This window comes from Pristiophorus japonicus, chromosome 4 (assembly GCF_044704955.1).
Source record: "Pristiophorus japonicus isolate sPriJap1 chromosome 4, sPriJap1.hap1, whole genome shotgun sequence".
In the NCBI taxonomy this organism is placed as follows: Eukaryota; Metazoa; Chordata; class Chondrichthyes; family Pristiophoridae; genus Pristiophorus; species Pristiophorus japonicus.
The window spans coordinates 174559571-175062539 of NC_091980.1; the positions used below are offsets into that span (position 1 = coordinate 174559571).

The 502969-nt window shown below is 44.6% G+C and overlaps 1 protein-coding gene across 8 annotated transcripts; it reads left to right on the top strand.

Annotated features, from left to right (window-relative positions):
• Positions 1–128825: 128825 nt before the first annotated feature.
• pacs2 (phosphofurin acidic cluster sorting protein 2) lies at positions 128826–482285 on the top strand. Of its 8 annotated transcripts, none has more exons than XM_070878838.1 (26): positions 128826–129032; positions 326873–326960; positions 349232–349321; positions 361474–361599; positions 362088–362250; positions 363755–363828; positions 366891–366971; positions 378676–378735; positions 379600–379757; positions 389727–389820; positions 394046–394120; positions 397519–397643; positions 402575–402710; positions 419695–419745; positions 425800–425904; positions 430078–430184; positions 432416–432570; positions 447325–447435; positions 452054–452162; positions 454747–454779; positions 461655–461697; positions 465119–465161; positions 465378–465510; positions 468271–468503; positions 469962–470075; positions 476467–482285. In XM_070878838.1, the coding sequence occupies exons 1-26, from the start codon at positions 128917–128919 to the stop codon at positions 476583–476585; spliced, it is 2742 nt and encodes a 913-aa protein (XP_070734939.1). In that variant the 5' UTR covers positions 128826–128916; the 3' UTR covers positions 476586–482285. The 8 variants fall into 8 exon arrangements, with proteins under 8 accessions (XP_070734939.1, XP_070734940.1, XP_070734941.1 ...); XM_070878839.1 differs by having other exon boundaries at positions 402578–402710; XM_070878840.1 differs by having other exon boundaries at positions 361474–361575.
• The last annotated feature ends 20684 nt before the right edge of the window (positions 482286–502969 follow it).

Genomic DNA, 502969 nt, shown 5'->3' on the forward strand with positions numbered 1-502969 from the left:
AGACATGGACCAGGAGGAGGAGGAGCTGCAGGAGGCATAGCTGGCAGAAAGGATGCGCCGACAATGTCCCGAGACTGCAAGGGAGGTCCGAGACCATCTCATAAGATCTCAGGTCCTCGCCACTTACCACGTCCATTGAGCTTCCCCATAAACACATCAAATGAGCCTTTCCCGCCATCCGACATGCCCAACACTGAAATGAGATACAAGACTGTAAGAGCGAAAAACCTTAATCAGGGGTAAAGTAATTCGGTGTAATTAAAATAAAGTAAGAAAGACTGAGAGAAAGGTTGAAATGCGTTCATGGTAGAATAGCTGAATTCCACATCCCAGCAATTAGGCAGAACATAGGTGGTCAGAGAAATTCTCTAAGGAGATAAGAACACCCACAAGATTTATATCGACAGCTCACAGAAATAATGAAAGGAAGCCACGATGTTCCAGCCACAGGAGATAACAGGGACAATGCCTCTTTTAAGCAGAGGATAGCCATATGTCTACCAAGAACATTAGTCCGAGAATTAGCCTGGGAAGACGTTCCCAGAAAAGTAACACATAACCTGCAGGGGCTTTTCCCTAGCAACAGTCGCCAGAACTGAATGTACCAATGGAATCATTAGAAATTACTGTAACCAATAAAATTAATGTAACTGTACCACCCAATGAAATTGCTGTAACCTATATTAATGTCATGTATCTTACATTATTATATATAACTGTATCCTAACATGCTATACATGACTGTAATAAGATATGACCTGTAACCACCAGCATTCCTTACCACCAGGGGTGCACTTGCAAGAGACAGGTACATAAGAACAGGTCTCAGGCAAGTGCAGCATTCCAGAGCTGTGAAATAAAGGTGCAGGTCCAGAGTGACCTTGACTTCACTACATGCCTCGTGTGAATCTGTACTGAGGGGACAGGACTTGACAGTGGCGACGGGTTACGGGATTACAGAATCCACAGAATGGCGAACAACGGATCAGATGAAAAGTAGAATGCGGGAGAAAATTGGGAGAACTTTATAGAAAGGCTCCATCAAAGCTTTGTAACCAAAGACTGGTTAGGCGACGATAAGGCAGACAAGAGAAGAGCCCATCTCTTGACCAGCTGTAGCTCGAAAACATACGCTTTAATGAAGGATCTGTTGGCACCCGAGAAACCAGCAAGCAAGTCGTTTGAAGAATTGAGCACACTGGTAAGAGACCACCTGAAGCCAGCGAGCAGCCTACACATGGCCAGACACAGGTTCTACAACTACAGACGCTGTGTGGGCCAGAGCATACCCGACTTTGTGGCGGAACTTCGGAGGTTGGCTAGTTTATGTGAGTTCTCCGATGAACTGAGGAGAGAAATGCTGAGAGACTGTTTCATTGAAGGAATAGGCCGCGCAGGCATATTCCGAAAGCTCATAGAGACCAAGAACCTGACCTTAGAGGAAGCAGCACTGGTTGCACAGACATTCTTGGTAGGGGAAGAAGAAACGAGGTTGACCTACAATGCAGATACGACAACTAACGAAATATCGGAAGAAGTTCACAGCACTAAACAAGCTGCTACCCCCACACACAGACAAAACTGGGAGAACAGGCTCTTGACAGCAGGCAGAAGCCATCAAGGGCCACAGGAACGGCCGTTCACACCTCATCAACCCACAATGCGAGCAATCAACTACAAACTGAGAGAAGCTCAAGAGAGATCAGCCAGACGCAGCTCATTCTTTGGGAACACTTTAAACGATAGAACAGGTCTGTGCTAGAGGTGTGGGGGTGGGCACTCGTCAAGGGGATGTCGATTTCAGCAGGCTGTTTGCAGAAATTGTGAATATACAGGCATTTGGCCCGCATGTGCAAAGAAACGGCAGCTCGGCTGGTATACGAATCGGATGGGTTGGAAAGCGGACCAGAAGATGGTGGGGACAGTACCAGGGACACCGATGTACAGCGGGTCAACACAATTAATGGCCACTGCTCCTACAACAGGATGCCTCCTATAATGATGAGGGTCCTACTCAACAGGATATCTGTCAACATGGAGCTGGAGACGGGAGCAAGTCAACCTCTCATGGGCGCTCAACAATTTGAACAACTGTGGCCGCAAAAAAGAGACAGACCAAAACTCTCAAGGGTCGACACCACACTAAGGACCTATACGAAAGAAATCGTACCAGTCCTCGGCAGCGCCATGCTCTCTGTCACACACAAAGGGACAGTGAACCGACTTCCCCTGTGGATTGTCCCCTGAGACCCCCCAGCACTGCTGGGGAGAAGCTGGCTGGCAAAACTAAACTGGAAATGGGATGATGTCCATGCCATGTCATTAGAGGAATGGACCTCCTGCTCAACAGTTATAAAGCGATTTCAACATCTCTTTCAGCCAGGTGCGGGCATTTTCAAAGGGGCCAAAGTCAAAATCTACTTCACACAGGATGCTAGACCGATCCATCACAAGGCCAGAACTGTACCCTATGTGATGAGGGAAAAGATTGAACACGAACTAGACAGGCTTCTGGCGGAAGGCATTATGTCACCTGTGGAATTTAGCGACTGGGCAAGTCCCATCATCCCAGTCATGAAGCCTGATGGATCGTACGAATCTGTGGGGACTACAAATCTACCATAAACAGAGTCTCCCTACAGGACCAGTACCCGCTGCCCAGAGCGGAGGACTTATTTGCCACATTGGCTGGAGGTAAACCTTTCTCAAAATTAGACCTCACATCTGCGTATATGACGCAAGAATTGACCGAGGAATCCAAGCTACTCACCACCATCAACACACATCGAGGCCTTTTCATGTACAATCGATGCCCATTCGGCATCAGGTCGGCAGGTGGCATATTCCAGCGCAACATGGAGAGTCTGCTCAAGTCCATCCCGGGGACGGTTGTATTTCAAGACGACATACTTATCACGGGCAGGGACACCGACTCCCATCTCCGTAATTTGGAGGAAGTACTAAAGCGGTTGGATCGGGTCGGCCTACGAGTCAAGAAATCCAAGTGCCTGTTTCTCGCACCCGAGGTTGAATTTTTGGGCAGAAGGATTGTCGCTGATGGAATCCGCCCAACAGAGTCCAAAACAGAAGCAATTCGCTTGGCCCCAGAATGTCTCAGAACTGCGCGCCTTTCTCGGGCTACTCAATTACTTTGGGAACTTTATGCAGAACTTAAGCACGCTGCTGGAGCCTCTCCACGTGCCACTCAAGAAGGAGTGCGATTGGTTTTGGGGGACACCCAGGAATGCGCCTTCAATAAGGCACGCAACCTTCTGTGTTCCAACAGTGTTTTGACTTTCTTTGACCCAGGTAAAAAGCTAGTTCTCACATGCGATGCGTCAGCGTATGGGGTCGGGTGTGTTTTGCAACATGTCAATAGTGCGGGCAAATTACAACCCATAGCTTATGCCTCCAAGTCACTTTCGTGGGCGGAGCGCGGGTACAGAATGGTAGAGAAGGAGGCGCTCGCGTGCGAGTACGGTGTCAAAAAGATGCACCAATGCCTTTTTGGGGCCAAGTTCCCTCCTGTCCAAGAGCAAGGCAATAAACGCCAACGCCTCGACGCGAATTCAACGATGGGCACTCATGCTGGCGTCCTACGACTACACAATAAGGCACAGACCAGGCACAGACAACTGTGCCGACGCACTCAGCAGGCTACCCCTGACGACCACGGAAGGGTCTGACGAACAGGACTGTGAGATAGTCACGGCAATCAATGCCTTTGAATCCACAGGTTCGCCCATGACGGCTCGCCAAATCAGAGCCTGGACGGCCAGCGACCCCACGTTATCCTTAGTAAAAAGATGTGTCCTAACCGGTGACTGGGCAGAGGCTCGCGATGCCTGCCCCGAGGAATTAAAACCCTTTCACAGGCGCATGCATGAGCTATCACTACAAGCAGACTGCCTGATGTGGGGCAGCCAAGTAGTCATGCCTCTGCGAGGCAGAGAGGCATTTGTCCGGAAGCTCCACCGTGAGCACCCGGGGATCATTCTCATGAAGGCCATAGCCAGATCCCACGTCTGATGACCTGGTATTGACGCAGACTTGGAGCTCTGCGTCCCAAGGTGCCCAACTTAGCAATGCCCCCAGGGAGGCTCCACTGAGCCCCTGGCCCTGGCCTACCAAACCGTGGTCGCGGGTGCACGTAGACTATGCGGGCCCATTCATGGGCAAAATGTTCCTCGTAGTTGTAGATGCATTTTCAAAGTGGATTGAATGCACCATTTTAAACTCGAGCACAAACTCCACCACTGTGGAGAGCCTCTCAACCATGTTTGCAACGCACGGAATCCCTGACATATTGTTCAGTGACAATGGTCCGTGCTTCACCAGCGCAGAATTCCAAGACTTTATAATTGACCACGGCATAAATCATGTCAAGACGGCACCGTTCAAGCCGGCCTCCAACGGCCAGGTGGAGAGAGCAGTGCAAATCATTAAACAAGGCATGCTTAAAATCCAAGGTCCCACGTTGCAGGGTCGCCTGTCGCGACTGCTGCTGGCATACAGATCTCGTCCGCACTCACTGACTGGGATCCCCCCCGCGTAATTGTTGATGAAAAGGACTTTAAAAACAATGCTTTTATTAATCCTCCCAGACATGCACGAAATCATTGAGGCAAAGCGGCGCAAGCTGACTGAGCACCATTACAGAAATTCGAGGGGGAGATGGAATGAGATAGGGGTCAAAGTGTTTGTACTAAACTATGGCAGGTGTCCCAAATGGCTTGCAGGGACAGTAACGGGCAAGGAAGGAAACAGGCTACTGGTACAAATGAACAATGGTAAAACCTGCTGGAGGCATGTAGGCCAAGTCAAAAGCAGATTTACCAACAACACTGCGGAACCAGAGGCAGACTACAATGTGGAACTCGCACCACATCTGGTGGACAGACAGAGGGAACAACCTGAGGAAAGGGCAATCCCAACAGACAGCCCAGGTGAGTCAACAACAATCACACCAATCGAAACAGACAGCCCAAGCGAGATACCAGCAACCACACCCAAAGAAAAACAGACACCAAGGCAAACAACTGAACCACAACTCAGACACTCCACGCGAGAGCGTAGACCACCTGAGAGACTGAACCTATAAAGACAATAAGACCTTGGGGGAGGATGATGTCATGTATCTTACATTATTATATATAACTGTATCCTAACATGCTATACATGACTGCAATAAGATATGACCTGTAACCACCAGCATACCTTACCACCAGGGGTGCACTTACAAGAGACAGGTATATAAGGACAGGTCTCAGGCAAGTGCAGCATTCCAGAGCTGTGAAATAAAGGTGCAGGTCCAGAGTGACCTTGACTTCACTACATGCCTTGTGTGAATCTGTACTGAGGGGACAGGACTTTACAATTAACCAATGGAACACTTCCCCGCGTAGTTCCTCCATTTTGACTGTATCTGAACTGTGTAAGAATGTAACTGCTCAGCTTGTCCCATGAGATCGACGTGGACAGCACTCAGTGACGATACTGATGAGGCCGGATCTCCCTTGATTAATCAAGTTTTAATAAACAACTCTTTTCTCTATAAAGGACCTTCCGTGTGTTATATTTTAATATTCCACAACAAAGATCAAACAGTAATGACAATCAACATTTGTGTTCAAAATGGCAACATCAACATAACACATATCATTTACCCTTGTGTATCACCTTATATCCTCTTTCATGTAAAGCTACTCTATTACCAGGTCATAGTGTCCCTCCTTGGCTGCAGCATGGTTGGTGGAAGGTTGTTGTGTTTCTGGGTGCCAGAGACTACAGATGGCCTTCTAGGACGCCCTCAACTAGCTCTAGGCCTGGAAGGCCCAGCTGCAGACTGTAGCACCTCAGACTAGATAGCAGCAGTCTGGGCTGGCTGGGTGACAGCTGTGGGTAATTGCAATAATGAAATGGGATCATAAATGCCGTCATCCTGAGAGAGGAGAGCAGATTTCTGCTCCACCGACCCAGTGCCACTCCCCGGGGGCAGCACCTCAGCCTCCGCACCAATCTGATGGAGCACAAATTGCTGGGCTGTTGCGACACCGTCTAATCCCTGGTGGACAGTGCTGGACCGAGCAGCAATGGCAGCAGTCAGGGCTCGTATGTCATCATGCTGAGACTACATGAGAGCAGTCTGAGCATCCATGTGAGCAACCATTGATTCTATTAAGGCTCCTGCCTCTTGCACCCTTTTCTGGTCTTGCCCCTTCTGCTCCCCAAGATGTCCGACTCCCCATCTTTCTTTGAGTACTTACATTTCCACCGCACCCGCCTCCGCTCCCCCCACAGATACCCGACTCTTTAGGGAGAGTCGAGCCATACTATGGCTCGATTTTGCCCTTGACCTGAGCTGCCCTCTGCTGCTTTTGTCCTTTTCCACCGTACTTGGTGTGTTTTCCACCATCTCCATCCTATTCTCTGCTCTGCAATTTTCTGCCTCTTCTTGCGCTCTTTTCTCATTCCATTTGCCAGCTATGTCCTCCGCCTGCTCCGCTCCTCTGGTCACTCCAATCACAACTCCTGTTCCTCCTCCCATCTCCTCGACACTCAAGGGGCTTCCTTCTGCCTCATACTCACAGCGGGTGGGGACTTTGTGACACACCCCACAGCTCTCCGCCTTGCAGTTCTGAGCAAAATGTGTCCAGACTCGCCGCAGTTATAACAGTACAGGTATGGGCAGCTTCTTACAAGATGGTCGTGTCCAAGACAATAACAGCAAACATTCACCTGGTTATCATGCAGTACCCAGAAGTACTGCACTCCTTCCATTGTCTCAAATTTCATGCTGTGGGGTAATGACTTCACCCCCTCTGGGATCCGTACTTTTACATAGCGGGTTCCATCTGCTTCCTGCGTTCCTGGATCGTATCTCCACTTTATTGGCGAGCAAATTTTAATGTCCCATGATTCCAACTTTTTTATTAGCACATCGTCTTCAATATAAACCGGCAGGTTTAAGAATGAGACCATCACCTCTTCAGAATACAGCAGAGATATATCCAAGAACTTATCAGCAACCTTCAAACTCAGTAAAAATCTTTCCACTTTCTCTTGGCCACTGACTGTGAGCTCGAACCCAACATTCGGCTTTGGTCGGCAGGCAAAGCAGCTTCCCTCGCTGCAGTCATCATGTACCGCCTGGATAATTTCCCAAGCTCGTATCTCCTTATCCTTGCACTGAACCACCACCGTTTTTTCTTTTCCAAACCTCCTGGGGTCCCGGGCCAAATCTCTGGGCCTTTTATTCTTCCTTCCCCCAACATTTTCTCCCTGATTAAATCTTGGGAACATTGTTCTTCAGCAGCCACATGTTTATGGGCCAAAAAGGCCGTAAAATGTGAAAAAAACAACCCGAAAAACCACCACCAACTTTTTACAAACTCACTCCAACTCCCTGCAATAATCAAGCACCCAGTAGCATCTGCTCACTCCTAGCCCCACTGTTACCCACTGAACCCTGGCTGACACTGTGTCCATCGTGAGACTGGTGAGAGTAGGAGAGAAGTTAGGTTTAGTGGTTGTGGTAATTTAGCCATTTTAATGGTATATTTAAGCAACCGTTAGGAAATTCAAACTGTTTTAGATGCAACAAATTGAAAAGACAATGGCTGTGTTAATAATGGAACAAATAATGGAAATGATTCAGTTATAATTTAAAATATATTTTATTCAAAAGTTTAACAAACATTTGTATTTAACTTAAATAAAAATATTCTTGTATCAAACTTTAAAGTTTTCAGTTAAGATCATTTGCAAACTTTAAGATCACTTACAAACTCTAAGATCACTTACTAACTTTAAACTTGTAAATTTACGTAACTTACAAAAAACTTTTAATTTGAGAACAAGTTACAACAGTAACAGCAATAATAATAATAACAGCAGCAAAGAAAGGCTGCACCCATCTCTTCTCCACCTTATTCAAGATCCCTCAAATCCCCTGGAAGGACAGACGCATCAACGTTAGTGTCCTCGATCAGGCCAACGTCCCCAGCATTGAAGCACTGACCAGACTCGACTTGGGCGGGCCACATTGTTCGCATGCCTGTCTCAAGACTCCCAAAGCAAGTGCACTACTCGGAACTCCCACATGGCAAGCGAGCCCCAGGTAGGCAGAGGAAACGTTTCAAGGACACCCTCAAAGCCTCCTTGATAAAATGCAACATCCCCACCGACACCTGGGAGTCCCTGGCCAAAAACCGCCCAAAGTGGAGGAAGAGCATCCGGGAGGGCACTGAGCACCTCGAGTCTCAACGGCGAGAGCATGCAGAAAGCAAGCGCAGGCAGCGGAAGGAGCGTGCGGCAAACCAGACTCCTTATCCACCCTTTCCTTCAACGACTGTCTGTCCCACATGTGACAGACCGTAATTCTCATACTGTTCAGTCACCTAAGAACTCACTTTTAAAATGGAAGAAAGTCGATTTCGAGGGACAGTTTATGATGATGACCTTATTCTAAGACCGCCCATCGCGCTTGGTCTTTGTGACTCCACCAGCCCTGCCCGCAGGCGGTGGCGCAGTGTTTCTAGGGTTGGACCAAGCTTATTCTTTCTAACATCTCGGGTAATGCGCACCCGTTGAGGGGGGGAGGGGGGGTGGGGGGCAGGCTGCAATGTGGAGGGCCCGGCTTGGGGCTCTTCAGAGGCTGGTCTGGGGATTGGAGTGGCAGTTGATTCTGTCAATGGGCGCGGGGTACAGGCGTGTTCCCTTATTGCAGCAGCTAACTCCGACATTCCCTCCCTCATGCGCCCTGACAGTGTCTCAACGACCTCCAACATTACCTCCCTCATGTTGAGCAAAAGTATCTCAATTGCCTGCAACAATCCCTCCCTCATGTTCACTGAGAGTGTCTGAACTACCTGTGACATTCCCTCCCTCATGTTCACTGACATGGTTTCAGCTGACTGAGATATTCCCTCACTCAGGGTCCCGGACATCGTTCCCATTTCTTGTGAGAGTGTTATTACTTCTCCCGACAGTCCCGATACCTCATCACCTACCGCACAAGGTCAATGCTGTCAGCACTCATTGCCATCATCTGAACCACATCTGTTACATCCTGCACCTCAGGAGAGTGCGGTTGAGCTCTTCTTCCCCTCCTCACCCTGGGTGTGGCTCGCTGCATCCCACTGGGACCCGCAGCCTGGGACGGTGGGGCCCTGGGTGTGCCTTGCTGCTTCCCACTGGGACCCACAGCCTCGGTCGGTGGGGCCCTGGGTGTGCCTCGCTGCACCCCACTGGAATCCCCAGCCTTGGACAGTGGGAAACCATGGAATGTCCCAACACTCAAACCACTAGTCAGGAAAGGGGCTGGCACCTCAATGGGCAGCACCTGCACTTCCTCAAAAGTGAGTACAACAGTGGAGGCTTCATCCATCCTCTCCCCCTCACCCCCATGCTCTTGGTCTGGAGGGTGTGATTGGAAGATGTTCGCCTCTTCAGGCTCGTCCTCATCTGAATTTTCTTCGGCATCGTCAGGGTTGGCCTCAAGTTCTGCAAAATATAACAGAACAGACAAATGGCTAGTGGCAGAGGAGGGGGCAGGGTGGCATGAGTAGGCTTACACAGCGCAGGCAGCAGGCTGATTTGAAGGACCACAATGAACGATAGCATATTGCATCAACCCAAACGTAGCTGATGGAGACATCGCCATGAACCGAAGCATGGCTAGCCCGCGCAGTACTTAACATTTAGCAAAGCCTGACTGTGGAATTGTAGGACTTACCCTCTCCCTTGAGTGTGGGCCTAGCTTGTGCAGAGGTGGTTGCTTTTCTCCAGGCAGGACCCATCAAAACAGTGACCCTCTCTTCCAAGGATGTCAGTGGATGCAGATTTGCCGGGCCTCCTCCTGTTCCGAGTTTTTTCCTTTTGTTATCTGCCATCTTCCTCTGCAAAGATGAAAATACAACTTTTTAGAGAGGGTGTCTTTCTGCTGGGTGGGACATATAGAGATGGTCATATTTACATTACAATTGCATTGAATAATTGAAAATATTACTTACACTAACTACTTGACCAAGGTCCTACCACTTCTTTTTGCACTGGCCTCCAGATCTCGGGGTGGTCACCATTGCACAGTAATCTCTGCAAGTTGGTTCCAGCGTTTCTTCATTTCTTTGGGTGGAACTTTTATGTGACCTCTGCTGATGTCCAGCTCCTGCCATCTGGCCTCAATCACAGTAACTAGTGCCTCCACTTCATCCTGTAAGAAATTCTCGGTCCTTGCACCGCATTGCATCTTGTATTGCAGCTCTGATTTTTCCAATGTTCTCACACAGCACTTAACATTCTCACACACACAACTGGCTCTTTAAAAATGGACGATTGCAGACCGGGAGCTGTACCGCGCATGCACGCCCATAGGAATAACATCAAAAATTTCCTTTTTTTCCGCGCATGCGCAGAAGGTGCAGCATTGTTTTTTTGGCACAGACAGCAGCCCCCCCCGCCCACCTCCCCCAAGGCGACTGGACACGCTGCACGCCGCCAATTTTGAAAATTAGGGCCCAAGTTTCCACAAGAAAAAAAACGGGCGCCCCTCTGAGCTGGGCGCCCGTTTTTCACGCCTAAAACGGCGCCTAAAAAAATCCTTGGTATTCTCCACCTACTTACAGGTCCTCTGGCCCTCGGCGCAGCCAGCACGAGCTGTGGGGGGGGTGGAGCCAGGTCCCTGCGCTGAAAACAGTGCCGGGACCTCTGCACATGCGCGCTACAGTAGCTCCAGGCGCCGAACTGTGTGGGAGGGGCCCTAAGCACGCAGCCCCTAGCCCTGGCTGAATGGCCTCACTGGGGCTGCGTGAATAAGGCTCCTCCCACGGCCAGCTCCTGCTCCCCCCCCCCCGCCCCCGACCAGACCCGACACCCGCTCCCCCCCTGCCTCCGGACCCGACCCCTCCCCCTCTCTCCCTCCCTCCCCCTCTCTCTCTCTCCCTCCCTCCCCCTCTCTCTCTCTCTCTCCCTCCCTCCCTCTCTCTCTCTCTCTCTCTCTCTCTCCCCCTCCCTCCCGCTCAGCGACACGAACGGCTTTCTCCCCCCCCCCACTCCCCTCCCGCTCAGCGGCACGAACGGCTGCAGAATTCTCCCTGGCTGAAGCACTTTCACACAGGTAGGAAGATGGTTTATTTAATCTTTTCTTTGCTTATAAATGTTTATTCAGGTTGGATTTATTTGTATAATATTTGTAGAAGTATAAATAAGGATTTATTGTCGAATTTAATGAGTTCCCTTCCCCCCCCCCCCACCTCGTTCTGGACGCCTAATTTGTAACCTGCGCCTGATTTTTTAATGTGTAGAACAGGTTTTTTCAGTTCTACAAAAATCTTCACTAGCTCCATTCTACTTTAGTTTGGAGTACATTTTCACTGTGGAAACTTTCAAATCAGGCGTCAGTGGCCGGACACGCCCCCTTTTGAAGAAAAAATTCTGTTCTAAAGTAGAACTGTTCTACCTAACTAGAACTGCAGAAAAAAAAATGTGAAGAATTGCGATTTCTAAAATAGTCCGTTCTCCACCAGTTGCTCCTAAAAATCAGGCGCGAATCATGTGGAAACTTGGGCCCATACAGTGGTTAAACTTGGCACAAATATTTTTGGAGTATTTCTCGCCTAGAAAAACAGGCGTAACTCTGGCAATACGCCAAAAAATGGCATTGGGTAAAATTGAGCCCGAAATCTTTGCGAGAGACACACGTAGAGTGTGATGCGCACTTTATACGCAAGACTGTTTATATACCAGTTGATTTGTGGTGGTGTTGTCAATGAGAAATCAGAGGTGTTTAATAAGGAAGTGAATCTCCTGGGCTATTGCTCTCAGTAAGTGAGAGGATAGGGTGTTTGGGTTGAGAAGGCTAGGTTCGTAAGAATTCAGTTGTGTATCCACTCCCTTCACCTCACCTCAAATTGACGTATTTTCCCTCCAAATAAATTCCAAAATTTAGGCATTTCTGGATTCAGGGGGTAAGTCAAGGAAGGACCACATCTCTGGGAAACAGTTTGACTCAGGAAGTACTCACAGACCAGGTGTGACCTTGAATTGTTGCAGACAACAAAAGTCAAGAAGCTAAGAAGTGGATCATATGGATAGTGGACATGCATTAGACTGCCTGGGGTTACATGTAGTCGTCCATGCAGTAGTTGGGATAAGCAGTAGTTGGGTTATCATTGTATCCAGCTGAAGCTATAATAAGTATTTATATAGCATCTTCAACGTAGTAAAACATTCCACCTGTGAATAACAAAAGCATCTCTCTGGAGTACATTATTTGTGAATGTTTTGGGGCTCGCTGGGGTTCGTTGATTTTGATGTGACTACATTACAGTGTTGCCAGGTCCGACAATAAAAATATGCTCAAACTCTTAACCCAAATTCAGGAATGAGCTCATCGAGGTAGAGAAAGTTGGATGCTGACTGCCAAATATTCGACAAAGAATGGACTTCTAAATTGTTGTTACCGATGCACTTGGAAATGCTGTGTGTTTAATTTACAAAGCAAGCCTAGCAGTGCTCAATGAATACAATTTGAATCGGCATTTTGAGAATAAACATACATCCAAATATAAAAACTTGTCTGTCGAAGAAAAAGAAAAGAGAGTTGATATGGGCGATCGTATGCAAAAAGAGCAAAGTTTTTTCACAAAACTATCAGTGGCATGGGATGGAATTACAAGAAGGAAGCACATGATTGCACACCAAATCGCCAAGAACAACAAACCGTTCTCTGAAGGAGAACTTATAAAGGGATGTATGATTGAATCTGCCATGATTTTGTGCGCAGACAAGAAAAAGCAGTGAGAGAACATTTGCTTGTCGAGGTGAACTATTGTGAGACGAGTCGAGGATATCGCTGAGAACCCAGCCCTGCAGTTGAAAATGGAAACAATTTTTCCTATTTTGCATTGGCACTCGATGAGAGTTGTGTTGTCAAAGACACAGCCCAGTTGTTGATTTTGAGCTCACAAAAGAATTGGCATCAATACAGACAATGAAAGATACGACAACAGGAAAAGATTTATTGGGGGCTGTAAATCAGTGCATGTCAAAATTAGGAGTGGAATGGAAAAAATTGGCAAGTGTAACCACTGATGGAAGCCCAAATCTGACAGGCAAACAGGTTGGATTACTGAAAAGAATTCAAAACAAGTCAAAGAAACAAATCCAAAATAGAAAATTATTTTTCTACGTTGTATTATTTATCAAGCGGTCCTCTGTAAAAGTGTCCAAAAACTAAGCAATATCATGAACACAGCTATGAAAGTGGTCAACCATATTTGAGCAAAAGGATTATGTTATATATGTGGACTTGTATTTACTCTGTACAGCCACCAGAGGGCTCATTCCCCGGAGTCCCAAGGGATCCCATAATCTGCATTTGAACCTGAAGGAAAGCGTTCTGATGGCGAGGTACCGGTTCTACACCTACAAAAGATCTGAAGGCCAGGAAGTGGCGAGTTATGTTGTCGAGCTAAGACACCTTGCAGGGCATTGCGAATTTGAAGGACATTTGGAGCACATGCTCACAGACTTTTTCGTACTTGGCATTGGCCACAAAATCGTACTTCGCAAACTTTTGACTGTAAAAACCTCAACCTTGAGTAAGGCCATAGCAATAGCCCAGGCTTTCATAGCCACCAGTGACAATATGAAGCAAATCTCTCAGCACACAAGTGCTGCTACAAATACTGTGAACAAAGTGATGTTGCTTTCGAACCGTAACGTACAGGGCAGGTCACACATACCTGCAGCTGCACGTCTGCAGACATCTCAGAGCCCACCATCAAGGGTGATGAATGCAAGGCCATTAACACCTTGTTGGTGCTGCAGGGGTGATCATCGTTTCCATTCATGCCGATTCAAAGGATACGTTTGCAAGGGCTGTGGAACAATGGGACACCTCCAACGAGGGTGCAGGCGAGCTGCTAAGCCTGTTAAACCTGCAAACCACCATGTTGCAGAAAGGATCACGACGAAACAGAGCCTCAGATAGAGGAGGCAGAGGTACATGGTGCTCACACATTCACCATGAATTGTCCCCCGATAATGCTGAATGTTGAACTAAATGGACTCCCGGTGTCAATGGAGCTGGAATCTCGCCGCGCGCTCTCCCGCCCCCCCCCTACGCGCTCTTTCCCCCCCCACGCGCTCTTTCCCCCCCCCACGCGCTCTTTCCCCCCAACACTCATTTCTCTTCCCCCCCCAACACTTATTTCTCTTCCCCCCCACCCCACAACACTCATTTCTCTTCCCCCACCCCACCGCCCCCAACACTCATTTCCCCCACGCACGCACACACACACACACACCCTTCCCCACGAGTGGCTCATAAGGTTAAATTGGTTGTTAATAAAGTTGAATCAAAATTTAAAGTGACTACAGGCTATAAATATTAAATACAAGTTAAATACAATATAAATTTTAAGAAATAATGCAAGACCAACATTCAAATAAAACAAAAACATCTGTGCCTAAGGTTTGAAAGAGGCGGTTTGTGTAAAACATGGCACCCGACTTTCTCCTGTGCTTTCTCCTCCCCTGTGTCCAGAGCCCCTTCGTACCAGTTGAAAGACCCTTGTGTACCAGCAGTTGGCTCATTACAGGGTTGCTATTGCTGCTGCTGAAAGGTAACATTCCTGCCAATATCATTAGTCCTGCTCCTATCTCATGGCGCTGCACTGTGTCTTTGTTGGGATCAGGGAAGGTGTTATCTGCAGTAGTCAAATTAAGGATGTGTCTATTTGTACTGCCCTTGTCTCTGATTGGCTCTCCAATTTCACTGCATCTATTGCTGATTGGTCCTCTTTGGAGGATAAGCCACACCCTGAATTTTCTGTGGAGTGTGTACTTGGAACTGCCCAGCCCAAGTTCTGACTGACTTTGCAAATTGTAACTCAATCTATTTTGATTTCAGAAGCCACAGAGGATAGATCTCCCCAAAAGCCACCAAGTGCCAACAGAAGTCCATTACCCCAGCGCAAGTGCTGCCTCCCCCAGCCCAAGTCCCTTGCCCCAGTGCAAGTGCACCCGTCCCCTGTTCCCTGTTAAAAAAAACCTAGTACATGACCTTACCCGCCATAGATGGGGCATTGTGTGTGGATTGTTAACAGGTTTCTCCCAACCCTTCTCTCCGCCCCACCAAGCTCTCTCTCCCCACAGGCTCTCTCCTGCCCCCGGCCCCCCAAGCTCTCTCCCCCCCACCCCCACCTTTCGTTATTCCAATGTTTTGATTGAGCACCAGACACTGAACCGCCATTACTAAAGCCCAGCAACAGCGCGAACCTTTCCTCCAGCTCCGATAACTGCCTGAGAGTGGCAATGCCTCCGCCTGTCATGGCACTCTCCCTTGCATTATGTGTCGGCTTGCTCTAAATTGAAAACAGAAATGAAAATGAAAGGTCATGTCTTTTAAGCCGAGACAAAATACATCTAGCAGCTGCCTGTTTTGGAGACACAGTTGTTGACTAATTGAGTTTGTACAACCTACAAGCAGTGCATCACAGATAAATGTAAACCAGCCCTTTCATTGAACCCAGCTTGCTGCAAGGAAGGCCATAACATTTTACAATTGGCTCATGCGACAGGATGATTAGTGGCCTTTTAAATAGTAAGGTGAAATTTTAGCCAACAACATTTGCGATTTCTTGAAACTACACAAACCCTGGCCAATCGCATCAAATTATTCATTTTTTGTCGCATTGTCCCCCTTTCTTGTTGCTTTAAATCTTTGAAAGTCTAAAACTATTTAAAATGTTTCAAATCAATTTGAAAGTCTTTAAAATATTCTAAAAGATTACTGAAGTCTTTACAAAAACGATAAGAATGTCTTGCCTTGAAGGCATTCCAGTGACTTTCCACAAAGGAGTAAAAAAAAACAGGGGCGTGGTCTATTCAAATTCGCTTTTTTAACAGGTCTTGTGGGCAGGACTAATTTACGAACAGGTTTCGCACGCGGTGTGTTCCTGGGCAGTGTGATGCTATACTCTGCCGGTTCCGAAAGGAATATTCCGTGCACGCAGGGACTGAAGGTAGGTGCGCATCACATTCGGTGGTCGGAGGCCTGCGTCCATGGGAAGCCTCCATCCGCAATTTTTGGCCCAATATGATTAGGCGGAGTCAACATGGTTTTATGAATGGAATAACGTGTTTAACAAATTTATTTTGAGGATGTAACTAATATAGCATTAGGCAGTCCCTCGTATTGAAATGGCCCGCTTCCACACCAAAAAGGGATGAGTTCACAGGTGTTTCAATGACGGATCTGACATTCTAGGTCACGAACTACATATTGAAGGGTGGAAGGTGCCTGTGCATGGATTTTTTTAAAATGGGGTGGCCGTTGCACACCAGCCACCACACGGGCTTGACAGAGCTAGGTCTTGATCCAGTGGCAAGGATGTAACTAGCAGGATAAATAAAGAGGAACCATTGGATGTAGCATATTTGGATTTCCAAAAGACATTCGATAAGGTGCCACATAAAAGGTTGCTAAGTAAGGCTCATGGGGTTGGGGGTAATATAATATAATAGAGTCTGCCCTCTCAGGTGGACGTAAAAGATCCCATGGCACTATTTCGAAGAAGAGCAGGGGAGTTATCCCCGGTGTCCTAGCCAATATTTATCCCTCAATCAACAGAACAAAAGCTGATTATCTGGTCATTATCAAATTGCTGTTTGTGGGAGCTTGCTGTGTGCAAGTTGGCCGCCGCGTTTCCTACATTACAACCATGACTACACTCCAAAAGAACTTCATTGGCTGTAAAGCTCTTTGAGATGTCTGGTGGTCGTGAAAGGCACAATATAAATGCAAGTCCTTCTATATTAGCATGGATAGAGGATTTGTTAAAGGCCAGAAAACAGAGTAGGGATAAACAGGTCATTTTCCGGATGGCATGCTGTAACTAGTGGAGTGCCGCAAGGATCAGAGCTTGGGCCTTAGCTGTTTACAATCTATATTAATGACTTGGATACGACTGCAATGTATCCAAGTTTGCTGACGATACAAAGCTGGAAAAGTAAGGTGAGAAAGTAAGCTCTGAAGAGGACCCAAAGAGCCGACAAAGGGATATAGATTGGTTAAGTGAGTGGGCAACAAAGCGGCAGATGGAGTATAATGTGGGAAATGTGAGGTTATTCATTTTGGTAAGAAGAATAGAAAAACAGAATTTTTAAAAAATGGTGAGGATCTATTAAATGTTAGTGTTCAGTGAAATTTAGGTGGCCTTGTACAGGAAATAGAGTTAGCATGCAGGGACAGCAAGCAATTAGGAAGGCAAATGTTGACCTTTATTGCAAAAGGGTTGGAGTACAACAGTAAGGAAGTCTTACTACAGTTGTACGGGGCTTTGGTGAGACCGCACAGTTTTGGTCTCCTTATCTGAGGAAGGACATACTTGCCTTGGAGGCGGTGCAATGAATGTTTACTAAATTGATTCTTAGGATCAGAGGGTTGTTCCATGAGGAGAGATTGAGTAAATTGGGCTTAATTTGAGTAAATTCTCGAGTTTAGAAAAATGCGAGGTGATCTCATTGAAACATATGAGATTGTGAGGGGGATTGACAGGGTAGATGTAGGGATATTGTTTCCTCTGGCTGGAGAGTCTAGAACGAGGAGGCATAGTCTCAGGTTAGGAGTCAGCCATTTAAGACTGAGATGAGGAGGGATTTCTTCACTCAGAGGGTTGTGAATCTTTGGAATTTTCTACCCAAAAGAGCTGTGGATGCTGAATCATTGAGTATATTCAAGGCTGTGATAGATAGAATTTTGGACTCCAGGGGAATCAAGGGATATGAAGATAGGGCGGGAAAGTGGAGTTGAGGTCGAAGATCAGCCATGATCTTATAAAATGGCTGCGCAGGCTCGAAGGGCCACATGGTATACTCCTGCTCCTAATTGTTACTTTCTACTGCTAAACAGCGGAAGCAGCATGCTGTAGACAGCTAAGCGATCCCGCAACCAACGGATCAGATCAAAGTTCTGCAGTCTTGCCACATCCAGTCGTGAATGGCGGTGAACAATTAAACAACTAACGGGAGGAGGAGGCTCCATAAACATTTCCATCCTCGATGATGGCAGAGGCCAGCAGGCAAGTGCAAAAGACAAGGCTGAAGTGTTCGCAACCATCTTTAGCCCAACGTACCAAGTGGATAATTTATCTCAGCCTCCTCCTGAGGTCGCCACCATCACAGAAGCCAGTCTTCAGCCAATTTGATTTACTCAACGTGATATCAAGAAACAGCTGACCGCACTGGATACAACAAAGCCTATGGGCCCCGACAACATCCCGGCTGTCGCGCTGAAGACTTGTGCTCCAAAACTAGCCGTGTCTCTAGCCAAGCTGTTGCATTATAGCTACAACACATGCATCTACCCGGTGACAAAGTGAAAAATTGCCAGGGTATACCCAGTCCACAAAAAGCAGGACATCTCAAATCCAGCCAATTACTTGCCCCATCAGTCTACTCAGAATCATAGAATGGTTACAGCGCAGAAGGAGACCATTCGACCCATCAAGTCCATGCTGGCTCTCTGCAAGAGTATTTCCGCTAGATCCACTCCCCGCCCTTTCCCCGTAGCTCTGCAATCTTTTTGCCTTCAAGTACTTATCAATTTCCTTTTGAAAGCCACGAGTGAGTTTGCCTCCACCATCTGCTCAGACAGTGTATTCCGTATCCTAACACGCGCTGCGTAAAAAAGTTTTTCCTCCTGTCACCTTTGGTTCATCTGCCAATCACCTTAAATCTGTTATCATCTGGTTCTCAACCCTTCCGCCAATGGGAACAGTTTCTCTGTGTACTCTGTCTAAACCCCTCATGATTTTGAACACCTCTATTAAATCTCCTCTCAACCTTCTCTGCTCTAAGGAGAACCATCCCAGCTTCTCCAGTCTATCCACATAACTGAAGTGTCTCATTGCTGGAACCATTCTTGTGAATCTTCTCTGAACTCTCTCTGAGGCCTTCACATCCTTCCTAAAGTACAGTGCCCAGAATTGGACACAATACTCCAATTGAGGCTGAATCAGTGTTTTATAATAGTAACTATTTGTACTAAATCTCCCTTCTGCTGCCCAAAAGCGAGAGTTAGAACAAATATCACCGACTCCGCACCCCCCCCCCTCCAAACCCCAGCGCAATTCCTACATTTCTGCGCATGTGTCCAACATCATGTTCCCTTCACTGAGCAGCCAAACGCATCCGCCGAGCCTCCCACAGAGCCGGGGAGAGCGGGCCCCGAGCTTCCCACAGAGCCGGGGAGAGCGAGCCCCGAGCCTCCCACAGAGCCGGGGAGAGCGAGCCCCGAGCTTCCCACAGAGCTGGCCCCGAGAGAAAGCTTTGGGGGGCAGATGGGAAAGAAAGAGCTTGAGGGTGAAGAGAGTGAGCGAGCTTGTGGGGGGTGGGGGGGGAACAGCTTGCGGGGGGGGCGAAAGAGCGAGTGAGCAAGCTTGGGCAGGGAGGGAGAGAGAGAGACACAAGTGGGGTGGGGGGGGAGATCGGAGGGGAGAGAGGGAACTCAGAGAAGGCGGATCACATTCTTCCAACCCCCTGGTGCGTGCAAGCTTGGTTCGTGTGTTACAAGGGACATCGTTGGGAGTGAATGAAATCCAGAAGTCTCGACACTATCACTATTCACTTCATACCCAATAAACATGTTAACAATCCGCACACAATGCCCCATCTATTGGGGGGAGGGGAGGTAAGGTCTTGCGCTTCAGCTGGCGGAGGGGTTGCTGGGATAAGGGGCTTCAGTTGGCGGAGGGATTGCTGGGGTATGCACTTACATTGGGGTAATGGATTTCGACTGTAGGAGGCAGCACATGCACTGGGGTAAGGGTCTTTGGCTGGGGGAGAGTTGTACTTGTGCTGGGTAATGGACTTTGGCTGGAACTTGGTGACTTTTGGGGAGATCTATCCTCCGTGGCTTCTGAAGTCAAAATGGATTGAAATACAAATTGGAAATTCACTTCAAACTTGGACGGGCGGTTCCAGTTACACATTCCAGAGGAACTTCAGGGTGTGGCTTATCCTCCAAGGGGACCAATCAGCAATAGGTCTGGAGAGCCAATCAGAGAAACGGCTGCATTTCAGTTAGTACAAATAGACGGATCTGTTTTGTAAAGGTTCATAATAACGTCCTTGCTTTGTACTCTATGCCTCTATTTATGAAGCCCAGGAACCTGTATGCTTTTATAACCGCTTTCTCAACCTGCCCCACCTTCAACAATTTGTGTACATATACCCCCAGGTCCCTATGTTCATGCATCCCCTTTAGAATTGTACCCTTTAGTTTATATCAGTTCATAAGCAAAATGATGCAAGGTGTCAACAACAGTGCTATCAAGCGGCACTTATATAAGGGGTGGTCTCTATGAGGGGATCAGGTTCCCTTCTGACCAACTTGAGCGGTTCGAATCGCTCCCACTCCCTTGGGTTCTGTACTCTGGATATATTTGGGGGGTGTGACAAAAGTGCAAAGGACACTGGCTTGATGCAATGAACTTTATTTTTATTACAGTCAGGGTAATACAGGCTTATTACTCTAGTAAGAAAATACAAGACTAAACTTACAATCACTCTAATAAAAGACAATACAAGGAAAGGTACAAAGTCAAACTTATAATCACTCTAATAAAGACAATACAAGGAAAGGTACAAAGTCAAACTTATAATCACTCTAATAAAGACAATACAAGGAAAGGTACAAGGTCAAACTTATAATTACTCTAATAAAGTACCATATACTACACATTCAAAGGGGATTACAGTAAAATTATACCTCCCACCTTCCAATACCTAATTCTAGCTAGGTTAGACACCAGGGCAGGTAGGGACTACGCTTACCAATCCTTTTGCTAGTTAACAGTAGATCGCAGTTGTTTTTCCCTTGATACCACGTTGACTGTGGTCGGTCGCTGCTGCGATGGTGATGTCCTTCCTTCCTTCAGGACTTCAAGGCTGGAGAAGTTAGTTTACAACCTTCGTGTTGGTTTCTCTCCTTGTTGTAATGACATACTCGCAGTATAGCACCTGGTGTAGTATGGCATCTGAGGTAGTTGCAGCCTTGTAGCTACCTAGCAACCACCTAACCTCTGTTGAAACAGGGGGCCGGTTATACGATTTCAGTGTTCTAATCTTGGCCCCAAATCTGTTCAAAATCCTTTGTATAATTTTGACAGGCTTGGTTCTTCTTTGTAATATTTTGGTGGGCTCGTTAAAAGTTGATATGTTTTGGATGAGTTGATGTTTGAAAATTGTTTCCTGATGGAAATATTAGTTTGGTAATCGCAATGTCCTTTTGTGCTTAGTCTTTCGCATACAGGCTGGATTGGGCTTCTACGTGATGTATATGCTGAAATGGTTGTCCAGACCCATGTTGATGGATAGCTACCTCTGAGTGATTTTGTGATGTTAATGTCTCTTGTGGGGGTAGGATTTTTGAATACTCATTCTTCCAGACAGGTTAGCTCAGTCCTCACACCCAGGTAGCTTCACTTAATTAGACTGTCTCTTGCTAGTTCCATAGGTCCGCCTACAGCCTTGAGTTTGTCTTTTAAAATACATAATTCTATTAAAGTTTGTAGTTTCTTCCATAAGCACTTTAGAGTTCCACACTTTTCGGTAGATAGTCCCAAATTAAATTTCCTTTCAAATGAGCCCAAACACGGGGGGTTTCTTGTGAATTTTGCATCCCTTCACTTACTCACCAATAACCTGCTCACCGATGCTCAGTTTGGGTTCCACCAGGACCACTCGGCTTAAGGGCAGTCACTCTGCCCTCCACACTGCCGCCTGCCTCCCCGCCTGCCTCCTGCCCTCTTCCTTCAAAAGTGTGAATTACCCAAGATATTAGAAAGAATATCATCATCATAGGCAGTCCCTCGAAATCGAGGAAGACTTGCTTCCACTCTAAAAGTGAGCTCTTAGGTGGCTGAACAGTCCAATACGAGAGTCACAGTCCCTGTCACAGGTGGGACAGATAGTCGTTGAGAGTAAAGGAGGGTGGGACAGGTTTGCCACACAGGTTCTTTCCGCTGCCTGCACTTGGTTTCTGCATGCTCTCAGCGGTGAGACTCGAGGTGCTCAGCGCCCTCCCGGATGCACTACCTCCACTTAGGGCAGTCTTTGGCCAGGGACTCCCAGATGTCGGTGGAGATGTTGCACTTTATCAGGAAGGCTTTGAGGGTGTCCTTGTAATGTTTTCTCTGTCCACCTTTGGCTCATTTGCCGTGAATGAGTTCCAAGTAGAGCACTTGTTTTGGGAGTCTCATGTCTGGCATGCGGACAGTGTGGTCAGTACTTCAATGCTGGGAATGTTGGCCTGGTCAAGGACGCTGATGTTGGTGCGTCTGTCCTCCCAGGGGATTTGTTGGATCTTGCGGTGATATCGTTGGTGGTATTTCTCCAGCGACTTGAGGTGTCTGCTGTACATGGTACCAACCCCAGGGTTGGTGGAGTCACCAAGACCAAGTGCGGTGGGCAGTCTTAGAATAAGATGGAGGAGAGATGGATGCAACCTTTCTTTGCTGTTGTTGTTGTTATTATTGTAACTGTTCTCAAATTAAAAGTTTTTTTATAAGTTATGTAAATTTACAAGTTTAAAGTTTGTAAGTGATCTTAAAGTTTGTCAGTGATCTTAACTAAAAACTTTAACGTTTTATACAAGAATATTTCTACTGAAGCCTCCCATTGCTGTCATCTCTTAACCAGACCCAGGTCCTGAATCTTTCTCAACTGAACAGGACATAATTAATTAGATATATGTTAGTAAAGAAAGTATGAAAAGAACAAAAATAATGTATATTGGTTAGGAGAATTATCCAGAAGTAGTGAAGTGTAAAAGAAAGACTGAATAAAAAACAAGGAAGAAATGTGGGGCTAGACTTTCCACTTCACATCGCCCATCTAAGGCCCATCTATCGCCCGAAACGGATCTCTATCGCCCATTTTGAGCAAAAAGTGGAAACTAGGCCCAAAACATTGCCGGAAAAATAGGCCCCCAAGTTTCCACTTTGATCGCCGAGATGATCGCCCACCCAAGGTCCATCCCAAGTTTCGGCACCTAGCATGCACTTCACTGGGCCAATGCAAGGCCCAAAAGAGTGCTCAAAAATAGTTGCTTTTTCAAGGCCTAAGAGAAGGAAATGGGCACTACGGACGCCATTTTTAACCGGAAGAAGGGTGGAGAATTAGTTCTGAGTCATTTAGAGAGTAACATTGAAGCAAATTATACTCAGAAATTTGGGACAGGAAATATAAATAGGTATTATCAACTTAGTTATGCTAAATAGATCTCATATTGGAATTATTTAGTAAATAGCTTTTACATAGTGAAGTTATTTCATGATATTGTTGGTGCCTATCAAACTGGTATACAGCTTAGAGAGTACAGAGAGGGCAGACTACAGTGATTAGAGAGTATAGAGTACAGTGATTATTGAAATCAGTGAAAGTGATTATTGATAGTGATTATGGGGTCTATGCTTTTCCTGCCTTTAATTGCAACTGCTCACACACTGGTTACTGAAAGGATCAATCGAAGAGGTGGCACAGTAATGCGTAGACGAAGACAGAGGAGAGACCGTATAGCCAACAAAGGTACTTGGAGAAGCAATCCTACCTGAACTTGTCTGAAAATGCTTGTCTTAGGAGGCTGCAATTCCGGAAGGAGGTCATCGATGAGATATGTCAACTCGTCAAGGATGATCTGCAGCCTTCCAGCACCATCAGAACCGCACTGTCCGTTGAGGTGAGGGTTACTGCTGCTCTAGCCTTTTACACATCGGGATCTTTTCAGGCTTCAGCTGGCGACATCTGCCATATCTCTCAGCACGCTACACACTGCTGCATTCGACAGGTGACTGAAGCCCTTTACGCTCGCAGGATGGACTTCATAAGCTTCCCAATGACCAGGGAGGCACAGACCGAGAGTTTATTGTGGTGTTGCATGCTGCATAACCTAGCTATAAAGAGAGGACAAATAATGCCAGATCATGCTGCAGGTCTACCTCCAGAAGGAGATGAGACAGAAGAGGCAGCCAGCGAAGATGAAGAGGAGGAACAGGCGGGAGAGGACGCGGGCGAGGACATAAGAGAGCTTAATCAGCCTGGCGATCTAGCACCGGTATCACCAGCAGACCAGTAGCCAGTGGCAGTTACACAGCCGCTAAGCTTTTGCGTCAGCAGCTCAATAATGAACGCTTCGCATGAACTATTATTGTTGATATTCAAACGTTCAATTACAGTTACGGTTAATCAAAAGTTTCATTTCCGTGGGGAAACAGAATAAACAAACATATGCATGAAAAACTGTACGTTGTAAAACTTATGTAACTAAGAGAGAAGGTTGTAGAAAATTTTTTTTTTTATTAAGGAACAAATTTTTTTTTAAGAACTAATGAACAACACCCTCCCTCCAACTCCCCTCCCCCCGCATCAACCCACCCTTCCCTCAAAATCCCCAAAACGTTAGAAGAAGAAATTGAACATTTTAAAGAACAAGTGACCATTTCAGTCATGCTAACAAGTGACCATTTCTGTCATGCTAACAAGTGACCATTTCAGTCATGCTAACAAGTGACCATTTCTGTCATGCTAACAAGTGACCATTTCTGTCATACTAACAAGTGACCATTTCAGAAAGAATGGAAAGTGAACAGTTAAGTAATGATAACAAGTGAACATTTAACTATTGAATACAATTGGCCAATTTAGTAACAATAACAAGAGAATAATATAGTGATAATTACAAGTGAACATTTTAAAACAAGTGAACTATTGAGAAGCACTCCCCCCTCCCTACCTGCGGCCACATTTCCCTCTAGATCCTGTCCCACCCCGTGTTCGCACCCCACCCGCCCGTTTTGGAATCCACAGACGAACCCCAAGACATCGTGCAGAGTGGGACGGCAAGACTTCCTGCCATGGTGGAGGTAATGGAGCGGAAGCAGAAGCCTCAGGTTCTACTTCCGAGTCAATAGGAACTGTGTCCTCCGTACTCGCTTGTGTGCTTGGGGTCTCGCAGCGAGGGGACACGACACCTTGGGGTGTAGCACTGTGTCCAGCCAGCAACTCGTGCCTTAGGGCATTTGTTGCGGCTGTCTGCTCCCTGATCGCCTCCAACGTCTCCCGAGCAGTCTGTGACTGCTCAGAAGACCAGCTGGAGAAGCACGAGCAGAACTCGCTCCAGGTTGTGGAGAACTGGCTCCAATTGTCTGAGAAACCCGCGAACCCCTGGATAAGGTCCCAACCGATTGCGACCGTCTCCCTGCACAGGGAAAGTAAATTCTCCATCTGGTCCTCCGTGGCAGGCGAGTGCATATCACGCTGACTGGACCGCCGTGGGGTCGGCGTCTGCACACCCCTTGGTCCCAGTGCCTCATCTGTCTCAAAAGAGATGGCCGCAGGTTGTTCCCCCCCCCCACAAAAAAATCCTCCTCGTCCTCGTCGTCTCCATCAATACTTGTTGACCTTTAAAAGACAAATGGAAGTTATAAACAACGTTTAACAATGCAAAACAATTCATCTCAATTAAGAACTCAAAACATTACCATTAGCCCATATGCACAAGCGGTCACCAGGCCTAACATGACCTCATTTGAAGATCAATAGTATAACTCAATTATATATCAAATTAAAGTATCATTGCATAGGATTACCCACGTAACACATATTTCCTATTGATTCACACAATGCACAGTTCTCATTACTCACGTGACTCTAGGGTGGTTCGGCCACACCACGGGTTGTGACCGAACGGCTTTCTGGCCCCACCAAGGCCACTGCAAGCTGCTCATAGGCATTGAGCGACTGCAGCATGGCACAGCCCCCGCCTGTCGTGCGTTGCTCCCGCTGGTTGATGGAAATTATCTTCTGCAATAGATAAGGTAACATTGCACGGCATAAGTAGATGGATTTGGCAATAAACATTTAGGATTGACAGATTTATAAGTTCAATTTCAAGTTTGCAATACATTGCATAGGAAGTTATTTCATACTGTAACATTCAAATTTATGTTGTGCATAAATGTAATCATAATTTAATCCTAATTTATTTACAGTCATGCTTAAAGATTACGATATAACATTGCAGATTCTAATTAGATTTTCCATACAACATTAAATAATAAATATGGATAATTTCAAATTTAAATTTCAACTTACTCTGGCAGCCGCCAATAGACTGTTCCATCTTTTCCGACACTGGTCCGGTGTCCTGGCTTCATTAGATGCCGACGTGACCACTGCTGCGCCCGGTGATGCTGATGTCATCACCATGCGCAGTGCCCCAGAGCAAAAATTGGTCCTCGCCCCCTGGTGTTGCAGCTGGCGCTGACGATGACAGCTTCAACAGTCAGGTTTCAGTCGGCTGGAGGAACGCAATTTAAAGACGTCGGCATCCGGTTTACTTTTAGTCGGCCAATAATTGTCCTTCCTTAGTTTCACATAGGCAGACAGGCAACGATTTGAGCGATTTGCTGCTGAAGGAGTGTTGTCATCATAAAGATTTGTGACGTTCATTGAGGACAGATTTGAAACTCCAACATTGATATCGTTTCATGGGGGCTATGTTGGCACTGGACCTCGCACTCCAGCGTCACCAACTGAAGCAACTTAAGTACAGAGAAAGACAACAAAATGTGGTCAGAGGGAAGAGGCCCAACAGGGCTCTCAACCGGAGGCCTTGCCCTCCCAGAGTATTCCGGCAGTAATTCTCCCACATCAATTTCACTGAGGAACAGTGTGTTTGAAGGCTGCGCTTCAGTAAGGACGTGGTCACAGAGCTCTGCCACTTCTGCAACCAGACCTCGAACCTCAGACCAGGCGGAGGACGGCGCTCTCAGTGGCAGTCAAGGTGGACATTTTTATGCCAGTGGATCCTTTCAGTGTGCAACAGGAGACATCTCCAATATCTTCCAGTTTTCTGTCCATTGTGGCATCCATGAGATCACAGAGGCTCTATACAGAAGGAGGAGGGACTACATTTCCTTCCCCATCACCAGACACAAGCAGCATGAGCGTGCATGTGGCTTTGTCAGGATAACATGCTTCCCCATGGTGCAGGGCACCATTGACTGCACTCATGTCATTGTGGGCACCACATAACAATCCTGATGTATTCCGTAACCGCAAAGGCTACCACTCACTTAATGTGCAGTTGGTGTGTGACCACACATGCCAAATGCTCACCATCAATGCCCGCTATCCCGACAGCAGCTATGATGCCTTCATCCTGCGCAAAACCGGTGTGCCAGCTCTCTTCCAGCCACCACATCAAGCCCACGGCTGGCTACTCGGAGACAAGGGCTATCCGCGCTCCACCTGGCTCATAACTCCCCTCCACAATCCAAACCTTCCTGCTCAGCACTCATACAATGAGAACAATGCTGCCACCAGGAACATCATTGAGCAGACCATCAGAGTAGTCAAGCAATGGTTCCGCTGCCTTGACCTCTCAGGAGGAGTGCCAAACTATGGCCGGGGTCCCAAATGGCTTGCAGGGACAGTAACAGTCAAAGAGGGAAACAGGCTACTGGTTGTACAAATGGACAATGGTCAAACCTGCCGGAGGCATGTAGACCAAGTAAAAAGTAGATTCACTGATAACACTGAAGAACCAGAGGTAGACTACAATGTGGAACTCACACCACACCTGGTGGACAGACAGGTGGAACCACCTGAGGAAAGGGCAGTCTCAACAGACAGCCCAGGCGAGATACCAGTGGAGGGTAGCCAATGTAACCCCACTTTTTTTAAAAAAGGAGGGAGAGAGAAAACAGGGAATTATAGACCGGTCAGCCTGACATCGGTAGTGGGTAAAATGATGGAATCAATTATTAAGGATGCCATAGCAGCGTATTTGGAAAGAGGTGACATGATAGGTCCAAGTCAGCATGGATTTGTGAAAGGGAAATCATGCTTGGGAAATCTTCTGGAATTTTTTGAGGATGTTTCCAGTCGAGTGGACAAGGGAGAACCAGTTGATGTGGTGTATTGGGACTTTCAGAAGGCTTTCGACAAGGTCCCACACAAGAGATTAATGTGCAAAGTTAAAGCACATGGGATTGGGGGTAGTGTGCTGACGTGGATTGAGAACTGGTTGGCAGACAGGAAGCAAAGAGTAGGAGTAAATGGGTACTTTTCAGAATGGCAGGCAGTGACTAGTGGGGTACCGCAAGGTTCTGTGCTGGGGCCTCAGCTGTTTACATTGTACATTAATGATTTAGACGAGGGGATTAAATGTAGTATCTCCAAATTTGCGGATGACACTAAGTTGGGTGGCAGTGTGAGCTGCGAGGAGGATGCTATGAGGCTGCAGAGTGACTTGGATAGGTTAGGTGAGTGGGCAAATGCATGGCAGGTGAAGTATAATGTGGATAAATGTGAGGTTATCCACTTTGGTTGTAAAAACAGAGAGACAGACTATTATCTGAATGGTGACAGATTAGGAAAAGGGGAGGTGCAACGAGACCTGGGTGTCATGGTACATCAGTCATTGAAGGTTGGCATGCAGGTACAGCAGGCGGTTAAGAAGGCAAGTGGCATGTTGGCCTTCATAACGAGCGGATTTGAGTACAGGGGCAGGGATGTGTTACTACAGTTGTACAGGGCCTTGGTGAGGCCACACCTGGAGTATTGTGTACAGTTCTGGTCTCCTAACTTGAGGAAAGACATTCTTGCTATTGAGGGAGTGCAACGAAGGTTCACCAGACTGATTCCCGGGATGGCGGGACTAACATATCAAGAAAGACTGGATCAACTGGGATTGTATTCACTGGAGTTCAGAAGAATGAGAGGAGATCTCATAGAAACGTTTAAAATTCTGATGGGTTTAGACAGGTTAGATGCAGGAAGAATGTTCCCAATGTTGGGGAAGTCCAGAACCAGGGGTCACAGTCTAAAGATAAGGGGTAAGCCATTTAGGACCGAGATGAGGAGAAACTTCTTCACCCAGAGAGTGGTGAACCTGTGGAATTCTCTACCACAGAAAGTTGTTGAGGCCAATTCACTAAATATATTCAAAAAGGAGTTAGATGTAGTCCTTACTACTAGGGGGATCAAGGGCTATGGCGAGAAAGCAGGAATGGGGTACCGAAGTTGCATGTTCAGCCATGAACTCATTGAATGGTGGTGCAGGCTCGAAGGGCCGAATGGCCTACTCCTGCACCTATTTTCTATGTTTCTATGTTTTCTATGTAATCACACCGAACAAAAAACAGGCACCAAGGCAAACAACTGAACCACAACTAAGACTCTCCATGCGAGAGCGCAGACCACCTGAGAGACTGAATCTATAAAGGCAATAAGACCTTGGGGGAGGGTGATGTCATGTATCTCACATTACTGTATATAACTATCTTACCATGCTATACATGACTGTAACTGAATATGACCTGTAACAATAAGCATACCTTACCACCAGGGGTGCACTTGCAGGAGACACTCCATACCTGTCCCACTGAGGTATATAAAGGGAGGTCTCAGGCAAGTGCAGCACTGGAGAGCTGGAATTAAAGGTGCAGGTCCTGAGTGACCTTGACTTCAGCATGTGTCTCGTGTAAGTCAGTACATTAGAGTCAGGACTTAACACCTACCTCTTTGACCAAGCTTATGGTCATCGGTCCTGCTATCTCAGGACAGTGGCTCAGTGACAAAAATGTTTTTATTAATGCTCTGGTTAAGCACCTTGGGACGTTTTGCTATATTAAATGCGCTATATGGATGTAATTTGTTGTTGCATTTATATAGCGCTTTTCATGACCTCGGGATGTCCCAAAACACTTTACAACCATTGAAGTACTTTTTCCAAAAATAGTCACTGTTGTAATGTGCACTGATAGCCCTTCATGTAAATATACTGAAAGATCCTTTTTTAAAAAATAAAAACACATTTACGTTAATTATCATTATATATATATATTTTTTTTTAATATTATGCCCCATCATGTATGCAGGTCAAATTGATCATGGTAACAACAGCCCAACTTTCACTCCATTGTTTGGTCCCAGCCTCCCTGCTCACTCCGAGCTCAATTGATTTCTTCTCTGCTACTGTGACCAGTTCCTCATCCCTGAATCATTTATTTTCTGCTACCAAAATCTGCTTCTTATTCTCAAGGTGCATCATCCCCAGCATTGAGATGCACTCCACATCCTTCTACTCATCTTGCTTGCAACCCTAGGCCCTACTCCAAAGCTTTGCAAGCCCCAAGCCCTGCCTCACTATTCCCTCGGAACCCGTCACATAATTGGCAAGACTTTGCTTCCCTGCTCCTGCTCCCGATGAGCTCTAACGAGTCCCAGCGTCAATTCCATTACTTCCAGCCATGCCCGTGATCCTACTTCCAGTTAGCCTGAACTCTGTTCCCTACCTCCCACTCATTGTTTTCTGAAAGATATATCTGCTGCTTCTTCCTAACCTGAACGGTAAGGAAAGGGTAATAATTAGACTGCTCTGAAGTCTGCTAATGTTATACTGCTATTGATTTATCTTTCTAGTGTAGTAATAGTAACCTGTAACCTTCACCTGTTAAGCAGGAAAGTTTAAGTCAATTTAAAGAAAGACTTGCCTTTGTACAGTGCCTTTCATGACCTGAGTTGTACGGGCCTTAGTGAGGCCTCGCCTGGAATATTGTGTTCTGTTTTGGTCTCCTAATCTGAGGAAGGACGTTCTTGCTATTGAGGGAGTGCAGCAAAGGTTTACCAGACTAATTCCAGGGATGGCTAGACTGTCATATGAAGAGAGACTGGATCAACTAGGCCTTTATTCACTGGAGTTTAGAAGGATGAGAGGGGATCTTATGGAAACGTATAAGATTCTGATGGGACTGGACAGGTTAGATGCGGGAAGAATGTTCCCGACGTTGGGGAAGTCCACAACCAGGGGACATAGTCTTAGGATAAGGGGTAGGCCATTTAGAACTGAGATGAGGGGAAACTTCTTCACTCAGAGAGTTGTTAAACTATGGAATTCCCTGCCGCAGAGAGTTTTTGATGCCAGTTCATTGGATATATTCAAGAGGGAGTTAGATGTAGCCCTTGCGGCTAAGGGGATCAAGGGGTATGGAGAGAAAGCAGGAAAGGGGTACTGAGGGAATGATCAACCATGATCTTATTGAATGGCGGTGCAGGCTCGAAGGGCCGAATGGCCTACTCCTGCAACCCATTTTATATGTTTCGAGGACCTCAAAGTGCTTTAGAATCAATTAAGTCACTGTTGGAATGTAGGAAAAACAGCAGCCAATTCGCACACAGCAAGCTCCCACATACAGCAATGAAAGAAATGACCAGATCATCTGATTTAGATGGTGGTTGAGGGATAAGTTTTGGCTAAGACACCGGGAGAACTCCCCTGCTCATCTTCGAAGAGTGACGTGGGATTTTTTGCATCCACCTGAGAGCACAGACAAGGCCTCGGTTTAACATTTCATCTGAAAAACAGATGATTAAGGAGTACAGTTTAACTCAATTTAAAGATCCACTGAGCTATTGAGCCAGGGCTGACTTTGAAGCAGTAGTCAATTTAGTCATTTCAGTAAACCTAATTAAAAGACGGTGAATTCAGATATTTCAGACATTTTAATCAATTGACAACTAGTGCAGGAAAAATAGTTATTTCTGCAAAAGAAAACGCCTGGGTTGACTGGTTTTAAATGGTGCTGCATTGAAGACAGTCGAGAAACTAAACGTTTTACTTGGAATATTAATTATATGTAACAAGAGTAAAACTATTGATAAGATAACAATGTAGGGGAGTTGTATGTATCTATGGGAAAATAACTTGTTAAAACTAAAGTTGGTGATAAGGGAGAAGTCAATTAAATTCTCCTTTTATGGAGTTATATTTTAACTTTTATATAGTTATTTCCAGCATCTGCTATATTTTGCTTTTGTACTTTTGTAAGCAATCTGTGTTGTAATCTCTACTTACTTTAAAATTTTAACATATTTGCAAAGGGATGCCTTTGAAACAACATTTTGCATACCAGGCAGTAAAGTGCATCTTCTCCAGCATGGGGAAAGCATGCTGGCAATACCCAAATTTAATGGCACCGCATCTAATGGATAGTAAAAAGAATATATAAAATTTCTAATGATTTGGATTGTGACTGATCGCTGTCAACACACTTGGGACCTGCTGCCAGTCACCATCACTTCTCAATGCTGTTATCTCCCCCATCCCAGATCATCAGGTGCACCCCTCCCAATGCCTCCGGATCCCAGAAGTCTCCCTCCTATTGCTCCTAGATCCTATCCCTTCAGTATTGACCCCATGCCCTTTGTCACATCCCACATATCTGATCAGTTTGTGCACAATTATTTAACCTCATTCTTCATAAGCAGTCCCCCAGTGTCAAGGATGACTTGCTTCCACACTAATGAATTCGAAGGTGACTAATGAGTCCAATGCGGGATCGACAGACTCTGTCACAGGTGGGGCAGGTGGTGGTTGAAGGGACGGGTGGGTGGGGTGCTTGGTTTGTCGTATGTTCCTTCCGCTGTTTGTGCTTTGCTTCCGTGTGTTCCCGACGAAGAAACTCAAAGCATTCGGCGCCTTCTCAAATGCTTCTTCTCCACTTTGAGCGGTCTTGGGCCAGGGATTCCCAGGAGCCGGTGGGGATGTTACATTTTTTCAAGGAGGCTTTGAGGATGTCCTTGAAGTGTTTTTTCTGCCCTCCTGGGACTCGTTTGCCGGAGTAGAATGCTTGTTTCGGGAATCTTGTATCAGGCATGCGAACAATGTGGCTCATCCATCAGAGCTAATTGAGTGTGATCAATGCTTTGATGCTGGGGATGTTGGCCTGAGAGAAAACACTGATATTGGTGCGCCTATCCTGCCAATGGATTTGCAGGATTTTGTGGAGGCAGCGTTGGTGGTACTTCTCCAGTGCTTTGAGGTGCCTACTGTACATTATCTATCATGTAGCTATCAGGGTCCACCAATAGTGATTCTGTTACATAGAATTCACAGCATTGAAGCAGGCCACAGGCCCAGCTGATCTATACCAGTGTTTATTCTCTACACGAGCCTCCTCCCACCTGTCTCCATCTAACCCTAGCAGAGAGGTTCTTATTTATAATTTACTTCTCAAATCAATAAGGTTCTTTTACACTGAATATCAAGTATCACAGATTTATTAAGCATGCAGCACATTTAATAGTATGTAGTACTTACAACCAGTTGGGAATTCAAACACATTATCGTTCTGAGCTTAGGCCTTTATGAATCAAATACTCATTACAAACAGCCTATTTTTATACGTTTCTCTTACACCCTTCATGTGCCTGTTTAGTCTGTCATCTCTATGGTGGTCATCCTGAACTACCTCTTCCTTCTCCTCAAAGCAGAGGAATAGGGAAACGAAAGTAAGAGTTAATAGTTCCCATGTACTTAAAAAGTACTTGAAAAACTTTAAAAATAGAGCTTTAAAAACTTATAGGGCCAGACTTTCCATAAAGGCCCTCAACGACTGATTGCCCGCTGAGAAGGACCGCTAACGTTCGGCGAAAAAAGCTGGCAAGAATTTCCATTTTGAAGGTAAAAGTAAGTAGAACTGATTGCCCGGCGAGAAAATGGGCATTGCACACTCATTCTCAGCGGTTTTCTCGACGGGTAAGTGCAAAGTTAGACAAATAGGCGGTAGTTACCGGAATGGATGGTAAGTAGAAAAATTTAGTCCGAGGCTGCGGTTGGGCCTAGGGAGGGGGGAAAACTTAAAAAAACATTTTTTTTTTAAATAAACATATACAAACCATTCCCAAGACAGTTTAAACCCTAATTGCCATGTTAAAATTTAAAAAAAATAATTAAACAACCTTTAACTTACTTTTTTTGCAGGGTCCCCCCTTACCGCCCTGTAAAAGCAGGTTTTACAGGGCAGGTCTCTCGGTGATCTGGACGTCGGCGGTTGAGGCCAAATTTAGTTCCTGGTGGTTATTCTCGGCATTGCACATGGGCAGTTTAGTCGCGGCGGGCGACTTCAGATGTGGACAATTACGTTCAAAAACTTACGTGCAAACTCTCGCTAGGCGAAAAACCAGCTGTAACGCCGAGAAAATTGCCGACAATGAAGCCAAAAGTCTGGCCCATACTCTTCAAAAACTGGAATATGCTTTAAAAAAGCTTAATATAATGTTAAAAAAAACTTTGCGACAGGTTGCTCCGGGTGCCTTGCAGCCTTTAGCTCTGGAGTATCTCTGGCCTGCTATAAGCAGACCCAGATATCTCCTCTTAACCACCAACAGTCACTGGACAGAAGGGGTAATGTCATATGGTAGCATAAGGACATGGTGGCCATTGATGGGGGCCAGGTCAGAGAAGAATCTGAAAAAAATCTGACCAAGGCCTTACTGCCTGATTCTCCTCCATTGTTCATTCTAGACACAGCTGAAATGGGTGGTAAAACGAGAAAGAAAGAACTTGTATTTAGCTAGCACCCTTCACAACCTCAGGATGTCCCATAGCTAATAAAGTACTTTTGATGTGTACTATTGTAATGCAGCAGGTAATTTGCGCACAGCAAGGTCCCACAAACTGCAATGAGAGAATGAACAGATCTATTTTATGAAATCAGTCTAATCAGCATGTTACTCATATGGTGCTGTAATGCTGACAGCACTGCACAGCTCACTACGTGGCAGCTTGCATTGCAACAACTCTTTGCGACTGTGATCTGCTGTCTGGGATCAGTTGCCAGGATGTACAGCCACTTGTACAGACATGGCAGGTACAACATAACGTCGGTCGGGAATCATTTTGGGATCTGACCTTATTCTAGATGTTGAAGAAGAGTTTGAATTAATTGGCGAGCAGGCCTCTGGCAACATGTCAAGGAAAAATGATTTGTTGAAACTCCTACGTGAATTTTTCAATCGGTTTTCTGACTGATGGGAATGGTATGATTATACATTATATTGACACAATGACATATTATCATGACCACTTTATCATAGGTCATCTATGGAAATAAGGGCAGGGAAGTGGGGCTGAGTCCATGATCAATTCAACCGGTGATATGATCCCTTCACGCTGGAGCCTGTCCAGTTCGATTCGACCTTCTCCCTCATCATATACGGAACTGCCCGAACTTTATGATGGACGGGTGTTGCTTCCGAGTCCACGTGAATATGCACCTTGGCTCCCGTGAAGTTGCCGTTGCCTGGTTCGATCAGCGAGGGGAACTTGCTCAGTAGTTCGGCACATGTATCTTTCCCCGACGACAACGCCTTGATGTCGTTCCAATTGCATCTGATTTTTTCAAGCCAGTTCCTGCCGAACAGCGTTGGGCCATTGCCTGGGACAATCCATAGCGGTAAATCGTGAACTGCAGTGTCATACGACACTTTAATTGAGGCACTGCCAATCACCGTTATGAGTTCTTTGGTGTACGTGCGCAACTTGTCATTGACTGGACTCAGCCTGGGCCTCACAGCCTTAGTATCCCACAGCTTGCCGAATGCCCTCAGGCTCATTATCGATTGACTCGCCCCCGTGTCCAGTTCCATCGATAGCAGCACCCCATTAAATTTCATGTTGATCATTATCAGTCTGCTCTTAGTTATGAACGAGTACAGTCCATACACTTCCTCCTCTGGTATCTCGGAATACGTATCCGGATCCGCGCTAATCTGACCATCATCCTCCACGTGGTGTGTCACAGCACGCTTGCTCATCTGCGGACACTTGCGCTGGAGATGCCCCATTCTCAGACAGCCTTTGCAACTATATTGCTTAAATCGGCACTGCCGGTGCCGGTGATTTCCCCCATAACGCCAACATGGAGAAATCAAATGCATTCCTGCTAGCGGACTTTGGGCAGCCACAGGTTTCGCGTATGCAGTCAGGTAGGCCCTGCCATGTGCCGCTCTGCCGAATGCTGAATCAATCATATTTACAGTGCTTGCCGAGTTTCGATTTTTCACTGATATCTGCTTTAGACTTCTATCCGTCGTCATGCATGACTAAGCGATCGTGATGGCCCTGTTCAAGTCCAACGTCTCCACCGCCAGTAGTTTACGCAGGATCACCTCGTGGTTGATGCCGATTACAAAGAGGTCCCACAGATGTCTGCCAACACAGCCCCGAACTTACATGGTGCTGCTAGACGTCTCAGGTCGGCAACGAATTCTGTCGCATTCTGGCTCTCTGAGCGAACGTGCGTGTAAAATCTGTATCTCGAGATGATGATGCCTTTGTCTGGCTTAAGGTGGTCCTGTACCAGTGTACACAATTCTTCATACGTATTCTCTGTTGGACTCACAGGCAGGAGTAGATTCTTTATCAGGCCATAAATTTTTGGACCGCAAACCGTGAGGAACACCACCTGGCACGGTCTGCGTCGCCGACCTCCTCCATTTTATTGGCCACGAAGAACTGGCTCAAACGGCTCACAAAGTCTGCCCAATCTTCTCCTTCCACAAATCGTTCCAACAATCCAATTGTGCTCATTTTTGCATGCAAAGGTTCTTGTTGCCTCATCAACAAATATTGTGTATGCAATAACTGTGAGACTAAGTACTGTTTAACTCCAAGAGGTATGACCTTGGCTCTGCTTTATTAAGGCCCAAAGTGACTAATATACAAAATGGCTGGCTTTTTATACTTGGGCTGCACACACATGTGTGCAGCCCAATGGCCTCCAACAGTGATGCCATCTAGTGGCTAGTGATCTCAAAAGTACATACATGACAGACTTGGACTTGAATGTAGGCGGCATGATTAAAAAGTTTGCAGATGACACTAAAATAGGCTGTGTGGTTGATAATAAAGAAGAAAGCTGCGGATTGCAGAAAGATATCAATGTACTTGTCAGGTGAGCAGAACAGTGGCAAATGGAATTCAATCCAGATAAGTGTGAGGTACTGCATTTTGGGAGGTCTAAAAAGGCAAGAGAATACACATTAAATGGTACGACACTGAAAAGTGTAGAGGAACAAAGGCACCTTGGAGTGCAGGTCCACAGACCCCTAAAGATAGCAGGCCAGGTAGATAAGATGGTTAAGAAGGCATATGCAATACTTGCCTTTATTAGTTGAGGCATGAAATACAAGAGCAAGGAGGTTAAGCTTGAACTGTATAAAACACTGGTTAGGCTGCAGCTAGAGTACTGTGAACAATTCTGGTCACCATATTACAGAAAAGATGTGATTGCACTGGAAAGAGTGCAGAGGAGATTTACAAGAATGTTGCCTGGACTGGAGAATTTTGGCGATGAGGAAAGAAAGAGATGCTGGGTCTGTTTTCTTTGGAACAGAGGAGGCTGAGGGGAGACCTGATTGAACATAAGAACATAAGAACATAAGAATTAGGAACAGGAGTAGGCCATCTAGCCCCGCGAGCCTGCTCCGCCATTCAATAAGATCATGGCTGATCTGGCCGTGGACTCAGCTCCATTTACCCGCCCTCTCCCCGTAACCCTTAATTCCCTTATTGGTTAAAAATCTATCCATCTGTGACTTGAATACATTCAATGAGCTAGCCTCAACTGTTTCCTTGGGCAGAGAATTCCACAGATTCACAACCCTCTGGGAGAAGAAATTCCTTCTCAACTCGGTTTTAAATTGGCTCCTCCGTATATTGAGGCTATGCCCCCTAGTTCTAGTCTCCCCTACCAGTGGAAACAACCTCTCTGCCTCTATCTTGTCTATCCCTTTCATGATTTTAAATGTTTCTATAAGATCACCCCTCATCCTTCTGAACTCCAACGAGTAAAGACCCAGTCTACTCAATCTATCATCATAAGGTAACCCCCTCATCTCCGGAATCAGCCTAGTGAATTGTCTCTGTACCCCCTCCAAAGCCAGTATATCCTTCCTTAAGTAAGGTGACCAAAACTGCACGCAGTACTCCAGGTGCGGCCTTACCAATATCTTTTCAGTTGCAGCAGGACCGCCCTGCTTTTGTATTCCATCCCTCTTGCAATGAAGGCCAACATTCCATTCGCCTTCCTGATTACCTGCTGCACCTGCAAACTAACTTTTTGGGATTCATGCACAAGGACCCCCAGGTCCCTCTGCACCTCAGCATGTTGTAATTTTTCCTTATTCAAATAATATTCCCTTTTACTGTGTTTTTTTCCCAAGGTGGATGACCTCACACTTTCCGACATTGTATTTCATCTGCCAAACCTTAGCCCATTTGTTTAACCTATTCAAATCTCTTTGCAACCTCTCTGTGTCCTCTACACAACCCGCTTTCCCACTAATCTTAGTGTCATCTGCAAATTTTGTTACAGTACACTCTGTCCCCTCTTCCAGGTCATCTATGTATATTGTAAACAGTTGTGGTCCCAGCACTGATCCCTGTTGCACACCACTAACCACCGATTTCCAGCCCGAAAAGGACCCATTTATCCCGACTCTCTGCTTTCTGTTCGCCAGCCAATTCTCTATCCATGCTAATACATTTCCTCTGACTCCACGTATCTCTATCTTCTGCAGTAACCTTTTGTGTGGCACCTTATCGAATGCCTTTTGGAAATCTAAATACACCACATCCATCGGTACACCTCTATCCACCATGTTTGTTATATCCTCAAAGAATTCCAGTAAATTAGTTAAACATGATTTCCCCTTCATGAATCCATGCTGCGTCTGCTTGATTGCACTATTCCTATCCAGATGTCCCGCTATTTCTTCCTTAATGATAGTTTCAACCATTTTCCCCACTACAGATGTTAAACTAACCGGCCTACAATTACCTGCCTTTTGTCTGCCCCCTTTTTTAAACAGAGGCGTTACATTAGCTGCTTTCCAATCCGCTGGTACCTCCCCAGAGTCCAGAGAATTTTGGTAAATTATAACGAATGCATCTGCTATAACTTCCGCCATCTCTTTTAATACCCTGGGATGCATTTCATCAGGCCCAGGGGACTTGTCTACCTTAAGTCCCATTAGCCTGTCCAGCACTACCTTCCTAGTGATAGTGATTGTCTCAAGGTCCTCCCTTCCCACATTCCTGTGACTAGCAATTTTTGGCATGGTTTTTGTGTCTTCCACTGTGAAGCAAAATAATTGTTTAAGGTCTCAGCCATTTCCACATTTCCCATTATTAAATCCCCCTTCTCATCTTCTAAGGGACCAACATTTACTTTAGTCACTCTTTTCCGTTTTATATATCTGTAAAAGCTTTTACTATCTGTTTTTATGTTTTGCGTAAGTTTACCTTCGTAATCTATCTTTCCTTTCTTTATTGCTTTTTTTAGTCATTCTTTGCTGTTGTTTAAAATTTTCCCAATCCTCTAGTTTCCCACTAATCTTGGCCACCTTATACGCATTGGTCTTTGGTTTGATACTCTCCTTTATTTCCTTGGTTATCCACGGCTGGTTATCCCTTCTCTTACCGCCCTTCTTTTTCACTGGAATATATTTTTGTTGCGGACTATGAAAGAGCTCCTTAAAAGTCCTCCACTGTTCCTCAGTTGTGCCACCGTTTAGTCTGTGTTTCCAGTCTACTTTAGCCAACTCTGCCCTCACCCCAATGTAGTCCCCTTTGTTTAAGCATAGTACGCTCGTTTCTGACACATCTTTCTCACCCTCAATCTGTATTACAAATTCAACCATACTGTGATCACTCATTCCGAGAGGATCTTTTACTAGGAGATCGTTTATTTTTCCTGTCTCATTACACAGGACCAGATCTAAGATAGCTTCCTCCCTTGTAGGTTCAGATACATACTGTTCTAAGAAACAATCCCGTATGCATTCTATGAATTCCTCCTCCAGGCTACCCCGTGCGATTTGAGTTGACCAATCGATATGCAGGTTAAAATCCCCCATGACTACTGCCGTTCCTTTTTCACATGCCTCCATTATTCCCTTGATTATTGCCCGCCCCACCATGAAGTTATTATTTGGGGGCCTATAAACTACACCCACCAGTGACTTACTATCTCTAATCTCTACCCACAATGATTCAACATTTTGTTCATTCGAGCCAATATCGTCCCTCACAACTGCCCTGATATCATCCTTTATTAATAGAGCTACCCACCTCCTTTCCCTTCTTGCCTATCTTTCTGAATCGTCAGATACCCCTGTATGTTTAATTCCCAGTCTTGGCCACCTTGCAACCATGTTTCTGTAATGGCCACCAAATCATACCCATTTGTAATGATTTGTGCCGTCAACTCATTTACTTTATTTCGAATGCTGCGTGCGTTTAGGTAGAGTGTTTTAATCCTAGTTTTTAAACCATGATTTTTAGTTTTGACCCCTCCTGCAGCCCCTTTATATTCAGTGGCCCTTTTTGTTTTTTGCCTTGGGTTTCTCGGCCCTCCACTTTTACTCATCTCCTTTCTGTCTTTTGCTTTTGTCTCCTTTTTGTTTCCCTCTGTCTCCCTGCATTGGTTCCCATCCCCCTGCCATATTAGTTTAACTCCTCCCCAACAGCACTAGCAAACACTCCCCCTGGGAATTGGTTCCGGTCCTGCCCAGGTGCAGACCGTCCGGTTTGTACTGGTCCCACCTCCCCCAGAACCTGTTCCAATGCCCCAGGAATTTGAATTCCACCCTGCTGCATCACTGCTCAAGCCACATATTCATCTGCGCTATCCTGCGATTCCTACTCTGACTAGCACGTGGCACTGGTAGCAATCCCGAGATTACTACTTTTGAGGTCCTACTTTTTAATTTAGCTCCTAGCTCCTTAAATTCGTCTCGTAGGACCTCATCCCTTTTTTTACCTATGTCGTTGGTACCAATGTGCACCACGACAACTGGCTGTTCTCCCTCCCTTTTCAGAATGTCCTGCACCCGCTCCGAGACATCCTTGACCCTTGCACCAGGGAGCCAACATACCATCCTGGAGTCTCAGTTGCGGCTTCAGAAACACCTATCTATTCCCCTTACAATTGAATTCGCTATCACTATCACTCTCCCATTCTTTTTCCTGCCCTCCTGTGCAACAGAGCCAGCCACGGTGCCATGAACTTGGCTGCTGCTGCCCTCCCCTGATGAGTCATCCCCCTCTACAGTACTCAAAGCAGTGTATCTGTTTTGCAGGGGGATGACCGCAGGGGACCCCTGCACTACCTTCCTTGCACTGCTCTTCCTGCTGGTCTTCCATTCCCCAGCTGGCTGTGGACCCATCACCTGCGGTAAGACCAACTGGCTACACGTGCTACTCACGTCATTCTCAGCATCGTTGATGCTCCAGAGTGAATCCACCCTGAACTCCAAATCCGCAAAGCGGTCCGTCAGGAGCTGGAGGCAGATACACTTCCCGCAGATGTAGTCGTCAGGGACACTGGAAGTGTCCCTGAGTTCCCACATGGTACAGGAGGAGCATATCACGTGACCGAGCTCTCCTGCCATGACTTAACCCTAAGATACCCTTAAATTGGCAACAACAATGTTAAACGGTTACTTACTGATATAAAAAATAAAAAGAAAAGCTGAGGTGTATAAAATTGAGAGTGGATAAGAAGATCCCGTTTCCTTTGGCAGAGGGGTCAACAACCAGGAGACATAGATTTAAAGTAATTGAAGGAAGGTTTAGAGGAGAAATGAGGGGCAATATCTTCACCCAGAGGGTAGTGGGGGTCTGGAACTCATTGCCTGAAAGGGCGGTAGAGGCAGAAACCCTCACCACATTAAAAAAAATACTTGGATGTGCACTTAACATGCCATAGCCTCAGGTCTATGGACCAAGACCTGGAAAGTGGGATTAGGCTGGATAGCTCTTGGTCGGCCGGCGTGGACACGATGGGCCAAAATGGCCTCCTTCCGTGCTGTGAATTTCTATGATTCTATGAAAGGCTCTCTTTTCAAGACTGAAATCAATAGATGTTTATTAGATAAGGAACATCACTGATTACAACTGTTCAACTATCGGTCACCGTGCCTTTAGCTGCTTGGGCCCCAAGCTCTCGAACTCCCTCCCTAAACCTTTCCGCCTCTCTACCTCTCTTTTCTCCTTAAAGACGCTCCTTAAAACCTATCTCTTTGACCAAGCTTTTGGTCATCTGCCGTAATTTCTTCTTATGTGGCTTGGTGTCAAATTTATCTGTTTTGTCTTATAACACTGCTGTGAAGCGCCTTGGGAGATTTTACTACGTTAAAGGTGCTATATAAATAAAAATTGTTGTTGTTATAGATCAGTCATAATCTATTTGAATGGCGAAACAGGCTCAAGGGACTCAATGGTCTGCTCCTCTTCCTACGTTTGAGTTGGTTTCTCAAGTGTATAATTCCCATTAAAAGTTCTGCATCAACACAGGGTCTGATGATTAAACCTGGAATATTGTTGATGAAATATGCCTAAATCACAGAGAATGTGGCACTGTGAACAGCCTATTTTTTATGTTGGTAGTTAGTTTATCAAATACTTTTTTTTCCTCTGAAGGGGGGTAAATCAATTTGAATTACGTTGTTCTGTTTTTGTCTGATTAGTGACCATTTTGTATTGGCAAACCGCTAAAAAGTAATCATTGCTCTTTCTCGTCAATAGCTTCTCCCTGAGCAAAAATGTTCCCGAGGAGTTGGATTGCAGTGTGTGGAGGTGTGGGCTGTGAAGTTGGGTACACCACAAACAAAGCACGTCAGAAAGGGTTCGATCCCATCGCAAATACTTACACTTTTAGGACAATGAAGGAAATACATCATACACAGCACATTCCTTACCTGCGACACCATTATTAACACTAGATACCAGGGGTGCCTGTGAATCCCTAGTGTCCAGTGTTACTACATACATGAGGGGATTTTAAAATTTAAAGGCCAATTTTGTCAATTCTGTAGGAGGAAGCGGGGCATTTTAGCAAAGTCTACCCTCTGAGAGCTCAGCAAGGTGATGTGCTTGTGCTGTTAAGGACCTAGGGGCCCGCCTTAAACATTTGACCATTGGATTTCAGACATGGTCAGGCGCATTAGAAGTGCGGGGCAGGTGTAAGTTCCACCCAACCCCACCTCATCAGAAACTTCACAGATAGAATCTCCTGGGCAACTAAGTTGATATCTCTACAAGCATAGGTGCCACTTCTGCACTAAGCCAGTGTCAGGAAGGGCACAAGGTTGGCTATTAGGTCAAGGTTAGGTCACAACAAGCTTCAGAGTAAAGAGGATGATGCAGCCATATCACTGAGCTTGATTACTACTGGCCCATATGCATTGACTTGTCATGCTGCTTGTCTGACATCCTATAATGGATGATCAGAAATTGCCTCCAGCTAAATATAGGGAAGACTGAAACCACTGTTTTCGTTCCCCATAAACTCCATTCCCTAGCCACCAACTCTATCCTCCTTGGCAACTACCTGAGGCTGAACCAGACTGTTTGCAACCTTGGCTTCTTATTTGACACCGAGGTGAGATTCTGACCCCATAATCATTCCATCAGCAAGACTGCTTACTTCCATCTCTGTATCATCTACTCTAATAGAGTCATCTGTTTCATGTACGCGGTCCTCTTCTCCAGTGCGCACGTTTCTCCAATAAGATTGTATAAATTAGTTTAAGGCTAGCATTTGAGGAATGTTTCCCAAGTGTCATGACTCATTCAATTACAGTTGAGGAAGGGGTTTTAAGATTCTAGGAACATAACATATATTAGTAAGAGTTGGCCATTCGGCCCTTTGAGCCATTCAATAAGATCATGGTTGATCTTCTACCTCAACTCTTCTTCCTTGGTGAAGAGATCCAATCAATTCCAATGAATATTGAGGTTCCAATCTGTTCCATTCGAATCTAATCCAGGATTTAAGGAGATATTTTATAACTCTCAGCAAAGATATATTCCAGTGAGAAACAAAGACCCTAAGTGAAGGATGAACCATCCCTGGCTAACTAAGGAAGTAAAGGATGGTATCAAATTGAAAACAAAGGCATACAATGTTGCGAAGAATAGTGGAAGGCCAGACGATTGGGAAATTTTTAGAAACCAGCAAAGGACGACTAAAAAAAATGATAAAGACAGAAAAGATAACATATGAGAGTAAACGAGCAAAAAATATAAAAACAGACAGTAAGAGCTTCTACAGGTATATAAAAAGGAAGCGAGTAGCTAAAGTAAATATTGGTCTCTTCGAGGATGAAATTGGAGAATTAATAATAGGTAACATGGAAATGGCAGAGACTTTGAACAAATATTGTGTATCGGTCTTCATTAAGAAATGAAAAACATCCCAATAATTGAAAATCAAGGAGCTATTGGGGGAGGGGGGGACACTTAAAACAATCACCATCACTAAAGAAAAAGTACTAGGCAAACTAATGGGACTAAAGGTGGACAAGTCCCTGCAACCTGATGGCTTGCATCCTAGGGTCTTAAAAGAAGTGGCTGCAGAGATAGTGGTTGTAATCTACCAAAATTCCCTGGATTCTGGAGAGGTCCCAACAGACTGGAAAACCGCAAATGTAAGGCCCCTATTTAAGAAAGGAGGGAGACAGAAAGCAGGAAACTATAGCCCAGTTAGCCTAACATTGGGAAAATTCTGAAGTCCATCATTAAGGAAGTAGTCGCAGGACATTTAGAAAATCATAATGCAGTCAAACAGAGTCAGCATGGTTTTATGAAGGGGAAATCATGTTTGACAAATTTGCTGGAGTTCTTTGAGGATGTAACGAGCAGGGTGGATGAAGGGGAACCAGTAGATGCCGTGTATTTGGATTTCCAGAAAGCATTTGATAAGGTGCCACATAAAAAGTTACTGCACAAGATAAGAGCTCACAGGATAGGGGTAATATATTAGCGTGGATAGAGGATTGGCTAACTAACAGAAAACAGAAAGTCGAGATGAAAGGGTCATTTTCCGGTTGGCAAGCTGTAATTAGTGGTGTGCCACAGGGATCAGTGCTGGGGCCTCAACTATTTACAATTTATATTAATGACTTAGATGTAGGGACCGAGTGTAACATAGCCAAATTTGCTGATGATACAAAGATAGGTGTGAGGAGGATGCAAAGAATCTACAAAGGGATATAGATAGGCTCAGGGGGTGGGAAAACATTTGGCAGATGGAGCATAATGTGGGAAAATGTGAGGTTATCCACTTTGGTAAAAAAAATAAAAAAGCAAATTATTATCTAAATGGGGAGAGACTACAAAATGCTGCAGTACTGAGAGATCTGGAGATCATGTTCTTGTACATGAAACACAAAAAGTTAGCATGCAGGTACAGCCAGTAATCAGGAAGGCGAATGGAATGTTGGCCTTTATTGCAAGGGGGATGGAGTATAAAAGTAGGGAAATCCTGCTCCAACTATTGGTAAGACCACACCTAAAGTGCTGCATACAATTTTGGTCTCCTTATTTGAGGAAGGATATACTTGCATTGGAGGCAGTTCAGAGAAGGTTCACGAGGTTGATTCCTGAGATGTCATATGAAGAAAGGTTGAGCAGGTTGGGCCTATATTCATTGGAGTTTAGAAGAATAAGAGGTAATCTTATTGAAACATATAAGATTTTGAGGGGTCTTGACAGGATAGATGCAGGGAGGATGTTTCCGCCCATGAGGGAATCTAGAACTAGGGGGCATAGTTTCAGATTAAGGGGCTGCCCATTTAAGACTGAAATGAGGAGGAATTTCTTCTCTCAGAGGGTCATGAATCTTTGGAATTCTCTACCCGAGAGAGCTGTGGAAGTTGGGTCATTGAATATATTTAATGTGGAGATAGACAGATATTTGAATGATAGGGGAGTCAAGGGTATGGGGAGCGGGCGGGAAAATGGAGCTGAGCTCATGATCAGATCAGTCATGATCTTATTGAATGGCAGAGCAGGCTCAAGGGGCCAAGTGGCCTACACCTGCTTCTATTTCTTATGTTCCAGGAGTGAGGTTCCAACCTGTTCCATTCGAATCCAAAAGAAAGTTCAGAGGAGAAGTTAGAAAGAAAATAAGAGGGGCAAAGATTGAGTATCAGAATAGAATGGCAGCTAATATAAAATGGAATCCAACAGTCTTTTATAGGCATCAAAAAGTAAACAGGTAGTAAGAGGAGGGATGGGGCTGATTAGGGTCCAAAAAGGAGACCTACACATGGAGGCAGATGGTATAGCTGAGGTACTAAATGAGTACTTTGCATCTGTCTTCACCAAGGAAGATTATGCTGCCATAGACATACTAAAGGAGGAGGTCGAGCAGATACTAGATGGGATAAGAATTGATAAAGGTGAGGTACTAGAAAGGCTGGCTGTACTTAAAGTAAATATGTCACCAGGACCGGATAGGATGCTGAGGGAAGTGAAGGAAGAAATCACGGCAGTACTGAACATAATCTTCCAATCCTCCTTAGAAGACTGGGGAACTGCAAATGTTATATCATTGTTCAAAAAAGGTTGCAAAGATAAACCCAGAAGCTATAGGCCAGTCAATTTAACCTCGCTAGTGGGGAAGCTTTTCAAAACAATAATCAGTCACTTGGACAAGTATGGATTAATTAAGGAAAGCCAGCATGGATTTGTTGAAGGCAAATCGTGTTTAATCAACTTTATCGAGTTTTTTGATGAAATAACAGAGAGGGATGATGAGGGCAATGCGGTTGACATGATGTACATGGAATTCCAAAAGGCATTTGACAAAGTGCCACTAATACTTGAAGCCCATGGAATAAAAGAGACAGTGGTAGCATGGATATGAAATTGGCTAAGTGACAGGAAACAGAGTACTGGTAAATGGTTGTTTTTCGGACTGGAGGAAGGTATACAGTGATCTTCCCCAGGGGTCGGTACCAAGACCACTGCTTTTCTTGATATATATTAATGATTTGGATGTGGGTGTACAGGTCACAATTTCAAAATTTGCAGATAACACAAAACTTGGAAGAAGAAAGTGATAAACTTCAAGAGGACATAGACAGGCTGGTGGAATGGGCGAATATGTGGCAGATGACATTTAACGTAGAAAAGTGTGAAGTGATACATGTTGGTAGAAAGAATGAGGAGAGGAAATATAACCTAAAGGATACAATTCTAAAGGGGGTGCATGAGTAGAGTGACCTAGGGGTATATGTGCACAAATCGTTGAAGGTGGCAGGGCAGGTTGAGAATGCAGGTAAAAAAAAGCTTACGGGATCCTGGACTTCATGAATAGAGGTGTAGAATACAAAAGTGTGGAAATTAAGATGAACCTGTATAAAACACTGGTTCAGCCTCAACTGGAGTATTGTGTCCAATTCTGAGCACCGCACTTTAGGAAGGATGTGAAAGCCTTAGAGACGGTGCAGAAAAGATTTATGAGAATGATTCCAGGGATGAGGGACTTCAGTTATGTGGATAGACTGGAGAAGATGGGGTTGTTCTCCTTAAAGGAGAAAAGATTGAGAGGAGATTTGATAGAGGTGTTCAAAGTCATGAGAGGTCTGGACAGAGTAGATAGAGAGAAACTGTTTCCATTGGCAGAAGGGTTGAGAACCAGAGGACACAGATTTAAGGTGATTGGCAAAAGAACTAAAGGCGACATAAGAAAAAAAATTTACACAGCAAGTGGTCCAGATCTTGACCACTCGCTGTGTAAAAAAGTGTGGTGGAGGCAGACTCAATCACTGCTTTCAAAAGGGAGTTGGATAAGTACCTGAAAGAAAAAGATTTGCAGTGCTACGGGAAAGGGCGGGGGAGTGGAACTAGCTGAGGTGCTCTTGCAGACAGCTGGCATGGGTTCGACAGGCTGACTGGCCTTCTTCCTTACTGTAAGCATTCTATGATTCTAACTCCCGCACTATCCCCATATCCTTTGATTCCCTTAATATCCCAAAATTATCAATCTCTGTCATGAATATACTCAATAACTGAGCATCCACAGCCCTCTGGGGTAGAGAATTCAAAAGATTCACAACCCTTTGAATTAAGAAATTTCTCCTAATCTCAGTCCTAAATGGCCGACCCCTTATTCTGAGACTGTGACCCTTAGTTCTGGACTCCCCAGCTAGGGTAAACATCCTCCCTGCATCTACCCTGTCAAACTCTAAGAATGTTATATGTTTCAATGAGATCACTTCCTCTAAATTCTAGGGAATATCAGTCTAGTTTACGCAATCTCGCCTCTCTCCAGGTCCCTCTGAACACCAACATTTCTCGGTTTCAAACCATTTAAAAAATATTCTGCTTTTTTATTTTTCTTATCAAAGTGGAAAACTTCACATTTTCCTACATTATATTCCATCTGCTATGTTCTTGCCCACTCACTTACCTGTCTATATCCCCTTGAAGCCGCTTTGCATCCTCCTCACAACTTACTTTCCCACCTAGCTTTGTATCGTCAGCAAACTTGCATACATTACAATCGGTCCCCTCATCTAAATCATTGATATAGATTGTAAATAGCTGAGGCCCAAGCACTGGTCTCCACTAGTTACAGCCTGCCAACCTGAAAATGACACATTTATTCCTACTCTCTCTTCTATCCGTTAACCAATCCTCAATCCATGCTAATATATTACCTCCAATCCCATGATCCCTAATTTTGTGTAATAACCTCTTGCATGGCACATGATCAAACACTTTTTGAAAATCCAAATACACCACTTCCACTGGTTCCCCCTGCTAGTTACAACCTTAAAGAACGCTATTAGATTTGTCACACGATTTCCCTTTCATAAATCCGTGTTGACTCTGCCCAATCCTATTATGATAATCTAAGTGCCCTGTTACCAAATCCCTGATAACAGATTCTGAGCGCAAGCAACACATATTGGAAGATAGAATTAGTGAACACTCTCATACTAGGACATTTTTAATAGACAACAGAATGAGCAATAAATGTCAGCCCAGCCAGTGATGCCCACATCCTGGGAATGAATACGTTAAAAAAAAACCAGGACCAGTATGAACAGTGATGTGCAGTCATTCATTTTAGAGAGTGAGCAGTGTGCTGGTGCCCAAGAAAGAAAAGTGACAGTGGTTGCTCTGTTACCTTGCCTCCCCTCATCCCCTTATTGAATTGCTCCTGGCAGGGCTCTGCAATTCTAACAGAGAGGTGGCACTTTATGACTTGCAAGACATCTTCCTGAGGTATCCTCCCAGGGGCACCCAGCAGTCTTTCTCTCCTTTGCTACATTCCATCAAGGAATGTCTGAAGTTCAGTCTCAGCAAAATTTATTGCCCTTTTCTACCGTGTTCCAATATCCGCTTACTTCTATGGGTGCCTCTGCCAGATTTAACTGGAAGACATTTGTAATGTATGCACCTGTGAGTAAGCTCACAGGTTTGTAGACCTGTTGACCCAATGGAGTGCTCTCAAAGCAAGCGCTCTACGTGGAGCTTCGACACGGCAAGTGAGCCTCAGGTGGGCAGAGGAAATGCTTCAAGGACACCCTCAATGCCTCCTTGACAAAATGCAACATCTCCACCGACTCCTGGGAATCCCTGGCCCATGACCGCCCATTGACGAGAACAAGCAAAAACCAAGCGTAGGCAGCGGAAGGAGCATGCGTTAATCCAGGCTCCCCGACTACCTTTTCCCTCAGCCATTGTCTGCCCCACCTGTGACAGAAACTGTAGGTCCCGTATTGGACTCCTCAGTCACCTGAGAACTCACTTTTAGAGTGGAAGGAAGTCATCTTCGATTCCGAGGAACTGCCTATGATGATGATGATGGAGTGCTCTCTAAGTGGGAGTCTTCCCTTTATTTATTGGGGACTTGGCCTGGAGGGTGTTGCACAGGGCAGTCTCGTGCAAAAGATTTTTAAGTCGGTTCATGGACTCCCAGGCCGCCTGTAATTTCTGCGGTCTGGAGAAGTCCATGTTCTATATGTATACCAAATGGGTCAGATTGCAACCCCTCTTCAATTATTTAAAGGGGCTGCTCCTTAAATTTTGGCTGTACTTCAATTCCACGCTCCTGATCTTTGGGCACCTTGTGCGGAGGGGAGTGGGCAGGTTGGAAGGGCGGTCCAAGCAGTGGGCAGTCAAGGGGGTAATTCAGCCCGACTACCTGCCTCTCTTCTGTGGTTATGTTCGAGCCAGGGTGTCTCTGGAGATGGAGCACGCGGTGTCCACCGGTATGCTCGTGGCCTTCCGCATGAGGTGGGCACCGGTGGGACTGGAGTGCACCATTTCAACCGGGAACAGAATTTTAATTTGATTTGATTTGACAAAGATTTCCTTTTATGTTCAATTGTTAATTTGTGGTTTTTGGTGCCGTCAAAAAAAGGGGGCACTTGAATGAAAGATGGGGGCACTTGATTTAAAGTTCTCACTAAAAATAGTGTAGACCTGTTGAGTTGTGAGTGGCTTAGCCAGTCATGTGATGTTCACAAGATTCAATAAAACCCCAGCCAGTTGCGTTTAGGTGATCCACGATGAGGCAGGTGGTTGTGAGCCTGGTGGATGAACTGGTAATATGTAGCATGATTATTAAACCTTTGCTAATAAACCAACTTGTTCTTATTAGCAATGAGTTGCTATGAATTCTTAAGCAAAGAACCCATGAAGCAAATACATTACAACATTCTTTAAAAGTGCTGCAAAATTTAATGTGGACCATTTATTAACAGCTACCCGACAGCCAACTTGGTCTTTACAAAATGTTTACTGTTTGCCTGCTGCTCCCCAAGCTTGTTGCTGCAATGTTCATTCGTTGTAGCCTGTTTCAAAGCTTTCTTTTAAATTTCCCAGCATAGTACTCCTGTGTTACACTGGCAGTTGCACTTAGCCAAAGCCAGTGGGGATGCAGATGTGCTGATTCTGCAGCTAACAATGAGTGGAAGATCCGATTCAGCAGCGCACCATTAGGGAAATTAGTCATATGGAACTTCATGTATTTATTCCTGCACTTTTGTCTCTATCAGTGGAACATGGACTATCCCAATCCTATTGTACGCCTACACTGCCAGTGAGGCACCATATTACAAGTGTTTCCCATTAGTATCGTCCCCCAACCATGGCTAAGTAGCACACTCGCCACTGAATCAGAACGTTGTGGGTTCAAATCCCATTCTAGAGACTTGAGCACAAAATTGAGGCTGAAATTCCAGTGCAATACTGTGGGAGTGCTGCACTGTTGGAAGTGCCATCTTTCAAATGCGACGTTAAACCAACCTTTGACCTCTCAGGTAGATTTAAAAGGTCATAAGACACTATTCGAAGATGAGCAGGGGAGTTCTCCCCGATGACCTGGCCAATATCCCTCAACCTCAAATTAACATCACTAAAACAGATTATCTAATCAGGATCACATTGCTGTTTGTGGGATCTTTTTCTGTGCACAATTTGGCTAAATCGTTTCCTACATTACAACTGTGACTATACTTGAAAAGTACTTAATTGGTTGTAAAACACTTTGGGACATTTTGAGGTTGTGAATGGTGCTATATATCTCTCAGTCCAGAAACTTGACATGGGTCAGTGATACCCTTGATCCTAGTTTTATGCTGTCAAGCGGCATGCAACTTGTGTATTGATGTTTTAAATACTCGAGGCATTTCAATAGTTTCTTACGAAAGAAACTGACAGCACAACAGACTGGAGTATTAACTGGTCTTTCTTCCCTCTACCACTAGATGGAGGCAATGTGCTATCCTGCCTTTCGGAAAACCGGCCCAGATATTTAGTTATAAAACGGGTGCCGTAGGGTCCAGTATGGTGGGCATCGTGCGTGCCTTCATTCCGCGCCAGAAGTGCGTCACTCACCATGTTGAATCAGGTTCCTCTATAGCTGTCCAGGATGTGTACCAGAAGTTAAACCGAGGCCCCATCTGCTGTGTCAGGTGGTCGTAAAAGATCCCGTGGCAATATTGAGAAGAAGAACAGGGGAATTATCCCTGATGTCCTGGCCAATATTTATCCCTCAATCAACATAATAAAAACAGATTATCTGGTCATTATCACATTGCTGTTTGTGGGAGCTAGCTGTGCACAAGTTGGCTGCTGCGTTTCCCACATTACAACAGTGACTACACTCCAAAAGTACTTCATTGACTGTAAAGCGCTTTGAGTCGTCCGATGGTCATGAAAGGCGTTATATAAATATAAGTCTTTTCTTTTTTATTAAAAACAATAGCAAAATACAGCAGATGCTGGAAATGTGAAATAAGTATTCAAGTATTAAAACGGCTTAGTAAATTATTTAAATAAGGGTCCTAACGCTTGTTCAAAGAGCCTTTTGTGAAATTGGGCTGCTCCACTGCCTGACTCGCTCAGCAACTTGGTGCGCTAACAGGCAGCAAGGACCCTCCAACAGCACTATTGAAAAGGTTTAACCACTACATACAGGTTAGTTGCTGGTTTGTCCTTTTAGGCTGATGGTTAACATCTGGGTTTACTTTGACCTGTTTCCTGACCTACATCTGATTTCTACTCTCAGATTTTTACTACTGCTTCATTTTTGGTTGCCTTCGAACAGTTTTACCGCAGTCACAGGTGGCCTGATAGGACTGCTTTTGGGGCTGGGGAGCGAAGGAGAGCACTAAAGAAGTGGGAGAGGAAACACAGCGCAGTAGGCCATACGGACAGTAAGTCTTTGGGGAGAACATCTCATACCTCAACTTCTCTGAGGAGCAAAGTCTGAGGTGCCTTTGCTTCACCAAGAGGGTGTCGCTGAGCTTAGTCACCTGCTGCAGCCACAGCTCATGCCTTAAACCAGGGCATGGACAGCAATACCTGTAGCTGCCTAGGTCGTCGTGGCTATTAACTTCTATACAACAGGCTCCTTCCAGGCTGCATCAGGTGACATTTTCCTAGTTCACAGTCCACCATTATCGTGAAGGTCATCGAGGCACTCTGCACCGGGGAAACACCTACATCTCTCGTCCCATGGACAGAACGAAGCAGGGCAAGAGAGCACTAGGCTTTACTTGCATTGCAGGCTTCCTTTGTTACCTCTAGACTTGACTACTCCAACGCACTCCTGGCTGGCCTCCCACATTCTATCCTATGTAAACTAGAGGTGATCCAAAACTCGGCTGCCCGTGTCCTAACTCACACCAAGTCCCGTTCACCCATCACCCCTGTGCTCACTGACCTACATTGGCTTCCGGTTAAGCAACGCCTCGATTTCAAAATTCTCATCCTTATTTTCAGATCCCTCCATGGCCTCACCCCTCTCTATCTCTGTAATCTCCTTCAGCCCCACAACCCCCTGAGATGTTTGTGCTCCTCTAATTTTGCCCTCTTGAGCACCCCTGGCTATAATCATGCCTTCTGATACCTCGGCCCCAAGCTCTGGAACTCCCTGCCTAAACCTCTCTGCTTCTCTACCTCTCTTTCCTCCTTTAAGATGCTCCTTAAAACATACCTCTTTGACCAAACTTTTGGTCACCTGGCTAATTGCTACTTATGTGGCTCGGTGTCAAATTTTTATTGCAGAAAATTTAGGACGTTTCACTACATTAAAGGTGCTATATAAATACAAGTTGTTGTTGTTGTTCCTCAGAGTCCAAGGTGTCATAGACTGTACCCACATTATCTTGAGTGCTTCCTATCACCTGGCATCTTTCTGAAAAAGCAAGGGATACCAGTCCCTCAACAAACAACTTGTTTGCAACCACAGGTAGCGCATCATGCAGGTCTTTGCCCGGTTTCCTGGCAGCAGTCCTTATTAGTCGGGAAATTGTGCTGGGGAAATTGATGGGATTGAAGGCCGATAAATCCCCAGGGCCTGATGGTCTGCATCCCAGAGTACTTAAGGAGGTGGCCTTGGAAATAGCGGAAGCATTGACAGTCATTTTCCAACATTCCATAGACTCTGGATCAGTTCCTATGGAGTGGAGGGTAGCCAATGTAACCCCACTTTTTAAAAAAGGAGGGAGAGAGAAAACAGGGAATTATAGACCGGTCAACCTGACATCGGTAGTTGGTAAAATGATGGAATCAATTATTAAGGATGTCATAGCAGCGCATTTGGAAAGAGGTGACATGATAGGTCCAAGTCAGCATGGATTTGTGAAAGGGAAATCATGCTTGACAAATCTTCTGGAATTTTTTGAGGATGTTTCCAGTGGAGTGGACAAGGGAGAACCAGTTGATGTAGTGTATTTGGACTTTCAGAAGGCTTTCGACAAGGTCCCACACAAGAGATTAATGTGCAAAGTTAAAGCACATGGGATTGGGGGTAGTGTGCTGACATGGATTGAGAACTGGTTGGCAGACAGGAAGCAAAGAGTAGGAGTAAATGGGTACTTTTCAGAATGGCAGGCAGTGACTAGTGGGGTACCGCAAGGTTCTGTGCTGGGGCCCCAGCTGCTTACATTGTACATTAATGATTTAGACGAGGGGATGAAATGTAGTATCTCCAAATTTGCAGATGACACAAAGTTGGATGGCATTGTGAGCTGCAAGGCGGATGCTATGAGGCTGCAGAGTGACTTGGATAGGTTAGGTGAGTGGACAAATGCATGGCAGATGAAGTATAATGTGGATAAATGTGAGGTTATCCACTTTGGTGGTAAAAACAGAGAGACAGACTATTATCTGAATGGTGACAGATTAGGAAAAGGGGAGGCGCAAAGAGACCTGGGTGTCATGGTACATCAGTCATTGAAGGTTGGCATGCAGGTACAACAGGCGGTTAAGAAAGTAAATGGCATGTTGGCCTTCATAGCGAGGGAATTTGAGTACAGGGGCAGGGATGTGTTACTACAGTTGTACAGGGCCTTGGTGAGGCCACACCTGGAGTATTGTGTACAGTTCTGGTCTCCTAACTTGAGGAAGGACATTCTTGCTATTGAGGGAGTGCAGCGAAGGTTTACCAGACTGATTCCCGGGATGGCGGGACTAACATATCAAGAAAGACTGGACCAACTGGGCTTGTATTCACTGGAGTTCAGAAGAATGAGAGGGGATCTCATAGAAACGTTTAAAATTCTGACAGGTTTAGACAGGTTAGATGCAGGAAGAATGTTCCCAATGTTGGGGAAGTCCAGAAACAGGGGTCACAGTCTAAGGATAAGGGGAAAGCCATTTAGGACAGAGATGAGGAAAATCTTCTTCACCCAGAGAGTGGTGAACCTGTGGAATTCTCTACCACAGAAAGTTGTTGAGGCCAATTCACTAAATATATTCAAAAAGGAGTTAGATGTAGTCCTTACCACTAGGGGGATCAAGGGATATGGCGAGAAAGCAGGAATGGGGTACTGAAGTTGCATGTTCTGCCATGAATTCATTGAATGGCAGGGCAGGCTCGAAGGGCCGAATGGCCTACTCCTGCACCTACTTTCTATGTTTCTAAGATGAATGTATAGTGATGGGGGTGAACGAATGTTCGGAAAAGGATGGCTGGCGAGAAGGTGAAACGGTAGAGGATGTTAAGGGATCTGGAGGTGTGGAAAGCACAGTTGATTGGTGGAGAGGGTGGGAACGGATTTGCTGAAGGGCCACATTTTCCCTGCAACCCCCACCCCAAAATGCAGCCTGTAGTCATTGGGGCTCCTTTCCCAACGATTCCACGTCACACTATGCCATCCAAAAGAAAAAGAAAGAAAAACAGGAGCGAACAGAAAAAGATGCAAAAAACATTAAGGAGAAAAGGAATAAAGAAGAGAAAGAAAAACATACATGAAGGCCGCAGAAACAGGTAAGGGAGACCATGGAAGATCGACTAGAGTGAATAATAATTTTGGTATTATGCTGTGTATATCTGTTTTGTATTCAAAAACTTCATGGACCCTTACCATCTAAACCCAGATTTCTTTGTGATTTACAGAGGTGAAAGTCAGTGCCTTCTGTGCATTTAAATGTGCTGAATACTGAGAAACAGTTTCACAATCCAATTCCAACTGAATGTTTTAATCTATTTCTGTTATTGACTTCAATAAGGGAGACTTTCATTGAGGCTTTGCTTACTTAACTGTTAACTATTATTGATACGTCCTTACTACACAGTATAAATGCACACGAGGCCCATGCTTGAGAGAAGGTCAGTCTGTGACCTGTCCTTTATTCCTTAGCACTCAAGTGATGAAGGTGGGTGGAGCTTCCCCTTTTATACCTGAAGGTCCAGGTTAGGAGTGTCTCCCACCTAGTGGTCAGTGTTCTCACGGTGTACAACTTAGGTCAGTTTATACATGGGTTACAATGCTGGTTGAATACATGACATCACCTCCCCCCCAAAGTCTTATTGGGATCACAGGTTGAGTCTCTCTGGTGGTTTACGCTCCCTTGTAGAGCGCCTGAGTTGGGGCTCCGGTTGTTGGGCGCTGGCCTGAGTGTCTGCTGTTTGCAGTGCCTCAGGCCTGTCCGGACTGCCCACAGTGATTGGGCACTCCTCCCTTTGGTTCCGGTGTTCGGTCACCTGTGGTGGAGTGAACTCTATATCGTGTTCTTCCTCTGCTTCTTCTATGGGGTTGCTGAACCTCCTTTTTGTTTGATCCACATGTTTGCGGCAGATTTGTCCATTGGTAAGTTTAACTACCAGAATCCTATTTCCCTCTTTGGCAACCACAGTGCCTGCAAGCCATTTGGGCCCTGCAGCGTAGTTGAGGACAAAAACAGGATCATTCCTGTCATGGTAGTGATATTGTGACTGGCGCCTGCTCTCGACAATTTCTTTCATGGTGGGGTGTATAAGGGATAATCGGGTTTTGAGCGTCCTTTTCATTAGTAGCTCTGCAGGTGGAACCCCTGTGAGCGAGTGTGGTCGGGATCTATAGGCCAACAGGAGGTGTGATAAGCGGGTTTGTAGGGAACCCCCTTGGAATCTGAGCATCCCCTGTTTGATTATCTGCACTGCTCGTTCTGCCTGGCCGTTTGAGGCCGGCTTGAACGGTGCCGTTCTAACATGTTTAATTCCATTGCCTGCCATGAAGTCCTGGAATTCAGTGCTTGTGAAGCACGGGCCATTGTCGCTGACCTCTGCAGTGTTCAAAAAAAAATTTTCTGAAACAAATTTTTATTTCCTGAGACCTATCAGTGATCTTTACATTGCAGATGAAGAATCAGGTTTATTATGAGTAAATCAGCTTTTAAGTGTCATGTCCGTACTCTCTGGGTGGCTCAGATAGTGCAATTGAACTAAATAAATTAAGAAGTTTTGATCACTGGTGTGTTCAGAATTGTTTTTCCACAACGAGGGAAAAGTGAAGCAATAAATAAATCCTTCAGATTGCTGTTCTATATTCCGATCTTTGGTAACTTTTAATTTTTCTTGCTGTGACTTGATTTAATAGTCAGGTAAATACAGATTGGTCCCACCTTTTGCTTGATTTCCAAGGAGATAATTGTCTTCCAATTGGGATTGTTCAATTATTATTAATCAGCAACTTTTTTTCGTATGTTTGTATTTTCGTTTGTATTGTTGAGATCCCTTGTATGATTTTCTAAGTCCCGTACATTTCTAGCTTTGATTTTGATACACAGGCATAAGCACTTCATTAAGATGAGTTCTGCTGTGGAATAAATGATCCAGATTATGACACACTGCTGTGACCTGTGCCAAACAATTACATAGAATTACATAAAATTTACAGCACAGCAACAGGCCATTCAACCTAAGTGGTCTATGCCAGTGTTTATGCTCAACACCAGCCTCCTCCCACTCTGCTTCATCTAACCATAGTAGCATATCCTTCTATTCCTTTCTCCCTCGTGTACTTATCTAGCTTCCCCCAATTCACCCCAACCATCTTTCTTAATGATTATTGTCATGTATTCAACCAGCATTGTAACCCATGTATAAACTGACCTAAGTTGTACACCGTGAGGGGAAGCTCCACCCACCTTCATCACTTGAGTGCTAAGGAATAAAGGACAGGTCACAGACTGACCTTCTCTCAAGCATGGGCCTCGTGTGCATTTATACTGTGTAGTAAGGACGTATCAATGGCGACAAGAAACTGGGATTTAAACCACGCGAGCATGGCCAGTAGCAGAACAGACGAGAGGTACTGTGTTAAGGAATGGTTGGGACTGAGATTCAACATTGTTAAAGCAGCACACAGTTCTCCAGGCAGACAAGGGCAGTCAGGCATGCCCCAACATGTAGTCGAACCCAGAGGGGGAGTTCGACAGAGACAATGGCAAGCTGAACAGCGATTCACGCCATTGCAAGGGACAACACTCGATCAGCTTCATTGGGCAGGCCACATAGTTCGCATGCCAGATACAAGACTCCCTAAGCAAATGCTTTATGCGGAGATCCTTCATGGTAAACGAGCCAAAGGTGGGCAGCGGAAACATTACAAGGACACCCTCAAAGCCTCCGTGGTAAAGTGTGACATCACCATTGACACCTGGGAGACCCTGGCTGAAGACCGCCTGAGATGGAGAAAGTGCATCCGGGAGGGCGTTGAGCTCTTCGAGTTTCAACGCAAAGAGCGTGAAGAGGTCAAGCGCAGGCAGCGGAAGGAGTGCGCAGCAAACCAGCCCCACCCACCTCTTCCCTCGACGAATGTCTGTTCCATCTGTAACAGGGTCTGTGGCTCTCGTATTGGACTGTTCAGCCGCCAAAGAACTCACTTTGGGAGTGGAAGCAAGTCTTCCTCGATTCCGAGGGACTGCCTATGAGACAAGTTAGGTGAGTGGGCAATAAGGTGGCAGATGGAGTATAATGTGAGGAAATGTGAGGTTATTCACTTTGGTAGGAAGAATAGAAAATCTGAATAAATCGTAAGAAACTATTAAATGTTGGTGTTCAGAGAGACTTCGGTGTCCATGTACAGAAAACACAGAAAGTTAGCATGCATGTACAGCAAGCAATTAGAAAGACAAATGGCATGTTGGCCTTTATTGCAAGAGGGTTGGAGTACAAGAGTAAGAGTATTACTACAATTGTATAGGGCTTTGGTGAGACCTTACCTGGAGTACTGTGCACGTATTTGGTCTCCTTATCTGAGAAAGGACATACATGCCTTAGATGCAGTGCAACAAAGGTTCACTAGATTGATCCCTGGGATGAGAGGATTGTCCTATGAAGAGAGATTGAGTAGATTGGGCCTATACTCTCTGGAGTTTACAAGAATGGGAGATGATCTCATTGAAACATAGAAGCTTAGGAGAAGGATCGACAGGCTGAGAGTTTGTTTCCCTTGGCTGGAGAGTCGGGAACTAGGGGTCACTGCGGGGCCAGCGGCAAACTTTTTTGCATCAGCGCTGACCGCAAATTCCGGGTCATCGCGTTTACCTTGCTGACTGGATTGTACAGCATTGTGTTGCAACCAAAGCTTTAGAATCCAGTCTGCAAGGTAAACCAAATGAGTTACAGAGCACCAGCAGCCTTGCAGTTCCATGGTATAAACCTGACACAAGATTTTGAGAAATGGGACACTTCAAATGGTTGAGTTCCAAACTGTGCACATCAACATTCACTAAGTACTTTCCCAAAGAGATGATTAATCGGACCATTAAACAGGAGTCAAGATAAAGGAAATGTTTCACACCCGAATGAAAGGAGGCAAGAAGCCAATAATAATGATGTTTTAGTCTTGTGATATACGAACATAGAAAATTGACAGGCAGGAAAAGACCAGCTGCTCCATCAAGCCTGTCTCACTCCATGATGACTGGAGCATCACGATTGAACACTTCTTCCCTCCCCTTCACCCCCTCCTCTTCTAATCCTCCGCCCCTCCCACAACAATATAATCTCCTGGGAGAGACAAAACAAGGCAATGCCAGAGCCTTCGAAGACCCACTTCATGAGTTGGCATTCCAGGGCACCTCCAGAGCTAAATGGAATATAATGTGGAGAAATGTGAGGTTATTCACTTTGGTAGGAAGAATAGAAAATCTGAATATTTTTTAAATTGTGAGAAACTTGGTATTCAGAGGGATTTCGGTTTCCTCGGACAGAAAACACAAAGTTAGCATGCAGGTACAGTAAACAATTAGAAAGGCAAATGGCATGTTAGCCTTTATTGCAAGGGGATTGGAGTACAAGAGTAAGGAAGTCTTACTACAATTGTATAGGGCTTTGGTGAGACCATACCTGGATTACTGTGTGTAATGTATTTGCTTCATGGGTTCTTTGCTTAAGAATTCATTGCTATAGTAACGAGTTAGTTTATTAACAAAGGTTTAACAATCACACTACATATTACCAGTTCATCCACTAGACTCACAACTGGGGTTTTATTGAGTCTTGTGAACATCACGTGACTGGCTAAGCCACTCACAATGCAACAGCTCTACAAACCTTTGAGCATACTCACTGTGCACAGTTTTGGTTTCCTTATCTGATGCAAACAAAAATGGCTGCCTCCAAAGGTGCTAATTTCTGCTGGTTGCCATTTTCTTTCCTGGCCGGGGGAGAGTGTGGAGGCGAAGTTCAGAAGTCAGATGTCAATAGAAGCCAGCAGTATAGATTTTTACACATTCCCTTAACATTAAGGAAGATGGGCACCTAGAAGCATGCAGTCACAAGTACAACTGTACATGTGTACTGCGCACTGCTTAATCTGAATGAAAAAAAGACTGACTTAGAATCGAATAGAATTGCAATTATATATGCCTTTCACAATCTCAGGACGTCCTAAAGTGCTTTACAGCCAATTAAGTACTTTTGATGTAAAGTCACTGTTGTAATGTAGAATACACAGCAGTCAATTTGTGCACTGCAAGTTCCCACAAACAGCAATGAAATAAATGACCAGATCATCAGTTTTATGTGCTGGATGAGGGATAAATGTTGGCCAGGACACCGGGGAGAACTCCCTTGCTCTTCTGTGGTCAGTGCTTCAATACTGGGGATGTTAGCCTGGACAAGGACACTGATGTTGGTGCGCCTGTCCTCCCAGGGGATTTGCAGGATCTTGCGGAGACATTGTAGGTGATATACCTCCAGCGACTTGAGGTGACTTCTATACATCGTCCATGCCTCTGATCCATACAGGAGGGTGGGTATTACTATAGCCCTGTAGACCATGAACTTGGTGGTAGATTTGAGGGCCTGGTCTTCAAACATTCTTTTCCTTAGGCGGCCGAAGGCTGCATGGCGCACTGGAGGTGATGCTGAATCTCTGCATCAATGTCTGCCTTTGTTGATAAGAGGCTCCCGAGATATGGGAAATGGTCCACGTTGTCAAGGGTCGCGCCGTGAATCTTGATGATTGTATGACAGTGCTGTGCAGCGGGGACAGACTGGTGGAGGACCTTTGTCTTACGGATGTTAAGCGTATGGCCTATGCTTTCATATGCCTCAATGAATACATTGACTATATCCTGGAGTTCAGCCTCAGAATGTGCGCAGATGCAGGTGTCGTCCGCATACTGTAGCTCAACGACAGAGGTTGGAGTGATCTTGGACCTGGCCTGGAGGCGGCATAGATTAAACAGCTTCCCACTGGTTCTGTAGTTTAGTTCCACTCCAGCAGGGAGCTTGTTGACTGTGAGGTGGAGCATGGCAGCGAGGAAGATTGAGAAGAGGGTTGGAGTGATGACGCAGCCTGTTTGACCCCGGTCCGGACGTGAATTGGGTCTGTAATGGATCGGTTGGTAAGGATCACGGCCTGCATATCATCGTGAAGCAGGCGAAGGATGCTGACAAACTTTTGGGGGCATCTGAAATGGAGGAGGACACTCCATAGACCCTCACGGTTGACAGTGTCAAAGGCCTTTGTAAGATCGAAAAAGGCCATGTGTAAGGGCTGGTGTTGCTCCCTGCATTTTTCCTATAGCTGTCGCGCTGCAAAGATCATGTCTGTTGTGCCCCGTAGGGGACGAAATCCGCACTGTGATTCCAGGAGGAGCTCCTCAGCCACAGGGAGAAGACAGTTGAGGAGAACCTTAGCGACAACTTTCCCAGAGGCTGATAGCGGGAGATGCCCCTGAAGTTGCCGCACCAAAGTCTCTCTGAACACCAACATTTAATAGTTTCTCACAATTTATTCAGATTTTTTATTCTTCCTACCAAAGTGAATAACCTCACATTTTCTCTCTTTATACTCCATCTGCCACCTTATTGCCCACTCACCTAACTTGTCTATATCCCTTTGCAGGCTCTTTGTGACCTCCTCACAACTTTCTTTCACACCTAGCTTTGTGTAGTCAGCAAAGCTGGATACATTGCACTCGGTCCCTTTATCCAAATCATTAATATAGATTGTAAATAGCTATTTCCCCAGCACTGATCCCTGTAGCACCCTACTTGTTACAGCATGCCATCCATAAAATGCCCTGTTTATCCCTAGCCTCTGTTTTCTGTCCGTTAGCCAATCCTCTATCCATAATATATTACGCCCAATACCATGTGCCCTTATCTTGTGTAGCAATCTTTTCTGTGGCACCTTATCAAATGTCTTTTGGAAATCCAAATATGCTATCCATTGGTTCCCCTTATCTACCCTGTTAGTTATATCCTCAAAAATTCCAATATATTTATTAAACAAGATTTCCCTTTCATAAAACCATGTTGACTCTGTCTAATCATATTATGATTCTCTAAGTGCCAAGTTACCACTTCATTAATAACGAACCAGCACTTTTCCAACGACTGATGTCAGGCTAACTGGCCTGTAGTTCCTCGTTTTCTCTCTCCCATCTTCCTTGAATAGCAGAGTTACATTTGCTACCTTCCAATCCATTGGAACCATTCTAGGATCTAGGGAATTTTGGAAGATCACAACCAATCGCATCCATTATCTCTGCAGTCACCTCTTTTAGAACCCTACGATGTAGGCTATCAGGTCTAGGAGATTTGTCAGCTTTTAGTCCCATTAATTTCTCAAGTACTTTTTCTCTACTGATATTAATTACTTTAAATTCCTTACTCTTATTAACCCCTTGGTTTCCCACTATATTTTGGTATACTTTTTGTGTCTTCTACTGTGAAGACAGATACAAAATATTTGTTTAAAGTTCCTGCCGTTTCCCTGTTCCCCATTATAATTTTACCTGCCTGAACTGCTAAGGGACCAATACTTACTTTTGCTACTTTCTTCCTTTTTAGATACTTGTAACAGCTCTTACAATCTGTTTTTAGATTTCTTGCTAGTTTACGCGCATATTCTATTTTCTCTCTTTTTATCAGTTTTTGGTCATCCTTTGCTGGTTTCTAAAGCTCTCCCAATGTTCAGGCTTACGACTACTCCACAACATTATAAGCCTCTGCTTTTAATCTAATACTATCCTTAACTTCTTTAGTTAGCCACGGATGGATCACTTTTTCCATGGAGTTTTTATTTCTCAATGGAATGTATATTCATTGAGAATTTTGGAATATTTCTTTAAATGTTTGCCATTGCTCTACCATCATACCTTTTAATCTAACTTCCCAATCTACCTTAGATAACTCACCCCCATACTTCTGTAATTGGCTTTATTTAAGTTTAATACTCTCATTTCCGACTGAAGTATTTCACTCTCAAACCAAATGTGAAATGTTATCATATTATGATCACTTTTCCTCAGTGGATCCTTTACTATGAGATTACTAATTAACCCTGTCACATTACACAATACAAGATCTAAAATAGCCTGTTCCCTGGTTGGTTCCATGAAGTATTGTTCTAGGAAACTGTCTCAAGTGCATTGCATGAACTCGTCCTCCAGACTAACTTTGCCAATTTGATTTGCCCAGTCTATATGAAGATTAAAGTCCCCATGATTATTGCATTATCTTCGTTACAAGCTCCTGTTATTTGTTGATTAATATTCTGTTCAATAGTATAGCTACTGTTTGGGGGCTAATAAACTACTCCCACCAGTGTTTGCTGCCCCTTGTTATTTCTTATCCTCACTCATATTGATTCTACTTCCCAATCTTCCGAGCCAAGATCCTTCCTCACTATCATCCTTATGTCATCCTTTATTATCAGAGCTACTCCTTTTCCATTCTACCTGTCTTTTCTAAATGTCAAGTACCTGAAATATTTAGTTCACAACCTTGGTCACCTTGCAACCACGTCTCTGAAATGGCTATTAGATCAAAGCTATTTATCTCTATTTATGCCACTAATTCATCCATATTGTTATGAATGCTTTGTGCATTCAGATAAATAGCCTTCAATTTGAACGTTTTACCGTTATTCCTTGCTTTCACCTGATTTGCTGATGCACTATTACCATTAAACTATCTGTCCCTTCGTGTCACACTTTCCTTATCTTTACAAAATTGCTACACTGCTCCATTGCCTTGACTTTACTCTTTAGATTTCCCCTCACCTGACCACTCCTCTCCCCCTTTTTAGTTTAATGCCCTATCTACAGCCCCAGTTATTTGATTCGCCAGGACACTGGTCCCAGCCCCGATTTAAGTGGAGACCGTCTCAATGGAATATCTCCCTCTTTCCCCAGTACTGATGCCAGTGCCTCATGAATTTAAACCCTTTCCTTCCACACCACTCTTTGAGCCACACATTTAATTCTCTGATCTGCTTGTCCCTATGCTAATTTTTCATGTGGCTCAGATAGCAATCCAGAGATTATTATCTTTGAGGTACCCCTTTTTAATTTGGGCCCTAGCTCTTCAAACTCTCTTAGCAGAACCTCATTCCTGGTTGTACCTATGTAGTTGGTTCCTACATGCACCACGACAACCGGATCCTCCCACTCCAAATTCTTCTCCAGCCGCAAGGAAATATCATTAACCCTGGCACCAGGCAGGCAACACAACCTTCGAAACTCCCAGTCATGGCTGCAGAGAACAGTATCCATCCCCTTGATTTTACTGTCCCCGACCATTACAACATTCCTTTTCACTCTCTCCACATGAATGACCTCCTGTACCACAGTGACGTGATCAGTTTGCTCACCACCCTGCAGACTGTGCCCTCATCCACACAGACAAGAACCTCATACATGTTGGACAAGAGCAAAAACTGAGGCTCCTCCTCGAAAACATACGCCTTAATGAAGGACCTGCTGGCACCCGAGAAACCAGCAAGCAAGTCGTTTGAGGAATTGAGCACACTGGTGAGAGACCACCTGAAGTCAGCAAGCAGCCTACACATGGCTAGATACAGGTTCTACAACTACAGACGCTGTGTGGGCCAGAGCATACCCAACTTTGTGGCGGAACTTCGGAGGCTGGCTAGTTTATGTGAGTTCTCCGATGAACTAAGGAAAGAAGTACTGAGAGACTTTTTTATTGAAGGAATAGGCCATGCAGGCATATTCCGAAAGCTTATAGAGACCAAGAACTTGACCCTAGAGACAGCAGCACTGGTCGCACAGACATTCTTGGCAGGAGCAGAAGAAACGAGGTTGATCTATACTGCGGGTACGACACCAATGAAACATCGGAACAAAAGGTTCACAGTGTGAAACAAGCTGCTACCCCCACACATAGACAAAGGCAGGAGAGCAGGCCCTCAGCAGCAGGCAGTGGCGCCAGAAGCCATCAAGGGCCACATGAACGGCCGTTCACACCTCATCAACCCACAATGCGAGCAATCAACTACAGACTGAGAGAAGCTCAAGAGAGATCAGCCAGACGCAGCTCATCCTTTGGAAACAATGGAAGCGGTCTGTGCTGGAGATGTGGGGGAAGGCACGCAACAAGGGGCATGCTGTTTGCAGAAACTGCAACTATACAGGGCATCTGGCTCGCATGTGCAGAAAAACAGCAGCTCAGCTGGTATACGAATCGGAAGGGTCGGAAAGCGGACCAGAAGACGGTGGGGACAGTGCCCGGGACGCCGAGGCACAGCGGGTCAACACGATCAATGTCCACTGTTCTTACAACAAGACGACTCCAATAATGATGACGGTCCTACTCAACGGGATACCCGTCAACATGGAACTGGTCACGGGAGCTAGTCAATCTCTCATGAGCGTCCAACAATTTGAACAGCTGTGGCCGCACAAAAGCAACAGACCAAAACTCACATGGATCGACACCAAACTAAGGACCTATAAAGCAAATAAATCGTCCCAGTCCTTGGCAGCGCCATGCTCTCAGTCACACACAAAGGGACGGTGAATCGACTTCCACTGTGGATTGTCCCCGGAGATCTCCCAGCACTGTTGGGGAGAAGCTGGCTGGCAAAACTAAATTGGAAATGGGATGATGTTACATAGAAACATAGAAACATAGAAAATAGGTGCAGGAATAGGCCATTCGGCCCTTCTAGCCTGCACCGCCATTCAATGAGTTCATGGCTGAACATTCAACTTCAGTACCCCATTCCTGCTTTCTCGCCATACCCCTTGATCCCCCTAGTAGTAAGGACCTCATCTAACTCCTTTTTGAATATATTTAGTGAATTGGCCTCAACAACTTTCTGTGGTAGAGAATTCCACAGGTTCACCACTCTCTGGGTGAAAAAGTTCCTCCGTATCTCGTTCCTAAATGGCTTACCCCTTATCCTTAGACTGTGACCTCTGGTTCTGGACTTCCCCAACATTGGGAACATTCTTCCTGCATCTAACCTGTCTAACCCCGTCAGAATTTTAAACGTTTCTATGAGGTCCCCTCTCATTCTTCTGAACTCCAGTGAATACAAGCCCAGTTGATCCAGTCTTTCTTGATAGGTCAGTCCCGCCATCCCGGGAATCAGTCTGGTGAACCTTCGCTGCACTCCCTCAATAGCAAGAATGTCCTTCCTCAGGTTAGGAGACCAAAACTGTACACAATACTCCAGGTGTGGCCTCACCAATGCCCTGTACAACTGTAGCAACACCTCCCTGCCCCTGTACTCAAATCCCCTCGCTATGAAGGCCAACATGCCATTTGCTTTCTTAACCACCTGCTGCACCTGCATGCCAACCTTCAATGACTGATGTACCATGACACCCAGGTCTCTTTGCACCTCCCCTTTTCCTAATCTGTCACCATTCAGATAATAGTCTGTCTCTCTGTTTTTACCATCAAAGTGGATAACCTCACATTTATCCACATTATACTTCATCTGCCATGCATTTGCCCACTCACCTAACCTATCCAAGTCGCTCTGCAGCCTCACAGCATCCTCCTCGCAGCTCACACTGCCACCCAACTTAGTGTCATCCGCAAATTTGGAGATACTACATTTAATCCCCTCATCTAAATCATTAATACACAGTGTAAACAGCTGGGACCCCAGCACAGAACCTTGCGGTACCCCACTAGTCACTGCCTGCCATTCTGAAAAGTACCCATTTACTCCTATTCTTTGCTTCCTGTCTGACAACCAGTTCTCAATCCATGTCAGCACACTACCCCCAATCCCATGTGCTCTAACTTTGCACATCAATCTCTTGTGTGGGACCTTGTCGAATGCCTTCTGAAAGTCCAAATATACCACATCAACTGGTTCTCCCTTGTCCACTCTACTGGAAACTTCCTCAAAAAATTCCAGAAGATTTGTCAAGCATGATTTCCCTTTCACAAATCCATGCTGACTTGGACCTATCATGTCACCTCTTTCCAAATGCACTGCTATGACATCCTTAATAATTGATTCCATCATTTTACCCACTACCGATGTCAGGCTGACCGGTCTATAATTCCCTGTTTTCTCTCTCCCTCCTTTTTTAAAAAGTGGGGGTTACATTGGCTACCCTCCACTCGATAGGAACTGATCCAGAGTCAATGGAATGTTGGAAAATGACTGTCAATGCATCCGCTATTTCCAAGGCCACCTCCTTAAGTACTCTGGGATGCAGTCCATCAGGCCCTGGGGATTTATCGGCCTTCAATCCCATCAATTTCCCCAACACAATTTCCCGGCTAATAAGGATTTCCCTCAGTTCCTCCTCCTTACTAGACCCCCCGACCCCTTTTATAACCGGAAGGTTGTTTGTGTCCTCCTTCGTGAATACCGAACCAAAGTACTTGTTCAATTGGTCCGCCATTTCTTTGTTCCCCGTTATGACTTCCCCTGATTCTGACTGCAGGGGACCTACGTTTGTTAGGTTTGTTCACGCTATGTCGTCAGAGGAACGGACCTCCTGCTCAACAGTTCTAAGTCGTTTTGAACATCTCTTTCAGCCAGGTGTGGGCACCTTCAAAGGGGCTAAAGTTAAAATCTACATCACACAAGATACCAGACCGGTCCATCACAAGGCTAGAGCTGTGCCTTATGTGATGAGGAAAAAGATTGAACACGAACTGGACCGGCTTCTGTGGGAAGGCATTATCTCACCCGTGGAATTTAGCAACTGGGCAAGTCCCATTGTCCCCGTCATGAAGCCTGATTGATCTGTATGAATCTGTGGAGATTACAAGTCTACCATAAACAGAGTCTCCCTACAGGACCAATACCCGCTGCCCAGAGCGGGGGGGACCTATTTGCCACGTTGGCTGGCGGAAAACTTTTCTCGAAACTAGATCTCACATCTGCGTATATGACGCAAGAACTGACCGAAGAGTCCAAGCTACTCACCACCATCAACACACATCGAGGCCTTTTTATGTACAATTGATGCCCATTCGGCATCAGGTCGGCAGCTACTATATTCCAGCGCAACATGGAGAGTCTGCTCAAGTCCATCCCGGGGACGGTTGTGTTTCAAGATGACATACTCATCACGGGCAGGGACACCGACTCCCATCTCCGCAATTTGGAGGAAGTACTAAGTCAATTGGATCGGGTAGGCCAAAGAGTTAAGAAATCCAAGTGTCTGTTTCTCGCGGCTGAGGTTGAATTTTTCGGCAGAAGGATTGCCGCTGATGGAATCCGGCCAACAGAATCCAAAACCGAAGCAATTTGTCTGGCACCCAGGCCCCGGAATGTCTTGGAACTGCACACCTTTCTCGGGCTACTCAATTACTTTAGGAACTTTATGCAGAACTTGAGCACGCTGCTGGAGCCTCTCCACGTGCTACTCAGAAAGGGGTGCGATTTGTTTTGGGGGGACGGCCAAGAACGCGCCTTCAATAAGGCACGCAACCTCCTATGTTCCAACAGTATTTTAGCCTTTTTTGACCCAGGTAAAAAGCTAGTTCTTACATGTGATGAGTCAGCATACGGGGTCGGGTGTGTTTTACAGCATGTCAATGATGCGGGTAGATTACAACCCATTGCTTATGCCTCCAGGTCACTTTCGCGGGCGCAGCGCGGGTACGGTATGGTTGAGAAGGAGACGCTCGCGTGCGTGTACGGTGTCAAAAAGATGCACCAATACCTTTTCGGGGCCAAGTTCGTGTTTGAAACCGACCACATACCCCTCACGTCCCTGCTATCCAAGTGCAAGGGAATAAACGCCTCGGCGCACATTCAGCGGTGGGCACTCATGCTGGCGTCTTACGACTACACAATAAGGCACAGACCAGGCACAGACAACTGTGCCGACGCGCTTAGCAGGCGACCACGGAAGGATCCGACGAACAGGACTGTGAGATGGTCATGGCAATCAATGCCTTTAAATCCACAGGTTCGCCCATGACGGCTCGCCAAATCAGAGCCTGGACGACCAGCGACCCCACGTTATCCTTAGTCAAAAGATGTGTTTTAACTGGTGACTGGGCAGAGGCTCACGATGCCTGCCCCGAGGAGATCAAACCTTTCCATAGGTGCATGCATGAACTATCACTACAGGCAGACTGCCTGATGTGGGGCAGCTGAGTAGTTATGCCCTTGCGAGGCAGAGAGGCGTTTGTCCGGAAGCTCCACCGCGATCACCCTGGGATCGTCCTTATGAAGGCCATAGCCAGATCCCACGTCTGGTGGCCTGGCATTGATGCGAACTTGGAGCTCTGCGTTCGACGATGCACCATTTGTGCCCAATTCAGTAATGCCTCCAGGGAGGCGCCCCTAAGCCCCTGACCGTGGCCCATCAAACCGTGGTCGTGGGTGCATGTAGACTATGCGGGCCCATTCATGGACGAATGTTCCTCGTAGTCATCGATGCATTTTCAAAGTGGATTTAGTGCACCATTTTAAACTCGAGCACCACCTCCACCACTGTGGAGAGCCTTAGAACTATGTTTGCAATGCACGGAATTCCTGACATGTTGGTCAGTGATAATGGTCCGTGCTTCACCAGTGCAGAATTTCAAGATTTTATAGTTGACCACGGCATAAATCACGTTAAGACGGCACCGTTCAAGCCGGCCTCCAATGGCCAGGCGGAGCGAGCAGTGCAAATCGTTAAACAAGGCATGCTAAAAATCCAAAGTCCCATGCTGCAGAGCCGCCTGTCGTGACTGCTGCTGGCATATAGATCTCGTCCGCATTCGTTGACTGGGGTTCCCTCCGCGCAACTATTGATGAAATGGACCTTAACTACTTGGCTCCCTTTAATCCTCCCAGACATGCATGAAATTTTTGAGGCAAAGCGCCGGAAGCTAATTGAGTACCATGACCGAAGTTCGAGGAGGAGGTGGAATGAGATAGGGGACAAAGTGTTTGTGCTAAACTATAGCAGGGGTCCCAAATGGCTTGCAGGGACAGTAACAGGCAAGGAAGGAAACAGGCTACTGGTTGTACAAATGGACAATGGCCAAACCTGCCGGAGGCATGTAGACCAAGTAAAAAGTAGATTCACCAACAATACTGCAGAACCAGAGGCAGACTACAATATGGAACTCACACCACACCTGGTGGACAGACAGAGGGAACAACCTGAGGAAAGGGCAGTCTCAACAGACAGCCCAGGCGAGATACCAGCAATCATACTGAACGAAACAGACAGCCCAGGCGAGATACCAGCAATCGCACCGAAAGAAAAACAGGTACCAAGGCAAACAACTGAACCACAACTAAGACGCTCCACGCGAGAGCGTAGACCACCTGAGAGACTGAATCTATAAAGACAGTAAGACCTTGGGGGAGGGTGATGTCATGTATCTCACACTACTGTATATAACTGTATCTTACCATGCTATACATGACTGTAACTAGATATGACCTGTAACCACAAGCATACTTTACCACCAGGGGTGCACTTGCAGGAGACACTGCATACCTGTTCCACACAGGTATATAAAGGCAGGTCTCAGGCAAGTGTGGCACTCGAGAGCTGTGAAATAAAGGTGCAGATCCAGAGTGACCTTGACTGCAGCATGTGCCTCGTGTAAGTCTGTACTGCAGGGTCAGGAATTTACAGTTTCCATTCATGCCACTTCAAAGGGTACATTTGCAAGGGCTGTGGAACAATGGGACACCTTCAACATATGTGCAGACGAGCTGCAAATTCTGTTAAACCTGCAAACCACCACATTGCAGAGGAGGACAGATCCGCGGCGGATCACGACGAACCAGAGCCTCAGACCGAGGATGCAGAGATATATGGGGTGCACACATTTACCACAAAGTCCCCCGATAATGTTGAACGTTGAACTAAATAGGCTCCTGGTGTTAATGGAGCTGGACACAGGTGCGAGCCAGTCCATCATGAGCAAAAAGACTTTTGAAAAATTGTGGTGCAGCAAGGCTAGTCTTAACTCCAATTCGCACGAAACAAAGAACTTATACTAAGGAATTGATTCCCGTAATCAGCAGTACTACTGTAAAGGTCTCCGGTGATGGAGCGGTGCACAAGCTACCACTCTGGGTGGTACCGGGCGATGGTCCCACGCTGCTCGGTAGGAGTTGGCTGGGAAAGATATGCTGGAACTGGGACCACGTCCGAGTGTTATCGCTCGCTAATGACACTTTGTGTGCCCAGGTCTTAAACAAGTTCCCTTCGCTGTTCGAACCAGGCATCAGGAAATTCCAAGGAGCAAAAGTGCAGATCCACCTAATTCCGGGGGCACGACCCATTTATCACAAGGCGAGAGCAATACAATACATGATGAGAGAATGGGTAGAGATCGAGCTGGACCGGCTGCAAAGAGAGGGCATCATTTCACCGATCGAATTCAATGAGTGGGCCAGTCTGATTGTCCCAGTCCTCAAGGGAGATGGCACCATCAGAAACTGTGGCGATTACAAAGTAACTATCAATCGTTTCTCCCTGCAGGACCAATACCCACTACCAAAGACCAACGACCTCTTTGCAATGCTGGCGGGAGTAAAGATGTTCGCAAAGCTGGATTTGACTTCAGCCTCCATGACGCAGGAGCTGGAGGAATCATCGAAGGGCCTCACCTGCATCAACACGCACAAAGGTCTCTTCATTTATAACAGATGCCCATTTGGAATTTGATTAGCGGCGGCGATATTCCAGAGAAACATGGAAAGCTTACTGAAGTCGGTCCCGCGCACCGTGGTCTTCCAGGACAACATCTTGGTTACAGGTTGGGACACAGTCGAGCATCTGCAGAACGTGGAGGAGGTTCTTAGTTGACTCAACCGCGTGGGGCTCAGGTTAAAATGCTTGAAGTGCGTTTTCCTGGTGCCTGAAGTGGAGTTCCTGTGGAGGAGGATCGTGGCAGATGGCATCAGACCCACCGATTGGAAGACTGAGGCAATTGAGAACGCACCGAGGCCACGGAACGTGATGGAGCTGCGGTCGTTTCTAGGACTCACTCCTGAACTACTTTGGTAACTTCTTACCAGGTCTCAGCACACTGTTAGAACCACTGCACGCCTTACTGCATAAAGGGATGCATGGTTATGGGGCAAAAGCCAAGAAAATGCCTTTGTAAAAGCTAGAAAATTGTTATGCTCAAATAAACTGCTTGTGTTGTATGATCCATGTAAGCGTTTGGTACTAGCATGTGATGCGTCGTCATATGGCGTCGGATGTGTATTGCAACAAGCTTATGATTTTGGGAAATTGCAACAGGTTGTTTATGCATCCAGGAGTCTGTCTAAGGCTGAGAGAGCCTACAGCATGATTGAAAAAGAAGCGTTAGCGTGTGTCTGTGGAGTAAAGAAAATGCATCAATATCTGTTTGGGCTAAAATTCAAATTGGAAACTTATCATAAGCCACTTGTATCCCTGTTTTCCAAGAGTAAGGGGATAAATGCTAACGCATCGGCCCGCATCCAGAGATGGGTGCTCACGTTGTCCGCATACAACTATGTCATCCGCCACAGGCCAGGCACAGAAAACTGCGCCGATGCTCTCAGTAGGCTGCCATTGCCCACCACTCAGATTTAGTCATGGTTATGGAAGCATTTGAGAGTGAGCAATCACCCATCACAGTCTGGCAGATTAAAACCTTGACGAGCCGGGACTCCTTATTGTCCCTAGTCAAAAACTGTGCTTCACGGGAGCTGGTTCAGTGTCCCAATGGAAATGTAGGAAGAGATAAAGCCGTTCCAGCGGCGCAAAGGTGAAATGTCTACACAGGCAAACTGCCTTCTGTGGGGTAATCGGGTAGTGGTTCTCAAGAAGGGCAAAGAGACCTTCATCAGTGACCTACACAGTACTCACCCAGGCATCGTAATGATGAAAGCGATAGCCAGATCCTACGTGTGGTGGCCCGGTATCGATGCGGACTTAAGAGTCCTGTGTGCACAGATGTAACACATGCTCGCAGCTAAGCAATGCACCCAGGGAGGTGCCACTCAGCTTATGGTCTTGGCCCTCCAAACCGTGGTCTAGAGGCCATGTCCTCTATGCAGGCCCGTTCTTCGGTAAAATGTTCCTTGTGGTTGTAGATGCGTACTCCAAATGGATTGAATATAAGATAATGTTGGCAAGCACGTCCGCTGCCACCACTGAAAGCCTGCGGGCCATGTTTGCCACGCACGGCCTGTCTGATGTCCTGGTGAGCGACAACGGACCATGTTTTACCAGTGCTGAGTTCAAGGAATTCATGACCTGTAACGGGATCAAACATGTTACATCAGCCCCGTTTAAACTAGCATTCAATGGTCAGGTAGAGAGAGCAGTGCAAACCATCAAGCAGGGCTTGAAGAGGGCAACGGAAGGCTCACTGCAGACTCGCCTATCCCAAGTCCTGCTTAGCTACCGTATGAGACCCCATTCGCTCACCGGGATCCCACCTGCTCAACTGCTCATGAAAAGAGCACTTAAGACAAGGCTCTCGTTAGTTCACCCCGATCTACATGAATAGGTAGAGAGCAGGCGGCTCCACCAAAGTCAATATCATGACAGCGCAAATGTGTCACGCGAGATTGAAATCAATGATCCTGTATTAGTATTAAATTATGGACAAGGTCCCACGTGGCTTCCTGGCACTGTTGTGGCCAAAGAGGGGAGCAGGGTGTTTAGGGTCAAACTTTCAAATGGACTCATTCACCGGAAACACTTGGCTCAAATCAAACTCAGGTTCACGGACTATCCTGAGAAACCCACTTTGGACCCCCTTCTTTGACCCCCCAACATGCACACCAGTGGCAACCGACACAGTGATTGACCATGAAGCAAAACCCATTATTCACAGCAGTCCAGCAGGATTCACCACACCAGGCAGCCCAGCAAGGCCAGCTGCACAGCAGCCAGCGAGGGCCCAACAGACGATTGACCAATACCAGCATTTGCCTCGAGACAATTCACCAGGGCAAGAAGGGCCCCAGATCAACTCACCGTGTAAATAGTTATACTGTTGACTTTGTGGGTGGGGGGGGGGGGGTGTTGTTATATATGTAAACTTGTATATACTCTGTACAGCCACTACAGGGCTCAACCCTGGGATCCCAAGGGATCCCATAATTCCTTTTTTTAAAGGTATTTAAGGAGGCCTCACAGGTTGGAGAGGCACTCTGGAGACCTGCAATAAAAGACTAAGGTCACACCTTACTTTGAGCTCACAGTATTCAGTCTGACTCTTTCTTCATACATAACAACAGGCACAAACTCTGCTTCAGCTTGGGCAGGTGATGCAGTCCATAAACCCTTCCACCATACTCTCTGCATTCCCCAGTGTGATACTCAAACCCACATCACCTGTGACTGCTGACGCCGATGATGAGGCTCGTCAGTCAGAAACCGGGCCTTCCATGCCATGAGCTTTTCCAGTGACTCCCCAGGCAGCGTCTCCAATGTCACTCCCCCAACACAGCAGCACTCTGGCAACTTTGCTGCACACCATCTTCGTGCCACTTTGGTTATGAGCAGCAGGCAAGGGAGCAGGCCGGAGAGGGGCGGTGCAGGAGGAAGCCAGTAGTAAAAGACAATGGGGCAAGGGTTGCTGCATTATGTTGTGCATTCCGTTGGTTATAATGTTGTTGTTGTTGTTTAATCACTGCTGGATGCAGATAATTTATGTTATTTTATTAAAGTTTCAAAGTTTGCAAATGATGTTAACAAAGTTATAAAAGTTTACAATGTTTGATAAATTCTTTTGTTCACCTTAACCATTCCTGTGTAGTGTCTCATTTGCGGAATAAGAGGGGGAATAGTCAACATGGTGAGATAGAGTGGCCAGGCAACGCTCAAACGTGCCGTTCACTCTTCAAGTAAAACATTCAATTATGAGCTGCTGATGTAAGGCTTTTGCAGCGGCCAAATTTCCACAATGCCTCCCCTATGGTTGTGGTCGGGGTGGTGGTGGCATTGATTCCTCGCCAGGCTCCTCTTCCTCCTCCTCCTCCTCCATCCTCTCCTGAGGTGATTCTGCAATCCCCATCGGCAAATCCTGTCCCCCTCATGATGGCTAAGTTGTGTAGCATGCAGCACACCACAATGAACTCAGGGACCTGCTGAGGGGAGTATTGCAGGCAGCCTCCAGAGTGGTCCAGGCATCAGAAGCACTACTTGAGCACTCCAATTGTCTGTTTGACGATGTTGCGTGTGGCTGCATGGCTCTCATTATGGTGATGCTCAGCTTCTGTCTGAGGGTTCCGGGGGGGGATCATGAGCCAGGTGGTGAGGCCATAACCTTTGTCCCCCAGCAGTCAGCTCTGGTCTTGTGGTTGATGTTGGAACATGCCTGAGACAGTGCTCTCATGCAAGATGAAAGCATCATGGATGCTCCCTGGATATTGGGCATTGACTGCCATGATGCGCTGAGTATGGTCGCAGACGATCTGTACGTTCATGGAGTGGAATCCCTTTCGGTTTCGGTAAACCTCTGGATTCTGTAAAGAGCGATGTGCATACAGTCAAGGGCACCCTGAACCTTGGGGAAGCCAGCAAATCATCCAAAGCCTACAGCCCTCTCATTTTGGGTCTCCTTGGTCATTGGGAAGTTCAGCAAATTCATTAACTTAAAATAGTACTTAAAAACAGTGATAAACATTCTATACGTCAAAATATTCAGCACAATTCCCTCCTAATTCAACTCAGCGCCAGTGTCCCCAGTTCACTAGGAATTTTCCTAGCATTCCAAAGGATAAGAAAATATTCAGCCTACCTCAAACATCTAATAGGCTATGCTGGATTATGAGAAATATTTGAACAACATCCCCAAGCACATTAACTAAACTTGCCTGACATAATTATCTTCTACATAACAAGCTATGCTGCCTACTTCAGCAATGTATAAACTGAGATGAAGGAAAATGTAGGCACATATTGGGCTGTATTTTTAGCTCATTTGCACCCCGTTTAGCACCTGAGCGGGGCGCAAAAATGATTTTTTTGCCGTGAAATGAGGCGCATAAGATTTTGCGCCCAGGCAGAACTTTCGGCAATGGTTTTGTGGCGGCGCTAAAACTTAGCGTCCGCCCGCTGTTTTCACCGTTTGGATGATGTACGTCATCAAGCATCGCAGCGCTAGCGCCCCAGGCGGAACTTTCGAAGATAACATCTAATTTAGTGTCCACCCGGGAACCCGCCAGCAAAAAGCAGTCACACCCCGGGCGCACCAGGCGCGAACGTCGCCATCTTGGAAACAGAGGAGAAAGTCGGAGTTCTGAGTGATTAAAAGCATTGGGAGAAGAACTGAATACTTTTCATTGTTAAGTTTATGTGAGTTTATAGTTTGTTTTAAAGGACATTTAAGGACATTTTAAAAGATGGAGGCCATATTATGTCAGCCATTAATCCTGGCTGCTATATTTATAAGGCATCGAGCTGGAAGAAGGCTTATTGTTGCAGACATATGGAAAGGAGGCCTTACCCCCAATGACTTTACAGGGAACATCACTCATACCTGCAGCTCTCTGAGGCACAGTGCATTAGAACGTTGCGCTTCCGAAAAGAAGTGTGATAGAGATATGCTAGCTCATACAGGAAGACCTACAGCCCACCAGCAGCAACAGAACTGCTCTGTCCATCGAGGTGAAGGTGACTGCGGCGCTGGCATTCTATGCCTCCGGCTCCTTTCAGGCATCAGCAGGGAACATGTGCTCCATCTCGCAGCACGCTACACATTGCTGCATTTGCCAGGTGACTACTGCACTGTATGCACGCAGGATAGAAACATAGAAACATAGAAAATAGGTGCAGGAGTAGGCCATTCGGCCCTTCTAGCCTGCACCGCCATTCAATGAGTTCATGGCTGAACATTCAACTTCAGTACCCCATTCCTGCTTTCTCGCCATACCCCTTGATCCCCCTAGCAGTAAGGACCTCATCTAACTCCTTTTTGAATATATTTAGTGAATTGGCCTCAACAACTTTCTGTGGTAGAGAATTCCACAGGTTCACCACTCTCTGGGTGAAGAAGTTCCTCCGCATCTCGGTCCTAAATGGCTTACCCCTTATCCTTAGACTGTGACCCCTGGTTCTGGACTTCCCCAACATTGGGAACATTCTTCCTGCATCTAACCTGTCTAACCCCGTCAGAATTTTATATGTTTCTATGAGGTCCCCTCTCATTCTTCTGAACTCCAGTGAATACAAGCCCAGTTGATCCAGTCTTTCTTGATAGGTCAGTCCCGCCATCCCGGGAATCAGTCTGGTGAACCTTCGCTGCACTCCCTCAATAGCAAGAATGTCCTTCCTCAGGTTAGGAGACCAAAACTGTACACAATACTCCAGGTGTGGCCTCACCAATGCCCTGTACAACTGTAGCAACACCTCCCTGCCCCTGTACTCAAATCCCCTTGCTATGAAGGCCAACATGCCATTTGCTTTCTTAACCGCCTGCTGCACCTGCATGCCAACCTTCAATGACTGATGTACCATGACACCCAGGTCTCTTTGCACCTCCCCTTTTCCTAATCTGTCACCATTCAGATAATAGTCTGTCTCTCTGTTTTTACCATCAAAGTGGATAACCTCACATTTATCCACATTATACTTCATCTGCCATGCATTTGCCCACTCACCTAACCTATCCAAGTCGCTCTGCAGCCTCACAGCATCCTCCTCGCAGCTCACACTGCCACCCAACTTAGTGTCATCCGCAAATTTGGAGATACTACATTTAATCCCCTCATCTAAATCATTAATGTACAGTGTAAACAGCTGGGGCCCCAGCACAGAACCTTGCGGTACCCCACTAGTCACTGCCTGCCATTCTGAAAAGTACCCATTTACTCCTACTCTTTGCTTCCTGTCTGACAACCAGTTCTCAATCCATGTCAGTACACTACCCCCAATCCCATGTGCTCTAACTTTGCACATCAATCTCTTGTGTGGGACCTTGTCGAACGCCTTCTGAAAGTCCAAATATACCACATCAACTGGTTCTCCCTTATCCACTCTACTGGAAACATCCTCAAAAAATTCCAGAAGATTTGTCAAGCATGATTTCCCTTTCACAAATCCATGCTGACTTGGACCTATCATGTCACCTCTTTCCAAATGCACTGCTATGACATCCTTAATAATTGATTCCATCATTTTACCCACTACCGATGTCAGGCTGACCGGTCTATAATTCCCTGTTTTCTCTCTCCCTCCTTTTTTAAAAAGTGGGGTTACATTGGCTACCCTCCACTCCATAGGAACTGATCCAGAGTCAATGGAATGTTGGAAAATGACTGTCAACGCATCCACTATTTCCAAGGCCACCTCCTTAAGTACTCTGGGATGCAGTCCATCAGGCCCTGGGGATTTATCGGCCTTCAATCCCATCAATTTCCCCAACACAATTTCCCGGCTAATAAGGATTTCCCTCAGTTCCTCCTCCTTACTAGACCCCCCGACCCCTTTTATAACCGGAAGGTTGTTCGTGTCCTCCTTCGTGAATACCGAACCAAAGTACTTGTTCAATTGGTCCTTGCTAAACTTCAGATGGACTTGCTAAACTTCCCAATGACCAAGGAGACCCAAAATGAGAGGGCTGTAGGCTTTGGATGATTTGCTGGCTTCCCCAAGGTTCAGGGTGCCCTTGACTGTATGCACATCGCTCTGTAAGCACCTTTACAGAATCCAGAGGTTTATTATTTCCAGGTACAACATCAGTAGCTGTAAAGTGGTCTCCGTTGATTTATCTTGTTGCTAGTCCTTAAAGGATTGTAGCTTATTTTCCATGTTAACAAATACAGACTGAAGTCCATCTGGTGACAAATCCAAAAGCAAGAATTGCTTCAGAAAATATGGGATAAAGGCCACTGTCTCGTTGTAAAGGAATTGTCTCTGAGGAGAACACCTGCTCCTCCTGGCCCCACAAGAAAAGGAAAGAAAAAACATTTTAAACATCCTCAACCCACCCGTTTTTTTCAGTTAAAATTCCCCCCACAGATTCTACCTGTGGGTTGGCTCGATATTGGAACCAACCAAAACTCCTGTGGCAAGCTTCATCAGGACGCCCAATTAGCATCCACAGCTTGCTGGTTTCATACAAATAAGACCCACTGTCCAATCTCAATCGGGCCTTGGGCCAACATCTTCAGGTGCACATTGGCATCATGCCAAAAATGCCACTCGCTTCAAATGTCTCCCTCTCTGTCAACTCAGAGATCTTAGGCTCCTTGCAGGTAGATTTTTTTTACACCTGTTGATTTAATCTCTACTTCTTTTGCTTCATTACAATGGTTTATTTCTCCAAAAGTAGCAGTTTGTTCTTTACCTGTCAATTTATTTAGACTGCAATTTCAAATGCTTCAATTCAATATGTCAACAAATGGTGCCTTTTAAATCAGAGTTGACTTATTTCTTGTGCTACAATTCCTTATATATTCGGCTGAGTGCAAATAAAAACAGAAAATTCTGGGAATACTTAGCAGGTTGGACAGCATCTGTGGAGAAAGAAACATCAGAACATAAGAAATAGGAGCAGGAGTAGGCCATTTGGCCCTCCCAAGTCTGCTCCACCATACAATAAGATCTGATCTTGGCCTCAACTCCACATCCCTGCCTGCTCCCCATAACCCTCGACTCCCCTATCATTCAAAAATCTGTCTATCTCCACCTTAAATATATTCAATGACTCAACCTCCACAGCTCTCTGGGGTAGAGAATTTCAAAGATTCATGACCCTCCGAGAGAAGAAATTCCTCATCTCTGTTTTAAATGTGCGACCCCTTATTCTGAAACTATGCTCTCTAGTTCGAGATTCCCCCACGAGGGGAATCATCCTTTCTACATCTACCCTGTCAAGCCCCCTCAGAATCTTATACATTTCAATAAAATCACCTCTCATTCTTCTAATCTTCAGAGTATAGGTCCAGCCTGCTCAGTCTTTCTTCATAAGACAACCCCTTCATCTCAGGAATCAACCTAGTGAACCTTCTCTGAACTGCCTCCAAAGCAAGTATATCCCTTCTTAAATAAGGAGACCAAAACTGTACGCGGTACTCTAGGTTAATGATTTTGATGAAATGTTAACTCTGTTTCTCTCTCCACAGATGCTGCCTGACCTGATGAATATTGCTAGCATTTTCTGTTTTTATTTCAGATTTCTAGCATCCACAGTATTTTGTTTTTGCAAATAAAAACAATTCTGAACAGGTTGATTTTTTTCAAGCAATGTCTTCCAGTGATAAACACGCCATTCACAATGGCACAATGCTCTCAGCTTTTCTTCACAGATCTTCACCGCTTTGATGTTGATTTATTGGTTCTGACATTGATTTACTCATTCTCTTCACCCCAACACAGGCTTATTTCTCGGCAATGAATAGAAGTTTTCGCAGCGCAGAACTATCAGTCCTATGCAGACTTTCTTCTCAGATTCCTATTCTCATGCTTTTGAACTATTTTATTGATTTTCAAAAAGCAATCAAACACTCGCTGCCAAGCTCTCCTCATGGGCGGACACCAAGCCCAGCTGCTGTATTTCCAAGTAGCCAACAACTTTATTTGGAAAAAGATATTCACTGGGAAATTTTTGGGGGACTTCTCCCACTCCACGGCCGTATCTGCCACAAATTCAGCTGTTTTTGTGCAACTTGGTTGCCGCCAATCCTCCGTCAAAATTATGAGGTCAGAGTGGGGAAAGACCTGAGGCTATTCCTGGTGATTGCGTCTGCATTTTGTTTCAATGCCAGCATAAATGTCACTGGGATGTCCTTTGGTTCAAGTTATTGTGTGACATGCCAGGTAACGGGCTTGTTGGCGACGATTGAGTCATGATTTGTGGGTTGATCTTTTAAACCATTTTTAAAATCATTTTTCAGAAAGCCAATCATATAAATATCAGGGTAGATTTTATGAATTTGTGCTGCCACGGTAACATTCTGCAGGGTGTACTGACCTCCATGCTTTGAACTCCAGTGCATGAAGCTCTGCAGTGTGATATTAATTCATTCTCTTACCCTCAACGACTATCTGTCCCACCTGTAGCAGGGACTGCGGCTCTCGCATTGGACTGTTCAGCCACCAAAGGACTCATTCTAAGAGTGGAAGCAAGTCTTCCTCGATCCCGAGGGACTGCCTATGATGATGATGATTAATTCATAAAATCAGCCTGATACAGAATCCATCACATGAGTTCGGATCTGAAAATGTGGCAAAATTAATCACAGGGCACAGCAGTGTGAAGTGTAGTTGGGCATATCGCTTTTATAATTTATTTTTCAGTCTGTTGAAAGTTACAGGGGAAATGTTTCCACTGACTTGTCCCATAATCTATTGAAACATCTGTTGTGTCTCTACCAGCATCATACAACATGGTAACAATGATATCGGTAAATGTTTTGGCCCCAAAATTCCATGGGCTGTGATGCTGCCAGTTGTACTGAGATTATGCATACCTGTACCCTCCAACATCGCCCCCCTGCTGGAGTTTGCAGGGTCATTTGGAGGACACCTAATTTATTCTTTAGAGCTCTCTTCCTAAAACCCTCCACCTTTAAAAGGTTCTTCACTGAGATTTCGACCACATATCAACAGCATAACTAAGACCGCCTATTTTCACCTCCATAACAACGCCGTCTCCACCCTTGCCTCAGCTCATCCGCTGCTGAAGCCCTCATCCCTGCCTTTGTTGCCGCTAGACTTGACTATTCCAACGCACTCCTGGCTGGCCTTCCATATTCTACACTACGTAAACTAGAGGTGATCCAAAACTCGGCTGTCCGTGTCCGAACTCGCACCAAGTCCCACTCACCCATTTTCTTCTCTTCTTCTTAGGCAATCCCTCAGAGTCGAGGATGACTTGCTTCCACACTAATATGAGTTCTCAGGTGACTGATGAGTCCAATATGGGATCTGCAGTTTCTGTCACAGGTGAGGCAGACGGTGGTTGACGGTGGGTGAGGTGCTTGGGTTGTCGTGCGCTCCTTCCGTTGTTTGTGCTTGGTTTCCACTTGCTCCTGGTAAAGAGACTCGAGGTGTTCGACGCCTTCCCAGATGCTTCTCCTCCACTTAAAGTGGTCTTGGGCCAGGGATTCCCAGGTGTCGGTGGGGTTGTTGTACTTTGTCAAGGAGGCTTTGAGGATATCCTTGAAGCATTTCCTTTCCCCACCTGGAACTCGCTTGCCGTGTCGGAGCTCCGAGTAGAGCGCTTGTTTTGGAAGTCTAGTATTGGGTATGCAGACAATGTGGCCCATCCATTGGAGCTGATCGAGCGTGGTCAAAGCTTCGATACTGGGGATGTTGGCCTGAGCGAGAACACTGATGTTGGTGTACCTATCCTGCCAATGGATTTGCAGGATCTTGCAGAGGCAGCGTTGGTGGTACTTCTCCAGTGCTTTGAAGTGCCTGCTGTTCATAGTCCATGTCCGTGAAGCATATAGAAGGGCAGGTACCACTATTGCTCTGTAAACCATGAGCTTGGTGCCAGGTTTGAGGTCCTGGTCTTCAAACACTCTCTTCCTCAGGCGATCCTGGCACACTGAAGGCTGTGTTGGACTTTGTCACCCATCACCCCTGGGCTATCTGACCTACATTGGCTTTCGGTTAAGCAATGCCTCGATTTCAAAATTCTCATCCTTATTTTCAAATCCCGCCATGGCCTCGCCCTTCCCTATCTCTGTAATCTCCTCCAGCCGCACAAGGCCCCGCCCTCCCCGAGATGTCAGCGCTCCTCTAATTCTGCCCTCATCAGCATCCCTGATTATAATCGCTCAACTATTTGTGACTGTGCCTTCTGTTGCCTAGGCCCCAAGCTCTGGAACTCCCTGCCTAAACCTCTCTGTCTATCTGCCTCTCTTTCCTCTTTCAAGGCGCTCCTTAAAACATATCTCTTTGACCAAGCATTTGGTCAACCATGCTAATTTCTACTTATGCGGTTCGGTGTCAAATTTTTTATCTCATAATACTCCTGTGAAACGCCTTGGGACATTTCACGACGTTAAAGGCACTATATAAATACAAGTTGTTGTTGTTGTTGTTCAAATCCATGAGTCGCTATGGGCTATCAGCAGCAACAGAATTGTATTCCACCATAATCTGTAACCTCATGGCCCAGTATATCCCTCACTCTACCATTAATATCAAGACAGGGGACTAGTTCAATGAAGAGTGCAGAAGAGCATGTCAGGAGCAGAACCGGGCCTATCTAAAAATGAGGTCCCAACCTGGGGAAGCTGCAACACAGAACTACATGCATGCTAAACAGTGGAAGCAGCATGTTGTAGACAGGGCTAAGCAATCCCACAGCAATGAATCAGATCAAAACTCTGCAGTCATGCCACATCCAGTCGTGAATGGTAGTGGACAATTAAACAACTAACGGGAGGAGGAGGCTCCATGAATATCTTCATCCTCAATGATGGCGGAGCCCAGCACTTGAGTGTAAAAGACAAGGCTTAAGTGTTTACAACCATGTTCAGCCAGAAGTGGATGATCCAAATCGGCCTCCTCCTCAGGTCCCCGTGACAGGGATGTTGGAGGAGATCACTGCAGGAGGTCCTCAGGGCAGTGTCCTAGGCCCAACCATCTTCAGCTGCTTCAGGTCCCACATCACGGAAGCCAATCTTCAGCCAATTCAATTCACTCTATGTGATATCAAGAAACTGCTAAGTGCACTGGATACAGCAAAGACTATGGGCCCCGACAACATCCTGACTGTCATGCTGAAGCCTTGTGCTTCAGAACTAGCCGCACCTCTGACCAAGCTGTTCCAGTACACCTACAACACTGGCATCTATCCGGCAATGTGTAAAACTGCCCAGGTATGATCTGTCCACAAAAAGCAGGACAAATCCAATCCGGCCAATTACCGCCCCATCAGTATACTCTCAATCATCAACAAAGTGTTGGAAGGTGTCGTTGACAGCGCTCTCAAGCGGCACTTATTCACCAATAACTTTGGGTTCCGCCAGTACTACTCGGCTCCAGACCTCATTACAGCCTTGATCCAAACATGAACAAAAGAGCTGAGCCCCTGTAAAACTGAAGTCAATGGGAATCAGGGGGACAACACTCCTCTGGCTGAAGTCATGCCTAGCAAAAATTAATATGGTTGTGGTTGTTGGAGGACATCACTGCAGGAGTTCCTCAGGGCAGTGTCCTACACCCAACCATCTTCAGCTGCTTCACCAATGACCTTCCCTCCATCATAAGGTCAGAAGAGGGGATGTTCGCTGATGATTTGAACATTGTTCAGTTCCATTCCCAACTCCTCAAATAATGAGGCAGTCCATGCATGCATGCAGCAAGACCTGGATGACATTCAGGCTTGGACTGATAAGTGGCAAGTAATATTTGCGGCAAACAAGTGCAAGGCAATGACTATCTCCAACAAACGAGAATCTAACCACTGCCCTTGAATTCAATGCATTACCATTGCCAAATCTCCCACCATCAACATCCTGGGGGTCATCACTGACCAGAAACTTAACTGGATCAGTCACATAAATACTGTGGCTACAAGAGCAGGTCAGAAGGTGGGTATTCTGCGGGGAGTGTCTCACCTCCTGACTCTCCAAAGCCTTTCCACCATCTACAAGGCACAAGTCAGGAGTGTGATGGAATACTCTCTATTTGCCTGGATGAGTGAGGCTCCAACACACCCAAGAAGCTTGACATCATCCAGGACAAAGCAGCCCGCTTGATTGGCACTCCATCCACCACCTCAGACATTCACTCCCTCTACCACCAGCACAACGTGGCTGCAGTGTGCACCATCTATAAGATGCACCGCATCAACTCACCAAGGCTTCTTCGACACCACCTCCCAAACCCGCGACCTTTACCACCTAAGTCAAGGGCAGCAGGTGCATGGGAACAACACCACCATCCAGTTCCCCTTCAAGTCACACATCATCCTGACTTGGAAATATATCACCATTCCTTCATCGTCACTGAGTCAAAATCCTGGACCTCTCTTCCTAACAGCACTATGCGAGTACCTTCACCACACAGACTACAGCGGTTCAAGAAGGCTTCTCAAAGGCAATTAGGGATGGTCAATAAATATTGGCCCTGCCAGCAATGCCTACATCGCAGGAACTAATAAAAAAATTGCTATTGGATCAAGCATGGCTTCAGACACCTCTCTTAACTACTGCTCGCTTTCTGTTTAGGGCTACAAGTTAAGTATGGTCAAGATTTCTACAAGTAGGTGCGCGTGACTTTTCTGTTAATGCAAAAGGGCTGTTTGGAATATTATGGAGTGTATGATATTTCAAGCAATCACTTGTGGCCGTGGGGTTGGCAAAGCAATAGGCTCTTTTATACCTTTTCTCACTGTTTTGAAATCATTCACACTTCCTACGTTAACTCATTTTTTCCAATATATCAGAACTATAGAGGCCATTACCTCTTAGCCTTCTCTTCCTCATACAATGCACAAGCTTTTAAAAGAGAAAGGATACGTGAACTACAATGCTGGCTCTGAAGGCAGTCCTAGCCCAGCAGTCTGCGTAGCCCCAGGCCTGCGAGCACCAACGGAGCAGGCTGGGGAGCGGAAGGAGTAGCGTGGCGGCATACCACTCCAGGGAGCAGCACGTGCTGGAGCAGGAGAGCAACGGCAGTGAAAAGGGATGTCACCAAAGTCCAGGTCGGTGATTGGAGCGTGAGCAGATACAGCAGGAGCGGCGAGGTCGGGGCGAAGGAGCGGTGAGAGATTGCAGAGGGACGTGATCGGGGCCCAGGAGAGGCGTGCATTTTGGGGCCCAGAAGAGGGGAGGATCCAAGAGCAGCACAGGCCAGCCCACATTGCGACGTGTGTGCGCACTAGGTCCATGCAGCAGAGCTGGTTTCCAGTTGTCTTGGTCAATCCTTGCTACTGGAACAAGACCTAGCTCTGTCAAGCCCGTGTGGTGGCTGGTGTGCAACAGCCACCACACGTTAAAAAAATCCACGCACAGGCATCTTCCACCCTTCAAGATTTAGTTCGGGACCTGGAATTTTAGGTCCTTCATTGAAACACTTGTGAACTTTTTGACGTGGCACAAGTCATCCTCAATTCGAGAGACTGCCTATGATGATGATCTGAAGGCATACTGAATGATGGAAATAATTGCCTTTAAAATCATCGGTCTCCCTGTGCTAGATATAGTGAAAATCGGCCACAGGTCCTGCTGCTGTTTACTATCTAATGAATCCTGCTGGAAATTGCTGGTGCTTACATTTGAAGTGAAGACGTGATTGGACTTGGCAATGATGACCCTCATGTCACGCATGAAAAATGTCTGCCATGAAACCACTGTACCCCAGCATAAATAAAAACCCTTTGGAGAGGAGGAGAAATAATTGGAGTGAGGGTGGGTTAGAAATCACTAGGATTTGTATTTTCTAACCTTCCATAGCAGTTGTCCGAAGCAAAGGCATAGAATGTGTCTGCCGAGCCGTATTGCGAAGGAATTTGGAAAGTTGGCACTTCTGTTGTTCGAATAAATAATTGCTGCATACAGTGACTCTCTGACTGTACACATTTCAGCACATTCTTAACACTCATTTGCATTGTGTTTTTGTCAGCAGTATGTGTATGGAGGAGGGATTGGCACAGGGAGGGGAGAGAAAAGTAGTTGACACCGGATGTGGGAAAGGACTGTGGCTTTGGGTGAGACTGAGCTGTTCACAAATGTCCTAAAATGTAACCAAACACCAAAAGTCTGCTTTATATAATAGTAGCCCTCCCTCCACTCCACCCCCCCAACCCAGCCCCCTTCTTATGACATCTTACGACATGAAAGCATTCGGTATTGCAGTTTTAAATACATTTTTAGCAGTTGCAAAGAAAACCTGTGACTAATCCATGATTCCACTCCATGCTCTGCTTTCATTCTGCTCCAACCTCTGCCCCCATTTTTTCATATGGCAGCTGTTGATGATTCTGCTATTCCTATTTACACCTCTTCTAGACCTATCTTTTGTTCCTTTACCATCTCCTTTTGCCTCGCATCATCATCCCGTTTGTCATTTAATTCTTCCTGCCTTTTACTCTATCACAGGCATTCCCTTTTGTTCTTTCCACCCCTCCCCTTTTCCGCTGGCTCTGCACTTGCTTAAAATCTGTTACATCTCTAACTTTTTTCAGTTCTGACAAATGTTCATTGTCCTGAAACATTATCTCTCTCTCTCCACAGATGCTACCTGACCTGCTGAGTATTTCCAGCATTTTCTGTTTTTATTTCAGATTTCCAGCATCTGCAATATTTGCCTTGTCTCTGTTCCATCTCCATTTGGGAAAATTACACCATCTTACGTGGAGAACCAGAGTTGGTGCTGGAGATTAGGGAGAGAACCACAAAGGTAATAATCTCTGGATTGCTACCTGAGGAGTTGGAGCTGAAAATCCCCTGGGAGGACAGACTCACCAACATCAGTGTCCTCGCCCAGGGTAACATCTCCAGCATTGCAGCACTGACCACGCTAGATCAGCTTCGTTGGGCAGGCCACTTAGTTCGCATGCCAGACACGAGACTCCCTAAACAAATGCTATATATGGAACTCCTTCATGGCAAACAAGCCAAAGGTGGGCAGCGGAAACGGTACAAGGACACCCTCAAAGCCTCCCTGGTGAAGTGCGACATCACCACTGATGTCTGGGAGACCCTGGCCGAAGACCGCGCTAGGTGGAGAAAGTGCATCCGTGAGGGCGTTGAGCTCTTCGAATCTCAACGCTGCAAACATGACGAGATCAGGCGCAGGCAGTAGAAGGAGCATGTGGTAAGTCAGTGCCACCCCCCCACTTCCCCTGACGAATATCTGTCCCACCTGTGACAGGGTCTGTGACTCTCATGTTGGACTGTTCAGCCACCAAAGAACTCACTTTAGGAATGGAAGCAAGTCTTCCTCGATTTCGAGGGACTGCCTATGACTACCTGAGCCACGAGCAAATTGGCATAGGGTCAATACAATCAGAGAATTGAATGCGTGGCTCAAAGATTGGCGTGGGAGAAATAGGTTTCGACTCATGGGGCACTAGCGCCAGTACTGGGGAAAGAGGGAGCTGTTCCGTTGGAACAGGCTTCACTTGAACTATGCTGGGACTAGTGTCCTGGCAAATTGAATAACTAGGGCTGTAGATAGGGCTTCAAACTAAATAGTGGGGTGCGGGTTCCGGTGAGGGGAAATTAAAAAAGTCAAAGAGAAACGAGAAGGCAATAGTGCAGGATAGCGATAGGGGTAATGATAACCAGAGTGTGTCAGGAAGGGACAGAGTGTACAAACATAAGAATGCACCAGCAATTGGAGTCAGAGTAGGGAAAAATGATAAAAAGACAAAATTAAAGGCTCTTTATCTGAAGGCATGCAGCATTGGTAATAAGATAGATGAGTTGACGGCACAAATAGAAATAAATGGGTATGATCTGATAACCATTACAGAAACATGGTTGCAAGGTGACCAAGGCTTGGAACTGAATATTCAGGGATATTTGACATTTTGGAAGGATAGGCAGAAAGGAAAAGGAGGTGGGGTAGCTCTGTTAATAAAGGATGAGATCATGTAGTAGTGAGAAATGATATTGGCTTAAAAGATCAAGGTGTAGAATCAGTTTGGGTGGAGATAAGAAATAGTAAGGGAAAGATGTCACTGGTGGGAGTAGTCTACAGGCCCCCTAACAGTGACTGCACTGTAGGACAAAGTATAAATCAGGAAATAATGGGGGCTTGTAAGAAAGGTACTGCAATAATCATGGTCGATTTTAATCTTCATATAGATTAGACAAATCAAATTGGCAAAGGTAGCCTTGAGGATGAGTTCATAGAGTTCGGGATGGTTTCTTAGAACAATACGTTGTGGAACCAACCAGTGAGCAGGCTATTTTAGATCTGGTAATGTGTAATGAGATAGGATTAATTAATGATCTCATGGTAAATGATCCTCCAGGGAAGAGTGATCATAGCATGTTAGAATTTCAAATTCAGTTTGAGGATGAGAAACTTGGGTCTGAAACTAGTGTCCTAAACTTAAATAAAGGCAATTACAAAGATATGAAGACAGAGTTGGCTAAAGTGGACTAGGAAAATAGACTAAAGGGTAAGCAGTGGCAGACATTTAAGGAGATATTTAATACCTCTCAACAAAGATATATTGCAGTGAGAAAGAAAGACTCTGCGAGAAGGATGAATCATCCGTGGCTAACTAAGGAAATTGAGAATGGTATCAAATGGAAATAAAAGGCATACAATATTGTGAAGATTAGTGGTAGACCAGAGGATTGGGAAATTATTAGTAACCAGCAAAGGATGACTAAAAAAATAATAAAGAGGGAGAAGTTAGATTATGAGAGTAAACTACCACGAATTATAACAGAGAGTAAGAGCTTCTACAGGTATATAAAAAGGAAGAGAGTAGCTAAAGTGAACAATGGTGCCTTAGAGAATGAGACTGGGAAATTAATAATGGGAAACAGGGAAATGGCAGAGACTTTGAACAAATATTTTGTATCGGTCTTCACGGTAGAAGACACTAAACCATCCCAATAATAATAATCAAGGGGCTATAGGGAGGTGGAACTTAAAACAATCTCTATCACTAGAGAAAAAGTACTAGGCAAAAGAATTGGTCCCTAAAAGCCCTGGCTGGATATGGCCTCGCACTGATAGCCCTTCTGAAACCACCAAAAATGTACTTCAGCACCAGCCAGTCCATTCCCTGTAGACTAACGAAACTTTAGACAATTATAGAAAAGCTCCAAAAATGCATAGAATTGCACTAGCAACCAGAAGAAACAATCTAGCAACTAACCTCTAAGTAGGTCATAATCCCTTTAAGTAGCACTGGTGGGGGGTTCCATCATGCCGCTCAATATACTGACGTGGATAGAGAACTGGTTGGTAGACATGAAGCTGAGAGTCGGGATAAATGGGTTCTTTTCAGAATGGCAGGCAGTGACTAGTGGAGTGCCGGAGGGCTCAGTGCTAGGACCCCAGCTATTTACAATATATATTAATGATTTCGATGATGGAATTGAGTGTAATATCTCCAAGTTTGCAGATGACACTAAACTGGGTGGCGGTGTGAGCTGTGAGGAGGACGCTAAGAGGCTGCAGGGTGAGTTGGACAGGTTAGGCGAGCGGGCAAATACATGGCAGATGCAGTATAATGTGGATAAATGTGAGGTTATCCACTTTGGGGGCAAAAACACAAAGGCAGAATATTATCTCAATGGCAGCAGATTAGGAAAAGGGGAGGTGCAGCAAGACCTGGGTGTCATGGTTCATCAGTCATTGAAGGTTGGCATGCAGGTACAGCAGGCGGTGAAGAAGGCAAATGGTATGTTGGCCTTCATAGCTAGGGGATTTGAGTATAGGAGCAGGGAAGTCTCACTGCAGTTGTACAGGGCCTTGGTGAGGCCCCACCTGGAATATTGTGTTCAGTTTTGGTCTCCTAATCTGAGGAAGGACGTTCTTGCTATTGAGGGAGCGCAGCGAAGGTTCACCAGACTGATTCCAGGAATGGCAGGACTGACATATGAGGAGAGACTGGATCAACTGGGCCTCTATTCACTGGAGTTTAGAAGGATGAGAGGGGATCTCATAGAAACATATAAAATTCTGACGGGACTGGACAGGTTAGATGCAGGAAAAATGTTCCCGATGTTGGGGAATTCCAGAACCAGGGGACACAGTCTAAGGATAGGGGGTAAGCCATTTAGGACTGAGGCTCAGAGTGTGGAATTCCCGACCGCAGAGAGTTGCTGATGCCAGTTCATTGGATATATTCAAGAGGGAGTTAGATATGGCCCTTGCGGCTAAAGGAATCAAGGGGTATGGAGAGAAAGCAGGAACAGGGTACTGAAGGAATGATCAGCCATGATCTTATTGAATGGTGGTGCAGGCTCGAAGGGCTGAATGGCCTACTCCTATACCTATTTTCTATGTTTCTATGTTTCTAACCCGTGTTCAGCTGTGGGAGGTTAAGAGAGTGAGTTGGCTGGTGCGTGGTGGCAGCACTGTCAGCAAATCAGCGTTGCACACTGATTGATGTCATAATCTACCTGCTCTGCATGTCACCAGCTTACAGAGACGTCATCTGACGCACTGTCGGAAGTGTGCTTGTGCATCTAAAACCTGATTTTCATCCTTTTGGAGGCCAACTAGTGCCTAAAAAAACAGGCGCTACAGAGCCCAATTTCTCCCCTTTAATCTTTACTGTTCAGCCACATTTAATAGTAGGGGCATCACTAATTCGATCCTCAATCAAAGTTTTACATATATACATACAACAACTTGCATTTGTATAGAGCCTTTTAACGTAGTAAAATGTCCCACGGCGCTTCACAGGAGCATTATCAAACAAAATTTCAGAGTGAGCCACATAAAGAGATATTAAGACAGGTGATCAAAAACTGGTTCCAAGAGGTGGGTTTTAAGGAGCGTCTTAAAGGAGGAGAGGCGGAGAGGCTTTGGGATGGAATTTCAGAGCTTAGGGCCTAGGCAGCTGAAAGCATGACTGCCAGTGGTGGAACAATTAAATCAGCGATGGCCAGAATGGGAGGAGCGCAGAGATTTTGGAGGGTTGTAGGGCTGGAGGAGTTTACAGAGATGCACACACATACACACATCTGGCTCTACGGGTAAGGATCAGGAGGGATAGCTGGTTGATTTTTCCCTCCTGAACAGAGGGAGCTGGGGAGCTGTCCTGCTGAGATTAATTAGCTCAGCGCAAATCTGGGCCTTACTGGGTTCTATGATTCTGCTATCCACTGGATGCAGCCACTCAGTCACCAGGGGCATCCAAATGGATAGTGTTAGTTTACAGCCTTGAACACCAGATGGAGCTCTTTCACAGTGTGCAGTTTCAATACATAGTGCAAACATTTGCTTTTTTTCAGATAGAAATACTCTTACAGGTGGCAAATTCTACCCGGTGAAATCAATACAATTAACTAATAATGTTGTGACCCATAATAGCTCAAGAGTAAACACACTGCATCCTATGGTACTGAGCTGTACAGATTAGGAATGCTCTAGAAGGAAAGGCTCTCGTTGCTAAGGTAGCCAACTCTGATTGGATGTTGGACGGTACATCACTCGACCTCACGCCTCCAATCGCCCCGCCTCCCTTGGTCCATGCATCCATCCTCAGAGCAACTTCTTCCAATGTCAATTGGAAAGCGAACAGACTCTTCAATACACGATTGGATGAATCTCGGCTGTCTGTCAAACAGCCTTGTTTCCTCATCTCTAATATTTTTACAACTAATAAACAAAAGTGTTCAAAGAAAATGAAAAAAATAATATTTTTAATGGCCCTATGATTTTTCTCCCAGGGTGTTAAATATAGAAAAGGGGAGAGTGTCAACCAGAAAAGGAGTAAATAGGAATCAGAAAAGGAGTGAAAATGAATCAGGAAAGGAGAAAGTAAATAAACCAAATAAAGGAGAGCTCAAAACAAAATTATTGTTCACCAGACTGATTCTTGGGATGGTGGGGGGGGGGAGGGGGCATTGTCTTATGAGGAAAGACTGAGTAGACTAGGCCTATATTCCCTAGAGTTTAGAAGAATGAGAGGTGATCTCATTGAAATATACAAAACTCTTACAGGGCTTAACAGGGTAGATGCAGGGAAGTCTAGAACCAGGGGTCACAATCTCAGAATAAGGACTAAGATGAGGAGAAATTTTTTCACTGAGAGAGTGGTGAATCTTTGGAATTCTCTACCCAGAGGGCTGTGGAGGCTCAGTCAATGAGTACATTCAAGACAGGGAGCAACAGATTTTTGGATATTAAGGGAATCAAGGGATATGGGGATAGTGCAGGAAAGTGGAATTGAGGTAGAAGATCAGCCATGATCTTATTGAATGGCAGAGCAGGCTCAAGGGGCCGAACGGCCCACTTCTGCTGCTATTTCTTATGTTCTAAAAGGACAGAGATAGAAGGAAAGGAAATAGTGAGAGAGAAGGCGGAGGATGGAGACAGAAGGGAAGGAGGAAAGAGAGAGAGGAAACAAGGAGAAAGAGACAGTGAGAAGGAGAGATGGGAAGGAAAGGAGAGAAATACAAAGGAAGGACACAATGATTAAAGCATTACAGAAACATAGGGGCTGATTTTCATCAAGGCCTCTGCCCACCCAAGTGCCGCCGAGGTACCAGACGGTACTTGTGGCGGGATATTCATGGCCGAGATCCCTCGAAGGTCGGCGGGCGGCAAATCAACGACATATGCCGCCAAGCTGGACAACAGCGTGCAGGAGGGAGGTCTCATTCTCGGCGGCAGAGGCGTTTGCTGTCCAAGTGCCACCGAGGATGGAGTCGGGCCCACGGAGGGTCGAAGATCTGAAAAAATAATCAACACTAAAAAATAAATAAACTATCCGAAGACCTTCAGGGGACCCTATCCACGTAAGTCGCTGTTGAATTTTTTTTTTTAAATGTTCACTTACCTTTTTTTCAGATTCTTCCTACTTACCGTCGGGGACAGACCAGCCTCCAGCCAGCGGTCCACCCCTGTTCTGCCGCCGAGTCCCGCCCTCAGGAATCTTGGAGTTCGGCGGTCGGGAGGCCAGTTGTGCCACTCGGCCGTCCGCTAACATCAGCGGGCGATTCCTGGCGGCTCTCCCCTCCCGCCCGCTCCAGGCCACCTTCAAAGTGGCACGGGGCAGATCTTGTCGAGGAATGTCGGCAGCAGTGGGCGGTGAGGTGATAAATTTCGGCCCCATAGTTTGTTGGTCGTTAAGAGTTGTTGATACAGTTATACAGGTTTTGATGGCTTTTGTATGGAGAAGCTGAGATATTTTGCTGGTTGTTGCCTTAGGGGAGAGAATTAGGCATGTGGCAGAGAAAACGTGTTGGGATCGAGATAAGAGTTGCGAATTGGGCATCAATTTACTCAATGATTCTTCTTAAATTATTTGATTGATAAGTGTGTTTAACATTCTTCAACCTGTAGAGAACCAGACAGATGATGGAGGTTCCAGGTTTGATCCTTGCACAGAGGTGAGTCAGCTGGGGCAGCAGTAAGGGTGTTAGAATAAGTCGGAGCCTTCCTAAGAAAGGGGTCAAAATTCCTGCACATTAATGCTGTTCAGTGATCGCTGCTGGAAGAGCATATGTGAGGCTATTGATTGAGGTTGGGAATCAGGTTTTCCCCCTTGCTCACATAGAAACAGAGAAACATAGAAAATAGGTGCAGGAGTAGGCCATTTGGCCCTTCGAGCCTGCACCACCATTCAATAAGATCATGGCTGACCATTCCCTCAGTACCCCTTTCCTGCTTTCTCTCCATACCCCTTGATCCCCTTAGCCGTAAGGGCCATATCTAACGTCCTCTTGAATATATCCAATGAACTGGCATCAACAACTCTTTGCAGCAGGGAATTCCACAGGTTAACAACTCTTTGAGTGAACAGTTTTGTCCTCACCTCAGTTCTAAATGCCTATCCTTTATCCTAAGACTGTGTCCTCTGGTTCTGGACTTCCCCAACATCAGGAACATTCTACCTGCATCTAACCTGTCCCGTCCCGTCAGAATCTTACATGTTTCTATGAGATCCCCTCTCATCCTTCTAAACTCCAATGTATAAAGGCCCAGTTGATCCAGTCTCTCCTCATATGTCAGTCCAGCCATCCCGGGAATCAGTGTAGTGAACCTTCGCTGCACTCCCTCAATAGCAAGAACGTCCTTCCTCAGATTAGGAGACCAAAACTGAACACAATATTCCAGGTGAGGCCTCACCAAGGCCCTGTACAACTGCAGTAAGACCACCCTGCTCCTATACTCAAATCCCCTTGCTATGAAGGCCAACATACCATTTGCCTTCTTCACTGCCTGCTGTACCTTTATGTCAACTTTCAATGACTGATGAACCATGACACCCAGGTCTCGTTGCACCTCCCCATTTCCTAATCTGCCGCCATTGAGATAATATTCTGTCTTCGCGTTTTTGCCCCCAAAGTGGATAACATCACATTTATCCACATTATATTGCATCTGCCATGCATTTGCCCACTCACCTAACCTGTCCAAGTCACCCTGCAGCCTCTTAGCGTCCCCCTCACAGCTCACACCGCCACCCAGTTTAGTGTCATCTGCAAACTTGGAGATATTACACTCAATTCCTTCATCCAAATCATTGATGTATATTGTAAATAGCTGGGGTCCCAGCACTGAGCCCTGCGGCACTCCACTAATCACTGCCTGCCATTCTGAAAAGGACCCGTTTATCCCGACCCTCTGCTTCCTGTCTGCCAACCAGTTCTCTATCCATGTCAGTATATTACCCCCAATACCATGTGCTTTGATTTTGCACACCAATCTCTTGTGTGGGACCTTGTCAAAAGCCTTTTGAAAGTCCAAATACACCACATCCACTGATTCTTCCTTGTCCACTCTACGAGTTACATCCTCAAAAAATTCCAGAAGATTTGTCAAGCATGATTTCCCCTTCATAAATCCATGCTGACTTGGACCGATCCTGTCACTGCTTTCCAAATGCGCAGGTATTTCATCCTTAATAACTGATTCCAACATTTTCCCCACTACTGATGTCAGGCTAACTGGTCTATAATTACCCGCTTTCTCTCTCCCTCCCTTTTAAAAAGTGGTGTTACATTAGCTACTCTCCAGTCCATAGGAACTGATCCAGAGTCGATAGACTGTTGGAAAATGATCACCAATGCATCCACTATTTCTAAGGCCACTTCCTTAAGTACTCTGGGATGCAAACTATCAGGCCCTGGGGATTTATCGGCCTTCAATCCCATCAATTTCCTGAACACAATTTCCCGCCTAATAAGGATATCCTTCAGTTCCCCCTTCTCACTAGACCCTCGGTCCCCTAGTACTTCTGTGGTTATTTGTGTCTTCCTTCGTGAAGACAGAACCAAAGCATTTGTTCAATTGGTCTGCCATTTCTTTGTTCCCCATTATAAATTCACCTGAATCCGACTGCAAGGGACCTACGTTTGTCTTCACTAATCTTTTTCTCTTCACATATCTATAGAAGCTTTTGCAGTCAGTTTTTATGTTCCCAGCAAGTTTCTTGTCGTACTCTATTTTCCCCCTCTTAATTAAACCCTTTGTCCTCCTCTGCTGAATTCTAAATATCTCCCAGTCCTCAGATTTGCTGCTTTTTCTGGCCAATTTATATGCCTCTTCCTTGGATTTAACACTATCCTTAATTTCCCTTGTTAGCCACGGTTGAGCCACCTTCCCCGTTTTATTTTTACTCCAGACAGGGATGTACAATTGCTGAAGTTCATCCATATGATCGTTAAATGTTTGCCATTGCCTATCCACCGTCAACCCTTTAAGTATCATTTGCTCATCTATTCTAGCCAATTCACGCCTCAAATCATCAAAGTTACCTTTCCTTAAGTTCAGGACCCTAGTTTCTGAATTAACTGTGTCACTCTCCATCCTAATAAAGAATTCTACCACATTATGGTCACTCTTCCCCAAGGGACCTTACACAACAAGATTGCTAATTAGTCCTTTCTCATTGCACATAACCCAGTCTAGGATGACCAGCTCCCTAGTTGGTTCCTCAACATATTGGTCTCGAAAACCATCCTGAATACACTCCAGGAAATCCTCCTCCACTGCATTGTTACCAGTTTGGTTAGCCCAATCAATATATAGATTAAAGTCACCTATGATAACTGCTGTACCTTTATTGCATGAATCCCTAATTTCTTGTTTGATGCTGTCCTCAACCTTACTACTACTGTTTGCTGGTCTGTACACAACTCCCACTAGCGTTTTCAACCCCTTGGTATTCCGTAGCTCTACCCATACCAATTCCACATCATCCAAGCTAATGTCCTTTCTTACTATTGCATTAATTTCCTCTTTAACCAGCAATGCCACCCCTCCTCCTTTTCTTTTCTGTCTATCCTTTCTAAATGTTGAATACCCCTGGATGTTGAGCTCCCAGCCTTGGTCACCCTGGAGCCATGTCTCCGTGATGCCAATTACATCATACCCGTTAACTGCTATCTGTGCAGTTAATTCGTCCACCTTATTCCGAATACTCCTCACATTGAGGCACAGAGCCTTCAGGCTTGTCTTTCTAACACACTTTGCCCCTTTAGAATTTTGCTGTAATGTGGTTCTTTTTGCTTTTTGCCTTCGGTTTCTCTGCCCTCCACTTTACTTTTTTTCTTTCTATATTTTGTTTCTGCCCCCATTCTACTTCCCTCTGTCTCCCTGCATAGTTCCCATCCCCCTGCCATATTAGTTTAACTCCTCCCCAACAGCACTAGCAAAATACTCCCCCTAGGACATTGATTCTGGTCCTGCCCAGGTGCAGACCGTCCGGTTTGGACTGGTCCTACCTCCCCCAGAACCGGTTCCAATGTCCCAGGAATTTGAATCCCTCCCTTCTGCACCACTCCTCAAGCCACGTATTCATCTGAGCTATCCTGCGATTCCTACTCTGACTAGCACATGGCACTGGTAGCAACCCTGAGATTACTACTTTTGAGGTCCTACTTTTTACTTTAGCTTCTAGCTCCCTAAATTAGTCTTGTAGGACCTATATTGTTGGTACCTATATGCACCACGACAACTGGCTGTTCACCCTCCCTTTTCAGAATGCCCTGCACCCACTCCGAGACATCCTTGACCCTTGCACCAGGGAGGCAGCATACCATCCTGAAGTCTCGGTTGCGGCTACAGAAACGTCTATCTATTCCCCTTACAATTGAATCCCATATCACTATAGCTCTCCCACTTTTTTTCCTGCCCTCCTGTGCAGCAGAGCCACCCACGATGCCATGAACTTGGCTGCTGCTGCCAGCCCCTGATGAGTCCTCCCTCCCCAACAGTACCCAAAGCGGTGTATCTGTTTTGCAGGGGGATGATCGCAGGGGACCCCTGCACTACCTTCCTTGCACTGCTCTTCCTGTTGGTCACCCATTCCCTACCTGGCTGTGTACCCTTTACCTGCGGTAAGACCAACTCACTAAACGTGCTATTCACGTCATTCTCAGCATCGTGGATGCTCCAGAGTAAATCCACCCACAGCTCCAGTGCCACAATGCGGTCCGTCAGGAGCTGCAGGCAGATGCACTTCCCGCACATGTAGTCGTCAGAGACACTGGAAGCGTCCCTGACTTCCCACATAGTACAGGAGGAGCATAACACGTGTCCGAGCTCTCCTGCCATGACTTAACCCTTAGATAAACTTAATTTGGCAACAACAATGCTAAAAGGTTACTTACTGATAAAGAAAAGAAAAAGAAAAACTACTTACCAATCACCAGCCAATCACTTACCCCCTTGGCTGTGGTGTCACCTTTCGATTTCTTTCTACTTCTTTTTTGCCTTCTCACCCTGCTGCAGCTGCACTGGCTGCCTCCTCGACGAACGCTGCTCCCTGCTGGCCTCAGGAACGACGCTGGGCCTTTTTGTAGGCCTCCTCGTGCTGCCTCCTCACCGAACGCTGCTCCCCGCTGGCCTCAGGAACGATGCTGGGCCTTTTTATAGGCCTCTCCACGCTGCCTCCTCGCCGAACGCTGCTCCCTGCTGGCCTCAGGAACGACGCTGGGCCTTTTTATAGGCCTCTCCACGCTGCCTCCTCGACGAACGCTGCTCCCTGCAGCCAAATAGCTTCAAAATTGGGCAGCTGGGCCCTGAGTCTGGGGTGTTGTGCTAAGGAAGGCATTGTACAACTCTCTTAGGGTATTAGCATGGGAAAATCCCGAGCTAAAGAGCTGACCCGGGAGTGCTCCGAGACACGCCTAGCGAGAAAAAAAAACCCGGAAAAAAACCCACAGAAACATTTCCAATACATAGCCCACATCACCACAACATAAATTGCAAAAGAAATGAGAAGAGAAAACAATCACACTTACCTTAGTTACTTACCTCTCTACAGTTCGGTATAGGTTGGACCACCCATATTTACAGGTGGTCACTGCGGGGCGTGCTGCGGGGCGTACAGATCAGAAGGGAGTCAAAAAGCGTGCTGGTGTCACAACCAGGGGCATTGCACACCGGTGCAGCTCTTCCGGGCGGTACTGCTCAGCACTGCCGCAAAATCGGCCCCCAAAACCCCCACAGGGCACTGGAGGCTCACCGCCCACCCAGAAGACCTCATCGCCACCATTGCTGCTGCTCCAGGGCGAAAAACGGAGCTCAAAGGACCGGAAAATCCGCCCCACTGTATCCCAGCATAATCACTGAAAGTCCCTAACCCATACTATTTAAGTTTCTGGTGAAGTCAGACTTGTTTGTGTACGCAGGAGCAGATAGATTTTATTGTTGCTGTGAAACTGATCTGGCAGTTGTACAACAGATCTGCTTTGTTTTAAAGATCATAGTGCACACTGTGCCTGGATCTATTGTGCACCATTACACTATGTCTCAAGATAACACTATGTACTTTGGCTCATGTAGAAAAATACAGCAAATCTGACATTATTTACCATTTAATGACAAATGAAATGGATGCAAGTACTCCTGGAGACATTCTGCTTACTCTGTCTGTCATTCAAATACAAATCTTTCCATGACAGAACTGATGCACTTTGGTGTGGACTCTGCCAAGGCCCATTTGCAAACAAATGTGAAAGGCAACCATCCCTATTACTGTTGCATTACATTTTTGAGGCATTCAACCAGCATAATTACTCATGTACTCTCAGAAGTAAGGTGAGAGAGATGAGAAAATTAACAATAACTTTTCGGCTTGTTGCTGCCTCTGTTTTTGCTCCAGAGGGGCGGCAATGGCGGTGGTAAGCTCTTCTGGGTGGGCAGCCAACTTCCAGTGCCCTGTCGGGGTTTTCGGGACCAGTTTTAATGGGGCGCGGAGCATTACAGCCCGGAAGAGGCGAGACAGTGTGCAACGCCCCTGGTTGTGACACCGGCTCAATTTTTGGCTCCCGCCTGATCCATAGCCGTGCTGGTACTGCCTGTAAAAGTGGGCGGTCTGACCTGTAGCAGCTGCAGTAACGTAAGTAAAGTCGACCTCGGGTAAGTGTGATTGTTTTTTTTTGCGAATTATGTTGTGGTGGCACGAGTTATTTATTGGAAATGTTTCTGGTGGAGTTTTTTCAGATTTTTTTTCTCCCTAGGCCTCTCTTAGAGCGCTCCGAAGCTGGCTGTTTAGTTCGGGATTTTCGCATGCTCAGCCGGGCTAGCACCCTAAGAGGGGTGTGTTACGCCTCCCTTAGCGCTCCGTCCCACACTCCAAATATTGCTGACTAAGGCGCAAACTCTTCCCAGGTGCAAACTTTACCGCCTAGCCGTCATTACCGCCCCGAAATGAGCAAAGCTGAAAATCCAGGCCATGCAAGTGTGTACTCTTAATTGTGAAACCCAGCCTCCATTGCCTTATTTCACAACTGCATATCTGCTTTTAATTACAGTATTCATTATTTCTCTGCAGTGATTATAGGACTTGTTGATTCTTTAAAATACAACTGATTTTGTATCATAATTTGAGTCGTTGTAAACTGGTAAATTAAAATATTTTGCAGATCAACAATTCCTTTACTTAGGTGCATTTATCCCTTATATCCCAACCGCACAGGTGGGAAACAAAGCTGCCTCCGGATCTCTGTCAACACTTCTGTAACTGAATACTAGAAGGGTGCTGGAAACCTGTGCAATGATTTTTCAGGAAACCAGATGACTTTTTCTATAGTACTATGACTACTACCATGCTATATTTACAAACTGTACTACCAAATTGCACTAGCAATCACTGCTGTTAAGTCATACCACCAACTGTTATCACTGAGCTGTCCCACCAACCTGGGAGGACAGACGCATCAACATCAGTGTCCTCGCCCAGGCTAACATCCCCAGCATTGAAGCACTAACTACACTTGATCAGCTTCACTGGACAGGCCACTTAATCCGCATTCCAGACGCGAGACTCCCTAAGCAATTGCTCTACGCAGAGCTCCTTCATGGCAAATGAGCCAAAGGTGGACAGCGGAAACGTTACAAGGACACCCTCAAAGCCTCCCTGATGAAGTGCGACATCACCACTGACACCTGGGAGACCCTGGCTGAAGGCCGCCTTAGGTGGGGAAAATGCATCCAGGAGGGAGTTGAGCTCTTCGAATAACAACGCTACCAGTGTGAAGAGGTCAGGCGCAGGCAGCGGAAGGAGCGTGTGTCAAATCAGTCCCCCTTCCCCCGACGAATATCTATCCCACCTGTGACAGGGTCTGTGGCTCTCGTGTTGGCATTCTCTGGGCTCCGAACTCACGCCTCTCCTGGGCCCCGATCTCATTGCTCTGCAATCCCTTGCTGCTCCTTCGCCCCGACCTCGCCGCCTCTCCTGCTGTACCTGCCCACGCTCCAATCAGCGACCTTGATTTTGGTGCCATTCCACTGTCCCACCAACCTGCGCCATTCCGCTGTCCCACCAATCTGTGCCATATCACTGTCCCACCAACCTGTGCCATTCAGCTGTCCCACCAACCTGTTAATATTCAGCTGTCCCACCAACCTGTATCATTCATAATAGCATAATTTATGGCAATTTGAGAAGCAAAAAATAGAATTGGTTGGAGCATAGAGGTTTCTCTGCAGCATAAGCTGAGGTGCTGGGAGGCACAAAACTGATATGGAGGCATAATGAGTCTCTTCAGTGGTAGCACTCTCATCTTTGAGCCAAATGGTTATGGGTTCAAGTCTCACTCCAGGACTTGAGCACATATTTAGACTAACAATTCAGTGCAGAATTGAGGGAGTGCTGTGTTTTGAAGTTACTGGGGCTGAAATTGAGCCCCGCCCCAAAGGGGGTGCACCTACCATTTTTAAAAGGTTTGTAGAAATTCACCTCTGATTTTTTTTTGTTGGTCAGGGCAGATGTCATGGCGGCTGCGGGGCGGAAGTGCCCTTGCAGCAGGTTGGCCGCCCCGATCAGTCATCGGTCATTGTCCAATAAAGTTTCTGCAATTATTCCTTATGGGATCATTTTAAACGTCATTAAATTAATTTAGTTCAATTCTATTTATTGCCATGCTTCCATATCAACCCAGAAAGAAAGTCAGTTAGAGAAAGGGCATTGGGACTCCACCCTCAATTGCCCATACAGTGAGTTTCCAAACTGCAAGTGCAAAGAAGTAATGATAATTTTGTTTAAGGCAATGGATAGGCTGCAAGTATCAGCCGCAGCTCAGTGATAGCACTCTCACCTCTGAGTAGAACGTTGTGGGTTCAAGTCCCACTCTAGAGACAAGAGCACAAAATCTAGGCTGACACCCAAATGCAGTACTGAGGGAGTGCTGCACTGTTAGAGGTGCCAGTGTCGAATGAGATGTTAAACCGAGGCCCCACTTGCTCTCGCAGGTGAATGTAAAAGATCTCATGGTATCGAAGATAATCAGGAGAGTTCTCCCCAGTGTTCTAGCCAATATTTATCCCTAAACCAATATCACTAAAACAAATTATCTGGCCATTATCACATTGCTGTTGGTGGGACCTGGCTGTATGCAAACTGGCTCCCACCGTTTCCTACATTAAAACAGTGACTACAATTCAAAAGTACTTAATTGGTTGTAAAATGCTTTAGGGTGTTCTGAGGTCATGAAAGGTGCTATATAAATGCAAGTCTTTCTGAGTTTCTGAGTACTCTGTGCCATTGTGGGTTCTCCCACTCCACTGCCGTAACTTTGCCAGAACACAAGAAATAGGAGCAGGAGTAGGCCACCTGGCTCCTCGAGCCTGCTCCGCCATTTAATAAGATCATGGCTGATCTGATCATGGACTCAGCTCCACTTCCCTGCCCGCTCCCCATAACCCTTTATTCCCTTATCGTTCAAAAATCTGTCTATCTCTGCCTTCTATCTTCGGGAGAAGAGGCTGAGTTCGTTAGAGGATCGGGGTGGGGATGATGGGACCGAGCAAACCAGGGAACTGTGGATGGAGTGAAGTAGGCAGAAACCCAGTTATGGAATGCTTTGCCATGGGGAGTAGCTGAAGCAGGGAAAATTGCATCTTTTAGGGAGAAATGGATAAATATTTCAAGCAGTGGAGAATACAGGACTTTGGGGAAAGAGCAGGGTGGTGGAATTAGTTTTGGATTGCTTCAGCAAAATGCTAGCGCAGACACGATGAGATGAATTTCCTCTTTCTGCACTGTAAATGTCAAGCTCAGGCTCGTTAAGCGTGATGGAAAAATATCTAGGGGAAGTTACCTTGGTCTGATCTCTCACATCTGACGAGATTGTGGTAGTGATAAAGGGTATGAGACATCATAATTGTCTTTGTTAAAGAGAAGAAAATGCAAAAAAAAGTAGAAATGGGAGAGGAGAAGTGAGAATTTAGAAAATCTAAAAAAAAATGGGAGTTAAATCATGAGAAATGGAGTACTGCACCTTGAATGATCTGTTTTACGAAAAGCCAGGTGACAATACTATCTCTGTATCTGGGCCATGCCTTTGAAAGTAGGTATTAACTACTTGCATTAACACCTGCAGCCTCGATTTCAACATTCTCATCTGTATTTTCAAATCCTCCATGGCCTTTCCCCTCCTTATCTCTAATTTCCTCCAGCCCCACAATCTCCGCACCCCCCCCCCCCCCCGCCGCCACCCGGAGATGTCTGCGCTCCTCTGATCCTGTCCTCTTGAGCATCCCTGATTATAATCGTTCAACCATTGGTGGATGTGCCTTCTGTTGCCTAGGCCCCAAGCTCTGGAACTCCCTGCCTAAACCTCTCTACCTCACTTTCCTCCTTCAAGATGCTCCTCAAAATGTACCTCTTTGACCAAGCTTTTGGTCACCTGCACTAATTTCTACTTATGAGGCTCGCTGTCAAATTTTTTAATCTCATAATACTCCTGTGAAGCACCTTGGGACGTTTCACTATGTTAAAGGCGCTATATAAATACAAGTAGTTGCTATTGTTATGATGTATTGTGCAAGCATGACGCTTCATGTAGCACGTATATTGTAAACAGCACACTGTAACCACAATATAGACACCAACACAGCACTTTTCAATAGTTCTAAGTCTTACAAACATTGAAAATCAGATACTCTGAAAGCGAAGTATGTAAATTCACCAGAAGACATTATACTGTGCTGAGTTCGCTGATTTCAGCAAGGGTGGCAGTAGTATTATTGGGAATCTAGGAAAGGAAATATCAGCTAGGATTTCCCTCTCGTGCTGGGAAATGTGTGTGGGGAGAATGGAGAAGAGTAAAGTTGGCTGTAAAAGTCCCCATGGACACGAGAAGGGCCCTTATTTTTTATTCGTTCATGGAATGTGGGCATCGCTGGCAAGGCCAGCATTTATTGTCCATCCCTAATTGCCCATAAGAAGATGGTGGTGAGCCGCCTTCTTGAACCGGTGCAGTCTGTGTGGTGAAGGTATTTACTGTAAGGTTCTGCAAAACCAACCACGGAGACATGTGGCAGGGAGAATGGGAAGATGCCATGTTTAAAATGACCAACTGCAGCCAACAGCCTGTAAGCCGCGGAGAGTGATGGGACTCTGGCCACCCTGTACAGTAACAGACAGTGTTGCAGGGCACGGAACCGGACGGGGGATGAGCCAGCTACATTCGGTTCTTCCAGGAAAATGGATACAAGGCAACTTTATATTTTAAAAGGACATTTCTCCAGCTTTTCGTGTAAAACCCTCACAGAAGAGGCAACATGTCCAGGCAAAATCGCCCCAGTAATACACAAGGCAACACAAAGGGTATCAGTTTGAATAATTAAACAAAGGCCCACAGGTTTGATGCAATCATTTTGGCCAGCCCAGACAGAGTGGCAGCTCTGTCGAGATAGCGAACAATCATCTTCATTCACCCCATCAGCGAGCGACAGGATACAGGAGGTGTGGCTAATCTCCCATTCCAGACAGATCGATACACATCGAACTGCCATTCACACCCCATTTTATTCAAGGAAGACCCAAGACAAAGGCATGCAGTTTTGGCGCGAAGATGAACGGACTATAAGAAAAGCTGCAAAAACACACAAGGAGGTTGGAGGTTGGAGGTTGGAGTCAGCTTTTGCATTGCGTTGTAGAACTGAGTTAAGAAGGTGGGAGTCAGTTTTCGTTGTGGTTGAGTTGAGTTAAAGGGGAGTTGAGTCAGCTTTTCATAGGGCCCTTGCTCTGGGGAAGGTGTGTTTAACTCCAGCAGCTTTTTGCTTAGGAGCCAACCGAGAGGCAAATAGAAGAAACCGATACAACATCGAGGAGGAAAACCGAACTGACCAACAACATAAAACCCACCCCAGAGGGACCCCGAGCTGAAATAATTGCCCCTAGAACCCCGGAGTTGATAGGATTGTGAGTATAGCCCAAACCCCCTCACAGACTCAATTTAGGATAGGAATTGGTAAGAAGGATGGAAGTGGGAGGTGTGGTTGTGTGTGGGTGGAATGTTTCAACCTCTTATCTTCCCCTTCCCTGTTGCGAGAAGTTTTCGTGTTGTTGAGTGAGATTGTGCCATTACTGCTATTTACGACCTCTTCCTATGCCCTCTATCTTTGTGTTTACTATTCTAAATAAACAACATTAGCCATTTTGCACTCTTACCCACTGTGTCTGGTGCCTCATTACTCACCCATCCTCATAAATTGCATGTATAGAACCCCAGGGGAGTGTGGATTCGAACCCACACCCCAAGCTCCCCTTACATCCCACAGTGAGGTTTGGGGAGGGAGTGCCAGGATTTTGACCAATGACGGTGAAGTAACGGCAATATACTTCCAAGTCAGGATGGTGTGTGACTTGGAGGGGAATGTGGAGGTGGTGGTGTTCCCATGAGCCTGCTGCCCTCGTCCTTCTAGGTGGTAGAGGTTGCGGGTTTGGGAGGTGCTGCCGAAGAAACCTTGGCAAGTTGCTGCAGTGCATCTTGTAGATGGTACACACTGCAGCCACGGAACGTCGGTGGTGGAGGTAGTGAATATTTAAGGTGGTGGATGGGGAGCCAATCAAGCGGGCTGCTTTGTCCTGGATGGTGTCGAGCTTCTTCAGTCTTGTTGCAGCTGCACTCGTCTCGGCAAGTGGAGAGTATTCCATCACATCCTGACTTATGCCTTGTATAGATGTTGGAAGGCTTTGGGGAGTCAGGAGGTGAGACAATCACCGCAGAGTACCCAGCCTCTGACTTGCTCTTGTTGCCACAGTATCTCTGTGGCTGGTCCAGTTAGGTTTCTGGTCAATGGTGACCCCCAGGATGTTGAAGGGCCAGAGGCTGCTGGTACCTGTATGTCCCAGCACAGAGGGCTTTCTCAAGCGCAAAAAAGTGAGGAAATACGCTCCAATGAAAGACGATGTATCAACAGTAACAGATAGTCTAATATATAGGATGTCAGCTCCAGTTACCTGAGCCTGCCTGCAAAGAGACTTGGTAAAAAACCTGCTCTGAGAAGCTATTTAAAACTAATGGCATCTTAAATTATATGTTTGAATTTTGGAAAAGAAGGTTTTCTTCACATGGAGACGTGAATTGTTCTTAGTTGTAGGTTGAACCTCCCTTATCCGGCACCGTCGGGACTGGCCTGTTCCAAATGAGGGATATTTTCGGATAAGGGGAGGTCATGTGTTTTCCGTGTGTTTGTGTGCCGATTGGCTGGAATGACTGTCAGTCAGACAGTCAGTCAGTCAGTCAGTGTGGTGTCGGCGGGCCAGCTGGCCCCTGAAGCCCCGAGGTGTCGGCGGGCCAGCGGGCCCCGAGGTGTTGCTGGGCTTCGGGCCCATAAGGTGCTGGCGGGCCAGCGGACCCGAAGGTGTCGGTGGGCCGTTGGGCCCCTAAGGTGTTGGCGGGCCAGCGGGCCCCAAGGTGTCGGTGGGCTGTCGGGCCCCCAGGTGTCGGCGGGCCGAGCAGGCCCCGAGGTCTTCTATGTTGAGGAGGCTTCTGCACCTGCTATTATTTCTAGTAAGTTTGTGGGTTTTCTGTTTAGGTGAATGATTTAATTAAATAATAAAGGAAAGGTATCACCGTTGTGCCTAAAAAAGGAATGGGAAACCTGAAGGGAGTGGGTCAGAGTTCTGCCCATGCGCCACCTTGCAGCCAGGAATGGTGCCGGACGAGGGAGTCCCGGATAAGAGAGGTTCAACTAGTAATATCTTTACTTTTTGCCTGTTAAATTCAAGGAATATGACAAATGACAGGAAATTAGTATTACATAGGAACAAGAGTATACTAGGTTTATTGGAAATGTTCCTGCTGCTTTAATAACTCTGGTACTCTGGTCAATAGAGCTTTACTGCCCTATATTTTTATGCAGGTCTCTCTTAGGCAGTCCCACGGAGTCGAGGATGACTTGCTTCCGCACTAAAAATGAGCTCTCTGTTGACTGAAGGTTCCAATTCGAGATCTACATTCTCTGTCACAGGTGGGGCAGACGGTGGTTGGAGGAACGGGTAGGTTGGGTGCCTGGGTTGCCGTGCGCTCCTTCCGCTTGCTGTTAGCGAAGAGACTCAAGCTGTTCAGCGCCTTCCTGGATGCTTTTCCTCCACTTTGGGTGGTCTTGGGCCAGGAATTCCCAGGTGTCGATGGGGATGTTGCACTTTTTCAAAGAGGCTTTGAACGTGTCCTTGAAGCGTTTCCTCTGTCCACCTGGGGCTTACTTGCTGTGTCAGAGCTCTGAGTAGAGATCTTGTTTTGGGAGTCTCATGTCAGGCATGTGGACAATGTGGTCCATCCAGCGGAGCTGATCAAGTGTGGTCAATGCTTCGATGCTGGGGATGTTGGTCTGAGCGAGAACACTGACGGTGGTGCGTCTATCCTGCCAATGGATTTGCAGGATCTTGCGGAGGCAACGTTGGTGGTACTTCTCCAGTGTTTTGAGGTGCCTGCTGTACATAGTCTGAGCCATATAGGATGGCGGGTATTACTATTGCTTATAATTTAGCTCCACTCCAGCGGGAAGCTTGCTGAGGGTGAGATGGAGCATTGCAGCAAGGAAGATCGAGAAGAGCGTTGGTGCAATGACAGAGCCTTGCTTGACCCCGGTCTGAACATGAAATGGGTCGATGGTGGATCCGTTGGTCAGGATTATGGCTTGCATGTCATCATGGAGCAGGCGGAGGATGGTGACAAACTTTTGAGGGCAGCCGAATCTGAGGAGGATGTTCCATAATCCCTCACGGTTGACAGTGTCGAAGGCTTTTGTGAGGTCAAAGAAGGCCATGTACAAGGGTTGGTGATGTTCCCTGCATTTCTCTTGTATCTGCCGCGCGGTGAAGATCATGTCCATTGTGTCTCTTATTGGGCGGAATCCATATTGTGACTCCGGGAGGAGCTCTTCAGCAACAGAGGGAAGGCAGTTGAGGAGGATTCTTGCGATTACTTTCTCGGTGGTCGACAACAGGGAGATTCCTCTGTAGTTACCGCAGTCGGACTTGTCACCTTCCTTGACCTTACTCCGGTCGATAGAGCTTTACTTACCTATATTTTTATGCAGGTGTAACTAATTTGGCAAGAGCAAGCACTGGAAATGCTATTCACTGTTTCACATTCATTGGTTTAGCTTTATACACTCCCACAATCATTCATGGTGCCATTGAAAACCAAATAGGGATAAAAAGAAACTACAGATGCTTTGAAATCTGAAATCAAAACAGAAAATGTTGGAAATGCACAGTGGACCTATTAGCATCTAAAAGCAGAAAAGAAAGAATAAGCTTTTGGGTACAGACTCCTTGTTGGAATGGAAAAATACAAGCCAGCCCCTTTATAGGACTAACTGAAACAATGATGGGAGGGGAAAGCAATAAGTAAATGTTGAGTGTTAAATATTGTAACTATTAGTATCCTTGTAGTATTACTCTGGAGCGACTTATACTTATGTTGGCATATTTTCTATTTCATTCTGTTAAATGGTGACATGTCAGCCTCCACCTATGCACTTTTGATTGGCATTACAGTGTTGTGGACCATCTGACACTTTGTTCCCCACCAATCTGTAGCTAGAGCTACAAACTTAAGGCTCCTGGCAGCTACATTGTCAAACACAACAATTCATAATGCAAAAATGAAGTCAAGCCTAGTCTTTTGTATTGGGATTGCCAAGGGTCAAAGAGAAAATTAGACCAACAAGTGGTCAATCTGCGTGAAAGTACCTTGATGATTCACAGTTGGGAAGTCTTCAAAATACACAAAGCTTAGATGGCACAGTTATCATAACATTTGTCTGTCACAATACTTAACATAATCTTAAAGACAAGCATGGCAAACTGCACTCTTTATTTTCTACCCACTTTCACTTTTTGTCATTTCTCCTCCTTTTACCTTTCCATTTCATTGTGCCAATTTCCAACATGTGGCTAAGAATACCTAGAAGCAATAGCCAATCAATCATTCTCCTTTTAATCTTTCCCTTAATCATTCTGAGGAAAAACATATCTTCTACTTGCCATTTCTCAGCTGAGAATGGGAACTGGCAAAAATTGTAGGTGTGTATCCTGAACTGAGACTCTGTGGTACTAAACTGTTATGCCACCAATCTGCCTTCATTGTTTTAATTTTTATTTTAAATTCTTTCAATTTTCTCTTCTCCTCTCCTGAAAGTGCGGTCTTGTGCTTGGATATGTTTAAATTGCAGAACACACTCAAGGGGCTGAATGGCCTACTCCTGTTCCTATGTTCCATTGGTGGCTCTTCAAGACTTTACCCAGGTTGTCATTGTTCACATACGACCCTAGACAGTGAGTATCAGTGGGCTATTTGACCATGAAGAGTACCACAACTGAACCCAGTCCTGTGCTCTTCGACATCCACATATGCACACATTCTGGCAGGAATTACTGATAAGAGGATTTTCCTATCCCTAGGGTCATTGAGGCTAAGTGTAGTCCTTCTGCTACCTCTCTTGCTGAGATTAATTAACTCAGCACTGACTAGAATCAAAGTTTGAACATTCCTGGTCTGTTTAGCTTAGTGCCCACCGTGGGCAATGAAAATACTCACTAAGCCTAATCTAGTGAATAAATATCAATGTAAGAAAAGTATATGAAATATAAATCTTCCAAGCATGTACTAACAAAATTTAAGAGTTGGAAATTAACACCTATGACCTCTATAGGTATTTAGCCATAGAAACATAGAAATTTACAGCGCAGAAGGAGGCCATTTCGGCCCATCGTGTCCGCGCTGGCCGACAAAGAACCGCATGGCCCTCGGTCAGCAGCCCTGAAGGTTACATATAAACTTATGAACAATGAACAATGAACAATGGCCAACCAGTCCACCCCACACAACTGCAACACCCTTTACACTAAAACATTCTACACTCCACCCCAACCGGAGCCATTGATCTCCTGGGAGAGGTAAAAACCAGATAAAAATTCCCAGGCCAATTTAGGGAAAAAAAATCTGGGAAAGTTCCTCTCCGACCCATCCAGATGATTGAAACTAGTCCAGGAGATCACCCTGGCCGTATTCGATTCCCTGCAGTACTTACCATTATATCTGCGCCGGCCAACAAGTGGTTATCCAGTCTAATCCCAATTACCAGCTCTAGGTCTGTAACCCTGCCCAGCCACCCATCTCTTAAAAGTGGTGAGAGTTTCTGCATCCACCACTCTTCCAGGCAGTGAGTTCCAGACCCCCACAACCTTCTGAGTAAAGAAGCCCCCCTCAAATCCCCTCTAAACCTTCCACCAACCACCTTAAAACTATGCCCCCTCGTAATATACCCCTCCACAATGGAAGTAAGCCCTTACTATCCACTATGTCCAGGCTCCTCAATAAGGTCTCCTCTCAACCTCCTCTGTTCCAATGAGAACAAACCCAGCCTATATAATCTGTCCTCATAACTAAGATTCTCCATTCCAGGCAGCATCCTAGTAAATCTCCTCTGCACCCTCTCTAGAGCAATCAGTGAAGAGTGACGTCAGCAAGGTCCAGGTCGGTGATTGGAGCATGGGCAGATGCAGCAGGAGCAGCGAGAGGAGCGAAGGAGCTGTGAGAGACTGTGGAGGGATGTGATCGAGGCCCAGGGGAGGTGTGAGTTCGGGGCCAGGGGCAGCATGGGCCAGCTCACACTGCGATATGTGTGCACACTAGGTCCATGCAGCAGAGCAGGTCTCCAGTTGTCTTGGGTAATCCTTGCCACTGGACCAAGACCTAGATCTGTCAAGCCCGTTTGGTGGCTGGTGTGCAATGGCCACTACACATTAAAAAAAAATCCACGCACAAGCATTTTCCACCCTTGAGGATGTAGTTCGGGTTCTTCATTCGAAACACCTGTGAACTTATCCTTTTTTTTGGCGTGGAAGCAAGTCATCCTCGTTCGAGGGACTGCCTATGACAATGAGTGCAATCACGTCCTTCCTATAATAGTGACCAGAACTGCACGCAGTACTAACCAAAGTACTATACAATTTAAGCATAACCTCCCTGCTCTTATATTCTATGCCTCAGCCAATAAAGGCAAGCATTCCGTATGTCTTCTTAACCACCTTATCCACCTGGCCTGCTACTTTCAGGAATCTGTGGACAAGCACTCCAAGGTCCCTTTGTTCATCTACACTATTAAGTGGCCTACCGCTTAATGCGTATACCCTTTCCTTATTAGCCCTCTCAAAGTGCATTACCTCACACTTCTCTGAATTAAATTCCATTTGCCACTGCTCTGCCCATCTGACCAATAGATTGATATCTTCCTGCAGCCCATAACTTTCCTCTTCATTATCAACCACACAGCCAATTTTAGTGTCGTTTGCAAACTTCTTAATCATACTCCCTATATTCAAATCAAAATCATTGATATATACCACAAAAAGCAAGGGATCCAGTACTGAGCCCTGCGGAACCCCATTGGAAACATCCTTCCAGTCCCAAAAACATCCATCAACCATTACTCTTTGCTTCCTACCTCTAAGCCAAGTTTGGATTCAACTTGCCACTTTGCCCTGGATCCCATGGGCTTTAACCTTCATGGGACCTTATCAAAAGCTTTGCTAAAGTCCATATACACTACAATGTATGCACTACCCTCATTGACCCTCTTGGTTACCTCCTCAAAAAATTCAATCAGGTTAGTCAAACACGATCTTCCCTTAACAAATTCGTGCCTACTGTCCCTAATTAAACCTTGCCTTTCCAAATGTAGATTTATCCTGTCTTTCAGGATTTTTTCCAATAATTTTCCCACCAGAGGTTCGGCTGACAGGCCTGTAATCACTCGGCCTATACCTTTCTCCCTTTTAAACAAGGGCACTACATTAGCAGTACTCCAATCCTCCGGCACCGTGCCCAAATCCAAAAAGGACAGGAAAATGATGGACAAGGTCTCTGCTATTTCCTCTTTTACTTCGCTCAACAGCCTGGGATGTATTTCATCCAGGCTTGGGGACTTATCTACTTTCAAAGTTGCTAAAACCCTTAATATTTCCTCTCTCACTATATTTATTTCATCCAGAATATCACACTCTTCCTCGATAGCAGTATCTGCATTGCCCCTTTCCTTTGTGAAAACAGATGCAAAGTATTCGTTAAGAACATTACCGACATCTTCTGCCTCCACCCAAAGATTGCCCTCATGGTCTCTAATAGGCTCTACCCTTTCTTTAGTTACCCTCTTAACCTTAATATATTTATAGAACATCTTAGGGTTTTCGTTAATTTTACTAGCCAAGAATTTTTCATGCTCTCTCTTAGCATTCCTAATATCTTTTTTAATTTTGCCTCTGAACTTTCTATATTCCTCTAAAGATTCTAAAGTATTTAGCTGTTGGTATAGGACATAAGCGTCCCTTTTTTTCTTTATCCTCCCCTGTAATCCCTAGACATCCAGGGGGCTCTAGAATTATTATTCCCACCCTTTTTCTTTCAGGACACATGTTTGGCCTGACCCTTTCGGATCTCCTCCTTGAATGCCTCCCACTGTTCCGCCACTGATTTACCCACAAGTAGTTGTTTACGGGTGATATGGAAGTCTATGGGAGATACTTGGGGTCTGGGGGAGCATTCTGGGCGTTGATACCGGCGATACTGCAGCTGGGGCAATGGGAGATACTGGGGACTCTGGCGTGATAATGGAGGTTTGGGGGCAGATACTGTGGGGGTTATACGGGGTTCTGGGGGGAGATACTTGGGGTCTGGGGGAAATACCGCCGGGGCTATACGGGGGTCTGGGGAGATACTTGGGGTCTGGGGGAGATTTGGGGAGTTATATGAGGGTCTGGGGGAGATTTGGGGGAGATACTTGTGTTCTGGGGGAGATATTGGGGGTTATTGGAGAGAAAGCAGGAAATGGGTACTTAGGTGAATGATCAGCCATGATCTGATTGAATGGTGGTTCAGGCTCGAAGGGCCGAATGGCCTACTCCTGCACCTATTTTCTATGTTTCTATGTTTCCACTCCACTGTGGCCAAATCACTCCTTAACTTAGCAAAATTAGCTTTCCCTAATTCAGGACTTTTATTATGCAACAAAAATGCAGCACATTATCGCAATATTATATTACTAGTCTAAATTTCACATTCCATCCTTACAATCTATAAACCTAACATTTTCAAAATAATATTAAGGAATAATAACTAAGATAGAATTCCATGCTGTCAACTTGTATCCATTTAAATTCAATTGACAACTGGGTAAATCTAGTTCACTTAGAATCCAAAATAACCATCAAAAAGACTTTCACTGTACCAATTTTTGTTGAAATTAAAACCAGGCTCAAGTTGTCAAAGGCCAGACACAATGCCATTAGCTCAACATTGAACCTGTGGAATTCTCTACCACAGAAAATTGTTGAGGCCAATTCACTAAATATATTCAAAAAGGAGTTAGATGAGGTCCTTACTACTAGGGGGATCAAGGGGTATGGCGAGAAAGCAGGAATGGGGTACTGAAGTTGAATGTTCAGCCATGAACTCATTGAATGGCAGTGCAGGCTAGAAGGGCCGAATGGCCTACTCCTGCACCTATTTTCTATGTTTCTATGTTTCTATATCATGGCTCCAGTGCATGGTTAAAAACACTAATTGTTAACCATTTTTTCCCTGCTGATTTCCAAGATTAACAGCTTGTTTTCCTTCTAGATTTATGCCAGCTTTCAGTTGGAATTGGAAATCTCCAAACCCTGTTCTTGAGATACTGTAATTTTCAAATTCTTGTCAGGCCATGGTGCCCATATTTAAATCACACCCTCCTGTGTAATTTGAACGTGCAGCTGTGAAAATATTAAAGTAACAGCAGAATGGAATCTCACATAGTCTGAAGCTGATTTATATTGGTTCCACTAACAACTATTCCAGGAGCCAATATTTGTGTCTTTTTTGCGCTTACCAAGATAAGGAATGTCAGTGTTGGAAAGTAGGATATTTTTGAAATTTTGGGACCGTGCCAATATTGGATCCTCCCAGAGTGCTGTTTGATAAACTCCGATGATCTCTACAGGTATTTAGCCATAGAAACATGCAACAAAAATCTAATTTTAAGGAAAATACTTTTCCAATCTGGGAAGAAAATTTACTCTCAGTACCAATGGCAACAACTGAACAATACGGTAATTGTATCAGAAATTCCTGAACAAAGTACGAAAACAAATATTCTTTTAATGCAGTATTTAGAGTTTTGTTCAGATATCCAATAATAGATATGAAATACTAGTGACATTTTCTACAAAAAATACAATAGGCTAAAGGTAAATTGTCAATAGCTATTTGACTGACAACATGGGGTTTTACCTTGATGTTAAATAGTTCGCATTGGGAGCTATTAACGTTATCACTGAAAATGACATTTAAGTCTGCCTGATCATAGTGTCCAAAAGCCTATTGCGAAATGGGGATCCTGCGGAAAATTTGGGCATGTACACTCCTGCTGCAGTTTGATAGTGGCCGGAGAGGGATGCCCATGACCACTCATGGCACTGGAGATGTGCCTTGAATATAAGGACCAACCCTCACATTCTGCAGAGGTTCAGTTACCTTGACCTGACTGGCGACAAATGCACCAGGAGCCTTAGGAGACAGACAAGCACTTAGATCTGTGGACAGATAGCCTGATTCTGTACTGTAACATGCCATGATTCTGTGCACAGACACATTGTACAGGCAGTAAAGCTTTACTTCTGACAACAAAGGTAAGAGATGTAATTTCATTGTGGCTGGGACATTCCAGGCATCTACAGACAAGGCTCAATTTTCCTCAAGCCCGTTTTCTGGCGTTTTGCCAGAGTTACGCACGTTTTTTGAGGCCAGAAATGCATCAGAAATATTTTGTCAAAGTTTCCCCGATGTATAATTTGAATTTGGTGCTGCGCAGCATGTCCAGTCACCTCGGGGGATGGAGCCTGCTGTCTGCGCCGAAAACGAAGCCGCACCTTCTGCGCGTGCACAGTGGAAAAAAGTTACGTTTTTGACATCGTTCCAATGGACGCGCATGCTCAGTGCAGCTCGGATTTGGCAATCGGCCATTTTTAAAGATCCAGTTGTCTGTGTGTGAAGGAGTGCTGTGTGAGAGCATTGAGAAAATCGCAGCTGGAACAATACAAGATGCAAAGCGGTGCAAGGACCAAGAATTTCTTACAGGAAGAAGTGGAGGCACTAGTTACTGTAATTGAGAACAGATGGCAGGAGCTGGACACCAGCAGAGATCACATAAAAGTTCCACTCAAAGAAATGAAGAAATACTGGAACCAAGTTGCAGAGATTACTGTGCAATGGTGACCACCACGAGATCTAGAGGCCAGTGTAAAAAGTGGCAGGACCTTGGTCAAATAATAGTGCAAGTAATATTTTCATTTATTCAATGGAATTGCAATTGTAAATGTGACCAGCTGTATGTCCCCTCAGCAGAAAGACACCCTTTCTAAAAAGTTGCATTTTCATCTTTGCAGAGGAAGGTGGCACATAATAAAAGGGAACAAACTCGAATAGGAGGGGGCCTGGCAAATCTGCACCCACTGACATCCTTGGAAGAGAGGGTCGTTGCTTTGATGGGTCTTGCCTGGAAAAAAGTAATCAGTATTGCACAAGCTGGGCCCACACTCGAGGAAGAGGGTAAGTCCTGCAAATTCATCGTGGTCCTTCAAATCAGCCTGCTGCCTGGCCTGCGATGTGTGAGCCTACTCATGCCACCCACCCTGCCCCCTCCTCTGCTGCTAACCATTTGATTGTTCTGTTATCTTTTGCAGAACTTGAGGCCAACCCTGACAATGCAGAAGATTCAGACGAGGATGAGCCTGAAGAGAACATCTTCCAATCCAACCCTCCAGACCAAGAACATGAGGGTGAGGGGGAGGGGATGGAGCTGGATGAAGCTCCCACTGTTGTACTAACTTTGGAGGAGGTGCCATTCATGGAGGTGACAGCTCCTTCCGTGACAAGTGGTTTGAGTGTTGGTGGGACATTCCATGGTTTAACACCTTCCGAGGTTGCGGGTCCCAGTGGTGTGGTGCAGCGAGGCATACCCAGGGCCCCACCTTCCGAGGTTGCCAGTCCCAGTAGTATGGTGCAGCGAGGCACACCCAGGGCCCCACCATTCCAGGCTGCGGGTCCCAGTGTTGGGGTGCGAGCCACACCCGTGGGGAGCTCGACCATGCTCCCCTGAGGTGCAGGTTCTAACAGATGTGATTCAGATGATGTCATTGAGTGCAGAGAGCATTGACTTTACCCGATCACTCCTGGACGCCTTCAGTGGGGTGAGTGATGAGGTAACGGGACTGTCGGGAGAAGTAACAGCAATGACACGAGAAATGGGAACGATATCTGGGACCATCAGTGAGGGAATAGTGGCCATGAGGGAGGGAATGTCAGAGGTAGTACAACCAAGTCACTGACCACGAGGGAGGGAATGTTGCAGGTCGTTCAGTTTTGCTCAACATGAGGGAGGGAATGTTGCAGGTCATTGAGACACAGTCAAGGCACATGAGGGACGGCATGTTGGAGTTAGCAATAAGGGAACATGCACAGAACCCGCAAGCGTTGACAGAATCAACTATCACTCCCACTCCAATCCCCACACCAGCCTCTGAAGAGCCCAAAGCCGGGCCCTCCAACATGTCGCCTGGGCCCTCCAACTTGCTGCCTGATGCCGACGCCCCCTTCAAGAGGTGCACAGTACCCGAGATGTTAGAAAAAATAGGCTTTGTATCAAGCCCAGAAACACTGCACCACCGCCTGTGAGCAGGGGTGGTGGTGTGTCCAAGACCAAGCGCAGCAGGCGGTCTTAGAATAAGGGGGATGAGAGATGGGTGCCGCGTTTCTTTGCTGTTGTTGTTGTTGTTATTGTTATTATTATTGTTACTGTTGTAACTGTTCTCAAATTTAAAGTTTTTTGTAAGTTATGTAGATTTACAAGTTAATACGTGATCTTAAAGCTTTTAAGTGATTCCCGGGATGGCGGGACTGACCTATCAAGAAAGACTGAATCAACTGGGCTTGTATTCACTGGAGTTCAGAAGAATGAGAGAGGACCTTATAGAAATGTTTAAAATTCTGACGGGGTTAGACAGGTTAGATGCAGGAAGAATGTTCACAATGTTGGGGAAGTCCAGAACCAGGGGTCACAGTCTAAGGATAAGGGGTAAGCCATTTAAGACCGAGATGAGGAGAAACTTCTTCACCCAGAGAGTGGTGAACCTGTGGAATTCTCTACCACAGAAAGTTGTTGAGGCCAATTCACTAAATATATTCAAAAAGGAGTTAGATGTAGTCCTTACTACTAAGGGGATCAAGGGGTATGGCAAGAAAACAGGAATGGGGTACTGAAGTTGCATGTTCAGCCATGAACTCATTGAATGGCAGTGCAGGCTAGAAGGGCCGAATGGCCTACTCCTGCACCTATTTTCTATGTTTCTATGTTTCTAAAGAGTGATACTAAAGTCAAGTTTGATACAAGAATAATTTTATTAAAGTTAAGTACATTGTAAACTTTTGAATAAAATATATTTTATATTAAAATTGAATCATGTTCCATTAACACAACACAACATTACGGAATAGCTTCAAACAGTAAACATGTCCATGTGGAATAGTTGTCGCTGAGCCCTCAGGCATCAAAGCTTTAACGGATGAGCTGCTGGCGCAAGGCTCGGGCAATCGTTAAAGGGGCATGATGACCCACCCTCCTCCACCATCGTACTCCGGCCTCAGGCACATGCATGTCTTCCTCATCCTCGTCGTCCTCCTCCTGCTCGTCACTTGCATCTTCCACATCATTATCATCAGCCACTCTCACCGCAGGTGGGTCTTCCACTACCAGGTGCTGCTGCCTCATGATGGCTAAGTTATGCAGCATGCAGCACACAACAGCTAACTGACCGACAATCTCAGGGGAATACAGTAATTAACCTCCTGAATGGTCCAGGCATCGGAAACGCTGATTCAATATGCCAATGGTCCTCTCAATGATGCTGCGCATCGCAATGTGCGACATGTTGTCTTGACAGTCAGCTTCCGTCCGGGTTACGCGTAGTGGTGTCATGAGCCAGGTGGCGAGGCCATACCCTTTGTCTCCCAGTAGCTAGTTGTGCCCTTCTGGCTGCTGCTGCTGAAACATGGCAGATATAACGTTGTCGCATACGATGAACGCATCATGGGTGCTGCCAGGGTATCTTGCAGCGACTGACATGATATGATGCATGTCATCATACACGAGTTGCACGTTAATGGAGTGGAAGCCTTTTCTGTTCGTGTACATCTCGGAATTCTTCAAAAAGATGCTCACAAGGTGATGTGGGTACAATCAATGCAGCCCTGTACCTTTGGGAAGCCAGCAATCCTGGAGAAGCCGACAGCCCTGTCATGGATTGCTTGGGCGGTCATGGCGAACTTTATGAAGTCATTCCTATGCACATATAGTGCAGCCGTGACCGTGAATGGAGATGTGTGTTGCATGTTGAGCGATGGCGCACACATCCCCAGTTGTATCTTGAAACAATCCAGAGGCACAGAATGAAAGTGCAGCTGTAACCTTCACTTCAACTGACAAAGCAGTCCTGATGCTTCTAGGTTGCAGGTCTGCTTTGACCAACTCACAGATCTCACTTACAACTTCTTTGCAGAAACGCATCCTTCTGACACAGTCTGCATCACTCAGGTAGAGGTACGAATGCCTGTCTCAATATATCCAAAGTGGATAAGGCCTCCTGCCCAGCATCCTACGGGCTCTGATGCGATGAAGTCGAATCAATTGTCTCCTATGTAGCACCATGATGCAGAAGGCTCGCACAAGGTATGGCATTGTCAGTATTGTCCCCATACTTAAATTTAACCTTTGAAAGAAGCTCAAGACGGCACGAAAGCAGGCAGCACAGATTCACAGTTATATCTCTCCAGGTTTGTATGGATGGACCAACCCAAAGGTCATGTGACTTCTTTCTCTCTCCCCCCGCACCTCCCCTTTACTAATTGGAGTCTTGTGACTTCTCCCTCTCTGGGCTCCAAGTCTTCCGATCGGCACCTCACTCTCTCTCTCTTCTCTCCCCCGCCACCCTCTCCCCCCCCCCCTTTACTAATTGGAGTCTTGTGACTTTTCTCTCTCTCTCTCCTTCCTCGGGCTCCAAGCCTTCCGATCTTGGTCCCCTCCTATTTCTCATCTACATGTCGTCCCTTGTTTCCACATGTACGCTGATGACACTCAGCTCTACCTCAATACCTCTTCTCTCAACCTCTTCACGGTCTCTAAATTGTCAGACTGCCTGTCCGACATCCAGTTCTAGATGAGGAGAAATTTTCTCCAATTGAATATTGGGAAGACCGAAGCCATTGTTTTCGGTCCCCGACACAAACTCCGTTCCCTAGCCACTGACTCCATCCCTCTCCCCAACTTCTGTCCGAGGCTGAACCAGTCTGTTCACAACCTTGGTGTCATATTTGACCCTGAAATGAGCTTTCGAACACATTCCGCAGCATAACTAAGACCGCCTATTTCCACCTCTATAACATCGTCCGTCTCTGCCCTTGCCTCAGCTCATCTGCTGCTGAAGCTCTCATCCATACCTTAGTTACCTCTAGACTAGACCATTCCAATGCACTCCGGGCTGGCCTCCCACGTTCTACTCTACGTAAATTAGAGGTGATCCTAAACTCAGCTGTCCATATCCTAACTTGCACCAAGTCCCGCTCACCCATCACTCCTGTGCTCGCTGACCTGCGTTGGCTTCTGGTTAATCAACGCTTCGATTTCAAAATTCTCATCCTTATTTTCAAATCATTCCATGGCCTCGCCCCTCTCTATCTCTATAATCTCCTCCAGCTCCACAATTCTGCCCTCTTGAGCATCCCTAATTATAATCGCTTAACCATTGGTGGCCGTGCCTCCTGTTGCTTTGACCCTAAGCTCTGGAACTCCTTGCCTAAACCTCTCCGCCTCTCTACCTCTCTTTCCGCCTTCAAGACGCTCCTTAAAACCTACTTCTTTGACCAAGTTTTTGGTCACCTGCGCTAATTTCTACTTATGCGGCTTGGTGTCAATTTTTAAAAATCTCATAATACTCTTGTGAAGCGCCTTGGGACATTTCACTATGTTAAAGGTGCTATTGCTGTTGTTTTTGTGTTTAATTTTCTGTTTTTGTTTCTTCTGCTACCCTACCTGGAAGACTATTTCAGTTATTATGTCAATATCAGTCCCTGCTTGTTACATTTCGATATTTTCAACCATTTTATTGCAAAAAGGAGCAATTGCAATGTCTTACCCTTTTGAGCTATGCACAAGCTAAATTTTGAGGAGCCCACATCCAGGGCTTGGTAGGTGGGTTAATTGGCAGTTCTACTGGTTAATATCTGGTTGAGACTTCCACTTCCTGTTCACTAGATGGCTACAAAAAGAACGAGGAAATATATGCCTGAGATCAGTTATTACGGTCTTTGTAGATGGGTAGGTCTGCGGGGATGGGTAGGTTTGCGGGGATGAGTAGGTCTGCGGGGATGGGTTGGTCTGCGGGGATGGGTAGGTCTGGGGGGATGGGTTGGTCTGCGGGGATGGGTTGGTCTGCGGGGATGGGTCTGCATTAATAAGGAAGTCGACCAGGTCCAGGTCAAGCCTTGGTGTGGTTCAGTGATGGGGCCTGACCAAACAAAAGTTTTAATTAAACATCTAACTGGGACAGTGTGATGTATTTTTCGTATTTACGAAGAGGGACTGAAGTTAAGTTGCAGTAAGCTGAGATTCACTATAACTGCTACTCTGTATGTTTACTTACTGACTGTAAAATAAAATGGCTTAACACATTGTATATGACCTCATCACACTAAAGTGAAAATCAATCTACCTTCTGGAAGACTGGAGAAGTCCACATGAGGGTTCATGTGAACATTATGATATCCAGTTCATATAACAAGGAAGCCTCATTGCACCCCACCCCCATAGCTTACACTACAGTACATCTAGATTTTGAGTAGCTGACGTAAACTCCTGATCATGAAGGATGGGTCCACTTAAGTGAGAGACTGGCAACACTAACCCAAGAGGATATCCCAGGGAGACCTAAAATTTGGAGCAGTGTAAAATGATCACTTTTTATGTGAAGAACTGTGTCATGTATTCAACCAGCATTGTAACCCATGTATAATCTGACCTAAGTTGTACACTGTGAGAACAATGACCACTAGGTGGGAGACACTCCTAATCTGGACCTTCAGGTATAAAAGGGGAAGCTCCAACCACCTTCATCACTTGAGTGCTAAGGAATAAAGGACAGGTCACAGACTGACCTTCTCTCAAGCATGGACCTCGTGTGCATTTATACTGTACAGTAAGGACGTATCAATGGCGATGAGAAACTGGGATTTAAACCACGCGAGCATGGCCACTAGCAGAACAGACGAGAGGTACTGTGTTAAAGATTGGTTGGGACAGAGATTCAACATTGTTAAAGCAGCACACAGTTCTCCAGGCAGACAAGGGCAGTCAGGCATGCCCCAACATGTAGTCGAACCCAGAGGGGGAGTTCGACAGAGATAATGGCAAGTTAAATGGCGATTCACGCCATTGCAAGGGACAATGCGGCCAGTAATGGGGCCATCAACACCTGTTAAAGGCGCACTCAAGGACAATAAGAGGGGCAGTCAAGGACGATCAACTGGCAAGGGACCTTTTGTTTCCAACAGCAGCTCATATTGGAGGTGTGGAGGCACACACTCAGCCGGAGTTTGCAGAGATGAGCAAAATACCTGCAGAAATTGCAGAAATGAACGCTGGGGGAAATCGCTGAAAGCTGAAGTTCAGCGAGTTCATGTGGAGCACGTATACAGTTCATACACCAGGACGCCACCGATAATGATGAAAGTGCTCCTCAATGGCATCCCAGTATCAATGGAGCTAGACACGGGGGCCAGCCAGTCCCTGATGGGTATCAAACAGTTCGAAAAGTTGTGGGCATCCAAGGCCAGGAGGCCAAAATTATCGGCAATTGACGCACAGCTACGGACTTACACAAAGCAGATCATTCCGGTGCTAGGCAGCGCCACGGTAGTCGTGACCCACAAAGATTTGGATAACAGGTTGCCACTCTGGGTTGTCCCAGGGGACGGTCCCGCACTACTGGGGAGGAGTTGGCTTGCTGTCATGAACTGGAAATGGGGCGATGTCAATGCAATTTCCTCTGTGGAGCGAGTATCATGCTCACAGATCCTGGACAAATTTGACTCACTATTTCAACCCGGCATTGGCACTTTCATGGGGGCCAAGGTAGTGATTCACGTAAACCCGGACGCCAGGCCAGTACACCACAAGGCCAGAGCAGTGCCGTACATGATGCGGGAAAAGATAGAAAGTAAATTGGACCGCCTGCTGAGGGAAGGCATCATCTCGCCAGTCGAATTCAGTGACTGGGCGAGCCCGATCATGCCGGTGCTCAAGGCGGATGGGTCGGTCATTACAAGGCCACCATCAATCGGGTGTCACTCCAAGACCAGTACCCGCTACCGAGAGCGGAGGACCTCTTTGCGACGCTATCCGGTGGCAAACTTTTTTCAAAATTGTACCTGACCTCAGCTTACATGACCCAGGAGCTGGCGAGTGAGTCGAAGAAGCTGACCACCATCACGACACACAAGAGGTTGTTTGAGTACAACAGATGTCCATTTGGGATTCGCTCGGCCGCCGCGATATTCCAACGAAATATGGAAAGCCTCCTCAAGTCAATTCCAGGGACGGTGGTTTTTCAGGACGACATCCTCATCACGGGTTATGATACTGAAGAACACCTCCACAACCTGGAGGAGGTGCTACGCAGACTTGACCGGGTAGGGCTGCGACTGAAAAAGACGAAGTGCGTCTTCCTAGCTCCAGAGGTAGAATTCCTGGGGATGAGGGTAGCAGCAGACGAGATCAGCCCTACTGCATCCAAGACGGAAGCGATCCAGCGAGCACCCAGACCCTGTAACACGACGGAGCTGCGTTCATTCCTGCGGCTCCTGAACTATTTTGGTAACTTTCTTCCCAAATTGAGCACGCTGCTAGAGCCGCTACACGTGCTCCTACGCAAAGGTCGCCAATGGGTCTGGGGGGACACCAGGAAAGGGCTTTTAATAGAGCATGCAATTTGTTATGTTCCAACACTCTGTTAACACTATACGACCCATGTAAGAAACTTGTGTTAACGTGCGATGCATCGTCCTATGGTGTCGGGTGTGTGTTGCAGCATGTCAATGTCAAGAGTCAGTTACAGCCGGTAGCTTATGCCTCCAGGAGTCTGTCCCAGGCAGAAAGGGGTTACGGGATGGTAGAAAATGAGGCGCTCGCATGTGTATATGCGGTAAAGAAAATGCACCAGTACCTGTTTGGCAGGAAATTTGAGCTGGAGACAGATCACAAACCCCGAACGTCCCTTTTGGCCGACAACAAGGCCATAAATGCAAACGCATCGGCCTGCATACAGAGGTGGGCACTCACGTTAGCCGCCTATGATTATACAATTCGGCACAGACCGGGCACTGAAAACTGCGCCGATGCACTCAGCAGGCTCCCACTAGCCACCACTGAGGGGGCTACCGAGCATGGTGCTGAGATGGTCATGGCTGTTGAAGCTTTCGGAAGTGAAGGCTCACCCGTGACAGCCCGTCAGATTAAAGTCTGGACAAATAGAGACCCGCTATTGTCTCTAGTCAAGAAATGTGTCTTGAATGGGGACTGGGCAACCACGTACAGGGCATGCCCTGAGGAATTTAAACCATTTCACAGGCGTAGGGATGAACTCCCGATTCAGGCCAATTGCCGACAGTGGGGAAACCGCGTAGTCATGCCCCAGATGGGCAGAGAGGTGTTCATCAGAGAACTCCACAATGAGCACCCGGGCATTGTCATGATCAAGCAGGGATAGACGCAGATCTGGAACTTTGTGTTCGCAGGTGCAACATGTGTGCCCAGCTAGGCAATGCGCCCAGGGAAGCCCCACTTAGCCCCTGGCCATGGCCCGCCAAGCCGTGGTCACGCATCCATGTGGACTACGCAGGTCCTTTCATGGGAAAAATGTTTTTGCTTGTCGTAGACAAATGGATCGAGTGTGACATTTTAAATTCAAGCACATCCTCTGCCACGGTAGAAAGTCTACGGGCAATGTTCACCACCCACGGTCTACCGGACGTCTTGGTCAGTGACAATGGCCCGTGCTTCACAAGTACTGAATTTCCTGACTTCATGGCAGGCAATGGAATTAACCATGTCAGAACAGCACCATTTAAGCCGGCCTCAAACGGCCAGGCAGAACGAGCAGTGCAGATAATCAAACAGGGGATGCTCAGAATCCAAGGGGGTTCCCTACAAAGGCGCTTATCACGCCTCCTGTTGGCCTATAGATCCCGACCACACTCGCTCACAGGGGTTCCACCCGCAGAGCTGCTAATGAAAAGGACGCTCAAAACCCGGCTATCCCTTATACATCCCACCATGAAAGAAATTGTCGAGAGCAGGCGCCAGCCACAATATGACTACCATGACAGGAATGCGAGGGCGCGATGTATTGATGTAAATGATCCTGTTTTTGTCCTCAACTATGCTGCAGGGCCCAAATGGCTCGCAGGCACTGTGATTGCCAAAGAGGGAAATAGGATTCTGGTAGTTAAACTTACCAATGGACAAATCTGCCGCAAACACGTGGATCAAACAAAAAGGAGGTTCAGCAACCCCATAGAAGAAGCAGAGGAAGAACACGATGTAGAGTTCACTCCACCACAGGTGACCGCACACCGGAACCAAAGGGAGGAGAGCCCAATTACTGTGGGCAGTCTGGATAGGCCTGAGGCACTGTAAACAGCAGACACTCAGGCCAGCGCCCAACAACCGGAGCCCCAACTCAGGCGCTCTCCAAGAGATGTAAACCACCAGAGAGACTCAACCTGTGATCCCAATAAGACTTTGGGGGGGGGAGGTGATGTCATGTATTCAACCAGCATTGTAACCCATGTATAATCTGACCTAAGTTGTACACTGTGAGAACAATGACCACCAGGTGGGAGACACTTAGGTATAAAAGGGGAAGCTCCACCCACCTTCATCACTTGAGTGCTAAGGAATAAAGGACAGGTCACAGACTGACCTTCTCTCAAGCATGGGCCTCGTGTGCATTTATACTGTGTAGTAAGGACGTATCAAACTGCTTCCTAAAATAAACTTTAAACTTGTCCTATAGTAGTGGTTAACATTAATTAGTCCTCCGGAGAGATTTTTTCTATTTAAATAAGCTTGTTTTGTTGCAAGAGTATAATAGCAAAATAAAAAAGGTATTTTTAAAGTTAGCCAACATTTGTCTGAATATAATGATTCCACCAAAGCATTGTAAACATATTGAACATATCATACTACAAGGTGTACAAACTCAGATCCAAAGCTCCAAAGGTTCCCCTGATTTTCAACAAAAGATGGAACTATCAGAAACTATTATTGCTGGAAGTAAAAGACAATTGCTTGAAACTTACAATGATAGGCAACTATTCAATTTTCTGTTTAAGCACAGTGCTGCAAATACCATGAATTGTTGTTGAGAAATAACATTTATTCTTCAGCAAATGTGACCAGCTGGAGTTCCTGAATCCAAGGCATTAATATAAATTATAAACAGTAGGGTTCCCAAAGAATCCCACTCAATATTTCCTCTCATCCACTGACATACTCCTTTTAACAAGTGCCCACGCTGCTTCCTACTCTTCTTCCAAATCTATATACATTTCTGAGCTCACCTTGGATGCCCAATGTTAAATAGTAGCCATTTTTGCAAAATTTTAGACAAAGTGCACCATATTGTAGGGCTCTTCACTGTACACTTAGAATGTCACATCCTCAGAAAAGCCAAGACTGGTCAGGTCAGGCATGATCTTCCCTTTGTCTTTCACAATAACAGCAACTTGTTTTTATAAAGCGCCTTTAAAGTAGTAAAATATCCCAAGGTGTTTCACAGGAGCATTATCAAACAAAATTTGACACCGAGCCACATAGGAAGATATTGAGTTAGATTATGAGAAGCGTCTTAAAAAAGAGATGGAGAGGTTTCGGGAGCCAAAATGGATGACCTCACACTTCCCCACTTTGAGCCCCATCTGCCATCGTTTTTCCCACTCACTTAATTTGTCTATGTTACTTTGTAAATTCCTGCTCCCATCCACACATCTTACTGTGCCTCTTAACTCTTGGCATCTGCAAACTTGGATATACAGCTCTCAATTCCTTCATCCAAGTTATTAATATATATGGTGAAAAGCTGAGGCCCCGGTACAGATCCCTGGGAAACACCACCTGTCACATCCCGCCAATCAGAGAATGAACCTTTTATCCCGACTCTCCGTCTATTTATATCCGTGCTTAATTGTATATGGAATGTTGCTATAGAGGACAGGTGGCTCATGCCTTCCCTGGTGAATACTTGGAGAAAGTAATAATTTTGTATAACAAATTACGCTCATCCAGTTTCAACTCCATTAGCATCTTGTAGGATTTTCACCTTCTCTTACTCTTCCCCTTTACAGTTGAAATCATTTCTGAATTATGTTTTATATCTGCTCTTTTCCAAATCTCTGTATCCCTGACTGACCTTTAAAAAATGCATTTGCATGTTTCTATATTCATCCCAATGAACCAACTCAATTTTCTCCCTGTTGGAATTATATAATCATTCTAAAACCCTTATTTTGCTTCTGATTCATTTGTTAATCCTTCATGGGTCAAGTCACATTAATTTGGTGCTTACTAAAACTAGGTATTTTTTCTGACATGCTCAGCATTATGCCTTTAAATATCTTCCACTTTTCCTCCACAGAAATGTTGTCGAATAGTCCTACCCATCAATCAATTTGCTTAACTCTTTTTTCATTTCCTTGAAGCTAATCTGTTTATTATTATATCCGATTCTTGGTATTTCTGGATACAGATCATGTTGAACCTGATTGTTCTACGGTTACTGTCGCCCAAGGGTGCCATCACTTCTCATTGTCTGGTTCACTTACAATCACTAAATTGGGAGACTTCCTTGACAGAACTGAGTTCTGAAACACAAATAAAGACTTGCATTTTTATAGCACCTCTGAAACCTCAGGACATCCCAAATCACTTCACAGCCAATTAAGTACTTTTGAAGTGCAGTCACCATCGCAGTATACAAAATGTTGCAGCCACATTATGCACAGCAAGCTCCCACAAACAGCAATGCCATAATAACCAGATAATGATTTAGTAATGTTGGTTGAATAAATAAATATTGGGCACGACTCTGGAAGAAACACTTGTTATTTTTCAAATAATGCCATGGGATCTTTTATATCCACCTGAGTAGGCAGGCGGTGCCTCGGTTTAACCTCTCATCCGAAAGATGGCACCTCCGACAGTGCAGCCCTCCTCAGTGCAGCACTGGGAGTTTCCGTCTAGGTTTCAAGATAGATATCGAGAGGATTTTTCCTTCATGGGGGAATTTAGAGTTAGGGGGCATAGTTTCAGAATAAGAGGTTGCCCATTTAAAATGGAAATGAGGAGGTATTTTTTCTCTCAGAGGGTCGTGACTCTTTGGAAGTCTCTACTCCAGAGAGCTGTGGAGGCTGGGTTGTTGAATATAGTTAAGGTGGAGATAGACAGATTTTCGAATGATGTGTTATGGGGATCGGGCAAGGAAGTGGAGTTGAGGCCAGGATCAGATCAGCCATGATCTTATTGAATGGGGGCCAAATGGCCTACTCCTGCTCTTATTTCTTATAAGTCTCTGGAGTGGGACTTGAACCCACAACTTTCTGACTTAGTGGATTCATGGGACACCGACTGAAGAGGGTTGGTGAGGGTGGAGAAGCAAATAAAATACTGGGGAAGCTGAAATACAGTTGGAGTGAAGGAAGGGGAAATATAAAATCCTGACAGAGAAAGAAAGGCTTGCATTTATGTAGCACCTTTCACGACCACAGGACGTCTCAAAGCACTTTAAAGCCAATAAAGTACTTTTGGAGTGTAGTCTCTGTTGTACTGTGGAAAATGCAGCAACCAATTTGCGCACAGCAAGCTCCCACAAACACGAATGTGATAATGACCAGATCGTTCTGTTTTTTTGTTATGTTGAATGAGGGATAAATATATTGGCCAGGACACCGGGGATAATTCACCTGCTCTTCTTCGAAATAGTGCCAGAGGAAGAGAGTTCTAGCCAACTTGTGGAGATGTTCATGGACACCCAGTGAAGAGGGGTGGGGGGAGAAGCTGAAAGATCAGTTGGAGTGGAGGCCCGGGGCGCGGGGCGAGAGCTCGAGCTTGAACCAGGGAAGGTCGTTGAGCGCGAGCCAGGAGGGGAGGGTGACGTCAGCTCCAGCTGTGCGCGTGGTGGGCGGGTGCCGGGCAGTTGCTGGAGCGCGCAGCCGGTGACGCGCTTCCGGTGGGTTGTCCGGCGCTGCAGTGAGGGAGCCGGAGCAAGCGGCTTCTGTGCGGGAGCGAAGAAGGTGCTCAAATAGCGGCACTCGACACAGCATGCTCGTCGGCTACTGACACGCTCAGCCATGGCCGAGAAAGGGAGACTCAGCTTCACCGGCTCGTCCGGCCTCAACAAGCCCGTCCCTATGAACCTCTTCGCCACCTGGGAGATCGACGGCTCTTCGCCCAGCTGCATACCCAGGTACCAGGGCAAGCGCTGCTCGGGGGGCAAGGCTGGCACAGGGCTGGAGGATTCATCTGACAATAGGCGGTAAAGGCTGGTATGGGTGCAGGTGTAAGGCTGAGTGTGGGGGCAACGTGAGTGGCACGGGCTGGGAAGCAGGGCTGGTGTAGGGACGGGAGGCAAGGCTGGTGTAAGGACGGGAGGCAAGGCTGGCAGGGAGCTGGAGGAAAAGGTTGGCGTAAACAAGGTAACTGAGCTGGCAAGGGGTTGCAGATCAGGTCTAGAGTGGTACAAGTGGCAAAGATAGACAAGGAGAGACATGGTGATTGCAAGGCTGAAAGTGTCACGTTGCGAGTTCATGTATGCATTTGGAGTCGAGCCCCATTCAAATATTGTTGTAAAAACAACTGCTTTGTCAGAACTGTGGATCCAAGAGTGCTTTCTCAGAAGCTTGTTGTCCAGTGGAAGCCTGTTGATTTAGAGGACAACACAGATTTAAATGAATTCTTGGGACTAGGCATTGGCTAGGAATGTCTACAGCCGAGTGCTGCTAAGTTTAAAAATAATCGCAGAGTGGGGAAGAACGAGCCCAGTGTACAGTGCCCAGCTGATCACTGCAGTTGTGTAGCTGTGTATTAATTATGTAGAAAATCAATATTTAAAACACTTGGCGTGTAACTGCAGTCCAAACATTTTGCTGTAAGGTGTTTTCTTGAATCGTCCTGGATTTAGGTGTTTCTGGTATTTTGGATTACATTGTTTCTTGTGAAATTTTACATTGTTTGTATTATGTAATTTTACATAATAGTGATCTGTTGCCTTCAACTATCTAATTATTTTGCTGTGATTGGTTGATTTACAAAAGCTATTTGGCGTGTTAGTTACTGGTATTGGGAGCAAAATCTTAACCTATGTACAACTGAAGCAGGCAGTGCTGAAGGGAGAGTATGTGAACAATCTGCTAAGCGGTTGCATTGAATGCATAGGCATTTCCTCCTTGCCCTATTATAAATTTAGAAACGATTGAATAACATATTTTATCAGACAGCTAAGTGACAACCAGGCTTGGCAAAAGGCAACATAATAAACCTTAAAGTATAGAATCAAGAAGTGCGCGATAACTGTTAAACTCCAGTGCCATTTTGTGCCTTGGATGGCCACGCCAGCTGAAAATTATGTCAAAGCAGAATTCTGTGTTTACACTGGGGTGTTGCTAATGTCATACATTGTTTGAAAGATTGTGTAAGTTGTCATAATACAGACAGTAGCCTACACTGTATGTGAGATGAAAGTAGGAGTGACTGCCCATAACTGCACATGTTTCTCTCATGCAGGGAGAGAAACCTGAATGGTATGAAGTCATGTTCATGTAGATTGCACTGTAAAGCTTGCTGTGTTGTGATTTGAAGAATCTGCTGACTAGATTGAAAACCATAGTGTTATTCTCTTGATGATTTTCTCTTCCAATTTTCTTTTCTCCTTTCCTGAAGACATTGACTCCTTGCTGGATTACAGTTCCATGGGCATTGGTTGCTCTCTGATACTTTACTGTAATGGCCCATGTTGTTCTGTGACAGTGAGTGTCGGGGGCATTGCAACCAAATCTGATCCTAGTGTTTCTATCTGCGGGGATCATCATATAATCAATCAATACCCAGGCTGAATTATTTTACAAACTTATGAGAAGGATGGGCAGGAAAAGACCAGCTGGTCCATCAAGCCTGCCCCACACGCATAATGCCTGGAGCATCATAACTAGATACTTCCCTCCCACCCCTGCAGCCATGTAATCTTCCAAGAGAGGCAAAAAAAGCTATGAGGGGGGAAAAAAACTCTGACAAATTCCTCTCTGACCCCATCAGGTACACCTTCCTTTCCGAGCCGAGGCATGCTGAAGCTAATTTCAACCCAGTCACCTTTCCCATTGTTACTGCTGACTCGGAACAGATTGGAGATCAAACCTGTAACCTTCCGGGTCTTGTTGGCTCAGTTACTCGCTGGGCAATTTTGCTCAGCCACCAGATCGTACTTGGATACCATTGCCAGAAAATGATGCGTAGCCTGATTGCAGCGATTAGTGAGAAACTCCTCATTCTTACCGTTGTGATGTGCACTGAATTTTAAGAGAAGCTATTAGTCCAGCGTAAATGCGGCTCAGCTTATAAATATGTTGCTTTGCTGCTATGTAATTTGTGTTCCTTTTGGAGAAAGGATTCATTTTGATTGTCACGACCTTTTGCCAACTTTGATTTTTTTAAATCACACTTGCAGTTAAACCAGGAAAGCTCAGTTTCTGCTATTTAGTAATGCACAGAGCTGTAATTGCCACACTCACTATTGCAGCAGTTTTCTGTAACGCAATAATCACACTTTTATAGTCATGCTTTCACACTATTTTGAGGAAAAAGTGTTTTGAATTAAAAGTTATGATATTCTGCAATATGTCATATTAAAGAGAGAAATAACTTGCATTTATGCTCAAGATTTCCCAAGGCAATTCAGTCAATGAATTGAAGTGTGGCCACTGTTTTATTTAGTTGTAGGCAAATGCTCTAGCCAGTTTGTGCACGGTAAAATCTGACAAATAGCAAATTAGCTAAATCACCTCATAATCTGTATTAGTGTTGTTGGCTGAGAGATAAATGTTGGGTAGGACACCATGAGAACTCCCTGGTCTGAACAGGAAGAGAGTGCTTAAAGATGGCACATTTAACAATTTAGCACTCCCTCTACTGTAGTGGAGTGTTAGCCTAGATTATTTGTTCAAATCCTGGATCAAGACTTGAAACCAGGAGAGGGCTACTACTTCGTCAAGGTGTCACACGGTGTATATCTCAGTAATGCTTAAACCAGAGTGGTATTTGCAAGGGCTGATGACAGTATTAATTGGAAACTGTTGATATACTGATTTGTAAATAAATATTAATCTTTACCACTGAATACCGATTTAAAAAAAAAATACAATAATGGAAGGATTTATGTAGAAATTGCAATGCTACATTCTTGATCGTTTATCTAGTAAATTTATTGAGTGTTGTGGATTACGTTCCACAGACAAAGAAAATGTGAGGCTGAAGGAGATTAGAGATAGGGAGGGGCGAGGCCATGGAGGGATTTGTAAACATGGATGAGAATTGAGTCTGATCAATCTTTGCAAATGAAAATGTTTCTACTTTTAAATTATGCAGATGTTTTATGTAATATCTTGGGAGAAGACGACCGTTTGGAACTCTTGAGTTGGTGGTTGTAATGTAGAGTTAAACATTCAAAACCAGTGCATTTTTTCACTGTGTTCCTGGAATAAATACTGGGCCTATAGTATTCCTTTGTGCACTTGTTTTGATGTAGGATCCTACAGTCCTCTGAAGGTTAGGTAATTGAAGCACTGTCTAAAAGAAACATGATTCATCAAACTCATTTCACAAAGAACTGTATTTGTTTCAGACTTTACTACATTAAAGTTTGCAACATTTATATAGTGTGTATTATTTAATCATTGCCGTTCCCAGGCTAGGCTTTGCAATCTTGACTATTTTTGTCGCTATATTTTTGACTCACTGGAGACATTGCTGAGACAGTTGGAGTTTTCGAGTCTGAGGTTGATAGATTTGTGTTGGGTAAAGGTATCGAGGGATATGGTGTTAAGGTGGGTAAATGGAGTTGAGGTACAGCTCAGCCATGATCTAATTGAATGGCAGAACAGGCTTGAGGGGCTGAATGGCCACCTCCTGTTTCTAAAATGCCAATGTTGTCTGGTGAAGAACAGTTATTTCCTCAGTCAGCAACTGTCATTTAGATCAGGGTTGTCTAAATTGCAGTTTATAGGCCACATTGCTCCCTTTTTGGCCTGGCAATTGACCAATGAACACTGGCAACTGGCATTAAAGCACAAGCAGTTCTGCCCATTTTACTACTTGGTCCTGTTTGAATTTTGTAGCCCTGAAAGTTTAAAAAGGGCTGTTTTTAGCGCTGGTGCCTCATTAGTGGTTAAATCCTGAATGATTCGTTATGTTTCCTAGTTTCAGATGTATGTTAATTAATGGGAACATGGACTCCATGGTACACACCATGTGCCAAGCCAACAAAGCTTGGACACCCATGATTTTAGATAATTGTACGTTTTTTGAAAGACATTCACTGTTAGCTGACCAAAGAGTTGTTTTGGATTTCCAAGGCTTTGTACCACAGCATTTTCCAACAGGATTTCTTGTTGACTTGGCTGATGGGTGTTTTTCTTCAAGTTGCTTGGGCTGTTTGCACATATCAACAATCTCACAGTAGGGATGTTTGCCGAGAAATGTTTAATCCCATGAGCAATATCAAGGATTATCTTGATAATTCTGCTATTTAAAAAAAGAAAGACTTGCTTCTCTATTGTATCTGTTTATCACCTCGGGACTTACCAAAGCACTTCACAGCCATTGAAAACTGTAGTCACTATCGTAATATTGGGAAATGCAGTAGCCAATATGTGCACAGCAAGGTCCCACAAATGGCAATGAGATAATGATGGATGAGGGGTAAATATTGTCCAGCACACTTGGAGAATTCCCCTGCCATGCTTCAAATCATGCCATGGGATCTTTTATATCCACCTGAGTGGGCAGACAGGGACTCAGTTTAATGACAGTGAAGCATTTCCTCAGTACTGATGAAAAGTCATCGACCTGAAACATTAACTTTGTTTCTCTCTCCGCAGATGTTGCCTGACCTGCTGATTATTTCCAGCATATTTTGTTTTTATTTCCTCCGTACTGCATTGGAGTATCAGCCTAGATTATGTTCAGGGCTCTGCAAGTGAGGCTTGAACCCACAACCTCTGACTCAAAGGTGGAGGCACTATCTCTGAACCAAGGCTGGTTGAACATTGAGGATCTACATCAGGGACCCATTGGATACAATATCCAATGGGTGGACCTGACTGAATAATACAAGGATGTTGGAGAAGGCACAAGATGTCCATAATATCTTATTTTTAGAAATAGTGCTTTCTGTTTGTTTACTTCTACCCTTCCCCATTTTCTCCTCCTCTTCCTGAAGATGCTGAAATTAATGGAAAAAAAAATAGGACAGCTTCTATAACGGGCGTTCCATCTGCAAATGTCAGTTTACCGCTAGGATGGCAAGCTGAAAATCTACTGCAGTGTCCCTCATCTGTATGACTGGATGGTCATCACAAGAGGAAAAAGTCTTGATTTGCAAAGCAGTGCCTCCAGGCTGGCACTCCAGTGCAATACTGAGGGACTACTGCTCTGTCAGAGGTTCCATCTTTTAGATGAGATGTTAAACTGAGCCCCCATCTGCCCTCTTTAGGTGAATGTAAATATAAATGCAAATCTTTCTTTCATTTCCTGGTTGAAGCTGAGCAATATATTTTCCCTGTTTGTTTATTATTTCCTTGATATTTGAGGTATTTTCTACCTGATGGGTGGATAGTATTGCAAGTTCTTAGAAACTATTAATACTTATTTATAGATCACTAAGGGGGGAGATTGCTTCTCTCTCGTATTTTTCCTTCTAATGTATGATAAACCAATAACCAAAGTATCAAGCACAGGTACAAGGTATGTTAATGCTTTTGCATTGGTGAATGCAGCCTTTGTCAGAAGGGAAAAGGAGATCAAAATGGTGGTAAGTGAAATATTAAAGTTGTAATGGGAATATGGGATTTAAAATAAAAACGAGAACAGAAAATATTGGGTAATCGGCTTCTGAAAGGGAAAGTTTCAAGTCTGACTCTTGTTACTTGGCCAGCTGAGTTGTTGCCTAGAACTTGGGGTCTTGGAATTGAATATTTAATCGCCTAACCTAAAGCAAATGAAGGCTTGGTGTTTCAAATCTTTAACATGGGTAATAGCAGATGACTGAGAATGCATTGCGAGGATGTAACAACTCACATGCTGGACTTGTGCAATGATGGTGAATGGGCAGCTTGTAATATTTGAGCAATGTGATGAAATTACTCATTGCAATCATTCCAGTGTATCTTTTTTAAAAAAAAATATATATATATTCTGTTAAATTTGTTAGTTTATTTAATTTTAGGTGAATTTTGTATTCCAGAAGAAGTTGCCAGTGCTGACTCAGACTTTGTGCTCGGTAATATTGAGCCCAAGTTTCCACACGATAAAAAAACGGGCGCCCCTCCGACCTGGGCGCCCATTTCTCGCGCCTAAAAAAAACCTCGCGACTCTGGAGCGTTCTGCAGCTCCTTGTCTGCTTGGCGCGGCGCCCAGGGGGGCGGAGCCTACACTCACGCCGATTTTGTAAGTGGGAGGGGGCGGGTACTATTTAAATTCATTTTTTTCCTGCCGGCAACGCTGCGCGTTGGAGCGTTCGTGCACGCGCAGTGTGAAAAAAACATTGGCACTCGGCCATTTTTGTAGTTCTTTGTAGCTGTTTAATTTTTGAACATTTTTTTAATAAAAGTACATTGCCATCAGCACTTGCAGCCTTCTCACCGTCTCCTTCCTCCCCCCCCCCCCCCCCCCCTTGCGGGAAAGAACGGGCTCCTCCCCGCGCGGGAAGAACGGGCGCCTCCTCTCTTTTCCCCCCCCCCCCCCCCCCCCCCCCCGCGGGAAGAACAGAACGGGCGCCTCAGGCTGATTGCAGCATTCTCCGTGCCTGAAGCACTTTCACACAGGTAGGAAGATGGTTTATTTAATCTTTTCTTTGCTTATAAATGTTTATTCAGGTTGGATTTATTTGTATAATATTTGTAGAAGTATAAATAAGGATTTATTGTAGAATTTAATGACTTCCCTTCCCCTCCCCCCCCCCACCTCGTTCTGGACACCTAATTTGTAACCTGCGCCTGATTTTTTAATGTGTAGAACAGGTTTTTTCAGTTCTACAAAAATCTTCACTTGCTCCATTCTAACTTAGTTTGGAGTACGTTTTCACTGTGGAAACTTTGAAATCAGGCGTCAGTGGTCGGACACGCCCCCTTTTGAAGAAAAAATTCTGTTCCAAAGTCGAACTGTTCTACCTGACTAGAACTGCAGAAAAAAAAATGTGGAGAATTGCGATTTCTAAGATAGTCCGTTCTCCACCAGTTGCTCCTAAAAAATCAGGCGCAAATCATGTGGAAACTTGGGCCCATTGTGTGGCACAGTGACATTCTCATCAAAGGATTGTTTTTGCAATGTCATGACTGAGTTTAACAAGACCTAACCCATAGTAATTACCAGGAAATTTTATGGCCAGTACAGATTGTAACTCTGAAGTGAACCTGCCTCTCAAAGGACAGGTTGTGCAGAAACACAGAACTTTCTGCAGTCTATCTGATGGTTTTATGTTTTCCAGAAGCCTTTCTGTGTTTGTTTTATTTCTGAATTTTATGGGGGAGCTTGCTCTTTGAATCAATGTTGATTCTATGCCCTCAACACATTGGGTTCTTCATTATTACTTGAGGATGTTTCAATCTTCCAGATCTCAGTCATCAGCTTCACCAGTATTCAAACTGCTCAGTTTCATAGAGACAACCTTTTGGCTAATAAACTCTTAGCGATTGAAAGTATAATCTATGGCCAAGTTTGTAACATTTTACCATGTCAATTTGCCCTCCTTGTTTGGCTGTTCTGGACCTAGAAAATTGAGTATGTACTGATAAGGTGAAACACAGAAGTTATTACAATAAAAAGAAAAACTGCATTTATATAGTGCCTTTCACAACCTCAGGATGTCCCAAAGTGTTTTTACAGCCAATGAAGTACTTTTGAAGTGTCATCACTGGTGTAATGTAGGGAAACACGGCAGCCAATTTGCACGCAGCAAAGTCTCAAAGCAGCAATGAGATAATAACCAGATAATCTGTTTTAGTGATGTTGGTTGAGCCAGGACAGCGGGGTGAACTCCGCTACTCCTCTTCGAATAGTGCCATGGGATATTTTACGTCCACCTGAGATGGTTTAACGTCTCATTCGAAAGACAGCGCAGCACTGCCCCCAGTACTGCACTGGGAGTGTCTGCCCAGATTTTGTGCTCACGTCTCTGGCGTGGGGCTTGAACTCTCAACCATTCGACTGAGGCAAGAGTGATACCAACTGAGCCACAGCTAACGGTGTGGGAGATTAATTGGGAGAATGCTTTCAGTTCGCTCAGTGATCTGTTCAATGTGAAACTGAGCCCTACAATCTAGCAAGGTCCCAGGTTGATGTCCAGGCCATCCCAAGTCAGCTGATCTCAATAGGGCTGGTGCTATACATGGTACAAATTAGCTCCTGATCACTATCCAGTGACCACTGCTTGAAAGGTTGCTTGTATAGACATTGAGCAGGACAGGATTGCGTTTGGTTTCATTGCCTCCCACAGTTAATTTGCTTGTTGACACTATCAGACTCGTGTATGAAGAATGGCCATTTGGTTAAGGTACCGGAGAATGGCGAGTGCTTCTGGAACAGTACACTGGCAAGAGTCAATGTTGTTAGAAATGGAGGGGATAAGATTGGAGGAAAAGAAAGTGAGACACTTTCAGTTTCTTGATGCCTCCCCAGATTTGTTTTTAAAATTGACTTGGCTTAGGTGCAGGGTAAAGTGCTCTCTACACTGAGGAACATTTTTCTCTGCATCAGTGTGACATTTTCATATTCCAGACTAGCTTTCTTTCTGGCCTCTCTCTTGGTGTGATTGCCAATTTGTACTGAATTGTAAATACATCTGTACTGTAGATTTGTTCGGATTGTAAGCTGGGTTCCAACTTACTTCAGCTAGGACCCATAGAGGGAGGACGTTCATCCCGTTAGAGTAGGCTGCTTTTGACCTTTGGTTCTGGAGGTGAAAGAACACTGACTGCATTGTTCAATCTGGATTTTGGTGTTTAACGTCCACACTGAAATGACAAACGTACTGGAAGATAGGCTTGCAGCTTTTCATTCCTAAACTGGACAGTATCAAAGCATTTGAGGGGGCTGTACAGTGTGGAAATATTTTTAATGTTTCTGCACTTCTGATATTGCTAGCACCTCTATTGTCCCTGAGCAGCAGCCAACAGCAAACATGATTCTTATATTTTACTCCTGTAAGAAAAAAAACTTGACTTCATATAGTACCTTATCACAACCTCAGGACACCAAAGTGACCAAATGACCAATGAATTACTTTTGAAATAGTCACTGTAGTTGTGCAGACAAATGTTATGGCCAATTTGTGCACAGCAAGATACCATAAAGAGCAAATTAATTCTGTCTTTGGTGGTGTTAGTTGGACGAGGAATGTTGGCCAGGACACCGAGAACACATCTTCAAAGCCATGGGATATTTTATAGTTACTTTTACATTTACTTGAGCAGGCAGAGGGAACTGTGTGTTAACGCTTTGTCTGAAAGATGGAATGACCATTAAACATAGAAAATAGGTGCAGGAGTAGGCCATTCGGCCCTTCGAGCCTGCACCACCATTCATTATGATCATGGCTAATCATGCAAACTCAGTACCCCATTCCTGCTTTCTCTCCATACCCCATTGAAAGTGAATTAACCATGATTTACCCTTCTGGATCAGCTGATTTATAGAGTCTGCTTATTACACTGAAAATTACCTGTCCCAGCTCCTTTCCCATCCACTTGGAGTATGTTCTTTCTCCCTTCACTTTTTAAAGAAAGTTTTACCTTGGTAAAAGTGAGGTTTTGTTTATTGAAGAAATATTCTTGGAGATTGCCCAGTTGATTTAAATGATTTAAAAGTCAGAATGGCTGCCCCAATGACCCCCCACTGTTCCCCCCCTTCCCCCCCCCCTCCCCCGGTACCATTGAAAAGATTCAGTGATGAGACTCGAGAGTAGAGGGCAGTGGCTGAGGATTCTGAAGAAATTGGAAATTACTTGAGCTTCACCAATGCTGCAATACAACAGCTGCAATTGAATCATAAATTTAGGAGAGATTGGAAAAGCTAAGAATATGCCAATAGGGCAATTACACAAATGTAAAGTAGCACCGAGATTTCAGATAAGAATTGGAACTTAAAGGCAAAACTTATTGGTAGTCTGGCTCCACCTCAGTCCCACGCTCCTGATCTTTGGCCACCCAGTGCAGAGGAGCGGGGCGGGTGACGGCCAGTCAGAGGATCTTCTCGTGGGTCTGCTCCTGCACCTGGCTAGGGTGGTCATTTACAGGTCCAGATTGGATGAGACCCTCTGGCTGCCTACCTCTCTTCCGTGGTCTTGACTGCGGCCAGGTGCCCCTGCAGAAGGGAGCATGTGGTGTCCGCTGGTAACGCTCGAGATCTTCAGGGACTGGAGTGTGCAGTGGAAGTATTTAGTTTGATAAGTTTCCTTTTCCTTAATTTCTGTTATTGGTTGTATCCCTTTATTTAAAAAAAAAAAGGGGCGCACTTTTAAATTTGTGTTTGTTAGCTGATGCCACTGGGGCAACCCAGTGCATCCTTATTGGTTGCAATATGAAATGCATTTCATTCAGTCGGGCAGTCTGCCCTCCAGCAGTAGAATCTTTGATGTCTGATTGGGAGTTTAAAAAAAAATCTATTTTTGTGTTGGACATAATAAAATGCTACTGGAATAGACTTGGTTTATAACTGAAGAATGTGCAGCTTTGGGTTTAATAATAAAAAACATTGTCATCTGTTGTTCTGTTGTACAATTCCTACTCGCCATCCGTTCAGGGAAAAAAAAAAACGCTCATGGAACCATATTCCCTGTCTCTGGCGCTCCAGGCACCATGACCCCACCACTGCTGTCAACTGTGCTATGACCTCTATCTTTGTTCTTGTTGCCAGCAAAAGTATCATTGTCTCCCAAAACCACTCTCTTCACTGACATACATTGGCTCCCTGTGCTTTGAGTTTAAAGTGCTTGTTTTTAAATCCTTCCATGACCCTATCTCCCTTTTCCAGCTCTGTTTCCCTCTCCAAGCTCTCCAATCCTTTGACTCGGCCCTCTTTCCATGCGCCTTCCTTTCTCCCCACCATTGACGGAGTCTTTAGCCTCTTGTGACCTACATTCTGTAATTTTCACCCTACACCTCTCCACCTCTCCACCTCCCCACCTCCCTCCTTTTTAAAAAATCTCCTGAAAACCCAGTCCTTCAACCACACTTTAGGTCACCCCCTCCTAATCTCCCCTTTCCTGGCTCTCTGTTGATTTCCTACATATCTTCTATTTAGAATTTTTTAAAGTTAGAGATGGGACATAAATTGAACTTGTTTCAGTTAATGACTAATCATCACAAAATGCATGACATAATTTGGGTTATTTTTGGCATTTATTTGCATGGGCATGGCCTCCATACACCCTGTCCCATTTGCCCATCAGTTTTAGTATTTATAATTAGGATGGTAGTATCTGTGACATTTTGCTTAAGGTTGAGTGCTTGAAACTGAATTGAAATCTGAATTTGAAATACTGACACTTAGAATATACAAGACCAAATACTCAAACTATAATCTTTTACTAATGTTGAAATTTTATACTCCTAGTAGTGTAACAGCTACAGAAAAATTAAAGTGGGGAACCATTATGAAAGGACCTCAAAGTGCTTTATAGCCAATACCTTTAGAAGTGTAGTCACGTGGTGGCAACCAATTTGCATATAGCAAGGTTCCACAAACAGCAGTGAGATATTGACCAGATAAACTGCTTTTATTAAGTGCTGTTGATTGAGAGATAAATATTGGCCTGCTCTCCTTGGAATAGTTTTTTTTTTTATTCGCTCATGGGATGTGGGTGTAATTGATATTTATCTCTCTATCAACAGCACTAAAAAAAAACGGTTTATCTGGTCAATATCTCACATCTCCAGCATTTATTGCCCATCCCCATTTTGCCCTTGAGAAGGTGGTGGTGAGCTGCCTTCAACTGCTGCAGTCCATCATCTTTGTAGGCCATTTCAGAGGGCAGTTAAGAGTCGGCCACTGTGGGTCTGTGATCACATATAGCCATACCAGGTAATGACAGCAGATTTCTGCCCCTAAAGAACATTAGTGAACCAGATGGTCACCATTACTGATGCTAGCTTTTTATTCCAGATTTGTTTAATTAACTAAATTTAAATTCCCCAGCTGCAGTGGTGCAATTTGAATTCATGTCTCCGGATCATTAATCTAGGCCTCTGGATCACCAGTCCAGTAACGTAACCACTATGCTACTGTACCCATTAGTGTCATGGGATCTTTTACGCCCAACTGAGCGGGCAGACGAGGCCTTGGTTTAACGTCCCATCCAAAAGTCAGCACCTCTGATTGGGTTATGTGCTCAAGTCTCTATAGGTTGTGTACCCATAACCTTCTGACTCAGAGACAAGTGTGCTGCTACCACTGAGCCGAGGTTCCCACCCAAAACCTGATTAATTAGCAAATGAGAATGGTCCATAATGGTGTTTGTTTACGAGGAGGCTCCGAACTACAATGGTTAATGGAGTAAGTATATGCTGCGGAAAAAACAAGAGTACATTTGAAGTGTAATTTTTTTTTTTAGTGCATGGTCACTTTTAATGGGCTGTGTGACACTTTCAAATTTGCGCGGTTTCTTGCATTGAAAAGCTGAAGAATGGCCTGTGCTGGACCTTTGGCTTACTGCTTAGCGGGAATGTTGATGCAAAGTACTCCATACTCAGTCCAAAGCAAACCAGTGTACCAAGCAGAGGCTGCTGTCAGTGTGAATATTTCAATAATTTCCATTCCACGCTTAGCTTCTCTCTGTTGTAGCTTTGTAAAAACCACTCTGTGGATGTGTAAATATTATCCAAATGTTTATGGTCCATGTTTGCGTGTCTGAGAGCTCTCAGAGTACACAACTATACTTGCCTATTTTGTAATGTAACTGGAGCATTGGCTGCCTTTCAATAAACTTTACAGTGCATTACTGTACTTCGAGTTCGGCAAAGTCACAAGAACATGATCAATCCTTTATACAGTGCACAGATAGGATTCTTTCTCACTGACAAGCCTCCCCCAGATAATTAAAAGCAAATGTTCTTCATGTTGTCCTGCTGCATGCCATATCATTCTGCTAGCAAGAGGATGTGCAGATACACTTCTGTGCTGGTGTTGAGGCAGGAGAAGAGCAACTTCACCTCCTTATGGAGGAAGACCTCAGTCTCTCTCTGCTCCCCACCTGATAACTGGGAGCAGAAAATTACTATTTGCAGAATCGTGGCAGGCACGTGGCATCTGATTGCACAAGCATTGGAACATCAGTGGGCTATGCCAGTCCCCACCAAGTATTGTTTACTTTGTCCTGTATTGTGTCAACATATTATGGAATGTTACAACAGAGAAATCGTTTATTTGGCCAATCAAGCTGGCTGGTGCTTTTCCCCTCCTCCTGTGGCCAACTCATTACATTTAAATCAATTCCTGAAGGTTGCATCACATGACCCCTCCCCTCCCACCACCCTGCCCCCCACATCTGCCAATGGGCACCCAGCATGTCCATCCTCACTGCCTCCTGCCTTCCAGCACCAATTGGATAGCGAACAGACTCTTCATTCCTGATTAGACGATTCTTGGCTGTCAGTCAAACATCCTTCTTTTCCCCCCATCTCCAATATTTTTAGAACTAATAAACAAAAGTTTTCAAAGAAAATTAAAAATAACACACCTATGGTTCCTCTCCCGGGTTGCCCACGTCAGTGTCCGGAAGATTAATCTTTCATTCCTGGAGACTCCAGGCTAATCCTTTGCTAATCTTTTTCAAATCCTTTTTATTTTCTTTTAAACGGTTTTTGTTATCGGCAATTTTCTTTCCACTGTTCCACAAGAGGTGCATACGCAGATTTCAACTATAGCTTTTAAATGTGAATGTTAGCAAAATAATTTTGAATTCAGCAGTAAGATGCAGTTTATGCTGAGTTTCTGGATGTTTTACTCTTTGTATGAAGTAATGTAAGTGTTGGAGACTGTTCAGGGTACAAATAATTTCAGCTGTGTTCTGTATAGTATGGGTTGTGGCCGAGTACTTTCTTCCTTGCACACCTATCATAGAATCATACAGCACTTAAGGAGGCCATTTGGTCCATCATGCCTGTGCTGGCTCTTTGAAAGAGTCCCACTCACCTCTTTCCCCATAGCCCTGCAAATGTTTCCTTTTCAGGTATATATCCAGTACCCTTTTGAAATTTATTTTGAATCTGATTCCACCACTTTCAGGCAGTGCATTACAGATCAGAATTCACTGCGTTTAAATGTCTCTGCATCTCTGCACTGGTCTCTTCGCCAATTATCTTAAATCTGTGTCCTCTGATTACTGACCCTCCTGCCAATGGAAACATCTTCTCCCTATCTATTCTATTGCAGTAGTATGGTTCGTCCCAATATGTGGAATTTTTGTCGGTCTAAATCACTTTGACATAATGGGATTGTTCTGCATTTTGAACGTAATGGAGTTTGACTGGGAAGTGTGTTGTATATTCACTTAATGTGCAGCCAGGAGATTTGTTTTTGCAGTTTCACTTAGTCACGTGCTGGAGATTCATATGGCAAAGTAAATCAATATTTACCACTCCTAACCCTTCCCTTGGTGGCTTAAAGTAAGAGTTAATGTAATATCTGGCTTCCTCTGCCACTCTCCTAGCTCTGAATAATCTATTGCAACAATACGCAAAATATCTTGTGTGTGACTGCATTTTTTTATTCACAGAAGCTCGTCTTTGATCCTGCTCGAGACCAAGAGAATCATTTAAAACACAGTTTTCATGGTGTCATGATTGAGTATTTTTTAACAATAAAAATGGTGACATACCATTGCTAGTCTTGAACACTAAGATATTATCAACAATTTTGTATCATATGCAGCCCATTTTACCTGCATTTGCTGAAGTGTTGCACTTGGATCCCAAAACAAGCTCCAAACAACTTGTGCAATACAAAGAACACTTTAGAGTGTATTTTTCATTGCAAATTTTCAACACTTTTTTTGTTGAATATATACTTCACTTACATGAGATAGGCATTGGTTGTTTTGGAAAGATTGTTAGACCTTTTAGTCACTGGATGAAGTCACACCACTCATTGGCTAATGGTGAATTTGCTTTATGAGTGTACTCAGACCCTAGCTCGAACTCCAAGAGCAGTGCTGTAAACTAACTGAGATGGTGTTTCTGCCTCTCTGAGGGACTGAGACTCTTAAGTGACGCCTCAGAAAATAGCACAACTGAAGCAGCAATGTAAGTGCTTCCTTTGATGGTGCTGAGTGGTTGAGTTTTTAGCCCCCTCTTCACAGTGGTGCAGTGCTGCTGTCCATGTTGCCCTTCCTTGGCCACATGAGGGAAGGCAGTAGAAAGGAAAGTGAAGGATCATGCTTAAAACCAACTGTGTATCAGCCAACTTGCTCACGTGGAGTTGTTTTCTGCACCTGTTGTGAAATCGCTTTCCACAGGGAGCCGCGGCTGTTACCGAGTCGGGCATCTTCCACGCAGGCTATTTACCACTTTGCCGTCAGGTGAGCTGTGACATGTACGTTTACCAAGAACGAAAGAACTTTCAATTGTATTTCGATTAATTGCACCTTCAGGATTTCCCAAAGCACCTCACCTCCTGTGAAGTACTTTCTGAAATGCGGTCACTGCTAATGTAAACAAGTATAGCAGTCAATCTGCACAGCAAGGTCCCACAAACAGCAGTGAGGTAAATGACCAATGAATCTGTTTCTGTTTGTTAAGGGAAGATCACCATCATCATAGGCAGTCCCTCGAAATTGAGGAAGACTTGCTTCCACTCTCGAAGTGAGTTCTCAGGTGGCTGTACAGTTCAATGTGGGAATTGCAGTCTCTGTAATAGGAAAGGGTGGGTGGGGAGCCTGGTTTGCCACACACTCCTTCCGCTGTCTGCGCTTGTTTTCTGCATGCTCTCGGCGACGAGACTCTAGGTGCTCCAATTTGGGCGGTTTTGGCCTAGAGATTCCCAGGTGCTGGTGGGGATGTTACACTTTACCAAGGAGGCTTTGAGGGTGTCCTTGAAAGGTTTCCTCTGCCCACCTGCGTTTGCTTAGGGAGTCTCGTGTCAGGCTTGCAGATGATGTAGCCCACCCAACAGAGATGGTCGAGTGTGGTCAGTACTCCGATGCTGGTGATGTTGGCCTGAGCAAGAACACTGACGTTTGTGCGTCTATCCTTCCAGTGGATTTGCAGGATCTTGCGAAGGCAGCGCTGGTGGTACTTCTCCAGCGCTTTGGGGTGCCTGCTGTGTATAGTCCACGTTTGAGCCATAAAGGACGGCAGGTATCTCTACTGCCCTGTAAGACCATAAGCTTGGTGCCAGATTTGAGGCCCTGGAATTTTGGCCAGGGCACTGGGAGGCTCCCTGCTCTTTTTTTGATTTAGTTCCATGGGATTTTTTTACATCCACCTGAACAGGCAGAAAGAGCTCCAGTTTAGTATCTAATCCAGGAGTCAGCACTTTGGACTATGCAGCACTTCCCAAGTACTGCACTGGAGTGCCAGCCTATATTAAGTGTTCAAGTCTCTGGAATGGGGCCTGAACCAGAGGATTGCGAGTGCTACCACTGAGCCAAGTTCAAGGCAGTTTTGATTTGATTTGACTGCTTTAATTGAAGTAAACCATATCCACATTTATTAGCTATTGTGCAGCAGATATAATCGTAGTATGTGTCTGACCCTTTAAATGCTGTTGAAGGCAGTAAACTTTAAAGTGTAGGGTTAGAACTTTTAAATATTAATATATCAATTTGTATATACAGCAGGCACCCCAAAGCGCTGGAGAAGTACCACCAGCGCTGCCTTCGCAAGATCCAATTGTAAAACCTTGTTAGCTTGGGTGTGAACCCTTTTGGCATTGCATATGATGTAAATTGGGGCAAACTCTGTGTGTGTGACCATGCTATGAAGGAGGGGAGGCTTTGGTAGTTTAGGCATATAATAGTAAAATGTAAATGATCTGGGTCACGACACACACACTTGTTTTTGCTACAGCAATAGTCATTAACAGGAGCAAGTATTTGGTATTCAGTACTAATCAGTAAATTTAATTTCCCTGTGCATGAGAGTTCAAAAAATTAATTGTCGTTGAGGATAGTACGTTCCACGACAGAGTCTAGACTTGTGGAATCAGATAGTAAGCTTCATTACTAATACATCGATGATGCTCTAAATCTGTCTGCATTGGTTAGCTCTTTGGAATCAGTGATAGGGTGGATCAGTTTTGATGCCTTGTGAGCTCTTAACAATCAGCTTTGTATAGCGATTAGTGCACATACCCTTTTTCTTAATTTGAATCTGTACAAAAATTGTCATCTACAATTGTTTCAGTTGATTTAAAAAAAAAAATTAGTTCCATTCGGAAAATAAGACGCAAATACTTTGTGTCCAGTCTTTGGTGGTGTATGGTTCGTGCTTTTGCTAACTCATGGCTGTCCACAGTCTTGGTTTCCCTTAGGAAATGAGTAGTAAGAAAAAAAATACTTTAATCTCATCTTACATTGACATCACTTCTTGCAATAATAGTGGGAAAATACTAGTGAGGAATCAATGCCCTCCCCCTCCCCTCCGCTTGTTGAGTACCCCTAATATCATCACTCCTGCAATAGGGAGATGGGTCCTGCTCTGCTGGTGACAACAAGGTGCAAATCTGAGGGGCAACCGGTTATAGTCCTCTTGTTGTAATGTTTATCGTATGGCTGAATGTCATTTGATAAGGGAAGGGCAGAAGGCATTGAAGCGGTGCTGTCTACAAGCATGTTTAAAAGCATGAATTTGAGCAGGCAGTCAATTTTAATAGACATAAAGCTATTGGGACAGGTGACCAAAAGCTTGGTCAAAGAGCTGGGTTTTAAGGAGGTGAGGAAGGTGGAGAGACTGAAGGAATTCTAGAGCATGGAGCCTAGACAACCAAAGGCACAGTTACCAATGGTGGACCAAAAGGTGATGAGATACAAGAGTTCGGAGGAGGGATTGTAGGACTGGAAGAGGTTACGGAGATGGGGAGGGGCAACACCTTGAAGGGATTTATGAGGATGAGGATTTTTAATTGGAGGCATTGGTGAGATAGGATACATTTAGCAGAATGGGATTAGACTGTCTCGTGGTGAAATACAGCAATGCTGACTCGATTTTGCCTGAAAGGCCTGTTTATGTAGATCATGAACAAGTAGATAATACACTGTTTTGTTTTGGTTAGTTTATCTTGCACAAATACAAGTAATACATGCTATTGACTCGGAGTGAACTTGAAATATCCAACTTCAACAACACTCACCCTAAAAACAAATCTGGATGCCACTGATTTCAATTGGGAACAAAATGACTCTTCCCAGTGTGGAATCAGAAGATCAGATTTTGCAAATCTGGAACAAGAAATATTCTGAAGCCTGTTTCTCTTCCTTAAACTGGCTTCGAAAATTGCCATATGAGCAATTTACTTCTGTATTCTGTTGAATATCATTTTTATTCCATAGTCCACCTGCAACGCTGAAATGTTTTGTTAAGTTCTACTGGTTATTTCAAAACAAGATGCTGGTGAGATAAAGAAAGGTGACCATTTTTAAAAGACGGCACCACCAACGATGCAGCCTAGGGTATGTGCTTAAATGCTGGGGTGGGACTTGGATGTTGTTGAGAGTTTCTGTTTTTGATGGATTTTTATATGACCATTGATAGACTTGGGGTGACATAAGTTTGAACACCATTTGGGTGTAGTAATACTCCACTCGTATGCAAGTGTCAAGCAAGTTATGATAGTCATAAAATAAAATATTTCATTGGTATTTTCCACTCACTTCCAGTGTCTGCACCTCTATCTCTTGAGGGCGTTAACTCCTGCTGAGAGCAGGTTCCAAGAGAGCCAACAAACTCCTTTACCCAACTGGCCATTCTTCATGTGTGAGCTTAGGCAATGAATGTCATCAGGCTTTTCAACTATGGGGGAATCACTGTAGTGCCTGATGCTGTTCACCAATGCTCGCTTTCTAGCAGGGGTCACTAAATAATCATTATGAATAGGAACCATGACAGACTTCACCCCCTACGCCCCCCAGCCTATGGACATTTGGGCCGGTTGTACAATCCCTAGTGCCACCCAGGCTGAGGTCAGATAATTGACATAGATTAAAGATTTGTCTGGGATCTTTCTGGTCTGTATGACTTTGGATTCACTGAATAAGTATGCTGCTATTTTTGACAACAGAAATATTGGAATGTAGGCTAGATTCTGATCTCTTCATTGCACCAAGAAAACTTCAGCACATTTTCATGTATGTGGGAACAATACTAGAGGAAATACCTTGGAAGACGGGGGAGGAGGAGACAACTACATACTGTATTTTAATGTGTTTCTAACTGCATCCTGTAGGCTGCCATTCTTCAGTACGTTGGTGGCTAATATGCTGACATTTCAGAATTCACCTTCTACCCCTCTGTCGTCGAATTTCTTTTTATTTTGCTTAGGATGTTGAGTAGGTGGTTGCAATGCGTTTCTGATGCTCATGAAAGGACATCAGTGACTTGACTTCTGCGTAAGGCAATTCACTGCAGCAGTGCTTCTGCCAGAAACCGCAAACCATTTAGAAAATCTTGCAGATAGATAATGTAAACCCCTGAGTTTTAATATGCATGAACTCGCACATTTCTCCTTCATGTAGCATCAATCACTTTTTTTTTAAAAAAGCCCGACATTGTATATTGTCACCATGTTCACCAGGAAAACATTCTGCAAATGATGCTGTTTATTTCTAACGATTCGTTATATTGCTACGACTTTGTGTTTAAGTCAAATACTTTTGGTACCGGGACCTTCTAATCCTTGTGGCTCAATCTTGTACTGGACAGCAAATTTACCAACTGAGCAAGCCACCCATTCTTTGTTTCATTGTGCAGCCGCTAAGTAATATTTATTTATTAAGTATAGGCCAGATGCCATAGCACTCGCCACTTGCAGTAGTCTATATACAACTTTTACATTTGAGGATAACATGGCAATTTTGAGATGTTGCCTGGTGAATTTAAATCCAGCGATGGCAAATTATGGAATTAAATTCAATAAATCTGGTCATTTAAGGGCAAACATCAGAACAGGACCATTAAAGTTGCTGGATTGTTGTAAAAATCCAGCTGGTTCACTAATGTCGTAGCAGGAAGGGAACCCGCCACATTTACCTGTCCAGGCTGACATGACTCTAGTCCCACACTATGTGATTGACTCTTAATGTCCTCGAGCCCAGTAGGGATGGGCAATAAATACTACCTGGCCAGTATTGCCCACATCTGAAGTGCAAAGAAAATACTGTTGTAGATGGGTATGATAGCAGTCTGAGGGTTCCTGGCCCCCACTTACCTTCCTCTAGGGCAGTACTGAGCCTGATTCAACATAATAGAGATCAGGATCTCAGCAGTATGGGGGAATCACATGCATGGTCCTGCATCATGACACCTCCCCAACACTAAAGCTTTTTGTATGTTCTTTGTTACATAACCATATCCTAAGGATCATGTGTTTTTTCAGATTCACCATCTTCAGTAAGATGTAGGGTTAACTTGCCTCGTGCCTGTTTAATACTCTCCCCAAGATAGAACAGGTTCCTTCACTTTGACATAGCTGAGATGTGACAAAACACAGTTGGCCAAAGGTTGAAAACTGAAGACCAGCATCTTTGGGACACCAGCTGCCAATCTTCTGGTTTTGAGTTGGGGGATGGGATGATGCACAAAAAAACAATTAAAAATGATCTTGAAAGTAACGCTGTAATCTGTTGCACACCTCTAAAGAAACAAAGTATTTTGAAATGTTGCAGTTATTGATCAAATCTGACACTATTTCAACAAACCATTTCCTTTCATTTATTTTAGATTTCTGAAAGAGTAGCATAAATCTTTAGTATTTGTAAAAGGCAATGACATATGAAGCAGTTCTGTTTTGTTTAAATCATGCACAGCACCAGAGGTTTTTTTTGAAGTCTCAGCTTAATCATCACATTTGTTGCAAAGATTGTCAATAAAACCTGGTAACAGGTTTGCGAGTCACACAAATTCAAATATTTATATGTTCAGCACATGCAAGGTGCTTTGTAAATGCAACTTTTTCTTTTTTTAGAAAAATGTCCCAAACCAATTCACCAAGGCGTACGGGGAAAATAAAAAGATGTTGAGCTAAAAACAATTAGATTAAATGGGATAACCAAGAAGCTAAAGTCAGAGTTTTGGGGCGGGGCTTTTGTAGGGTCAGAGGAGGGAATTAAAGACCAGGATAGATTCTAAATTTGGAGATTTGGGATACCGTGAACCAATGTACATCAACAAGGATGGGAGTGCACTTGATGTGGGCAACACTGGCCAGATAGTATTTATTGCCCATATCTATTGGTCCCGAGGACATTAAGAGTCAATCACCGAGGGTTCAATTTTCCCCAAAGCTGTTTTTTGGCGTACTTGAAGAATTATACCTGTATTTTGGGGGCACAAGAACACTTTATAAAAAAAAAAATCATCCAAGTTTCCCTGTTTGAATTCTTCATTTTGGCGCAGCCTAGCCTGGGGGTGGATCCCAAGATCTGTGGCAAAAAGATCGGGTTGCCACAGTCACCAGGGATACAATTGTGGGCTGAGACTGGAAAGTGACACATACAGTCAACTCACAGCAACCTGCACAAGCATATTACACATTGCAGCAATTTACCACCATTAAATTATTAAAGTCTCCTCCCGCTGCCGGTCCCCACATCTATCCCTGGCTGAATGGCTTCCCGGTAACACCTATCCCTGGCCGAATAGCCCCCAGGTCCCCGCACCTATCCCTGGCTGAATGGCCCCTCGCTCTCCGCTCCTATCCCTGGCCGAATGGCCTCCCGGTCTCCACTCCTATCGCTGGGCGAATGGCCTCCCAGTCTCCGCTCCTATCCCAGGCTGAATGGTCTCCCGATGCCTGATGCCGGTCTCCGCTCCTATCTCTGGCTGAATGGCCTCCCGGTCCCTCCACCTATCCCTGGTTGAATGGCCTCCTGGTACAGGTCCCCGCACCTATCCCTGGCCAATCTGCCTCCTCCCTTCCAGTTCCCACTCCTAACTATGCCTGAAAGGCTCCCCCCCCCCCTCCCCCCCCCCCCGCCCCTGCCCTCCTGCTGTTGCTGTCTGGGCATCTGCTGCACTGATTTACAGACCTGCACCGATTTTCTTAACTCAGCAGGTGGTTTTTCTACAGAGGCCACATACGCCGGCCTAAGAAGAATTGGAGTAAATCGAAGCTGGCCAAACTTGCTTAAACGGCCAGAATTGGCGTGGGTGGCAGGTTACCATCCCCTATGACTCAAAAAGAAAAGAACCTAAAAAAACGTAACTAACTGAGTTATGTTGGCGCACATTGACTGGGGAAACTTGTATTTTTTTAACTTAAGCCAAAAAAAGTGGCACGCGCCAAAAAAAAACGCAAATCACTGAGGGAAATTGAGCCCATAGTGTGGGACTAGTCACGTTGGCCAGTACACGTAAACGTGGCAGGTTCTCTTCCTGCCATGACATTAATGAACCAGCTGGGTTTTTACAACAATCCAGCAACTTTAATGGTCCTGTTCTGGTACTCGCCCTGAAATTACCAGATTTATTGAATTTGTTTTGGTTATGATTATAACAGCCTGTTAATTTTTTGATTGACACTGGCAGATTTGAATTTCTAAAGTCTTGGCAAGAGGTCTAGATCTTTTTTTTTAAGTGAACTGAGGACTACCCTTTGAGGCAGGGTAAGTTAAACAAATTGAAATTGTTGGGCTCCTCCTCTTACTTGCCTACATGTTGCCCCTCAATGATATCATCTGCAGACATGGGGTCAGATTCCCCCTGTATGCTGATGACACCCAACTCTCTCTTTCTCTCTCTCTCTCTCTCTCTCTCTCTCTCTCTCTCTCTCTCTCTCTCTCCCTCTCTCTACCAGCTCTTTTGAGACCTCCACTGCCTCAGTGCTGTCAGACTGTTTTTCTGACTTGGGCTTAGTCTTAGATGAGCCTTGATTTCCTCCAGTTTAATATTGGGAAAACCAAACCCATTGTCTTTGGCCCCTGCTATAGATGCCGAACCTTCACCCATCAACTTCACTCTACTTGCTGAACCAGATTGTTCATAACCTCGATGTCCTGTTCGACCCTTAGCTGAACCTCCAACCTCGTATCCTCTCCAGCATAAATACGATGCATTTCCAACTCGAACATCGCCTGCTTCCAGTTCTACCTCAGTCCACCTGTCACTGAAGCCCTCAGTCATATCTTTGTCACCTGCAGACTCGATCACTCCAATGCCTTCTTGGCTGGGCTCCCATCCTCCACCTTCTGTAAACATCAGTTCATCCAAATCTCTCATATCTAATCCCACTTGCCCGTCAGCCCTGGCACTCCCGTCCTTGCTGATGTACCTTGGTTCACAGTATAAGAACATAAGAAATAGGAGCAGGAGTAGGCCGTTTGACCCCTCGAGCTTGCACATTCAATAAGATCATAGCTGATCTGATCTTGGCCTCAACTGAACTTCCCTGCCCACTTCCCATAACCCTTGATTCCCAAATCCTCAAATTTAGAAGCTCATCCTTGTGTTTAATTCCATCATACCCCAACCCAAAACTCTTGACTTTAGCTTCTTGGTTATCCCATTTAATCTAATTGTTTTTTAGCTCAACATCTTTTCTTTTCCCGTACACCTTGGTGAATTGGCTTGGGACATTTTTCTAAAAAAGGAAGAACTTGCATTTACAAAGCACCTTGCAAGTCCTCAAAACATCTCAATACATTTCACAGCCAGTGAAGTATTTTTGAAGTGTAATCACTTCTGTAATATAGGCAAACACGTCAGACAATTTGCACATAGCAAAGTACCCCAAATACCAAGATAAATGATCAGCTAATGTTTTGATGGTTTGGGATAAAATGTTGGCCAGGACACTTCAAATAGTGACATGAGATCTTTTACTCCCACATGAGAGGGCAGATAGGGCCTCAGTTTAACGTCTCATCCAAAAGACAGCACCTCAGACTGTGCAGAACTCCTTCATACTGCACTACAGTGTCAGCCTGGATTCTGTGTTCACAGTTCTGAAGTGGGACCTTGTGATTCAGAGGCAAGAGTGCTACCAACTAAGCCACAACACATTTTAAAAGTGCCAGATTAAAGGTGTTATATAAATGCTAGTTGTTGAAATCTTCGCTGGAAGTACATTACAGGAGATGGTCACCCCACAGCCACAGAGAGCTCATAACAGTAAGTGGGTGGCCATCCGGCAAGGTAGGAAGAGGCAGGCAGTGCAGGAATCCTCCAGGAGTGCGGCGCTCACTACCCAATTTTCAATATTGAATACTGCTGAGGGTGACGACATCTCGAAGGAGTGCTGTCTGGGACAGTGGGGCAAAGGACTGCATGGGGAGTACAGCAAAGTGTAGGAATGCAATGAATATAGGAGATTCAATAGTTGGGAGGCACAGGTTTTCTGCAACTACCAATACGAGTCTCGCATGGTGATGCATCCCTAGTGTCCGGGTAAAGGACATCACTGAGAGTGCAGAACATTTTGAGGTGGGAAGGAGAACAGCCAGAATTTGTGGGAACCAATGAGCTACAGTCACAAGACAATACTTGGGACCATGATATAGTAGCAGTAACAGAGATCTGATCGAAGAAACTATTATAGCACTGGTAAGGGATGATGTAATTGAGGGCTCACGGACAGAATCTATTTGTTTAGAATTAAGAAAGAATAGAGGAGCTATTGCACTACTGGATGTATCCCATAGGCTATCATAGGGGACCAATTTGCAGGCAAATTGCAGAAAAATGCAAGCACTATAGAGTAGTGATAATGGGGGAATTCAATTATCCTAATATAGACTGGGATAATAGTGTCATAAGAACATAAGAAATAGAAGTAGGCCATATGGCCCCTCGAGCCTGCTCCACTATTTAATACGATCATGGCTGATCCGATCATGAACTTGGGTCCACTTCCCTGCCCATTCCCCATAATCCCTTATTTCCTTATCTGTTAAGAAACTGTCTATTTCTGACTTAAATTTATTCAATGTTCCAATTTCCACAGCTCTCTGAGGCAGTGAATTCCACAAATTTATAACCCTCTGAGAGAAGAAACTCCTCCTCATCTCAGTTTTAAATGGGCGGCTCCTTATTCTAAGACTATGTCCCCTAGTTTTAGTTTCCCCTTCGAGTGGAAATATCCTCTCTGCATCCACCTTGTCGAGCCCCCCTCATTATCTTATACGTTTCGTTAAGATCACCTCTCATTCTTCTGAATTCCAATGAGTAGAGGCCCAACCTACTCAACCTTTCCTCATAAGTCAGCCCCCTCATCTCTGGAATCAACCTAGTGAACCTTCTCTGAACTGCCTCCAAAGCAAGTATATCCTTTCTTAAATATGGAGACCAAAACTGTTATGCCTTGAATAAAGAGTCAGACTAGATACTGCAAGCTTAAAGTAAGGTGTGACCGTAGTCCTTTATTACAGATCTGAGTGCCTCTCCAGCCTGTGAGGCCTCCTTATATACAGGTGCTCCCGAGGGATTGTGGGATCCTTTGGGACTCCAGGGGATAAGTCCTCTAGTGGTTAGACATGGTATTTACAGGTTTACATACATGATAAAAATTGTACGCAGTATTCCAGGTGTGGCCTCACCAATACCCTGGATAACTGTAGCAAGACTTCCCTGCTTTTATACTTCCTTTGCAATAAAAACCAAGATTCCATTCGCCTTCCTGATCACTTGCTGTACCTGCATACTAACCTTTTGTGTTTCATGCACCAGGATCCCCAGGTCCCGCTGTACTGCAGCACTTTGCAATTTTTCTCCATTTAAATAATAACTTGCTCTTCGATTTTTTTTTCTACCAAAGTGCATAACCTCACACTTTCCAACATTATACTCCATCTGCCAAATTTTTGCCCACTCACTTAGCCTGTCTATGTCCTTTTGCAGGTTTTTTTATGTCCTCCTCACACATTGCTTTTCCTCCCATCTTTGTATCGTCAGCAAACTTGGCTGCGTTACACTCTGTCCCTTCATCCAAGTTGTTAATATAGATTGTAAATAGTTGGGATCCTAGCACTGATCCCTGCGGCACCTCACTAGTTACTGTTTGCCAACCAGAGAATGAACCATTTATCCCGCCTCTCTGTTTTCTGTTCGTTAGCCAATCCTCTATCCATGCTAATATATTACTCCCCACTCCATAAAGGGCAAAGAGAGAGAAGAATTCCTGAAATGTGTACAAGAGAACTTTCTTAATCAGTATGTTTCCAACCCAACGAGAAAGGAAGCAGTGCTGGATCTAGTTCTGGATCCAGCGATGTCCTGGAGCTGAGATGATTGACCTCCAACAACCATAACCATCTTCCTTTAGAAACATAGAAAATAGGAGCAGTAGTAGGTCATTCGGCCCTTTGAGCCTGCACCGCCATTAAATATGATCATGGCTGATCTTCTATCACACCATATTCCTGCTTTTTCCCCATGCTCCTTGATGTCTTTTTTGTCTAGAAATCTATCCATCTCCCTTTTAAGTATATTCAGTGACTTGGCCTCCACAGCTTTCTGTGGTAGAGAATTCCACAGTTCACCACCCTCTGAGTGAAAAAACTTCTCCTCCCCTCAGTCCTAAATTTCCTACTCTGTATCCTGAGACTGTGACCCCTTGTTCTAGACTTCCAAGCCAGGGGAAACATCCTCCCCGCATCCAGTCTATCCAACCCCGTCAGAATTTTATATGTTTCAATGAGATCCCCTCTCATTCTTCTAAACTCTAGTGAATACAGGCCTAGTCGACCCAATCTTTCCTCATATGATAGTCCTGCCATCCCAGAAATCAGTCTGGTTAACCATCACTGCACTCCCTCTATGGCAAGTATATCCTTTCTATGGTAAGGAGACCAAAACTGCACATAACACTACAGGTACCGCACCAAGGCCCTGTATAATTGTAGTAAGGCATCCTTGCTCCTGTACTCAAATCCTCTTGCAATGAAGGCCAACATACCATTTGCCTTCCTAACTGCTTGCTGCACCTGCATGTTTGCTTTCAATGACTGGTGTACAAGGACACTAAGGTCCCTCTGTACATCGACACTTCCAAAGCCATCACCATTTAAATATTACTTTGTCCTCTATTTTTCCTACCAATGTGGATAACTTCACATTTATCCACGTTATACTGCATCTGCCATGTGTTTGCTCAATCAAACAACCTATCTAAATCGCCTTGCAGTGTCTTTCCATCCTCCTCACAATTCTCAATCCCACCTAGTTTTGTGTCGTCAGCAAACTTGGAACTATTACATTTGGTTCCCTCGTCCAAATCATTGAAAACTACTCTCTTTCCTGTCAGTTAACCAATTTAGAATCCATGCTAGTACATTACCCCCAATCCTATGTGCTTTAATTTTGCACATTAACCTCTTATGTGGTACTTTATCAAAGGCCTTCTGAAAATCCAAATACACTACAGTTATCATTCTATCAGTTACATCCTCAAGAAACTCTAGTAGGTTTGTCAAACATGATTTTCCTTTTATAAATCCATGTTGACTTTGTCTAATCCCGTTGATATTATCTAAGTGTGCCGTTATCACATCCTTTATAATAGACTCTAGCATTTTCCCTTTGACTGATGTTAGGCTAACTGGTCTGTAGTTCCCTGTTTTTTCTTTTTTAAATAGTGGGGTTACATTTGCCACCCTCCAATCTGCAGGAACTGTTCCATAATCTATGGAATTTTGGAAGATGACAACCAATGCATCTACTATTTCCATGGCTACCTCTTTTAGGACTCTGGGATGAAGATCATCAAGCCCTGGGGATTTGTCAGCCTTCAGTCCCATTAGTTTCTCTAGCACTATTTTCTTGCTAATAATCAATTCCTTTAATTCCTCTTGCTCCCTAGACCCTTGGTTCCCTAGCATTTCTGGGACGTTATTTGTGTCCTCGTCCATGAAGACAGAATCGAAGTATTTATTTAATCTGCCATTTTTTTGTTCCCCATTATAAATTCTCCCATTTCTGTCTGTAAAGGACCTACATTTGTCTTCACTAATCTTTTTCTTTCTATGCACTTGTAGAAACTTTCGCAGTCGGTTTTTATGTTCCTTGCAAGTTTACTCTCGTCCTCTATTTTTCCTCTCTCAATCAATCTCTTAGTCCTTTTTTGCTGAAATCTAAATTGCCCCCTTATCCTCAGGCTTGCTACTTTTTCTGGCAATTTTGTATAACTCCTCTTTGAATCTAATACTATCCTTAATTTCTTTTGTTAGCCATGGTTGGGCCACTATTTCTTTTGTGTTTTTATGCTAGGTATTTCTCCAGCCAGTGGAGAGTTTCCCCCTGATTCCCACTGACTTCAATTTTACTAACACTTCTTGATGCCACACTCTTGTCAAATGCTGCCTTGATGTCCAGGGCAGTCACTCTCACCTCCCCTCTCTCTGGAATTCAGCTCTTTTGTCCATATTTGGACCAAGGCTGTAATGAGGTCTAGAGCCGAGTGATCCTGCCGGAACCCAAACTGAGCATCGGTGAGCAGGTTATTGGTAAAACATAACTGAGACTTGTTGAGATTTGTTGACTATATGAAATGAAAACGTAACTTTTATGCAGTGATTTTGACAAAAGGTTCTGAAACATTGTCAGATCCTGGAGCTGTTATGTTTGTCTGCAGCATGTCCGTAACTAAGCACAGAATGATAAAGGGCATTCAATTGCTTTATTCTGTTTTGAAAAGATAATCCAGGGTGTCTGTTGATTCGAATGAACTGCACTGCTTGCAATGTTGGTTCCTTGGAAATTGAGAACACAGCACCTGCTGTTTTGTATAATATTCTGCCTCAGGAGAGAGAGAACCTGTCCGAAAGTGGAAGTATAAAAGTACCATCACAGAATCCTGTTTCAGGAGAGCAACCTCTGTGTGACAGACTCTTGCTTTTTCATTTGGGTTGGGCAAGCCACTCTCTGTTGGTGCAATGGATTCCACTTTTATACAGAGACCCGAGCAGAATAAACCCGTTTAAGTTACTAGAACTAGCTTCCTTATCCTGATGTTAGAACAGTATGAAAAGAACTTACATTTTTATAGTGGCTTTCATAGCCTCAGAATGACCCAAAGCGCTTTCCAGCCAATTATGTACTTTTGAAGTGTAGTCACTGTTGTAATGTAGGAAACGCAGCAGCCTATTTGCGCACAGCAAGGTCCCACAAACAGCAATGCCATAATGACCAGATAATCTGTTTTTAGTGATGCTGGTTGAGGGATAAATATTGACCAGGATACCAGGAAGAATTCCCCTGCTCCTCTTCGAAATAGTGCCATGGGATCTTTTCCGTCCACCTGAGCGGGCACACGGCACCGTCCACAGTGCAGCACTCCCTTACTTCTCCACTGGAGTTATGTGCTCATGTCTCTCATTCGCGTGAATCTACGTTGCTGCTGGTTGCTGCAACCTGGGCTTAATTGCACTGTGGAATGTTTCTGATGGAGGCCAATGCAACCTTTACAGTCCTCAACACTCCACAGTGTGAAAGCATGTCCAAGGTTACAATGGCAGCATGGTGTAAGTACCTCCAGCACAGTGTGATGCTCAGTTCAGCGATTTGAGGAGCAATTGCTCAGCAACAAAGCAACAGTTTTGCCATTACTATGTTTCTGAAGGCTTGAAACTGTGCAAAATATAGTGTATGAAAAATTGTAAAATCAAGCTGATTTTTTTTTTCTTATCAGATTTTGCACCTGGAAAGACGGTACTGGAAATGTGCATTTAGACCCCAGTCTACCTTCATTGCCCAAATAATCTATATTAACTCTTAAAGGACTGGCATCAGAATTTGTTTTGCTAAACCTGTTGAGTTCATTCATATTCGATTTTCCAAGTCAGTTTAGTGCTCATTCACTTGATGGATTATTTTTGGATAAATTATTGAGTAGTAACATGAATCCTATATGCACATCATGGATGATGATGTTCTAACTCACTTATGACTTTTAGTAGGTATTTTCCCATAGACTACATTCTTTGAAAGTAAACAGAAAGCATTGGAAATGAACAACAGGTCAGAGAGCAACAGACGAGAAAGTTTTGTTAATATTTTGGGTGGGACTCATCTGAACAGTTTTGATAAAGGACTCAGACCACTATCCATGTGGCTCATTCTGCCATCCGATACGTGAGCCAGATAGGTCTCTGTCCTCCAGTACATTGTTGATAAACTAGCCCAATGACTCAGTAGCGGCATTTTAGAGGGAGATTGGGAGCTGAGATTCCTCCCACTTGGTGTTAGATAGCCTAGCACACCAGTGCCTCAATGGGAACACTGGACCTGACTGTGCAGGTAGGCTGCTCAGTTTTTGTTGATCAAACTCCAATGGTACCCTTCTGCACATTGGGATTCCCTAAGCCTCGGATGTTGCCAACCTGCACCTAAACTGTCTGTCTGGATTTCAGGTTTCTAAAATAATTTTCGGGGTGTGGGTGTTGCTGGCATTTGTTGCCCATCCCTAGTTGCCCTGAGTTTTGTGCAACTGAGTGGCTTGCTGGGCTACTTCAGAGGGCAGTTAAGAATCAGACATGTTGATGTGGGACTGGAATCCCATATAAACCAGACCGGGTTAGGACAGCAGGTTTCCTTCTGCAAAGAATATCCGTGAACAACTTAGGTTTTTACAACAATCCAACAGCTTCATGTTCAATTGTACTGAACCCAGCTTTTTTATTTACAGATTTAAAAAAAAAAACAGAATTCAAATTCTCAAATTGCCATGGTGGGATTTGGACTTGCATTCTCTGGATTATTAATCCAGGCCTCTGGATCACGAGCTGTATTCTAATGCCAAGCCTCGCAGGTGTAGTCCAAGATCTGTTGGTAAAATTTTTTTTAAAAAAACAATTAAAATGTAAAAGGGGTTTTGATAAAGTAAAGAGAAACTGTTTCCACGGGCAGGTGTATCAGTAACCAGAGGATACAGATTTAAGATAATTGATAAAAGAACACGAGATGACATGGGGAAACAATTATTTACGCAGCGAGTTATGATGATGTGGAAAGCACTGCCTGAAAAGGTGGTGGTAGCAGATTCCGTACTAACATTCAAAAAAGGAATTAGATATATACTTGAAAAGGAAAAGATGGCAGGGCTATGGATAAAGAGCAGGGGAGTGGGAATAATTGGACAGCTCTTTCAAAGAGCCAGTACATGCATGATGGGCCGAATGACCTGCTGTAAGAGTCTATGTTTCTAGAAAGTCAGGTTCAGGTAGCAAGCAGTTAATTTCCAGGTTTTAATCTTATTTTTATGACAATAATAAAAGGGCTAGAGCTGCTGAAACCAGAGGTGCCCAGGAATTTTGGAAAGGGCATGGATTTTCCATGAATACTAGTTTTGAGATAATTGGGGGAGAGATTGTTAGCACAATCCAGAGAAGTTCGCACCTGTAATGTTAGATGAGATTGGTCTTCATTCAGAGATGCCAACAGGCGGTATAACTAAACGAGCCCTGTAGTCGTCATGGCTTCTGCACTAAGGGATGGAGGTTCGTCATTCAAGGTTGTAGCTTTGACTGGAGTTTGGTGAGGCTAATCCTCAACAGAGAGCCGAGGAAGAGAAGCAGTGGTTAAGCCTTGCTTACACTTGCTCGTTCTCTCTCGCTCTCTTTAGGGAGTTGGGGGTAGCAGAAGACAGTCTACAGCAGGTTTAAGTCAGAAACAGTGCGCGAGAAGTCTTGCTTTCTAAAGATAAGTGCCGGTCAGTTCAAAGTTTCATGATTTGTAACGTCAATTAGGTCCATATCAAAAAGGGCAAAGTTTTCATAATTTATTTTGTCATTGCCAGGAACAGTAGGGAATTGATTGAATCTGACTGGCGAGCTGTTTTCTGTTCCTTCATACGTTTCATGTAAAATGAACCAGTTTGTTGATTTAGAATTGGCCTTGTCAGTCTGCCTTCTGAAATATAGGAGAAATGCAAAAGCAATATTGCAGTATCCTGTACAGATATTGAGAGATCTTATTTTTATGCCCACTGGGTCACACTATTGTCTAACTAGATATTGGGCAGTAAATGTACTCTGCAATTTATAGGAATGACTCGTTGTCCTGCATCTGAAAGAACATGCAATGCAGTGCCAACATTTGTAACAGTCCCTTAAACATGATGGATTCTGCACATGTTGATCACCTAGATGGCCAAGCAAAAGCCTGAGATACTGAGTGGCCTGCTGTGCATTCCAACATTTCCTGTTTCTGTTTCAGATTCCCAGCGTTGTGATGTTCTTTCCCTTTTAGTCTCCATAAGCCATATGATCCCAGTTGAATATTCGGATTGTGCATTTTGCACAATAAAATGAGTAATGCAATAGTGAATTATAAAGCTAATCAAATGTGTATTTTTAATTTAGTTTGTCTTTCATTTTCAACAATCTGAGTCACTAGTTAGTCTGCTTCACCATAGAAGAGTACGCAGAAGAGATTTGAACTGATGCAGTTCCTATGACTGCCAGGAAGCAGCTGGTTATTTACAGCACTTTGAAGCTGGATTTAGTTTGACAGTATAGCATTTGCTTGCAGATATGTGACTCTTGCTGATGGCAGTGAGAGTCGGTTATTGCTTGGGGGGAGTTTAGCATGACAGCTTGCTCGATCATCTGGACTTTGAAGCCACTCATGAAACATTGTTTGCTATGTGCTCGTGTGTGCCACATTTTAGTGATGCTGCTCAGAAGTCAACAGCAATTCTTTAATCCCATTTTTAGTTTGAAACTTCTACCATAAACCTCTCCTTGTCTTTCTTCCACCCCCCCCCTTCCCCCAAGCCATATTGGCAAAAAATATATATACAAAAAAAGTTCAAATTAAGAGGGGCCGGATTTTCGGCTTTCGAGGTTTTATGGCGAAAACGATAGCAATATGTGAAACTTACCATTTTCGCTGCGCTGCTGTTTTTAGCCTTTGCGTCTGCGCCAGGTGGTAAGGGGGGGGCGTTGCACAAGCATTCACGGCACAAAAACGCGAGTTTTGCCAAATTTAGTCCGGGGCCAGGAGTGCTGCGAGAGAGGCCTTGGGAGGGGTGGAGGAATTCCAAAAAGCAGTTCAAAAACATTTACAAGACCCGTAACTATCTAATCGCTGCAAAAAAATGTAAAAATAAAATCTTTAACTTACCTTTTTTGCAGGTTTTCGTACTTACCGCTGCTGGCAGGGCTGCACTGACAGGTTTGACCTGTCGCTATTCTGGACGTGGCGTATGGGTCGGGAGAGTTCTGAAACTCGGACGCAAATGCAATCCGAGTCGTTGCACGTCGGCGCATCTCTCCCTGCCGCAGCATACAGGTACCCAAGGATCCCACCCGGGCTTTGCGACCAAGTTTCTACGCGAAAACCCAGTCACAAACTTCTCTCAAATCCGGCCCCAGGGGTTTTGATAAAGTAAATAAAGACAAACTGTTTCCACTGGCAGGAGCGTTAGTAACCTGAGGACACAGAGTTAAGATAATTGGTAAAAGAACCAGTGGAGAAATGGGAAAAGATTATGTACATAGCGAGTTATGATCTGGAATGCGCTGCCTGAAAAGGTGGTGGCAGCAGATTCAATAGTAACTTTCAAAACTGAATTGGATAAATACTTGTCAAGGAAAAAAATTGCAGGGCTATGGGGTGATAGCAGGGGAGTGGGCCTATTTGGATAGCTCTTTTAAAGAGCCGGCACAGGCACAGTGGACCGAGTGGCCTCCTGTGCTGTAAGATTGTGAGGAAAAAAAGGTGGATTTCCTTCCTATTTACAGATTGTTATTGCTGCTCTGGATCTTTTGTGCACCAACCACCTTTCCCATCCCCTCCTGTTAATACAGTGTGGAACAATGCTACTTGCTGATGTATGTTACAAAACAGTGAGAATTGTCATCAGTAGTTAGAACATAAAAATGATTGCTTCAGGTAATGGCATTTGGGTCAAACAAGCCTGGCCATTTTTTTGTTGATTGTCCCAACTATTCATCTTTTCAGGATATTCCTCCATCTCTTCTTTCAGCAATGCATCTTAATGTCTCTTGGACCTCATAACTTACTAAGTGATTTGGAAAAAAAACATTTTGAAGACCTGTCGGAAATGATAACATGCATTTTATTTGACATCTCCATTGGGAAATGTTTTTTATAAACGTTGAGAGCTGGGGATATTGTTAGATGAGAAGAGAGTGAGGGAAGAATCAGTTTATTAAAAAAAGACAAGGCTCAGATGCTGGAAATGTCATCTGTATAACCTTGCTTCAGGTGGGGAGGTAAAACAATCTTAAGTTCTCTCTTTATTTTGCCATTAGCATGTGTGCTAGTTTTATTAACCACGTCCCTAGGCGGCCTGGCCAGTTTCTAATTTTATCAAGCCTTATTGTGGTATATCCCCTAGGAAAAGAAATTGGTCACTTGCTATAGAATACAAAGAGCTCTCGGAGTTACATTAATGAACAAACCACCCTGGCAGTTGCTATTGCAGGGATATTATTACCTCATGCACTTGCTGCCATAAAATTCTCCCCTATCCAGCTATCATCTCTAAAGCTGTCTGCAGTGCATTGCATTCACGATATTGTGGCTGATTGCATATAGTTTTAATACTGTGTGCAGGACATGCTTTCAAACTGATAAAATTCCAAGCAGATCATTGAGCATCCTTCAAATTGAGCAGTTTATTTCATTAAAACTATTTTTTTTTCCCTCCATGGTTGCGCAGTTTTGTTAAATGTGCTCAAAATGGTGTAAAATGACACATTTTCCAGCACATTAAACTGAGGCCCCGACTGCCCCCTCAGGAGGATGTAAAAGATCCCATAGCACTATTTCGAAGAAGAGCAGATGAATTCTCTCTCTGCCCAATATTTATCTCTCAACATCACTAAAAAGAAATTAGCGTGTCATTTATCACATTACTGTTTGTGGGACCTTGTGCGCAAAATTGTCTGCTGCATTTTCCTACAGTACAGCAGTGACTGTACCTCAAAAGTACTTAATTGGCTGTAAAGTGCCTTCTGATGGACTGAGGTCATGAAGGGCGCTATATAAATGCAAGTTCTTTCTTTATTCTTTTATGTGCTGAAGCCCTTTATGTATGTATCGGTATATTTTAAATTTGCATTTCCAAAGGTTACAGGAAGTGCCCAAGAATTGGCTGCATTGGAATCGTAGATTAATATATGTTTAATCAAAAAGCATGTTGCCTGCTTGCTTAATTCTCACCCTTGTTTATTACCCTCCTTTCCATGCACTTTCTGCAACCAGTACACATGTGGAAACCTACCAGGCTACCAATGATGCCTATTAAGCCAAATGTTAGAGGTGCACAAGAACTGACCCGCTATTTAATCCTCCATTCTCTCAGGAAAATGCCAGGCCTCCACTCAGCACCTCTGCACAGGCTAAGGACAGGAGCTCAGTAGAAGAATCAAATCAGCATTCCGCACCATTGTGTTGATGTGCCGGGCTGCTTTGCCATAGCACATTGTAAGTTTTATCAGTTTAGCAAGACAGTTATTTTGATGAGTTCAAAGTCACGTAGGGAGTACATTATGACCTAGGTACTTTATTAATTTACTAGTTTAATAAAATAATTAATTAATTATCACCCTGAATCTACAATAGTTCTTAAGCACACTGTATGATGTACTATACCATTAAGCCATTTTAATATTAGCAAGTGCAGCTTTACATTGAGATTTAGGAATTCCAACAGTAAAAAGGAATTTACAATGAAGACTCAAACTGTATATAATGAGACTATTTTGTTCTCAGCGATGCTAATTTCCTACTTTAAAACAGTGACTATATTTCAAATGTACTTAATTGGCAGTAAAGCACTTTGGGACATCTTAAGATTGTGAAATGCGCTATACAAATGAAAGCCTTTCTTTTCTTAAGGGGCCTAGCTGCTGTGTTAGATTAAAGCTTGAACTTGCCAGAGTGCAGCTTGTAAAGTTTGCAAATTATGCTTAGTTTCTTGAGCCAGTTAGTGAATGTGTAAAACATTCCAGCCATGTTATGGACCACGGATTGTAGAGCCATTGTTCTTGAGAGTGGGTGATGGCACTGCTGCTTTGTTATGGTATGGTAACAAACTACCACGAACAAATCATTTCCCAGTTTATGCTGAAAATAAATAAAATGATCAATTGAAGGTGGTGTGGAGTGCTTTTTGGCACCAACTCACTGTCATCAAGGGATGGGTTGTGGATTGCATTTACGGTCAGCTATGCCGTTAAGGAGATGGCAGGAAAATCAGTGAGAATCTTTCAAGACATTGTAGGGAAGATACGTCTGGGTCTGTGCCCATGCATACAGATCACCTGGCACAGGGAATGTAGGAAAATAGGGCATGTGGGAGCGCAGGCCTATAAACAAACTTTCCTGATGTTCCTTTTGTACCTCCCCACTTATTCATTTTTGAGATTGTTCTCACCAGACTGGCCTTCTATTACGCTGTTGGATTGGCTGAGAACTTGCATGCTCTAGTAGATTATTTATCAAAGTAACTATTAGTACTAACCGATTTTTGTGCATGCCTCCTCCCCACTCCGCCGCTGTCCCCCCCCCCCCAGCAAAATTTGTACTAACGATTTCTGCGCATGCGTCCTCCCGACCTCTTCTCCCTCCCCTCCCCCCACACAACCGGAAGTGGGATCCCGAACATGTTCATTCTGAACTGACCATGTTGTCCAACTGAGTCGCAAGCCCCCGAGCCTCCGACCGAGCACTTGCATTTGGGTAAGGGACTTCGGCTGGGTGAGGCAGCACTTGCGTTAAAGTATAAAAGCAGTCCTGCTACAACTGTACAGGGTATTGGTGAGGCCACACCTGGAGTACTGTGTACAGTTTTGGTTTCCATATTTAAGGAAGGATATACTTGCATTGGAGGCTGTTCGGAGAAGGTTCACTGGTTGATTCCGGAGATGAGGGGGTTGACTTATGAAGATAGGTTGAGTAGGTTAGGCCTATACACATTGGAGTTCAAAAGACTGAGAGGTGATCTTATTGAAACATATAAGATAATGAGGGGGCTCGACAAGATGGATGCAGAGAGGATATTTCCACTTATAGGGGAAACTAAAACTAGGGGACATAGAATAAGGGGCCGCCCATTTAAAACTGAGCGGAGGAGAATTTTTTTTCTTCTCGGAGGGTTGTAAATCTATGGAATTCTCTGCCCCAGAGAGCCGCGGAGGCTGGGTCATTGAATATATTTAAGGCGGAGATAGACAGATTTTTGAGCGATAAGGGAGTAAAGGGTTATGGGGAGCGGGCAGGGAAGTGGACCTAAGTCCATGATCAGATCAGCCATGATCTTACTGAATGTTGGAGCAGGCTTGAGGGGCCAAATGGCCTACTCCTGCTTCTATTTCTTATGTTCTATGTAAGGGTCTTTGACTGGAGGAAGGATGCACTTGCACTGGGGTAATGGACTTCAGCTGGTGGAGGGATGCACTTGCACTGGAGTAAGGGACTTTGGCTAGGGGAGGCTGCACTTGCGCTGGGATAAGGGACTTCAGCTGAGGGAGGCAGCACTTGCACTAGGGTAAGAGACTTTGGCTGTGAGAGGAAGCACTTGCGCTGGGGACTTTAGCTGGAACTTGGTGGATTTTGCTGGGTTGTCTGAGATGTGTCCTCTGTCGCTTCAGAAGTTAGAAAGGATCATTGATTTTGCAAATTGTAATATCATATTTTAGGATGGGTGGTTCCATTTACACATTCCAGAGAAACTTCAGGGTGTGGCTTATCCTCTAGGGGATCAATCAGCAATAGGTCATGTGATAATGGAGAGCCAATCTGAGAAACGGCGACCATTCAGTTAGTACAAATAGTTGGATCCATTATTTATACCGCAGGAGATGGAGTGAAGCACTTTTGCTAGCCTTTGAGACTAGAATGCACACAGGATTTCAATGTTTAAATCTTTGCTTCTATGCATTACCAGAAATAATTTTTAATGGTATTTTCTCCTCTTACCCCTTCCTTTTGTTTCCCTGGGGCACATGTTTCTCCCAGCTGAGAGGCGTAGATGGCCTATCTACTGTGAATTGACTATTTGGGCTGCCCCAATTTGCCTCCAAAGATATGTCGTCTTTTGATTTCCCCCGCCAATCCTTTTCAATTGAAAGATGCCTGGCCTTGGTGATGAACACCTAGTGCAATATCTGCAGCATTTTGCCCCTTCCCCCACATTTTCCATCAGTCAATCATTGCTGGTTATTCACAAGGCCATTCTTCCTTATTGTCTGGACCAACTAATCCACACAGGTAGCAGCACTTCTGCTCCATCATCCACTGCTGGGAAATCAGCCTAGAAATACTTGCCTAGCATGTTGTAGCTCATTTGGACAGCACTGTGTGGCTGTAGCGGACTTCACAGCTGCCGCACAAGGCTTAGTAAGAGACACTGTTATGATTTTGTTACAGTCAGCATTAAGTCCAGAGATTGTACAGGAACAAATGTGACTCTCTGTGACTGTTGGGCTTATATCGATTCTTTTTCTTAAAAAAAAATTAATTTAGGTGGGAATGAGCCGATATTCATAAAAGTTGCAGTACCCATGCAGATGTGTTCAGATCCAGAATTGCACATGTTGCTGTTTTTGGTGTGCTATCACTGCCTCAAACATCTGGGGCTAGATTTTCGGCATCTATCCCTTCTATATAACCGCCGAGATTCAGTTCACTGCCCATATTTGATTATAAATAGAAATTAATGCCCAATTATCGCACATTTATCGGCAGCAGATCTTTCGGCATACAGTTACCACCGGGAATGAGCTGAACTGCCCACCCATATTTTTTTAATAAAATCTGACGTCATCACTTGTGCACCGCCCAGAAGACTGTTTATAATGGAAACTAACACCCAAATACCGCTCAGATTATCACCGAGCGCTACTTTCGGCATTTCGCCCATATACCGTTCAAATGATCGCTCGCCCAAAAAGACGCTCAAGAAAAGCTGCACTTACCCTGACCTTAACCCAGTGGATGCCATTTTGTAAATCGGAGGACTATTAATAAAAGACTGCTTCAAGTTGATGGTAGCATTGAAGTAATTTGTGAGTGATTTCAAGGGTATTTTAAAATCTTGACAATCGTCTAATCACACTGTGGTGAATTTTGAGTTTATATTGTGTTTGTAGAGGACAGTTTAATAATTTTGAAGACATAAGGCATTTATAGTAATTGGGCCTGTAATTTCTCAGCCAGTATTGATGACTACTCACAAACTGCAGAATAGAGATGGGAGAAGGTTCATTGAAGAGCATTATGTGCCCAAAGAAGTGGCAGACTGCTGAGGAGGAGGAGACCTTACACCCAACGCATTTACAGGGATAAGCGATCATACCTGGACTTGTCTGATGACACGTGCATTAGGAGGCTGTGCTTCCGAAAGGAAGTCATCAATAAGATATGTCAGCTAATTAAGGGAGATCTTCAGCCTACCAGTACCATCAGGACCGCACTGCCCGTTGATTTAAGGTGACTGCGGCACTTTCCTTCTATGCATCGGGCTCCTTTCAAGCCACAGCTGAGGACATTTGCAGCATCTCTCAGCATGCCACACACTGCTGCATTCGACAGGTGACTAAAGCCCTTTATGCTCGTAGGATGGACTTTTTAAACTTCCCTATAGCCAGGGAGGCACAAAGTGAGAAGGGTTTGGAGTTCTCGAGAATAGCAAACTTTCCCAAGGCGAGCACCTTTTAGAGGATAGAGGTTTACCGTAACCGAAAGGGATTTCACTCCCTGAATGTGCAGCTCGTTATCGCCCACAAGCAAATAATCACGGCAGTAAACGCAAATTTTCCAGGTAGCATTCATGATGCACACATCTTGCATGAGAGCACTGTCCCTGACCTACTTAAGAGTCACCCACAAGTTCATGGTTGGATGCTGGGGGATAAAGGATATGGCCTTGCAAGCTGGCTCATGACACCCCTGTGCAAGACTCAGACAGAAGCCGGAAAGCACTACAAAGAAAGCCATATAACCACTCGCAATACCATCAAAGACAATTGGAGCGCATAAGCAGAGCTTCAGATGCCTGGACCACTCAGGAGGCAACGTACAATACCATCCTGAGCAGGTCGCTGAGTTCATTGTGGTGTGCTGCATGTTGCATAACTTGGCAATCAGGAGGGGACAAGAATTGCCAGATGGGACTGCCGGCCCACCTCAGGAGAGAGGGGAGGTGCAGGAGGATGACGAGGAACTCTGGGAGGACAATCAGCCTGGCGATGAACCCATGCCCCCACCCCACCCTACACCGCAGGAAAAGCCCCGTGATAGGTATGCAGCTGCAAGACTGTTGTCAGCAGCTCATAAATGACCGCTTTGCGTGAAGTTCATTATCATCATTGGTAGACCCTCGAAGTCGCGGAAAACTTGCTTCCACTCTAAAAGTGAGTTCTTAGGTGACTGTACAGTCCAATTTACAGTCTCTGTCACAGGTGGGACGACAGTTGAAGGAAAGGGTGGGTGGGGAGTCTGGTTTGCCGCACGCTCCTTCCGCTGCCTGCACTTGCTTTCTGCATGCTCTTGACGACGAGGCTCAAGGTGCTCAACGCCCTCCTGGATGCTCTTCCTCCACTTAGAGCGGTCTTTGACCAGGGACTCCCAGGTGACGGTGGGGATATTGTATTTTATCAAGAGGCTTTGAGGGTGTCCTTGAAACGTTTCCTCTGCCCACCTGGGGCTTGCTGGCCCTGTCGGAGTTCCGAGTAGAGCGCTTGCTTTGGGAGTCTTGTGTCAGGTGTAGTGTCCCTGCACCTTACCACAAACTCACACGAGGCATGGATATATCAGACACGGTCACTCTCTGTGACCTTCACCTTTATTGCCAGGACCAAGGAGACTGACCCTGGGTGGGACCTCCCCTTTTATACCTGGAAACCCAACTGAGGAGTGTCTCCTGCAAGTTCACCCCCTGTGGTCAGGGTGTGCATTTCTATGGTACAGGTACAGTGTACATGAGTTACAATTACATGACTGTCATTGCAAGATGGTTAAATACATGCGAACAATGTGGCCCACCCAATGGAGCTGGTCGAGTGTGGTCAGTGCTTAGATGTTGGGGATGTTGGCCTGATTGAGAACACTGTCGCTGGTGCGTCTATCCTCCTAGGGGATTTGCAGAATCTTGCGGAGACATCGTTGCTGGTATTTCTCCAGCGATTTGAGGTGTCTACTAGAAATGGTCCACATCTCTGCGCTATACAGGAGGGCGGGTATCACTACAGCACTGTAGACCATAAGCTTGGTGCCAGATTTGAGGGCCTGACCTTCGAACATTCTCTTCCTCAGGCGGCCGAAGGCGGTGTTGAACCTTGTCATCGATGTCTGTCCTTTCTGATAATAGGCTCCTGAGGTATGGAAAGTGGTCCACGTTGTCCAGGGCCGCGCCGTGGATCTTGATGACTGGGGGGCAGATTTGTTTGGCGGGGTCAGGTTGGTGGAGGACCTCTGTCTTACGGATGTTTAGTGTAAGGCCAATGCTTTCATACACCTCAGTGAAGATGTTGATTATGACTTGGAGTTCAGCCTCTGTGCGCAAACGCAAGCATCGTCAGCGTACTGTAGCTAGACGCCAGAATGGGACGGTCTTGGATCTGGCCTGGAGACGATGAAGGTTGACCACGTCCCCACTGGTTCTGTAGTTTAGTTCCACTCCAGTGGGGAGCTTGCTGATAGTGAGGTGGAGCATTGCAGCAACGAAGATCAAGAAGAGGGTTGGCGTGATGACACAGCCCTGCTTGACCTCAGTCTGGACGTGGATTGGGTCTGTGGTGGATCCATTGGTCAGGATCACGGTTTGCATGTCGTCGTGGAGCAGGCGGAGGATGGCGACAAACTTTTGGGGGCAGCCGAAACGAAGGAGGACGCTCCATAGTCCCTCGTGGTTAAGTGTCAAAGCCCTTTGTAAGGTGAAAGAAGGCCATGTACAAGGATTGGTGCTGTTCCCTGCATTTCTCTTGCAGTTGTCGCGTCGTAAAGATCATGTCCATTGTACCCCGTAGTAGGCAAAATCCGCACTGTGACTCTGGGAGGAGCTCCTCAGCCACAGGGAGAAGACGGTTGAGGAGGATTCTAGCGATGACCTTCCCAGTGGCTGATAACGGGGAGATTCCTCTGTAGTTGCCGCAGTTGGACTTCTCCCCTTTTTTAAAGATGGTCACGATTACTGCATCTCTGAGATCTCCCGCCATGCTCTCCTCCTTCCAGATGAGAGAGATGAGGTCATGCATTCATGCCAATAGTGCCTCTCTGCCATACTTTAGCGCCTCAGCAGCGATTCCATCCGTCCCCGTTGCCTTATTGTTCTTGAGCTGGCGGATGGCCTTTTCTATCTCGTGCAGGGCTGGGGTTTTGCTGAGATGGTGGGGGTAGCATGCTGCCGGATAGAGTCGAGGACACTCTGTCAAAGGCAGAGTCTCGGTTAAGGAGATCTTCGAAGTGCTCCTTCCAGCGGGCCCTGACTGCCTCAGTGCCCTTGATGAGTGTCTCCCCGTTCTTGGCCAGCAGTGGGGTGAGGCCTTGGGTGCTTGGGCCATAGGGGTACTTGACTGCAGTGAAGAATCCTCACACATCATGTCGGCCAGCTGCTGAATCTCGTGCTTTTTCCACCATCTATTCTTTAGGTCACGGGATTTTTGTTGGATCTCGGCCATAAGCCATCTGTAAAGCTGCTTTGCTGCTCCTGAGTTCGGTTGTTTTAGGTTCAGAAATGCCCTGTGCATGCAGTTTATTAGCTCTTGGATCTCCTGGTCATTCTCATCAAACCAGTCCTGGTGTTTCCTGGTTAAGTGACCAGGCCTGGAGGGCAAACCAAGCACTGTAGGCATTCTGTGTCTCGGGGTCATCAAGAGTCGCTAGGTTAGCAGTGAGGCACTGAATGTATAGGGCTCTCTTAGCTGGGCCTTTAAGCGCACCGGCGTTGATTTTTTTTGTGGCACTGCTTCTGCTGCCGTCGCCGCTTTGGGGCTATATTGATGTTGATGATGGAATGGAATCGGCGATGGTTCATTCTGCAGTTGTCAGCTCCTGTCATGGTACGAGTGATGTGCACATCCTTGCGATCCCTGGCTCGAACAATGACGTAGTCCAGCAGATGCCAATGTTTGGAGCAAGGGTATTGCCTTGTATTTGTCTCTCTGGCGGAACAAGGTGTTGGTGCTGACCAGGTTGTGTTCTAGGCATTTTGTCAGGAGCAGCGTACCGCTGGAGTTGGTTTTCCCTACCCCCTCTCCTTACCGACCCTGGTGTTGAAGTCGCCGAGGAAGATCAGTTTGTCGTCCGTAGGGACTTGGGACAAGGATTGTTTGAGGCTGGAGTAAAAACCCTCTTTGGCCTCATCTGTTGCATCGAGTGTTGGGGCGTATGCACTAATAACTGTGGCGCACTGGTTCCGGGATAGGGTGAGTCGGAGAGTCCTAAGACGTTCGCTAATCCCGCAGGGGGAGTCTGAGGCGGTCGACTAGCTTGTTTTTGATAGCGAAACCGACTCTGTGGAGGTGGCATTCCTCCTCTGGTTTGTCTTTCCAGAAGAAGGTGTAACCTCCACCTTGTTCCTTGAGCTGGCCTTCCCCTGCCTGCCGGGTCTCGCTTAGGGCGGCGATGTCGACATCGAAGCGCCTAAGTTCCGGGGTAACTGTGGCAGTGCGGCGTTTCGGTCTGTCGCTGTTGGAGTTGTCCATGAGGGTCCTGACGTTCCAGAGTCCGAACTTCATTTTGAAGGGCGGAAGATGCCTGTGCCTGAGTTCTTTTAACGTGAGGTGGCCATTGCACACCGGCTACCACACGGGCTTCGCTGAGCAAGGTCTTGGTCCAGTGGCAAGGGAGTGCAAGATGACTGGAGACCAGGCACTGCTGTATGAACCTAGTTGCCTATGGCGAGATGTGGGCCATAAGCTCGGCACTGAGCAGCGCCCTTCGGTGAGATGGTGAGAGATCCGAGGCCTGGCTGAGGGCAGGCATTGGGATAGTCAGAGGTCCATTTTGTGGAAGGAGGAGAGGTCAGAGTGACCACAGCCATTGTGCACACCATGTGCTCGATAGAGTGAAGTTATGTTGGTGACCATTATCGTTGCATTATGTTACGTTTCATCCTTGCCTGGCCTCGCCATTATTTGCAACCACCTCTTCTCTTCTACTAACATCAATTGTGTTTTCTAGCTCCCCAGGAACAAGACATTTTCTGGTGAAGCTGGAGAAGACGTTTCCAAAGAAACATCTTCCGAGTCAGAAGCAACTGCTTCCTCCTGACTTGCAACTGTTGGCATGGATATTACGGCACCTTGGGGTACAGTGCCGTATCCCGAGACCTCTGCCTGTTGCATGGCATCGACGGAATCAGTCATTCTCTGCATTGCTGTAACCATTTGCGCCATGTCCTCCGAAATACGCAGAGTCAGTGCAGCAATGTTACAGGTCAATCCACCCGTCGTTTGAAGGAGCTCTCGACCAATGTCGACGCTCGTTCTCAACAGTGAAACCATGTCCAGGTTGACATCCACCTGTCATTGCACATGCCTACCTCGCTGAACCAACCTCCGTGGGGTCGGTGTAGGCACTGGACCACCTGGGGTGCCCTGCCACAAAATGCTTGGGCCCGCTACTACTTCAGTTGACGAGGATGTGGTCGCAGGAACATTAGACCCTTGAGATGAGCAGCACCATGGTCAGCATGACCTGTAACAGAAGTGGTGAGGCTCTCGGGGCCTCCACATTCCTGCCTTTCTCCTGGGGAGCTAGAAAACATCATTGAGGTTAGAAGAAGAGAAGTAGAGGCCAGGGTGACATGAGAATGCTTAAGCTGCGCAGGCATATGTACGAGGAGCAACACTATTGCAATAAATATCACTCAGATGCCACATATAATTAACATCATGAGAGTACAGAAGTTGCATGGCATTACAATGAGATTTCATGATCCCATCATTAATTACATAACATTACATCACTCATATTATACTCAAATGGCATTAAATTACTTTAAATCATGAATGGTGTATACATTACTCATGTGGCGCTACAACGGGATCAGCACCACCATGGATGGCCGAACGATTATGCGCACCGACAAGTGCTGCGGCCCGCTCCTCCAGGTAAGTTAATTGGTAGGGGTCAGCAGGCCCTCCTCCTGTGTGCCTGCGCTCAGCGCGATTCTTAGATATCTTCCTCTGCAAAGGTGACAAGAGCATGGCATAAGCTAATTGCCTATATACTATTACAGATATTACTAGATACTATTACACAACACACAGATATTATAATTCACAATTAGTCATCGCCCATGCTATTCATCATTAATGTTATATGCTAATATGCTTTATATGCAATTGATGCATGGTTATATTTATGGTCGGATTATAAATTTTATGAGATTGTGGTTAGGAATTAATGCATGACACCAAGATTACTAGCTTAATTACAATCCGGCAGATTTACATTTTAACGAATGAATCATTGCATTATTACAATCATAAGTTGAATAATTTAATATTCTTGCAGACCCAACCAGGTTGTTCTAGCGCTTGCGGCACTGGCTTGGCTCTCGGATATCGTGGGCCGCCGATGATGCAACTTTAGCGATCTCCGCCCAGATTCTTTGGTATATGCGGGGGCGGGTGGGGGGTGGGTGGTTTCCCACGACCATCCCGGGTTAATTGGCCCCACCGAGTTTTCACCTCGTGTACAAGGGCTGCATTTGCTTCATCTGAATCATTTTGCTCTCCTCCCTCCAACCTCCACCAAATTACTCCCTTCACCCACCTCATCAACATCACTCACTCCCAACTCCTCATAATCCATCTCCATTTTAATATGCAGAACAGCCTTGCATGACTGAATACATTGCTATCGCCCATTTCACATCGCTACGGCTATCGCCCAAATGAAAAAGGCGAAACTAGCGGTTTTTAAAATGGGTGATATTCCGGTGATCCTGAAAAATAAAACAACCACCAACGCCATTTTTGAGCGATAGCAATGATAATGGAAAGTCTAGCCCCTGAAAACCAGAAACCGAATTTAAATAAACAGCTTTTAGTGAAAGCTCTGCTTCGTCGCTGAGTATAAACTTTGTCCTGGCCACATGCATCGTGGAATGTAAAATTACTATTGCACATGGTCTTAACTTTTCTTAAAGCTTAATGCAGTGCTGACGACTGTTAGATTTATAGAAAAACTGTAATGTGTTGGTTGATAAACCTGTTGATAAACCCTAACCCTGTTGCCTCCTTGGCTTTCCCTGTTCTGCCCTCCCTTCATTGTTTTGATAAATCTTATAAAGGGGCTTCTACCTTTCCACACCAGGTAGGATCTCCATTGCCAGACTGCACTGCCCCTCATTCCCCATAAATGGCTTTATAAATCATTATCCTTGCCTTCAAATGCCTCCTCATCCTTGCCCCAACATACCTCATTGATTTCTATCAGTCTGAGATCTCCATCCCGTCCTTTGCTGCTTGTTCCCAATCTCTTTATTCCACCATTGGCACACCACTTTCAGCCACTGTGGTTCTATCCTCTGGAACTGCCATAGACTAGAAACATAGGGGTCAAGTTTCGGCCTGAGTTTGCTCCTATTTTTTTGGAGCAACTGGTTTAGAATGGAGTATCTTAGAAATTGCAATTCTCGGCTTTTAGTTTGCTCCAGTTCTAGTCAGTTAGAACAGTTTCATTTTGGAACAGATTTTTTTTTCAAAAGGGGGCATGTCCGGCCACTTACGCCTGTTTTGAAAGTTTAGGCTGTGAAAACTTACTCCAAACTAACTTAGAATGGAGTAAGTCTAGATTTTTGTACGCTCAGAAAAACCTTGCCTACACTTTAGAAATCAAGCGTAGGTTACAAATCAGGCGTAGGGAAAGGGGTGGTGGGGAGGGGGGGGAAGGGAAGTAATTAAATTCTACAAGCATAAGTCTGTCTTATACAAATAAAGAGCCATCCTGAATAAAAAATTATAAACAAAGCAAATAAAAAATACTGAATATTCCTACCTGTGTGAAGCAGCAGCAACCTTCGAGCTGCGGTGCTTCAGGCAGGCCTTCCATGTAGGAGATGGGTGCGGCGACAGTGGCTCGACGGCGGCCGAAGACACAACAAGCAGCCTTCGAGCTGCGAGGAAAGCTGAGGCCATTCGGCCACGGAATAGGGGCGGCGGTAGTGGCTGACGGCAGCCGAAGACACAGCAAGCAGCCTTCGAGCTGCGAGGGAGGCTGAGGCCATTCAGCCAGGGACAGGGAGAGGCAGCCAGATAGCCAGTTTGAAACTTAAATTTGTAATTGCAGAATGGGTGCTGCATTGTCAACACCACGGATTATGCACTGGTTCTCCAGCAATTCACTGCATAGGAGAGAATTGATTAGAGCTCACCGCACCAGGAATGTCATAGTCCGTAGGCTGATGGGCAGGAGACCTTGCCTGTTGGGAGTGTATGCTTTACAGATACACATGTTCCGTCACCAGGGAGCTCATCCCCTGAAGTCCCAAGAGATCCCAGCATCCCTTGGGAGCACTGAATATAAGCCGGCCCCTAAGGCCTATTCCTCACTCTGGAGTGCCTTATTAAAGACTGAGGTCACTGTTACTTTAACCTCCCTTTGTGCAGCCTCATCTGTGTTAGGCACACAATAACTGGCGTCGAGAATACGAATCCAACGCAAAGATGCAGCAAACTGTAAGCATCCTGGAGAAGTTCTCGGAGGGTGAGGACTGGGAAGCCTATGTCGAACGGCTAGACCAGTACTTTGTAGCCAACGAGCTGGACGGAGAAGGAAACGCTGCAAAAAGGAGAGCGGTCCTCCTCACAGTCTGCGGGGCACCGATCTACAGCCTCATGAAGAATCTTCTGGCTCCGGTGAAACCCACAGATGTCGTATGAGAAGCTGTGTACACTGGTTCGAGAGCATCTTAACCCGAGGGAGAGCATGCTGATGGCGAGGTATCGGTTCTACACGTGCCAGCGATCTGAGGCGAGCTAAGGCGACTTGCAGGAGAATGTGAGTTTGATTGCTACCTGCAGCAAATGCTCAGACTTTTTTGTACTGGGCATTGGCCACGAGATCATCCTACAAAAACTTTTGACTGTAGAGACACCCACCCTCAGTAAGGCCATTGCGATAGCACAGGCGTTTATGTCCACCAGTGATAACATCAAACAAATCTCTCAGCACACAAGTGCTAGCAGTGTTCATAAATTAACTGGAACTGTGTTTGCGAGCAGAAATATACAGGGCAGAACCCACGAGACTGCAACTGCCAGCAGGCTTCAGGTGACCCAGATGACTGAGTCCCCAATAAAGGATGAATGCAAGGCAATTCACATCTTGTTTGCATTGTGGAGGCTTCCATTCAGCCTATTCATGCCGCTTCAAAGGGTATGTTTGCAAGAGCTGTGGAACAATGGGGCACATCCAACGAGCTTGCAAACGAACTGCAAGCTCTGCAAAACCTGCTAACCACCACGTGACAGAGGAAGATCGGTCCATGGTGGATCAAAGCAATTTCAAGCCTCAGAGAGGAGGCAGATGCTGAAGTACACGGGGTGCACACATTTTCGACGAAATGTCCACCTATAATGCTAAACGTAAAATTGAATGGCTTATCAGTAGCCATGGAACTGGACACTGGCGCTAGCCAATCCATCATGAGTAAAAAGATGTTTGAGAGACTGTGGTGCAATAAGGCATTCAGACCAGCTCTGAGCCCCATCCACACGAAACTGAGAACGTACACCAAAGAGCTTATCACTGTCCTGGGCAGCGCCATGGTCAAGGTCACATATGAGGGCACAGTGCACGAACTGCCACTCTGAATTGTCCCGGGCGATGGCCCCACACTGCTTGGAAGGAGCTGGCTGGGCAAAATCTGCTGGAATTGGGATGACATCCGAGCACTGATCACATGTCGATGAGGCCTCACGTACCCAGGTTCTTTATAAATTTCCTTCCCTTTTTGAACCAGGCATTGGAAACTTTTCCGGGGCGAAGGTGCGGATCCACTTGGTCCCAGAGGCACGACCCATTCACCACAAGGCGCAAGCGGTACCTCACATGATGAGGGAGAGAGTGGAAATCGAGCTGGACAGGCTGCAACGCGAGGGCATCATCTCCCCAGTGGAATTCAACGAGTGGGCCAGTCCGATTGTTCCAGTACTCAAAATTGATGGCACGGTCAGGATTCACGGCAATTATTAAGTAACTATTAATCGTTTCTCACTACAGGACCAATACCCGCTACCTAAGGCAGACGATCTATTTGCGATGCTGGCAGGAGGCAAGACGTTCACCAAGTTCGACCTGACTTCGGCCTACATGACGCAGGAGCTGGAGGAGTCTTCGAAGGGCCTCACCTGCATCAACACGCACAAGGGACTGTTCATCTACAACAGATGCCCTTTTGGAATTCGGTCGGCTGCAGCGATCTTCCAGAGAAACATGGAGAGCCTATTCAAGTCGGTACCAGACAGTGTTCTTTCAGGACGACATATTGGTCACGGGTCGGGACACTGCCGAGCACCTACAAAACCTGGAGGAGGTCCTCCAGCGACTGGATCGCGTAGGGCTGTGGCTGAAGAGGTCGAAATGCGTCTTCATGGCAACAGAAGTGGAGCTTTTGGGGAGAAAGATCGCGGCGGACGGCCTTCGGCCCACAGACGCCAAGATAGAGGCTATCAGGAACACGCCCAGGCCACAGAACTTCACGGAGCTGCGGTCATTCCTGGGACTCCTCAACAATTTTGGTAACTTCCAACCAGGGTTAAGCACCCTCTTAGAGCCCGTACATGTGTTATTGCGCAAAGGTGAGAACTGGGTATGGGGGAAAAAAACAAGTAATGGCTTTTGAGAAAGCCAGAAACATTTTATGCTCCAACAAGCTGCTTGTATTGTATAACCCGTGTAAAAGACTTGTGCTAGCATGTGACACGTCGTCGTACGGAGTCGGGTGTGTATTACAACAAGCTAACGTTGCGGGGATGTTACAACCTGTCGCCTATGCTTCCAGGAGCTTGTCTAAGGCCGAGAGGGCCTACAGCATGATTGAGAAAGAGGCATTAGCGTGTGTGTTCGGGGTAAAGAAAATGCATCAGTACCTGTTTGGCCTCAAATTTGAACTGGAAACCGATCACAAGCCCCTCACATCCCTGTTCGCTGAAAACAAGGGAATAAAAACTTTAAGATCACTTATAAACTTGTAAAGTAACAAAACAATTTCAACGTGAAAAATCTTACAATCTTAAGATCACTTAAACTTCACGATCACTTTTTAGGTGCAAAATTAAATAAGTTACAAAAAGTGAGAGCATTTACACTATGAGATCACTTACAAACCCTAAGATCACTTAAGTTGTAAAGTTACAAAACTTACAAAACAATTTCAATTTGAAAAATGCTACTACAGCTACATCAAGATCAAGAACAAAAGCAGCAAAGAAAGGCTGCAACCATCTCTCATCCACATCTCAGTGAATGTTCACTTCTTCATGGGGGTATCATTTGATTGGCGGAGTTGTGTGCCCTTATTGCAGCAGCTACCTCCATGAGGGCCTGTGCCGTCGCCTGTATGCCCTCCCTGACGGCCTGTGCCATTGATTGCACTCCCTCAGACATTCCCTCCCTAAGTTCCCGTGTCATTACTGCTGTTTCTCCTGTCAGGACCGTTATCTCTTCACCCACTGCACTGACGCTACTGATGAGTGATCGAGTAAGCTCATTGGTCTCCATGCCCAATGCCACAACCTGAGTCGAATCTGTTGCACGCTGCATCTCAGGAGAGCATGTCTCCAATCTCCTTCTCTGCCTGGGTCTGCCTCGCGGCAGCGACGGTGGGACGCTTGGTGTTCCAAACAGCACCACTACATAGGGAGGTGCGGGCTGGGACGGTGGGACGCTCGATCTTCCAGATGTCAGCGCTCGAGTGCAAGCCATGGGCTGGGATGGTGGGTGAATGGTTGCAAACTGCTCTATGATATCACCAGCACCACTGGGACCCGCAACGTTGGAATCAAAACCATGGAAGGTGGAACCAGAACCTATGCAACGGGTTGAAACTCTGATGCCCCTTAATGGGGGCTCATAAACATTCATTTGTAAACTCTCCCATGTAGACATTTCAGTCATCGCCGCCATCATCCAGTCTGGATCGTCCGCATCTGGTTGTACTGGTTCTGTATCTTCAGGATCCTCAGGGTTGGCAGCAGCAGCGGCAGCATCGTGTTCTGCAAAATACATCAGAACAGTCAAATGTTTAACAGTAAGGGAGGGAGCAGGATGGGTGGCATGAGTACTCTCACACATAGCAGGCCAGGCAGCAGGTTGATTTGAAGGGCAACGATGCATTTTCAGGACTTACCCTCTTCCTCGCGTGCAGGCCCAGCTTGTACTGTACTGATTGTTTTTCTCCATGTACGACTCATCAGAGCAGCTACCCTCTGTTCCAAGGATGTCAGTGGATGCAGATTGGCGTGCCTCCTCCTGTTTGAGTTGCTTCCCTTTTGTTGTGGGCCAATTTCTTCTGCAAAGAGTAAAATACAACTTTTTACAGAGTGCATCTTTCTGCAAGATGAGACATACAGATAGTCACGTTACAATTACGATTACATTAAAAAATGAAAATATTACTTACACTAACTACTTGACCAAGGTCGTGCCATTTCTTTTTACACTGGCTTCCAGATCTCATGATATGCACCACTACTCAGTAATCTGCAATTTGGTTCCAGCGTTTCTTCATTTCTTTAGGTGGCACTTTTATGTGACCTCTGTTGCTGGTATCTAGCTCCTGCCATCTCTGCTCAATGACGTTGACTAATATCTCCCCTTCCTCATGCAAGAAATTCTTTGTTCTTGGTGGATGTTATTCCATTGCTGTATTGAATTGACACACTTATTTTTCAAAATACACACAGTCCTTATTTTGCATGCACCTATGCAGCACCTGTTCTGGACGTTTAGCAGTGAAAAGCAGCACTCACTGATTTCAGCAGGTGATTTCTTCAACAGTGCTGCTAAAAGCACTCCTTCAGACACCAAAAAATCACCAAAATTCAATCCCAAGCCTTTTCAGAGGTCCACGAGACAAATCAGCACTTTTCTTTAAGTTCCTTTAAAAATGGCCGAGTGCCAATGTTTATGGGCTACTGCGCGTGCGTGCGCAGGGCTGCCGGCAAGACGTTCTCTCATTTGACTTAGCCCCGCCCTCCTGGACTTGCAGAATCGGCGCAACTCTGTGGCTCCGCCCCCCGCTGCTGTCTGCACACCGCGCCGAGCTCCGAGGAACCTGCAGGGAGTCCGAGAATTACGAGGTACATTTGCGCGACAAATGGGCGTCCATGTCGGCCCCATAGTCCCTCTGCCTAATCTCCTTTTTCCCTGCTTTCAAAAAACCTACTGAAGACTTTAATCAACTGCTCTTTTGTGCCCTGCCTCCATTCCATTCGACCTACCTTCCGCTCTATCAATTTTGTTCTCCGATTTGTGAAATGCTCTGGGACGTTTTTCTGATGTGAGGAGTGCGAGTAGTTGTAATGCTGAACCGAAACCACAGAAAACGCTAAATCGAAAGGTGAAGTGGAAAATACTTGAGTCGTGCAGTCGGCCTCCTGAATAAACCTAAAATTGTATCGAAGGCTTTAACATGTATTCTGTGCTGTAAATCCAAAGGTTTTAAATCTCGAAGCACTTTAGCAACAATGTAAGTGTTATAGTCAAAGTGTTAGTTCCCATGGCAGATGATGTGTAAAGCAATATTGATTTTACGGTTTACCTATATCTGAATCTTTTTCATTTGTTGCTTGTGTACAGTATTAATGCTGATTTGAGTGGATGTTGTAAGCTAGCACTGGTAGCAGAATTGTAATTACTTTCACTCTAAGAACTCTCCGAGACTAAAGAGCCCCTGACATTGGTGTTTGAAGTCTGATTTCGGGAACTCTGCATGTGAGTTGGCTCTCGGTATTTATACTGTTAAACCCAGCAGATCTAGTTTTAGCTGTTCTCCAATTCCTTTGATCTTTGAATAAATGGACTCCTGGGGTATCAATTTTTGGATTTTACACCTTTACATATTTCTTGTTTCCATTTTCGGAATGTGGCCATCGCTGGCAAGGCCAGCATTTGTTGCCCTGATTGTGTCTTGCGCGGCCACCTCAGAGGACAGTTAAGAGTCAATCACATTGCTGTGGGACTGGAGAGACATACAGGCACGGTAAGGGTGGCAGGTTTCCTTTCCTCAAGGACTATAATGAAGCAGTTGGGTTTTACGATGATCAACAGTTCATGATCATTACTGAGGCCAGCTTTTTAGTTCCAGACTTTAAAAACCGCGTTCAAATTGGCATGGTTGGGATTTGAACTCGTACTCAGGAAGGGATATTAAAAAGCCTTAAAAGAGGAGGAATTTTTAAAAGTAAAAGTATTTGACTAATTAAAACTTCTTATTAATCTTAGTACAGCCCTCAAGGGTTGATCATCTTCGTCAGCTGTGTGAACAGCTTTCTCCACTGTTACTGTCTCTTATTGTCATCTGCACTAAGTGAATCTGTTCACACTTGCATAATTACTCCCCACATCTGATACTGTATAGCCATTTGGAAAGTCTGTTATCTATTAAGCACGTGTATTGCTTCTCTATTTTTAGTAGCTGTTTAAAGATTAATTTGAGTTTTGTGTAAAGTGATTTGTTGTAAGTCAAGGCAGCAAATAGTTGACTAAAAGAGCAGAAGCACTGAGTGTTTTGTTTTAATTGTATATTGTCGTCATAGGCAGTCCCTCGAAACGAGGATGACTTGCTTCCACGCCAAAAAAGTTCACGGGTGTTCCAATGAAGGACCTAAAAATCCAGGTCCTGAACTACATCCTGAAGGGTGGAAGATGCCTGTGCGTGGATTTTTTTAACGTGTGGTGGCTGTTGCACGCCAGCCACCACATGGGCTTGACAGAGCTAGGTCTTGGTCCAGTGGCAAGGGTTATACAAGAACACTGGAGACCAGCTCTGCTGCACGGCCTAGTGCGCGCACACATCGCAGTGTGGGCTGGCCCGTGCGGCCTCTGACCCCGAACTCATGCTTCCCCTGGGCCCCGATCATGTCCCTCCACAGTCTCTCGCCGCTCCTTCGCCCCGACCTTGCTGCTCCTGCTGTATCTTCCCACACTCCAATCACCGACCTGGACCTTGATGATGTCACTCTTCGCTGCCATCGCAGCTCGCGCCGCTCCCAAGTACCAGTAACTTATTAACTGCCAAGGTTCAAAAAGGATTGAAAAGCCAGAGCTACATCTCCCCATAACAGTTAACAGGAGATAGCGTATGTCAATCCAGGCAGCCAAAATAATCCTTCAGAGTTCTTAGCCAGACCTGTACATATCTGTGAAATGTCCATTGTAACTAAATTATAGTTTAGCATTTCATCCAAAAGATGGCACCTGCACTGGAGTGTCAGCCTAGATTTTGTCAAATGTTTTGTAATTTCTGATGCTTCCTTGGTATCATGTCTGCCACCATATCATCTTCCTCCTTTTAAAAATGATTTTATAGAAAATTATTAACTGCGATAGTTCAGTAATAGTTGCTGGAAATGCTGAACAAAGCACTCAAATTAAAAGGATACATTTCCACAGTTAACTCATTCTTTCTGTTACATAATGTTATTAATTTAGTTGCAATGTATATTGTATGGTGCAGAGTGATAACAGCACATGATTGCCCTTGTAGTGCAAATATTGATAGGAAGAAACACCCTTAGGGTCCCATGCAACCATTTCTTTATGCCAATTATATTTCCGCTGTTAACTTTAAATAACTTACAGCAGTTGAGTAAGAAAGAAAGACTTGGATTTATATAGCGCCTTTCACGACCACCGGACGTCTCTCACTGGGTAATCTCGGAAATAATTTAGTGTTTTTAAAATCATACATTATAGCATTGTGCGTACAGGGGAACTGGGTGGTGCAATGATTACATGCTGACCTTTCAGCACCAGCCAGGTTGATGGGATGAAAGTCTCCTCTGCAGGCTGTTAAGGTCCTATGTGAAATGAGGGCTGACTCAATTCAGTTCTTAATGGACAGTGCAAAACTGGAATGGGGAAAAAATGTTATTCCACTGTGATGCTCTTGAGGTTTTTGGGCTGAGTACAAGATGCTGTATTCTGTATCTCGCTGTGCTCCACCTGACCTGGCCATGCTTGATCCTGACACAGTCCTGAAGGTTTTCCAGCACTAACATCCCACCTTGATAATCAGAGAAAGTAGGGAAAGAAAAACATGTTGGATGATTTGTCAGTTTCCTCCCCTTCTCTCCCTTTATCCTGAATACATTCTGACTCCTTGCTGGGGTATGTTTCCACACAGAGCATGCTATGGTACCAAGTGGTTATTGTCCATGCAATGAGTCTTTATGGTGAGTGCCAGCATGATATTCAACCATAGACTACGCTGAGGAGTTGAATCTGTCCTTGTCTCATGTCCGCACACTGACCGAGACCAAAGGCTGAGATACCAATTCCAGTGCACTTATTCTACACAGCTTAGGGACGTGCTGGCTTTTACCAGTCAAGGAATTGGAGGAGTTATTGTTAAGCTGACTCATAGCAACAATTTGAAAAGCTCTGCTATTTGAGAATCAACTTGACCATGTGGTAAACTCGGTACAACGAACCCGACTCACAGCCTCAGACCTTGACTTCCACAATGGTGACTCTTGAAGTGCTTTTCTTTCTTGTTTATATCTTTATTTGTGAAGAGCAACTGGCTAGCTATCATTTTATTTAATTTCTTTGGATTTTAGAAACCACTGCTCTGTACAAACCTTCATTCATTACCTTTTGTTACTGAGGATGATTTTATGTGTTACATCTACTTAATTGTAAGAAAGTGTGTGTGTTCATCTAAAAGTCTAACTTCTGCTTATTCTTGTACACCGTTCTGAGTTTCAATAGGCAATAATGGCCCCGAAATTGCGGTCGGAGGCTTCCCACGGGCGGATGTCTCCAACCACAAAAATGTTTATGAATGTACCTGGTGGTCCCGGAGGAACGAACACTTGCGCTACGAGGTCTCCATGTGTAGCCCAGCGCAGAGGCCCACGTATTCCAGGAGCGAATGTGCAACCTGGGATCATGTAGGCTGTGTGGAAATGTATTTTTTTAAGTTGTATTACACTGTTTTTTGCCATAAAACAAAATGGAGTCCAGGTCCTGCTAGAAACTTCTGCAACAGACAGTCTGTTTGCATAAACATGCTAACCCTGACTGGAACTGCTGATAGCTGATTAATAGCCACCAGACAACATTAAGACTGTCTTTCTGAGATAAATATCACCCATTGTGCTCCCCTGTATTATCAATTCACCCCCTAAGAGATACTCAAATTACCAGCCATTATCTCTTGTACAGAACTCATCCATAATATGCAAGAAGCCAAGTACCCAATCAACCACTATGGAAGTCATTGGCCCAAATAACAGGTCAGGAAACTGGACAAATCCTAAAACAATGAAAAATCGGTAATAGCACCTTATCACACCCTAATTGAGTCATTGCTGTCTGGCCCACCAAAATCACTCACAAAAGAGACTTTTGAGAAAAATGTAAAGACAAGGATGTGATAATCATTATTAACTCTATCTGTTTTCACTGACTGCAAAGGCAGAACCAATACACAAGATGGAACCATAACTTGTTTTTTTTACTGTATAAATACTTTGTGAAACTATATCATTTTGGGAGTTGTCGCTTAGCCTTTGACTGAGTGAGACTCTTCCTTGCTGCAAGTAAAAATTAAAGGAACGTCTGCCGGAGCAGATTGTGTTAGAGTCGTATATTGAGAGTCGAGATTTTGACAGTTACTTCTTGGAGGTTCCACCGAGATCGCTTACTCTCTACCCTGTGAGTAAACAGATGCCAGCATAGTGCCTCTTCAGTGAAGGGCTTCACTGGCCAGAATAAGGTGAGCCTTTTGCTCACAAGAGGTTTCTTTACTGTTGAATTGCATATGTAATCTGTTGTCCACAGTTGAGGTACTGTGATCTACGAGACTCGACATTTAAGAACTAAAGTTATTTTTGTAATCATTTCCTTCTCAGCTTGTAGGCAGAAGGGATCTGATCCTGAAAATATCCGATCTGGAATCAGCCCGGGGAGATTTTCATTAGGAAAAGGTAAAAAGAGCGCTATCGATCGATGATCTTTATGTGATAGGATCATAAATTAAGGTGATCCTTGTGTGAGGATCAGGATCCTTGTGCGATAGGACCTTAAATGAAGGTGATGTGTGATAGGACCATAAAGGGAATTATCCTTGTTCAATAGAATAATACAAGTCCCTAAAGGAAAGTTCCTTACGATAGGACTGCCTTAGAAGGGACAGCATCCTTGTGCGATAGGATCCGGGTCCTTGTGTGATAGGACCATAAATTTTATTAAGATAATTTAAGGACTCGGTCTGTAGTGGCATACAACGCAGACTGAGAATTGACTATTTGTTTAGATAGAGTTTAAGGCGATGATTTGTATACCCACGTGAATGTTGTTTGTCCTAGTTGTCTTTATTATACTATTGTGTTCAATACTTTTGTATGACATTGCAATTAGAGAAACGGGAAGAGTCACTAGGGAAAATTGTGATTCGGAAAAAAAAAAACAAGGATTGATTGAGAAAAGAAGCAGTGACTGATCAACTACGGTTGGTTCGTGTCAACATATCTCACATGCCCAGACTGAACCCGAATTAAGAGCCTTTTGGCCAGGAGAAGTGGGCGTAGAGAACTCGGTTGACCGAAAGGATTGTGAGATCAGAAACTGTGAAAAATCTTAATCATCCAGTATGGGTGCCGGGGCAAGTAAAACACCACCAAAGAGCACACCAGCCTATGTTATGCTCCAGAATTGTGGTCAGTCTTCAATTGACCACCTTTATATTATTAAAAAAAAAAAAAAAAAATGGGTAAAATGGACTAAGGGTGAAAACAGGCCATTTCCACCCAATGGTTCATTTAATTTAGAAAGAATAACATGTCTAGAGGAGTGTCTTATAGACAGAGACCCAGGTAGAAGAGGTAAAAAGAAAACAATAGAAAAGGCCTGGGTTCCGATTCTTCGAGCCCACGTACAATTAACAGAGGAAGTAAATCAATATGTAAGAAAAGGAAAAAAAACCTGATCGTGACGTATGGATCCAAAAATAGAGCTGGCCAAACAATAAGCTTTGTTGAAAGAAGAGAGACTTTTGTGAATGTCTTTGAATGAGAGTGCTTGTGTGATTTTTGACTGCGGAATATTTGAGGTGGGAATTAAGGAATTTTTCACGTGTCTGAAAGCCTGTTTGAGAACGTGGTGGAGCTGTGTCTGCTGTTTTAGCTCCATCCACTTTTTCGGACAGTGAAGGTTTTTTTTTAACCCTTCGTAGTATTGTCCTGTATATGGGAAGTTTTAAGAAAGTGTGAACCTAGAATTGAATTACATTTTAAATTGGAAACGCAGGTGTGGATTTATTCAGATGATAAGTTGCGGAGCTAGGAAATTCACAAAGGATAGGTTTGTTGAGCAAAAGATTAAAAAATGCGTGGTCCTGTTGGTTTTTAAAAAAAACATTTAGACACACTCAAAAGAAAACACGCAGTCATTGATTACATTGGGTTGAAAGACAATAAAGTTAATCTAGGAATGAGATAAAGAACGGAGAAGGGAAGTTGTAATGTGTTTTTTTTTAAAAGCCTGTGTGGGTCTCTCGAGGCTGGGGAAGGACACCCCCATTTTCCTTTGTGTAAAACCTTGACACGAAAGCTTCTAGCTCAGTAAAAAGAGTTTTAAATAAAAGATTGGCAGTACAATATTTGAATTGGGATTTTGAGATATTTCAGGTGATTCTCCTTGATAAACATTTTGGTTGTATTGGAAAATCTTGGGTTTGGAAGCCTTTTTAATAAAATTACACAACTGCTGCGTCAGAAGCTGAAGCTTAAAAAGATGTAATTTATGAGACACTATCATAAAATTGAAGAGCAAAAGATTGGAGGTTTTGATGTTCAGCTTCTAAAACAGAAGTTGGGCACACAATTATAAAACGAGTACTTTGCATTCTATGATCTGTGAATCACTATAAACATAAATGAGAAGTCCGTGTAACACACCGATTTTTCCAGTTCAGAAGCCCAATAGTGACAAATGGAGGTTTGTCCAAGACCTAAGAGCTGTGAATGAATCTGTATTCCCAACTTATCCGGTGGTGCCCAATCCTGCGACTATATTTAGCAGTATTCCGGCAAACTCAACGTATTATACGGTGATTGATCTATGTTCGGCATTTTTCTCAATACCCATTCACCCAGAGTCCCAATTCCTGTTTGCCTTCACATATAAAGGACGCCAATATACGTGGACAAGACTCCCACAGGGATTTACCGAAAGTCCTACTATATTTTCACAATGTTTAAAGAAGGATCTGGAAGATATAATTTTACCAGCAGGTTCTACGCTTGTACAGTATGATGACTTACTGCTCGCCTCACCCTCCAAATTAGCCTGCAAAACAGATTCCCTTGTGTCATTAAAAGCCTTGGCCTCGAAAGGACACAAAGTGTCAAAGGCGCAGTTACAATTTGTCTCAAAGGGTTCGGTATCTAGAACACGAATTGGTCAGAGATACGAGACAATTGACACAAGACCGAGTAAAAGCAATCTGCTCTGCTCCACTGCCAGTAACCAAGAGAAAAATGAAACATTTCCTCGGCATGTCAGGACATTGCAGGCAATGGATTATGAATTATTCTGAGATCGTTAGACCATTGTTAGACATGTCCATGCCCTTACTACCAGAAAAGTTGATTTGGAATGAAGTATCCCGGAATGCTTTCCAGAATCTTAAGCAGTCTCTCACTTCAGCACCAGCCTTGGGATTACCAGATTACACTAAGCCATTCAACTTATTTGTTCATCAGAAGTCGGGTTTTGCATAATCTGTTTTAACTCAGTTACATGGGGACAGGCAGCGACGGATAGCGTATTTCAGTACCCAACTAGATCCAGTGGCACGCGGACTACCAGGCTGTCTTCCTTCCTTGGCAGCAGCTTATTACGCTGTACAACAAGCTCAGACAATAACTCTAAATCATCAAACCGTTTTACATATCCCACACTCTGTCGAGATTTTACTTACTAAATGTGCCACTCAACACCTAACTTCTGCAAGAACCACTAAATATGAAGTTGAACTGTTATCAAATCCGGACCTTATCATTAAAAGATGTACTACCTTAAATCCAGCCACTCTACTCTCCACGGAAGAAGACGGCAAACCCCATTCATGTGAAATGGTAACTGAATTAGTGACTAAACCACGTATCAATTTAACAGATGTACCAATGTGTAACCCTGATCTATTGTACTATGTTGACGGATCAGCCTTACGAAATGATAGGGGCCAACCTGAAGCGGCTTATGCAATTGTAACCCAGTTTAATGTTGTTGAAACAGCCTCTCTTCCAGACTCCTTTTCAGCCCAACAAGCCGAATTATTTGCGTTAACTTGAGCCTGTATTCTGGCTGAAGGACAAACCGTTAATATCTACACTGACTCCAGGTATGCTTTTGGGGAAACACATGACTATGGACAAATTTGGAAAATTTGCAGGTACCTGACTTCCTCAGGAACCACTATCAAGAATGCAGAACAAGTAGAAAATCTTCTGTGAGCCATTCAATGCCCCTTAAAACTTGCCATTATCAAATGCCAAGCACATACAGCAGCTAAGTCAGCAGCTCTGTCAAAAGGGGGGATGCAGGTGTCATTGTTTCCACTAAGGAAAAATAATTGCTCAGATCCGTCACCACTATTAATGATGTGCTGGCCTTTCAGACACAGGCCAGTACGGAGGAGATGTTGACCTGGACGAAGGATCAATGTTATAAAAATCCAGAAGGAATATGGGTTCACCATGACGGCTGCGTGGTGGCGCCCAGATCCTTACTTCCATGGATTGCCCGATGTGTTCATACATTCACACATGCGGGCAAAGGAGGGATGGCAGATTATATTTTGGCAACTTGGTATGCGTCAGGTATTTCGGCAACTGCAAAACAAATCTGTGAAAATTGTGTTACCTGTCAGACAATGAATCCGGGTAAGACGGAAAAAGTAGAATCTGCCTCCCACCCAAATCCAATGGGGCCTTTTGTACATTTACAAATGGATTTTATTGAATTACCTATGTGTATGGGATTCAAGTACGTATTAGTTATTGTAGATGTGTTCTCTAGATGGATTGAAGCCTTTCCATGTAAAAAGGCCGATGCCACTACTGTTGCTAAATTTTTGTTAAAAGAAATCGTACCGCGCTTCGGAATCCCTGCTAAGCTTTCTAGTGATAATAGGTCACATTTTACGGGAACTGTTATAAAAGAAATGTGTAAAGCTTTACAGATTAACCAATGTTTTCATTGTAGTTATCATCCACAATCAGCTGGACTTGTTGAAAGATATAATGGAATGCTTAAAAATAAGCTGGCGAAATTATGTAATGACACTGGACTAAAATGGGTAGAACTGCTGCCCTTAGCCTTGATGGTAATGCAATCTGCAACCAACACAACAACAGACTTGTCACTGCATGAGATAGTTATGGGACGTCCCCAACGACTACCTTTTACAGCACTGTTTACTGCAAAACAAATGGATATCCACAAAATGGAAGAAAATATGTTGAATTATTGTATTGCACTAACCAAATGTATTTCTAGCTTTCATTCGCAGGTAAAAGAAGCTCAAGTCAAGCCAGCGGAAGGGAAATGTCATAACCTGGAGTCCGGGGAATTCGTTTACATCAAAATCTTTAAAAGAAAAAGCAGTCTACAACCAAGATTTGAAGGACCATACCAGGTCTTGCTGGCGACCAATACTGCAATCAAGGTAAAGGAAAGACCGACATGGATCCATGCGTCCCATTGCAAAAGGGCACCCAACCAGGAGGAAGGGAAGAAGGAGCCAGAGGAACAGAAAAAGGACGACTGAATAAGGAACTGTACGGACTATGGGGACTGATAGTGCTATGCTTGACAGGGTTTTGCTTTACGTTATTGATAATACCAGGGGTACAGAAACGCGAACGAAGGGAACTGCAGGTAAATGTATTTATGGCGCTGAGTCATAAGTATGCTCAAGAAAGAAACTTGTCTAGTTGTTGGATATGTTCCCATGTACCTGTCCACTCCGAAGGGGGTATTCCCCTAAGATCTGCCCCCTTTAATGAATCAGAAATGGTAGAATGGTTGGTAGTGCAAAATAAGACAAACCTAACCAAGGTGTCAGAACCAAAGGATCTAACAGAATGGAGGTCAGCAGGGTATAAACGTACAACCTTCCAGGGATGATACCAGCCAAATTATAATAATAACTGTCAAACCACCCTTCCTTAGTGTTACTCCCGGAATAGGAAATCCTGAAGGTATAATATGCCTAGTGAGTAATGAAACTAAAGGACCAGAAATGGGACGCAACAAGTGTTCGCAAATGACTAAATGGTAAGCCATAACAAATCTCACTGACGAGAGAAAGATAGCAACCGTTAACTGGACGATGGTCCATAATAAAGCCTCAGGTGAAGGGTGGAACGGGGAGACCACTTGAGTATGGATGGCACGAAAGGACCAAAAGCTGACTTCTTATAATTGCACATACTTTATTTATGGCCATAGAGTCTACCCATAGTTACCAGCCAACTGGACAGGGTCCTGTTACTTAGGATATGTGGTACCCTTTATTAGGACAACAAAGACTCTAAGGGATGCCTATGGAAGTCATAGACTTAAATGGGATTTGACATGGCTAAATGGAATATTCAAGGTAATGATACCACCCTATGGAATAGCATCAACTGAATGGCAATTACAGGAACTGGCTAATTTAGTAGAATCAGTAGCCAACGCAACTTCCCAAGCCTTCGAAGGGGTGAATGATGAAATAGTAGCCATTCGAACAGTGGCTCTCCAAAATCGAATGGCCTGAGATTATTTCCTAGCCAAAGGAGGAGGGACATGCGCGTTAATTGGTGAAGAATGCTGTACGTATATCTCGGATAAGTCAGAAGAGATCGGCAGTCTAGCTGAATATATTAGGAAAAAGGTAATAGAGTACAAAGAAACTATTGGCCAGGACGGTACCACCTTGTGGGATTGGGCATCGGGGCAGTCCGAGAGGCGGGAGTTCCTGGCGTTGGTGAGGCCTATAAAGGCTCAACGGCAGCGAGAGGCGTACCTGTGCAGCTGCAGCGGGGAGAGAAGGCAAAAAAGAAGTAGAAAGAAATCAAAAGGTGACATCACAGCCAAGGGGGTAAGTGATTGGCTGGTGATTGGTGAGTAGTTTTTCTTTTTTCTCTTCTATAACAGTGAGTAAACTTTAACATTGTTGCCAATTTAAGTGTATCTAAGGGTTAAGTCATGGCAGGGGAGCTCGGTCGGGTGTTATGCTCCTCCTGTGGGAACTCGGGGATGACTCCAGTGTCCCTGACGACTGTGTGCAGGAAGTGTATCCTCCTCGAGCTCCTGACTGACCGCGTTACGGAGTTGGAGCTGAGGGTGGATTCACTCTGGAGCATCCACGATGCTGAGAATGATGTGAGTAGCACGTGTAGCGAGTTGGTCGTACCGCAGGGAAAGGGTCCAGAGCCAGATAGGGAATGGAAGACCAACAGGAAGAGCAGTGCAAGGAAGGTAGTGCAGGGGGTCCCCTGTGGTCATCCCCCTGCAAAACAGATACACTGCTTTGGGTACTGTTGAGGGGGATGACTCATCAGGGGAGGGCAGCAGCATCCAAGTTCATGGCACCGTGGCTGGCTCTGTTGCACAGGAGGGCAGGAAAAAGAGTGGGAGAGCGATAGTGATAGGGGATTCAATTGTAAGGGGAATAGATAGGCGTTTCTGCGGCCCCAACCGAGACTCCAGGATGGTATGTTGCCTCCCTGGTGCAAGAGTCAAGGATGTCTTGGAGCGGGTTCAGGACATTCTAAAAAGGGAGGGAGATCAGCCAGTTGTCGTGGTGCACATTGGTACCAACGACATAGGTAAAAAAAGGGATGAGGTCCTACGAAACTAATTTAAGGGGCTAGGAGCTAAATTAAAAAGTAGGCCCTCAAAAGTAGTAATCTCGGGATTGCTACCAGTGCCACGTGCTAGTCAGAGTAGGAATCGCAGGATAGCGCAGATGAATACGTGGCTTGAGCAGTGGTGCAGCAGGGAGGGATTCAAATTACTGGGGCATTGGAACCGGTTCTGGGGGAGGTGGGACCAGTACAAACCGGACGGTCTGCACCTGGGCAGGACCGGAACCAATGTCCTAGGGGGAGTGTTTGCTAGTGCTGTTGGGGAGGAGTTAAACTAATATGGCAGGGGGATGGGAACCAATGCAGGGAGACAGAGGGAAACAAAAAGGAGGCAAAAGCAAAAGACAGAAAGGAGATGAGGAAAAGTGGAGGGCAGAGAAACCCAAGGCAAAGAACAAAAAGGGCCATTGTACAGCAAAATTCTAAAAGGACAAAGGGTGCTAAAAAAACAAGCCTGAAGGCTTTGTGTCTTAATGCAAGGAGTATCCGCAATAAGGTGGATGAATTAACTGTGCAAATAGATGTTAACAAATATGATGTGATTGGGATTACGGAGACGTGGCTCCAGGATGATCAGGGCTGGGAACTCAACATCCAAGAGTATTCAACATTCAGGAAAGATAGAATAAAAGGAAAAGGAGATGGGGTAGCATTGCTGGTTAAGGAGGAGATTAAGGTAATAGTTAGGAAGGACATTAGCTTGGATGATGTGGAATCTATATGGGTAGAGCTGCAGAACACCAAAGGGCAAAAAACGTTAGTGGGAGTTGTGTACAGACCTCCAAACAGCAGTAGTGATGTTGGGGAGGGCATCAAACATGAAATTAGAGGTGCATGCAATAAAGGTGCAGCAGTTATAATGGGTGACTTTAATATGCACATAGATTGGGTTAACCAAACTGGAAGCAATACGGTGGAGGAGGATTTCCTGGAGTGCATAAGGGATGGTTTTTTAGACCAATATGTCGAGGAACCAACTAGGGGGGAGGCCATCTTAGACTGGTTGTGTAATGAGAGAGGATTCATTAGCAATCTCGTGCGAGGCCCCTTGGGGAAGAGTAAACATAATATGGTGGAATTCTGCATTCGGATGGAGAATGAAAGAGTTAATTCAGAGACCATGGTCCAGAACTTAAAGAAGGCTAACTTTGAGGTATGAGGCGTGAATTGGCTAGGATAGATTGGTGAATGATACTTAAGGGGTTGACTGTGGATGGGCAATGGCAGACATTTAGAGACCGCATGGATGAACTGCAACAATTGTACATTCCTGTCTGGTGTAAAAATAAAAAAGGGAAGGTGGCTCAACCGTGGCTATCAAGGGAAATCAGGGATAGTATTAAAGCCAAGGAAGTGGCATACAAATTGGCCAGAAATAGCAGTGAACCCGGGGACTGGGAGAAATTTAGAACTCAGCAGAGGAGGACAAAGGGTTTGATTAGGGCGGGGAAAATGGAGTACGAGAAGAAGCTTGCAGGGAACATTAAGACGGATTGCAAAAGTTTCTGTAGATATGTAAAGAGAAAAAGGTTAGTAAAGACAAATGTAGGTCCCCTGCAATCAGAATCAGGGGAAGTCATAACGGGGAACAAAGAAATGGCGGACCAATTGAACAAGTACTTTGGTTCGGTATTCACTGAGGAGGACACAAACAACCTTCCGGATATAAAAGGGGTCGGAGGGTCTAGTAAAGAGGTGGAACTGAGGGAAATCCTTATTAGTCGGGAAATTGTGTTGGGGAAATTGATGGGATTGAAGGCCGATAAATCCCCAGGGCCTGATGGACTGCATCCCAGAGTACTTAAGGAGGTGGCCTTGGAAATAGTGGATGCATTGACAGTCATTTTCCAACATTCCATAGACTCTGGATCAGTTCCTATGGAGTGGAGGGTAGCCAATGTAACCCCACTTTTTAAAAAAGGAGGGAGAGAGATAACAGGGAATTATAGACCGGTCAGCCTGACATCGGTAGTGTAAAATGATGGAATCAATTATTAAGGATGTCATAGCAGTGCATTTGGAAAGAGGTGACATGATGGGTCCAAGTCAGCATGGATTTGTGAAAGGGAAATCATGCTTGACAAATCTTCTGGAATTTTTTGAGGATGTTTCCAGTAGAGTGGACAAGGGAGAACCAGTTGATGTGGTATATTTGGACTTTCAGAAGGCTTTCGACAAGGTCCCAAGGTCCCACACAAGAGATTAATGTGCAAAGTTAAAGCACATGGGATTGGGGGTAGTGTGCTGACATGGATTGAGAACTGGTTGTCAGACAGGAAGCAAAGAGTAGGAGTAAATGGGGATTTTTCAGAATGGCAGGCAGTGACTAGTGGGGTACCGCAAGGTTCTGTGCTGGGGCCCCAGCTGTTTACACTGTACATTAATGATTTAGACGAGGGGATTAAATGTAGTATCTCCAAATTTGCGGATGACACTAAGTTGGGTGGCAGTGTGAGCTGGGAGGAGGATACTATGAGGCTGCAGAGCGACTTGGATAGGTTAGGTGAGTGGGCAGATGCATGGCAGATGAAGTATAATGTGGATAAATGTGAGGTTATCCACTTTGGTGGTAAAAACAGAGAGACAGACTATTATCTGAATGGTGACAGATTAGGAAAAGGGGAGGTGCAAAGAGACCTGGGTGTCATGGTACATCAGTCATTGAAGGTTAGCATGCAGGTACAGCAGGCGGTTAAGAAAGCAAATGGCATGTTGGCTTTCATAGCGAGGGGATTTGAGTACAGGGGCAGGGAGGTGTTGCTACAGTTGTACAGGGCCTTGGTGAGGCCACACCTGGAGTATTGTGTACAGTTTTGGTCTCCTAACCTGAGGAAGGACATTCTTGCTATTGAGGGAGTGCAGCGAAGGTTTACCAGACTGATTCCCGGGATGGCGGGACTGACCTATCAAGAAAGACTGGATCAACTGGGCTTGTATTCACTGGAGTTCAGAAGAATGAGAGGGGACCTCATAGAAACGTTTAAAATTCTGACGGGGTTAGACAGGTTAGATGCAGGAAGAATGTTCCCAATGTTGGGGAAGTCCAGAACCAGGGGACACAGTCTAAGGATAAGGGGTAAGCCATTTAGGACCGAGATGAGGAGGAACTTCTTCACCCAGAGAGTGGTGAACCTGTGGAATTCTCTACCACAGAAAGTTGTTGAGGCCAATTCAATAAATATATTCAAAAAGGAGTTCGATGAAGTCCTTACTACTAGGGGGATCAAGGGGTATGGCGAGAAAGCAGGAATGGGGTACTGAAGTTGAATGTTCAGCCATGAACTCATTGAATGGTGGTGCAGGCGAGAAGGGCCGAAAGGCCTACTCCTGCACCTATTTTCTATGTTTCTATGGGATGGTTGGGATCCCTAGGGAGATCTTTGGTATAGGGTTTGATCATATTCTTGCTGATAGCCCTATATCTTTTGTTCGTCTTGGTTAAGTGTAGCTGTGCCAGGTTGGGAAATACAGTGTTACCAACCGAGACCACTGCTAGGGTTATGGTAGCAACAACTACTGAAGGTTCTTGTGTGGAAATGGAAAGACAATGCAAGATTAGAATAGATTTAAGTTGTCCTTGTGAAGGACAAAAGGGGGGAATGTGGAAATGTATTTTTTTTAAGTTTCATTGCACTGTTTTTTGTACCCTTTTTGCCATAAAACAAAATGGAGTCCAAGACCTGCTAGAAACTTCTGCAACAGGCAGTCTGTTTGCATAAACATGCTAACCCTGACTGGAACTGCTGATAGCTGATTAATAGCCACCAGACAACATTAAGACTGTCTTGCTGAGATAAATATCACCCATTGTGCTCCCCTGTATTCTCAATTCACCCCCTAAGAGATACTCAAATTACCAGCCATTATCTCTTGTACAGAACTCATCCATAATATGCAAGAAGCCAAGTGCCCAATCAACCACTTCGGAAATCATTGGCCCAAATAACGGGTCAGGAAACTGGACAAATCCTAAAACAATGAAAAATCGGTAATAGCACCTTATCACACCCTAATTGAGTCATTGCTGTCTGGCCCACCAAAATCACTCACAAAAGAGACTTTTGAGAAAAATGTAAAGACAAGGATGTGATAATCATTAATTCTATCTGTTTTCGCTGACTGCAAAGACAGAACCAATACACAGGATGGGAACCATAACTTGTTTTTTATTGTATAAATACTTTGTGAAATTGTATCATTTTGGGAGTTGTCGCTTAGCCTTTGACTGAGTGAGACTCTTCCTTGCTGCAAGTAAAAATTAAAGGAACGTCTACCGGAGCTGATTGTGTTAGTCGTATATTGAGAGTCGAGATTTTGACAGCCGGACCACCCAATGAAAATGACGTATCCCCATTCATGTAATGGTGAGTTCCGTTTGTATGGAGTTCAGCATTTCTATGAATGGGGATACCCCCAAAAACAAACATTTTAAATAATTAAGAAAAATACTTCACATATTTAAAATTAATTGAAATTTAATTTAATAAATGTTTTAGACAATTTTTGGGGATTTTTAAATGTTTTAATAGGGGTAAAATTAAATTTGTCTTAAAGAACAGAGTTTTTAATAGAAAAAATATTGATTTTTATTTTTCTATGTTTTAAAACTCTTATGCTGGTAAAAGCAGGCCTTACACCTGCTTATACCAGGCATAAGAGTTTTAAGGACATTTGCTGGGCAAGAGTTGGGCAAAAAGCCCAAATCTCCACCCATGAAGGCCCTTCTCCCGGGGATGCGTTGGAACTGTCAAAAGAAATTTTGATAGATTGCAAGTGCTGGATTTCGGCGCATGCGCTTTGCACGCCTCAACCCGAAACTTGCGGGCATGTCGTTCGCATCCGGAGAGACCACAATTTCAGGGCCATTGTGTCCACAAGGATGGTTTAAGTCAATTTGAACACGAGGGCAGTTGATGGTATAAGCTGGACTGGACCATATCCCAGCCAATAGCATTAAAAAAAAAAACAGGTGCATAGAATACAAGAACAAAGATGTTATAATAAAATTGTACAAGGCAATGGTTAGGCTACAGTTAAAGTACTCTGTAGTTTTGGTTACCACTTGATGGCTTAAATATTATTTCAATAGAGAATGTACTTTGTCGATTCACCAAAATGATATCTGGATAAGAAACTATAATTATGAGGAAACAGAAAATACTGAGACTATTCCCACTGGAGCAGAGAAGCCCAAGAGGATAGAATTTTTTTTTAAACTTATGAATAGTTTGATGGTGAGTAGGGATTAACTATTTGCTCTTGTTGTGGAATCAATGATGAAGGATCATTAATGTTATAATTGTCACTAAGAAAGTGAAGAGAGGTTTGCAGAAATTTCTTTATGCTGTGGGTTGTTGGAGCTTGGAATGCTTTGCCGCAGGGAGTGGTTGAGGCAGAGACCATTTTAAGAGAAGAATAGACAAATATTTGACGTGGAGGAGGAGACAGGGCTATTGAGGGAAGAGGAGAGAGCAGTGCAGTTAGTTTAGCATTGCTCTCGGAAAGAGCTGGCACACCTTCACTTTCCAGCAGTGGTCACTGGAGGAATGGGAACCCTGGCTGATTTTTCTGCCCACGCCTTGGGAGAGGGGCCTGCTGCTAATTGTAGCCCCCAACTGCAATCACTACCAGGATCGACTAACAGAACAGATTGGGAATGCAGCTTGATTTATTTGGCTTGCCTTTGCACACAGGGTATTTGCCCACTAAGGGTTTCACTGTGGATGGACATTCCCACCCAGTGGCTTTAACTGACAGCTGACCAAACCAGGAATTAAATGTGGGATGAACCTGATCTGCATGTGGTACATATACTCAGTAAAGTGTGGATTGATTCACCAGTAACCGTTTTCCAGGTTCAACCCACTAAAAGCAAAAACTGTTTGTTTTAATTAAGAAAAGCTTGTAACCTGAAACCTTCAATAGTAGAGAAAGCAATAATATTTCTCAAACAGTTACAACAGGCACTTTTGTGTTTCGAGCTGATGAAAGAGTTTAGTTGAGAAGTTATTCAGGGTTGAACAGATTCTCTATTGTTCTGCTTTCCTATTTGTATCCCAGTACTAGGATGAATCATGTTTATTGAGATAGTGACTTCCCCCACCCCATCCCTCCTCTTTACGATGTTTGAACAATGCAGTTACACAGGTTGAGGCATTGTGAATTACCCCGTTTACGAAACACAATACATTTTGTTCCAAATAATTAATCCATGCTTGATTATCTAACTTCATTGGAGCCCTTGACAATGGAGTCTATTTTCAGGAAGGATGGGTGTGGCACTTCAGTTCATTCCAGTTTTGCAAAATGGCCCTAAATACCATCTCCATTTTCAAAAACTAGCACCAAGAGACCATGAAAGTAGTTGAGTGAAGTGCAGTATTGTAGTCAAATTACAGAAGGAATGCAGACTTTTTAAATTCATTCTCAGGATATGGCTGTCACTATCAATTATTGCCCATCCTAGTTGTCCTTGAGAAGGTGGTGGTGAGCCACCTTCTTTAACTGCTGCAGTCCATATAGTGAAGGTGCTCCCACAATGCTGTTAGGTAGGTAGTTCCAGGATTTTGACTCTGTGACAATGAAGGCACAGTTATATATGCCCAGGTCAGGATGATGTGTGATATGGACAGGAACTTTGAGGTGATGGTATTCCCTAACACCTGCTGCCCTTGTCCTAAGTGGTGGAGATCGTGGGCTTGGGAGGTGCTGTTAAAGAAGCCTTAGCGAGTTGGTACAGTGCATCCTGTAGATAATGTACACTGCAGCCACAGTGTACCAGTGGTGGAGGGACTGGGTGCTTCAGCTGGTGGATGAGGTGCTGATCAAGCGAACTGCTTTGTCCTGAATGGTGTCGAACTTCTTGTGTTGTTGCAGCTGTCCCCATCCAAGCAAGTGGACAGTATTTCATCACACTCCTGACTTGCGTCTTGTAGGCGAGGCTTTGGGAATCAGGAGGTGACCCAGTCTCTGACCTGCTCTAGTAGCCACAGCATTGATATAGCTGTTCCAGTTGAGTTTCTGATCATTGGTGGCTCCCAGAATATTGGTGGGGGATTTGGTGATGGTAATGCCGTTGAATGTCATGGGAAGGTGGATAACTCTCTTGTTGGTCATTGCCTGGCTCTTGTATGCCACAAATGTTACTTGCCAATTAACAGCTCAAGCCTTGGTGTTGTCCAGGTCTTGCTGCATGCGGGCATGGACTGCTTTGTTATCTAAGGAAATGGAACTGAACACTGCAATCATCAGCAGACAGTCCTCAAATATTCCTCAATTGTGCAATTAAAGTCTACACTTGTTGCTTTGCTCATGACATTTTTTACACGGCCATTTGTGACCAGGGAAGGAGAAAAGTTCTCTCAAATCTAAGTTCTATTCCCTTCAACCAAAGCTGCTCTCAGAAATATCATGAATGAGATGCCAGTTGACGACCTGATATTCTGCTGCAGTTGCCCTTGAATAATTTCTTTTACACTTTAGCAGATTGCATTCTCAGTTTTGTCCACAAACTGTAAAATTTCTTGTACGTAAACCAACAATTTATTGTTCACAAAAATATCCGGATTATATTGCTGTTAGATGATATACAAATGTGTATCAAAGCAGTATGTTGGGTTTAGTGATGAGCTCTGTAAACTATCTAATGCTATAAACTGCCTTATTAGCAGCAGATAGTGCATAGAATTAAAAACAGAAAATGCTGGAAATCTCAGCGGGTCAGGCAGCATCTGTGGAGAGAAAAACAAAGTTAACGTTTCTGGTCGACGACCCTTCGTCAGAACTGGAGAGTGTTCAAAAAGAACACATTGTTAAAAAGCACTGAAAGGGGGAGGGGAAGAAAGAACAAAAGGGAAGGTCTGTGATAGGGTGGAAGGCAGGAGAGATTAGAGAGACAAAAGGGATGATGGGCCGAATTGAAATGGTAATGACAGGAGTTAGAAAAACATTAGTCTAGAATGGGGTGTGAATGGCGGAATAATGACTAGCTGCCAATGGAGACAGAGAAAATAAAACATAAGATGGAGGGTGGCGGAAGGGAGCCAGAGGTTATGCTCTGAAATTGTTGAACTCAATGTTGAGTCTGGAAGATGAGGTGCTGTTTCTTAAGCTTCCGTTGAGCTTCGTTAGAACGGTGCAGGAGGCCGAGGTCACTAGGGCGGAGAATTAAACTGGCAGGGTCACGCTTGCGGACTGAATGGAGATGTTTGGCAAAGCGATCACAATGTAGAGGAGACCGCATATGAACTTCCCTTTTGTTCTTTTCTCCCTCCATCCCCCTATCCCTGACTCTACTTAAAACTTGTTACATCTGTAATTTCTTCCAGTTGTGATCATCATCAACCTTAAATGTTAGCTTTGTTTCTCTCTCCACAATGCTGCCTGACCTGCTGAGTATTTCCGCCATTTTCTGTTTTTATTCATATCGGCATGATCTATTCCTTTCTCCCTCGTGTGTTTATCAAGCGTCCCCTTAATTATATCTCTGCTATTTGCCTCAACTACTCCTTGTGGTAGCAAGTTCTACATTCTAAGCTCTCTGGGTAAAGACATTTCTCCTGAATTCCTTATTGGATTTATTAGCAACTCATATTTATGATCCCTGATTTTAGATGCCCCACAAGTGCAAAAATTTTCTCTACGTCTAACCTGTCAAACACCTTCATAATTTTAAAGACCTCTATTGGGTCAGCCCTCAGCCGTCTTTTTCTAGATGAAAGAGCCATAGCCTGTTCACTCTTTTCTGATACAGGTTCGACTTCTCTGGTCTGGCACCCTCAGGACTTGATCGGTGCCGAAAAGTGTTTTCCAAACCACGGGAGGTCACGCCTAGGCTGACCAGTACCGGTACAGTGCCCAGGCTCTTGAACGCCTCCACCACACTCCGGCTCAGGCTGCGCAACTCTGCTCTCGTGCTCTCTCCTCTCAGGCCCAGCCTCGGTGCCTCAGTCAGCCGCCTACCCTTCCCTTTCCTTGCCCGGCCCACTTACCTCATTGAACACTGAGAGCCAGGAAGTGCGGGAAACCGGGATTCCACCCATGCTGGGACTGATGCCGAACCACGGATATTTCCGGATTAGAGAGTCCCGGACTGGAGAGGTATAACCTGTACTTATAACCTCTCCGTTCTGTTATCATTCTTGTAAAATTTGATGGAAAACTTTGCTTCCAAGCTCTTGCTTTCTGTGAATTTAATAGCCATGCATCTATTTGCAGCTGCTTATGGTGTATAATTATACCAGTTCTGTGCGACAGCAGTGGACTATGCAGTGAGTTTAAAGTACAGGGCATCGCTGAATGCTTTAATTAGATTTTCGCCAATATCAATGTTGAATGAGTGCCATTTGGTTGGTTTGTGGTGTTTTCAGGTGTAGATAATTTTTCATCTCCTGGAATCATTGCTAAGGATTGAGTAACAGTCGTCCATTGTATTGGTGATGATCGGACTGCAATCATCCAGTGGCTACTTTCTTGCACTTTTCTCGTTTCATTGCGAAAACTATGATTTAAATTTCCTTTTTATTCAAATGCCGTGCCATAGAAATTTATCATAACTGGTCTGTTATAGTACAGAGGAAAATAAGCTACTACAGTATTGAATGCTTTTATCATGGCATCTCCATTCACTGTGTTCACTGTTTATTTGGCATGCTTCCAGTTTTTTTTTCAAACTGTTTCCACTTGTGGGGAAGTCCAAAACTAGAAGCCATAAATTATATGATAGTCATTAGCAGAATTGTATTCCACCACAATCTGTAACCTCATGGCCTGGCATATCCCTTACTCTACCATTACCATCAAGCCAGGGGAGCAACCCTGGTTCAATGAAGAGTGTCGAAGATCATGCCAGGAGCAGCATCAGATGTACCTAAAAACAAAGTGCCAATTTGGTGAAGCTATAACACAGGGCTACATACATGCTGAACAGCAATCTATAGACCGAGCTAAGCAATCCCAGAACCAACAGATCAGATCAGGTCAAAGCTCTGCAGCCCTGCCACATCCAGTTGTGAATGATGGTGGAAACAGCTGAGGGGAGAAGGAGGCTCCATGAACATCCCCATCCTCAATGATGGTGGAGCCCAGCACTTGAGTGCAAAAGACAAGGCTGAACCATCTTCAGCCAGAAGTGATGAGTGGATGATCCATCTCTGCCTCCTCCTGAGGTCCCTACCATCATAGAAGCCAGTCTTCAGCCAATTTGATTCACGCCACGTGATATCAAGAAACGGCTGAGCATAAAAGCTAGAGTCCCCGACTGGCTGTCATGCTGAAGACTTGTGCTCCAGAACTAGCCACTCCTCTAGCCAAGCTGTTCCAGTATAGCTACAACACTGGCATCTACCCAACAATGGTGGAAAATTGCCCAGGTATGTCCAGTCCACAAAAAGCAGGACAAATTAAATCCAGCCAGTTACCTTCCCATCAGTCTACTCTCGATCATCAGCAAAGTGATGGAAGGTGTTGTTTACAGTGCTATTAAGCAGCACTTACTCACCAATAACCTGCTCACTGATGCTCAGTTTGGGTTCCACCATGACCACTCAGCTCCAGACCTCATTATATACTTGGTCCAAACATGGACAAAAGAACTGAATTCCAGAGGTGAGGTGAGAGTGAGTGCCCTTGACATCAAGGCAGCATTTGACAGAGTGTGGCATCAAGGAGCCCTAATAAAATTGAAGTCAGTGGAAATTGTCGGGAAAACAAAGGAATGAGCTGCTTCACATCCTGTGAATGAATTAAGAAAAAAATCCGAGAAGGAATTCAGAAGAAACTTCTTTACTTGAAAATGATGAGAATATGGAACTTGCTACTGCATGGAGTGGTTGGAGCTAATAACATAGATGCATATATAGGGAAACTAGATAAACACATGTGGGAGGAAGGAATAGAAGGGGTTATGCTGATAGGGTTAGATAAAGTAATGTGGGAGGAGGCTCATGTGGCACATCGACCTGTTGGGACAAATGGCCTGTTTCTGTGTTATAAATTCTATGTAACTTTTCAGCCCCCCCCCCCACACAGATTCTATTTTTTTAAAAACAAGTCTTAAAATTGTACTCCACTGCTTTCCCTCTATGCCATTTCCCTCGGCAGAAGGGAAGGACTGTGTCCAGAAGCATGGTGTGATAAAATGGTGACAGACTGATGCCCTCTTAGAATTGCCCTCCTGTTCCCTTGTGACAGCTGAGTCAAGGCAGGAAATTCATTCTGCTGAAAACTAGGTCCCAGACCCACTTCAAACAACACCCACAACACAGTGCTTTGGTAGACTGCCTCCTACAGCTGTCTGACTCCTTGTAGTCCAGCGCACTCTATCACTGTGAGATATTTGCCTTTTTTTCAACACGTAAGGAAGAATCATAGAATGGTTACAGCACGGAAGAAGGCAATTTGGCCCATCGAGCCTGTGCCGACTATTATCTAGTTCCACTCCCCTGCCCTTTCCCTGTAGCCCTGCATTTTTTTTTCCTTCAGATACTTATCCAACTTCCTTTTGAAAGATAAAATTGAGTCTGCCTTCACCACCCTTTCAGGCAGTGCATTCCACATCTTAACCACTCGCTGCTTACAAAAGTTTTGCCAATCACAAATCTGTATCCTCTGGTTCTCGACCCTTTTGCCAAAGGGAACAGTTTCTCTCTATCTACCCGGTCCAGACCCCTCATGATTTTGAACACCTCTATCAAATCTCCTCTCAATCTTCCCTGCTCTAAGGAGAACAACCCCAGCTTCTCCAGTCTATCAATGTAACTGAAGTCCCCCATTCTTGGAATCATTCTAGTAAATCTTTTCTGCACCCTCTCTAAGGCATTCACATTCTTCCTAAAGTGTGGTGCCCAGAATTGGACACAATACTCCAGTTGGGGCCAAACAGATCAAGTTGCTGAAGCAAAATCTAAAGAAAGATTTTCTGTTCATTACCTTGGACATACTATAAAACTTACCTAGATAATAGTGAAGATTATCTTGAGGCTATGATCTTCTTAAGACTAGTTGAATTACAGAAGCCAAAATATCTAGAGTAAGGAGGACAGAAAAGACCTTAAAACATAAGAGAACCATGACTTTTCTGAACAACAGATTTATATCAAGTTTAGATATAAGTGGAGAAACAATCCCGCTGATGTCAGTTGAATCTTTGTGCTTAATTTGTTGGACAGGTGATATTTAAGTGCATTGCTGTTGGAAACTAGAGTGTCACTCTGCACTTTCCAGTTCCTGCAGTACCAGCACAGTGCTCAGTTTCAGGTATTTAAAAAAAACTCGTGTTCTTAGAATGCTGTAATTGGAATCGGCACATTTAGCATTCAGTAAGTTATATTACGGCATTCAAGTTACATGCAAAGTGCTGTCCTGAACTAACTTTTCATGATGCATTCACATTTATCTGCCTTTTCTCGGAGTACAGATGATACTGGGAGCTGTGAATAAAGTGCAAATTAGTAATCCAATTGAGGGGTTAAGTACTTTACGTTGGTAATTAGAACCTCAAGATAAGACATGATGATTTTGATTTTAATATGACATTAATGTTTATTGTTATTGACTTCATTATAATGGAATTTTAAATGGTTGTTTCCATTATTAAGCTCTTATCTTGTGCAGTAACCTTTTGTGTGGCAGATGGAGTATAATGTGGGAAAATGTGAGGTTATCCATGTTATGTATCCTACATGGTTACTGCTTGTACTATTACAAGATGTGCCACCAGAGGGCACCACAGTGGGAGACTTGCAGGTTACCTGTACAGGTGTGCCTGGCCTAGTATAAAAGGCAGGCCACCATGTGTGATCCTCACTCTGGAGTTATCAATAAAGGACTGAAGTCACTACAGTTCCAGTACAACACATTGCCTCATGGAGTCATTATCAGAGCATCTAAAGACACAACAATCCATTTTGGCAGAAAAAATAGAAAAGCAAATTATAATTTAAATGGAGAAAAATTGCAAAGTGCTGCAGTACAGAGGAACCTGGGGGTCCTTGTGCATGAAACACAAAATGTTAGTATGCAGGTACAGCAAGTAATCAGGAAGGCAAATGAAATTGGGGATTGAATATAAAAGCAGAGAACTCCTTCTACAACTGTACAGGGTATTGGTGAGGCCTTTTTGGTCTCTGTATTTAAGGAAGAATATACTTGCATTGGAGGCAGTTCAGAGACGGTTTACTCAGTTGATTCTGGAGATGAGGGGGTTGACTTATGAAGATAGGTTGGGCCTATACACATTGGAGTTTAGAAGAATGAGAGGTGATCTTATTGAAACATATAAGATAATGAGGGGGCTCGACAAGGTGGATGCAGAGAGGATATTTCCACTCATAGGGGAAACTAAAACTAGGGGACATGGTCTCAGAATAAGGGGCCGCCCATTTAAAACTGAGATGAGGAGGAATTCCTTCTGAGGGTTGTAAATCTATGGAATTCTCTGCCCCAAAGAGCTGTGGAGGCTGGGTCATTGAATACATTTAAGGTGGAGATAGACAGATTTTTGAGCATTAAGGGAAGAAAGGGTTATTGGAAGCGGGCAGGGAAATGGAGCTGAGTCCATGATCTTATTAAATGGCGGAGCAGGCTCGAGGGGCCCGGTGTCCTAATCCTGCTCCTATTTATGTTCTTGTGTTCTATCCTCACAATTTGCTTTCCCACCTATCTTTGTATCATCAACAAATTTGACTATGTTACACTCGATCCCTTCATCCAAGTCATTAATATAAATTGTAAATAGTTGAGGCCCCAGCATTGATCCTTGTGGCACCCGACTAGTTACAGTTTGCCAACCTGAAAATTACTCATTTATCCCAACTCTCTGTTTTCTGTTAGTTAGCCAATCCTCTATCCATGCTGATATATTACCCCCAACCACGTGAGCTCTTATCTTGTGCATGAACCTTTTGTGTGGCATCTTATTAAATGCTTTCTGGAAATCCAAACATACAACTTCAACTGCTTCTTCTTTATCCACTCTGCTCGTTAAATCCTGAAAGAACTCCAGCAAATTTGTCAAACATGATTTTCCTTTCATAAAACCATGCTGACTCTGCTTGACTGCATTATGATTTTCTAAATGTCCTACTATTACTTCCTTAATGATGGACTCCAGCATTTTCCCAATGACAGATGTTAGGCTAACTGGTCTATAGTTTCCTGTTTTCTGTCTCCCTCCTTTCTTAAATAGAGATGTTACGTTTGTGGTTTTCCAGTCCACTGGGACCTCTCCAGAATTCAGGGAAGTTTGGTGGATTACAACAAATGCATCATTATCTGCAGCCACTTCTTTTAAGACCTTAAGATGCAGGCCATCAGGTCCAGGGGATTTGTCCACCTTTAGTCCCATTAGTTTGCCCAGTACTTTATCTCTAGTGATAATGATCGTTTTAAGTTGTCATCGTCCACCCCCCCTCCCGCAATAGCTCCCTGATGATCAATTATTGGGATGTTTTTAGTGTCCTCTATCGTGAAGACCGATACAAAATATTTGTTCAAAGGCTCTGCCATTTCCCTGTTTCCCATTATTAATTCTCCAATCCCATCCTCTAACCCCGTAAGGTGCATTGCCTATCTCCTGCTGTGCATAATTTTAAGTGCTACTTCTAAAAAGTGAGTGACTGTATAAAATTGCATTAATGATCTCTTCTTTATGAAGCAGCATGGAACTGCAGAAGACCACGCTCTACTGAAGAAGTGTGGCCCTGCCAAACATGCAATAAAAGCTCACAGTCGCCTGATGCACCGTGATACATTATTTTGCTGTGACCGCATGATCGCTTTGCGCAGCACCACAGTGCGTTTGCTCTATTTTAATTACAATTTTACAATGCCAAATAGATTTAAGCTAGTAATTCACTCTTCACGATGTAAACAGAAGGCAGCATCATGCTTGGCACCATTCCTTTTTTTACACACTTTTTACAAGACACTCATTCAATTAGTCCCAGGCCACATTCAAAAATAGAGATGAAAAGAGGAACTGACAATGCTGTGAATCTGAAACAAAAAGCAGAAAATGCTGGCCACTCAGTATCTGAGGATAAAAATTCAGCCTAGCTCTCTTAGATGCTAAAACATTCTATTTTTTGCAATATTTGCAAAATGTTCGCACAAAACTGCAGTATTGGTATTGTTAGTTTGAAACACGGTGTCAAGACCAGTGAGTAATGAGGTATTAAAAGGTCCTACTTTCTTCAACAATTGAAAATGAACATTTGTAAAGTTTAGAATTGGGGTCATAAATCTTTGAGAAGGCATTGTGCTTGCAGACTGCAAAACTCTAAACGATACAAGGTACTCATTCGTGTTCTTGGAGTACTGTAATTGGAATCCGCACATTTAGCATTCAGTAAGTTGTATTACTGCATTAAATTTATATGCAAAGCATTGTCCTGAACTAACTTTTGATGATGAGTTCACTTACTTGGCAGGTGGACAAACGTGAATGACTTGACCTTACTTTGTAGCTGGGACTATTTGCAGCTGTATACACGAATCTGCAGACAAAAATACTTTTCCCAGTGTAATGTATGCACCTGTGAGTATGCTCGCAGATTTGTAGAGTCAAAATAGTTGTAGAGCTTGTTGAGTTGGGCGTGGCTTAGCCAGTCACGTGATGTTCACAAAACTCCATAAAGCCCCAGCCAGTTGGGTTCGGAGGTAATGTGCAGTGAGATTGTTAAACCTTTTTCTAATAAACCAACTAGTTCTTAATAGTAACGTGTTGCTATGAATTCTTAAGCAAAAAACCCATGAAGCAAATGCATTGCACCCGTATGATGAAAATCCTCTCCAAAACAGCCATATAAGATACTTTGACACAGGGTGGAAGGGAATTTATGCTATGTTTTTGACCCTAATTGAAAAATGAATGTTTAATCTTGATTTTTTAAAGCTAGGCTGAGATCTCTATTTTGTTGGCACCGATTATTTACCTGGGAAAAAGCACAAATTAATTTGCTGGCGGGGTACCTATGTAACCTGAGTTTACCTGCTACCGTGTTGTTGATCATTTGCAATAATAGTAGCAACGAACAATAGAACAAAAATTAAATGTTTCGAGTGTGAAATCCATATTCCTTTGTATGGGATTAAGAGCACACTGGAACAGTATTCATCTCCCATTTCTATAAGACACTCAGTCTTTTCTATTAAACTAATCTTGCTAGAAACAGAATGCAACAATTTGTGTGTTGTGAAATCTTGCAAGCATGGTTTCAGCTTTGGCTCTGGAACAATAAGAATCTTGCTTTAAGATTGTACTGCAGCAATATTTATTACTCTTTCTTCATTAGACTGTCCCCTATGTTTCTGTGTCCTCTACCCGAACCCCGATTGGCAGTAATGGGTGTGCTCTAATTGGACTAAGCATCTCTAGAATGAGGATTAAAATTGGCCAGGCATCCTAGTCCTGGTTACAAATATACTCATAGTAGTTAATTAGTATGAACATAAAATTAGGACATAAGCAGGCTTGGTCATGGTGCCCTTGTAGTCCAATAACCCCCAACATATGATGTGTATGTTGTATTAACCAGTTGTACAAGGCAAAGTGGGCTGTCCTATTCTCTGTGGGATCACTAATCACTGCTTCGAGTCGGAGAGGGAGGGAAGAATATAAGAATTTCTGGATGAAAAAAGACCACGGTCCATCTAGTTTGCTTACTACCAAACCTGGTAGATGCATGATTCATCAATAATGGAATTGTTGACTAATCATAGCAATCAATCTCTATCTGTCTATAACAGAACCATATATGAGGTGAGGAAACCCCCAGTGGTGAAGAGCTTTGGGAACCATAGGTCCAAAGTCACCAGTTCCTCCCAAGCCTGCGACACTTGCCACACGTCGTGTCTCAAATTACTCATATACTGTATCCCAAAATAATATTTTCTGAAAGAAATCTATCTAATATTTATTTGAATGAATCAATACGAACTGCTTTCACCATCTCCCGAGGGGGAGCCTGTTCCATAGATTTACCACTCGCTCACTGAATTAATATTTCTGCTGTTTAATTTTGAATTTACCCCCCTTCACGCACTCGTGTCCTTTGGTTCTACTGTTCTGGACAAGATGAAACAGCTAGTCATGGTCAACATTATTTAGCCCCTCTAGAATCATAAAAACAGTAATCACGGGCTCAAGTTTCGGACCCCCGCTAGAACGGCGCACATCGGAGAGGCCCGCCTAATTTGTGGAACAGATATTGCGCCAAATACTTACCTTGCGATTCTTGGATATATGTCGGGCCGTTTCCAGCTCGGCGCGGCGCAGAAGGAGCTGCTGCGGGCGGAGCTACAGCCCTTCACCAAAAAGTGTGCCGGCACCTGCGCGCTTGCGCAGTAGTTCCTGGCCCTCCCAGCGTGTCCTGTCTCAGGGCGACGACTCTATCCCTGGCCGAAGGGACGTAGCGCCTATCCCGGGCCGAGTGGCCTGACTGCCCATACCTCTTCAGCAGCGGGGTCTGCCCGGCATCTCGTCGGGGGCGGGCCCCGCCCGAACTCCTCTTCGACAGCAGGGCCTGCCCGCCCAAACTCCTCTTCGGCGGCAGGGACCGCCCAACCGGCATCTCCTGGGGGCGGGCCCCGCTCGAACTCCTTGTCGGCGGGGCCTGCCCGACTAGTATCTCGTTGGGGGCGGGCACCACCCGAGCAACTCTTTAGCAGGCTATTGGAGTGCTCCTGGTGCTGCAGTAGTTGAGTAGAAACTTTTAATTTTTTATTTATTGATTGATTTAAAAAAAAATGTAAAATCTTTTTTGATTGATTTATTGATTTATTTATCATTTATTATTGATGATGGCTTTTTATTGGTAAAAGTGAAGCGTTTAATGCTTTGTAAAATCCCCTAACCTCCCTCTAACTTCCCTCCCCCCCCCCCCCCCCCCCCGCCATCTCTCGCTACCTGCGCCTAATTTATAAAGTGTAGGCAAGGTTTTTCTGAGCGTCCGAAAATCGACACCTACTCCGTTCCGTTAGTTTGGAGTAACTTTTCGCTGCCTAAACTTGCAAAACAGCGTAAGTGGCTGGGAATGCCCCCTTTTTGAAAAAAAACTGTACTAAAATGTAACTATTCTAACTAACTAGAACTGGAGCAAACTAAATGCCGAAAATTGCGATTTCTAAGATACTCCATACTAAACTAGTTGATCCAAAAAAATAGGAGCAACGCGAGCCGAAACTTGGGCCCCATATATCCTCTCGCCCTTCTTCCAGTGGGGACATGTCCAATTTAGATAATCGCTCCTTTATAATCCAATCCCTCCATCCCTCAAATCATTCTGATTGCTCTCTTCTGCATCATTTCAGTAGCTACAATATCCGTTTTGTATTGTGATGACCAGAACTGTACACAATATTCTAAGTGCGGTCACACCAACGATTTATAAAGTGGCAGTATTATCAGACTATCTCAGTAGTATAGTGGTTATATTACTGGACTAGTAATCCAGAGACTTGGACTGATGATCCAGAGACAGGAGTTCAAATCCCACCATGGCAGCTGGGCAATTTAAATTAAATTAATTAAATAAAAAATCTGGTGGTGTAAAAACCATCTGGTTCACTAATGGAAGGAAATCTGCTGCCCTTACCTGGTCTGGCCTATATGTGACTCCAGACCCACAGCAATGTGGTTGACTCTTAACTGCCCTCTGAAATGTCGAGCAAGCCACTCAGTTGTCTTCAAGAATGCGGCTCACCACCACCTTCTCTAGGGCAATTAGGGATGGGCAATAAATGTTTGCTGGCGACACTCATGTCCAGTGAATAAATAAGAAAAAATTACAGATGACACCAAATAAGGAAATGCAATGGGATCGGAAGAGGCAGTTCAAAAATTACAGAATGAGTTGATCAAAATATCCAAGTGGCCAGAACAATGGGAGATGAAATTTAATGCAGACAAGTATAAAGTGCTCCACATAGGAAGGAAAAATTACAAAACAATATTTATCTTGTCCTGGCCAATATTTATCCCTCAACCAACATCACTAAAACAGATTATCTGGTCATTATCTCATTGCTGTTTTGTAGGATCGTATTCCGCACAGATTTCCTGACGGGTTTCCGACCATCATCATCATAGGCAGTGCCTCGGAATAGAGGGATACTTGCTTCCCCTCTTAAAATGAGTCCTTAGGTGGCTGAACAGTCCAATACGAGAACCACAGTCCCTGTCACAGGTGGGACAGATAGTCATTGAGGGTAAGGGTGTATAATGACTCAAGAGTCTTGTTACTGTAAACGGGCTTGGGTGTAAACCTGATCCAACTTTACTCGCGCCCAAAGTACCCTGGTGACATAGTACCCGTGCTTATATACCAGTGACCGTGCACACGCACGTACAGCCTGAAAACCTCTGACATTGGCGCCTCCTGATGTCTGGTGATCCCAAGCATCAATACGTAACAGGGTTGGTGGGACAAGTTTGCCGCACGCTCTTTCCGCTGCCTGCGCTTGACTTCTGCATGCTCTCGGCGACGAGACTCGAGGTGCTCAGCGCCCTTCCGGATGCACTTCCTCCACTTAGGGCGGTCTTTGGCCAGGGACTCCTCGGTGTCAGTGGGGATGTTGCATTTTATCAGGGAGGCTTTGAGGGTGTCCTTGTAACATTTCCTCTGCCCACCTTGGGCTCGTTTGCCATGAAGGAGTTCCGAGTAGAGCGCTTGCTTTGGGAGTCTCGTGTCTGGCATGCAAACAATGTGGCCTGCGGAGCTGATCAAGTGTGGTCAGTGCTTCAATGCTGGGGCTGTTGACCTGGACTAGGACACTAACGTTGGTGCGCCTGTCCTCCCAGGGGATTTTGTAGGATTTTGCGGAGACATCGTTGGTGGTATTTCTCCAGCAACTTCAGGTGTCAACTGTATATGGTCCACGTCTCAGCCATACAGGAGGGCAGGTATTACTACAACCCTGTAGACCATGAGCTTGGTGACAGATTTGAGGACCTGGTCTTCCTCAGGCGGCCGAAGGCTGCACTGGCGCACCGGAGGCGGTGTTGAATCTCGTCATCAATGTCTGCTCTTGTTGATAAGAGGCTCCCGAGGTATGGGAAATGGCCCACGTTGTCCAGGGCTGCACCGTGGTTCTTGATGACTGGGGGAGGCAATGCTGTGCGGCAAGGACAGGCCGGTGGAGGACCTTTAGCGTAAGGCCCATGCTTTCGTACACCTCAGTAAATACGTTGACTATGAATTGGAGTTCAGCTTCTGTGTGCGCAGATGCAGGCGTCGTCCGCATACTGTAGCTTGACGACAGAGGTTGGGATGAACTTGGACCTGGCCTGGAGACGACGAAGGTTGAACAGGTTCCCACTGGTTCTGTAGTTGAGTTCCACACCAGCAGGGAGCTTGTTGACTGTGAGGTGGAGCATGGCAGCGAGGAAGATTGAGAAGAGGGTTGGGGTAATGATGCAGCCTGTTTGACCCCGGTCCGGACATGGTCTGAAATGGATCCGTTGGTAAGGATCATGGCCTGCATGTCTTCGTGGAGCAGGCAGAGGATGGTGACTAACTTTTGGGGGCATCCAAAACGGAGGATGATGTTCCATAGACCCTCGTGGTTAACAGTGTCAAAGGCCTTTGTAAGGTCGAAGAAGACTATGTATAAGAACATAAGAACATTAGAAATAGGAACAGGAGTAGGCCATACGACCCCTTGAGCCTGCTGCTCCATTCAATAAGATCATGGCTGATGGTTGGTGCAGTTCCCTGTATTTCCCTGCAGCTGTTGCGCTGTAGAAATTATGTCTGTTGTGCCCCGTAGGGGACGAAATCCGCACTGTGACTCCGGGAGGTGTCACAGGGAGAAGACGGTTGAGGAGGACACTAGCAACGACTTTTCCAGTGGCTGATAACACGGAGATTCCTCTGTAGTTGCCGCAGTCAGACTTGTCCCCCTTTTTAAAGATGGTCACGATCACTGCATCTCTGAGATCTCCTGGCATGCTCTCCTCCCTCCAGATGAGAGATGAGGTCGTGTATTCGCGCCAGTAGTGCCTCTACGCCATACTTCAGTGCCTCAGCAGGAATTCCATCTGTCCCCGTAGCCTTGTTGTTCTTGAGCTGTCTTCTTCGACAAGTGCAAGATGACCACCGGGGTGATAGCTCACTAGGAAGCCACCCTGCTAACAACTACCATCTTCTACCATCCAACAACTTTCCACCACCAGCCTCCCACCTCCCACTGTCTAAACTTCCCCTAGCCCTAATAGGGGGTCTTAAACACTTACTGTAAACCCAACCTTGCGAATCCCACAAGATCGGGCCTATCTCGGGCTTCGCACTACACCACCCGTCAGCGACGATGACCGGGGTCCTTGATCCACAACGACGCCTGACAAGCAGGTGAGCCTCCGCCCCTCCAGCGGCCACCGGGCCTCCGCCCCTCCAGCGGCCACCGGGCCTCCGCCCCTCCAGCGGCCACCGGGCCTCCGCCCCTCCAGCGGCCACCTCCTCAACGACGACTGGGTCCTCCTCTCCTATGATAGCGGCTGGCCTCTCCTCTGGATAGATGAGATGTGCAGAATGGCCTTTCTCATCTGTAATTGTGTTGTGATCTTGTGAAGTCTCAGATAAGCATTGATCTACAAAGTGCAAAGGAAATTGATTACCTGTAAGAAAACTTAATCTAATCTTTGCTAACCAAGAAAAGCGGCATTTAGTTATAAAGGGGTAAAGATCATGTTTGAACAATGCTGTGCAGTTCACTGATATGCAAACACCATTATTTTTACAACAGGAAGTTTAAAGAACAGGCTTGAATAATGTGTATTTAATTCATGCAAAATTGAAATGGAGCTGTGCTTGCTTTGTTTTTAATGTGCTGTAACATAATGGGACCTGTCACTCATTTCTATTGTGCGTGTCCAAAACTAATCAGAGTTGTTGGGAACATATATTTAGTTATAGGCAATATGTTGCTCATTGGTAAAAGAAAGAAAAGAAGAACTTGCATTTGTATAGCACCTTTCACAACCTCAACATCCCAAAATGCTTTATGGCCAATGAAGTAACTGTTGTAATTTAGGAAACACAGAATCAAGGTTTCATGCAAGTTCCCACAAACAGCAATGTGATAATGAGCAGATAATCTATTTTATTGATGTTGGTTAAGGGATAAATATTGGCCAGGACAATTATTTTCAGAAAGCTGCCCCTTTTAGTCTCTCTGGTTCTAGCGGTAACTTTGGATAAAACAGCTGGACTTTTTCCTTTTGTCTGCAGTCTTTTAGGCTGATATATGACCTGTACAATGCAAACTATGTATACTCATAGAGCCTGAATGTCTTTGGTAAACTAAAAATTAGCAGCCAGACCTGGCAGATTTTTCCTCTAATCTACTTTGTTGTGAAGCAAATTCTTCGAAAAAAAAATCAAGTTAGCTATCTTCACAGGAAAATGACTTGTAATGGTTACATTTATTTAATTCATGTCTGCATCCTTTTTTATCAGCTATCTGGTTGCAGTCTGAGTGAATGTTTCCGATTTGATATAGATCAAAAACAGAAAACCTTTGTAATTTTAAACCATGGAGAATCAAAGACAGAAATTTGTATTTTTTTGCACCAAATATATTTTCTGTCATCATTTCTTGCTCTCTACAACAGCAAGAGCAATTTAGAGAGATTACCTGTGACTGTTAAAATTTCACTCTGCTCTTTTGGAACTTAATATATTTCTTTTAATCAATAGATAATGGAGAGGGTGGGATTTGCATCTTGAACTGTCACTGTTGGGGGGAATCAAATTATCACAACTAGCAAACCATTCTGCAAAAGAGATTAACTCTTTCAAACAGCACTTCTGTCATAAAGAAACAGTAAGAAGGTCAATACCGTGAATTAGAGTAACTGAGTTTAATATACTTCTGTTTTGTAGAGTAGGCAACTTATCAAAACAGCATATTTGAAATAGATGAGAAAATATATATTTTGATATAACATTTTCAGACTTCTTGTTGAATGGTGAAAACTACACATGCTGCAGTGAATTAAATAGGCTAATGCCTGGGCAGCAGTGCCTCATACAGGATAAGAACATAATAACATAAGAAATAGGAGCAGGTGTAGGCCATTGAGCCTGCTCAGCCTTCAATAAGAAATAGTTGATCTTCGATCTGAACAGTTTCCAGCCCGATCTCCATATCCCTTGATTCCCCTCTAGTCCAAAAATCTATCTAACTCAACTTTGGTAAATAAGGTTGGTGAACTGCAGGCGGAAATAGCACATGGAAAGAGAAGATGATGGCGGGGGAAAGAGAAGAAGATGGGGGAAGAGAGAAGACGACGAAGAAGCCCCGCACGCAGCCGATGCCGGGCTGCTGCCGCCGACTCTTCGGGTGAGGCCCACCCCAGCGAGATGCAGGGCGGGCGGGCCCCACCGACAACTAGAACAACGAGGAGGCCGGGGCCCGCACACAGCCGATGCCGGGCTGCTGCCGCTGCCGCCGACTCTGCGGGCAAAGCCCGCCCTAGCGAGAGGCCAGGCGGGCGGGCCCCGCCGCCGAGGCAAGATGCGCAGGCCACTCGGCCAGGGATAGGGGGCGACGTCCCTTCGGCCTGGGATAGGGTCGTCGCCCCGGAGACAGGACGCCGGCAGCTACTGCGCACGCGCGCAGCTGCCGGCACTGTTTTCGGCGCAGGGCTGTAGCTTTGCCCCCAGCAGCTCCTGCTGCGCTGCGCCGAGGTGGAATTGGGCCTACAGCTATCTGAGAATCACGAGGTAAGTATTCGGCGCAATTTTTGTTCTATAAATTAGGCGGGCCTCTCCGAATTGCACCGTTCTAGTGGGCGGCCGAAACTTGACCCCATAAGAGGTGCCATTACACTACTAGGTGTATTCAATAGATGACCAAGTAGTGGGAAGGATATAGAGAAGAAAATTTGCAGATAATTTACAAAGAAGTGCAAGAATTATAGATTGGTGATAATGGGGGATTTCAGTTATCCTAATATAGAGTGGGATAGTAATAGTATAAAGGGCAGAGAGGGGGCTGAATTTATGAAGTTTGTGCAGGAGAACTTTCTTGATCATTAAGTTTCCTTATCAACAAGGAAGGAGGCATTGCTGGATCGGGTTCTGGGGAATGAGGTGGATCAAGTGGAGCAAGTGTCAGTCAAAGAACATTTGGGAAACAGTACTCATAGTATCATAAGGTTTACATTAACTATGGAAAAGGACAACGAGCATTCTAGAATAAAAATACTTAATTGGAGGAGGTCCAATTTCAGTGGGTTGAGAATGCATCTGGCCCGGGTAATTGGAATCAACGATTGGCAAGCAAAACTGTAATCGAACAATGGGCTGACTTTCAAGAGGAGATGGTTCAGGTACATTCCCACGAGGGGGAAAGGTAGGGCAACCAAAGCCACAGCTCCCTGGATGGCGAAAGGGCTTGAGAGTAAGATGAGGCAGAAAAAGCCAATGACAGATGTCAGGTTGAGAATGCACGTGAAAACCATGCTGAACATAGAAAGTTCAGAAGGGAAGTGAAAAAGGAAATGAAGGGCAAAGAAAGCATATGCGAATAGACTGGCAGCTAACATAAAAGGGAATCCAAAAGTCTTCTATAGGCATATAAATAGTAAATGGATAGTAAGAGGAGGGGTGGGGTCGATTTAAGGACCAAAACGGAGACCTACGCATGGAGGCAGAGGGTATATCTGGAGGTATATGTACACAAGTCGTTGAAGGTGGTAGGGCAGGTTGAGAAAGTGGTTAAAAAAGCATACGAGATCCTGGGCTTTATAAATAGAGGCATAGAGTACAAAATTATGATAAACCTTTATAAAGCACTTGTTTGGGCTCAACTGGAGTATTGTGTCCAATTCTGGGCACCGCACTTTAGGAAGGATGTGAAGGCCTCTGAGTTCAGAGAAGATTTACAAGAATGGTTCCACCGATGAGAGACTTCAATTGTGCAGATAGACTGGAGAAGCTGGGGTTGTTCTTCTTGGAGCAGAGACGGTTGAGAGAAGATTTGAGGGGTCCCAATCAAGTCGATAGAGAGAAACTGTTCCCATTGGCAGAAGGGCTGAGAACCAGAGGACAGAGATTTAAGGTGATTGGCAGTAGAACCAAAGACGACATGAAAATTATTTTACACAGCAAGTGGTCAGGATCTGGAATGCACTGCCTGAAAGGGTGCTGGAGGCAGACTCAATTGTGACTTTCAAAAGGAATTGGATAAGTACCTGAAGGAAAAAATTTGCAGGGCTGCCGGAAAAGAGCGGGGAAGTGGGACTATCTGAATTGCTCTTGGAGAGCTGGCACGGGCTCGACAGGCCGAATGGCCTCTTGTGCTGCAGCTATTCTATGATTCTATTAAATATACTCAACGATTCAGTATCCACAGCCCTTTGGGGTAGAGAATTTCATAGATTCACAACCCTCTGAGTGAAGAAACTTCTTGTCATCTCATTCTTAAATGGCCTAATCCTTATCCTGGGATGATGCCCCTTATCCTGAGACTTTGGGGATCCTTGTACGTGAATCACAAAGTTAACATATGCAGGTACAGCAAGCAATTAGGAAGGCAAATGGTATGTTAGACTTTATTGCAATGGGGTTGGAATATAAGATTAAGGAGGTCTTGCTGAAATTATATAGGGCTTTGAGACCACACCTGACATACTGGGAACAGTTTTGATCTCCTTAGCTAAGGAAGGATATACTTGCCTTGGAGGGGTGCAACAAAAGTTCACTAGATTGATTCCTGGGTTGAGAGAGCTGGCCTATGAGAAGAGATTGAGTAGAATGGCCTATATTCTCGAGTTTAAGCAATGAGAGGTGATCTTACTGAAACGTATAATATTCTTAGAGGGCTTAATAGAGTAGGTGCGGAGAGTCGGTTTCCTCTGGCTGGAGAATCTCAGGATAAGGGGTCGGCTATTTAGAACCGAGATGAGAAAACATTTTCTTCACTCGGAGGGTTGTGAATCTTTGGAATTCTGTACTCCAGAGGGCTGTGGATACTCAATCGATGAGTATATTCAAGACCGAGATGGATATGTTTTTGGGCAGCAAGGGAATCGAGGGATATGGGACTAGGGCGGGCAAGTGGAGTTCATGTAAAAGTTCAGCCATGATCATCGAGGGGCTGTATGGCTTCTTCTTATTTCTTATGTTCTTATCATGAAATATGGATCAAAAGCAGGTAAATGGAGTTGAGGTAACCTTTTGCCATGATCAATTGAATAACTGAGCAGGCTTGAGGGGCGAGATGGCCTACTCCTGTTCCTATGACACTTAAGTATAGTACTGATGGCATGATGAATTGTCTGAGGTGCTGCCTTTCAGATGAGATGTTAAACTGAGATCCCTTCTACCTATAATACTTTTCCACAATTTGAAGAAGATTAGGGAGTTCTTCCTGGCTAACATTCTTCCCCCAACCAACACCACCAAAAACAGGTTATCTCGTCAGTTATTCATTTATGGTTTGAAAAACCTATCTGTCTGCAAATTGTCTACACAACAGTGACTGCACTTCAAAATATATCCATTAATTGTAAAATGCCTTGCAACATCCTGAAGATGTGATAAGGCATTATATTAGAGTTTGTCCTTCTATAGAGTAAACACAGCCTGTTTTGTTATCATCTCTACTAGTTTGACCTTTAAGTAGGATGTGGAAGCTGAGTTTCTCATTCTGATTTGATTTGGGAAGAATTGCACTGTTCCAGATGCCTATTTTCAACAATTAAGCTGTCAATGTTAATACCTCTGTTTAATTCTTGCTGTGGATTTATCCAGGAAACCTCAAATACTTCATGAATTTATACAACTAACTAGTGAACAGATGTCACAAAAATCCTGAAAAATTGAACACTTCATAAGTCTGTCAAACAAATAAACCATAACAATTGAACAAACCAGTCCTATTCACCAAAGGAACAATGATGTCCGTCAAATCAAGGGAACAAACCATTTTACTTTTTGGGGACTTGTACCAAAATTGGGAGAGCTGTCCCACAAACTAGTCAAGCAACAGCCTGTCATAGTCACACTCTCAGAATCATGCCTATCAACCAACATCCCAGACTCCTCCAGCACCATCCCTGGGTATGTCCTGTCCCACCAGCAAGACAGACCCACCGGAAGTGGCGGTACAGTTGGGAGGGAATGGCCCTGGGAGTCCTCAGCATTCCGGACCTCAGTGAAGTCTCATGGTATCAGGTCAAAGATGGTCAAGCAAATCTCCTGCTGCCCTCCCTCAGCCGATGAATCAGTACTCCTCCATGTTGAACACAACTTGGAAGGAGCACTAAGGGTCGCAAAGGCACAGAATGTATTCTGGGTGGAGGAATTCAATATCCCTCACCAAGAGTGGCCCTACAGCACCACTACTGACTGAGTCCTGAAGGACATAGCTGGGCCTGCGATAGGTGGTGAGAGAACCAATAGGAGGTTAAAAACCTACTTGATCTCATCCTCACCAAAGAGTAGTTTGTTGACAAGTCCTTAAAAATGACTCAGTAGGGTGAGAGTGAAATTGCAGATGAAAATGTTGTCTATTGTCAGAAGCATGGAAACTGGGTCCAAGGCCACCCTTCTGATGCTGCATGAGCTGTAACAGTGCAACTGCACTTCCAACTGTTGCAGTGATTTTCTCTCTGACCTCCTGACATGGAGAAGCGACTTTAGGTAAGTTTTATGTTGGAATAAAGTAGATTCTTTACCAGAGAGTGCCCCTTTGTTACTGTATTGATTCGTGTTACATAGCAATGTAACTATTTTCAAAAAATATTTGGTGTCCATACTGTAGGCTTCCCTATATTGGATACAACTATAGCCACTGCTGACTTTGGGGATTGTGCTGGTTTGCGTGTGCTTTTGCAAGAATGATACTCAAGTCAAAGACTTGAGGTCTCAAAGTAGTTCCACAGAATAGTGGTGTCTGGGTTTATGCACACAATTCCTCATATAGTTCCTTATATCGGGCAGAGCTGTTGAACAAAGATTACCAGTGGTCAAGGAGGTGATTGTCTGGTATCCTCTTGTTAGGCCAACAGGAAACAAAATGAGGGAAAGGTTAAAAAAAACATTTAGTGGGAAATATATAGAGTGCTTTCCAAGTAGACTCATGTAGCAGGAATGTGAGGCATAATGAGATAAAATTAACATACCATGGATATGGAAGGAATTCTTTGAGATCGCCTGAGATTCTTCAAATAAAAATAAGCATACTGAATTTCAAAAGATAGCCACATGACACTGTACCCAATCAAAATAGAATGTTGTATTTGTCATGGATGGTATTATCTTAGGGTTATATTGCGCAGCAGTTGTAAATATGATCGTGTACATTATTATGTGATATTGGTGCTAAATATAGGCATATAAATAGTAAACATGTAGTAAGAGGAGGGGTGGGTCAATTAGAAATGGAGACCTACACATGGAGGCAGAGGGCATGGCTGAGGTACTAAATGAGCACTTTGCATCTGTCTTCACCAAGGAAGAAGATGCTGCCAAAGTCATTGTGAATGTGGAGGCATTTGAGATACTGGATGGGATAAAAATTGATGAGGAGGTACTAGAACGGCTGGCTGTACTTAAAGTAGATAAATCACCAAGACCAGATGGGATGCATCTTAGGATGCTGAGTGAAGTAAAGGTGGAAATTACGGAGGCGCTGGCATAACCTTCCAATTCTCCTTGGATACGGGGCTGGTGCCAGAGGACTGGAGAATTGCAAATGTTCAAAAAAGGGTGAAAGGATAAACCCAGCATCTACAGGCCAGTTAATTTAACCTCTGTACTGGGGAAGCCTTTAGAAATGATAATGAGGGACAAAATTAATAGCCACTTGGACAAGAATGGATCAATTAAGGAAAGCCAGCACGGATTTATTAAAGGCAAATCATATTTAACTAACTTGATGGAGTTTTTTTATGAGCTAACAGGATTGATGAGGGCAATGTGGTTGATGTGTACATGGACTTTGAAAAGACGTTTGTCAAAGTGCCACATAATAGGCTGGCCAGCAAAGTTGAAGCCTATGGAATAAAAGGGATACGAAATTGGCTAAGTTTTAGGTAACAGAGTAGTATTTTTTGAACAGGAGGAAGGTTCAGGGGTCGGTACTAGGACCACTGCTTTCCTTCATATGTATATTAATGACTTCGACTTGTGTGTACAGGGCACAATTTCAAAATTTGCAGATGACACAAAACGTGGAAGAAAAGTGAACAATGAGGAGGATAGTGATAGACTTCAAGAAGATAGGCAGACTGCTGGAATGGGCAGACACGTGGCAGATGAAATTTAATGCAGAAAAGTGCGAAGAGTTATATTTTGATAGGAAGAACGAGGAGAGGCAATATAAAGTAAAGGTTACAATTCCAAAGGGGGTGCATGAACAGAGAGATCTAGGGCTGAAGGTGCCGGGGCAGGTTGAGAAAGTGGTTAAAAAAGCATACGTGATTCTGGGCTTCATAACTTTTGTACTTTATGCCTTTATTTAAGATGAACCTTTATAAAATACTGGTTTGGCCTCAACTGGAATATTGTGTCCAATTCTGGGCACCGCACTTTAGGAAGGATGTGAAGGCCTTGGAGACAGTGCAGAAAAGATTTACAAGAATGGTTCCAGGGATGAGGGACTTTAGTTAAGTGGATAGACTGGAGAAGCTGGGATTGTTCTTCTTACAGCAGAGAAGATTTAATGGTGGTGCTCAAAATCATGAGGGGTCTAGACAGAGTAGATATAGAGAAACTGTTCCCATTGGCGGAAGGGTCGAGAACCAGAGGACACAGATTTAAGGTGATTTGCAGAAGAACCAAAGGCGACATGAGGAAAAACATTTTTAAGCAGCGAGTGGTTAGGATCTGGAATGCACTGCCTGAAAGGGTGGTGGAGGCAGATTCAATTGTGGCTTTCAAAAGGGAGTTTGATAAGTACCTGAAGGAAAATAATTTGCAGGGGTACGGGGAAAGGGCAGGGGATTGGGACGAACAAGTGTTCATGCAGAGCGCCGGCATGGGCTCAATGGGCCGAATGACCTGTGCTGTAACCATTGTTTGATTCTATGATTTTAAATATGATTGTTTATGGATCAGAGTTCCATCCCAACGTCTGCCTGATATCAATCATTAGCCTTTATCTTCAAGTAAGTGATGGTTAGTCAGTTTGACCACACTGAAATGTAACACTGTACAGTGGTTGGATTGTTCAAGACCCAGTGAGCTAATGAGAGCAAGATCCTGAGCTCTGACACAAACAAATGACATGAAGCCAAGCAGCCATATACAGTGAAACTTTATGAAAAATAGTCAAAATAGATGGCATTGTTAAGTATTCTAAATACTGTTTTTGGAAAGGTGCATGACAAGCACCCAGTAAAGTCGCAGGGTCTGAACAATGAACAGTGTAAGCTCATTGCTGATTGCATTGCGCAAATTCTATTCAAAGACTGCTGGTTTGTGAAGGTACAGAATGCAGCATCACATTGGTGGTGAGAACAGCAAAATGTACATTTAAAATAAAAATGATTAATAATGCAATTAACTGATGGGTATCACGAGGGAGCTGCAATGCAGTAGTTGTAGGAAATGTTCAGAATATCAAGCAAAATGTCAGTGGGAGCAGCCTGTGTGTAATGGGTGAACTGAGATTTATGTTTCTCCTTCTCCAAGTGACCCATTTTTGCGGCCCTAAAATTGCGGTCGGCGGCATAGCTAAAGAGTACGCCACTGACCTCTGAAAGAAATCCGCAATTACTTGGTGCGAGACCCTGTTGAAAAACTTGCGTTGTTTCGCTGCGGAGTTGAATGCAGCGTAGTGGCCCACAGATCTTAGGGGCACAGGGTGTGCTTAAACATTCCTGGGATCACTGGGCAGTGCTCCAATCAAGGAAACCTAAATCTCTGATGTCCATTCATAATTTTTAGTCTCACCCAACCATGATATATCAACAAATAAATCATTCTCTCACTCACCCCAGTCATAATAAATAAATTAGTATCTTATTCTTGGCCTCTGCCTATTCCATGTTTGAGGCCATCCCCAGGAAAATATGTGTGGCCTCATGGCAACTCTCCTTCCCATTTTTTCCTCATTCGTCCCTGTGTGAGATCAGATAGTCCTCAGTGTTTTGTCACTCAGTGGTACTATGCACTGTTGCCGTATGCTGTGTTGTTTACCGAGGTCGCCTGAGGAAGAGAGTGTTTGAAGACCAGGACCTCAAATCTGGCACCAAGTTTATGGTCTACAGGGCAGTAGTGATACCTTCTATATTGCTCAGAGACGTGGACTATATGCAGCAGACACCTCAAAGTGTTGGAGAAGTACACGAGCGCTGCCTCTGCAAGATCCTTCAAATCCATTGGAAGGATAGACACACCAACGTCAGTGTTCTCGCTCAGGCCAACATCCCCAGCATCGAAGCACTGACCACATTGTCCACATGCCCCACACGAGACTACCGAAGCAAGCGCTCTACTCACAACTCCGATACGGCAAGCGAGACCCAGGTGGGCAGAGGAAACACTTCAAGGACACTTCTGAGCCTCCTTGATAACGTGCAACATTCCCATCAGCACCTGGGAATCCCTGACCCAAGACATAGAAACATAGAAAATAGGTGCAGGAGTAGGCCATTCGGCTCTTCCATCCTGCACCGCCATTCAGTAAGATCATGGCTGATCAATCCCTCAGTACCCCTTTCCTGCTTTCTCTCCATTCCCCTTGATCCCCTTAGCCGTAAGGGCCATATCTAACTCCCTCTTGAATATATCCAATGAAGTGGCATCAACAACTCTCTGCGGCAGGGAATTCCACAGGTTAACAACTCTCTGAGTGAAGAAGTTTCTCCTCATCTCAGTCCTAAATGGCCTACCCCTCATCCGAAGACTATGTTCCCTGGTTCTGGACCTCCCCAACATCGGGAACATTCTTCCCGCATCTAACCTGTCCAGTCCCATCAGAATCTTATATGTTTCTATGAGATCCCCTCTCATCCTTCTAAACTCCAGTGAATAAAGGTCCAGTTGATCCAGTCTCTCCTCATAAGTCAGTCCAGCCATCCCTGGAATCTGTCTGGTGAATCTTCGCTGCACTCCCTCAATAGCAAGAAAGTCCTTCCTCAGATTAGGAGACCAAAACTGAACACCATATTCCAGGTGAGGCATGACTAAGGCCCTGTACAACTGCAGTAAGACCTCCCTGCTCCTATACTCAAATCCCCAAGCTTTGAAGGCCGCCTTCACTGCCTGTTGTACCTGCATGCCAACCTTCAATGACTGATGAACCATGACACCCAGGTCTTGTTGCACCTCCCCTTTTAGTAATCTGTCACCATTCAGATAATTGCGTTTGTGTTTTTGCCCCCAAAATGGATAACCTCACATTTATCCACATTATACTGCATCTGCCATGCATTTGCCCATCACCTAACTTGTCCAAGACACCCTGCAGCCTCTTAGCATCCCCCTCACAGCTCACACCGCCACCCAGTTTAGTTCATCTGCAAACTTGGAGATATTACACTCAATTCCTTCATCCAAATCGTTAATGTATATTGTAAAGAGCTGGGGTCCCAGCACTGAGCCCTGCAGCACTCCACTAGTCACTGCCTGCCATTCTGAAAAGGGCCCGTTTATCCCGACTCTCTGCTTCCTGTCTGCCAACCAGTTCTCTATCCACGTCACTACATTACCCCCAATACCATGCGCTTTGACTTTGCACACCAATCTCTTGTGCGGGACCTTGTCAAAAGTTTTTTGAAAGTCCAAATACACCACATGCACTGGTTCTCCCATGTCCACTCTGCTAGTTACATCCTCACAAAATTCCAGAAGATTCGTCAAGCATGATTTCCCTTTCATAAATCCATGCTGACTTGGACCGATCCTGCCACTGCTTTCCAAATGCACTGCTATTTCATCCTTAATGATTGATTCCAACATTTTCCCTACAACTGATGTCAGGCTAACTGGTCTATAATTACTGTTTTCTCTCTCCCTCCTTTTTTAAAAAGTGGTGTTACATTAGCTACCCTCCAGTCTATAGGAACTGATCCCGAGTCGATCGACTGTTGAAAATGATCACCACTGCATCCACTATTTCTAAGGCCACTTCCTTAAGTACTCTGGGATGCAGACTATCAGGCCTCGGGGATTTATCAGCCTTCAACCCCATCAATTTCCCTAACACAATTTCTTGCCTATTAAGGATATCCCTCAGTTCCTCCTTCTCACTAGACCCACTGTCCCCTAGTACATTTGGAAGGTTATTCGTGCCTTCCTTCATGAAGACAGAACCAAAGTATTTGTTCATTTGGTCTGCCATTTCTTTGTTCCCCATTATAAATTCACCTGAAACCGACTGCAAGGGACCTACATTTGTCTTCACTAATCTTTTTCTCTTCACATATTTATAGAAGTTTTTATGTTCCCTGCAAGCTTTCTCTCGTACTCTCTTTTCACCCTCTTAATTAAATCTTTAGTCCTCCTCTGTTGAATTCTAAATTTCTCCCAGCCCTCAGGTTTGTTACTTTTTCTAGCCAATTTATATGCCTCTTCCTTGGTTTTAACACTATCCTTAATTTCTCTTGTTAGCCACGGTTGAGCCACCTTCCCCGGTTTATTTTTACTCCAGATAGGGATGTACAATTGCTGAAGTTCATCCATGTGATCTTTAAATGTTTGCCATTGCTTATCCACCGTCAACCCTTTAAGTATCATTTGCCAGTCTATTGTAGCCAATTCACGCCTCATACCGTCGAAGTTACCTTTCCTACACTAGTTTCCAAATTAACTGTGACACTCTCCATCTTAATAAAGAATTCTACCATATTATGGTCACTCTTCCCCAAGGGGCCTCGCACAACAAGATTGCTAATTAGTCCCTTCTCATTACACATCACCCAGTTTAGGATGGCCAGCTCTCTAGTTGGTTCCTCGACATATTGGTCGAGAAAACCATCCCTAATACACGCCAGGAAATCCTCTTCCACCGCATTACTACCAGTTTGGTTAGCCCAATCAATATGTAGATTAAAGTCGCCCATGATAACTGTTGTACCTTTATTGCACGCATCCCTTATTTCTTGTTTGATGCTGTCCCCAATCTCACTACTACTGTTTGGTGGTCTGTGCACAACTCCCACTAGCGTTTTCTGCCCTTTGGTATTCCACAGCTCCACCCATACCGATTCCACATCATCCAGGCTAATGTCCCTCCTTACTATTGCATTAATTTTCTCTTTAACCAGCAACACCACCCCGCCTCCTTTTCCTCTCTGCCTATCCTCCCTAAATGTTGAATACCCCTGGATGTTGAGTTCCCAGCGTTGGTCACCCTGGAGCCATGTCTCCGTGATGCCAATTACATCATATCCGTTAACTGCTGTCTGCACAGTTAATTCGTCCACCTTATTCCGAATACTCCTCACATTGACCGCCCAAAGTAGACGAATAGCATCCAGGAGGGCGAAGAGCACCTCAAGTCTCGTCACAGAAATCAAGCGCAGACAGCGGAAGGAGCGTGCGGCAAACCAGACTCCCCACCCACTCTTTCCTTCAACCACTGTCTGCCCCACCTGTTGCTGAGACTGTAATTCCCGCATTGGACTGTACAGTCACCTGAGAACTCAGAGTGGAAGCAAGTCTTCCTCGATTTCGAGGAACTGCCTATGATGATGATTACAACAAAACAGATTTTAAATAGTGGTTGGAAAAAAATCTCTCAAGTCTACAACGGATGAGAGTGAAGTGGAATAGTTGGGCTCTTGAAGTGGATATGTGTATTAGAATGTTCTAACCACTGAGTAGAATGGATTGTACATCATTGGAACAGGAAGAGGCCATTCAGGCCCTTGACCGTGCTCTGCCATTCAGTCAGATCATGGGTGATTTGTACCTCAACCCCATTTACCTGCCTTAGCTCCATTTCCCTTGATCACCTTACCTAAGAAAAATCTTAACAATCTCAGTCCCGAAAGCTCCAATTGTACCAGCATCCACTGCATTTTTGGGGGGCGAGTTCCAGATTTCCACTACCCCTTGTATGAAAAAATGCTTCCTGATTTCACTACTGAATGGCCTAGTTCTAATTTTAAATTTACGTCCCCGTGTTCTGGATTCCCCCACCAGAGGAAATAGTTTCTCTGTATCCATCCAATCAAATCATGAAAAATATGAGATTCAGATGCTGCGTTAAAGCAACTAGCTTTGGAAATGAATGCTCAGCATAGCAGTGTATGGTTCATATTGCAAAACTGTTACGTTTGCACTAAATGTTTATCCTGGCAGATGATTGATCTGTCTCGACCATATTGTCCTTTTAGTTGCATTTTGAAATACTGTATATCCACACAGCTGTTTGCAGTGTTCTTAAAACCCTTCCAGATTCTCAGTTTAATTCTGGAGTGGTTTGAGACCCGAGTAAGCTCAACTTTGGAAACTTACTGTCCTAGCTCAAGAATAATTAATTGCAACTGTATAACAAAGTAAAAGCAATTGTGATTCTCCTGGATGCCTTTAGGAAAAGGTGAAGCAACAAAACACAGTTGATGTTATTGACAGGTCAGCTGGACCTGAAGAAACTGTGTTTCACAACAGAGTAAAAAAAAACTTGCTTTAAATGAGTTTATTGTCAAAATAATTTCAGTTGTAAAACCATTTCAATTTACTGCAGTATCAAGTTTAAAAACAGTACAAATTAAAGAAGCGCATTGGAAGAAATGTCCTGGAGTCACCACAAAGCAGTGACTTGTCATTGAGACGATTGTTATAAAGTACTTGAAGTTCGCCTCAGTTTGTCACCCAAACCCCTCAATTAGCTGAGACCATAAACCATGAAACTGTAAGTGGCCGTTGGCGCAGCAAGCCCATTCCACCCACCTTGCAGGTCGTGGCTAGACTCAACCCAAAGATTCTTGAAGAAACAGACTTAAACCATGTAAAACATCCAAAAAAAATAAGCTTCCTACATCTCTTTTTGCTACATATTGAATAACATGCTACAAAGTATTCCATAAGTATCACCAACATTTATCTGCACAGCCTTCCATGACATTAAGTAACATATTTTAACAAATTCACTGAATTAAATCTATCTAATTGGAAGTCCATTAATCACTGGTGGGGGGGTTAGGGGGAGAGGAGAGGAGAGGATCAAAAGTGTAACTCACTTCCAGCAATCCGTTATTCTATTTCTAAACCGTCAGAACCCCTCGATTAGATTCTAACCTGTATCTCACTCCTGGATATCCATTATTCTCTAGGTGTGAACTCCTCGATTAGATCCCAGCCTGTAACTCACCCCATTATTTTGAATATAATGTTTGTCAATAAAAAGCCTCACAATTCAATTTTAAGTTCCATGACACACTATTGCTGCAGTTCTTGCTCTGTGGTATGGTAAGGGTGTATACTGCTATTTTGATTAAAATGTACAATCCCTGTTCTGTACGCATGTGTAACTGACAAACTGAGCTAGGAGAAATGTAACTTTACTTAACTGTGCTTTTATACAACCCCAAATGATGTCTCAAACAGACATGAACCAGCAAGAGTCATCGTCATCACAGGCAGTCCCTCGGGATCGAGGAAGACTTGCTTCCACTCTTAAAATGAGTCCTTAGGTGGCTGAACAGTCCAATACGAGAACCACAGTCCCTGTCACAAGTGGGACAGATAGTCGTTGAGGGTAAGGGAGGGTGGGACTGGTTTGCCGCTCTTTCCGTTGCCTGCGCTTGATTTCTGCATGCTCTCAGCGATGAGACTCTAGGTGCTCAGCGCCCTCCCGGATGCACTTCCTGCACTTAGGGCGGTCTTGGCCAGGGACTCCCAGGTGTCAGTGGGGATGTTGTACTTTATCAGGGAGGCTTTGAGGGTGTCCTTGTAACGTTTCCTTTGCCCACCTTTGGCTCGTTTGCCGTGAAGGAGTTCCAAGTAGAGCGCTTGCTTTGGGAATCTCGTGTCTGGCATGTGGGACAATGTGGCCTGCCCAGCGGAGCTGATCAAGTGTGGTCAGTGCTTAAATGCTGGGGATGTTGGCCTGATCGAGGACGCTAACGTTGGTGCGTCTGTCTTCCCAGGGGATTTGTAGGATCTTGCGGAGACATTGTTGGTGGTATTTCTCCAGCGACTTGAGGTGTCCTCTGTACACGGTCCATGTCTCAGTCATATAGGAGTCTGGGTATTACTACAGCCCTGTAGACCATGAGCTTGGTGGCAGATTTGAGGGCCTGGTCTTCGAACACTCCGTTCCTCAGCCGGCTGAAGGCTGCACTGGAGGTGGTGTTGGATCTCATCGTCAATGCCTGCTCTTGTTCATAAGAGACTCCCGAGGTATGGGATATGGTCCACGTTGTCCAGGGTCACGCCGTGCATCTTGATAACTGGGGGGACAGTGCTGTGCGGCGAGGACAGGTTGGTGGAGGCCCTTTGTCTTACGGATGTTTAGCGTAAGACCCGTGCTTTTGTACACCTCAGTAATAAGTACAGCAACTGTGAATAGCTCCCGCAGGGTCCTAATGCCCGTCCTGTGAGCGGTGACAAACAAAGAGTATGAACACAACCTATTTTCCCCCCTTTTTAAAACCACAGTCTATGTACAGACAAAGTTCTAGAGATAGCCAGGTTGTGTTCTGGTATGCTGAGACCGGCGTGTAGCTTGCGTTGTTTGCTCTAGGTTTTGGTTGGGAAACAGAACGGTGCCTCTGTGTTTCTTCCTGCTGGTCTCTTCACGCTAGGTTTGGCTGGGGGGTTTGAAAATGTCCAGTAGCTAGCGAAGATTCCGCCCAATCTTGAGCTCAATGGGCATCTTCCCCATTAGCGAGTGCTTTGTCGAACGGTATGTGCGGAGAATGGTTTGAACCACTTCATCGAATGTTTGGCCTATTGCGAGGTTGACTTTCAAACCCTCTTTGATGACGCGGTTAAATCGCTCAACAACTCCGTTGCTTTGAGGATTGCGAATGAGGAAATCAGCGAACGTCGGACACCAACTGTGGTCCATTGTCGGTGATTATGACCTCTGGGAGGCCCCACTTCGTGAACATACGCTGCAGAATAATGTCGATCATTGATGAGAACACTGTGCTTGTAGTGATTTTGGGCCATTTGGAATGCAGGACATGTACTACAACAAGGAAACTCTGGTGGTGTGGAGCTGCTTCAACTGGACTAAAGATATCCAACTGAAGTTGTTGCCATGGTCTTTGTGGCCATGGAATGGGCTTAACTGGTGTTGGTCGGATGTTTGTGGCCTTTTTGTTCAGACTGCATGCTTTGCAGTGTGAGACGAACTCCTCGATGAGCGTGTCATTCGCAGGCCACCTTGCTGAATCGCGACATCTCTGCTTCATGCGGACAATGCCAGGGTGTCCATCGTATGCCTATGAAAGAACACGCTGTTGAAGCGACTTAGGAATTACTGCTCTATCACCACAAGCAAGGCAGCCATCATTCCAAAGGAAAATTCATCGCAAAGTCTGTGGCAGGTTTTCAACTCCTCCATAATTTGCTTAGGCCACTCAGTCTGGACGAAGTGGCACACATGCTGCAGCGTAGCCTCACTCTGTGATTCGGTTTTGAGTTCGTCACAGGAGACGAGGTTTCTGATGGACTGAGTGATGATCGATGTGACATATGTGTCGTCATCTGTGAACAAGTCAGCACCAGAGTCCGAAGCAGTTGTTGAGCAGCTGAGCATGTCAGCTACATGATTGCGACTGCCAGCGATATACTGTACATCAAAGTTATACTGATGAAGGCGATCTGACCATCGGCTGATTCGTAGTGATCTGTGCCCAGATCCAATTGCAGCGAGTAGCATAGTTGGTGCTTGGTGATCAGTACAGAGGGTAAATTTCCTGCCATAGAGGTAGATGCGCCAGTGTTCCCCTGTACGTTCTGCAAATGAGAGCATGCGAGAGGCGAAGGCTACTGGCTGTTCCAGGCCGTCAATCCATTGCGAGAGCACAGCACCCATGGCGGTGCCTGATGCATCCATGGTGACGTACGTAGTGGTATCCGGATCAAAGTGCGTGAGGATAGAAGGGGATGTGATTTTCTCCTTAAGCGTGGTGAACACCTGAGCCTGGGAATCTGTCCATTCCCCAGGGACGTCCTTGTGCAGCAACTTGCGATGTGGTTCGGCAATGTGCGCGTAGTGTGGGACGAACTTCAGATAGAAGTTGCAAGTGCCAAGGAATGATGAAAGTTCTTTGGCATTGGTAATCTCCTGCATTCGCTGGATCGCGTCAATGTTGTGCTGTGACTCTGTAGCCCAGAATGTTTATTTCTTCAGCAGCGAATGTAGACTTATTGGCATTCAGTAATGTTCTGTGAAGCAAGTCTAGCCATAACTGTGTGAAGTCGCTGGTCATGTTCTTCCATTGTCCAGCCATGGATGACAATATCGTTAAGCAGATTGAGGGCTCCCTCTATGCCTGCTAGCATAGTTGTGACAATCTTCTGAAATGCATTTGGTGCAGAAGATAGTCCGTAGGGCATGTGTTGATACTGATACAGACCATCATGCGTCGTGAATGCGTGAGCAATTTGCTGTCCTCCGCTAGGGGTATTTGCAGGTGATTGTGGTGCATGTCGAGTTTCGTAAAAACTGTTGAGCCATGGAATTCTGAAGACAGTTCGTCGATGGTAGGAAGAGGGTCGGGGATGATGGCCTTGTTGATCTCTTTCAGGTCGATCCATAGGCGGATCTCCCCATTTTTACGCCAAGCAATGACTAACTTCGAGATCCAGGGTGAAGCGTTGATGCTCTCAATGATTCCCTGAGATTCGAGTCGCGTTAATTCTGCGGATACTTGGTCGCGAACCGCAAACGGGAGACGGCGAAGTCGCTGTGTAACCGGTTTGACGGAAGGGTCAATGCAGGGATGATGGCAGAATTTTGTTGTCACTCCAAACCCTGTGAAGATTGAGGGATACTGCTGGTCAAAGTCCAAAGTGTACACAGGTGTGCCATTTGGATCGTAAATTTTGAACCCAAGCTTATCAAAAAGGTCAACACCCATGAGGCTTCGTCCCTTCGTGACATGAAAGGAAAAGTTCTCCAATGTTATGTCCTTATAGTATATCGGGACAGATATGACCCCAAGTACCTCAATTTTGGAGTCAGAGTACACATGTAGAGCGGAAGTTGCGGGCTGCAGTTGACAGTGCGTGAAGCGGGTTTTGTATACAGCCTCGCTCAATATGGAGATTTTGGCTCCAAGGTCAATGAGGAGGCAGATGGGCGTGCCGTCAATGTTTACCTCACACTCCTTGAATTTGCCTGAACTGTTGTGCGAAATGTCACGAACGGTGTAAACCATACTGGGTTTATCACTATCGGGGTTGTCCACATGTCGAATATGCTGCGATGAGCGACAGACACCAGCAAAATGGTTCATTTTATCACATGCAGAGCATTTCTTCCCACTTGCAGGGCAGTTAGGACTCTTTGCTGAGTGTGATTTGTCCCCATAGTTAAAGCGTTGGAAGTTAGGGGTCCGTAGTGGGTCTCTGCTATAAATTCCGCTTTGGATAAACGCCTTACACATGGGCTGTAGCTGCAGTGTACTGCACAGGGGGAGCAGGGGATCTGATCGCTTTTTAATCAGAAAGCGCTGATTTGATTTGGATGGCATTGCTTTATACAATGATATTTTATCATCCTCCATTAGCAAGCGTTCCCAAACGCGGGGATCATTTGTTTTCTCAATAATTTGATCCTTGATCATTTCCTCTGTGAGTGCTCCAAAGTTACACGTAGCGGCCAGTTCAGTTAATGAAATGATGTAGTGTTTGATTGGTTCACCGTTCCCTTGCTCCCTTTGACGGAATTTGTATCTCTCCATCACGATACTTTTCTTTGGCCCAAAATATTTCTCGGACACTTACCGCTTTGTCGTAGGACTCCGTGGCTTCGATTTGGCCAAAGATGCATTGGCCTTCGGTGCCGAGGCAGTGGATAAGTATTGCACGGCGGCAAGCTGGTATTACATTGTCGCTGTCTAACCCACTCGCTGTGATGTAGGTAGAAAAACTTTTTATCCATCTCGGCTACAGAATTGGAGGCTCCCCGGGTGTGGAGCAAAGCTGGGGGGGGGGGGTTAGGGAGGTTAATTTGATTCATCCTCATCGGCAAATTATGTTGTGAACGTGTGTATAACTGACAAACTGAGCCAGGAGAAATGTAACTTAACTGCTTTTATACAGTCTAAAATAGTGTCCCTAACCGGCATGAACCAGCATGAGTCATCATCATAGGTGGTCCCTCGAATCGAGGATGACTTGCTTCCACGCCAAAAAGTTCACAGGTGTTTCAATGAGGACCTAATATTCCAGGTCCTGAACTACTTATTGAAGGGTGGAAGATGCCTGTGCTTGGATTTTTTTAATGTGTGGCCGTTGCACACCAGCCACCACACGGGCTTGACAGAGCTAGGTCTTGGTCCAATGGCAAGGATTAACCAAGACGACTGGAGATCAGCTCTGCTGCACGGACCTAGTGTGCACACATCGCAGTGTGGGCTGGCCCGTGCTGCCCCTGGGCTCTCGGCTCTTCTGGGCCTCGAACTCACACCTATCCTGGGCCCTGATCACGTCGCTCTATAATCTCTCGCCGCTCCTCCGCCCCGATCTTGCCGCTCCTCCGCACTGACTTCACCGCCTGAATACAGCAAATGTGAATAGCTCCCGCTGGGTCCTAATGCCCTTCCTGTGAGCTGTAACAAACAAATAAGAGTATGAGCACAATAATACCCAGTCAAGGAGTTAGAAAATTAAAGTAGTTGTATACTTGAAAAAAAAATCATGTCCTCTCACGTGAACCCGTGAGACAATTTTGAAGAAGAGCATGGGAGTTCTTCCCGGTATCCTGGCCAATATTTATCCCTCCATCAACATCACTAAAACAGATTATCTGCTCGTTATCACATTGCTGTTTGAGGAAGCTTGCTGTGTGCAAATTGGCTGCCTTGTTTCTTGCATTACAACAGCGACTACACTTCAAAAACTTCATTGATTTTTTTTAAGCCCTTCTCACTTCCCTGTCACGAGCTCATATCCTTCTATTCTGTTGAATGGGAAATATGCCCATTCTTGAACAGATATGACTACCTTGTTAGAGAATACAAAATATGGAACGTATATTCAGTTTTTTGTTATGTTAGAGACGCATTAGACTGGTCCTGATGCCTGGTGGCTCTTTCGCTTTTATTTCAAGCCTGGACTTATTTCTGTTGTGTAGTCAGCAAAGCTGATGGTGCATCTTCGTAATTCCCAAAAATATTTTTGGTCTAGCTGGGAAGCATTAATTCCATATTAACTGCATGACTCACTGAGTTACGACCAAATCAGTATTCTACATTTTCCATATATGTCACTGGCTGGGGAGCGTGACTGGTTTTGTGAGCTGGGGATTAGTGGTAAACTAGTCCCAATTTTTACAGTTGAATCATTCTGACCTCTAGCACATAGAAATCTGTGGTGAAAAGTGAATCCATTGTTATGGTCACTGTGGGTTACCAAATTTCCAGCATTAGAGACTAGTCATTGCTCACAGACGAGAAAAGTAATTACTGTGTTTCAAAACTCCAGCACAGCCTGTTCATCCATTTTACAAAATTTATACTTCAAAGTATTCTTCAAAGCAAGTTATCATAGAATCATAGAATGGTTACAGCACTGAAGGAGGCCATTCAGCCCGTCGAGTCTATGCTGACTCTCCAAGTCCCACTCCCCCGCTCTTTCCCCGTAGCCCTGCAAATTTTTTTTCTTCGCGTACTTATCCAATTTCCTTTTGAAAATCATGATTGAATCTACATCTGCCACCCTTTAGCATTGGCATGCCTATTATGTGGCACTTTATCAAATGCATTTTAAAAGTCCTTGTACACCACAACAACCAGATTGCCCTCATCAACACTCTCTGTTACCTCATCAAAAAAACTCAATCAAGTTAGTTAAGCACGATTCGCGTTTAACAAATCCGTGCTGGCTTTCCTTAACGTTTAAAATTCTGACGGGTTTAGACAGGTTAGATGCAGAAAGAATGTTCCCAATGTTGGGGAAGTCCAGAACCAGGGGTCACAGTCTGAGGATAAGGGGTAAGCCATTTAGGACCGAGATGAGGAGAAACTTCTTCACCCAGAGAGTGGTGAACCTGTGGAATTCTCTACCACAGAAAGTAGTTGAGGCCAATTCACTAAATATATTCAAAAGGGAGTTAGATGAAGTCCTTACTACTCGGGAGATCAAGGGTTATGGAGAGAAAGCAGGAAGGGGGTACTGAAGTTTCATGTTCAGCCATGAACTCATTGAATGGCGGTGCAGGCTAGAAGGGCTGAATGGCCTGCTCCTGCACCTATTTTCTATGTTTCTATGTTTCTAATCCATACTTGGCCAAGTGACGGTTAATTTTGTCCTTGATTATCGTTTCCTAAAGGTTCCCCACTACTGAGATTAAACTGACTGGCCTGTAGTTGCTGGGTTTATCTTTGCGACCTTTTTTGAACAATGATTTAACATTTACAGTTCCCCAGTCCTCTGGCACCAGCCCTGTATCCAAACAGGATTGGAAGATTCTGGCCAGTACCTCCATAATTTCCATCGTTCCTTCCCTCAGCATCATAAGATGCATCCCATCCACTCCTGGTGACTTAACTACGTACAGCCAGTTTTTCTAGTACCTGCTCCTTATCAATTTTTATCCTGTCCAGTATCTCAACTACCTCCTCTTTCACTGGATTTGGCAGCAGCATCTTTCTTGGTAAAGACAGATGCAAAGTACTCATTTAGTACTTCAGCCTCCATGCATAGATCTCCATTTCAATCCCTAATCAGCCCCACCTCTCCTCTAATTACCCATTTACTATTTATATGCCTGTCGAAGACTTTTTGATTCCCTTTTGCGTTAGCTGCCAATATATTCTCATACTCTCTCTTTGCCCCTCTTATTTCCATTTTCACTTAATTTCTGGTACTTTCTATATTCAGCCTGATTCTCACTTGTATTCTCAACCTGACATCTGTCACACACACCCTTTTTTCTGCTTCATTTTATTCTCTACCTCTTTCGCCATTCAGGAAGTAGTGGCTCTCGTGGGAATGTACCTCAGCTGTACCCGAACCATCTCCCCTTTAAAGGCAGCTCATTGTTCGATTACAGTTTTGCCTGCCAATCTTTGATTCCAATTTACCCAGGCCAGATCCATTCTCGACTCACTGAAATTGACCTTCCACCAATTAAGTATTTTTACTCTAGATTGCTCCTTGTCCTTTTCCATAGCTAGTCTAAAACGTATGATACTATGATCACTCTTCCCTACTGATACTTGGTCTACTTGACCCACCTCATTCCACAGAATGAGATCCAGCAATGCCTCCTTCCTCATTGGGCTGGAAATGTGCTGATCAAGAAAGTTCTTCTAAAAAAACACTCCAGAAATTCTTCCCCCTCTGTGCCCTTTACATTATTACTATCCCAGTCAGGGTAATTGAAGCCCCCATTATCACAATTCTATAGTTCTTGCACCTCTCTGCAATTTGCCTGCAAAGTTTCTCTAGATCCTTCCCCACTAGTTGGTGGCCTACAGAATACACCTAGTAGTGTAATGGCACCTCTATTGTTTCTCAACTCTAACCAAATATATTCTGTCCTTGACCCCTCCAGGACATCCCCTCTCTCCAGCACACTAATATTCTCAATCAATACTGCCACCCCACCTCCTTTCTTTCCTTCCTTATCTTTCCTGAACATGTTAGATCCAGGAATATTTAGTACCCAATCCTGCCCTTTTTTGAGCCAGGCTTCTGTAATTGTCACAATCTCATATTCCCATGTGTCTATTTGTACCTGCAGATCACCAACTTTATTTACCACATTTCGTGCATTCACACACTTGCACTGTAAACCTATCATAGATCTTCTATTCTCGCTTAGTCGGGCCACACTGACTAGCATACTATTTCTTATTCTAGAGCTATCTATCTCTCCCAATACTTTGCGCACCTTGTTTCTCCTTTCTAATGCTACATCCTGGTGCCCAGACCTCTGCCAAATTAGTTGAAATCCTCCCCAACAGCACTAGCAACTACCCCAACCTCCCCGTGAGGACATTGGTCCCAACTCCGTTGAGGTGCAACCTGTCCGGCTTGTACAGGTCCCACCTCCTCCAGAACTGATCCAATGTCTCAGGAATCTAAAACCCTCCTCCTGCCCCATCTCTCCAGTCACACATTCATCTGCTCTATCCTCCTAGTTCTGTACTCACTAGCTCATGGCACCGGGAGTAATCTGGAAATTACTACCTTTTGAGGTCCTGCTTTTTAATCTTTTTCCTAGCTCCCTAAAATCTGCCTGCAGGACTTCATCCCTATTTCTACCTATGTCGTTAATACCAATATGGACCATGACCTCTGGCTGTTCACCTTCCCCCTCAGAATGTTCTGCAGTCACTGTGGCACCAGGGATGCAACATACCATCCTGGAATCACATCTGCGGCTGCAGAAGCACCTGTCTGTTACTTTGTCAAAGTCTTTTTGTTCCCATAACGATTGGATATGTATATGGTTATATACTTGGAAAGGAAAGCTTTGCAGAGCTATGGGGAAAGAGCAGGGGGCAATGGGACTAATTGGGTAGCTCCTTCAAAAAGCTAACATTGGCATGATGGGCTGAATGGCCTCCTTCTGTGATTCTATAACATTGTCAATTAATGGCCAGGAACTCAATCGAAGAGGTTTACAGCGAGTGATTTTCAATTTAATCAGTACGTATTGGATTTGAAGTACCGTGGATCAATATTTTCTATCGTGCTGTAGAATGCAGTTGCAGAGCAAACCTGCTGTGCAGCGCTTACTGCAACATCGCTGGGAGCACAGAATGGCGCCAGAACATTGATCCGCTCTTTGACAAGTAATTATTGATCTGAGCTGCTAACTCCCTGACTCATCTGTCTTACTGGTAAATATTATTGTGTTTGCGTATTTAGAGTTAATTTCATTTCAGGAATCCAAAGAACAAAAGTTTGAGACGACAGCCAAGGTAATATTTGGTGGTGTAACAAAATATTATTGGTAGATGTATTTCAAAAAATGTTGCTCCAACTGCATAGTCTTTCATTACATTTAAAAAGAAAGACTTGCATTTTCATAGCGACTTTCACGATCGGGGCATACCTAAGCACTTTACAACCATTTAATTCCATTAGAAGTGCAGTCACTGTTGTAATGCAAAAGCCAAATTGTTTACAGCATGCTCCCACAAACAGCAATATGATAATGATGATAATGACTAGGTAATCTGTGTTAGTGATGATGATTGAGGTAAATATTGGCCTGCTCCTCTTCGAATAGAGCCATGGGATCTTTTACATTCATCTGAGGGGCAAACAGGGCCTCGATTTAATGTCTCATCCAAAAGACGGCACCTCAGACAGTGCAGCACTCTCTCAGTACTGCACTGGAGAGTCAGCTTAGACTTTGTTCTCCAGTCTCTGGAGTTGGTCTTGAACCCCTCATCCTTCTGACTCCGAGGCTGAGCCAAGACTGACACAATTTAAAATAAACCCTTAGTTCATTGGTAGATTAAATCTATGGTGGTGTGGTTCTGAATTCACAAATACCAGGAATATCTCAGACTTGATATTTGGTAAATTAGCCAATCTATGAACATGTGAAAGAAAGGTGAGAGAAGACTATGCTCACCCTATCTGTTTAACCTTGTTCACTATCCTTGGAGAAGCTAAATACTAGAGGTTCAACAAAGCCTTTGAGAGATTCTTCCCGGGCACTCTAGGGCAGTCATGAAGGTCCCAGACCACAGTAATGCACATCACTATATATACTTGACAACTGTCCTCAAGAACGTAGAACTGCACAGAAATAGAAAAGACCCAATGCATTTGTTAGAGCAGTTTCAAAGACCACTGACTGACTTCCTCCCCAACCTTTTCTCACATAGCCTTCAATTGCCCTGTCTACCAAAAATGTATGTATTAGAAATCTTCAAATCTGCATCAAATTGTCTAATGACCCCTTGTGAGCAAAACACAGGATGACAGGAGGGAGGGGAACAGTGGTCTGTATGCGGACGTGGTATTTCTGATGCTATAATTCAACACTTGATTGGAATCTGAATTTGACTCATGAGCATTCCCATTCTTACTTCCACTTGTCTCTCTGTGGTATCAGCCCACAGCTGCAAGAAGGATAATTCAAACAGGTAGCGAGGCAGAAAATCAGGGCAAAAGTTACAAAGGATTTGTGTATGTTTTTTGTTAATAAACTTGTTTAAGTATTTTGTGTGGTTTATTCCTGATTATTATGATTGCACAATGTGATTTTGTTTCTGGAATGCATAAATATTTATATTGTATTTTATTTTGCAGACGTATGGTCTGTATTTATAACTTTGATAGCATGTCATCTTAATACCTTTATCAATTGTTCACCACTCTCATCGAGTTGGAAGGTTGTGGGTTCAAGTCCCGCTTCAGAGACTTGAACACAACATCTAGGCTGACACTTGTGTTGCACTGAGGGTGTGTTGCATTATTGGAGGTGCCATCTTTGGGATGAAATGTGGTCCGCTGCCCTACGTTAAAGATCCCATGGCATCAATGTTCCCTTTAAGCTGCGCGGCCACACAGTGCTCTTCTGAAGGCCCTGCGCAGCCAGCTTTCCGACTTTTAAATAGAAAAAATGCAAATGCACATTATTTTGAATGGGCCGGCAGGCCGTTAAAGGGACCACACAGCCCCACCCCCCCCCCCCTCCCCCCCCCAAAAAAATTTTTTTTTACAGGGAATATTGCATTGGCACTATTTTGAAGAAGAGTAGGGGAGTTCTCCCTGATGTCCTGGCCAATATTTATATCTCAACCAACATCACGAAAACAGATTATCTAGTTGATACCTCATTGCTGTTAGTGGGACTTTGCTGTGCACAAATGGGTTGCCGCGTTTCCTACATTACAACAGTGACTACACTTCAAAAGTACTTTATTAGCTGTGAAATGCTTTGGGGCATCCTGAAATCATGAAAGATGCTGTAGAAATGTAAGATCTTTATTTCTATCTCCTTGCTGATGTTGAGGCATTGCACTCATTCTGAATGCAGAAATTGGCTTCAAAGTCCAATTTTGCTGAAATAAAAACAGAATGCTAGAAATCTCAGCGGGTCAGGTGCATCTGTGGAGAGAAAAACAGAGTTAACATTTCGGGTCGACGACCCTTCGTCAGAACTGTCGAATGTTCGAAAAGGGCACATTTTTAAACACGGGAAGGGGAAGAAAGAACAAAAGGGAAGATCTGTGATAGGGTGGAAGGCAGGAGAGATTAGAGAGACGAGGGATATTGGGCCGAATTAAAATGATAATGACAGAAGTTAGAAAAAGGTTAATCTGGATAGTGTGTGAATGGCGAGGTAATGATCAGCTGCCATTAGAGACAAAGCGAAAAAAAAAATGATAGGATGGGATGGATGGGGTGGGGTGGGGGAAGAGAGCCAAAGATGGGCAGAGGTTATGCTCTGAAATTGTTGAACTCTATGTTGAGTCCAGAAGGCTGTAAAGTGCCTAAACGAAAGATGAGATGTTGTTCCTCGAGCTTGTGTTGAGCTTCATTGGAGCAGTGCAGGAGTCCGAGGACGGAGATATCAGAGTGGGAGTGCAGTGGAGAATTAAAGTGACTGGCGACCGGAAGCTCAGGGTCACACTTACAGACTGAACGAAGTTGTTCGGCAAAGCGGTCATCCAATTTTGCTGAATCATGCTGTTGCTTATGTGACAAACTTCCTGCACTTTTTAATCACTGATCCCTTGTGTTGTCCTCAATAAATCTCCAGAAGTGTGCCTTCCCCACCCCAAGCAAACCTATTGGTGCTACCTGTGTTGGAACATCCCGAGAAAAGGAATGAAGTGTCTGATCATCCGGTTAATGATCTTGCAATATGCTTACGTCAAGTTCTATCTGAGCTGGTTTGCCGCACAGTGACCCCATATAACTGAGAAACAATTTGCTGAAATAGAAATCTCCCATTCTGTATTGGAGTGGGGAAAGTAACGATTAATGTGGCGACCAGGACTGTTTCTGGCAATTGGCTGGCATAAACTGAATAGCACACAACACAGCAGCTTCTGAGACCGGCGTTTGTCCCATCTTCTACAGGAAGAACAGAACTGAGAAAACTGCTGCTGCTCAGTAATTTTAAGGCATCTGTTTTAAAAGTTGCCAGTCAAATGAGTGCACAATAACGATCGTGCATTTGTATAGTGCCCTTGGTGTAAAATAAACAAAGACTTGGATTTATATAGCGCCTTTCATGACCTCAGGATGTCCTAAAGTGCTTTACAGCCAATTAAGTACTTCTGAAGTGCAGTCACTGTTGTAATATAGGAAATGTCCAGTTTGATCACAGGAAGCTCTCACAAATAGCAATGAGATAGATGATCAGGTAATAATTTTTTAGTGATGTTGGTTGAGGGATAAATATTGGCCCGGACACCAGGGAGAACTCCCCTGCTTTTCTTTGAATACTGACATGGGATCTTTTATGTTCACCCGACGGAACAAACCTCTGTTTAATGTTTCATCTGACAGTCAGTACTGCACTGAAGTATCAGCCTAAATTATTGTGTTCGTGCCTTTGGAATGGGACTTTAACCCACTATCTTCTGAAAGTAGAGGCAAAGGTTACAGGTTTCTTAGTTAACAGTGTGTAGGGTCCAAGTTCTTGGGCAGTACTAGTTGCCAGCCATTGTCTTTTGATTGTTCTCAATTTACCTAATTCAAGTCAAATTCATTGATTAATCTTTGTATTACTTCTTGAAATGAGCTAAATGCCTTTTTACAAGTTTTGAGCCTTTATTCCTCTCAGCAGTAAAAGTTTCCTCCTCAGAACATAAGATAGGAACAGGAGTAGGCCATACAGCCCCTCGAGCCTGCTCCGCCATTCAATAAGATCATGGCTGATCTGATCATGGACTCAGCTCCACTTCCCCGCCCACTCCCCATAACCCCTTATCCCCTTATCGTTTAAGAAATTGCCTATCTTTGTCTTAAATTTATTCAATGTCCCAGCTTCCACACCTCTCTGAGGCAGTGAATTCCACAGATTTACAACCCTCTGAGAAGAAATTTCTCCTCATCTCTGTCTTAAATGGGCGGCTCCTTATTCTAAGATCATGCCCTCTAGTTCTAGTCTCCTCCATCAGTGGAAACATCCACTTTATCAAGCCCCCTCATAATCTTATACGTTTCGATAAGATCACCTCTCATTCTTCTGAATTCCAATGAGTAGAGGCCCAACATACAAAACCTTTCCTCATAAGTCAACCCCCGGAATCAACCGAGTGAACCTTCTCTGAACTGCCTCCAAAGCAAGTATATCCTTTTGTAAATATGGAAACCAAAACTGCACGCAGTATTCTAGGTGTGGCCTCATCAATACCTTGTATAGCTGTAGCAAGACTTCCCTGCTTTTATACTCCATCCCCTTTGCAATAAAGGCCAAGATTCCATTGGCCTTCCTGATCACTTACTGTACCTGCATACTATCCTTTTGTGTTTCATGCACAAGTACCCCCAGGTCCTGCTGTACTGCAGCACTTTGCAATCTTTCTCCATTTAAATAATAACTTGCTCTTTGATTTTTTTCTGCCAAAGTGCATGACCTCACACTTTCCAACATTATACTCCATCTGCCAAATTTTTGCCCACTCACTTAGCCTGTCTATGTCCTTTTGCAGATTTTTTGTGTCCTCCTCACACATTGCTTTTTCTCCCATCTTTGTAATGTCAGCAAACTTGACTATGTTATACTCAGTTCCTTCATCCAAGTCGTTAATATAGATTGTAAATATTTGGGGTCCCAGCTCTGATCCCTGCAGCACCCCACTAGTTACTGGTTGCTAACCAAAGAATGAACCATTTATCCCGACTCTGATAGTTAGCCAATCCTCTATCCATGCTAATATATTACCCCCAACCCCGTGAATTTTTATCTTGTGCAGTAACCTTTTATGTGGCACCTTGTCAAATGCCTTCTGGAAGTCCAAATACACCACATCCACTCTTTTTCCCTTTTATCCACCCTGTTCGTTACATCCTCAAAGAACTCCAGCAAATTTGTCAAACATGCCTTCCCCTTCATAAATCCATGCTGACTCTGCCTGACCGGATTTTGCCAGATTGTCCTGCTACTGCTTCTTTAATAATGGACTCCAACATTTTCCCAACCACAGATGTTGGGCTAACTGGTCTATAGTTTCCTACTTTTTGACTGCCTCCTTTTTTAAATAGGGGCATTACATTTGCAGTTTTCCAATCTGCTGGGACCTCCCCAGAATCCAGGGAATTTTGGTAAATTACAACCAATGCATCCACAATCCCTGCCCTACTTCTCTTAAGACCCTAAGATGCAAGCCGTCAGATCCAGGGGATTTATCTGTCTTTAGTCCCATTATCTTACTGAGTACCACGTCCTTAGTGATTGTGATTGTGTTAAGTTCCTCCCCCCCACCCCGGCTCCTATGGCCCCTTGACTATCCGCTGTTGGAATATTGTTAATGTCCTCTACCGTAAAGACTGATACAAAATATTTGTTCAGAGTTTCTGCCACCTCCATGTTCCCCATTACTAATTCCTCGGTCTCATCCTCTAAGGGACCATCATTTACTTTAGCCACTCTTTTCCTTTTTATATACCTATAGAAACTCTTGCTATCTCTTTTTATATTTTATGCTAGTTTGCTTTCATAGTCTATCTTCCCTTTCTTAATCATTTTTTTTAGTCATTCTTTGCTGGCTTTTAAAAGCTTCCCAGTCTTCTGTCCCACTAGTTTTGGCCACTTTGTATGCCCTTGTTTTTAGTTGGATACCGTTCTTTAATTAGCCACGGACGGCTATATCTTCTCTTACACCCTTTCCTCCTCCTCACTGGAATATATTTTTCTTGAGAGTTGTGAAATAGCTCCTTAAATGTACTCCACTGTTCATCAACCATCCTACCCTTGAATCTATTTTCCCAGTCCACTTTACCCAACTCTGCCCTCATACCTTCATAGTCTCCTTTATTTAAGATTAGTATGCTGTTTAGAGATCCAACTTTCTCACCCTCCATCTGAATTTGAAATTCAATCATGTTATGATCACTTATTCCAAGGGGATCCTTTACTAGGAGATTGTTTATTAATCCTGTCTCATTACACAGGACCAGATCTAAGAGCCTGTTCCCTGGTTGGTTCTGTTACATATTGCTCAAGGAACCCGTCCCTTATGCACTCTATGAACTCCTCCTCAAGGCTATCCTGACCAATTTGATTTGTCCAATCAATATGGAGGTTAAAATCACCCATGATTATTGTTCCCTTTTTACAAGCCCCCAATATTTCCTGGTTTATGCTCTGACCAACAGAGTTGCTACTATTAGGGGGCATATAGACTACGCCCACCAGTGACTTTTTCTCCTTATTGTTCCTTATCTCCACTCAAACTGTTTCAACATCCTTATCATGTGAGCCAATATCGTTTCTTACTATTGCAGTGATTCCATCCTTTATCAATAGAGCTACCCCACCTCCTTTTCCTTTCTGTCCATCCTTCCAGATTGTCAAGTACCTCTGAATATTTAATTCCCAGTCCTGGTCACCTTGCAACCACGTCTCTGTAATGGCTATCAGATCATACCCATTTGTCTCAATTTGTGCCGTCAACTCATCTATTTTGTTACAAATGTTACGTGCATTTAGACAAAGTGCCTTTGTTTGTTTTTTTTTTTACCCTTTTTTTCCTGCTTGTTTCCTCTCTCCTTCAAACTCACTTTCTTTATTTTTGCTTTCTAATTCCAGCTTTACTCCCCTCCCTACTGAATCTATTTTCAGGTTACCATCCCCCTGCCAAGCTAGTTTAAACCCTCCCCAACAATATTAGCAAATGCCCTGCATGGATATTGGTCCTGGCCCTGTTGAGGTGCAACCCATCCAGCTTGTACAAGTCCACCTCCCCCAGAAGTGGTCCCAATGCCTCCTGCTTGCACCACCTCTCCAGCCACATATTCATCTGCTCTATCCTCCTATTTCTGTACTCGCTAGCTCGTGGCACTGGGAGTAATCTGGAGATTACTACCTTTTGAGGTCCTGCTTTTTAATCTCTCTCCTTGCTCCCTAAACTCTGCCTGCAGGATCTCATCCCTCTTCCTACCTATGACATTGGTACCGATGTGGATCACGACCCCTGGCTGTTCACCCTCTCATCCCAGAATGCCCTGCAGCCGCTCCATGACATCTTTGACCCTGGCACCAGGGAGGTAACATACCATCCTGGAGTCCCATCTGCAGCTGCAGAAACGCCCGTTTGCTCCCCTGACTAACGAATCCCCTACCACTGTAGCTCTTCTATTCTTTCCCCCCCCCCCCCCCCCCCCACCCCGTGCAGCTGAGCCACCCGTGGACTTGGCTCTGGCTGCACTCCCCAGAGCCCCATCACCCTCACCGGTACTCAGAATAGAGTACCGGTTGGAGAGTGAGATGGACTCTGGACTGCTGCACTATCTGCCTAGTCCTCCTCTTCTGTCCAGGGGTCACCCACTCCCTATCTGCCTGCACATTCTTAAGCTATGGGATGACCACCTCTAGAAATGTGCTATCCATGTTGCACTCAGTCTCATGGATGCACCGCAGTGACCCCAGCTGCCGCTCAAGCTCCAAAACACGGAGCTCGAGTTGGTGCAGCTGGAGACATCTCCTGCATACATGGTCGTCCCGGCCGTGCAAAGCATCCGGAACTTCCCACATGCCACAGGATGCGCAATCCATGGGACTGAGCTGCCCTGCCATCCCTCTAGTTACACTCGCAGCTATCAAGTAGGACTAAACTCTAAACCTTAGCACAACACACTCAGCCGCTACTCAGCAAACAGTCGAATTAATTAACTGGCTCTCCTTAGATAATAAAGATCACACATATTTACTGGCAGATCCTACTTACAACAATGCCAAAAGTTTCCTACTGAAAAGAAAAAGAAAAATACTCACTAATCCACCAGCCAATCACTTACCCGCTTGGCTGTGACGTCACTTCGATTTTGATGTTTTTAAACTGCACCAGCTGGCTCCTCCTGACTCTCGGGCCCTTTTATCTAGGCCTCGACCTCCTGCTTCCGTTCCTGTGGCTCCTCCCGACTCTCGGGCCCTTTTATCTGAGTATCTCATGTTTTTAGATACTTTAATGTTGTCTTTCCTTTAGATTTGTTGACACAATGTTTCAAAAGTTACTCACCACTTTGTTGAGTCAAAGTTTTTCAGAACTTGTCTGACTTATTTATTCCTTACCAAAAGCTGCGCTTGGAACTTTTCTGAACTAAATTGATACCGATAAGGAATATAAAGAACAACTTTGATCATGGTAGGAAGCTGTTCATTGAGGTTAGAGAGAACCAGAACAGGATACAAAGGATCAAAAAAAATAATGCTATTGCTGAAAATCTGAAATCTAAGCAGAAATTGCTAGAAACACTCAGCAGCTCAGGCAGCCTCTGGAGAGTAACAGAGTTAATGTTTGAGGGCACTGACCTTTCATCAGAATACAAAGGATCATTGGGGGAAAAAAGAAAAGGTGGAAGAAAAATAGCAACTGAAGATTGGGCTACATTGATGCGGGTGTGGGGTGGTGATTGTTGGTGATGGAGGGCGGGACATCGACCCTTCCTGGAAGTGTTTGTTTATGGATGTTTGGTGTGGACAGTATAGGACTTGGTTGTGATGCCTTCTACTGTTTTTTTTTTAAAAAGATCCGACCAACATTGGCGATCTAGGCTAATGCATGAGGAATGACCAGTTGGCTGATTCAGATGACTGACTGCTCCTGCCCATAAAATTGTAAGACAGAATAGAACAACAATTACCACAGGCAGTATTAGATGTTTCGCTCTATGGGGAAAATGAGCATCACTGTCATAATGCTAATGGTGGGTAACCTGGTAGAGGAGTCAGATATGGGCCGAAAGTATTTTCCATAGTTCTAAGCCAAAGTAGTCATCTTGCTGCTACATCATCTATCTCTCTTTTGAAGAGCTGCATCATCCACAATTTTGTTTTTCTCCACTGTGTCTTGTCATCATTTAGAGCCCTATATTGTACAATCGTTGTTGTTGCTGTTACAAGGCATTAATGTTTTTCGGCTGTGAAGTGCCTCACCAGTGATCTATACATGGTTGCAATAACTTGTCAAATGTAATCCAAAGCTGTTGCAAAATGTCATAGTATTTGATCAGCTTTGGTGACAGTGTTTCTTTCGTTTTCTTCCTGGAAAAGGTCCTCTGTCAGAAGCCTAATTTAGATCAGAAAATCAACAGCACAGAAAGATAGGAACAGGAGGAGGCCACTCAGCCCCCTTGAGCTTGTCCACCATTCAATTAGATCATGGCTAACCTATGTCTCAACTCCATTTACCCGCCTTGGATCCGTAACTTTTAATACCCTTGCCGAACAAAATCTATCAATCTAAGTTTTGAAATTTTGAATTGACCCCCAACCTCAATTGTTTTTTGAAGAGAGAGGGAGGGAGGGAGTGAGTGAGTGAGAGAGAGAGAACATCAGCATTGATTCTTTGGACGATGATAACGGTCTAAGCAAGTCCTGTTGATGTAAAGATACTAATTTGACCGCAAATGTTTTGCGGGTCTCTGCTAGTTAGATATAATATTTATCTGACAGGCAGACCCAACATCCAAATATTTAAACATTCCATCCAGTATGTTGTCTATATAGCCCCATTCACAATCTTGTAACCCATCAACATCAGCAAAAGGCTGATAATTCCCATTGGCATTGGTGCTAATACAAGGATTAAGCTTTTTTCATCAATTCAGAATAATATGCCTTGAGGGGGTGGGGGAGGAGGGCACATCTGCTTGGAAATGTACTAAAGGACTAGTTTGAAGCACTCACTCCCTCTTCATAGGGATTCCTAGGTATGAAGCAACATTGTACTTTAAGCAGTAGCTGCAATCCTGTGTCATTTAAGTTGTTTAGATATTAAAAGTGCTATTTCATCAGTAATAATGCTTATAGACGAAAGGTGGCATTTACCGTTCATCTCCTTTAATGGTAGAACTCTGATTTAACTTAATAGATCTGGTGGGCACTGCATCACAATGTCAGTAGATATGAAAATCTTTCTTCCTTCCCACCCTAGATGTTTTCCCCTTTCTCCACTCCATTCATTGCTGGCACAGAACCATGAGTGCCAACCACTTTCTGCTGCCTCGGCACAGTGACCATCTTTTATGCATAAACCTGGACTAGAAGACATAACAGCTGAGTATAATGCAGTGATCACCAGTCATGCATTATTTTCCAGCAGAAATCATTGGATAGTGATTGGGTGTAGGAACTCTGGCAGTTTTTCTTTGCCTCCCCCGCCCCCCCACCCCTTGCTTAACCACCACTACCCCAAAAGTGAGGCCCTGAGGCCAATTGTAACACCCTCGCCACAATGCTGGTTCTGAAAGAATATTGAATCTTAGAACTTCTTGGTGTGTGTGCCCTGTCCCAGTTCCATTTACTCTATTTCTAAAATTAACTTATCTGATAAATAAAAGACTATTATGGCAAGAATGTCCGCATCAGGAAATGTTCAGTCTGGGATTTATGATCCCGGCGAATTAGACAGATTGCAATCTCATTGAAACAAATGGAGCCTTGTTTAGTGATGTGCACTAAAATAAGTTACATTTTTAATGTACCATTCACAATGAGTGGGTCGTGGCAGATTTCCCATTGGATGACCGAAAGATTTATTTGTTCTCCTACACACGACTAAGATTAAAATAAGACATGATATTTTTGTGGGGAGCAAATGCAACTCTATAAATATATTTGCTATCATCTTGTTTTTAATGAACATGACCTAATGTACAGTATTACAATCATTTAACATGTATTAGCAGGCACCATAAGAAGTCTGTAATGTACTATGGAAACTAGTGCACAGATTAAACAAAATATGTAATAATGCTTGAAGAGTTGGTTCATTGTTGAAGTCACGGTACCACCATCTTGCTGTAGCCCAGCACCTCAATAAATCAACTGTCTGTCACAGTTCTGAAATTCAAAAACTTGAAGCCTTCCTTATGCCTGTTTTATTTCAGAATATCAATGGATCTATATATTATGAACTTCCTGTGCCATAATTTTGAACCATGCTGCTTATGTCAGCCTTTATCATTGAAAGTGAACATATAAACATTTATATTAGAAACCACCATAGAAATATGCTCACCCCATACAGATGTCAATATTTTGCTGTCATGGTTTGTTAAGAGACCAATTCAAACAATCTAAATATATATTTTTTTAAAGTGCAATATATTTCACTTAGGAAAAATACAAAAATCAACAAAATATATATTTCACAGTAACATTTGCTTCCATAGAATTGTCTTTTATGTCTTTAAATACCTTTATTAAATTTTTTATTTTTCCCAAAAGCCTGAGTTTTGACTTGATATTTTTACCCTGAGCGGTGATACTGGCTGAAGGCAGATTTTGCAATATAAAGAACTTGCATTTATATTGCGCCTTTCAAACCTCAGGATGTCCCAAAACGCTTTATAACCAATTAAATACTTTACTGAAGTGTATTTACTAACGTAATGTAGGAAACATGGCATGCAATTTGTACACAGCAAGCTCCCACAAAAAACATTGAGATAATGACCAGATAATCTGTTTTGGGGACATTGGTTGAGGGATAAATGTTGAACTCCCCTGCTCTTCAAAATAGTACCAAGGGATCTTTTACGTCATCTGAGAGGGAAGACGGGGCCTCAGTTGAACGTCTCATCTGAAAGACGGCACCTCCAACAGTGCAGCACCCACTCAGTACTGCATTTAGATGAGAGTGCTACCACTGAGCCATGCCTGAAAACAAAATCCAAGCATATACAGTTTGCACAATTTCATAGGACATATTAGTAGCATTGGCCCCAAGTTTCCACATGATTTGCTCCTGATTTTTAGGAGCAACTGGTGTAGAACGGAGTATCTTAGAAATCTGAATCCTCGACATTTAGTTTGCTCCAGTTCTAGTCAGTTAGAACAGTTTCACTTTGGAACAGAATTTCTTTTTCAAAAGGGGGCGTGTCCGGCCACTTACGCCTGATTTCAAAGTTTCGTGAGTGAAAACTTACTCCAAACTAACTTAGAATGGAGTAAGTGAAGATTTTTGTACGCTCGAAAAAACCTTGTCTACACTTTAGAAAATCAGGCGTAGGTTACAAATTAGGCGTAGGGAACGAGGTGGGGGGGTGGGGGGTGAAGGGAAGTCATTAAATTCTACAATCAATCCTTAGTTATACTTATACAAATATTATACAAATAAATCCAACCTGAATAAAAATTTATAAGCAAAGAAAAGATTAAATAAACCATGTTCCTACCTGTGTGAAATAGCATGAGCCTTCGAGCTGCTGTGCTTCAGGCAGGCCTTTCATGTTAGAGACAGGCAGGGGTGTGGCGTCAGTGTCTCGACGGCAGCGGCAGCAAGCTTCGAGCTGAGCTGCAGTGCTTGAGGCAGGCCTTCATTCTCTTCGTGGCTGGCCGCGAAGAAGCAGCACCAGACGGACCCGAGGCCATTCGCCCATGAGATAGCAGCGGCGTCAGTGGCTGGCCAGCAGCCGAAGAATCAACGCAGGACACACGCAGCTCATTAAGGTTCTTGAGGCCATTCGGCCACGCTTCAGGGGCGGCGTCAGTGGCTCAACGGCAGCCGAAGATACAGCAGCAGCCTTCGAGCTGTGAGGGGGACTGAGGCCATTTGGACAGGGAGAGGCAGCCACATCGACAGTTTTATATTTACATTTGCAGAATGGGTGCTGCATTGTCAACACCACGTATTATTGCAAAGTTGAATTGGCACTCTTATTTCTCCAAACACACAGTCCTTAATTTGCATGCACCAATGCAGCACCGGTGCTGCAAGCTTAGCAGTGAAAAGCTGAACTCACTGATTTCAGCAGGTGATTTATTCAGCAGTGCTGCTAAAAGCACTCCCTCACACACACAAATATCAAAAAAAATTAAATTACAAGCCTTTGCAGGGGTCCAAGAAACAAATCTTCACTTTTTCTGCAGTATTTTTAAAAATGGCCGAGTGCCAATGTTTGTGTGAGACTGCACATGCGCGCACACGCAGGGTTGCCGGCACCACGAAGGCTAATTTAAATTGTACCCGCCCCCTGCTACTTAGAAAATCGGCACGAGTGTTAGGCTCCGCCCCCTACTGCGAAGAGCGCGCCGCACCAAGCAGACATCTTATCGGACTTTTTTTAGGCGCAGTTTTCGGCGCGAAAAACAGGCGCCCAGCTCGGAGGTGCGCCGTTTTCGCCGCGGGACAAAACTTGGGGCCATTTAAACTAGCCAAATGATGAAATGCTGCTTCCAGTGTTGAACAAAATCTATTTGCTTGTTCTTGAAGAAAAGTTAAAAGGATACATTTCAAGAGCTTTGTTCAGATAAAATTCATAGTGTTTTTTAAGCAGAGAGGCAATGTGTGCATATCTGGTAGGATAAAGAAGGATCAGACCCTGTACTGATTACACAACTGTTGTAAGTGCTGGTTTCCAATTGCAAATACTTTTACAAACATATTTTTAAAAAACACATTCTGTAGTGAGAGACATCTGCAGTGCAAACTAGTTACAAACCAGTGCTGCCAGACCTTGAATGCTCCCACTCCAACACAACAGGGGATGCACAAGATGCCAGTATTGGTGGAATATAGAATTCTCGGAGAGTTGTAGGGCTGTAGAAGGTTCCAGAGATAGGGAGGGGTAAGGTCATTGAGAGATTTGAACACAAGGATGAGAATTTTAATTTCAAAACCTTACGCTGCGCTGGGAGCCGATGTAGGTCAGGGAGCACAGGAGTGATGAGAGAACAGGATTTGGTGTGAGTTAGGATATGGGCAGTAGAGTTTTGGATGAGCTCAGGTTTATGGAGGGTGGTAGGTGGGAGGCTGCCCAGGAGAGCATTGGGATAGTTGAGTCTGGAGGTAACACAGTTTTGACAACTTCTCAATCATTTGATTTCTTTTTCTTCTTAATCATTTAAAAAAAAAAAGAATTTGGTGAAAATGACTAATAAAAATCAAATCAGTTGTGATTAACAAAATCTACTATCAGCCCTAAAGAAAAATTGAACAGAGGATTGCAGATAGGTGTGCTGGTGATAGCAAGATCTATTTTAGTCATGTTATGAGACAGTGTGATTGACGACTGCATTGGGCTTTGAGTGTTTCTGCTTGGCAGACTTGGGTGGAGACCTGAGATATTGTTAAGTGGTTACTTTGCACTTGATTTCAGGACTGATGCTGCATTGCCAGTGGTGGTTGGGATGTTACTGAAAATAGATCTGTGAAAGTTGATGCAAAAATTGTTTTTTTGGCTTGGATTAAGGTTCTTGAGGCAGATGTTGGCCCTGGTGGTATTAATTCTGGCGTACTAAAAGAAATGGGGGTTGTGTCATGTGAGCTGGTGACTCATATATTTACATCTTGTTGAGATCTGGAAAAGATTTCTTGGACTGCAGAGAGGCCTAGTTGCTGTTTGGAGTAGGAAGTCAGAACCTGGAAATTAAAGGCCAATTTGAATTTGGTTGCAGGCAAGTTGCTAGAAAAAAATATTAGAGATGTGCTGCATGATTACTAGGAATCTCCATGACTTGTTGAAACTTGGAATCCCAACATAAATTTTGGAATCCCAACATGACTTTTTTTTTTGCAAGTTAGCAGATTTGATTTTTAAACGATCTTTAATAAATTGCCAAAAACAAAGATATTAAGTAATTCCGTGGGATTGGAGAGCAGATGTTAAACTGGATAGTGAATTAATTGCATTCACGTAAGTAGCATTACTCGTCTCTACTTTGTGATTTTGATGAAGACATCGGGGAACAATTCTTTGTTTTCTGATGAAACCAAGATGTGTGTGGGGAGTTAGAACTATAGATCAGCCCGCAGTTTGTTTATTTCATCCAGGTACAGGTGCAGTGTCGAAAGTCCGGAGTTCTGGAATCCGGACCGATTGGTGACAGAGTCATCTGGAATCCATAAAATGTTCCGGAATCCGGACCTGCTGACTTCGGGGCCCCGCCGCTGCCCGACCTCTGGCGTCGCCTTGCCCAGCTCGCTGCCGCTGCCCGTACCATGGGGCCTCTTCGCCGGCCAGTCCGAACACCACCTTCGTAATGGGGCCGACCAGTTTGAACAGCTCCTCCTCAGCGGGGCCCCACCCGAACAGCTCCTCCTCAGGGAGAGGGGGAGGAAGGCAACCGAGCACCTTCCTCCACGGCGGGGCCCGCCCGGCCCAAACAGCTCCTCAGCGGGGGACCCCCCACTTCTGACGTTCCCAAATCCAGAAATACCCAAACCTGGACTCTGGTATTTCCAGATTTGTGACGATCGAAAGCCCGGAATCCGAAACGCCCTCGATCCCAAGGGTTCCGGATTCTCAGCGCTGCACGTGTACACTGGATTACTGTGGGCCGGGGCAGCACATGCCAGCCCACACTGCGACCTGTGCGCGCACTAGATCCGTGCAGCAGAGCAGGTCTCCAGTTGTCTTGGATAACCCTTGCCACTGGACCAAGAGCTAGCTCCAACAAACCCATGTTTGGTTGGTGTGCAACGGCCATCACATGTTAAAAAAAATCCACGCACAGGCATCTTCTACCCTTCATGATGTAGTTCAGGACATGGAATATTAGGTCCTTCATGAAACACCTGTGAGCTCATCCTGTTTTGGCATGGAAGCAAGTCATCCTCGATTCGATAGCGTGGCTGACATCTTTCAGTGTGGATCAATGTAGTGTGATGCATTTGGGCAGGAATAATTCCAGGGACGTGGAAACCATGAAGGGTTACACGCTTAAGGTTGCAGAGCAGGAGAGGGTTTCATAGTTCACAGAACATTGAAAGTCCTGCGAAGCTGTCGAGAAAATGAATAGGATGTATAGGCAGAACAGTTAAGTGTCAAACTAGAAGTATGATATTTGCCTTATACAAGACCTTGGTATCTAGAATACTGTGACCAGTTTTGGTTCCCATACACAATAGGGAACATTGAAGCCCTGGAGAAGATCCAGAGGGAGACCATCTGACAGCCAATCTTGGAGCTCTTCGTTATAAGGACAAACTTGGGGCTTTTTCCATTGATGCTTAGATTTCAAGCTGTTATGACTGTGGTCCTCAAAAATATTGAAGTAAATAGATTTGGTTTGGTTAAATAGGTTATTTGAGTTCGATAGGGAGGGGAGAACTGGGGGCATCAGTACCAAAATATAACAACCTAAAGAAGTCAAGAAGTCATCGATGTCTGAAATAGTTTACCAGAATGTGCAGTGACAATCGATTTCCTACATACCCTTAAAAGAGAGCTGAACAGGTCCTTGCGAGGGGAAGATAAATTGAGTTATAGAAAGTAGGTTGATTAACTGGGGCTAGTGATAATAAATTGCCTTTCGAGATTGGAGAGGAATTTGAGTATTTTTCCTAAATTGAGCTGAGGAGATTGCATGACTGGGGATGGAGGTTAATGGTGTGCTGACTGCAACGTGCCTGGATCGAGCAGGCTAGATGGACCAGTTTTCCCCTCTGTGTCTATGCCTATCTCTCCTTCTTTAAGACACTCCTTCAAACCTGCCTCTTTGACCAAGCTTTTGGTCAGCTGTCCTCGTATCTCCTTACGTGGCTCGGTGTCAAATTCTGTCTAATTACACTCCTGTGAAGCGCCTTGGGTAGTTTTGCTATGTTAAAGGTGTTATATAAGTACACGTTGTATGTTTGTAGGATTCTAGTTTTTTGTTTTGAGTTTAATCAGAAGATATTGACATGATTTAACTTTTTGTGGTTCGGTAATATTATAATACCACCAAAGGCAGAAGTTATATTTAAACATAACTGTTCTTTTTAAAAAAAAAGTGTACAACATTAGTTTGTTGATATCTGTACGTTCTGTCGAACTGTTACTGTGTAAGGTATCCGGTACCAGTTTTAGGAGAAAGTTCAACGATTTGTGTACACTGGATGATTGGCCGGTCCAGGAAAACATGACCTTTAAAGATCTCTGTAAATCAATATGTTTCAGTTTGCAAGCTGCATGCTGTACGGCTTCCTTTGTTTTTTGTACCCTTGGAACTTGTCTGCATGCATGAGACTGAGTAGGTATAATTGCTGCAGTTTCGGATGTTACTTTTCAGAAGAACTTTAAATTTTAAAACCATGTTAAATTGCAGATATGGTAATAACAGTTAAGTGGGGCTACTGTAGTGTGCAGCAGTTAATAAATATAGTCATCTGGACTGTGTTTCCACCTAATTGGAGTAACTGTACTGTAAGTAAGGCATGTGAAATCCAAAGCATTCCCTCATCCTTGCTCCCTACAGATCAGGCATTATCCAATTTCAGGAAGTCAAGTCATTGTATCCATTTTCTATAAATGTGTAGTCCCAATGGGGTTTGGTACTGCAGTGGTCATCCTGATTTAAATTGCAGCGGATTCAATCCATCGCAATGTTATGAAAACATAGAAATATAGAAAATAGGTGCAGGAGCAAGCCATTCAGCCCTTCGAGCCTGCACCACCATTCAATATGATCATGGCTGATCATGCAACTTCAGTACCCCATTCCTGCTTTCTCTCCATACCCCCGAATCCCTTTAACCGTAAGGGCCACATCTAAATCCCTTTTGAATATATCCAACGAACTGGACTCAACAACTTTCTGTGGTAGAGAATTCCACAGGTTCACAATTCTCTGGGTGAAAAAGTTTCTCCTCATCTCGGTCCTAAATGGCTTACCCCTTATCCTTAGACTGTGACCCCCGGTTCTGGACTTCCCCAACATCTGGAACATTCTTCCTGCACCTCACCTGTCCAATCCTTTCAGAATCTTATATGCTTCTATGAGATCCCCTCTCATTCATCTAAATTCCAGTGAATAAAAGCCTAATCGATCCAGTCTTTTTTCATATGTCAGTTCTGCCATCCCGGGAAACAGTCTGGTGAACCTTTGCTGCACTCTCTCAATAGCAAGAATGTCCTTCCTCAGATTAGGAGACCAAAACTGCACACAATACTCAAGGTGTGGTCTCACCAAGGCCCTGTACAACTGCAGCAAGACCTCCCTGCTCCTATACTCAAATCCTATTGCTATGAAGGTCAACATGCCAATTGCTTTCTTAACTGCCTGCTGTACCTGCATGCCAGCTTTCAATGACTGATGTACCATGACACCCAGGTTTCGTTGCACCTCCCCTTTTATTAATCTGTCACCATTCAGATGATCTGCCTTTCGGATTTTGCCACCAAAATGGATAACCTCACATTTATCCACATTATACTGCACGTGCCATGCATTTTCCCACTCATCTAACCTGTCCAAGTCACCCTGCAGCCTCTTAGCATCCTCCTCACAGCTCACACTGCCACCCAGCTTAGTGTCATCTGCAAACTTGGAGATATTACATTCAATTCCTTCGTCTAAATCATTAATATATATTGTAAATAGCTGGGGTCCCAGCACTGAACCTTGCGGTACCCCACTAGTCACTGCCTGCTAATCTGAAAAGGACCCGTTTATTCCCACTCTTTGCTTCCTGTCTGCCAACCAGTTCTCTATCCACGTCAATACATTACCCCCAATCCCATGTGCCTTAATTTTGCACACTAATCTCTTGTGTGGGACCTTGTCAAAAGCCTTTTGAAAGTCCAAATATACCACATCCACTGGTTCTCCCTTGTCCACTCTACTAGTTACATCCTCAAAAAATTCTCGAAGATTTGTCCTGCATGATTTCCCTTTCATAAATCCATGCTGACTTGGACCGATCCAGTCACTACTTTCCAAATGCGCTGCTATTACATCTTTAATAATTGATTCCAGCATTTTCCCCACTACTGATGTCAGGATAACCGGTCTATAATTCCGTGTTTTCTCTCTCCCTCCTTTTTTAAAAAGTGGTGTTACATTAGCTACCCTCCAGTCCATAGGAACTGATCCCGAGTCCATGGAATGTTGGAAAATGACCACCAATGCATCTACTATTTCTAGGGCCACTTCCTTAAGTACTCTGGGATGCAGACTATCAGGCCTGGAGATTTATCGGCCTTGAATCCCATCAATTTCCCTTACACCATTTCCTGACAAGTTATGACATAGTACAAGCTCCTTAATGGGGACTGTCTGCTTAAAATGAACATTGGCTTCTACATTGATGAATAAAATTTTGCCTCATTTGCTCATTTACATAAAGGAATTGATCATCATCTAAATGGCGAAATAATGCAGCACTTTCTGTTTTAAAACCTTTCCTGCTGGGAAGCTGTTCTAGAAGAAGAGTTTTTTTTCTTTTGTGGGAAGGTTCACTCGGTTGATTCTGGGGATGAGGAGGTTGACTTATGAGGAAAGGTTGAGTAGGTTGGGCCTCTACTCATTGGAATTCAGAAGAATGAGAGATGATCTTATTTAAACGTTTAAGATTATGGACTCAAAATTGGCTAGGAGTTGCTCCGTTTTTTTTTGGATCAACTTGATTTTTCTGGAGTATCTTAAAAATCCTCATTTTGCACATTCAATTTGCGCCAGTGTAAGTGAGTTAGTTAGGATTTTTTTTTAGTTTTTTTTTTCAAAAGGGGGCGTTACCAGCCACCTATGCCCGTTTTGGCCATTTAGGCCACTTTGGACAGCTAATAGTTGCTCCAAACTAACTTAGGCCAGTGTATGTGGCCACTTGTGGCCGCACAGAAAACCCTTGCGGAGAGTTGAGAAATCAGCACAGATAGGTACATCAGAGATCATTCGGCCAGAGATAGGGGTGGGAAGAGATGCAGAGAGGACCTTGCACAGCACTAAACAAAGCACAACAACATTCAAGAAGCATAAAAACATTCAAGAAGAAATAAAAAATAAAACTAAGTCCTACCTTCCTATCAAAACGCAGCCCGGGAAATCAGCCGGCCGGTGCGGGAGGCCACTCGGCCGGGGATAGGTGCGGGACAACGGGGAGAGCACAGACTGCTGACATCCAAGCAGAAAATGACTTCTAAGATAAACTGCCAACCTGCCAAAGGAGACATGGAGCCTCTACTTCCATTGGGTATCTGACTGACTCTCTGATTGACTCTCTGACTGACGCTCGTTCTCTCTGGCTCGCTCTCGCTTGCTCGCTCTGACTATTCCAGCGAACGTAGTTCTAGCCCAGCGCGCATTGAGGCCACTCGGCCCGAGATAAGGGCGGGACGCATTGGGTCCCACATTGCAGCACGCACACAGAGGCTGAGGCAGGAGCTACTGCACATTCGCGAAACCTCCAGTGCGCATGCGGAGAGCTGCCGGCACTCTTTTTCGTGCAGGGCCCAAGCTTCGGCCCCTAATCGACAGACCACGCCGTGCCAAGCCATGGGAGAGGCCACAGAGTGGGCAGAGTATGGAGACACCCTTTTGGCGCCGTTTTCAACCAACAAAGTCGGCGCATCTTTGGTGAGTACGCCGAAAAAATGGGTGGGCCAATTTTGAGTCCTATGAGGGGGTTTGACAAGGTGGATGCAGAGAGGATGTTTTCACTGATGGGGGAAACTAGAACTAGAGGGCATAATCTTAAAACAGAGATGAGGAGAAATTTCTTCTGAGGGTTGCTGACGATACAAAGATGGGAGGAAAAGCAATGTGTGAGGTGACACACAAAATCTGCAAAAGGACATAGACAGGCTAAGTGAGTGGACAAAAATTTGGCAGATAGAATATAATGTTGGAAAGTGTGAGGTCATGCACTTTGGCAGAAATCAACAACAAGCAAGTTATTATTTAAATGGAGAAAGATTGCAAAGTGCCGCAGTACAAAGGGACCTGGGGGTACTTGTGCATGAAACGCAAGGATAATATACAGGTACAGCAAGTGATCAGGAAGGCCAATGGTATCTTGGCTTTTATTGCAAAGGGGATGGAGTATAAAAGCAGGACAGACTTGCTACAGCTATACAAGATATTGGTGAGGCCACACCTGGAATACTGCGTGCAGTTTTGGTTTCCATATTTACAAAAGGATATACTTGCTTTGGAGGCAGTTCAGAGAAGGTTCACTACGTTGATTCCAGGGATGAGGGGGTTGACTTATGAGGAAAGGTTAAGTAGGTTGGGTCTCTACTCATTGGAATTCAGAAGAATGAGAGGTGATCTTATTGAAACGTGTAAGATTATGAGGGGGCTTAACAAGGTGGATGCAGAGAGGATATTTCCACTGATGGGGTGACTAGAACTAGAGAGCATGATCTTAGAATAAGGGGCCACCCATTTAAAACAGAGATGAGAAGTTTCTCTGAGGGTTGTAAATCTGTGGAATTTGCTGCCTCAGAGCTGTGGAAGCTGGGACATTGAATAAATTTAAGACAGAAATAGACAGTTTCTTAAACGATAAGGGATTAAGGGGTTATGGGGAGTAGAGCTGAGTTCATGATCAGATCAGCCATGATCTTACTGAATGGCGGAGCAGGCTCGAGGAGCCGTATGGCCGCCTCCTGTTCCTATTTCTTATGTTCTTACGTTATTTGACCAGGTGAAGGGCCAAGGCTAGAAATGTAGGACACCACCAAGACTGAAAACAGCAGGAGAGAAAACACAAATCGTGTGTTCTAAAAAAAATGGTAGAAGTAAGGGAAAGTCCGAGGATGGAAAGGTTTCAAGTTTTAAGATCCTGGGGATATATTACAGTAGATAAATCTTGAAGTCAGTATAGAAGGAGGAGGAAAAGGATTATGACAGTGCTTGGAACTTAGGAGAAATAAGATGAATTTCAGAGATACAGTGACCTCAGCACTTCTTAAATTCTTAAAATTCTCAGAATTCTTAAAATTCATCAGCGATTAAATATGTGGCATTGCTTGATCTCGATACACTACTGGTGAGATTCAGTGATAACTTACATTTGTATATCGGCCTTTAACGTAGTAAAACATCCCAGGGTGCTTCATAGTACAACTTGTATTCAAAGCTACAAGAGCTTGAAATCGGAGTCCAGGGTGCTCTCCGCCTGTTGGACTATGTTGAGGATTGAGGCGAAATTAGGACCTTGTTTAGCTCTCGCACCACATCCATTACCCAGGATATTCAATGCTTTTTGTGTTAAAGTAACCCTGGCATCTCTCGACATTAGTTAAATGACGATAGGGTTCAAGCATCTGTATTTTGTCAATCCTGTATTAGGGTTTAATGCAGGGGCTTTAACTTGTACTCCAAGGATAAAATTGCCACGTGGAAACATTTCCTGCTCATACCTCATAGCTGCAAAGTATTGATACAAGCTCCAGTTGATACAGGCAGTATTAAAGAGGTTTCTTCTCCCAAATAAGTGCATTTCCGTAGACTAACATACCAATATAGACTCCAACCAGTTTTACTTTGATTGTCAAATAAGCAGTCCTTTCTATTTCAAAACTGGTCTTAATCAGAGAAAGTGCAGTGATGCAATTACCTCCCTTGGCCCATCGGCCCTAAGGAAAGTGGATGTCACAGCTCTTGCTCTGCACTTCAGATCTGAATACATTCTTTTCAATATAGTGTCCACATTGCATGAACATGGGTGTTACTGTCCTTCCTAGCTCTGCCATGGGCTGAGTCCCTGTTCATCTTTCATCTTCAAATGTTTTGCTTTTCACTGTCACACTCCTACATAAAACCTCACCAAATCAAATCAATGTGCAGACGCAGTTTCCAGAAAGGAGACTGATTGTGGTCTTTCTGTAGACTGTTGTTTATATGTAGCAGATCCAAATTCTGAGGAGTGCAATTGGCCAGCTTTCCAGCCTCCTATGCCTAATGCTGTAAGAGACATACTTGCTTCAAAAAACAAAGAAAAGAACTTGCATTTATATAGTGCCTTTCATGACTTCTGGATGCCCCAAAGCGCTTTACTGCCAATGAAGTACTTTTGGTCTGTAGTCACTGCTGTAATGCAAGAAACGTGACAGCCAATTTGTGCACAGCAAGATCCCACAAACTGAGAGAGAATGGCTTGCATTTATATAGCGCCTTTCACGACCACTGGACGTCTCAAAGCGCTTTTCAGCCAATGAAGTACTTTTGGTGTGTAGTCACTGTTGTAATGTGGGAAACGCGGCAGCCAAGCTCCCATAAACAGCAAAGTGATAATGGTTAGATAATTTTTTTTTGTTATGCTGATTGAGGGATAAATATTGGCCAGGACACCAGGGATAACTCCCCTGCTCTTCTTCGAAATAGTGCCGTTGGATCCCTTGCGTCCACCTGAGAGAGCAGACGGGGCCTCGGTTTAACATCTCCTCCGAAAACAGCAAAGAAAGAAGTAATTAGATCATCTATTTTAGGTGTTCATTGTTTCAATTTTATCTTCTTCCCCAGTTTCTGGCATGCTTGAACCAACCCCAAATGAGTGTGTGAGTGGGGAACATTGTTGTATGTCATCGTCAAGCATTCTGTACCAATTGTAGGCACGTGTGCTTGTACAACGCTACTGCTTGCCGTTTTTCTCTTCTGGTCTGTGGACAGAAGCCTAGATACTACTTGACACGTACCAGTAATAGAACCAATGGTTTCATTGTAAGAGCAGTTATATAAAGGCAATGACATGACCCCTGCCTTCAGTCCCGTTGGACACCAGACTTGCCAGCCATGCGAACAATAACTGCCCTTATCAAACAACAAATCTAACCCCTTGCCTAATCTGTGTGCAGCCATAAAGGAAAGCTACAGTTTTATACAGTTCTTGCTCGAGGCAAGGAAAAGAAACAAACCAACAAATGTAGATAAAACACCAGGAGGGCACAAGCCAATTTGAGATGGTGATTCATGCGCTTAACCTGAGTGGAGCCATCATCTTGTTTGTCCACTGTACTCAATCTCCTCTTCTCTCCCCTCCGCCGCCCCCCCCCCCCCCGCCAACTCATGCCCTATAGCCAATGGCCAGGGATTAATTTTTTTTAAAGTCAACAGTAATCCTTTATGAACCATTCACATCACCACCCAAACTTGATTTAAGCTTCATTTCAAGGTACAACTTTCACGCTAGCAATAAAGGACCAAATTCTTTGCTCACCATTCAGCCCATGCTTGTCGGCTCTTAAAAAGAGCTATCCATTTAGTCCCACTCCGTGTGTTCTTTCCCCATAGCCTTGCAATTTTTTCTATTTAAAGTATATATCTAATTCCTTTTTGAAAGTTACTACTGAATCTGTTTCCACCACCCTTTCAGGCACTGCATTCCAGCTCATAAGAATTCACTGCGTAAAAACATTTCACCTCATCTTCCCTCTGGTTCTTTTGCCTATTATCTTAAATCTGTGTTCTCTGATTACTGACCGTCCTGCCAATGGAAACAGTTTCTCCTCATTCCTGACATACCAATGTTAGTCGTATTTTCTTATTATGGAATCTCGAACAATAAACTACTGAATTCTGATCCAATAATGGCAAGAAAGCCATATTGATAACTTGGTACTAGGCTACATTTCCGCACTCAGTTTCCATAGGCGCTGTTTCCATGCCTGCCACAGTACCGAAATGGCTCTCATAAAAGTCACAAATGACATCCTTTGTGACTGTGGCAAAGGCAAACTATCCCTCCCCGTCCTTCCTGACTTGTCTGCAGCCTTCAACACAGTTGGCCACTCTCTCCCCTGCCAACGCCTTTCCACCGTCGTGCAGTTGGGTGGGACTGCACTGGCTTAGTTTCATTCTTATCTATCTAATCGTAGCCAGAGAATCACCTGCAATGGCTTCTCCTCCCATTCCTGCATCGTTACCTCTGGTGTCCCCCAAGGATTGATTCTTGGTCCCTTCCTATTTCTCATCTACATGTTTCCCCTTGACATCATTCTAAAACGCAGCATCAGTTTCCACATGTACGCTGATGGCACCCAACTCTACCTCACTACCACTTCTCTTGACCCCTCCACGGTCTCTAAATTGTCAGACTGCTTGTCCGACATCCAGTTCTGGATGAGCAAAAATGATCTATAATTAAATAATGGCAAGACTGAAGCCATTGTTTTTGGTCCCCTCCACAAGCTCCGTTCACTAGCCATTGACTCCATCCCTCTCCTCGACTTCTGACTGAGGTTGAACCACACTGTTTATAACTTTGATGTCATATTTGACCCTGAAATGAGCTTTCGACCACATGTCCACAGCATAACTAAGACCACTTATTTCCACCTCCGTAACAACGCCTGTCTCCGCCCTTGCATTAGCTCATCCATGCCTTTGTTACCTCTAGACTTGACTATTCCAACGCACTCCTGGTTGGCCTACGTAAACCTGAGGTGATCCAAAACTTGGCTGCCTATCATTATAGGCAGTCCTTCGGGGTCGAGCATGTCTTGCTTCCACACTGAAAATGAGTACTCAGGTAACTGATGAACTCATTTTAAACAGTGGAAGATGCCTGTGCGTGAATTCTTTTAACGTGGGGGTGGCCGTTGCACACCAGTCACCACACGGGCTTGACGTGGAGCAAGGTCTGTGTCCAGTGGCAAGGGAATCCAAGACAATTGGAGACCAGGTTCTCCTGCATGTGCCAATACAGACACACGTACTCCTACTGTCTTCCTTCCTTCCTCCTTCCCACAAGACCCCTCTTCACAGGTTGAAAGTACGTTGGTTGAAGTGCGTATGCGCTTGGTCTCCCCTTGCTCGCGGCGAAGAGACCCGAAGTGTTCAAGGCAACTGCCCATGTCCCGCACACACCAAGTCCCGCTCACCCATCACCCCTGTGCTCGCTGACCGACATTGGTTCCTGGTTAAGCAATGCCTCGATTTCAAAATTCTCATCCTTGTTTTCAAATCCCTCCATGGCCTCGCCCCTCCCTTTCTCTGTAATCTCTTCCAGCCCCACAACTCCCCTGAGATATCTGCGCTCCTCTAATTCTGCCCTCTTGAGCATCCCTGATTAAAATCATTCAGCCATTGGTGGCCGTGCCTTCTGTTGCCTCGGCCCTAAGCTCTGGAATTGTTATGTCTTTAATACTCTTATGAATGACTCCACGAGGTCTAGTATTGTACTTGAGCTGTTGTGACCATAGTCCCATTTATTGTAACTCAAGTGAGGCACAAGCATGGTGGTCAGCCTTTTGTACTGGGCCCTGCACACTTATGCAGGTGACCCTTAGATCTCCCACCATAGTGCCCTCTGGTGGCACACCTTATGTGATTATATAGTTAGTATACATGGTCTACATACATGATATCACTTCCCCCCCCCCCCACCCCAAGTCTTCAATGCAAATTGACTCGTACATTGACGGTGACACCTGGACTTTGCTCTTCCTGGTTGACCATTGGAGGGTCGCTTCTAGCTTGGGTGGGTTGATAGTGAGTTTTGTTGCAAGTGGAGGTCCCTGTGGTTTCTGGTTGTGAGTCCATGACTACTCCATTCTCCCCGCCCCCCCCCCACCGCCACACAGAGATCAGGCTGATGGCCCGTTACATGCAAGTTGCATTCAAGTTCATCACATGGGTTTTACATATACATCTTGGTACATTTGTTGGGTGGATTACAGTTGCGTTTCTTTTTGTATGGTGCATTTACATGATCAGTACAGGTATATCAGTATAGGTACACAAGGACAGTCTAGTTCCAGCACGGCTGGATGAGATCCGGGTCGTCTGGTGGCGGCGCAGCGCCCCATGCTAGTGGGTCTGTGGGCGAGGTGAGCTCATTTTGCTAGAGTTGCTGGAGCTCGGGGCTCTTGCCGTTACTCCTAGTGTCGGGCAGGCCCAAAGACAGCTGATGTGTCTGTGACCTCCCTGTCCTTTTCGTTTGCACAGTGTCGCTGCTGCTCCCTGGGAAGCGGTCTGAGCAATGAGCGTTTCGTCTAAGCGATGGTGGAGCTGCCTCGTCTTGTCTAGTAGTTCGCAGGGGACTGCTGACTCTCTTTCCTTGAGGGCACCATTGTGAGCACTCTTATAGTTTGGGCTCCTGGCTGGTCCAGGTCCCATTCGGAGGAACCGTTCGCTCTTCGGCATTGCCATGGTGGCCAGTGGGTTTGTGTGCTGCGCCTCTTTCACCTGGGTAGTGGGCGACGGTAGCCGACTGCGAGCATAGGCGCAGTTTACTGTTTCTGGCCCGTGATGGTTCATGCCATCGGGTGCCTGCAATGTTAAACCAACCTGAGGCAGGATATTGCTACTGGTGCCTCTGCTCTCCGAGGGTCGTTTACTCTGCGGCTTGTCTACTTCTGTCAGCTGTGGGGACACTTTATGACACATCGTTCTGGTCCCGGGGACACAGGCTACAGCATTGGGTAGCCTGCTGGACCAGTATACGACCGTTAGGTGTTCGCCCGCTACATTGGCTGATTGCAATTTGCACCCGACATCACTGAACAACATTTTGCTCATTGCAGCTGGACTTTCACATTGGTTACCAATTTCAAGCAGTTCATTCAAAAATGGCGGGTTGCTGGCCTCCTTTAAAATGGCCTTACTACTTTTACCCCAATCGTCTTCCTTGTATGGAACCACGTGTCGTTGCTCCATTAGCGCTGCACATCGTGGTTTGGACGCCATCTTTTCCCTGTCCATGATGTCGACTGCTGCGATCTTCTTTCCCAGGGATTCTGCCACTGAAGCTGGGAGGGTGCGTTCGGGTCACCTCGGCCGGATCAACGCCACGCAGTCATGATGAGCGGCCTGTGTCTCGGGCTGCGCGGATCTGCTCTCCGGTGCCTGGTTCAACTGAAGGTGGGGGCTTGCTCTGCCTCCTTCCTGGCTCATTGCTGACTGATTTGCCCCCGTGTCCACTTCCATGAAGACTGGAACGCCATTTATTTCGACTTCCATTATCATTGGAGGACAATCTATGGTGCAAGTATATACTCCATACACTTCGTCCTGGGACTGAGCTGCCTCTCTGACTGATGCTGATGGCCTTCTGCAGAGTGATGGTGATTTCAGCAGACAGTAGCCTGTGAAGAAGGGCCTCATGACCAATGCCAATTACAAAGACGTCCCGCATCGGCGAGGGATGCGCCGAATTCACATGGTTCTGCCAGCCTCCTGAGGTCGGCAGCGTACTTCGCGATTTCCTGGCCCTCGGGGTGGCGGTGTGTATAAAATCGATGCCTGGCCGTGAGGATGCTCTCCTTCAGTTTGAGTTGGTCCCGTATTAGCACTTTCAGTTCCTCATATGACTTGGTGGTCATTTTCTCTGGTGCAAGCAAGTCCCTGACGAGGCTCTAAGCCGCGGGTCCACAACTGGTCAACAGGATAGCTCTGCGCTTATCTGCCAACATGGCCAGATCATTGTCTATCAGGTCGTTTGCTACGAAATATTGCTCGAGCCGCTCCGTAAAGGCTTCCCAATCTTCACCCTCTGAGAGCTTTTCTAATGCACCAACATTAGTCATTTTTGCATGAAAGTTCCTAATCTCGTAGCCAGTTGTTATGTCTTTAGTACTCTTATGAATGACTCCATGAGGTCTAGCATGGATTTATGAAAGGGAAATCATGCTTGACAAATCTTCTAGAATTTTTGAGGATGTAACTAGTAGTGTGGACAAGGGAGAACCAGTGGATGTGGTGTATTTGGACTTTCAAAAGTCTTTTGACAAGGTCCCTCACGAGATTAGTGTGCAAAATTAAAGCACATGGGATTGGGGGTAATGTATTGACGTGGATAGAGAACTGGTTGGCAGACAGGAAGCAAAGAGTAGGAATAAGCGGGTCCTTTTCAGAATGGCGGGCAGTGACTAGTGGAGTACAGCAAGATTCAGTGCTGGGACCCCAGCTATTTACAATATACATTAATGATTTAGACGAAAGAATTGAGTGTCATATCTCCAAGTTTGCAGATGACACTAAGCTGGGTGGCAGTGCGAGCTGCGAGGAGGATGCCGGGAGGCTGCAGAGTGACTTGGCCAGGTTAGGTGAGTGGGCAAATGCATGGCAGATGCAGTATAATGTAGATAAATGTGAGGTTATCCATTTTGGTGGCAAAAACAGGAAAGCAGAATATTATCTGAATGGTGACAGATTAGGAAAAGGGGAGGTGCAACGGGATCTGGGTGTCAGGGTACATCAGTCATTGAAAGTTGGTATGCAAGTACAGCAGGCGGTGAAGAAGGCAAATGGCATGTTGGCCTTCATAGCGAGAGGATTTGAGTATAGGAGCAGGGAGGTCTTACTGCAGTTGTGCAGGGCCTTGGTGAGGTCACACCTTGAATATTGTGTACAGTTTTGGTCTCCTAATCTGAGGAAGGACATTCTTGCTATTGAGGGAGTGCAGCGAAGGTTCACCAGACTGATTCCTGGGATGGCAGGACTGACATATGAAGAAAGAATGGATCGACTACGTTTATATTCAATGGAATTTAGAAGAATGAGAGGGGATCTCATAGAAACATATAAAATTCTGACGGGACTGGACAGGTTAGATGCAGGAAGAATGTTCCCGATGTTAGGGAAGTCCAGAACCAGGAGTCACAGTGTAGGGGTAAGGGGTAAGCCATTTAGGAACGAGATGATGAGAAACTTCTTCACCCAGAGAATTGTGAACCTGTGGAATTCTCTTCCACAGAAAGTTGTTGAGGTCAGTTCGTTAGATATATTCAAAATGGAGTTAGATGTGGCCCTTACGGCTAAAGGGATCAAGGCGTATGGAGAGAAAGCAGGAATGGGGTACTAAAGTTGCAAAAATGATCAGCCATGATCATATTGAATGGTGGTGCAGGCTTGAAGGGCCGAATGGCTTACTCATGCACCTATTTTCTATGTTTCTATTGTACTTGAGCTGTTGTGACCATCGTCCCAATTATTGTAACTCCAGAGTGAGGCACAAGCATGGTGGGTAGCCTTTTATACTGGCCCCTGCACACCTATGCAGGTGACTCTCGGGTCTCCCACCGCAGTGCCCTCCGGTGGCACATCTTTTGTGACTATACAGTTAGTATTCATGGTCTACATACATGACAGGAATTCTCTGCCTAAACCTCTCTGCCTCTTTACCTCTTTGTCCTCCTTTAAGATGCTCCTTAAAACCTACATCTTTGACCAAGCTTTTGGTCACCTGCCCTAATTTTTCCTTTTGTGGCTTGGTGTCAAATTCTTTGTCTCATAATACTCCTGTGAAGCGTCTTGGGATGTTATACTACGTTAAAGGCGCTATATAAATACAAGTTGTTATTTCATTGCATTTCCAAGGAACATATGTTGGTTGAATACAGTGTTGTAATTATTGATTAAGAGGCAATAGCTTAGGAAAAAAATTAAATTAAAAAATCCTGTCCCAATATTGATCCAGGCATTCCTGTGAACATAATGTAATCCAGCTGGCTGTACACTCTCTCCTCATTGATTTATATCTGTGATGCAGTAAATGTTAGATTCATCTGCTATAGGTGGAAAAGCAACAATATCTCTTGATGACTCTATCTGCTAATAATGATTGGCAGCCTCTAGTGTCTTTTGAGAATCAAAACAGCTTTAAATAAATCTGCATCGAAACATTTTTGCAGTACAGAGAGACGCAAGTTTATTTTGGAGTCGGGATGCTGTGCATGGTTGTGATCTCAGTGCTGACTGCGCAAAAATAAATCAGAAGGTCACAGACAATAGTGCAGTACTAGTCTGGCTCTGCGGGTTATTCTGTGCAAAGTGCCAGCATGCACCCTCAGTGGCTCTGCATTGTGTATGGTGCTCAAGCATATTATTATTTACTCTATCATTCAATGTGGACTGAAGTGAACTGAAGCCCAGGCTTCTTGTGTCTCTATCTGTGGTCATTGCAGTGGATTTATCAAGGTCTTGAAGCTGAATATTCAGTTTATGCAGTAATAGGTGAAACTTATCCTGAAGTAAAGCCACGCACCATCATATATTGATATTAACTGACATGAATTATATACCATGTAGCTCACAAAATATTTATGAATTCTCTTGTAACAGAACTTGAATAAAAAAAACTGGAATGCTTTCCCATGTGATAGTGTGCATTCGAATGAAGTGGTACTACTCATCTCACATTGAAATGTGCACATTATTCTGAACTGCTCAATCTGCTCACCACGATGTTGATCTATCCAAACAAATTAAATATGCTGTGTGTAAAACAAAAGGAAGACTTGTATTTAAACAGCATAGTGCCTTTCACGACTTCGGGCTGTCCCAAAACACTTTACAGCCAATTTCAGCATTTTTGAAATGAAGTCACCATTGTAATGCAGGCAACAGGGCAGCCGATTTGCGCACAGCAAGCTCCTACAAAAGAGAATGCGATAATGACCAGATAATCTGATTTTGTGATATTGGTTAAGGGATAAATATTGGCAAGCACTGGGGAGAGCGCCCCTTCTCCTCTTCTTATAATTCCACGGGATCTTTGCGTCCACCCTACGGCAAACGAGGCCTGGGTTTAACGTCTGACCAGAATGATGGCACCTCTGGCAATGCAGCACTCCCTCAGTACTGCACTGGAGTGTCAGCCTAGATTATATGTTCAAGTCTCTGGAGTGGGGCTTGAATTTCCGACTCGGAGGCTAGAGTGTTACTACTGGAATGATTGGTTATTTGGGCTGGTACGTTCAGAGCTAATGCCCGAGGGATTAGGATGCAAATACGAGGCTCGATTGATATTTGCACTTTGCCTCCTCCCTTGTGTGTCCCCCCGCCCCAAAGAAATGAAAGGTTAAGTATTTCTAGGTTTTGTGTCTCGACAGCTGGGAAGTTCTCTTGTGTGGGAGGACATTTTGGAGATGAATTATCCTTTGCCACTCAAAAACCGTCTTGATGAGTCAGTTGAAAAGCAGTATTGATAGTTTTGCCCACATAGAATTATCTGCAACCTTGACTGTCCTATGCTGCTCATCTGCAGATAGTGGGATAAAAATAATCTAAGACATTCAATGCCATAACAAGAATGCCAACATCACTGTTTTGGGGAGGTGACCTCCTCCATTTTCTAGGATGTGGGGGGGCGGGGTGGCACTAGAAGCCCAAGTTGACTTAGTGTACTTAAGACTTCCAGAAAGTCAGGAGAGTAGAACTGAGTGGATAGCTTTCTTTTTAGAAATCTGGCACAGGCACGGGGGCCAAATAGTCGTCTCCTGTGCTGTAAAATTCGATGATTCTAGGAAATGGATGTAACTGGCCGAAAGGAAGGTAGCAGAAGGTAGTGATAAGGGAAGTTATATGCGGGTGTGCTAATTACATATTGATGGTATAAATAGGCAGATATACATCATGGGTGGGATAGAATTTTCCAGCAAGGGGTGTTAATTGACTTTGTGTTCACCATTCATAAACAGTACAAGGTAGCAGTTAAACAAAGCGCGTAAGATGCTGGATTATATTGCGAAATCAGTTGAGTGAAATGTCACACATCATGCTGGAGCTATATATGGAGAGCAATATACTGTTTTGGTCAATGCAGTACAAGAAGGAGGGCCAAGCATTAGTGAAGTGGAGGGGAGTAAGTATTTGCTTTTGTAATAGGATCGAGGAAATGGGCTCAAGGTTGTGAAAGGCAGGTTCAAGATGGGCATCAGAAAATGTTTCTGTACACACAGCATGTCCAACAACTGAGACAGGGAGAATGGTTGGGAACAGGATATTTAAGAAACCGCTAGGTGCTGTAATGGGAAGTTGCAAGGGTCACTATTCTGGAATAAGATTAAAATCGCTTGAAGTGGCTTCTTCATCTGAGCCTATTGTGAAAAGCAGAGCGGGATGACATGGTGATTACCAAGAGATAGCTGGATCTTAATACATTCTATAGCTAAATCCAGTGAGGCATGCCTTTCCAGCAATGTATCCATTCTATGTTTAATACCCAATGTCCTGTTTAATGATTGGGTGCTGCTGTGAATTCCCATGAAGCCTGGCAGATATCGCATCTCTCAGTGGGATCTTAAATATTGCACGTAATGTTACACCGCAGAGAATCAGAAACAAACGCAAGCCTGGCAGGGTAAGCTGAAGTTGGTGTTAACTGAAAAGCAAACTTTCTACATCAGGAGCACTTAGCGAAAAAGAGTGCAGGAGAACAAACTAGGGTTAAAAATAATCTTCTCTGTGCTTCAGAATTAGCAACTTCGTGCAGTTTTTAACAACAGACAGAAACAGAAATTTGTCTAGTTCCTTAGTTTACTTATAAATTATTTTAAAAGTACTCTACAAGACAATGCACATAACTCTTTTAAACTTCTCACTCAAAGTTACGCCTGTATGGTAGAAAGGAAAGGACCTGCATTTTGATAGTGCCTTCACGACTCAAGTAGCTTTACAGCTAATCAAGTACTTTTGAGGTGTAGTCACGGTTGTAATCGAGGGAAAAGTGGCAGCCAATTTGAGCACAGCAAGGGTCAGATAATTTGGTGATTTAGTGATGGATGAGGGATAAATAGTGCCCAGATAGTACCAGAATAACTCCCCATCTCTTCTTCAAATAGAACCATGGAATCTTTTGCATCTACCTGAGGGAGCAGAGGGGGACTTGTTTTTAAATCTCATCCGAAAGATGGCATCTTCAACAATGCAGCACTCGCTCAGTACTGCACTGAGTGCCAACCTAGAATGGGACTTGAAACTGCAACCTCTGCCCCTGAGGCGAGAGTGCTACCACTGAGCCACAACTTGCTAGGATGGGAGGGTCTGAATGGGCAGAATGACCTTTTGACTGACTATCCTTGTGTTATCTGATTTGAATCTATGTTTCCTCCCCATTGATATCTCCACATCACAACTCATTCCCAGTCACCACCGCTTTGATCACTGCCATTTCTGTTGGGAAGCATATGACTGGGGTTCCAAAAGATGGCACCTCCGAAAGTGCAGCACTCCCTCAGTACTGCACTGAGGTGTCAGCTTGGATTATATGCTCCAATCCCTGGAGTCTGACAGGACGCCACTGACTCAGCCGAGAGTGCTACCAGTGAGCCAAATCTGACGACTCAGACCAAGATAACCAAGTGTTTTCCGCCAAGTACTTTCCAGTGTTTATGTGACCAGTGGCGTTATATACTGATGGAGTAGTTCGTATTTCTCTTTAGTGAACATATTCACTAGTCAAATGTATGGATTTGAAGCAAAGTATCCTGTTTATCTTTATAGGACAGCAATGTTATTCAATGCAAGTTTTGTGGCATTAACTAATGCAGCTGAAGGAAAGTATTTCCAGTGAATTGTGCCTGTGTTGTGGCAACTTTCTCCAATATTGGCAGCATGTGCGTGTGTGACCAAAAACAGCTGCCTTGTCATACTGCTGACTGTAGGGCTGAATGACCTCACACTGGGCACCTGCTATGAACTCTAGGTCATGGCACCTGACTCCTGACAGTGATGCTGCAAATGTAGTGAGCAGCTGGTACTAAACCTGGGACGATTTGTCTGTCATCTATATTTCAGCTGCATATCAATTACTCAGAAATTCTGTAAGCTTGTTTTAAACAGAGACTTTGAAATACCATACTGCACATCCCTTAAAGGACTGGAGTGAAAGTGCATCATAACTTTAAAAACTAGCTTTTATTGCTGTTACCCAAGAACAATTTAGGCTTATATATTGCCTGTTTTCAAATCCCTCCAGGACCTCGCCTCATCCTATCTCTCTAACCTCCTCCTTCCCTACAACCCTTCGTGATGTCAGCATTCCTCCAATTTTTGCCTCATGCGCATCTCCGATTTTTATCCCTCCTCCATTGGTAGCTGTACCTTCAGCTGCCTAGGACCTAAGCTAGAAAATTCCTTCCCTAGATCTCTCTGCCTCTACCTTTCTCTCCTTTAAGATGTTTCTTAAAACTTATTTCTTTGACCAAGCTTTGAACATAAGAACATAAGAATTAGGAGTAGGCTATATAGCCCTTCGAGCTTGCTCTGCCATTCAATAAGATCATGACTGATCTTCAACCTCAACTTCACTTTCCCATCCGATAATCTGCCCTAACATCTCCTTATGTAGCTCAGTGCCAAATTTTGTTTGATAACGCTCCTGTGAAGTGCCTTAGGATGTTTTGCTATGTTAAAAGTGCTATATAAATGCAAGTTGTTGTTTTTGTACTCGTATTCTACTTCAGTGTCCCACAGGAAGAGGGCTGTGTTTTTTTTTAGGCCAATCACTGCTTCCTGAATGACATTCCCTCAATCATAAAGTCAGGAGTGGGTCTGTCTGCTGCTGATTCCAGACTTGGGCTGACGAGTGGCAAATAACATTTTAACATTTATTGAATCATAGAATCATAAAGCACATTAAGAGGCCATTCGGCCCATTATGTCTATGCCAGCTCTTTGAAAGAGCTATCCAATTAGTCCTACTTCACTGCTTTTTCCCTATAGCACTGCAAATTTCTCATTTCAAATATATATCTAATTCCCTTTTGAAAGTTATTATTTAATCTACATTTACCATCTTTTCAGATAGTGCATTCCAATCATAACTTGCTGCATAAATAAATTAAAAATTCTCCTCACTTCCCCTCCCCCCCCCCCGCCACCTCCCCCGGATTTTTTGCCAATTATCTTATCCTTGTCTCCTGGTCACCGACACTCTTGCCAGTGGAAAAAAAAATCCCCATCTGCAATAAATGCAGTCTTGCCAGTGTCACGCAAACCCCAAGAACAAATAAAAAAACACTAACTATTGCTGGAATATGCATATCTGTGGATGTATATTGTGAAGCCTCCTAGGTTGAATAGCCTGCTAACAATCACTGCTTAGACTCACACATGAAGGTAGACCAGCTGAATGAATCTTCTGTTCCAGTAGATGCACGTTCCAGCAGGAATCAAAGCTTTGGAAAGAGGAGAAAATTGGGGAGGAGAAAAGAAAAGAGCTGAAAGGTCAGGTAGTACGCAGGATGAAATAGACATGACTTCTTTGGATTATTTAGATGCATTTATCTGGAGTATAATGCTTTATATTGGAATTCTATGGCAAAGTAAGAAAATCTTGAATCTGTAACCTATAATACAGCAGATAGTGATGGATGAGGGGACTGTATCAAATAATTCCATCTCCTTTCAGATACATAAGCTAAGAGATTGAAGCTTGAGAGGTTAATGAACATGATTTGAATTATGAGATGAAATTATTTCCAATAACTTCTATTAATTATCTTACAGTTTGTATTATAGAGAAATAAATGCATTCATTTATTGAATTTGCTTTCTTATGGATAGGGATGGTAACATGCTCACCTCAGTCAGGCAATTGTCAAGCCCCACTTCAGGACTTCAACACATCTCAAGTGTGATGCTTCAGTGCATTACTGAAGGATCACTCCATTGTCGGCAGTGCCATCTTTCAGATGAGTTGATAAATTGATGCCACTGTCTGCCAGTTTAACTGGATGTTAAAGATCCTATGGCACTATTTGAAGAGAAACACAGTTCTCTCCAGTGTATTGGCCAATAATCTTCCCTCAGGTCAAACATGTGTCCTTAAAGAAAAAGGGTGGGAATAATAATTCTAGAGCCCCCTGGATGTCCAGGGACTTACAGGGGAGGATAAAGAAAAAAAGGGATGCTTATGTCATATGCCAACAGCTAAAAACTATAGAATCTTTAGAGGAATATAGAAAGTTAAGAGGCAAAATTAAAAAGGATATTAGGAATGCTAAGAGAGAGTACGAAAAATTATTGGCTAGTAAAATTAAGGAAAATCCTAAGATGTTCAATAAATATATTAAGAGGGTAACTAAAGAAAGGGTAGGGCCTATTAGAGATCATGAGGGTAATCTTTGTGTGGAGGCGGAAGATGTTGGTATGGTTCTTAACGAATACTTTGCATCTGTTTTTACAAAGGAAAGGGGCAATGCAGATACTGCTATCGAGGAAGAGTGTGATATTCTGGATGAAATAAATATAGTGAGAGAGGAAGTATTAAGGGGTTTAGCAGCTTTGAAAGTAGGTAAGTCCTCCGGCCCGGTTGACATGCATCCTAGGCTGCTGAGGGAAGTAAAAGAGGAAATAGCAGAGGCCTTGACCATCATTTTCCAGTCCTCTTTGGATTTGGGCATGGTGCCGGAGGATTGGGGCATTGCTAATGTAGTACCCTTGTTTAAGAAGGGAGAAAGGGATAGGCCAAGTAATTACAGGCCTGTCAGCCGACCTCAGTGGTGGAAAAATTATTGGAAAAAATCCTGAAAGACAGGATAAATCTACATTTAGAAAGGCAAGGATTAATTAGGGACAGTAGGCATGGATTTGTTAAGCGAAGATCGTGTTTGACTAAACTGATTGAATTTTTTGAGGAGGTAAGCAGGAGTGTCGATGAGGGTAGTACGTATGATGTAGTGTATATGGATTTAGCAAAGCTTTTGATGAGGTCCCACATGGTAGATTGGTCGCGAAGGTTAAAGCACATGGAATCCAGGGCAAAGTGGCAAGTTGGATCCAAAATTGGCCTCTAGGTGGGAAGCAAAGGGTAATGGTTGATGGATGTTTTTGTGACTGCAAGGATGTTTCCGGTGGGGTTACGCAGGGCTCAGTACTGGGTCCGTTGCTTTTTGTGGTACAGATCAACAATTTAGATTTGAATATAGGGAGTATGATTAAGAAGTTTGCAGACGACACTAAAATTGGTTGTGTGGTTGATAATGAAGAGGAAAATCATGGGCTGCAGGAGGATATCAATCTACTGGTCAGGTGGGCAGAGCAGTGGCAAATTAAATGTAATTCAGAGAAGTGCGAGGTAATGCACTTTGGGAGGGCTAATAAGGAAAGGGTATACACATTAAGCAGTAGGCCACTTAATAGTGTAGATGAACAAAGGGACCTTGGAGTGCTTGTCCACAAATCCTTGAAAGTAGCAGGCCAGGTGGATAAGGTGGTTAAGAAGGCATATGGAGTGCTTGCCTTTATTGGCTGAGGCACAGAATATAAGAGCAGGGAGATTATGCTTAAATTGTACAATACTTTGGTTAGACCACAGCTGGAGTACTGTGTGCAGTTCTGTTCGCCGTATTATAGGAAGGATGTGATTGCACTCGAGAGGGTGCAGAGGAGATTTACTGGGATGCTGCCTGGAATGGAGAAACTTAGTTATGAGGAAAGGCTGGGTTTGTTCTCACTGGAACAGAGGAGGTTGAGAGGAGACCTCATTGAGGTGTACAAAATATTGAGGGGGCTGGACATAATGGATAGTAAGGGCCTATTTCCATTGGTGGAGGGGGCATAGCTTTAAGGTTAAATGGGGATTTGAGGGGAGGGGGCTTCTTTGCGCAGTGGGTTGTGGGGATCTGGAACTCACTGCCTGGAAGAGTGGTGGATGAAGAAACCCTCACCATTTTTAAGAGATGGTTGGATGGGCACTTGAAGTGCCGTAGCCTGCAGGGTTACGGACCGAGAGCTGGTAATTGGGAATAGACTAGATAACCTCTTGTTGGCCGGCGCAGATATAATGGTAAGTACTGCAGGGAATCGAATACGGCCAGGGTGATCTGGATTCGTTTCGATCGCCTGGATGGGTCGGAGAGGAATTTTCCCAGATTTTTTTCCCTAAATTGGCCTGGGTTTTTATCTAGTTTTTATCTCTCCCAAGAAATCACATGGCTCCGTTTGGGGTGGAGTATAGAATGTTTCAGTGTAAGGGGTGTTGCAGTTGTGTGGGCGGAATGGTTGGGCTGGGTACTCTTTACCTTTCCGTTACTGTTCATTGTTCATAGGTTTATATGTAACTTTCAGGGCTGCTGACCGAGGGCCATGCGGCTCTTTGCCGACCGACGCGGACATGATGGGCCGAAATGGCCTCCTTCTGCGCTGTAAATTTCTAAGTTTCTATGTTAACCAATACCACCAAAACACATTAAGTGGCCAAGCTTTTCATTTGCTGTTTGTGAGGATTTGCTGTACACAAATTTGCTGCCATGTTTGCCTACAAAAGTGACTTCACTTCAAAACTAATATATTGAAAGTGCCTTGGGATGTCTTGAGGACATAATGAGCTGCTATATATAAATACAAGTTTGTTCTTAATGTCGGTGTATGCCAGAGAAAAACATTGCACTAAAGCTAATAATGCTTTTTATTCAATATGCTTCTTATGTAATGTCCTTATTCATTACCACTTACTACTACTGGTAACAAATCTGTAATCGGCATTACTTATTGTATAGTTTAACATGCTCTCTCCAGGCACAACCCAAGTTTGGAAAAATAACACGCATAATTTTACTGCTGGATACTTATTTCACACTTCAATTGAATATAGCGCAAAAGTCTCTCATGCCCACCATTGTGCTTCGCTAAAATCCTAGCAACAGCTCCGTTGCAGTGTGCCAGCCCATTCCGTGTGGTTCCCAAGTTGTTAGACTTTTCTTTTATTGTTCTGTCGATTTGATCACCCTTTTCTTCCCATGACCTTCCTGTGTGGTTGGCTTGTTCCTGTTCTTTCTCAGATTTTAAAACATTAGTACTGGGAGTTGTAATTGCTGCTGTAAATCATTTTTCTTTGGGAACATTTCCTTCTTTCTAGCCCAGCCATAATGGCTCAACTGGTTTCTGCAAGAGCGGAGATTGCCCCTCCTAGCTGTTGCTACAGGGTTGCCTTGACCCCTGAATCCTTGTATCGAGCGATTCATTGCTAATGGGATCAACATTTTGAACTGTCAAGGTTACTGTTTGAAAGGCATTCTCCAAGCATAACATCAGTGCTGCACTCCAGCCTGTTGCCTGTCTCCTCCATCCTCGGCGTAATCCCAGCCAGCTATTTGAAGTATGGGGTGGGGGGGGTTGGGCACGGCTGGTGCGAGAGGTGGGGTCTTTATCTTGTAGTCATCTCAGAATCAGTTGGTCTATAACCATTCCTGAACTGGGCTTATGGGAATTTTGGATGCTACTCCTTATGTTTCTCGTTACTTGTGTTTCACCAGTCACTATTGGATCCATCAGAGGGCCAATCGAATAGTGGTCTTCATTTTGGGCTGCTTCGAATGACAGCTGCCAAAAGTTGTGCCTTAAACAACACCAAAGGCTTGGAGCTCAGGGCATTTCTACTGGCAGCCAATAACCAATAGGTTGCCCGTAAAGTAAATCTGTATTCCTGTTCCAGTCACTGCAGCTGCAATGAGGTAAATGACGACATGGGCAAAGTGGCTACGTGTGATGAACTTACTTGAGTGCATATACCTAGAGGGGAATTGTCCTTCTTTTGCTCTGATGTGCCCACGTTTCATTGTGGTATTGGAACGCTCATGGAAGGATGTCCAAACTGGGCTACATGTAGAGACTGAGGACTCAATTTTCCCCAATGCTGTTTTTTGGCGTATTGCAAGAGTTACACCTGTTTTATTTTGGCCCCAACTGTTCCAAAAAAATAACTTGCAGGTTTCCCCGTTCTATTTTCTGAAAATGGACTCTGCTTCTTTAGCTTCGGGGGGTGGAGCCTAATATCTGCCCCGAAGAAATGATGTCCCCCCCGCCCCCCCTTCTGCGCATGCGCGAAAAAAAAGTTTTTTAAGTGATTGCTATGGCGTGCATGCCCAGTACAGTTCCCGGTCTGCATTCAGCCATTTCTAAAGAGCCAGTTGTGTGTGAGAACTTTAATTCTCAGTGGAAAAATTGGAGCTGCAATACAATATGGAACACGGCTCAAGGACCATGAATTTCTCACAGGATGAAGTGGAGGTACTAGTTACTATAATTGAGGCTAGGTGGCATGAGCTGGACACCAGCAGAGGTCACACAAAAGTTTCACCAAAGGAAATGAAGAAACACTGGAATCAACTTGCAGTAGGTTCCTGTGCAATGGTGACCACCCTGAGGTCTGGAGGCCAGTGCAAAAAGAAGTGACAGGACCTTGGTCAAGTAGTTAGTGTAAGTAATATTTTCATTTTTTCACTGGAATTGCAATTGTAAATGTGACCATCTGCATATGTTCCACACAGCAGAAAGACACCCTTGCTAAAAAGTTATATTTTTATCTTTGCAGATGCAGATGGCACACAACAAAAGGGAAAGAACTCGAACAGGAGGAGGCCCGGCAAATCTGCAGCCACTGACACCTTTAGAAGAGAGGGTCGCTGCTTTGATGGGTCCTGCCTGGAGAAAAGCAACCACCACTGCACAAGTTGGGCCCACACTCGAGGGAGAGGGTAAGTCCTGCAAATTCCACAGTCTGGCTTTGCTAAATGTTAAGTACTGCACGGGCTAGCCATGCTTCGGTTCATGGGGATGTCTCCATGAGCTACGCTTTGGTTGATGCAATGTGCCATAATTCATCGTGGTCCTTCAAATGAGCCTGCTGCCTGCGATGTGTGAGCCTACTCATGTCACCCTGCCCCCTCCTCTGCTGCTAACCATTTGACTGTTCTGTTATATTTTGCACAATTTGAGGCCAACCTCGACAGCGCTCTCCTGAGGTGCAGGATCTAACAGGTGTGGTTCAGATAATGGCGATGAGTGCGGAGAGCATTGACCTTACCCGATCACTCCTGGACACCATCAGTGGGGTGGGTGATGAGGTATCGGGACTGTCTGGAGAAGTAACAACACTCTCACGAGAAATGGGAACACTGTCCGGGCACATAAGTGAGGGAATGTTGCAGGTAGTTGAGATACTGTTGGTGAACATGAGGGAGGGAATGTTACAGGTAGTTGAGATATTGTCAGGACACGTGCGGGAGGGAATGTCGGATTTAGCTGCTGCAATAAGGGAACATGCACAGACCTCACAGCCATTGGCAGAACCAACTGCCACTCCCACTCCAATCCCCAGACCAGCTTCTGAAGAGGTCCAAGCCGGGCCTTCCACATTACCGCCTGCCCATGCCCCCCATCAAGAAGTGCGCATTAGCCAGATGCTCGAAAGAATAAGCTTGGTACCAACCTGAGAAATGCTGTGCCACCGCCTGTGGGCAGGGGTGGAGTCAACAAAACCAAGCACAGCAGGCAGTCTTAGAATAAGGTGGAAGAGAGATGGGTGCAGCCTTTCTTTGCTGTTGTTGTGACTGTACTCAAATTAAAAGTTTTTTGTAAATTATGTAAATTTACAAGTTTAAAAGTTTGAAAGTGATCTTGGATCAAACTTTAAAGTTTGATCCAAGAATATTTTTATTAAAGTTAAGCTAAGTACAAACAAGTGTTAAACTTTTGAATAAAATATAACTGAATCATTTCCATTATTTGTTCCATTATTAACACAACGTTTTGAACTAAAGAAGAATAGTTTGTATTATTTGTTCCATTAACGCAACGCAACACAACATTACGGAACAGGTCCAAACAGTAAACATGGACAGTTTGAGAGGCCAGTGGGGAGTCAGGAGGCGGAGCGGGACGTTGCCGAGGCCTACAAGAGACCCAATAGGAGTGTCGGCAGTTCGAGAGACCAGCGGGGAGTCAGGAGGCGGAGCGGGATTGTTGCTGAGGCCTACAAGAGGCCAGCCGGTGCAGCTGCAGCAGGGAGGAAAAAAGAAGTAGAAGGAAACCGAAAGGTGACTTCGCAGCCAAGGGGGTAAGTGATTGGCTGGTGATTGGTAAGTAGTTTTTCTTTTTCCTTTCTATATCAGTAAGTAACCTTTAGCATTGTTAATTTAAGTTAATCTAAGGGTTAAGTCATGGCAGGACAGCTCGGACACGTGTTATGCTCCTCCTGCACTATGTGGGAAGTCAGGAATGCTTCCGGTGTCCCTGACGACTACGTGTGCGGAAAGTGTATCCGCCTGCAGCTCCTGACGGACCGCATTGCGGCACTGGAGCTGCGGGTGGATTCACTCTGGAGCATGCACGATGCTGAGAATGACGTGAATAGCACGTTTAGTGAGTTGGTCTTACCGCAGGAAAAGGGTACACAGCCAGATGGGGGATGGGTGACCAACAGGAAGAGCAGTGCAAGGAAGGTGGTGCGGGGGTCCCCTGCGGTCATCCCCCTGCAAAACATACACCGCTTTAGGTACTGTTGAGGGGGATGACTCCTCAGGGGAGGGCAGCAGCAGCCAAGTTCATGGCACCGTGGGTGGCTCTGCTGCACAGGAAGGCAGGAAAAATAGTGGGAGAGCTAGAGTGATGGGGGGTTCAATTGTAAGGGGAATAGATAGATATTTTTCTGCGGCCGCAACCGAGACTCCAGGATGGTATGTTGCCTCCCTGGTGCAAGGGTCAAGGATGTCGTGGAGCGGGTGCAGGGCATTCTGAAAAGGGAGGGTGAACAGCAAGTTGTCGTGGTGCATATAGGTCCCAACGATAAAGGTAAAAAAAGGGATGAGGTCCTACAAGATGAATTTAGGGAGCTAGGAGCTAAATTAAAAAGTAGGAGCTCAAAAGTAGTAATCTCAGGATTGCTACCAGTGCCATGTGCTAGTCAGATTAGTAATCGCAGGATAGCTCAGATGAATACATGGCTTGAGGAGAGGTGCAGAAGGGAGGGATTTAAATTCCTGGGACATTGGAACCGGTTCTGGGGGAGGTGGGACCAGTACAAACTGGATGGTCTGCACCTGGGCAGGACTGGAACCAATGTCCTAGGCGGAGTGTTTGCTAGTGCTGTTCGGGAGGAGTTAAACTTATATGGCAGGTGGGGTGGGAACCTATGCAGGGAGACAGAGGGAAGTAGAATGGGGGCAGAAGCAAAAGATAGAATGAAGAGAAGTAAAAGTGGAGGGCAGAGAAACCCAAGGCAAAAAGCATAAAGGGCCACATTACAGCAAAATTCTAAAGGGCAAAGTGTGTTAGAAAGACAAACCTGAAGGCTCTGTGCCTCAATGCGAGGAGTATTCGGAATAAGGTGGACGAATTAACTGCGCAGATAGCAGTTAACGGGTATGATGTAATTGGCATCACGGAGACATGGCTCCAGGGTGACCAAGGCTGGGAACTCAACATCCAGGGGTATTCAACATTTAGGAAGGATAGACAGAAAGGAAAAGGAGGCGGGGTGGAATTGCTGGTTCAAGAGGAAATTAATCCAAAAATAAGAAAGGACATTAGCTTGGATGATGTGGAATCTGTATGGGTGGAGCTGCGGAATATCAAGGGGCAGAAAACGCTACTGGGAATTGTGTACAGACCACCAAACAGTAGTAGTAAGGTTGGGGACAGCATCAAACAAGAAATTAGGGATGCATGCAATAAAGTTGCAGCAGTTATCATGGGTGACTTTCATCTACATATTGATTGGGCTAACCAAACTGGTAGCAATGTGGTGGAGGAGGACTTCCTGGGGATTATTAGGGATGGTTTTCTAGACCAATATGTCGAGGAACCAACCAGGGAACTAGCCATCCTAGACTGGGTGATGTGTAATGAGAAAGGACTAATTAGCAATCTTGTGCGAGACCCCTTGGGGAAGAGTGACCATAACATGGTAGAATTCTTTATTAGGATGGAGAGTGACACAGTTAATTCAGAAACTAGGGTCCTGAACTTAAGGAAAGGTAACTTCGATGGTTTGAGGCGTGAATTGGCTAGAATAGACGGGCAAATGATACTTAAAGGGTTGATGATGGATAGGCAATGGCAAACATTTAAAGATCACATGGATGAACTTCAACAATTGTACATCCCTGTCTGGAATAAAAATAAAACTGGGAAGGTGGCTCAACTGTGGCTAACAAGGGAAATTAAGAATAGTGTTAAATCCAAGGAAAAGGCATATAAATTGGCCAGAAAAAGCAGCAAACCTGAGGACTGGGAGAAATTTAGAATTCAGCAGAGGAGGACAAAGGGTTTAATTAAGAGGGGGAAAATAGAGTACGAGAAGAAACTTGCCGGGAACATAAAAACTGACTGTAAAAGTTTTTACAGATACGTGAAGAGAAAAAGATTAGTGAAGACAAATGTCGGTCCCTTGCAGTCGGATTCAGGTGAATTTATAATGGGGAACAAAGAAATGGCAGACCAATTGAACAAATACTTTGGTTCTGTCTTCACGAAGGAAGACACAAATAACCTTCCAGAAGTACTAGGGGACAGAGAGTCTAGTGAGAAGGAGGAACTGAAGGATATCCTTATTGGGCGGGAAATTGTGTTCGGGAAATTGATGGGGTTGAAGGCTGATAAATCCCCGGGGCCTGATAGTCTGCATCCCAGAGTACTTAAGGAAGTGGCCCTAGAAATAGTGGATGCATTGGTGTTCATTTTCTAACAGTCTATCGACTCGGGATCAGTTCCTATGGACTGGAGGGTAGCTAATGTAACACCACTTTTTAAAAAGGGATGGAGAGAGAAAGCGGGTAATTATAGACCGGTTAGCCTGACATCAATGGTGGGGAAAATGTTGGAATCAATTATTAAGAATGAAATAGCAGCGCATTTGGAAAGCAGTGACAGGATAGGTCCAAGTTGGCATGGATTTATGAAGGGGAAATAATGCTTGACAAATCGTCTGGAATTTTTTGAGGATGTAACCAGTAGAGTGGACAAGGGAGAACCAGTGGATGTGGTGTATTTGGACTTTCAAAAGGCTTTTGACAAGGTCTCACACAAGAGAATGGTGTGCAAAATCAAAGCACATGTTATTGGGGGTAATATACTGACGTGGATAGAGAACTGGGTTGACAGACAGGAAGCAGAGAGTCAGGATAAACAGGTCCTTTTCAGAATGGCAGGCAGTGACTAGTGGAGTGCCGCAGGGCTCAGTGCTGGGACCCTAGCTCTTTACAATATACATCAATGATTTGGATGAAGGAATTGAGTGTAATATCTCCAAGTTTGCAGATGACACTAAACTGGGTGGGAGTGTGAGCTGTGAGGGGAACACTAAGAGGCTGCAGGGTGACTTAGACAGGTTAGGTGAGTGGGCAAATGCATTGCAGATGCAGTATAATGTGGATAAATGTGAGGTTATCCACTTTGGGGGCAAAAGTGCCAAGACAAAATATTATCTGAATGGTGGCAGATTAGGAAAAGGGGAGATGCAACGAGACCTGGGTGTCATGGTTCAGCAGTCATTGAAAGTTGGTATGCAGGTACAGCAGGTGGTGAAGAAGGCAAATGGTATATTGGCCTTCATAGCTAGGGGATTTGAGTATAGGAGCAGGAAGGTCTTACTGCAGTTGTACAGGGCCTTGGTGAGGCCTCACCTGGAATATTGTGTTCAGTTTTGGTCTCCTAATCTGAGGAAGGACATTCTTGCTATTGAGGGAGTGCAGCGAAGGTTCACCAGACTGATTCCCGGGATGGCTGGACTAACATGAGTAGAGACTGGATCAACTGGGCCTTTATACATTGGAGTTTAGAAGGATGAGAGGGGATCTCGTAGAAACATACACAAGATTCTGACGGGATGGGACAGGTTAGATGCGGTTAAATTGTTCCCGATGTTGGGGAAGTCCAGAACCAGGGGACACAGTCTTAGGATAAGGGGTAGGCCATTTAGGACTGAGATGAGGAGAAACTTCTTCACTCAGAGTTGTTAACCTGTGGAATTCCCTGCCGCAGTGAGTTGTTGATGCCAGTTCATTGGATATATTCAAGAGGGAGTTAGATATGGCCCTTACGGCTAAGGGGATCAAGTGGTATGGAGAGAAAGCAGGAAAGGGGTATTGAGGGAATGATCAGCCATGATCTTGTCGAATGATGGTGTAGGCTCGAAGGGCCGAATGGCCTACTCCTGCACCTATTTTCTATGTTTCTATGTAATTTGGAATAGTTGCCGCTGAGCCTTCAGGCAGCAAAGCGTTCACGGATGAGCTGCTGGCGCAAAGCTCAAGCAATCGTTAGAGGCACGACGGCCCGCACTCCTCTGCCGTCGTGCTCTAGGTTCAGGTGGTTGCAAGACTTCCTTGACCTCCTCCTCCTCCTCGTCTTCAGCCACTCTTCCCTCAGGTGGGTCTTCTACGACCAGCTACTGCTGCCTCATGATGGCTAAGTTATGCAGCATGCAGCACACAACAGTGTACTGACTGACAATCTCAGGGGAGTATTGCAACTAGCTTCCGGAATGGTCCAGGCATCGGAAACGCTGTTTCAAGATGCCAATGGTCCCCTCTATTATGCTCCGTATCGCAACGTGCAACAACATGTATTCACGGTCAGCTTTCGTCCAGGTTACGCGTAAGGGCGTCATGAGACAGGTGACGAGGCCGTACCCTTTGTCTCCCAGCAGCCAGCTCTACCCTTCTGGCTGCTGCTGAAACATGGAAGATATAGCACTCTCATGTAGGATGAACGCAGTATGGGTGTTCCCAGGGTATCTTGCATCAACTGACATGATGCGATGCATGTCGTCACACATGCGCCGCACATTCACGGAGTGGAAGCCTGATGTGTTCCTGCACTTCTCTGAATCCAACAAAGGTGTTCACAAGGCGATGTGAGTACAGTCAATGCAGCCCTGTACCTTTGGGAAGCCAGAAATCCTGGAGAAGCCCACAGCCCTGTCATGAATTGTTTGGGTGGTCATGGGAAACTTTATGTAGTCATTCCTCTGGGCATATAGTGCAGCAGTCACCTGCCGAGTGTAGATATATGTTGCATGTTGAGAAATAGCACACACATCCCCAGTTGTGGCGTGGAATGATCCAGATGAATGAAATGAAAATGCAGCTGTACCTTTCACTTCAACTGACAAAACAGTCCTCCTGACCCTTCTTGGGTGCAGGTCTGCTTTTAGTAACTCACAGATCTCGGTTGCAACTTCTTTGCGGAAACGCAGCCTACTCACACAGTCTGCGTCACTCAGATGCAGGCATGAACGCTGGTCTCTCTATACCCGACATGGGTAAGGCCTCCAGCCCATCATCCTACATGCTCTGAGGTTCCTCATGCGATGATGTCAAATCACTCGTCTCCGCAGCACCATCATGCAGAAGGCTTGCATGAGATATAGCATTGTCAATATTGCCCCCATATTAAATTGTAGCTTTGCAAGAAGCTCAAAACAGCAGGACAAAGAGTTAAAGCTTCTCTCCTCTCTCCCCCCAAGATCGATGCCCTAGAATGGACCACACCTTGGTCTGCGCATGCGCGAGAGGCTTGCTTAGAATAGGAAGCTAGGCATTCAATGAGGACATTTAGGGCAACAAAGTCTAATGCAATTCTTTAATTTTAGATTTTTTTCAAAGTACTATCCCACCACCGACCGAATGTCTCCTCACCAGGCTCGAGGGTCGGCCGGCAGAATCGCTCACTCGCCTGGACATGGGCTTGGCAAACCGCCCCCCTGGGCTTCTTTTGAAGCTGCTGCATAGCCATGGGTTCTCATCCCTTCAGTTCGACTTCCACCCCGCCGGGCTTCTTTTGAAGCCGAGCCCCGAGTTCCTGTGTCCGGGCAAGGGAGAGATTCTGCCGGCCGATGCTCCGACTCTCGAGCCCGGTGAGGAAGCGTTCGTTGGTGGTGTGGCACTTTGAAATAAATCAAAAATTACATAACTGCATTAGACTTCCATTTTCTCCCTTTTGAGTTTGTAAAAATTAAGCTTCATGATGCATATTCTTTGTTGTCTTGACTCTCTTCAAAACTTCGCCTAAAAACAATGGTGTCTTTCTGCACCGATTTTTATAACATGCGCTGGTTTTTCTTAAGTGCCCAGAAGCTTTTTTGGGAGTGGTCACATACGCCGTCCGAGGAAAAATATAAGTTGGCCAAACTTGCTTAAATGTGAAAGACTGGCGTAGACATCGGGTTACATCCCCATGACACAAAAAAATCCTAAACTAAAAAAATCATAACTAACTGAATTACACTGGCACGGAAACTTTGGGGAAACTTGGATATTTTAATTTACGCCAAAAAAAGCAGAGTGCGCCAAAAAAAGGCTCAGATAACTGGGGAAAATTGAGCCCCGAGTCCTGGCGTGCCAGCCCACAAAGCCAGAAACGGTTTGATCTTAATTGTGCTTGTGTATCTTATTTGCTGATTTTGAATTTTGTGGACTGAAGGTTTGCAAAGGACTGTTGCGTCACCTGGTGGATAAATCCGAAATCAGAATACTACGATTTGTTAGTATCAACAACTTAGGATACATAATTTCAACCTTGTATATGGTCCCAAGGCTCTCTGGTATACATGTATATACAGCCTACAAATACAAATTGCTTGGAATTCTTGCCCTAATGGCTGTTTACCCAGGCTCCTCTCCTAATTGAGCACAACTCTAGTGCTGTACAGACTATTGTCTGCTATCAGATAAAGGGAATGTTTTGCTCACTTATAGAGGTGTGCTTATCAAGATCCTCAACTGTTTACATTGCGGAGTCAGCATATTATCTGAACATGCCAGCATAGAAATGACCAGTGAGTAACCCTTCAACACTATCAAGCCATTGAAAAGAATTATGATCCAGCTCTTTTGATAATAGAGTGGGTAATGTACAGAGCAAAACAAATGAAGAAAGTCTGAGGTTCAATTGCGGCTTTATCATAAGCTAGCTGATCCGAGTCAGGGCGGCAGAATAGATGCTGCAATGTGGCTTCAATGCCCTGGACTAGGAAGAGGGAAAATCGATCACTATCCCATGACCCCTGTATAAAAGTGCATGTATATGTAGTCGGTGGCAAGGTTAGGATTGGTAATTCTTGTCATACACCCCATAATAGAATAACCTGCCAGCTCACTGTCTAGACTCGTACATGAAGGATGGCCGTTGGAGTGTGTTTTGCCTCCATAGTGAACCATACCCTAGAATGAGGCAGCATCTCAAAAGGAAGGAGAAGAAGGTTGATGTGGTTTTGTTGTATGACTTGCCACTTTCAGTCACTTTTCTTGTCATTATGAGGAAGGTAAATTAATAAAAAGAAAGACTTGCATTTTGTATTTTGCAACCTCAGGATGCCCCCAAAGCGCTTTACAACTTTTACTTTTGAAATATAGTCGCTGTTGTAATGTAGGAAACACAGCAGCCAGTCTGCACATAGCAAGCTCTCTCAAACCATAATGTGATAATCATAGAATCATAGAAGTTTACAACATGGAAGGAGGCCATTTCGACCCATCATGTCCATGCCAGCCATCAAGAGGCTGTCCAGTCCAATCCCATTTTCCAGCTCTAGGTCCGTAACCCTGCAGGGTACGGCACTTCACGTGCACATCCAAGTACTTTTCAAATGTGGTGAGGGTTTCTGCCTCCACCACCCTTTCAGACAGTGAGTTCTAGACCCCCACAACCTTCTATGTGAAGAAATTTCCCCTCAAATCCCCTCTAAACCTCTACCAATTACTTTAAATTTATGCCCCCTGGTTGTTGACCTCTCTGCTAATGGAAATAGGTCCTTTCTATTCATATTGATCAGATAGTCTGTTCTAGTGATGTTGGTTGAAAGATATAATTGGCCAGCATGCAGTTCTTCAAATTAGTGCCATGGAATCTTTTACATACACCTGAGAGGGAAAACGGGCGTTGGTTTAACGTCTCATTTGAAAGATGTCACCTCCGACAGTGCAGCACTCTCTCTACTACACTGGAGTGTCAGGCTGGTTTATGTGCTTAAATTTCTGAGTGGGACTTGATCCCACTAATTTCTGACTCTGAGGCGAGAGTGCTACCACTGAGCCACAGCTGACATTTCAAATCTGCACATACATGAAAAGATTCAATTGCAGAAACACTTAATGACTGCCTCACTTCCTTCATGGCTCCAGTAATTCCTCCAAGCTGGTCCTCGAGTTGTACTCATTGTTACCCAGAAATGAAATATACTAATCATTCATTTAACTTTATTTGCAAATTCTTAAATATTATAGTAGAATTTATATGTTTATTTAAAAATGACCCTGTAACACCAACTGTAAATGGTTATAGCTGAGTATAAGTAGTTGTTGCACTGATGGGCAGGAAAGGTGGGGGGATTGTAAGATATCTGGAGTGCCATTCTCTTCCATATGTCATTATCTGTATTGTGCAGTCTATAATTCAGCACAAGCTGTGCTTTTCACTAAAAATCAACTCTTGTGTAATTTATGGTCTGTTTCGAATGGCTGGTAAAGTGCCCTATGTGATTTCAAATATGGTTATCAGACATCTGGATAAATGCTTACACCTTGCATATTTTAAGGTTTTGTTTGCAGTATGGAAAATGCATCCCTTTGCACAGTGCTGTAATGTTGCAGTGACATTCCAGTAGTGTACTAGTCAGCAGTTTGAGGATGGCGCGATGCCTGCTGTCGGGGAGGTCAGGGATGTTTGTCTACGCTGTGACGACTGTCCCAAGTGTACAGAATGAAAGGGCAAAGCCTCCGTGAGCTGTACGCAAAACAAGGCAAGACTGCAGCAGATCCTGACTTGAGGCATTGATGAAAAGATGGAATCAATTCTATTATTGACAAGTGTGCAAAGTTAACTTGATAATTCAGCTACTTCAGCTCACCAACTTTAATTAACAGAATTACTGTTGTTATATTGGTCATTATAACCGATTTAGAGGCAGGGTGTGAAAAGTTGGGGTATCCTGAAATGAGTATCTGAAAAACCCAACAGGTGATGTCTGAGATTTTGAGTACTAATGTGTTAAGCTTTGCAAGGTGGGACCTGGGCTAGTAATGCAATTGCTATGTCGTGAGTTCAGAATCTTAGTCCATGTCCTTAGGGGGGGATTGTGAGGGAAACACAGAAACATCTCAAAATAATATTCTACACTTGGGAAGATTTATTTTTAATACATAGGCCTGATTTTCTTTTTTTTAAAAAAAACAATCCCAATTTTCAAAAAATAATGAGATCCTGAGTTAAAACATGCAATTGGTGCTAAGTTCAATATTTGTGGAGTCACAGAATTGAACTTAGTCATAGAATAATGGGTAGGAGAAATTGCTTTACTCAAGGGTTGTGAATCTTTTGAATTATCTACCCCAGAGAGCTGTTGAGTACATTCAAGACAGATGTCGATACATTTTTGGGAACAAAGGGAATTAAAGGATATGGGGATAGTGCGGAAATGTGTTGAGGTAGAAGATCAATCGTTATATTGATGAATGGCGGAGCAGACTCGAAGGACCAAATGGGCTACTTCAGGTCCTATTTCTTATGTTCTTAGGACCTGCTTTTTAATTTATAATTAAAGCAAAATACTACAGATGCTGGAAATCTGAAATAAAAACAGGAAATGCTGAATTGCCAAGTCATCGACCTGAAAGATTGGGCTGGATATTAGCTCGAAAGTGTGGCGGGTGGGAGAAGGGAGGAGGGCTGCTTTGATGTCATGAAACCCGAAAGTACGGGTTTCCAGAACTTCTGTAGGTTTCCTGCCCGCAGCCAGTCTAATTGACAGGGGACTCTATTGTAAGGGGAATAGATAGGAGTTTCTGCGGCCGCAACCGAGACTCCAGGATGGTATGTTGCCTCCCTGGTGCAAGGGTCAAGGATGTCTCGGAGCGGCTGCAGAGCATTCTGGAGAGGGAGGGTGAACAGCCAGTTGTTGTGGTATATGTAGGTACCAACAATACAGTTAAGAAGTGAGAAGAGGTCCTACAAGCTGAATTTAGGGAGCTAGGAGTTAAATTAAAAAGTAGGACCTCAAAGGTAGCAATCATTGGATTGCTACCAGTACCACGTGCTAATCAGAGTAGAGGGAGCAGGATAGCTAGAATAAATACGTGACTTGAGCAATGGTGCAAGAGGGAGAGATTCAAATTCCTGGGACATTGGATCCAGTTCTGGGGGAAGTGGGACCTGTACAAAAGGGACGGTTTGCACTTGGGCAGTACTGGAACTGATGTCCTGCGGGTAACATTTGCTAATGCAGTTCGGAAGTGTTTAAACTGATATGGCAGGTGGATGGGAACCTATGCAGCAAGACAGGGCGAAGTAATATGGACTCAAACAGATGGTAGAAGGATAAAAAGCAATAGTGGAAGGCCGAGTAAACAAAGGCAAGAAACAAAAAGGGCCACACTACATCATAATTCTAAAAGGACAAAGGGTGTTAAAAAAAAAAAAAAGAGCCTGAAGGCTTTGTGTCTTAATGCAAGGAGTATCCGTAATAAGGTGGATGAATTAACTGTGCAAATAGATGTTAACAGATATGATGTGATTGGGATTACAGAGACGTGGCTCCAGGATGATCAGGGCTGGGAACTCAACATCCAAGGGTATTCAACATTCAGGAAGGATAGAATAAAAGGAAAAGGAGGTGGGGTAGCATTGCTGGTTAAAGAGGAGATTAATGCAATAGTTAGGAAGGACATTAGCTTGGATGATGTGGAATCTATATGGGTAGAGCTGCAGAACACAAAAGGGCAAAAATCGTTAGTGGGAGTTGTGTACAGACCTCCAAACAGTAGTAGTGATGTTGGGGAGGGCATCAAACAGGAAATTAGGGGAGCATGCAATAAAGGTGCAGCAGTTATCATGGGTGACTTTAATATGCATATAGATTGGGCTAACCAAACTGAAGCAATACGGTGGAGGAGGATTTCCTGGAGTGCATAAGGGATGGTTTTCTAGACCAATATATCGAGGAACCAACTAGGGGGGAGGCCATCTTAGATTGGGTGTTGTGTAATGAGAGGGGATTAATTAGCAATCTCGTTGTGCGAGGCCCCTTGGGGAAGAGTGACCATAATATGGTGGAATTCTACATTAGGATGGAGAATGAAACAGTTAATTCAGAGACCATGGTCCAGAACTTAAAGAAGGGTAACTTTGAAGGTATGAGGCGTGAATTGGCTAGGATAGATTGGCGAATGATACTTAAGGGTTGACAGTGGATGGGCAATGGCAGACATTTAGAGACCGCATGTATGTACTACAACAATTGTACATTCCTGTCTGGCGTAAAAATAAAAAAGGAAAGTGGCTCAACTGTGGTTATCAAGGGAAATCAGGGATAGTATTAAAGCCAATGAAGTGGCATACAAATTGGCCAGAAATAGCAGCGAACCCGGGGACTGGGAGAAATTTAGAACTCAGCAGAGGAGGACAAAGGGTTTGATTAGGGCAGGGAAAATAGAGTACGAGAGGAAGCTTGCAGGGAACATTAAGACGGACTGCAAAAGCTTCTATAGATATGTAAAGAGAAAAAGGTTAATAAAGACAAATGTAGGTCCCCTGCAGTCAGAATCAGGGGAAGTCATAACGGGGAACAAAGAAATGGCAGACCAATTGAACTTTGGTTCGGTATTCACTAAGGAGGACACAAACAACCTTCCGGATATAAAATGGTTCGGAGGGTCTAGTAAGAAGGAGGAATTGAAGGAAATCCTTATTAGTCGGGAAATTGTGTTGGGGAAATTGATGGGATTGAAGGCCGATAAATCCCCAGGGCCTGATGGTCTGCATCCCAGAGTACTTAAGGAGGTGGCCTTGGAAATAGCTGATGCATTGACAGTCATTTTCCAACATTCCATAGACTCTGGATCAGTTCCTTTGGAGTGGAGGGTAGCCAATGTAACCCCACTTTTTAAAAAAGGAGGGAGAGAGCAAACAGGGAATTATAGACCGGTCAGCCTGACATCGGTAGTGGGTAAAATGATGGAATCAATTATTAAAGATGTCATAGCAGCGCATTTGGAAAGAGGTGACATGATAGGTCCAAATCAGCATGGATTTGTGAAAGGGAAATCATGCTTGACAAATCTTCTGGAATTTTTTGAGGATGTTTCCAGTAGAGTGGACAAGGGAGAACCAGTTGATGTGGTGTATTTGGACTTTCAGAAGGCTTTCGACAAGGTCCCACACAAGAGATTAATGTGCAAAGTTAAAGCACGTGGGATTGGGGGTAGTGTGCTGACGTGGATTGAGAACTGGTTGGCAGACAATGGGTAGGAGTAATGGGTACTTTTCAGAATGGCAGGCAGTGACTAGTGGGGTACCGCAAGGCTCTGTGCTGGGGCCCCAGCTGTTTACATTGTACATTAATGATTTAGACGAGGGGATTAAATGTAGTATCTCCAAATTTGCGGATGACACTAAGTTGGGTGGCAGTGTGAGCTGCGAGGAGGATGCTATGAGGCTGCAGAGTGACTTGGATAGGTTAGGTGAGTGGGCAAATGCATGGCAGATGAAGTATAATGTGGATAAATGTGAGGTTATCCACTTTGGTGGTAAAACCAGAGAGACAGACTATTATCTAAATGGTGACAGATTAATAAAAGGGGAGATGCAACGAGACCTGGGTGTCATTGTACATCAGTCATTGAAGGTTGGCATGCAGGTACAGCAGGCGGTTAAGAAAGCAAATGGCATGTTGGCCTTCATAGCGAGGGGATTTGAGTACAGGGGCAGGGAGGTGTTACTACAGTTGTACAGGGCCTTGGTGAGGCCACACCTGGAGTATTGTGTACAGTTTTGGTCTCCTAACTTGAGGAAGGACATTCTTGTTATTGAGGGAGTGCAGCGAAGGTTCACCAGACTGATTCCCGGGATGGCGGGACTGACATATCAAGAAAGATTGGATCAACTAGGCTTGTATTCACTGGAGTTCAGAAGAATGAGAGGGGATCTCATAGAAACGTTTAAAATTCTGACGGGTTTAGACAGGTTAGATGCAGGAAGAATATTCCCAATGTTGGGGAAGTCCAGAACCAGGGGTCACAGTCTAAGGATAAGGGGTAAGCCATTTAGGACCGAGATGAGGAAAAACTTCTGAGAGAGTGGTGAACCTGTGGAATTCTCTACCACAGAAAGTTGTTGAGGCCAATTCACTAAATATATTCAAAAAGGAGTTAGATGTAGTCCTTACTACTAAGGGGATCAAGGGGTATGGCGAGAAAGCAGGAATGGGGTACTGAAGTTGCATGTTCAGCCATGAACTCATTGAATGGCGGTGCAGGCTCGAAGGGATGAATGGCCTACTCCTGCACCTATTTTCTATGTTTCTATAAGGCCACCGTCGAGCTGGGCTGAGAGCAGTTAGGCCTAGTGGACGTAGGAGAAATTGTGGTGGGGGTGTGTGGTCTGAACAGGGAGGAGGGCTTATGGTTGGGGGGGTTGGGTGGGAGGCTTATTGAAAGACTTAAAAGAAAGACTTGCATTATTGGGTAACTTGGGCATGGAGGAAACACTTGTGCTCCTCCTGGCCCACAAGCAGTGCTGTAAAGGCTCTTGCCTTATGGATGCAGCCCTTTTCGCCTCTTTCCACCTGTCAGCATTCCCAAGGCCAGGGAATTTAAAAATAGAATCACTGTTAAAATGAAGGCATGCAGCCTCACTAAAATATTTAAATAATTTAGTTCACGGTTAGATTTATAATTTCTGTAGTCCCACTTATTTTTTTTTTAAGTCTTTAGGCCCCAATTGTTTCAAGTTCAGTGTAAGGCATACCTATTCTGTCCCCGATATTACTCTGTAGAGACCTCAATGTAACAATCAATCACGTAACTTTTCAAATGGTCACGTTAGCTCACAACACCACCTACAGATGCAGTTCCATTAGAATGTTGTGACTGACACAGTAATTTTAATAAATATAAGAGCACAATCTCATTATTAGAAATTAAATTGTTTAATGTTGATAAATGTCAACAAAATAAGGATATTGCAAAAGATTTAGCTTTAAAATTTCTCCAGCTCTTCATTTGTTTGGATAAAGGGAGGTAAAGCCCAAGAATGTGACACAGCGTGAGATAATGAACTGATCAGAGGCCTAAACTGACCAAAGAAGCATGGGTATCCCCAGGGTGCAATTCTCTCAAACTCCCAGTGCCTCAGTGCTCCCATGTATTAAATTGCTGCCATATCTTTCCCATAGTTACAACACTGTCATAATTCTGCCACGCTCATCCGTTATGAAACGCAAAGGCCATTTCTAGATTCCTGAAATGCACGCGAGATATTTGGCCAAACACAGACACTGCATCTTAATCATTTTATAAACTTCATTCCAGATCTTTTGCAAGTGGTGATGTCTGGATACCTGGCAAATGACCACCTGATCTATAAGTCAGCAGCTTGTTTTTCTTGTTGATAGCTGTGTCACAAGGAGCAAAATGTTCCTTTGTTTTTGTTCAAAAATACCTTGTAGATTCCACAGATTATTCCATGTTTAGACTTGTTGCATTTGAATAAAATCTGGGAATGAAACATAAAATTTGGAAGATTTTCATCAGCATGACCATGTCTGCCTGGTGTTGTCGCTTCAGTTTCTCATTTGTAGTGTAACATTTATCATTGCCTGCTTTTAGGACGGATAGAGCTTTTTTTTCCTGAAGTGTCAGCAATGGCATTTCTGTGAAACATGAGCATTGTCAGTGCAATAAAAGACAACATTCTGCAGCTATAAGTGGTTCTTCCTCATTGCAGATCCTCATTTGCTGTGCTCTTGTTTTGAACTTTGTTTCCACGGCAATTTTTTTCCTCTCCTCTCCTAACACCATTGACCCTTGGCTGCGGTACAGTTCTGTTGGTCCCAGTGGGCCAGTGCTACTTTGGCTATTCATGTGTGAAACTCATCAGTGTGTGTCAACAGGCTATAGGGAGGGCATTACATCCAAACTGAATACTGGCCGTGCCTCACACGCGTGCACGCGCCGCACACTTGCACACTCATACACTTTTAACATTTGCACTCTCACACTCTTAACATGCGCGCACACACTCTCAATCTCACACGCTCACACTTGTGCAGGTGCACACCACCGCGCACAGATGCACACTCTTGCGCGCGCTCGCGCTCGTGCGCGCTCACTCTCCTAGCAAGAATGAATGGTTGGCGATGAAGCGTGGGAATGCTGACCTATTTTCTTCCCCTTATAATAATTGAACTGTGATCATCTTCGTCTGTATGGCTCTGCTACTTACTGAATGATCTGGATTACAACATAGCTTCGTAATATTTCTGAGGAGTCGGATTCATGACCAGAACTACACTGGGTACACTGGGAGAACCTCTGGGTAGATATCTTGATTTTAATTAGGGTTTCTCTTGAGTGTGTGTGTGTATGGGGGCGGGGGCGGAATTAGTTGGTTGTGGTCCCACTGGAGTTTAAAAGGATGAGAGGGGATCTCATAGAAACATATAACATTCTGACCGGACTGGACAGGTTAGATGCAGGAAGAATGTTCCAATGTTGGGGAAATCCAGAACCAGGGGTCACAGTCTAAGGATAAGGGGTAAGCCATTTAGGACCGAGATGAGGAGAAACTTCTTCACTCAGAGAATTGTGAACCTGTGGAATTCCCTGCCGCAGAGAATTGTTGAGGCCAGTTTGTTGGATATATTCAAGAGAGTTAGATGTGTCCCTTACGGCTAAAGGGATCAAGGGGTATGGAGAGAAAGCAGGAAAGGAGTACTGAGGTGAATGATCAGCCGTGATCTTATTGAATGGCGGTGCAGGTGCGAAGGGCCGAATGGCCTACTCCTGCGCCCTAATTTCTATGTTTCTATGTACCCATTCTGAGAAAGGGGTAGGAAGGATTGTAACAATGTCAGCTCATCTACACGGGGTTGAAGTTGGGATCTCCTCCAGTGTTTGACTTGGTTTCAGACTTGGACTCTGCATGTGACAGCTAAGCCTTGGCAATTCACTCTAAAACAGAAACGTCCTTCATTTTATTAAATGTCAGCTTTGGCTCAGTTGGTAGCATTCTCACCATTGAGTCAGAATGTGAGTTCAATCCCCACTCCAGAGACTTGAGTACATAATCCAGTTTACAATAGCTGGATGCATTGAGATGTGTGCTTTTTGTGATGCAGTGTATTAGATTGCCACCAATGCAGTGTTTGAAGCTGTGTCAACTTGAAAGATTTATTTTTGTGCATATTTGGCAATTGGCTTGGAGGAATTACTGAACGAGACTGTATAAGGGAGTGGAATTAACATTCACCTAACATCAAGCTGAATCATCTGGATTTTTTTTCCCATTTGGCTTATCAAGGTGAAGGATGTTAGTTGGAAATTAGAACCTTTTAGCCTCCCAGTGTCAGTATCAAGCACTCTCATGTAACTCTCCCTCTATTCTCCTCATACTTCAGAAGAGCACCCCAATTGCACCAATGTGATATTTTGTATCAGCCATGGCTCAGTGCACCCTCTCCTCTAAATCAGAAGGTTGTGGGTGAAGCCTCACTCCAGGGACGAGCACAAATTCTAGGCTGACACTCCAGTGCAGTACTGAGGGAGCACTGCACTGTCTGAGGCGCAGTCCTTCTCGCGAGAGGTTAAACCTAGTCCTGTCTAGTTTTGCTCCTTCAAGTGGATGTAAAAGATCCCACAGCACTATTTCGAAGAGGAGCAGGGAGTTTTCTCCAGTGTTCCAGCCAATATCTATTCTGAGTGAAAATTGGCTGGCACATTTCCTTCATGACAACAGTGACTACATTTCAAAAGAACTTAATTCGCTGTAAAGCGCTTTCATTAAAAAAAAAATCCATTTACAGGGTGTGGGCGTCACTGGCAAGGCCAGCATTTATTGCCCATTCCTTGAGAAGGTGGTGTTGAGCCGCCGCCTTGAATTGTTGCAGTCTGTGAGATGAAGGTACCCCCCCCCACAATGTTGTTAAGAGAGGGAGTTCCAGGATTTTAACCCAGCGACGATGAAGGAATGGTGATATACTTCCAAGTCAGGATGGTGTGTGACTTGGAGGGGAACATGGTGTGTTCCCATGCACCTGCTGCCCTTGTCCTTCTAGGTGGTAGAGGTTGTGGGTTTGGGAGGTGATGTCGAAGAAGCCTTGGTGAGTTGCTGTAGTGCTGCTTGTAAATGGTACACACTACAGCCACGGTGCACTGGTGGTTGAGGGAGTGAGTGTTTAAGGTGGTGGATGGGGTGCCAATCAAGTGGGCTGCTTTGTCTGGATGATATCAACCTTCTTCAGTGGTGTTGGAACTGCATTCATCCAAGCAAGTGATGAGCATTCCAGCACACTCCTGACTTTAACCTTGTAGATGGAGGAAAGGCTTTGGTGAGTCAGGACATGAGTCACTCGCCGGCAGAATCCGTATTGCGACTCGGAGGAGCTTTTCGGCCACTGGGAGAAGGCGATTAAGGAGGTTCTTGCGATGACTTTAACCTGTGGCAGACAGCAGGGAGTCTCCTGTAATTACCACAATCTGACTTGTCACCTTTCTTGAAGATGGTCACGATTACGGAATCTCTGAGATCTCCTGGAATACTCTCCTCGTTCCAAATAAGAGAAGTGAGTTCATGTATTTGCACCAATAGTGCTTCTTCGCCATACTTTAGTGCCTCGGCGGGGATTCCACCTGCTCCTGAGGCCTTCTTGTTCTTCAGTTGTCGGATGGCCTTTTCAACCTCATGCTGGGCTGAGGTGGTGGTGGGTAGCATGCTGCGGAATGGTGTCGAGGACACTCACGTTGAATAAAGAGGTTAAGGAGATCTTCGAAATGCTCCTTCCAGCAGGCACTGACTGCCTCTCTGTCCTTGATGAGTACCTCTCGTTCTTGGTCCGCAGTGGGGTAGGACCTTGGGTGCTTGGGCCGTAGGTGGTCTTGACTGTGCTAAAGAATCCACGCATGTCATGGTTGTTGGCTAGCTACTGGTTCTCCTGCGTTTTCTCCACACACCATCTGTTCTTTAGGTCGCGAGTTTTTTGTTGGACCTTGGCCTTCAGATGTCTGTAGAGCTGCTTTCTTGCTCTTGAGTTGTGTTGCTGTTTCCAGTTCCAGAATGCCTTGCGCTTGCGGCTTAGCTCCAGGATTTCCTGGTTGTTCTTGTGGAGCCACTCTTGATGTTTCCTGGTCGAGTGACCGAGCGTCTCTTCACAGGTGCTAATTATGGAGGCCTTAAGGACAGACCAGGTGCTGTGGATACTCTGTGTCTTTGGGTCACTGGGAGTTGTCAGGTTGATTGTGATGCGCTGACTGAATAGGGCGTTCTTAGCAGGGTGTTTGAGTGCTCCAGTAATGATTTTCCTACGGTATTGTTTCTGTTGCCGCTGCTGTTTTGGGGCTACATTGATGGAGATGATAGCGCGGATTAGGCAGTGGTCTGTCCAGCAGTCGTCCGCTCCTGTCATGGCATGGGTGATGTGGACATCCTTGCGGTCCCTTGCTCGGACGATAACGTAGTCTAGCAGATGCCAGTGCTCGGAGCGAGGGGTTGCCATGAAGCCTTGTACTTGTCTCTCTGTTGGTGATGACAAGGTCGTGTTCTAAGCATTTCGCCAGGAGGAGGGTACCATTGGAGTTGGTTTTCCCTACCCCTCTCTGCTGATCACACCTCCCCAGAGATCTGTGTCCTTTCCAACTCAAGTTGCCAAGGAAGATCACCTTGTCGCCCGTTGGGACTCAGGGCAAGGATTGTTCACGGCTGGAGTAGAATTCCTGTTTGGTCTCGTCTGTGACTTCCAGTATTGGGGCGTATGCACTGATGACCGTAGCTCACAGGTTCCGTGCTGGGGTGAGCCAAAGAGTCATGAGGCGTTTGTTCGTTTCGCAAGGGGAATCTCTGAGATGCTCAACTAGCTCATTTTTTATGGCTGTGGAGGAGGCCTATCCTGTGGAGGCGACATTCTTCTTCTGGTTTGCCTTTCCAGAAGAAGATGTAACCATCGCCTTGCTCTTTGAACTGGCCTTCCCAAGCCCACCGAGTCTTGCTTGGGGTGGCGATGTCGAAACGTCTGAGCTCCTGGGCAATGATAGCAGTCTGTCGCTGTTGGAGTAGTCGATGAGGGTCCTGACGTTCCAGGTCCGAACTTCATTTTAAAGGGGTGGAAGCTAGCTGTGCATGGATTATTTTATTGTGAGGTGGCCGGTGCACACCAGCTTCACAGAGCAAGATCTTGGTCCAGTGGCAAGGGGATCCAAGACGATTGGAGACTAGGCTCTGCTACATCAGCCTAGCACACACACAAACATACTCCTACTGTATTAATGTGGCTGGTCCAATTAAGTTTCTGGTCAGTGATAACCCCCTAAATGTTGATCGTGGGTGATTTGGTGATGGTAATCTGGTTAAATATCGAGGGGAGGTGGCTGGACACTCTCTTGTTGGAGGTAGTCATTGCCTAGAACTAGTGGCGCGAAGGTTACTTGCACTTATCAGCCCAAGCCTGAATGGCGTCCAGATCTTGCTGCATGTAGGCACAGACTGCTTCATTATCGGAGGTGTTGTGAATGGCACTGGACACTGCAATCATCAGCAAACATTCCCACTTCTGATCTTATGATGGAGGGAAGGTCATTGATGAAGCAGCTGAACATTGTTGGCCCTAGGACACTGCCCTGAGGAACTCCTGCAGTGATGTCCTGGGCTGAGATGATTGGCCTCCATCAACCACAACCATCTTCCTTTGTGCTCGGTATGACTCTAGCCAGTGGAGAGTTTTCCCCCTGATTCCCAATAACGTCAATTTTACTAGGGGTCCTTGATGCCACATTGTCAAATGCTGCCGATGTCAAGGGCAGTCACCTCACCTCTGAAATTCAGCTCTTTTGTCCATGTTTGGACCAAAGCTGTGAGGTCTGTAGCTGAGTGGTCCTGGCGGAACCCATTGGCAACTAATGTCACTTGATAGCACTGTCGATGACACCTTGATGATTGAGAGTAGGCTGCTGGGGCGGTAATTGGCTGAATTGGATTTGTCCTGCTTTTTGTGGACAGGACATGCCCGGGCAGTTTTCCACATTGTCTGGTAGATGCCAGTGTTGTAGCTGTACTGGAACAGCTTGGCTAGAGGCGTGGCTAGTTCTCGAGCACAAGTCTTCAGCACGACAGCCGGGATGTTGTAGGAGTCCATAGTCTTTGCTGTATCCAGTGCGCTCAGCTGTATCTTGATATCAAATGGAATGAAGCGAATTGACTGAACATTGGCTTCTGTGATGGTGGGGACCTCAGGAGGAGGCCGATACAGATCATCCACTCGGCACTTCTGGCTGAAGATGGTTGCAAACACTTCAGCTTTGTCTTTTGGGACATCCTGTGGTGATAAAAGGGGCTATGTAAATGCAAGCCTTTCTTTTGTCACGAGTTACACGGTATTCCATGAACTCTGAGTGCAATTGCCAGTTGGTGCTGAATTATTGATAGCTTTGTGCTACCCACTGGGAACTGGATTGAGACTGCACAAATTCATTTCACAAAAGACCCTTATAACATACAAACTGAAGAGACTTTCATCCGATCAATTTGACTGAATTTGAACCAAAAGCACAGATGTGAAAGACTAGTGTCTAGTCCACCACTGTGGCACCTAAAACCCTCGAGAGTTATTTAATGGGGAAGGAGAATGAATTAATGATTTGGGGATATATAGCCATGAAGTCTGTTGTAGTTTCTCATGTAAGCTTAAATATTGTAGAAATCTGTGCTTTTAAATATGCCCTTGAATTAATCCTGTGGTTTATTGTAAGGAATTGTAGTTAGTGTTTCCAGATTCAAATGTGGTTTCTCCTATAGACTGCACGTTATGTGTTCCATTTGCAGAGATGTTTTCTTGTATTTACTCCCTCTGTGTCCTGAAACAAAACACATGCAGAGCATTAGACAGTTGGTATTAATAAAAAGTGACCATGAAGTTGTTGGATTCTCAACAACTGATTCACTAATGTCATTTAGGGACAGAAACCTGCCATCCTTACCCCATTTGACAATATGTGACCCCAGTCCCACATTATTGTGGTTGACTCTTAACTGTCCTCTGCAGTTGTCTTGTCTCAAACCACCAGCGGTTCAAGTAGAAGGCCCAACACCACCTTCTTTGGATTACTTGGCATGGGCACTGAATGCCGGCACTGCCAACAATACCCACATGTTGAGATGAATTAAAAAGAAAGTAATAAAATTGTTCCCCCCCACAGCAGCAATTCCTGAGATTCATTCATTGGGCGTTAACCAACTTTGTGTCACATCACCTTTGGACATTAACACACAGCACTACCACTTTATTCAAGTTTGTTTCCCTGTAACCCTAAGGTGAGGCAACATTGAAGAACCATTTGGGCGGGGTGGGTTAAGCATGAGACTGGGCGATGGAGGAGGGGGGAAATCAGCATTGACGACATCTAGACCTCTCCTTTTTTAAACTGCATTGCACTGAATTACCAGCTTAAATGGCAAAATCGTCGATTTAAAAAAAGTACAGTAGCTAAGTGTCAAAGTGCTTGATTTTCTCCAGACATTTTGGGATCACAGTCTTTCCTTGCTGTCATTTGAGATCTCCTTGGACTTGGAAGAAGTGGGTGTCAACACTTAACTAAGTGTAGTTGGCTGGATTTTGAATCTGTAAATCAAGCCTGAAATTAGCCTACAGTATGTTAATCTAGTGTTACTCTAGATATAGTGATGGTGTTTGGGTCTGCCAATGGCACTGTGAGGAACATTGTCCCATGTTGGACATTTCTCTGCAGCTCCGTGAGCCTTTAGAGTTATTTGGCCGCAGTGAGCTTATCCAGACTAGTCAGCTGTGATTGAAATTAAGTGGAATAAAAAAACATATTGCAGTTGTTTGATGGTGTCTGCAGTGTAAATTGAAAAATACCATAGGTTGTTCGAAAGCTTTAAATAGGGCAGTGAATTCTGATCTTTCCTCCTTTTGAACCACTTGCAGAATTCTTGTGGGGGAGGAGAAGGATCCAAATAAATTAATTCATTGCCAGCATCTCTTCACTTTGATGAAAATCAAATGCTTTATTTTTTTTTGATTTATCTGGCAAAAATGACCTTATGTTTTCAGACTGGGAGTGCATTTATTCCACTTCAGTTACTCTATATAATGACGGCAAAAGTGTTCCTTTTAATTCTATCTCTAGCAAGGTGCCAGAAGCCAATTTTGGGGACTTTTTTCATATAGGTTCAATAAAATGAAATTGACATCTCTCCAATATTGCAACTGGTTAAATTTTTAATTCATGAGTATTTACAGGTACTGCTTAATGTCTTGCCCCAGCCAAAGTGTTGTGTATGGAGAAAGAGTCAGACTGAACATTGTGAGCTCAAAGCAAAGTGTGACCGTAGTCTTTTATTGCAAATCTCCAGAGTGCCTATCCAACCTGTGAAGCCTCCTGAAAAACCTGTGTTCACGAGGAATTATGGGATCCCTTGGAACTCCAGGGGATGAGCCCTCTGGTGGTTGTACAGAGTAAATACAAGTCCACATATATAACAACACACCCCCCCGCCCCAAACCTCGTTTCCCCCCCCCCCCCCCCACTCGCCCCACCCCCCACCACCAAAGTCAATAGTGTAACTATTTACAATGTGAGTCGATCTGGGGCCCTTCTTGCCCTGATTGATCGTCTCGGTGTGAAAGCTGGTGTTGTTGAATCATTTGTTGGGCCCTCACTGGGCTGCTGTGCAGCTGGCCTTGCTGTGCTGCCTGGTGTGTTGGGCCCTGCAGGGCTGCTGTGAATGATGGGTTCTGCTTCGTGATCAACTGTGGTGCTGGTTGCCACTGGTGTGTATATTGGGGGATCAAAAAAGGTAGGGTCCAAGGTGGGTTGATCAGGATAGTCTGTGAATCTGAGTTTGATTTGGTCCAAGTGTTTCCGGTGAATGAGTCCATTTGAAAGTTTGACCCGAAACACCCTGCTCCCTTCATTGGCCACGACAGTGCCGGGAAGCCACTTGGGACCTTGTCCATAATTTAATACAAATACAGGATCATTGATTTCAATCTCGCGTGACACATTTGCGCTATTTGCACTTTGTTGAAGCCGTCTGCTCTCTACCTGTTCAACGAGGGCCTTGTCTTAAGTGCTCTTTTCATGAGCAGTTCAGCAGGTGGGATCCCAGTGAGTGAGTGCGGTCTCGTGCACTAGATAAGCAGGACTCGGGATAGGCGAGTCTGCAGTGAGCCTTCAGTTACCCTCTTCAAGCCTTGCTTGATGGTTTGCATTGCTCTCTCTGCCTGACCATTGGACGTTGGTTTAAACGAGGCAGATGTGACATGTTTGATCCTGTTACGGGTCATGAATTCTTTGAACTCAGCACTGGTAAAACATGGCCCGTTGTCGCTCACCAGGACATCGGGTAAGCCGTGAGTGGCAAACGTGGCCCGTAGGCTTTCAGTAGTGACAGCGGACGTGCTAGCCGACATTATCTCAAATTCAATCCACTTGGAATATGGGTCTACAACCACAAGAAACATTTTACCCAAGAACAGGCCTGCATAGTCGACGTGTACCCTAGACCACGGTTTGGAGGGCCAAGACCATAAACTTAGCGGCGCCTCTCTGGGTACATTGCTTAACTGCGAGCATGTATTACATCTGTGAATGCAGGACTCTAAGTCCGCATCGATACTGGGCCACCACACGTGGGATCTGGCTATCGCTTTCATCATTACGATGCTTGGGTGGGTACTGTGGAGGTCATTGATGAAGGTGTCTCTGCCCTTCTTGGGGACCCACCACTCAATTGCCCCACAGAAGGCAGTCTGCCTGTATAGACATTTAATCTTTGCGCCGCTGGAACGGCTTATGGTCAGTTTCCAATTCGAATTTTAGCCCAAACAGGTATTGATGCATTTTCTTTACCCCATAGACACACGCTAACGCTTCTTTTTCAATCATGCTGTAGGCTCTCTCAGCCTTAGACAAACTCCTGAATGCATAAGCAACCGGTTGCAGTTCCCCGAAATCATTAGCTTGCTGCAATACACACCCAACGCCATTTGACGACGCATCACATGCTAGTACCAAACGCTTACATGGATCATACAACACAAGCAATTTGTTTGAGCATAACAATTTTCTCGCTTTTACAAAGGCATTTTCTTGGCTTTTGCTCCAAACCCATTCATCCCCTTTTCGTAGTAAGACATGTAGTGGTTCTAGCAGTGTGCTGAGATCCGGTAAGAAGTTACCAAAGTAGTTCAGGACTCCCAGAAACGACTGCAGCTCCGTCACATTCTGTGGCCTCGGTGCGTTCTCGATTGCCTCAGTCTTCGCGTCGGTGGGCCTGATGCCATCCACCGCATTCCTCCTTTCCAAGAACTCCACTTAAGGCGCCAGGAAAACGTACTTCGAGCGTTTTAACCTGAGCCCCACGCAGTTGAGTCGAATAAAAACCTCCTCCGGGTCCTGGAAGACCACGGTGTGCGAGACCGATTTCAGTAAACTTTCCATGTTTCTCTGGAATATCGCCACGGCTGATCCGATTCCAAACAGGCATCTGTTATAAACAAAAAGACCTTTGTGCGTGTTGATACAGGTGAGGGCCTTCGATGATTTCTCCAGTTCCTGCGTCACGTAGGCTGAAGTCCGATCCAGCTTCGTGAATGTCTTTCCTCCCGCCAGCATTGCAAAGAGGTCGTCGGCCTTTGGTAGTGGGTATCGGTCCTGCAGGGAGAAACGATTGATAGTTACTTTGTAATCACCACAAATTCTGATGGTGCCGTCTCCCTTGAGGACTGGGACGATAGGACTGGTCCACTTGCTGAACTCGATTGGTGAAATGATGCCCTCTCTTTGCAACCGGTCTAGCTCGATCTCTACCCTTTCTCTCATGTAGAGTACTGCTCTCTCCTTGTGATGGATGGGTTGCGCCCCCGGAATTAGGTGGATCTGCACTTTTGCTCCTTGGAATTTCCCAATGTCTGATTCGAACAGCGAAGGAAATTTGTTTAAGACCTGGGCACACGAAGTGTCGTCAGCGGGCGATAGCGCTCGGACGTCGTCCCAGTTCCAGCGTACCTTTCCCAGCCAGCTCCTGCGAGCAGTGTGGGACCATGGCCCAGTACCACCCAGAGTAGTAGCTTGTGCACCGCTCCATCGTGGGAGACCTTTACAGTAGCACTGCCGATTACAGGAATCAGATCTTTAGTGTAAGTTCTTAATTTCGTGTGAACTGGAGTTAAGACTGGCTTTGAGGCCTTGTTGCACCACAACCTTTCGAAAGTCTTTTTGCCCATGATGGACTGGCTTGCGCCCATGTCCAGCTCCATTGACACTGGGAGTCCATTTCGTTCAATATTCAGCATTATCGGGGGACAATTCGTGGTGAATGTGTGCACCCCCATGTACCTCTGCCTCCTCTATCTGAGTCTCTGGTTCATCGTGATCCTCTGTGGATCTGTCCTCCTCTGCAACATGGTGGTTTGCAGATTTAACAGGCTTTGCAGCTCGCCTGCACACTCGTTGGAGGTGTCCCATTGTTCCACAGCCCTTGCAAACGTACTTTTGAATGAGCATGAATGGAAACGATGATCACCCCCGTAGCGCCAACAAGGTGTTAATGGCCTTGATGGTGGACTCTGAGTCATCTGTGGACGTGCAGCTGCAGGTATGTGTGACCTGCCCTGTCCATTACGATTCGAAAACAACATCACTTTGTTCACAATACTTGTAGCAGCACTTGTGTGCTGAGAGATTTGCTTCGTATTGTCACTGGGCTATCGCTATGGCCTTACTCAAGGTTGGGGTCTCTACAGGCGAAAGTTTGCGAAGTATGGTTTCATGGCCAATGCCAAGTATGAAAATGTCTCTGAGCATGTGCTCCAAATGTCCTTCAAATTCGCAATGTCCTGCAAAGGCATCTTAGCTCGGCGACATAACTTGCCACTTCCTGGCCTTCAGATCTTTTGTAGGTGTAGAACCGGTACCTTGCCATCAGAATGCTTTCCTTCGGGTTCAAATGCTTTCGGATCAGTGTGCACAAATCGTCGCACGATTTCTCCGTGGGTTTCGCTGGAGAGAGCAGATTCTTCATGAGGCCATACGTTGGTGCCCCACAGACGGTGAGGAGGATCGCCCTTCGTTTGGCAGCGCTCTCTTCCCCATCTAGCTCGTTGGCCACGAAGTATTGGTCGAGTCGCTCCACAAAAGTTTCCCAATCATCTCCCTCCGAAAATTTCTCCAGGATCTCTGCATCTTTGGGTTCGCTATCTGTATCTCGTCGGCAGTTGTTGTGTGTGGAGAAAGAGTCAGACTGAACACTGAGCTGAAAGCAAAGTGTGACCTTAGTCTTTTATTGCAGGTCTCCAGAGTGCCTCTCCAACCTGTGAAGTCTCCTTAAATACCTGTGCTCCCAAGGGATTATGGGATCCCTTGCGACTCCAGCGGATGAGCCCTCTGTTGGCTGTACAGAATAAATACAAGTCCACATATATAACACAAAGCATTCTCGAACTATTAGAGATGTGCAGTTAAAATAGGATATCGCATTGTATTGGGAGACTCAAAAAAAGGCACAAAGTTCAGGATAATATTTTTTTAAATCTTTACTTGTTTCTTTATCTGCCTGCTTTGCTGCATATCAGTTAACAAGGAACCAGTTTTCACTCTTTGTTTACATCATCATCAGCAGTCACTCGGAGTCGAGGAAGACTTGCTTCCACTGTTGAACTGAGTCCTTAGGTGGCTGTACAGCCCAATACGAGAACCACAGTGTCTGTCACAGGTGGGGCAGATGGTCGTTGAGGGAAGGGGTGGGTGGGACTGGTTTGCCGCGCGCTCTTTCCACTGCCTACGCTTGATTTCTGCATGCTGTCGGCGACGGGACTCTAGGTGCTCAGTGCCCTCCCAGATGCGCTTTCTCCACTTAGGGCGGTCTTTGGCCAAGATCTCCCAGGTGTCAGTGGGGATGTTGCACTTTAATAGGGAGGCTTTGAGGGTGTCCTTGTAACTTTTTCACTGCCCACCTTTGGCTCGTTTGCCCCGAAGGAGTTCCGAGTAGAGCGCTTGCTTTGGGAGTCTCGTGTCTGACATGCAAACTATGTGGCCTGCCCAGTGGAGCTGATCAAGTGTGATCAGTGCTTCGATGCTGGGGATGTTGGCCTGGTCAAGGACGCTAATGTTGGTGCGTCTGTCCTCCCAGGGGATTTGTAAGATCTTGCAGAGATATCGTTGGTGGTATTTCTCCAGCGACTTGAAGTATCTATTGTACATGGTCCATGTTTCTGAGCCATACAGGAGGGCGGCTATCACTACAGCCCTGCAGACCATGATCCCCACTGACAACAGGGAAACCAGAAGGTGCTCTAATAAAGGTCATGGGTTCAAGCCCCACTCTGGAGACTTGAACAAATAATCTAGGCTGACAGTCCAGTGCAGTACTGGGTAGGTGATACCCAGTCAGAGGTGCCGTCTTTCAGTTGAGGCATTAAACCACGGTCTACGCTCTTGGGTAGATGTAAAAGATCCCATGGCACTATTCGAAGAGCAGCAGGGGGCTTCTCCCGGTGTCCTGGTCAACAATTAATCCGTCAGACAACATCACTAAAATAGCTTATGGGACCTTGCTGAGTGTAAATTGGCTGCCATGTTTCCCTACATTATAACATTGATTACACTTTAAGCTATAAAATGTTTTGGGACATCCTGAGGTTCTGAAAGGTGCTACATGATGACTTCCATATTTAGAGTACTTCCTAAAGACCCCATTTCATGCTCTGGAGCTGTGAGATGTTCGGTAAGTGCAGGAGAAGTATTCGGAATCTATACCCACCTTTCCCAGAACTCCTCCATGTTTAAATCCCTCCAATCAGATTTCTACCCCACCACAGTACTGAAACGGCTCTTATCTCAGTCACAAATGACATCCTGTGTGACTGTAATAAACAGCCTTCCTCATCCTCTCGACCTGTCTGCAGCCTTTGACACAGTTGACCACACCATCCTCCTCCAACTGCTCTTTCGTCCAGCCGGGTGGAACTGCATCGTCGGATTTCATTCTTATCTATCCAGTCGTAGCCGAAGAATGACCTGAAATAGCTTCACTTCCCACTCCCAATACTGTTGCCTTTGAAGTCCCCCAAGCATCTATCCTTGGCAGCCTCCTATTTCTCAGTTATATGCTGCCCCTCGCCTCATCATCCGAAAACACGACGACAGGTTCCAAGTGTACGCTGACAACACCGAGCTCTACCACCTCTCAACCCCTCCATTGTCTCTAAATTGTCAGACTGCTTGCTAATATTCAGTTCTGGATGAGCAGAAATTTCCTCTCTAAATTTGGGATGACCGAAGCTATTGTCTTTGGTCCTTACCACAAACTCTCTTCCCTAGCCACAGACTCCATCTCTCCCCTTGGCAACTATCTGAGGCTGAACCAGACCGTTTGCAACCTTGGTGTCGTATTTGACCCCGAGCTGAGCTTCTGACCACATATCTGCTCCATCACCAAGACCGCCTACTTCCACCTCCATAACATCACCTGACTCTGTCCGTGCCGCAGCTCGTCCACTGCTGAAACCCTCATCCATCCCTTTGTTACCTATAGACTTGACTGTTCCAGTGCTCTTCCACCCTCCATAAACTTGAGCTCATCCAAAACTCTGTTGTCCGTATCCTAACTTCCAATAAGTTCCGTTCACACATCATCCTCTGCTCGCTGACCTACATTGGCTTGCTGACATATATTGGCTCCTGGTGCAGCAACACCTCAATTTAAAAATTCTCATCCTTGTTTTAAAATCTCTCCATGGCCTCACTCCTTCCTATCTCTGTAACCTTTTTCAGCCCTACAACCCTCTGCGATTTCTACGCTCCTCCAATTCTGGCTCCTTGCATATCACTCCACCATTGATAGCTGTGCTTTTAGCTGTCCAGGCCCTAAACTCTGGAATTCCCTCCCTAAACTTTACCGCCTCTTTAGCTTTCTCTCCTCGTTTTCAGACGCTTCTTAAAAACTACCTCTTTCACCAAGTATTGGTCCTAATATCTCTTTGAGGCTCGGTGTCAAATTTTGTTTGGTAACATTCCTGTAAAGTGCCCTTGGACGTTCTACATTTACGTTGTTGTTGAAAAAACACTTGCAATACACAGGTATTTGCATCCCAGAGCAGTTGCAATAATCTTTAATAATCTGAGCACACATTTCTTGCACCATTCTGCTCACTGAGAGCATCGTTTGAGGTCACATACCACTTTGTACAAATTGTCAATGCCCTGACAATCCCACCTGACAGCGTCCTCTTCACGATGGACATAGAGAGCCTATACACAAACATAGAGACAGAGAAAGGGGATCAAGGCAGTCCGGAAAACTTTTGAGAATAACCAGAACCCAGAGAGACCAAACAAAGAGATCATTTAACCTCTTCCATCTGGGCCTGATAAAAAATGACTTTGAATTTGATGACAGATACTATCTCCAAACTCAAAGGAACAACCATGGGTAAAAAGTTTGCCCCAGCCTATGCCAACATCTACATGGCAGATTGGGAAACAACGGTCTTCAGAATATGCCACAAACTATCCCTCTGCTACCACAGATACCTGGATGACATATGGGGAGTCTGGACACACTCACCACCTGAACTGGAACAGTTCATAGACACCCCAAACAATCACCATTCCTCAATTAAACTTAAAGCCATAGTACAGAAAGACAACGTGGATTTCCTGGACACCATTGTCTTCAGAATCCCACAGGAGGACGGTAACTCCAAATTAGCGATCAAAGTGTTCTTCAAAACTACGGACACGCACACACTCCTGCATAAACAAAGCCATCACCCAAAACACACCTTCAAGGGACTCGAAAAATCACAGTTAATGTGATTCCACCACATTAGCACTAGAATAGAGGACTTTGAACAAACAACAACGATCCTCTTCACAGCCCTCATACACTAAGAGATTCCTCAGACAAATCGAATCTAATTTCATCCAAAAAATGGAACGACCACCCCAACCCAAAGACTTAGCACCCATACTACCATTCATCACCAACTACAACTCCACACAACACGTAGAGAGATTAGTAAAAAGCCTCTTCATCAAACTTAAAGACCAAGTCCACCCATTAGCTAGACACCTGGTCACACCGGCCTACAAAAAAGGAAAAAACCTTAAAAGCATCCTAGTGACCAGCAAGTTGAGGTCAAACCAAGACCGAGAACACTTAAAGATCTTAAAAGAAATCATGATCACAAACAACAATCCCAATCTGGAAAAGAATCACACGGGAACAACATAATGTAATCTACGTACTGCACTGCAAACAATGCCACATGCTATACATCTCGGACACAAGACGCACACTAAGGGATGCACTGAGCAAACGCTTAAAGATCCTCCGCAATGATAATGACTTCGAGCTAGTCCGTGGACACTTTCTACTACATGGTAGCCAAGCCCTGGAGATAAGCAGGTTAGAATAGAGGAACGATTGGACAGACGAAGAGAGAGAAAGAAGGATGCGAGCCTGGATAATAAATCTGGGAAAACTCATCCCCAATGGTCTCAACCCTCAATTAATAATTTGGGGGTAGGCCCTCCCCACCCCCACTCTAGGGGACAGAGGAGCAACAAAGAATTAACGTTTCACTTAAAAAAAAAGAGGATAGGGTGAGATTATTTCCTGACAAGATAAGGGCCGCCAAGAAGGGGCTGGAGAGGAATTTTCCCAGCTGTCGACCCAATCGGTCAGAGACACGGAACTGGTTTTTGCCTCTGCCAGGAAACCATAGGACACTTGTGCCCACCAAACCTCGACTGAAAACCCTCCAACCCTAACCCAAATATCCAACATCCCGACCCACAGACTTACCCTAACCCTGCATTTAGACCCCAACCTTAACCTAAAAACTGATGAACACGGATCCCACCCCCAAAACCAAACCCTAACCAAGGACCGTAAAACCAACTGGAACCCCAATAATGCAAGTTCCCAAGCTCCAGCCCCAAAACCCATTCCGAACCTCAGACCCCAACTCCGTTAGACCTGACCCTAATCAGAACTCCCCGATCAAAGTCCCAGCCCCAAACCTAACCCTAACCCCCATAAACCTGAAGCTAAGACTTACAAACACAGACCCTAACCCCAAAACCAGACCCTAACCCAGAACCCCAACACCAACTCGAGCCCCAAGAACCCACTCCTCCAGACTACAACCCCAACCCCCCCCCCCCCCCAAGACTTAAACCCTAACTAGAACCCATAAACCCAATCCTTATCCCAAAACCTAACCCTAGCCCCAGAACCCAACCTGCATAAACTTAACCTCAACCAAAAGCTTATAACCACGGACTCCAGCTCCAAAACTGATCCCGAACCTCAGACCCCAACTCCCTAAAGACTTAACCCTAAGTAGGACTTTTAAATTTAGGCCCCGGTCCGAAACCCTAACCTGCACAAACTTAAACCTTAAAACCGGTAGACACAGACCCCAGCTCCAAGCCAAATCCCTACCCACAAACCTAACACTAACTCCAGGCCCAAGAACTAACTTCCCCAGACTCCAGCCCCAAAATCAAACCCGAACCACAGACCCCAACCCCCTAAGACCTAACCCTAACCAGAACCGGTAGATCTAGCCACTAGCCCCAAAACCTAAACCACCACATAACGACACACAAAGCCACAACTACTCAGGAAGAACAAATAATACAGAAGTAGCAGACACCAGCCCCAAAACCAAACCCTAACCCAGGACCCTAGAACCATCGCGAGCCCAAAGAACCCACACTTTGCACTCCGACTCCAAAACCCAATTCGAACCTCAGAACCTAACCTTCATAAACCTAACCTCTACCTAAAACTTGGGAACACAGACCCCAGCCCCAAAACCAAACTTAGAACCCTAACACCAACTTGAGCACCAAGAACCCACGCCTCCAGACTCCAGCCCCAAAACCCAACCTGAACGAACCTCAGACCCCAACCTCCTTGGACCCAATCTGAACCTGTAAATCTGAACCCTAGCCCCAAAACCTAATCCTAGCCCCAGAACCCATACACCATAAATCTAATCTCAACCAAAAACTCAAATCGGGACTCCAGCCCCAAAGCCAATCCCAAACCTCAGACCCCAACCCCCTAAAAGACCTAACCCTAACCAGGACTTTTAAATCTAATCCCCAGCCCAAAATCCAAACCTTAACTTCAAACCCCAACTCTCTCAAACCGAAAGCCAAGACCAGTCAACACAGACGACAGCCACAAAACCAAACCCTAACCCAGGACCCCAAAACTATCTCGAGCCCCCAGGACCTACCTCTCCAGACCCCGGCTCCAAAACCGAACCCGAACCTCAGAACCTAACCCTTATAAATCTTACCTCAACCAAAACTTAGAAACACAGACCCCAGCACCCAAAAAACAAACCTTAGTCCAGGATCCAAACCCCCTCTAAATTAAACCCCAACACCGAACATAACAGTCCACATTCTAACTCCAAAACACTAACCCTAACCCAAACCCCCGGAAACTTAACCCTAACCAAAAGCTCTCAAACCCAAATCTAACCCCAACCCCAAAACCTAACCCGAACACCCATAAACCCAAAACTCTTGACCCCTTGGTCCAGCCCCCAGCACCAAAATCCAACCTGAATCCCAGACCCTAGCACTCACAAACCATAACCTAAAACTGACATAAAAAGACCCCAAACCCAAAACCAAGGACCCAAAAACCAACTGGAACCCCAATAATACACTGTTCCAAACACCAGCCCCAAAAACCTATTCCGAACCTCAGGCCCCAACTCCACAGGACCTAACCCTAACAAGAACTCAGAGACCAAAACCCCCAGCCCCAAATCCTAACCCTGACCCTCATAAACCTAAACCTAAAGCTCATAAATAAGGACCCTAGCCCCAAAATCAAACCCTAACTCAGAACCCCAACACTAACTTGAGCCCTAAGAACCCACTTCTCCGGACTCCAACCTCTAACCCGAACCCCCCAAGACCTAGCCCTAACTGGTAAACCTAACCACTAGCCCTAAAACCTGGCCCTAACCCCAGAACCCAACCTCCACAAACCTAACATCAACCAAAAACTGACACACAGACCCCAGCACCAAAATCAAACCCCAATCCAGGACAACCCCTCCCCTCCCAGGATAACCCTAACATAAAACACAGCATTCCAGACCCCAAAACCCCCAACCCCAATTCTAAATCCTAACCCTTGGAAAACTGATCCTAATCAAAAGCCCTCAGAAACCGAAACTCAAAACTGGTAACCTTTAAATCTAGCCACCGGACCCAAAAACCTAACCCGAACTGCAAACCACAACCCTCAAACCCACATCTAAAACAAGGAACCTGCAAATCCAACCCCCTAACCCCTAACCCCTAACCCCTAACCCCTAACCCTAACCAACCCCGAACCCTAATCCTAATCCTAACCTAAATACCCAACATCCAGACTCTCAGACTTACCCTAACCCTAAATCTAAAGGTAGAGCGATGCATCAATGTCCAAAATGACACACAAATGCACAGCGGTACAGACACAGAACACCAATAAGTCAAACCAGTACCCAGAATAAAATTGGAGCAAGACATCAGTGTCCACTAAGACTCTCAAGCACAACAAATAATAGACGGAAGAAAACCAAACAACCATCAAGAGAAAGCAAAAATGGAAAGGCACCACCCACAATAACCCCACCCCAAACCTAACCCTGATACTTAGCTACAACCCTAACCCCAACCTTAAAACCTAAAATAAAATGGAAGAACCAGTGTACAACAACCCTAACCTCAACCGGAAACTTAACTCCCTAACCCTAACCAACGACCCCAAACCAAAAAGACCCTAACCCTAAGAGGATAACACTATACCAGGACCCAGAATAGAAATGGAAATAAGACATAAGTGTCCAGAATGACACACACAGCCACAACAACCCAGATATAACAAATAGTGGATGGAGGAAAACCCAAACAGCCAAAAAGAGTAAACAAGAGTAGAAAGTATCAGACTAAAAGAGTTTAAAACAAGGAAAACAACGAAGGATGACTAATCAAGGGTCAAAGGCAAGAAAGGCTGGGTAGTAAACTTTGGAAAGCATGAGCCAACCAAAGTGGCAGTAAGGAATAGAAAATTCCAAAGGGACATTACCCCACTGCCCGAAACATCAAAAACATAGAAAATAGCAGTTGTTGGCCATTCGGCCCTTCAAGAATACAAGCCTGGGGAAAGATATGGAGAGTCGGCTTTGATACAGCACAGTAAATAGCACCATTGTTGGAACTATGTTTTAAGCTTTCTAAGATGGTGAACTTTCAGTGAAGGGGAGATTCTTGAGTTGTTTTAGTCGCGGGTCTGTTGGACGGAAGTATGGGCGAGTATACAGTCGTCCAAGTGGCCACTGGTCCACAAGCAGTATTCCATGAGTCTGTGTTCAACGTTTGTAGGTGGAACATCCCATGAAGCTGCCCATCTTTTGCTGCAGCTATGACACAGATGCAAGCTGTTGGGTCATCAGCATAATGAGTCACTGTGCCCTACTGTACTTTCCTGAAGATATATGTAATCATTTGGAGTTCCAACCCTCTGTGGAGTCTCGGTTTCCAGCTGCTGTTTCTCCCAGCGCACATTCCTTGGTTGAACCCATTCTATTGATTTGTTTGTGCGCATTAATGTGTTTTTTTTTTACTCCCTGAATGGTGAATCTCCACATGTACGATTTGAGACACCTGCACTGCAAGGGCTTGAAAACTTGGTTTTAAAATCAGAGGCAATGCCAAAGATTATTTTTTTTTAAAGCCAGTAAATGAATGAATTGCTGATTTTTTTTTTATACAATGGGTCGGCCAGATAGTACTGCAAAAATCGTAGAGCTGGTGTCAGAGAAGCACAATTAGGGTGTCTTCAGTTAACATATTGAAATCGACCTTATTCTTGGGGATAATATCAGTGAAGAATAGTACAGAGATGATGAATAGGAGGATGGAACCCTGAGACATTCCAGAGCTGATTGTATGGGCATGGGAGGGAGAACAGTTAGAGGAAAGGTGGTGATTGCACAGGGGTAGGATGATGAGATGTGTCATTCAGGTAAACCATGTAGGAGAAAAGTAAACAGTGCTGAAGGCAGCAGAGAGGCCAAGGATGTACAGCCACACAAGATCACAGCCACAAAGAATAGTCTTGGTGCTGTGTGCAAAATGGAACTGCATTGGAGGGACTCAAATAGAGAATGGGGTTGAGCAGCAGTAATGTGTTCAAGTAGCTTGGAGAGAAAGAGCAAGTTAGAGTCAGGGCGGTGGTTTGAAAGATAGAGAGGCGAGCTTTTTATTAAACAACAAGGGGTGTAATGTAGCTTTGAGTGGGGTGGTGAGCACAAGTCTGAAGATGTTGGTAAGGATGGGATCAGCAAGAAAAAGTTGGGTGGTCAGAAGAAGGTGTGAAGAATAGTTGGTGGATTTCAAAGAGCAGATGAGTTCTGATGACGCCTGGAGACACTGCACTAAAACACTGTTACCTTGCTGTCTCTGGTTATCATTGTTTCATTGCACTGAAAAAGTGATCCTTTGTTTTTAGTTTTAGAATTGTACCTTCAAGCATGTTGCACTCAATTCTCATGCTTAAAGCAACATTTGGTGCTAATTTAGATTTTTATTTAACAAGATTTAAGGAATCTAGCCACCTTTCCTGGTTTTGATGAGTTGTGAAACTCTGACGACAAGCAACTGTTTTTGATTTTCATCTTTGAAGTCACATTGACAAGCAAGTCAGCTTTTAGATGTTAGCACAGTCACCCGTGGACACTGGCTTAGACAAGATTGGAAGTGCACGTAAGAATATAAGAAATAGGAGCAGGAGTAGGCCATATAGCTCCTCGAGCCTGCTCCACCATTCAATACGATCATGGTTGATCCGATCATGGACTCAGGTCCACCTCCCTGCCCGCTCCCCTTAACCCCTTATTCCCTTATCGTTTGAGAAACTGTCTATTTCTGTCTTAAATTTATTCAATGTCCCAGCTTCCACAGCTCTCTGAGGCAGTGAGTTCCACAGATTTACAACCCTCTGAGAGAAGAAATTTCTCCTCATCTCAGTTTTAAATGGGCGGCCCTTATTCTAAGATTTTGCCCTCTAGTTCTCTGTCTTCCCCATCAGTGGAAACATCCTCTCTGCATCCACCTTGTCAAGCCCCCTCATAATCTTATACGTTTCGATACGATCACTTCTCATTTTCCTGAATTCCAATGAGTAGAGGGCCAACCTACTCAACCTTTCCTCATAAGTCAACCCCCTCATCTCCGGAATCAACCTGGTGAACCTTCTCTGAACTGCCTCCAAAGCAAGTATATCCTTTCGTAAATATGGAAACCCAAACTGCACGCAGTATTCCAAGTGTGGCCTCACCAATACCCTGTATAACTCGAGCAAGACTTCCCTGCTTTTATACTCCATCCCCTTTGCGATAAAGACCAAGATTCCATTGGCCTTCCTGATCACTTGCTGTACCTGCATACTAACGTTTTGTGTTTCTTGCACAAGTACCCCCAGGTCCCGCTGTATTGCGGCACTTTGCAATCTCTCTTCATTTAAATAATACCTTGCTCTTTGATTTTTTTTCTGCCAAAGTGCATGACCTCACACTTTCCAACATTATACTCCATCTGCCAAATTTTTGCCCACTCACTTAGCCTGTCTATGTCCTTTTGCAGATTTTTTGTGTCCTCCTCACACATTGCTTTTTCTCCGATCTTTATATCGTCAGCAAACTTGGCTATGTTACACTCGGTCCCTTCTTCCAAGTCGTTAATATAGATTGTAAATAGTTGGGGTCCCAGCACTGATCCCTGCGGCACCCCACTAGTTACTGGTTACCAATCCGAGAATGAACTATTTATCCCGACTGTTTTCTGTTTGTTAGCCAATCCTCTCTCCGTGCTAATATATTACCCCTAATCCCGTGAACTTTTTTCTTGTGCAGTAACCTGGCACCTTGTCAAATGCCTTCTGGAAGTTCAAATACACTACATCCACTGGTTCCCCTTCATCCACCCTGTTCGTTACATCCTCAAAGAATTCCAGCAAATTTGTCAAACATGACTTCCCCTTCATAAATCCATGCTGACTCTGCCTGACCAAATTTTGCTTTTCCAAATTTCCTGCTACTGCTTCTTTAATAATGGACTCCAACATTTTCCCAACCACAGATGTTAGGCTAACTGGTCTACAGTTTCCTGCTTTTTTGTCTGCCTCCTTTTTTAAATAGGGGCGTTACATTTGCAGTTTTCCAAGTGAGGAGGAGGGGAGTTGATACGAGCTGTTTTGGTGAGTTTACACTGCAGTCGCTGATGTGCTGGTGGATTCTTTCTTTAGCTGCCTCCATTCCTTGAGTGGAGGTGTGACTGGGCCAAGAGTGGGTGGTTTTACATTTTACATACAGCGAGACAGACCCCTCTGTTCCTTGGCATAAAAGGTGGTTGGGGGGAGGGAGGTGGTCACTGCTGGTCTTGGCTTTTGCTCCTAGCCGATGTTGCTTCACTCTGGCATCTGGCATTGCAGTTACAGGCTGCGGACAAGAACTCATGATAGTTGTTGCCAGATCACGAATTCCCACTGCATTGTGCGTCAGAGTCTGCTCTTGGAGCAGAGTATCAGATGCAAAATATAGCCAGGACAGGCAGTGAAGAGTCCAACAGGGGAGGAAAGAATGCTTCTGTGGAGAAGAGATTGCTTTTTTGGAGGGAGTGAAGAAGATTTACACTGCAGAGGAGACTGATTTTGGAGCTTAAGAGATCTAAAGGGAAATGCAGGATAAAATGCTAAAGATCTGAAAACCTGCCAGTAATAAGGGGCGAGACGTCAGCTTAGTGAAGTCTCAGCAAGCAATGTTGGGAGGCCTTTTGGGGGAGTGATGATCAGTCTGGTCTGCTGAATATAGTTTAAAACAACTGTAATTTATGTTTCCTATAATTCTTTTCAAATTAAAAACTATAATTGCTTTTCTTGTTGCATATAAATTACATGGACTTTAGTGTAGCGAATACAATTTTGTAGTTTGCAGATGATACAAAACTTGGCAATGTGGTAAATCGTGAGCCGGATAGTACCATACTTCAGGAACGAAATAGACTGGTGAAATGGGCAGGCACATGGCAGATGCAATTTAATGCGGATAAGTGTGAAGTGATTCACTTTGGGAGGAACAACATGGAGAGGCAGTATAATCTAAATGGTACTATTTTGAGGGGGGTACAAGAGCAGAGGCACCAGAGGGTGCATATTCACAAATCTTTGAAGGTGACACGGCAAGTTGATAAGGCAGTTAAGAATATGTATGGGATACCTGGCTTTGTAAATAGAGGCATTGAATATAAGAACAAGGAAGTTATGCTATACCTTTACAAATCGCTGGTTAGGCCTCAGCTGGAGTATTGTGTACAATTCTGGGCACCACACTTGAGGAAGGATGCCAAGAGTAGGAGTAAATGGGTACTTTTCAGAATGGTAGGCAGTGACTAGTGGGGAACCGCAAGGTTCTGTGCTGGGGCCCCAGCTGTTTACATTGTACATTAATGATTTAGACGAGGGGATTAAATGTAGTATCTCCAAATTTGCGGATGACACTAAGTTGGGTGGCAGTGTGAACTGCGAGGAGGATGCTATGAGGCTGCAGAGTGACTTGGATAGGTTAGATGAGTGGGCAAATGCATGGCAGATGAAGTATAATGTGGATAAATGTGAGGTTATCCACTTTGGTGGTAAAAACAGAGAGACAGACTATTATCTGAATGGTGACAGATTAGGAAAAGGGGAGGTGCAACGAGACCTGGGTGTCATGGTACATCAGTCATTGAAGGTTGGCATGCAGGTACAGCAGGCGGTTAAGAAAGCAAATGGCATGTTGGCCTTCATAGCGTGGGGATTTAAGTACAGGGGCAGGGAGGTGTTACTACAGTTGTACAGGGCCCCTTGGTGAGGCCACACCTGGAGTATTGTGTACAGTTTTGGTCTCCTAACTTGAGGAAGGACATTCTTGCTATTGAGGGAGTGCAGTGAAGGCTCACCAGACTGATGAACCTGTGGAATTCTCTACCACAGAAAGTTGTTGAGGCCAATTTACTAAATATATTCAAAAAGGAGTTAGATGTAGTCCTTACTACTAGGGGGATCAAGGGGTATGGCGAGAAAGCAGGAATGGGATACTGAAGTTGCATGTTCTGCTCATTGAATGGCGGTGCAGGCTCGAAGGGCCGAATGGCCTACTCCTGCACCTATTTTTTTTTTAAAAAGGCCTTGGAGAGGGTACAGTGGAGGTTTACAAGGATGATACCAGGGATCAGGGAGTTCAGTTAGATGGAGAGATTGGAGAAGCTCCGATTGTTTTCCCTGGAGCAGAGGAGGTTAAGGGGAAATCTAATAGAGGTATTTAAAATTGTGAGGGGTTTTGATAGAGTAGATAGAAACTGTTTCCTCTTGCAAGTGGGTTGGTAACCAGTGGTCACAGATTAAACATGTTGAAGTAGAGGGGAAATGATAATTTTTTTCACAGAGGGTTGTTAAGATCTAGAATGTGCTACCTAAAAGGATGGTGGAATCAGATTCCTTATCAACTTACAAAAGACAATTGGACATGTCCTCAAAGAGGACTAATTTGCAAGGTTATAGGGAAAAAGCTGGGGTACAGGGCTAATAGACTGCGTGGCCCATTCGCAGTATCGTGCATGCGCAAAATTTAACATTGCTAAAGCAGGTCCCGGGCTGCACAGGACTGACAGACAGCTGTGTGGGCACACAACTTAGAGGGAACGATGTGTGGGACTAAATTGGACAGCTCTTTCAAAGAACCGACATGAGACACAACTCACCGAATGGCCTCCTTATGTGCTGTATGATTAACATAGAAAACATAGAAAATAGGTGCAGGAGTAGGCCATTCGGCCCTTTGAGCCTGCATCGTCAATTCAATAAGATCATGGCTGATCATTCCCTCAGTACCCCTTTCCTGCTTTCTCTCCATACCCCTTGATCCTCTTAGCCGTAAGGGCCATATCTAACTCCCTCTTGAATATATCCAATGAACTGGCATCAACAACTCTCTGCGGCAGGGAATTCCATAGGTTAACAACTCTGAGTGAAGAAATTTCTCCTTATCTCAGTCCTAAATGGCCTACCCCTTATCCTAAGCCTATGTCCCCTGGTTCTGGACTTCCCCAACATCGGAAACATTCTTCCCGCATCTAACCTGTCCAGTCCCGTCAGAATCTATGAGATCCCCCTCATCCTTCTAAACTTCAGTGAATAAAAGCCCAGTTGATCCAGTCTCTCCTCATATGACAGTCCAGCCATCCCTGGAATCAGTCTAGTGAACCTTTGCTGCACTCCCTCAATAGCAAGAATGCCCCTCCTCAGATTAGGAGACCAAAACTGAACACAATATTCCAGGTGAGGCCTCACTAAGGCCCTGTACAACTGCAGTAAGACCTCCCTGCTCCTATACTCAAATCCCCTAGCTATGAAGGCCAACATACTATTTGCCGCCTTCACCGCCTGCTGTACCTGCATGCCCACTTTCAGTGACTGATGAACCATGACACCCAGGTCTCATTGCACCTCCCCTTTTCCTAATCTGCCGCCATTCTATGATTCCAGTGGAGAAATAGAGGAATGTTCAAAAGTTAATCATGATGCACCATTTTAAATGTAAAATTTAAAACTATCCATGATGCATGGACCATACCCGTTGGGCAGGGAGGTAGCATTTGGACGAAACATGTGCAATTCTGAACTTGATGCTGAGACCACTACTGGAGGACAATTCTGCTGTTTCTTTTGTTGCCCCAGAATATTTTACAATAGAAGATGGTGCTCATTCTTTATGGTTACTGGGAACGTGTTTTGGCGTAATCAGCTTTGCGTTGAGTTTCTGGAATTTCTGTTCGATAGCTTCACTCAAAGTTCACGTGCCTTCTAGTTTAATCTGTCTTCTGTCAACTGTGATCCACAATCCCTTCTTTCCACCAAATCCATTTACAGGGAGCGAAAACCAATGCAGTGCTTGTAAGCCAGGGAGCTCTTTTTTTTTGAAGCTCATGTATTGACTTACTGACTTTGAAAACCACTAGATGTGTTTAGCTGACTGCATCAGCTTAAGCAGAAAGCACAGATGAAGGCATCTCTACAATGATGGACAAGCACAGTAAATCGATGGTGCTAAATGAAGTGAGTTTGGCCAGCTATGACCCATCTTTAAGTGAATGTAGGTCCTCAGTGTTCTTTAATTATAAGTCCACTAGATCAATCCCAGTACTGGAATTTCTGTTGCCTTATCTCTCTCCTCCCTGCCAGGTCTCTCCCCATCTCTTCCAAAGGCACTGACCCATTTTTTTGTCCAAGTGGACATTCTATTTGTGCAAGTCTGGACAGTGAAGGTTGGTGGGTCACTGAATTGGTGGGCGAAGAGGGTTATTCACACCTGGCAATGATATAGAATCATCATCATAGGCAGTCCTTTGAAATCGAGGAAGCAAGACTTGCTTCCACTCTAAAAGTGAGTTCTCAGGTGACTGAACAGTCTCGTACAGGAATTACAGTCTCTGTCACTGGTGGGACAGACAGTCGTTGAAGGAAAGGGTAGGTGGGGGGGTCTGGTTTGCCGCATGCTCCTTCCGCTGCCTGTGCTTGCTTTCTGCATGCTCTCGGCGACGAGACTCGAGGTGCTCAGCGCCCTCCCGGATGCTTTTCCTCCACTTAGGGCGGTCTTTGGCCAGGGACTCCCAGCAGACGGTGGGGAGGTTGCATTTTATCAAGGAGGCTTTGAGGATGTCCTTGAAACGTTTCCTCTGCCCACCTGCGGCTCGCTTGCCGTGCAGCAGTTAACTTAACCGAAGCTATTGTGCCGGTGGCATTCAGGCATTCTAAGGCCTTTGAAATAACGTCATAGTAGTCTGAATTGTGTATGTTAAAGCACTTTTTGTAAAGAATAATTCCTGTATGTTGACAGATGGATAATTAAGAAATTTAAAAATATATATTTTTGTGCAACTGCGTGGAATGGCTGTCCAGAATAGAACGCTGGTTAGTGGTTGTCTGAATTAAAGTATGTGTTTGTGCCAAACACACCGATTTGATTCCCCCATTCTCCTCCTAAGTGCAAGCACTGGGTCTCTGGGGTAGCTGTTCAAAGCCAGCCTGTTATTTTTAGCTGATTGAATGCTGCAGTGAGTCACTGCCGAGCTGTGCTCACTGTCGCTGCATGAATGCCTTTCTGTTGCACAAAGCGGAGAAACATTCATTGTGTTGCTGTGACTAGCACATGGTACCATTTAACACCAGAGATGACAATGTCTTTCACGCTTGTTTAGAAAGGAGTGCCATTGTTTTGTGACAAAGAGGTCCTTTTTAACAGAAATGAAATTTTGTATTACCATTTAAGTGGAACCTATTGATATCTTTATTCTATTTCAATGGAAGTGCTGTTCTTTTAATCGTGTCATTTTTCTCAGTTCCTCAAATGATTTTGTTTACAACATAGAAGTATTTTTTTTAACCAACAAAAAAAGCACGCAGACCAAAGCTTGAAGCCTGAATGTTTTACATGTGTTTCTCTGCTCCAACTTCAGCCTTTGTGCAAAAGGACTCCTCACCGACTCTAAAATTGTAGCACTAATCTGGAACTGACTGGAGAGAAGTGATGCGAGACCCTGCCCCAGAGAAGAGAGTCTCGCACAGCTTCTATTTGACACCATGAGTGTAAATCCAGTGCAGCATAAGTCAGGTGTGTCAAAGTGCCCTGGGCACTTTTTACATCATCTGCTCTCCTGGCCGGCCTCCCATCTTCCACCCTCCATAAACTTGAGCTCATCCAAAACTCTGCTGTCCGTGTCCTAACTCGCACCAAGTTCCATTTACCCATCACCCTTTGTGCTTGCTGACCTACATTGGGTCCCGGTCCAGCCATGCCTCGATTTTAAAATTCTCATCCTTGTTTTTAAATCCCTTCATGGCCTCGTACATACCTATCTCTGCAACTCCCTCCAGCCCGGCAACCCTCCTTTGCGCAACCCCGATTTTCACAGTTCCACCATTGGGGGCCGTGCTGTCAGTTGTCTCGGCCCTAAGCTGTGGAATTCCCTTCCTAAACCTCGCTGCTTCTTTACACTTCTCTCCACTTTAAGGCACTCCTTAAAACCTACTCCTTTGGCCAGGGTTTTGGTCACCTGTTCTGTTATCTCCTTCTGTAACTCAGTGTCAAGTTTTGTTTGAAAACGTTCCTTGAAGCACTGTGGGGTGTTTTGTTACGCTAAGTGTGCTATATAAATGCAAGTTGCTGTAATTAATTCAAATGTTCAGACCGTGCCGCTGCACTGCCCAAGCATTTAAAATGTGACTCCTGGGAGAGCAGCTGTGTACATTCTAAATACTAGTGCACAGAGCTCTTTCCTGGGCAGCAGAATTCGGGTTTCACCGAGGCAATGCAGAGAGGGTTTTGTCTCTCGTAACATCCGTACTGCAGCTACATGTTTCAGACACTGCGATAGCGGCAGTATTGATGTATCCTTAGGTGCGAGTTACAGTGGAAGATAATGATGAGTTTGCAGTAACCCATTGAGGTTTAGTTTCAGTTACACACCAATAAACTTTTGAAATAGTTGTACACTTGAAAGACAATTAAAGGAACTGTTATATCTGTCAATAACTCCTTGGACTCTCGTCGGAACATTAGGAATAGGAGTAGGCCATTCAGCCCCTTGAGCCGGCTCCACCATTGTTAGATAATGGCTGATTTTACCTTCACTCCATTAACCTGACTGAGCTCCATATCCCTAGATATATTCTTGCTCAACCAAAATCTGTTGAACTGTTTTTAAAAACTCCAATTGACCCCCAGCATTCACAGCCTTTTAGCGGGGAGAGTTCCAGATTTCTGCTACCCTTTGTGTGATGGTGTTTTCCGATTTCATTCCTGAATGGCCTAGTTCTAATTTTAAGATTATGTCCCTTCATTCTTGATTCCCCCACCACTAGCGGAATTAGTTTCTCTGTACCTACCCTATTGAATCAATTTAACGCTTTAAACATCTTGGCCAGATCACTACTCAACATTCTAAACTCAAGGGAATACAAGCTAAGTTTATGCAATCTGTACTCATATTTTAACCCTCTAAGTTTCGATATCATTCTGCACCACCCCCAAGGCCACTGAAAACTACCCAAAACTGAATGCAGTATTCCAGATGGGGTTTGACCACTGCTCCAAAGCTAAAAAGCTCTATCTCATAAGCTGGGTAAATTTTTTTAATGAATTTTTGGCTCAGCTAGATGAGGGAGCACTGGGAAACAGAACATTTTTTTTTTTTCCCATTTTGAACACCCAGGTCCAAAGGGACTCCTTCACCAAGCTTCTGGCACTAATATCAATGACAATCAGTAAAAGAAAATTAAAAAGCTCCAAGAAAGCACAGCATACTGTATGCATACAGTATTAATAACACATCAGCGTCAGAATGCTCCCCAGATTGTTTAGATGCAGAAGATAGATCTCTATATATTTCCTGTTCCATTAGCCTCCACCTCAAGAGATGCTGAGTGGGGGGGTGGGGGGGGGGAAGGGGAGTGGAGGAGAGGAGAGGGGGGGAGGGGGGGAGGAGAGAGAGAGAGAGAGAGCGAGAGGAGGAATTGGAGCTCTGAGCATATCATTCTTGTTTGGGATTTAGTGAGTTGAAAACTGCAATCTGCATAACTACTTTATTAAAGATTCCATCATTCTGGTACTGGTTACTATACATGGTTGAGAAAGCATTGCTACGGAGAGTGCACCTAATATTAATGACACCTCTGCACTAACATTGTATAATGATCTGCCGACCATACTTATTTTATAGACCTATTCAATTTACATTTTGTGATATTTTGCAGATATATTGCAACATCACATAGGAATTCAAACATAGTTCCTGGTAGTCTAGGTACTAGTAAGGGTCAGGGAATGGGAAACGTGAATGCTCATTTCTTTCTCCTAAATTGCAAAGCTTGTAAGAGTGCTACTAGGGAAATGGTAACCAAATCACAACCATTCCCCCACAGCCCCAACAACATGCAGAACCAATACCTTCTGGCAGCTTGTGCACCCTGAGGTATTATTGATTACCATCAGGATTGAACCAAAAGTTTAATCTTGTTTTAACTGGGTAGTAGCTTTCGTACCAAGGATCACCCTTTTCAACCTGCACTATGTTAAAAGGGTGGAACTCATAGGCCGCTTGAATAGGGGCCAATTTTGCCAGCTTGGCAGCCTTGCTCCCCACTGCTCCTTTTCTAAATTTAGTGCATCCTGATTAGTACTGGTTAGTTGCAAGCTATGTTTGAGGGAAGACCACAGTCAGGAGCATATACAACCCAAGGTCTGCCTAAGGTACTAATGGGTTTTGAGTTTCTGTTCTGCTTCGATACATATACCATGGGTTCCTGATGAGAATGTTGTGTATTTTTTCCAGATTGTGCAGTTTAACATTAAAGAAGCTGGTTGTCATAAAGGAGTTGGACAAGGAACTCACTTCAGTTGTTATTTCTGTTAAACTGCAGGTAAGCAATTTCATCTTTCACTGTCCTTTCCAAATTTTCTCTAAGAACAAAAGGAATGAAACCCCTCTGTAAACTACTGTCTCTTGATGGGGCATTATTTCTGAGCAAAGATAGAATGGACTCCAAAATTGGCAAAAGTCTGATCTAAATTACTGGTGTGGAATTAATCCCTAGCACGTCAACTGCAATTCAGAAGCATGTCAGGAAGGATGTGGTGTATTTAGATTTCCAAAAGGCATTCGATAAGGTGCCACACAAAAGGTTACTGTAGAAGATAGAGATACGTGGAGTCAGAGGAAATATATTAGCATGGATAGAGAATTGGCTGGCGAACAGAAAGCAGAGAGTCGGGATAAATGGGTCCTTTTCGGGTTGGAAATCGGTGCTTAGTGGTGTGCCACAGGGATCGATGCTGGGACCACAACTGTTTACAATATACATTGTAGGGAGGAGGGGACAGAGTGTAGTGTAACAAAATTTGTAGATAACACAAAGATTAGTGGGCAAGCGGGTTGTGTAGAGGACACAGAGAGGCTGCAAAGAGATTTAGATAGGTTAAGCGAATGGGCTAAGGTTTGGCAGATGGAGTACAATGTCGGAAAGTGTGAGGTCATCCACCTTGGGGAAAAAAACAGTAAAAGGGAATATTATTTGAATGGGGAGAGATTGCAACATGCTGAGGTGCAGAGGGACCTGGGGGTCCTTGTGCATGAAACTCTTTTGAGTTCCTTGTGCATGAATCCCAAAAAGTTAGTTTGCAGGTGCAGCAGGTAATCAGGAAGGCGAATGGAATGTTGGCCTTCATTGTGAGAGGGATGGAGTACAAAAGCAGGGAGGTCCTGCAACTGTTCAGGGTATTGGTAAGGCCGCACCTGGAGTACTGCGTGCAGTTTTTGGTGACCTTACTTAAGGAAGGATGTACTGGCTTTGGAGGGGGTACAGTGACGATTCACTAGGTTGATTCCGGAGATGAGGGGATTACCTTATGATGATAGATTGAGTAGACTGGGTCTTTACTCGTTGGAGTTCAGAAGGATGAGGGGTGATCTTATAGAAACATTTAAAATAATGAAAGGGATAGACAAGATAGAGGCATAGAGGTTGTTTCCACTGGTAGGGGAGACTAGAACTAGGGGGCACAGCCTCAAAATACGGGGGAGCCAATTTAAAACCGAGTTGAGAAGGAATTTCTTCTCCCAGAGGGTTGTGAATCTGTGGAATTCTCTGCCCGCGGAAGCAGTTGAGGCTAGCTCATTGAATGTATTCAAGTCACAGATAGATAGATTTTTAACCAATAAGGGAATTAAGAGTTACGGGGAGAGGGCGGGTAAGTGGAGCTGAGTCCAGGCCAGATCAGCCATGATCCTATTGAATGGCGGAGCAGGCTCGAGGGGCTAGATGGCCTACTCCTGTTCCTAATTCTTATGTTCTTATGTGACGTAACCAGGCCACTGACTCAGTGCTTGTTTCCACCTGTACTGCATGGCCCAATCCTTTCAGACGTTTCACTGCTTTCGGAGAAATGCAAGGGAAAATGTCGAGACTAACCAGGGCAGCTGCACTAATCCACTCCCACATACGTCAGATCCAGATCACAATGCAGTCTCTGTATACTCTCGACAGCTTCACTGAATCTCTTTGCTTACATTTTACAGTTTCTTTAACCTTGTGACCAAACCTGGTTACCATCCACTTTGGCCTTTTCAACGCAGATCAAGTACAAATCTGACCCAGAGCATTGTTTTACTTTCCTAACTTGGTATAGATACTGCTTAGGGAGAAACACTGAGCCAATTACACTCCTGATGCAGTAAGTAACGAGGAGAAACACACCCACAGAGACATTGGAGAAGGGGCAAAACATTTCTGGTGCTCATTTTTAAGGAAGCATGGAGCATCAAAAGAGCATCCTGCCCAACAAGCTTCTTCTACTCGCTATGTGCTATTTAATGTCACAGATTCCACCCTGCCCATTTCACCTCGCAAGGGGAATTTCTGTGCTCAAAACTTGCTCATCTCCAAAGGTAGTCGAGCAAAAAACAAAACTCCATCCACACATCTCTGCCATTCCAACATGGCCCCATGCAATTCTGTTTTTAAATTGTTAAAGGGCCAAATGTAGTTTATTTATAAACTTCACTTATTGGATTTGCATAATTGCATATAAAGGGCTCAGTTTTCGCCAAGCCCATTTTCTGGCGTATTGTCAGAGTTATGCCAGGGTTTCTCGGCCAGAAATATTTTTCCAACGTTTACCCGATGTTTCATTTGCATTTGGTGCCAAGCAGTGTGTCCAGTCGCCTCAGGGGGTGGAGCCTGCTGTCTGCATCAAAAAACAATCTTCTGCGCATGCGTGGGAAAACAGTTAAATTTTTGATGTTGTTCCATTGGACGCATGTGTTCAGTACAGCTCGGATTTGGCAATCGACCATTTTTAAAGAGCCAGTTGTGTGTGTGAGAAGGCATGCTGTGTGAGAGCATTGGAAAAATCACAGCTGGAGCAATACAAGATGCAACGTGGAGAAAGGACCAAGAATTTCTTACAGGAAGAAGTGGAGGCACTAGTTGTGATTGAGGCCAGATGGCAGGAGCTGGATACCAGCACAGGTCACATAAAAGTTCCACCCAAAGAAATGAAGAAACGCTGGAACCAAGTTGCAGAAGATTACTGCGCAATGGTGACCACGAGATCTGGAAACCAGTGTAAAAAGAAATGGCAGGACCTTGATCAAGTAGTTAATGTAAGTAATATTTTCATTTATTCAATGCAATTGTAAATGTGACCAGCTGTACATGCCCCACCCAGCAGAAAGACACCCTCTCTTTAAAAAAAAGTTGCATTTTCATCTTTGCAGAGGAAAGTAGCACATAACAAAAGGGAAAGAACTCGAACAAGAGGAGGCCCGGCAAATCTGCATGCACTGACACCCTTGGAAGAGAGGGTCGCTGCTTTGATGGGTCCTGCTGGAAAAAAGCAATCAGTACTGCACAAGCTGGGCCCACACTCGAGGGAGAGGGTAAGTCCTGCAAATTTATCATGGTCCTTCAAATCAACCTGCTGCCTGGCCTGTGATGTGTGAGCCTACTCATGCTACCCACCCTGCCCCTCCTCTGCTGCTAACCATTTGACTGTTCTGTTATATTTTGCAGAACTTGAGGCCAACCCTGACGATGCGGAAGATGATTCAGATGAGGATGAGCCTGAAGAGGAGGACATCTTCCAATCCAACACTCCAGACCAAGAACACGGGGGAGGGGGAGGGGATGGAGCTCCCACTGTTGTACTGAATATGGAGAAGGTGCCACTCATGGAGGTGACAGCCCCTTCCGTGACAAGTGGTTTGAGTGTTGGTGGGACATTCCATGGTTTCTCACCTTCCGAGGTTGCGGGTCCCAGTGGTATAGTGCAGCGAGGCACACCCAGGGCCCCGCCATCCCAGGCTGCGGGTCCCAGTGGTGGGGTGCAGTGAGGCACACCCGTGGGGAGGAGGGGAAGGAGAGCTCGACCGCGCTCTCCTGAGGTGCAGTATCTAACAGATGTGATTCAGATGATGTCATTGAGTGGAGAGAGCATTGACCTTGCCCGATCACCCCTAGATGCCATCAGTGGGGTGAGTGATGTGGTAGCGGGACTGTTGGGAGAAGTAGCAACACTCTCACGAGAAATGGGAACAATATCCAGGACCATCAGTGAGGGAATAGTAGCCATGAGGGAGGGAATGTCAAAGGTAGTGCAAACCACGTCACTGGCCATTAGGGAGGGAATGTTGCAGGTTGTCGAGACACTGTCAGGGCACATGTGGATGGCATGTTGGGGTTAGCTGCTGCAATAAGGGAACACGTCCAGACCCCACGCCCATTGATAGAATCAACTGCCACTCCCACAAACAGCAATGAGATGAATGGCCAGTTAATTTGTTATTGATGGTGATGTTTCAGGGAAGAATGTTGGTCATATACCAGGAACTCTCCATGCCCTTCTTCAAAAGAATGCAATGGGATTTATTACATCTACCTGAACTGTAACAGGCTGATGGGACCTCTGCTTAAAGACAGAACATAGCACTTCTGACAGTGCAGCACTGGAATGCCAGCCTTGATTAAGAGCTCTCATCCTGTAGTGGGGCTTGAACCCGTAACCTTTAAACTCAAAGGCAAGAGTTCTGCCACTGAACCAAGTTGTTATGTGAAACAATAATGGGTGCAAATCAATTTTCCATCGGTTCTTGGCATGGCATATTGATGCTGCACCCCTGCTGTTGTGAGTGCACAGCTAATTAAGGCAGTGAGTGGCGGAACCGGACCAGAACGACCTGAATTTTGACTCGGTTAACAGAGGACGTCTGGGATAACGGAGCTGCTGTAATGGACTCCACAGTCGTGGATTAGGGAGGAGCAAATCGTCCAGAGTTTGCACTCATGATTGCTGAAATTGTGTGTGTATATGTAGATAGTGGGGGCTGCATTCAGCTTGGCTGTACGTCGGGCTGTGCACAGGTTAGAAATACTTGAACACTGATACTTGAACAAAATTCGCCTACTGTGTTCCCTTATGGGAATAGAATCTTGCACATTTGCACTCAAATTTGCACAATAGCTGAGAGTTTATGATGAGTCACATTCCTCATTCATATTTTTTTTCCTGCAATTTACATGACCACTTGCTCTTATTACCTAGTGGTTCTCTGGTTTCAAATTTAAACCAATTGATTGCTTTATTGAATTGTTAGCAAGCTGTAAAATTATTTAGAAACGCATCAAACTAGGCCCCTTTTTTAGTGAACAGCTGGATTTCTGTCTGTGTATCCAGGAATACATGCTTCATCGCGATGCTGAAGACAGAAAATAGTACAAAGCAGGATTGAGGACTGTGAAACACTTTGTATTAACTGAATGTGTAGGCAATTGTGTCATATAATTTGGTACAAAATTCTCTCGTGTTGTCTTGACTGGATTGGCACTGGAGATATTTCAAACACTCAAGAATTTCTGGAGCTAATGAGACTGATGGTTACTGACCTATGATGCCCCAGTTGGTCATATGATTCAATCATTCTATTTATTGAGATGATTTGCCAACTGTACAGTACTGGCTTTAGAAAAAGAGCATTTGGGGTTGAACCTTTTGTAGTTGGGGCAGATAGCCAGAGTCACAGCAACTAGTAGGATTTGTTCACATGTAGCTTGGCTCTCCTCCGGTCAAAGGTGAATAAGGATACTTAGAGGAATGGGAAAGAGTGGCTTCACGTAGATATGGCATGACCGAGAGCTCCAGTCAGATGTACATGATCTGCTTCTGTAAGCTTGTTTGTTGATTTGATTTCATAATGCACCCACTTTCACAGAGATAATGTCCCTATAAATCCTCCTCCTCCTCCATATAGTAGCATCCAAAATAAAACTGGGGAACTGGAGGCAGTAATCCGTAGCAAGGAACCAGATGTAGTAGAAATAACTGAAATATGACCACATAAAGAACAGGACAAGCAACTAAATATTGCAGGTTTGAACATAATCAGAAAACATAGGGAAGGAAGAAATGGGGGTGTGGCCGCTGTGCTAATTAGAGATAATTTAATGGCAGTAGAAAAAAGAGAGATAACTAACCGAAAGTTAGAAACAGGATCCATATGGTTTGCAATAAAAGATAAGGGATAGATCACACTAAAAGGGGTATACAACTGACTAGTGGAAAGGAAGTGGAGGAAGAAATATGCAAGCAAACACATGAAATGAGCAAAGGACAGAAGAATAATCATGGGAGACTTTAATTATCCCCAAATAAACTGGCAAGAGGTAGCAAAAAGGGCACAGTCAATGGAGTTTTTACAATGTGCGCATGACTCTTACCCAGTATTTAAAAAGCCCAACAAGAGAGGGAGCACTGCTGGATCTAGTCATGGGAAATGAGCCAGAAAAAATAGGAGAAGTAAGGGGAACATCTAGGCAATAGTGTTCACAACATAGACTATGAAAATAAACTAGCATAAAATATAAAAACAGATGGCAAGAATTTCTATAGGTATATAAAAAGGAAAAGGGTGGCTAAAGTAAATGTTGATCCCTTAGAGGATGAGAACGGGGAATTAGTAATGGAGAACATGGAGATGGCAGAAACTCTGAACAAATATTTTGTATCAGTCTTTATAGTAGAGGACACTAACTATATTCCGACAGTGGATAGTCTAGAGGCTATTGGGGGGAGGAACTTAACACAATCACAATTACTAAGGAGTGGTACCCAGTAAAATAAAGGCAGATAAATCCCCTGGAACTGATAGCTTGCATCCTAGGGTCTTAAGAGAAGTAGCGGCAGGGATTGTGCAATCTCCATAAAGAGCTGGAGCGACGGGCCTGGGACATCGTGGCCCCCAACCTGCAAGAGCACAGCTTCGCAGGTCGGGCTATAAAAGAGCTGGAGCGGCATACCACTAACCTCCAGCGCGAGCTGCTCAAAGTGTGGAACAATTTTGAGATGGGCGACTGGGTGACGTCATCAAAACCCTGGTCACTGTTTTGGAGCGTGGGCAGGAACATCGCCAGGGCCCAAGTATAGAGGAGTGAGAAGGTCGGGGCGGATGAGCAGCGAGTGTTTGTGGCAAGATGTGGTGAATGTTTATGGCGGAGGAGCAGTGAAAGATAATAGCAGAGGTGCGACAGATGAGGGTATGGGGTCCAGAAGAGTCGAGGGCCCAAGGGCAGCCCACACTGCGATATGTGTACACGCTAGGTCCGTGCACAAAACAGGTCTCCAGTAAACTTGGTTAATCCTTGCCACTGGACCAAGACCTAGCTCTGTCAAGCCCGTGTAATGGTTGGTGTGCAACGGTCACCACATGTTGAAAAAAAATTCACGCATAGGCATCTTCCACCCCCTCAATTGGAGTTCAGGACTGGAACATCGGGTCCTTCATCGAAACACCTGTGAACTCATGGAAACACGTCATCCTTGTTTGAGGGACCGCCTATGATGATTTTTAAAAAGAGGCAGACAAAAAGCAGGAAACTATAGACCAGTTAGCCTAACATCTGTGGTTGGGAAAATGTTGGAGTCCATTATTAAAGAAACAGTAGCAGGACATTTGGAAAAGCAAAATTCGGTCAGGCAGAGTCAGCATGGAATTATGAAGGGGAAGTCATGTTTTACAAATTTGCTGGAGTTCTTTGAGGATGTAACGAACAGGGTGGATGTGGTGTATTTGGACTTCCAGAAGGCATTTGACAAGGTGCCACATAAAAGGTTACTGCACAAGATAAAAGTTCACGGGGTTGGGGGTAATATATTAGCATGGATAGAGGATTGGCTAACTAACAGAAAACAGAGAGTTGGGATAAATGGTTCATTCTCTGGTTGGCAACCAGTAACTAGTGGGGTGCCGCAGGGATCAGTGCTGGGACCCCAACTATTTACAATCTATATTAACGACTTGGAAGAAGGGACTGAGTGTAACGTAGCCAAGTTTGCTGACGATACAAAGCTGGGAGGAAAAGCAATGTGTGAGGAGTATACAAAAAATCTGCAAAAGGACATAGACAGGCTAAATGAGTGGCCAAAAACTTGGCAGATGGAGTATAATGTTGGAAAGTGAGAGGTCATGCACTTTGGGAGAAAAAAACAAAGAGCAAGTTATTATTTAAATGAAGAAGGATTGCAAAGTGCCGCAGTACAGCGGGACCTGGGGGTACTTGTGCATGAAACACAAAAGGATAGTATGCAGGTACAGCAAGTGATCAGGAAGGCCATTGGTATCTTGGCCTTTATTGCAAAGGGGATGGAGTATAAAAGCAGGGAAGTCTTGCTACAGCTATATAAGGTATTGGTGAGGCCACACCTGGAATACTACGTGCAGTTTTGTTTTCCATATTTACGAAAGGATATGCTTGCTTTGGAGGCAGTTCAGAGAAGGTTTACTAGGTTGATCCTGGGGATGAGGGGGTTGACTTATGAGGAAAGGTTGAGTAGGTTGGGCCTCTACTCATTGGAATTCAGAAGAATGAGAGGTGATCTTATCGAAACGTATGAGATTATGAGGGGGCTTGACAAGGTGGATGCAGAGAGGATGTTTCCACTGATGGGGGAGACTAGAACTAGAGGGCAGGATCTTAGAATAAGGGGCCGCCCATTTAAAGCAGAGATGAGGAGGAATTTCTTCTCTCAGATGGTTGTAAATCTGTGGAATTCGCTGACTCGGAGAGCTGTGGAAGCTAGGACATTGAATAAATTCAAGACAGAAATAGACAGTTTCTTAAACGATAAGGGGATAAGGGGTTATGGGGAGCGGGCGGGGAAATGGAGCTGAGTCCATGATCAGATCAGCTATGATCTTATTGAATGGCGGAGCAGGCTCAAGAGGCTGTATGACCTACTCCTGTTCCTATTTCTTATATTCTTATAATAAGATTTAAGATAAAGATTGAGAAGACCAAAGTAATAAAGTGGAAAAAAGCTGATTTTAAGAGGATGAGAATGGAACTAGGGTATATGTGCCTATGTCTCTGTCTCGCTATGTATATGTGGGAGTGCCTATGTATCTGTCTCTTTGCCAAAATCTGTGTTTACATTGAATTTACAATACAAAAACAGACTATTTGGCTCAACTGGTCTATGCCAGGCAAGGGCAGTTAAGAGTCGAACCATGTTGGTGTGGGACTGGTGTCACATTTTGGCCGGACCGAGTAAGTACGGCAAGTTTCCCTCCCGAAAGGACAATAGTGACCCAGTTGGGTTTTTACGACAATCCGACAGCTTCATTCCACTTTTACTAATGAGTTTTTTATTTATCTTTCTCTCCTTCACAAAACGTAATGTTCTCCTCTTGAATGTCTGGTTTAAAAAAAAAACGAATTAATCTTTAAAACGTCCTAAGGCACTTCACAGGAGCGTTATTGGACAAAATTTGACACCGAGCCAAATAAAGAGGTATTAGAACAGATGACCAAAAGCTTGGTAAAAGAGTTGGGGTTTAAGGAGTGTTTTAAAGGAGGAGAGAGAGGCAGAGAAGTTTTGGGAGAGAATTCCAGACCCTCGGGCCTAGGGAGCTGAAAGCACGGTTGCCAATGGTGGAGTGATGAAAATCAGGGATGCACATGAGGCCAGAATAACACACTGCTAAATAGGAGCATTGGAAATCTTCCATCTTGCTATGTATTTTCAGTGTATTCTGCTTTAAATTTTGCATTTCTAGCATTTCATCTCTATTTTGAAAGTTTCTTTTTGTTGGGGAGTGGGGGTGGGGGGGTGGAAAGAATAACAGGGGTCCACAATTATCCAGCGGTCCGAGCTCTTTTATGTACTCTTGCAGAATCAGTGGCTCTTAAGTGTTTCTCCTGCTCCATTTGGGGCTTAGAAATGCTGGTTGTAAATGTAAACACAGCTTAATGTAATCCTTCTACTATAATGACTCCTAGCTAATGAACTCTAGGAGTCAAACTTGGATTCCATCATCAATTTCTAAGTCTAATAATGAGGTATTTTTTTACCAGAAATTCAAGAGGAGCACATTAAATGTTATGAAGGAGAGAAAGGGCAGAACTGAATTGGGCTATGTGCAATATGTCATAATATGAGCTGCATCGCCCTAAAAAACTGTTAATGGGATGTATTTCAAGCACATCTACAGTTGAAGTTTTCAACATATGGGTACATTTGATGACATGACACAGGTTTAACATTTTCCCTCCCAATTTTCTTGGTTGCTCCTCTTTTCTCACTAATCGTCTCACCTCCTATTTTGCATGCCCAGTATCTCATCCAAATACTGAGTGTTTACAGGTGAGCTTTGATTTCAACAGTCTTTGACTGCATGGAGTATCACAGCTAAGCCTGGCCCTCCCCTTGCTGAATGTACACACGTGAACACACACACACACACACACACACACACGTGAACACACACACACACACACACACGTGAACACACACACACACACACACATGTGAACACACACACACACACACACACACACACACACACACATGGTGTTAGTAATCAGTACTGAGAATCCTGTAAAATCCAGAGGTCAATTGCAGGAACTCTACTACTACCCTGGCTGAGATCAGCTGGCTTGGCGCTAACTGGGAATCAAAGCTGGCACCTTGCTGGTCAGTTTCGCTCAGATATTCACTGGGTAAATTTGCTGAGCCACCTGGGCCATCCCTCATACTGAGATATAATTCCAGGGCAGGTTATTCAAATGTGGGGGGGATAGTGGTATCACAGCTGATGCTGATCCATTTCTCGCCATACACAAGTGCACTTTCCAGCCTGGTGACAGACATCAGAAGCAGGAACCCTGGCTGATTTATTTATTTAATTTTTGCTTCCTCCGTTCCCCGCCCCCACTCCTCCCTCCAGCCTTGCTTGAATTTCCATTCTCTTGCAGTGGAGTGCATCATAGCAGGTGCACCAGGCACTGGGGGTTTGGGGGCGTGGGCTGGTCCAAACAGTTGCATCAAACATACGTGATTCTTTTACGTCCCCTTGAGAGGGCAGAAGGGGCCTCGGTTTAACTTCTTATTTGAAAGGCAGCACCCCCTCAGTATTGGCACTGGATTATAGGGGGAAATTCATGTTCGCCAGCAAAGTTGCCGGTGTCACGGCAACTGCAGTTAACAGCCACTGGAATTGGCAACGCTAATTGAGTGAAATTGGCCTTGGGGACATGGAGATAGATACCTTCCATGCAACACCGTCCTGGTGGCATTGCTGGAGGGATCCAGGACGAAGTTTCTGTCCAGGTCCAGCATTGCAGCTTCCCACAGCCTCTCTGCGAAAATCTGTGGAGCTCGCAAGGAATTGTGGGCAAGGAACAGGTCTGAGATTTAAAGGGGCCATGCACACTGAAGCAATACAAAATAAAATGCAGTGAATCAATACATTTTTCAGCCATTTCTGCCTTTTAAGAAATATTCAGTATTTAAAAGAAATTCCAAATGTGAAGCTTTTAAAGCTGAATTACCTTCCCAACCTCAACAAATGGGAAAACTGCCTCAACACTAAAACAAATGGTTCAGCAAGCCAGGAAGGGCCATCAAGGGTCTCGCACGCAGCATTGCAGCTTTGTGCAAAGGGTCAAAACTGCAAGAGCGGCCCTCTACCTACGGGTCATGATACCCTCCAGAAAAAACAATGTGGGAGTACATCACTGAGGTCCTCACTGCCAGCAGTGTCGCCCCCCCATTACCTGGCTCCTGTGCCCAAAGAAGTTTCATGACCTCAGACCACTGGTCAAGGTCAGTGAATGCATCTTCAAAAGCTGTCTCCTAACTACTGCACACACTGCTCAATGCACAATCCCCAATCACTCACCTACCAACAATCTGCACCAATATCGAGGCACATTTCTCATTCCTAGCCTCACCTCACCCCCTGGGAGGCCATGTGCAGGCCATTCTTGGCAGAGGCATGGTTGAGCCCTTGGCCAGCGGCGAGGTTGACAGGTTACAAGATGTGGGTATCCTCGTATGTGATGATCCTCCTTGCATGCACCTCTTGCTTTCCCACCCATCCGTCAGCACAACTCCACCCTTGTGCCTTCCTCATTTCAAGCATTCAAGAAATGCAGCCTGTCCAGCCAGTGGGACCACAGGCAGATGAATCTATCCAGGATGTCTCGGCCACAAAGGGCTGTCTGGGATGTTTCCTTATGTCTGATTCCTTCTCTTCTGTGTCTTCCTCTTCCCTCTTCAAGCGGATGCTTAAATATGAAATGACAGCATAAAATGCTGGAAATACTCAGTTGGTCTGGCAGCATCTTCACCCGAGATGTGAACTCATCTTTTTTCTCCACGGATGTTGCGTAACCTAATGAGTAGTCACAGCATGCTATGTCTTTTCAAAGGCCTTCATTTACCATTTGAGCCATTGCAAGTGTCCAGCAGCACTCCCTACACATTTTTTTAAAAAACTTTTCACATCTATTGCAGCAAGCCACCACTTCAATAAAAGCAAAAAAAAAAGACCAAACCCTTAAATTCAAACTTATCTGAATGATGTGTGTGTCCCTTTAAGAGCTGCAAACATCAGCCTGTCAGCCTGCTTGCACTTCACGTTAACCTGGCGTGCTTAGGACCCAGCGCTGGATTTAGTGCAAGGATCAAAGTTCGCATTGGTAACGTTAAGTCGGCATTGCATGCCGCTTGACGTCACCATGGTGCCATTTTCCAGTTACCGACAGCGCAAAGGGCGAGAGCAATATGACGCTGCCGCTGGACCCGCCGCGACCTTTTAACTTGAGGCGAGAGTGTTACCACTGAGCCAGGGCTGACACTCAACTAGATCAGACTGATGAATTTATTAAGTTGTGAAAGGCAGTCTCAACAAAAAAATATTGTTCAACTTAGTGAATTTTTTCCCACTTGCTGTTTTGCTCACAGGGTCTACCTTTTTTTTTGCAATCCTGCTGCTCACTGTCCAATGCACACACACTCTTCTACACTACCCGTCCTCTCATTTACACATACTGTTGCGCTTGCTCTTTTTCCATACTCGTAGTTATGATCATCCTCTGTCCCCAATCTGTGCCCTGCTTTTGTAGCCATGTTGTTGATCTGGCTGGTCTAATTAAGCTTCTAGTCGGATGTGATTTCCAGAATGTTGATGGTGTGGGACTCTGTGATGGTGGTGCCAGTGGGAGGTGGTTGGGCCTTTTGCCGTTGGAGATGATCATTGCCTGACACTTGGGTAGCATGAATGTAACCGGCCACTTGTCAGAGCAGAGCTAGGCCGCCAACGGGCAGCTTGGCACCCCCTCTTGGGTGCCAGGCTGCTGGCCCAGCCGAAACCTTTCCTAGTGGCCCAGTGGCCAAAGTTTAAAAAATGATAGAATTTCTCCCCTTCAACGGAGGGGAGAGAGCATGGTGACGCACACGCGCCGTGACATCACCATGACTCCACCAATCAGCGGTAGCAGTGGAAGCCCCAACCGACCCATTTTCAGCCAGTCAGCCTGGCTTTCAATCTAAGACCCACCCCATTATGATCCATTTCCTGTAGGAGTTTGAAAAAAATTTCCAAGTCCTGAAAATGGATCTACTTACCATAACAGGAGTTCCAGCGGTAAGTACCACTTCAAAAGTCATAGGTGCGTTCTATTGTGGTTTAGTTCCAACATTCTGCTGATTTATAGCTGTTACTCTGCTGAATAAATTGTAAGCTTAATACAATGAACTCTAAATACTGTGACTAATGCTTTACGGAGTCTGTTTGACATAGTTTAATATAGATACAATAGTGGTTATAGTACTGGACTAGTAACCGAGGTAGTGAGTTGGTATCCCACCGTTGCACGTTGTGAAGTTGAATTCAATAAATCTGATAACTTACATGGGGGAAACTGAAAGCTGATTGTTGTTAAAAAGCCAACTGGTGCATAATCTCCTTAAGGTAAAGGAACCTGCCAGGTCTGGTCTACTGAAGGAGTGCTGGATTGTCTGAGATGCTGCCTTTCTGATGAGATGTTAAACCAAGGCCCTGTTTGTCCTCTCAGATGGACATCAAAAGATCCCATTGCACTTTTAAAGAAGAGCAGGGTGTCCTGGCCAATATTTATCCCTCAACCAACACCATAGGCAGTTCCTCGAACTGAGGATGATTTGCTTCCATGCCAAAAAGGTATGAGTTCACAGGTGTTTCAATGAGGGACCTGATATTCTAGGTCCCAAATTACAAGTTGAAGGGTGGAAAATGCCTGTGCGTGGATTTTTTTAACGTGTGGTGGCCGTTGCACACCAGCCACCACACGGGTTTGACAGAGCTAGGTCTTGGTCCAGTGGCAAGGATTACCCAAGACGACTGGAGACCTGCTCTGCTGCACGGACCTAGTGTGCACACGTTTCGCAGTGTGGGCTGGCCCGTGCTGCCCCTGGGCTCTTGCCTCTCCTGGCCCCGAACTTGCGCCTCTCATGGGTCCTGATCATGTCCCTCTGCAATCTCTCACCGTTCCTTCGCCCCGACCTCGTCACTCCTACAGTACTTGCCCACGCTCCAATCACCGGCCTGGACTGTGATGACATCCCTCTTGACTACCGTCGCCCTCCTGCAACATCACTAAGAACAGATTTTCTGGTCATTATCTCATTGCAGTCTGTGGGACCTTGCTGTGTCAAAATTGGCTGCCATGTTTCCTACATAACAACAGTGACTACACTTCAAAAGTATTTAATAGGCTGTAAAGCGCTTTGGTTTGCTCTGAGGTTGTGAAAGGCACTATATAAATGCAAGTTCTTTTCATTATTTTTCACGTGACATCAATCCTACACCACATAGTAGACTCTTGATGACCTCTGAAGCAGCCGAGCAAACTGCTTAGTTGTAAAAACAGAAATAAGGCAGCCCAGCATCGCATTCAGAAAGCAGCTATAGATAGGAAATAAATGTGGCCTTGCCAGAGTCGACCGTTTCCAAGAACACATTCAAAAAATAAATTTATCTCTCTGAAAACACTGCCAAGGAATACTGCTGTCTGTGCCCAGCGATATTCTAGTATCTGCTAACTTTATATAATCCAAAATTAATATTAACTCAACTGAGACTATTATTTCTTGATAATAGTAAAATGCAGAGGTAAATTATTACTGTCTGTTACCCAAAAACCATTGTGGTTTATGGCAATGAACCTTGTTGAGTTTCTTTGCTTGTAGGGATATGTATGAGGTGTTTGGTAAGTGAGGTGGAGGAGACTGATTTTGTTTAGTGAGCTCATGAATGACAGCCATGGGTTGTTTATGAAGGTTCTCTTTCAAAGTTATGTAAAAATTATGACATTCTCAACAACCAATAGTTTCATCTGTATAATTATCTTAGTAAAGGTTTTGTGTCTAAAAATGTAGGGAAATATGATTGGAAAATTACAAAATAAGTTACCTGTTGCTGCATCCTAACTATGTGATATTATCTTCTCACATGGACATCACAGACCTAGTCAATTTCAATGTTCAGTTGTACAAAAGTGTTCAAGTCAACCATATTGGAATTGCCTTTGCTCTACTTTCTACTATCTTATTTTTTTGCCCCTCAGCTTTTCCACGTTCTCATTTCCCTCCTCTAAACCACCCCCTCAACCTTTTCCTATTTTGCCTTTACATAGAAACATAGAAACATAGAAAATAGGTGCAGGAGCAGGCCATTCAGCCCTTCTAGCCTGCACCGCCATTCAATGAGTTCATGGCTGAACATGAAACTTCAGTACCCACTTCCTGCTTTCACGCCATACCCCTTGATCCCCCGAGTAGTAAGGACTTCATCTAACTCCCTTTTGAATATATTTAGTGAATTGGCCTCAACTACTTCCTGTGGTAGAGAATTCCACAGGTTCACCACTCTCTGGGTGAAGAAGTTTCTCCTTATCTCGGTCCTAAATGGCTTACCCCTTATCCTTAGACTGTGACCCCTGGTTCTGGACTTCCCCAACATTGGGAACATTCTTCCTGCATCCAACCTGTCCAAACCCGTCAGAATTTTAAACGTTTCTATGAGGTCCCCTCTCACTCTTCTGAACTCCAGTGAATACAAGCCCAGTTGATCCAGTCTTTCTTGATAGGTCAGTCCCACCATCCCGGGAATCAGTCTGGTGAATCTTCGCTGCACTCCCTCAATAGCAAGTATGTCCTTCCTCAAGTTAGGAGACCAAAACTGTACACAATACTCCAGGTGTGGCCTCACCAAGGCCCTGTACAACTGTAGCAACACCTCCCTGCCCCTGTACTCAAATCCCCTCGCTATGAAGGCCAACATGCCATTTGCTTTCTTAACCGCCTGCTGTACCTGCATGCCAACCTTCAATGACTGATGTACCATGACACCCAGGACTCGTTGCACCTTCCCTTTTCCTAATCTGTCACCATTCAGATAATAGTCTGTCTCTCTGTTTTTACCACCAAAATGGATAACCTCACATTTATCCACATTATACTTCATCTGCCACGCATTTGCCCACTCACCTAACCTATCCAAGTCACTCTGTAGCCTCATAGCATCCTCCTCGCAGCTCACACTGCCACCCAACTTAGTGTCATCCGCAAATTTGGAGATACTACATTTAATCCCCTCGTCTAAATCATTAATGTACAATGTAAACAGCTGGGGCCCCAGCACAGAACCCTGCGGTACCCCACTAGTCACTGCCTGCCATTCCGAAAAGTATCCATTTACTCCTACTCTTTGCTTCCTGTCTGACAACCAGTTCTCAATCCACGTCAGCACACTACCCCCAATCCCATGTGCTTTAACTTTGCACATTAATCTCCTGTGTGGGACCTTGTCGAAAGCCTTCTGAAAGTCCAAATATACCACATCAACTGGTACTCCTTTGTCCACTTTATTGGAAACATCCTCAAATTCCAGAAGATTTGTCAAGCATGATCTCCCTTTCACAAATCCATGCTGACTTGGACCTATCATGTCACCATTTTCCAAATGCGCTGCTATGACATCCTTAATAATTGATTCCATCATTTTACCCACTACTGAGGTCAGGCTGACCGGTCTATAATTCCCTGCTTTCTCTCTCCCTCCTTTTTTAAAAAGTGGGGTTACATTGGCTACCCTCCACTCGATAGGAACTGATCCAGAGTCAATGGAATGTTGGAAAATGACTGTCAATGCATCCGCTATTTCCAAGGCCACCTCCTTAAGTACTCTGGGATGCAGTCCATCAGGCCCTGGGGATTTATCGGCCTTCAATCCCATCAATTTCCCCAACACAATTTCCCGACTAATAAAGATTTCCCTCAGTTCCTCCTCCTTAATAGACCCTCTGACCACTTTTATATCCGGAAGGTTGTTTGTGTCCTCCTTAGTGAATACTGAACCAAAGTACTTGTTCAATTGGTCTGCCATTTCTTTGTTCCCCGTTATGACTTCCCCTGATTCTGACTGCAGGGGACCTACGTTTGTCTTTACTAACCTTTTTCTCTTTACATACCTATAGAAACTTTTGCAATCCGCCTTAATGTTCCCTGCAAGCTTCTTCTCGTACTCCATTTTCCCTGCCCTAATCAAACCCTTTGTCCTCCTCTGCTGAGTTCTAAATTTCTCCCAGTCCCCAGGTTCGCTGCTATTTCTGGCCAATTTGTATGCCATTTCCTTGGCTTTAATACTATCCCTGATTTCCCTAGATAGCCACGGTTGAGCCACCTTCCCTTTTTTATTTTTACGCCAGACAGGAATGTACAATTGTTGTAATTCATCCATGCGGTCTCTAAATGTCTGCCATTGCCCATCCACAGTCAACCCCTTAAGTATCATTAGCCAATCTGTCTTAGCCAATTCATACCTCATACCTTCAAAGTTACCCTTCTTTAAGTTCTGGACCATGGTCTCTGAATTAACTGTTTCATTCTCCATCCTAATGCAGAATTCCACCATATTATGGTCACTCTTCCCCAAGGGGCCTCGCACAATGAGATTGCTAATTAATCCTCTCTCATTACACAACACCCAGTCTAAGATGGCCTCCCCCCTAGTTGGTTCCTCGACATATTGGTCTAGAAAACCATCCCTTATGCATTCCAGGAAATCCTCCTCCACCGTATTGCTTCCAGTTTGGCTAGCCCAATCTATGTGCATATTAAAGTCACCCATTATAACTGCTGCACCTTTATTGCATGCACTCCTAATTTCCTGTTTGATGCCCTCCCCAACATCACTACTACTGTTTGGAGGTCTGTACACAACTCCCACTAACGATTTTTGCCCTTTAGTATTCTGCAGCTCTACCCATATAGATTCCACATCATCCAAGCTAATGTCTTTCCTAACTATTGCATTAATCTCCTCTTTAACCAGCAATGCTACCCCACCTCCTTTTCCTTTTATTCTGTCCTTCCTGAATGTTGAATACCCCTGGATGTTGAGTTCCCAGCCCTGATCATCCTGGAGCCACGTCTCCGTAATCCCAATCACATCATATTTGTTAACATCTATTTGCACAGTTAATTCATCCACCTTATTGCGGATACTCCTTGCATTAAGACACAAAGCCTTCAGGCTTGCTTTTTTAACACCCTTTGTCCTTTTAGAATTTTGCTGTACAGTGGCCCTTTTTGTTCTTTGCCTTGGGTTTCTCTGCCCTCCACTTTTCTTCATCTCCTTTCTGTCTTTTGCTTTTGCCTCATTTTTGTCTCCCTCTGTCTCCCTGTATAGGTTCCCATCCCCCTGCAATATTAGTTTAACTCCTCCCCAACAGCACTAGCAAACACTCCCCCTAGGACATTGGTTCCGGACCTGCCCAGGTGCAGACCGTCCGGTTTATACTGGTCCCACCTCCCCCAGAACCGGTTCCAATGCCCCAAGAATTTGAATCCCTCCCTGCTGCACCACTGCTCAAGCCATGTATTCATCTGCGCTATCCTGCGATTCCTACTCTGACTAGCACGTGGCACTGGTAGCAATCCCGAGATTACTACTTTTGAGGTCCGACTTTTTAATTTAGCTCCTAGCTCCTTAAATTCTTTTCGTAGGACCTCATCCCTTTTTTTTACCTATGTCGTTGGTACCAATGTGCACCACGACAACTGGCTGTTCTCCCTCCCATTTCAGAATGTCCTGCACCCGCTCCGAGACATCCTTGACCCTTGCACCAGGGAGACAACATACCATCCTGGAGTCTCGGTTGCGTCCGCAGAAACGTCTATCTATTCCCCTCACCATCGAATCCCCTATCACTATCGCGCTCCCACTCTTTTTCCTGCCCTCCTTTGCAGCAGAGCCACCTACGGTGCCATGAACTTGGCTGCTGCTGCCCTCCCCTGATGAGTCATCCTCCCCAACAGTACTCAAAGCAGTGTATCTGTTTTGCAGGGGGATGACCACAGGGGACCCCTGCACTATCTTTCTTGCACTGCTCTTCCTGCTGGTCTTCCATTCCCTATCTGGCTGTGGACCCTTCTCCTGCGGTAAGACCAACTCACTACACGTGATACTCACGTCATTCTCAGCATCGTGGATGCTCCAGAGTGAATCCACCCTCAGCTCCAATTCTGCAACGCGGACCGTCAAGAGCTCGAGGCGGATACATTTCCTACACACGTAGCGCCCAGGGACACCGGAAGTGTCCCCGAGTTCCCACATGGTACAGGAGGAGCATATCACATGGCCGAGCTCTCCTGCCATGTCTTAACCTTAGATACCCTTAAATTGGTAATAACAATGTTACAGTTCACTTACTGATATAAAAAAGAAAAGAAAAGCTACTCACCAATCACCAGCCAATCACTTACCCCATTGGCTGTGACGTCACTTTTTGATTACTTTCTACTTCTATTTTGCTTTCTCTCCCGCTGTAGCTGCACCGGTCGCCTTTTGATAGGTCGCTCCCCTCTCACCAACTGCCGCTGGCTCTCGATCTCCTGCTGGGCTTTTACCCACCAGTTCTCTCTACCAAGGGCCTGAATACAATCCTTGGCTTCCTTTCTGTCTCATCCTGGGATCCCTTATGTCACCTATTCCCGTTTGCAAATTCCTACCTCAGCCTTTGATCCCGCTCTGTTTTTTCTTCACCTCTGCTTTGACCTACATTGTGACCTCCAGCCCCCACTCCGCTCGATTTTAAAATGATCTTTTCTTTTGCACAGCGCACCACTCTTCCTTCAGCATCATCACAGAACTACTTCTCCCTCACTCTCAGAAGCAATGAAAATAGAAGCAGCACACAGTTGATGAGGCAAATTGCCTGTCTCTGTGCTGTAATGGAACAGCTCCGTGGGGAGACGGTGGAAGCAGTTAGCATTGGTTAATTTAATGTCTTTCAGAAAGTAATATTTTTCGATACAGTATATGAATAATTTGAGACATGACATATAAGTGTAACATGCTTGGGAGGGACAGGTCACTTTGGACCTATGGTTCTCAAAGCTCTCACCACTGGGGGGAGTTTCCTCGCCTCATGTCTGGCTCTGTTAGAATTCTAGGGATTGATTGCAGTGATTAGTCAACAACCCCATTATTGTTGTATCAAGCAAGTACTAGGATGGTAGAAGATGAATGAGATGAACCTTAGTCTTTTTTAACACAGCATATTTGAAAACTGAATTATAAAAAGCAGTTCTCCAATTACATTGAAAGCAAGAAGAAGAAAAAAATCAGCGGCACCAATCACCTCCCTGCTGTTCTTGTATCTGCTGGTTACGGCGACTCCTCAATGTCATTGCAAACAAGTAAAAGATACAACGGGAGTAAATTGGTAAAGCAATATGTGTGAGGCACGCAGAGGGAAGTGAGAGAGCTACAAGGAAGAGGAAAAGGCACAGAGCAAAACGGATTTGCAGAAATGGAGAGAGAAACAATGACCGAGAGTCTCGGAGTGGGAGATGAACTGAGACCAGGAACTGCAAAAGAGACTTTTTGTTGTCTGTAAGCAAGACCGCAAGACTAATAATATACATTTTATTTGTATATTATGCTTGCAACATCACATTACTATACGCGTTTCTGTCTAATCTGTGTCTAATGATTATATAACAAGCAACAGAAGCCGATGAGGTGCACAGATTTATTTATTGACCAGTGGATCTCCCATGAAAACAGTTTTATAGCATAAACCTGCTAAATCCCAATAGTTGTGTCTCCAACTTTCAGCAGAGCCCGCGATAGCTAGCAGCAACAAGATCTTTTTTTGTCTTTATGGCTCCTCCTGTTCACACTCTCTCTTTTCCTTCTGTCTTTTCACTTATTTGAGCCACTTCCTCCACTTGTATCAGCTTGTGTTGTTGACTGCTCAACCAGTCATTGCTGTTGTACCCTGTGTCCTCCACAAATGTGCCATTGGAGTGCAGGAAACAAACATAACAGGTTTAGGCAGAATCCAAGAAGAGACAAGAGTCAGGATTTTCTACTTCAATGCTCCTGGTGCACATCCAGAGTGTATTTTGGGAAATTCCACACCTCCAGTCTGTGATTTCTGACCATTATTAACAGTGATTGAAAAATCAAATAATTACAGTTAGAGTCTTTCAAATGTACGCTCCTGGTTTGACGTAGGAGTGCTAAAGCAGAAAATTCCCATCAAGAAGTGGGCACAGGATACATAGTGGCAGGGGACTTCGAAAGAAAGAAAGATTTCTGAAATTTGGATGATGGGGAGCGTTTGGTATGGCCTATTGAACTCGAGCAGTTTTATAGTTTGCCAGTGATCATCGACAATTACTGAGGACTAACTAATAATCGTTCACACTACTGCTATTTAAAATGTTGCATAAAAAATATAATATGCTCTGGAAAAGATTGCTAATTTTCTTGATCTTGTTCCTGACTTTTTTTCTGTCAATACTTTTGTGTGAAAATATTGTGTGCAAGAAAATAATTGCAGACTGAACGAGTTAAAGATAACAGTTTGCTTATAATATGTATATGAGTGTTATGAGCAGTAAGACATGTACTACTATATACAAGTTTGTTACACCTAGTAACATGCAATGTATTACTTCACTGATGCACAATGTACAGTGTATCAATATGGTTGGCAACATACTGTATTTACTATATACAGGAGTCTTAAGCTAAGCGAGACAATGTATTATTAACAGGAATGTTTTACCCAGTGACAGTGTATTATAATATACAAAATGCTATACCCAGTAACACATGGTGTATCATTCTACACAGGAGATTTTACACAGTATCGCACTCAGTTACTACATTCAGAAAGGTGTTCAAGGTTCTACTGCTTCTGACTGACTTGAGGTTCATTCTTATGGCTTACTGTCAGTCAAACCACCTGCACTTCTACAGGTGCCTCTTGCTCCAGATCCCTGCTCCAATTGGCTGCACTCACTCCAGGTCCCTGCTCTAATTGGTTCCACTCACTCCAGGTCCCTGCTCCAATTGGCTCCACTCACTCCAGATCTTCAGTCCTCTCACTCCATCCCTATTCCTAACGACCATAGGCCAGGCTCATTCCTTGAAGGATGGAAAGTGGAGTGATGGTGAGATCTGCTCCGGCTACTCCCCTGCACCTTCTAGTGGCCATCTCAAGAATGGGTTTGTCTATCTCGCTGCCAATCCCATCCTATAGGACAGCTTGGCCACATGCTCAGAATTTGCTGTATAACAATTTTAAATTAAAAACATGAGTTTGATTGCCCTATAGATTTGGAATGGCAAAAAGATTTGAGTTTAAAAAAAATACAAAGTTAGAGAAGGGGTAAAATATACTCGCATGAGGGGTGGGGGCTTTATTTTTTAATTGTTTCTTTAAATAATTACCAGTATTATACATCTTTTGAAAGAGTTTTATCACATTGCTCATTTTAATATCTGATATCTTTAATACAGGGTTCGAAAAGAATCTTGCGATCTCATGAGATTATACTGCCGCCTAGTGGTCTGGTGGAGACTGACCTCGCACTAACTTTTTCACTTCAGGTATCTGATTCATTTGCTTTTGCCATTTTCTCTTTGTGGAGCATTTTATTGGAAGATTTCTGAAACATGGTATAAATTGCCTTTCCACATGGTTACACAGTAAGGTCAGGAAGGCTATATATCCATCTTGGCTTATCCGCCCAGAGTCAGCATGGGAAAATCTGTTATATATTATGTAATGTACTAGAAAAAAAGGTGAAAATATACTCACTTTCATGTTTATGTGACATGTCTTAGCAATTTATGGGAGCAATGGTTTGTTCAAAATAATACGATATAAACTGAGACTATGCCTCTATGAATAGAGGCATCAAGTACAAAAGCAAGGCAGTTATGGTAAACCTTTATAAATCACTGGTTAGGCCCCGGCTAGAGTATTGTGTTTAATTCTGGGCCCCACACTTCAGGAAGATGTCAAGGCCTTGGAGAGGGTACAGAGGAAATTTACCAGAATGGTACCAGGGATGAGGGACTTCAGTTATGTGGAGAAACTGGGATTATTCTCCTTCGAGCAGAGAAGGTTAAGGGGAGATTTAATAGAGATGTTCAAAATTATGAAGGATTTTAATAGAGCTGATAGGGAGAAATTGTTTCACTGGCAGGAGGATTAGTAACCACAGGACACAGATTTAAAATAATTGGCAAAAAATCCAGGGGGGAAATTAAAAATTTTTTCACGCAGCGAGTTGTTACGATCTGGAATGCACTACCTGAAAGGGTGATGGAAGCAGATTTAATAATAACTTTCAAAAAGGAATTGGATATATACTTAAAAAGGAGTCATTTGCAGAGCTTTGATGAAAGAGCAGTTAAGTGAGACTAATTGTATAGCTCTTTCGAAGAGCTGGTACAGGCATGATGGGCCGAATGGCGGCCTCCTGTGCTGTATGATATGCAGACTCATTGGGCTAGACTTTCGCATTCATTTTCAGCGGTTTTCTCAGCAGTTCAGCTGTTTTTTGATGATAAAACCGCCCGGCGAAAGTTTCCTCTTTATTTTTTTAAAGAGTTCCGCCCACATTTTGAAAAGACCGCCGGGTAGCAAACTGCCCATGTGCACCGCCGAGAAAACCACCAGGATCTAAGTTTGGCCTCGCTGGAGGCCGAGGAAACCGCCCATAAAAAGCTGCCTGAAACAGAGCGGTAGGTGCATACCCTGCAAAGATTATTTTTTAAATTCTAAAACAGCGATTACGTTAAAAAGTGTCTTGAGAATGTTTTATAACTTTTTATTTTTTGTTTAAGCGAAAAAATATTTTTTGAGTTTTCCCCCCTCCCTAATCCCAACCGCAGCCTCGGAGTAAATTTTTTAAAAAAATGTAAGAACCACCCGTTCTCGCTGCTTTTGGCTGTAACCGCCCAGAAACAGTCAAGAATCTTATTGTAAGAACCATTTTATCGCCGGGTGGTTTTAATTACCTAATTAGTGGAAACTTTCACCAGCGTTAACTGATGAAGCTTAGCGCTATTATCTGGGCGGCAATCTGTCGGTGAGGGCCTTGGGGAAAGTCTACCCCGTTGATCAGTAGAAGTGGTTTGTTGCTGGAAGTGCTTAATTGCCCCTCTGGTTTACTGAGAGACTTAACATTGTCACTGCCTCATAAGGCTTTTTAATTTAAAGTTGTCATACTCCGTCGGCAACTTTCAGTGTGCAATCTCGGAATTTGTTGCAAGATTTTTCACTGCTAAAAGGCACTTGCCCTAATGACTAAAGATGAAACAACGATGATGTACATTGGAGGTTTTATTTCTACATGATTTTTACCCTTTTTAAACAAAATTTTGGATATGAAAAAAATGATATAAGTTTACACCACAGCAGGGTGCCATTCGGCCCATCGTGTCTCTGCTGGTTTTATGCTACAACAATCCAAAACCAAATCCTATTACCCTGCTCTCTGTCCATAGCCCCATATCTTTCTCTACTTCAAATGCTGATCTACTTTTCCTTTACAAGATGTTCTTCAACCTCGCTCCCTTTGGATGTTTCCGCAGCACCCTGTTTAAAGGCATTTCTTTTAATCTCTCTCAATGACCATTTTAAATTGATGACTCCCCCCTTCATCACTTATTCTCCAGCCACCAGAAATAATCCTTCACGCTATCAAAACCCTTACTAGTGTAAAAAAACTTCAATTAAATCTCCTCTTAACCTTTCCAGTATTTTTCCTTTTAAATGCGTTCTCGTTCGTAACGTTGTCTAGGTGAATCTATGCTGTACGCTCTCTGTGGCTTTAATGTCCTATCTATAATGGGGTCCCCAAAACTGTACACTAAGGAAATATAGGTTTTGTAGGGTATTTAGAGGGATTGGATTTGAAGGGGTTAAATGACTCTAGCTTCACCTGAAACTGCTGTCCTGTTAAATGAATTGCTTTTTGACCAAATGCTAGAGACACAGGATAGCTAATGGCTGGAGTGGTATAAAGGTTGTGACGCTTTGCACATGGCTGTCCAGGGAACAAAGAGGACAGTTGGTAATTGGTGGAAATTTATTGCGGAAAGGCAAGAGAGAGGGAAAAAAAGAAGGGTATATAAGGAAGTGAATGAGAATAGAATCTTATAGAAGACTGAAAAGGGAGCAACAAGGAAAGATGAATGTGAACGAAGCAAAGGAAATATGGGACGGCATCACATCTTCGAACAATTGAACAGTCAGAATTGACTACAGCACACTGACTGTGACCTAACCATTGCCTTGAACGAAGTTATCATGACCTCTTTGCTCTTGTACTTTATCCATATTTATGAAACCCATGATGTGTTTTTTACTAGCATTTTCACAGAATTATGTATTTGTTCTCCAGGTCTCTGCTCCCTTCTGCTTTCCAATAAGAAAAATCATTTTGTAAATAATGAGCATATATAAGGAATATGATTTCCACCATGTGCCTGTAACCACTTGTCGTCCTGATTCAATAGTCAAACTTCAATTAAAAAAATTTGTGGAACACTTTTAATCTTTTTGTCTTAAACTCCCAACATCACCAACAGTCCATGATTGTAGTGCACTCTCATGATAGACCAAATGGACCAACACCCATTCATGTTTCATTTCTCAAATAAAGGAAACTGGTGAAAAATCAGTTTGGCTCATCAAGCAATGAAGAGTATTAGAATTGATTGTGGTTAGCGTCTGTTTGTGACTAAATTGTTTTGTTACATACAATCATAGTAATATGACAGGCCGGAAAAAAACCCCAGCTGGTCCATCAAACCTGCCCCACATTCATGATGCCTGGAGCACTTTTCTACCCCACTCTGCAGCTATGCAATATCCTGGGAGAGGCAAAACAACAGAAAGAAAACCCCAAGGCCAATAGGGGAAAATTCCTCTTTGACCCCCTCAGGCCATCAAAGCCAGTGCAGGATATCACATGGGCCATGCGTACATTAACTGTTAATCCACTTTTTATATGATGCAATCGCTGCCCCAGCCAAGAACCGGTTCAGGTCCCTCTTGAAGGCGTGTTGAGAGTCAGCACCTACTGCAACAGCTGGCAACGCATTCCAGAGGCTCATAATTCTCTGGGGGATAAAATAACCCTGTACCTTTTGCCTTTAAACAGTGGTAACTTTTGGTAGTGTGGCAGAGTCCTCCATGATCAGGCATCAATCTGTTTCCATGTTTCCTTTCACTGATTATTTCCAGTCTTGTCATTTTCTGGGTGTAGCTCTCAACGGAGGTTGGACCTTCCCATTGTCAAGGGAAGGAATGTCAAAGTATGTGACGGGATGGCCCTCAAAAGGATGAAGCTATGAGGAAGAATGGAGACAGTGGGCTCCTCAGACTTGAAAGGAGATAAGTGGAAGGGAATCTTGTAGATTTATGCAAGATATTCCATGCTACAGATAAGGTAAACCCAGCATCCACTGAGAGAGGGGGAGGAAGAAAAGTGAATGACTTCAAACTGGGATAAAGTAAATTTGGAACAGATGTCCAGTTCTTTTTCTCACTCTGTGATTCAAGCGTAGAACTTTTCAGAGATTGAAACTCGACCCCGGATTGCGGAACTTCTGGGCAAGATAGTGGAGGCAAGGACCCAGGGCTCATTTCAGAAATGTCTTGATGTTATGGTGGGTGGGGAGAATGATGGTGTCTTTCTAAATGGATGGGCTAAGGTGGACTTCTTCACCTCTCCCTGTCCGGCGTAAATTAGGCAGATGTTTTTAATGAGTTATGAGGCTTGGAAAGTCTTCATTATCTCAGTCAACGTGTTATTTGCGCAGGAGTGATCAATCAACCCATAAATAAAACAATGCTACATTCTATTATTTTAATATATTCTCTTTAAAACCAGACACTTTTTACAGTACCTTAATATTTTTCTGGATGTTGCTATTTTAATGAGTACTTGTTATATAAGTCACAATGACTGGGTGCCTGTACTGTACTGCGTAATAGAGGATAAGCAGATCAATCTGAAGGTCAACACTGTTGCAATCCGGGGTCAAATTTCAATCTCTGAAAAGTTTTGCAGATACTGTAGTCCCATTTTAGCATGTACCAGTTCACTTGGAAAACCAGCAGTGAAATTTCATCCTCTGGGTCCCTTACCTGTAAAGGTCAACCAGCGTGTGCTCCCTCCATGGTGCTCTCCACTCCCTGCGGAGCTCTTCCCCTCCCCCCCCGCCCCCCCCATACGCGCTCCCTCCCTGCAGAGCTCTCCCCTCCCCGCCGAGCTCTTCCCCACACGCACGCCCTCCCTGCAGAGCTCTCCCCCACAGGCACCCCCTCTCTGCTGAGCTCCCCCCTCCCAAGCTCGTGCGCCCCCTCCCTGCAGAGCTCGCCCCCACAGGCGCCCCCTCTCTGCCGAGCTCCCCCCTCCCAAGCTCGTGCACCCCCTCCCTGCGGGGATCTCTCACATGCAGCGTTGTCCCTGTTAATTTCATGAGACATCGGTCCTTGCTGCAGCTGCCTCCATTGTTCCCTGATAACCTGAAAAAGAAAAGAAACAAAAGGGGGCAACTTGTTAGGGTCTGTGCAGAGAGCAATTGAAATTAAGGCAGCAATTAATGAATATGATATAATTGGCATCACGGAGACATGGCTCCAGGGTGACCAAGGCTGGGAACGCAACATCCATGGGTATTCAACATTCAGGAAAGATAGACAGAAAGGAAAAGGAGGTGGGGTAGCGTTGCTAGTTAAAGAGGAAATTAACACAATAGTAAGGAAGGACATTAGCTTGGATGATGTGGAATCTGTATGGGTGGAGCTGCGGAATACCAAAAGGCAGAAAACGCTAGTGGGAGTTGTATACAGACCACCAAACAGTAGTCGTGAGGTTGGGGACAACACTAAACAAGAAATTAGGGATGCATGCAATAAAGGTGCAGCAGTTATCATGGGCGACTTTAATCTACATATAGATTGGGCTAACCAAACTGGTAGCAATACGGTGGAGGAGGATTTCCTGGAGTGTATTAGGGATAGTTTTTGTAAAGTCCTGTCCCTGCAGTACAGATTCACACGAGGCACATACTGAAGTCAAGGTCACTCAGGACCTGCATCTTTATTACACAGCTCTCGAATGCCACACTTGCCTTAGACCTGTCCTTATATACCTGTCTGGGACAGGTATCCAGTGTCTCCTGCAAGTGCACCCCTGGTGGTAAGGTAAGCTTGTGGTTACAGGTCATCTCTAGTTACAGTCATGTATAGCATGGTAAGATACAGTTATGTACAGTAGCGTGAGATACATGACAGTTCTCTAGACCAATATGTTGAGGAACCAACTAGAGGGCTGGCCATCCTAGACTGGGTGATGTGTAATGAGAAAGGACTAATTAGCAATCTTGTTGTGCGAGGCCCCTTGAGGAAGAGTGACTATAATATGGTAGAATTCTTTATCAAAATGGAGAGTGACACAGTTAATTCAGAGTCTAGGGTCCTGAACTTAAGGAAAGATAACTTTGATGGTATGAAACGTGAATTGGCTAGAATAGACTGGCAAATGATAGTTAAAGGATTGACGGTGGATAGACAATGGCAAACATTTAAAGATCACATGGATGAATTTCAACAATTGTACATCCCTGTCTGGAGTAAAAATGAAATGGGGAAGGTGGCTCAACTGTGGCTAACAAGAGAAATTAAGTATAGTGTTAAATCTAAGGAAGAGGCATATAAATTGGTCAGAAAAAGCAGCAAACCTGAGGACTGGGAGAAATTTAGAATTCAGCAGAGGAGGACAAAGGGTTTAATTAGGAGGGGGAAAATAGAGTATGAGAGGAAGCTTGCTGGGAACATAAAAACTGACTGCAAAAGCTTCTATAGATATGTGAAGAGAAAAAGATTAGTGAAGACAAACGTAGGTCCCTTGCAGTCGAATTCAGGTAAATTTATAATGGAGAACAAAGAAATGGCAGACAAGTTGAACAAATACTTTGGTTCTGTCTTCACGAAGGAAGACACAAATAACCTTCCGGAAATACTAGAGGACCGAGGGTCTAATGAGATGGAGGAACTGAAGGAAATCCTTATTAGGCGGGAAATTGTGTTAGGGAAATTGATGGGATTGAAGGCCGATAAATTCCCAGGGCCTGATAGTCTGCATCCCAGAGTACTTAAGGAAGTGGCCCTAGAAATAGAGGATGCATTGGTGATCATTTTCCAACAGTCTATCGACTCTGGATCAGTTCCTATGGACTCGAGGGTAGCTGCAAAACAGATACACCGCTTTGAGTACTGTTGAGGGGGATGACTCATCAGGGGAGGGCAGCAGCAGCCAAGTTCATGGCACCGTGGCTGGCTCTGCAGCACAGAAGGGCAGGAAAAAGAGTGGGAGAGCGATAGTGATTGGGGATTCAATGGTAAGGGGAATAGATAGGCGTTTCTGCGGCCGCAACTGAGACTGTTACCTCCCTGGTGCAAGGGTCAAGGATGTCTCGGAGCGGGTGCAGGACATTCTGAAAAGGGAGGGTGAACAGCCAGTTGTTGTGGTGCACATTGGTACCAACGATATAGGTAAAAAAAAAAAAGGGATGAGGTCCTACGAGACGTATTTAAGGAGCTAGGAGCTAAATTAAAACGTAGGACCTCAAAAGTAGTAATCTCAGGATTGCTACCAGTGCCACGAGCTAGTCAGAGTAGGAATCGCAGGATAGCTCAGATGAATACGTGGCTTGAACAGTGGTGCAGCAGGGAGGTATTCAAATTCCTGGGGCATTGGAACCGGTTCTGGGGGAGGTGGGACCAGTACAAACCGGACGGTCTGCACCTGGGCAGGACCGGAACCAAAGTCCTCGGGGGAGTGTTTGCTAGTGCTGTTGGGGAGGAGTTAAACTAATATGGCAGGGGGATGGGAACCAATGCAGGGAGACAGAGGGAAACAAAATGGAGACAAAAGCAAAAGACACAAAAGAGATGAGTAAAAGTGGAGGGCCGAGAAACCCAAGGCAAAAAACAAAAACTGTACAGCAAAATTCTAATGGGTCAAAGTGTAATAAAAAGGCAAGCATGAAAGCTCGGTGCCTCAATGCAAGGAGTATTCGGAACCCAGGAGAGGGCTCTGAGCGAGTTAGAGTGGGTGAGAGCGCAGATGAACAGGACCCCAAGAAAGAATGCAAAAGGCAGGAGGCAACAGAGCAGAGTAGCACTGGGGTAAGTGTAAACCACAAGGTGATAGGAAGGACAATATGTATGAACATAAAGGGGCTGCAGGAGGGGTCAAAACCAAAAATCATGGTTTAAAAACTAGTATTAAAACACTCTACCTGAACGCACGCAGCATTCGAAATAAAGTAAATGAGTTGACGGCACAAATCATTACAAATGGGTATGATTTGGTGGCCATCACAGAAACGTGGTTGCAGGGGGGCCAAGACTGGAAATTAAACATACAGGGGTATCTGACAATTCCGAAAGATAGACAAGAAGGGAAAGGAGGTGGGGTAACTCTGTTAATAAAGGATGATATCAGGGCAGTTGTGAGAGACGATATTGGCTCTAATGAACAAAATGTTGAATCATTGTGGGTGGAAATTAGAGATAGTAAGGGGAAAAAGTCACTGGCGGGCGTAGTTTATAGGCCCCCAAATAATAACTTCATGGTGGGGCGGGCAGTAATCAAGGGAATAATGGAGGCATGTGAAAAAGGAACGGCAGTATCATTGGGGATTTTAACCTACATATCGATTGGTCAAATCAAATCGCACGGGGTAGCCTTGAGGAGGAATTCATAGAATGCATACGGGATTGTTTCTTAGATCAGTATGTTACAGAACCTACAAGGGAGCAAGCTATCTTAGATCTGGTCCTGTGTAATGAGACAGGAATAATAAACGATCTCCTAGTAAAAGATCCTCTTGGAATGAGTGATCACAGTATGGTTGAATTTGTAATACAGATTGAGGGTGAGGAAGTAGTGTCTCAAACGAGTGTACTATGCTTAAACAAAGGGGACGACAGTGGGATGAGGGCAGAGTTGGCTAAAGTAGACTGGAAACACAGACTAAACGGTGGCACAATTGAGGAACAGTGGAGGACTTTTAAGGAGTTCTTTCATAGTGCTCAACAAAAATATATTCCAGTGAAAAAGAAGGGCGGTAAGAGAAGGGATAACCAGCCGTGGATAACCAAGGAAATAAAGGAGAGTATCAAATTAAAAACCAATGTGTATAAGGTGGTCAAGGTTAGTGGGAAACTAGAAGATTGGCAAAATTTTAAATGATAGCAAAGAATGACTAAGAAAGCAATAAGGAAAGCTAGATTACGAAAGTAAACTTGCGCAAAACATAAAAACAGATAGTAAAAGCTTTTACCGATATATAAAACGGAAAAGAGTGACTAAAGTAAATGTTGGTCCCTTAGAAGATGAGAAGGGGGATTTAATAATGGGAAATGTGGAAATGGCTGAGACCTTAAATAATTATTTTGCTTCGGTTTTCACAGTGGAAGACACAAAAACCATGCCAAAAATTGCTGGTCACGGGAATGTGAGAAGGGAGGACCTTGAGATAATCACTATCACTAGGGAGGTAGTGCTGGATAGGCTAATGGGACTCAAGGTAGACAAGTCCCCAGGTCCGGATGAATTGCATCCCAGGGTATTAAAAGAGATGGCGGAAGTTATAGCAGATGCATTCGTTATAATCTACCAAAATTCTCAGGACTCTGGGGAGGTACCAGCAGATTGGAAAGCAGCTAATGTAATGCCTCTGTTTAAAAAAGGGGGCAGACAAAAGGCAGGTAACTATAGGCCGGTTAGTTTAACATCTGTAGCGGGGAAAATGCTTGAAGCTATCATTAAGGAAGAAATAGCGGGACATCTCGATAGGAATAGTGCAATCAAGCAGACGCAACATGGATTCATGAAGGGGAAATCATGTTTAACTAATTTACTGGAATTCTTTGAGAATATAATGAGCATGGTGGATAGAGGTGTACCGATGGATGTGGTGTATTTAGATTTCCAAAAGGCATTCGATAAGGTGCCACACAAAAGGCTACTGCAGAAGATAAAGGTACACGGAGTCAGAGGAAATGTATTAGCATGGATAGAGAATTGGCTGGCTAACAGAAAGCAGAGAGTCGGGATAAATGTGTCCTTTTCGGGTTGGAAATCGGTGCTTTGTGGTGTGCCACAGGGATCGGTGCTGGGACCACAACTGTTTACAATATACATAGATGACCTGGAAGAAGGGACAGAGTGTAGTGTAACAAAATTTGCAGATGACACAAAGATTCGTGGGAAAGCGGGTTGTGTAGAGGACACAGAGAGGCTGCAAAGAGATTTAGATAGGTTAAGCGAATGGACTAAGGTTTGGCAGATGGAATACAATGTCGGAAAATGTGAGGTCATCCACCTTGGAAAAAAAACAGTAAAGGGGAATATTATTTGAATGGGGAGAAATTACAACATGCTGCGGTGCAGAGGGAGCTGGGGGTCCTTGTGCGTGAATCCCAAAAAATTAGTTTGCAGGTGCAGCAGGTAATCAGGAAGGCGAATGGAATGTTGGCCTTCATTGCGAGAGGGATGGAGTACAGAAGCAGGGAGGTCCTGCTGCAACTGTGTAGTGTATTGGTGAGGCCACACCTGGAGTACTGCGTGCAGTTTTGGTCACCTTACTGAAGGAAGGATATACTAGCTTTGGAGCGGGTACAGAGACAATTCACTAGGCTGATTCCAGAGATGAGGGGGTTACCTTATGATGATAGATTGAGTAGACTGGGTCTTTACTCGTTGGAGTTCAGAAGGATGAGGGGTGATCTTATAGAAACATTTAAAATAATGAAAGGGATCGACACGATAGAGGCAGAGAGGTTGTTTCCACTGGTCGGGGAGACTAGAACTAGGGAGCACAGCCTCAAAATACGGGGGAGCCAATTTAAAACTGAGTTGAGAAGGAATTTCTTCTCCCAGAGGGTTGTGAATCTGTGGAATTCTCTGCCCAAGGAAGCAGTTGAGGCTAGCTCATTGAATGTATTCAAATCACAGATAGATAGATTTTTAACCAATAAGGGAATTCAGGGTTACGGGGAGCGGGAGGGTAAGTGGAGCTGAGTCCACGGCCAGATCAGCCATGATCTTGTTGAATGGCGGAGCAGGCTTGAGGGGCTATATGGCCTACTCCTGTTCCTAATTCTTATGTTCTTATGTTAATGTAACATCACTTTTTAAAAAGGGAGGGAGAGAGAAAATGGGTAATTATAGACCGGTTAGCCTGACATCAGTAGTGGGGAAAATGTTGGAATCAATTATTAAAGATGAAATAGCAGCACATTTGGAAAGCAGTGACCGGATCGGTCCAAGTCAGCATGGATTTATGAAAGGGAAATCATGCTTGACAAATCTTCTGAAATTTTTTGAGGATGTAACTAGTAGAGTTGACGAGGGAGAACCAGTGGATGTGGTGTATTTTGGACTTTCAAAAGGCTTTTGACAAGGTCCCACACAAGAGATTAGTGTGCAAAATTAAAGCACATGGTATTGGGGGTAATGTATTGATGTGGATAGAGAACTGGTTGGCAGACAGGAAGCAGAGATTGGGATAAACGGGTCCTTTTCAGAATGGCAGGCAGTGACTAGTGGAGTGCTGCAGGGCTCAGTGCTGGGACCCCAGCTATTTACAATATACATTAATGATTTAGATGAAGGAATTGAGTGTAATATCTCCAAGTTTGCAGATGACACTATGCTGGGTGGCAGTGTGAGCTGTGAGGAGGACGCTAAGAGGCTGCAGGGTGACTTAGACAAGTTCGGTGAGTGGGCAAACGCATGGCAGATGCAGTATAATGTGGATAAATGTGAGGTTATCCACTTTGGGGGCAAAAACACAAAGGCAGAATATTATCTGAATGGTGGCAGATTAGGAAAAGGGGAGGTGCAACGCGACGTGGGTGTCATGGTACATCAACCATTGAAGGTTGGCATGCAGGTACAGCAGGTGGTGAAGAAGGCAAATGGTATGTTGGCCTTCATAGCTAGGGGATTTGAGTATAAGAGCAGGGAGGTCTTACTGCAGTTGTACAGGGCCTTGGTGAGTCTTCACCTGGAATATTGTGTTCAGTTTTGGTCTCCTAATCTGAGGAAAGACGTTCTTGCTGTTGAGGGAGTGCAGCAAAGGTTCACCAGACTGATTCCCGGAATGGCATATGAGGAGAGACTGGATTGACTCGGCCTATATTCACTGGAGTTTAGAAGGATGAGAGGCGATCTCATAGAAACATATAAAATTCTGAAGGGACTGGACAGGTTAGATGCAGGATGAATGTTCCCAATGTTGGAGACGTCTAGAACCAGAGGACATAGTCTAAGGATAAGGGTTAAGCCATTTCGGACTGAGATGAGGAGAAACTTCTTCACTCAGAGAGTTGTTAACCTGTGGAATTCTCTACCGCAGAGAGTTGTTGATGCCAGTTCATTCGATATATTCAAGAGGGAATTAGATATAGCCCTTACTGCTGAAGGAATCAAGGGGTTTAGAGAGAAAGCAGGAAAGGGGTACTGAGGTGAATGATCAGCCATGATCTTATTGAATGGTGGTGCAGGCTCGAAGGGCCGAATGGCCTACTCCTGCACCTATTTTCTGTGTTTACCAACCTTCATGTTTTCTCTCTGCACAATTAACTTTAGCAGGAATTACCAGTCGGAGGGCCAATTCACCTTGATGCTGCTCTGTAATGTATGGCTATTTTTTTCCAACAGTACCCTCATTTCCTCAAAAGAGAAGGCAACAAACTGCAAATCATGCTTCAGCGACGAAAGCGGTACAAGAACCGGACAATCCTGGGATACAAGACTCTGGCGGTGGGTTCCATCAATATGGCTGAGGTGAGACAGGGCAAAAGAACCAAACCGGGGCAGCTTTTGTTACTGTTCTGGTCTGAGGTAGTGGGCGTAATTTTGACTTTGTGCGATAGTATAAAATAAGCGATAGCAAATCGGCAGCCCCTTTTACATCTCTCCCAATTTTTATTTCCATTGACTGACTTCAATGGAAATAAAACACACGAGATGTAAAATGGGCTGCCGATTCACTATCACTCATTTTACACTGTCACACACAGTCAAAATTACCCTCGTGTCTACTAACACATTGACTGGTGATGGATATCACAAGGTCAAAAACCATGGAAATTAAGTGTGAATTGTTAAATGTGAATGTAAAAGGTCCCATGGCACTATTTTGAAGAGGAGCAGGGGAGTTCCCCCAGAATCCTGGCCAATATTTATCCCTTGACCAACATCACGAAAACACAGACAACAGTACATTTACAAGTAGTAAGTATGCTTATTTGTGCTCCCATTCTGTAATGCAGGTGATGCAGCACCCAACAGAAGGTGGCCAGATCCTCACTCTGTTCAGTAACCTCAAGCAAGCCGCAGTAAAAGTGGCTGAAATCTGGATCTTTGCACTGTCCAGCCAGCCAATTGACCACGAGGACAGTGCAATGCAGCCTAGTCAGAAAATAAAATCGACAGGTGGGATTGCATCACGAGTTATATTGTAAGAAAATGTGTTTTTGAAAAAGAAATTGCCTTCACCCCATTAATCAGTACTGATATTCGATTGAGTTGTATATTAAGGTGTACAAACAATAGATGCTGTCTTAGTTTAGAAAGGTACACTGGGTTTATTAGTGTTTTGGCACCAATTCACTGCAAAGAAAATCACACACAAGCTCTTCAGTGTTGTGCTACGGGATTCTTGTGGAGGTCCTTTAGATCCATCATTTCAAATTATACCCACCACAACCACTATCAGTGATCTGCCTGGAACCACCAGTGCCTCTCTCCAATATTACACAGCTCAAAATGCTCTCCAGACACAGCCCGAGTTTCGAACGGCAGTGTCTATAAATTGTGCTGCTGGGCACTTCCTCGCAGTTCAGTTTCACAAATCTGCCACTTTACTTCTAGAATTGAGTTGCAACATTGCACACCATTGCAAGGGACGGAGGTGTTCGAGTTGCTTAGTCTCTCAGTATCTAAAAAAATACTGATCTGCATAAAGCTTTCCCATTTCCCCTCTACCCTCACCTACAACAAGAAGCACGAGGAACTCTTTGTCACTACGATTGAGACCATCTGTTCATCTGCTTCTACTGCAGCCCCACTTCCTCTTGCTCATCAAGCTAAACCTCCCGCAGGGTTCTCCCTGCCCGAGCCCTGAGTGCATGTCATTTTTCTCATTTCTCCTCTGTATCGTCCCCGTGCCTTCTCCGAGCTGATCGTGTCCATTTGACCCACCTTGTGCTCCCTTAAATCCATTCCCACTAAACTGCTGACCATCCAACTTCCATTCCTGGTCCCTATGCTAGCTGACTACCCGCCAGCCACTGTCTCAGGCTTAAACCAAACTGTTTGCAACCTCGGTGTCCTATTCGACCTGAGCTGACTTCTACCTCTAACATCGCCCATCTCCACACCTGCCTCAGAACATCTGCTGCCAAAACCCTCATCAATACTTTAGTCACCTCCAGACATGACTATTCCAGTGCTCTCCAGGCCAGCCTCCCATTTTTCACCCTCCATAAACTTCAGCTCATCCAAAAATCTTTTGCCCATTTCTTAACCCGTATCCAGTCCCATTCACCCATCACCCCATGCTCATTGATCTACATTGGCTCCAATTTAACATTCTCTTGTGTTCAAATCCCTTCATGGTCTCATCGCTTACTATCTCTAGTTCTGCAACCCTCTGAGAACTGTTTTGAGACATTTTAGAAATTAAATGTGGGGCTGTTAAAGCATTAAAACTATCTCCCTGCATGAGCATCATTTTTAGAATTTAATAAAATCCTAGGAAATCCCTGACTATCCATGTCATTTTTACCATGCACAATTTCTACTTGGCTTAAACCACAGATATTCCATGAAGAGCTTCATTTATTAGGCTGTGATGCTTCTCGCATCGCAGGCTCTGTTGTGTAATGCGCGAGAAATAAATTTATAATTTGAAGTCATCTTTCTGTTATTTTCACAGATAATTACTCGGAGGAAGAGTATGAAAGTTTTTCTTCTGAGCAGGAAGCCAGTGATGATGCAGTCCAAGGACAAGTATGTAACACTGGAAATGGTCACAGATGTTTCTGATGGTTAGGGGCATGGCAGGGTCTGTGCTGGTTTGGAGCATGGCAGGGTCTGTGCTGGTTAGGGGCATGGCAGGGTCTGTGCTGGTTAGCGGCATGGCAGGGTCTGTGCTGGTTAGCGGCATGGCAGGGGTCTGTGCTGGTTAGGGGCATGGCAGGGGTCTGTGCTGGTTAGGGGCATGGCAGGGGTCTGTGCTGGTTAGGGGCATGGCAGGGTCTGTGCTGGTTAGGGGCATGGCAGGGTCTGTGCTGGTTAGGGGCATGGCAAGGTATGTGCTGGTTAGGGGCATGGCAGGGGTCTGTGCTGGTTAGGGGCATGGCAGGGGTCTGTGCTGGTTAGGGGCATGGCAGGGTCTGTGCTGGTTAGGGGCATGGCAGGGTCGGTGCTGGTTAGGGGCATGGCAGGGTCGGTGCTGGTTAGGGGCATGGCAGGATCGGTGCTGGTTCGGGGCATGGCAGGGTCGGTGCTGGTTAGGGGCATGGCAGAGTAGGTGCTGATTAGGGGCATGGCAGGGTCGGTGCTGGTTAGGGGTAGGACAGGGTAGGTGCTGGTTAGGGGTAGGACAGGGTAGGTGCTGGTTATGGGCATGGCGGGGTTCGATGCTGGTTAGGAGCATGGCAGGGTTGATGCTGTTTAGGGGCATGGTAGGGTAGATGCTGTTTAGAGATTATGGCGGGGTTAGGTGCTGGTTAAGGGCATGGCGGGGTTAGGTACTGGTTAGGGCCATGGCAGAATAGAAATTGGGTATAAATATGGCATATCAGTATCCGAGTAGAGCATTGTCGTGGCATGGCAGTGGAGTAGCAGGTGTGGGTTGTGGCAGGCTGGAGCTGGGTTGGGGTGTGCTGAATAAGGGCAAGTTACTGGCATGACGGTAGGAGCTACGTTGGAACGGGGCAGGGTAGGAGCTGGACAGGATATTAGGATCATACATAGTCAATTGCCTCTAGAACTGAAGGTATGTGTAGTATATTCAGCCCATTGTGTTTTCTTTTCTGCTGATGAGAGTGAATTGGAAATCTTTGCTCGGGTCCTGTGTGTCATAAGAGACGAGAAAAGTGCAAAAGAGGCTGTCCATTTAAAATAAAAAACAGACTTCTGATGTTTATTTATACAGTTTAGAAATGACCAGACTGCACTGTCTAGTTCAGCACCAGGTGGGTAGTAACTTTGGGCTCTATGGTCGGCAGTATTGGAATTGGTACTTTGTCCAGTGTTGTGACATCTTTATGTCAAGCAATTGGATATTCCTGCATTGGATTCTTCTCACAGTAATATCAGTCTTTGACATGATCTCAAAGACAGGTGAAGCACCACTTGCAACCTTTTTCAGTTTGCTCCACGTACAACAGCAAGCAACTTAGAAAAGCAAAATACTGCGGATGCTGGAAATCTGAAATAAAAACAAAGAATGCTGGAAATACTCAGCAGATCAGGCAGCATCTGTGGAGAGAGAAACAAAGTTAATGTGCTAGGTAAGATGAAAGCCCAGTTGAAGAGAAGTGTTTGTAACAGGCATTTGAAAGCAGGGAGGAAGGGGGCCTCGAGAACAGAAGGGAGTTAGGAAAAGAGCGGAGAGCCAGGAATAACGAGTAAAATGGTGTTGGGAGGAGTGGAGAGCGTGTGTAGGGACACATGGCCTAAGGAGATCACAGAGGAGTGTGGATGTGTACATGGAGGGATTTGAGAGAGCGTGAGGATCTTGACATTACAGAACTTGACTGTTTTAAGTAGGTTGTTCGTATCTCGTGTTTCTGATTGTTCAATTGTGAAACTGTTAGAATGATACAAGGTTTGGTACCACAGTGCTTTGGTGATCTGATATGCTGATCTAGGAAATAATGGGACTTGGCTTGGCATACAAACCTTTCAACCCAAGGACCCTAAGTTCAAATCTAGCCCAGACTGATAGACTGGAAGTCTCCTCTCTGCTGGGATTTAAGGGTTATGGACGCAATGAGTGCAAGGTTGTCTCGACCAAGTAGGAACAGATCCACTGCACAGCACAGCTACCCACTAAATAGGCACACTCACTCAGAGGGACCATGCGGTATATTTTCTGTTTCCATACTAATGCTGAAAATAACCGTTACCCAAGTAAAGAGGTTTTTTTTTAAAAAAAGTGGGTGAAACATGTGCAAAGAATCAATGCTGACTGGAAGGTATCCTCCTTTGAAAAATGGGAAATTTTCACACTGGCCGAGCGGGAGCCCAGCCACAGGGAGAGGGATTGGCCCCAAGCCCGAGCCCGAGCGGAGCCGCGAACAGCGCACCCGACCGCCAACAGAGGACAGCACGGCGACACCCGGACACCGGCACCAAGGATGCCATCAACGCCTTTAACGACGAGCTCTTTTCTTTGATGGAACTCGAGCCACCCATTTCTCGGGCAAAGATGATCCTTATTACTAAAGCTGCCATCAAAGCTATAAAGCTTTACAAGCATGTTGCATGACCATCTATACTTGGTGCAGAATGGAGGGAGCATTACAATGCATCCTGCTGCACTGTACCTATCCAGGGAGCACTTGAGGCTAACGGAAAGAACAAAAGTAGGTAATTTGTTCTGTTCACAGTGCTGCTATTCCTCACCTTAATCATAAAATAATAGAAATTTACAGCACAGAAGGCGACCATTTGGCCCAATGTGCCTGTGATGGCTCTTTGAAAAAGCTATCCAGTTAGTTCCACTCCCTCGCTTTTCACTATAACCCTGTTATAAGCACAAAATTAATCAGAAAATGAGTGAATAAATGACCATAATATGGAGAATATAAATGTTGGGATAGAGTTTTACTGCATGTTATATAATATATATATGTTAAATGTATTTTAAAATGGATGCCTGGATGCCATCAATGTGTGCGAACAGCCTGAATGTGTTCTCTTTCCTTATCCAAGCTGGAATGGAGACAGGCTGGCGGTGATGCCGTTGAAAGGGGAAAGTGTGGTGGTGCTTGCTAAGAAATATCTCTGGTGGGCTGTGTCTTTGAAAACACAAGGTATATTTTGTTTTCACTTTTTTTCAGGATATGGATGATGATGAATATGATCTGGGTAAACCAAAAAAGCAACGGAGGACAATTGTGAGAACAACCTCAATCACAAGGGTTAGTGCAATTTATTTGCCAACATTTTCCTCCTGATGTTTTTAGATCTATCAAATGAGGCTATTTTAGAGAGCAATGAGAAAGGGTTAATTAATAACCTTGTGGTAAAGAAGTCTCTGTGGAAGAGTGATCATAACATGATAGAATTTTATATTGGGTCTGAGAGTGATTTAGTTAAGTTCGAAGCCAGGGTCTTAAATCTGAACAAAGCAAACTACGTAGGTATGAAGAGTGAGTTGGGTAAGAAGGCAGATTGTGAAACTAGTTTAAAAGATATGACTGTAAATGAACAGTGGCAAACATTTAAAAACATAATTGATAATTTGCAACCAATATACATTCCCTGAAGGAATAAACACCCTCCACGGGGAAAAATGGTCCAACTATGACTAACGAGAAGTTAAAGATAGTATTAGATTAAAGCAAGAGGCTTATAATGTTGCTAAAAATATTGGGAGGATTTTAGAAATCAGCAAAGGATTACATCGGATATACAGGACAGAAACAAGCCATTCGGCACAACCAGTCCATGCCGGCGTTTGTGCTCCACTCGAGCCTCCTCCTGTCTTTCCATGTCTAAATCTATCAGCATAACCCTCTTTTCCCATTTGTCTCATATGCCTGTCTAGCCTCCCCATAAATGCATCTGTACTATTCGCTTCAACCACTCCCTGTAGTAGCGAATTCCACATTCTCATCTCTCTTTGGGTAAAGAAGTTTCTTCTGAATTCCCTTTTGTATTTCTTGGTGACTGTCTTATATTGATGGCCTCTAGGTATGCTCTTCCCTACAAGTGGAAATATTCTCTCTTTTTAAAGACCTCTGTTAGGTCACACCTGAGCATTCTTTTTTCAAGAGAAGAGACCCAGCCTGTTCATCCTTTCCTGATAAGTATACCCTCACATTTCTGGTATCATTTTTGTAACTCTTCTCTGCACCCTCTCCAGTGTCTCTATATCCTTTTTATAATATGGCGACCAGAACTGTATGCAAAATGCTAAGTGTGGTCTAATCAAGGTTCGATGAAGGTTGAACATGACTTCCCTACTTTTCAATTCTATACCTTTAGAAATAAATCCTAGTGCTTGGTTTGCTTTTTTTAATGGCCTTGCTAACCGGTGTCGCAACTTTTATGATTTGTGTACTTTTCCTGCAAAAAGACATAGACAGGCTAAGTGAGTGGGCAAAAATTTGGCAGATGGAGTATAATGTTGGAAAGTGTGAGGTCATGCACTTTGGCAGAAAAAAAATCAAAGAGCAAGTTATTATTTAAATGGAGAAAGTTTGCAAAGTGCTGCAGTACAGCGGGACCTGGGGGTACTTATGCATGAAACACAAAAGGATAGTATGCAGGTACAACAAGTGATCAGGAAGGCCAATGGAATCTTGGTCTTTATTGCAATGGGATGGAGTATAAAAGCAGGGAAGTCTTGCTACAGTTGTACAGGGTATTGGTGAGGCCACACCAGGAATACTGCGTGCAGTTTTGGTTTCCATATTTACGAAACGATATACTTGCTTTGGAGGCAGTTCAGAGAAAGTTCCCTAGGTTGATTCCAGAGATGAGGGGGTTGACTTATGAGGAAAGGTTAAGTAGGGTGGGCCTCTACTCATTGGAATTCAGAAGAATGAGAGGTGATCTTATCGAAACGTATAAGATTATGAGGGGCTTGACGAGGTGGATGCAGAGAGGATGTTTTCACTGATGGGGGAGACTAGAACTAGAGGGCATAATCTTGGAATAAGGGGCCGCCCATTTAAAACTGAAATTTCTTCTGAGGGTTGTGGATCTGTGAAATTTTCTGTCTCATAGCTGTGGAAGATGGGACATTGAATAAATTTAAGACATAAATACATAGTTTCTTAAACAATAAGGGAATAAGGGGTTATGGAGAGCGGGCAGGGAAGTGAACCTGAGCCCATGATCGGATCAGCCATGATCGTATTAAATGGCAGAGCAGGCTCGAGGGGCCTCAGCAGAGGAGGACAAAGGGTTTGATTAGGACAGGGAAAATGGAGTACGAGAAGAAGCTTGCAGGGAACATTAAGGCGGATTGCAAAAGTTTCTATAGGTATGTAAAGAGAAAAAGGTTGGTGAAGACAAACGTAGGTCCCCTGCAGTCAGAATCAGGGGAAGTCATAACGGGGAACAAAGAAATGGCAGACCAATTGAACAAGTACTTTGGTTCGGTATTCACTAAGGAGGATACAAACAACCTTCCGGATATAAAAGGGGTCAGAGGGTCTAGTAAGGAGGGGGAACTGAGGGAAATCTTTATTAGTCGGGAAATTGTGTTGGGGAAATTGATGGGATTGAAGGCCGATAAATCCCCAGGGCCTGATGGACTGCATCCTAGAGTACTTAAGGAGGTGGCCTTGGAAATAGCGGATGCATTGACAGTCATTTTCCAACATTCCATTGACTCTGGATCAGTTCCTATGGAGTGGAGGGTAGCCAATGTAACCCCACTTTTTAAAAAAGGAGGGAGAGAGAAAACAGGGAATTATAGACCGGTCAGCCTGACCTCAGTAGTGGGTAAAATGATGGAATCAATTATTAAGGATGTCATAGCAGTGCATCTGGAAAATGGTGACATGATAGGTCCAAGTCAGCATGGATTTGTGAAAGGGAAATCATGCTTGACAAATCTTCTGGAATTTTTTGAGGATGTTTCCAGTAAAGTGGACAAAGGAGAACCAGTTGATGTGGTATATTTGGACTTTCAGAAGGCTTTCGACAAGGTCCCACACAAGAGATTAATGTGCAAAGTTAAAGCACATGGGATTGGGGGTAGTGTGCTGACGTGGATTGAGAACTGGTTGTCAGACAGGAAGCAAAGAGTAGGAGTAAACGGGTACTTTTCAGAATGGCAGGCAGTGACTAGTGGAGTGCCGCAAGGTTCTGTGCTGGGGCCCCAGCTGTTTACATTGTACATTAATGATTTAGACGAGGGGATTAAATGCAGTATCTCCAAATTTGCGGATGATACTAAGTTGGGTGGCAGTGTGAGCTGCGAGGAGGATGCTATGAGGCTGCAGAGTGACTTGGATAGGTTAGGTGAGTGGGCAAATGCATGGCAGATGAAGTATAATGTGGATAAATGTGAGGTTATCCACTTTGGTGGTAAAAACAGAGAGACAGACTATTATCTGAATAGTGACAGATTAGGAAAAGGGAAGGTGCAACGAGACCTGGGTGTCATGGTGCATCAGTCATTGAAGGTTGGCATGCAGGTACAGCAGGCGGTTAAGAAAGCAAATGGCATGTTGGCCTTCATAGCGAGGGGATTTGAATACAGGGGCAGGGAGGTGTTGCTACAGTTGTACAGGGCCTTGGTGAGGCCACACCTGGAGTATTGTGTACAGTTTTGGTCTCCTAACTTGAGGAAGGACATTCTTGCTATTGAGGGAGTGCAGCGAAGGTTCACCAGACTGATTCCCGGGATGGCGGGACTGACCTATCAAGAAAGATTGGATCAACTGCTGCTTGTATTCACTGGAGTTCAGAAGAATGAGAGGGGACCTCATAGAAACGTTTAAAATTCTGACGGGTTTAGACAGGTTAGATGCAGAAAGAATGTTCCCAATGTTGGGGAAGTCCAGAACCAGGGGTCACAGTCTGAGGATAAGGGGTAAGCCATTTAGGACCGAGATGAGGAGAAACTTCTTCACCCAGAGAGTGGTGAACCTGTGGAATTCTCTACCACAGAAAGTAGTTGAGGCCAATTCACTAAATATATTCAAAAGGGAGTTAGATGAAGTCCTTACTACTCGGGGGATCAAGGGTTATGGCGAGAAAGCAGGAAGGGGGTACTGAAGTTTCATGTTCAGCCATGAACTCATTGAATGGCGGTGCAGGCTAGAAGGGCTGAATGGCCTGCTCCTGCACCTATTTTCTATGTTTCTATGTTTCTATGTTACTCCTGCTCCTATTTCTTATGTTCTTATCTACTCCGAGATCCCTTTGTTCCTCCACCCCACCTAAACTCGCACCCTCCAAGTAATAAGTGACCTCCCTATTCTTCCTACCAAAATGTACAACCAAGAAATTGATGACAAAGGAAGAGAAAGCAGGGAGCTATAGATCAGTTAGCCTGACATCAGTAGTAGTGAAAATGCTAGAATCTATTATTTGGGATGTGGTAACAGGGCACTTAGAAAATGCTAATATGATTGGGCAGGGTCAATACCGATTTTATGAAAGGGTAATCGTGTTTAACAAATCTGTTAGGGTTTTTTGAGGTTGTACCTGGCAGGATAGTTAAAGCGGAACCAGTGGATGTAGTGTATTTGGATTTTCAAAAAGCATTTGATAAAGTGCCACACAAAAGGTTATTACTCAAAATTAGGGCTCATGGGGATTGGGAGTAAAAATTAGCATGGATTGATTAACAGACAGAAAACAGAGTCGGAATAAACAGACCATTTTGGGTTGACAGACTGTAACTAGTGGGGTACTGCAAGGATTTAGTGCTTGGGCCGATTTACAATCTATATCAAAGACATAGATGAGGGGACTGGATGTAATGTATCCAAGTTTGCTGATGATACAAAGCTAGGTGGGAAAGTAAGTTGTGAGGAGGATGCAAAGAGGTTGCAAAGGTATGTAGACAGCTTAAGTGAGTGGGCAAGAAGATGGCAGATGGAATATAATGGGGAGAAATGTGAAGTTATCCACTTTGGTAGGAAAAATAGAAAAGCAGATTTTTTTTTTCCAAGTTGAGAGATCAGGAATTGCCCTTGTAAACGGATCACAGAAAGTTAACTTGCAGGTACAGCAAGCAATTGGGAAAACAAATGGTATGTTAGCCTTTATTGCAAAAGGATTGGAGTATAAGAGTAAAGAAGTCCTGTTTCAATTATATAGGACTTTGGTGAGACCGCACTTGGAGTACTATGTACAGTTTGTTTCCTTACCTGTGGGAAGGATATTCTTGCCTTAGAAGGAGTGCAACGAAGGTTCACTAGACTGATTCCTGGATGGGGGGGGGGGGATTGTCCATTGAGGAGAGATTGCGTAAACTAGGCCTATATTCTCTAGAGCTTAGAAGAATGAAAGGTGATCTCATTGAAACTGTGATATATTCTTTACCGCATCACTAACACACACATTCTACAAGATGACTCCAATACATCATGTGACTTTATTGTTATACATCAGTAGTTGCATTACCACAATAGTCCACTAGATGGATCTCTGTATTACACTTCTCCCTCCTTAATGAAGAAGTAGTCATAACAAAATAATCATCATACATATCTTGCATGGTTATACACACCAAAAGAAATGGACTTATTTTGCCATATTTACAAACCACTGGTTTTCTGCTTCGAAGAGGATACCTTCACTCTTGAACAAAACTTTCCAAACTTGGTGTTGAACTTAGATTAATTCTCGGCTGACCCTGAGGAGAATTCTTCTCCAAGGGCAACCCTTGATCTACATTTTGACTCTCTACAACTTCAGACTGTTTGACTGTCTGACTCTGACTCGGACTTAAATTCTGACTTTTTCTTGGACTTGTTTCTAGTACATCTGATGTAGGATTTGCTACTGGTACTCTACTTGTAACAAGGCTATCTGACTCATCAGAATAAATTGAATCATTCCAACTTTCAACTCCTTCCACATCTGTAGGTAAAATATGATCAATGTGAACAAACCTAACCTGTCCATGATCAAACATCTTGACCAAATATGTGCGAGGGCCACATATCTTCACTACTCTTCCTGGTAACCACTTTAACCATTTATGATGATGGTTCTTCACTCTAACCTTCTGATTCAATTGTACACTTCTCTCTCTTACTCTACTTCTGTCATCATTCTTATTGTGTCTTAATTATTTCTCTTCAACTGACTGTGTTAAGTTTGGCTTTAACAACCAGAACCTGGTTTGTGGCTGTCGTTTGAGAAACAACTCTGCTGGTGTTCTACCAGTGGTTGTATAAGGAGTATTGCGATAAGTAATTAGAAAATTTGCTAGTTTGTGGTCCAACGATAACTACCGTTTCTTTGGATTTGGATCTAACATTTGCTTGATGAGGGCACATTTTACAATTTGTACTGTGCGCTCTGCTGCACCATTTGAAGCAGGGTGGTATGGTGGAACCTTGGTATGTTTCACACTGTGAACTGTGCAAATTCTTCAGAACAAAATTGTGGCCCATTATCAGACACAATTTCTCCTGGAGGCCATATGAAGAAAACAATCTTTGCAAATTATCTCGTGTTTTACTTGTTATTTTGCGCATTGGAAACACCTCTCCCCACTTTGAATGGCCATCAATCACAATGAACAATTGTTGTATTTATAGCTCAGCAAGATTTACATGTAACCTTTGTCACACCCTGGGAGGCCATTTCCATGGCTGTAATGGTACTGATGGTGGTTTCTTGCTTAACATTGTACACTGACTATCTTTATCTAGACCTGGCCACCATAAGTAACTGCGTGCAAAAGTCTTGGTTAAATACATTCTCAGGTGCTGGTCATGAAGATCTCCTAACAATTTGGACCTGAACTTATTTGGAATAACTACTCTTGCACCCCACATGATACAATTTTTATCCACAAATGAAGTATGGATGAATATCTTCCTCTGATACCTAGTTTTGGCAGCCATTTGCTATGTAATCATACACCTTTAACATAACTGGGGTAACATTTGGTTGTCTACCAATCTCTTCAGCTGTGACTGGTAGTTCATCAATGTATGAAAAATAGAACCCTTCTTCCCTATTGGGTGTAACTTGTGATGGGGATGGCAACCTGGACATAGCATCAGCATTACCATCTGACTTTCACACAACAACAATGGGTGTAGTCCAATTACTTAGATCTACCTTAAAGATAATGTTCTCAGTTTCTAGTCTTGAGTTCTTGCACAACTTTCTCCTTGAATGCGTATGGTACGGGACGTGGCTTGCATTAAACAGGTTTAGCGTCCTTCTGTACTCTGACACTCGCCTTGAAGCCTTGGATCGGATTGCCTGTTTTGCGGAACATCTTTGGAAACTGATGACATCATCCTTCGCTGCGAATCTCGTTTCAACACAAAAAATCTCATTCCAATCCAGCTTCAGTGATCCCAACCAATTTCTACCTATTAAGGCAGGCTTGTCTCCTGACACTACTAAGAGAGGCAATCTCTGAAACTGATCCTTTTATTTCACCGGTACGGTGATACGTCTTACCACAGGGATTTGCTTTCCTGCGTACTTAGCAGCTCTCTCTCCAACTTTTCCAGTGGAAAATCACTCAACTTGTTGAGTTATAATGATTCCGATACTATGCTCACTGATGCACCAGTGTCGATTTCCAAGGGTGTTCTCGTTCCTGCAACATCTACTTGGATGACAATACTTCAAGAATCGTCATTGTGTACCCTTGTGCTCCTGATGATGTGTATCTCCAGAACCTCCTCGCCTTATCGCTTCTCTTCAATACTATGTAGTCTCTGGTGATTTCTATTTATAGTGTTGAACATAGGTTTACTCTTCAGCCGACATGCCTTCACAAGATGCCCTATTTTCTTGCAGCAGAAACACTCTGCCTTCACATATGGACAGCTTTGAGCAATGTGTTATCCCAGGCACCGAGAGCACGACTTCAATTTACTGTTACCTAGTCCAGTTTCTGAGACCTTGGGACCCAACTGCCTTTTACTTTTAACCTGCAGGCGATTCACCTCTGTTGTCTGACGACTGGAAATGATGCGAAATTCTCGGGAGTATTGGTCGGTCATATTCATTGACATAGTTATCTGACAAGCTAAATCAAAAGTCAAGTTAGGGGTTGTCAACAACTTTCTTCAGATTGCTTCATTTTTCATCCCACAAACAAAGAGGTCACAGTGCTCGGTCCTGAAAGTTTCCAAAATAACAGTAAATGGATAGCTTTTTTAAAGCTACAGTGTACTCACTGATACTCTCGTCAGTTAATTGATTTTGTTTTCCAAAACATTAACTTTCAGAAATTTTCAGGGGCTCAGGACTGTAGTGCAATCTCTGTCAGTGGCGTGTCCTTCAGCTTGATGGGAAGCACATTTTTCAGGGTTTCATACACCTCTGGGCCTGATTCAGTCAGGAAAATAGCCCATTTTCTTTCTAACACCACTCGGTTACGGTTTTCATCATCGGGGACTTCGATGACACTATTTGCGGTGAAAAACATTTCTGGCCGCTCCACATATGCTCCAAAAGTCCCTCAGTCATGACGGAACTCACCCAAGCGCCCTATTATTCCCATCGGCGTGGCCATCTGGCCTCTGACATTTCAGCTAAGTGTGCTTGTAATTTACCTTGGATTTTTAGCTGTGCTGTAAGACAGAGAACCTCTCAAAGTCGCTCTCTTGTTGGCTGTATCATTCATCAACAAAAATTTCAGCTAGGATATCCAGAAATCCTATTCTATGTCGCCAATGTGATATATTCTTTATGATATCACAAACACACACAGTCTACAAGATGGCTTCAATACATCATGTGACTTTATTGTTGTACATCAGTAGTTGCATTACCACAGTAGTCCAGTAAGTGGAGCTCCATATTATAGAAACATACAAAAGTTTTAAGGGGCTTTATAGGGTTGATGCTGGGACAATGTTTCCCCTGGCTGGGGATTCTAGAACTAGGGGTCACTGTCTCAGAATAAGGGGTTTCTTCGCCCAAAACATTGTGAATTGTTGGAATTCTCTGCCCCTCAGTTCTGGGGATGCTCAGTCATTATGTATATTCAGGACAGAGATCAATAGATTTTTGGATACTAAGGAAATCAAGGGATATGGGGATGATGCAGGAAGGTGGAGTTGAGGTAGTAGATCAGCCATGATATTGAATGGAAGAGCAGGCTCGAGGGGCTGAATGACCTACTCATGCTCCTATTTCTTATATTCTTTGTGCAAGCACACGGATATTCATACATCATGTTCCATGCATCCACATATGTATGCACATGCATGCGTGTCTATATGCATGCTTCTGTTACCATATCTGTGTGCACATCCATGTGCTGAATACGGAGTCAAAATCCATCCACACTCCCTATCGAGTACTACCATATCAGTTAGCCATGAGATGAATCTTCCTCCACATTGCTCCAAAAACCACTGCCAAAGTAAGCATAGCATGTAACATAAAGGATGAAACTCTCTAATGACCAAAATGATTTATAACTCCCTTAACAGCCATCCTTGTGGGCTTTGAGTGAAATTGCTAATTTGGTGCCACATTGTGGTCATTTTGTGCCAATTGAGAACATCTTGAGATTGGCTGAAACACATTGACATTTTATAGCCAATAGCAAGCAGAGAATTTCAGACTAACAGCCAACTGGCTAGGATAGACTGGCAAATGAGACTTAAAGGGTTGACAGTGGATAGGCAATAGCAGACATTTATAGATCACATGGATGAACTTCAACAATTGTACATCCCTGTCTGGAGTAAAAATAAAATGGGGCAGGTAGCTCAACCGTGGCTAACAAGGGAAATTAGGGATAGTGTTAAATCCAAGGAAGACGCATATAAATTGGCCAGAAAAAGCAGCAAACCTGAGGACTGGGAGAAATTTAGAATTCAGCAGAGGAGGCCAAAAGGTTTAATTAAGAGGGGGAGAATAGAGTATGAGAGTAAGCTTGCAGGGAACATAAAAACTGACTGCAAAAGCTTCTATAGATATGTGAAGAGAAAAAGATTAGTGAAGACCAACGTAGGTCTTTTGCAGTCAGAATCAGGGGAATTTATAATGGGGAACAAAGAAATGGCAGACCAATTGAACAAATACTTTGGATCTGTCTTCACTAAGGAAGACACAAATAACCTTCCGGAAATACTAGGGGTTCGAGGGTCGAGCGAAAAGGAGGAACTGAAGGAAATCCTTATTAGTCAGGAAATTGTGTTCGGGAAATTGATGGGATTGAAGGCCGATAAATCCCCAGGACCTGATAGTCTGCATCCCAGAGTACTTAAAGGAAGTGGCCCTAGAAATAATGGATGCATTGGTGGTCATTTTCCAACATTCTATTAACTCTGGATCAGTTCCTATGGATTGTAAGGTAGCTAATGTAACACCACTTTTTAAAAAAGGAGGGAGAGAGAAAATAGGGAATTATAGACCGGTTAGCCTGACATTGGTGGTGGGGAAATGTTGGAATCAATTATTAAAGATGAAATAGCAGCACATTTGGAAAGCAGTGACAGGATCGATTCAAGTCAGCATGGATTTATGAAAGGGAAATCATGCTTGACAAATCTTCTGGAATTTTTTGAGGATGTAACTCGTAGAGTGGACAAGGGAGAACCAGTGGATGTGGTGTATTTGGACTTTCAAAAGGCTTTTGACAAGGTCCCACACAAGAGATTAGTGTGCAAAATTAAAGCACATGGTATTGGAGGTAATGTATTGACGTGGATAGAAAACTGGTTGGCAGATAGGAAGCCGAGAGTCAGAATAAATGGGTCCTTTTCAGAATGGCAGGCAGTGACCAGTGGGGTGCCGCAGGGTTCACTGCTGGGACCCCAGCTATTTACAATATACATTAACGATTTAGATGAAGGAATTGAATGTAATATCTCCAAGTTTGCAGATGACACTAAGCTGAGTGGCGGTGTGAGCTGTGAGGAGGATGCAAAGAGGCTGTAGGGTGACTTGGACAGGTTCGGTGAGTGAGCAAATGCATGGCAGATGCAGTATAATGTGGATAAATGTGAGGTTATCCACTTCGGTGGCAAAAACAGGAAGACAGAATATTATCTGAATGTCTACAAATTAGGAAAACGGGAGGTGCAACGAGACCTGGGTGTCATGGTACATCAGTCATTGAAGGTTGGCATGCAGGTACAGCAGGCGGTGAAGAAGGCAAGTGGCATATTGGCCATCGTAGCTAGAGGATTTGAATATAGGAGCAAGGAGGTCTTACTGCTGTTATACAGAGCCTTGGTGAGGCCACACCTCGAATATTGTGTTCAGTTTTGGTCTCCTAATCTGAGGAAGGACGTTCTTGCTATTGAGGGAGTACAGCGAAGGTTCACCAGACTGATTCCCAGGATGGCAGGACTGACATATGAAGAGAGAATGGATCAACTGGGCTTGTATCCACTGGAGTTTAGAAGAATGAGAGGGGATCTCATAGAAACATAAAATTCTGATGGGATTGGACAGGTTAGAGGCAGGAAGAATGTTCCCATTGCTGGGGAGTTCCAGAACCAGGGGTCACAGTCTAAGAATAAGGGGTAAGCCATTTAGGACTGAGACGAGGAGAAACTTCTTTACTCAGAGAGTGGCTAACCTGTGGAATTCTCTTCTACAGAAGGTTGTTGAGGCCAGTTCATTAGATATATTCAAAAGGGAGTTAGATATGGTCCTTACGGCCAAAGGGATCAAGAGGTATGGAGAGAAAGCAGGAAAGGTTGTACAGAGGTTGAATGATCAGCCATGATCTTATTGAATGTCTGTGCAGGCTCGAGGGGCCGAATGGCCTGCTCCTGCACCTAATTTCAATGTTTCTATGTCCAAGTTTCTAACTCTAAAGCTGGGCTTAGAGGTGAAAGGACAGTGTGCTAATCCAATTCACCATGTCTTCATAAACTAGACAGTTACTGTTAGTAACATATACAGATCTTTTGCATTTGCATTGTTCCTCATGCCTTCTTTATTGTGGTCCTAAAAGAGTTAAAGATTAACTATTTGTTTTTCTTCCAGCAACAAAACTTCAAGCAGAAAGTAGTTGCATTACTGAGGAGGTTCAAGGTTTCAGATGAGGTATGCAGATTGGCACTTTGTTTTATTTTTAACGGGATGCAGGATTGTGGGGTCTACTCAAAATATAAAGTAATCCTATTGTAACAAGTCTCAACCAAAAGGACATTCCCACAATAAGGTTGGTAAATGATTTGTTGGGGGAAAGGCAAGGCCAGTCCATTCCTGACCTCATTTGATTTTTCGTTGCCAATCTTTCCAATTCTTTGTCAAATCACAAACGCCAGAGGTCACCTTGCACACATCAAGGATCACTCTGCGCCAATGCTCTTAGCCAAAAGGCCGAGAGCCACTGCACCGTTCCTGGAAGTACTGCAATACCAGGTTCGTGCCATGGAGGTGGATGGGTCAGGCCCCCCACACACCTCCGTGGAGGTGGATGGGTCAAGCCACCCCACCCACCTCCTATTTATTGATGTCTACACACATTCCAACAGGAGTTACTCGTCAGTGAGTAGGATATGGAGCCCTGATTGACATGCTAGTTGAAATCAGCCAACTCAACACAGACCAGTGATCAAAGTTGGAACCTTCATGGCCTATATAGGTTGGTTACTCATGAGATAAATTCACTGGGCAATCAGAGGAGCTTTGGCATCTGCATTGTCTCATTAGGGTTCAGTCACAGCTTTATTATAGAAAATTGAAAGATGTCTCTTGACGACACAGCATGCCTATATTAAATGCGCTTGTTTTAAAAAAAAAAAACAATTTACACAGAATTATCAGGACCATTATGGGTGAGTGAATAAGTCAAATTCTTTCTTTAAATGTTTTTTTTTTGTGCTCATGAGCTGAGAGAGAGAAATGTGGAAATGATTTATCGGAGCGAGGCACTAATAAAACCTTTGTGTGAATTGGTTGTAGGTCCTCGACTCTGAGCAGGACCCCACAGACAACGTGCAGGAGGTGGAGGAGGATCTGGACCTGCTGTACGACAGCTTGGACGTGGAGAATCCCAGCGACAGCGGCCCTGACATGGACGATGACGACAGTGTCCTCAGCACTCCAAAACCAAAGCTCAAGTATGGAGGGCATTTGTCGCACATTGCTTCTTTACCCTGAAACCCTGCTTGCAGATTATAAATGGTTAAAGTCAGAGCTATGTTATTGAAAATCTTGTCTCTTTGACGAATCAGATGCTCAAGATTCTCATATTAACTGTGCATGTTTAAAAAATATAATGCAATCGAAAGAAAGAAAGCCTTGCATTTATATAGTGTCTTTTATGACCTCAGGACGTCCCAAAGTGCTTTACAACCACTTAAGTACTTTTTCAGTGTAGTTACTATTGTAATGTAGGAAACGCGGCAGTCAGTTTGAACACGCAAGCTCTCACAAACAGCAACGTAATAATGACCAGATCACCTGTTTTTAGGTGTTGGTTAAGGGATAAATATTGCCTAGGACACCAAGGATAATAGGCCTGCTCTTCTTTGAAATAGTGGCCATGGGATCTTTTACATCCACCTGAGAGGTTTAACGTCTCGTCCGAAAGACGACACCTCTGACAGTGCAGCACTCCCTCAGTACTGCACTAGCGTGTCGGCCGAGATTTTGTGCTCATGTCCCTGGAGTGGAACTTAAACCTTCAGACTCAGAAGCGAGCGTGGTACCCACTGAGCCAAGGTTGACGCATGGCTGTAAAATGATCAGAATCACTGGTATAAAGTGACTGACTGTCAATTTAAAAAAAAATGTTTTTGCACAACAAGCAAAGGGATTGTAGTTTGGGGAAATTGACTTCTTCCCACATTGGGCACCCAGAGTAGTCATCATGAACCCTTAAATCAGGAATCGTTCAGGCAGAGTATCGCACCCAACTTCAGGTGAACAACACCTAGTACACCAGTGTGTCTTTTTTTTCCAGTTCCACACCAGCCATCCTTTGACTTCTGAGTGGAGTTATCAATCAGTCTTCAATTCGAGACAGTTTAGTGCCATAGGCCCATGTCTTTCAGGAACTACATTGAGACTACCCAGACTCATTTCACATAGGACTCTTGCAGACAAGAGAGAGAAGAGACTTCCATCCTATCACCTTAGGCTGGAGTTGAACCCAGATCCCAGAGGTGAAAGGCCAGTGCACCAATAGTCCTGAATTGTTCTGTAAATCAGCCTCTGAGTCAGAAGGTCCTGAGCAGAAGGTGACAGCAACATAAAGAAGGCGAGTCACAGCAGACCTGAGCGGGAACTAATTATATAAATAAAATAAGTTTAGATAGAGATGGCAGTGCAGATTATGTGTTGTAACTGCAGCATGTGGGAGTTGGTGCAGTCCATCAACGTGGCTAACTAAAGAAATAAAGGACAGTATCCAATTTAAAAACAAGGGCATACAAAGTGGACAAAACTTGTGGGAGGACAGAAGACTGGGAAGCTTTTAAAAGCCAGTAAAGAACGACTAAAAAAATGATTAAGAAAGGGAAGATAGACTATGAAAGTAAACTAGCACAAAATATAAAAACAGATAAGAGTTTCTACAGGTATATAAAAAGGAAAAGGGTCGCTAAAGTAAATGTTGGTCTACTAGAGGACGAGACCGGAGAACTAGTAATGGGGAACATGGAGATGGCAGAAACTCTGAACAAATATTTTGTATCAGTCTTTACGGTAGAGGACACTAACAATATTCCAACAGTGGATAGTCAAGGGGCTATATGGGCAGAACTTAACACAATCACAATCACTAAGGAGGTGGTACTCAGTAAGATAATGGGAGTAAAGGCAGATAAATCCCCTGGACCTGATGGCTTGCATCTTAGGGTCTTAAGAGAAATAGCGGCAGGGATTGTGGATGCATTGGTTGTAATTTACCAAAATTCCCTGGATTCTGGGGAGGTCCCAGCAGATTGGAAAACTGCAAATGTAATGCCCCTATTTAAAAAAGGAGGCAGACAAAAAGCAGGAAACTATAGATCAGTTAGCCTACCATCTGTGGTTGGGAAAATGTTGGAGTCCATTATTAAAGAAGCAGCAGCAGGACATTTGGATAAGCAAATTGCCTGTGGAGATGAGAACAAGGACTGCAGGGAGGATGGGCAAACTGACCACGGTACCATGGTACAAGAGGCCATTCAAGTGGGGGGAATAAAAAGGAATGTGGCAGTGGTAGGCGACAGTATAGTCAGGGGGATAGATTCTGTTCTCGGCAACCACGACAGGCAATACCGAAGGCAGTGTTGTCTGTCCAGTGCCAGGGTTAAGGATATCTCCCCGTGGCTGAAGAAGAACTTGGAGTGGAAGGGGGAGGATCCAGTTGTCATGGCTTATGTAGGAACCAAAGAAGGCCATGTTTCAGGGCTGGCGCTGTTCCCTGCATTTTTCCTGCAGCTGTCGCGCTGTAAAAATCATGTCCGTTGTGCTCCGGAGGGGACGAAATCTGCACTGTGACTCCGGGAGGAGCTCCTCGGTCACGGGGAGAAGACGGTTGAGGAGGACTCTAGCGACGATTTTCCCAGTGGTTGATAGCAGGGAGATTCCTCTGTAGTTGCCACAGTCAGACTTGTCTCCTTTTTTAAAGATGGTCACGATCACTGCATCTCTAAAATTTCCCGGCATGCTCTCCCTCCAGATGAGAGAGACGAGGTGGTGTATTCGCGCCAGTTGTGCCTCTCCACCATACTTCAGTGCCTCAGCAGGGATTCCATCCACTCCCGTAGCCTTGTTGTTTTTAGCTGTCTTATGGCTTTTTCTACCCCATGCAGTGTTGGGGTCTCACTGAGGTGGTGGTGGGTAGCATGCTACGGAATGGAGTCGAGAACACGCGAGTCAAAGGCAGAGTCTCGATTGTGGAGATCTTCGAAGTGTTCCTTCCAGCGGGCCGTGACTGCCTCGGTATCTTTGATGAGTGTTTCCCCTTCTTGGCCAGGAGTGGGGTGGGGCCTTGGGAGCTTGGTCCGTATGTGGTCTTTGACACTGTCAACCGCGAGGGTCCAAGGAGTGTCCTCCTCTGTTTTGGATGCCCCCAAAAGTACGTCACCATCCTCCGCCTGCTCCACGATGACATGCAAGGCATGATCCTTACCAACGGATCCATCACAGACCCAATTCACGTCCGGACTGGGGTCAAGCAGGGCTGCGTCATCACCCCAACCCTCTTCTCAATCTTCCTCACTGTCATGCTCCACCTCACAATTGACAAGCTCCCAGCTGGAGTGGAACTAAACTACAGAACCAGTGGGAAGCTGTTCAACCTTCGCCGTCTCCAGGCCAGGTCCAAGACCACCCCAACCTCTGTCGTCGAACTACAGTACGCGAACTGCATCTGTGCACACACATAGGCTGAACTCAAGGACATAGTCGATGTATTTACCGAGGCATATGAAAGCATAGGCCTTACGCTAAACATCAGTAAGACAAAGGTCCTCCCCAGCCTGTCCTCACCGCACAGCACTGCCCCCCAGACATCAAGATCCATGGCGTGGCCCTGGACAATATGGACCACTTTCCTTTTCTCGAGAGCCTCCTATCAACAAGAGCAGGCATTGACGATGAGATCCAGCACCACCTCCAGTGTGCCAGTGCAGCCTTCGGCTGCCTGAGGAAAAGTGTGTTTGAAGACCAGGCCCTCAAAACTGTTACCAAGCTCATGGTCTACAGGGCCGTAGTAATACCCGCCCTCCTGTATGGCTCAGAGACGTGGACCATGTACAGTAGATACCGCAAGTCGCTGGAGAAATAGCACCAGCGATGTTTCCGCAAGATCCTATAAATCCCCTGGGAGGACAGACGCACAAACATTAGCGTCCTCGTCCAGGCCAACATCCCCAGCATTGAAGCACTGACCACACTTGATCAGCTCCGCTGGGCAGGCCACATAGTTTGCATGCCAGCCACGAGACTCCCAAAGCAAGCGCTCTACTTGGAACTCGTCCACGGCAAACGAGCCAAAGGCGGGCAGAGGAAACGTTACAAGGACACTCTCAAAGCCTCCCTGATAAAATGCAAGATCCCCACTGACACCTGGAGTCCCTGGCCATAGACTGCCCTAAGTGGAGGAAGTGCATCCGGGAGGGCGCTGAGCTCCTCGAGTATCATCGCCGAGAGCATGCAGAAATCAAGCGCAGGCAGCGGAAGGAGCGTGGGACAAACCAGGCTCCCTGCCCACCCTTTTCCTCAATGACTATCTGTCCCACCTGTGACAGAGACTGTGGTTCTCGTATTGGACTGTACAGCCACCTAAGAACTCATGGTAAGAGTGGAAGCAAGTCTTCCTCGATTCCGAGGGACTGCCTATGAGGAACCAAAGACATAGGTAGAACTAGGAATGAAGTTCTGCTGAGGGAGTTTGAAGAGCTAGGATCCAAATTAAAAAGCAGAATCTCAAAGGTAATAATCTCTGGATTGTTACCTGAGCCACGTACAAATTGGCATAGGGACAAGCAGATGAGAGTTAAATGCATGGCTCAGAGTGGTGTGGGAGGAAGGGGTTTCAGTTCACAGAGCACTGGCACCAGTACTGGGGAAAAAGGAAGCTGTTCTGTTGGGATGGGCTCCACTTAAACTGGGCTGGGACCAGTGTCCTGGCGAATCGAATAACTAAGACAGTAGACAGGGCTTTAAACTAATGGGTGGGGGGGGGGGGGGCGGGAAGGTGGAAGGATTCAGGAAAGAATCAATTTAAAAGCAGCACGAGAAAAATCAAGGCTCCAGAGCAGAGTTTCGGGTAAAACAAAAAGCAGAATGGATCAGGAAGAGACAGAGAGCATAACAAAGGTAATGCATCAGTGACTTAAGGTAATATCATGGAAAAATTGAAAAAAGTCCAAGCTAAAGGCACTATCCAAATAGATGAATTAATAATGCAGATAGAAATGAATAGATTTGATCTAATAGCCATTATGGAGATGTGGTTGCAAAGTGGCCAAGGTTGGGAACTAAATATTCCAGGATACTTAACTTTTAGAAAATTGCCATAGATCAGAGAATTAAATGCGTGGCTCAAAGACTGGTGTGGGAGGAGGGGGAGGGGTAGCCCTGATAATAAATGGGATAAAGACAGTAGAGAGAAAGGATCACAGTCCCGAAAATCAAGAAGTAGAATCAGTTTGGGTGGAGCTAAGAAACAGCAAGTGGCAGAAAACATTGGTGGGAGTTGTTTATAGGCCTCCAAACAGTAGTTGTAGTGTAGGGCGGAGTATAAATCAGAAAATTAGAGTGGCATGTAACAAGGGCAATACAGTAATTATGGAGGACTTTACTCAACATATAGACTGGGCAAATCAAATTTGCAGTAATCATGTGGAGAACAAATTCATGGAATGTATTCAAGATAGTTTTCTAGATCAGTATGTTAAGAAACCAACTAGGGAACAGGCTATTTTAGATCTAGTATTGTGCAATGAGAAAGGGTTAATATGTGACCATAATAAGATAGAATTTTATATTGAGTTTGAAAGTGATTTGAGTTAAATCCGAAACTAGGGTCTTAAATCTAAGCAAAGCAAGCTACGTACATATGAGAACTAAGTTGGCTAAGGTAGATTGGGAAACTACATTAAACGATATGATATACAAGCAATGGCTAGCATTTAAAGAATTAATACATAAATTACAACAAATATACATTCCTTTAAGGCACAAAAATCAATGGTCCAACCGTGACTAACAAGTTAAAGGAAGTATTAGATCAAAGGAAGAGGCTTATAATGTTGTCAAGCAGAGCAGTAAGCCTGAGGATTGGGAGAATTTTACAATTCAGCAAAGGAGGACCAAGAAATTGATAAAGAAAGAGAAAATAGAATGAGAGTAAACAAGTGTGAGACATAAAAACAAACTGTAAAAGCTTCAATTGGTATGTGAAAAGGAAAAGAATAGCGTAAGTAACCATGGGTACCTTACAATCTGAGATAGGAAAAATTATAATGGGGAATAAGAAAATGGCAGAAAAATTAAACAAATACTTTGGCTGCGATTTCACCTACCGAGGCGGGCTAAGTGCGGCTGATGTAGGTGGCGGACTGAGACCCTGCTCCAGGTTTCATCATGGTCTGTTGAAGTGATTTTCTTCCTGATTGGGCTTGTTAAGCCCGCCCTGCGAGGTTCCCAGCCAATTTAAAGGATGCGGGTCTGATGACGTCATTTGATGACACATCATCAGCCGGTTTCCTTAATGGGACCCTGCCCACATTCATTTTGACAGTTGTGCTGTCAGTGTTCTGCAGCATTGAGGTGCTGCAAATACTGACAAGCACTGCACAGAGGTGCACAGCTGCACCCAGGCTCTCCCATGGGAGGAAGTCACAGCATGCAGGGAGGTTTTCTTCCCTTCCATTGAGTGGAAGAGACCTCCCCAGGATACCAACGCAGCCTGGTTGCACATTGTATACGAGGGCACAAGCCGTGGTGGCTGCAGTGGTACAAATCTTTCAATGATCTCAGTAAATCATGAAATGGTACTGCAAAGCCACAGTCAATCTCATCCTGCTGTGCCACTCATCACATCCCCATCACTCTGCCTTCCCTACTCTATTCCTGCACATCCTTACTCATACCAACATACTTTGCACCTCCACCCATCTCTCCATCTACATTATAACATCCCCATCTCACTAGCACCCCTCACACTTGCCCACATCCTTGTCCAATTATACCAACTAACAATACACACCAATGTTCAAGTTTCTGTTATTGTGTTGTCAAACATTGAAATCTTTATTTTCAATACTTTGCCTCTTGGACAGATTTGTGTGCTCCTTTGGAAGTGGCTTGGTGAGTTGTGAATGGTGAGACACAACAGTAACACCCGCAGTGGTGAGTGTGAAAGGAATGTCTTGGGCATTGTGTGGATGCTTTATGGTGTTGGTGTGGGGTGGTGCCATCCTGGCGCATCATGTGGCAACCAGGTTTTACTGCTTCAAGTGAAGTAAATCTGGCCATGGCGAGGCCATCCCTGGTCTCCCGAGCAGCAACGTGGTCAAATGCTGATGCATCCTGTATAGCATCAGGTGATTGCCGAGGCAATTGGTGTTGGTATTGCTGCTATGCCTGATGATGGTGATGTTGGGGCTGATCGTGCTGGGATTCTGACGACCAAGGTGAGATTTTTTTCAAGCACACCGATGCTGATGGAATAGATGGCAGGTGACGTTGAGAGGACAGAAGTGATCTGTCAGTGGTGAAATAGGTTGTTCCAAGGAGGTGACACTGGATCGAGAGTATACTCCAAACACTTCTAAACTACATAAAGCTCAAAAGTGTATTCCAAATCCTGAAGGCTCCAGCTTCTAACATTGGAACGTGAACAGCTGTGAAATGGTAGCTTTTATACCAGTTTTGCAGCCGTCACCTATTCAAAACAATGAAGAGTCGCTGAAAACACAACGTACTTACCTGACGTGATTCCTGAGTGATGGGAACATCGTGAAAAAGTTGTAAAAATGGTTAGTAGCTGGTAAAATGCTGCTTAAATACCTTTAAACACCCTCTTAAGTATTTGAATTCACTGGTCTGCATAGTGCAGGCAGAGCTGGCACTTGGGAAACTTACAAGGGGGCGGGTTCAGAGTGGGATACTGTCCCGCAGCCAATCTTTTAGATTTTGACAGCGGACCTGCCTCCAAACCTGCCCTCTGAGTGCCGGCAAAATCCAGCCCTTTATATCTGTCCTCACAGAAGAAGACGCAAAATCTTCCCGGAAATGGAAAACCAAGAGATTAGCGATAATGAGGAACTGAAAGAAATTGGTATAAATTTTTTTTAAATAGTACTGCAAAAATTAATGGAATTGAAAGCCGATAAATCCCCTGTACCTGATGGCCTGCATCCTAGGGTTTTAAAAGAGGTGGCTATAATGATAGTGGATGCATTAGTTGTCATCATCCAAAATTCCAAAGACTCTAGAATGGCTCCTGACGGATTGGAAGGTAGCAACTGTAACCCCACTATTTAAGAAAGGAGGGAGATTAGAAAACAGGGAACTACAGACTGGTTAGCCTAACATCAGTAGTAGGGAAAATGGCAGAATCTGTTATTAAGGACGTGGTAACAGGACACTTGGAAAATAGTAATAGGATTGGGCAGAGTCAACACAGATTTATGAAAGGGAAATCATGTTTGGCAAATCTGTAAGAGTCTTTTGATGATGTAACTAACAGAACATTTAAGGGGAACCAGCGGATGTGGTGTATTTGGATTTTCAGAAAGCATTCGATAAGGTGCCGCACAAGAGATTATTAAACAGAGAGTTGGAATAAACATGTTGGCAGGCTGTAACTAGTGGGGTACCACAAGAATCAGTGCTTTGGCCCCAGCTATTCATAATCTATATCAATGATTTGGATGAGGGGACCAAATGTAATATATCCAAGTTTGCTGATGATACAAAGCTAGCTGGGAATATAAGTTATGAGGAAGATGCAAAGAGACTTTAAGGGGATATAGACAGGCTGAGTGAATGGGCAAGAATATGGCAAGTGGAATATCATGTGGAGAAATGTGAAGTTATCCACTTTGGTAGGAAAAATAGAAAAGCAGAGTATTTTTTAAATGGTGAGAGATTGAGAAATATTGATGTTCAGAGCGACCTGGGTGTCCTTGTACACGAATAACTGAAAGTTAATATGCTGGTACAGCAAGCAATTCGGAAAGCGAATGGGATATTGACCTTTATTGCAAGAAGATTTGAGTACAAGTAACGACGTCTCACTGCAATTATATAGAGCCCTGGTGAGACTGCACCTGGAGTATTGTGTACAGTTTTGGTCTCCTTATCTAAGGACGGATATACTTGCCATAGAGGGAGTGCAATGAAGGTTCACCAGACTGATTCCTGGGATGTGGGGATTGTCCTATGAGGAGAGATTGAGTAGACTAGGCCTATATTCTCTTGAGTGTAGAAAATTGAGAGGTGATTTATTGAAATATACAAAATTCTTAGAGCGTGACGGGGTAGATGCAGGGAGGATGTTTTCCCTGGCTTGGGAGTCTAGAACCAGGGGTCTCATTTTCAGAATAAGGGGTCGGCCATTTAGGGCTGAGATGAGGAGAAATTCTTCACTTAGACGGTGGTGAATCTCTGGAATTCTCTACCCCGGACGGCTTTGGAGGCTCAGTTGTTGAATATATTCAAGACAGAGATCGATCGATTTTTGGATATTAAGGGAATCGAGGGATATGGGGATAGTGCAGAAAAGTGGACTTCAGGTAGAAGATCAGCCATGATCTTATTGAATGGCAGAGCAGGCTTGAGAGGCTAAATGGCCCAGTCCTGCTCCTATTTCTATGTTCTTATGTTGGAGGCTGACACAACAGTGCGGTACTGAAGGAATGTTAGATTGTCAAAGGTGCTGCCTTTCAGATAACTGCCTGCTCAGGTGGAAGTAAAAGATCCCACAGCACTTTTCGAAGAGGACAGAAAAGTTTATCCCTATGCCCTGACCAATATTTATCCCACAACCAACATCACTTCCATAGTCCACAATGTTTCAGTTTTGCCCTCCAATTACTATTCAATTGATACTTTATAGAAATGCCCTTTCATAAAATACTTGCTCAGGAATTATGTGTTACTGGCTGAATCACCAGTCACTGCTCTACACTCCCCATGACTTGCCGCTTAATTCTTCTCAATGAATGCTGGTTCCCACTTCCTGCTGCCACCTTCAGGACGGTGCATGCAACTGCTATGTTTTCCAGAGCGCCAGCCTCGCTCTCTGGTGATGTCACAGCTACTCAGAGGTGGAGCTGGCCAATCTGAATAGAGGGGAAGAAGCTATACTGCAGCGTATCATGTAGCTCGTGAGGCTCTCCTGTTCTAGCCGATTATAAGCTGTGAATCACGCAGTTACCATTTTGAACCCGGTCGCAATTTAAGGGCGTTAAAAGAAATTCCAGCAAAAGTTATGGTTCATTGGCCTTTATTTTGTTAATCTGACTAAGTCTCTCTTTGTGATTCTGAATGTACCTTGTCTGTAAGTTATTGGTGTTGCATTCTAAATGTCACTTTGGCTTTATTCAGTGTCTGACCCTCTGATTGTGAATGTTACTTTGCAGACCCTACTTTGAAGGCTTGTCGCACTCCAGCTCTCAGACTGAAATTGGCAGCATCCACAGCTTGAGGAGCCAGACAAAGGAGCCACCTAGTCCCGTAAGAAACGAGTGTTGTTTTGAACCCAAGCTACAGCCGTTTTAAATGAGGCTCCTGACTGGAAAGTAAAGCTTTCACCACTGAAGCAAGGTCAAAAATGAATTGGTAGTTTTTCTGCATCTTTAAGAAGGACTTGCATTTCTGCAGCGATCCTTGTATCTGGAAGAACATCATTTACAGGGTGGAAGAAGTCTGAGAAAACCGAGCAGGAGGGAGAGGCACAAACAAGAGTTAGATGGGTGAAAGCATGGTTGAAGTGAGGTTGTCATCGGCTTTTGATAGCAAAGGGGAAAGTGGCAAGACTTAAGGACTTGGGAATATATTTCTAAAGGACAGGGGAACGTTGGGTGAATCAGTGGCCACACCTGGTGGAATGGAGTGTAAGGACAAATGATGTTGAAAGAGCAGAGGATGTATGAGGAACGCACTGCCTGAAAGGGAGGTGGAAGCAAATTTAATAACTTTCAAAGGGGACTTGGATTTATACTTGTAAAGGAAAAATTTGCAGAGTTATGGGGAAAGAGCAGTGGAATCGAACTATTTGGATAGTTCTTTCAAAGAGCTAGCACGGGCACAATAGGCCTCCTTCTTTGCTGTAGTATTCTATGTGTTAACGTATGGCTGGAAGAGTCTGAGTCTACAAGGCTATAGAGGGATTTGAAAACAAGGATAAGGATCTTGGTTAAGGTTTCCACTTTCTGCAAGTCCGAACTCAAACATGGAGAAGGGCGCAGCCAGAGGGTGGAATGAAATCTTTTCTTCTGATGAAAACAAAATTGAAATCCAAACAACTAATCCCTCCAGCTTGCAGGAGGCATAATTAAGTGCAAAGAGTGGGGCCTTTATCTTTTCATTAAATCAGATTATTCATGTGTAGAAATTTCCAGGCGTTCCACTTAAAAATTGGACTTTCCAGTCATCCGATATCAGATTAGTTGGAGAAGGTGCAAAAAAAGATTTACAAGAATGATACCAGAACTGAGAAAATATACTCATCAGAAAATACTGAACAGGCTGGAGCTCTTCTCTACAATAGAGATGGCTGAAGGGTGATCTGCTGGTGGTTTTTAAGATCGAGAAAATGTTTCTGCCTGTGGAGAGTCCAAAACTAGGGGCCATAAATATAAGATAGTCACTAATAAATCCAATAGGGAATTTAGGAGAAACTTTTTTTTGAACCCAGAGAGTAGTTAGAATGTGGAATGTGCTACCACAAGGAGTAGTTGAGGAAAATAGCACAGATGCATTTAAGGAGAAGCTAGATGAGCACATGAGGGAGAAAGGAATAGAAGGATATGCTGATAGGGTTACATGAAGAGGGGTGGAAGGAGGCTGGTGTGGAGCATGAACGCTGGCATGCATCAGTTGGGACGAATGGCCAATTTCTGTGCTGTAGACTTTGCAGTGAGAGCCCCGGAAAGAAACTGCTGGGTTTAAATGTGTACTGTATTCTTGCACTGCTTGATATCTGCCACCAGATGTTGCTGTTGACCAGTATTAATGCTCTTTTAGGCAGCTTCCCACAAGAAGAAATGGGCACCACAGCATTCGACTTCATTGTTAATTCCTCTGGATCAATTGAAACTGCAATATTCTGCCATTTCGGGAGTCCAGAACGAGGGGGCATAGTCTTAAAATTGGAGCTAGGCCATTTAGATGTGAAATCAGGAAGCACTTTACTATTTCCTCTGATGGGGCAGTCCAGAACAAGGAGACTATCCTTAAAATTAGAACGAAGTTGTTCATGGGTGATGTCAGGAAACACTGCTTCACACACAGGCTAGTGGAAACCTTCCCACAAAAAGATGTTTAGGCTCGGTCAATTGAAAATTTCAAAATTGAGATTGCTAGATTTTTGTTAATCAAAGATATTAAGGAATATGGGACCAAGGCACAATGGAGTTCAGATACAGATCAGCCATGATCTAACTGAATTGCAGAACAGGCTCGAGGGACTGAATGACCTACTCCTGTTCCTATTCCAGATGCAAATTTAATACTCTATTTCATTCAGTTCTGAGCATATGTGTAATATAAGCAAAATTCAGACAGCGACCAGAAAGTCCTGACCATCCTTGAAGCAGGAAGAGGAAATGGTATAGGCTGTGCAGGATTCCCCTGAAAGTGGTAAAAAGGTTGTCAGCACTGAATACCTGTGATAACGATGCAAATTGGACAAAGGCAACCATAGCATAGTCACAGCTCTGTAGATCAAATGACTGTCAAAGATGGGGAGATGAATTATAGGAATGCTGTATGGGGATTTCATAGCAGAGTAAATGAGGCATTTTTTTTAGTCACAGCCAAGGGTCCAAAATCATGTGCTTTCCTCCCAGGTGTTGGTGTGAGAGATATCATGGAATGGGGAAGGGAAATGTTAGCAATCAACGTTGGGGTCAACATAGGCACGATTGTTCTTGTAATAAATGATCTACAACACCAACATCAACAACTTGCAATTATATACTTCAGCTCATCCACAGTTCTGCTGCCCATTACCTCGTCCACTTCCCCCATCACCCCAGTTCTCACTGACCTACATTGGCTCCCAGTCCGACAACATCTCAGTTTAAAAATTCACATCCTTGTTTTCAAGTCCCTCCCTATCTTTGTAACCTCCTCTGGCCCTACAACCCTCCGATATCTCTGCGCTCCTCCAATTCTGTCCTCTTGCACATCCTCCATTATCATGGCTCCATCATTCAGAGCTGTACCTTCAGCTGCCTGGGCCCTAATCTCTGGAATTCCTTCCTTAAATCTCTCCGCCTCTCTATCTCTCTGTCGTCCTTCAAGACGCTCCTTAAAACCTATCGCTTTGACTAAGTTTTTGGTCACTTTCCGTAATATCTCATTATGTGGCTTGGTGTCATTTTTTTAAAGAATAGTACTGTACAGAAGGCAGCCATTCAGTCCATCGAGTCATTGCTGGCTCTTTCGAAGAGAAATTCAGTTAGTCCCGCTCCCCCTCTTTTTCTTTGTTTGATAACGCTCCTGTGAAGCGTACTGAAATATTTGACTACGTTAAAAGAACTACTGTATATAAATGTAAGTTGTTGTATATAGCGCCTTTAACACATTAAAATGTGCCAAGATATTTAGACTTCTGGACTTGAGTGTAGGGGGGACAATTTGCAGACGATACAAAAGTGGGGGGGGCACGTACTTCACTGAAGAGGACTGTAAGCAAATCAGAACGACAGATTTATTGGTTGAGTAGCTTGAGGTCAGGTGAAATTTAAGATGAAGAGATACATTTTGGGAGGAACAGTAAAGACTAAATGTACACTAAATGGTAAATGTTTAAAAGGAGTAGAAGAGCAGAGAGATCGAGGAAGTTGAAATCTTTAAAAAGTGGAAACATAGGTTGATGAAGTTTATAAAAAATATATATGGTATCCTAGATTTTATAAATGGGCCAAAGAGGTATTGCTAAACGTGTAAGGATCATTGGTTAGGCTACAGTTAGAATATTGTGTACAGTTTTGGGCACTCTGCTTTTGGAAGAATGTCAAGGCCATGAAGAAGGCACACAAGAGATTTGCTAAGATGATACTCAGAATGAGAGGCTTTAGTTATGAGGAGAAACTAGTGAAACCTGAGACTCTCCAATAGAACAAAGGAAATCTGACGCACATGATCAAAATTATACGGGTTTTTGATAAGGGAAATCGGGAAAAACTATTTTCACTGGTTGGTGGGTTGATAACCAGACAACATAAATTTAAAGTCATCACCAAAAACAAAGCAAGAGGTTAGGAGAAATTTGTTCATGCAGAGGGACTGCCCTATTGGAAACTTTGGGGGAAACAGAATCCACAACAACTTTTAAGATGGTCATGGACAAATATTTCAACAGGAAACATTTTAAAGGGTGTGGGGAAAAAGGAACGGGATTGGGTCCAAGTGGATAGCTCTTTCAGATTTGGCACTGACACATTGGGGCTTTGGCCTCCTATTCTGTAAAATTTTCATGATTCTATTACTTTCCTCATTTTTTCCAGCTCCATCTTTCTTCCCTCCTCTCCTGTAGACACTGAATCATGCTGAGATGCAGTTTTACAGGTGGCGAACTGCACCCAGGTACCTTATCAGAGTATCTGCTCTTCTCCTCTCCCCCCCCCCCCCCCCCCCCACCCCCCCACCGGCTGTTGCCTTCTCTGACTGTTCTAGTGCTGGTTGCAGTCTGCTCACTGCCTGTAACCTGTTCCTCTTTTGTTGCACGCAGATAGATGTACCTGAAAAGCTCAAGAACTCCGCAAGCAAATTTCATATAGACAACATTTCCGATACACTGTCTGTTGTGAGTATAATGTCTGTGTATTGCAAGACACTCATTGAAGCATTACACCATCATCATCATCATAGGCAGTCACTCGGAATCGAGGAAGACTTGCTTCCACTCTTAAAATGAGTCCTTAGGTGCAGTCCAATACGAGAGCCACAGTCCCTGTCACAAGTGGGATAGATACTCGTTGAGGGTAAGGGAGGGTTGGACAGATTTGCCGCACGCTCTTTCCGCTGCCTGCGCTTGATTTCTGCATGCTCTCGGTGATGAGACTCGAGGTGCTCAGCGCCCTCCCGGATGCACTTCCTCCACTTAGGGCAGTCTTTGGCCAGGGACTCCCAGGTATCGGTGGGGCTGTTGCACTTTATCAGGGAGGCTTTGAGGGTGTCCTTGTAATGTTTCCTCTGCCCACCTTTGGCTCATTTGCCATGAAGGAGTTCCAAGTTGAGCACTTGCTTTGGTAGCCTCGTGTCTGGCATGCGAACAATGTGGCCTGCCCAGCAGAGCTGATCAAGTGTGGTCAGTGCTTCAATGCTGGGAATATTGGCCTGGTCCAGAACGCTAACGTTGGTGCGTCTGTCCTCCCAGGGGATTTGCAGGATCTTGCGGCGACATCGTTGGTGGTATTTCTCTAGCGATTTGAGGTGTCTACTATACATGGTCCATGTCTCTCAGCCACACAGAAAGCACTACACCACAGGTAGCCTGGAGAGGCAAGGATGAACAGCGATGTCCATGTTGGGTGGTCCAGGAGGAGACGGTGAATGTCGGATAAGGAAGGAAAGTTTGAAGCGGAGATGAGCTGGGAAAAATATCTGCGCTGGGAGTTCTGACCCACAGACATATTAAGTTAGAAATAGAAGTGAAGGGGGAAATCCTGGAGGAACAGAGCATTGAGATTAGGAAGGAAAATGGAAAGGCACACATTGCGTACATGTGGATTTTGTTAATGAGTGAAAAATGAGGTCTGGAGACAAGGAGAAGCCATGGGGCACAGGGCAGCAGTCAGGTGTGGAAGGAAGATGCAACAGTCTGAACCAGCTGGAGTCATCCATTCTCGTATACCATCTGAACCCCTCAATTAAACTCCAGCCTGTGACTCACTCCCGGATATCCATTATTCTATATGTAAACCATCTGAAACCCTCGATTAAACTCCAGCCTGTGACTCACTCCCGGATATCCATTATTCTATATGTAAACCATCTGAACCCCTCAATTAAACTCCAGCCTGTGACTCACTCCCGGATATCCATTATTCTATATGTAAACCATCTGAAACCCTCGATTAAACTCCAGCCTGTGACTCACTCCCGGATATCCATTATTCTATACATAAACCATCTGAATCCCTTGATTAGATTCCAGCCTATGAATCATGACTCAGTATTCATTATTCTATGTGTAATGTTGAAACTGTTGAAGCCTCCGTTTGCTTCATATCTGCCTGTCATGGGCACAGATCTTATACTTTGTAGCATGTTAGCGCGTAGGAGGTATATCAAACATAGAAACATAGAAAATAGGTGCAGGAGCAGGCCATTCAGCCCTTCTAGCCTGCACCGCCATTCAATGAGTTCATGGCTGAACATGAAACTTTAGTACCCCCTTCCTGCTTTCTCGCCATACCCCTTGATCCCCCCTAGTAGTAAGGACTTCATCTAACTCCCTTTTGAATATATTTAGTGAATTGGCCTCAACTACTTTCTGTGGTAGAGAATTCCACAGGTTCACCACTCTCTGGGTGAAGAAGTTTCTTCTCATCTCGGTCCTAAATGGCTTACCCCTTATCCTTAGACTGTGACCCCTGGTTCTGGACTTCCCCAACAGTGGGAACATTCTTCCTGCATCCAACCTGTCCAAACCCGTCAGAATTTTAAACGTTTCTATGAGGTCCCCTCTCACTCTTCTGAACTCCAGTGAATACAAGCCCAGTTGGTCCAGTCTTTCTTGATAGGTCAGTCCCACCATCCCGGGAATCAGTCTGGTGAATCTTCGCTGCACTCCCTCAATAGCAAGAATGTCCTTCCTCAAGTTAGGAGACCAAAACTGTACACAATACTCCAGGTGTGGCCTCACCAAGGCCCTGTACAACTGTAGCAACACCTCCCTACCCCTGTACTCAAATCCCCTCGCTATTAAGGACAACATGCCATTTGCTTTCTTAACTGCCTGCTGTACCTGCATGCCAACCTTCAATGACTGATGTACCATGACACCCAGGTCTCGTTGCACCTTCCCTTTTCCTAATCTGTCACCATTCAGATAATAGTCTGTCTCTCTGTTTTTACCACCAAAGTGGATAACCTCACATTTATCCACATTATACTTCATCTGCCATGCATTTGCCCACTCACCTAACCTATCCAAGTCACTCTGCAGCCTCATAGCATCCTCCTCGCAGCTCACACTGCCACCCAACTTGGTGTCATCCGCAAATTTGGAGATACTACATTTAATCCCCTCATCTGAATCATTAATGTACAATGTAAACAGCTGGGGCCCCAGCACAGAATCTTGCGGTACCCCACTAGTCACTGCCTGCCATTCTGAAAAGTACCCATTTTACTCCTACTCTTTGCTTCCTGTCTGACAACCAGTTCTCAATCCACGTCAGCACACTACCCCCAATCCCATGTGCTTTAACTTTGCACATTAATCTCTTGTGTGGGACCTTGTCGAAAGCCTTCTGAAAGTCAAAATACACCACATCAACTGGTTCTCCTTTGTCCACTTTACTGGAAACATCCTCAAAAAATTCCAGAAGATTTGTCAAGCATGATTTCCCTTTCACAAATCCATGCTGACTTGGACCTATCATGTCACCATTTTCCAAATGCGCTGCTATGACATCTTTAATAATTGATTCCATCATTTTACCCACTACTGAGGTCAGGCTGACCGGTCTATAATTCCCTGCTTTCTCTCTCCCTCCTTTTTTAAAATGTGGGGTTACATTGACTACCCTCCACTCGATAGGAACTGATCCAGAGTCAATGGAATGTTGGAAAATGACTGTCAATACATCCGCTATTTCCAAGGCCACCTCCTTAAGTACTCTGGGATGCAGTCCATCAGGTCATACAATTCAATTGTTATCATTTTATCCAGTTATATATTGAGAATCAGAAATCAAGCTGCCAGGATCTGAAATACAGTCCTGTACAACCAAATAATTCTATGCCGGAACAACTGAGACCTTGGGTCATAAGCAGGAGATTCTTGTCGGGTGGGGAAATGGAGGGCCAGATCCCATTGAATGCTGACTCTGTGAATGCTGTCTCTCACTTGGGTAATATAAAGACCCTAAGGCGTTGCACAAAACAGATGGAGCATGCATTGCTCAAAGAGAACATGGCCTGCAGTGCATGCAATTTTTAATATGCTTTTCTTTTGTTTTTGTTCCCCATAAGGATCAAATACAACACGAAGATGAGGCAGCGGCATCTGAAAGCATCAATGCAGATACTTTCCTGGAAAAGCTTCCTCCCAGTGGAAAAATCACTAAGACAGAGTCTTTGATTATTCCTTCTACTAGGTAAGCCTTTTTTCTGTAGAGGATATTATTAGCATAAAAATATAAATTGCATGTCAGCCACTGCTCAATGGTAGCACTCTCGCCTTTGAGTCAGAAGATTGTAGATTCAAGTCCCACTCCAGAGCTCCAGAGTCTTGAGCACAAAATCGAGGCTGACACACACCATTGCAGTACTGAGGGAGTACTGCACTGTCGGAGGTGCGGTCTTTTGGATGAGATGTTAAATCGAGGCCCCATCTGCTCTCTCAGGTGGATGTAAAACATAAGAACATAAGAATTAAGAGCAGGAGTAGGCCATTCGGCCCCTCGAGCCTGCTCCGCCATTCAATGAGATCATGGCTGATCTACCTCAACTCCACTTTCCTGCACTATCCCCATAGCCCTTCATTCCCTTAATATCCAAAAAAAATCTATTGATCTCTGTCTTGAATATACTCAAAGACTGAGCCTCCACAGTTCTCTGGGGTAGAGAATTTCAAAGATTCACCATCCTCTGAGTGAAGAAATTTCTCCTCATCTCAGTTCTAAATGGCCGACCTCTTATTCTGAGTCTGTGACCTGTAGTTCTAGACTCCTCAGCCAGAGGAAACATCCTCCCTGCATCTAAGATTCCATGGGACAATTTGAAGAAGAACAGGGCAGTTCTCACCAGTGTTCTAGCCAATATTTAGACAAGCTAAAAGTCTGCTCCACGATACCTCATTCTTGAGCAGGACTCTTGCTGCTGCACCTCACCACCACCACCACCCCCCCCCCCCGGCAAACTCTGCTGAATCTTGCAGTCTGTCACCAAATTACGTTGCCTTCCCAGTATCAGTCTCAGTATATCAAAAGCAAAATACTGCGGTTGCTGAAAATCTGAAATAAAAACAGAATATGCGGGAAATACTCAACAGATCAGGCAGCATCTGTGGAGAGAGAAACAGTGTTAACGTTTCAGGTCGATGACCTGTCGTCAGAACCTCAGTATATTCTCCTTTATAATTTGTGTGTCAGCCAATGGTTCAGTGGGTAGCAATCTCACCTTTGAGTCAGAAGTTTACGTGTTCAATTCCCACTCCAGAGACTTGAGCCTGCAATCCAGACTGACACTCCAGTGCAGTGCTGAGGGAGTGCTGCACAGTTGGAGGTATGGTTTTTGAATGAAACGTTAAACCGAGCCCCCACCTGCCCTCTCGGGTGGATCTATAAGATCCCAGGGCACTATTTCAAGGAATAGTTCTCCCCAGTGTCCTAGCCAACACTTATCCATCAACCAACATCGCTAAAACAGATTATTTGGTCAGTTTATCTCATTACTGTGGGGCCTTGCTGAGTGCAAATTGTCTGCTGCATTTTAAAAGTACTTCAAGCACTTTGGAATGTCCTGAAGTTGTAAAAGGTATTATATAAATGCAAGTTCTTTCTATCTTTCTTTATAAATACTGCGTATTAAAACTATGCAGTGACTTCACAAAATGTGAATTTAAACAAAAAATTGCCATTGTAACTGACTGAAAGGTACCCAGTCTGGTAAACACAACATGACTATCAGTAGAGGCTGGCTCCCTGGAGTAAGAAGCTGGCCTTCAACACCAGTTTTCAATCTGTATTTAAAGTGAACACAATGCATCCTTTTTATTTATCACATTAAAACAAGAACATTTAAATATATAAGATCCTGCAACACAAAATCTATGTGCAATGGGGTTATTATCCAGAACAGCTCAAATATGAGCAAATGTTCCAAAGCCAAGAATTTATGTGACGTATCTGCATTTTGTGGAACTTTTGACACTGCAAGACCAATTATCCCCGCAAACTCGCCAAACATCTCAGAAGCTGTTCACCTGACGTGGACAATTCTTACTGTGTTCAGAGGTCATTTTTAGAGTGTATATTGTAAATCTTCAGTTATAATATGTCCCATGTATAATACGCGCTCTAACTCTCAAATTGAATTGAATAGCATAGGAAAATGTATCAGTGTGTAATAACCCTCCCCCAACGCTCCGTAATCGTATATGTTCACACTCGCATTTATTACTCCCGCATATGCATAAACAACTGAAACTGTTGATGTATTTAGACATAAAGTGCTATAGTTCAGCAGAGAAACTGCTTTGCATTTCCAACAATCTCCGTGCTGCACTTCAAACTGTTTAATGAAAATTGGCTTCACTGTTCCTGAGCCTCTTGTGAAGTGACTTTCTTTTTAGTGTCCTTGTATAATCCCCCCACCTTTGAATAGTTTTTTTGGGGGGCGGACGTGGTCTGAGCTCATGTTTTCCTCTAAGATTTATGGCAAGCAGCCTCTCTATTCATGAAGGTTGTGTGCCTTGTCATCAGCTGCCTTGTAAATCTCCTGTTTACAAACCAACATGATTTACATAATACATGGATTTTCATTAGCAGGGCATCAGTTGAATTATTGAAGAATCACATGGATCAGGCCTTGATGTTTATTCCAGGAGCACTTGAGCTGAGCCTCAATAATCCAAAATACCCATGGTGAATCTTCACACACCACTGCTCCCTTTTGTGGACTCTGCCACCTGGACTTCTGTCCCATGTACTGATATTTATGTGCAATTAATGGTTACTTCCTGAACCAACAATGGGCCAAGCGAAGGCTCAGCTTTCCTATCTGCTAGCTCTTCCCTCTGCTTTTCTGACTTTGCAAACGGCCTCCGCCCCCCCCCCCCCCCCCCCCTTCACAATTTCCTATACCCACCCTCCACTCCACCTTAGAACATAAGAAATAGGAGCAGGAGTCGGCCATTTGGACCCTCGAGCCTGTTCCGCCATTTAATAAAATCATTACTGATCTGATTTTTGACTCAACTCCACTTCCCTACCCGCTCCCCATAACCCTTTACTCCCTTATCGTTCAAAAATCTGCCTATCTCCACCTTAAATATATTCAATCACCCAGCCTCCACAGCTCTCGGGCAGGGAATTCCACAGATTTATGACCCTCAGAGAGAAGAAATTCTTTCTCATCCCAGTTATAAATCGGTGACCCTTTATTCTTAAACTATGCCCCCTAGTTCTAGATTCCCCCATGAGGGGAAACATTTTCTCTGCATCTACCTTGTCGAGCCCCCTCAGTATCTTGTCTGTTTCAATAAGATCCCTCTCATTCTTCTAAACTCCAATGAGTACAGACCCAACTTGCTCAATCTTTCTTCATAAGTCAACCCCTTCATCTCGGGAATCAACCTAGTGAACCTTCTCTGAACTGCCTCCAATGCAAATACAGTTGGACCTCTCTGGTCCAGCACTCTCGGGACTTGACCGGTGACTGAACAGAGAATTTTCCGAATCACGGGAGATCACACTTACTGGTATCTGTCGACAGCCCCCGGGCTCCTGAGTGTGTGTGTGTGTGCTGGCAGCCTCAGCCAATCACACTCACTGATTGACAGCCATTCCAGCGGATCACCGAACACACGTCTGAATTCTTTGCCCACTGTCATGTTTTACGAAGAAAATTAAAGCTGCTTTAACAACTTTGAAGCCTCTTCTACTTTGCAACAGTGCAGATATGCAGTATGGGCCCATTCAACCAGGACAAGTTCTGACTTCCCTCTCCCTCTTGATTACCAAGTTTGAATGGAGTACTGACACAATTCGATTGACAGCCATTCCAGCCGATCGCCGAACACACTCACTGATTGACAGCCGCTCCAGCCAATCAAAACTTTTATAAACCCTCCTCTCTCAGGCCAAACTAATGCCGAATCACAAATGTTTCCGGATTAGAGAGTCCTGGACTGGAGAGGTACAACCTGTATATCTCTCCTTAAATAAGGAGACCAAAACTGCACGCAGTACTCTAGCTGTGGTCTCGCCAATACCCTGTACAGTTGTAGCAGAACTTCTCTGTTTTTATACTCCATCCCCTTTGTAATAAAGGCCAACATTCCATTTGCCTTCCTGATTACATGCTGTACCTGCATACTAACTTTTTGTGTTTCAGGCACAAGGACCCCAGGTCCCTCTGTACTGCGGCTTCTGTCTCAGAAGCTTCAGTTGCCTTGCCCGACACTCTGGAAGACTCTCCCTAAAGCTCTCTCTAACTTATGGTCTCTGTCCTCTTCTACAAACCTAATCAAAATCTACTTTTCTGACCTTCACTTCAGTCACCACCCTGAACCGCTCTTTCATCACTGTTCTGCGTCTAATTATATTAGTTTCTGTGTTGCGAAGACTCGGCTTGTATTCCTTAAGTAGAGAAGATTAAAGGGCGATGTAATTGAGGTGCTTAAGATGATTAAATGATTTGATAGGGTTTCTAGAGAGAAACTATTTCCTCTGGTGGGGGAGTCCAGAACAAGGGGCATAACCTTAAAATTAGAGGCAGACCGTTCAGGGGTGATGCCAGCACTTCTTCACACAAAGGGGAGTAGAAATCTGGAAAACTCTCCCCCAAAGAGAGAGAGACTAGTTTAATTGGAACTTTCAAAACTGAGATTGATAGATTTTTGATGCGTAAAGGTATTAAGGAATATAGAACCAAGGTGGGCAGTTGGAGTTAAGGAACAGATCAGCCGTGATCCAATTGAATAGCGTGACAGGCTCAAGGGGCTGAATGGCCTACTTCTGTTTAATGTTCCTTTCTTCCTATGAAACCCTTAACCATTTTGCTACACTATGTAAATACAAATTCTTCTTGTTCTCTGGTCTTTTTAAATTCACAGCAACAAGTAGGATTATTTGCATGAGATGCCTGTTTTTGGCACAGCTTCTGGCTGCACAGCTGTATTATGCAACTTGGTATTTATTTCCCTCACCCCAAATAAAAACCCAAAATGCTAGATTTGTCTGAGAGCTTTAAGAACTTAGAACAGTTACCTACAACTCCACAGATACAAATCTCATTCAGCTCACGGACTTACGCTCTTGGCGTGTGGCGCTTCTGATCTGTTAGTTCATAACCTTGCGTTCAGTAGGTCCGAGGGGAAGCAGGCGGGACGCCGCGGAAGAAGCACGTCCCTGAAAGAACGGCAGCCCGCGAGGCAGCAGAACGAGCGGGCGAACAGCTTGGACAATGAGCGCTCACCGGAACCACGGCAGCATCTGCAGGTAGGTGGCAGAAGCGTAAAAGCCCTAGCACAGCTTCAACAAAGGGGCAACTCACTTCACCCTGAGAAATATTGTGTACAAAATGTAAAACTCTTAAGTTTCTCCAGAAAAACCTACCCTGTTTTGACTTTTAAAAAAAAAAAGAAATCCATCCTTTAAGTCATAGTCATATTTTGCAGCCGACACTTTATTTCCGTCAGACTTTTCCCCATCCTCTGAAGCTGGAAATGTCTGTACTTGCTTGTCTCTTTACCTTTGTTTCCTTCCTCTGTTCCCCAGTCGTAGGCTTGTTTGTGTGTCACTTGACTAGGGGCAAATTTTGGCCAGCATTTAATTTAAAAGGGAAGGTTCTGAAATAGATGCAAGGTATGTGGCCTGACCAGAATTATTCTGTACAAGATGATCACCGAGTAATCTAGCCAGAGAACTGTGTTCTGTTGGAGTGTTTTATAAGTGGCTGGTTGTGTGGGAATAGCAATTTTCTGATGTTTTTTTCTCCCTTTACTTCTGCCCCGAAGGCATGAGACATGTTTGGATACAGTTCAGTGGGCACCTCTGGTACCTCATCCAAATGACTATCCTTCGTTCGCGAGCTTCAATAACTTGTAATGATGGTAGGCAACTCGACCAGGTGGAGCATCACAGTGGAGTGAGATCCTGTTCTCTCCTCGCACCCACAAATGTGCACTTCTGACGGGGATTGCTGAGCAGTGGCTGCAACTGTGAGCTGAGAGAGATTGTATCCCTCCCTAATGCAGTAAACACTAAAAAGGAATTTAATTCTCCCCCTTGCCTCCCCCACCACTATAGCTCCAGCTGAGATCAGCTACCTGCACATTGGTTAAGAATTGAATCCTGGGACCTTCTTTGCTAAGTTCTACAGTGTGTAATGAATGTAAACACTGAGCTATTGTGGGAGGATAAGACTCTATAAAACAAGGAAATTCTATAGAAGAAATACGCAGAAGGGAGATTCAAGGTTTAAACTGTGAAAGCTTGTTTGACGAATGGAAAAGGATGGCACAGCGGCCCACTGCTGCATCACCATTGAGCAGTCTAATATGGCCTGATTTCCTCCGTTTCATACCTGTACCAAAATAGTTAGCACAGATAATAGAGATGTTGTGCAGTTATTGTTGTGTATGTAGACTTTCAAAACGTGTTTGATAAAGTGCTACATAATAGACCTGTTAGCAAGATTGACGCTGATAGGATTAAATGGGCAGTGGCTGTAAGTCAGAAAGCAGAGAGTAGTGGTGAACAGTTGTTTAACAGACTGGAGGGAAGTATACAGTGGATTGTATGAGATTACTGTTCCTTTTGATTAACTGTTAAAAGGAAATTGGATATATATTTGAGACACAATTTGCAGGGCAAGGGAGCAAGAGCAAGGGAGTGAGACTAGTTGGATAGCTCTTTCAAAGAGGCATCAAAGAGCCAATGAGCCAAATAGCTGCCTTCTGTGCTGTATGATTCTATAATTTTAGTTATGAGAGCACTGTAATGCTATCACTACAAAAGAAGGAAAAGTGGTCGCAACCAGTGGCAAGTTGCTGAATGACATTTGCAAAAATCGAAAAGCATGTCCATTTTCCCTCGTGTGTGGCAGTGGAAGAGAATGAACATTGAACTGACCCTCACCTCTCTCTCTCCTCACTACCCAAAAAAAAAAGTTTTCTGTCTACAAAGATTTCATCTCACTTATGCAGAACTTCCTTGTCTGCTTCAGTCAGACAATTTTAGATTGAGCAATTTAAGTTAAATCTAACAGGGATGATAAACTAGTCATAAGGAGAGACTCAAGTTACTGAGTCTATTCCAGTGGGGCAGAGAAGGCTAAGAGGAGATTTACTAAAAGGATTTACTATGTAAGGTTTTAATAAAGTGAATAGGGAAAGACTGTTTCTGCTGGTGAGGAATTAATGAGAAGAAGGGTGGGAACATCAATTTAAAATAGACACTAATGATAACCACCTGCTTACGTGAATTGGTTGATTGAAGAAATATAATGAGGTCTAGTTACTGGTGTTTTATTTAGCATTTCCTGTCCAGAGTGTTTGCTAATTTTATAAGATGCAATGAAATCTCAAACCTGAAGGTTTCTCCTCATCGTTTAACATTTATCTGTGTGCTCCTGGAAGGCCTTAATTTGAGGTATAACTCCGATTGGGTCTTGGAGTTCTTCAGCTGTCAGTTGGTCGGCTGGAACCTGGAGCAGAGATGTACGGTGAGAATCCCTGCACGAAATAAGTATATATTACAGCGAGTCTAACCATCTGAATTCCTTTGAAAAATTTTTAATGGCTTATTGATGTTACTCAACCTGTAGGCATGAGGAAATCTGTAACATCAATCAACAGGAAGGCAAATGGAATGTTGGCCTTTATTGCAAGGGCGATGGAGTATAAAAGTAAGGAAGTTCTGCTACAACTGTTCAGGGCATCGGTGACACCACACCTGGAGTATTGCAGACAGTTTTGGTCTCCTTATTTAAGGAGGTAGTTCAGAGAAGGTTCACATGGTTGACTCCTGAGATGAAGGGGTTGGCTTGTGAAAAAAGGTTGAGCAGGTTAGGCCTATACTCATTTGCGTTTAGAAGAATGAGAGGTGATTCTGAGGGGGCATGACAGGAGATGCAGAAAGGATGTTTCTCCTCGTGGGGGAATCTAGAACTAGTGGACATAGTTTCAGAATAAGGGGTCGCCCATTTAAAATGGAGGCGAGGAGAAATTTCTTCTCTCTGAGGGTCGTGAATCTTTGGAATTCTCTACCCCTGAGATCTGTGGAGGCTGGGTCATTGAATATATTTAAGGTGGAGATAGACAGATTTTTGAATGATAAGGGAGTCAAGGGTTATGGGGAGCGGGCAGGGAAGTGGAGTTGAAAATCAGATCAACCATGATCTTATTGAATGGCGGAGCAGGCTCGAGGGGATGTATGGCCTACTTCTCCTATTTCTTATGTTCTTTAATGTAGTCACAAACTTCTACTGTGCTTCAGGGATCATGCATCATAACTGTTAATATCAACTCCCCTTGTACTGATTCTATGAGCACTCACTGACCAACATTCTTTTTTCTAAGAGACCTTATCAAACGCCTTCTGAAAATCCATATATACTCCATCTACTGCATTCATGTTATCTCCTATAATCAGTCACTTCTTCACTTTAAATTTGCCACACACAACTTGGCTTTTAACAAATCACTCCTCAATTTCCCTGTGCATCTCTAAATGCTCAATAATTTGACATGGAGTTATGGATGCTGCCTAAACTCGTTGGGTGCCAAATTGGGATTGGAAGCACCTTGGAGCTATGGGTGCCGTTTTGGGGACCAAAATGACATCCGATATGCGCATGCACACTTCTGCCGTGAATCATGCCGAACGTCATCTTAGTAAAGGACAAACAAGAGGCATCCTTTACCCATGTCTGAATGGTTAGTCCATTTGTATACGCAAATAAGGGACCTTTCAACTGCATCTGGTCCACGCTGCAACTTTGGTTTGCCCTGAGGAGTCAGTGCTGATTGCCTAGTATGTTTAAAAAAAAAAGACAAGTACTTGCCATAATTACAGCCACTCCCAATCCCGAGATCTCTGACCTCACTCCCGACTCCAACATCCAGGCCTGCCAATATCCCCCCCCCCCCCCCCCCCACCCCCCGGCCCTGATCTCCTTGTCCCCTTCCCGAAGCACTACTGACTCTCCAACCAGTACTCCCGAGATCTGCGATCTTCCTACCCATCCTGACTGCATTCCCGACATCCCACAGTACTCCCAAGACCTGCGATCTTCCTAGATAATCTCCCACCGAACCCGAATCATGGACTCCAAGACACACCCGTTCTCCTCCGGACCTCCACGATCCAATCCATTCACTTATCTGGAAATTGGAGCGTTATGCTGAGGTCCGAGGCCCAAAGTCAGGACTCCTTGTGCCTCCCCATTGTTAACACCGTGCGGTAAGATGCCCAAAAATATGCACGCCTGAATTTCTAGGCCATTATGTGTAGGACTGTGATGGGCAACATCTTGGCATTCATCTTGTCAGTCTGTTAAACCCACCGCCACACCCAGTTAACCCACTGTCCAGGCTCTCACGTGACATAATGGCCACTTGAGCAAGCAGGGCCACAGGCACTAGTGGAACCATACTCCAGCATAGGCCAGTATCTTTAGTAGGGGAGAAAACAAAGGGAAAAAAGTTAACCAAAAGAAAAATGCCATGTTCATACAGAGTCTTATGATAAATGTATTAATAAAAAGGTTTTTTTCATATTTTGACAGTAAAATGCTTGAGACTGAGTTTCAGTGAGATCAAAATGTAAAGTGCATTTAAGATTCTAGGAGAAAAGCAATCGGATGATGACAAGTGACCTTGAGTGCTGTTCTCCCAGATTTGATTTCACCAGCCAGCCAGCCTGTGGTCCCTTTTGTCCCTGTCAGTTGGGCATCGGAAGAAAGCTGCAGAACACCAAAGGACAAAAAACGTTAGTGGGAGTTGTGTACAGACCTCCAAACAGTAGTAGTGATGTTGGGGAGGGCATCAAACAGGAAATTAGGGGTGCATGCAATAAAGGTGCAGCAGTTATAATGGGTGACTTTAATATGCACATAGATTGGGCTCGCCAAACTGGAAGCAATACGGTGGAGGAGGATTTCCTGGAGTGCATAAGGGATGGTTTTCTAGACCAATATGTCGAGGAACCAACTAGGGGGGAGGCCATCCTAGAGTGGGTGTTGTGTAATGAGAGAGGATTAATTAGCAATCTCATTGTGCGAGGCCCCTTGGGAAGAGTGACCATAATATGGTGGAATTCTGCATTAGGATGGAGAATGAAACAGTTAATTCAGAGACCATGGTCCAGAACTTAAAGAAGGGTAACTTTGAAGGTATGAGGCGTGAATTGGCTAGGATAGATTGGCGAATGATACTGAAGGGGTTGACTGTGGATGGGCAATGGCAGACATTTAGAGACCGTATGGATGAACTACAACAATTGTACATTCCTGTCTGGCGTAAAAATAAAAAAGGGAAGGTGGCTCAACCGTGGCTATCAAGCGAAATCAGGGATAGTATTAAAGCCAAGGAAGTGGCATACAAATTGGCCAGAAATAGCAGCGAACCCGGGGACTGGGAGAAATTTAGAACTCAGCAGAGGAGGACAAAGGGTTTGATTAGGGCAGGGAAAATGGAGTACGAGAAGAAGCTTGCAGGGAACATTCAGACGGATTGCAAACGTTTCTATAGATATGTAAAGAGAAAAAGGTTAGTAAAGACAAACGTAGGTCCCCTGCAGTCAGAATCAGGGGAAGTCATAACGGGGAACAAAGAAATGGCAGACCAATTGAACAAGTACTTTGGTTCGGTATTCACGAAGGAGGACACAAACAACCTTCCGGATATAAAAGGGGTCAGAAGGTCTAGTAAGGAGGAGGAACTGAGGGAAATCTTTATTAGTCGGGAAATTGTGTTGGGGAAATTGATGGGATTGAAGGCCGATAAATCCCCAGGGCCTGATGGACTGCATCCCAGAGTACTTAAGGAGGTGGCCTTGGAAATAGCTGATGCATTGACAGAGCCATTGACTCTGGATCAGTTCCTATCGAGTGGAGGGTAGCCAATGTAACCCCACTTTTTAAAAAAGGAGGGAGAGAGAAAACAGGGAATTATAGACCGGTCAGCCTGACCTCAGTAGTGGGTAAAATGATGGAATCAATTATTAAGGATGTCATAGCAGCGCATTTGGAAAAAGGTGTCCAAGTCAGCATGGATTTGTGAAAGGGAAATCGTGCTTGACAAATCTTCTGGAATTTTTTGAGGATGTTTCCAGTCGAGTGGACAAGGGAGAATCAGTTGATGTGGTATATTTGGACTTTCAGAAGGCTTTCGACAAGGTCCCACACAAGAGATTAATGTGCAAAGTTAAAGCACATGGGATTGGGGTAGTGTGCTGACGTGGATTGAGAACTGGTTGTCAGACAGGAAGTAAATGGGTACTTTTCAGAATGGCAGGCAGTGACTAGTGGGGTACTGCAAGGTTCTGTGCTGGGGCCCCAGCTGTTTACATTGTAGATTAATGATTTAGATGAGGGGATTAAATGTAGTATCTCCAAATTTGCGGATGACACTAAGTTGGGTGGCAGTGTGAGCTGCGAGGAGGATGCTATTAGGCTGCAGAGTGACTTGGATAGGTTAGGTGAGTGGGCAAATGAATGGCAGATGAAATATAATGTGGATAAATGTGAGGTTATCCACTTTGGTAGTAAAAACAGAGAGACAGACTATTATCTGAATGGTGATTAGGAAAAGGGAAGGTGCAACGAGACCTGGGTGTCATGGTACATCAGTCATTGAAGGTTAGCATGCAGGTACAGCAGGCGGTTAAGAAAGAAAATGGCATGTTGGCCTTCATAACGAGGGGATTTGAATACAGGGGCAGGGAGGTGTTGCTACAGTTGTACAGGGCCTTGGTGAGGCCACACCTGGAGTATTGTGTACAGTTTTGGTCTCCTAACTTGAGGAAGGACATTCTTGCTATTGAGGGAGTGCAGCGAAGATTCACCAGACTGATTCCCGGGATGGCGGGACTGACCTATCAAGAAAGACTGGATCAACTGGGCTTGTATTCACTGGAGTTCAGAAGAATGAGAGGGGACCTCATAGAAACGTTTAAAATTCTGACGGGTTTAGACAGGTTAGATGCAGGAAGAATGTTCCCAATGTTGGGGAAGTCCAGAACCAGGAGTCACAGTCTGAGGATAAGGGGTAAGCCATTTAGGACCGAGATGAGGAGAAACTTCTTCACCCAGAGAGTGGTGAACCTGTGGAATTCTCTACCACAGAAAGTAGTTGAGGCCAATTCACTAAATATATTCAAAAGGGAGTTAGATGAAGTCCTTACTACTCGGGGGATCAAGGGTTATGGCGAGAAAGCAGGGAAGGGGGTACTGAAGTTTCATGTTCAGCCATGAACTCATTGAATGGCGGTGCAGGCTAGAAGGGCTGAATGGCCTGCTCCTGCACCTATTTTCTATGTTTCTATGTTTCTATATTCAAAAGGGAGTTAGATGAAGTCCTTACTACTAGGGGGATTAAGGGGTATGGCGAGAAGGCAGGAAGGGGGTACTGAAGTTGCATGTTCAGCCATGAACTCATTGAATGGCGGTGCAAGCTAGAAGGGCTGAATGGCCTACTCCTGCACCTATTTTCTATGTTTCTATGTTTCCTCCGTCAAATCCTCTTGGGACTTTGAGTTGGGTCCTAACGCTGTCGAAGGGGTGTAGTTTGCCTCTTTTATATTGATAGCTTGTAGTCCCGTGCGCCTGCCAGCGACAGTACACTAAAAATGTCTCTGGTGTCTAGTTTTCGAGAGAAGAACAACTCCTGTGACTCTCAGGATTACCTTTTAAGCCATACATGATGAAATGTTCCATAAGAATATTAACGGTGTACGAGGTCCACAAATAGATGGAGAATAATGAGATCTTGAGAACATTGCTGAATATTTCAAAGTGTACTTTATGTGGATATACATCTCTCCGCTTTGATGCATTTTGTCCAAAAGTTTCACTCTGTGGTGGCACTTCCTCATTCTGACATGTCTACAAACCACAGCAGCAGCTCAGAATGGTAATTATGGCAGCTGTAGACCCTGTAAAAGGTTATGGTACTTAATAGATATAGGACCAGGATATGTCATCACCTCAGATGGTCTTTTTAAGCTTCCAAGGAAGGATATATTGGCCTTGGGCGAGGAGTAGCGCAGATTCATCAGAATGGTACCGGGGCTAAAATGATTAAATTGTGAAGACAGGTTGCATAGACTAGGCTTATATTCCCTTGAGTAGAGAAGATTAAAGGGTGATCTCATTGAGGTGTTTAAGATAATTAAAGGAGTTGATAGGATAGATAGAGAGAAATGATTTCCTCTGGTAGGGGAGTCCAGAACAAGGGATCATAATAAAATTAGTGCTAGGCCGTTCAGGGGTGATGGCAGGACACACTTATTCACATAAAGGGTAGTGGAAAACTGGAGCTCCCTTTCCCCAAAAAGCTGTTGAGACTGGGGACCTATTGAAAATTGGGATTAATAGATTTTTGTTCGGTAAGGATATTAAGGGATAAATTAAGTTGACCATGATCTAATTAAATACCAGAACAGGCTCCAGGAGCTGAACTGATTGTCCAACTTTCAAACTCTCTTACATGATCAAGTGGTCACACAGTGTCAACATGTAGAATCATAGAATTATAGAATAGTTACAGCATGGAAGATGGCGATTTGGCCCGTCGATCCTGTGCCGACTCTCAGCGAGTCCCACTCCCCTGCCCTTTCCCTGTCGCCCAGCATATGCTTTTCCTTTAGACACTTATCCAACTCCCTTTTAAAAGATAAGATTAAGTCTGCCTCCTCCACCCTTTCAGGCAGTACATTCCATAACCCAACCACTCGTTGCGTAAAAAAAGTTTTTTGTTGCATCGCCTCTGGTTCTTTTGCCAATCACCTTAAATCTGTGTCCTCTGGTTCTCGACCCTTCCACCAATGGGAACAGTTTGTCTCTATCTACTCTGTCCAGACCCCTCATGAACTTGAGCACCTCTATCAAATCTCCTCTCAATCTTCTCTGCTCCAAAGAGAACAACCCCAGCTTCTCCAGTTTATCAACGCAACTGAAGCCCCTCATTCCTGGAATCATTCTTGTAAATCTTTTCTGCACCTTCTCTAAGGCCTTCACATCCCTCCTAAAGTGTGGTGCCCAGAATTGGACACAATACTCCAGTTGGGGCCGAACCAGTGTTTTATACAGGTTCTTCATAATTTCCACACTCTTGTACTCTGTACCTCTATTTATGAAGCCAAGGATCCTGTAAGTCTTTTTAACCGCTTTCTTAACATGCCCTGCCACCTTCAACCCCTTTTAAGATTGTATCATTTCATTTATATGTCCCCTCCTCATTCTTTCTACCAAAATGTATCACTCCACACTTTTCAGTGTTAACTTTAATCTGCCACATGTCCACCCATTTCACTAGCCTAATTAAAACCCTTATTTCCACCTCCGTAATATTGTCCGTCTCTGCCCTGCCTTAACTCATCTGCTGAAACCCTCATCCATGCCTTTGTTACCTTTAGATTTGATGACTCCAACGCATTCCTGGCTAGCTTCCCACATTCTACCCTACCTAAACTTGAGATCATCCAAAACTCGGCAGCCCGTGTCCTAACTCGCACCATGTTCTGCTCATCCATCTTCTTAGGCAGTCCCCCGGAGTCGATTTGCTTCCACATTAAAATGAGTTCTAAGGTGACTGATGAGACCAATGCGGGATGTACAGTCTCTGTCACAAGTGGGGCAGATGGTGGTTGGAGGGACGGGTGGATGGGGTGTTTGATTTGTTGAACCCTCCTTCCGCTTTTTGTGCTCGGCTATCGCATGCTCCCGGCGCAGAGACTCGAAGTGTTCGGTGCCTTGTCGGATGCTCCTCCTCCACTTTGAGCTGTTGGGCTAGGGATTCCCAAGAGTCGGTGGGGATGTTACAATTTTTCAAGGAGGTTTTGAGGGTGTCCTTGAAGCGTTTTCTCTGCCCTTCTGGGGCTCGCTTGCCGTGACGTAGCTCAGAGTAGAGTGCTCGTTTCGGGAGTCTAGCATCGGGCATGCAGACAATGTGGCCCGCCCACCAGAGCTGGTCGAGCCTGGTGCCTCGATGCTGGGGATGTTGGCCTGAGAGGCTGCTGACATTGGTGCACCTATCCTGCCAATGAATTTGCAGGATTTTGCGGAGGCAGCGTTGATGGTACTTATCCAGTGCTCTGTGGTGCCTATTATACACAGTCCATATCTCTGAAGCATATAGGAGGGCTGGTATCACTACTGTTCTGTAGACCATGAGCTTGGTGCCGGGTTTGAGATCTTGGTCTTTGAACACTTCCTCAGGTGGCCGAAGGCTGCACTGGCACACTGAAGGCGATGCTGGACTTCATCATTGATGTCTGCCCTTGCGGAGAGTAGGCTCCCAAGTTATGGGAAGTAGGCCACAGTGTCCAAGGTCTCATCGTGGATCTTGATAACCGAGGAGCAGTACTGTGTGGCAGGGGCAGTTTGGTAGAGGACCTTTGTCTTACTGATATTTAATGAGAGCCCCAGACTCTCGTACACTTCAGTGCAGGTGTCAACGATGGTTTGGAGTTCGGACTCTGAGTGTGCACAAACGCAATCATATGCATACTGTAATTCAATGACAGAAGTTACAGCAACCTTGGATCTGGACTGGAGGCTATAGATTAGCTCCACTCCAGCGGGGAGCTTGTTAAGGATGAGATGAAGCATTGCAGTGAGAAAGATTGAGAAGAGCGTTGGTGCAATGACACAGCCTTGCTTGACCCCGGTCTGCACTTGTATTGGGTCTGTGGTGGATCTGTTGGTAAGAATCACGGCTTGCATGTCATCGTGAAGCAGGCGGAGGATGGTGCTGAATTTTTGAGGACAGCCGAATTTGAGAAGGACACTCCATAATCCCTCGTGCTTGACAGTGTCGACGGTCTTTGTGAGGTCAAAGAAAGCCATGTACAGAGGTTGATGCTGCTCCCTACATTTTTCTTGGATTTGTCGTTGTGCCCCTTAGTGGGCGGAATCTGCATTGCGACTCTGGGAGGAGCTCTTCAGCCTCTGAGAAGAAATGATTGAGGAGGATTCTTGCGATGATTTTCCCTGCGGCAGAAAGCAGGAAAACTCCTTTGTAATTACCGCTGTCGGACTTGTCCCCTTTCTTGAAGATGTTCACGATTACGGCATCTCTGAGATCCCCTGGCATGCTCTTCTCCTTCCAGTTCAAAGAGATGAGGCCATGGATTCACGCCAAAAGTACTTCTCCGCCACCCTGAGCGAGACATGGCGGGCAGGAGAAGATCAGCTCAAAGAATAAGATGGTGGATACACCACCTTCTGGAAAGGCAAACCAGAAGAAGAACGGCGTCTCCATGGGGTTAGCTTCGCCATCAAAAATGTGCTAGTTCGGCACCTTAGAGATTCCCCCTATGGGATAAACAAATGTCTTATGACCCTTTGGCTCACCCTAATCCAGAACCAGTATGCTACAGTCATCAGCGTGTACGTCCCAACCCTGGGAGCTGCGGACGAGGCCAAAGAGGAATTCTATTCCAGCCTTGAACAATCCCTGTCCTGAGTCCCAACGGGCAGCAAGCTGATTCTCCTTGGCGACTTTAATGCCAGAGTTGGAAAGGACACAGACCTATGGAGAGGGTGATTGGCAGGAAAGGGGTAAGGAAAACCAACTCCAATGGTATTCTCTTCCTGACTAAATGCTCAGAATATGCTCTTGTCATAACCAACACCTTGTTTCTTCAAAAAGACAAGTACAAGGCCTCCTGGCAACACCCTTGCTCATTCATCATCCCTGTGCTCGCTGACCTACATTGGCTCCTGGTTAAGCAACGCCTCAATTTTAATATTCTCATCCTTGTTTACAAATCCCTCCATGGCCTCGCCCCTTCCTATCTCTGTAATCTCCTTCAGCCTTATAACCCCTCGAGATGTCTGCGCTCCTCAAATTCTGCCCTCTTAAGCATCCCTGATTATAACTGCTCAACCATTGGTGGTCGTGCCTTCAACTGCCTACACCCCAAGCTCTGGAACTTCCTCCCTAAACCTCTCCACCTTTCTACCTCTCTTTCCTCCTTTAAGACGCTCCTTACAACCTACCTCTTTGACCAAGCTCTCTGCTGTAATTTCTTCTTATGTGGCTCGGTGTCAAGTTTATTTGTTTTGTGTTATAACCCTCCTTTGAACATCACCTTGAGATGTTGTACTGCATTAAAGGTGCTATATAAATACTAATTGTTGCTGTTGAAGTCTACCACTCCTCCTCACTGTTCACTATACCTCTGAGTTTTTGTCATCTGCAAATTTTGAAATTGTGCCCTGTACACCCAAGTTCTAGTCATTAATATATATCAAGAAAAGCAGTGGTCTTGGAACCGACCCCCAGGGACCACCACTGTATACATTCCTCCAGTATGAAAATCAACCGTTCACCATTACTCTCTAATTTCCTATTCTTAGCCAATTTCGTATCCATGCTGCCTTTGTCCCTTTTATTCCATGGACTTCAACTTTTCTGGCAAGCCTATTATGTGGCACTTTGTCAAACGCCTTTTGGAAATCCATGTACACTACGTCAACCACATTACCCTCATCAACCCTCTCTGTTACCTCATTAACCAACTTGATTGAGTGAGTTTTTTTGAACACAATTTGCTGGCTTTCCTTAATTAATCCACACATAGCCAAGTGACTGTTAATTGTGTTCCTGATCACTGTTTCTAAAAGTTTTCCCACTACCAAGGTTAAACTGACTGGCTTGTAGTTGCTGGGTTTATTTTTACTCCTTTTTTTGAACAATGGCGTAACATTTGCAATTCTCCAGTCCTCTGGCACTACTCCCGTATCTATGGAGGATTAGAATATTAAAGCCAGTACCTCTGTGATTTCCGGTGGGTGTGGTGTTCACAGGGTGGTTTGAAGCGTTTTGCAACCAGCGAGCACCAAAAGAAATCGACTGCTTAATTGATCCAATTTTACAAGTTACAATCTAAAGTTATTTGCATCCATTTTTAGTTTGCATGGTCTGTGCTTTTATTGTTACTGGTGGCCCCCTCTGTTCCTTGATGTCCAGTACCACCTCTTGGGTCTGAATAAAAGCAACAACCAGGACAAGACCATTATGGATCCATTCTAATTTTTGTCATTGACCACTTAGGATTGCTACCGTACTTTGTAGAGAGTCACTAAGCCATAGCTGATATTGTGCATTAAGCTGAATCTGAGAAATCCCCACTTTCCATTTACCAGTGTGACATTTCCATGATTAACACAGCAATATTTTGCAATTTTTAAAATTCTTTCTAATTACTTCAATGTTTGACCTTTGAAAACTCATTGTGAAAAACATTTTTTTCAAAAGTGTGTACGTTCTATACTTTACCACACAGTAGCAACCTGATTGACACTTTCACTGCCCCCAGCTGCACTGAAACCACTATGAAAAATACAGCACATCGTAAAACCCTACTTTTCACCTACACCAGTTTAAGACTCATGGGCCTTTATTTAGAATTTACTCATAGGCTAATGTCGTAACTCGCTCAACAGTTTTTTCCCTGGAGTTATTGTTCCAGGCTGCTTGCGATCCATAATAAATCATATCCCACAGGTCTTAGTAATTTAACATCTCTTTCCCAAACCAGCTAACATTGCAAAAATGTGAATTAGCGCCGAATTATGTGCAGCTTTGTGCTGTGGGCCTCCATCTAATTAGATCTGGATTGGCACTGCCACAGGATGATTGACACTGGATAACTGCAGTCAGCAGAAGAGACATTCATCGAGTCAGTCAGGATCATATCCAGACCTGGATGCTGGAGGTATAGAGAAGGTTTCTCTAACCCACTGTACCACCCAGAATATTACCTCAAACGAAGAAATGAAGCCAAGAAAGTCGAACCAGAGACCATAATACCATGAATTCAGATTTGTAAGAAATAGTTTATAACCAAATCAGATTAACTAGTCATTTATCTCATTACTGTTTGTGGGACCATGCTGCTGCATTTCCTGCAATACAACAGTGACTACACTTTATAAGTATTTCATTGGCTGTAAAGTGCTTTGCGACGTCCTGAGGTCTTGAAAAGCGCTTTATAAATAAGAGTTCTTTTTTTCCTCCTTTAGGAAAAGTTAGGAAGAATTTCTTCACTTAACAACTGGTGAATGTTTGAAACAATCTACCAGATATATCAGTAGAGAGAAAAACATTAAGGGCCCGAAATTGGTGGACATACGGCTGCATACTGCCTGTGGACCACCGACATACCGCCCAAAATCGTGGAATTGATCGAAAAATACCAACAAACCGGCCACATACTGCCCGGTGGGAAATTCATCAGCGACATACCGCTGGGCGGTATGCATACCGTTCATCCACACGGAGCACCCTATAGACCGCCCAAAAGTCCAACATTGGTAGCATACCGCCGATATACCACCGGAGCTGCACACCATCTGAAAAAAGATGGTTTTATGCCGATGGTATGTCGCCGGTATGTAAACTGCAATGTTCCTCCCCCCCGCCCTTCCCCCAGCAATCTAGTCCTAGCCCCTGCAGAGATCTAATCCCCGCCCAGTCCCCCCCCCCCCCCCCACCCCACGAGAGACATAGTCCTCCACCCCCCGGGAGACGTAGACCCGTGTGTCTCCCCCCGCCCCCCCCCCCCCCCCCCCGCTGAGAGACGTAATCTTCCCCCCCCCCACCCCCCCAGAGAGACGTAGACCCCTCTCGACCCCCTTCCCCTCCCATAGACCCCCTCCCCCAGAGAGACATAGACCCCCCCCAGTGATTTAGTGTCCCCCCCCTCCAGAGAGACGTAGTCTTTTCCCCCCCCCCCGAAGTGAAGTCGCCCCCCCACTCCCCAGAGAGACGTAGTTCCCCCCCCCCCCCCCTGCCAGTGATCTAGTGTCGTCCCCCCCCCCCCTCCGAAAAACATTAAAAATAAATAAATAACAATATAATATTATAAATAAATCAAAACCGCTGCACCAAACAATTAAAAATCTAAATGTACCTCAAGACACTTGCCTGTGACCCGGCGTCGGCAGTCTTTGACCGGGTGGGGGGAACGGGCGAAGGTCGATGGAAGAGCGCGTGTGCGCAGAACTCGGGACCCGAAGAGTCCCGAGTCCCAGATAATTTACACTGCTCCACCGGAGCAGACTGTCTGTCACACGCTGTTGACGCACTGCTCAGGACCGCCCGGACGAATTTTGCCAGCACTCCACCCCAGCGGTACCCGGCGGTATGAAACGACTTACTACGGGCATACCGCCGAGACATTGCCGGACGCCCAATTTCAGTTCCTAAGAATGTTCAAAATGGGGGAGACTTCTGGAAAGAAACAGATTTGCATTGAATTGCATAGAATTTACAGCACGTCAGTCCATTCTTCTGACTGGTCTATGCTGATGTTTATGCTCCAAAGGAGCCTCCTCCCACCCTACTTCATTTAACCCGATTAGCATATTCTTCTATTCCTTTCTTCCTCATATGTTTATCTAGCTTCTCTTTAAATGCACCAATGCTATTTGTCTTAACTACATGTGGTAGTGAATTCCACAATCTAACCACTCTCTGGGTAAAGAAGTTTCTCCGAATTCCTTAGTCACTAATAAATAGAATATCATATTTATGATCCCAAGTTTTTAGACCGCCACAAGGGGAAACATCTGCTTTATGTCTACTCTATCAAATCCCTTCATAATTTTAAAGACCTCTTTTCTAGAGAAAAGAGCCCCAGCATTTATATAGCCCCTCAAGATGTCTCAAAGCACTTATCAGCCAATTAAATATTTTTGATGTCTGGTCATTCTTGTAATGTAGGAAATGTGATAATAACCAGATAATGGGGGAGACTTTCGCCTTCATTTTTGGCGGTTTTCTCGGCAGTACAGCTGTTTTTGAGAGAGAAACTGCCCGGTGAAAGTTTCCCCCTTTTTAAGTGGAACCGGCCACATCTCGAAACGACCGCCAAGAGAATCGCCAGGGCGTAAGTTTGGCCTCAACGGAGGTCCGTCCAGATCGCCGAGGGAACCACCCTGTGAAAGCTGCTTAAACAGGGCAGTAGGTGAGTACTCTGCAAAGAAAGGTAAGTTAAAGGTTCTTTAATTTTTTTTATTGTAAGACAGCAATTAGCTGTAAAACTATCTTGGGAATGTTTTTAACTTTTTATTTTTAGTGAAATTTTTTTTTAAAGTTTTCCCCCCTCACTAGGCCGAACCGCAGACTCGGAGTAAATTGTTAAAAACATTTTAAGAACCGCCCGTTTCGCCTTTAACCGCTGAGAAACCACCGAGAATATTGGTGCAAGATCCATTTTGTCGCCGGGCGGTATTTCTTACCTTTATTATGGATATTTTTGCCAGTGTTAGTTGCAGAACGTTAGCGGTGTTTCTGGGCGGCAGTCGGATGGTGAGATGCTTTAGAGAAAGTCTAGCCCTATCTGTTTTTATTGATGTTGGTTGAGGGATAAATGTTGGCCAGGACTCCCTTGCTCTTATTCGAAATAGTGCCGCGGGGTCTTTTGCATCCACCTCATGATAGATGGTACCTCTGGCAGTGTACCACTCCCTTAGTACTGCATTTGGAGTGTTAGACTAGATTATCTTCTTAAGTGAACACACAACCTTCAGACTCTGAGGCGAGAGTGCTACCACTGAGCCATAGGTTGCTAGGATGGGAGGGTCTGGATGGGCAGAATTACCTTTTGATTGACTTTCCTTATTTGAATCTGTGCTTCCTCCCCTTAGATAGCAACACACCAGAACTCATTCCCAATCACTTCTGGAAAGTACATGAGTGGGCTTCCTCACTCTCATGGTTTACTTTTTCAGTTCTTCCCTCAGGGTAGGCCTCTGCTCACAAACTCTTTCTGCCATATCTGATGCTCTGTACAGTTACTGAACACTATACCAGTGTTTAAGGGAAGAGAAAAAGCACACACACAGATCTACCCAAATTTGTGAGCAGTTTCAATTATAGGGAGAGGAAGAATCCTGTGGAGAAATAAATATTGAATTTATGGTACCCCCAAAAATTGTTGTGACCTTGCGCTGGGTTCCATTTGTAGTTATGCTGGGACTTGTGATTATTGTCAGATAGAAAGTGCAGCCCTTAAATATATTCTGTGCAAGTGCAGCCTGGAATAATACAAGGTAGATGGGGTGAGTTTACCCTGCTGTGAAGTTCTAATGCTAACCGGTGCATTGTATGATATATAGTGCAACAAGGAATGTACCTTCCCTTTTGAATTAAAAAATGGCCAGCCAAGACTTATTTGCTCCCCTTTTTGCCACTCATTTTACATTCAAAGTTGTATGACTGCTAACCTTCATCCCTTAACTTCAAAGGGCACTACTTTGACATTGCTGAACAGCGTGAAGAGAGCCGCATTCACTCAAGTAAGTGAGCGGTGAATCTTTTATCTGCATATGTTTTTTTATTTAAAGATTTTCGAAGTCGAAATAAAGTTTAGGCCTGGCAAAGCAGGAGTAATAGAAACATTTCAAATTTCTGTCCATTCAATTGAAGCATTTTTTTGACTAAACAGGCCAGAGAGTATCGAATTCAAGGCTGTCATGCATTTGTTGGGATGTGGGTGATGTAAACCAAGAATTTAGCTCGGTAAATGTCGTTGCTTTGTAATTCACTCTCTGCCTTCTATTATTGTATACTGGGAGCCAACTTAAATTCAGGCCCCTATAATCCATACATATCGGAGGAACAATCACAAGGAGCTACCAGGCATATGTGTTTAAGTGCTGCACTGCGATGAGGTTCGATGACAAGTGACAGAATCCTGATTGACTCTCAAATTCTCTCCTTTACCACCGAGTTAGTAAGACTGAACTCTTTGGGAGGGGACAGGGTAATGTCTTCAAAACGTTGGACATTTCTTGGAGCAAAATTTGAATGCACATTTATGGAATATGATTGCGACCTGAGTGGGGTGTTGGGGAGAATAAACAGAGGAGAGAGAGATTGGGTCTGTTAGCAGCAGGTCGAAACAGAAAATGCTGCAAATGCACATTAAGTAAGTCAGCATTTGAAAGAACACACAGAGTTGATGCTTTGGTCGTGACTATTCTGATGAAGGGTCTCCATCTGAAATGTTGATTATTTTTTCTCTTTTAAAGCTGACAAACATTGTGCATTTTAGATTTCCTTGTTTGCAGTTTTTTTTAAAGATCCTATCTGTATCTTTAAAAAATCTGTATCTTTAATGCTGTAGCATTACTAAGAAAAGATATAGGTAAGTGAAAGCAATCTTAGGAGATTGTATGGTTAGAATTGAGGAATAAGAAAGGACTTAAAACTGTACTGGGAGTTGACTACGGGCCTCCTCATAGCAACAATGAAGTAGCAAAATATATTAATTCAGAGATTAGAGAGGTTTGTAGCAAAAGGAAATTTGTTTTGATTGGAGACTTTAATTTTCATATAGATTAGGAAGAGCAGAGCAGCTCAAATCAGCAAGGTAGTGAAGTTCTTGAGTGCATTCAAGATAGTTTTCTGGAGCAATATGTTCTAGAACCAACAAGAGGGCAAGCCATACCAAATTTAATAATGAGTAATGAGCCAGACTTCGTTAATAATCTAACAGTAAGAGGAACAGTTATCTAACAGTGATCATAATATGATCAAATTCAATGTTAGGTTTGAAAAGGAGGAACTAACAACAACTTTAATTTATATAGTGTAAAACGTCCCAAGGTGCTTCACATCAGTGTAATAAGACAAAACAGATAAATTTGACACCGAGCCACATAAGAAGAAATTATGGCAGATGACATAAGAAATAGGAGTAGGCCATTTGGCCCCTCGAGCCTGCTCCACCATTTAATAAGATCATGGCTGATCGGATCATGGACTCAGCTCCACTTCCCTGCCCCCTCCCCATAACCTTTTATTTCTTTATCACTCAAAAATCTGTCCATCTCTGCCTTAAATATATTCAATGACCCAGCCTCCACAGCTCTCTGGGGCAGAGAATTCCATAGATTTACAACCCTCAGCGAAGAAATTCCTCTTCCTCTCAGTTTTAAATGGGCGGTCCCTTATTCTGAGACTATGTCCCCTAGTTTTAGTTTCCCCTATGAGTGGAAATATCCTCTCTGCATCCACCTTGTCGAGCCCCCTCATTATCTTACATGTTTCAATCACTTCTCATTCTTCTGAATTCCAATGAGTATAGGCCCAACCTACTCAACCTATCTTCATAAGTCAACCCCCTCATCTCTGAAATCAACTTCGTGAACCTTCTCTGGACTGCCTCCAATGCAAGTATATCCTTCCTTAAATACAGAGACCAAAACTGTACGCAGTACTCAAGGTATGGCCTCACCAATACTCTGTACAGTTGTAGCAGTACTTCTCTGCTTTTATACTCTATCCCCCCTTGCAATAAAGGCCAACATTCCATTTGCCTTCCTGATTACTTGTTGTACCTGCATACTAAATGTTTGTGTTTCATGCACAAGGATCCCCAAGTCCCTCTGTACTGCAGCACTTTGCAATTTTTCTCCATTTAAATAATAATTTGCTTTTCTATTTTTTCTGCCAAAGTGGATAACCTCACATTTTCCCACATTATAGTCCATCGGCCAAATTTTTGCCTGTCTCTATCCCTTTGCAGATTTTGTGTCCTCCTCACAATTTGCTTACCCACCCATCTTTGTATCATCAGCAAACTGGGCTACATTACATTCAGTCCCTTCATCCAAGTCATTGATAGAGATTGGAAATAGTTGAGGTCCCAGCACCGTTCCCTGTGGCACCCCACTAGTTACTGTTTGCCAACCAGAAAATGAACCATTTATCCCAACTCTCTGTTTTCTAATTAGTTAGCTAATCCTCTGTCCATGCTAATATATTACCCCCAACCCCATGAATTTTTATCTTGTGCAGTAACCTTTTATGTGACACCTTATCAAATGCCTTCTGGAAATCCAAATACACCACATCCACTGATTCCCCCTTATCCACCCTGCTCGTTACATCCTCAAAGAACTCCAGCAAATTTGTCAAACATGATTTCCCTTTCATAAAACCATGCTGACACTGCTTGATTGAATTATGCTTTTCCAAATATCCTGCTCCTGCTTCCTTAATAATGGACTCCAACATTTTCCCAACGACAGATGTTAGGCTAACTGGTCTATAGTTTCCTGCTTTCTGTCTGCCTCCTTTTTTAAATAGGGGCGTTACATTTGCGCTTTTCCAATCCGCTGGGACCTCCCCAGAATCCAGTGAATTTTGGTAGATTGCAACCAATGCATCCACTATCTCTGACACCACGATGTAAGCCATCAGGTCCAGGGGACTTGTCCGCCGTTAGTCCCATTATTTTACCGAGTACTATTTCTTTAGTGATACTGATTGTATTAAGTTCCTCCCTCCCTATAGCCCCTTGATTACCTACTATTGGGATGTTTTAATGTCTTCTACCATGAAGACCGATACAAAATATTTGTTCAACGTATCTGCTATTTCCCTATTCCCCATTATTAAATCCCCAGTCTCATGCTCTAGGGGACCAACATTTACTTTAGCCACTCTTTTTTCCTTTTTATGTACCTGTAGAAACTCTTACTATCTGTTTTTATATTTCATGCTAGTTTACTTTCATAATCTATCTTCCCTCTCTTTATTTTTTTTTGTCGTTCTTTGCTGGCTTTTAAAAGTTTCCCAATCCTTTGGCCTCCCATTAGTCTTGGCCACATTGTAAGCCCTTGTTTTCAATTTGATACCATCCCTTATTTCCTTAATTAGCCACGGATGGTTATCCCTTCTCTTACAGTCTTTCTTTTTCATTGGGATATATTTTTGCGAGTTATGAAATATCTCCTTAACTGTCTGCCATTGCTCATCAACCGTCCCATACTTTAATCTGTTTTCCCAGTCCACTTTAGCCAACTCTGCCTTCATACCTTTGTAGTCTCCTTTATTTAAGCTTAGGACACTGGTTTGAGATCCAACTTTCGCACTCTCCAATCGAATTTGAAATTCAAGCATGTTATGGTCACTCATTCCTAAAGGATTCTTTACTAATAGATTGTTTATTAATCCTGTCTCAATAGCTTGGTCAAAGAGGTAGGTTTTAAGGAGCATCTTAAAGGAGGTAGAGAGAGGTTTAACACAGTTACTATGATTCTAGGTTTTGATAAGGCTAACTTTAAAGAGATGAGACAGAGACTGACAACAGCAAACTGGTCAAACCTGTTAGCGGGTAAAACTACAGATGAACAACGGGAGGTTTTGAGAAAAGAATGTAGTTTAATACAGGACCAGTATATACTCCCAAGAGGAAAAAGCTCTACTTACCAAATAAAACTGCCATGGTCAACAGAAGAGTTGAGAGATAGCATAAAACTAAAGGAACGAGAATAAAAGGTGCAAAGTATAGTGTGAAATCTGGGGGACTGGGAGAGATATAAAGAATAACAAAGGAACACAAAAAAAAGCTGAAAAAAGGGAATACGAGAAGAAACTTGCGAGGCTTATCAAGCTTAACATAATGTTTTTACAATTATCTTGGGGGATAAAGGGTAGTCAAGGGTAATGTGGACCCTTTAAAACCATTGCAATATTGCAAATGAAAATAAGGAAATGGCAGACTTGTTGAATAATGACTGTGTCAGTCTTCACAGTGGAGGAAGAGGATAATGTACCTGACATTCCAAGGAAGTTAATAATGAATCAAGGACTGGAACTTACTAATGTTAACATAAGCAAGAAAACAATATTAGAACAAATAATGGCACTGAGGACTGACAAATTCCCATGATTTGATATTTTCCACCCCAGGGTTTTAAAGGAAATAGGTGAAGAAATTGCAGATGCTACAGCTATAATCTTCTAAAGGTGTCTCAATTCAGGAATTGTCCCTTTTTAGATTGGAAAATTGCAAATGTAACTCCATTATTTAGAAAAGGTGAGGGAGAGAAACCAGGAAATTATAGACCTGTTTGTCTAACATCTGTTGTGGGAAAGTTATTGGAAGCTAAAATTAAGAACTGAGTGACTGACTGAGCACTTGGAGAAATTTGAACTGATTATAGAGAGCCAAATGTGGATTTGTAAAGGGTAGGTCATGTCTAACGAACCCAATTACATTTGTTGATGAAGTATCTAAAGTAGTAGACGGGAATGTCTATGGATGTAGTTTATGCGGACTTCCAGAAGACATTCGATAAAGTTCCACATAAGAGGCTGTTGGCTAAAATTATAGCTCATGAAATTGGAGGCAGATTATTGACCTGGTTAGGAGATTGCTTAGGCAGTAGAAGACAAAATAGGGATAATAGGTATGTACTTGACTTGGAAGGAAGTGACTAATGGTTTCCCACAAGCTGAGACCTCAACTGTTCAATATATTAATGACGTGAATATATGGCTCTCTATTGTGTTATCTAAGTGTGCCAATGACACAAAGATTAGTGGTATATTAAGTAGTGTAGATGTGAGCCAAAATTGCAAAGAGACATTGATAGATTAAGTGAGTGGGGCAAAACTATGGAAGATGGATTTCAGCGCAGGTATGTGAGGTCATCCAACTTGGACCAAAAAAGGTTAGATCCGAGTATTATTTAAATGTTGAAAAGTTCAGAACAGTGGAAGTCCAAAGAGACTTGGGGGTCTATGTACACAGATCACTAAAATGTAGTGGTCAGATACAAAAAATAATCAAGAAGGTTAATGGAATTTTAGTCTTTATAACTAAAGGGATAGAATATAAAGTGGAGGAAGTTTTGCTGCAGCTGTACAAAGCTCTGGCTAAGACCACATCTAGAGTATGGTGCACAATTCTGGGTACCGCAACTTCGAAAGGTGTTGGAAGGAGTGCAGCACATTTACACCAGAATGTTACCAGGGCTCCAAGGGTTAGATTATGAGGATAGATTACATAAATTCGTCTAGCATTCCATGGCATATAGAAGGTTCAGGGGTGATTTGATTGAGGTTTTAAGGGTTTTGAAAAGAATTGATAGGGTAGTTGGAGAGAAACTTTTTCTGATGGTGAGGGAGTCGAGGACAAGGGGTCGTAACCTTAAAATCAGAGCCAGGCCATTCAGGAGAGAAGTTATGAAACATTTCTTCGCCCTCTCCAACCAAAAAGTAGTAGATGCTAGCTCAATTCATTAATTAAATCTGAGATCGCTAGCCAAGAGTACAAAAGGATATAGAGCCAAGGCAGGTGGATGGAGTTGAGATACAGATCAGCCATGATCTCTTTGACTGGTGGAATAGGGGCTGAATGGCCTACTCCTGTTCCTATGTTAACGGAACGTTGAAACTTAATGCATGAGCTTTCTGGGTGTGTTAAATAATTAGAGCTTTGAATCGTCAAAGCCCAGTTCCGTATCCAAGTGCCCAGCTCACTTTGCGTTGATTTTGGCTCAAACTGAAAACATGTCTGCATTATCAGTGTTTGCATTCTCTGTTTGATACTGCAGATCCCTCGGAAAACCGTCTACGACCAGTTGAATCACATTTTGATTTCAGATGAACAGTTGCCGGAAAACATAATTCTGATCAATACATCAGACTGGCAGGGACAGGTACGTATCAACCCAAGGGGCATGGTTCTACTAGATTTTCCTACATTGCAAAGCCACTACACTTAGTGCAGCACTTCCTCAGTACTGCTCTTGTCAGAGGTTCCTTCCTTTGGATGAGACATCTGCCCCCAAGTGGATGTAAAAAATCCCACGGCACTATTCGAAGAAGAAATGGGGAGGTCTCTTGATGTCCTTGCCAATAATTATCCCACAACTAACACCTAAAGCTGATGATCTGGTAATTTATATCATTACTGTTTGTGGGAACTTGCTGTGTGCAAATTGCTGCCGTGTTTCCTACATTACAACAGCGACTACACTTCAAAAGTAGTACTTTCGCTGTAAAGCAATTTGGAACACCCTAAGGACACGAAAGGTGCTATATAAACTTAAGTCTTTCTATCCTTCGATAGAAAAAGATCAATCTGTTGCCATTTTGATGAATTTTGTGCCATAAAGCGACATGTCTATCTTGACATAAGCAATGATCTACCCAATCCCACCAAGACAATCAACAAGTGCTACCTCCCTGCCTCGGTCCCAATTTAAGCTGGTGGCATATCATTTTTTTCCTCCAATTTTGTCTCCTGAACTCATTGACTCCTTTCATGATGAAGATTGCCCTTTGGCAGCTTGTCCAAGTGGCCTCTACTCAGTCGTACGCCTTAACTGCAAGTACCGGCAGGCAATCTAACTGGAGCACGTCACAATTGGGAGCCAAATCATGTCCTTTCTCCACACACCCACTTCCAGCAGGCATCGGTGGATAGTGATCAGAAATGGTAACCTTGCCTAGTTTTTCCCAAATCCAGAGATTGTAGCACACCAAATGTAGCACACAACTGGAGATTGAACCTGGGACCTTCCTGGTCTCTCTGGCTCAGAGATGGTGATATTATCTGTCGGCCATAAGGAGAGGCTTGGCTTATTGTCGTTTGCATTTCTCCTCCCAACCCCCCTCCCCCCTTTTTTTTTTTTGTTATCTAACAAGGCTACAGTAGCCAAGTGGCTACAGAATTAGACTTGCGACCCAGAGATTGTGAACTCAAATCCCACCACGGCAAACTGACTTCAACAAATCTGGTCATTTGTGGGCTGGCACCAGATAAAATGACTATAAAAGCTGCCGAATTGTTGCAGAAACACAATTGTTTCACTGATGTCCTTCAGGGAAGGCTAAGCTTGAATCCCTACCCGGTCTGGCCTACATGTGACTTCAGTCCCACAGTATGTGGTTCGCACTTAACAACCTCGGGGTAATTAGGGATGGGCAATAAAATGCAACCTTGCAAGTGTTGCCCACTTCCCAAGAACATATAAAGAAACAACAGAATCTGCTAGTGCAAGGGGATGGAGTATGAAAGCAGGGAAGTCTTGCTACAGCTATATAAGGTATTGATGAGGCCACACCTGGAATATTACGTGCAGTTTTGGTTTCCATATTTATGAAAGGATATACTTGCTTTGGAGGCAGATCAGAGAAAGTTCACTAGGTTGATTTCGGAGATGAAGGGGTTGACTTATGAGGAAAGATTGAGTAGGTTGGGCCTCTACTCACTGGAATTCAGAAGAATGAGAGGTGATCTTATCGAAACGTATAAGATTATGAGGGGGCTTGACAAGGTGGATGCAGAGAGGATGTTTCCACTGATGGGGGAGACAAGAATTAGAGGGCATGATCTTAGACTAAGGGGCTGCCCATTTAAAACTCAGATGAGGAGAAATTTTTTTTCTGAGGGTTGTAACATAGAAAGATAGAAAGAGTAGGCCATTCGGCCCTTCGAGCCTGCACCGCCATTCAATGAATTCATGGCTGAACATGCAACTTCAGTACCCCATTCCTGCTTTCTCGCCATACCCCTTGATCCCCTGAGTAGTAAGGACTATATCTAACTCCTTTTTGAATATATTTAGTGAATTGGCCTCAATAACTTTCTGTGGTAGAGAATTCCACAGGTTCACCACTCTCTGGGTAAAGAAGTTTCTCCTCATCTCGGTCCTAAATGGCTTACCCCTTATCCTTAGACTGTGACCCCTGGATCTGGACTTCCCCATTAAGAACATTCTTCCTGCATCTAACCTGTCTAAACCCGTCAGAATTTTAAACGTTTCTATGAGATCCCCTCTCATTCTTCTGAACTCCAGTGAATACAAGCCCAGTTGATCCAGTCTTTCTTGATATGTCAGTCCTGCCATCCCAGCAATCAGTCTGGTGAACCTTCGCTGCACTCCCTCAATAGCAAGAATGTCCTTCCTCAAGTTAGGAGACCAAAACTGTACACACTACTCCAGGTGTGGCCTCACCAAGGCCCTGTATAACTGTAGTAACACATCCCTGCCCCTGTACTCAAATCCCCTCACTATGAAGGCCAACATGCTATTTGCTTGCTTAACCGTCTGCTGTACCTGCATGCCAACCTTCAATGACTGATGTACCATGACACCCAGGTCTCGTTGCACCTCCCCTTTTCCTAATCTGTCACCATTCAGATATAGTCTGTCTCTCTTTTTACCACCAAAGTGGATAACCTCACATTTATCCACATTATACTTCATCTGCCATGCATTTGCCCACTCACCTAACCTATCCAAGTCACTCTATCCAAGTCATAGCATCCTCCTCGCAGCTCACACTGCCACCCAACTTAGTGTCATCCGCAAATTTGGAGATATTACATTTAATCTCGTTATCTAAATCATTAATGTACAATGTAAACAGCTGAGGCCCCAGCACAGAACCTTGCGGTACCCCACTAGTCACTGCCTGCCACACTGTTCAGCCATGAACTCATTGAATGGTGGTGCAGGCTCGAAGGGTCGAATGGCCTACTCCTGCACCTATTTTCTATGTTTCTATGTTTCTATTCTGAAAAGTACCCATTTACTCCTACTCTTTGCTTCCTGTCTGCCAACCTGTTCTCAATCCACGTCAGCACACTACCCCCAATCCCATGTGATTTAATTTTGCACATTAATCTCTTGTGTGGGACCTTGTCGAAAGCCTTCTGAAAGTCCAAATACACCACATCAACTGGTTCTCCCTTGTCCACTCTACTGGAAACATCCTCAAAAAATTCCAGAAGGTTTGTCAAGCATGATTTCCCTTTCACAAATCCATGCTGACTTAGACCTATCATGTCACCTCTTTCCAAATGCGCTGCTATGACATCCTTGATAATTGATTCCATCATTTTACCCACTACCGATGTCAGGCTGGCCGGTCTATAATTCCCTGTTTTCTCTCTCCCTCCTTTTTTAAAAAGTGGGGTTACATTGGCTACCCTCCACTCCATAGGAACTGATCCAGAGTCCATGGAATGTTGGAAAATGACTGTCAATGCATCAGCTATTTCCAAGGCCACCTCCTTAAGTACTCTGGGATGCAGCCCATCAAGTTCTGGGGATTTATCGGCCTTCAATCTCATCAATTTCCCCAACACAATTTCCTGACTAATAAGGATTTCCCTCAGTTCCTCCTTCTTACTAGACCCTCTGACCTCTTTTATATCCGGAAAGTTGTTTGTGTCCTCCTTAGTGAATACCGAACCAAAGTACTTGTTTAATTAGTCTGCCATTTCTTTGTTCCCCATTATGACTTCCCCTGATTCTGACTGCAGGGGACCTACGTTTGTCTTTACTAACCTTTTTCTCTTTACATATCGATAGAAGCTTTTGCAGTCCGTCTTAATGTGTCCTGCAAGCTTCCTCTCGTACTCTATTTCCCTGCCCTAATCAAACCCTGTGGAATTCACTGCCTCACAGCTGTGGAAGCTGGGACATTGAATAAATTTAAGACAGAAATAGACAGCTTCTTAAACGATAAGGGGATAAAGAGTTATGGGAAGGGAAGTGGAGCTGAGTCCATGATCAGATCAGCCATGATCTTATTGAATGGCGGAGCAGGCTCGAGGGGCCGTATGGCCTACTCCTGTTCCTATTTCTTATGTTCTTATCAGCTCCTAATCCTCTGCCGCTAGCGGATATGGGAAAGAAGCTCTGGTTGAATCATTCTGATTTTTTTTTTTTGCTCAGTGGGTGTCTTGCTTCCATTCAGCATGTTCCCCAAGCCTCCATCTTGGTTTGCCAAGCTGACTATTTAAAATTATGACTGTGACTCTTGAGACTTGATCAGAGAATAGGATGCCTGTTTAATGATACTTTATTGCCTTACAGTACGTGTCAGAGTTACTACAGAAACACAACCTTCCCATTGTGTGCACGTGTTCTTCTGCAGATATACAAGCAGCATTCACAACCATCGTCTCCAGGATACAGCGCTTGTGAGTTGGAACATTCTTGGTTATTATGGTCATTGATTATAATTTTGTGTGATATATATACATATATATGTGTGTGTGTGCTTATATGCGTCTGTATATGTGTATATAAATTCAGCCCCAGACCCAACCTTTAGTTCTGCCTCCTGCAGCATCACTGGGCGTCAACACCGACAGCTGCAGGAGGCGTTGGGGAGACCAGCTGCTTGCGGAGCATATTTAAATAAGGCCGCTTGTGTCAATAAAAAATGTTTTTGAATCCCTTAGGTAAATTTTTCACCATTTTCTTCGGCTGCGATTGATCAGCCCTGCGCTCTGTTGGAGTGCATGGGGCTGATCGTCATGGATCGTGGCTGCCATCGGCGACGAGGGCCATCGACTTCATGCAGACCCTGCAGCAACCAGCCCTTCCCATTAAGGGAGGGAAGGAGCCTCCATTTCCAGCAGCGCTGCCCTCGACATTGGGTAGTGCTGCACCGCAACCGCCCCTCTTGCCAGCTTTAGCGTTTCAAGGAAAGTGGTAGCACTTCCTTCCTGGAGCGCTAAACCGGAAATTCTCGTCTGAGTCACTCTTGTAGCGCCTGGCGATACTTTTGCACTACCACAAATGTTATCGCCTCAAACGAGGCGCTATGCAATTACTCTCCCTTGAAATGCTTAATCCCAGGGAAAAAAAATCTATTTTTCAAAATAGTCCCATTTACAGAGCTCTTTATTCATCCACCTGAACCCCTTGGAGACCCTCCTTATCCTTTACAATGCAATTTAATTTTGCTTTCTTTCCCCTCCTGCAGTCTCCCCACAGGTTAGGTTGAAGACTTGCATCCGCCCCTACAAATGTCTGTATTTAGCTGGCCTTTAGAGAAGTGTTGGTGCCAGCCTCCTTCCCTTTGGAGAAGTGTCTGGCTCTTCTTTGATACCTGTGTGGCAGTTCTATTTCCTTGGCTCAGTCGATAAAGCTCTTGCTTGTGGGTCAAAGGAGGTGGGTATATGCCCTGCACTACGCCACAAGTGTGTAACCTGGGCTGACGTGGATAGAGTGCTAAACTGCCGTTCTTTTGATGCTCTGCAGTGGGTAGATCTAAATGTGCCAACAAAATCAGTCAACTGATGCTACACCCATTTTTAAATCTCCGTTGTGTTGTGAGTTGGTTGATCGTAACCAAGTTGGCAGTGGAACAGTTACAATTGGTCTCAGTATTCCTGTGCCTTTTGAGGGGACAAAAAATAACCAGGGTTTCCACTCCTACTATGTTGACCTGCCCATCCCTCACACCCCTTCCCCCAAAACTCAGTGCATGGAGATACTGCTGAGGACAATATCGGACTTGACTGTGTTGCCCTCCGCTATCAGATATCTCGCTGACACTCGGACTCCAGCTGAAACTGGCACTGTGGTACTGTAACCCAACACATCACTGCCCTCAGGAGAGGAGAAAACCAAGACAAAGGGTGGATAAAAATCAACAATTGTACTGAGCAAAGGAATAAATCTTCAAATTGTGTTTTTCTGAGTATGAATGAAAGAAGATTTGTAATTATATAGCACCTTTCAGGACCTTAGGATGCCCCTAAGCACTTTATAACTAATGATGTGCTTTTGAAGTATAGTCTACAAATCAGGCCGTGGGATTTTATACATCCACCTGAAAGGGCAGACAGGGCCTCGATTTAATATGTCATTCAACAGTGGAGCTCTCTCTCTCTCTCTCTCTCTCTCTCTCTCTCTCTCTCTCATTACTGCACTGAAGTCTGGATTATGTGATCAAATCTCTGGAGTGGGACTTGAACCAACAATCTTACGACTCAAAGGCTAGAGTGCTGCCAACTGAGTCACAGCTGACACTGTACATGCACAGGGCGTGGTAAATAAGTTTGGTGAGCTGCAGACATAAATAGCAACTTGGAATAATGTTAGTGTCAATAATGAGACCTGGCTCAAACATAGAGAGGAATGGGCACTTAATATTTCTGGTTGCAATTTATTCAGGAAAGATAGGAAAGGAATAAAAGGTGGGAATGTCAGTATTGATCAAAGATACTGTTACAGCACTAGAAAGGGATGATACAACTGAGAGTCCAAAGACAAAATCTATGGAGCATGTTTCGGTGGGGTCAGTGCCTTAAGTCGTTTTACTACATTAAAGGCGCTATATAAATACAAGTTGTTGAAGTAACTTTTTTTTTTAAAACAATAACACTGAATAATGTTCAATTTTCCTGCTTGTTTTCAGCTGTAACTGTAACTCCCAAACTCCAAACCCCATTAAAGTGACTGTAGCAGGTGCCCAGCATTACCTAAGTGCTATTCTACGGCTCTTTGTGGAGCAGCTGTCACACAAGACTCCCGACTGGCTTGGCTACATGAGGTTCCTCATCATTCCCCTTGGTATGTTCACATTGCAACTGCAAATATCTTAAGATACTTAATATGCCGTCTCACTCCACCTAAAACTGCCTTTATTGCACATTGATTTTGTTCAGAGTGGGTGTAGTAGTGATCGTTTATGTTTGGGCGGGAGATGCTAAAAGTAGAGGGTTAACAGAAAGGGGATTTGTGTTGGTGAACAGGTAGTTCCGAATCTGGGTTATTCCTGGTACCGCCAGGCAGGAGTTTGGCGCTGTCTGTGAAGGTTGAGAGCCAATGGTAGTGAGGTTCACCGCAGTATGGTGTTGGAACCTCCTGGTGTCCAGCTCAAAAGCAGCATAGGCTGGCATGGAGGAGCAGGTCACCAGCCTATCCTCTGACAGGCATTGGTTCTTGCCATTAGAAATTAGCAAAAGAATAGATACACTGAAAATAGTACACACAAAAAAATGGGTGAGGGACAGAAAATCTCAGTGGTGGTTAATGAGGCGATTACACCACGTTAAACTGGGATTGCTCGATAGGGCATTGTAAAGAAAGCTTTACTCTTCTAATCCCTAATGTACCATGGCGTGTCTGATATGATTGGGCACGAATGATGGGAAAGTGTAACATTCCCCAGCGCTAACATCCCTCAACTTTATATGCACCAATTTCATAGCAGCTATTCAGCCCTTCGCGTCTGTTTTGCCATTTTAATCGATCATAGAATGGTTACAGCACAGAAGGAGATCATTCGGCCCGTCGAGCTCTCTGCACAAACACTTAAGCTGGTACCACTCCCCACCCTATCCCCATAGCACTGCAAATGTTTTTCCTTCAGGTACTTATCCAATTCCCTTTTTAAAGCCACGATTCAATCTGCTTCCACTACCTTTTCAGACAGTGCATTCCAGATCATAACCACTCACTGCGTTTAAAAAAAATAGTTTTTCCTTATGTCATCTTTGGTTCTTCTGGCAATCACCTTAAATCTGTGTCCTCTGGTTCTCAACCCTTCTGCCAATGGGAACAGTTTCTCTCTATCTACTCTGTCTTAGACCCCTTATGATTTTGTACATCTATCAAATCTCCTCTCAACCTTCTCTGCCCTAAAGAGAACAACTCCAGCTGCTTCAGTCTATTCATGTAACTGAAGTCCCTCATCCCTGGAACCATTCTTGTAAATCTTTTCTGCACCCTCTCAAAGACCTTCACATCCTTCCTAAAGTGCGGTGCCTAGAATTGGACACAATATTCCTGTTGAGGCCGAACCAGTGTTTTATACAGGTTCATCATAACTTCCTAGTTTTTGTACTCTATGGGGGAGAAATTGGCTCGCCTTGCACATGTTTTTTCAGCGATATTTCGCCTTTGTTGCCGGTAAAATGTACTCATCTAAATTGGCCAAAGTTAACGAATGGCGGTTTTGAAATATCGCTGAAAGGTGGGTCGACGACGTGCAACGCCAAAAAAAAACGCACCACTTAAAATTGGCCAATCGGCGAACCCATACTTGGGTGAAAAAAATCCACCTGAGAAAAGCCTGCGTTTAAGCCCAGAAACAGCAGTAGGTATGAAGACCTACAAAAAAGGTAAGTGAAAGTTTTTATTTTTTAATTCTTTTTCAGCAATTCATTAGTTAAGTGTATAGTGAATGTTTTCTGATTTTTTTTTTTTTACTTTTTGCAATTTTTTTTTCTTGTTATCTCCCTTCCTAGGGCCTGTATTTTTGGCGGTGATAGGCCTCGGGCTAAAGTTGGTGAGGGTCGTGGTTTCCACCGCGAATCCTCATGCAACGCCAATTTTTACCGTCGGGCACATTTTTTAGCCAATTTTACTGACGTTTTTAGTGGTATTTTTTCCGTAAAATAACGGGGGGATAAACGATATTGTCAAAAATGGAATTTCTAGCCCTATGCCTCTATTTATGAAGCCCAGGACCTGTGCGTTTTTTTAACTGCTTTCTCAACCTGCCCAGCCATCTTCAATGATTTGTGCACACATATCCCCAGGTGTCTCTGTTCCTGCACCCCCTTTAGAATTGCACCCTTTAGTTTATATTGCTTCTCCTAATTCTTCGTATCAAAATGTATCACTTTGTACTTTTCTGCAATCATGGCAGATCTGTAACTAAACTCCACTTACCCACCTTCGTTACATATCTCTTAATATCCTTGACCAACAAAAATCTATCTATTAAAGTAATTGTAAGAAGAATTAGAGGGGAGTTGAGGAGAACTTTTTCCACCCAGATGGTGGTGGAGTCTGAAACCCGCTGCTTGACAGGGTGATAGAGGCTGAAATCCTCATCACATTTAAAACTTACTTGCATGTGCATTTGAAGTGCCGTAACCTTCAAGGCTACGGACCAAGGACTGGAAAGTGGGAGTAGGCCGGATAACTCTTTGTCGAATGCCCTCCTTCGAATCTGTAAATGTCTATGATTCTGTCAATCTCAGTTTTGAAAATTCACAACAATCAAGAAAGAAAGGGAGAAGAGGGAAATTATAGCCCTTTATAAAAAGGGAGAACTCAGGAAATATATTATAATAAAAAACAGTGATTTTAAAGTATTTAACTCAGTTGTGATTCCTGTGGATGTTCATTGTTTCACTGTCACATTGTAGAGACATGATTTGAATTTCTACCTTGAGTCTTGTGACTCAATGTCAGCCATCTGTTTCACTATAGGGTGCACTTATAGAATTGCAAATTAAGTGATATGCCTTTGGTGCTGCAGAAAATTCCCAAGATAGTGGAACATCTGCCTGTTTTTGTAAAAAGCCCCAAATTAATCCTTGTGGACCCAATTAGTGTGCTGAACTGAATCATAAAATCTAACGCCTTTAATAGCACTTAAAAAAAAAAATAGCTGGGAATAGAATACGTGGAAGGAAGCTTATATAATACAGTTGGGTCAGGGATATATACAGGGCAGCATCTATAGTACAGCTGGGTAAGGGGTATATACAGGGCAGCATCTATAATACAGCTGGGTAAGGGGTATACACAGGACAGCATCTATAGTATAGCTGGGTAAGGGGTATATACAGGGCAGCATCTACAGTACAGCTGGGTGAGGGGTATATACAGGACAGCATCTATAGTACAGCTGGGTAAGGGGTATATACAGGGCAGCATCTATAGTACAGCTGGGTAGAAACATAGAAAATAAGTGCTGGAGTAGGCCATTCAGCCCTTCAAGCCTGCACCGCCATTCAATGAATTCATGGCTGAACATGCAACTTCAGTACCCCATTCCTGCTTTCTCACCATACCCCTTGATCCCCCGAGTAGTAAGGACTACATCTAACTCCTTTTTGAATATATTTAGTGAATTGGCCTCAACAACTTTCTGTGGTAGAGAATTCCACAGGTTCACCACTCTCTGGGTGAAGAAGTTTCTCCTCATCTCAGTCCAAAATGGCTTACCCCTTATGCTTAGACTGTGACCTCTGGTTCTGGACTTCCCCAACATTGGGAACATTCTTCCTGCATCTAACCTGTCTAAACCCGTCAGAATTTTAAACGTTTCTATGAGATCCCCTCTCATTCTTCTGAACTCCAGTGAATACAAGCCCAGTTGATCCAATCTTTCTTGATATGTCAGTCCCGCCATCCTGGGAATCAGTCTGGTGAACCTTCGCTGCACTCCCTCAATAGCAAGAATGTCCTTCCTCAAGTTAGGAGATCAAAACTGTACACAATACTCCAGGTATGGCCTCACCAAGGCCCTGTACAGCTGTAGTAACACCTCCCTGCCCCAGTACTCAAATCCCGTCGCTATGAAGGCCAACATGCCATTTGCTTTCTTAACTGCCTGCTGCACCTGCATGCTAACCTTCAATGACTGATGTACCATGACACCCAGGTCTCGTTGCACCGCCCCTTTTCCTAATCTGTCACCATTCAGATAATAGTCTGTCTCTCTGTTTTTACCACCAAAGTGGATAACCTCACATTTATCCACATTATACTTCATCTGCCATGCATTTGCCCACTCACCTAACCTATCCAAGTCACCCTGCAGCCTCATAGCATCCTCCTTGCAGCTCACACTGCCACCCAACTTAGTGTCATCCGCAAATTTGGAGATACTACATTTAATTTTTGGGAAGGAATTTCTTCTTGTCGAGGAAATTTCTAAGTTAAAGTAACTCAAGCGGAGATTTCAGAGTCTTGCTTCAAGAGATTCTTTTAATATGTACAGGCGAGATATCTCGGAGAGATGCTTGGTCCTTACCAAGGCAATACTCTGAAATTCTATAGAAACTTGTTCCATCTTTATACAGAAAAAAAGGAATTTTATCTCTACAATTGACACCTACATTATTCAGGAACATTACCAATTCTAAACAGGGCACAAAGGTCAGTTTACACAGCCCAACAGTATCTTGTCACGTCATTATTCAATCTTTTCGAGGGTCAGCAAGATCATCACTAAAAGCCCCTCTTATCAGAGAAATCAGTTTGTCCAGGCAATGGGGGTATCTTAACATATACAAATACCAGATGTACAGCTTTCATGTTATCTGTTCTTTTCTAACAAAGAAGAGACATCAAGTATTTTCTGGCCTTGCAGGATTCTGCAGTCTCAGCACAGAATTAAACTTACTAAAAGGAAAAGAGAAATTTAACCCCTTCCTATATCGTGAACTAAAGTTCTTCCACAACTCCCTCCTTGTTGATCTTTTATCTTTAATGATCAACATGCTTTCCTTCTTAGAAAGAAAAGGGAGGCTCATACCCCTCGGGGTAAGGTCTCATCTCTAAACATTCTTTTTCATTATAGTCATCTAACTGTCCCTCTATTCTGTTTAACCTTCCTTTCACGATCACATTTTTCTGCTCTATTTTTTCTACTAGGTTCATTACTTGTCTGTTATGTAGCCAGATACCTGTAGTTGCTGTAGCCCTTCATCCCACGCGTTTCTCAACTCTATACTTTCTCCTATTAGTCCTCCTACAACCTGGATTTTGTTTTGCAGGGTCTCTATATCTATTGTGTTCAAGGCTCCCATTCCTACTCCTACCCCACCTAATACAGTTCCCAGCACGTCTCGCTTTTTTCTCAAGGATCGGTCCAGTGTGACTCCAACACTGGTCGTGTTGCAACCATCCCTCTCCCTTAGCGGATATAGGATTTGTATGGTTAAATTTACTATACCTGGGGATCTTACTACCGATATGCAGGTGGTCAATATCCGTTTTAAATGGCCCGGATCTCTTTTTTGTACGGTTCATGCACTTTACCCATCCTCTGTTTTCTATTTTAAAATGACAATCTTCTTCGGGGTCACAAAACGTGCCATTAGTTTCTTGGCTCTCAGCTATTTCCTTGCTGGTCAGGCATGTCATTCCGCAGGCCTCACACCTTACTGTGAAGTTCCCCACTTTGCAATCCTCTTTTTCCGAACATACATAAGTGTCCTGCTGTCCTGCTTTGTCAATCGTGCCCCAGGCCATTTCTCCTTTCCATATTTTACCTTCTTTTATAAACCTTTCTTCTGTTTTAACTCTTCCCACTGCCAGAAGGATTAACATACCCAGTGTCCCCTGATAGTTTTGCCAGGAGTCCTTCCTCATCTTCCTCCCTTTGTTTTCTTCTATAATGCTCCTGAACCAATTCGTTAAAATAATAGCTTACTAGTACAATAGTAACAGTGATCTACAAGATAAAGACCCAAATTGGTATACAGGCAAGTTCTGACATCTAGCTTGATACTTCGGGGTATTATGCTCTTAGTCCAGCCTGTCTCGGTAGAAACAAAAGGGGATGAGTACAGTTCTTTTCGGGGTGTGTCCGCCCTAGCTCGGTATTTCTTCTTCTTGCTGTGTTTCGTCTGGAAGGTAGTATTTACATCGGGTGGCGTGTATCCAATTTGGATGTTTTTCCAGTTTCAGGGCGGTTCTTGTTGTGAGGATTATCTGATATGGTCCCTTCCACCTAGGAGAAAAAGATTCCTTGTTTAGAGTTTTCACTAATACTTGCTCTCCCGGCCTGAAAGGGTGCATGTTTCCCTCTGACGGAGGTACTTGGGTCTGTTTTATTCGCTCATGCAGGCTTCTCGCTATTTCACACATGGCCTGAGCATATTTTAGCGACTTTTCGTCATTCCAAATTAATGCTACCTTTTCTGCTCCTAGTGGCGGTTTCACACCAGTAGGCATTGGCCTTCCTAATAAGGCTTCATGGGGTGTCAAACCAGTATTTCGGTTCTTTTGGTTTCTTATGGTATATAGTACCAATGGAAGGGCATCTGGCCATTTTAGTCCTGTTTCTTGACATACTTTAGTAAGGGTGGACTTTATCACTCCATTGACTCTTTCCACCATGCCTGAGGACTGAGGTTGATACGGTATGTGCAATTTCCACTGGAAACCTAGCGCTTCGGCTAGATTCTGCACTATTTTTCCTGTAAAATGTGTTCCTCTGTCACTGTTGATTCCCATAGGTATCCCATATCTTGGCACTATTTCTTTAAATAGGATCTTCACTACTGTTCGGGCATCATCCTTCCTTGTTGCATATGCCTCTACCCACCTTGTAAACATATCTACTATTACTAATAGATACTTAAAGCCTAATACTGGAGGCATGTGGACAAAATCAATTTGCAAATTTTCAAAGGGCATGCTTGGTTGGGGTAGATGGTCATATTCTGCAGGCGTCTTTCCTCTATTGTTTTGTTGGCAAATTTGGCAGGTTTTAGCAATTTTCTCAATTATTACTGTTATTCCTGGTGCATACCATTGCGCATTGATAGCATGTATCATCCCTCCTTTGCCCATGTGAGCCTGACCATGAGCTAGGCGAGACAAGGGCAAAAACAAAGACCTGGGACATACAGTTCGTCCGTCAGGATGGGTCCAGATATTTTTTTAAAAACATCCTTGTTTCTCCCATGTTTTTCTTTCCTGCACTGTAACTTGTTGCTGTGCTATTTCAAGTTGTTGGGCGCTCAGTGTTGGCAGAGGGGAGACTGAGGCTGCCTGTAGGCAGCACGTCTGTTCCAAAGCGGCTCGTCGGGCCGCCTCGTCGGCCCTCCTATTTCCTATTGATACTTCATCTTCACCAGTTGTGTGGGCTGCGCATTTAATAACAGCAACCCTTTTTGGCAATTGAATGGCATCTATCAGGTTAAGCACTAATTGTGAGTGCTTAATATGCTTCCCGCCAGAGGTGATGAAGCCTCTGTTTTTCCATAGTTGTCCAAAATCATGGACTACACCAAATGCATATCTTGAATCGGTATATATATTAGAAGATTGATTTTTTAGCTAATATACATGCTCTAGTTAGGGCGAACAATTCAGCTGCCTGTGCCGAGGTTCCGGGGGGCAAGGCAAATGCCTCAACAATTTCATATGGGTTCACAATAGCATAGCCTGCCAGGAGCAAATTGTCTGATGGTCTGTGAGACGACCCATCTGTATAAAGAATGAGATCGGGATTGTCCATTGGTTCCGTAAGCAAATCTGGTCTAGGCATGGTAGCCATCTCCACTGTTGACAGACAGTCGTGCTGGTCTGGGTCCTCTATTTCTCTAGTGGAGCTGGTAGGAACAAAAACAGCAGGGTTTACTGCAGGCGCACGGCGAAAAGTGTAGTTAGGGTGTGACAACAGCAGCACCTCGTAGCCTGTCCTTCGGGATGCTGTGAAATGCTGAGTTGCTGCGGAATTCAACAATAACAGCACCGCATGCGCGGTGATAACAGTGCACGGATAGTCCAATACAATTGGTACTGATTTTTCCACCATGACCGCAGTAGCGGCTACAGCACGCAGACAAGCAGGCATTCCTCGTACTACTGGGGGGAGCATTACCGAATAATAAGCAACTGGTCTATTTCCCCACCATGTTCTTGGGTTAACACTGCTGTTGCGAATCCTTCTTTTTCATTCACATACATTTGAAAAGGTTTCGAATAGTTCGGAAGTCCCAATGCTGGAGCATTAGTAATAGCATTTTTTTTTTTAACTGTTTAAATGCTTCTTCCCTCTCAGGGGTCCATTCCACTTTAGGTGGGGACCCTATGGGGCACCGCAGAATAGACTTGTCCAACATGGTTTTTATGTTTAGCCCAGAGTTCGGGGGACACTTGACTCAGTGCCATTGGTATGTTAGGGCTAGTTTGTCCAGGGGGTTGCTGTTTTTCAAACGTAGCATCGTGCCCTTTTCTCTCCCAGTGGAGAATTCCTCTGTCACGGGTGATAAATTCTAGCCGTATATCCTGCAGTTCTATCATCGCCCATGGTTGATAACCTGGTCGCTGTCTTTTCTCTTCTATGTCTAAGATCATCCCGCCCATGTCTTTAGGTTTTGCTGGGGGCTTTACAGCCAATGTCAGATGGGGTGTCGTATTTTCTTCTTTAAATCGTTTTTGTTGTAACGGTGTTAGCTCCACGGCCACCCCCAACCCTTCAGATCCGAAATAAATGTGGGGAGTAGCTTCTATTACTTCGTTTTTATTTAAGAACGGTTGCACAAAGCGCTGATAGTCTTCAGCCCTGTGTCGAGTATACCAGGCTGTACAGTGAAGCTGAACTGCCTCAAAGCTTGTTAAGATGATATACAATAACTCTTTAATATTAGGGTCAATTTTAATCTTTAAGTTTTCCACTGCCTCTTTTATCAGGGGGGAGTAGAAGTTGCCACTCAGTTGCCAACTATAAAGGGCAGCACTTTCTTCATTCTTTTCCTCTTTCTCTCTTTCTATCCCATTAAAGAACTGATGAATGTTATTTGGAGGGATCTCCATAAACATCCCTTCCTTTGTGCAATATATTGTGGCTCCTAGTTTGCACAAAGTCTGTCTTCCTAATAGAGGGAGAGGCGTTGTCTTAGAGACTATCAGGGTTTCGTCATTAACTTGTTGTCCTTCAATTGTCAATTTAGTAGGTTCGGATAAAAAATCTTTCAAGGGGACGCCGGCCACACCCATGCTTAAAACAGTGGTGTTGCTTACGGGTAATCCCACAGAGGGCGGTACAGAGGACATAGTGGCGCCGGTATCCACCAGGAACTTTACATAAGTGTTTCCTACTTTTAGTATTGCTAAGGGATTTTCTTCTATGTCCGTTGATAAGCGAAGAGTCGCTGCCTGTACCGTTATGCCTCTGGGGCATCCCTATGCTGATTGATACGGATTGGGGTTAGAAAAGGAAAATTGAGGGGCTGGTGGAGGTGGAGGTTCGGAAAAGTTCCCTTGCGACCCTCTATTCTGTTTGGGCGGGCATCTACAGTCGCGAGCCCAATGCCCTATTCTTCCACAATTTCTACACTCATCTTGAGAGCGATCTCGCTGTGACCACTGTCCTCTTCCTCTTCCTCCACCCCTAAATCCCCCTCGATTCTGCGCCTGCCCTCCGCCTCTCTGCTGGTAATATTGACATGTTGCTTTGGTTTTACTTACGTAATTGAACAATCCCTCCCTGTCCATGTTTGCCAAGACAGTGACTGTCTCTTTCCAGGTTTTTCCTTGCCAATCTAAAACTTTAATTTTGTAGGTCTTTGTATGCTGTGGTAACATGCAGTTCAGCAGTGTTTGTACTGCTAAAGGTTCATTCGTATCTAAGGGTATTCCTGCATACTCCTCCCAGCTATTTTTCCACCTGGCTGCGAAATCTATCATTGATTCTTCCGCTTTCTGCAAACAGCGAGTAACCTCCCCTATATCCCCATGTTGTCTAGCCCCTTGTAGAATTGCATTCCGTCCTCTATTCTGTAGCCAGTGTGTTAAAGATTCGTTTCCTTCATTTAGCAAATCATTATTAACTCTCCAATCCCCTTCTTCTCCGGGCGGGATATGGAACATATCTTTTACTCCCTGCCAGGAAGATCCGTACGCTGCTTGTAATAATAGTTTAACATCCCCTGGTAGCGGATTATAAATTGTACAGGTCTGCTCAAGCCAGTTATGAAATGCAACAGGTTTCTTTACCGGGTTTGGGGCTGCAGAGATCATATCTCTGGCCTCTCCCGGAGACCAGGGTTTTAAAACCGCTGTGGTTCCTATCATTACTCGGGGATTTTGGAGGAGGAGGGTAGAGTCGGCTTCTGCCTGAGCTGGGGTTGTTTGTGACCTTAGGACCATACCAGCTCTCAGATTGGCTCCCCCTTTCTTTCTCTCCTGATTTATTCTCTGATATTTTTACTTTCGGAGGCTGATGTCTTTTTGCAACCTCTAGCCATTTAATAAAACATTTATCCATATAATCTTTGTCCCAAGTAGGGTCTCCTCCCCCTTCCTTAGTTATTTTCCTCCATTCTTCGATTAAAGACAATTTAAAACTTCCTCCATATGGCCAGTCCCCATCAGACCAACCATATAAATCGCAACTAAATGTTACCGCGTATCGGTCATCTCCTGTTTCTTTAATTACAGTGTCCGCCGGCGAGCCGGGTGGCACAATTGGATCTCCTACCTTCTCTCGTTGCTTTACTACCTTACGAATCCTTTTTTCAGTTTTACGCTGCATACTCATTCTTTTAGTTGGAGGGTCGGTTTTCTTCCCTTTTCTAGGAACTGGACGCAAGCATCCTGCTCGACTAGAGCTGTTTCCCATTCTCTCCGGGTGCAGTTTCTCGCGGTGTTTCCTGAAACGAGAGGTTAAGACACGCCCACAAAAATATATACACACACAGTATTTACAAAGCGCTCACCGGTGTCTCTTTTCGGCTCGGCTCGGGTCTCCTTTAGCTTTCTTGTTATTTTAGCTTCTTACGGTAGCTACCCTATGCCTCACCCTTCCGGGATCTCGGCGGCTTGCCCCCTTTTCTAGGACAGCCTAGGCACTTTCCCCCTTAAGCTGGGAAAATCCTTTTAAAATTCCTCTTTTTCTTTTAAGCCAATTTTTACTTTTAAACTTGTTCGTTTGGGATCTCGTTATCAGAGATCCTGCCGACTACGCCAGAAACTGTCGAGGAAATTTCTAAGTTAAAGTAACTCAAGCGGAGATTTCAGAGTCTTGCTTCAAGAGATTCTTTTAATATGTACAGGCGAGATATCTCGGAGAGATGCTTGGTCCTTACCAAGGCAATACTCTGAAATTCTATAGAAACTTGTTCCATCTTTATACAGAAAAAAAGGAATTTTATCTCTACAATTGACACCTACATTATTCAGGAACATTACCAATTCTAAACAGGGCACAAAGGTCAGTTTACACAGCCCAACAGTATCTTGTCACGTCATTATTCAATCTTTTCGAGGGTCAGCAAGATCATCACTAAAAGCCCCTCTTATCAGAGAAATCACTTTGTCCAGGCAATGGGGGTATCTTAACATATACAAATACCAGATGTACAGCTTTCATGTTATCTGTTCTTTTCTAACAAAGAAGAGACATCAAGTATTTTCTGGCCTTGCAGGATTCTGCAGTCTCAGCACAGAATTAAACTTACTAAAAGGAAAAGAGAAATTTAACCCCTTCCTATATCGTGAACTAAAGTTCTTCCACACTTCTCCCAGAGGGTTGTGAATCTGTGGAATTCTCTGCCCAAGGAAGCAGTTGAGGCTAGCTCCTTGAATGTATTCAAGTCACAGATAGATAGATTTTTAACCAATAAGGGAATTAAGGGTTATGGGGAGCGGGCGGGTAAGTGGAGCTGAGTCCACAGCCAGATCAGCCATGATCTTGTTGAATGGTGGAGCAGGCTTGAGGGGCTAGATGGCCGACTCCTGTTCCTAATTCTTATGTTCTTATGTTCTTATCCCCTTGTCTAAATCATTAATGTACAATGTAAACAGCTGGGGCCCCAGCACAGAACCTTGCGGTACCCCACTAGTCACTGCCTGCCATTCTGAAAAGTATCCATTTACTCCTACTCTTTGCTTCCTGTCTGCCAACCTATTCTCAATCCACGTCAGCACACTACCCCCAATTCCATGTGCTTTAACTTTGCACATTAATCTCTTGTGTGGGACCTTGTCGAAAGCCTTCTGAAAGTCCAACTACACCACATCAACTGGTTCTCCCTTGTCCACTCTACTGGAAACATCCTCAAAAAATTCCAGAAGATTTGTCAAGCATGATTTCCCTTTCACAAATCTATGCTGACTTGGACCTATCATGTCACCTCTTTCCAAATGCTCTGTCATGACCACCTTAATAATTGATTCCATCATTTTACCCACTACCGATGTCAGGCTGACCGGTCTATAATTCCCTATTTTCTCTCTCCCTCCTTTTTTAAAAAGTGGGGTTACATTGGCTACCATCCACTCCATAGGAACTGATCCAGAGTCTATGGAATATTGGAAAATGACTGTCAATGCATCCGCTATTTCCAAGGCCACCTCCTTAAGTACTCTGGGATGCAGTCCATCAGGCCCTGGGGATTTATCGGCCTTCAATCCCATCAATTTCCCCAACACAATTTCCTGACTAATAAGGATTTCCCTCAGTTCCTCCTTCTTACTAGACCCTCTGACCTCTTTTATATCCGGAAAGTTGTTTGTGTCCTCCTTAGTGAATACCGAACCAAAGTACTTGTTCAATTGGTCTGCCATTTCTTTGTTCCCCATTATGACTTCCCCTGATTCTGACTGCAGGGGACCTATGTTTGTCTTTACTAACCTTTTTCTCTTTACATATCTATGGAAGCTTTTGCAGTCCGTCTGAATGTTCCCTGCAAGCTTCCTCTCGTACTCTATTTTCCCTGCCCTAATCAAACCCTTTGTCCTCCTCTGCTGAGTTCTAAATTTCTCCCAGTCCCCGGGTTCGCTGCTGTTTCTGGCCAATTTGTATGCCACTTCCTTGGCTTTAATATTATCCCTGATTTCCCTTGATAGCCATGGTTGAGCCACCTTCCCTTTTTTATTTTTACGCCAGACAGGGATGTACAATTGTTGTAGTTCATCCATGCGGTCTCTAAATGTCTGCCATTGCCCATCCACTGTCAACCCCTTAAGTTCGGCAATCTATCCTAGCCAATTCACACCTCATACCTTCAAAGTTACCTTTCTTTAAGTTCTGGACCATGGTCTCTGAATTAACTATTTCATTCTCCATCCTAATGTAGAATTCCACCATATTATGGTCACACTTCCCCAAGGGGCCTCGCACACCGAGATTGCTAATTAATCCCCTCGCATTACACAACACCCAGTCTAAGATGGCCTCCCCCCTCTAGTTGGTTCCTCGACATATTGGTCTAGAAAACCATCCCTTATGCACTCCAGGAAATCCTCCTCCACCGTATTGCTTCCAATTTGGTTAGCCCAATCTATATGCATATTAAAGTCACCCATGATAACTGCTGCACCTTTATTGCATGCACCACTAATTTCCTGTTTGATGCCCTCCCCAACATCACTACTACTGTTTGGAGGTCTGTACACAACTCCCACTAACGTTTTTTGCCCTTTGGTGTTCTGCAGCTCTACCCATATAGATTCCACATCATCCAAGCTAATGTCCTTCCTAACTATTGCTTTAATCTCCCCTTTAACCAGCAATACTACCCCACCTCCTTTTCCTTTTATTCTCTCCTTCCTGAATGTTGAATACTCTTGGATGTTGAGTTCCCAGCCCTGATAATCCTGGAGCCATGTCTCTGTAATCCCAATCACATCATATTTGTTAACATCTATTTGCACAGTTAATTCATCCACCTTATTACGGATACTCCTTGCATTAAGACACAAAGCCTTCAGGCTTATTTTTTTAACACCCTTTGTCCTTTTAGAATTATGATGTAGTGTGGCCCTTTTTGTTTCTTGCCTCTGTTTACTCGGCCTTCCACTATTGCTTTTTACCTTTCTACCATCTGTTTCTGACTCCATATTACTTCGCCCTGTCTCGCTGCATAGGTTCCCATCCTGCTGCCATATTAGTTTAAACACTCCCGAACTGCATTAGCAAATGTTACCCCTAGGACATCAGTTCCAGTCCTGCCCAAGTGCAAACCGTCCCTTTTGTACAGGTCCCACTTCCCCCAGAACTGGATCCAATGTCCCAGGAATTTGAATCCCTCCCTCTTGCACCACTGCTCAAGCCACGTATTTATTCTAACTATCCTGCTCCTTCTACTCTGATTAGCACGTGGCACTGGTAGCAATCCAGAGATTACTACCTCTGGATTGGTAAGGGGTATATTCAGGACAGCATCTATAGTACAGCTGGGTAAGTGGTATATACAGGACAGCATCTATAGTACAGCTGCGTAAGGGATATATACGAGGCAGCATATAATACAGCATGGAGGGCAGCTTCTATAATGCAGTGAGGATTGTGATATATACAGGGCAGCTTCTATAAAACCTACCGTAGCCTCCATAGCAGCTGCTGTTTCCTCCCACAACCTCTACAGTAGCTGCTGGTTCCTCCTGCAGTTTCGACAGCATCTGCCGGGACTTCCTGTGGCCTTGACACACAGTTGCTGGGATCTCCTGCAGCCTTTAGAGCTGCTTTGACCTGCTTGCAACCACAACGGGCAGCTGCAGAGATTTCACTGTTTGACTATACACTGCAATAAACTGAAAATGGAGAGAATGTATACAGAAGATTTTCAGGGAAAAAGCAGGGGAGTGGAGCTAATTGGAGTGCTCTTTCAGGTACAGTGGGCTGAATGTTCTCCTTCTCTGCTGTATGATTCTAAGATGTTAAATTATTTTTGTAAAAATGAATGAAAAGTCAAATTTAGAAGCTTAGAACAAAGCTTGATTACAATTGGCACCTCAGTGAAAATGTAAAAGTAAGTGGCAGCAAGTTATAGATAAGGTGGTTGTAATTGAAGTTTATATCTGGCTAGATATACTGAAACATTCACACTTCCTTCTCCATAGGTTCTCACCCAGTGGCCAAATACCTCAGCTCCATAGATTACAGGTACAACAATTTCTTCCAGGATGCAGCATGGCAAGATTTTTTCACCAGAATGGAGGCCCCTTCCATAGGTAAAGAATGTGTTGTAATGTATTGAAATCACTGACTCTGAGAGTCAGGCTACATTGAGTTACTGTGTCATCACAAATCTGCTGTCAGCATGTTTGGTTAGTTTCCTTGTTTTAATTGTTGATTTTAATATTGAGCAATATAACACAATGGCTAAGGATAGTTTCAGAACATCAAATTCAGGGATGAGAAAGAAACAATTTGTATTTATGTAACGCCCTTTCACACCCTCAGTATGTCCCCATGCACTTCACAAACAATAAATTACTTTTGAAGTGCAGTCACTTATATGGACAAATGAAGTAGCCAATTTGTAGGCAGCAAGGTCCCACAAACTGTAATGGGATAAATGGCTAGATATATTTTTTTGAATGATGAGGTAGGAATTTTTGCTCCTTGCCCTTCTTCGTAATAGCGCTATGAGATGTTCTACGTCCACCTGAGAGGGCCTCAGTTTAACGTCTCATTCTGACAGTGGAGTGGGGCTTAGACCCACAATCTTCTGACTTGGAGGCAAGAGTGCTACCATTGAGCCAAGGCTGACTCTTGGGGTCATTTGCCCAATCAGTACACTAACTCTCCCATCATGGCATTTAATTGTGTTTTGAATAATGTTTTTACTTCTAGCTCTTTGCTTGGTTAGGTTATTCTTTGAATAAATGCATTTATCTTTTCATTAATTTTCATTAATGTGCTACTTAAATGTGGCACAAAAAAATCATGGAAACTAGTCTCTGAACTAATCAGCGGAACTTCTGTATGACACAAATGAATGGTTCAGGTTCCTGGCTTTCTTTCTTCACTGGTTACTAAAAAAAGAGATTAGTCCCTGTTCAGCCATGAACTCATTGAATGGCGGTGCAGGCTCGAAGGGCCGAATGGCCTACTCCTGCATCTATTTTCGATGTTTCTATGTTCTTTGGTTTAATGACCATAAATTTTGAAGTGACTGAATCACTAATCTTTATTACACAATGTAGACCTCCATGTAGTTTAGCTTAGAATCTCGGTTCAGAAAGCAGTGGAGAGTGTGTGAGTGATGCACTGTGTTGACATTGACTTCTCTGATTTTATACAAATCTCTTATACATTAAATTCAGTATGTGGGGCACACATTTCTTAAGACTTTACAGGTATGGTAGCATACTGGTTATGTTATTGGACTAGTAATCAAGATGCGGGAGGAATGATCCGGAGACATGAGTTCAAATCCCATCACGACAGCTGGAGAATTTCAATTCAGTTCATTAAATTTTAAAAAAATCTGGAATAAAAAGCTAATGATGACCATGAAACTACTGGCTTGTCGTAAAAACCCATCTGGTTCACTAATGTCCTTTCGGGAAGGAAATCTGCTGGCCTTACCCGGTCTGGCGTATATGTGACTCTTGACCCACAGCAATGTGGTTGACTCTTAACAGCCCTCTGAAATGGCTTAGCAAGTCACTCAGTTGTATAAAGCGGCTCACCACCACCTTTTCAAGGGCAATTAGAGATGAGCAATAAATGCTGGCCTTGCCAGCGACACCCACATCCCATGAACGAATACATTTTTTTTTTTAAGTACCTGTTATTCCTGTTGGTAGTGCTGTATTAAGTATTTTAAATGTTTATGGTGTCGCATTATGTGACACACAACAGCTGCTATTTTATAATGAGACTATGTCACATTGCATAATCTGGCCATCAGGTTCCCACAATTCTAGAACTAGGGGACATAAGGGGTTTCAGAATAAGGGGTTGCCCATTTAGAACTGAGATGAGGAGGAATTTCTTCTCTCTGAGTTGTAAATCTGTGGAATTCTCTGCCCCAGAGAGCTGTGGAGGCTGGGTCTTTGAATATATTTAAGGTGGGGATAGACAGATTTTTGAACGATAAGGTTATGGGGAGTGGGTGAGGAAGTGGAGCTGAGCCCAAGATCAAATCAGCCATGATCTTATTAAATGGCGGAGCAGGCTCGAGGGGCCAAATGGGCTACTTCTGCTCCTATTTCTTATGTTCTGTTCTTAATTCTCTCTATGTTCAGTAACTGAGGTCCAAAATAAAAATTTAAACAAAAGAAATTACATATTTCACACTAATGATTGCAGTTATTCATTGTCTTTTAATGCCTTCATTTTTATTTGAATGCATCAGCCTCTCCCAAAAGCTTGGGCTTGGAGCTGCTGTTTTTTCCCCAGATGTTGGCTTCAAGAGTTGAGGACCAGGGGACACAGTTTAAAGTTAAAGCTGTCAATAGAAAATGTAGGCAATGTTTTTTTTCTTGTAAGAGGGCAGTAGGATTGTGGAGCAGATTACCAGCGGAAGGGGTGGGGCAGGGTTTAAAGAAGGACCAAATTAATTCCTGTTTGGGAAAGGGGATATAGGGCTATTGGTGTGAGAATCGTAGTAAGGAACCTGATGGGAGACACAGAAGGCCAGGTTAGATGAACCAATGGTCTCATCCAAAATCTTCGTAATTTATTATGAGACTGCTGCACCTGCAACAGGCTTCTGAAAATTGTTTCCTAAATGGATATATTAAATTTATATATCAAATAATCCCAGCTAAACTCCAATTATCTGTACTTGCATGTTTATTTTTTTTTAACATTTGCCCTACCCATTTTATCCTGAACTATTGCATAGTGCTGCTTAGTCCTGAACCTCTGGTTTTGAGTGTGCAGTTGTTTGTCCTAATTCATCGTAGCTGGGAAGTTTGAAGTAGTGACCTGCTAAATGGCACTCTTTATTTTTCTTCCCATGCTCCCTTCCCTACAGGGATATGGCACACCCACCATCTGACACCTGTCGGCTCAGCACAGTTCAGTTGAAAGCTGTGGGTGAGGTGAGGGCCTCCAATCTGTGGAGCTATTTTTTTTTTAAATCGTTCTGGGATGTGGGCTTCACTGGCAAGGCCAGCATGATTGCCTATGCCTAATTGCCATTGAGAAGATGGTGGTGAGCCGCCTTTCTGAACCGCTGCGGTTCTTGTGGTGAAGGTACTCCCACAGTGCTGTTCGGGAGGGAGTTCCAGGATTTTGACCCAGCGACGATGAAGGAACGGCGATATATTTCCAAGTCAGAATGGTGTGTGACTTGGAGGGGAACTTGCAGGTGATGGTGCTCCCATATACCTGCTTCCCTTGTCCTTTTAGGTGGTAACGATCGCGGATTTATGAGGTACTGCCAAAGAAGCTGTGGCGAGTTTCTGCAGTGCATCTTATAGATGTTACACACTGCAGCCACGGTCTTGGAGGGAGTGAATGTTGAAGATGGTGGATGGGGTGTCAATCAAGCGGGCTGCTTTGTCCTGGATAGTGTCGACCTTCTTGTGTTGTTGGAGCTGCACTCATCCAGGCAAGTGGAGAGTATTCCATCACACTCCTAACTTGTGCCTTGTAGATGGTGGAAAGGCTTTGGGGAGTCTGGAGGTGAGACACTCGCTGCAGAATACACAGCCTCTGAACCGCTCTTGTTGCCAAAGTATTTATGTGGCTGGTCCAGTTAAATTTCTGGTCAATGGTAACCCCAGGATGTTGGTGGTGGGATTCAGCGATGGTAATGATGTTGAATATCAAGGGGAGATGGTTGGAGACTCGCTTGCTGGAGATGGTCATTGCCTGGCACTTGGGTGCCACGAATGTTACTTGCCACTTATCAGCCCAAGTCTGAATATCGTCCAGTTGTATATGCTATATAATTGAGTCAACCACTGGATAGGCTGAAAATAAAAGTGAGGTTCTTAGGTGCCAGGTTAAGCGGTTCAAGGCACTTAGGGCATATTACGACGATATTATGTTGGTCTGAACTCCCACTGATGGAAAACAAAGCTTCACATTTGAACAGCCATTTTGTGTTACCACTTGTGTTAATTCTCTTCTCTTCCCCTGTACCCTCGACCCAACACAATTATCCCGTTTACGGTCCTAGATATGATTCATTAGGTGCTAGATGTGCTCCAGTTCCACACCCAAATGGCCATTCCTAATTTGGGAGCCCAGAGTGTCAGTAGCCGAGCCCAACCCTCTCCTGACCTGATGCAGGGCTCATTGGGTAGTGATTGGGTACAAACACCATGGCTCATTTCCTCCCACCCCTATCCCTCACCCATTAACTCAGGGGAGCCAATTTTTGTGTCCCCGCTACCTCATTACATTAGGGATCAAAGTTGGGATCTTCCTTTTTATCACTCAGTATTGCACCAGATGATGCATTCACTTATGAATCATCAGGGAACAAGCTTAATTTAAAGCACACTCAAAATAACCCTCTAAACTAGAATTTTAACAAAAATGCATCAAAATCACCTGCATTTTTATTTACTTTTTTAAATTGAATTCAACTAACACTACCTCACAGTAACTACATTTCAAAATGCTTCATTGGCTGTAAAGCGCTTTGGATTGTCCTGACATCGTGAAAGGCGCTATATAAATACAAGTTCTTTCTTTCAAGCTGTGCGTAGGTGTGCAATCTGATATCGAAGAGTACTTCTTGGTAAACAAACTTCTGGCAGAGATTCTATTTTTTTTCTGTCTCTTTCATTTTGTGACTGCATCTGTGCTTTTGTGAGAAAGGCAGGCTGTTAATAACTGACATAATGGCCTGTCTAACCTGTTGATTGTGTCTAACTATAGTGCAGGAAATACCGGATGTCGTCACTAGAGTTACCCAATACATCTCCAATGCAAACATCGCCCACCAATTACCAATCGCCGAAGCCATGTTAACTTACAAGCAGAAAAGGTACAGTCATTGTTTTCACATTGAGGTTGTGGTTGAGTTTCCTTTTAAAATAAACAATACTTTCAATAGAAGTTACATAATCGACAAACTACAAAGTCAGAGGTGCTTTGGCAGACCGAATTCTGTGACAGCAACAGATGGTTTCCACGGCAACAGGTACATTGCCGAGGTCAGCTGGTGATGGTAATTGTGATCATGTCAGTCAGTACATCAGTATTAATCACCTGGGATACAAAAATAGTGCACACTTTCACAGAAATGTCTACACTTTACTGATCATAAACCAATCTGTTGCTATCACTGCATACCTGTTACTTTAATGAAATGTTGTAATGAAGCCCTCTGTTATGGCACTGCACCTGTTGCGAGCCAGCAGGACTTTGGCTGTTGATTTTACTTTTTTATCATATGCGATGTTATGGGGCGTTTGTCACAGCATGCACCTCATTATAATAGAGTGCTGGACTGCAGAGGGTTGTTATGACGGCAAATAATCTGCACCCGTTTTGCTTGGATATACCCATGGATGTGCACTAACTGGGTTGCAATACTTAACAATGGGAATGTCTCAGCACCTAGTACCTCTTGCAAAAATGAAACCATTAAAAAGAAACAGGGCTAAGTTTAACATTTTCTGTATTTTTTGCTGCAATATTTTTGTTCAAATGTGAGCGCAGACTGAGTAGAGTTACTGACTGTGATGTTATGAGAAAGATCGCAGTCATTAATAAAGTGTTGGAGGGAAGAGTTACCATGTCCCACAGTGCAAGGGAGCTGTATTAACATTGTAGCGAATGTCAGTAACACAGGTTCTGGGGGAGGGGTTACTGAGTGACAGTGTGAGGGAGCTAGATTAACATCAGTAGAGATACAGTCAGTAATACAGGTTCTGGCTGAAAGAGGTTACTGATCCTGATAATACAGTCGTTGATTTGGGATTGGGGGGAGGGGGCGGCGGGGGGAGGAGGACAGAGGAGCTCAGTGCTTATCCTATATGTTCAATTCCTTCACACAGTTGGGCTCAGTCACTCCTGCATTACACAGATAATCATAATTCTTTGTAACTGGTCTTGATAAGCCAATAGTACTGATGGCGAGACTCTGAAGTAGTTATGATTACCTACTAAAATAACATGCAACTGAACAGATTCTGCACTCCACCCTGGTGCCAAACTCCAGAGAAAAGTCCCTTTACAGGAAGGGATATGATAACACAATACTTGCATCCTCTCACACAAAAGCAAAATGCTGCGGATGCTGGAAATCTAAAATAAAAACAGAAAATACTGGAAATACTCAGCAGGTCAGGCAGCATTTGTGGAGACGGAAACAGGTCCTGACGAAGGGTCATCGACCTGAGATGTTAACTCTGTTTCTCTCTCCACAGATGCTGCCTGACCTGTTGAGTATTTCCAGTATTTTCTGTTTTTATTACTTGCATTCTCTGTGAAAATGAAGTAATATTATAGCAGTCTGGGATTATAATATTTATGGTTTACGTTTAAGTTTATGTATGTGGCTATTACTTTAAAATTCAATTCACTCTTTCACACTGGCTGCAGATAAGTTGCCATGTTGCACAAGTTTTCTGCAACCTTTTTAATTGGGCAATGTAGATTTAAGACAATGCAGCTGAAGGATGCTGTGCCAAAACAGCTGCTTGTAGCTAAGAAGCTCCAGTAGCAGAAGCTTAAAGAAGTTTGAATGGATTTTCCACCAATGAGTTTTGTTGGCTATGCAGTGAGCAGGTTCGCTTTGTTTATTGGATTGGAAGCAATGTCTTGGCTGCAAAGCTACACACTTAAAACCAAGTCAATTTGATGGATGCCAACAGAACAATATTTTGGCTTTAAAAAAAAAGAAACTTAAAATTATTATTCAACATGTCTCTCCTAAAGGCTTCTGCACTGTTGGAGAGGTAGAATACTCGGCTCTCTCACCCATCCATGTCATCACTGAGTTGAACCTCTGTGAATATCCACAGTTGTTCCACCAGTGATCTGACAGGAGGTGAACAAGTCTCATAGGCAACACCCTTGTGCCTCAGATGACACAGACAGACCCAACAAACCCACCTTTCAGGGCAGTGGCCTGCATGAGTGCAGATACCAGTTAAAACTTCATCAGTGCCCATGCTGCAAAATGATGTCCTTGTAGATCTCCACTCTCTTGATCCAGTGGATAGTTGCGCACATGTTGAACTGTTGTATCAAGCCAGGTCTCCCAGTGGGCAGCAAAAATGGCACAGAGAACAAGAGACCTGATCGAAGGGGCATACTTGCATTTGAAAATTGAAATGTTCTGAATGTAATGTTGGGGAACCTCTGTTCTATCGGTAACTCTTCCTCTTTAATATCATGCATTTGGTCTCACTTAATGAACACAGAATATTGTTCCCTCATGCAACATGCAGTAATAAAAATCTGAGCCTGATGTAGTTTGCACTTGAGCTGCCTTTAATACTTGACTGTGAGCAGCCAGTGAGGAAGGGGCAGGTCCTTGAGACATTGACATATCCCTGAGTACAACTTGTTCCGTGTAATAACATGTGATTTTTGTTTTCTTGTGGTTGCTTTCAATAAAGGAAAAAGAGCTTTCATTTTGATTTTAACATAAGGTACCAGAGTCTGCTTGGGTTTTCCTGTTTTTTATATATATATATATATATATCTATCTGCTTTCTTGGTTTATATTTAATGCCAGTCTTTTCTTTTCTTCTTGGCATAACACAGTTGCCTGAATATGATATTATATTACTTAAAATTGGAGATTTGGTTCATTTGCTGGAGCATGTTAATCTTTGGGAGTAGCATATGGTTTTAGTATTGCCGGTAAATATACATGTATACTTGAGTTAAACCATCCCTTACGTGTAGTATCTGAGAAAGAAATCACACTGCTGTCACAGTCATTCCTTTATCTGGTCTTGCCTAGATAAACTGTTGTTCCACCTAATTTCCCACATCCTGTGTCAATGACCAGTATGGATATGCAGATGAATCTCGATACATACAGTTGTCTTGATGATGTTGTATTGTGCTTCTGTGTCATCACCACCGAACATAAGAACATAAGAATTAGGAACAGGAGTAGGCCATCTAGCCCCTCAAGCCTGCTCCTCCACTCAACAAGATCATGGCTGATCTAGCCGTGGACTCAGCTCTACTTACCCGCCTGCTCCCCATAACCCTTAATTCCCTTATTGGTTAAAAATCTATCTATCTATCTGTGATTTGAATACATTCAATGAGCCAGCCTCAACTGCTTCCCTGGGCAGAGAATTCCACAGATTCACAACCCTCTGGGAGAAGAAATTCCTTCTCAACTCAGTTTTAAATTGGCTCCCCCGTATTTTCAGGCTGTGCCCCCTAGTTCTAGTCTCCCCGACCAGTGGAAACAACCTCTCTGCCTCTATCTTGTCTATCCCTTTCATTATTTTAAATATTTCTATAAGATCATCCCTCATCCTTCTGAACTCCAACGAGTAAAGACCCAGTCTACTCAATCTATCATCATAAGGTAACCCCCTCATCTCCGGAATCAGCCTAGTGAATTGTCTCTGTACCCCCTCCAAAGCTAGTATATCCTTCCTTAAGTAAGGTGACCAAAACTGCACGCAGTACTCCAGGTGCGGCCTCACCAATACCCTATACAGTTGCAGCAGGACCTCCCTGCTTTTGTACTCCATCCCTCTCGCAATGAAGGCCAACATTCCATTCGCCTTCCTGATTACCTGCTGCACCTGCAAACTAACTTTTTGGGATTCATGCACAAGGACCCCCAGGTCCCTCTGCACCACAGCATGTTGTAATTTCTCCCCATTCAAATAATATTCCCTTTTACTGTTTTTTTTTTTTCCAAAGTGGATGACCTCACATTTTCCAACATTGTACTCCGTCTGCCAAACCTTAGCCCATTCGCTTAACCTATCTAAATCTCTTTGCAGCCTCTCTGTGTCCTCTACACAACCCGCTTTCCCACTAATCTTTGTGTCATCTGCAAATTTTGTTACACTACACTCTGTCCCCTCTTCCAGGTCATCTATGTATTTTGTAAACAGTTGTGATCCCAGCACTGATCCCTGTGGCACACCACTAACTACCGATTTCCAACCCGAAAAGGACACATTTATCCCGACTCTCTGCTTTCTGTTAGTGGTGATTCTCTATCCATGCTAATACATTTCCTCTGACTCCGCATACCTTTATCTTCTGCAGTAACCTTTTGTGTGACACCTTATCGAATGCCTTTTGGAAATCTAAATACACCACATCCATCGGTACACCTCTATCCACCATGCTCGTTATATCCTCAAAGAATTCCAGTAAATTAGTTAAACATGATTTCCCCTTCATGAATCCATGTTGCGTCTGCTTGATTGCACTATTCCTATCTAGATGTCCCGCTATTTCTTCCTTAATGATAATTTCAAGCATTTTCCCTGCTACAGATGTTAAACTAACCGGCCTATAGTTATCTGCCTTTTGTCTGCCCCCTTTTTTAAACAGAGGCATTACATTAGCTGCTTTCCAATCCGCTGGTACCTCCCCAGAGTCCACAGAATTTTGGTAGATTATAACGAATGCATCTGCTATAACTTCCGCCATCTCTTTTAATACCCTGGGATGCATTTCATCAGGACCAGGGGACTTGTCTACCTTGAGATCCATTAGCCTGTCCAGCACTACCCCCCTAGTGATAGTGATTGTCTCAAGGTCCTCCCTTCCCACATTCCCGTGACCAGCAATTTTTGGCATGGTTTTTGTGTCTTCCACGGTGAAGACCGAAGCAAAATAATTGTTTAAGATCTCAGCCATTTCCACATTTCCCATTATTAAATCCCCCTTCTCATCTTCTAAGGGACCAACATTTACTTTAGTCACTCTTTTCCGTTTTATATATCGGTAAAAGCTTTTACTATCTGTTTTTATGTTTTGCGCAAGTTTACTTTCGTAATCTAGCTTTCCTTTCTTTATTGCTTTCTTAGTCATTCTTTGCTGTCGTTTAAAATTTTCCCAATCTTCTAGTTTCCCACTAACCTTGGCCACCTTATACACATTGGTTTATAATTTGATACTCTCCTTTATTTCCTTGGTTATCCACGGCTGGTTATCCCTTCTCTTACCGCCCTTCTTTTTCACTGGAATATATTTTTGTTGAGCACTATGAAAGAACTCCTTAAAAGTCCTCCACTGTTCCTCAATTGTGCCACCGTTTAGTCTGTGTTCCCAGTCTACTTTAGCCAACTCTGCCCTCATCCCACTGTAGTCCCCTTTGTTTAAGCATAGTACGCTCGTTTGAGACACTACTTCCTCACCCTCAATCTGTATTACAAATTCAACCATACTGTGATCACTCATTCCGAGAGGATCTTTTACTAGGAGATCGTTTACTATTCCTGACTCATTACACAGGACCAGATCTAAGATAGCTTGCTCCCTTGTAGGTTCTGTAACATACTGTTCCAAGAAACAATCCCTTATGCATTCTATGAATTCCTCCTCCAGGCTACCCCGTGCGATTTGATTTGACCAATCGATATGTAGGTTAAAAACCCCCATGATTACTGCCGTTCCTTTTTCACATGCCTCCATTATTCCCTTGATTATTGTCAGCCCCACCGTGAAGTTATTATTTGGGGGCCTATAAACTACGCCCACCAGTGATTTCTTCCCCTTACTATCTCTAATCTCCACCCACAATGATTCAACATTTTGTTCATTAGAGCCAATATCGTCTCTCACAACTGCCCTGATACCATCCTTTATTAACCGAGCTACCCCACCTCCTTTCCCTTCTTGTCGATCTTTCCAAATTGTTACATACCATTGTATGTTTAATTCCCAGTCTTGGCCAACCTGCAACCACGTTTCAGTAATGGCCACCAAATCATACCCATTTGTAATGATTTGTGCCGTCAACTCATTTACTTTGTTTCGAATGCTGCATGACACAATAGAATGACAACACCATACTTGGCAACCTTCGGCTCAAACTATGGATGATGCAAGCAAGGCTGGCATTTACTGCCCATCCCTAGTTGCCCTTGAGTAGATGGTGGTTAGCTTTCTTCTTGAACCGCAGTCCATGTCATTAAGGTGCTCCCGTAGTGCTGTTCGGTAGGGAGTTCCAAGATTTTCATCCAGTGATAGTGAAGGAATGGTGCTATATTTCCAAGTCAGGATGCTGTGAGACTTGAGGAGAACTTGGTGTTCCCATGACACAGCTGTTCTTTTCCTTCTCAGTGGTAGAAGTCACGGCGCTGGGATTTGCTGTTAAAGTAAGCTTGGCTGCTAACTGCAGCTCCTGGAGATCATACTCACAAGAAATAATTGAAACTGCTCTTTGTACTCCTGCTCAGGGATGAGTGTATGTGTATTCTCTTCAGATTATTCTTTCCCAATGGAAAAAAAATTATTTAAAATTAATTATTTGGGGTCAGCACTAGTGGAGTGCTTGTGAGTCAGGTGACCCTCTCTCGTTGCTAGTTTTGAGCTGACTGTGTGACAACAGGAATAGTATTCTAACAATGCTTTTCCTCCTCATCTTCCCTTATCTCTTATGCTCCTGTTCTCTCTGAGCTTTGACTGATGCCAGAGACAAGATGGTAAATTCCTGGCACTATACGGTAGTCACAAGTCCAAACCCACTTCTTATCACTTAGTAGAGCATAGAATCATACATCACAGAAGGAGGCCATTCGGCCCATCATGCCTGTGCCAACTGTTTGAAAGAGCTCTCCAATTAGTCCCACTTGCCTGCACGTTCCACATAGCCCTGCAAATTTATCCTTTTCAAATATTTATCCAATTTCCTTTTGATAATTACTATTGAATCTGCTTCCTGCCAATTATTCTAAATCTGTGTCCTCTGGATACTGACCCTCCTACCAATGGAAAAAGTTTCTCCTTATTTATTCCATCAAAACCCTTCATAATTTTGAACACACCTATCAAATCTCCGCTTAACCTTTTCTGCTTGAAGGAGAACAATCCTGGCAGGATGTTGGAAACACACTGCAACTCACTGACCCAACACCCTTTATCGAGGGACAAGGTTTGAGCTTCACTAAATTGCCACCTGCTGTTACTATTTACAGAGGATAGAGAGGCCTAGTGGTAAGGAATACTACGCTGTTATTTTTGCTGCACACTGGAACCAACTTTAAAAAACGTCCTTTTACATAAAAGCTGTTGAGTACAATAAAAGATACTGAATCTCTCTACCATTTATCATACGTTCAGCAGCCCCATGTGCTTTTTGATCAGTTTGTTTTCCAGGCCACTTGTACAAGAATCACTTGCCTGTTAAACAAGTGAAAGGAAAAGACTGGCTTAAATAGTAATGTTTGCCTTTTATTCTGCCGCTTCTCTTACTTTTGTTGATTAGCTAACTGGTTGATAGCCTCTTGGAGTGAACCGGATGGTTGCAATGCGAGTGTGTTGTTAATTGGGCTTTTGGAGTGTGCTGACACCCCCCCTCCTGGTCACTGCAGTACAGAGGCATGAAAGTGTGTGAGGGACTTCTACTGATCTGCCTGTATCAGGAGTTGTAGCAGACTGCGCGTGTCTGAGGTTCACAGCCACTCCACATTGCAGCAATACAATATCGTTGATTACTATACATGCTGCACGATATGTTTCCTAATATTTTCTGCCCTTCTATAAGTCACCATACTGAATTATAAAGAGCAGACAAACTTTTGCCAGAATATGTCAATGCCACTCTATACCCAGCAGCAGAGGGATGTTTAATAGTGGTCCTGGGTGACTCCCTTCATGGGGTAGTCGCTCCAACCCATATAGTATTGCTCAGTATGGGCACTCCTAACACACGGAATTAAAAACTGCACACTTACACTTTGTTTCAGTGCTTCAGAGTTTCAACAGTTTAAACACGTGTTTATTAGCTCATGATGTTTCCCAGCATCCCTAGGTGTAAAGTAAATGGAACATTTGTCCTTTAAGGTTTGGGCGCATCAGATAGCATTTACACCAGGCCTGCCTTTGATTAGCTGTAGCCAAAAGTAATTGCCCAACTAGTTGCACAGTTGAAGAAGCCTGGCAGTTTATTTTAAATACTCCATCCATCAGCAGGGACCTTGATATGAATTCTATCTAAGCTTTAGAAACAAACATCAAATAGATATGAAGTTCAAAGCCTCCACTGATTGCTCTGAAAATGGACCACCAGCTCTTGTCACCAGTGTTAACAAGCCATGCTCCAAGGGAATCCCATTTGCTCTGTCACCAGAATGCGTCAATATAACAGTTTTACCCCATAAATAAAGATTAACAGACACTCCTAGTACTGACCCAAGAGTTCCTGTGTCCTGTAACAGTTCCAGTACTCACACAAGGGTCTCTCTGTCCTGTAACATTCCCAGTAATCACGCAATTACTTGCCCAAGGGTTTTAGTCTCCTGTAATATTCTGAGTATTTATACCAAAGTCTTTCTGTCCCCTATAACTTTACTATTCACATAATTGACATCTATAGTTACCGTCTCTACTAATATTCACACACTTTCCCTGACCACTTTCTTTAATATGTACACTCTGACCCGTAGGGCTACCGTCTCCGGTAACAGACCGAAGAATCGAATGTGGGAATTGCAGGAGCAATTCCTGATCCATTATTCACTGCACCACCATGTGGATCCTCACAGCTTGCTTCACAGTTTGATTTTTTAATTGTTTTTAAGAAGTCAGTGCATTCAGGAATATTGAATTGCAAATGAAAGATATTATTTGAGCGTAAGCAGCTGCTTATAAAACAGTTTAACTGTTTCATGGAATGATACAGCGCAGAAGGAGGCCATTCGGCCCATCATGCCTGTGCCATCTCTTTGATAGAGCTGTCCAATTAGTCCCATTCCCCTGCACTTTCCCCATAGCCCTGTAATTTTTTTTCCCCCTCAAGTATTTATCCAATTCTCTTTTTAAAGTTACTATTGAATCAGCTTCTGCCACCCTTTCAGGCAGTGCATTCCAGATCATAACTCATTGTGTAAAAATTGTTTCCTCATGTCACCTCTGGTTCTTTTGCCAATCACCTTCATTCTGTGTCCTCTGGTTACTGACCCTTCTGCCACTGGAAATAGTTTCTCCTTATTAATGTAAAAAAAGTCATTGATGATTTTGAACACCTCTGTCAAATCCCCTCTTACTATTCTGGTAAATCTTTTCACTGTAAAACCACAAAATTGTCTGAAAAGTCTTCACATTAAAATAGTTTTGAAGATAATCTTGGCTGGAGTGCGCTGTGCCTGAGGCCACACTGTACTGTATACTCCTCTGCTAGTACAATGTGCCATACATAAACCTTTACAGCTGACATGAAGAATGATACTGCATATAATTGCAAATTCAATCACAAATATTTGATAAAAGTTGATTTGTTACTGCATGTGAATATTTGCATCGCTTGGCTTGCCTTCTTACCTGAGCTCACGGATTAGATTTAATTTCATGTTTTTTTTTAAATCTATAGCCCAGATGAAGACTCCTGCCAGAAGTTTATTCCCTTTATTGGAGTAAGTAATTTCACTTTTGTATGTCGTGTTTCTTATTCGTGTGTCTGTGACCTTTCATACTGTCAAGCACTCTGCCCGCCTCCATCACTTTGCCTCCTTGGCACTGTCCATTTATGGTTCTATTCCTACCTTCCCATTCACCCATCACCCCTGTGGTTTCTGACTTCCATTGGCTCCCAGTCTGGCAGCACCTCAAATTTAAATTTCTCATACTCGTGTTCAAATCCCCATGGCCTCGCACTTCATTATCTCTGTAATCTTCTCCAGCCCTACAACCTTCCGAGATCTCTGCATTCCTTGAATTATGGCCTTTTGAGCATTCCCGATTTCCTTTGCCCCACCATTGGCGGTTGTGCCTTCAGTTGTCTAAGTTCCAAGCTCTGAAATTCTCTCCCTAAACCTCTCCACCTCTCCACCTCTCTCCTCCTTTAAAATACTCCTTAAAACCTTTTTCTGTGACCAGCCCTGTTGTAATATGTCCATGTGACCCAGTGCCACATTAATCCTGTAACATTCCTGTGAAGTGACTTGAGATGTTTTACTGTTAAAGGTGATGTATAAATGCAAATTGTTGTTGTACAAAGGAAGCCTTGAGTGGGTTCTCTTACCCCACATGGTCAACTCCAGCATTCCCCAAGGCTTCATCCATGGTCCTCTAATTAACTCTTCATTTGCATGCTGCCTTTCAGTAACATTATTCATAAGCATGGGGGCCAGTTGTTATATATATGTGCAATTGATTCTCAGCTTCACCGCTAACCTAGAGTCCAGGATGTCCTCTGTCCCAACAGGTAGTCAGAAAGCACATTGAGCTATGGTTATGTCATGGTTTGCTTCATTTAAACACTTTCCAGATGATAGCTATTCAAATTAGTTCTCGGCAGAAACTACACACCATCGGTTCTAAATCCATATTTCCACCCAGCTGTTTGCTTAAGCTGAACCTAATGGCAGGCAACTTACTTATCCCCGAGCTGAGCTTCAAGCCCTCACATCCAAGACTGCTTATTTCCACCTCTGAAACATCACCTAGCTCCATCCCTACCTCACCCACACTGCGGCAGGCAGCCACATTCATGTCTTTGGCACCTCTACCGTTCTGACTGGCCTTCCTAGCTCAACCCTACACAAACCCCAACTCATCCAAAGCTCCATCACTGTCATCCTACCTCCTTCTCACCTATCCTCACTGACTATCACTAGCCATTGCCTAGTGTATTGAATTCAAAATTCTTGTCCTTATTTTCAAATGTCTCCATGGCCTCGCTCCACCATATGAATCCAACTAGCTCAAGCCCACACTCCACTCTCCTGACCTTCCCCCTTGCAATGCACCATTGATGCTATAACTGTTAGTTGTCATATATTCCTAAATCCCTCAGCTTTGCTATATTTCTCCCCTCAGATCATACTGCTATAACCACACTATGTTCTTCTGTCTTATTAATTACCTTCTCTCAATTTCTGTTGGGTGCCTTTTATTCACTTTCCCGCTAGAATAGCCTTGCTATGTATTACTAGCTAAAGGTTCTACATCAATGTGAGTTGTATGTATGCGGATGCAAGAGGGAGAATATGTTATGAATTTAGGCGAGGATTGAAGATTGTGCGTGTCTGCCAGGGGGGTGGGAGTTGAAAGGGTGTGTGCGTGTATTGGATGGTTGAATGAGTGCATTAGAGTTATAGTTGTTGTTGAAGGATATGTATGTGTTGCGGAGGGGAGTTGAGGGTGGTATAAGGATTGTGGTTGGAGGCTCTTTGTGGTGGGCAGGTGACCTGAAGATATGTGTTCTGGGAAGTGTATTGAGAGAATGTGAAATATTGGGAGGTGTATTGAGGGGGTGTGAATCTTGAGAGGTGTATTGAGCAAGTGTAAATGTTGGGAACTGTATTGGGGGGCTGTGAATCTTGGGAGGGTAGTTTGAAAGCTCCTGTGCATGTACCCATGTTTGTGGAGGTATGTGTTTCAGCATGTAGGGGTTTGAGGAATTGATGTCTTTTGGAGTGAAGGTTGAGGATGTGCACATATGTTGGAAGGAATGTGTTGATGGGTGTTCGCCTGAATTGGGAGAAGGTAGATGCAGTTAGTATCTGAGCGATTAACTTTTGTATCATTTGTTATCATTAATGATTTAGACGAAGGAATTGAGTGTAATATCTCCAAGTTTGCAGATGACACTAAGCTGGGTGGCGGTGTGAGCTGTGAGGAGGATGCTAAGAGGCTGCAGGGGGTCATGGACAGGTTAGGTGAGTGGGCAAAAGCATGGCAGATGCAGTATAATGTGGATAAGTGTGAGGTTATCCACTTTAGTGGCAAAAACAGGAAGGCAGATTATTATCTGAATGGTGACAGATGAGTAAAAGGGGAGGTGCAACGAGACCTGTGTTTCATAGTACATCAGTCATTGAAGGTAGGCATGCAGGTAGTAAAGAAAGCAAATGGCATGCTGGCCTTCATCGCGAGGGGATTTGAGTATAGGAGCAGGGAGGTCTTACCGCAGTTGTACAGGGCCTTGGTGAGACCACACCTTGAGTATTGTATGCAGTTTTGGTCTCCTAATCTGAGGAAGGACATTCTTGCTATTGAGGGAGTGCAACGAAGGTTCACCAGACTGATTCCCGGATGACAGGACTGACATGAAGAAAAACTGGATCGACTAGGCTTATATTCACTGGAATTTAGAAGAATGAGAGGGGATCTCATAGAAACATATAAAATTCTGACGGGATTGGACAGGTTAGATGCAGGAAGAATGTTCCCGATGTTGGGGAAATCCAGAACCAGTGGTCACAGTCTAAGGATAAGGGTAAGCCTTAGGACCGAGATGTGGAGAAACTTCTTCACCCAGAGAGTGGTGAACCTGTGGAATTCTCTACCACAGAAAGTTGTTCAGGCCAATTCGTTAGATATATTCAAGAGGGAGTTAGATGTGGCCCTTACAGCTAAAGGGATCAAGGGGTTTGGAGAGAAAGCAGGAATGGGATACTGGAGTTGCATGATCAGCCATGATCATATTGAATGGTGGTGCAGGCTTGAAGGGCCGAATGGCCTACTCCTGCACCTATTTTCTATGTTTCTATGTTTTATTTGTCTTTCAATAACCAAATGCTGACTTGAATTCTCTACATAATCAGCAGGAACATAAAAGGATAGAGATTCTATAATATCCAGAGACTGAGAAGCTGTACTCTCCATTCTGCAAGGCTGAGTCTAACATATCAGTCGTTGGATGGCTACTTCACTCCACATACTGTGCACAGAAGCCAGGATCTTCAGTATGAATTATCCTGAGGGAATGTGGTTACAATACATAAACGTTCTGGTAGTAGAAGTAGTGCTCTGTAAACAGGAGCTGCTGATCCTGGCTGTTTCATGTGCTTATAATATATTGTACTGAATCTATAACATCTATGCTTGCAGGTTGTGAAAGTTGGGATTTTGGAACAGTCTTCAGCGACATCAGGTTGGTGATTTCCTCCCAAGTTCAAATCAGTTCTCCGTCAGCAATAGGAAATGTTTATGTGCTGATGTAGAGGGACTTTACTCTTGATCAAGCTTGTGCTGTACCAGATGGCATTTGATAGTGTCACTAGTTACAGAAAGTTTTTTCTTAAATATGTTTGTTTTAAATGTTTAGCTAGTGTTTCAATAGTGCTAAATAAAGTTACATTACCTGCAGGTGATTCAGATGATGCTGCCACTTCAGGCTCCAATATCCTGTCTTCCACTCCTCCGACACTGTCTCCAGCAATGAAAGAAGCTTCCCCTACTCCACCCTCTTCGCCCTCTGTTGGGGGTGGACTGTACTCGAGGTAAGCATTAGAAGCAGACTTGTACTGATTGCACGTGGCACTGTATGTGACCAGGCAGCTGGCTGATGAACATGCTGTGCAATCGATTAGTAAGAGATGGATTTAATCCTGATGATTTTGGCTGTGCCCCTCCATAGAAAAACATAGAAACATAGAAACATAGAAAATAGGTGCAGGAGTAGGCCATTCGGCCCTTCTAGCCTGCACCGCCATTCAATGAGTTCATGGCTGAACATTCAACTTCAGTACCCCATTCCTGCTTTCTCGCCATACCCCTTGATCCCCCTAGCAGTAAGGACCTCATCTAACTCCTTTTTGAATATATTTAGTGAATTAGCCTCAACAACTTTCTGTGGTAGAGAATTCCACAGGTTCACCACTCTCTGGGTGAAGAAGTTCCTCCGCATCTCGGTCCTAAATGGCTTACCCCTTATCCTTAGACTGTGACCCCTGGTTCTGGACTTCCCCAACATTGGGAACATTCTTCCTGCATCTAACCTGTCTAACCCCGTCAGAATTTTATATGTTTCTATGAGGTCCCCTCTCATTCTTCTGAACTCCAGTGAATACAAGCCCAGTTGATCCAGTCTTTCTTGATAGGTCAGTCCCGCCATCCCGGGAATCAGTCTGGTGAACCTTCGCTGCACTCCCTCAATAGCAAGAATGTCCTTCCTCAGGTTAGGAGACCAAAACTGTACACAATACTCCAGGTGTGGCCTCACCAATGCCCTGTACAACTGTAGCAACACCTCCCTGCCCCTGTACTCAAATCCCCTTGCTATGAAGGCCAACATGCCATTTGCTTTCTTAACCGCCTGCTGCACCTGCATGCCAACCTTCAATGATGATGTACCATGACACCCAGGTCTCTTTGCACCTCCCCTTTTCCTAATCTGTCACCATTCAGATAATAGTCTGTCTCTCTGTTTTTACCACCAAAGTGGATAACCTCACATTTATCCACATTATACTTCATCTGCCATGCATTTGCCCACTCACCTAACCTATCCAAGTCGCTCTGCAGCCTCACAGCATCCTCCTCGCAGCTCACACTGCCACCCAACTTAGTGTCATCCGCAAATTTGGAGATACTACATTTAATCCCCTCATCTAAATCATTAATGTACAGTGTAAACAGCTGGGGCCCCAGCACAGAACCTTGCGGTACCCCACTAGTCACTGCCTGCCATTCTGAAAAGTACCCATTTACTCCTACTCTTTGCTTCCTGTCTGACAACCAGTTCTCAATCCATGTCAGTACACTACCCCCAATCCCATGTGCTCTAACTTTGCACATCAATCTCTTGTGTGGGACCTTGTCGAACGCCTTCTGAAAGTCCAAATATACCACATCAACTGGTTCTCCCTTATCCACTCTACTGGAAACATCCTCAAAAAATTCCAGAAGATTTGTCAAGCATGATTTCCCTTTCACAAATCCATGCTGACTTGGACCTATCATGTCACCTCTTTCCAAATGCACTGCTATGACATCCTTAATAATTGATTCCATCATTTTACCCACTACCGATGTCAGGCTGACCGGTCTATAATGCATTTATATAGCGTCTTTCACTACCTCATTATGCCCTAAAGTGTTTTTATAGTTAATTAAGTGCTTTTAATATGCAGTCATTGGCAGGCAATTTGGATGAAACAAGGTCCCACAAACAGCAATGTCATAATGACCAAATCATGCATTTTTAAGTGATCTTGGTTGAGCGATAAATATTGGCCATGACAACGGGGAGAACTCCCCTGCTCCTCTTCACAAATGTGACATGAGATCATTTATGTCCACCTGAGGGGGCAAACAGGGCCTCAATATAGTGTCTCATCTGAAAGACGGCAACTCCGACAGTGCTACGCTCCCTCAGTACTGGCACTGGAGTGTCCGCCTAGATTTTGTGTTCATGTCTCTGGAGTGGGACTTGAACCCACAATCTTCTGACTCAGGCGAGAGTGCTGAGCCACTACTAAGTCATGGGGCCTCATGAAGATCTAATTTCACAGTGAACAGCCATGTGTTTTCAGTCTTTTATTGGGTGGGTAGACAATGATTCCCTATGTAATGAGCATTTATTTCCAATAAGATCTGAGTGGATTTAATTTCCTCTGGTGGTACACTGTTTAGGCTAACATGGTCCATGTAAAACTCCCCTGGGTACTGTTTTAACTTGGCTGGTAATCCATTTATTAATGGGTTGTTAGCCCCTTGTTAAACAGTTGACTACTTTATATTAGTACACAGTGATTTAAATACCTATATTAACCAAAAGACTACCATAAGAAAATGAGCTTTGAGTGTAATAAATTTTTGAGCACAGTTTATATTCTCTTTCTCCTCCTTCCCCGTTTTCTAATTATTTCCCCTATCTGTATCTGATCTGCACCACACAGCAAAGCGGAAGAGCCATGTGACCTGCTCTTTGGCCTGTATGGTTGTTAGCTGGTGTGTGATAATAGTGTTGGCCTTTTGTCCTTTTAATTTCTTCTTTAGTTCTCTCCTTTCCTGTGAGAAAGTTCCTGGTCTCCACCGAACACATTCTGTAGCAAAGACCAAGAGCCCAAAACACGGGTGAATCCATTTCTCATGAATTTACTGCATATTCCCACATGTAAGCACGTGGAGCCTGCTTAATAGTTCCTTTGACTCAACAATATAGTCCAGAGTTCCAGTGTTAAATGATAGGGCTTTTGTGAGCACTGGAGAAATATTTCGGCAGGCTCAGTAATTTCACAATGCATCCCTCTTGTCAGTTCACTGAGCCTTGGCCATGGCGGAGAGCTAATGGGACTGCAGGTCGACTACTGGATTGCACAGCAACTGGCTGACAAGAAGAAAGACCCAGAGAAGAAGGACGCCACGGCCAAGAACACGCTCAAGTGTACTTTCCGCTCCCTTCAGGTCAGCAGGCTGCCCAACGGCGGGGAAATTACAACCCTGCCAACAATGTCCATGACGGTGGTGACAAAGGAGAAGAACAAAAAGGGTAAGAGACTGCACATAGCAGGACTTTAATTCAATTGTCTGATCTCCTGTGGTATTGCCTGTGGATGGTGTGCATCACACTTGTGAGCTTTAGTTGCTGAGATTAGACCTGTTTAGTTACTAAGATAAACCTGTGTTTAACCTTTTAAGGCCACAGTCCAGGTAGTCCCAGTGGGAAAGTGGCCTAAGTCGGCCCAGTAATTGGTCAAATAAACACTAATTGGTGATAGAAATTTCTGTAGATTTGCAGCTGCTTGTAAATCCCCAGCTCCTGCCCTCTGCGAAGGGCCCGTTCAGAAAAAATAGCACGCACTGATTCCTTTCCTTTCACCTTGCACCCCAATATTGTTTTTTTTGGATAGTCGGTGTGATAATTTGACGTCTAATGGATGAGTGCTGCGTACCGGATTTTAATGGCCTGCAATTTGCGGTTGGGATGACTGTGAACTGGCAGCGTTTGCCGTCATTCCGCCTTTGAAACTGACTGAAACTTCAGGATTCGGCGCATGCGCAGAACCTGAAGTTCCGGTCTGTCATTCTCAGTTCGGAAACTGGCTGCACTGTGCCCCGTGTGCTCGCAACCCCGCCCCCTCCAAAAAGCCAGTAATCTGTGTGATCAGCCAAGCCAAGGAAACTGATGAAAACTTTGGCTCCTCCACAGTAATTATGCTGTTAAGTTCCCCACTAAAAGTTAGACCCAAAGGGATTAGGTGTAATGGGGGTTTTAACATTGTTATTACTGCTAAACAGAAGAACTTAAGAATTAGGAGCAGGAGTAGGCCATTCGGCCCCTCGAGACTACTCCGCCATTCAATAAGATCATGGTTGATCTTCTACCTCAACTCCACTTTCCTGCACTGTCCCCATATCCCTTGATTCCCTTAATATCCAAAAATCTATCGATCTCTGTCTTGAATATACTCAAAGACTGAGCCTCCACAGCCCTTTGGGGTACAGAATTCACCACCCTCTGAGTGAAGAAGTTTCTCCTCATCTCAGTCCTAAATGGCCGATCCCTTATTCTGAGACTGAGAGCCCTGGTTTTAGACTCCTCGGCCAAACAATTGTTAAGGAAAAACAAATTTTAATTTTGTGTAGGCCTTTTCCCGATGTGAGAGCCCCAAGCTTTGTTTTGCTCTCTCTAACATTTATAAAAAGTTAGAATTTTAAGAGCTCACTCACTTCCTTGTTCACTGTCTTTGAAAATTCTGCATTTTGATTGGCTGCTCAGACAGCTTGTTGACATCACAGCAGTTCGCACAAGGGGATCCCCACTATACTTCACTGATTTGAATTGAGCGTCGGAAAACCCGAAATTCCCGACACAGGTATCGCAAGATCCTTGTGTGGAGCGTACTTCGGGACCAGCATCGAACGCCTTCGCTTCGTTGCTGGCTGCAAATTCCGGATCAATATTTTTGAGTTTGGCTAATATAAATATATATAATCTTTATTATAGTGATGTTTTTGCCTAAGAAGACAAAAGACAAAGAATTGGAATCGAAGAGCCAAGTGATTGAAGGCATCAGCCGGTTGATCTGCACTGCGAAACAGCAGCAGACCATGCTGCGAGGTATGACTGGAGGGAGCATCAGAGCTCCTCGTAACTTATTGACCTTCCCTGGGCAAATGCAGTTAGCTGTGATAGTACAAATGCACCTAAATAAAGAAAGGATTTTCATTTATATAGCATCTTTCACAACCTCAGGACATCCCAAAGAGCTTTACAGCCAGTTAAATACTTTTGAAGTGTCGTCACTGTTGTAATGTAAGAAATGCGGCAGCCAATTTGCGGACAGTAAGAATAATTGCCGTCGGTTGAGGGAAATGACCATGGGATCTTTTATGTCCACCAAAGGTGCCTCGGTTTAACATCTCATCCAAAAGACAGCACCTCTGACAGTGCAGCTCCCTCATTACTGCACTGAGTGTCAGCCTAGATTCTGTGTCCAATTCTCTGGAGTGGGATTTGATGCCACGACCTTTTGACTGAGGTGAGAGTGCTACCCCAGAGCCACAGCTGAAACCTAGGTTCAACCGTTGGTCTATGTTTAGTTCGCTCAGAGGTTCCCAAATACGTTTTGCTGAGCCCCAACCCCCCCTCCCCCCCTCACCTTTTGTAGATTTATGTTCCATGCACACACCCTCTTGCTAACTAAGAGTATTTTTGCATAATTGATGTTAGTGGAGATTTATCTGGTAACCCAGAATACTACAATTTTAATTCTGCCCACTTAGACATTTGGGTTTTAATATGAAGTGCATAGTAGCTGGAAATTCCTTGAATCTGCTCCCGCTTTATCAGAATAACTTTGGCGGATGTTTTCGCCACGTTTCCGGTGAATCAGGAGCAGATCCAAGGAATTTCCCAGCCTCCACGTCCAGTGTTCCCCTCAGGCTCCCCCGATAAACCTCATTGTGCCCCCAGCCAAGTCTCAGTTCGTTGCTGGTCTTTATTGAGGCAGCAGGATGACTCCCACAGTTAGCTTCAGCCTCCCTGACCTAGGGAGAGGATAAAACACAGGCTATGATTGCTGTCCAGTGACCACACTCACAAGATGTCTAATAATGTTAAAAAGACAAATTTAAAAGCATTGTATCTGTAATAAGGCAGACGAATTAACAGCGCAAATAGATGTAAACAGATACGATATAGTTGCAATTATGGAGACATGGTTGCAGGGTGACCAGGGTTGGGAACTGAATGCCCAAGGATATTTGATATTTAGGAAGGACAGGCAAAAAGGAAGAGGGGACGGTGTGGCGTTGTTAATGAAGGATAAAATTAGAGCAATAGTGAGAAAGGATATTGGCTCAGAAAATCAAGATGTCGAATCAGACTGAGTGGAGCTAAGGAGCACCAAGGGGCAGAAAACATTGGTGGGAGTTGTCTATAGGCCTCCAAACAGTAGTGGTAGTGTAGGGAACAGCATCAAACAGGAAATTAGAGATGCATGTAGCAAGAGTACTACAGTAATCGTAGGTGACTTTAATCCATATATAGACTGGCCAAACCAAATTAGTAATAATACTGTGGCAGATGAATTCCTGGAGTGTGTACGAGATGTTTTTTTAGACCAGTATGTTGAGAAGCCTACTTGGGAACAGGCTATCCTAGATTGGGTATCCTAGTTTGGATATTGAGAAGGGGTTAATTAACAGTCTTGTTGTGCGAGGTCCTTTCGGGAAGAGTGACCATAACATGATTGAATTCTTTATTAAGATGGAAAGCGAAGTAGTCCAATCCGAAACTAGGGTCCTAAATCTAAACAAAGGAAACTATGAAGGTATGAGGAATTAATTGGCTATGATAGATTGGGAAGATTCATTAAAAAGCATGACGATGGATAGGCAATGGCTAATATTTAAGGAATGAATGCATGAATTGCAACAGTTATACATTCCTTTCTGGTGTAAAAACACAAAAGGAAAAGTGGCCCAACCATGGCTAACAAAAGAAATTAAGGATAGTATTAGATCCAAAGAGAAGTTATACAAAGTTGCCAGAATAAGTAGCAAGCCTGAGGATTAGGAGCAGTTTAGAATTCAGCAAAAAAGGACCAAGCAATTAAGAGGGGAAAAATAGAATGAGAGTAAACTTGCAAGGAACATAAAAACCGACTGCAAAAGTTTCTACAAGTACGTAAAAAGAAAAAGATTAATGAAGACAAATGTAGGTCCTTTACACAGACAGAAATGGGAGAATTTGTAATGGGGAACAAGGAAATGGCAAAACAATTTAATAAATACTTCGGTTCTGTCTTCATGGAAGAGGACACAAATAAGGTCCCAGAAATGCTAGGGAATCAAAGGTCTAATGAGCAAGAGGAATTAAAGGAAATTGTAATTCGTAAGAAAATAGTGCTGGAGAAACTAATGGAGCTGAAGGCAGATAAATCCCCAGGGCCTGATGATCTGCATCCCAGAGTCCTAAAAGAGGTAGCCATGGAAATAGTAGATGCATTGGTTGTCATCTTCCAAAATTCTATAGATTATTGATCAGTTCCTGCAGATTGGAGGGTGGCAAATGTAACCCCACTATTTAAAAAAGGAGGGAGAGAGAAAATGGGGAACTACAGACCGGTTAGCCTGACATCAGTAGTAGGGAAAATGCTGTAGTCTATTATAAAGGATGAGAGAACGGCACACTTAGATAATATCAACGGGATTAAACAAAGTCAACATGGATTTATGAAAGGAAAATCATGTTTGACAAACCTACTGGAGTTTTTTGAGGCTGTAACTGATAGAATAGATAAGGGAGAACCAGTAGATGTAGTGTATTTGGATTTTCAGAAGGCCTTTGATAAAATCCCACATAAGAGGTTAGTGTGCAAAATTAAAGCACCTAGGATTGGAGGTAATGTATTGGCATGGATTGAAAATTGGTTAACTGACAGGAAACAGAGAATAGGAATAAACAGGTCTTTTTCAGGGTGGCGGGCAGTGACTAGTGGGGGTACCACAGGGATCAGTGCTTGGGGCCCCAGCTATTCACAATATAATATATAAATGATTTGGATGAGGGAACCAAATGTAATATTTCCAAGTTTTCTGATGATCCAAAACTAGCTGGGATTGTGAGTTGTGAGGAGGATGCAAAGACCCTGCAAGGCGATTTAGATAGGTTGAGTAAGTGGGCAAACACATGGCAGATGCAGTATAATGTGGATAAATGTGAAGTTATCCACTTTGGTAGGAAAAACATAAGGACAAAGTATTATTTCAATCGTGATGGCTTGAGAAGTGTCGATGTACAGAGGGACCTGGGTGTCCTTATACACCAGTCATTGAAAGCAAATATGCAGGTACAGCAAGCAGTTAGGAAGGCAAATGGTATGTTGGCCTGCATTGCAAGAGGATTTGAGTACAGGAGCAAGGATTTCTTACTACAGTTATACAGGGCCTTGGTGAGACCGCACCTGAAGTATTGTGTGCAGTTTTGGCCTCCCTAGCGATGTGTGAGGACACAAAAAATCTGCAAAAGGACATAGATTAGGCTAAGCGAGGGGGCAAAAATTTGGCAGATGGAGTATAATGTCAGAAAGTGTGAGGTCATGCACTTTGGCAGAAAAAATCAAAGAGCAAGTTGTTATTTAATGGAGAAAGATTGCAAAGTGCCGCAGTACAGCGCGACCTGGGAGTACTTGTGCATGAAACACAAAAGGATAGTTTACAGGTACAGCAAGTGATCAGGAAGGCCAATGGTATCTTGGCCTTTATTGCAAAGGGAATGGAGTATGAAAGCAGGGAAGTATTGCTACAGTTATACAGGGTATTGGTGAGGCCACACCTGGAATACTGCATGCAGTTTTGGTTTCCATATTTACGAAAGGATATACTTACTTTGGAGGCAGTTCAGAGAAGGTTCACTAGGTTGATTCCGGGGATGAGGGGGTTGACTTATGAGGAAAGGTACAGTAGGTTAGGCCCTCTACTCATTGGAATTCAGAAGAATGAGATATGATCTTATCGAAACGTATAAGATTATCGGGGGCTTGACAAGGTGGATGTAGAGAGGAAGTTTCCATTGATGGGGGAGACTAGAACTAGAGGGCAGGATCTTAGAATAAGGGGCTGCCCATTTAAAACAGAGATGAGGAGGAATTTCTTCTCTCAGATGGTTGTAAATCTGTGGAATTTGCTGCCTCAGAGAGCTGTGGAAGCTGGGACATTGAATAAATTTAAGGCAGAAATAGACAGATTCATAAACGATAAGGGGTTATGGGGAGTGGGCGGGGGAGTGGAGCTGAATCCATGATCAGATCAGCCATGATCTTATTGAATGGCGGAGCAGGCTCGAGGGGCCGTATGGCCTACTCCTGTTCCTATTTCTTATGTTCTTACCTAAGAAAGGATATACTTGCCATAGAGGAAGTGCAGCGAAGGTTCACCTGACTGATTCCTGGGATGGCAGGACTGTCGTATGAGGAGAAATTGGGTTGATTAGGCCTTTTATTCACTAGAGTTTAGAAGAATGAGAGGGGATCTCATTGAAACGTATAAAATTTGGACTGGGTTGGACAGACTGGATGCAGGGGAGGATGTTTCCCCTGGCTGGAAAGTCGAGAACAAGGGGTCACAGTCTCAGGATATGGGATGAATATATTTAAGAGGGAGATAGATAGATTTCTAGAAACAAAAGACATTAAGGGGTATGGAGAAAAAGCGGGAATATGGTGTTGAGATAGAGGATCAGCCCTGATCATATTGAATGGTGATGCAGGCTCGAGGGGCCGAATGGCCTACTTACTGCTCCTATTTTCTATGTTTCTATGTAAGAAGCAGCATGTGGATGGTGAATTTGGAATAGGACAGTGCCACCTATGATGCTTCCAGGGTGAACAGCCTGCTGACATGTACTGTCCAGGATCTCACATGAAGAACAGCCATTTAGCCATGAAGTGGAGCTCTCTCGCTATCTTAGGTGCCATACACCAGCAACTGCCGCCGATTTCTTTTAAAAGTACTTAATTGAATATAAAGCGCTTTGGATGTCCCGAGGTTGTGAAAGGTGGTATTTAAATGCAAGTTCTTTCTTTTCTTCAGGAGAGGAGGGAAACAAATAAATACTATCTAAAAGCATAGTGGATATGTTATTGGTCTAGTAATCTGGATTAATAATCTAAGGAATGAGAGTTCAAATCCCACCATGGCCTTTGAGAATTTAAATCAGATTTAAAATTCTGAAAATAAAGAGCAGAAATCAGTAAAAGTGAGCATGAAGCTGTCGGATTGTCGTAAAAATCCAACTAGTTCACTAGTCCCTTCGGGAAGGAAACCTGCCGTCCTTGTACAATCTGGCCTATATATGATTTCAGTCCTACATCAACGTGGTTGACTCTTAACTGCCTTCTGAAATGGCCTAGAAAGCCACTCAGCTACATCAGACTGCTCCAATACCACACGGACTGCAGTGGTTCAAGAGTAAGGCTCCACCACCACCTTCAGGGCAATTAGGGATTGCCAATAAATGTCGGACTTGCCAGTGACACCCACATCCCAAGCATAAATTAAAAAAAAATAAGTATGGTATACTGCTTATAGCAAATAGTTGGTTCATTGTCCATATTTTAGGTCTTAAAACTACATGTCACACAACTGGAGCATTTTGAGTGCAGACACTGTTACTTCTTACACTGTGCATGCTGTAAGATGTGCTAGGGTAAAATGAACTGGTCATTCAAAGGGCTGGCAGTGGAGCAGTACACAGCCCAGACTATACTACACCAGCCAACTACCCCTCCGGTGGCAAGGTTACAATCCTTGCAGGAAAATATTAAGTGTCAGAAGGTCTACTGAAGCCAGTTTGACTCCATGCCCACGAGTCCATTCACAGAGAGAATTCCAAATTCTTCTGTGCCCCAGTAGGGAATGCCATGGAGAACCAAGGTGTGTACATCACAAGTTACGTAGTTATCTAGCCCAGTATTTCTTATGCCAATCCCCAATGCCTGAAGTTGCAGCCAGACCTCGCAACTGCCCGGCTCCAAATAGCGCAACGAATTAGCACAGTTGGAAGGCTTGCCCAAAACACTGGGAACTGATGTCTGGGATCTTACTGAATAGACATGAGGTACGGAATGGAGTCACTTCCTCTCAGCCAGTTGAAAACGAAAATACTGTACAAGTTAGTATGTTGATTATTCATAGAATCCTACAGCATAGAAGGAGGCCATTTCTCCCATCGTGCCTGTGCTAGCTCTTTGAAAGAGCCATCTAATTAGTCCCACTCCCCTGCTCTTTCCCCATAGCCCTGCAAATTATTCATTTTCAAGTATATATCCAATTCCCCTTTGAAAGTTGCTATTGAATCTGCTTCCACTGCCCTTTCTGACAGTGAAATCCAGATCATCACAACGTGCTGCACAAATATAAATTCTCATTTAAAGCAATATTTCAATAGGAAATATGGACACTTTTATCAGCCCACTGTGCTCACACTTTCTCTGCTTCTCTTCCAGTAACGATTGATGGTGTGGAATGGAACGATGTAAAATTCTTCCAGCTTGCTGCTCAGTGGTCCTCTCACGTGAAATATTTCCCAATCGGCATCTTTGGCCATTTGAAATGTGCTTACTAAACCTTCCCAGCCACACCAGGAATACTTAACCCATAGCTGGGCCGAGAACCAGCAACTAGTCAGTGCCAAGAACCTTTTCCAAACTGCAGGCCCCTGCTTCTTGCGTGCAGTGTCAGCTTTGCATCGATTAATTTTTTTTCAAAGAATGATCTAAGGCAAGGAATATAATAAAAGTCCTTACAAGTCTTACCAGAAGGTTGTGCGAGCACAGTGCAGCACTGGTTCTTTGCGGTGGGACAGGAAGGGTGGCGTTTGGATACACATGCAGCCAATGCACTTTCCACATTTGCTCATGGCAATTACCTTCTATTTTTCGACTCTCGATAGATAGGGGTGAAGCCTGGAGATTGAAGTGCGAACCGCAAATTTGTGCACTGACTTGCTTAATCCATGCAGGACAAAGATTAATACACCAAAAATATGTCTTAAGCTAGACTTTCTTGCAACGAACCATAGCTGTAGTCCATAGAGTCCAGGCAGTGTATTTTCCCCCGGAAATGCATTTTGAATCATGAGAGTCAAGTTGATCTTTGCCAGATGCCCAGATAGCCCCCTCTCCATTTCAATTGTAGCCGCCTACAGAGAGGGACTCCAACGTGTGATGTCTGAGGGAGATTGCCTTTTGATTACTTGGTGTGTATTTTGTTTTGTTTTTAGAGACTTGCTTCTTAAGTGTGGTTCTCAGCTGCCATACTGCGCAGGGCCTTCACAAGCATGAAGATAGTGCTTGTTACCATGGCAGCCAAATAAGGGGCTTTACCTTGGCTGTGCTGCCTGCAGGTAGCCCCACTAAAAGTTTTCCTCACCTTCGTAAGCTGGCAAGTGGGTTTGGTTTGCGCTGGTAACACTAAACATCAGCTCCTATATTACCGTCACGCTGCATTTTAATAAGGCTCTAATGTAATTTTCGTGGGGGTTTAATTCATTTTTTGAGTGAGGTCATGTCCTTGTGGTTGACTGGCGAGGAGAAGAACGAATCAAAAGTGCTGAGATCTTTCCCACACTAGTCACAGAATCATTGCGAGGGACCTTGTTTCCACTACTCATGCTAGTGATCCACAGAAAAGTTGTCCCAAATATCCAGATTCGAATCCCATTTTATGATCTAACCGGGGTTGTACAGATTTCTAACTCCCACCTTTTATTTTTGGAATGGGTGGGATGGGGGGTGCTTTTTTCACTTGTAACATAGAGCCATTCAGAAAATCATTCAGATCCTCTATTTAATTTGTGTGCACCCATCAATGAAGAGGAAGGGTGGCTGTGGTCTCGCTCATAATTTGCAGTGTATATAACAGTTTGTTGGTATAAGCTTTGATAGTTTAAGGTATAATTTGTATGGATTTAACTAGGCCTCCTGAAAGGAATGTTAACTCTTGAAGGAGTGCAGACTGACTTGTTTTTTGACACTAATAATTTATGTTGTACAGTTTTATATAGACTGGTGCAGTGATGGTGCAAAATCTGGCACTGTAGGCACCAAAGGGCACTTGCTCTTAATAGAATGAATCTCCCCCCCCCCCCGCCCCGCCCCCCCCCCCCCCCGCCTTATAAATTGTAATTGGCACAAAAGCTTTAAAATAATGTGACATATGTCATAATATATGGGTCTGAATTAGGCTTGTAGCTCATCTGAAAATAAACCATGTTTGCATTGATTCCCTTCATATTGGAAAGGATTAATAATCTCATTATGAAATCTAACCTTGACAGCTTGTATTTTCTGCTTTTGCAAATACCTTGGAGCTTTTTGTTTTAAAGTGCCAAAATATATATTTTTTAACTATTAATTCTGGGTGGGAATTAATTGGATCGCACCTGCCTTAAATGCAACTAAATCAGGACCTCGTACTGCAGGGTATAACATGCCAGCGAACTAGTGCCTGAGAATGCACCAAAATTGTTAGATTTGTAGGCGGAAAGGTGACAAGTAACACTGCAAATCTCTTGTGTCTTGAAGTTTGAATAAGTTGTACATATGGAAAAGCTGGTGTTCGTCTTCAGTATCCGTGGTGCTAGAACACTCATCTCTGCATTAGTTTATATGTCTGTGTGTGACAATACATTCAACCAGACCTAGCCTTATTTGATAACTACTCACATACGTAATGTTAACCATCAGCATTCGGTGTCTAATGCATCATTGTCCGTGATTTCTGTGCAGGTTCACATCTCTGAACCGGTTTATCATAAGCACACCTGCACAATTCAGTTTGGTTCGGTTGCTCATTTCAAAGGTTCTTGCCACTAGGTAATGGGTATGGATGGTTTCGGCCATTTCCGCAAGTCAAGTTGAAGACTTGAGGAAAGGCAGGATATGTGTCTTACGTTTGTGTAGTCTTTAATTAGGTAGCTGCCTCATTCTTCTCTTCACTGCATTGGAAGTTTCTCGAGGGTGATTCAGCTCGTTGGGGTTGAAATTGAAAGTGGAATCGCTTTTGGCACCCATTATACAATGCATCTAATATTGGGCAGGACGTATAATGAGCAACTAATGTGATACCGCCTGTTTTGCCTCCTGTCGCATGTCCAATTTTACCCCAATTATCTCCACACTTCACTGCACTTGTAACGGGGAACATCAATTAAATAACCGAGCAAATCTCCCTCTGGATTCATATCCTGTATTGTACTGGGCTGTAAAGGAAGGTCTCTGGTTTGATGCCTGGTCTGCACCAAGTTTGCTGATCCCAAATGGTGCTGCCATGGGGTATGACAATGGGCCACAGCATCCCTCGGTTAGGAAAGTGGAAAAATCCACCAGGATTCCTGCTCCCAATCTTTCTCCAGTGTCCGCTTGCTGGAAAGTATGTGTGGATGTCAGGTGCAGACAGAATTGGCTTTGATTGCAACGCCTTGTGAATAACCCACCAAATTTACAGCCTAGGCTCGCACCAGTGAAATGGCCATCTGCATTCAGCAAACTGGTGACCATTGAACCGTACCCCAGAGGGAATTGGCACTCTCAGGTGAGGAAGTAATTAGGGTGGGGGAGGAAGGGAGGTTATATTTAAAAAAAAACAGGCACCGAGTTGCAACTTTCTAGAAGAACTTCCACATGGAGACTGGAATAAAGCAGGTATCCTGGTATATTCTGTATAAGTCTTGATGCATTAAGAAACCTGACCAGTAAAGAGATACTATATACACGCAGCTTTTGAACAAAGAAATCTTTAACATTGGAACCAGCAACGGCTCCTGTTTTACAGATGCAGTCAGAACACTTCATACATGGCTCTGTAGGAATGGGGACAAGGTCCCACTGGTCTTTTCTTTATTGCTGGAGACTGAGGGTTTCGGAATCCCTTGCTGACAGGCTGTCCTGCTGATTATTCAGGATAAACCCACTGTTTTTATCATATTTATTTTCCACATTACATAATATGGCCGAGGAAACGAAAATGCATAACCAATACTGTATCTGACTTAACCTGAAGTACTAAAGGCAGCTTTGTGTCTGTGGAAGTGTACGAGTCTGTTCATAATGGTACTGCGCTAATTTTGTGTGTCAAGCTGTGTTATTCACATACTGCTTCCAGGCCTTGAAGAGCTGATGCTATTTTCTTTATGGGGAAGGAGAATATTGCCAGCTCCAAACTCCTTGCTCCATCCCTGACATTCAATAATTAACATTTAATATTGATTTTTTTTAAATGCATGTTTGTGGGCCTCCCCCACTGGCCAATGTTTAAAGCCTCTTCATAGGAAACCATTTAGATGAGAATCGCCACAATTCAATCCCTGCTCTGTATTCAGTTAATTGATCTGAGCTGTGGGGTCAACAGTGCATGTTGGGTGAGGACTGTATCAGGTTTGGGTATGGTGCCTTCCATGTTGAGTAGCTGTCCGGTCTAGTCACACACGAAGAATGGCCACCTGGAGGGTCATCATCACTTGTGTGACTGTCCCAGCAAGAGATTGGTGCTATCATTGCAGGAAGAAAGGAAATCATTTTTAAAAGTATGTGTGTGCTGTTCAAGTCCAGATAGCTGGAATCCAATGGACATGAATTGTAGATACCATAAACTGAATGATCATGTAACGTGACTTTAAATTGCGTGGATGCTATGTATTAACAATGGTTGCTTGGACATCCTGTGTGTATTTTGCATTTAATTTGTTTGCACGTTTGTTGGAACATTTGTACATCCCATTAAATGTAGGGATGAATCGCTTTCTCACTAAATGATCATGTAATGCACTAGTGAGCAGATGATTGGATGTGACTCAGCCCACTCCGATTTAGTAATCCAGTGGGATTATAGCACAGAAACATGGTGGGAGTGCAGTCAAAGAATCGGGTGGAAGTATAGTGCTAAGTATCCTTGAGGACTGCAGTGCAGTTGGCTTAGAAAACAAAAAGGACATTGGTGCATCACCATGTTGATGCAGCACTATGTGCAGGCATGCAAGTATGTGCCCATTTGCGAATCTTGTTTTAAGGGTGAGGAACACATCACATATCATCCACACTGCTTGATGCTTTTTAATGTCCAAACACTATAATCATGAAAATTTGCTTGAGATTTTACACTGAAACACGCTGTACTGTGGCCACTCAATCTGATCTTTGTGACTGGACTGACCAGATGTCAGTCCTTTCTCGCTAGTCTTCCTCTCATTCATTTTTTCTTACTCTTTCCTGTTTTGCATTTGTTTTTCTCTCTGCTGTTTTCTTGTTTGCTCTCTTCTCTCTTTCTCATTTATTCTTTCTCATTTATTCTTTTTTTGCTATTTCTCTCATTTGTTCTGTTCGCTGTTGTTTCCTTGTTTTGCTTTTCTCTGCAGTTTTGTTGTACGTCTTTTGTCTCCGCTGTTTTCTTGTTTTCCTTTCTTTTTTTTATGTTTTGTTTCAGCTTTTTCTCATTTCGTCTTTTCTCTCATGTTTCATCATTACTTTTCTCTCTGATTTCTCACTGCTCTTTTCTCTGTTTCATCATTGCTTCTTTTCTGTCTATTGTTTGCTCATCTTTTCTCTCATCATTTCTTTCGGTCCCTTGTTTTCTCGTTTCTTTTCTCTCTACTGGCATGAACTGGGGGGCAGAACTCCACCCACTGCTCCAGGCGTGTACCAAAAACAGCCAGAAGGCCTCCAGCACATATTTTAAAAATGCTAAAAGATGGCACCATGCTTTTGTAAATCGGATGTTCTTTGCTTTGGAGTCATCAACGCATGTACATCTGACATCAGTGGCACTTTGGTTAATAGTTAAAAGCTTAAGGGAAAGTAAGAATTAATAAAGGTTGCAAGCCTTGCCTGAGTTTTAATTAAAGCCGTACTAGAGGCAAAAACATCAAATGAATGAAATATTCGATGTCTAACAACGAATACCACATCTGGCATTCTTTGCTTATCAGCATCCCATTTTAAGTGTCAGGCACACTCTGTCATCTGTTCTGAGCACTTGCCCTCCGACCTGGAAGCAGTATTGAAGCACTGTGAGTGAAACTGCTGTATGTATGTGAATGGTTTCAAATACAGACACACATTGATGTGAAAATTCGCACTGTTTTGCTGTCTAGAATAAAAACTTAGTGTTTTAATTTTTAATTTTTTTTAATTAAAAAAAGCTGTTTTGAATTTTCACTCTACGAAGCTGATATATAAGATTGCCGTTTTTGTTTTACAAGCCAATTGTAGCACAATTTTTTTTCTTTTTGTACTGATGAAGACTTATGAAGGAACAGACATGCAATACATTGGATTACTACAATTAAATTAAATAACCTTTCTCTATGTGTTGTGTCATTACATTCTATATCTTAAACTTTATTTGGAATTTTCGACAACAGAAATTTGCATTTATATAGCACCGTTAACGTAATAAAACACCCCATGGCTCTTCACGGGAGCTTAATGACAAAATTTGACAACAAGCCACAAAAGGAGTTATTCGAACAGGTGACCAAAAGCTTGGTCAAAGAGGTAGGTTTTAAGGGGGTCTTCTAGGAAGTGGAGAGGTTTAGGGAGGGAATTCCAGAAGTTAAAATAAGGTTCTACTGAGGGAGTTTGAGAAGCTAGGGTTTAAATTAGTAAGCAGAACCTCAAGGGTAATAATCTCTGGATTATTACCTGAGTCACGTGCCAATTGGCATAGGGTCAGACAGATCAGAGCGTTAAATGCGTGATTCCAAGTGTGGGAAGAAGGGGTTTCAATTCATGGAGCACTGGCACCAGTACTGGTGAAAGAGGAAGCTGTTCCGTCGGGATGGGCTCCACTTAATCCGGGCTGGGACTAGCGTCCTGACGAATCAAATAACTCGGTCTGTAGATAGGGCTTTAAACTTTTTTTAAAAAAGGGGGGGGAAGAGGGTCAGGTGAGTGAAACTTTTGAAATCCAAAGAGAAAGGTCAAGGCAATAGAGCAGTGTAGCGATTTGGATAAAAATAAGCAGAATGTGACAGGAAGGGACAGAGAGTTTAACAGTAGCAGTGCAGCAGAGAATAAGGCCAAGCAGAGATTAATGGTAAAAATGTTAAATTAAAGATTCTTTATCTGAATGCATATGAAGCATTTGTAACAAGATACATGAACTAGTGGCACAAATAGAGATAAATGAGTTTGATCTAATAGCCATTCCAGAGACGTGATTGCAAGGTGACCAAGGTTGGGAACTAAATGTTCCAGGAAACTTGACGTTTCGTAAAGACAGACAGAATGGAAAAGGAGGAGGTGGGGTGGGGTGGGGGTTAGCCCTGATAATAAAGGATGACATAAGGACAGTAGAGAGAAAGTATCTCAGCTCAGAAGATTAGGAAGTAGAATCAGTATGGGTGGAGATAAGGAATAACCAGGGGAAGAAAACACTGGAGCAAGTAGTATATAGGCCCCTTAACAGTAGCTATACTGTTGGACAGAATATTAATCAAGAAATAGTAGGAGTTTGTAACAAAGCTAATGCAATGATCGTGGGGGGCTTTAACCTTATAGACTGGACAAATCAAATTGGCAAAGGCAGTCTGGAGGACAAATTCATGGAATGCATTCGGGACAGTTTCTTAGAATAATTCATCATGGAACCAACCAGGGAACAGGCTATTTTAGATCTTGTATTGTATAATGAGACAGGGTTAATTAGCAATCTCATAATAAAGGATTCTCTGGGGCAGAGTGATCATAATATGATAGAATTTCACATTTGATTTGAGAGTGACTTGCCGAAGTCCGAAACTAGTCTTAAACTTAAATAATGCCAATTACATAAGGATGAGGAGCGAGTTGGCTAAGGTAAATTGGAAAAATAGATTACAAGTTATGGCGGTAGATAAGCAATAGTTAGCATTTAAAGAAATATTTCATAATTCTCAACAAAAATATATTCCATTGAGAAACAAAAACTCCATGGGAAAAGTGATCCATCTGTGGCTAACTAAAGAAGTTAAGGATAGTATTAGATGAAAAGAAGAGGCTTATAATGTTGCGAAGAATAGTAGTAAGCCTGAAGATTGGGAGAGTTTCAGAAACCAGCAAAGGATGACCGAAAAATTGATGAAGGAAAAAATAGAATGAGAGAAAACTAGCAAGAAATATAAAAACAGATTGGAAGAGCTTCTACAAGTATGTATAAAGGAAGAGTGCAGCAAAAGTAAACATTGCTCCCTCAGAGGCTGAGACAGGAGAAATTATGGGGAATAATGAAATGGCAGAAACGTTAAACAAATATTTTGTATCTGTCTTCACAGTAGAAGACAAAAAGCATACCAAAAATGGTAGAGAACCAAGGGTCTAATGAGAGTGAGGAACTTAATGTAATTAAAATAAGTAGAGAAACTACTAGGACTAAAAGCTGACAAATCCCCTGGACCTGACAGCCTACATCCTAGGTTTCTAAAAGAGGTGGCAGCAGATATATTGGTTTTGATCTTCCAAAATTCCCTAGATCCTAGAACGGTCCCAGCAGATTGGAAGGTAGCAAATGTAACAACGCTATTCAAGAAAGGAGGGAAAGATAAAACAGGGATCTACAGGCCAGTTAGCTTGACATCAGTCATTGGGAAAATGCTGGAATCCATTGTTAAGGAAGTGGTATCAAGGCACTAAGAAAATCATAACATGATTTGGCAGAGTCAACATGGTTTTATGAAGGGGTAATCGTATTTGACAAATTTATTAGTTTTTTGAGGATGTAACTAGCAGGGTAGATAAAGGGGATCCAGTGGATGTATATTTGGATTTCCAAAAGGCATTCGATAAAGTGTCACATAAAAGGTTATTACACAAGATGAGGGCTCCTGGGGTTGGGGGTAATATAGTAATAATGGATAGAGGATTGGTTCATGGAAAGAAAACAGACCGGGATAAACGGGTCTTTTTCAGGTTGGCAGATTGCAACTAGTAGGATGCTGCAAGGATCAGTGCTGGGGCCTCAGCTAGTTACAATCTATATTAATGACCTAGATGAAGGGACCAAGTGTAATATATCCAGGTTTGCTGACGATACAAAGCTAGTAAGCTGTGAGGCTGCAAACGGATATAGATAGACTAAGTGAGTGGACTGCCAAGGTGGCAGATGGACTATAATGTAGGGAAATGTTGGCCTGTATTGCATGGGGATTGGAGTATAAGGGTAAGGAAGTTGTGCTACAATTGTACAGGGCCTTGGTGAGACCACACCTGGGGTACTGTGCACAGTTTTGGTCTCCCTATCTAAGGAAGGATATACTTGCCTTGGAGGCAGTGCAACAAAGGTTCGCTGGATTGATTCCTGGGATGAGAGGGCTGTCGTATGATGAGAGATTTTGTAGACGCACCAACGTCAGTGTTCTCGATCAGGCCAGCATCAAAGCACTGACCACACTCGACCAGCTCCGTTGGGCGGGCCAAATTGATTGTATGCCCGACACAAGCCTCCCAAAACAAGCGCTCTACTCGGAACTCCTACAGGGTTGGAGGAACAGAGTTCTCAGAAGGTTGTAGGGTTTGAAGAAGGTTACAGAAATGGGGATGAGGCCATGGAGGGTTTGAACTCTAGTTTGGATAATTAGAATGCCTTATTGGAATTTTAGGGCACAGAAATTGGGCGTGCAATTTGCTGTAGGACAAGTATCCGGTTTTAGTCATATAGCAACAGTAGATCCTCCATAAGAAGGTGGGGGGATGGCGGGTGGTGGGGGCGGGGAGAGAGAAGAGTCACTCTCTGACTGTTCATTCACTTTATAGCAACCAGGACAAAGGTACCAAGTCTGAGAATTAGCTCTTCACAACTTCTGGGGGACTGTTCAAAAGGTGACAAAATAATGTTTTTTAAAAAGCAAGCTAAACTATTTTTCAAACCTTATTTTTAAAAGCAGAGGCCACGATCCCAGAGTTTTCTAATTCCCAAGTCATTTATACTAGTAACAGAGGGTAGACCAGGGTAATGCAGTTGAAGTAACAGAAAGGATAGATATGGGTAATGTACTAGTCGTAATATATTTGGATTTCCAAAAAGCCTTCAATAAGGTAGAATCATAGAAATTTACAGCACAGAAGGAGGCCATTCGGTCCATCGTGTCCATGCCGGCTGACAGCTATCCAGCCTAATCCAGCTCTTGGTCGTCCATAGCCTTGCAGGTTACGGCACATCAAGTGCAGATCCAAGTACTTTTTAAATGTGGTGAGGGTTTCTGCATCTACCACCCTTTCAGGTATTGAGTTCCAGACCCTCACCACCCTCTGGGTGAAGAAAATTCTCATCATGGCCTCTCTAAGCCTCCTACTAATTACTTTAAATCTATTCCCCCTGGTTATTGACTCCTCTGCTGAGGGAAATAGGTCCTTCCTATCCACTCCATCTAGGCCCCTCATAATTTTATACACCTCAATTAGGTCTCCCCTCAGACTTTTCTGTTCCAAAGAAAACACCTCAGCCTATCCAATCTTTCCTCAAACTCAAATTCTCCAGTCCAGGCAACATCCTCGTCAATCTCCTCTGTACCCTTTCTGGTGCAATCACATCTTTCCTGTAATGTTGTGACTAGAACTGCATGCAGTACTCTAGCTGTGGCCTGATTAGTGTTCAAGCATAACCTCCCTGCTCTTATATTATATGCCTTGGCTAATAAAGGCAAGTATCCCGTATGCCTGCTTAACCACCTTATTTACCTGTCCTGCTACCTTCAGGGATCCGTGTACATAAACACCAAAGTCCCTCTGTTCCTTTACACTTCTCGGTGTTCCACCATTTATTGTGTATGCTCTTGCCTTGTTAGCCCTTCCTAAATGCATTACCTCACACTTCTCCAGATTGAATTCAATTTGCCACTTCTGCCCACCTGACCTGTCCATTGATACCTTCCTGAAGGCTACAGCTTTCTTCATTATCAACTTCATAGTAGACTCATGATTAAGGTCAGAACATGTGAAGTCAGGGAACAAGTAGAATGGATAGCAAGCTGGTTACAAAACAGAAAACAGATTAGACGTTAAAGATAGTTACTTGGATTGGCAAATGGTGGAAAATGATGCTCCACAAGAGTTGGTGCTTGTACCGCTGTTCACCGTTTACATAAATGATTTGGACTCGGGAATTAATACAATTTCAAAATTTGTGGATGATACCAAATTGAGGGGTTACGTGAAAGACATTAATACATTTGCAGAATGAGTGAGTAATTGGCAAATGAGCTTCAATATAGATAAGTGTAAGGTAATACATTTTGGTATGAAGAATAAAGAGGCCACATACTCCTTGGAAAATAAGTCTAAATGGGGTAGAGGAACAGAGGGATCTGGGGTTACAGATACACAAATCACTAAAAGTAGCAACACACATTAATAATGTCATTTAAAAAAAAATGCAAACAAAAGCAGTGGGCTTAATTTCTTAAGAAAGAAAGACTTGGAATTATATAGCGCCTTTCACGTATTAGTGCTTTACAGCCAATGAAGTACTTTTGGAGTGTAGTCACTGTTGTAGGGTTTTTTTTTAAAGTGATAGAATTGAAAAGCAGAGAAGTTATGCTAAATTTGTATGGAACCTTGGTTAGACAACACTTGGGGAGTATAGTGAACTGTTTTGATTTCCATATTTTAATAAAGGTAGAGAGGCATTGGGGAAGGTGCAATAAAGATTTACTAGAATGATAGGAAATAGGAGCAGGAGTAGGCCATTTGGCCTCTCGAGCCTGCTCCGCCATTTAATTAGATTATGACTGATCTGATCATGGATTCAGCTCCACTTCCCTGCCTGCTCCCCATAACCCTTTATTCCCTTATCGATCAAGTCTGTCTATCTCCGCTTTAAATATATTCAATGACCCAGCCTCCGCAGCTCTCTGGGGCAGAGAATTTCACAGATTTACAACCCTCGGAGAGAAGAAATTCCTCCTCATCTCAGTTTTAAATGGACGGCCCCTTATTCTGACACTAGGTCCCCTAGTTTTAGTTTCCCCTACGAGTGGAAATATCCTCTCTGCATCCACCTTGTCATTATCTTATGTTTCGATAAGATCACCTCTCAGTCTTATAAACTCCAATGAGTACAGGCCCAAACTACTCAACATAAGTCAACCCCCTCATCTCCAGAATCAGCCTAGTGAACCTTCTCTGAATAGCCTCCAATGCAAGTATATCCTTCCTTAAATACGGAGACCAAAACTGTCGCAGTACTCTAGATGTGGCCTCACCAATACCCTGTACAGTTGTAGCAGGACTTCTCTGCTTTTATACTCTATCCCCCTTTGCAATAAAGGCCAACATTCCATTTATCTTCCTGATTACTTGCTGTACCTGCATACTAACGTTGTGTGTTTCATGCAGAAGAACCCCCAGGTCCCTCAGTACTGCAGCACTTTGTAATTTTTCTCCAATTAAATAATAATTTGCATTTCTATTTTTTCTGCCAAAATGGATAACATCACATTTTCCCACATTATACTCCAAATTTTCTCCTCACAATTTGCTTTCCAACCCATCTTTGTATCATTAGTAAACTTGGTAACATTACACTCGGTCCCTTCATCCAAGTCATTAATATAAATTGTAAATAGTTGAGGCCCCAGCACTGATCCCTGCGGCACCCCAATAGTTATTGTTTGCCAACTGGAAAATGACCCATTTACCCCGACTCTGTTTTCTGTTAGCCAATCCTCTATCCATGCTAATATATTGCCCCCACCCCATGAACTTTTATCTGGCACCTTATCAAATGCCTTCTGGAAATCCAAATACACCACATCCACTGGTTCCCCCTTATCCGCCCTGCTCGCTACATCCTCAAAGAACTCCAGCAAATTTGTCAAACTTGATTTCACTTTCATAAAACCATGCTGACTCTGCTTGATTGAATTATGCTTTTCCAAATGTCCTGCTACAGCTTCCTTAATAATGGACTCCAGCATTTTCCCAATGACAGATGTTAGGCTAACTGGTCTATAGTTTCCTGCTTTCTGTCTGCCTCCTTTTTTACATAGGAGTGTTACATTTGCTGTTTTCCAATTTGCTGGGACCTCCCCAGAATCCAGGGAATTTTGGTAGATTACAACCAATGCATCCACTATCTCTGCAAAAGATTGAACAGGCTGGGGTTCCTTATTCTAGATAGAAGTCTTTAAGATTATGAAAGGGTTTGATAGGGTATTAGTAGAGAAGATGTTTCCGTTTGCGGGCAAGACCAGAACTAGGGGCCATAATTATAAGATCATCACTAATCAATCCAATAGGGAATTCAGAAGAAACTTCTTTACCCTGAGAGTGGTGAGAATGTGGAATGTACCACAGAGAGTAGTTGAGGAGAAAAGCACAGATGAAGTCAAGAGGAAGCAAGATAAGCACATGAGGAAGAAACGAATGGAAGGATATATTGGTGGGGTTAGATGAAGAGGGGTCAGAGGAGGATGGTGTGGAGAATAAACACTGGCATGGATCTGTTTGGCCAAATGGCCTGTTGCTGTGCTGTTAATATTGTGTAATACTTTGACAGGATAACATTGCAGAAAGTTTTACATCTTAAAAGATCATCATAATGAATAAGGCTCTTCAGCCTATTTGACCTCATCCTTACACTATATCAACCCTACTCATTACAGTACCCAGTTTTTCAAGTGAGTCCAATGCCCTTGCACAGCTGGGAGCAGAAGATGGTTGAACGTGGTGAACCCATTTTTTATTTCTTTGAATACCGCTGAAAGGCGAATGCTGACATTTTCACAGTTTGAGGCCTCATGTTTTTGAATTTAAGGATAAGAACAATCAATCAACAGTCCTGCTGTTAATTTAATGTATAAAAATGCTGTCATTTTACACCAGCAGACCTTGATTGGCTGAAAAACAGGTTGTCAACCATTTGAAGTCTTTTTTTTATCAATGTGGATCCCACTTACAAAACAGACAATGGGGACATGGTTGAACAAAGATATTAATAAAAAGGCTTTTGTTATTTTCATTTAAATAAAAGTAAAATCAAATGTTAGAATTATATTCATTCTAAAAAGAAAGACATATTTATATAGACCCCTGTCACCTCTCTGAAATCTCTCAAAGCACTTTACGTACACTGATTCAATTTGGAGCACAGTAACTTATGTAGGCAAAGGTAACAGCCAAGTTGAACAAAGCAAGTTGCCACAGACAGCAATGAGAAAGAAAGTCTTGCATTTCTGTGGTACCCTTCACGACCTCAGGATGTCCCAAATCACTTTACAGCCAATGAAGTACTTTTGAAGTGTAGTCACTGTTGTAATGTAGGAAACGCGGCAGCCAAATTGCGCTGAACAAGCTCCCACAAACAGCAATGTGATAATGATCAGATAATCTGTTTTTTTAATGATGTTGAGAGTGTTATATATGTGGACTTGTATTTACTCTGTACAGCCACCAGAGGGCTCATTCCCCGGTGTCCCAAGGGATCCCATAATCCCTTGGAAGCACAGGTATTTAAGAAGGCTTTACAGGTTGGAGAGGCACTCTGGAGACCTGCAATAAAAGACTACGGTCACACTTTACTTTGAGTTACAGTGTTCAGTCTGACTCTTTCTCCATACACTACAACTGGCGACGAGATACAGATAGCAAATCCAAAGATGCAGAGAACAGTGGGCAACCTGGAGAAATTTTGGAGGGAGATGATTGGGAAACTTTTGTGGAGTGACTCGACCAATACTTCGTGGCCAACGAGCTAGATGGGGAAGAGAACGCTACCAAACGTAGAGCGATCCTCCTCACCGTCTGTGGGGCACCAACGTATGGCCTCATGAAAAATCTGCTCACTCCAGTGAAACCCACGGAGAAATCATATGATGATTTGTGCACAATGGTCTGAGAGCATTTGAACCCGAAGGAAAGCGTTCTGATGGCGAAGTACCGGTTCTACACCTACAAAAGGTCTGAAGGCCAGGAAGAGGCGAGTTATGTCGCGAGCTGAGACGCATTGCAGGACATTGCGAATTTGAAGGACTTGTGGAGCACACGCTCAGAGACTTTTTCGTACTTGACATTGGCCACAAAAACATACTTCGCAAGCTTTTGATTGTAGAGACCCCAAACTTGAGTAAGGCCATAGCGATAGCCCAGGCGTTCATTGCCACCAGTGACAATACTAAGCAAATCTCTCAGCACACAAGTGCTGCTACAAGTACTGTGAACAAAGTGATGTTGTTTTCGAATCATAACATACAGGGCAGGTCACACATACCTGCAGCTACACGTCCGCAGATGTCTGAGTCCACCATCAAGGGTGATGAATGCAAGGCCATTAACACCTTGTTGGCGTTGCGGGGGGCGATCATCGTTTCCATTCATGCCGATTCAAAGGATACATTTGCAAGGGCTGTGGAACAATGGGACACCTCCAACGAGTGTGCAGGCGAGCTGCTAAGCCTATTAAACCTGCAAACCACCACGTTGCAGAGGAGGACAGATCCACGGAGGATCACTATGAACCAGAGCCTCAGATAGAGGAGGCAGAGGTACATGGGGTGCACACTTTCACCATGAATTGCCCCCTGATAATGCTGAATGTTGAACTAAATGGACTCTCGTGTCAATGGAGCTGGACACTGGCGTGAGCCAGTCCATCATGGGCAAAAAGACTTTCGAAAGGTTGTGGTACAACAAGGCCTCAAGGCCAGTCTTAACTCCAGTTCGCACGAGACTAAGAACTTACATGAAAGAACTGATTCCTGTAATCGGCAGTACTACCATAAAGGTCTCCGACGATGGAGCGGTGCACAAGCTACCACTCTGGGTGGTACCGGGTGAAGGTCCCAAGCTGCTCGGCAGGAGTTGGCTGGGAAAGAAATGCTGGAACTGGGACGACGTCCGAGCGCTATCGCCCGCTGACGACACTTCGTGTGCCCAGGTCTTAAACAAATTTCCTTCGCTGTTCGAACCAGGCGTCGGGAAACTCCAAGGAGCAAAAGTGCAGATCCACCTAATTCCGGGGGCGCGACCCATCCATCACAAGGCGAGAGCAGTACCGTACATGATGAGAGAAAGGGTAGAGATCAGCTAGACCGACTGCAACGAGAGAGCATCATTTCACCGATCGAGTTCAGCGAATGGGCCAGTCTTATTGTCCCAGTCCTCAAGGGAGACGGCACCATCAGAATCTGTGGCGATTACAAAGTAACTATCAATAGTTTCTCCCTGCAGGACCATTACCCACTACCAAAGGCCGACGACCTCTTTGCAACGCTGGCGAGAGGAAAGACGTTCACGAAGCTGGATCTGACTTCAGCCTACATGACGCAGGAACTGGAGGAATCATCGAAGGCCCTCACCTGCATCAACACGCACAAAGGCCTTTTTGTTTATAACAGATGCCCGTTTGGAATCCGATCAGCGGCAGCGATATTCCAGAGAAACATGGAAAGTTTACTGAAGGCGGTCCCGCACAACATGGTCTTCCAGGACGACATCTTGGTCACAGGTCGGTACACAGTCGAGCACCTGCAGAACCTGGAGGAGGTTCTTAGTCGACTCAACTACTTAGGGCTCAGGTTAGAACGCTCGAAGTGCGTTTTCCTGGTGCCTGAAGTGGAGTTCCTGGGAAGAAGGATTGCGGCGGATGGCATCAGGCCCACCAACGCGAAGGCTGAGGCAATCGAGAACACACTGAGGCCACAGAACGTGACGGAGCTGCGGTCGTTTCTGGGACTCCTGAACTACTTTGGTAACTTCTTACCGGGTCTCAGCACCCTGCTAGAACCACTGCATGTCTTACTACGAAAAGGGGGCGAATGGGTTTGGGGCAAAAACCAAGAAAATGCTTTTGTAAAAGCGAGAAAATTGTTATGCTCAAACAAATTGCTTGTGTTGTATGATCCATGTAAGCATTTGGTACTAGCATGTGATGCATCGTCATATGGCGTTGGGTGTGTATTGCAACAAGCTAATGATTTCGGGAAACTGCAACCGGTTGCTTATGCATCCAGGAGTCTGTCTAAGGCTGAGAGAGCCTACAGCATGATTGAAAAAGAAGCGTTAGCGTGTGTCTATGGGGTAAAGAAAATGCATCAATACCTGTTTGGGCTAAAATTCGAATTGGAAACTGACCATAAGCCACTTATATCCCTGTTTTCCGAGAGTAAAGGGATAAATACCAACGCATCGGCCCACATCCAGAGATGGGCGCTCACATTGTCCGCATACAACTACGCCATCCGCCACGCGTCAGGCATAGAAAACTGTGCCGATGCTCTCAGTAGGCTACCATTGCCCACCACGGGGGTGGAAATGGCGCAGCCCGCAGATCTAGCCATGGTTATGGAAGCATTTGAGAGTGAGCAATCACCTGTCACTGCCCGGCAGATCAAAACCTGGACAAGCCAGAACCCCATATTATCTCTAGTCAAAAGCTGTGTGCTTCACGGGAGCTGGTCCAGTGCCCCAGTGGAAATGCAGGAAGAGATAAAGCCGTTCCAGCGGTGCAAAGATGAAATGTCTATACAGGCAAACTACCTTCTGTGGGGCAATCGAGTAATGGTCCCCAAGAAGGTTAGAGACACCTTCATCAATGACCTCCACAGTACTCACCCAGTAATGATGAAAGCGATAGCCAGATTCCACGTGTGGTGGCCCGGTATCGATGCGGACTTAGAGTCCTGCATTCACAGGTGTAATACATTCTTGGAGTTGAGCAATGTACCCAGGGAGGCGCCGTTAAGTTTATGGTCTTGGCCTTCCAAACTGTGGTCGAGGGTACACGTCGACAATGCAGGCCCGTTGTTGGGTAAAATGTTCCTTGTGGTTGTAGATGTATACTCCAAGTGGATTGAATGTGAGATAATGTCGGCTAGCACGTCCGCTGCCACCACTGAAAGCCTGCGGACCATGTTTGGCACACACGGCTTACCCGATGTCCTGGTGAGCAACGACGGGCCATGTTTTACCAGTGCTGAGTTCAAAGAATTCATGACCCGTAACGGGATCAAACATGTCACATCTGCCCCGTTTAAACCAGCGTCCAATGGTCAGGCAGGGAGAGCAGTGCAAACCATCAAGCAAGGCTTGAAGAGGGTAACTGAAGGCTCACTGCAGACTCGCCTATCTCGAGTCTGGGTTAGCCACCACTCGAGACCCTACTCAATCACTGGGATCCAACCTGCTGAACTGCTCATGAAAAGAGCACTTAAGACAAGGCTCTCGTTAGTTCACCCTGATCTACATGAACAGGTAGAGCGCAGGCGGCTTCAACAAAGTGCATACCATGATAGCGTAAATATGTCACGCGAGATTGAAGTCAATGATCCTGTATTTGTATTAAATTATGGACAAGGTTCCAAGTGGCTTCCCGGCACAGTCGTGGCCAAAGAGGGAAGCAGGGTGTTTCGGGTCAAACTTTCAAATGGACTAATTCCCCGGAAACACTTGGACCAAATCAAACTCAGATTCACGAACTACCCTGAGCAACCCACCTTGGACCCTACCTTTTTTGATCCCCCAATGCACACACCAGTGGCAACCGACACCACAGTTGACCAGGAAGCAGAACCATCATCCACAGCAGCCCTGCAGGGCCCAACACACCAGGCAGCCCAGCAAGGCCCTCTGCACAGCAGCCCAGCGAGGGCCCAGCAAATGATTCAACAACACCAGCTTTCACACTGAGATGATCAACCAGAGCAAGAAGGGCCTCACATTGACAATAGTTACACTATTGACTTTGGGTGGGTGGGGAATGTTGTTATATATGTGAACTTGTATTTACTCTGTATAGCCATAATCCCTTGGGAGCACAGCTATTTAAGAAGGCTTCACCGGTTGGAGAGGCACTCTGGAGACCTGCAATAAAAGACTACGGTCACACTTTACTTTGAGCTCACAGTGTTCCGTCTGACTCTTTCTCCATACACTACAGAGAGGATGCTTGTTTCTGGTGGTGTTTATTGTGGGAATAATATTAGCAGGAACATACAACCTGTAAATCTAGCAAAGATTGATCAGCCTCAAAAGCACAGCCCTGAATATGAGGATGGGGGAATGAGGAAGTTGGAGCCCCTCACTCGTTTCAAGCTGAAGGTAAGTGCCATTTTTCTCATCATCTTTGATTCTACACATTCACCCACACATTGCGCACCAATACATACACTGCAGGAGGTGTAACAAATGGAACCCTTTTGCATGTGATTCAACCATTAGAATATCTATTGAGGTGTTTGGACAAGAATAATTTCACCAGCTCACAGGTCCAGACCTCTCAAGCAATTCTCAGCAGCCAGTATTCACTCTTCTGACCTATCCCAATACCAGCTTAGCTACATCCACATCAGATGTCTTTAGTGACAAAAATGAGGGTGCAAAAAGGCGACTAGTGCTGTACAAGTGAGTAGGTGGGCGGGGTGACGGAGGCAAAGGGAGAAGCAGGACCAGTCCCTGTCCTCCCTCAGTTGAGGAATCAAACACTGAAGACCTCACAAGGGCCTTCTTCAATAAGAATGCATTCTGAGCACAGAAGCATGATCCAGTCAGTAGACAGTGTGCCCATGAACCTGCAACAGCTGAAGGTCATTGTGGAGGGGTTTACAAGCTGCATTTGTAGTCCTCTGTTTAAAATGCGGCAAGTCCAAGACATCCCATTCCCACTAGTTGGTGGCCTATAGAATACACCTAGTAGTGTAATGGCACCTCTATTATTTCTTAACTCTATCCAAATAGATTCTGTCCTTGACCCCTCCAGGACATCCTCTCTCTCCAGCATGTAACCTTCTTAACCAATACTGCCACACCACCTCCTTTCTTTTCCTTCCCCATCTTTCCTGAACACCTGATATCCAGGAATATTTAATACCCAATCCTGCCCTTTTTTGAGCCAGGTCTCCACTATCGCAATGACACCATATTTCCATGTGGCTATTTGTGCAGCAGCTCACCAATTTTATTTACCACACTTCATACATTTACACACATGCCCTGTAAACCTGTCTTAGACCTTCTCGAATTCTCTCTTAGTCTGACCCCACCCAATACCTTACTATTTCTTACTCTCGAGCTATCTGTCTCTCCCCATACTTTCTGCACTTTGTTTCTCCTTTCTAATGCTACATCCTGGTACCCATTCCCCTGCCAAATTAGTTTAAACCCTCCCTCAACAGCACTAGCAAACCCCACCGCGAGGACATTGGTCCCGGCTCTGTCAGGGAGTGATTCCCCACCCCCCTCTCATCACTGGGAGTGACCCCCCCATCACTGTCAATGAGTGACCCTCCCCTCCTAATCACTGGGAGTGACCCCCCCCCCCCCGCCCCATCACTGGGAGTGACCCCCCACCCTCACTATCAGTGAGTGACCCGCCCCCCCCATATTGTCAGGGAGTGACCCCCCATCACTGTCAGGGTGTGACCCCCCCACCCTCACTGTCAGGGAGTGACACCCCTCTCCCCATCACTGTCAGGGAGTGACCCCTCCCCCCCGCCCTCACTGTCAGGGAGTGACCCCCCCCATCACTGGGAGAGCCCCCCCCCCTCCGTCACTGTCAGGGAGTGAACCCCCACCCCCGCCCTCACTGTCAGGAAGTGACCCCCCGGCCCCCGCCCTCACTGTCAAGGAGAGACCGCCCCCATCACTGTCAGGGAGTGAACCCCCATCACTGTCAGGGAGTGACACCCCTCTCCCCATCACTGTCAGGGAGTGACCCCCCCCCATCACTATCAGGGTGTGACCCCCCCTCCCCCCATATCACTGTCAGGGTGTGACCCTCCCACCCTCACTGTCAGGGAGTGACCCCCCCCATCACTATCAGGGTGTGACCCCCCCTCCCCCCATATCACTGTCAGGGTGTGACCCTCCCACCCTCACTGTCAGGGAGTGACCCGCCCCCCCCATATTGTCAGGGAGTGACCCCCCCATCACTGTCAGGGTGTGACCCCCCCACCCTCACTGTCAGGGAGTGACACCCCTCTCCCCATCACTGTCAGGGAGTGACCCCCCCCCCCATCACTGGGAGAGCCCCCCCCCTCCGTCACTGTCAGGGAGTGACCCCCCCCCCCGCCCTCACTGTCAGGGAGTGACCCCCCCATCACTGTCAGGGTGTGACCCCCCCTCCCCCCATATCACTGTCAGGGTGTGACCCTCCCACCCTCATTGTCAGGGAGTGACACCCCTCTCCCCATCACTGTCAGGGGGTAACCCCCCCTCACTGTCAGGGAGTGACCCCAACCCCCCATCACTGTCAGGGGGTAACCCCCCCTCATTGTCAGGGAGTGACCCCAACCCACCATCACTGTCAGGGGGTAACCCCCCCTCATTGTCAGGGAGTGACCCCAACCCCCCATCACTGTCAGGGGGTGACCCCCCCCCATCACTGTCAGGGAGTGACCCCAACCCCCCATCACTGTCAGGGAGTGACCCCAACCCACCATCACTGTCAGGGGGTAACCCCCCCTCATTGTCAGGGAGTGACCCCAACCCCCCATCACTGTCAGGGAGTGACCCCAACCCCCTATCACTGTCAGGGGGTAACCCCCCCTCATTGTCAGGGAGTGACCCCAACCCCCCATCACTGTCAGGGAGTGACCCCAAACCCCCATCACTGTCAGGGGGTGACCCCCATTCACTGTCAGGGAGTGCCCCCCCCCAATCACTGGGAGTGACCTCCCCTGCCATCACTGTCAGTGAGTGACCCCCCCCCCCCCCTCACTGTCAGGGAGTGACCCCCCCCACCCCGCTCACTGTCAGGGAGTGATCCCCCCTCCTCACTGTCAGGGAGTGAGACCTCCCCTCACTATCAGGGAGTGACTCGCCCCCCCCCTCACTGTCAGGGAGTGACCCCCCCACCCCGCTCACTGTCGGAGTGATCCCCCTCCTCACTGTCAGGGAGTGAGACCTCCCCTCACTGTCAGGGAGTGACCCACCCCCCCTCCCCAAAACCATCACTGTCGGGGAGTGACCCCCCTCCCACATCACTATCAGGGAGAGACCGCCTCTCTCACTGTCAGGGAGTAACCAGGGTGTGACCCCCCCCCGCCCGCTCTCACTATCAGGGAGTGAGACCCCTCCCCACACCCAGCTCACTGTCAGGGAGTGACCCCTGACGCCCCTTCCTCACCGTCACGGAGTGACCCACCCCCTCACTGTCAGGGAGTGACACCCCTCTCCCCATCATTGTCAGGGTGTGACCCCCGCCCGCTCTCACTGTCAGGGAGTGACCCCGCCCTATCATTGGGAGTGACCCCCCGTCCTCACTGTCAGGGAACTATATCCCCCCCTCCCCAATCACTGTCAGTGAGTGACCCCCCCCAATCACTGTCAGGGAGTGACCAACCCTGCCCCCTCACTGTCAGGGAGTGACCCCACCACCCCCATCACTGGAAGTGTCCCCTCCCCCTCCCCCCTCACTGTCAGGGAGTGACCCCCCCCCCACCCCGCCCTCACTGTCAGGGAGTGACACCGCCTTCCCCTCCCCCATCACTGTCAGGGAGTGACCCCCCCCCTCATCACTGGGAGAGACCAGCCTCCGTCACTGTCAGGGAGTGACCCCCCCTCCCATCACTGTCAGGGAGAGACAGCCCCCCTCACAGTCAGGGAGTGACCCCCCTCCCCATCACTGTCAGGGGGTGACCCCCCCTCACTGTCAGGGAGTGACCCCAACCCCCCATCACTGTCAGGGAGTGACCCCCCCCCCCCCCAATCACTGGGAGTGACCTCCCCAGCCATCACCGTCAGTGAGTGACCCCTCCAACCCCCCGGCCGCCCCCTCACTGTCAGGGAGTGATCCACCCACCCCCCATATCACTGTCAGGGAGTGAACGTCCCCCCATCACTGGGAGTGATCCCACCCCCTATCACTGTCAGTGAGTGATCCCCCTCCTCACTGTCAGGGAGTGAGACCTCCCCTCACTGTCAGGGAGTGACCACCCCCCCCCCCTCACTGTCAGGGAGTGACCCCACTCCCTCACTGTCAGGGTGTGACCCCCCCCCCTTCACTGTCAGGGAGTGACCGCCCCCCCCCCTCACTGTCAGGGAGTGATCCCCCCTCACTGTCAGGGAGTGAACCCCCCCCCCTCACTGTCAGGGAGTGACCCCCCCCTTCACTGTCAGGGAGTGACCGCCCCCCCCCTCACTGTCAGGGAGTGAACCCCCCCCCATCACTCTCAGGGAGTGATCCCCCCCTCACTGTCAGGGAGTGAACCCCCCCCCCCCCATCACTCTCAGGGAGTGATCCCCCCCTCACTGTCAGGGAGTGAACCCCCCCCCCATCACTCTCAGGGAGTGATCCCCCCTCACTGTCAGGGAGTGAACCCCCCCCCCCATCACTCTCAGGGAGTGATCCCCCCCTCACTGTCAGGGAGTGAACCCCCCCCCCCCATCACTCTCAGGGAGTGATCCCCCCCTCACTGTCAGGGAGTGAACCCCCCCCCCCATCACTCTCAGGGAGTGATCCCCCCTCACTGTCAGGGAGTGAACCCCCCCCCCCCATCACTCTCAGGGAGTGATCCCCCATCACTGTTAGGGAGTGACCCCTCCCTCACTAGGAGTTCCCCATCACTGTCAGGGAGTGACATCTCCCATCACCTCACGAGGAGTGACCCCCCCCCCCCCTCACTGGGAGTGACCCCCCCCCCCATCACTGTCAGGGAGTGACATCTCCCATCACCTCACGAGGAGTGACCCCCCCCCCCCCATCACTGTCAGGGAGTGACTTCCCCCATCCCCATCACTGGGAGTGACCACCACTCCAAACACTGTCAGGGAGTGACCCCCCGCCCCCATCACTGTCAGGGAGTGACCCACCCGCCCCCATCACTGTCAGGGAGTGACCCCACCCCCCCATCACTGTCAGGGAGTGACCGCCACTCCCAACACTGTCAGAGAGTGACCCGCCCCCCCCATCACTGTCAGGGAGTGACCCCCCCCCCATCACTGTCAGGGAGTGACCCCCTCCACCCCCGCCCCCACCCTCACTGGGAGTGACCCCCCACCCTCACTGTCATGGAGTGACCCACCTCACTGTCAGGGAGTGACCCCACCCCCCCATCACTGTCAGGGAGTGACCCCCCCCCCCCCATCACTGTCAGGGAGTGACCCCCCCCCAATCACTGTCAGGGAGTGACCACCTCTCCGTCCGGCCTCACTGTCAGTGAGTGACCCCCCCCCCCCCCCATCACTGTCAGGGAGTGACACCTCCCCCCCATCACTGTCAGGGTGTGACCCGCCCCCGCCCGCTCTCACTGTCAGGGAGTGACTCCGCCCTATCACTGGGAATGACCCCCCCGTCCTCACTGTCAGGGAGCGATACCCCCCACCCCCCAATCACTGTCAGGGAGTGACCCCACCACTCCCATCACTGGAAGTGACCCCTCCCCCCCCCCCCCCCCCATCACTGAGAATGATTCCCCCCCCATCACTGTCAGGGAGTGACCCCAACCCATCACTGTCAGGGAGTGACCCCACCTCACTGTCAGGGAGTGAGACCCCCCCCCCCTCACTGTCAGGGAGTGACCCCCTCACTGTCAGGGAGTGAGACCCCCCCCCCCCCCTCACTGTCAGGGAGTGAGACCCCTCCTCACTGTTAGGGAGTGACCCCAACCCATCACTGTCAGGGCGTGACCCCCCTCACTGTCAGGGAGTGAGACCCCCCCCCCCTCACTGTCAGGGAGTGAGACCCCTCCTCACTGTTAGGGAGTGACCCCAACCCATCACTGTCAGGGCGTGACCCCCCTCACTGTCAGGGAGTGACCCCCCCCCCCTCACTGTCAGGGAGTGAGACTCCTCCTCACTGTTAGGGAGTGACCCCAACCCATCACTGTCAGGGCGTGACCCCCTCACTGTCAGGGAGTGACCGCCCCCTCACTGTCAGGGAGAGACCGCCCCTCTCACTGTCAGGGAGTGACCACCCCCCCTCCATCACGGAGTGAGCACCCTTCCTCACTGTTAGGGAGTGACCCCAACCCATCACTGTCAGGGCGTGACCCCCCTCACTGTCAGGGAGTGACCCCCCCCCCTCACTGTCAGGGAGTGAGACTCCTCCTCACTGTTAGGGAGTGACCCCAACCCATCACTGTCAGGGCGTGACCCCCTCACTGTCAGGGAGTGACCCCCCCATCACTATCAGGGAGAGACCGCCCCTCTCACTGTCAGGGAGTGACCACCCCCCCTCCATCACGGAGTGAGCACCCCCCCCCCACACCCCTCCGCCCTCACTGTCAGGGAGTGACCCCACTCCCCCATCACTGTCAGGGAGTGACCTCCCCCTCATCACTGGGAGAGACCAGCCTCCGTCACTGTCAGGGAGTGACCCCCTCCCGCCCCCCCCAATCATTGGGATTGACCACCCCGCCCCGCTCACTGTCGGAGTGACCCCACCCCCCGCCCTCACTGTCAGGGAGTGCCACCCCCCCCCCCTCCCTCATCAGTGGGAGAGACCACCCTCCGTCACTGTCAGGGAGTGACCTCTCCCCTCACAGTCAGGGAGTGACCCCCCCCCCCCCAATCACTGTCAGGGAGTGACCCCTCCATCACTGTCAGGGAGTGACCCCCCCATCACTGTCAGGGTGTGACCCCCCCCGCCCCATCACTGGGAGTGACCCCCCACCCTCTGTCAGGGAGTGACATCCCTCTCCCCATCACTGTAGTGAGTGACCTCCCCCCCCCATCACTGTCAGGGAGTGACCAACCCCACCCCGCCCCCTCACTGTCAGGGAGTGACCCCACCACCCCCATCACTGTCAGGGCGTGACCCCTCCTCACTGTCAGGAAGTGACCCCTCCCCCCCATCACTGTCAGGGAGTGATTCCTGCCCTCCATCACTTCTAATAATCCCTCCCACATCACTGCAAGGGAGTGACCCCCCCCCCCCTCATCACTCTCAGGGAGTGTCCTCTGACGCCCCTCCCTCACTGTCAGTGAGTGACCCCCCCTCACTGTCAGGGAGTGACACCTTCCCCCACCCCCATCACTGTCAGGGAGTGACCTCCCCCTCATCACTGGGAGAGACCAGCCTCCGTCACTGTCAGGGAGTGACACCCTCCCGCCCCCCCCAATCACTGGGATTGACCACCCCGCCCCGCTCACTGTCGGAGTGACCCCACCCCCCGCCCTCACTGTCAGGGAGTGCCACCGCCCCCCCCCACCCTCCCTCATCAGTGGGAGAGACCACCCTCCGTCACTGTCAGGGACAGACTATTATCTGAATGGTGACAGATTAGGAAAAGGGGAGGTGCAAAGAGACCTGGGTGTCATGGTACATCAGTCATTGAAGGTTGGCATGCAGGTGCAGCAGGCGGTTAAGAAAGCAAATGGCATGTTGGCCTTCATAGCAAGGGGATTTGAGTACAGGGGCAGGGAGGTGTTGCTACAGTTATACAGGGCATTGGTGAGGCCACACCTGGAGTATTGTGTACAGTTTTGGTCTCCTAACCTGAGGAAGGACATTCTTGCTATTGAGGGAGTGCAGCGAAGGTTCACCAGACTGATTCCCGGGATGGCGGGACTGACCTATCAAGAAAGACTGGATCAACTGGGCTTGTATTCACTGGAGTTCAGAAGAATGAGAGGGGACCTCATAGAAACATATAAAATTCTGACGGGGTTAGACAGGTTAGATGCAGGAAGAATGTTCCCAATGTTGGGGAAGTCCAGAACCAGGGGTCACAGTCTAAGGATAAGGGGTAAGCCATTTAGGACCGAGATGCGGAGGAACTTCTTCACCCAGAGAGTGGTGAACCTGTGGAATTCTCTACCACAGAAAGTTGTTGAGGCTAATTCACTAAATATATTCAAAAAGGAGTTAGATGAGGTCCTTACTGCTAGGGGGATCAAGGGGTATGGCGAGAAAGCAGGAATGGGGTACTGAAGTTGAATGTTCAGCCATGAACTCATTGAATGGCGGTGCAGGCTAGAAGGGCCGAATGGCCTACTCCTGCACCTATTTTCTATGTTTCTATGTCTATGTTTCTATGTTTCTCACAGTCAGGGACTGACCCCCCCCCCCCAATCACTGTCAGGGAGTGACCCCTCCATCACTGTC

Excerpts from the sequence above, each read along its gene's own strand:
- pacs2 (XM_070878838.1), top strand. The coding sequence starts at position 128,917 with ATGGCCGAGAAAGGGAGACTCAGCTTCACCGGCTCGTCCGGCCTCAAC. Across the intron at positions 425,905-430,077 it reads CATCAGACTGGCAGGGACAG|TACGTGTCAGAGTTACTACA; the intron begins GTACGTATCAAC and ends ATTGCCTTACAG. Across the intron at positions 465,162-465,377 it reads ACAGTCTTCAGCGACATCAG|GTGATTCAGATGATGCTGCC; the intron begins GTTGGTGATTTC and ends CATTACCTGCAG.